We start from the raw sequence: 510,586 nt of genomic DNA on the forward strand, positions 1-510,586 counted from the left end.
TGTAGTATCCACATCATCATTGACCACTAATGTCTCACTGATGCACCCTCCCTAAAATAATGACATAAACGTACGCCTAAAATAATATCAAAATGTGGCTACTACTATTAACAGATAAACGGCTATAAATTGTAAGTGTTTGTCGTCTTTATGATTTGTACGTTTCCGGTCTAGAAAAAAATATACACAATTACCTTCTGGATATTTTTCTTGATTTTTCTAAATGAAATAAGTCTATGTATAAAACAATGTATAGATCCTTTTCAGTAACGGTCATTTGGAAATAAATCAAATTCGGGAAAGGACAACATAGATCACATCTGATCCACGATGACGATGCCATCTCAACTTTTCAACGTACCGATCGCACATTTATAGTAATTTAATTTATTTAATCACACAATATTCTTTTAATCTTTCTATTTTTTCCCATCAATTTCACAATACACATGACATTAAGCAATTTGCATTTTAATTCTTAATATTTTCTATAATTTGTACTGCAAGAATGTAAAAACATTGGTTTTCAAAAGAAATTGAAGGCAAAGTAGAGAGAATAAGATTGAGGGAAAAGAAAAGTAGTGTTTAGTTACAAACCTGTCTTTATAAGTATTTTTTTGAAGTTACTTCCTAAAAATAAAAAAAATAAAACCATCTTAAATTATCCAGGAAACCCTAACAAAAGATAGTGATAATAGTAGTAATATAACACACGACGATTATAAAATATAAATTACATTCACCATCACAAAACCTAAACGTAGAGTTAAAACACTCAGAGAATGATCTCTGGCCTCCAAGAAGTTTTGTTGTTCTCTCTTGGATTCAAAGTCAGTGTATAGAATCTATGTTCTTGCTTAGCTCTTCCAGCTTCTTCATTCTCATCTTTTCGCTTTCTCCCACCAACTGCGAATCATTCGTTTCCAAAACCCGTTAGTCAAGAATACAAATCAGAGTGAATATAATCAACAAATATCAGAGCGCGACTGGTTTGATCAATATGTTCAGTTTACAGACAAGACATGTGAAAAACATATGCACAAATGTTTGATGGGAACATACTTTTTCGATATGTAACTCGCACAAACAGATGTCTAAGATCGAGTTTAGAAATAACTAATTCCGCAAACTAAGCAAAAGACTCGCATATAGCTATAAGCAAACATACAAATCGGTCCAAGAAATGAACGGGAAAACCTGAAGACAAAAAACTGAATCCGCAAGATCACGAGGTTGCCTAAAACTATTGGTTTTTGATGCGACTTTATCCATACAACTGTACAAGCAAGGGTAATGTGAAAAAAAATCCGAGAATACAGAACCAGAAACCAGAGAGAAGCAGAACCACAACTATATTCAACAAGAAAACAGATTTTATTAGTTGTTGACTAACCTCCATTAGCTTGGTGATTAGCTGCACCTTCTCCCTGTTCTTTTCGTTGAATGCTTCAAGAGCTTCTTTGTACTCTCGTTCCTGCACGTTGCGTAAATACAGCAGATTAGCATCTTAATCCTAAACCCATATAATTTGAATTCGGTTCGATTATGGTTTTTCCCTTACCTTTTTCTGGACTGTATGACCCAATGGCTTTAATTCTTTGTTGACAGAATCAATCTTCTTCCTGACCAAAGCAACTTCTTTCCTCATGGGATCAGCTAAACCTTCAAGTTCCTGATATGCAATTTAACCATTGAGCTTCTTAGTCATCATCATAACGTACATTTCCCAGAAGAAGCAAATTGTTCTTTTCATCAAAAAAAGGAAAGAGCTTTAATCCACAGAGCTCAACTTTAACAGTTTTGTAACCCAGAAAGTGGAAAAATCTAGAACCCAGATTACTGATCCTGGACATCACGTAGAATAAGCAAATGGTTCTTTTCACAAAAACTTAATCCACAGAACTTATTTTTGAGCAAATGGGTTTTACAATTTTATCTACGAATCTAGAAACTTTCACTGATTCGTCTACAAACCCCATGACCAGACTAAATCCAGCTTCTCGTGCTATTGATCACTTCAATCCTAAGCCAAACACAAAAGACCCAAACAAAATTTTCTTACTGAACAAATCACACAAAACCCAAAAGAAAAATATAATTTTTTTTGCTCTCAAGGCAATTGTCAGATCTTGAAGTTTCCAATACTTGGGTCCTACAATTTCTCTCTAATTATGAATTAAAACCACATACTTCACTGTATATAAACCCCAAAATGCTCAATTTTACATCCCAATTTTGGTTTCTTCTGTATAAGAAACCAAAATTCAAGCACAATTCTCAAAAAAAAAAAAAAAAAAAAAAAACTATGATAAGATCATAAGAGTGATGAATATATATATATACCTCACGGATCAGAGCAAGACGCTTAGTCTCTTCTTCGACACGACCAAGCTGAGCTTGAACCCTTTCCCTAATTTCCATCTTCTTCTTCTCGATCTCCTCTTCTTTCGCCCTAAAAGCCGACAAAGCCGTCCTCGACATCTCTTCGTCTTCCTTCGACATTTGGCTGCTGAAACTCATACTTCCCGACAACTGAGCCCCTAACTGTCGGCTATGCACCGCCGGAGCCACCGTCGGCTGCGACGTCTCTATTGCCTGCATCTCCTTCATCTTCACTATTCGCTCCTTCTACACTAAAATCCCTTTAGCTCAACTCTCTCTCTCTCTCTCTCTTGTCGTCTCTCTCTCTATCTCTCTGTCTGGTTCTAGGTTCTTCTGTGGTAGAGAAAATGGATACTGAGCTTTCTTTTTTGAACCCAAAAAATAGTGCTGTGATATGAACATATATAAAGATAATTAAAAATTTCAGGGTAAAAAACAATGATATTTTATTTATAACGGGAACTTTTGTAAATAAACAAATAATATTGAAACGTATAATTAAAAGAGATATCAGGCAAAAAAGAAGAAATATTACCTAACTGCCACCAACAACCGATAAAGAGATTCAGAAAGGATTTTCGATTTTTTTTCTTTTTTAAATAAAATATAAAAGCGAAGAGTATCTGATTCGTAGCCGTTAATCTTCGAGATTTCTGCTATGACCGTTCGATCTATGATCCGACAACGAAAGAAGTAAAACGGGTGACCCGTAGAACCCGGAGACAGCTCGTTACAACTTTCGTAAATACCGAACCAAACTCAACCAGTGTCTTAATTCTGGGTTCTCATTGGTCGATACTAAATTATAATATTATCGGATTCTTCTCCTTCTGTTACTGTATACTTATAGTGTGTACCAAACCATTGGGTTATTTTTCAATTTAACCCCATTTCTTAAAACTACATTATGCTATTATTAACAAAAGCAAACAAAACTGCATTTATTTTGGAGATATCCTACAGTTACACAAAAATCTACATATCAAGTTTGTTCTTCGTCAAATTTATTTGTATTTTTATGACTAAATTTCTGTTCTTCGTCAAATTTATTTGTATTTTTATGACTAAATTTCTGTTCTTCGTCAAATTTATTTGTATTTTTATGACTTAATTTCTCTCCAGATTTCTATTACTAACAAATTGTAAATATCAATGTGAACAATTCTTAGTTTAACAAATAGCCTTTTCAAGTAAAAATCGTGATTTTAACAATAATCGCGATAATAGGTAACGGAAAACAATTCTAGTATAACTTGTGATCAAAATGGAAAATCAAATGGGATTCGGTTTCAGATTAATTTTATTTTGATCAACTTTAGTTACTCAATAAATCGTCTGCTAATTAATTTGCTATATATTCTATTTCGATAAAAAGATACTTATTGACAGAAAAAAAAGGAGGAGAAACGTAAATGCGAAGGCAAAGGGCAATAGCCAACTCAGCCAACGGCTTCATCTACGGGCCTTCGAAGCAAGAATCCTTCTTTTTAATTTCTTTGTTAACTTTTTTTTTTCTTCACTCTTTTTCTTTTCCTTAATGGAATTTTACTTTTATTCCAGTGTATTTTATAAAACTATTCCTCTAAACTATAAGCTAGCCATCATCTCAACTCAAGATATAATAGTCACACTGTTTTCATGGTGGGGTTTTCAATCTTGTCCTCATTAGGAAATTTGAAATTTGTGTTTGTCCCACAAATTAATATGAAAAAATAGTTTCGCAAGGTTTTGTTGTTTTATTATATAGATCGAAAGATAGCTCACCTACTAATTGACATAAAACCATATATATATATATATATATATGATTTCACAGATTGTTTAAGTATTACAATCTACTAATAAAAATGTCCTTAGTTTCTATTCATTTATAAAAAAATTAGTGCATGGTTTGATATCAATATGGTTCAAATTATTATTTTTGGTTACGCTGTTCAGGATATTAACCAAATATTTGTGTTGAAGTTAGTGTTATACGGTTTAGTTAGTTGAGCGCTCGACCTGAGAACAACTTATTGAGGTGAAATTGAGTTAATATTAGATTGGTGTCAGTTCAATTTCGTCAGAAAAACTGTGAAATTATCTGTGATTTCATTACGTTTTGGGTCGTTTTATTTGACTTCATTTTGGAATAAACTCGTTCGAAGCACAACAACCAAAAAAAAAAAACGACGAAACCAAAACGTAGATAAGATGGACGGTGAGGATTGAGTCTAGCAAAAAACATAGAAAGAAGCTGATCCATTAGTCAACGTGTGCTTCTCTGCCATCAAGGACCCACTACACCGGTGTTTTTGTTAGCGCATGCATCAGATTATCATTTGGCACCCATCCTTTCTTTTTTCTTTTCTTTTTTTTTATCGATCCCAACTTGTCCTTGTTTTGTCAAAGAAAAAAATCTATAACATTTCTGTATAAACACAATGTATCAATACATTGCAAATACCGACCAACCATTGCTGTGTATGTGTTCAAAGCGTTTGCAACGCATGGACACGTCTTTCATGCTCCATCATTCCAACTTTAGTCCTAATATTAGGGAATTTTGTGGGAAATTTTTATTGGTTATCTTAAGACTCCTAGTTGCAATGATCATTAATTTAATTGAGCAAGAGGATATCGACTTTATACCTAATTGCCAGCATCAGCACTAATTAGAATTTGGTGGTTGGATTTGCTGTGTCTCAGATCAACCTCATATTTTCAATTATTTTTGTATTTTTATTTAACGGTATGTGTGATGTCTGTCTCTCTGTCCATGCCAGACGATTTTATTACGAAAGATTAATCTAGTTAATCGTGATTATTACGGGATCTTATTACTCTATAACGCAACTTTTTTTATTAAATGGAAACGATTGAAATTGTTATGACTTATGACAGTGGATCTTATTTGAACCTTAATTGTAGCATTTGCCCTAAAAACATTATGGAGATTTTACGACAGTATGCCCTAAGAAGATAAGTTTACTACCATATATTTTCATCTCTATGATTAATTAATTAGTTAAAAAAGAAAGAAAAACATAGCAATGATATGTCTCATATGGACGAAGAATGAAGAGAGAAAGTATCTTTGTGTTTTGGCGGTTACCCTAAGCCAACTAACATCCCCAAAGATTCTGGTCCCTACGATACCATTATTGTCCTTGTATTTTTCATGTATATTTTTTTCCTTAGAATATTGTATTAACAAGTACTAATTATATGAACGTAATGTTAATAGAATATAACTTGGGCATTCAATACAATATACTATACAGAGTTTACTTATACACATATGTACTTATTCTTCCCACCTGAAATATGTTATAGTTAGCACAATTTTTTTTTACTGTAGTAGTCTTGGTCTAGTCCAAGACAATCCAACATCTGCATAAGTATTGGAAAAAAAAAACTAATAACTTTTTCGATTGACTTCCGCGAGTTAGTGCAGTTTGACAAACTTTTTTTTTTTAAGTTCGACTCTAAAGTCGGTATCTATAGGATTCGAATTTACAAACATTTTTTTTTTACTTCTTATACATCCTGAAAAGTAGTGGAAACTTTACGAGCTAAGTAAAACACTGAACGTAATTCTCTATAAAATACGTATATGGAGATAAATATATGAAATAGTCAAAGGAGTCCAGTCTAGATACTGTCTGAAATTTCTATGGTTTTGTACCAAAAGGATCTAGACGTATTGTCGTAACTCGTAATTAGGGAAATCTTGCGGCGAATTTTTTATATGTATTTAAAGGTTTTATATACATACAAACACATTCCTTCAGCTTAACAACTAGATTCTGTGTCAACAACCATATTTTAACTGTATTATATGCACACAACAGCAAAATTGTCCAATTCTCACGTAACATAATAAAAAATAATTATATAATTCCTATTTCCTAGAAAATGAATTCCTAATTTTGTCAACTTGGATGTTGCCAATTTGTTTTCGTTGTTTCTGGTCGAGTTGGATTTTCTTGTATCTTTCAATAAAAAGATTTTAGTTGGTTCTTCAGAAATTCAAAAGGAAGTGATTATGATGAATATGGTTAGCTATTCGCTTAATAATGGACTGATTCGGCATGATCTTACAAAATCATGATCTTAAGGATTCAAGTTTTAAAATGATTCATTCCCCAACAATACGAATTTTTTTTAAACGTATAATTATAAAATCCTAATTTTGCAGTTTTGGATGTAATTTATTCATTTTTTTTTAAAATATATGTAATTCCATTTACATACAAGTTTTAGTCTTATTTGACAACGTATATGATCAGCTATTTCAGTTACGTACGCTACTATTCTTTTTTTTTGTAAAGACAAGTATTAGTCCAATTCGACAACTCTATTATGATTTTTTTTTCTTTCAAATTAACAACTTGGGTATATATTTTCTAAAACACCACAAAAGAAGTTATGCTTCCTATAAATGTACAAATGAACAAAGACTTATTTTTTCCTTTCGAGTGAAACGAATTCATGGTGAACCTAAAAACAGTAATTATTTCAACTTTTTGTTTTTTTTTTTTGACATACTTCCATTACTGATTTAATTATGTTAAGAAAAAAAAGGAGTCGAGTTTTGCGTACGCTTAGACTTGGGAATTAAAATTCGATTCACGTGAACGAAGTCACGAACCAAAGTAAACAGCTGTCGTTATTATATATACCGAAAAATAAGTAAGCATGTGTTTGCACATTTCTGACAACTCCTTTTCTTATCTGTCTTTTTTTGCCCTTTCTTCTTTTTTTTTTTTTAAATATATATATTATAAATATTTTCGACCCAAATCGGAAATCAACCGGAATTACAATCAAATTAAACCAAGAGTAAAACTCAAACCGACAGACTAAACTTCGATCCGGCCTGCGGAGGAAAGAGTCACGACGGCAAACAACAAGCAACTAAGCTCTCACCGTCGCACAAGCCGAATCACCGACCCCCACAAAGGCACTAACCCCCTACGACAAACAGCGCTTTCCCTCCGAACTACCTTCTCGCTTCCGCTGCAGCCTCCGCGTCTCATAGCAGCGACGGTAGATCCAAGACTTCTTTCCTCTGATCTCTTTCAGCCATCCTCTAGCGTCACAGATCTGCAGAGTAGTTGAGAGTCAAACTTTCTTTCGAAAGTAAAACGGATCCACCTTTGCCACACTCAACACCGAACCGCTCGAGAAGGCAATTGCTCCACGCCTCGCACTGACAGAGAAGAAGAGATCTAGACTCTCTTAGATCGCCTCGATTTACCGGCCAGATAAAGAGCTTAAACTCAGGGGTCTGCAACGCTAAAAGCCGCCGACGAACCTACAACAGAACACAAGAGAATCGACGAGACAAACCTCCAGGAGTAAGCCATCGCCGGATAACACCCGCTGAACCGAAACAACCAACTCACACTCTCGCCGGCCAAAGCAGAGAAGGAGAAGGAGCAAAGAAACAGCCCACAGGCGGAGAAGGAAACATAACCTTGATTAAAAAAGTTTAATTCGTAATCTTAACACTTTTAGTAAAGCGCTAAATTTTTCAATAGGAAAGAAGTTTCGGACCTTAGACCAGGTCCAGTAGTGGTCCGTTGGACGGATTTGGCTCGAGTTCTTTTTTTAATAGGTCCAGTAGTGGTCCATTGGACGGATTTGGCTCGAGTTCTGTTTTTAATAAGTGATTTTTATTTTAATTACAAAAAAATTTCAAAAAACAAAAATTAATATAAAATTCCGGATGAATCCCATTAACGGATTCACTACTGGAACCTCAAACTTAACCAAAGTTCATCACAAAAACGAAAAAAAAAAATTATTTATTTAATTTGATGAACTCCATCAAGGGATTCACTACTCCACACTGCACATGCTCTTATGACCCATAGATTAGTCTTTATAAAATAAAAAAAATTAAAATATGTAAATATATGTCAATTCATTTGTCTGGGCTTACTGGATTGCGAGGCCCAAATTAGAAGTGAGTTTTGAGAATTGGGCTTTTATATGTTCCCCGAACCATTAAATTATTTTCTCCCTGACCTGTGTTCGACTGTGAGTCTGATACTCTGATGACGCTACTTGGAACATTTTTTTTTTTTGGGGGTCAAGAGACCATTTTTTAGTTAATTAAATTTAACGGTAATTGGTGTTCGAGACGAAAAAAAACGGTAATTCGCTTGTTTTTGAAATGGCAAAATTTACTTAGATGAAAAGAAACTTAACTAGAAACATTATCGGTGTCGCGGATAATTTTCTGAGAAGGAAGAACAATTGCAGCGATGGGTTTATCCGGGTATCCACCACCTTCATCGATGATCAATCTCAGGCCATCGATGTGAAGTTTCCCATGGTGCCCGCTAATTACAATCGTCTGCTTATCATCAAGCTCCTACAAAAAATGTTTCAGAAAAAAACAAAAATCATACTAAGAGATTTCAAAACTGTCTTAATACACAAAGTTTGGTTTCTTTCGATATTTTTACCTGTGGGATGTCCCAAACGTTTTTCCGACCACTTAGATATTGTATTTTCGAGATGCTTGTGTCTTTCACTCTCAAAAGCTTTAGTTGTTCGTCTATGCCATTCCCTTTCTCCAAACCAGCATGTACGGCAATTAGCTTACAATGCTTTAGCCCTTCCTCGGTTTCTATACAAACATCTTCCTGCAAAGAGATTCAACGAAATGGACACAATGATAGCTATTACTGCACTTTTTCCAGCGAATTAAGCTTAAACCCGCTAAAAAAGACACACTTCGTCGGAATTAGCATGGCTGTAATTTTCTAACGGGTTGCAAGAGATTGATCCATAAGTCCAAAGTTCGAGTTTTTATGGTTTCCTCAAACTACTGTTCCTCCAAACAATACACAAAAACAAAATGGTAGGAGAAAGAGCCCTTACCTCTTCATGGACCCATACCATATTGGTCAAGAACTTCTTGTGACTCTCTGGTACTGCCTTCATCAAATCTATCAAGTAAAATCAAACGAACGAGTTTCACAAAAACTTGCCAAAAGATTCCAGAAAGTGTTCTAAGATGTCACATTTTCACCAGCAGAAAGATGGGCATCATGAGAACTCCAAATCGAGAAGGATTCATTTTTCGGTTAACCAAATTGCTCTAAATTGAAATGTGAACAGATCCACTCGAAGCAATTTACAGTTCTATAACCATGGAGAAGAATGTAGAACACACTGATTGAGAATTTTTTTACCAGAAGATCCATGAGGAACGCCATACGATTCAAAAGTGGACCCAGCATCATAAATCGATCCTTTATAAGCCATCCCTTTAACGGAATTGAACTGAGCCTTGATTTTGCCAGCCCATCTCCTACCTTGGAGATGCATTTCCTCGAAGCCTTCACCTCTATACCATCCTTCTCTCTCTTCGCTTTCCTCGTACTCCTTCCACGTGTCCTTCAAATCGGTCCCATCTGAAGGACGGGGCAACAAACCCAAGAATCCGGCGAAGGCGAAGTCGTGGTTTCCGGCGAGAAAGACGTGGGTCTGGTCGGGGTGTTTCTCCGGCAGAGAGATTAAGAAGTCGATGACTTTTCGGGTCTCCGGTCCACGATCGCAGTAGTCTCCGAGGAAGATGACGAGAGCAGAGCTGAAATCTGATGGGTTGAGGGAGGATTGGAGATTTGACCAGAGATTATTGAGCTTCGATATGTATCCATGGATGTCTCCGACGCAGATCACCGTTCGTGGCTCTTGCGCCATTAGTCTCTCTTTTTTGTTGTTTTTTCTTAAAATGATAACGCACTTGTGGTTTTATGGGCCTTGGATGTGGCTTGCCGCTTGATGATTATTATTTTTTTCTTTTTCAAAAGGGAATAAATTCGTCGTTAATATTATTTTATTCTTAAAATGTGATCTTAATACAATTTAGATTAGTTTTCATTTTCTTCTAAATTGTCTTCCTCGTAAGTATGATAATAAGTCCATTGGTGTTTTTTTTTTAAAGTCTATTGGTGTATCTAAACATTTTTCTACTCGTATACCACTAATTCACATTTGTCCTAAAACGTACATGTACTGATCCTTTGTCGTAATTAGCATGGCTGCAACTTTTTAATGGTTTGCAGGATATTTATGAATAAGTATTTTTTTTTGCTTGACAACCAAAAGCATTCTAAATAAAACTATATCTTAATTTTTGAAAGATTATTTGGTGGTGCAAACCATATGTTTTTGGTGGTGTAAACTGTAAAGCATATGTTTTATTTTGTGAGGGTTTACTTCAGTCTTCAGGACGAGCTAGTTACGGGGTGATGCCAAAACCGTGTCTACAATGAAATGAAAAAGGCAATCGCCTAAAACTACATCTTATTTATTAAGTTTAGAGGCCACATTTAACAAGTGAATTATAGTTTTCTTAGTTGACTAATTTGTCTTATGCATATTTTTATTTTGTTCAAGTTCGATCCTCAATCGCATAAAAGTATAATTATTTTTTTACCAAATTTTTTAAAAATATTACTGTACATTTGATTACTAAATTTTTATATAATTTCATTAAAAGGGTCATATTTTAATTTTAGCCTAAGGCCTCCAAAATCTTAGACACGGCACTGGGTGGTGCAAAACACCAGAAAAACATAATAAAACTGACTTCTCGTGATGTATATATTTTATTCGTTTTAAGTTTTAAAAATGTATAAGATAAAATTGCTGCAACAATCCTTCTAGAATTCAGTCATCTTCTCACGTTTCCCACCGTTACAGATATTTATTAAAATTTTCCTTTGTGATTACTATAAAGTTCTTTGTGTAAATGATATGTACATTCGTAAACGGAAACACAAGGTATAATTGAATGAAACGGACGTAAAAAAAAAAAAAAAAAAAAGATGAATGAAACGGTGACGTATATATAGACAGCCAGTAAAAGGTCTGCAAGTAATGAATTCCGTAATTACGGATGTCTCACTCTTTATTAACCACGCACGCAATTCATTCATACGTACACTATATGCCCTTTTTACGGGACTCTTCACCAAACGCTACTTGCTTACTAATTTACATATTCCCCTTTCTGGTAATTTTTTGTTTTTGTTGTATATTATTCGGTATTGTTTTTAATCATATTAATCTCGTCAATAATTGAATCCCAGATCATTTTCACCCTCTTCCTTCCTTAATCAAACTAGTGAGGTGCCATAAATATAGACGTTTATAATGATAAATTAAAAATAAAAATAGTATCCATCCATGTAATGTGTCCTTTCTTTTGCTTCACGTAAGCTCGCAATCTCGCATCTCTCTCCATATATATAAACACACAAGAAAGACAAGCAATCATAAATCAAAATAAGAGAGAATAAAAGAGAGGAGAGAGAGATGGGCAAGGTGGGATGGCTTCTTAATCTTCTTAGCCATGCCAACAAGCAAGAAGGTGTGGAGAATCTTGACAAAAACGGTACCGTAGAGGCCTCAAGCAGTGGGTTTAAGATGCCGCTGCATTACCCAAAATACACAAAGGATGATTACGAGAAGATGGAAGAGTGGAGATTGGATTTGCTTCTATCAGACTACGGACTCCTTGCCTTCCATGACAATACTCTCCACGAGAAGCGTGCTTTTGCGATGGAAACTTTTCTATGGCCTCATCCGTAATATAGTATCGGAGGGAGAATTTTAGAGAGACGACAGATCGGAGGAGTTGAATTAAAAACCGGGATATCATTCTACCGAAAATATTATGGGAAGATTCTGCTTTATTTATCATTCTTGATACTAGCTCATGTTCTTTTCTTTTCGATCTATTTATGTTTAATATATAAGTTTTGACTTTGTATGTATATTTTGCTCAATAAAAATGTAGTTCTATACCCCTTGTCTCATGGTATTGATCAAAGCCTTTATCTAGATCTTCCGTGAATGATATTGAGTCAAATTAAGCCTTCATGTTGTGTTTTCTTTATTTTTGTTGTGATAGATAGAACTAAAAGAAAGTGATAAGAATATAAGATCCATTCAAGAATAACTAAGGACGCAAAATGTTGGTATGCCTTGAATCTCTGATCTTGACGGTATAGGATATTTTATATATGAACAGCAGTTTCAGCTTAAATGCTCTTCTTAAATATTGGACTTTTACTCTAAGTCTTCTTGTTCACTCTAATTTATGTTGAATTCTGAAACGATATGTTATTACGCCTCTAGTATATAATAAAATCGGCGTCTTTTTGTTAGCAGACATCGTTGGTGAATTACATAAATCGGTTTGTGTGCTTGACATAATCGTTGGTGATATGAATTACATAAACCGTTGGTGTAGCAATATAAATACTCGCGATGTAATATTGCTTTTATGAATTGACGGTCCTTATAACATGGACCAACTCATGTTGAGACTTGAACCTTTGAGCTTGACTCAAAACTCTCTGTAATACAAACACAAACAGAGACAAATGTTACTAACACAACTGACTGAAGTGTTAGAAAACACCAATAAGACGAACACTAAGTCTCACTCTTAAATCAAAACGTCTCTGAGATTTTCGCGTAAAAGCGAGTATACGGATCTCCATCCTTCTTCGGTCGGATGAAAGACGTCCCAAAAGAAGGAAGTCTTTGGATCTTGACAAATTGTATACTTCCTCACGCCATTCTTGTCCACGTTTGAGCACGTGTAATTGCTTGTAACCCCGACACAACACGGTTTCAAAGGGTCCACAAACCTCGTAACCCCTAAGCGATTCACAAACTTCGTAAGACATGCATCACAAAAAGAAGAAAAACATTTTATAATCCAAAATTTCAGTTTCCTTTTTGAATTTACCTGGTTCCGCTCTTTTATTCGTGAGGACAGTTAAAAAGGCATTGTAGAGATCAAGAATGACGAAAGTGGATGGCTTGGTCTCATTGTTAAGCTTAGCCACGGCTTGGTGCAACAAAGTATTGTGAAGTTTCACCAACGCGTTATCTGATGCGTTGCAACGTTGGAATGAAGTAAAGGCGGTGCTGCTAGGGAGGCATCCGAGTGGCTGCAGTGAAGCTATTGCTATCTTCTTCACTCCCAACTTGTGGATGCGTCTCAAGTTTACCTCTGTTTGATCAACCACTTGCTTGATGAATCCCAAGAACTCCTGCAAGATATAATTCGCGCCTATGTTTACAAATTACATGTTAAATTCTATATTGCGGTTATACCTTCAAACCAAAACACAACTAATGTTTTCATGTTTCGTAATTATCAAACATATTTTAAAACATGCAAACGCAAACACAAACTCAAACGGGACGGGGAATCATGTTCGTATTTCACTTTACGCTTACGATTACTAAATTAACTATTATGCTTTTTTTAATTAAATATTGACAACTACTGTTTTATTTAGATAAAAAAATAATGATGTTTACTTACGGTCATGGGGCGTTTTTGTTGCATGAAAGTGGCGTAGTCGTTGCCGGCGACGCTGACGAGAGCAAGGGAGGAGGGGAGGTCGGAGGGAGAGTAGATGTTTCCGACAGCGAGGACTTTTTGGAAATAATCAATCTGAGTAGTCATGTTTGGCAATGGATTATTGAAAGTCTTAAACACTCCTGTCCCTCCGTACGCATAATTCATACCATACAACAGCCGTTCCTTTCCCGCGTAATTCTTCCACGTGTACGGTATCGGTGATTTTATCCCCAAGTACCTTGCTGCACACACAAAAGATTTGGCTAAGAATTTGAGCTTAACCTAAGAAAATGGATCACTTTGAATAAGCAGGATAATTCGACCACCATATTTGTAAGTCATTATATGTCATCAGTTATAAACCATGCAACACAGTCACATTTTATTTCCGGTGAGGTTTGTTTCTTTAGAATAATTTCTTGAACTTTTTATTTTTTAAAATTTAATGAGATTAAAAGTTGGATCTTAAGGAGCATAAAAAATGATGTTCAATTGTTTTGGTGGAGAATTTTTTTCTTAACATCATCAAAATGATACTTTAATCGAAGACTGAACTAGATACTTAAATTTCCACTTCAGTAATTTTGATGGCTGGTTACACTATGCTCATAACTTTTCCTTTTTTCGATAATTAGAAAGTTGATCCAAATAACCTAGCAAAACAACATGGTTAGAGCCCATAATGTAGTGTTTGTTAGTGTTGGTGTTGAATCTGGTGGCCGACCACACGATCCATTCGACCATTCCACATTAATTTTGACAAAGAAATATGAAAGAGAAAGAGAGAGAACCTAGAAAATCGGTGGCGACGCGGCCATCGGAGAAACGACCGGAGGGTTTTCCGGGAAAACTGACGCCGTAAGGAATTTTCCAGGAATCGGAGAGAGATTTCCTTATGTTTCCGGTGTCTGTATAGGAATCCCCGAACACGAACAACCTATTCGGTCTCAAACGCTTATTATGCTGAAGATGATCCGATTCGGCACCTTCAAAACATTAATTTATTTAGTATTGGATTCAGGGAATCTATTTATGTGATCACGAGCTTTACGTAAGAATTAATGTAAGTATATAAATGTATATGTTACCTAAGAAGAAATATGAGAATGAGAAGAGAAAGAGAGAGATGAATAGTTTTAGAGACTCCATTATTTTTTGTGTATTAAGGTATCAGATTCAGACCAAAAGACTCTCTGTTTGTGTGTGTGCATGTGTGTGTGTGTGTTTTGTTGTGTTAAAGGACAAAACGTGGAAGAGAGAAAAGAGGAGGAAGAAAGTATATATGTGGTGTGGATAAGTTGAAGGAGGAGAGACCTTGGGGAATTTAGTGATTTATTTCCCTTTCTTTACAATGTCTTTTTGGCTTTATATAGTGAATTACCAACAGTTTTCTGTTTGTTTCTGAAAAAACTTTAGATAAAAAAAAAATAAAGATTTGGTCTATTAATTAAGCTCGTAGTTAAATAATTTAATCAATTTATTAATTAATATATATTTCAAATAAATTTATATCTTGAATGCTATAATATAAATGAAAAAATAAGTGGAATGTTTGTATCTTGTAATATAATTAAAAATGTAATTTTAGTGGTCTGGGCTACTAAATTCGAACCTTATAAAATGAACTTTGATTCTGCTTAAAAATTTTTTTACTGTTATAGAAAGCAACTTTTTCTGCTTTAGAAATTATCATTTCATTTAAACCACAAACTATTGATTATGATTAATTATAAGACATCCATATGTCAACTATATGGATTGTGTTTTACTATTACACAACACAAGCTTTGCCACGTCACATGAAAGCACATAAACCATTTAGTGATTTTGATGACATATGGATACTGAAAGCTTTTCTCACGGTTTTGAATCCAAAAGATTATTTGTAATACGTTGCTGTCGATCACTATAAATTTTTTACAACTATTTTCTTTTATTTTATTATGTAGGTTACAAAAACTATTTAATTATTTTTAAAACTATCTATATACCAACTTTTATCAATTATTTTTATTTATATATATTTATATGATTCATGATCCTAAATATTTATTGGTGTTACAATTCCTAATAAAATAACTGCGATTAGTTGAATGGGCCGGATTTTATGTCAAATATTTGTGCAAGTGTAAAACCCTATATGAACAGGATCTGTTTTAAAGTTCATTTTATATACTAATATATACTATAATATCTTTCTTTATTTTATCAAAAAGTATATATACCATAACATCAATGGAATATTATAAGGTTTTTAATCAAAAAAATGTGAGACCATTATACTATATGGACCGCACGTCTAGAGGTAGTGCTCTTCCACACATATGACATAATCTCCTCATTAACCAACAAGTCTCAGTATTTATACTATATATAATACAATTATTATATATACCAAGTCTTTCTTACATCAAAAAGCATAATCCCAAAATCATCGAACCCAAAAAGGTCGACAAGGGTCGTCATGGCGCAGAGAATCACGACATTGGTTCTGCTCATAGAAATATTGTTTCTGGTAAATTATATTAGTCAAATCACCACGACCGCAGCTGAAAACGACGCAGATGTCATTCACGTCGCCGGAAAAGTAATGTGCCAAGATTGCACTCTTAACTACGACAAATGGATCAATGGTTCTGAACCCATCAAAGGTATTGTTTGCTTCTGATAAATTTGAACTTTTCATGTATTCGGAAATGTAAGAAAAAATAATGGTATCCCACAAAACCGTTGTCTCTTACTTACCATATATATCTCTTTAGATCTTTCTGCATGCTTCTAAATAGTTCGTCCTCTCTTACTAAACTTTACACTTTGTATCTTCAAGGAGCTGTTGTATCAATCACTTGTATGGACGAGAGGAGAAGAGTGAGATACTATGGCAGCGACAAGACCGATGAGAGAGGCCAATTCGATCTTATCGTCAACAGAGTCCTCTACGGCGGAAAGGATCTCAAGGCTCATCTTTGTAAAGTCCGGCTCGTATCTTCTCCAGATCAGTCATGTAACATTCCGACCAATTATGGTAATGGTCAAAGCGGAGTAGAACTAGTTCGACCTCTCATGGTTTTCAAGGATCTGGTTAAGTTTGTGGTCGGGCCATTTTATTATACCACCCCCATGTGTGAGACCCCTAAATTTGAAAACAACTACTAGACTTGGAGAGGGTTTTGACTTTTTGATTGACGTCATTTTATTGTCTATATACCACCCCCGTGTCATGTGTGGTCCTTTTTTTTTATTATTACAAATACATAAACATCAATTATAATACGTTTTTCCTTGTAATATAACTGTCTTTCAATTGATAGTTTGACTTCTAATCAATTACCATTTTAAAAGTACTGAAAGAAAATTTGAAAATAACAAATAGCAGAAAACTGCATGGAACCTTTTTTTCCGGAGAATAACATTTTTCCCAAAAGATATCAAAAATACCATTTTTCAAAAATTGTATATCTCATAGATTTTTCTTAACCAAATTAGCATATGTATATATATGGCAAAAGTTAAATTATTTTTGTTGCAAGCTCATCGTACGTATTTGAGTTTAAATTGTGAAATAAAGACAGCATTGGGACAAACCGTGGCCTATAAAAGTTTTTTCATATTCTCATATAATTTTACAAAAACCTTACTCAGATCATTCAATTATTAAGGTTTTAGTTATAGAGTACTGATGACAATGGTTAAAAATGAATGACTTGTGTCATAATAATAAAAACTATACTAGAGTTTTAAATTTACTTTGTTTTTTGTTAGAGGTGTTTAATCTGAATTTTAAATGTCAGATTGGGTTTAAATTCGGCTTTGATATTTTGGATAACGAAAATTCAGATTATATTAACTGAGTAATCGTTGAATCATTAAAAATGAACACTCATAGTTTGTTGTACTTGTAGTGCTAGTTGCATGTTCTAAAGGCGATATTTTTATGTTTGGTCTAAAAAAAAGGACAGAAATCACTATAAAGATATTCGAAAACAAATTTTGACTAAAATATACACATATTTGGCCTTACCTTTTTTTTTGGTTAAAGGTTTTTTTGGCCTCACTATTCTCCAAACTTATATCAATTATATGGCAGAAGATCTCGAATAAAATAAACACCCGAATATTATATCTCAAATCCGAATATTCTTTTATTCTCTCACACGAAGAACATACCATGGGAGTTGATACAGTTAAAACACACACAAAATGAAGATAAACAAAACATAGAGAAGAGAAAAGGATCAGAGAGAGTGAGAGAGAGAGTATTACAAAGTAAATTCATAATCTGCTGATTCCGAGGGGAACCGAAGCTTGCCAAAGGATAGAAGTTGCCCAATTTCTAGAGGGAGATAAAGAAAACTCGCTGTCTGAATCAGCTGTCTATTCATCATCAGCCTTCTGCAATCATTATTGCTCCATATCTTAAAACATTTTCCTTACGAGAACACAAAACCACTTAACTACACATTTTCCTTTTTTTTTTTCTTGCATTTAGGCCATCCCCTAAAGATACACCTCTAGATAAATCAGAGGATCTTTACCTTAGGGGATGGCCATTTTCTTTTAATTTGTGGTGTTGTGCCAAATTAAGAGAGGTCTCATCAATGGAGGCTTGCTAGGGGTTTTTATAGCTTTTATTTTTCTTTTGTGTTTTTTCTTTGTCTATGGTCATGAAGACATCTTACATAAGCTATAGTGTTCTTTCGACTTTTTCTCCTTTCTTTTTCATTTTTTAAAAGACAACTTTTGTAACAAATCACCCAATATATATATTTTTCTCTTTGTAACAATGGTTTAATATATTTTATGTTTGTCAATGTTCATTATAAAAGATATACTCGTATATATATATTGTTAATAGATCGATGCAGGACGCTATGTTTTGGAATAATATACACGCATTTATTCTGTATTTACAAAATTTTGCATGCTGAATTACACAATAAATAATATCTGAAAATTTCTCCAATGTACGAGTTTAGGCTAAAGCCTCCTGGTATAAGGTTCTGAAAGGTATTTTTGTAAGGACTTTACGATAAAATTTGTGAAAGGAGAAAAAATGGAGATATATTGCTTAAAGGTGAATAATTTAAAATAATGAAATATGGTATAAAGAGAGTTTGAAAGTACTTTGAAAATTCACACATATATATATATATACATATATATAAGTGGAAGCAGATGATGGAAAATAGGGGAGTATTACGTGCATATGCTTGGAATTTTGGATCATCTCATGGAATATGCCATTATCAAAGTTGCCTTTTCAGAAATATACACTCATCTGATGACATACACAATAATCAGGTATTTATTTATTAGATACTTTTTCCTAAAGCTTTTTATTAAATACTTGATCAGGTACAATACCTGACGTACAAAATTTTAGAGTTTTTGTTATGTGAGCTCGATACAACTATAGCTATAATTTAAAATTTTCTTTTGAACGTTTAATTATTTTTTTAGAATAGTTGACATGTTACTATATCAGAAATCTAAAATTCAATTGGAAATTTTAATATATTTGAAAAAACAAAATTATAAATTTAATAAACATTATTCTATGATATTTATTTTCTTAGTATACAATAAAAAAAATTCCTCGAGACATACATTCATTTTAAACTCTCATGATAATAAAACCATTTCATTTCGTAAATTTTACATCCGTATATGAAATTCACCTGTAATTTGGTTGTTAACTATTCTCCTAAGTTGGATCCACCTAGTTTGACCCTAAAAAGAAGTTGGATTGATGGATTCACCCTAGTGAATTGATGGGCTCCTGCTCAACTTATACAATCAATAATAGCCCCAATATTTTACAATGCATAATGGTTAATTCTTAAATTAAATGAAATAATCGCTGTGCAGATATCAATATTTAGCTATGTTTATTTGTGTATAAAAATCCAAATATACGAAAATAAAAATTACAAATTATATAGAGATTTGAATTTTTCTAAAGACCAAATTAAAATGTTCATGACCGCAAGTCCTTCGCTTCCAGTAACTCCATCATCAACAACCGAATATGCTGTGTTTACTAATCGAATTGTTGCAAACAATAGAATCTGGAAGCCCTATGAGCCTTAAATCTCTCAAATGAGCGAAATTCTGTCATGTTGGGCTTCACAAACCCAAAGTTATTGACTAGTAAAATTAAAAAGGAATAAAGCATGCATATATATATATATATATACATACTGTATGCATATATGTTTGGTGGGGATTGAGGAACCCAACTGAATGTGACAGGCGAATACATGCATGATCAAAAGTTTTGTACGATGTTTTGAAATCAAACAAGAGAATGATGTTCTGTCTCTTTAATAATGCTCCTTTGTCCTCCGAATCTTAACGCAGGTAGATGGGATTTGCTATGTTTTTTTTGGTGACCCTTAAGTACTCTTTTTACTGTCATTTAATAAAGTTTAAAGGTAAATTTGTAAGTTCAAAAGGTAATTTATAGAGTACAATTCTCAGAAATCCCACACTTTATATTTTAGTTTCCACAAACACTATAACTTTTAATCGAAAAAACACACTATAACTTCTCAAATTTACAGAACTACCACTGTTCTATGAAGAAAATTAACCCATTATTTTTCCAAATTATTTATAGAAACCGCAAAACAAAACTCTGACATACTAAAATACTAATATCTGAAATTTTACAATCGTTGTAGTAGTTTTGAGAGTATATTTTATTATTGTATGATTTTAGGGTAATGCTCTTTTAAGTTAGGCCATATTTATAACTTTGATGTGGCATTTTTCTTGAGACATTTTCGCTTTGTTGGGGCATCCTTTTATATATGATAATTTCCCCAACATCTAGTTTTCTTCAAGAAATAAACAATATAATCGATCAAACCGCTACCATACGGTGTGATATATATATATATATATATATAGACTAGCCATAAAATGGTAAATGACTGAATGAGGTCAATCATACAAGCACTAATTAGAATTTAATTAGAAGAAGTCTTTGACGCATCTAGTTTTCCCTTAGAGATATTATATTGAGGTCCCCTACTAGCATTAGGACAAAAAAGAAGATTATCACTAAGCAATTAGGTCATAATCCACATGATATTGTAATCTATAGTTAACTAAGTTATCTACCAATATTTGAATGTGATTAGATATTGATGTCTCCATAATATAGTTTAATTCCCACAATATATATAATAATAATATTTATGATGTCTCAAAAATGATATCTATATAGAATATGTGTACTAGATTGCAATCCACGAAAAGTACGTTCATCAAATTTTAAACCAATAAATGATTTTGTAATGACTCTACATGCAAAACAAAGCAATGCATCTGTAGAGATTTTATTTTCAAGTTTTACAAAAATATAAAAAAAAACATTGAAAAAGTAAAATTTTCATCCAACTGCGACGTGGACTTAAAACTTTTTAATCTATCTGCAGGAAACATTAAAAATATTTGGTCGCTTTTCGTGGTTCATTACGGCACACAATTAACATGCAGTATGATCCAGACTAGTCATCGGGATCGTATATTATCAGCAAAACAGAAATACAGAATAAAAAACAATCATACGAAATAAAATACAGAAAATTGTAATTACTTGCCAAACATAATTTCGGTTTTTTATATTAAAATAAAACTCGTAGTCAAATAGGCCATGATCAACTTTTGTAACCAACTTGAATGAACGATAATTGTTAGTTGTTACTGTCGTCGGCAGAACCCATTTTTTTTTTTGTAATCGCCTGAAGAATGCAATGAAAGTGACTACACGGACCTAACACTAAATTAATTACCCCTTAATAATTATTGGTCTCATAAAAGTAATTACTTTTAGTCTATTCTACGTGATGCATACAAATGTGCACATCAATCCTGGGGCCAACAAATTTATATCAGATTAATTTTGTAAAAAGGTTGATTTACAGAAATATATATATATATATATATATACACACATATACATACATAATGACAAATGGTGATTGATTTTTATTACAATAATTTGTCAACTAAACATATGAACAAAATTGGTTTGGTCGGCATCTAGAGAAGGAAATATCCACCTTTAAGAAGACCTCGCAACAGTTATATGAATCTATTTTACATTATATATCACAAGGAAACGTCGTTCTCTAATGAATGACTGATTTTTTTCTTTTATGTTTTACACTGCCCTTTTTATTAGAATTTAATGGTGGTAAGTATCTTGTTAGATTCCGGATGTAATTTCTTTAATAAACGTTCAACATGTTAAATAGTTTTTATATATGTTAAGACTTCCGTGGTAGCCACGTGTATTGTGCACTAGTCACTTTCACGTGTATTGGGCAAATATTTTTACCAAGACCTCTAGCTAATTTTATTTGTCCAATATGCTAGAAAAGGTATTTGTTAATATGAAAAATAAAATAATAGAGGAAAATATCTTATAGATCTGCGGCAAATATCACGTACCTACAATTTATGATTATATAAGACTTCAACTTGCAATTGCTGTAACATAATTATATACGCTTACATCACTCGCTTGGATGCATGCATAAAACACCCCTGGCTGTAGTTTGGTGGTACTTGATAATTAAGAGGCATATAAACATTTGTTCTCTCTTCTAATTCGACTGTTATTGGAAACAAAACAACCTGTGTTAGACAAGTTGACTGTGAACTTTAAGTCTTTAATCCATATATTTCATATGGTGTGAATCATGTGGTTGTTGTACTTGTACCCATTACATATTCCGAAATTAGTTGGACTCTCGCTAAAATCACCCGAGTTATTAAAAAAATGGACTTATTGACATAATTCGAAACATGGTTGTATCTGAAAACAAAAGGCAAAAAACTAATATTTGGAACTAAATGAAATTATAAGAATAAACTTTGCTAAATGCGTTAGTAAATTTCTTAAAAATAGGAATTCTAAGGGTCAGTTTCTCTAATCCGTGATGTACGTTAATTTAGGGGCGTATACTTCTTTTTCGACGAATTAATTACTGTTTTAATATCTATAGTCCTACAGACTATAGTACCATGAAAACTTATGCAAAACGAGAAGTTATCTTTTTAAGTAGGGTGGTGAGACTCAATTCAGAGAGAGCATTATCCTAGTACCAAACAATACAAGTTCGAAATATTGCTTTAGTCACACAGTTATCAAGATTTTCCAGAAATGAGAAGGTATCTTGTACTTGAAAGGAGTGGAGATCGAGTCATTGGTCCATTGACATTGGGTTTGTCATAGTTGACAGTTTCGAAGGTTTATTTTTATATATAACGGGTATACTTAATCCAATCAAGAAAACAATAGAAAGCATATTTGTGAATTTTTGATAAAATATTATAATCTGTCGTTATGTTCTACATTGTGACTTGATGAAACTTACTGTTTCAATAATTGAAGCTTTTTTTTTCTTTTCTTTTTGTCGATCGTTGTACGAGAGTAGTAAAAATAGCCTCCGGCATCATCATATATATCTGATCTTCGACATTTTTTTTTTTGCCACATTCTATCTCATAATTACATGCATTTTTTTTGAATGAATACAACCTATATTTTATATAAAATTTTCTACGTTATCAAAATATCAAACATCTTAAAACCAAAAAAAAAATTTCACACATGCATGTATTAGATATGACAGATATGATAAGAAAAAATGAGCCGTATGTTAAAATACTAAAATTTTAAATTTTTTCATTTAACTTTTCAAACAACATAAGATCCCCGTTTGATAATGCAGTATACTCTCGATTGCTAATTTACTGAATATATTCCTCTCGTTAAAATACAGTTAATTTAAATAAATTAAATGATTAATGATGAAGAATGTTTTTTGGTCTCGCATAATTAATTAATAAATTAAAGTAATAGTGGAAACTGGAAATAACAACAACGAGAAAGCGACAACATAATGGAATTTCTTTCTAATAAGTGGTAGCCAACCCCACTATACTTGCATCGGTGGCTTTGTGTGAATGGGTTTACTTATTATTTATTTTGTCTGGAAAGAAAAGGGTTTACTTATCTGATGTGATGAGATCTAATGCACATCTAATTAAATTAAGAATTTTGATAGCTCGGTAGATGTATGTAAGATTTTAGAACTATGATGATATGCCCCTTCTCTAATCATTTTGATGATATATTGCACGAGATTTTGTTATTGAAATCATTGTATATAGATAATTTTCTCACAAAAATTTCATGGTTAAATATATCATTTAGAGAATTTTTAAGATACATTGTCTACTAAACGTTATTTTTGGAAAAAGTAACTTAAGTTTGGAATCTAACTCTGAAATACGGTGGTAATGTGTATGATTAGTTGATTGCACGAAAGTCAGATGTAAATAGAACACATATAATCCAAAAGATGCGAGACCTGTAATGCTGTTTAATATAATAATTAAAATAGTAATCTAACTGTAAAATGTTACAAGATAATTGATATTATATGTGCAAATAGTCATTTCTAGGCCACTAGTGTTTTACTCACATTACATATACCAAATAAGTAAACGCAATATCACACTGAACCCACGACTATTTTGTGAAAGTTCATAAGAAAAGCTTTGAATCGTGCAGATTAATACGTTATTAAGTTAAATATGGCCTAGTCCGGATTTCGATATCCAAGACTACAAGGATTGAGAAAAGATAAGTACGGGTTATGAAAAAGTTATATCACAGATTTAATTTTTTTTTTTTAATTTCATAAGGCTTAGGTTGGTTCACTGTTATCTATGTTCTTTTGGTTCATTCGTAAGTTGTACACTTGTACGTAGCATGGGAGATTATTATACTTTTTAGTTTTATATTGTTAGCTAAGAGTTTCCTTTTCTTCTCTTTTTGGCTTATAAGTTTCCTTCCTTTTTAAAAGAATATGTTAACTTTTCTGATCACTAATCCCAGCACCGTTATAATAATGCACCGAAAAAGATATGTAAAGGTGTTAATCATATATATAGCACATTACAACGACTATCATTAGCACCTTACCTTACCTTTTTTTTTTGGGTTACATTTTCTCCCTTTTTTTTTTTTAAGAACGAAGGCTTATATATGCCAATTTATGGTCGGAAAGTAAAGTAACCGTTGAAAATGTTTGAAAAAAAAAACAAAGAGCTACGAGTTTTACCAGTTACAACATAAGAAAAAGGTCAATTAGATGAGAAATAACCATTATAAATTCCAAAATTAATCTTATATTTCGCTTCTCTGTTTTAATTTTAGAATTCTGAAATTCAGACTTGTACATTCCGTCGAGCACTAAAGTCTTTAAAATCAACAAACTCTTATTTCTTTCAAACTCAACTCGTTTTGTGCGACTCTTTTTTTCCTTTCAAACTCAACTGGTAAGCAGAAGTTGACTTTAAAATTTTGAATTGCACGTGGATTAAGTGTAAGAAAAACACAAATGTTCCCCTTCACCGGCCAAGCAGGTCAACATCTCTACCTTCTAAAACACATATTTTTTTTTGGTTGAATATTAAATTTATGCTATAAAAAAATATTTGCTATTAAAAATATATCGTAGACCACAATGAAAAGATCTGAGAATTGATAATTATTAAATCGATTGTTCTTAACTTTTCTAAGAGATTATATATAACCACAGTTGCAATTCATTAATGCGAGGGCTAAATTGTAAGAATATAATTTTAAGTGGGTTAGATAAGAAAATATCTAAAAAGTAGAGAATGTGAGGACGGTCATGCGAAGGTTAATATCGGTCTTTACTCTTATGGATGTAAAGTAGTAGCTTGATTTTTTATGAAAATTGGACAAAAAGAGTTTCTGAAATAAGAAGCTGTTATTGTTGTGGCGCTTACTGCTTCAGCTTCGGGATTTGGTCCGATCGTCTCGTTTAGAAAGATTGACCAAAAAAGCCACAGAAGCTGAAGAAGAACGAGAGGAGGAGCTGTTTAGTTTTGTCCCTACGGTTTGTGCAACTCTTACTTGATGTTCTCGATTTGGTTTTCGGATCCGGTTTCAATTTTTTTTGGGGGCATTTCTCGAGTTTGCTTGTTGTTTGTTTTTCTAAATTTTGGGTTCTCTTTATATTGAAGTCTTGAAACCGGGATTTTCGATTTCGTTTGCTTCCATTTTATCTTTGATGAAGATTGAAGATTGAAATGGAGTTGCTTTGGTGATTCTGATAATCCAAGTTTTAATCTTTTTTTTTTTTTTGTTTCCAAGTCATGGCTATTGGGTTTGAAGAGAGGAGTTTCATTTTGAACTTTTATGAGTAGAGATTTTAAATTTAGATTGAAATTTTGAAAGCTGTGATGAACATTTTGGATTCCTTTGATCAATTCCTAAAAAAAGTAGGATTCGCTCTAGCTTTTGGTTTGGTAAGTTTGGCATACTCTGGCTTTTATTTGGAGACGTGAGAGGAATCTCTTCTTTAACGAGAAATCCAAAAGAAAAAAAGTTTTTTTTTTAATGATTTATAGATTTTTTAAAAAGACATTATGATTGCATTCTTCCCTAAAAGGCATTCTTTTTGAGAGAGAAAAGGGGTTTTTGTTTGCTCCTCTCATTCTCAGCCTCTCTGTGTGAAAATTGATGAGTTCGTGTTCTTTCAAGTGGGGCCAAGAATCAGATGCGTGTCTTAATTTTCGTTTTTGATAGAGATTGGAGGAAGTCTTTGCTTTTGTGACCATAGTTCTATATTTACATGTTTTCCTCATTAGTTTTTAGATTGTTGTATTCATCAAAAAGTTCACTAATTTCCTTTTTCTTCTGATTCTGATTCTAGATTCACATATCGTGACTTGGAACGTGATTCTTGTTCTTCATTGACGGAGTGCACATTTTATATGCCAGCCTCATGTTTTGTTGAAAAAGCATTCTCCTTGAAGCTGTGACGCCTTTTGCTCTGCAGTTTTGTCTGAGCCTTTGTGCTTTAGCTTCTTTGGAGATTTACATGTCTGCCCCTGTAGTGGGAGGACCAGTTGCTTGTGCAGAAAGAACAAAATCTGTTGATGCGCTCACTAAGAAAGAGATCATATCAGCGCTAACCAATGGAGAAATCACCGAAACTTCTGAGGATGCCAGGTTCAGAGTTAGGGAGCTTTTGCTCCCCAATGGCGAGTCCTACAGTGGTTCTTTGCTTGGGAATGTTCCCGAGGGATCAGGGAAGTACGTGTGGTCAGATGGGTGTGTTTACGACGGAGAGTGGAGGCGTGGGATGAGGCATGGAAGTGGAAAGATGAGATGGGCCTCCGGGGCATGGTATGATGGTGAATTCTCAGGAGGTTATATGCACGGTACAGGGACTTACATGGATGCTAACAACTTAACGTATAAAGGAAGATGGAGGCTTAATCTGAAACACGGGCTTGGATATCAGGTTTATCCGAATGGAGATGCCTTTGAAGGTTCTTGGATTCAGGGTTTGGGAGAAGGGCCAGGGAAGTATACTTGGGCTAATGGAAATGTCTATCTTGGGGATATGAAAGGCGGGAAAATGTCGGGAAAGGGTACGTTGACTTGGATTACTGGAGACTCCTACGAAGGGAGTTGGTTGAATGGTATGATGCATGGTCTTGGTGTGTATACATGGAGCGATGGAGGTTGCTATGTTGGGACATGGACACGGGGTTTGAAAGATGGTAAAGGCTCGTTTTATTCAGCAGGAACTAGAGTTCCTGCCGTGCAAGAGTTTTACTTGAACGCTCTTAGGAAAAGAGGCGTTTTACCGGATTTGAGAAGGCAGAACCAAGTTGCTTCTTCGGTTAATATGGAGAACCTTAGAGTTGGTGTGAACCGTGATAAGCTCTCGAAAGGGAGCTTGATGAACTTAGAGCAATCTCGAAACGGAAGGGTTTCTTTAGAAAGACGTTGGAGTCTTGAAGTATCTATTGAGAAAGTGATTGGGCATGATTACTCTGATTTATCCGAGGCAGCTCTAGATAGTGGAGGTAGTGTGCAGTATAAAGCAAACATACCGATTTTGGAACGGGAGTATATGCAAGGTGTTCTGATTAGTGAGCTCGTGGTAAACAACGGGTTTTCACGCACGTCAAGAAGAGCAAAAAGGAAACACAAAAGGCTTGTTAAAGAAGCTAAGAAGCCTGGGGAAGTTGTTATCAAAGGTCACCGAAGTTATGATTTGATGCTCAGTTTGCAGCTTGGAATCAGGTATGCTTCTTAGCTCCTTATAAATCTGTGTCCTGTGACATTGTTTAGCTCTAGATTCAGCACATAGTATTGTGTCACTGAACTAGTTCAAACATTTAGATACACAGTGGGGAAAATCACGCCCATACAAAGGCGAGAAGTACGGACAGCAGACTTTGGACCTCGTGCTAGTTTTTGGATGAATTTTCCTCGAGCTGGCTCCACTATGACTCCTCCTCACCACTCTGAAGATTTCAAATGGAAGGACTATTGCCCAATGGTATTCAGGTTAGTATTTATTATCTTTACTCAAAAGCTTTGCGCTTACATTTTTTTTAATACTAGTTGCCTCCATTGTGTTTACATTAATTCTAAACCTGGTAGGAACCTGAGGGAGATGTTCAAGATCGATGCAGCTGATTATATGATGTCCATTTGTGGAAATGATACCTTGAGGGAGCTTTCTTCTCCAGGGAAGAGCGGGAGCGTCTTCTTTCTGTCTCAGGATGATCGGTTCATGATTAAAACACTCAGGAAATCTGAAGTCAAGGTTTGTGACCACTTATGCACCCACCATCTCTGTTCCACATCAATGTTTCCTAGCTTTATCCATTACTAAATTTTGAACCAGCAGTTTGTGTAGACTCTTTGTTCTGCTGGCCAGAGCTTGTGTGTAATCTATAAAAATGGAGTGTAATAAAATCTTCATGTGTAGGTTCTCTTGAGGATGCTTCCAGATTACCATCATCATGTGAAGACGTATGAGAACACCCTCATTACCAAATTCTTTGGCCTTCACAGAATCAAACCATCAAGTGGTCAAAAGGTCCTGATACCAAATTTATGATTCTTATCTTGATTTGTACTATCATCAGTTTTGAGATAGTAACATTGGAAAATCCAAATCAGTTATAATACTAACTTTAAAAATCTTCTTGCATCGCAGTTCCGCTTTGTGGTGATGGGTAACATGTTCTTTACAGATCTAAGAATTCATCGGAGATTCGACCTTAAAGGTTCGTCATTGGGACGCTCTGCAAACAAAGTCGAGATAGACGAGAACACGATACTTAAAGATTTGGATCTCAACTACCACTTCTTCTTGGAACCTTCTTGGCGGGAAGGTTTACTAAGGTATTGCTCTCTCCAAGACCAATTTGTAAGATATATATACATTTGCCAATTCATGTTTATAATTTAGTCTCTGGTGGTGTAATCAGGCAACTAGAGATCGATAGCAAGTTCTTGGAAGACCAGAACATAATGGATTACAGCCTTTTGCTCGGTGTGCATCATCGAGCTCCAGAGCACTTAAGGTCCCAATTGGTCCGTTCTCGAAGTATAACAACTGATGCGTTAGAAAGTGTAGCTGAAGATGGTGAGATTCTTATTTTTTTCATAGCCTCTAGAATGATTCATACACATTCGAGATCCTTATTAATACAGAATCTTCTAATGATGATGGAAAAGATACAATCGAAGACGACATGTTGTCTTACCACCAAGGATTGGTTCTTGTTCCTGGGGGAAGTGACAATATTGTAACTGGCCCTCACATCAGAGGCAGCAGATTACGAGCATCAGCTGCTGGCGATGAAGAAGTCGATCTCCTTCTTCCTGGAACAGCCAGGTAAACTAACTCAACTCATTGGCAAATGAGAAACTAAGCGTTATCTTAACATAATGTTGCTCAATGTCATATAGAAACTAGCGCCAAAACACTCAAGTTGTGTTGAAAATACAACAAATTAAAAGCATTTCTAAGCTCATGCACTTGTAGCAATAATGCAGTCACACTTCTAGCTTACTAGTGTCTAGTATTCATCAATTTCAGAAGATCTCCGGGGTAAAATTAGGATTCAGTTTTGGATTTTTTTTTGACTTTCCTATGATTAGAACACCAAAGTCTCAGAAACAAATGATGATGACAAAGAAATGGAATACATGTGATCCAGACGACATGCAACTGATGTATGCTGTTTTTTTTCACTCCCCGTCCCGGGTTTCGGCTACAAACTTGGTCCGGTTCTTGAACCGGTTTCTGAGAAATATCTCCATAATTGCAGGTTGCAGATACAGCAAGGAGTGAACATGCCGGCAAGAGCAGAGCTGATACCGGGAAGAGAAGAGAAAGATAAGCAGATTTTACACGAATGCTGCGACGTTGTGCTCTATCTTGGCATTATAGACATCTTACAAGAGTACAACATGACCAAGAAGATCGAGCACGCTTACAAATCTCTTCATTTTGATTCTCTTTCGATCTCAGCCGTTGATCCTACTTTCTACTCCCAACGTTTTCTTGAGTTCATCAAGAAGGTGTTTCCCCAGAACAGCTCATAGAGAAAGGGACAGAGAAAAGAGTACAGTTATGTTTTGTTTTTGTAGAGGAAAATGCAAAAAAATGTTGTAAGTATCTATCTATAAACAGACCTTGAGATCTTCAGTAAGGAAACAATTTTTCTTTTTCTCAATCGCTGCAACCGCAAAACTTAATTGCAACCGTAACCGCACTTCTTGATTGCATGAGATATTTGGCTTCATTATCAAACTCAAGAAACCGGAATCTAGGCAGAAATAGACACGTGGACACATGACGGACTTCGGAAGAAAGTTGAAATAGAGAACAGAGATACGTGTCGTGAAGCAAAATGTCAGAGAAAGAAAGAGAAGCAATGAAATTGACGTTTTAAGTGTAAATTGTTCAATCTCTCATAGACGTTTTGCATTTTTTTTTTTTTGGCTCTGTAAAGAACAAAGTTTCTTCATGTCTATTAATGTATGAATCATAGATTCATCTGCACAGGAAAAGCTTTCACCTTTTTTGATTCATTCATAAGAAAAGTGGAGAGACAGAGAGATTTTGATAAAAACAAGAAGCATCTCCATTACTATACATTGAAAGAAGTCAAAATTAAGTTTTTTTTCTTTGTTTGTTAAAGTAGGTTTATCTCGTTTGGGATCTTTTGCTATTTTTCTACAGTATTGAATCGACAAAAGATAAAAGAAAAAGAAATCGAGAGATTTACAGTGAGATTGTAGAGAATGGGATCTTCTTCTGGGCAAAGTGGGTTCGATCTTTCTTTCAAGATCTTATTGATTGGAGATTCTGGTGTTGGTAAAAGTAGCTTGCTTCTCAGCTTCATTTCCAGCTCTGTCGAAGATCTTGCTCCTACCATCGGTATTTTCTTCATTTTCTGTTTGATTCCTAGGAAAATGAGCTGATAAAATTCGTTTTTCTTGTTGAGATATTTTTTTATTTGTTTTGAGAATGGTACTTAGCTAAATCAGTCTCAGGGCTACAATCTTGACTGGTTATTAACTCATATCTCTTTGTCGGCAACCTGTTGATTTTGTGTTTGAAGAGAGTAAAACATCATTTTGACCTTTTCCTTAAAACAGGTGCTTACAGTTTCTGAGCTAAAAGTCCTGTCTGGTCAAAATTCAAATGAAGTCAACTGAAAATTGAGACTTGAAGCTTTCATTTTTTTTTATTTTCTGCTTGTTTCCCGGGGAAATGAACTGAGAAATTATTTTTTCTTGTTGTGACGTTTTCAGATATACTTAAAGTTGAGACTTCAAGCTGTGTCATTTCTTTAGGCTTACTAGTGTCCATTAGTGGAAGCTCAGGAATCTCTCAAAACTTATATTGGCACTCTGAATTCACATTTGACCAGAATTTTTTTTTGTGGGGTTTTGACTTTCTGTCTGTTTCCGAGTCAACTTCGTGCTTGAAGATCATATATCTGTCTGAGAAATTCGTAAAACCGAAAATTGCTTGCTTTTCTTGTTTCCTCTGCACTAGCATTGCTTTAATTTGCCTGATCTGATCTGTATAACATTGTAGGTGTTGATTTTAAAATCAAACAGTTGAAAGTAAGAGGGAAAAGAGTAAAACTTACAATCTGGGACACAGGTAAGCTAATTCCTATAGAGAAAACACAAATTCGAGATACAGTATTGATAATTGGGAATTGTAGACAGTTACCACAAAATTCATGGTCGATGTGATTTCTTGGCTTCTTATTGTGTAGCTGGACAAGAAAAGTTCAGAACATTGACGAGTTCATATTTCAGAGGCTCCCAAGGAATCATTCTTGGTAATGATATGATCACAGAATCGCTGGTTGGTGTTTTGGTAAAAACTTCCTAAAACTTTTAAAACTTTGTCCTGGTTTTCTTGATGATGATGCAGTTTATGATGTGACGAAAAGAGAGACATTTCTAAACTTAGCAGATGTTTGGGCTAAAGAGATTGAGCTCTACTCGACTAACCATGATTGCATTAAGATGCTTGTTGGCAACAAAGTCGATAAAGTGAGTAGTAATAATAACACTTGCTTGTAATCAAATCAACTTGAATTTGGTTTCACTTATAGCTGTCGTTACAGGAATCTGAGAGGAGGGTTAGCCGAGAAGAAGGCATGGCTCTAGCGAAAGAACTCAAGTGTTTGTTTTATGAATGTAGCGCAAGAACCCGAGAAAACGTGAAGCAGTGCTTTGAAGAGCTTGCTTTAAAGGTAAGAGAGAATCTTGATGATCCCTTTTCACTTTCATAATTTTCGGAAATGAGGAAAGTGAATAATTGGAGAGGTGTAAAATGAACAGATTTTGGAGGTACCTAGTCTTTTGGAAGAAGGATCAAGCTCTGTGAAGAGAAAACCTGATTACCGAACTCATCAAAGTCGGTGTTGCTCGTGAGCTGATTGGTTTGCCTTTTCCAATTGGAATGGCCTCTTTTGTGTGTAAATTTCTCAAGAAGATGAAACTTTGTAAATTTTTCAAAATCCTTAGATCTTTCTTCTTCTTCCCTCGACTGATATTGTGTAGTAAGTTAATAACCTCACCATACAGAAGAAAAAAGACCGCCTCATATTCTTATATTGTGTTTACTTTTGGTCTCAAACTCTGGATTTGATTAGAAAATACACTCAAAAGTGCAAGGAGAAATCTCTTATTTCGAACGTTTGAAAACGTAGATTACTTATACACACCACAACACCTGCATTGCACTAATTCAAGGTCTTTGAACTCTTAAAAATTGTCTACCATTTCCAGTGTTTGGCCATGGAGATAGCAAAATAGACATAAGATCACAGCCCATCAATGAAGTCTCTCTCCCTAAGTAACAATAACAATAAGAACTTAGGACGATCTCTGAAGGATGCAAAGAAGATTAAAGTCGATAAGAGATCAGGAACAGGTCCATGGAACTACTAAACATAACTGCAGCAAGCTGATTTCTCAGTTGTAGAAGACGATGAGGCTTTGTTAGCATCTTGTTTAGTGATCTTGATCCCTTGGGGCTGCAAAGCAACAAAGACAGTAGACATTTTCTCAGCAATCTACATAGTCAGTTTCATAATCTAAGCATCGGATAAGTAGAAGACTCCATGTGCTTCTTTACCTCAGCTTTTGTGTCACTTTCTGTGAGTCTTTTTTTAATGTCTTTCGCGATAGATGTGAAAACCTCCTCGACATTCAGCTTTGTTTTTGCACTCTGCAACAGTGTCCAAACACATCGTTTTGAGAAAATTAAATCTTTAAACGAAAAAATGAACAATGAGATAAACATGTCATATATTTTTCAGCTCACCGTCTCAAAGAATTTGATTCCATACTCATCAGCCAGAGCTTGTCCCCTTGACGTTGGGACGGCCTGTAGAAGAAGATGCAGAATTAGTATACTAAGAAATGTAAGCAAACATAGTCAAGAATGTGAACAGAGTACACAGAAAAAAAAAAACTACCCTTTTGCTTTCGTCCATATCGGCTTTGTTACCAACCAATATCTTGTTGACACTATCTGAAGCATGTTGTTCAATGTTCCTCATCCAGTTCCTAATGTCTGTAGAAACAATATGTATTAGTTCCCACAAGTGTCTTGCAATATTGTTCCTCACAAAAAGAAAAGCCAGAGACATACTGTTGAAGGATGACTCATCTGTTACATCATAGACGAGTAATATACCCATTGCTCCTCTGTAATATGCTGCAAAAAAAAAAAAAAAAGATGGACCAAAGGTTTTTTTTTTTAAATGGCATCTAGACGATAACAACAAGTAAAAAAAAGTAAACCCATCGACTTTTTTCATCTTCTAAAAGTACCGCATTTCCTGGAATGTTGTGTAATTATTATCAACAGAGAAATGAATAGACTCATACAAATTATCGAGTAGCTTTTAGTTAACTTCGGGCATAAAATCGTTATATTCAGAGCATAAACCACTTTTACCTGTAGTTATAGTTCTAAAACGTTCTTGTCCAGCAGTGTCCCATATCTGCAATTTGATACGCTTCCCATCAATTTCGAGTGTTCTTATCTTGAAATCGATCCTGGAGAAGAAAAAAAAAGAATTTAGACAAGTGTTTATAACAACACTCAAGACGAAACACAAGAAAACAGCCAAATGAAGAAAGACATACCCAATGGTAGTAATGAAACTTGTGGTGAAAGTATCATCCGAGAAACGCAGTAACAAGCAACTTTTTCCCACACCTGCGTATATACACACACATAAGCACAAAAAGAAAAGAAGAAAAATTAACAAAAAACTATAAACCGAATTAGAAAATGTTCAAGTAAACAAATTTATCTGAACTACTTCTATCATCAACTTATACAAATGTTTTATTCGTTCTTCACAATCCTAGCATGCGAATTTGATTATTTCCAATTGAGCCAAATTTTTCCATAAACAAAACTATATCGATACTTGAATTAAGAGAGACTAGTTGATTAAATACGAATAGAAACACACACACACACACAATATAACACACAAACCCTAATTCAGATAGCAAAAAGAGGCACGAAAGAAGATTCTCAGATAAAAATCGAACATTTTATGAATCGCTGGTTTGTTAAATACTTCTAAAGAGTGAGAGAGGTAGAGAGAGTGAGGAAGAGACTTTACCGCTATCGCCGATGAGGAGGAGCTTGATGAGGTAATCATAGTCTGAACGAGCTCTTGCCGGCGCACCCGCCATCGGAGAAGATAAAAGTAATCACTTATGTACCCTCTTTCTCAACGGAAACTAAAACCAAGCTCTGCTAATTTTCCCCGGAAAATCTCTTCTCACCGGAGAAAGAATATTTTCCTGGAGGAGAAAGCCAAAAAGAAAGGAATGGCAGTAAAAACGATTCTCAGTAGTGCTGCTATAAAGTTGCTAATTGGTGGATCATATTTTACTGTATTTGTTGTATTAGTCTTCATTTATGAATTCTTCGCACTTAAAGCCACTAACTTATTAAATCCCTCAACAAATTAATAAATTAATAATAATTAAGAAGTCCACAAAGATCTCATTCTTTTATTTTCCTCGAAAGGAATAATTATCATCATAATCTACCCCAAAAAAAGAAAGAGATCATACATTACTTAGAAAAACCCAAATGAGCAAACTCCGAATAAATTACATTTTTCTATTTATGTTAGGAAAAAAAAAAACTTCGTAAACACTTGTGCATATCAATTTTTTCCGATTTTTTTGGAAAAAATATTATAACTATCAATTTTTCCGATTTTTTTGGATAAAATATTATAACTTAAACAAGTCGTTGAGATGTTTTGAAATTGACTACAGTTAAACAGGATTCTTCCTTTTCACGAAATATCTACCAGTTTAGACAATAATCTGCAATTGAGAAAAGACTTGTGTTGACAGTATTCAAAGTTTCAAACTAGAAGTAAACGTTGTGGAAGAAAGTTTTAGAGAGGTCTAAAGATGGTGAAGGGTTGAATTCAAACGAATAAGAAAGATGCACCGATGTAGTAGTATTGGTGTGTATCGTCGTTGCCGGAAAAATAACTTAGGGAGGTCTTGCTTAGGTGTCTAACTGTTATTGGCTACAACCATTGCCTTGCTCTGTGCATACGTAGTAGCTTGGACCAACACAGCAGAGCTTAGTTTTAGTTTCTGTTTAGGTATTGTTCAACTTTCTGTTTCATCAATAACTAAAACAGACACGTCGTTCTTAATTCATAGGTATCATCAGTCACTATCAGATTAAAAACCTTGGTATGAGAAACCACCGAAAATAAAATGAGAAAAAGTTAAAACATTTAGACCCGAGCATATTAATTTGCAGAATCACTAGGAGATTACTGAGTCGCCTATAGCAGCTTCGAGAATCCTCCTAGCATCAGTGTTTACATCAGCTAATTCACCTGGTGTCTGCATAATCACAACCTTGCTATCACTAATCAATACTTACTTCGAAAAGCCAAAAGAAATGATTTTAAGTGTTATTCAAATGTTACCTTCCCATAGGAGTTTTTCAGCGTTGGTGAAGCCCCTGAACCCAGCAAAAACCTAATCACATCAACATGCTCACCTCTCGCTGCATGATGCAGAGGCTGTGAACAAGAAACACTTTTGAGATTAATTACCGTTCAAAGAGATCGGGAGAGGCAATGAGTCATTTGAAGTTGGAGAATACTTACACTGTCACCTTCTATGTCGACTGTTTCGATCATTCTCTTCACTGATTCGGGATCACTAGCTCGGCTAAAAAGAAGCTCTATTATTTCCAAGTATCCTGCGAACCCAGTTTCAACAAAAAAAAAAAAGAACAATAACTTACAGAACGTGACCATGTCGTGAGAAGTAAATACCAAAAGAACGGTATGGGCCATGACCAAATTTACCTCCAGCACAAGCATCATGTAGAGGAATTGCTTCGTCTTCATCTTTGACCTCCATATTAGCTCCTCTTTCTAGGAGAAGCTGCAGCAGAAATCAATAGGCAATTAATGAGTTTACAAATACATCAGCTTTAAAAAGTCTGTAGAAACGACAAAGCAGCGAGCAGCAAAAGCAAAAGTAACCTGAACACAAGGGAGGTGACCATATAGACACGCCAGGTGAAGTGCCGAGTCATTATCCTCAAGTGGCTCATCAACTCTCCCATTCAAATTCTCTATCAAATTCAAAGGCGGATTAGGAAATCATCAGAAAAAGAAGCATATTGTCTTCATCAGCAGAGTTCTCTTAAAAACCACAGACAGTTGCACACATTAGGACATATCAGCCGATTCAGGTGCAAATGTGATAACATTACTAGTCTACCAGTAGAAACTTATCTAACTTTCATCAGTTAAATAAGAGAATGCAGATCTTTTGTCATGTCCATCACAGCATTAATCAACAAATCACTCAAACAAAAGAAAGATAGACAGAATACACAATAGGCAAAAAACTACAGTTGTCTATATCTCTTCTCCTTCCAAAGTGAAACTAACGAAATGTGCAAACACCAAAACAGACCAGTGAGCTTGCTAAGATAGATTCAAATGGAAGAAGAAGCCCTTAAGGAGGCTTAAGAGGAAGAGAAGAAAGATGAGACAAGAGCTTAAGTAGAGTTCTCGTTTGTAATGGTGTGGGAAGATCCAATTTTTGGGTTACGCACAGCTCAGTCAAGACAACATTACTCTTTGAAAGGGATGGTTTTGAAGATGCCAAATCTATTGGTTTCATTAAAAGCTTGAGGCTTTACGTCCTGGGCCAGCTATCAAGCAATACGGAATTGAAGTTGAAATCGAAAACCCTAAGCGTCGGTTTCTCCAGACCAGAAGGTTAAGAGATTCGTTTAAGAGCAAGACAAGAAGAAAGGAAGTACCAATGGCGGTGCCCAAGGCGACGACGTCACCGGATTGAGCTGCGGCGGCCAAGTCACGGAGGTGAGAGGAAAGCTCGGGATCGCCGTCGTCGTCAACGCCGTTTTCCTGAATAAGAGCGTTAACTCCGTCAACATCGTCTTCTTCTTCCATCAAACCATTGCCTCCCCTCGGAACTGCCATTGTCGTAGTCAACCTTTCCCTCTTTCTCTCTCCTTTCTACACCGCGCCGTGTAATAATTTTTCCTTTTTATCAACTAAAGTAATCGCCGCCGTGCAATAATCTCGATTAAATTTAGGTTTTCTCGTTTTGTATAGTCACTGTCCATATACATTATTACAGAGATTTGTTTAAACGATTTTTTTGTACATTTTAACACTCCTTTAATTGTATGTGAAAATCAATTTCTATTTCGCGCAAAAACTAATCTTGATTATTATAAGTAGTTATCGCGCAAAAAGTAAGTTATAGAATTGATGTTTCGCGCAAGAAACACTGGAACGACAAATATTTATGATAAATAAAATCTATCGACACTCAAATGATAATACTAATATTTTTATTTTTTTTGTTACTGTAGCTAATTTTGATTTCAGTCTTTTTCTCCTTTAGCCACCTCTCTCTCCTCTCTCTATCTATCTCCCTCTCTCTCGCTCTCTTCCTGATTTGATCGCCGGGAAATCATAGCCGTCCGATCAACCAGCGTATTCACCGAGAAGATCTTTTCGATCACTCCAATGGTTTGACGCCACCTCAGATTTCCGACAACATTCCGGTACTGTTTCTAGCCTTTTCCACATCTTTATCCGCGGGATTGCGAAGATGAGGAGCTCGATCCAGGAGAGTCATAGTGGGAGCTATCTGCGAAATCTTAGGATTTGAAATTTGAATACTCAGGGTTTTGATTAGTCCTCCGTTGCATGCTGATCCAATTTTGAGCTCCTCTCCCAGTGAATCTCCTAGGGTTTCTTTCGAGTCGGGGGAAAAAGTGTGATTCTTTTGAGTCCTCCCTTGCGTGTAGCCATGTTTAAGAAAATCATGAAAGGTGGGCACCGAAAGCCCTCTAAATCCGAGGCTAATGAACCGTCTAGTTATGGTCCTGGTTCCAATGTGGTCGTTAGCCACGCTTCTCGTGGCGCACTGACTACTTCTTCTCCGTCGCCAGTGACGGCCACTCCACCACCTCCGCCGATGGGCTCAGTAGAGCCACTCCCGTTGTTCAGGGATGTCCCGGTTTCAGAGAGGCAGACTTTGTTCTTGAGGAAACTTCAGAACTGCTGTTTCCAATTTGATTTCACTGACACGATTAAGAACGCCAGAGAGAAGGAGATTAAGAGGCAAACGCTGTTGGAGCTTGTGGATTTTATACAGTCTGGAGCTAGTAAGATCTCAGAGTCGTGTCAGGAAGAAATGATTAAGATGATTTCTGTCAATATATTCCGGTGTCTCCCTCCGGCATCACACGAGAATACGGGTCAAGAGCCTGCAGATCCTGAGGAAGAGGAACCTTATCTGGAACCTTCTTGGCCTCATCTACAGCTAGTTTACGAGTTGCTACTGAGATACGTTGTTTCGACTGACACAGATACTAAAGTGGCAAAACGGTATATCGACCATTCTTTTGTGTTGAAGTTGCTCGACTTGTTTGATTCTGAAGACCCGAGAGAGAGGGAGTATCTAAAAACCATTCTTCATAGAATCTACGGGAAGTTTATGGTCCACAGGCCCTTTATTAGGAAAGCAATTAACAACATTTTCTATAGGTTTATTTATGAGACAGAGAGACACAGTGGGATCGGGGAACTCTTGGAGATTCTAGGCAGTATCATAAACGGGTTTGCGTTGCCTATGAAGGAAGAGCACAAGCTATTTCTAATCAGGGTGTTGATACCATTGCATAAGCCAAAACCAATAGCTGTATATCATCAGCAGTTATCTTATTGCATCGTTCAGTTTGTGGAAAAAGATTATAAGCTCGCGGATACAGTAATCAGGGGATTGTTAAAGTATTGGCCCGTGACAAACTGCACCAAGGAGAATCTCTTCCTTGGAGAACTTGAAGAAGTTCTTGAGGCAACACAGCCTGTCGAGTTCCAGCGTTGCATGGTTCCATTATTCCAACAGATTGGTCGCTGCCTCAATAGCTCTCACTTTCAGGTTAGTAATCGTGTATACATTATCACCTTAAATCTGGAGGCTTTGTTCTGTTTCTGCGATATAATTATGTTTCCAAATAAATTTAGCATATCGAGGCTATGAATTTTAGATATTGTGTGCTAGTGTGCTCGATGCCTATCACCTTCAAGTCACCTTTTTTTTTTATCTTCACTTGGGTCTGATTCATCCACCTGCAAAGAGTATGCAACTTAAGTAAAAGAACAATGCCAATTTACATAGAAGAACATCGACCTTCCTATCACCTTTTTTATGTTACAATTTTTATTGCATTGCTTGCTTCTTCGTCCTTTTATCCCGTGCCTTTTAATTTCATTTCACAAAATGATCATGATTTTGCTGTTTGCACTACACTGATTTCGTTATTGTGATTATCTCATGCTGTCGATAGATGCTACTCTTGAAAATGAATACTTGGATTCTTAGATCACCTTCATTATCCATGAAACACTCATTTCAATCTTCTTGGACTGAACTAACTCTTCGAATGTATTGGTACTGTTGCGTTTGCTTTATTCACGAGTCGTGGATTTCATTGCACAATGCTATTAATCAGAGAATAGTCGGGGGAAAAAAAAATAGAGATATAAGCATCTTTCTCTGTGTGGTAGTATCCATTTGTGTTTTAAACTGCGTAGGTTTGATCTTTCTTTGGTTCTGTTCACGAGTCTATAATTAATTTCACTGGATGCTAGCAATTACACAAGTTTCCTGTTATATCTCTGTGCAATCGCTCTGGGTTTTGCCTGATACGTACATTCGATACAGGTTGCGGAAAGAGCACTGTTCTTGTGGAACAATGAGCATATTGTGGGTCTTATCGCGCAGAACCGAAGCGTAATCCTTCCAATCATATACCCCGCACTGGAGAAGAATATCCAGTCTCACTGGAACCAAGCAGTTCATGGTCTAACTGCAAATATCAAGAAGATGTTCATGGAGATGGATCCTGAGCTCTTTGAAGAATGTCGGAGACAGTATGAAGAGAAACAAGCGAAATCCAAACAAGTAGAAGAACAACGCCAATTTACATGGAAGAGATTAGCCGAAGCAGCAGCAGAGCGAGACGGAGTTGGAGGAGGAGAAGGAGAAGAAGATCATATGATCACTTCCTAGATCGATTAAAGAATATGGTATTATCCTTCACTTTTTTGTTTGTTTGTTATCTCATTTTAATCAAATCGTTGATTATTATTATTTTTTTCAATTTGTAAACTTCGATTGGTTTTTTCTTATTTTGAGAATCATCGATTCTGATTTTGGTTGCTCAGAGAATAGTAGAGAGAAGTGAGCTAATCACTATCAGAGAATGTCATCTGTTTGTACGGAATCGGGCTTTAGTACTAAGAATGTGTTTGTCATCTTCTGTCTAGTTTATATTTTCGTGGGAGGTAAATTGAATTTTTGTGAAATTTTTTATATCATATTATCACATTGAATTTTAGTGGGAGTTTTAGCTAAACTAGTATTAATTATTTATAAGCACTACAAATAAATCAATTATTCTGACTCGTCAATTTAAGCCAACAGAGATGACATTAGACCATAAGAAAACATAAATAAAGTACATGTTTGATACTGCATGGCTACTACATGGCGCCATTATTTACTGTACTCTATATTTCTTCATCATTACAATTCATTAAGTATATAGTCATATCATTAAAATAGGTCAACTTCTTATTAAGACCACTTTTTCATCTCTTATCCCACATGAGAGTTAATTAGATCCTAGACATGCTAAACATTTTTGATCAAAAAAAGAATATTAATAATCTTCTAGAGATATATATTGAGAATACTTTTGCACAACATATATTGAATCCGGGAGGAAACCACAACCCTATTTCTATTTACCCTTGATCCAATAATTAAATAGCAACTCATCAACATTGGACAACACCTCAAGGCTACCAACTGAAGGTTGTGTTCGTGCAACTCTAGCAATGACCTTGTTCTCTTCCATGCACAACTCCTCCTCCTAGAAATGCTCGCATCACTTTTCCCCTTTTTAGCCCAATAAGTCCCAAACTTTGGCTTTGTAGATTTCAGACTGTTGTCTCCATAGAATTGCCACGAGAGATCAAAGGCTCGAGAGTGGAAAACGGGAAAATATTTTAGGGTATTTCTCCAACAAATTTAGATTCAAGAAACTGGAACTGATTTACACTTTTAGTAGTTTTAGTAGATGCAATTAAGTAGTGAAAACATAAGTGAAATTAATGATTAATAGTTTAGGTTATTATAGAATAAGCATGCTTTAATTTAGAATTTATGCCTTGAACCAAAAAAAAACAAAGCATTAAGTATATGTACATAATAATACTAAGAGAACAACTAAGCACCCGTATGAATATGATGTGTTCTGACATCTTAATATTCAGACGTCTTAATAAATAGTATGCGGAAATATTTACATGTAATGATGAAAACTCAGAGAATATGGGTATTAAGGAGAGAAATCTTATTCTGATGGCATCAAAGAATATCATTAAATGAATCGAGGGCAATGGTTTATCTATTTAAGAAGGTAAAAGGTGTTCTAGTTGATATCCTTCAAAAACAAAAACAAACAAACAAAAAAAAATGTGGAAGAAGACTGTTAAAACAGTTAGCAAAAGTGTTGTCTCCCGTTCTATTACCAGCGCCGGACCTCAGAAGTGGTGGGTTCATCCTTTTCAAGGGAACAAGGCCTGCCGCCGCCGCTGGGACTAAAATTAAAACAAGAAAATATATCCATAAGAACCGTAAGAACAAGAAAATTATGGATAATTACTCCAAGTATAACATAATAAACAAGTATAATTTAATAATATAACTAAAATAGAGTCAGTTGTAAGTTTTTTAAACAATTAGAAACAAAACAAAATAGTCATGCGAATTTTGTTCATTTGTCCAAATTTACTAAATTTTGATCATTTGTCCAAATTTACTAAATTTTGATAATTTAATCATTTTAAAGTACTAATATTCCAAAGTACTAGTAGAAAAGATATGCTATTTCAATCAATATAATATATATGATTAAATACTCGAATTATATTCCTCTACTAACCAAACTTGTTAAAAATATTTAAAGTAACTAATTAATAGAAAAGAGACGTATTTAGTTTCAATCAATATATTATCAAATGCTCGAACTATATTACTCAACTAATCAAACATGTTTCTTAATTTAATTTAGTTCCAATGTGTTTAGAAGGTCAAAAAATATCGCCCACATGCATCTCTATATATAATCGCCATCTGAAATTCAGCAGTAACTAAAAAAATAGCGTTAAATGAAAAAACATTAATTTATAACTTAACTTAATTCTAGCTACTGTTGTATTGAGTCGATTATTTTTCGTTTTACATTAGATTTAGATTGTTGTTATACACTTCTTAGAGTCCCAATGTTTTTTTTGAATAGTCACATTGGAATAAATGACATGCAATATAAAACATACGATGCGGATAACATTTGATATTAATGAAAGTACTCATTTGAAAAAAAGTAACACTGAAGCAACATTCCATGCAAGAAAAGAAAGTAAATCACAAAAATATAAAATAAATATGTATGGTTAAGAAAAAATAATACAATACATGAAAGTTATGAAAATGGATTTGTGAGGCCCATCTCTTGAGTAACAAAAGCAAACAAGCACAATAAATATGTACATGCGTCGATTATGTAATTGATTCAAAGTCAACAAGGCACTGAAATAAATCGATAAAAATATATCCATTATGTACTCATTTGACGTTAAACATATTGTCACTAAGTTAATTAGATGGCGTCGGACGATGTTAAGCCGGATTGAGAAGCCAATAGACGTTTACTTTCATATAAACGTCGTTAAAAGCCATATAATTACAAGTATAACCTAATTAGATATCCAAGAGCCTAAAAAAAAGAAAGTTGAAATATGTCCCAATAATTAGTTTTGCATCTCTCAATATTTAATTTGGACTGAAAAGAAAGGTTGGGAACCGGAGAAACCTGCCCACACTCATCACTAAAATCACTTCCGTGTATTAGTTACACTGCCCATAGCCACTACGCATCCATAAGAAGTAAGAAATTTTGTAACGTTACACCGAATGACTTAATGTTTCTTCAAAAATGGTACAGAAAACTTTATAAATTGTCAATTTAGACCACCTGAAGAGAACCAACGAAACGATCAGTCCTCTAATTGGTGACTCGCGTGGGAGATTTTATAGCAAAAGTACAAGTAGTGGGATACTTTTAGAAAGTGCACAGAAATATTAGGGTGTTTCTAAAGTTTTATTCCCACAGAAAGAAACTTGACACATTTTTCTTGAGTCTACAAACAAATGGAAAGAATTGATTTCCAAGGAAGTGGATGAGAGTATTTAAAGCAGATCACATCGAAGTTGCTTATAACTAATGAACGTATCCGCCGCCAATAACCACGACTTTTCTCTTCTTCTTTGTCTCCATAGTCAACGCGAGCTGATCAACATCCTTGATATCTCTTGGGTATAATATATTCTTAGCATTTGCATCTTGGACACCAAATGCTGAAATTCTTACACACTGCAAATGGATTCTTGACATGAGTTTCCAGAATAATTTTAGCCAGCAAAAAGGTCGACAGAGGAAGAGAATGTGCTCACGGTAGAGCCAGTTGCAACTATCAAAAGTTTGCTATCTGAAGATTTTTCCATCGCTACTGACAAGACTCTTCGAAGCAAGATCTGCTTCGACGATTTCTGTGCTTAAGATCAACTCAATACCTATAGATTAATTAAGGGAAAAATTGGAACATTGTGAGGTGTGAAAACGCCTAAGACCCACAAGCGTTTTGAGTGGAATCATTTAAATATTTTGTTATCACATTCAAAGCAGGCCATTGAGCGCATTTGCCTCTGTTCCCCAGTTCCACCACATTACATAGTTCTTTGCAAGATTTATATTGGCTCCATAAAATGAGAATTGAGAACGATGCACTTAGAAAAGCAAAGCTTGAAGTTAAGTAAAATTACAAGGACAACAATGTTTTCCAATCCATAACATAACATAGACACGGTTCTGGTTCCACGACTATTATTTGCTGTTTTCTCCTGTGGTTCTCAAGTCAGCGCAACACAGAGGCTTCTATGGGAAGTAGACAGGCCAGTTGTAGTAATACGAGTCCCTGACTTCTTTCGGTATCTTATTCCACTGAGTAACAAAGAGAAGAAGGAAGCAAAATCAACTTGTAAACCAAACAAAACGTTTATATGTTGATTGAAAAAAACAGTCTCAGTTAATGTTGGGGGGTAAAGTGCGAACCTTGAATTCGTAAGGCTGCTTCTTTGCCCTTGCTTTTTTCCAGTGGTGCTGCTCAAAGAGCATCCACTTGTCATGGTAACTGCAAATTATCGAGTATTATGAGAGAAGCGCAAGACTTTTTGGATACTTATCTATAGATGAAACGCAAAGTGGAGAAACGTGCTTAATCAACTATACAAGACCGTACAAAACAATGGAAACATACCCATTCTCGTCGTGTATCAAATCATATAACAAAACAAGTTAAGTTACAGCAGCCCATAGGACCAACAAGACTCCCTCTAACCTGGAGCATAGCTATGAAATTGCGCTTTGATCGATATAATGTAGCAGCAAGAAAAGAAATCCAAGAGCTAAACCAAACAAATCAAGAGCTAAATCGGATTGGAAACTCAAGGCACATGAACTAGATGAGAGCCTATGAAGTTACAGCCCATAGGACCAACACGGCTTCCTCAAAACTGGAGTCTAGCTATGAAATTGTGCAGTAACCGATATAATGTAGGAGCAACAGCAGAAATCAAAGAGTTAAACCAAACAAATCATGAGCTAAACCGGACTGGGAGCTCAAGGCACATGAACTAGAAACCAAATTCGGAACACTTGCATTTTCGGAGAGAAATCAAACACAGAAACACCAGAAGCCCCCAAATTTTGACTTCGATTAATCAAGAGAGAGAGAAGAATTACTTGAACTGGTTGGAGAGCTGCCACATGTAAGGATTGAACCAGGTGAGAGCGGAGAAGGCAGCGGAACCAATCCAAATGTTGACGAACCGATCAGCATCTGCGTGCGGCACTCCTGGATCTCCCCTGTACGCATTTCCAAAGTACTTCTCCATTTCTTCTCCCTCTCCCTCTCTCCGTCGCTCTCTGTATTATATCTATCTTCTCCGGCGATTTCTGGATAATAAAAAGGGCCTTCCTTCTACTCTTCTTCTGTTTGGTAACAGAGATATTAATATCCTGTCTCACGATCGGATACGAAATGTTGGGTTTAGGATCAATACCTTCTTCGGCCACGTAAAGACGAAGCGAAACGACACGAAGCCCACCGTTTTTAGCTACGTGGCCGAGCAGAAAAAAAAAAAACCAAAGGTGTGTCAAGGCCGAAATATGACACCGTTTTGGGGAAACAAAATTAAAGAAGAAGAAATGGGACTTTCTTCTTTTAGTATATAATCCACCATTAATCCCACAATTAAACCTTGAAATGATCGATTCCCTAATCTGTTTCTGAGAGAGGTGAGAGAGGAAATTGCTCTGTAACGATCTCATCTATCGATCAAGTGATTCACCTTTTGTTACATTTTCGCTTTGATGAGCTAATCGATGTTGTTTTTGTTGATTTGACAGAGCAATAGAAGAAAATGAGGAAAAAAAACAAGATGGCCGAAACTAAAGCACAACGTCTCAGGTCAGTGAGAGCAGCGACATTGGCCGATGTAGAAGGAGCAGATACTGCCTTTATCAACATCTTATCTCGTCTGCCCGTAAAATCCATCTTGTCATTTCGAACCGTAAGCAAGCACTGGTACGATTCAATCAGGAACAAGTTCTTCGCTAAACAGCAGCTCACGATCTCAAGGGACAAGCCCTGTTTCATCGCATGTCCACGCGTGGGTACGATGATGAAACTGTATTCCATGGAGCCAGGGAGTTTCAGAAAACGTCACTTGATCACGCTTGATCCCGATGACAGAAACGATCAAGACATCATGTACATGGTATCTTCCTTCAACGGGCTAATCTGCTGTATTAATGACAACGATGTGTCGGGAAACGACGACTTCTATGATCTGCAGATACGGATAATCAATCCTTGTACCAGAGAAATTTTCCTTCTTCCCCAAGGTACACCGTCTTTTCGTTTTGAGCCAGCTATTGGAGTAGCTTATGGCACTGGTAACAATCTTGACTACAAAGTGTTTCGCTTCTTTTGCCCTGGAGATAAAGAAAGGTTTTTTGAATGTGAGGTTTATCATTCTGGAACTGGGGTTTGGAAAAACATTGGATCTGTGCCATGTATCCCTATGTATTCTCATTTCAGCCCATTTAGATCTTCTCATGTCTTTGTTGGAGGAAAGATCTATTGGCTGTCTTCTTTAGATGAACCAGGGGAAATACTCTCTGTCGATTTTGAAGGGATATTCTCTGTTATTCAGCTGCCTATATATCAAGGTGATCACAAGGAAGAAGATGGAATAACAGAAGGAAGTTACTTGATAAACTATCAGGGAGATCTGTCAATTGTTATTCTACATCCAGAGGACATCGATATATGGATTTGGGAAAAGAACTGTGAAAACTATAGTTGGGAACATAAATGTCGAGTTAAATCTCCTTTCAGTGACGATGATTTGGTTTTAAGCATAAGTTCATTGAAAAACCATATTTCATACGTGACTGAGAGAAAATGGTGTTACTATAATATGGATACAAGAAGATGGAAGAAAGGAAAGACTGATTATGCTCGATTTATGAAAACATCTATGTTTCCTTTTACCGAGAGCCTCCTTCCATGTAAGTTCTATATATATATGGTTGTCCCTTAAAAAAAAGAATCATTATTTATTGTTTGGTTACTAATCGGTTTTGATGTGTTGTTTCTTGAATCAGGCAACTGCAGTGGGGAGTTGTAGAAGGAAAATCATAAAAATATGTTTGTTCTTTTGGTGTGATGGAATGATCGTGACTTGTGTGTTTCTGTCAGAAACTTTCTTGTTGTTTAATAAAATGCATGTAATGTTTCGAACCAAAATGGAGCTTTGTAAAATTTTGATAGATTTTGGACCAGTAAAGATTTTCAGCTTCCTGACTTCTAGATGTTGTTCAATCTGGATTTGTTTCAGACTTTCTTTTCAAGACCCGTATCGATTCTCAAACAGGAGAAGTAGATAAACCTATACAAACTGGAATTGTTTGGAACTAATTCGTATAAGATCACCCAGAGCTTACCCGAGTCAAGAAGCTTCAACTCGAAATCAAACAGTGACAAGACAGATGCTCTGTCTCAATTGGCTATGAGGTAAATCACAGTCTGAAACTGGTTGTGAGATTCAAAAGTGTGTTGCTTTATCTTCTCCGGCGATTTCTGGACAATAAAAAACAGCTTTTGTTTGGTACCCGAGCTTGTAATATCCTGGGTTTGTCCCACTATAGTATAGGATATGAAAAATAGGGGTCAATTTAGAAATACAGTTTATTCGGGTCACATTTTCCGAATATCCAACAGTTGATTCCTTCACTAGAGGAAGCGAAAACGACACGAAACCCGTCGTTTTTGTCTACGTGGCCCAGCAGTTTTGGGAAGAACAAGAGAAGATGGCAAGTGACCTCTAAATAAAAAGATCAGATTTTTTTCGTTTTGATTATTCATCGTCTTCCCCGATTTAGGGTTTTCTGGGCATTGGGTTATTAAAATTATGAGAGGCGGTGGCAAGAGAAGATCAAACGGTGGTGGTTCTGGGAAGAGCAAGTCCAGATCTCCGAGAACGAAATCTAATTCGGCGGCGGGGTCTTCGTCTGGTGGTCGTCGCCGACGTACTAATAGTACTCTGTTTGTGGAAGGAGGTATTCTCTCCGATTTCCGGCGAGATCCTACTTTCTCTACGCCATCTCGAGGAGGAAGCTCTTTTGGAAAGGGACCGAAACCCAGAAGCTCAGATCGTACAAAAGCTTCTGCTTCCACCAGTGATCCGAGGAGATGCAGTGGTCGAGTTTATGGTTATCAGTATCCTTCCATGGATTTTGAGGAGGGATTGGAGCGAACCTCACGCGTTGAAGGTGATCAGATGGTTGGATCAAATCAAATGTTGTTGGGGAAGACAGGGCCGACTCAAATTGTTGCATTTCTGGATCAAACGCCTTCTTCATCGAATGGTAAGGTAAATTATGATTACGAATACGAACCGAGTTTCGTTTTGGGTGGTGAATCTCATAGAGGATTGGGATTTTGTGATGATTCTGATGCTGCACCAAGTTGTAGCATTTCCGCTTCAAAGGCCCTGGGAGATCAAGGAGGTTCAACTTTTGGTTCATTTTCGGCTAAAGATGAAACTGGTGATGAGGCTGCTGCAAGTGAACAAGATGAAGCGATGCCTGATGTTGTGAAACCATCGAAGAGGAATTCAGGTTTCATTTCTATAGGAGGGATGAAATTATACACTGAAGATATATCTGATGAAGAGAGTGATGGAGAAGAAGGCATAAATGGTGAAGATGAATCTGGAGATGAAGGCAGCACTGGATCCTCTGAGCAAGGTGAAGAGACTGGATCATCTGAGAGCGAAAGCTCATTAGACATGTTTGGAAGTGGTTCTGAGATTGATGACGATGTTGCAAAGGATTACTTGGAAGGTATTGGTGGCAGTGAGAATATGTTGGATGCTCACTGGTTAGCAGAAGAGTCTTTGGATAAATTGGATTTGTCAAGTGGTGACAGTTCCTCAAGTTATTCTTCTGATGACAAAAAGACAGGAAAGTTGACTGGTTTTGCTCTACAAAAAGCATCAATGGAATATGGTAAGAAGAAATTGACAAGAAGTCGTTCCTCGGGGCATGGTAAGGCTGCTCATCCATTGACAATGGATGACCTTATGTTTGTGAAGGATCCAAGAGGTCTATCGGGGAAGAAGAGTAAGAAGAAACAGGTGACCAAGTTTCTTCCCCAGTCTTGGCCTTCAGGGGCCCAAAAGAGCAAGAATTCCCGTAGGTTTCCTGGTGAGAAGAAGAAACACCGCAAAGAATATATTGCTGTGAAGCGTCGTGAGAGAATGCTGCAGCGTGGTGTTGATCTTGCTGATATAAACTCTAAACTAGAGCGGATGGTTCTGGAAAACACGGACATGCACTGTTTTCAGCGTATGCATAACCGAGATTGTTCTCAGGTAAGAAGATTAGCAGATGTATACCGCTTATCAAGTAGCTGCACGGGTTCTGGAAAGAAAAGCTTTGTGACGGTGACCCGAACGTACCAGACATGTTTGCCATCCGCGAGTGATAAAATTCGCATTGAGAAGCTAATAGGAGCAGGAGATGAGCAAGATGATTTCGCTGTAAGTCGAGGGGTAAAAGTGAAATCTGGCAGTTCAGATAGGAAGAAAGTAAAAGACTCAGCGAAAAAGCGAATATCTAGAGAAGAACGGGAGAGAAACAAAAGCAGCAGCGGGAAGAAGACTTCATATGCCGAGCAACCTGTATCATTTGTGTCAAGTGGTGTAATCGATTCTGAGATTGCTGTTGCAAAGACCTCTTCTGATGACAGAGACGCAAAACAGGTGGCTGAAACTACTCCGGGAGCCACTAATGGAGCATATATTGGAGCATTCGAGGTACACACCAAAGGCTTTGGATCCAAAATGATGGCTAAAATGGGATTCATAGAAGGAGGCGGTCTAGGAAAAGATGGTAAGGGAATTGCACAGCCAATAGAAGCTGTTCAACGTCCGAAATCACTTGGTTTAGGTCTTGATTTCCCCATTAACAGTGAAGACCCGAGTCCATCAAGCAATAACGCTAAGAGGAACAAACCTTCTTCCTCTGGAAAACATGTGAAACGCATCTCCCATGAAAGTGGTGGTGCCTCTGGTTCAGCAAGAATTAGAGACAAAAGATTGGGAGCATTTGAGCAGCATACAACAGGTTTTGGCTCGAGGATGATGGCGAGAATGGGTTTTGTCGAAGGCTCGGGTTTGGGAAGAGATTCACAAGGCATAGTCAATCCGCTGTTCGCTGTCAGACGTCCTAAAGCACGTGGATTAGGCGCCGAAGGTTAAGGATTTAACGGTCAATGTTTGGAACAAGAACACTGATACTCATTTTTATGTTCATCTTCAATCGTTCAGTATGTGGCTAGTAATTTTCAGTTATGGTTTGAGACTTGGGGAGCAGCTTTGTTGTTATCTTAGCATCAATGTTGTTAATTAATAAACAAATCCTTTCGTTTAGACAGACTTGTGATGTTTGCCAAAAAAAAAAAAAGACAGACTTGTGATAATTACTTTGATTTTGGTGATAAGAGTTGTCAGTAATAATGTTGATTTTGCATCTCTCCTCCTCTAACAAACACATTCCCATAAATTTTTCGCTAAAAATGCGATTGTGCAAATTTCTGTCTAAAATGCAACTGCACATTTTTCCATTATGATGATGATGATGCCATACCATACTAATTCCAAATGCGAAAATAAGGGAAATTTCATACTACTGTTCGTAGTAGTCTTCTAGTCATCATTGTTAAGAATGCCAATGGGCACGTTAGTTATACTTCCTATTTAGTTAAAGGTGATGAAAATATCAAGCAAGTAGTCAAGATCCCCTAGAACTATAAAAAGAAAAATGACAATAAAGACTACAGAATAGGATAGCTTCTAGCCCTTTAGTAATGAATGAACAAGAGGAGTGAAGAACATTGATTAAAAGTTACCAACATGACTGATTCCGAATACTTTATAAAACGATAAAACCACAAGGAAAGGATCAGTATCACTTTCCTAGTCATCCAACAGTAGAGAATTCGATTTAAAACTTCTTAAATTTGAAAAAAAAAAAAAAAGGATGTGATAAATTTGATCATCAGTTGTAGAGATCATCATCGTCCGCGGCAGCAGCTGCAGATGTGGCAAAAGGATCAGCGACTCCAGTGGTTGCGCCCGAACCAGCAGTATTCTCGAACCTGAACTCAGAACCGAACCCTCGAGACTGCTGCAGCGTCTGAGCAAAGGCTTGGTATTTCCTGATGTCTGCATCACTCACACTCCTGCGCGCATACTTCATCGACTCCTCAAAGTGTGCAGCTTTGATCTCTGACACTTCATCCTCTCCATCTTCCTCCATCGCCTCTGGGTTCTCGCTCCTCCTCTTCTCCTTTTCAATGTCCTGCAAACAAAAACCAAAGAGCTCAATTTAGAGATTCAAGACTCTTAGCATAATTCTGATTAGAGAGATTTACAAAGCCTTAATAGTGATCTCTGACCTTCTCGATGTTTTCTCTGATGGCGTACTTGCAAGCTCTCTGGCAAATCTCAGTGATATCAGCACCACTGAATCCCTGTGTGTACTTAGCGAGTGCATTGATGTCTACATCTTTGGCAACAGGAGATTTCCTCAAGCAGGCCTTGAAGATATTGAGACGCGAATCCTCGTCTGGTAGTGGAATGTAAATGAGCTGGTCGAGCCTTCCTGGACGGAGAAGAGCCGCATCGATAATGTCGGGTCTGTTGGTTGCTCCAATGATGAAGACGGTTTTCTTAGCGTTCATGCCATCCATCTCAGTCAAAAGCTGGTTCAGGACTCTATCTGCTGCACCGCCACCATCGCCACCGCTTCCGCTTCCTCTCTGAGTCGCAATGGAGTCAAGCTCATCAAAGAAGAGAACACATGGAGCGGACTGACGGGCCTTGTCAAAGATTTCACGGACATTCGCTTCACTCTCTCCAAACCACATAGTAAGAAGCTCAGGACCTTTGACACTGATGAAGTTTGCTTGGCACTCGTTGGCTATAGCTTTGGCCAAAAGGGTTTTACCACATCCAGGAGGACCGTAGAAAAGGACTCCCTTTGATGGAGACATCCCGAATTTTTCAAACTTCTCTGGGTGCTCAACCGGGTATTGGACAGTCTGCAATTAAAAAAAAAAATGCACAGCTTAAGCTTAGCTTACAATTAATGAACAAATCCAGGTAAGAATGGAAAGAGCAATTTACCTCCTGGAGCTCTCTCTTGACATTCTCAAGACCTCCAATATCATCCCAAGAGACATTGGGAACCTCCACAACCTGCAAAGAGAGGAAATTTTGAAATTAGACTAAAGTAAAATTACAGGTTTCGTTCTTGAAATAAGTGCAGCACTGTCAATACTCACAGTTTCACGAAGTGCAGATGGGTTGCTGTTCCCAAGAGCAGTGTGGAAGTGTTCATTGGTCACTGCCATAGAATTCAGAATTTCGGCATCTATGGAGTCATCTTCCAAATCAATCACATCCATCTTCTCCCTGATGCATTGCAGGGCGGCTTCTGTGCACAGGGCTGCAAGATCAGCACCGACATAACCGTGTGTGTCCTTTGAGATCCTCTCAAGATCCACCTGGAAACGAAAAACCACAAGAAAAAATTAGCTTCAAAAAACATTACACTTAACCAAAAAAAAGAGGTAAAACTAGAATTAGAAATTACATCTTCAGCAAGCTTCATGTTCTTTGTGTGGATCCTGAGTACTTCAAGACGTCCAATTTCGTCAGGAACCCCGATATCAATCTCCCTATCAAATCTTCCAAACCGTCTCAAAGCTGGGTCAATACTGTTAGGGCGATTGGTTGCTCCCATGACAATAACATGAGCACGCGATTTAAGCCCATCCATTAGTGTAAGGAGTTGAGACACAATCCTCCGCTCAACCTCTCCGTTTGTCTTCTCCCTTTTGGGTGCGATAGAGTCAATCTCATCGATGAATATGATCGAAGGAGCGTTTTTCTCAGCCTCCTCAAATGCTTTCCTGAGGTTGCTCTCACTCTCACCAGCCAGTTTGGACATGATCTCAGGTCCATTAATACAGAAGAAAAAGGCACCGGTTTCATTTGCCACAGCACGAGCAATCAAAGTCTTTCCAGACCCAGGAGGTCCATAGAGCAGAATTCCCTTTGGTGGCTTAACACCAATGGACTTGAATAGTTGCGGATGCCTCAAGGGAAGCTCAACAAGTTCCCTAATCTGAGCCATCTGTTTCCTGACACCACCAACATCATCATAACCTACTTCATCTAGTCTTTCTTCATCCTCTCTCTTCACTGGCTCACCCTCACAGAAAATCTCCGTGTCTGGAGCAACAACACAGTACTCAGCAGGATCTGTCTCTATAACTTTGAACTCCACACTCCTCATTCCTCCTCTGACTAGGAAGAGATCACCCTTCCTCACGGGGCGGTATGCCTCCAGAAAATAAGCTGTTGAAAAACATTGAAATTTTGTTCAGAAATCACTCCAAACCCATAAACAATATATCTCAAATCAAACAAGAACCCCAAAAAGAAAAATCAAAACTTGCATAGTTGGAATGACATCTAAATAACACAAAAGCCAACATACGTTTCAGGTAAGCATCAAAGAGGTTTCCAGTCACGCCTTCAACGGTATCATCGACTGGCAAGATGTGCACACGCTTTCCGTACTTAACATCTGGGCATTGGTGAACCGAAATGACATCTCCCAATCTAACCCTCAAGTTAGATCTGACGACTTTGTTCATTCTGATCTTTGGCTCCTCACATGATTCGTCAGCAAGAGCAATGCAAACAGTGTCCTTCCGCTTCTTACCCTGAAAGAAAAAGCCAAACTAAATAAGATCTCACAAAAACCAACAACAAAAAATCAGTCATCAAGACAGCATCAGTACAATACTATCATTCGATACTCAAGAAAGCAAGTCTCCTACGATCATAAATCACTGATTTTTAAAACCCTAATATATGTAGAACCACAGAAGAATCCAATCAGCCAAGCATGGGAAACCAACCATTCGATAACACAATCAAAAGAGAGCCCAAACGAAAAAAAGCAAAGCCAACCTTGATGAGAATGGTATCACCACGGAAGAGCTGGAGCTTTTCCATTGTGGCAGGGTGCAGAGATACGACGGAGTTATCATCGTTGATGGCCTCATCGACAACGAGTCTGTTCGGTGACTTCTTCCTCTCCAGAATAGCAGTACTGAAATCTTTCTTCGGTTTCCTGTAACAATACAAAGAACAACAGTAAAAAGGAATAAGCTTCAACTTTAGACACAAGATCAACCAAAAACCCTAGCCCCGAAATCGGAAACCCAAACTTTAAAAGATCGGAAATTCCCGATCGGAAAACCACAATCGGAGATCTGGGTACTTACGAGTCTGAAGATTCAGCTGGGGTTGACATAATGGATTTGAGATTAGCGAGAAATTTCCCTCAGAAAATCTAAGAAAGTTGAGAGCTTTTAGTTTTCCCTTAGGTTCTCTGAGAGATCGATTGTGATAATGGGATCTGAAAGAGCAGAGATTTTCACATATTAATAATATCTCTATGTTTCTTGTTGGAAAAGAGAACTATACTTTATTTTCCTTTTTTTTTCTTTCCTTTTTCTAAACTTCTTAGTAATATCAAAACGACCCCTAGCGTTCCCTTTTTTGCCAATTTACACCCTAATTGTGTTCTGTGCGAAAACAACTCGAATTCTCTTCAAAATGTACAATTTTCCCCAATTGTGTAATTTTGTGTTAATTTCTTTGTATGTTCCTTTATTTTTCCTTTTTCTTCATTGGCCTCCTGTATTCTCCAAAAAAAAACCAATGCAAAGAAAGTGAATGGAATCAAGAGTGTTTCTTCTTATCAAGCATACTCTTATTCTTCTTCGTTTTTCTTTCGTTAGAGCTTCATATCTTTTTTTTTTTAGAGCTTCATATCACATTTGAGACGATTATAAAACAAACTTTAAAACAAAATTTATAAAACAAGTTGAGGGCGTGTAACAAATAAATTGAATTCATTTATACTATGTATTATGTGGAAAATATATGGAACAATACTTACTTAATACACTTACATTTTTTTTCTACAGAAAATTACCAAACAACACAAAGAATAGCATTTTCCTACCTATCGGCTAATATTCCTTTTCCAACTACTACTCCCAAATTTTAGTAGTCCTCTCCCCTCTTTTTTCACCACATTTTAAGAAACCCACAATCCACAAATATACACGTAAGCACGAGTATTTATGTGCTGAAGACTCATCAGACTTGGAACAAAACTCTGATAAGCTATATACATATCTTGGTAATTCAGCTGTGGTTACAACTTACAATCATGGAAACATCGAATTATATCATTTATCATCTTACAATCTTCATATATAAATATGTATATATATATATATATGAGCTTGATCTTGATCTCACCCAAATCTTTCAGCTTTTCAATCTCCATAAGGCTTTTTCTTTTCATGAGAAGAGGTTGAATCTAAAGCAATCAACAAGCTCGTATTGTCTTTGGGTTCCATAACTTGCCAAACCAACCTCCTTCGCCGCCACCATTGTTCCTCGTCTCTAAGACCCTCTTCTTTTTCCCACCCGCGTCTCTAGAAGTCTCTAGACTCTTCAGCGGAACTAGCTGCGGATTAATACCGCTCCCTGAAGGAGCTTCCACAATCTTGGTCACCATCTCCAACACTTCACTCATCTTAGGACGTGCCTTTGGGTTCCTAACCAAACATCTGTTGGCCACAACTGCTAGCTTCTGAACTGATTTGAGAGGGTACTTCCCTTCGAGCCTTGGGTCTAATATGAGCTTGAACTTCCTCGTGTCGGATAGATAAGGTCTCACCCATTCTAGAAGCTTCTGCTCTCCCTTTGGTTTGTTTCTGTCTACTGGTCGCCTCCCTGTGATGAGCTCATAGATGAACACACCATAACCCCACACATCGCTTTTGGATGTGAGACGGCCGGTGTGGATGTATTCAGGAGCTGCATAACCCATTGTACCTACGACCTAATGAACCCGAAGAAACCAGTTAAAAATCATAAGTGTTTCTCCAAAATCTTGCAACCAAAAGAAGTGAATGCAGAGCTTACATCGGTAGAAACATGGGTTAGTCCTTCAGATGGACCTAAACGAGCCAAACCGAAATCCGAGAGCTTTGCTTTCCAGTCTTCATCCAAAAGAATGTTTGAGGACTTGAAATCGCGGAATATTATCTGTATAACAATGGATCAAAGTCACTAAAGAAAGAAAGAGTGAGATCAGTTCAAGTCATAGCGTAGCAGAGGCATGACATTACCTGAAACTCCATTTGTTCGTGCAGGTATGTTAAACCACGAGCTGCATCTTGAGCGATTCTCAATCTGAGATCCCAGGTAAGGACCGTGAGTGAACGTGGAGATAAGTGGAATTCAACGCTTCGGTTAGGCATGTATTCATAAACCAAAAGCCGTTGGATCCCACGTTCATCATCTTCTGCACAATAACCAAGCAACTTCACCAAGTTTGAATGCTCAACCACCCCGAGGAAGTTAACTTCTGTAACCCATTCCTTATGCCCCTGCAAGAAATGAGATAACCAGAGTTAGCCCTGTGGTGTAACTAACAAATTCTTGAGAACAAGACTAGAAGAAGAAAAAAAAGAGTCTTGCCTGTAAACCTCTTTTACCGAGCTGCTTAACCGCGACTTCGATTTTAATTGACGGGTCTTCTAAGTCCCTCACTGTTCCTCTGTAGACACAACCGAAACCGCCTTCTCCAATCATAACAGACCGGCTAAAGTTCTTTGTTGCAGACTTGAGATCAGTAATGCTGAACTCTCTGAGGTTACTTGCTCTAGTAGACATTGTAGGGTACGAGTTCTTCCTCCCCATGGATGACTCGGTGCTCGTGGCAGAGGCATCTCGAGAGTTGAACTCTGACCCGCTTCGGTTTATGTCGTGGTCAGAGAAGTTAGAGGTCAGTGAGACCGACTTAGGGGTCTTCTGGTCGTCTTTCTTGTCCCCTCCAGAGAACAAGAAACACTTCATTGTCGAGAAGAAATTATACCACCGAGGTTTCTCCACTGCAGGAACATAAAAGAAAACTCTGATCATGTAACATATATATGCAACCAGAACATCAAAACCATTTGAGTTTGTTGGAGCATTTGATCAAACAATTAATCTTCAAAATTAAGCATTTCCACAATTGAGTCTATCTTCCAAGTACTTAACAGAGTAAAAAGAAAAATATTTCAGTGATCATTCGAATTTCGAACTTTACATTCAAAAGATCAAAAGGTCGAGAGGAGTTCCTACAGATCCAAAAAAAAATCTAGGATCTTAAAGCTAGAAGTAATCGACTTTCGCAAGTTGAAACCTATACTCTAAAACCCAACAGCGACATAAAAAACTCTGACTAAAGTGAACAAGCATAAAAAGCAGAAGATGGTTACAACTCACCTTTGAATTGATTCTGTAAACAGAAAAATTAAAACTTTGTCAGAAGAAGATGAAATTTAATCGCCAGAAGGGAAGGATGATTGTGATTATTTGAAATGGGTCATGATAAAAGACGAAGAGATTTGAGGAAAGATGTGCAGAGATTTTTAAGAAGCAAAGCTTCGAAGAAGAGGAGAGGACGAAGAAGATGAAGAAGAAGAAGTCGTCACACGGCAAATAAAAAACAAGTCTTTGCAGATAGCCAAGTCAGCAAAAGAACAAGGAACTGAGAGTTTAGACAAACAAAACGAAATTGATTGTAATTATTGTACACACCAAAAAGAAAAAGAATATCTATTTTTATTAGAAAAAGAACTGTGAAAAAAAATTAAAACGTTCTTTGTTTCTGTTGACTTGTTCAAGGGTAAGGTGCTTGAAAACAGTAGCAGTAGCCAATAGAGCAGTGAATGTGATCGCTTTTGTACAAGAGTTTATTGAGTAGTAAATGGTTATCAAAAACAAGCTATAAAGAAAATTTAGCTCTTTTAGGTGAATCCGCCGATGGTGGTTTCCAAAGTCCTTTCTACATACCAAATGTATATATAAAAAAATATACTATAATTTTGCATTGTTTATGCCAACAAGAATGATTCTCTTTTAATCTTATTATTATTTATATAATTTATAAGTTATCAAAGAGAATTGCAATGGGGAAATTAGTGAAAGGGTATACTTAACTTGGGTCACCTAGGAGGAGATTTCCCAAATCTTCTTGGAACCTTGATTACATGAATTTAACGACAAAGTTTAGCATTTTCACACAAAAAAATCAATTAAAGAAATCATCGGTTTCGATTTCCGATTGATATATTGGTTTCTTAAAATTTGGTTTTGGTAAATTGTACCACTTTGTTGGGGTGGGCTACCTTAAACATTGGTAACTGAACCTATTTATATCATCATTATACAGATACTAACACAAGTTTGTCGTGTTGCTTACACTAAGTGGGTCAGTTTAAAGTTCGGTTTGATCCCGGTTTTATATCTTCTACACACAATTTTGTTTTTGAATAACGTCTTATACTCTTAAATGTTGCGACTTCACCTACAAATGAAATTTTATGCATCTTCCACTCAAATGTTGCGACTTCACCTACCAATGTATGATACAACTATAATATCATGTTAAAGTGGATCAATCATGACCCTTGCCAATTTAACTTCTCATTAGTTAGGGCAGTTTCGAAGTTTTTTGACAAAAGCTTAATTAAACTTTGCCCATTTCTGTAAATCATGATTTTGTAAATCTAATGTATCTGTATTCGATCCATATTTTACATTTAAAGTATGGTAGGAATGTATTACAAAATTTTATATCTTGCTTTTACGTATTTCTAAGAGTTTCAACTACTCCCTCATAATGTTTTAGAAATTTCACTCTTATTAAGAAATAATAAATATGTATTACTTTCAGTTATTTTTTTATCTTTTCACTTTTTAAATTTTTTTTTCACACACTTATTAAATGCTCTATAACCATTATGAACGAATTTTAATTTATCACTTGATATTTATTAGTTTGTTTACACATAAACATTTATTACTTCAAAATAATTAAATAAAATATGTTATTAAATCATTCTTGTAAAATGTAATAGCATTAAATACTTCCAAAACATCATCTATTTTGGAATAAAGAAAAATCTTAAAACATCATCTATTCTGGAACAGAGGAATAGTTTTGAATTGGGTACAAATATTCTAGTTTGATTGTATACGAGAAAAAAAAAAGAATGTAGAAGAGAAGTCAAAAGTCAAAGTTATTGGATCCATATTGGTCAAAGTCAACAGAATTTAACAAGTCATATTTGGCCCTACGGTAAGACTCCTACCCTACTAGTACTTATCATAAACGAGAGAAAGTTGTCGTATCCATCAATTCATTCGATAGAAATTGTCTTATGTACACCGACGCAAAAGATTCTACGAACTTTGTATATATTTTTTTTTTTTGGAACCGTACGAACTTTGTATAGCATAGTCATTGGAAACGTTTAACCGAAACAAATTGAATTCGGTTAAATGAGTTTTTAATTCATTCATGAAATTATTCTGGTTTTCATACCATTTTCAGACATAAACATTCGGTTATATCATACTGGGCATATAGTATAGTGATAATTTTATTAAGTAATAAAATTCTGATTGAAAAAGGGGTAATAACAAAAAGAAGCCAACAAGAACACCTCCACAGCTCAAAGCCTCAAAAGGTGATAGAAGCAATGATGTTTATTTGGGACGTATAATATAAGCCAAAATCTCAACAATCGGGGATAAAACTAAAAGGATGATTTGAGAGAATTTTAGTTTTTTTTAGTTGAAGTCTGGTTTCTCAGGGTAAGTGCAGCCAGACCTTTGGATCACCACGTTTGAAGCGTAGCATCCCGCCCTCACGCACTCCTCAATCGCCTTTCCATGCACCAGCTGTGAAAGAAACCCTCCCACAAACGCATCACCTATGAACACAAAAAAAGATAGTTAAACCATTGGTACTGGTTAACTTGAGACTGAAACCAAATGTATGATGATCTTTGTCATTACAATCTGGCGCAGCAAACGGTTTGGCAAATGAGTGGCTTATATCATCAAAACAATAATAAGCTTTTGAAAAGAAATTCAGAGGCTCAACTCTTTTAGCTATAAGTCCTACTATGTGTAGCCTAGGGATGTATGTACCAGATTAGAGCTGTTGTTTGTTAGTTAGAGAGCAGAGCAGTAAATGAGAGCTGGGTTCTTAATCAAATACCTGCGCCGTTGGTGTCAACGAGCTTCTCCTTGGGGAGAGGGATGACTGGGTACTTCTTCACCTTTCCATCCTCAGCAACAACCACAGGATCTGCGCCTTGTGTAATCACAGTAGTCCTCTTGTATGTTCCGGTGGCTTTGGGCAACTGGGAGATCTTGATGGCTATTTGCTCAACATCATCGGTCTATACAAAAAAAAAATATAAGCAAACATATTACTAAACTGTCTTTGTTCAAACCAAAAACAAGGTGAAACTTTGGCATTACCTCCCAGCCGTGAACCCTGGAGAAGGTTCTTGCCTCGGTCTCATTGCCAAAAACGTAGTCCATGTACCTGGTCGGAGCAAGACATTAGATGCATGCAGGAGTCGTGCTTTTCAGTATATCGCCATGATTTATTACTTTACTTTAGCAAACTATAAGATAGAATAGTATTAGGTTTTGCTTACGGTAGGCACTTCTCCTGAACGTCTTTGAAGAATTCACAGATGAATGGAGCAGAAAGGTTCATCGTGAACACCTGTCAGATACGTGAGCATGTCAGGATCTTTCGTATTAAAGACATACTGTTCGGGGAGAAAGATCAGTGAGCGTTGGTTTTCGTGAAGGATCATATCTTGTTTACCTTGTTGTTTGCAGCGGCATGTTCACGTACCAGCTGAATGGATTCTGGTGATACCGTAAGGAAGAACCCAGCAATGTAGTAGAACTTGGCCTTCTCAACTGCCAAAGGAAAAAAAAAGATCTATGTCTCACAAATATCTCAGACAACTCTGACATGTGAAACTATCCAGTCCCGGAAAGCAAACTTTGATACAAAAGGTCGGTAAAGATGAGTTTTTACCCAGAGCCCAGTTCTCAGGCTTCTTTAGGTGTTCAACCTTGTAACAATTTGCAGCAGAAAGATTTGCGATAAGAGACCTGCGAAAAGGGAACCATCCCTCAATACAACTCAACAGAAGGAGATATTTTTAAGTTAAATCAGAAGCAGACATAGAGAATGATTCTCCACTGACCTTTCTCCACCCATAACACAGACACCGCAAGTTCCGGTAGGTGTTGACTCATCTTCGTAATAGTGGACCTGGATATAGAATAACAGCAGATTTTAACAGGCTTCTATTTCATGACCTTTTGGAGTGGACTTAAATCAGAACCAAAAACCAACATTAAAAAAAAAATTAAGTAGACTCACATTGACACCAGCTGCTGTAGCATCCTTCTTCATTGCCTCACCGTATTTGTCCTTTCCAATGGATCCCATGTAACTGGTTGCCCCAGGGATTTGAAGCATCCACTGCAGAAATCAAAGATATCATTTGTTTAGCAAAAAAAAGTAGTAACTTTAAAAGCAAGTATGCAGAATAAGGCGTAATCATCCTTTACCTGGGCCACTTTAATTGAGTTCTGGGTAGCACCTGAAAGCCGAACGAATTAAGAAGATATCAGAATCCTGCGAATGCACATTAACACCACCACATGTCCAATAAGAGAGCAAAAGATGAATTACCTCCAGCGATGTATTCGACATTGAACTTCTTGCTCATTTCATCGTACCTAAGAAAAAAAATTTCCATTTTCATGTAAATTCCGAGTAACAAGATATCTAACGATGAGTTGGTGAAGAAAAAAATAGTCACAGTCATATCAAACACAACTATGAAGAGAAGCTATTTTCTTTATCTGTATCACTGAAGGCTGAGGAAAAAATCAAAAGACTTAGACGAACTTGTATATAGTGTTCGAAACAGGACTTATCCAGATTCCATTTTACATACCCACAACGATTACAGAACAAAGTAATGTCCTAATTAAGACTTGTTTTGCAACATTGATTTGATAATTTCAAATGGAAGCTATTTCGGAGCATTTGAGTGGAGCTTATTCAAATCCAATTTAGATGAAGAAAAGTGATCCTTACATGGGCAAATGTTTGTCCTCCGCGAGAATCGCATTGTTCAACTTGATGTCGTATCTGTCACGATTCCAAAGGAAAACATTAAGAAATCAGAGGAACCCAGAAGAATATAGTTACACAAACAATCCAGATCCGAACGAAAACAAAAGAGAAGGATCCGAGCGAGGAAGCTTACTTGTTGAGGAACTCTTGGTCGACGACGGCAGAGACGTCGAGGAGTGGGTTTCCCATGCCCAAGAGGATTCCATCGAAATCAGAGGAAGCCATGGATTGAGATGATGTAAGGATTTCGAGAAGAGAGAAAGAGGAAAGAAAAGAGACGCAGATCTGGTGGTAATGGAGGCTCGAATGTTTTGGTCAGTGGGAGAGTGTGTTTAATATTAGGTGAAAACCAAAGATAGATTTTACTTCAGTAAAATACAGTTAGTATTTATAAATATAATATTTTAAACATGTATGGATTAATTACAGTAGATTTTAAGGTCACAATCCCACCAACCAACTTGAAACAATAATCAACGTACGTTGAAACTCTGATTGATCCCGCAAGTACACTGTTCAAACTATGAACGAGGAGGAAGAGATAAAAATCAGTTGTCGGTGGCATTGATAAGTCATAAATCATCCACGTTGTGTAGTTTCCACATTCAAGTTTTCACTTTAAATGGTTTCAGAGTGGTAAGTTTGTAAGACTTTTACTGTGACAATTCCTTCTTAGGTCAGGTGAAGGTAGTTTGGTCTGATATGTTTTTGCTCCCTCTTGTGGATTTTACAGCTTAATTCCGTAAGAAAATTACCTTTTTCTGTTTCAATCTATGTGGTTGGATCATGAACTTTCTGAAAACAGGAGTTTTGAATTTGAGGTAAAGATTAATAAAATAACAAAAACAATTCCAAAATTTCTAAAAGAGACATCTCAACTGGAATCATCCACGATATGGTCGAAAAATGGACGATGTTATTATTGTTGAAGATTCACAGAGGATTAGAGTACAAAAATGCCAAACAATTCAGGCAAGATACAATATGTAAAATGTGTTTAACAAAACAACCTTTCGATGAATTCTTCAAAACATCTATATCCTTCATGTGTTATGAACCTTAAGGCAGAGGTAAATTTCTGTGCAAGAACTCAAAATGTAAAGAAAAACAAAAATCATGAGAAAAGCCAATGTCGGCTTTGTTTCTTCTCATAAAAAGATGATCAGAAAGACAGAGAGAAAAAAACGTGTGAGAAACAAGAAGGAAAGATCCAATGGCGAATGACTAAAGAACTGCGATTTTAGAGGTGTTTAGAGATGATCGCAGATTGCTTTTGTAAAGTCTGTTGTGGTTGAGGTACCTCCGAGATCAGCGGTTCTATACTTTCCCTCAGCTATTGTGTTGATGATGGCACTGTGGATTTGCTCTGCTTGTTTGTTGAGCTTCAGGTGCCGCAACATCATCACTCCACTCAGAAGCAAAGCTGTCGGGTTCGCCAGGTTCTACACAACACCAGGTCAAACAAGAACAAAAAAATTTGGATCATAAGCTAGGGATTGAATCAAGTTCTCTTGTGCAGAGATGTTTGCAGTGGATGCATAGACGAGACTCGTTAACCCCTAATGCTAGGTTGGAAAGTTATTAACATCATTCAAGTATTACAAGCATGAGGATCCAACAAGAAGTTTCTGCAATAGAAACTAGACAATGAAACTCTAAGCATATAAAATATTCTACCACGAAAACGCATGGAAAAGGGAGATTAAGAAACTTCTCTCAAGAGCAAGCAACTTATATCATACTTGGTATTTAGAGTAACAGTCAGATTGAGTTACTTAAATTTGAATGTATCATACAAAGTTAGAATGATGATAACATCTAACCTTTCCAGCAATATCAGGTGCAGAGCCGTGAACGGCTTCAGCAAGGGCAATACCATCCTCCCCGATATTACAACTGCAGCAAAAGATAACAATAGCTTAAGATAATTGCCTCATTGTCATGATAGAATATATTCTTAGAGATGAAAGAACAAACGTTACCTTGGAGTCAATCCTAGTCCCCCAACTAGTCCGGCACACAAATCGCTGATAATATCTCCATAGAGATTTGGCATCACCAAGACATCAAAAAGTGCAGGATTTTTCACAAGCTGCCGGAATTAAGAATATCAAATTCAAACACATATTCCACAATACAAGAATGCATTTTGTTCTATAAGTAAAAAAATAGTGGAAAAATCCGACTCAAGTACAAGTTGCTGGGAAACCTAACTCTAAATCAGCAAAATTTTAACTATGAGATTGACCTTTACACAATTCAGAACAAAGGGTAAGGAAAGAGCATGTTGTAGCTTACCATCATACAGCAATTGTCAATAACAACCTGCTCGTATTCTATCTCAGGATACTTCTCAGCAACCTCATCACAGCACTGAAAAACAGGAAGCAAATGAAACCTTATTTTCAGAACAACCCTTTGTTCTGAAAAAAAAAAATGACATTGTTCAACAAGAGCAGACCTGCAGGAAAAGACCATCAGTTTTCTGCATAATGTTGGCTTTGTGAATTGCAGAAACTTTCTTCCTTCCGTGAGTCTTGGCATAGAGAAAGGCATACTCCGCAACTCTCATACTCGCCTTCCGGGTAATAATTTTAAGACTTTCCACCACACCCTTAACGACCTAGCAAATCAAAATGGAAAATTATCAGAAAGGTTCTTAAAAGGATCCTAAATATAAACCCACTCAAATGATGGAGCAACAGACCAACCTGGTGTTCAAGCCCACTGTACTCTCCTTCAGTGTTTTCACGGATGGTAATGAGATCAACGTCATCATAACGAGTTTTGTACCCAGGAAGGCTGTAGCAAGGCCTCACATTGGCATACAAATTCAGCTCTTTTCTAAGAGTAAGGTTCAGAGAGCGATGACCCTTTCCAATCGGCGTTGCCATTGGTCCTTTCAAGCCAACCTTTCTATCGAGCACAGATTGAAGACTTTCCCATGTCAAGAAACTATTGGTTCTAGGATCTATTTCAGTACCAACAAAGTGCTCGTCCCATTCAATGGCCACATCAGCGGCAGTAAACACCTGGATCACCATAAAGGACAAACATTTTTAAAGAGACATCAACAATCAGCTTACAGAAACAAAATTCTGAGAAACTCAAATATTAAAATCATCACATAAGAAACGCGATCAATACATCTTCTGTTCCCAGGATACACATGAACGAAAACAAGTAGAAAGCAGATTAGGATAAGGCACCTGTTTGACAGATTCGGCGATCTCGGGACCGATCCCATCGCCAGGGAAGAGAGTTGCTTTGATCGGAGTGGTGGAGGAGGAGAGAGCCCTAACAGCGGAAATGAGCGCACCGGAGCTAGAACTCGAAGTCCCGAGAATCTGGCTCGATCGGTTACCGATCAGCCGTCTCGCGAGAAATGCTGCCATGGTCATCGCTTCCAGCCTCAGAAGGACGCAGAGAGAGAGAGAGACAGAGGAGACTTTTTGATGCTTTGGACCAGAAAAGTTACATTTTTATACTTTATTCTCTCCAGAGGAGAAGAGAACATTTCCTTTAACGCCTTGTAGTTTCTGAGAAATTCCACTGGACTTAAAATGGCATAAAGTGAGTCTCCAAATAGAAAAACGACGTGTAGTCTAGATTTTTATAACCGGTCAGATGAAAAATCCCAAATTGGATCTAGGTTCCGGAAAATTAGATTAGACCAGCTAACTTAAAATCTTGGAACATCCTGAAACGACGAAGCGAAAGAAATTTGCTTTCTCAAGGTATTTTGATTTCTGTTTAGCTCTTACGTCTGATCTTCCGATCCTGCGGTCTTGATATTTGAATCTAGTTCCGGAACTAATAATACGTCTCTAAATCCTCCATTGCTTCTTCTCTGATCTTGTTTTATTCCGGTGATCGTTTGTCACCCTGATCCTTGAATTATGATTATCTTCCCCATTTCTTTGGAGATCTTCAATCGTAGTTCGATATTTTGCTGTTGGGATGAGCTTAATTAGAGAAATTACTTGCTTTTTCGCGGTTGGGTATTGGCACATTGTAGAGATCCGCGCAGTTTTCTGCTTGCTTGTGTGACTACCCGATGAAATTAAGGGGTTTTCTCTTTATTTTTGTGGAACTTTGCTTGTTGATGTGTGTATCGATCCAATTTTTGGTGGTTCTTTGTTGGTATATTCCATCATTTTACTCTCGATATGATCTCTGCTTGGAATGAGTGACTTTCTGTTCCTGCAGATCAGATTATACGTAGAATGTCCCATGTAGTGAAATAACTGAGTTTTAGATAATAGATGTTTGGTTATGGATGTCTTTTTTCTTCTCGTGTATGAGCTTTTACCAGAAAGATGACTGAAAATGACTATTTAAATGTGTGTGGTGATTTTATTGAAGTTTTAGTACGTTGTCAAAAATAAAAAATTTGATTGTTTCTTGTGTTTGTAATTGAGATAACAACTAGTTTGTCACTATTTCAGGTATATCGTGGTTTAGCAACAATGTCAGGCATGCACGGGACTCATGTAAGTGCATATACGTTGATTTATCATTGAATACCGTATTCTGTAAGGATCTATATCTTTGTATGTAAATGTGTTCCCTTGTTGTTGCGATTATTCCAAAGATCCTCGCCTCGTTCGTAGTTTCCAATTTGGAGTCTTACTTACGTTTTTTACTGTTTTAAAATAGAAATTTCACTTAGTTAATTAAGGTTCTGCTTATGTGCAATTTACATTATCATATTTTCTTTGGTAGATTGTTTCTATTATCAGAAACTGGATTCGATCCGCCAATATATTTCTCTTTGTCGCAAATTGTTATGGCACTTTTTGTTGACCCATAGATGCTGAGTAGAGGATGTAGCTTTGTAGGAGCTTGACCGTACATGATCTATAATACTGACTGTCTAGTTTACATTGAATAGGATTCATGTCCATTGGTGAAGAACATTCTTCTTCTAGACTCTGAAGGAAAGCGTGTGGCTGTCAAATATTACTCGGATGAATGGTCAACTAATGCTGCCAAATTAAGTTTTGAAAAATATGTTTTCTCGAAGACCTCTAAGACCAATGCTCGCACAGAAGGTAAGACCACTCAAGTTATTATTCATCTACACAATATCTTTCATGGGCTGTATATTGGGTTTCCTGACTTTGTATATTTACTTACCGTCTGTTTCAAATCACTTATAGATGTGTATGAAGTTTGGTTGTAATGTTACTATGTGCAGCTGAGATAACACTGTTGGACAATAATATTATTGTCTATAAGTTCGCCCAGGACCTTCACTTCTTTGTTACTGGAGGTGAAAATGAAAACGAGCTCATCTTATCTTCTGTTCTTCAAGGCTTCTTCGATGCTGTTGCATTTCTTCTGAGGTATTTTTGCTCGATTTAACAGTCGAATATTCGCTATTTAGTTAATTAAATGATGTCAACAATTAATGTTTGATGCATCCCCTCTTCCTTACCAGGAACAATGTGGAAAAGATGGAAGCACTTGAGAACTTGGATCTCATCTTTCTGTGCCTTGATGAAATGGTTGATCAGGGGTATGCAATATTTATTAGAACTACACGACTATTATATGCAAGTCTTAACTTGTTAATGATTTGCTGAGCCTTTAAGAGTTTGTCCGAGATATCTTAGCATTTTAGCTAATGTTTGATAATGGCTTATGGGATATGTGTGTTCAGGGTGGTTCTTGAAACGGACCCAAATGTCATTGCGGGAAAAGTAGCAATGCAGAGCACAGAAGCAAGTGGTTCACTCTCTGAACAGGTGATGGCAATATGAGTATTATTACATCTTCCTTTAAAGAAAGCAATGTATATAGTCTTTGATTTTGTTTTGGTTTGGGTAAACCGAAACACGGTCATTCTTAATTTGGTTTACATCTTGGAAATGTAGACATTAACTCAAGCACTAGCAACAGCCCGGGAGCATCTGGCAAGAAGTCTGCTCACATGAGTCTCCTCAAGCAAACACATAATAGAATGGACTCCCAGCCTCTATGGAAGAGATTTGTCTTGCGGTTTTAATAACGTGTGAAAGTCTCTAATAATTCAAACACTTGCGACTTACTCTAAACTTTATAGAGTTGGGTAGTTTATGGGCCGGATCTGAGATTTTAGGGGCTTGAAACAAAAACAAAAATGGGGCCTAATTGGTTTTATAAAAAAAAAAAATTTGGAGACAATTCTTTCGTCACTCTTATGGAAATTTTGAATCTTATGCAAGTTTTGAAGTTTTACTACAATTAGAGTCGAGATTGTTTGGTTTCGTCAAAATAACTAAAATAAATAATCAGTGTTAGTTATAGAATACGTATAGTTTTTTCTTATAAAACATAGTACAATTATGTAAACTTGATTCGGTATCGATCAAAGTTGGGGTTACTTATATTGTCCATAGAACCTTCTGGTTCTCATAGAGTCGGTCACGGCCCAATCGTTTAGCAGAACTTTCCCTCTTTTTTTTTCTTTTCCTTTTTTTTTATATTTAAATCAACCGCAGATTTTCCATTCAACTAAAGATTTTTTATTTTTCCTTCGCCGCTATATAAGGAGAGACCTTACTCCCCTCGTAATTCAATTCAATTCAATTCTTCTCTCTCGCAATTCGCAAACCCTAAGCTCCGCTAAACTTTTCTGAATTATACTCTGTCAAGGTATATCTTCTCCGATGAATCATCCGTTGACTGTTTTTCTATAATTGCGATTTTCATCTTTTGCTGGTTTTCACAGGTTTCCGCTCGATTTTTTTTTTTTGTTTAGTTAGAATTGTACGTTTTAAGATACTCGCTCGCTCTGAATTGGACTCTTTCTTGCTTGGATTGAAATTAGGGTTTTTTTATTCTAAGTAGGGAGCTTTGGTTAAGGATATAGATATATTCCGAGTTTCGTGATTCTTTATTCCTCATCAACCCAAACTAAAAACTAGCCTGAGCTTTATGTAAGGATGTATTTTCTCTTGTTGAAATAGCTAGCTCTCGGTCGTTTTGATGGTTGCTTTCAAAGACTGTTTTGTTGTGCTCAATGAACTAATGTCATTGTGGCTCTCTAGTTTTGTAATGTAATGTTGTTGCTGTGTGCTAACGAAATACAGATGGTGATGCAAATCTACGCAAAGACTCTTCAAGAAAAAACCATAACCCTTGACGTTGAAAGCTCAGACACAATCGATAAAGTCAAGGCAAAGATACAGGAGAAAGAAGGAATTCCTCTGGACCAACAAAGGCTCATCTTTTCCGGTAAACAGCTAGAGGATGGCCGTACTTTGGCTGATTACGATATCCAAAGAGAGTCTACCCTCCACTTGGTTCTCAGGTTGAGAGGTGGTATGCAAATCTTTGTAAAGACTCTTACTGGCAAGACCATAACCCTTGAGGTTGAAAGCTCAGACATCATTGACAATGTCAAGGCCAAGATCCAAGATAAAGAAGGTATTCCTCCTGACCAGCAAAGACTTATTTTTGCCGGGAAGCAGCTCGAGGATGGCCGTACTCTGGCTGATTACAGTATCCAAAAAGAGTCAACTCTCCACTTGGTTCTCAGGTTAAGAGGTGGTATGCAGATATTCGTCAAGACTCTTACCGGTAAAACCATTACCCTAGAAGTTGAGAGCTCAGACACCATTGACAATGTGAAGGCAAAAATTCAAGACAAAGAAGGGATCCAACCGGACCAGCAGAGGCTAATCTTTGCCGGGAAGCAGCTCGAGGATGGTCGGACTTTAGCTGACTACAACATTCAGAAAGAGTCAACTCTTCACCTTGTTCTACGTCTCCGCGGTGGAAGCTTCTGAACAAGAACTTTGGCGGTTAATGCTGATCACTTAAGTCTTTTCATGCTTTGCTTTTTTTTCCAGTTTTTTTTTTTTCCAGTAATGTCGGAATTTCGATGGGCTCGTAAATGGGCTTTTACTCTTCGACTTCAAAGTCTTATACTAAATCATAATCAATTTTAGAGTTGGGATCTTATGACGCACAAACTTATCAAGTGTTAACAAATAACAACAGGTTGAATTGCAAAATTTCAAAATAAGGGAGGCAAAAGCGTAAATAATGAATAAAAGTAATGCTGGTCAAATAGACTAGAAAACATTTAGGATCAGAAAAGGATCGTCGTTGCGTTTATAACACCGAGGCAGGTTTTTTGGAATTATATGCACTAAAAACGCCGAACATATAACCCCACACATCATTTGCTCAATAATTTTAAATTTCAGTCTTTGCTTGGCAAATTTTATTGACTCAAACTTTATTTTTGGAACCACTTATATTTTCCGCATATATATAATATACTGTATAAATTATATACTGACAATGACAGTGAGATCCAACAAAAGTTTTTTCTTTTGTTTTAAAACCTCCCGTCGACAAAAAAAAAAGCTCCCAAAGAAAGAAAAAAAAGTTCCAAAAAAGGGATGACATGGAATCACCGAGAATTAGATCTTGCTGTCCCCTTGAGGCACAATTCATTAGATTTTTCTCTTGTTGGCAATATTTTTTTGTTTCGGTATTATGAATAAAAACTACAGAGCCTCTTTTTTTTATACCAGTAATATACACGTCAGAAATATTGTTTTGAAATTTTTACAAAAACAAAAATATATTGTTTCGAAATCTTTAGTTACCAGGCTTGGTCTGCTTAGACTAACATCATTTGCTCGATAATTTCTACAGACATATTTTTACACAAACTAGTTTGAATATTAAAAATAATGATATTCATGAAATTATTAATACATGATCTTGGATAAAATTCTAAATGTTATAAGTTAGTATTTTGTCTGTGGAGGACTACATAGAGATATACATGCATGTATGTGTTTAATTTGTATTTCTCTTTAATTTGTATTTGTATTTGTATTTGTATACTAGAGGACAAGATCCAGCGAATCCAATATATATAAAAAAAAAAGAAAAGAGATATACTTTAATTTGTATTTCTCTTTGCCATTAGGACGCCACCCACGTTCTCTGTTCGTCAGGCATCACCACTCTCACTGTCGTCAAATGGCAGCTTATGTCAATCTTCTCCTTCAGTTCATCAACTTCACCTCCAATGGAAACCCATTTCTTTCTCCTCTTCCTCTCCCTCCTTCTTCCGTTTTTATCCAAACCCGGTTCCGGTTTTGGATCCTCCGGCTCTATTGCGGCGGCTTTCGGCGGCTCTGCTTTCTTCTGCGCCATTGACGCTAGTGGTCGCCAAGAGGTTATTTGCTGGGGCAAAAACTATTCTTCTCCTTCTTCTTCTTCCTCTTCCTCCTCTTCTTCTTCTTCTTTATCACTTGCTTCTTCCACTTCCCAAAGTTACAACATTCCGTCCATGGCGCTTCTCTCAGGTGGGAACGGGTTTCTCTGCGGCATTTTGTCGAACACATCTCAAGCATTCTGTTTCAGTTCCCTTGGATCATCTTCAGGTATGGATCTTGTCCCTCTCGCTTACCGGACTACTGCTTACTCTCAGATCGCTGCTGGAAACAGCCATGTCTGTGCAGTTCGAGGAGCTTACTATTCCGATCACGATTCCGGGACCGTCGATTGTTGGGAGATTACGAGAGCTACGAATAACAGCTTGATCGCCAAAGAGAATCCAAAGTTCTATGATCAGATTGTTAGTAATCTCGTCTTCAACAAGATCGTCTCTGGTGATGGGTTTAGCTGTGGTGGGATCAGAGAAGGTGGGCTGCTCTGTTTTGGCCCCAATTCTTCTACTTTAGGGCTCAACACAACTTCGGAAAACTTCCAAGTCTTAGCCGCCGGGAAAAACTCTCTCTGCGCGATTCTAAACTCGTCTCGGGAGGTCAAATGTTGGGGAGACGATGAATCTTTCGTCAATTCACCGAGTGATGATTCTCGATTCGTTGCTTTAACCGCAGGTCCTCGACATTTCTGCGGAATCCGTGAGGATAATCACGAGGTCGAGTGTTGGGGAAACTCTAATTTCTCGTTGATTCCAAAAGGTTCTGGATTTAAGGCAATTGCTTCGTCTGATTTCATCGTTTGTGGTATAAGAGAAGAGGATCTTGTTCTTGATTGCTGGTTGGTTAACGGCTCATCAACATTAGCATATGATCCTCCATTAGAGCTGTGTAGTCCAGGGATGTGTCGGGCTGGTCCATGTAACGAAAAAGAGTTTGCTTTCAACGCAAGTATCCTCAACGAACCTGACCTAACGAGTTTGTGTGTAAGAAAAGAGTTAATGGTCTGTTTACCTTGCGGCTCGGATTGCTCTCATGGATTCTTCTTGTCTAGCTCGTGCACCGAGAACTCGGATCGGATCTGCACGCCTTGCTCGCTCTGTCAAAACAGTTCTTGTTCTGATATTTGTAAGCTTCACAACCACAGTTATCCGGATAAGCATTGGCATCAACTACAAAGACTTGCTCTCATCATCGGCTCTTGCGCATCGGCTCTGTTGATCATCACGATCGGTTGCTGCGTCGTGCCACGGATTGTCACTAGTCCTAACAAAGAAGAAGGTACAACGAGTCAATTCAAATCTTGCATAGGAAAGGTGGATTTGGACACCGAGCCACTTGAAATGATCTCCCCTGCTCCATCGGTAACGCCTTTCGCTCAAGTGTTTAGACTCTCTGAGCTTAAAGACGCAACAAACGGGTTTAAAGAGTTCAACGAGTTAGGCAGAGGAAGCTACGGGTTTGTCTACAAAGCCGTGTTAGCGGACGGAAGGCAAGTAGCGGTTAAGAGAGCAAACGCAGCGACGATAATTCACACAAACACTAGAGAATTCGAGACGGAATTAGAGATTCTCTGCAACATTAGGCATTGCAACATTGTGAACCTACTCGGTTACTCTACCGAAATGGGAGAGAGGCTTCTTGTTTACGAGTACATGCCTCACGGTACGCTTCACGATCATCTACACGGAGGGTTTTCGCCGTTGAGTTGGAGCTTACGGGTTAAAATCGCTATGCAAACCGCAAAAGGTCTTGAATACCTTCACGTCGAAGCTGACCCGAGGATTGTTCATGGGGATATGAAGTCTTCGAATGTGCTTTTGGACTCGGACTGGGTCGCGAGAGTTGCGGATTTCGGGCTCGTGACGTCGTCGAACGAGAAGAATTTGGATGTCAAAAGAGATGTTTACGACTTTGGGGTTGTGTTGTTGGAGATTTTAACCGGGAGGAAGCGTTACGATAGGGATTATGATCCGCCGGAGATTGTTGAATGGACGGTTCCGGTGATCAGAGAAGGCAAAGCGGCGGCAATTTTGGATAAGTATATTGCGTTGCCGAGAAATGTGGAGCCGTTGTTGAAATTTGCTGACGTGGCGGAATTGTGTGTGCGGGAGGATCCTAGTCAACGACCAACGATGTCGGAACTTGTGAACTTGTTGGAACAGGTCGCGAGAGATTGACTGATCTTCTAGTTATTTTTTCTTTTTTTTTTTAATTTTCCTTTTATGTGAGTGTTATTTATTCTTTAATTTTTGATTTGTTGTGAAATATGCAAAGGTGTTATTTCCTACATGATTAATTACACTTTTCTAAAATTTTCTAAAATTTACTTTGTGAATCTTTGAAACTAAAGAAGCTGGTAATTCAATTCATTTTATATTTATGGTTAGACTTCTATCTTATAGCTGTTTTGAATAAGGAGAAGGATAGTCTATGAACATCTCCTTTTCATGTGTAGTGATTGTATTTTACAATTTCTTAGCAAACATTTTGCTAATTATTTCATGCACACTATTTTCTACTATGTAGTGTAGTAGTGTTACATAAACATCTTTCTTCTATATATCATATATGTAGTGTTTGTATCTAACCATATATTAACAGGCATTTAGCTAATTGATAATTCATGCACAATTGCAAATAGTTTGCCAACTACGAAAGTCCCATATCTATTACTGTTACTGTAAATTAAAATCAAAATGTTTAATTTGATGTTGGGGATCTATATGCTTTTTTATTTTGGAAATCACAGTTTTTCTTAGTTTGTAAAACTAAAGTTTTTTGATCCTTTAGAGCATCTCCATCAGTGTAATCCAACTCATGGGTTTTTTAGGAATAATTTAATTTTTTTTAAAGATAGAAAACAAAAATAAAACATTAAAAAAAAGAATAATTTTCAGCCAATCATAGCTCTCCACCTGGCATAAGAGACCGTCTCTTTATCTCTTATATAAAGAGTGATCCATCCAAATTTAGGGGAAATATCTAGATTTATGTGCCTAATATTTGCTAAGAGATGCTGATGCTCTTACTCTACAAAATTGAAAACCATGGGTCTTTTGGGTTCTTACGCAAAGTGCACAGCCCCCTATTCTTCGTTTCGAACCACACAGGTTTTATTAAGATCCAATAATTGAATCATCCACTCAAATACTAATAATGTTAGGGTAACAAATGACCTCTCAGTAAACGACAAAACGGAGTAAATGAATAGCGTTTGGCTTCATATAGATTCATGGATAGCACGTGACACCTAGCTGAGGACTTCAGTTCAGATCATGCTATCGGCTAGGGCCACAAAAAAAATTCAAGCCGATAGAATAAAATAAAATTAAAATCAAGACGGTGGCATAGGTCATACTTGTTAATTAATCCATCTCTATAAGTATCGCTTAAGAGTAACTACCTCCATCTGATCTGGTTCATATATCTTAGAATAACCAGAGGTTTAGGCTAGCTTTATTAATGAGGCTAATACCACTTTACGTGTTTATATTTAACCCTTATTTTTTCCTGATTTATTGTACATTTCATTATTGTTCCAAGAAGATGTTATTCTGCAAATTAAATTCAAAGAAAAAAGGCATGGATCAACAGAGAATTACCCTCATAGACAAATTTAATTTATCAGTATGTAGAGATATATATACATATCGTAGGGTTGATTATTATTCAATATAATAGATTTGCATTCACAAGTAGTTCAAAAAAAGGTTTTACATGCACAGCTTATTGCATCTCCGGATCACCACTCTATATTTTATAATAACTTATACTATATTTTTCCCTATAGCAACACTTTTATTATATGATATATATTCATATTTGGGAATTGCTTAATGAAAGTGTGTGCGAGTGGGTAGGTATGCGATTCGATATCCCTTTCTTTATTTTCTCTATTTTTGTTTTCGAATCGCACTATCTTTATGTGGAAATGTTTTAAAATGATATACAGATTATAAATTGAACCTTTTTGTTTAAAATTTTAATCATAATTGATAGTTATCAACATGCAATTCACGTAATAATCAAGCATCCCATAACTAAAAATTTCGTGGTCCCGCAGTTAAAATTATCTTGGTCTTTCTGTAAAATACTTAGTTTATTTGTATTTTTTTAGTTTTTGTGTGAGGTTTTTTAGCTAATGGGTGATTCATATCCTAATTTTAGCATATGGTTTTAGTTTTAAAATTTGTTGATTTTAAATAGATTTTACTTCTGTTTTAGGAAATCGACGTATACACCAGTTTGGCTTTTTTCTGGTTTTGTTTTGTTAAAGCAGTATACACAATTTTTATTCAAAGAAAACAAAAAAACTTTTGAGATGAGTTCCAAAACATTAGTTCATCTTTCGGACTAAAAAAGGATATTATGTTGGCAAAAAATAATATTAGTATATCGTGTAGCAAAAAAGAAGAAGAAGGAGTAATATAATTATAACCTTGAAAATAATATTAAACTTACGGAAAACTAATTGATTGCTATAAAATTTAAGCAATATGATCTAGAAGGGTAAGTTGACAATGTCTAGAATTCATGGACAAAACAAAAATAACTCAATCATGCAACTATGCAATGATAACTGCTCTTTGTTTTTTTGTTAAAAGGTAGGGATAATGATAACTGCTTAACTCGTAAGATATCTGCACAACACATAGCTTCACATAATCGGGGAAAAAAAACTTGTAATATACATTTGCAAAAAATTAGTATAAAAATAGTTATGGTATTGGTTGGAGTTGGATGGTATGTGAACACTTAGATTTATCATCATTATTATTGTTCTTTTTGTTTTTTGCTACTATGTTAAACTTTTCTTGATTCAATTAACGAAAAAAGTTATGAGGTCTAATTTTTACATTTGAAGTTTGAACCTTAAAAGTCTGAAGGAAAAAAGTTAAAAATGAACAAATTTTTATTTTTTATTTATAATTTGGGACAGATAAAAATGAACAAACTAATCCAAATTTATACGTAATGGATGGACCTAATGGTAATGCAACCAAAGAATATATATATATATATATATATATATATGATTTTGTTACGCAAGCAAAAGAATGACTAATAATAATCTATCTATAATTAATGGTAATGTTTTTCTTAATTGAAAGTACAAAAGATAAACACATTAACGCCTAAAGTCTTACTATAATCAACGTAAACACTAACAAACAATGAATAAAAAAAGAAAAGAAAAATCCTGAGAAAAATAATTGGTAACATAAAAGACCATCAAAAGGGTGTTCATGGGTGGAGTTTCTTTGGCCAACCGACCCCATCATCATCATCTTATTTACCTACTTTCCCCCAAATTATTAATATTCTCTCTTATCTCTCTCTCTTTTTTTTCCTTTAATTTGTTTTTTATTCTCTCTTTCTTTCTTAATTCTTCAAAAATCTCTCTGCTTTTGCTTTTTAATTCCTTACATTTCACTCTGATAAACCCCGGATCTCCGATCCACCCACCAAAACAAAAATCTTCCTGAGATTTGATCATCTGGTTCGCCACAAAATCGCGTCTTTTTCATTCTTGATTTATGGGAAACATCAGCAGCAGCGGAGGCGCCGGTAGACGCCGTAGACGGCGGAGTAATACGCTTCCAACGGCGGCTCCACCACCTCCTTCTCTTCCTCCACCACCACCTCCTCCGGCGACAGAAATCCCAGCTAATCGCATCGTATTCGCCGCCGCTACACCGTACCCAAACCCAAACCCAAATCAGCATTACCAGTACCCTGGTTACTACCCTCCTCCGCCGGGAACCATGCCGGTTCCTCTTCCGTCGCCGTACGACCACCACCACCTTCATCATCCTCACTATCCTCCTCCTCCGCCGCATCCTTATCACAACCCTCACCCTTGGACCGCCGGTGGGAGATACCCTTATTGTGCCCCCATGATGCCTGGGGAGACTCCTTTTGTCGAACATCAGAAAGCCGTCACCATTCGTAACGACGTTAATCTCAAGAAGGAGACTTTGAAGCTTGAATCCGACCCCAATTCTCCGGGTCGGTTTCTCGTCTCCTTCACGTTTGATGCTACCATTTCCGGAAGGTAGGCCCTTTCAATTTCTCCTTTTCGTTGATTTCGTGATTGATTTGACAAAGAATAAACAGAGCCGAAACACGTGAAACTGTTACGGTCTTCTTCGTGACCACAGCTGAAATTTATTATGGCCTTCTTGTTAAAATTTTACTTGTTTGATTTGTTTAATAAACATTTGATTTTGCCAATGAAAAAATAGACTTTGATCAAATCTACATCTGTAAATGACTAAGCTTTTGTTACTTTGGTATGTAAATGACCAAGCTTTTCTTACTTTGGTCTGTAAATGACTAAGCTTTTGGTTAATTTGGTGGAAAACAGGATTACAGTCATCTTCTTTGCTAAAGAATCCGAAGATTGCAATCTCACAGCCACAAAGGAAGATATTCTGCCACCAATCACCATGGATTTTGAGAAAGGGCTTGGTCAGAAGTTTAAGCAACCTTCTGGTTCGGGTGTAGATTTTTCGGTCTTTGAAGACTCTGAGCTGTTCAAGGAGGCAGACACAGATATCTATCCGTTGGCTGTTAAGGCAGAAGCATTTCCTTCAGGTGATGGTAAAGAAGAAAGGTCGGGATCGAACAATGCGCAGATTACTCAAGCGGTTTATGAGAAGGATAAAGGAGAGATTAAGATAAGAGTGGTGAAGCAAATACTATGGGTCAATGGACTGAGATACGAGTTGCAAGAGATCTATGGAATTGGGAATACAGTTGATGGCGATGAGGATTCAGCTGACGATGCTAATGATCCAGGGAAAGAATGCGTTATATGTTTGTCTGAACCACGAGACACTACTGTTCTTCCATGTCGACACATGGTAAGTTCATGTTTCTTTTTTTATAATGCTGATGATATGGTTCCTCTTGTGTAATGAATGGAATGTACTCATGTGAAAATTGTTTGCTTTTTTTAATGCAGTGTATGTGCAGCGGATGCGCTAAGGTGCTAAGGTTTCAGACAAATCGATGCCCGATATGCAGACAACCTGTGGAAAGGCTTTTGGAGATAAAAGTTCACGGCAATAGCGGAAGCGGGAACAATACTGCACAAGGAGGAACAGCTGAATAAGAGTAGCTAAATACAAGCTGAGTGTGGATCGAGGGGATTAGCTTTCCATCGACCTAGCATCGATATATTAGTATATATGCAGTATATATGCATGTTTGATCCTTATTATGTTAACAATGAAACGTGTGATTGCCAATTTGTATTATATAGATATTTCGAATTCATATATGCATTCACAATCCTTGAATAAACTTAATTAGGAACAATAACATCAGTAGAAACACACCTACCTGCAAAAGCTACCTGGTGTGATTACATTACATGCTCTTGAATAGAGAACTACATCCAATTCCGGGACTTTTGCTGGACTTTCGCTGGGCATTTTTCCTGAGGGTGAAGATGAGGCGAGAGTGAAAATGGGAAAGATCCATCTTTAAAAAAGTTTGAAGATTGTTGAGACATGAGTGTGAAGCGAACTTTAAGGTTTCGTTTCCTCTGCATGTGACGCAGATGCGAAGGTTCAGCCTCTGCCGCCATAAGTTTCGCCACGTGTCTTCAGTATACTAGCTAAATCCTTTATTTTGTATAATTCAAGATTTTCTATATATACTTGTTTGTTTGGTTGACTTTTCGTGTTATTTGATATAGACTAGACTTGGCTATCAAATAAGGTCGGAGGTTGTATCCTTTTCCATTGTCTCGAGAGAGCGGAGAGACAAATATTGATAATTGATAAATTTGATCTACACATACAGTTGACAAAATGTAAATAAATAAACAATTTTACTCATAAATAAAATAATACTAGATCGGATCAAATATGGAACGACCATGTGCTCAAAAGATACTTTAAGATCAGACAAATGGAAATGGTGTCCCATGATATGGCCATAACAACAAACTAAGAAATGTTTTCAATTTCATGGATTACTACATTAGATGATAGGTAGGAACTGAAAGAGATTTTAACACAATCATACTGGCTGTAGGAAAACGAATATACTCGATTACATCTTGAACACAAAATTAACACGAGTAATCCATCAAGTTAATCATGTTTCAATATCTTTGTACCAAATGTGATGTCACACAAAAATATTTTACGAGGACATGTGTATGGATATCTATATTTTGTAACTTTTTTTTTTTGTTTGAACCTAATTTATTTTGTAACTTTACTAGAAAAGTAGAACCTAAACAAAAATATCAAAGAACTGGACAAGATGATTGGACTTTCGACCGGTTTTTATCCGTCATGTTGATCTTGATCTGTCATTTCACAAAGTAGCTCTCCTCTCAATCTCTCATTAGATTGAAAATAAGAAAACTTTCACTATCTTTTTACCACCCACAAATTTAGAAAATTTATATATTTACAGTATTAATTTGTGGCCTATGTCTTTCTTTAGTCCACGCCTTTTTTAAGACAAAATTAAATTACATGTGTATGCTTTCTTTTTGTCTATTATTCGTTTTGCATATCCTTTTAATTTTAAGGTTAAGATATATGAATTTTGAGATAGACCATTGTGTATTATTTGTAGATATATGATTAAAAAAATTCTATCATAAAAAAATTGGCAATGAGGAAAAAAATAAATTGTCAACCACATGTGAATAGGAATTTGAATCATATACTGTTAAAAACTTAAAATTACCTATCTAATTATTTGATCAAGAATATTACCTAATTTGCTAAATAACGTAAGCTCAAATAGTTGAACTGAATTATATTAAATATCTGGTTTTAATACAGTTAATTAAGATGCTTCAATATGTGTAAAAATATCAACCAAAATAGACAAAAAGTATACAGAGTTACAAACTTACCAGTATGCCTTAATCCCGATTAACTATAACATAAAATACAATGGGGAACAAGGACAAAGAAAAAAAAAAAAGAGCCGGACCAAATTTAACCTTTTAAGCCGAGAAACGGACAGTGATATATCATCTGAAATGAATGAAATGTATGATCACATATTCAGTTTCAGGAACCCAGAAAAGAGGACTCATCTTTACCTCGAAAAAGGGTTCCTGATGATCCTTGGCTACACTTTTCTCCTGGCAAAATTAATTTTCTGATTTTGATCATTTTGTTAGATTCTTCTCTGCTTTTCTTTTTCCTGGGTTTCGTATTTTTTAGCTCGATTATGGATGGTAGAGATAAAGCTCGCGAAGAACAACATGGGTCTCTCCAAGATGTTAATTCTCCACTGCAAAGGGTAGATTTTTCCAGCTCTTTTTCATTCATTTCCATTTTATTTTTGTTCATTCTAAATTGTTTGATTTTTTTTTGGTCTGGTGGTTTTGATTTGATGGGTACGTTGATAATTTCATCAATCTCCCTGCTTTCAGGGTTTAGGGTTTAGTGGATCTTTTGTTTTTCTGCTAAGCATTGGATCGTAAGCCATGGACTTTATCTTGTTCTCTTCTTCCCGTGTAGAGTTTTCTGTATTTTTCCTCACGAGATAGCTGCAAATATCTGGAATTCATACTTAAATAAGATAGTTTTGGAGTCTGTTATATGAAAGAGTAGGCTTTCTGTTGTTTGAATCGAATGGAGAAAATGATACTGATTTGAAATGATTTTGGTGTTGCAGGATGTAGATTCTACTGAGATTGCAGAAGAAGAGCTATCACCGGGCCGAGACCTGTGGAGGCGAGGCATTGTGTTAGATTTATCATCAAGAACACCAGAAGATACAGGAGATGAGGATCTGTTGAGACGAAATGCAACCCTAACATCAAGCCCTGTTGCCAAAAAAGTCAACTTTTCTCCAATGTCCAGCCCTAGATTCGGGCAACGTGGTGCATCCCTGAGTCCTTCCTCGTCCTCTTCAAGAAACAGCCTGAAGAATCTAATCCCAAAGTTAAGCTTCAAAAACCGGAGCAGCAATAACAATAACGTGGATATCGAGAAAGGTGGTGATTTGGTCTTTGCGTCCTCTCCTTCTTCAGGAAATTGCAGGGACAGGTCCACATGGACTCTCACTAATATTTTAACTCCAAGGTTGAAGAAAACTGAGTCCTTGCCGGTAACCCCTATAGCTCACTCAAATCCTGAGTCCATGCACGGGAGATATGTGCTTGATCCAGTTACTACCATGGTGAGTAACTTAATTGTTAGAATTCAACTGTGGTTTGTGCTGTCATCTCATTGGCGAGAGACGTTTTCTTGTCTTGTACTATGCCTTGGTCTCTAGAGTATGTTTAAGTAATGCATTTTGCTTGTAAGATAAGCTAATCAGCTTATCTTTTGCGTTACTTCATTGTTGGTTTGACCAGATTTTATTGCCTCAACAGAAAAAAGGGCCTCCACTGCCTATTCACCGTTCACGTTCTGTCCCGGCATTCAACAAAGATGGAAGTCTAAGGCAATCTGGTGTTTTCCGGGTGATTCCTACTCCGAACATGACGCCAACCAGAAATATTATTAAACTTAATGGTTTGTATTCTTTTCATCTGATGTTTAAAACCAACAGACATGAAAGTTTGATGTTTTTTTTGGGGAATTGTTTGGTTCTATCCGTGTAACAAACCCGGTGCCTTATATTAGTGAAATGTTTCAGACACGAATGTTGATGGCGGAGAAGATGTTCCTGAAGAAGAAGCTGTGTGCAGAATCTGCCTGGTCGAATTGGGAGAAGATTCAGAAGCCTTCAAGATGGAATGTATGTGTAGAGGTGAATTAGCTCTTGCCCACAAAGAATGTACAATCAAATGGTTCACCATTAAAGGAAACCGAACATGTGATGTGTGCAAGCAAGAGGTTCAAAATCTCCCTGTGACCCTTCTTCGCATGCAGAACTCGCAGGGTAATGGGGCTGCGGATACGGAGTCTTCTCACTACAGGCAAGTCCAAAATCCAAACAATACCCCTTGGAAAAAAGAAATCGATTTTTATGGATATTATTGACCAGTATCCTCGTCCTTTCAGCGTATGGCAAGATGTTCCAATTCTTGTCATTGTAAGCATGCTTGCATACTTCTGTTTCCTCGAGCAGCTTCTGGTAAGATTTAGTGAATTTCTGATTCATTGCTTCTCTGTAACCAAGCTTTTGTAATATCTTCTTGTCCTAATATCATTTGCAGCTTACGAAAATGAAATCCGGCGCCATCGCAATATCTTTACCATTCTCTTGCGTTCTTGGTCTTCTTGCCTCCATGACGTCGACAACAATGGGTAAGAGTTCCTAACAGTAAACAGTTTGACATAGAAATTCCCAACAGTTCATTTCGGTACTCAGATGATCAGTTTAACTGATCTCGTGTTCATTGTTATGCAGTGAAAAAGCAATATGTCTGGATTTACGCCACAGTTCAGTTCGGTCTTGTAGTTGTTTTCGCTCACTTTTTCTTTTCATTGGTGAGAGTTTTTATCTCTCGAGAACAGAACAGGACACTCTGCTTCTTGTTCTATCTTCTTATCTATGATGGCTTACTTGTGCAGGTTCGTATGCAGCCGGTTGTGTCCATTCTCTTAGCCACATTGGTAGGGTTCGGACTGACCATGAGCGGCACAACGGGTCTAGTCGAGTTTTCAAAATGGAGGAGAAGGCATAGGACACCTGAACCTCCAAGCAGTAGTCAGGTGGATCCACCACTACCAGTTCAGACAGCAGATCAAAGCATGCCTGGATCATGAAACTGAAGGCAGAGCTTCTGAATGCTGATTATATGTTCCAGTAGCAATGTGTGGTAACAAATCAAACCATTTCAGACCGAGTTTACGGGATATCTGGATGGAGGGAGATCCATCTATTTAGAGACGTTAAAATAGATTGGTCATGTGGATTTAGTTATGAGCATAAAGGTTTCTGTGTTTTTGTTTGTGAATGTGAGAGTGTATTATTAGTGTTCTAGAAGGGCTATTTTTTTCGTCCTACTTGATTGTACAAAAATAAGTAAAAAGGAATTTTTGCTGCAGCTCTTGAAATTCCAAGAATCTTGTACTAATCCTTGGGTTGTATATGACACTTTCTAGTGATTTTTTTTACATCAAAGTTCTTGGGAAAACACTTTTGAAAAAGAGAATTAACAAAATGTCATTTTCCCAATTTTATTTTCTCATTGTGGTATTTTCCCACATTCCTCCACTACACAAGGTAGACTCGCTTGACAGCATATCGACAGGAGACATAAATTTTGTAATTTTAATATAAGATATATTCACCATGAATGGACACGAACAACATGAAAATAACTCAATGCAGGAAGAAAGATCAACAGTTCGAAGAAACTCTCAGTAAACTGATCACACAAATACAGCAACAAACAAGCACACACACTGACTCGGGTAAAACGCAGTAATAGCAGAGAGCAATAGCGAGAGAGAGAGAGTACTGATGGGTCCTTTGGTGTTCATCTCATCACTTCAGTACGCTGCAGAAGACAAACGTTTGTTTCGTTTAAAAAGCTTTTCTTTCACTGTATCTGATGCATCTTTTATGTATGAGAAAAACTTACTTGTACAAGTAGGCAGCGATACCCAGGACAATACACAGCAAAACAATATCGATGCAGAAGTTCCGGCTTGATCTCAGCTGCAACAGAAAGGCCACGCTTTTTTATGTTAGGAATCAACAACAGGCCGATTTGGTTTGAGAATTTGAGGAAAAGAAGTCTCGAAATTCAAATCACCTGGTTGACGGTATCTTTAAGTCTAACATTGGTGTTCTTTAGATCCGAGGTTGCTCTGTCCACCTGTGAGCGAGCTCAGAAAGTTAAGATTACAACTGACGAAATTCAAAAAAAGAAGAACAAGGAAATGGGCGGTGTCTGCTACCTTTGTGTCGATTTCATCCATCAGAGGAACTTGCCTATCCAGTTCCTGCACGAATCAGTGTTGTGACATGGATCATTAGCTCAAGTACTTAATAAGGGAAGTGGGTTAAAAGCTGCACTTTAACAAACACACCTCGTTCATATCAGACGCCATGTTCTTCAAAGCATCTAAACCTTCAGAGATCATGTCCAGACCTTGTTCCTGATATATACTCAAGTAGACGAGTCATATACATACCACCAGAGTTTAAGTGAACAAAAGAGTAGGATGCAACCAGATAGAATATCACTTGCCTGCTTCATTTTCCGCATCTCATACTCCTGCCTGAATTGACTGGACTCATGTGATTCTTGAAAGTAATCATCATCAAAACGCCCATCTAACATCCAAAATAGAAGTGACTAAGTGATCTTGAACCTTCAGGTTGCTCAAACGACAGAAAATAGGATAAACAGTTCATATGATTCTGAGATAAACAGAACTATACAATACGGAACAAGCTCATGCACTAGTTGAAGTACAATCTACAAGTTATAAACAAAGCTAATTCAGTTGAATCACCTGAATCAAATTTGATATCAGGACGAGATGTTGTTGAGGGAGCCCAAGCACTAGTGCTTTTAGGACCACCTGCTGTCCCATCAGGAATGGCTTCAATCCTGGCCGGAAGTGCAAGCACCAAATCATTTCTCGCCGCAAGCTCTTCGGTTGTAAGGCCTTTAACCTGAACAATGTATAGATTGCCACCGAGTTTACATAATTCTTCAAACATGATTTAGTCAATCTTAGCCTATGTACTACCCTCCGACCGTGGTTATTATCACAAGTTCACAACATATACTAGCTTGGTCAACTCTAAAACCCACAGGAATAACTACCATTCTGTATTTCTCAGCCAGTGTAAGCAGATTTTCAGCCATAATTACAAGATTTTTTGGCATCCACTCACACTTTACCTATATTCATCCTAAAAACATGAGAAAGGAAGCTAACCCGCTTGACAGCAAGTCTCTGCAGCTTAGGAACTTCCTCGGACAATCGAGCTTTGGTCCGGCGGATCTCAGCATTCATTGCAACAGCAGAAGCCCTATTCTTCTCCTTTGTAACAAGTTCAGCTTTCTGCAATCGAAATTACATGACAAAAATCATTCAACGTTTCAAAGAGAACCTTTAAAAAGCATTCGCAAATCATACTTAAATTAGCACCAACCCAGAATACACAGAGAGCATAAATAAGATAAGGCATTCAAAAACTTTTTGGTCATTGTACACAAAATCGGGACCTAAATTTTAGATTATCACTGAATTCAACCGAAAAAATATCAAATTCTATGCCCAGCATTGTCAAGTACACAGCTTTGAATCCACCGAGATTTATCGGAACCAAATCGAATTAAGCAAAATCTCCAAGATGCAAACAGAAAAGGAGGAGTGATCACCTCGAGAGCAGTCTCGATTTGGGTCTCAAAAGCGCCATAGAGGCGAGCAAACGCATCATCACCGGAGATATTGGCCTCCCGCTGTTTGTCGACATCGTACTTGTCGTACTTCTTACAGATCGAGTCAACTCTAGTCAGAATGTCGATCACAGTCATCTTCTTCCGATTCTGCTAACAGAAACTTCCGGATCTAAAGGAGAGAATCTCCGATTCGAAGAGGAAGAAGAAGACTTTTAGTTTGTGAAATTTGAATCTCTTTCTGTTTGTGCCCGAATGCTGGAGAAGTGGTTCGGCGACGAACGAAAGGGCCTGAAAGAAAATTTACAGCCTGGAAGAATATTTATGAGTAAACCACCCTTACTTTTGTTTCTATCACATTGACCCAAAAAATTGCGCGAGCCAAAAGTTTCCTATTTTCGGACCTGTATAAATTTTGGCAAAACATGTAAGATGAATGGTATAATATGTGTTAATAATGTTGGAAAGAAAAATAGGGAATATTTGTTTAGCAAGCGGGGTCTAAATTGATTCATGAAGTTTAATGCGAGCTAAAACTAAAAATAATAGAAAAATTTGCCTCTAATTTTATATTTTGCAGACTAAACCCGTGGACCAGCGGTGGTATTATTTATTTGCTGAGTCTTCTCAGAAAAAAATTTAGTCTTGGCAACTGTCTCCGATATATTCTCCGGCGACTGGTGCTGATCTCTCGGAGCTCCGAAACGCAGACATGGCCGAAGAGTTCTCTGTAAGATCTATCCCTTCTCTGAATTTATCTGTGTTTCCTTATTCGTTCCCGAGATAAAATCTCTCTCGTTACTCACGATGATGGAAATCGCTAGATCTGCATTTGACTCTTGACGGAATTCTGCTTTTTGATACTCTTTTCACTTATGGCCTATGCTGATTTGGGATTGATCTTCTTGGTTTAATGCATGATGTTCTAAGATTGGGATTCAGTTCAAATGATTGTAACGATGATCAAAATCCCATGAATTCTAGCACGGTTTTATGACCCAGCAGAATCAGATCGGTGAAGTTTTTGTCTTTGTTTCAAATGTTATTTCTTTCTGTGACCTATGTTATTGTTGAGGACTTTGGTCACTTCTCATATTGATCTTGCCAAAGAATTTCAATTTTTTTGTCACCCCCTTTGGATATTATAAACATGCATTTGAACCTGTTTTGGTTTCATGACTTTCATCGGTTGGACACCATGAAACCCGTATAGTGTATCAAGAATAAGCATCTGTTTTGTGTTCTGTACTCTCTGCTCGGTCTTGTTGTTTCCTTCTTGCATCTGTATTTCATAAGTTTCTAAAAGACAAAAACAATGAAACAGGGAACAATCGAAAGCAAAGGGCTCAATCCAGGGCTGATCGTCCTTCTTGTGATTGGAGGGTTGCTAGTGACGTTCCTTGTAGGAAACTTCATTCTTTACACATACGCGCAGAAGAATTTGCCTCCGAGGAAGAAGAAGCCGGTTTCTAAGAAGAAGATGAAGAAAGAGAAGCTGAAGCAAGGCGTTCCAGTTCCTGGCGAGTAGGCCTAGAAATAATAATATATGACTTTTTTTAGTTTTGAATGTTTCGAGATTCGCATCATGTTATCTTAAATTGACAGTAAAACCTCAATTCTATAAGCTTTGCTGAGATGATCTCGTGTCGGATTTGAATTGGCATTCTAAAGTTTCTCTTTGTTGACCACTCAAATGGCAACAAAATACTTTTTTTTTTTAACTTAACAAGGTTGAAATTTATGATAGTTTCAACAAAACTGTATATTAAACTGAGATCGATCTTTTGCAAATTGCAATTAATCAGAAAAGTCACCAATGACACACACTTAACAGCTAGAGAATACAAATGAAATTTAGAAGTTCACAAATCCATAATCATTAGCTCTTCTACTAAACCTAGCAATCTAAACCTCTAGACAAGTCAGGACTTGGAAGATTTCTGATAGTCTGGGGATTCTTCTGGTGAATATACAAAGATCATCTGACTGGGTTAAGTCTAGTTTGCTTGCGTACAACACCACCTTGGCATGAACTGATGATACGAAAATTCAGAGATTTGGATCATTTGGGTGTTGCAAGATGGAGTCTACACAAGAACTTACTGTGCAGGTTTTGGGATGGCGAATATGTAAAGTTATTAACTTTGTTAACCATTCATAGATGACTCCATAGGTCTTTTCATCCCAATGATCGGCTTTCTTTCCTCTTTATTATTTTGGTTATGCTGCCTCCATGAGACTGAGAGATCCTGGTTCATGTCTTGTTCATGTTCATCATCTGGGGAAACACCAATAAATGTTTTACGCTGTGAGCTTGACCACGCGTAAAGGAATTCAAACAAAGGAATGAGATGTAGATAGCAACCAAATGTACCTGAACGGTCCAAGAGAGGAAACTCAGTCAGGCGTCTCACGCAGACCTTAAGCGCTCGAAGTTCGGCTTCTTTCTCTTGGAGTTTGGACTGTGTAGTTTGCAGTTCAGCTTCAAGCTCATTGATCTGACCTTCTTGTTGTTCGATGAGAAGATGGCTTAGTTTCTTGTCCAGCTCTGATGCCGATATTCCACCACATTGGTAGGACTCAGATCCATTCACCAGATCCTTACATTCCTCCATAACCTTACTTGTCTAGGGGAAAAAAGTAAAAGTTTATATAAGCTTCAACTAAATAACATAGGGAAAATAAACCAGATAATGTATGACCGTGTTCACTCTTAAAGTTAACTACGAATGTAACCGCTAATAAGAATACATCTCAATGAAATTGGTAAATTTGATAATGAGAAACCGATGAAACACACTCACCTCAGCCAAATTAAGTTTCTGCAGCTCAGATTCAAGTTCCATCTCTAACTGTTCCATTTCTACCGCCTCTTGTTCTGGCTCCTCAGTTAGGACGCTGCTAGCATCATTTCTGTCGAGAGATTCTCTACTCGCCATCTCTGATTTAATGAGATCTATCTGACCAGATTTCCCACTAGATTTCTCAGAACTTGCTGCACGATCAGGGAATTTGAAACCCTGCAAAGATTTTATCCTAGAGAGTTCATCTTTTAGCTCCCGGATGACTTTGGCAGTTTCTTCTGTTGCTGCATGCAGCTTACTGATCTCACTTTTCTCTGCTGACATCATATAGATCATGCAGACACCGAGTGCCGAGCTGAAGGGGGAATTATCTGAAACACGGAAGAATCAAAGTGTCAATGATGGACAACGCCAAAAGGAATGTGATGAGTTATCATTCTATAGACAAGATCCATTTTGTTGGGATCAACTTACATAGATTATAGAAAAATAGATAAGCACAAAGTTACTGCAAGGAAAGCATTTAAACGAGATACAAAAACACCAATATCTAGAGGTCTGAAGATATATCCAACCAGAGAACTATTGTTAAATTGTCACCTATATCTCAAGTAGTCCTGGAAGCAAAATCTAACAATACCCTTGAATCCCCAATATTAAAGCCACTATTTTTCATTTTATACCAAAAGATCCAAAACCCATAAGTAACTCTTCTCGCAGGTCGATCATCGAATAAGATGAGCTAAGGACCCTCCAGAAAATTAACTAAGGTTCAAATTTCCCAACATACAAGTGATATTTATCCCACCACAGCAATGAACAGATAATTTTTGGTTCTTCAAGCGTCGTCAATTATCAGAGTTTCAAAAGCGCAAACCTTGATTACTAAAAGATGACCCACGCTTCGAAGCAGAAGCAGCACCCAAAGTCCTCGGCTTTTTCAAGCAAACGTCACTCTTCGTTGAAACAGTAGCAACATTTCCAGATCGCTTCTCGATCTCATAGCCCCCACCATTGTTTTTCTTCTTCTTCTTCATCAATCCACGAATCGTAACCTTGGTTGTCACCCCTGAACTCTTCCTAAACCCGGGAGACGACCTGGATCCGGACCCTGAATTTACGGTGGACCCGGAACTAGAAAACCGGAAAACGCCATTGGCTTTGTCGGAAGGAGAGTCGAGAAACCCGATACCGACAGGAGGAGTGACGGGCTCCTGCTCTTCACCGTAATCCTCGGAAATGAGAGAATCTCGAGAGAAAGGGTTGAGAAAGCGTTTGGCTACAAAACCAGTGGATCCAGCAATGGCTGCTCCTATAATAACTTGCCACATCTCTCACAATTCGTACACCCCAAAAACAGTCAAATAGAGAAGCATAAGAGAAGAAGAAGCAGATCAAGGTTTGAAGTGTATAAATCGACGAAGAGAGTCGGAGAAAGTCCCGAGGTAATTAGAGAGAGAAGAAGAAGAAGTAGAGAGATTTTTTTGTTTTTCAGCGGCTGTGGGACACACCATCACATGTTTCCCGCTTTAGCAGACAATTTCCAAATTTATGGTTTTTCTTACCAAACTTACTTAAATCTAACTAGGGCTTCTGTTTTATTGGGCCTTTTGGGCCCAGTTATATAAAGTAATGGTGCAGCCTCGGCCATTGCTGCTTCAGCGATTCAACCTGAGAAATTGACCCGATTCTTCGCTTCTATTCGCCGTCGTCAGTGCCGCCACCGTCGGTTTTCCCGTTCTCAGTGCTGCTACTATTGCTGTCTCTATTTAGGTGCGTCTTGGATATCTCTCTCTCCGTTTATCGCTCTGGGAAAGTGTTATCTGTAATAAATCTTCTCTGGCTTATATTATTCCTGCTTTGTAATTTTCCTCCATGCTCTTACCCTCTGGTTCTCACATTGTTTTCTCTCTTTTGATTTTTTTGTTTCAAACTATTTTTATATTATTATTCCTTTGCCTTCTAATTGAGAGTTTAATGGTACTTGGCAGATGGAGAAAAGTGTCTCTTTTCTGTTTGGTGGAACAAACTTCAATAGGAAGAAGTTTGCTCCAGATTTTGCTAAGTTTAAGGTGAGTTCTGCTCATGTTAGTGCTGTTTAAATCTGCAGTACTGACTAGCTCTTTGTTCTTATCTAATATCCCCATTGATGTGTCAGAATTGCACGGAAGAGGATGATGATTCCAATAAGAAATTGAGCTTCTTTGAGGAAGAAGAGGAGCCTGAGAAAAAGAAGAATATTGTGTCATCTAAGAAGAGGAAACGAAAATCTGCTAATTCTGGTAAGTCTGAAAAGCAATTACTGTTCACTCTGGTTTGTGCTAGTTGTGTCTGATCCTCTTTCGTTCTGTCGAGGCAGAGCCTGTTGAAGGATTTGATGTGTTCAAGAGCTCAAAGAAGGCACTTGTTGAAGGTAAAAAAGAAGAACAGAACACAAAGAATGAGATTTTAGAGAATTCCAAGAAGGAACTTAATCAGCGAATGGAGGTATAAAGCTGTTTAACCTTGTGTCTCTTTTTCATCAAAGGCAAAGAGTAATAGATACATGACTGACTTTGCTTCTTCATAATGGCAGAAAGATGCTTTGTCGAGGAAACAGTACAACATTCATGTTTCCGGTAACAATATTCCACCCCCACTTAAAAGCTTCGCAGAGTTGTCATCGAGGTGCGTGGAATCTTATTTTAATTTGACAGGAGTTTCATTTATTATTCTCATAGGATTAGTGGTTTTGTTTTGCATTTGTAGACTCTAGTTTTTTCATCCATATGAAATTCCCGGTAGTGAATTTTTACTTGGACCTTTAGTCCATTGACAAGCTTTACTCATGTGTTTAAATCTTTCCTCCTCCTCTGGTTTTGATTTTAATGCTCAATCCATTTACAGGTATGGTTGCAAGCGATACATATTACGCAATTTGGCTGAACTAGGATTTAAAGAGCCTACTCCAATCCAAAGGCAGGCTATTCCAGTTCTCCTATCGGTATGGTCTTATTCACTTGTTTTCTACTCATTACGGCAGAGACTTTTGTGAATGTTTTCATGAGGTGTCCATTCTAGTTTTTAGATTGTCTTTTTTGCTTAATTTCAGGGTCGTGAATGCTTTGCCTGTGCTCCAACAGGGTCAGGAAAAACCTTTGCTTTTATTTGTCCCATGCTTATGAAACTCAAGGTAAGAAACTGTGTTTATCCTAAGACCCACTGGATTTCGCAGATTCGGATTCTTGAATCATGCTTGTGAGTTTTTTCGTTGTTTCAGCGCCCTTCAACAGATGGTATAAGAGCAATCATCCTCTCTCCTGCACGAGAACTGGCTGCCCAGACAGCTAGAGAAGGAAAAAAACTTATTAAAGGAAGCAAGTTCCACATCAGATTAATGACTAAACCCCTTGTCAAGACGGCTGATTTCTCAAAGCTGCCGTGTGATGTTCTGATATCAACGCCCATGCGGCTGAAAAGAGCTATCAAAGCTAGAAAGATTGATTTAAGCAAGTAAGTCAACGGCATTTATTAGAATTCAAACATGTGTACTCTCTAATTATGATATGCCCATTTTCACCTTACGCTCTGTTGAATACAGGGTCGAGTATCTTGTCCTTGATGAATCTGACAAGCTGTTTGAGCAGAGCTTGTTAAAACAGATAGATTGTGTGGTTAAGGCTTGTTCAAACCCTTCAATCATACGCTCGCTGTTCAGTGCTACTTTGCCTGATTTTGTTGAGGAACTTGCACGTTCCATAATGCACGATGCTGTTCGTGTGATCATTGGCCGAAAGTGAGTATACAATAAATTGATACTGAAGCATATTATAGATGCATCGCAAACACTTCTTGCAGCAAAATGATCTTACATTTTGGCATTCATACAGGAACACAGCATCTGAAACCGTCAAGCAAAAGCTGGTATTTGCTGGAACTGAAGAAGGGAAACTTATAGCTCTTCGCCAAAGATTTGCAGAGGTAAGTTCACTTATTTAAACATTACTATAATATAAATCTGTTACCTTTTGTAATCCCTTTTCTACTTGGCAGTAGAGTCTCAATCCACCGGTGCTGATTTTTGTGCAAAGCAAAGAACGCAAAGGAACTCTATGATGAACTAAAATGTGAAAACATCAGAGTCGGGGTCATCCATTCCGATCTCCCTCCAGGAGAGGTAAACTCATCTATCCACATAGTCATCAAATAAAGTTTGCTCCTTTATGGAAAGTATAGATGTATGAGATGATTGGAGCCAAGTACTAAACCATTGGATGCTGCAGCGGGAAAACGCGGTTGATAGTTTCAGAGCGGGTGAGACATGGGTTCTGATTGCCACTGATTTGATCGCTAGAGGTATGGATTTCAAAGGCATCAACTGCGTGATAAACTATGACTTTCCGGATTCTGCATCTGCATACATCCACAGGATTGGTATGTACATTTTTCCACTCCTTGTTTTTAGTGCTCTGCTCTGTGAGAGTCATTGTGATGATAGTTGATGCGTTTGGAAAGTAACCGCTCTTTTGAAACGTTACAGGTCGATCAGGGAGAGCTGGAAGGAACGGTGAAGCTATAACGCTCTACACGGAGGAAGATGTACCTTTCCTAAGGAACATAGCCAACACGATGACATCATCGGGCTGTGAGGTTCCGTCGTGGATCTTGTCTTTGGAGAAGAAGAAATGGAAGAAGCATAGGCCGAAACGTGATTCTATATCCACTCGTCCCAAAGACAGTAAAAACGATAAAGAAGAGTAACTTCAAATGAGGTCAAAAAAAAAAAAAAAAGAGTAACTTCAAATGTTATTTTCTTTTTTCTTGGTTGCTACCTTGACATGAATTTTGTGTTTTATTATCTTGAATTATGTTTTACATAAATTAGTTATGAATATCCATTAGATTTGATTTCTAATGATTCCAAATATTAGTAGTTTATACCTTTTACACCAAATCTTAAGAAGAGGAAACAAAACAAGTTCAAAGCAAGTATGCAACATTACCTATCAAACAATCTTATATCATTTGGTCTCAGCAAGACTTGTGCATTAGGTAAATGTCTTTTCTCCCTGTAAATATTAATTTGGCGTTAACGAATCACTCACTTTCTCTATAAAAAAAAATGGACGCTTCTACATGACAGTCAATAAGATGTCACGTGGTATGAGAATTATTATTAATATCAGTTTAGTCTCTCTAATGCAATAACCATAAGTCCATAAGATACAAGATGATAGAAAAATGGCCAACACACAGAGAAGAACTATAAAAGAAAAAAGAAAACTCTTACTTGAAAAGCAAGAAAAGTGTCACTTAATAGATCATCCTAATAGTACCAGAATGCAATAACTAAATAAGATAAAAAATGTTCAAACACGGCGAACAAATATAAAGGAAACTTGAACAACATAATTATAAGTGATAAAATGAGAATACTGAGAATTAAAAGGGACAATTAAACTCTAATTCCCTACTTGTGGGAATGGGATGTTGTTGGAGGAAGCCAAAAGAGGCGATGACGAGGCGAAGCAGAAAGATAGTTGATGGTGCGAGAAGCGAGATCACAGACGCCGTAACCTGAGCAGTGACCAGCAAAGTAGACGGAGTTAGGTTTGAGACCAGGATAGTCGCTAGCGGAGAGACAAAATGGTTCGTTCTCGCCCACAAAAATACAGAGATCACCGATGTCTTCAGTGTATGCACCAATGCCTTTCTCGGTGTCTTGCCTAAAGACCATGATCTTGTGAGTCTTTATGAGGATGTCGTCCTGGTTAAACATCTCGTCTTCCCATTCCACAGCTTCTCCTTTGCTCGTAAAGGAATCCACAGCCCTGTGACAAACACGCACGCACGCACATAAAGATCCATCTAGGCAGTAACCAGAGTGTATATAAAACAGAGTGTATATAAAACAGAGTGTATATAAAACAGAGTGTATATAAAACAGAGGGATTGGACGAATCTACCATAAAACGATGAAGGACTCGCCGGAAGGAGACTGGACTAGTTGCTGCTGGACATTGATACGTTGGAGACTCAAGGCGTTATCTAACTTGGGAAAGTTAGACAAGGGGAATCTCACGTAGCCACTCACCGGAGGAGAGACTAAACCAGATTTAGAGGTGAAATCGGTTGGACCGGTGTAGTCAGAGCTGCAACTGTTCAAGTAGAACTTCCGGTCTCTGTCTGAGTACATGACGGGAGATAAACGGAAGTCTGGGCAAGGTACGTCGATGCGAGTCCACTCCGAGTCACCAAGTCTACACAGACTGAGTCTAGACCCGTAAAACCTCGCAGCGACTACACAGTCTTCTTCTGACTCTGAGGAGACAGAGACATTGAGGAGGCGCTCGGTTTCGTCTTTGATTAAGGGAGGTAGAGAGATTGTCTTCGAAGGTTTGTCCAAGATGTTAATGAGGCTCACAGTGGAATCGCGTTTCTTCATCGTAGCTAGCCATCCCCTCGATGATCCTATCGGCGAGGTTCCACGGCCCAGGATCTTATTTTCCATGGTCACTTGCTCTTCTTTCTTCGGATCGTACAAGTTAAGGTTCACTACGTTTCCGCCGCAAAGAGATTTTCCGACCACATCTCTCCCGAGGAGCAGATAAGGAGCAGTCGTCGCTGTCGAGAACCCCGACTGTCTGAAACAGAGCCTCTGGCTCAGGGGTGATGAAAGCTTCGAGACGCGCCCCATAAAGAGGCGTGATGTATATTAACTCTAGAAATCTGCTCTAAATACTCTCTCATCCACTTCCTTGGAAATCAATTCTTTCCATATATTTGTAGATTCAAGCAAGAAATATGTGTCAACTTTCTTTCTGTGTGGAAATAAAAACTTTAGAAACACCCTAATATTTCTGTGCACTTTCTAAAACTATCCCACTACTTGTACTTTTGCGATAAAATCTCCCACGCGAGTCACCAATTAGAGGAACCTGATCGTTTCGTTGGTTCTCTTCGGGTGGTCTAAATGTCACTAGAAAACATTATATATATTTTATACATAAGTGTTATCACGTATGTAATAGAAAATGGATGTTAATTCAATCTATATAATTTAATTAAAAAAATAAACATGGCGTAGATACACGCTGTTAACGAATAAAAAGCTTTTGGGATTTTTTGGCCGATTCGATGTAGTAACTTGTAATAGAATCAGAGATACAACAAAAATATATAAATCCGATCGAAAGGAGGAAAGAAAGCTGCAAGACTGTCTGCAAGAGTACTGAATACACATTAACTAAAAAAAGGATCCACTATTAACGTTCAGACGTTCCCATATATTTAATGTTCAACCAAAAAAAAATTGATTTACAAAAATGTGTAATTTTTTTTTTTTTTTGAATCTAAGAAAATTGTGTAAATTACTCATTTCGATAGAGTAACGATCACAGATCAGTAATTAGCTTTACAAATGTCTCATTTTTTAAATTAGTAATTATTCTTTCTATTTATTGTATAAAAATAGCGGCAAGCTGGATGTTAAGAAAAAACAGACAAAAGAGCGGCAAGCTGTTAAATAGGAAAACAAAATGGGCCCCACAAAACGGCCCAATTAGTGGGGCTCTCACACAATACTCTCAGCTTGAATCCATCTCTCTCTCTCTCTCTCTCTATCTCTGTGACAACGTGAGGAGGTTTTCTTCTCAAGTCAGCAAAGATCAAAACTCGACCGATTCAAATTCTTATAGCATTTTCATTTTCCGAGAAAGTCGCATTTAGCCATTAAAGGAACTCTCGGAGTCGTGCTTTTGAAGGTTTAAGTTGAATCTCGAGTTTCTTTTCTTCCAGATCTGCTTCTACAGGTTCGATTCATCTTCTTCTGGTACAGAAAGGTCCTTTCAACTTGCAAATTTATGTGTTTTGACTTTTGGGTTTGATCAAAGAGGCTAGCTACTTGAAATTTTAGATCCGTTGCAATCCGTGATTTTCTTCTTTTGGAAAGTCTTTAACTGATATCAATTTCATTTGAGAGTAGGAGGATCAGAGAGATCGAAATGGTAAAAAAAGCGAAATGGCTGAAGAACGTAAAGAAAGCGTTTAGCCCAGATTTAAAGGTATGTACTAGTATATATATCTGTTCTAGCACTGACCTTCATATATTCATGTTCTTGGTATTTTTTGCCTTTTGTTTACAGAAGTTGAAACACCAATCGGTTGAGTGTCAAAATAGTGTGATCTCTTACCCTGTCTTGGTTGCCACATCCAGAAGCTCTCCTCCTCAGTTTGAAGTGAGAGTTGATGAGGTCAATAATGAAGAGAAGAAGAAGAATCTGTGCCCTCCTCCTTCAGATTCTGTGATTGCTACAGAAGAAGATGTTTTTGTAGATTCACCTCCATCTTCTCCTGAGTTTGTTCGTCCAGCTACACCTGATAGGTTTGCAGGGAAGTCAAAGGAAGAAGCTTCTGCCATCTTGATCCAGTCTACATTTAGGGGCTATTTGGTATGTTTTGTTATTCATACTCCGGTTTTGGCTTTGATTAGAACTTCTGTGATTAGTCAATAATATGGTTGAATATTGTTTGAAATTGGCTAGATTTCATCTAAATTCCGTTCATTTGTTTAAATATGGATAGAATCAATCACATTTTGGTTGATTATCAGTTTTAGTAAAAGTTCTACAATGCAGGCAAGAAGAGAATCGCGGGAGATGAGGGGATTGGCCAGACTTAAGTTATTGATGGATGGATCGGTTGTACAACGGCAAGCTGCAAATACACTCAAATGTATGCAGACTCTCACTCGTGTACAGTCACAAATCCGGTCTAGGAGAGTCAGGATGTCAGAAGAGAATCAAGCTCGCCATAAGCAACTCCTTCAGAAGCATGCCAAAGAGCTAGGAGGCTTAAAGGTTTTACTTTTTTATATCTCAGTTGTTAGGGAAGCTTCGATCTAGGTCTTAGCTAATCGAAGTTTCTTTTACACTGTCTAACGTTTTTCTCAGTCAATCATATCTTCTCTCCGTCTTCAGATTTGATCTTGAGAATGCAGTAGCTTGTGATATTTTCTTGCAGTTTCCTAATCCTAAGACTTGCTCTTTCTTCTGCAGAATGGGGGTAATTGGAATGACAGCAATCAGTCGAAGGAACAAATAGAAGCAGGTTTGTTGAATAAGTACGAGGCGACAATGAGAAGGGAAAGGGCATTGGCTTATGCATTCACACATCAGGTACTTCCATGTCTACCTAAATTCTCTACTTCCAAGTATTCTGGTCGTTTAGCTGATTCTGCAGTTTCGCCTAGAAACGTGCAAGAACATGAAAGTTGACAAAACAGTCTTTAAAAGCTGCCAAACATTCCTGAGGCTTGAAGTTTGATAACCCCACAACTCTAGTTAAACACCATTGGATTCGGTTTAATGCTTGTGATCATATTTGCAGCAAAACCTGAAGAGTAACTCAAGATCTGCAAACCCGATGTTCATGGATCCTAGCAACCCGACTTGGGGTTGGAGCTGGTTGGAAAGGTGGATGGCTGACCGGCCATGGGAGAGCTCAGAGAAAGAACAGAACAACAACAGTGAAAACTCCTCGGTTAAGACCTCGTCTAACCGTAATTCCCATCGAGGAGAAACCGCAAAATCTTCGAACCGCAAAAACCTCAATAGCTCGGCTCAACTCAATACCCCATCTTCATCATCATTATCCACCACAAGAATCCCGAGAAAGAACAGGCCAACACCACCGTCCATAAAATCAAAGACCACCGATGAAAACGCCAAGAGCTCGGAAAAGAATCGTAGGCACAGCATTGCAAGGTCATCGGTTAGTGATGACGAGAACTCAACGGCTCGACGTAGAAACATGGTTCCCACAAAATCAACAAGAGGCAAGCTCAAGGCCCAGAGCTCATCAAGCGTCTCCGTAATCACGACAACCATGGAGGAAAATGGTGTTTTACCGCAGAAAGCAGCAGCAAAGAAACGGATCTCCTACTCGGCTTCTCCTGCACCCAAACCCAGACGATCCTCAGCCCCGCCCAAGGTGGAGAACGGCCTTCTCAAGGCGGTGAGAACGCCGTGACCAGCCGAGTTATTTATATACAAATTTTATCATTATATAATATATATATATATATATATATATATATATATATATTTGCGCCAAGAATGGTGTTCTGAGTTTTGTCTCAAACTATACGCAATGTTGTTGGTTACTAGAATGTGTCGCTGTGATTCATTTGTGCAGTGTAAGTCTCTGAATCATACCTTTTTAATGTTCTTTAATATCTTGGATCGGTTTAGATCTAGACTACTGAATTTAACTGATCCTAATTAAAACAATACATAACTCAGAGTCTAGTAATAGTGTAATACCGAAAATAAAACCAGATGGATGTGAATCCAATTGAACTGATCCTAATTAAAACAATACCAAAAAATGATTTGAAAACCGATTTAATCGAACCAAAACAAATATGGTGAGCATTAGAGGAATAAGAACAAAACTCCAGACTTGAGTTCATCTAAAACCAGTTAGAAGAGTTGGAAGGTTTCGACTTTTATTTACGCAACCGAGGCCAGGCAAACACTGTAGCAGCTAAAACCCTAACCCTGAAACCGATCGAGAAAATCCAACGTTGAAGAGGGCTTTCCCTATCTCGTCAGATCTCGTTTCTTGTTCTGCTCATTCCTGTTCAAATCCTCCAGAACAATGGTAAATTTGCGTGTTCTTTCTAGTTTTGCCTGATTGATTCTGGAAAAACATTTGGTGATATCGAAAGCATCCCTGTGATTACCTTAGGGTGTATATAAGAGTCCCTTTTGTCCTGCCTGGCTCCTGCATATAGGGCTTTCGCTTGCTCTGTTGTGTCTGTGAGTTTTTGTGTCAGTATCAAAAATATTTCATCGAGTGTTTACTCTACATCTCTCTGGTTTATCTTCCTAAGGTGCTTCTCTTTTCTTCCATTCTCCAGGTTGCACCAATAATTGCAGGTGCTGCTGTTGCTGCAGCTGCTTATGCTGGTAAATACGGAATAGAGGCATGGCAAGCATTCAAGGCAAGACCACCAAGGCCGAGACTGCGCAAGTTCTACGAAGGTGGTTTCCAAGCTACGATGACTCGGAGAGAAGCCGCTATGATTCTCGGTATTAGGTTCGTTTCTTGTGTCCTAGACTCACTAGTCACTAATAAACTTGTAATTAAGAAGGGGCTTGAGATTCTTAGTTTTGATTTTAAACAGCTTTCACTTCAGCTAGTTTTGCCAAGACCCGCACTTTTCCTTCTGCTTATATAGGCCGTATGGTAGTACACTCCAGTGCTCTAAGAACTCTTGTTCTTAGATAGCTTGATCTTTGGGTAGTCCTCGTGAATATCCGTTTCTGCGTCTTCATTTCTCATGGGAACGAAAATGTTTTCTTTAGGTTCTCTATTGGCAAATGATCATCAATAAGCATCTATGGCACACTAGTTCTTAAGAAGTTTGCTTGTAGAGGTTTTGAATGTAGCAAATAGCGGCTGATGTTATCGGAAATCAGCTTTCATGTTATGTTTGCTATGGTTTTTGTGGTCGTTTGATATTATTGTGGCTTGACAAGTCTGCCACTTGTGGTGTCTGAACAGGGAGAGTGTAGCGGCAGAGAAGGTGAAGGAAGCTCACCGGAGAGTGATGGTGGCTAATCATCCAGACGCGGGAGGAAGCCATTACCTTGCGTCTAAGATCAACGAAGCCAAAGACATGTTGCTTGGCAAAACCAAGAGCTCTGGTTCTGCGTTTTGAATCCCTTTGGTGAGATTTATTGGTCCCATCATCATAGCCACATGATTGGTCGAGATCATTTTTTCTTGATAAAAGTTGATGTAATATGTGGGTGAGATTTTGTTCGAATCTTACATTTTCATCTTGAGAAATATAGAAACCAAATTGAAAGTGAATCTAGTTCGTTTTTGTTTTCGTCTTGGATTCCTTTTATTTTCTTTAACAAAATGTATATATTTAGTTTGAAAAAACTTTAGCAAATTTCAGAGAATTTTCGTGCTGAGAAAAGGGCTTGAATAAGGGACACTTATAGCAAAATGTAGGCTTTACGTAATATCGCTGTTTCGGACGAAAGCCACTCTATTACGGCTTTCCTGATCCCAACCGAGAAATTGTATTATAAATTTTATAGATTTTTGTGTTAACTGTTTCTCTCAAGGTTCAATGCAACAGATTTTTTTCTGATACAGAAAGAACACTGAGTTTCAAATTATTCTTGAGCCGCGTCAGTAAAAAGTTATTTTCACTTGCACTCATTGTAGTGCTAAACGTGATCACAAATGAAGTCTGCTTCGTTTACAATCTATATCAAATCTAAACTTTTCAACAACAACAAAGAAAAAGAAAGAAAGCATCCTCTTGGTGTTATTTACACAGTTCTTCATGATGGAACGAAGACGAAGAACAACGTGTTTCTATAGTTCTTTTATAACCTCTGTTTACTTACTCTTTGGTAGTGCTAGTGTCGGATAAACCGATCTCCGGTTGTTTATGGGTTTCAGTTCTTTGTTCCGATAATTCTATTGGACCCTGAGGTTGTCTAAATAGAGCAGAGAAGATCTGCTTGTGGCACTCATCGCAGAAAAAGAAGTAAGAGAAGTGGCCTTCGTTTGGGAGTCTATGTACCGTTGCTTCTGGTATGACTCGGCTAATGTAATCGGTCACTGAAGGTGGTGTGACTCGGTCGTCCATACCCTATGTGACCACAAGCAAGCAAATGGAAGAACTCACAACTCGGAAAATATGATCATAAAGATGGAGATTTTAAAGAGTGATTGCCAACAAACCTGCCATATGTGTATGGGTTTTCCAAACCCGATCAGTTCACATTCTGATTCGCTGTACATTGACATTAGCCAAGAAAGGACACCGTTGGTTTTACACTTCTTCCGCATGCTGAACTCAGGAAGATTAAAGCCCCAGTTTGATACATGCAACACGGCTTCTTCTACAAATGGTTTTGCAGTTCCTTGGCGTACCGACTCTTCCAAATTCCTTTGGTAAAGATCTTCAAAAACTGGATCCGTGATTACATGTTTGTCCTGAAGTAGAAAGTGGCATTTACAGGTTTAGCTTGTGAGCCATAACTCCGAGGAAGCCTCGGGAAGAGACTTCTTGATGAATACAGACTTACCTTCTCTCCTAATGATATTGACATCCACTGATCCATTGGCTCGAGATTACCGGAGAGAAAGGACCTGCGGTAGAAGAAAGGAAGAAGACTTGGCCACCGACGTGCTAAAAAGTATATGAATTTCCTCTTTCGTAGCCACTGCTCCCACGTTTTCGCCATTTCTTCCTTGGTCATGCTTGGCTCGTATGGACTGATCATAGGAGCTAACATGGCTACTCCTGTAGATGGACAAAAACACAATGCAATCATCACAATTATGAAAAACCATGATTTGTGTTCTAATGAAATGATAATGTTATTCAAAAACTGAAAGGTACCAGCTATCCTGTCAGGAAAATATCTCATAGCAGCCCAGGCATGCATGCTACCACTGGAATAGCCGAGTAACCAGAACTTATCAACAATCCCGAGAGCAGCAGCTAGGTCAATCATATCTGAGGCAGATGAGCTAAGGTTCCGAGCGCGATGAGGATCGCTTTCTCCAAACCCTGGAAGATCATATGACACTAAACGGACACCATATTCCTCCAGCAATGATTCTTTGACTCCAGGTATTCCTGATTTAGATAACATTGCATCATTAGAGGCAATCAGATGATCAAAATTCTTAAGTAGCTGGAACTGTAAAAGAAAAAAAGAACTGGTTTTTTATCATACCTGCCAGTCGAGAGGAAAGAAATGAATGAGGCACAATTAAAGAGTATCTAGCTCTGTCAGCTGAAACACCAAGCTCCTGGTAAGCTAAATATCTACCATCTGGAAGCTGTACACGGCTTGCACCGGGAGGATGCAAACGGATTTTCTTCAACACGGGGACGGATTTCTCATGCTCTGAACTAAAACTTAATACTGCACTTGAAAGTTGGATATATATATGTCAGAGAAAGGATACACACCTCTTGCACTAAAATAGAATCGATTCAACACTGCCAATTTAAACCAACATGTAAGCAGAACAAGAAAACAACCCCCAGAAATTTCAACAAGATTCAACCCCAATACAGAGATTTGAATAACTGTTCAGTGTATGACTATGGAACTGCAGATATGTCCTTGAAGACAGCTAATTGGCTTGGCAAAAGCGGTCTGGATTCAGAATTCGATTGTGGAAGAGACTAAACACAAATGGGTTATCCAAAGGTAATGTTTTATCTTATACCTGCGAGAGCTATGAGGAAGACGAAGACAATGACAGGCCAGGCATGTACCGGATCACGATCCTCAGGCAACAACTCGTTAAGAAAGCTTAGCTTCTTTGCAACCTTGGCAGCTGGTTTTCGGAGCTTACGCACGACGACCGAGTCTTCACTCACCAGAGTCTGCTGCACAACGTCCTTGCACCCGATGGCGAGATCCAGAAGCATTTCTCCCCATGACTTGATAAACCCCGTCACTTGATCCTTCAAACTCTCCACCGATTCGGATCCAGACCCGGATCCATCTACCGACCCGAAAGTCGGGCTCTTTGACCTTGATTCAGAACCCGGCGTCAGAGGGATCGGAGATCCGTCGTCGTATTGTAATCCACCGTCCATGAGACTTGCTAACTCGTCCTGCCACGTAGGCACGCCTCTACGCATCTCCTCCATCTTCTTCTCAGCATCAAACGAAATCCCTAATCCGAAAACCGAACCAACTCTTCACAGCAAGAGAACCTCTGCATTCAATTTTATCTTTTTATAAATCCCAAAATTATAGAGCAACACACAAAGAGCGCGAGAAGAGAGAACATGGCGAGAGTGAGCTGCAACTGACACCTTTACAAGCGTGAACTTGAAGCTCACTTTTTCTAACTTAAACTAAATCAAAAAAGAATACTTTACTTCAGAATTGCAATTAACGAATCGTATCTCCTATCTTTTTTTCAGTGAAGTAAAGAAAGCGAAAGAGACTTTTGTTTATCTCACCATATATATGACGCAGAAAACAGCCTATAGTCACGAATTAATCTACTTGGTCTATAAAGCTTTTACTTTTCTTTCTCAAACCTTTTCAATATTCTCTTCGATTTTGACTGATTTTAATATTGTAAAAGAAAATTACCAAAAGTCCGCCATTGACGAGCTAGCTTCTTCATCTTCTGGAATCTTAATTGCTTGACTAAACCGATATGGGCCGTTAGATCAAGATCTGGTCTTTGTTTTTTTTTTATAAATGGACGGTCGTCGTGCATGTCGTCTTTTGGACAGCGCGGTACGAGGACCAGCTGAACCGGTGCGTGTCGTGCGCTTCCTCTTGTTACAGCCGGTTTTATTGTTCAAGAGCAGGTAAAGGTTTTGCTGACGTGGCGGATAGGGTAGTAGTAGTAGCCGGTGCACGTGACTCGGAGAGGAATGTTTCTCTCTCAGTATTTGTTAGAAAAATGTTGGGCCTTTGCTCTGTTTCACGTCAAAAATGTTGTATTGATTGATATTCCAGTTTTTGATGGCAGAATACAACTTTATATCATACAGCTTCTTCCTAAGGTTCAACGGAAAACATGACTAATTCTATCATTTTTCTTTCCCAAAAGGTAAGGCCTGCGCTGCGTTTCCATTAATCCGCCTATACTATTGGGCCTTGAACCGATATTTCTTAATTTTCTCCACGGTTTGGGTTTACTTGATTGTACTACTTTGGGTTCATATTTTCGTAATTTCATCTGTTTTGAAAAACAAATCCAGCCGGAAAAAACAAAAAATCTACCTTCGACTTCACTGATGATGATATACCACATCTCCAGTGAGCACCCATAAGTGCATGTGCATAACCAAATTTTTACAAATCGTCAAATATATGTTTATGGTTGTAAATTGTAAGTACATTTATCCTTGTGTTCTACACATACAGAGAGAAACTACTTGAGAGATCCCAAGCGTTTTCGGTTGTTTTCCTCTATTAAGTTTTTTATTTTATTTAATTAAAACATCATATCTTTCCCAGAGGAGTTTAACCCACATTCGGTTACTCTAAAATTATTATACCCCATATTAATCCGTATTAATAGTAGACCGGTTTATGTCCCAACCCGATTGCATAATCTGTTGGCCTTAATTGATTGAAAACCCTACACATATATAAATGATTTACTAAGCTTTAGGGTTTTCGCTCTCACGAACTCAAAGGTCGCGACTTCCGCAGTTGCAGTCCGCCTATCTATCTCTCTCGCCGTCGTCAACATGGGGTATGGCTTCCTCTCCTAGATCCTTCTTCTTCAATCTCATCTCTCTCTTTGAGCGATTATGTCTTCGTTTTACGCAACGAGTGGTGAATTTCGTCATATGTGTTGTCGGGTTCTGCAAATTTGCGAGAATTCTTGTGTTTCTGATATCAGATGAATGTGAGAACTTTACTCCATAGGTCTTATTTCACTGTAATCAGGAAATCAAGAATTTGATATATATAACGGCTGGCTAATGTCTCGTTTCCACTCTCTCTGAAAGTGTTTATCGGTTAAAGATTATGACTTTATGTCATCACTGTATGCTCTCTTGATATGTTTGTTATGTTTATCATCTGGCTTTTATTCTCAATTTGTTGTGTTTTGTCTTGTAATCTCAACAGTAAGACACGTGGTATGGGAGCTGGGCGCAAGCTGAAAAGGCTTCGGATTAACCAGAGGTGGGCGGACAAGCAGTACAAGAAGTCTCACCTTGGAAATGAATGGAAGAAGCCTTTTGCTGGATCTTCTCACGCTAAAGGAATCGTCCTTGAGAAGATGTAAGACCTTTCACTTCTCTCTAAATCCTGTTACATTGTTATGCATTTCCCAATGCATCTCGCTTGATTTAGTTTTGATCTTGATAAAGGTTTTTGTTTGTCAATCATGTAGTGGTATTGAGGCTAAGCAGCCTAACTCTGCCATCCGTAAATGTGCTAGAGTTCAGTTGATCAAGAACGGCAAAAAGATTGCTGCTTTCGTCCCCAACGATGGTTGTTTGAACTACATTGAAGAAAATGTAAGTAGAACTACCTTTGATTAATCAGTTCTTTCCTCAAGTAATAGGCTTGCAGTCTCGTGACTCATTGATGGCTGTCTGCAGGACGAGGTGTTGATTGCTGGATTTGGGCGTAAAGGCCATGCCGTCGGAGATATTCCCGGAGTTAGGTTCAAGGTGGTGAAGGTGTCTGGTGTCTCACTCTTGGCCCTTTTCAAGGAGAAGAAGGAGAAGCCTAGGTCTTAGGCTCTACGGCTTATGAAGCATTTTTTTTTTGTTAATGGATTTTGTTATTTGAAGACATACCTCTGTTCTGCTTCGAGATTCTGGGACATGTACGACGGATTTTGAGTTTAATCTTGTTTTTATTTCATTTGCCCTTAAGTATGCTTTTCTGCCTACATTAAAGGTTTAAAGCTTTCAAAGCTTTCACAATTTCTCTGTTTCTACGGCTCTCAGCTTGTGCAATTGCTAAAATTATGTCAAATATATTAGCTTAACCAAATAAATGAATTTATTCTAGGTTGATCAGAGACATGTTCATACGTATAGATTTTATAGCTACGACATAACTAACCACTTTCTACTGCCATTAAGAGAAAATTGGATAAAATGGGTTTAAGAGAGCTCGAGTCGCAAGCGCATTACATTAAGGAAAAAACAACTAAATGGGATGAGCTCCGGTAGGTGTTGAACAATGCATCTGGTTTGCTACTCTCAAAATGCTTTCTCCAATTCCAAAACTTGTTCTCGCTTTCTTTGGTGTAATCTTATCATCATTCTTGGGAGAAATTGGAGATCCTGAAACTTCTGTCTGCAGGTTCGCCTTGATCTTTGTCGCGGACTTGGGAAGTTTTGAGTGCACAGCCTTGCGTTTCTTTTCGCAATCCGGCTTATTATCCGAATTTTCATGTGATCTCTTCCCATTACATCTGCTTAAGCGTTTCTCAGCAATGAACTCAGCCAAAGTTTTCTCCTTTTTCTTTGGAACAGTAGTATCTTCATATTCGAATACTCCATCGTGTTTACAGTCATCTTGATCTTCTGTCTTTCTCCTCTTAGTATAAACTTGTTTAGTCTTTTTCGGTTCAGGAGCAGACACTTTCGCTTCAGTTAAGCTACTTTTCTCTTCTGCAGGAGAAATCTTGGGTGCAGACTCTACTGAGCCCTGAAGTGTCTCAAACTCGGGGAGGTCAGTATAGCCTTTCCAGCGATTGAAAGCCAATAACCGAGCTCTCTGACTTACAACTGCAGCTCATCAGTAGCATCATAACTAGGAGAGCATGCTAAACGCTTCATATAGTCACAAGGTTTGTAGGTTCAAAGAAGATTGCACTCGAGACCTTGTCTCCACCGTGTATTCTGCTCGACTCTTCTCGGATTCCAGGATTGATTATTTTTTGGGTCTTGATCTTCTGATAGACTTCCTCTGAGATACAAGAGCAAGCTAAACCGAACTCTATCCTTCTTGATACCTCTTCTAAAGCAAAATCAATAGCATCAAGAAAATCTGGTAGAGTACTCTGCTTTGCCATTTGGGAGAAATGCTGTCGAAAAGGCTTTATCCGTGACGCATCATTCCAAGCAAACGAGCAATCCCCGAAATATGTTACCAAGAAACTGCCTTTTCTGAAGTACTTCTTCGCTTTGCCTGTTGCAGCCGATGCATTAAACACTTGTCCAGGCCACCATGGATGGCTCCTTACTTTAGCCCAAACCAAATCTGATTCATTGAACTTCCCTTTCACATTTACAGGGGCATTATCATCATCCAAAATACTCTCATCCTTGCTCTCATGTGGCTCTAAATCCATAAAACATTCAAAGTTGTCAACTTTTGTTTCTTGCTTTCCTGAGTCATCGGGTTTACTATCCTCACCAAGGTCTTCATGAGAAGAGACCATGTCAGGTTCAACTTCCTTGTCAACCAGAAGCTCCGTTTGGATCCTATTCGAATCTTTTTCACCATCTACCACCGATACATCTTCGCTAGCTACTGGGACCTTCTTCTCACTTTCGTTAGTCTCTACACCTACATCATGGGTTACAATGCCTAGATCTAACCCTCCATTTACAGATTCGGTTTGCTTCTCAAGATGAGTAAACCCATTAATTTTCTCCATCCCAAGATCACCAGCCGAAGCTAAACTTTCGCTTCCTGGTTTAATAGTGACGCAGCCTTGTTGTTCATTTCCATCGTGCTTTGCCACCAGCTCCTGAGCTTGACCACTCAAGGGGTCAGCTAGGGTTTCAGACATCTGACCATTACTGACCTCAATACTCGACGCATTAGAGCCGTCAACGGCGTCGGAGCCCGAATGAGCACGTTCTGATTCTGTAGACATAAGGAGTACCAAAAGAAAACCCTAGAAGAAGCAAGAAAGGAAACCATCACAAATTACTTCACTTCATTAACCAACAAATCAAGTAACAGTATCTACAATAAATGAAGAAAAGAGAGAGAGAGAGAGTGCGGGAAACAAACCTACGGTGGCGGGCGAGAAGACGGTGGTTTCCCGGCGGCGGGAGGTCGTTTCTTTCAGGTAAACGAAGACGTCAAATCGAACCAGAAAGAAACGGGTTTCTCGTTTTGGTTTTTTTAGTTTGTTTACGTGGCGAACAACTATAACTTTTTTATCCTTTCTTCTTTTGTAATCACTGGGTCTAGGGTTCAATCAATTGGCCCACTTATAAAATCTATAAGAAAAAGGCCTATTTACTTCTCCTTTTTCCCGGCAAAAACATGTATCACTTCTTTTGTAATCACTGGATTTTGTTTTCTTAGTTGGAATAAAATGTGAAAACTACAAAACATAGTCTGTTTAATAGACTCTTAACAACTACATTTGCAACCTTGTTCAATAAAAGCAAAATGATAAAGAAAAACATTGCTTAATAGACTCTTAACAACTATCGGCTCCCAAGCAGATGCTCCATGAGCTTCTGGCCAGGCCCGGCTCTGCCCAGTCCAAAGGCTGACTTCTGCAAGAGAGAGTACTAACAATCTACAAATAAAGCGAATTTGCAAACATAATTCCTCGTCGCAAGCTCTCGCTAGCAGCTGCAAACTTGCTCTCCAAACTGCTCTCTCCAACTGCTTCCGCTGCAGCTCGAAGCTGAACAAAATCACAAATCAAAGTGGCATGAGATTTCCACAGAAAATATGTAATTGCATTTGAAACAGAGTTTTTTGGGGAAGTTACCTGGTTCAGAAACTCGTCGAGCCTTCTAGCGCTCCTAACGATACTACCCTCGAATATGTCAGTCATTTCCATAATCTCTGCAAAGCTCGAACCCTTTCAAAGAGAAACATTCGAGAGTATCAAATTTCTGTTGAGCTCAAGATCCAGGAACGAGAAAGCAGCTAGCGGAAAATATTTGACATTCAAGCCAAGCATCAAGTTTAACTACTCGTTCTTCTAATTTTAGAGGTTTAATATCTCCATGTCAGCCTAACAAACAGCTAGTTTTCGAGTCAGCTAAGGATTACAATCAAGAAGGAATCAACAAACCTGTGGTGTAATTTAGTTGGCTACAGTAGGTCTGGAGAATTCTCTCGGGTAATCACATAGTTCTAGTTTTGTAATTTGGTTCTATTGAAAAAATACGTGTAATTCTTAAACACATTTCTTTGCAGAGACACTACACCCAACGTTGTCAATTGAAAAAAATATCATCATTTCCGAGATCAAGTAATACCAACCGTTGACCAAGAGTAGATAACGTCCATCAGGAAAGGCCTAATGGTAGATTCTACATATTCTTCGACGTCTATTTCCAGTTTGCATTCATGTTGTATCTGGCATCACAGAAAATATGACGATTACACAACAACAAAAAAAAAAAAAAACAGATGTAGATAAATAAGCAAGCTTTCAGCTGGGAAATTAATTTACCTCTGCAATTTTTCGCGCACTATCCTGGAGCTGCTGCAACGGTTTGTTAAGTTCATTTCTTAGATTAACCTTTTCATTTGATTTATCTACAGGAATGAAACAGCTTGCAAGGGCAGCTACTTGGTGATGATCCAGATCATTAAAAGTACCTGATAACTATTTTAATGTCAACACAACGCAAGTATATACTGTGTGATGCAACCGAAAAACCTGAAGGGCCTAAACTTAGAACTAGTAGCTAAAACAGTTTCCGTACCATTAAACATCAGTTCAGTGACGAGCAATTCATCCCCTGTGTCTATCAAGCAGGCAGCTCTTCCCTTTAACTGGACGACGCCATCCGCATCAATGTGTCCAAGTTTCTTTAATACCCGAGAACGGTTCCTAAGCTCATCTCGGAACTTTTGGAGCTGCAGAGGTAAACAATATGATGTAAAACACCACAGGGATGAGAAGAGACTCAAACTATAACAGAGAGTCGGGTAAATAAGTGAACACTCAATAATTTGTTTGGGTTTGTGATGAGTGTAAGAAAGAGAGATGAAACATAAAAGTTCTTCTCTCTGTTACACTGTTTCAGTCAATACAAGAGAAATTAAAGCAGCAGAATTTATCATGGGACAGCAATTTTTTAATCTCCTACCATGTAAAAACCCCTGCAGATAGGACACTCGTAAAGAATTTTTGAAAGGAAGAAGACCCACCCCGCTTGATTTATTCATGGATGAGCAAGTACTTAATATACCTGGGAATCACGCATTTTCGATTTGAACTGCTGAATTTCATAATTCACCTCCGCTTTCCTCTGGAAACTCTTGATTTGCTGATCATCTTGAGACTGCAACACAGAAAGAATGAGACAATAGATTACTGATCAAGTGATAATATGCTCTCTCAAAATTTCTCTAAAATCAGATTTAAATCACAAGTTACAGAATACTGAATGTAGCAAGACCTTGTGCATCGGATGAGTAAGTAACTTCTGCTCAACTTCTTCGATTTGGCTGACCAGATCCACTACCTCTGTATCTTGAATATTCATGTCCTGTAGATAATATAAGATCTTATGAGACCCTGAAGGCTATGCTAATTTATTAGTTCAAACATTGCAAAAAAACAGTATGCGATACGAGACTGATGAATCCATATGCACTAACTCTAAAAACACTGTTACAAAAAGGTGGTATATAAGTCGTTTTCGACAGCAGAAATCAGCAAACATCTAATTTATGCATATTGGTAGCAGGTTAAAATATTGTGTAAAGCATTTCACTGAAGATAGCACTACTTTAACAGCTTAAAGGGAAACCTTGACTGGATGGAGTTTTGGGAACCCTAAAGGGAAGCGACTCGACAACTCCTGTACTGCAAGTAGTATGCTTTGTCTTGCTTCTAGTGGCCGAAGATCAGACGGAACTGATATCCTTAGTCTGCTCAAAGCAGAAATTAAGGGTAGCTGAATAGGAACCTAAAAAACGCAAAAGCACAATTCTCAAAACTCCACGACGCACGCGAATAGAATAACATGCATCTAGAGACAGTAGTAAAAGTGAAAGTGAACTCACCACATGCATCTCACCCTTTTCCCCAGGACGGGGAGGACACGGCTTTGGCTTTGCACCGTTCTCGCTAAAACAAGTAGAGCAATGAAGTAGAGTATCCACTATATATCCGCCACCATGTGAAGAGGCGGAACTGGTTCCAACTGAAGGTTTTTTTACAACATTAACTACAACTCCCCAACCCCAGTCTGTTCCACCTTCTCGTATCTTAATCTGTACAAAAACACTTGTCCAAGTAAGTTATGAGAAGCTTCTGCTATATAAAAAAAGCAGTCATATACAATATATTCCACTGATTATCAGTTTCGAAAATTTTGAACAACCCATGAAAAAAACTTTTTCCCCAACATAACGGAACAGCTTGATGGGTGGAACGAACAATGAAAATTCATCTTTTAAACAATGAAGGTGATTGACCTGTAACAATCTAGGAACAACCTATGAGTGTAGTTAAAGAGGAAAACGTATTCTAAAACTTGGTTACTAACCATCCTGGACTGATAGTAGGTGAGAACTTATACGAGGTTATAAACAGTAAATCATCAATAATGAAGCATTCGACAGCTTTCAGACGTTATGTTTTTTCCCGCATAAGGAGTACTAACAAAGAAACCGATATCACTAGGCTTTGATCAAGCATCTGAACTTTATGAAAACTTACCAGCCGACCGGTATCAAGAAAACAAAGCACCCTTTCAGGCCTTATTATTTCTGACATAAGTTTCTTTTCCAATGGTGCTATGTCAAGTTTTAGCTTATGGTACTCAGCAACCTCCGCCTGCAAATAATTTAAAAAGTAAGAACGGGCCAAAATTACAGAATTGTAATATGAAAGTGCTGAGCACCTGTCCAGAAGCATCAAGGATGGCAGCTTCCTCTTCAAGTTTGGACACCTTACTCTCGATATCCGGTAAAGTCTGAGGTTGGAGTACCAACGTAAATTAGCATATAAAAATGTAGATAAGAATTTAGAAAGTGTAAAAAGAAGAACATCCAACAGCTACCTTTTCATATTGGAATTGGTGGAACGAGTGCCTTATAACATGCTCAGCTGTAAATTGTCCTTCGGCACGACTCAATAGATTCAGAATTGTGTAGTAACTCAACCTAAAAGTACTAAGCAAAGGGGCTGGTTTGCCCAACATCATGTCCCTGAGTGTATTCATTTCCATCTGTTGAATAACACCATAAACAAATCTAAGAGATTAACTTTCACCAAAATTAACTTTCCGGTAATCGAGGTAATTAACTTTCACCAAAATTACTGATAAAACTACCTGCTCATCAATCATAATAATGCAGATGCCACGTTCGTCCTTTCCACGACGTCCAGCCCTGCCGCTCATCTGTAAGCACACAATTGCTACGATATCATCTTGTGCAACTTCGTCACATTCATCACCAGCACCAACAAACAAAGACTTACCTGGATATATTCACCAGACCCAATGTAACGATGGCTATCACCATCCCACTTCTTAACAGCAGTAAACACTACAGTTTTTGCAGGCATGTTCAAACCCATAGCAAACTGATACAAAAGCGGCGTTAAAGAAATAATTATATTTAGCACAACAGAGAGTTTAAGATAAGATTATAGAACTGAAAGACAAACTAATTCCAGAATGTCTTACAGTTTCTGTGGCAAAAAGCGCTTTCACAAGTCCTTCCTGAAAAAGAAGCTCCACTAATTCCTTGAGGACAGGAAGAAGACCAGAATGGTGGACAGCAATACCACGTTGGAGCAGCGGCAACATCAGTTCAATGGCAGATAATGATCTATCCTCTTCATTCAAGCACTGAATAGCATTATTGAACACTTGTTCGACAACCTCCTTCTCTTCATCTGTATTAAAATCGAGTTTTGACATTGACAATGCATGCTGTTCACACTCTCTTCTACTGAAGCTGAAGATTATGACTGGTTGAAATTTTCTTTCCATGATCATCTGCAAAGATAGATAAGATTTAGCTAACAAAACTACAGGTAAAATAACATACCTACCTTGACCCCAAAAAAAAAAAACATACAGGATGTGTGTTCCACTGTTCAATAATGACAAGTCTATCACGGCACATAAATTTCAAGCATAAAAGAAGCACATAGATTGCAAATTGCAATACTTTGGTAGAACAACATATAACTTGGGCCCGGAATCTACACTCTTAGTACCATATCAGAGTAGCCGATTAAAACTTCATGAACAGAACTACGATGTGTGCCTAGGCAGAATTAGGAAACGTCTGAGCTAGAAATTATAGAGGGTTTGATGCTAGAAAATTTCCTAAAACCACAATCATGAAGTGCCTATATCACAACGTGAAAAATGTGAATATAATAAGAGAACACGGCACCACAGACAGCAGTATAGGATAGGGATAAGCGATACATAAGAGCATACCTTTACGATTTTGTAAACATCAGAATCACCAGAGCCACCGCCACCTTTAGTAGCCCTACCACCTGATTTGCCATTTGCACTCCTTTTTCCATCAACAGATTTCGGTTTTGGGAAAGTATCAAGCATCTTAACAAAATTATCCTCTCGAAACTGCTCATTCTCATCAACGACAAGGTACAGTCCACTCCCACCCATAGGAAAAGCATAATGCTGCAGGGGCGTTGGCCTGAAATCTGTGTACACAACATGACATGGCTGCTTATGCAGATAACAAATCCATTCCGCAAATTCGGTAGCATTCGACATTGTTGCAGAAAGGAAAACCATCTTAATAGCAGGTGGCAAGAAAATGATACTCTCTTCCCAAACAACCCCTCTTTCCCTATCCTTCATGTAATGAATTTCATCAAAAACAACCCAAGCAACTTCCTTTAAAACTTCAGACCCTCTATAAAGCATCGCTCTGAGAATTTCTGTTGTCATCACCAAACAACTTGCATTAGGTGAGATTGTGACATCGCCAGTCATCAAACCAACATCCTGAAACTCGTGCTGCAACTCTCTGTACTTCTGATTACTCAAGGCTTTCAAAGGGGAAGTATATATTACCCTCTGCTTATCTCTAAAAGCCATTGCAATGGCATACTCTGCGACTGCTGTTTTACCCGCTGAAGTGTGGGCAGAAACCAAAATCGATTCTTTTCTCTCTAAGCATGCAACAGATACACTCTGAAAAGGGTCAAGCTGAAAAGGGTACTTTTTCGCCATGTCTCCATTGAACACGGGATTATCAAGCGTCCCGTGAATCAGCTCCTCTTTTGTTGCTGCATAACCATTGGGAACAGCGACTTCATGTACACACGCCCGTTTTTGGCTGCTTCTACGCTTCGTCGTCGGTTCTTGCGTAGGGGTCTCATCAGAAAGCTTTGAGTTTTCCGCTACTTTCCTTTTGCCGAGTGTCTCTGGTTCTTCCATTTGGGTGTTCATAAATGCCTCCCTAAAATAAACTCGAAATCCGCAAGGTTGCAAGATTCCTACACTATAAAATAAATAAAAGAATCTCAGGGGGTTTAAGCACACAAGCTAGGGTTTAACGAATTCACAAGATTGTAGTCGGTAGAGAGGGAGAGAGCGAGCATACCTTCGGTGGTGGTCGTGAAGACGGCGATTTCTCGGCGGCGGGAGCTTGTTTCTCGTTTTGGTTTTTTGGACTTTTACATAAAGAGGCAGAGTCCACGTGGCGGTTGGGTTTAGGGTATAATCAATTGGCCCACTTACAAAACTCATTAGTAAAAAAAAGCCCATTAATTTTATTTCCCGCCAAAAACCATTGGCGAGATTTTTTCTCTGACCGACGAGTGGTTACGGTGGTTTTACGCGGTGATGGGTATGTACGGAGACGGAAGCAGCGACGGTGCAAGCATGAAGTCGAGACGCCGTGGATCAATCGGCATTGATTCTATCGACATCGCGAAAATATTAGCTGTATATATCAGAGACAACGAGAACTCGGCCATCGATGAGGAGAAGTTGCTGCTCACGGCGGAACTCATCCGCATATTCTCTACGCCGCTAGGTAGAGAATTAGTTTCCCAGGTATTCTCATTCGAAAACACTTGGATTACTACTTCTAGACTTATTTGACGGAAATAAAAAATTTCATCAAAATTTCTGGTGACTTTTCTTTCATTAATCGATTTCGTACTCTCTTTATCTAGATTTCGTTTTCCTTATGGTTTAGTGAAGAATCAGGTAGTGATTAAGTGAATTCTCTATGTATGCGTCAATTAGTTCGTTTTTAGTTTCTAAATATACGAAAACCTCTTTGCCGCTTTGAAACAATTGACACAAAATGGGAGAGAAGCAGGTAAATGAAGAAGGTGGTGGTTCCTTCTCGTTGTCGCTTGATCTCCAACAATTCAAGAAACTATCCGATATCGAAAACTTTTTCATAAATCTGGAGGATAATCCCAAAGGAGTTATCCCATGTATGAATGCTGCAGTTCACAAGGTAAGGTTTTTTAAATTCCGTTGGGTTTTGTTTTCTTGGTTGGCGTGAGATGAAGACTTATAACCATCATTCACAGGTTCTTCTGGGCCAATGGGAGACTAATGACTTTGATAATGTTATGAAGATCAATATTCGTCTGCATAACTATCCTGAATCTTCAATCTCCCTGAAAAACTTGAGAGCAGCATATATTGGTAGACTTTTCTCTCTTTCAGTTTATAGAAGCCTTTAGTGAGAGAAAGCATGAGTGACCTGCGATTTTGTGCGTTGAAATTGCAGGAAAGCTGGTAACAGTTCATGGGACTGTTGTTAAAGTTAGTACTGTGAAGCCTCTTGTTACACAGATGGCTTTTGACTGTGCAAAGTGCAAAACTAGCATAATCCGGGAATTTACTGATGGAAAATTTTCACCTCCACAAAATTGTGACTCACATGGATGCAAGTCCAAAACGTTTACTCCAGTTCGATCCTCCGCTCAAACAATTGACTTTCAGAAAATCAGGTGCTCTCCTATTTTCGCCCCATGATTTTGTGTTCTTCATCTTTGTTTGTTATTTATCTTGATTTGTTAGTTTACTAGCTGTCTAACTGTTTTTTAGGGTGCAGGAGTTGCAAAAGGCTGTAGACCATGAAGAAGGACGGGTACCCCGAACTGTAGATTGTGAGCTGATGGAAGATCTTGTGGACACATGTATCCCTGGTGATGTGGTGACTGTTACAGGGATTATAGGAGTGATTAACAATTACATGGATATTGGAGGAGGTATTGATTCTATAACTTTCCATGGATCTCTCCAATGTTATTAAACATTACCATGCCTAAATGTATGCTAGCGTTAAATGTATCATAGCTAGAGATTTGTGTGTTGTAAGCATTCTTTGTGGGGCATATTTGGGCATCTCATTGCAGGAAAGTTAATTAGAAAGCTGCTCTTCACATCTCTTATATGCATATTTTCTTACCACAAGATCAGTTGTTTGGTTACTAAAAATGACATTTCACCACGGGTCAAGGAGCTAAAGCCTTATTACTAGTGTTAAATATCATGTCGCCATACCCTCAAACCTTCTTAATCTTAACAAACTTCTATAATACTTATGTTCCAGGGAAATCGAAGTCCAACAATCAAGGATTCTATTATTTGTTTATAGAGGCAGTTTCAGTCAAAAATTCCAAGAAGCAGTCTGCATTTGAGAACTCAGAAGACTCCAGTAGCGGCGTCCAGTCTGCAGATGTTGGTGACTTATATTCGTTCTCTCAGAGAGATCTGCAATTTATTGTGAAGTTCAAAGAAGAATATGGTTCTGATACATTCCGTCGCATACTTCATTCAGTATGTCCATCTATATATGGACACGAAATTGTCAAAGGTCGAGTACTTCTGTTTTAACAAGTTCCCCTGGGAAATCATTGGTGAAGGCTTGATAATTACTATTAGAAGCATTGCATACCATGATACTTCTGTCATTTTTTTTTCTTATCATTTCAACAGCTGGGATAACACTATCCCTTTTTGGAGGTGTAAGGAAGCATTCCATGGATCGGAACAAAGTTCCAGTCAGAGGAGACATTCATGTCATAATTGTTGGTAAGCTTTCCAAACAAACTTTATTTAATGGCATTAACCCATTCTGGATATTACATGAACTGAGGGAAGGTTATATGTTACTATTTAAAAACTGATGCAAAAAAAAAAAAGATTGATGATTTCAATGCCAATAGGTGACCCTGGATTGGGCAAAAGTCAGCTCTTGCAAGCAGCATCGGCCATTTCCCCTCGTGGCATCTATGTATGTGGTAATGCGACGACTAAAGCAGGGCTCACCGTTGCTGTAGTGAAAGATTCCATGACAAATGACTATGCGTTTGAGGCTGGTAACTCCTTTCCTTGGCTCTATTTAGCCAGTACAAACTTCAGTATATGGCATATGATTCTACTGTTTCAGATATGGGTTCGAGTCATTCTGTTGATGGATAGTTTTACTTAGTTAATACTTAGCCTAAACTGGCAGTCTAGTTGGGTCAAAGGTGCTAAAATATTTGCCTAAAGTGATGCTCGCGGATGAGGCATGCCTTGTAGTTTCAAGTGATTTCATTATCTGTGGATGTTATGCTGTCTATAGTTTCGCTAGAATGGGGGTTCAGTTAACAGCAATCTAAAATCTTTCCTTTTTTGATATTTTTTTGAACGGCCAATCTAAAATCTTTCTCCAAGATAAAGTTAGTACATTCAAGGGTTTGTAGCTTTAACACTGTTTGATGAGTCTTAGGGTTATGTTGAAGAACTTCACACTAGTGAAAAATGGCTCATGAATAGAAACTCTAACTTTGAAATTGTTCAGCTGATTTGTGGGTAGGAAGAAAAATCTCCGTCTTTGTTAATCTAGCCCTACCCTATGAGCAGGGGCCATGGTACTTGCAGATGGCGGGTTGTGCTGTATTGACGAGTTCGATAAAATGACCACCGAGCATCAGGTTTGTTTATTGGTAGTGTCATTGCTTCTGATGCTGAAAAATTGTTTTCTCAATTACCTGCATCACATTGCCATAGGCTTTGCTAGAAGCAATGGAACAACAATGTGTCTCTGTTGCAAAGGCTGGGCTTGTAGCTAGTCTATCAGCTCGGACTTCTGTTATAGCAGCAGCAAATCCTGTTGGTGGCCACTACAAGTAATTTTCTTGCTGTATTATCTCATTATTGTGGGAGTGTTTGAATCATAGTTGCGACACTGTTCAGTGCTGAATAGTCCTGCATCGTTCAAAGTTTGAGACTGGATGAGAAAAGAAAACCAAAATAGCATATTTTCGTGATATTTATCATCTTCTTCATGATCTCATTCCAGCCGTGCAAAAACTGTAAACGAGAACTTAAAAATGAGCGCTGCCCTTCTCTCGCGGTTTGATTTATGTTTCATATTACTTGACAAACCTGATGAGCTACTCGACAAGCAAGTCTCAGAGCATATTATGTCGGTAAGTCTCTCCATCTGAAGTTATTGCTGTAAAACATGCCTCAAAGAGATATTAGCATACTTTTCTCTCTCGTTGATGGACAAAAGTCAGTGACAGCTACAGCGTATTAGACATATCTGAACGTAATCGCATTCTAAACTTAAGTTTCTGGAAAATTTTGGGTCTATGCATTAGTTAATTCAAAACCCCTAATATAGAATCTTAACTTGAATTTTTACCTGACAGCTTCATTCTGGAGGTGGAGAAACATCACCTGCATTAAAGAAGTTTAAGACAGGTCCAGTTACTTTGTGTTGTTAGGTATAGCTAGTATAACCATGACCTTCTTAAAGAAGAAATCTTGACTTCTCGTTTGATGTCAAATGCAGCATCGGGATATGCAAATATGCATGCCAAAGAGGGTTCTCTACTTTCAAGACTGCGGTTTAACTCTAAGAAAGATGATGACTTTACTCCCATTCCGGGCCAATTGCTTAGGAAATATGTTGCTTATGCAAGGACTTTTGTCAACCCCAAGTAAATTTATCTGTCTCCCAGCTGCAACTACTAGATGTTTGCAGACCAAAATTAGGCATTATGGGGTAACATCTCTTGATCTATTCAGGATGTCAAAGGCAGCTGGAGAGATCATACAGAAGTTTTACTTGAAGCTGAGAGACCATAACACATCCGCTGATTGCACACCGATAACAGCGAGACAACTGGAAAGTTTGGTCAGGCTTGCGCAAGCTAGAGCTCGGGTTGACTTAAGGGAAGATATAACAGTCCAGGACGCAATGGTAAGCCAGTAACATAATGCCTGGGCATACATGCATTTGTTGACCATATACTCGATTAGCATCTATACCATACATGCATAAAAGAAGTATCATTTCCTCTGATCTTTTTTTTTTTTGTTGGATAGGGTAAGTAGCTAACATGAAAGTTAAAGCTGCGTTTTTTTTATGCTGGCTTGGACAATGAACATTATGCTATTGGCTTAAGATGTCTTGACTTCTGTCCTTGAATTTGCTTTAACAGGATGTGGTTGAAATAATGAAAGAATCTCTGTATGATAAGTTCGTAGATGAACACGGGGTTGTGGATTTTGGTCGGAGTGGAGGAATGAGTCAACAAAAGGAGGCCAAACGTTTCTTAAGTGCTCTTGATAAGCAATCAGAGTTGCAGCAGAAAGATTGTTTTTCTATTTCTGTATGAATAACTTCTCTGCTCTACAATTTGCTAGGGGCGCGTCTGACATTTTATTATGACCAATTTCTTACAACATTTTTTCTAACTGCAGGAGATGTATAGTTTAGCTGATAGGATTGGCCTACGAGTTCCAGACATTGATACTTTCCTAGAGAACCTGAATATTGCCGGATATTTGCTCAAGAAGGGACCAAAGACTTACCAGGTATATTCCTCCACCTAACTCAGTAACAAGAGTGGGTGATTTGAATTTATATTTCTCACAGTCCTAAATCCATATACAGGTTCTCTCCTCATCGTATTCCCGGAGTCAGTCATCCAGGTCAAGATGATTAACATTCTGACTGAGTAAAGCAACTTCCTTAGAGCATAAAGGTTTAAAGTAATGATAGTATGTTTTTGCTATTGTACTGCACATATTTAAGTATGAACCTGATCATGGAATCAGTCAATTGTATGTTACACAATGCCAGAAACCCCTTAGTATTAATATCACATGGACTTGGGTTGAATGTTTAGGTCACTGTTCATTCACACCTACTGACTTTCGAAGTATAGACGACATCTAACATCTACGACACAACCTAGTATACATTGGTGTATGAGAGTAGCCTGATCAATAGGATGATCTAGTCTTCTCTTGGACCTAACTTCCACTCACTTCCATAGTAAGAATTAGGCAAACCAAGCCAAAACTTGAAAGCTTCAGCTGCTCTTTTTCGTTCTACCCGCCTCTCTACTCTGGCTTGTGAAGCATGTTTGCTAGTGAACATCCTCGAGTGCATCTCCACATATATCTTCTTGTACTTAGTTTTATTAGGAGGTATCCCATTCTCCTCCATGCACGCGATTATCTCCAATGCCTTCTTGAAAAACGCAGCCCTCACACATATATCCGCTAGCATATCTAACAAACCTTCATCTGGTTTCAGCATCGAAGGAGAAGGATCTGTAGAATGTCCTTCAGATTCTTCTCTCTTTTTCACCTCACACCTTTCCTTAATTTCCTTCCAAAGCAAGAGCGCCTCACCAGGTTTCCTTGCCAGAGAAACCCCGTTGGCTAGACTCCCATAAGTCGCCACATTTGGGTAAAACCCGTTTTCTTTCATCCTTGAAACTACTCTCTTTGCATCTTCAATCAAACCTAGCCTGCAATACCCTTCAACCAACATGTTCCACGCGATCAAATCCACTTTGACCCTTGGATCCCTCATCATCTCATCAAACACTCTATTCGCCAACTTGGGTTGCCCCGACATTGCAAAAGCCTTCATCAAAGTAGTGTAACTAATCTTAGTTGGTGCAATCCCTTTTGTTCTCATCTCATTGAAGAACGATAAAGCTCCTGCGCTATCATCTATAAGAATGCATCCATCTATAATGATGTTATAGGAAACCACATCTGGCTCGATCCCTGCATCTTCAGCCATCTCTCTTAGCAAATCCTCCGCCTTATCTATCTGCAACTGCTTACAATACCCTTTGAGCAGAACATTATAAGTGATCCTATTTGCAGGTACACCCATCCGAGCCATCTCACCTAACACTTGTCGCGCTCTATCCATCAACCCGGCTTTTACAAAAGCTGACACAACCGTGGTGTAGGTAACTTCATCTGGGTGGCTCTTACTATCATCTTGACGCCTCATTGCCTCAAGCATTCTAGCTGTGTCTGCCACTCGCCCATTCTTCATATAACCTTTCATCAGCGTAGTGTAGATCCTTGAATCTGGTGCAAAAACTCTAGGCAACAATGGTGGCTTATCACTCGGGGTGACAGAGTTAGGCAGCAATTTCTTGAACACATCCTCAAACACCTCTTCGTTTACCTCATCCCGAGGCGAGTAACCCGAGTCTTCACCGTCCTCAAACGCATCCTCATCATCTTCTGCTTCTTCCTCTTCTTTCTCCTTCAAATCCTCGATATTGCATTCTCGCAGAACCTTGCAAAGATCTCTCCTTTTCTCCCTCATCGCTTGAACAATTCTCTCTGCAGTTCTCAAATCACCAAACCCAACATAAGCTGCAACGAGGGAATGCATCGTCGTCATGCAAACCTTAATTCCCTTCTCAACTATCCTCTCCAAGACAAACACAATCAGTTCCTTCCGATTAACTCTTGCACACAGCTTAATCATAACGTTATAAGTCAACACATCAGATTCACAATCCCACTCAGACATTTCGTCGAACAGTTTCGAGAATTTCTCAGCATCACCAAGGTTTGCACAAGCGTTAAGCACAGCGTTGAACGCCGCCGTGTCAGGCCTAGATTGAGCGACCAAAGACTGGTCGGCGAAGCGTCGCACTCGCCGTGTAATAGCTGTGAAGAGTTTGATTGATTCTTCGGGTCCGTCGTCTCCGGCAGAAGAGAGGTTAGCTACAGCAGCTGTCCACGCTTTGACGTGCGGTAAGTACCCAGAGCGAATCATTGATTTGATAACGGAGACGGCGTAAAGAGTCTGGCCAGACTTGGCGGCAGCCATGGCGAGGAGGCCGAGGGAATTAGCGTCCAGGCGATGGAGCTGGCGCTCATTGCGGAGGCGCGTGAGGATGGATTGAGCGCGCGTGAGGCTATCGGGCTTGGATTGATAAGACAATTGGGAAACTAAACGGCTAAGGCAAGTGGGTCCAGGGAGATGAGTGGATTGAACATACTTAGCCCAAGCCTCATCGGTTTTTCGATTGCGGAGGAGAGACAAAAGCTCTTGGTCGTTGTGCGTTGAATATGGCTCCGACGAAGAGCCCAGAAACGACGAGAGGTCTCCGGCGGAGCTGTTAGCAGTGCCGGAGGAGAACCGTACGAAAGTCGGGCGGCGCGAGGGTCGATTAGCGGCGGTTAAGGGTGGGTTGATGGAGCAGAGAGATATAGTGTTGTGAGAGAGAGTGAAAGCCGCCGGTGTACCGGAGTTTGGATATGGCGGAAACGACGACGAGGAAGACGGAGGTGGGAGAATGTTCATCTTAGGCCCATCGGAGATTGAGAAATGACGAGAAATGGACTCCAAATGGATTATTTGGGTGGAAAGGAGTTTAGCTACGTCGCATTATTAGGATTCAAGCATCTGTTTCCAAATTTATTATTTCCACATTCTTTTGCAAAAAAAAATCTATTTAGATGATCCTTTTTAAAAGGAAAATATAATTATCATATTAACCCATAACCATCCAATTCCAAATTTTTTTAATGTCGGAGACCAGAACTGATTGGATCGCATTCTAAACTGAAATCCAAGATTCCGGATATTGGATCAGTAATTTATTTCAATATTTCTAATACGTTAACACAACTTTCAATTTCAATGCTAGTAAAAGAGTACTAGCCTCCAAACATACAAAGATATTTTCCTACGATATTTTCTTGCTTACAACTGAATTATCTTTATTACATCAATTGTTCTGTATTGCTAACAATGAAACTTGTTGTCTTCAGATTCAAATCTGGCCACAAGTGAAATCTGATCCACGAAAAGAACTGTTTTTTTCTGCAAAACTATTTTGTACAAATGGAAACATAACCATTAGTTATAATAACGCGTGGAAATATCTAAGATACACAAAAAAAGAATTCATAAACTCCTTATGTACATGACTATAATTACCTAAACCATTACTAATGCAAGTCACCAAAGCTAAGACTAAAAGAATAGTAGAGAGTCTTAAACTCATGCCTATCTTTAGTGACCACTACTTACGTCTCACCTAGCCCACAACTAGATAATTAGATTTACCAAAGCCAAGATCAAACAATCATTGGATTCTCGAGTCTAAAACTTGTGTGCCACTCAAAACCACTTTTTGTATATTTTGACAAATATTTACTAAAGTCCTAGTTCCACATGCTCATATGACTCACCCTTACTGAATTTAGCAGAATGTTCATAGAGTATGATAATGACACAACACCAAAAAGCTATTACCAAAATTGGTAATTAGTATATTACCGAATGAATAAACATGGCTTCGACTGTTTTTTTGTCCTCGTTAGCAAAGGCCTTCACTCTTATTATTTTGATTATAAAATAGTAGGGAAACCTCTCATTTACTGTAAAATCATAATAAAAAATTATACAACATGCAAATCGACAACAACGGAAATGAAATTAGCCCATAACTTGAAAATATTTTTTTAAGAAAAGCTATCAAGCGTTAGCAGAAGATTCATTGTTGGATTTTAGTATGCCAATTTTTGAACTCTACGTGTATATATGACTATGATTAATTAAAACACATTTTTGTGTACGCAAATCACCAAAGCTAAGATCAAACAATCGTCGAGTCTTAAACTTGTGTGCCGCTAGAAACCACTTTTTGCTACACATATTTTCCTCAAGTGTTCCAAATGCGCACATAAGTCATCATATTATATTACTCAATCGAGGAGGATATTCACAAAAGTATGATAATGACACGAAACAGCAAAATGGTAGACCAAAAACTGGTAAAAAAAGAAAGAGATCGTCTCTTAAGCGCGTGGGGCAGTTAGAAGAAGCAAACGAAATAAAGCAGAGCAGAAATGCGACTATAAAACAGAGAGGTTCACAACTCTTACAGAATCACACAACAAACATCAGAAGAGAGACTCAATAGCAATAAAAAAAAAAAAAAAAAAAAAATGGGGATTGTAGCATTCCATTGGGAAAACAAGCAACTGACGCTGCTCCATAACAGAGACAATTTTGATTACTGGCAAGTTTAACTACCCCAACCTTTTATGCATTTCATTGTTTGGTAGATGAGTGTTTTGATATATTTATTTTTCATTATTATTTTGAAAAGGAGGATAAAAGCGGCGGATTGGGATAAAAAAGAGGAGATATTGAGTGGTTGGATTGAACAGCTGGGAGGGACATGGTGTGGTATCTCTAAAAGTGGCCGAGTTGCTTTTCTTGTGGACTCAGACTCATTCTCTAACGGTTTAAACAGATGCTTGAATTCGGCCAAGTTGCCTGCTGAATTCTTGGCGGTTTGATTACTCTTTTGCTTTTCTTTTCTCTTTGTGTTTGTTTGTGTTAAGGCTTTTAAGCCATTGGATATGAATGGATCTTAAGAAGAATTGCTTTGATTACAGACCAGCTGGAGTCCAGCGGAATTTGCAAGTATGGTGGCTAAAAGGGATTCGTTTAACACCGGTTTGGCCTATAACCTAATTGTGGCCGACATAACTTCAAACACCATGTCTTATATCTCCAAACCGCTTGCAAAGAAGAAAAATGTGCATACAGAAAATGTTGGTTTTGGTGTGCATATCCTTTCTTTAGCCGGACTCGATGCCAAATCTCCCAAAGTGAGTACTAGCTAGTAACACAACAGACGATGTATGGAGTTGTTTAGGCTTTAATATCGAGAATTTGCAAAATATGAATTTTCCATATATTACATGTTTTGGTAATATATATATATATATATATATATGATGGATATTGCAGGATTTACGTCTGAGACACCATTTTATGGAGATGCTGATTGGTGATTATAAAAACAAACCGCTTAAGGAGATTGCTACGAGGCTTATGTATGATCCAAACGAAGCTGTGAAAGGAGACAAACTGAGCGCAATTTTCGTCGACTCAATGGTAGGAGAGAATTTTAAACATCAAGTTCCAATTTTGAAATATTAATTAAATGTGTAACTCTTTTCTTTGGTGCTCTTATGTTTATTAGATTCAGATTAACAGAGGAGAAAAACGACGCTATAGAACAACGTGTACAACAGCATTGACTGTGAATCCCGATAAGGAAGTAAAGTTCTTTGAGGGGTATCTGATGATCAGTGGCCAATGGAAAGAGCATGACTTCACTTTCCAGCTCGACTAAATGGTTTGCTATATCAACATTGCGCAGGCAGCATCCATCCGAATATTATAATTACTACCTATAACTAATAATAAAACTATCTCGGTGATGTCCTTGTCGTAGAACTATCTATCTTAATTTTATTAATCTTGTCGTTGTCGTCGATTCAGGGAATTCTATTTCCTTTGGTCGTCACACTTATCTCTAGTCGTCTGTCTAAGAACAATATGCTTAAACTAAAAAATAAATAAATAAAATTGTTGTCTTCTCAAACTTTTCCTATGTCCATCTATTCAATTTAATCTACGTGAACCATGAAAGTTAACTTTGTCAAAAGCACTGAGACCACATACCATGACCGAATTGGACCTCATCGCATTTTTGTTATGACATGCTTTTCCATATCTTCTCTTTCTTCTGACTTCTGAACTATTAATTTGTGTGGTCGGTTACTTGTTAGGCACGAAACAAGCTCTGGAATGCCTATTTCTTATTAGCCTAATTCAATCAAATATGAATTACATGATCATTTTTTTAATAGCTTAATTATTTTCTTATTTGTAAGTGTATAGTACTATATGCAGGATTTACGTCTGATAGACCTTTTTTCATAAGAGTGCTAAGACTTATTTTCATCGAAGTATCTTTATTTCATCAAAACATTACAGACATTCCAAGGCATACGTGCAAATACAAGAGTCTTTTTTTTATTCATTTTGTACTGTTATGTAGTTGTATGTGAGAATACAATGAATGACATATATATGAGGGAACAAGAATTAGCACGGGATAGGACATGACACCACCAGATTCCAGATTACTCCTTTTCATTCTCAGCAAACCTGCCAAGCACATGAGCGTATATATCAAACAAAAATACTTAAAAACATTGTGTTCGAACAGATTTAGACAAGCATGTGTTTGCAAGTGATAAGTTTCTGAAATTTCTGAGGAACAATAACTAAAGATCACGGCGTTACATTAGGACAATAAGAAAAAGTTTCAGAAATGTCGAGAAACAATTGTTCTGTGTGTAACTTACCCGAGTTCTGACAACTTCAGATGAGCTTCAGTATAGTCTTCGAAAAAGGCATCCTCATCCTGCGAGTATACGTAGGTAGAATCAGTAACAAATCCAAATGATATGATTGATGAGAATCATGAGATGATGGTTGAGTTGTATAACTTACTGCAGCATATCTCTCAACCAGGGGACGAAAGAGAGGATCCTGGAGAAGAGCCTTGTCGGTTGGCAGCTGCAGAAGTCCTTCTTTCTCTCCGCTTAATATCTCTCTGTTTCACGACCACATTCAGCCTCGGTCCAATCATAGAATGACGAAACCTGAGGAAGAAGGAGGAAAGACTGGTCTTACTTGAAATATGAGTTGTCGAAAATGAGAGGGTTTTGTGTCCATGGTCCCTCGAATCCCGAGCGTTCCTTGTGGCACCGGCCCTGAAAGTAAAACATTATTAGTAAGAGCCAAAACTGAGAAATGGACATAGGTCTTTACTTTTTTTTTCTGGATGCAGCAGACATACCAAAGTGTGTCCACCGGACAATGCCACAATATCTTTGTCATTGAGTCCCATCCGACCAAATACATCTCTCAGGTGATCCACTCCTGAATTTATCGTAAGAAAAAGATGGTGAGTCCATGTTATAATATATGATCTGAGTCAGACTATATGCATTTTCGTTACAACTGATATACCTTTGGTGGCCTGAGGTAGACGACCTTCAGGAGGTGGCTCAACTTTGTCCTGAAAGAAGACGTTTGTATCAGTTAATCACATGAGCAATGCTTAAAAGAACTTAAGAGAGAAAGAGAGAATTTCACTTTGGTGGTGTCTTTGACAGACCATGATCAGTGAATTGAGCTTCAACACAAAGAAACTGCGAACTGAAGATAGATGAGGCAAAAAAATTGGTAGTTGAATAATACTCACCAGTCTACCAGGATGAAATGGAATCTCGGGTCCTCCAGTGATCTCAACAGCAACAACTCCAGCTAGCTACAATCCAAGAAACACATGTGAATCAAGCCCTTTAAAAGTCATGTCAAAATATAAGATTAGCTTTTAGATACAGTTTCACTCTATCTATCATATGCGTGAATCAAGTTCAATGCAAACAAACGAGAGAGGCAATGATAAACAGGTCAAGCTCCTAATTACTACAGTTCGATGCATCCCTTTTCTAGCTATGACAACTTTAAAGAAAAAAGAAGTCAGAACATTGTTGAAATGAAATTTTACCTGGTAGAAATCAGCGTAGGACAAGATGGGGAAGAGCTCTTTGATGGGGTCAAGAAGCCTGACAGCAATATCAAGACCATTGTTAGCATCATGGGCTAGCTCTTGCGGATGCCTTATCGTCCCATACGGCCCTCCCGTCTTCGTCTTCACGTCAAATGTCCCAGCCGAGTGCCATCTGCAAATTTTCCCCAACAACAACAACAAAATATATATAAAAACAAATCACAGACGCATCACCGATTCATCAAAAACGATAGAAGCCATTGATCTTACGCAAGACGGAGGACGATGGGAGCACAGTGCTTCTCAGCGATGAGACCACGTAGCTTCCTCTTACATCTCTGAATAGCTTTCTTGTAATCTTCCGTCACTTCCGGGTAACTCTTCACCATTTTTTCAATCTCGCTTATCTCTGCAAGTCAGGAAAAGACTTATCATTAATAACCCAGAGAGTAGTTGAAGATCGGAGAACATGTTGATCAACAAGATTACAAGAACATACGCTACTAGGAAAAACACACTGATCGATCAAGAGAAAACCTGAAGAAAGTAGTGTTGGTAGTCTAAATCGTTACATTAGTTTGCAATTCAATTTATAGAATTGGCCGATGATCTCTAATGAAGCTTCTAGTTTCAGTCGTCTTTCAGAGAAGCCGTCAGATGGACGGTCAAGATTTGTAGATGCCGCATGATTTCTTCTTGGCGCGCCTTCCAGAAACCATGCGGAAGTACCAATCCGTCCAGAAGATTCATGCCACATGGCATCCTGTCTTTTTTTTTTTTTTTTTTTTTGTCAAGGCATCCTGTCTTCTTTAATCACAATCCTTCAAGGAGTGTTTTTTTTTTCCTGCGTTTGAATGAAAGCAGTCGATTATTCAAAAAAGTTAACTTCCATACTCCACTGTCTAAATTGGACTTGGCTTCACACTTTGTACGTACAGCAATCAAAATTTTCTTCAAACCAAATGGTTTTAGTTTTTAAGCTTCAACGTCCTTGAAAGGTCACATCCAATTCAAAATCACAAGATTTAAACTGACGACATAAGAACTGGAGCTTTGTCTTAAATTTGGTTCATAACATAACAAAGCATTGTCAAAGTAAACGGAGGAGGAACAAAACATATATTAAAGGATATGATAAAAAGCAAGGTACCAAATGGAGAAATGAAAAGCTGAAACTTGTTCATAGACTTAGTATTCCGACTCCAAAAGACAAAACAGATACAGAACCAAAATCTTTCCCTAAACATGAAAAGTGTTTCAAGCAGATGAGATTATTACTGGCTAGCACCGAGCCATTTGGTAAAGTTGTCAAACTCGGTGTAATCACTGTCTGATATCATAGTCTGGTACCACGACTTTCCTGCTGCTTTGATTGCCAATGCCTCCTCCTAACAGATTAACAGATTGAAAAAAAGAGTTAACAAATGTGTTCTGGTTCTAACCAACGGCATGTAATTACCAGGCGTAAATGATATAAACAGTGGAAATGACCCATATGATCGCATCCCCGAATCAATTACTAGACAAACAATCCTAAGCAACGAATTTACAAACACAAGTAAACCAAACTCAAGAACAGATTAGGCGAGTCCTAGTAAAGAAAGCCTACAAAATGACTTCACTTGTACTATCAAAAACAAACTCAGTCAACGATATTAGAACAATTGATAAATCGTTTTAAGCCAAATGCAATGCATACCCGAATTGACATGAGATCAGTAGGTAAGCAATGCCAATTGAGAAATGACTGATAAAGGACCAAAATGGGAAATGGGGTTTACCTTGGTGACAGTCTTCCTCTTCTTAGCGAGCTTCTCCTTCTTGGCCTTAACCCTCTGCGCTTCCGCCAACAAAGACATCCTCTTCGCGGTCTTAGCATAAGGATTCAACTTCAGCATCACGTTGAGGTTCTTCAATGGGTTCTTCTTAAGAACAGCCCTCTTCGCATCCTTCTTAATCGGCTTCACCACGCTCTGAACCTCATCAGAGTTAATAATCCTAGCAAGATCAGCATTCACCATTTTCGCGCGAGGAAGCACATATCCCTTCTTCTTCTCAGATGGCTTCTCAAACGAGCCATAGATTGACTCGAGCTTCTCAAAGGCAGATTTCGTCCAGATCACAAACCTTCCAAGGTGACCACCAGGGGCAAGCTTCAACAAGTTAAGCCTCTCCACATGGCAAAGCTCAACACCAGGAAGATTCCTAAAGGCCTTCACTATCTTAGCTCCTTCAGTTCCGTAAACCACAAGAGGACCTTTCCTCGAAATGTAACGACGGTTCCTCGCCTTACCTTTACCAGGACGGATCCCAATGCTAGCCTTGGCCTTCTCGGCATCGTCATAAGCTCCGAATTGTTTCAGAGCCTTGATCGCGCCTGAGGTCTTCTCCACACCCTCGACGGAGTCACTGACAACAAGAGGCATCTCTGGAACATTCTCGATCTTGTGACCACGAGCCATCACAAGCGAGGGAACAGCAGTTGCGGCAATCGCCGAAACAATCGCGTGTCTCTTCATGTTGACATTGACACGACGGTGCCAGCGACGCCAGATCTTAGTCGGAGCGAACATCCGACCACCACGACACATGTTACCAAAGGCTGCCTGACCGGCACGGTGAGTACCACCTCCGGGAACACGAGGGATACGTGAGACGGCACGTCCGGTTCCCCAGGACTCGGCGGAGGTCTGGTGACCGGCTTTCTTTGAGACGGCGTAAGGCTGGCGGCTGTTGTTGGAGATTTGGGCGTGGACGAAGTTGACGATGTCTGGTCGGACAGGGGCCGTCATGACGTCGGGTAATACGACGGTGGAGGATTGATCGGTGGACATGTCACCGTCCAAACCCTGGACGGTGACGAGAGGACGTGCGGCGGCGGCAGCCATTTCACTCTCGATTGGTTTACTCTTCTTCTCTCACTGTCTCTCGACTCTTTGAGACTTCTAGGGTTTTCGCAGCTGCTGCTTAACGATAAATATATGCTAGGTCTTCGTCTAGGGTTAGTGGCGAAATCACTGTTAGTGGGCCTTAAAAAGCCCAATTAGCCCTACTAGTTTACTTCTTCGTTCGGGCCCCAATTTTTACCTTTGTAAGGAATTATACATTCATTTACCAGATTTCCTTATTTATGTTTATCTAATTCCTTTTTCTAACCGGTTAAAAAGCATATGCTCTCCATTCTCCTCTAATCCTCTCTATATATATAGAGCAGAAACAAAGACGTACAGAGCAATCTCTTGAATTTTATCAAAATTTTCATTGAATCTGCGTGATTGAAGACGAAAAAACTAAGTCCAGGAAGAGAGATATGGACGTGGAGACGAAGAATCGCCGAGATAGTGGCCGTGATCGCAGCAAGGAGCGGAAGAGACGGTATGAGAGAGTTAAGCGTATTGATCCTGAAGATGAGTACGATCGAGACGTTGGTGAAAAGAGGGAGAAGCGTGAAGGAAAGGATCGGAGACGGAGGGATAGGGAGAGAAAGAAGATTAACGATTCTGAAGAAGAAGACGAGAGGGATAAGCGCAGAGCGAAGGAGAAGGAACGAAGGCGAAAAGATGGAGAGAGGGATAGGCGAGGAAGTGAGAAAGAAAGGAAAAGGGAGAGGTCAAAAGAAGATGAGAGTGATGATGATGTCAAGCGTAACTTGAACGTAGAATAAAAGAGAGTGTTGGTAGATTTAGCAAGTATGGAGATGACAATGGTGGGCAGAAGCAGGTGGATGAGGAGGGGGAAAAACGGAGGAGAAGATTCCAGGAGTGGCAAGAGTTGAAGAGGAAAAAGGAGGAAGCCGAAATCGAAAGCAAGACCTGTAAGGCTTGGACCCTTGAAGGAGAATCTGATGATGATGAACAAGTCCCTCCGCAGATGGATGTTGATGGAGAGACTAATCCTGAAGACGAAGAGGTAATCGATCCTTTAGATGCTTTTATGAATAATATGGTATTACCTGAGGTTGGGAAGCTTAGCAATACTGCTTCTTCTCTAGCAGTGAACGATGGTGGTGACCAGCCAAAGAAAGGCATTAATCAAGCGATAATTCAAGGTGAAGATTCTGATTCTGATTACTCAGAACCAAAGAGTGATGATGATCCAAGTTTGGACGAAGACGACGAGGAGTTCATGAAGATAGCAAAGAAGACAAAAGGAGAGAAGTTGTCTCTTGTTGACCATTCAGAAATAGAGTATAAACCGTTCAGGAAAAACTTCTATATCCAAGCGAACGATATCTCAAAGATGACAGAAGAACAAGTTAGTGCTTACCGAAAGGAATTGGAGCTGAAAGTTCATGGAAAAGATGTACCAAGACCCGTAAAATCTTGGTACCAGACTGGGCTAACCAACAGGATTTTGGATACAATGAAGAAGCTTAACTATGAAAAGCCAATGCCTGTCCAAGCACAAGCACTCCCTGTCATCATGAGCGGTAGAGACTGCATTGGAGTTGCAAAAACAGGGTCAGGTAAAACACTTGGTTTTGTTTTGCCAATGTTGAGGCATATCAAAGATCAGCCTCCTGCTGAAGCTGGTGATGGGCCGGTTGGGCTTGTAATGGCACCTACTAGAGAGCTTGTTCAGCAAATTCATACCGCTATCAAAAAGTTTGCCAAGGCATTGAGTATAAGGTGTGTGCCTGTGTATGGAGGATCAGAAATCGCCCAGCAAATAAGTAAGCTTAAGCGAGGTACTGACATTATCGTCTGCACTCCTGGAAGAATGATTGATATTCTTTGCACAAACAGTGGGAAAATCACCAATCTGCAAAGGGTCACGTTTCTGGTAATGGATGAAGCTGATCGTATGTTTGACATGGGTTTTGAGCCTCAGGTTACTCGTATTATTCAAAACATTCGACCCGATCGTCAAACTGTGCTCTTTTCTGCCACTTTTCCACGCCAAATTGAAAACTTGGCACGTAGAGTCTTGAACAAGCCTGTAGAAATACAGGCCGGTGGAAAGAATGTTGTGAATAAAGATATAACTCAGTCTGTTGAAATCATAGCGGAGAGTGAGAGGAACTCTAGACTTGTGGAACTTATTGAGGAATGGTATGAGAGAGGAAAGATTTTGGTGTTTGTTGGATCGCAGGGAAAATGTGATGCTTTGTATAATGATTTGAAGAATAAATGTGGTTACAGTTGTTAATCTCTTCACGGGGGGTAAGGATCAGAGTTCTCGTGAATCAGCTATATCTGAATTTAAGAGCAAATGCAAGTTGTTGATTGCTACAAGTGTTGCAGCTAGGGGTCTAGATGTGAAAGAGCTTGAGTTGGTTGTAAACTTTGATGTGCCAAACCACTATGAAGAGTATGTGCATCGCGTTGGCAGGACAGGAAGGGCGGGTAGGAAAGGCTGTGCTGTGACATTTATATCCGAGGACGATGCAAAATATGCACCAGATTTAGTAAAAGCCCTGGAACTTTCTGAGCAGCCAGTTCCTGGTTGTCTGAAAGCAATTGCTGATGGCTTCATGGCAAAAGTGAAACAGGGTATTGAGAAAGCTCATGGAAGTGGCTATGGTGGTAGTGGCTTTAAATTCAACGAAGAGGACGAGGAAGTTAAGAAAGCACAAGCCAAGGAGTATGGCTATGAGGAAGATAAGTCTGACTCAGAAGATGAGAATGATGTAGTAGTAAGAAAGGCGGCTTCTGCTGCTGTTAACCAATTGTTGCCAAATGGTTTACAACATACACTCGCAAAGATTCAAGCTGATGCAATGCCTGAACGGTATGAAGCAGAAGTGGAAATCAATGATTACTCACAGAATGCTCGTTGGAAGGTGACCCACAAAGAAACTCAGTGTCGAATATCAGAGTGGGCTGGAGCCGCCATAACCACTAGAGGTCAGTTTTATAAGCCAGGACGTACCCGGGGACATGGGGAACGCAAGCTCCACTTGTTCATTGAAGGGCCTACCGAGCAATCTGTCAAGGCAGCGAAAGCTGAACTCAAGCGTGTTCTTAAAGACGCGAGTAATGAGGCCTTGTCACTTCGTGGAGGACAACAATTCGGCAAATACTCTGTCCTATAACCATGAGGTGTGTGATTTATGGATCCTTCCAATCAATTAGTTTGCCGAATTCGAATGCTGTTTTTAGTACTTGTTTAGGACACAACTTGTTAGTTAGTTAGCTTAAATAATGTTTACATTAACTGCAATTGATATTTTGCTTTGCTTTACAATTTTTTTCTCACGAATCTTTTTTTTGTTTTTTTTTTTCAGATTCGAAAACAATAGTCTTACCGGTATCACTGAAGGCTGATCTTGAACCATAACAATCAGTCTTAAGACTTATAATCTGATATAAGGGCAAAAATTAACAGACGAACATAGAAATACTCTTAGCCAAAAAAATATATAAAGAGAAAGAGCAATTTCTACAAAAAAGTTAACCAGCGGCTGAGGATGAGGCTGCCCTGCAACCGCAGCTTGAAGAACAAGAATCCTTTATATATATATATAATATATATACCTACCACTCACCGAACTAGTATTCTTGGCTAAATCTGCACTAAGGCTTGAAAACTTGACTTATGTTTGTTTTCCTCAAAACAACAAACCGTATAAACACCCTATACAGAATCCCCATTCTCATGGACAAGATTGTGATTCCCAGTGACGTATAACTCAAAGTTTATTAAACATGGAAAACCGACGAGTAAACCTGCAAATATGGTGATCATATCCGGGTCATTTTGAGTGTGACTGAGACTACATAACTCTAAATGCAAAACCTTAAGAGTTAGAGGGCTGCGACTAGACTTACATCTAAGCAGCTATCTAGATCTAGCTATTGACTCATGTGATTTATAGTGGTGAAGTGTTTTCTCGTATTGTATTTAAACTGTATGAAGAGATGAAGAAAAACAAAACAACACTTACTTGATAAAGTGATGGCTGATACCTTCGTTAAGATGACTAGTCGCTTGTTGAGTCTTTGACAAGGGAACCACTGGTAACACTTGGGAAATCGGCGTTTACTTCATATGATGAGAGGACCTTCCTCTGCAGCATCATTACAGTCGGACTAGCCAAGGTTAGATTACACTTGATCACGCAAGGGTTAGAGCAAATGTAAGAACTATGACAGAAGTGACAACCCAACTTTGTAAGTGAAATAGTTCAGACTGATCTGACAAAGTTGGTCATCACAAGCCTTTTTTATCGTAAATTTAACACTTACAGCGGATTCGAAATCAGGGTTTGATAAGTTAACTGTGAGGTTTCTCATCAATAACAAAACCTGCAAAACAATACTGCGATTAGTGAAGGAATTTATAGGATCAACCGGAACGTTTTTAAGCTCTGATCTCACAGTTTCGAAATTTATAGGATCCATTTCCTTGAGCTTTTCTACGTGGCCTCTCGTTTCAGGATCAAAGACACTCCCGATGAAGTTATAAACTTCAGCAAAATCAGGAACACCTGCAAACCAATTATCAGTACAGTGTCCCACCACAATAAAATTTATCATGCTATTGTTGAGAGATGATTTACCGTGAAGCACTGGAGGTTGTTCTGCGTGTTTTACAATCTCAGAAGCAGATATTGTTCGGCTTGAGCTTCCCATACCAGATGTCGAAGGGCTACTACTAACATTTAAGATCCCCTTCGATCCAATATCAGCTGAATCAGTGGCGTTATAATGCCATAATAAGCACATGAAACGTCCTTGGATGAAGCCTATTCTAGCTACCAAAATATACCAATAGAATATATCTAAAAGAATGAGAAGAAAACAATGAAAACAACAGACGGAAGAGCATGCCTTCTCCTCCACGAAGAGTAGCAAGTTCCTGCTGTTGTGAAACAACTCTGTTTAGCAGCATCGATGCATCATCCCACGAAGTATATCCCGGCATGTCGCAATTTGTTGTTGTTGTAAATGAAGTGGAGGCTTGAAGTGGCATTTGAGCTGCAAAAATAAATAAAAAAAATGGAGTTAAGACTTATTAAATATTCATCTCTCTAACCAAAGTAACAACTATTAAACCATCGAACCATTCTTGGATGCCTTTTGAGGATAAGGATGAGCTGCTTTGCGCTTAGGCCGAGGGGGTGGCACATGTGCTAGTGTCCCACTCTTCTGAACCTTTAAAAAGTATTTCTGTGCATGGCTCCTTATCTGTAGTATATCAACAAGGCAGCACAGAAACAGTAAGTTTAAAATGTGCCAAAGTAAAATTCGACCAAAACACAGAGTAGCAAAACCTGAATAACAGTCTTTGAGCCCACAAAATCTTCTATCTTTTTCCAGTCACGATCAAACCTAAGGAACAAAGCACATACACCAAGTAGTATCAGCACAAATAAAATCTTGTTTGTTTTAAAAGACCACACAAGTTTTTAAAAAATTTCAAGCAAGAATACAAAGCTGGTCAATCATTCAAATGCTTCAATTCAGAGAAAATTCCATTTAACGTCTTCTTCTGAATCTTAAGGCAAAACAAGATCGAGGGCAGTAACTCAAATTTACTCAAGCAAGAAATCTTACCATCAGACTATATCTAACTAAGGTCAATTCAAATCAACGAATCATATATTTTTTGTTTTAGCTAATTAAGAACTAAACCTTCCTCTGTTTGTTCAGTCAGCGAACACATAAAACAGCTTCTCGAGAGAGAAAAACAGAGCAAGAGAAGCAGAGATTTTCAAGCAAGAATACAGAGCTGGTCAATCATTCAGATGCTTCTATTCAAAGAAGAAATTTTACCATCAGACTATATCTAATTAAGGTCAATTAAAATCAACGAATCATATATTTTTTGTTTTAGCTAATTAAAAACTAAACCTTCCTCTGTTTGTTAAGTCAGCAAACACATAAAACAGCTTCTCGAGAGAGAAAAAACAGAGCAAGAGAAGCAGAGAATTTACAGTTGAAGAGCTTCAAGAAACTTATCGTGCTCTTCCTCTGTCCAGCTCTCCCTGGACTTGGTGATGGTATAAGGTTTCCTCACTTTCTTCGACGAACCCTCCGCAGCCGCGACCGTCGTTGTCGCATCCGTCGATGTCGATGATGACGGTGGATCTTCGACGGACGTCGGTTTCCTTGTTGACGGCGACGAGCTCATCGGGTTTAGTTCAGATAGCGAACAGTGTTTTTTTTAGAGAGAGAAAGTAGAGAAGGAAGAGAGAGAAAGGGGAAAATTCCACATGGCGGGCAGGCAAAGAGGTTGGTGTGTAAATTATGTGGACACGGTTCGCTTCGATCCTAGACCATCCCTTTTTCCATTTTTTATTTGTTGCTATCACTTCTTGGTTTTAGGAGCCTCAAAGTTCAATCACGTGGGGACATGCAGTCTTCGATTTCATGAAAATTGTATGGTCGTGCTTTTTTATTTATTTGTTTATTTTTTTTTTCTTCATATAATTGGTATGGAAGAAAAGGACTTGTACCGAATCAAACCAATTGCCAAATGCCAAATAAATCCAAATTAAATAATTCTGAGATGACGGTACTAATTATAAAGGTTTTAACAAATCCAAATTAAGGATCCACGTACGGCTCTCATAATAGTGCTTGCATCATATGTCACTTTCAGGTAAATTATCTTTAAAACATTTTTTTTCAACGAGTCGATATGTCCGAGTGGTTAAGGAGACAGACTTGAAATCTGTTGGGCTTCGCCCGCGCAGGTTCGAACCCTGCTGTCGACGATACTATTTTTTAAAACTGTGTTCCATTCTTCACAATGTTACCGAGCTTATTTGATAAATATCACTATGTGGCCACGTTCGATGTACAGTAAGGCAGTAACATACATATGGTTTTGTTAGATGATTAAGGATTGTACGTGGATTCTTTATATGGTTTTGTGATAGAGCTAGCCTTTAATTATAATTTCATTTGTAGTGTCATCTTTGAATTATTTTAAAAGAATTTCTTATAACATTGATTCAATTATTATAAATACTGTCTTTCATAATTTCGAATATTTGATCATTACAATATGAACCAAAATAGGGACACTCTTTTTAATCAAAATTAATATTTTTCTATAACCATTTCACGAATATTTTGAATCCCTTCTTCAATACATGGCTGTATTTGTATAAGATGGGAAATATACGTTTTCAATCTCTAACGTCTTTCATTTGCTGTGTTTGATCGAAAGGGCTTTCCCCTTCGTAATTCCCACGTGGATCATACTCACACACCACGAGATACCCACGACTGTTATTACATTTTACTCGTGCACATCCAACGGCTGTCGTGCCTCGCCATACGATCTGCGTGTAATGGCCGCACATTTTACCCGACGTGCACGTGTTTGTTTTCCGGTCGTAGCTAAACCTCTCCTCAAACCATTTCGTCACCACTTTCTCCGGCGACCATGTCTTCTCGTCCCGGTACCAGAATATATTCTCGCCGTATGGCCCACCTGAATGTTTCATATTACAATCGGGCTTAACTTGTTTGGCCCATTTATGAGCGAATCGGGCCAGGCCTTTATCCCATTCAAGAGGTGGCACGCCTGAAGACTCACGCGCTCTGTTGTGCGCATGTAGAAACTTCCTTGATTGTTTTGCTATCCTCGCTCTGTTTAACACACGCGCCGCCGCGTTTGCTACGTCGGGGACGGAGGTTGCACCGGTGGAAGGACGATCGGAAAAGAGAAGGAGGAGAAGGAGAAGACATGATGATGGATGAGACAACGTCGTAGACATCTCCACGTCTTTGTATAATTATTGTGTCTCATCATGATTTTCTCTGTTTCTAAGGGGTTGTTTTGGTTATACTTAATTCAGTTAGAAATTTGTCATTTTTAACATTTTTTCTTAACAGATTTCTCTTACTCTGTTGTTTTCAGATATATTTTAAAATTTTATTATTTTGGGGTTGCTAAAAATCAAAGGAAGCTGGCATGGAGAGGATAGCTGACGTGGATAAATCAGATATAAATTTACGAAACATTGTTTTGAAGATTTTCAAGAAAAAAGGAAAGAGAAAGAACATTAGGTTTTTCTTAATTTAATATGAATTCGAAATAAGTGGCTGTTTTAGTCTTTATAAATAGAAGACTAGCTAAGTCTTACAAATCTATGCGATTAAGCGAGTAAAGTTTTTAAGGTAAAAGATTTTAAAAATATTTTCTGAGAAAAATTTGTAAATTATAAAAGATAATTTAATGGAATTGTCGTTTGAGAAAATCTTGGGTTTGATTCAAATCGCATATATATCTTTATTGCTTTTTTACTGAATGTCAACCCAACAGCTATAATAAAATGTCTATTCAGAAACCCTCATAAAAAGCTTATTCAAAAACCTTATTCGAATATGGATTCCTAAATGTCTTTTATTATTTAGCATTACCAATCCAGTATGAGTTTGAGTGTGAACTTTCGATTAATAAAAATAGAAGAAAAAAAACATGTAAATGAATATTATTTTGTGAAAGGAAATAAAGAAATTCGGTATATTGGCAAAGAAAAAAAACAGCCTAATTTTTTAAATAAGAGAAAATAATCATTGGTGATTAAAAGACGCGAAACTCAAATTGTTGGTGACTTTTATTATTCATGATTCTCTCTTATGGTGGATTATTTGAATCTGAATTTCTTTTGTTAAATAGTGTTCAAAGATTGTGCATAACAAAAAGAAACAATCCAAGCACCACTTTCAAACTCGACGTGGACTACTGCGCACAACACGGGTTTTATGTGCTCGTGAGCTTTATGTTCTATGTGCATTTTATTCAAAAATAGAATCAAAACCAGAACCTAATATTAAATATGAATCTGAAGGTAACAGATGATACTGTTAACAATGCAATTTCCTAAAAATTTAGTTGACTTTGCATTGGATAAGTTTAGTACGATGCGCCAATTGATGAGATAGTAGACTTCATTGTTGCTGCTCAATTAGCGAAAAAATTTGGAAAAGAATCTGAAGATGTCATTCTAGTTGTTGCTAGCAGAACACCTGAATATTTAGAGTATGTTATGGGATATTCAGCAAACCACACAAAAATGGGTGGTTTAGGACTGGTTGAAAATGCTTGATTATTGCTCCCAACAAAAAACATTAGCATATCATCTCTCTATGCTCAAATCTTTGTTTCCTCAAGGATTAAGTGTTCTATCGCTATTTAGCAGAATTGGTGGCGCGGAGTTTGCATTAAACTGCCTTGACATTCATCTGAGATGTGTAGTATCCGTTGAGTATTGTAGATGGAGCCAGAACATAATGAAAAGATGGTGGAAGACTTCTAGACAAACTGGAGAGCTTGTGGAGATTGAAGATATCAAGAGAGTGTCCTTAAAAATGTTGGAGAGTTTAGTGCATAGATTTGTCGAATTTGATATTGTCATATCTCAAAACTCACCAACACTAAATAATCTCTTTGAAGAAAACTCAAGAAGCCAAACATGCAAATTTGATTTTTTTGTTGTGAACGAATATAATCGTGAGTCAAAACGTGTCAAAGATATCATGGAGTTAAAGTTGACCAAGTGATTAGGCAGTCTTTCTAGCGCTGAACCGTGAGTCATGAAGACGCTAGAGAGAATTTTATGAAACTCGTTATTTCACTTTCTTTGTCGTTTGATACATGGTGAATCTTTTATTAACAGAGTCTTGAGAACAACAAAAAAAAAATCAATCATTCAGAAATTAATAACAAGTATACAAAACTTATATCTTAACAACCCCATATTCAAATTTCTTTTGCTGATAACCACAATATTAGTATTTTAAGATTCAAACAATATAATAAACCCACAAACCAATCATATTTCGTCGATCTAGGGGTCGGCGACGATTTTGGAAATGTTTTTCTTTAGAAAGAAATGAAAATGTTTTTATTTTGGAAAGAAAAGAAGAATTAGATAAGAATACTATAGTCACATTAGGACACTTGTGAACGATGTTTATTCATGCCAAACAGAACAGTAGTACCAAATGTAGCTTTGTAATAAACACGTCAAATATTTTGAAAATGATTTTTAAAAAATGATTTCCAATAGATTAGCGGCCTTGATCTTCTTAATTACAGTAGTTTTTTCCCCTAATATTGGGATTAAGAGATTGTTTTGAACTATTCGATCCATAATTACGATGTAATAACCCCTTTTACAAAGCTGCTATAAGTTTTTCGGTATTTATCAGACACAACAATGAATTGTCTTCAACAAACAAAACATATGTAGTTCGATGAATGAGTACTTTACACATAAAAAAATTGACAATTGACATGTATATATTAATAGTATATATTTTTCTTTAGAGTATCGTATAGTTTTTGGTTCGTGAAAGCAAAAGTTGTCTTTTACGTATAGTAAACGAATATTCCACTTATATGCTATTTTGTGGAACACTGGATTTGTAATATTCCCACGACTATCCACTTTTTTCTCTGTTTTACGAATTTTATTGAATATTAATCTTACTACAATACTACTGATGCCTTCTTTATCAAAACTTACTTAATTTTTAATCTTCTATGATTTTTTTGTCGAAATTTATGTAAGTATTTTTTGTTGTTAATCTCACTCAAGATTGAAGAATTTATTTTGAAGTTGAAGTAAAAAGATTAAATAAAAAAAAGAGCAATTCATAACAAAATGGGTTTTCCTTTGGTGATGAAATTCAGCCTCTTCTTACCACATGTCGAATATCAGAAATACCAATCATACCCTCCAATAGATCTACTAATTACGACAAAAGCCTTAGACCTTTCTCGTAATTCTCCCTCCCTTCAGAGACTCGCATCTATTTAAGCAAATTACAGTCTCTCTTAGTCATGGCGGATTTAATTTTCTGGTTATCCAAAACAAACATCTTTTCTCCCTTTCTTGGAAAATCCCCCCAACCGGTAAAATACAATCGACGAAGCAAAAGAAAAGTCTTCTCGACTTGGATTAAAAAAAAAAGAATTATTTCCGAGAATCTTTTTAATAACCCAAGATTTTTTGCCCGAAAAAATTCAATGCAATCAATAGAATAGGAGAATCATAAAATTTCATTTCAATTCAATAGAATCTCGTTTTTTGAGCAACGGGATTCGTCGTTTCTTCCGCGGCTTATAATTTCCTCGGATTCTCCGCGTAAAGTTCCTAATCTGTAAGTTGAATTTGCAATCTGTTCATTTCGTTATTGCGATTTCTGACTCCGAGATTTAGAAAACGTTGGATCCTAGTTTCTTCGTGGACTATTATCGTATTTTGTTGCATCTTTCGAACAATCAAAACCCTGTTTGATTTTATTCTTGTTTGGGTTAGTTCAAAAACTGATGTTTGTTGGAATTGCTAAAGCTGCATGCCCGAAATCGGGCAAGTCTGGTTGGAAACTTGTAATCGAAACATTACCAATGGAACTTGCTGGTTTTTTTTTTTTTAAAAAAATTTGATTTGATTTAATTAGCCTTCTGGGTTTTTCGTTTTTAGTCTCACAGGTTACTTGTTCTCTAATTTTGGATCGTTGGGTTGTTTTGTTTCATCTGCAGGCTGGAATTTACGTTTTTGGTCCAGAAGCTCTCTGGTTTCTATATATGATTAGGACAGTGAAAGTGAAAGACTTTCTCATAGATTTGATGAAATGAGTTTGGTTGGAAGAGTTGGAAGTTTGATTTCTCAGGGGGTTTACTCTGTTGCTACACCATTTCATCCATTTGGTGGTGCCATCGATGTGATCGTTGTTCAGCAAGAAGACGGTTCGTTCCGCAGCACGCCTTGGTATGTTAGGTTTGGTAAGTTCCAAGGTGTCCTTAAAGGCGCCGAGAAGTTTGTGAAGATATCTGTAAATGGCACCGAAGCGGATTTCCACATGTATCTTGATAATTCTGGTGAAGCATATTTCATCAGGGAAGTTGATCCTGCAGCTAATGACACCAACAACTTGATTTCCAATTCTGAGAATAACAATGGTAATGAGAATAACGGCGTGGGTTTTCGACTTGAGCATAGTTTATCGGACGCTGGTGCCGAGGAGTTACGAGAGGGTCTTAACTCTTTGAATCGGCTTGACAGGACAGAGTCCGATTGTAATAGGAGGTATTATGATTTCCAGGACGATCCGCCTTCTCCAACCTCGGAATATGGAAGTGCTCGATTTGATAATCTGAATGTGGAAAGTTATGGGGACTCTCAAGGCTCAGATTCTGAAGTGGTTTTGGTGAGTATTGATGGACATATACTTACAGCTCCTGTGTCAGCGGCAGAACAGGAGGCTGAGAATTTACGGTTAAATACTCCTCAGTTTCACTTGGCCCCTGGTGATGGAACTGAGTTTTGTGAAGGTAATACTGAGTTTGCTTCGTCAGAGACTTCTTGGGATACTGAATACATCAGTAAAGTGGAGGCATCTGATGCTGTTGATATTGGATCTGAAAAAGTAAACATTGGGAGCGTTGAGCGTAATGATTTGGATTCCCATTCTCGTGTTATTACTGAAAAAGATTCTCATGATGCTGAAAGAGATATTATTGGGAACAGTTTCGAGCAGTCTGAGCTGACACAACCTGGTGAGAATGCGAAGTCCGAGGCACCAGCTCCTACTTTTGAGGATCAGAATCTCAAAGAATGTGAGCTTCTACCTACCACCATCACGGAAAATGATAGAAGTGAAGATGAAGTGGCTATTGAAACAATAAATGCTCTTGTTCATGTTTCTGAATCTTCTGCAACCCAAATAACAACAGAAGAAGTGAAAACAGAATCCAGGATATCCGTTGATTCTACTACGGAGTCAGAATGTACAGATGAAGAGAGAAGAATATCTGCGGAAACTGCCATCTTGATTGACAACCAGGAAAGCGAAATTATGGAGTCTGAAGATCAGACTTCTGAGAGAGTCTCTATAGATTCAACGAGGGAGGATAATGAGAAACTAACTCCATCTAAACCGACTGAGGAAGATAAGGAGAACAGGGAGTCCTTGGATTCTGCGACTTCTAGTGTGGACATAAGAAAACCCGATACAGATCTGAGTAAGTAACTTGTTTTTGTGTGTGTCTGAACTGTGACTAGTAGCTGCGTTGTTTTTTGAAAGTGATTTAACTTTACAGGATATGAGCTATCACTTTGCAAGGATGAGCTTCGTCAGGGTATGGGACTTACCGCAGCTGCTGAAGTATTTCATGCGCATCGGATATCTATGGAAGAATATAAAAATTCGGCAACATCGATTCTTGAAAGTGAAAATCTGGTTGTTAGGATTAGAGAAACGTATATGCCATGGAAGAAAGCTGCTCGAATCGTGCTTGGGAAAGCTGTGTTTGATCTAGAGTTAGATATTGAGCCAGATGATGTGATTTCTGTGGAGGAAAATGAATCGGCGAAATCCAAGGACGATGAAACTACAATAACTCCTACTTCATCTGGAAGAAGATGGAGACTCTGGCCCATTCCTTTTAGAAGGGTTAAAACAATCGAGCATACAGGTAGTAACTCCTCGAGCGAAGAAGATCTGTTTGTTGATTCTGAACCTGGCTTACAGAACTCACCGGAAGCACTATCAATCACAGAGAGTCGCCATGAGTCTCCGCGTAGACAACTTGTGAGAACCAATGTCCCTACCAATGAACAGATCGCGTCTCTGAATCTGAAAGATGGTCAGAATATGATAACTTTTAGTTTCTCCACGAGAGTTCTTGGAACACAACAGGTTTGTTGACGGTTACATTAGTTGAAAATATGAATGCACACCAGGGAAAATTCTTCTAACTTTGGTTTGTCAAATACTCTTTGGTTTTTTATTAGGTCGATGCACATATTTACCGGTGGAGATGGGACACCAAGATTGTAATTTCAGATGTTGATGGAACTATAACTAAGTACAGCTTCGGATCCATATGCAGCTAAATTGTTTTCATATTAGAATTATATTATCTAGATTTATGCCAGTGTGATGATCCTTTTGTTGATGTGTTTTGCAGATCTGATGTGTTAGGTCAGTTCATGCCTTTGGTCGGAAAGGACTGGACACAGTCTGGTGTGGCCAAGCTTTTTTCTGCCATAAAGGTAATATTCAAGGTTTAAGTCAGTCTCGCTTCTCACACTTTCTAAATGGGGAAAACATGAGATCCACTACTGCTTATATAAGATACAGTTTGTTCGAGTGGTTGTTTCTTTTCTTGAGGAACAGTTTGGATATATTAAAAATCGGCACCCTGTAATAATGGATCTCACTTTATGCTTCTCATTGGTTTGGATATTTTAGGAGAATGGATATCAGCTGCTGTTTCTGAGCGCTCGTGCCATTGTTCAGGCATATCTAACAAGAAGTTTCTTGAATAATCTAAAGCAGGTAAGTAAGACTGAGATCGTTTTACCTTTGAATTGGCACTACCCTTAAATCCACACTTAAATCATTTTTAATAACATAAGTCTAAGGAACTGAAAACGATGTCGTGTGAGGCTATCTATAACCTGTTGTTATGAGATCTCTCTTCTTCTTATGGATTTTTTTTTTCCGGCTTGCAGGACGGAAAAGCTCTGCCAACCGGTCCTGTAGTCATTTCACCAGACGGGCTATTTCCAGCATTGTACCGTGAAGGTTGGTTTGAATGCCTTGGAGATTCATTAGTAGCCTATGTTTTATTCAGTAATAAGGATCTTTGATTTTTCGCAGTGATAAGAAGAGCGCCTCACGAATTCAAGATCGCATGTTTGGAGGTAAATTTTTTATCTTATTATTTTCTGGGAAATAAGAGAGAACGGTTAAAACCAGCGGCATATTTTGATGAAAGAATTTTGTTTTACAAATGTAATGTGCAGGATATCAGGAAACTCTTCCCAAAGGATTACAACCCGTTCTACGCTGGATTTGGAAATAGAGACACCGATGAGCTGAGTTACAGAAAACTCGGAATCCCGAAAGGAAAGATATTCATAATCAACCCAAAGGTATTTTTAAATCTCCTAGAATCGGACATGCATATGATTATTTTTGTTGAAATCTACTGAGACACTCGCTGTTTACAAATGGACCAGGGAGAGGTAGCAACAGGACATCGCATAGATATCAAGAAGTCATACACATCACTTCATACTCTTGTCAACGACATGTTTCCTCCAAATTCGCTTGTTGAGCAGGTAACTAAAGCTAGAAGCTTTTAGCAAATGCAATGCAATGTAATGTAGTTTCATTAATGGTTTCAAGTGTTTGTTTACACATCCACAGGAAGATTACAACCATTGGAACTTCTGGAAAGTACCAGTAGAAGAGGTTGATTAGAAATGAGCTGCAGATTGGGTCCAACATGGCGGCGGCTGCGAAAGCTCCATTATTGGACTTTTGTAAGCCTTTTCTATGACTTTGTACACAAGAAAGAGCTGGTCTATTTTGTAATGTCTCATGTAGGAGTTAACAAACTAGGGAAAGAATTATATATAAGCTGTGACATGTTCTGTATAAGACCTTATTTTTTAGATTTTTTTTTTAAATACACAGAGAACAAAGAAGACTAAAATCTTTGTATTTGGATAGAAGAAAAAAAAATGCAAAAATAACATAAACTATGGCAAAAATTTACAAGATAAAACATAATCTCTCAAAAATGTAAATGTAAAAGAAAAAGAAAACGTAATCTAACCAAACCAAAACATTTTGACAGAAGCTAGTAATCATTGAGTTTAATTCAATGGCATTTTTGACAGAAGCTTGTAATCGAAATGGAAAAAGTTTTTTCTTCTACAAGTAACTATTTTTTCTTCTACAAGTAACTATTTTTCTTCAATGAATTCATATACCTTTGGCAGCTAACAAGTAATTTCTATCTAATTACCTGCTTCATTGATATGTTAGCTCATTTTTTGAATAAACAATTGTTTTCTTTTTTTTTTTCTTTGCGTCACAATTAGTAAGACATAGTTCAACTTTCCTCGTTAAAAATTGAAAAACTACACTTACAATGATCAAAAAAAAAAAAAAACATGAACTTCCATCATCATAAATCAGATAGCGTAAATTGGATTGACCTCCGATTCAGTCTCCGACGGATTCGCATGATGCCAAGAGCTCGTCCCAGGTCTAGCAAATTTCTTCTTCTCCTTCTTCCTCACTTTCCTCGTCCTCTTCGATTTCACAACATAATAAGTCATTATACTCAAAATTCCTGCCATCGTCACGGTTCCTATGACCGTAACCACAACCGCGGCGTATCTGTTTCTCCGACCAACCACAATGTACGAGGAAGAAATGAATGCCACGGTGGTGCAGACAGAGGCAAGCCACATCAGCTTATTGATTACTTCCACCACACGTCTCTCCGTTTTAGTCTCTCCTCTTACTAGCGTGATTTGCACGACAACTACTGCTAACGAAGTGAAGAGCGCAATCGCGTTGAATATAAAGAATATCTTGAAGGATGTTGCGTGTACCATCACGGCCACACCGTGGTCGTCGTCTCCTCCTGGTACCGTGAAAATGGCTGCAAATGCCACCGTGGCGAAGAGAACAGCCACGACTGTTACAGAGTTGGTCGCATTGTTGATTCCAGCTCTATGGAGTTTCCTTAGCTCCTTGGCGATGCCGTCTACGTTCTTGTTGGTTTTTCTGGTTTGTTCGAGCTGCGTGTGAACGTCTTTCTTGATCTCGGTTACGGTTTTGCGCAGCTCGTCTCTTGGCTGGTTTAGCTCGTTGGCTTTGAGCGCGCCACAACGCGATAATATGTCTTTGATCTCTGCAGTTTCCTCTGAGTGTGTGAGCCCTTCAGCGATGTCGTACGCGGTTTTATGGTCTCGTGTTAGCGCATTCACGTTTGTATCCGGAAGTTGTAACAGCTCATTCACAATCTGATAATCAAAACCAAGAATCAAGAATTAAAGAATCAAACCGAATATAAGAATCAATTTTTCGTTATTTTACCTCTGCTCTTTTCTTTCGTGTAGCGATATGCAACACGGTGTTTCCGAATTTATCAGGAAGCATGACGATAGCTGGATCAGCACGAAGGAGTAACCTCACGACTTGTGAGCTAACTCCTTTCACAGCCATATGCAAAGATGTTTGTCCTTTCTTGTCTGTTCGTCTTGCTAATTGCGGGTCTTTATCGAGCAACGTTCTCACAATGTCTACATGACCTTGACGTGCAGCGAGGTGAAGCGCGTTCTTTCCATTGGATCTTGAAATCTCGAGGAGGCTTGAGTCTTTAGCAAGTAATTCTTCAACTACTTCTGAATGCCCTCGTGTAGCAGCTGATACAAGTGGGGTTGCGTTTGATTGAGCTACGGTTTTACTCAATTGAGGTTCACGCTCAAGCAGTAACTGGACAATAGCTGCATTAAAGAAGCACGAGGTTTCACCAAAAGAAGGACCAGAGAAAGAATGTTTTGAATGTTTTTGGTTCAGTGAGACTTACATCTATGGCCTTGACTGCAAGCGATGTGTAAAGCGTCGAATCCAGAAAGATTCTTCTGCATAAGAGACTCTTTGGTCGTGTAACGCAACAGCTCCTTGACAACATCAATATTGCCTTTCTCTGCCGCTGTAAAAAGCGGTGTCTCTCCTAATTCATTCACCTCGTTTACCACTGATGTCATTATTTGTGCTACCTTTTTCAGTTTTCAACACAAGACAATGGAAATAAACTTTCATCAACACACTTTTCAGCTGTATTCATGCTTAACAAACATCACACATACACACACAAAAATACTTAGAAGGAGTCATCATACCTCGTCATCAAAATCAGCTCCTGTAATGGTACCAGTAATCTGAGAATCAATGTCACTAAGAATCTGCTTAACAGAAGCCAAATCTCCTCGTTGAGCAGCTAGGTGAAGCTCGGTGTCGTTGTGGCGTCCTGTGACTTGTTTCACATACTTCTTTTTACCCGTTGGATCAAACCGTTTCCCCGAATTGGAAAGTCCCAAGGACTTGCTTGAATTGGACACCATTAAAGCCTTGCCTGAATTGGACAGAACCAGAGTCTTCCTTGGGGTTGGGGTTGGCGACAAGTCGGCTACAGTACTCCCCGTGGGGCTCACCGGATCCGTTGCCAAACCCTTCTCCATATCCGGTTCCAGTTCCTTCTCTGCAAAGGTCAGATTGATTACACCTTGTTTGTTTTTTTGTTTGTTTGTGTATCACGCAAATGATAAATAAATCCATTGAAGAAATTAAAAAGCCAGCCTAAGATCCCAATTCAAGACCTAGCCCTAATTTCACAAACAGAGGAATCCCAAAAGGAACATAAAAACTGTAACTACTCTCTTAACACGTTTTCGCAACAGAATTTCGTAGCTCAGAATCTAAAATGAAGGAGAATGAGAAATCGTTGTACCTTCTTCGATTCTGGATCCCATTTTGAGAGATAATAACAGAGGGATTTCAAAGCGGAATCATGATATTATAAGATGGTATATCGACCACCGATTTGTGTTCTCCGATTGGAGAAGAAGAATATATAAGCCGTGAGAGCCTTCGTCGTCGCTGGCCACCGGTACCTTCAGTGACACGGAAAGGGTTTGAGATCCGATTATGGTTATTGGTACGAGAAGCAGAGAGCTTTACCCTTTTTTGGGTGTAATTTGGGTTGTCTTCTTTCTTCTTCAGTTAGGGATATTTGCCACGTCATAATCTTTCCACACAAGAAAGACACAGATATGGTTTTCAGATACGTCATTCATTTTAGTTGAACCCTCTTTTAGAAAGTTGCTCTGTCCCAAATACGGTTTAGGAAATATTGTAACCGGAAAGAATATTTGGTTTGTCAACAATTGGGATTGGTACTTAAGTTTCCGGTCCGCTTTGGTATGTTTTTTTTATATTGGAAGGTTTTTAAATTCACACTTTTTTCAACATTCAATAATAATAGAGTATTATCATCCCATAATAATAACTTTAAAAAAATTTAGGCGAATCTTGCCTAAAATAAATAAATAAACTTCATATATCACGCTCAAATATCTAATAAAATTCCAAAATATAATATCTAATTCACTGTCGGCAACAACAACAAAAAAAAAAAAAGGAAAAAGGGGACAAAATATGATTATTATTCTCCCACAGTTCCAACAAAGCTAACATCAATGGTGAGTTGCAGTTGCAACAAAGAGCAATTATATCCCAAAAAAACCCCCAAAAATACAAAAACTGAAACTGTCCGAAATTAAATTCGAGATTTAATATAAATAGATTATGGGAAACCTACACGGCCTCCACAGGTCCCATCACGCCGGAGAAACCTCCAACGCCCATTTCCCACCGTCTCTAGCTCCGCCGTCTTCATCGTCACCATCCCGTCCCCACATGACGACCGTGGAACCTTATTGCCACGTAGACTCCAGCCTCCGCTCTCTCGCCGGAAAGGCCGAGGGTTTTGGCCGCGCCGCCGTCGGTGGTCTTAGCGGCCCGATTTGCCGTGTCACTTCTCTAGCTGGTAAATTCAATAGTGTCCTGTCTTTCAATTAGTCCTCCATTGCTTAGACTCTTTTTATTGGATCCTTCTCTTTTTATTTCTTTACTTTAAAAAAAAAAAAAATGTTTACGCCTATTTTTTTATTTATTGGATCAGTCAATGTTTTCTTTAGGAACAAAAAGTTTCATATAACTGTAATAAAAGATTATCGAAGTATTTTATTTTTCTTGATCGATTATATTTGTATTGGATATCGCCAGAACGGATTTTTACTTGCATATATACAGAACATTTCTTTTCAAATTTGGTGATTGGGTCATTTACGTCATATGTGTGTTATTGAAATGATCGTTGATGTGAAATGGAACTCCCATTGGATTTGGATCCAATACTTGTTATTGCAGACGAGGGTCCAGGATCGTTACGAGAGGCTTGTAAGAGGCCAGACCCGTTATGGATTGTGTTCGATGTGTCCGGAACGATCAATCTGTCATCGTTTGTGAACGTATCATCGCACAAAACAGTGGACGGAAGAGGGCAAAGGGTGAAGATAACGGGGAAAGGGTTAAGGCTAAAACAATGTGAAAACGTTATAATATGTAACCTTGAATTCGAAGGCGGTGTAGGACCAGACGCAGACGCGATTCAGATCAAACCAAAATCAAGCAACATTTGGATTGATCGCTGTAGTCTCAAGAATTACCATGACGGTTTGATTGATATCACACGAGAAAGCACTGACATTACCGTCTCAAGGTTTGTCTCTCAAATCTTATGTGTTCTTTCTTTCTTGGTCTCACTTTTGGTTTAGTTTTATATAACCAACTGTGTTAACTATTAAGATAAATAAAAGTATTTTTGATAAAATTGTCAGATGCCATTTCATGAACCACAACAAGACGATGTTGATAGGAGCGGACGAAAGCCACGTGACGGACCGATGCATAAGAGTTACGATTCATCACTGCTTCTTCGACGGTACACGTCAGCGACACCCTCGAGTTCGCTTCGCAAAAATCCATCTCTACAACAACTACACTCGTCACTGGGCCATCTACGCCGTCGGAGCCGGCGTTGAATCTCAGGTGCGTCATAAAAGAAAAAAACATATATACACATATATTTATACGATTCATCGGTTATAAGTGTGTTTCATATATTTATTATTTATCTTGTTTTGATAGATATACTCTCAGTGCAACATATATGAAGCTGGAGAGAAGAAGACCGTCTTTAAGTACATCACCGAGAAGGTAAAATCTACTTTGTATTCTTTAGGTTGTGAAAACGTTGTATATTTCTACCCTTTTTTAGCTAGCGTCAAGGATCCCATAATATTATCTTAATTAAACTCATGAGTTCTATGCGTCATACTATATAAAATGTTAGTGTAACATTAATCAACGTTATATTTTTCTTTGTTTGGTGATTAGGCGGGGGATAAAGAGAAACCTGAAGCTGGTTTCATTAGATCAGAAGGAGATTGGTTGTTGAATGGTGCCAAGTCGTGTCTTAGCCACAACGGAGAGCGCCACGTGTTCTCTCCGACCCAACACTATTCTGAATGGACCGTCGAATCGCCAACTGAGAAACTCAAGAACTTTATGAAACACTCGACCGGCTGGCAGAACCTTCCGCTTCCACCCGACCAAACTACGAGCACCGCATAGTTCTTAGCTATTACAATGTTTGAATCTTCTCCAACCAGCTCTCATTTCTAGTTTCGGGGTTTGAAAATATTATTTCCCACGATGTTATATTATGGATGCAAACTTTGGCTGCAGAAATTTAATAATTTGGATTAACTCAATTATATTGGGGCGAAGTTTCTTCTAGTTTCTTTTGGTGAGTAAATTAGGACCTGAATTGTTGATCTATGTCAGTGGCTAAGGTATCTGACTCCAGACATCTCAAGATTCCCAACGTATTCGTTTTGTCTCAATAAACCTTGCATTTTCATTCATTTTAAAAAAGAAAACTTTTTATAATTCCTAGTATTGATTGATTTTCATCTTACGGTTAAGAAAAATTTTGACTGATGAAAAAAACGAAACTAATCATAAATAAAAAAAAAAGCAGTTTCACAAAAACTAGTCTAACACAAACATTTTTTTTTTCGTTCATTCATTGAAGAGTCTACGAGGCTTATCACGAGGCGCCTGCACCTTCGCCGCCAGAAAGTGTGAAATCAAATGTTTTTATGTTTTTTTTTTGGCAACTCGGATCTTGTTATGCACATTTTAAGGTTTTATGTATTTATTAAAGTGAACGAGGTACATAACAACGGTTAACCCTAAATTTAGGAAAGTAACAAGGAATTGCAATAACTCTCTATTTATAATTTGTAACGAGTCTACAGAATTTATGGCTCCTCGGCTCTGTCAAGTCGCCTCCCGTTGATTGGTTCCATAAAAGTATGCGTAATCTCTACAAATGTTGGTTACGTGACTTGACTTTGATTCTTCTAGATACCTCCCGGTCCTCACCCACACTTAATGGACCAAAGACTCCACACCTATAAGTATGATACTGAATTAATGGTCGCATTTACAATTTGCCATTGATTAACAGATAGTTGTAATACTATATTACACCAAATGAATATACCGTGTTACTCGTAATTTGTAACCCATTACACCTTTAATCGTATCAAACGAGAAGTAAAAAAAAATGAATATCTCATATCTATATTACTATATAGTGGAGTATAACTTTCTCTATAGGATAATTTTTTTATTTTTCCGGCAATATCATAGGGTGAAAAATGGCGGGGAAATATATAGTAATATGTTTGATTTCTCCTTCAAAATCTTCTGCATGACAAAGATCGGGGCTTTCGTCCAGGATTGTGAGGAGGAGGTGTAAGAAGATCGAAAGATGTCGAAGACACATATGTTTTCTCCGAAACACCAACCCCGCTAAACAACTCCGACAATTGGTTTCCGATATCTTCAGGGGTATATCTGACATTCCACCCACCTTCCGTTCCCGCCAACATAGCGGCGTTTCTATGCGCGTTGTAAAAATCGCGATAAACCGGCAACAGCTTTTTCCCGATCGAAACTCTCATCTCTTCCCTCAGTTTCGGATCAGGTACGACGCAAACGCTCTGTGACTCGCACGCGCTCTCGAAACTCTCGTTGAACTTCTCGAATTGAATCTTCGCTTCCTCCGGCGAAATCTCTACCGCCTCCGAAGTACTAATATCAGGACACAGCGACGAGAGTGGACCCCAAGCAAGCCGCTCGTAGCTTTTAGCGAACTGCCTGACTTTCTCGAAATGCCTCGCGATCCAATCGTCGCCGAGGAGCTGCTTCAGGCACGTGGAGCGTGCGCGTGACGCCACGTGCTGGAGGTTGTTGGCTAAGAAGAGATACTGCATCGAGAATTCCTTGTACATCTCAGATTTTCCGTCGATCTTGCATAAGAGGACGAGAATCATCCACGCGAATCTCACTCTCACCTCCGAAGCCGGAGATCCGTCGGATTCCGAGGCATTGAAGTACGATTTCGGAAGCAACGGTTTAGCGGAAGAGGAAGATGATCCGTCGAGGATGGTCACGAGAGAACTACTGTAATCCGCGAGGCGAGAGAGGTAATCCATGGCGGAGATAGTCATCGGATGCACTCCTCCACCAGTAACCACCGTCTTCGACGAATCTTTCCGTATCTCGGATTCGAAATCCAACAGATGAGAAATAATCGACTCACTGAGTCGGTTAAGCGAGTTGTGAGCTTGAGATCGAACAGAGGAGAGTGACGGGGAGGAGAAGATCGATTCGATCGCCGGTAAGTTCTCCGTGATTGTGCGATACATATCCAGCAAAGGGAAAATCTTATCCGGGTTTGGATTTTTCTTATCTCTCACGGCAACGATATCCGGGAATCCAAACAGAAGAAGAGCTCCTTCCTTGGTGATCTCTCGGAAACATGACTCTCTGAGAGAAACAGAGGATTCGAAGACTTCATCGCAGAGTGTCTTTTCACCGTCGAAGAGAGTCTTCGTCGACACCTTAACCGCTTCGACCCAGCTCTTCATCTTCAACTCAATAACCTCACATGGCATCTTCTTCGCCTTGGAAGAGCTTATTTTCTCGACTCCGAGTCGGTAAATCCCTTCGTCGACTATCGATTTTCTGATGGATTTAAACGTAGTCGCACACTCTTTCGCGTAACCTGCGGCGATCATGCACTCTGCGATGGATTTAAGCTCCGTCGTCGAGTTCTTCGACACCTCTTCAACTTCGACGATGGAATCTCCAGCAGGACGAGACTCATGCCAAACGTCGTCTTCGTTTGATACGACAGAGGTAGGCGATCTACTCGAGACGGATTCGGGATCCAAATGCGCACGATTCATTGACAGAATCTGCTGAAACTCATTCTGAAGCCTTTTCATAGCGATCTGCATCAGTTTCTGGGCTCTAAGGAGATTCTCTGAATTCGGATCTTCTCTAATCAACGAATCCATCGCGTTCTGCAGTTCCTTGACGCGTCTCACGAACTTCTTCGCCTCTCGTTTGCTCTCGCAAAACAGAGAGTAAAATTTCGTTGCGGAAACATACTCTGTGTTCCATTTCTCGATTATCTCTGCGGCGTTATCGATCGTCCGGTCGATTTCCGATGACGACTCGAAACTCTTGCTAGGTAATGATGAAAGAGAAAGAGAAGGTCTTTTCCTTGAAGATGTTATCTTAGAGAAGAAACTGAAACCGCTCTTGCTTCTCATCTTGATCCGTTTTTTTCAAATGTCTTGCATGAATTTTGAAGGAGAAACAAAAAGAATGGATTTTGCATTAAATAATGAAACGCCTCACCTTCTATGTGGATTCAAGAACCAGGTGGTGAAAGGGGTTCCCTTTTTGAAGAACCTACCACTGAATCCAGATTCAGGGAGGCGTCGTTAGAACAGATAAACTCTAGATCTATTATCTGTTACACATTGATTGTGTAAGATCATTTAGGTCGTTTATCGTTGTGGTCATAAACAATGACCGAGAAATATGAGGAAAGGTGTGGCGTTGACCTTTGACTCATCCTTGCCCTTCACGTGTCATCGTCATGGACATCAATGTGTTTTTTCTTTCAAATATGAGATAACTTTGAATGACTTTAATATCTTTTTTTTTTCTTCTACTTAAATTTCTATATATATAGATGACTGAATATTTGTATGTTATTTTTTGCTGTATAGCTAGACCTAATTTTATAAGTTCTTTAACTGCTATAAACTCCCTGTGTGTCTTTATAGTAAATGTCCTAAAAAGAATCGTTTTATAAAAACTAAAAAGAGGCTCACAGCGCTAGAGTCTATCCTCTGAACTCATCTCCACCGGTTTGGTTAATACCTTCGGTTTAGGAGAAGAGGCGGTTGACAAAAAAAAAAGAACTAAAAAGAGATGCTTTTTGTAATTCTTATACAAGTTTGCATAACATTTCATATTTTGTCCCTGTTATTTAGAGTAAATAAATAGACAATAATACAAACAAAGGGAGATCATGTAGTCAGTAATATTTTATGATATCCCAATCCTTAACATCATTAGATATTACAGACAAGTATATAATGTGATGTTCACATATGAAACGTGAAGATATACCACAAGTAGCTTTCTCCACTTTTATGTCGTTGTCCATCATTCATTCCTCTTTAGGTAATTAAAAATAGTATTCAATCAAAAATAGTTCGTAATTGTATATGTATAGCAAGCAATAACTGATTAACTGCCAAAGCCATGCAAGATCAGTGTTTGCATTTTACATTTTAAAACAAAAAGCAAAATCTATATTTACTCCTTTTTACTTTAAGCTGGGGATTGCCGTGACCGAGAAGACGAAGGAAAAGAAACGGCTAAATTCCCCGAAATACCCTCTCTTGAGAACAAATCAGACAAATGGTTTTCAATATCTTCAGGGGTAAATCTGACAACCGAGCTCAAGTTTCTCGCGCCGCCGGCTCCCGCCAAGAAAACAGAACTTCTCGTGTTACAAAACTCGCGATAAATTGGCACCAGCTTTCTCGCTATCGATAGTTTTATCTCTTCTCCTAGATTTGGATCCGGTACGATACAGGCGCTTTGTTTACCGTACGCCCGCTCGAAGCACTCGCTGAAATTGTCAAACCGCTCCTTCACTTCCTCCGGCGACATCTCCACCGTACGATTCTCAGGCAAAGACGCAACCACTGGACCCCACGCAAGTCGCTTATAGCTGTCGGAATATTGCTTCATCTTAGCGAAATGCCTCGTGACCCAGTCATCGCCGAGGAGTTGTTTCAGGTTCGAGGAACGGACTCGTGAGACCACGTGCTGGAGATTGTTGGTGAGGAAGAGATACTGCACGGAGCAATCTTTGTATTGATTTGCTTTACGATCTATTTTGCAGAGGAGGACGAGGATAAGCCAAGCGAATCGGAGCGTCAGCTCCGACGAAGGTGACTCGTCGGAATCCGAGACGTTGAAGTAAGACTCCGGAAGCAATGATCTTTCCGGTGGCGGTGATCCGGCGAGGATATCGACGAGGACGTTACTGTAGTCGGCGAGGAGCGTGAGATGACTCATGACGGAAATCGTCAGTGGATGTACTCCTCCGCCGGGAACTATCACCTTCGACGAGTCCTTTTGAATTCCGGATTCGAAATCCACAAGTAGTGATCGAATCGATTCGCTAAGAGAGATGAGAGATTTAAGTGCTTGAGATCGGACGACGGAGATTGAATCAAACGAGAAGATCGATTCGATCGCTCGCCAGTTTCCGGCGATCGCGCTGTACATGTCCAGCAGCCGGAAAATTTTCTCCGGTGAGGAATTCTTCGTGCTGATTTTGCTGGCAGCAATGATATCCGGGAACCCAAAAAGAAGAAGAGCTCCTTCTCGAGAGATTTCACTGAAGCAAGACTCTCTAATTGCGTCGGAGGATTCGAAGACGTGATCACACAGAATCTTCTCCCCCTTGAAGAGAGTCTCCATGGAGACTTTCACTGCCTCTAACCAGCTTCTGATCTTCAGATCGATCGCTTCCCAAGACATTTTCTTCGCCTTCGCTGGACTCGTTTTCTCCACTTCGAGTCGGTAAATCCCTTCGTCGATGACCGATTTTCTGATGCTTTTATAAATGCTCAAACACTCTTTCGCGTAACCAGAAGCGATCATGCACTCAGCGATGGATCTCAAATCCGTCATGACGTTGCTAGAAACTTCCTCCACTTCGACGATTGAATCACCGGCGGTGTGTAATTCGTCATCGTCGGGTAAATCAGAGTAGCTGGATCTCGCCGAGGTGAGAGAAGATCGAGTAGAAACGGATTCTGGATCTAGATAAGCACGATTCATGGACAGGATCTGGTAAAACTCCTTCTGTAACCTCTTCATCGCGATCTGCATCAGTTTCTGGGACCTGGCGAGTCTCTCCGAGTTCGGATCCTCACTCACCAGCAGATCCATCGTGTTCTGGAGATCCTTCACTCGATCGATGAACACCATGGCTTCTGGTTTGTTCTCGTAGAACAGGGAAGTGACTTTGGCGAAAGAGGAGGTCTCCGTGTTCCATCTCTCGATTATGTCCGCGGAAGATTCAATGATTCCATAGATAGCCGCCGATTCCAAACTCTGGCGTGGCGTTAACGTCAGAGGATGTGGATGATCCGACGGCGTTTTGGCGACGCAGCAAAGGTTTCTCACCGCTTGTCTCGTCATAAGTCTTTTTGGAAGAATTTTCGAGAGACTTCAATTCGCGTCGTCGATGGGGAATTTCTGAAATTTGAAATGATGCAAGTTGTGAGGAGAGTGGATTGAGTCGTTGAGTGGTGGGGTATTTATAGAAGAATTAAACAGCGTTAGAACGACGTCGTTAAAACTTGTGGAGAAGAAGGGACGAAGAAAGTTGTTGTTGACCTTTGACTTTTTCGATTTGTTTTTATTCTGGGCCTACACGTGTTGTAGGCTTGGCATGATTTTATGTATTTTCCCTACATATATGACGTAATTTTCCTGAAATCATGTGTATTATGGTTGACCGTTAATTTTGTTACTCATTATCTTGATTTGAATATAACTAGGCAAGATATAATTATTTTTACAAATAGATAATATCTTTTGTAAATACTGATGATATTAGTAGACATAAATAATCAACTAATTTAAAATAAATAAATTATTATGATTATCCGTTATATCTTTTAAAAATTTCTTAAAAATGATGATATCCGATGTATATCATATCATCATTGTACATACTCCATATTCATTAATCATCAATTTATAGAAAAGCCGAATACTTACTCTGTTTCAAATATTATGTATGATTTCATTTGTTCACACATAAAGAAAATTTTAACATTAATCTATCTTTTTTTTTGGGGTAAATGATTAACACAAAATGTCAATGGGACCATGTCACTCATGTCAAAAATTGTCATTGTTGACGCAATATATAACGACTTGAGTAAATACTACATATTTCTATGTTTCCAAACACAATCTCCTTTTCGTTTTCTATAATTTCTTTCCTTCTTTAATCTGTTTTTTTTAAAGTGATGCACACTTATACGAAAATTTCGGATTGGACGTATGTATGTGAGGCAGTGAGGCTCCCGACTTAAATATGTTTGTTGTTCCCACAACGTTTCCATTTATGAAAAAAGCTACACTGATTTTTAACCCGGAAACTTTCTAATATTAACAATTTTATCAACCAGAATATTTTACACATTTTCAAACCTTTAGAAATTGGAATCCAGAATTTGATAATGATAATACTTCTGGCAATTGCTCAAAACGTAAATCATACAGTATGTTGAACAAAGCACCGAATTCGGACCCAGAGTGATAGCACCGCAAATGTTAGCACCATAGTATCTTGGGAAATTACTCAGATAAAATTCATCCGTTTATTACTAGACCAATTAACATCCAACAAGAATACTTGTTTAGTTTCATATACGTAATTATTTTATTGTAAACTGAACGTCATTTGAATGCAAGATTACTAAGGAGTAAAATATTATGGAAGACTTCACTTTTTCAACCACGTGTTAATTATGTTATAGATATCTTTTGTATGTCAGTAATTTTTTATAGATAGCTTATGCACTGAATAAGATAGCCTATACATAAATATGCAGATTCATTCGATTTTTTAAAATGATTGAAAATTGACATTATTTTCTTCTCATCAACAGTCAAATTCAACTTTAAATATTTGGATCAAGGCGTGATAATATATTTCTAATAGCAACGCATATTTGCTGACATGTATATTGTTTCCTCAAGGCTTGTATTGTTATTACAAGTCGTCAAATTTAAGCCCAGAAACGATATCCCTAATTACTGATTTTTATACATGTACTGAATTACATGTAAATCTAAGAGATACATAAGAATTTAAGGAATCTATCTACGCAAACAAATATTTCAACTATCCACTTGTATCGACTCTCCGGCCCTCGGCTAAGTTTTTTGTTTTGTTTTTGTTTTTTGTTTACGGTTTATTCCAACTTTACGGTTTAGCCATCACCATACATGATACATATACCGTAGTTAATTAAAAAGATTAATCTAAAATCCATCTATTGGCAATTAAGAAGTTCGTTCGACATAAAAACATGTCAGATCGAAATTTATCTGTTTTTCGTTTGTTTTTCCATCAAGTATTGTAAGAAGGAGCCAAGGAGGGCTAGTATATGGAAACTAATATAAGTATACTTGGAAACAAGATCGATGGTTAGATGTAAACTCTCGAACATTCGTATGAGCTTACTTGGAACTTGGAAGGTAAGCATTTAGATATTTCCTTGATCATCTAAATTCTAACCAATATAAAATAATAGGAATACGGTTAATTGTCGTAAACACCAGATGTTCTAGAATATGCATGTCTTATATTCGTTGGCTCAGTTATTCCAAGGTTATTTTGTTATTGTTGTAGCTCTTAAATTCTTTTACATAATCTTAGAAAATTTACACTGCTATTCTTCGATGGTTGACCCGTACACGTAAACTCAAGAATCACGAGTCACGACAATGTACGCCCGCTGGAAAAAGGGAACAAAGCAATGACTAAAAATAACTGAAATTGATAGATATTCAATTCCAATTAAAAGATTAGGCTTTAATAACGTCATGAATTAGTTCATATGCAATGACTTTTATATTTGATTAAAATTGATTCATGATTTTTATGGCATCCGTTTTATTCATACCAAAATCGAAATAAATCTTGATGGTATCCTTTTTATTCAAACAAAAGTAGCCATATCTTAATATTCTACTCTCAAAAGTGAAAATTGTCATTTCAGTGGTTCTGTTAACATTTTTCTGTAACAAACAAATTTCCGTCTACTTTTATTAGTTTTTGATTACTTATCAAAAAAAATTCTAATAAAACACGGTTCAAAGTACGAATATTGCCGTCAGCGAGTTACGCTTAACAATGCTTATTAATAGTCTGTTTAACAGCCTTACGTCAATGAAGACCGCATAGCGCAGTGGATTAGCGCGTTTGACTTCGGATCAAAAGGTCGTGGGTTCGACTCCCACTGTGGTCGCATTAATTACTTTTGTCTCGACAGAAAATGCTTTAGTGCTACAGTTCCATTTTTTCCTTTTTTTTTGGTTAGTCGTCGTTAGCCATCTCCTGCTCAACCAATTTATTATTCTCTCATCGTTTACAATTCAATTGTTGTTTCTGTCAAACTTGAAGAACACATTAAAATTATGGACAGTTAACTTGTTGCTATATTGGGCATGTTAACTTCAGTGTCAAGTAGAATAATGGCTAGAATATCAAGAAGATAGCGATTTAGGTTTATTTCTGGTGAACAAGAAAAAGACAAATTATAAAAAGGAAGCAAAATCCATGTATCTGAAACTGTTTGACACACAATAGCGCAAGTGAAGAGCAAAAACAAGTTTCCATCAAAAACAAAAGCTGAAACAGTTTCTAGTAGCTAGATTGAAAGGATGGAGATTAAACTTTGATAGCGTACTTCCTTACTGGGAAATACATTTCTTTCTTCTTCTCACGCTCTGTCTTCAACGAGAGCTGCAATTCAGAGAAAAACAAAAAGAACCAAAGAACAAGATAAGAACAACAGAATTGGAAATGATCGATAAAAAAAACAAAAACAGAGAACAGTTTTATCAAGATAAATGGACAGACCTGATGTTTGGTGAGGCGTCTGCGGATAGCACGGGTTTTCTTGGGACGGAGATCAAGAGGAAGGAACTTCTTGTTCTTGTATGCTTCTCTAAGAGCAGATTTCTGCTTTTGAGAGGTCACTGTCAACACCTGAGCTATGGATTTACGGACGACCTTGCTGGAGATTACAAAACACATACAACTTTCAGATTGAGATTTTTCCATATTAGAGACAGAAGATGTAAAACCAAAATCGCATTCTCTATCTAAACAAGAATCAAGGTATAAGTTCGAATACACATAAGCAACATAAAAAAAAAAACTGACGTATATCAATCTACAATGATTCCATATGATGCACTATCTAAATCAGTAAGGGCATAGCAAAGCTTCTAACCAAATTCGATAAGAGAATAACACTTCATTTCCAGAATCCTAGCTAAAATCGAAATATAAAGTTTCTCAGTAAGGAGATTACGTACATTTTAGAGAGCTTGTTGGGAGCACCTCCGGTGACTTTGGCAACACGGAGGAGAGCGAGCTCAGCCTTAAGATCCTTAAGCTGGTTCTGTAGATCGCTCTTCGACTTGTCCCTGAGTTCGTGAACCTTAATCCTCGCTACAAACATAACAAAACATAAAATTGAATCAGACGTTATCCTCCGAAGAATCCGATTGCGAAGCTTTGGAAACGAAACCGAGTAATAATATTCATCGACATACCCATCGTGAGCTTGACTCGTGTTCAACTGCTGCGCCGCTGCTACTCAGAGAATCAGAAACCCTAAAGAAGGAGGAATGGAATTATATATGAAGCCTCTTTTTTGTCTGAGAAAATAAAATAAGCCCTAGAACCTCCTTAGTGGGTTGTCTGAAGCCCATTTATAATTTACAGCTTCACTTGAGGGAATCCTTAATGGGCCTAAAAATCAACGGAAAATAATAAACCGATCCGCAATCAAATTGTACCAAACCATCGACACACTCTCTCTCTCTCCACATGGTTTGACTTTCACTCTCCGTGGTCCTCCCCTCATCTTTCCCGGAGCCGTAGCCCGTAAGGTGGTCGGAGCGATTCTCCTCCATGGATTCTCGAGACGACGAGGAGGCGCCGTTGGTATCTGGGGAGGATCGGAATGTAAAACCGGGAAAGAGCTATACAAGGGATGTTCATATCCTCAGCATCTCCTTTTTGTTAATCTTTCTCGCCTACGGTGCTGCTCAGAACCTTGAAACTACCGTTAACAAGGTGCTCGATCTTACTCTGATTTTGCTTTTTTTTTTTCCATTTTCGTAAATTGCGTATCGAAGCTGATTTATTTATTTTTCGGTTGTCACTTTCCGGGATAATCAGCAATGAAGATAGGGAAACTAAAGTTTTGAATTTCTAATGGATATGATTCTGTCATTACTCATTTTTGTTTGGTGGGGTCAAAATATGCTGTCACTTTGTAGTTTGTATAGATGGAATTTGAGAGGAATATGAATTTGAGAGCAGAACCCATGAAGATTATTGTCGAATATTAAGATGAGACACTGAATTGTCTTACTGTTGTGGATTACACAGTGTATTTTTGTGTGTGTATGTATGGTGATATGTGAGTTGTTTGATTTTCTTTCAGGATTTGGGAACAATCTCTCTAGGAATATTGTATGTGTCCTTCATGTTTTGCTCCATGGTTGCATCTTTGGTAGTTCGGTTAATGGGATCAAAGAATGCTCTGGTTTTAGGAACTACCGGGTATTGGCTCTTTGTCGCTGCGAATCTGAAGCCATCATGGTATTCTCATCTATTCTGTATTCTTAATGACTAATTGTTACTTCATGGAACTTCGTTTGAATAAAGAAAAATTTCGACATATGGTTATTGGTTCTAGGTTTACTATGGTGCCAGCCTCTTTGTACCTTGGATTTGCTGCTTCGATTATATGGGTTGGCCAGGTAAAATTACAATTTCCGTGTCTTTTTTTTTTTTTATGTTAATCATACGGAGAGTGGATGTCTCGATCTTAAATTGTCTTGACTACGTTAGGGAACATACCTTACATCAATTGCGAGAAAGCATGCTAAAGATCATGACGTACATGAAGGTTCTGTAATCGGAGTCTTCAATGGAGAATTTTGGGCTATGTTTGCCTGCCACCAGGTGCATGCTGGTTTGATTATACTTTCTTAATGCTCTTTCTTTGTGCTTACCTCAGAATATGCACTTACTCTGAATTATTCTTCTGACACATCTCGCGTCAATCTTATTGTAGCTGTTTGGGAATCTCATCACTCTTGCATTGCTGAAAGATGGAAAGGTACTGACTTTTCTTTTTTTTTTCTTAATTGTTGACTTCCCTTTTTGGTTGCTATAGTTTAATTTCTCTCATCTCGTTAATATATTAACTTTTGAGTACTGGTTCTCATCAATCCACAAAGTAACTATTCCTACGGTTGATGTATTGAATAACAGACCATGTTACCAAATTCTCAGTGATGATTATATATCTCCCTTTCTAGTTGGATAGCTCCACCAATGTTTTTCTCTTGTTGACATGACTGTAGGAAGGAAGCACCAGTGGCACAACCTTATTGTTGTTGGTGTTTCTCCTCAGTATGACTTTAGGAACAATACTAATGTTCTTCATTCGGAAAATTGATGGAGAAGATGGAAAAGAACCTGTGGGTTCTCCTGTGGGCTTAGTTGATTCCTTGGTTTCTCTTCCAAGGATGATAATCACTCCTTTGCGTGACATACGGATGCTACTGATTGTCCCACTCCTTGCATATTCAGGATTGCAACAAGCATTTGTTTGGTATGTCTCTCAACAAACTGTATATGCATTCCTCGCTTTCCATGTATTGTCAAAAAATAGCATAAATGAAGTACTGTCCCAGTGCGTCACTCACCTAGGACTTCAGGCTTCACTCAGCCATTCTGATTAATTCTGTCCTGTAAATATTGGAGCTTCAATGAATTTCCTTGTTTGAGTCTTTGAATAGTTATTTCCTCCGTTATATGGCTTATCATTTTTTGTCAGTAAATTCAGCCGAATTTTCATTTAATTTTTGTTATGATACATATCTTCGTCATATTTACGAAGTGAGTCATCCTGTTTATAGGGCTGAGTTTACAAAGGAAGTTGTTACACCTGCGATTGGTGTCTCAGGTGTTGGTGGGGCAATGGCAGTCTATGGAGCTCTTGATGCAATTGTAAGTTGAAAGGGAAATCGAGGAAGTCATCCTTTTTACCTGCTAGTATTTAGACTGGCCTTGATATTTTGTGAGTTTAATCCTTATTTTTTCTGCCGAAAATCATTCTAGTGTTCAATAACTGCTGGACGGTTAACATCTGGTCTGTCATCAATCACCTTCATAGTTTCTGGTGGAGCTGTTGCTCAAGCTTCTGTATTTCTCTGGCTTCTTTTTGGGTTCAGGTTCGTTTCTTTTACTCTGTATTAACTACCGTCTCCACCACTCCTAAATAGTAATTATGTGAGTCCAGAACTCCTTACGTTTGTGCTTTTGACGAAATGGATTCACGTAGAACTTTTTTTTTTGGGTGGTCAACAGATTCCCGTAGAACATTTTTTTGGCATTGATCAGGCAACTTCCCATTGAGAGTTTTCCATTTTGTTTTTTTTTCATGTATTTAAAAGAATGCTAGACTCGGGGGTTCTTTTACTGAAGAAAGTGTGAAACTAGCTAGGATTTGTGTAAACCTCAAAAGTCACTGACTAAAAATGGTTTTGAAGGGACTAAGCTATGGGTGAAATGTTGTTGCAGGCAAACTAGCGGAGTACTCGGCACAGCTTACCCTCTTATAATGGCGGCGATACTAGGAATTGGTGACGGAATTTTAAACACTCAAATCAGTGCTCTTCTCGCTTTACTCTTCAAACATGACACGGTCAGTGTCACCAAAACATTATTGTATTTTTATTATTCATACTCACTGAAACATACATGCTAGAACGTTTCCTTTTTCTTTTACTCATGGAAACAGGAAGGAGCGTTTGCGCAGCTAAAAGTCTGGCAAAGCGCAGCAATAGCGATTGTGTTCTTCCTAAGTCCATATATATCATTGCAAGCCATGCTCATAGTGATGCTTGTTATGGTCTGCGTTTCACTCATCTCTTTCTTGGTCTTAGCTCTTAAGGTAGAGAATGTATTTACTCGCGTGGAATGATCCTTCGATTTGTTCACGTTCCAGGACAAAAACCCAAGTGTGTAAAAGTAAAAGCTTTAAATGCTATTCTCAATTCAGTTGTAAAGAAAAAGAAACTGGTTGCTTCGTACAGTAATAACGTCTCTTGATTTTTTTCCATATGCATATTTGCTTGGTATGCAACAACATTCTCAAAGTGTATAATCCTTTCCGGTTCTCGATATTGCAATTGTACCAAACCGTTCAAATCAAACCACAATGACCTAAAATTCGGTTACCAATCTAATGAATGCGATGTATCCGGTTAGAGAATTAACAAAATATGCATGACGTCGTCGTTTCTAACAATGCGCTTCTTGAAGTGGAGTCAGCTCAATATCTTGCTCCATCTGCTTCAGAGACTTTTATTGTCAAAAACACCGTTCACGTCACGCGCTCCCTGCTCTTCCATATTTCTCTTTCACGAAATTATCTGCGTTTTCCGAAGGTAATCTTCAAAGCTTTATCTGGGAATTTTGGATCTGTTTTCAAATGTTTCAATTTCAAATTCCTTTTTTATACGCAGTGATCTCATGAAAACCTTTTGCTATCGGATTCAATCAATGTCGGGTTTTTTTTTTTTGCTCATCAGAAGGATCGATTTGTTTGATTTGAAAAGTGTTGTCCGTACTGGATTTTGTGCTGTCTCTGTCGTATTTGTAAAAAAAAAAAAACTATCTTGTACCTGTAATCAGAGTTCTGAATTTATGATGATGCTTAATTATTTCCTACCACTTCGGATGGAGATTCGAACATAATTCAGTGTTTGAACATGTTAAGAGAGTTGATTTTTGGGGTGATTTCGACAAGATCTGGCTGAACAGTCAATGTGATTATTATTTTGTGGATGTCTGTTTGGTTTTAGTTGAATAGCTAGTATTGCACAAGCTAAAGGTTATCTCTTTCTCCTAATACAAATCATATGGTTATTGTGATATTACAGATGTTTGACGATCAAGATCTGGGCTTCTTTGCCAATTTTCTGGGGATCTTCATTTTCATACTGGTGATAGCCTACCACTTCGTGATGGCTGACCCTAAATTCGAATAGACATGACTCATGAGGTTCAAATTCAATCATTCTGATATGCCAGAATCAACATGTCACCATACCTGAGGACGTTTTTGTTTTGGTTTTTTTTTCAGTTGATGTATGTTGACAATGTGGTCTTAGCTGTGGGATAAATCCCTCCTTTTTCTGTATTGCTACTATTCATATACTTGGCTAGTTCACTATAAAAGGTTAAAATGCTTGTTTCTAAAGCAATTTCCGGGTTTTATGTGTTAGATTATGGGTGGATTTGATACCAAATTTCACAGCTGTGAGGATATTCTATCTCAGATTTGACGCTAAAATATGAATTGGTTGGTGGAAGTTTTGCTGTATATGTTAAATATTGGTTTACATGTTGATCGACACACGAAAAACCATGAGGCGTTAGCTCTTTCATTGTTATAGCAAAAAGCAGACAAAGCTAATCGAATTGTTGTGTGTCGAGGGTTTCTATGTTTTGTTGCATTGGAGAAACAATTTGTCTCATTTTTTCTATAAATCTCTCTAGTTAACATTTTAGTCTGTACACTCATATCACCTGATATTTCTGACACGATTCTATGTGCTCTAGTTACTAAAGGTCTTCAAGAACAAAATCAAGTTGTATGTGTTATTTCTGTCATAATACATATTGTTTCTTGCATTAATCTGCTAATGCAAAACCCTAAACTGCTCAAACATAGAGCACTTTCACTCTTGAACACCTCCTCAGCTGTGCTACCACCTATCTTGCCAGTTGCTTCCTTCAGTAGCATTACAAAAGAAACCGAAAACCTCTCTGCATCATCTTGGCTTGGACCCAACTCCATGTTTGAGTGGTTGCCGTTTGATGTTGTTGTTCCTGCTTCAACATCATGGCATATCTTTCTCTTCTTCATCTCTTTTTGGAGTCTTGCTAGAGAGCTGGTCGATGCCGTCTCTTCTAAGCATTTCACTGAAGAGTGAAGCTTTTCTTGGAAGGATTTCAGATCATGAGTGACGTGGTCCCAAGGAAACTCAATAGTAGGTTGAGCTCCAGATAGGTTTGTGAGGCCATCACAAACATAGAGACAAAGATCAGATAGCTTCGAGAAAGAACCCAAAAGCTTGTTGTAACTGACCGCGTTGAGTGGGCGGAGGAACGGAATCTTAGGCTCTGTCAAGGCTTCTGCTGTAAACCTCTCTAATGCTTCAACGTGAGATTTGAGTTTCGCCTGTTTGCTTCTTAAATCTGACATTTGCTGGTTCTTTTGCTCAGAGCAAAGAACCAATGATTGGATGCAATCTAAGAGGGCATCGAGACATCGTGAGAGTTCGGTTCTTGCAAGAGTTGTTGCTCTCGCAGGAGTGACCAGGATTTCCCCAAAGACAAAACAGAGCAACCCGATTGAAGCTTCAACAATGCGAGTGATTGCAAAATCAGTGGGAGCTCCATAATTTCTCCTTCCGAGTATCAACAGTGCTGCAATGGCAGCTGTGACTCCTCCAGGTTGGCCATAGACTCTGCTGTGCCTCATGAAGACGGTGACGGCTATCCAAGGAAGCAAAGGCAAGAACCTGAACTCTTGCAGGTTTTGGAAAACAGAGCAACATAACAGACCGTAGACTGATCCCATTGCAGTCCCTTGTAGACGAGAATTCGCTACTGTTAATGTTGCTTGCCTACCGGATACAAGGCTAATGGCTACGGTTAAGCCCGACCAGTACCCGTTTTTTTTGTTGTACATAATACCAAACAACACCGCAAGGCCTAAAGAAACCGAGCACTTGAATGCAAAAACAAACCTTTCTCTAGCCATCCAGACACACAGAGTATCCAAAACTCTTTTGATCATGGACAATCCTTCGTTTTCTGGATGAATGTCTTCCTCGTTGTTACTCCTATTTACGCGTTTACTGAAATCACCTCTGAAGAGTTCAACGCAATACTGGAAGAAGTGAACCGGTAAGGCTGCAGTGGACAGAGAACCACCAACCTCAAGATTCCACTTTAGACTGCCCTGGTGCTCGAGTGTAGATGCTGATCTAGGAGCAAGCTTTGTTCTGGGACCTTCTAAAAGACGTGTCAGTTCATCACGGGTCATGCCTAGAGGAAAAGAACTGCAAGATCCCAACGCCATCCCCATTCCCCTCATCAGAAACTCTGTGGCTTGCAGTTTCTCCACAGGATGCTTCTGCTTCCCTCTCAAGAATCTTGTATCTGGTCGCTCCCATGCTATACGCTCCTGTTACCAAAAATATACATTTTTCAGAGCCAGATGATTGGATACACACGACAAACAGAAGAAAAAATAATTCAAGTATTTGAAGATACTTATAATTATACTAAGTTATAATTATAAGAAAGTTGGCTTACTTGGTGGAGTTTGATGCTTTTGAGTGTGTTTCTTGCTGCTTCAGACAATGAAGCGGCACGTGCGATCAAAACCTGAGCTGTGGTGTTGTCTCGAGCCATCATGACCTCGACGAACAAATTCAACCTCTCAAGAGCATTTTCAGCATATAGTTTGCAACCCTTATTCATCTGCAAACCAGTTCAAAATCCGAGGTCAGTACGTAAAATTTCTTTGATCGCCTCTTCGTCACTAAAAGCCAAAAAAAAGAATAATAATTACCTGAGTATGAGCCAGCCTTGGAAAAGGGAGAAGAACTGCGAGGACTGAAGCAAAGGCTCCAAGTGCTGTACTAGCCGCCACATTAACCGGGAGCATGAGAACATGAGCCATCTCTCCATTGAACACCACGAAAGTCACATAGACAACAACGATCTGCCCAAAGGCAATTCGTTTGGTCAGAAGACTCGTGGACGCCGGGAAAGCCACGATGAATGAAGCTACAGCCACAGCAACTGGAGCCACCAAGCCATTTCCTAGCGAGGCTGGTCCAACCACCACGACACTCACTAGCACAATGGCTATTGTCTGAAAAGTGGCGCAAGAGACATCAACACAGCACTTGAGAACTTCGCCGTATGTTGGTTCAGCATCGGATAGCCAGATTAAGATTGTCGTCAGGTAAGAAAAGGCTGGAAACGTTGTGAAGTGTCTTAGTGGTTTGGGACCATACAAAGTAGTTAAGCTCACGATGAGACAAGCCATGGCAGTTCTCAAAGCCAGGCCAAGCCGCTCTAGACATGTTGCGTCGCCCATTCTTGTTACGAATTGTTTTGTAGATTTTTGTGTAGAGATTTTTATTATATCAAGGATTGAAGATGATGAGATATTGAGGGTTGTGGTGAGCAAGAAGAGTACGTATATATAAGGTGTGATGGGATTTGAAGTGGCAACGTCAAGGAGTTAAACTTAAGACTTATGGGCAGCTGTCTCTTAACACCAAGTATTTTCATTTTCTGTATTTTGTAGTAATGGGACCAAAAACATGATCCGGTTTTTGGTTTGGTTTCGGTTAGGATAGTTTTTTTTGGGTAATAAAACATTCTCAAATCCAATTGGTTCTATACGGTTTTAGGCTGTTGGGTTGGTTTGATACAAAAAACAAACAAATAAAAGACTCTTCGTGTTGGTTCTGATTCATTTTTAAAAGTGTAACTGGATAAAGCGAAATACAACTTTAGTTGGTTTTCGGATACGGTTTGGTCCAGTTTGAACTAAATTGGTATTTTGGGGGTCGATATTGGACATGCATAGACTATGTAACATATCGATGTTTAGAGGGAGTGGGTGGGTAGCGAGTTAAACCAGCAGATTGCTGCACACCGCAACAAAAACAAAGTGGTTTTAAGTAATTTTTGGAACTCTCTCCTTTCTACAAGTGTCTCGTAAGTTCTGAAATTGATATATTGCCACCTACTTAGACCTTTTTTATTAAAATTTTGTTGTTTTCGATTTGACATTCCGTCGACGGAATATAAAGGTAATGTTTGATAAATCTAAAATTGATTATGGAATGAGACAAAAGAGAAGAAGAAGTGGCATGAAAGACAATAGTCTCATCAACAGTTCAAGTTCAAGTAGGGAGCATTTATAACAAGCTGCACGCTTCATGGTTAGTATTGTTTCCTCTTCCTCAGGGAATTTAAATGTACAATCAGTTAGGTCCTACGCACCCATATACTTGGTATTTGTACACCTATATTTCTTTTTCACTGATGGATGCAAATTTCTGTGCCACAAAAAAAAAAAGAAATATGAATAACTAATTCATTATTTTCATCCGGCTTTTAAAATTGGTTGATAATTGCATTTATTAAAACCATTCTTTGAGAATGTTTTCGTTATTAACATCATTACATGGAAACTAAAATAAAATGAAAATAAACATGCATAGTTGACCAAGAAAACAGAATACATATGTTGCAAACCTATTTCATATGTTGCTTTGGGCCAATTTAGTTATCAAAGAAGTAAATTGATTACAGTAAGCCCAAAATTCTCTCTATTGTTACAAAGATGTGACTTTGAATTTGGGCTATTTTTCATATCACGGATACATTTCTTTTGGGTCAAAATTATTTTCTCGTCCATCTATCTATCAAAGTCTTCTTCACAGTCAAATGCAGATTACAATATCCCATTAACACCTTTGCTTGTCAAAATTTTCTCCAAACCCGAATTTTTCGTCCATGAACTTTAACTCACAAATCTAAACTATTTTTTAATCGACATCGGAATTTAGTCTGGATTGTATATTTTTCATCATCGGAGTATATCCCAACATAACACGCCAATCTAATTTTGCTTTAGACACCGGAACTTTTCACACACCAATCTAACTTACTTTTGGCTTAAGACAAAAAAGTTTGTGAAAAAGGATATTTCTACCAAGATATTTTGTGTTGATTAAAAATGACAGTATAAAGTAAAAAAGAATACGTGTCTATCTAACACTGACGGCGACCAATGGACCATTTAAAACCAATCAAAACGCAAAGAAATGTCAAGCTGTACAAGTCCATCACAACCAATGACCGACTTTTTTGATTTGGAAATAAGCCACCGAACCGATAAACCGAATATTCTAGAACCTTTTAAACGGCTTTGGCCTTTGAGTCCCAAACTCGTACGCGCGTCAATTTGTTTTTTTCCTTTTGAGAAAAGTACGCGCTTCAATTTTTTAAAGGTCGAAAAGGAAAAAATGGGAAAAGAATCGTTCGGTGACCGTCAGATCAAACTCCGAAAGATCGTGCGGTTACAGAACAAGCAATCGAACATTCTGGAAACACTAGACTGCGAATCTATATATACTTCTCCTTCGACCTCATCTACCGGAGAAAAAGATAAACCCTAGCCGCATTCTTCTTCTACTTCTACTTTTTGCAATCTCTTAACGTTTTTGTTCCTTCGATTTTGCGTAAAGCTTAACAATGGCGGGTAAAGGAGAAGGTCCAGCTATTGGTATCGATCTCGGTACTACCTACTCTTGCGTCGGAGTTTGGCAACACGACCGTGTTGAGATCATTGCTAATGATCAAGGTAACAGGACGACGCCGTCCTACGTCGCCTTCACAGACAGCGAACGTTTGATTGGTGACGCCGCGAAGAATCAGGTGGCCATGAATCCCATCAACACTGTTTTCGGTACGTTTTCCTTTTGGTTCATCTTCTTCTGATTCTCAATTTATAGGTTATGTTATCGATTTTGTGCATCGAATCTAAGTTAAGAGTTAGATCTGTACACAGAAGATCCTCAGATTTAACTGCTATATGAACTAGTGAGTAGATATTTTTGATTTATTCGGAAGATTGAGCTAAATAATCTCAATCAAGAAGCAAGAATTATATATTTAATAAACGCGTTTCAATCGATGGATTGTGATACTGTTGTTGTTTTGCTATAACTATGGTTGCTTACTTTTGCTGCATTCTGTGAAGAGATTACCTGATTTAGTAATTCCCTGCTATCTTTTTTTAGTATTTGGCTTTAATTGGCTTTGATTTTGTCTATGTAATAGATGCCAAGAGGTTGATTGGTCGTAGATTCAGTGACAGCTCTGTTCAAAGCGACATGAAATTGTGGCCCTTCAAGATCATTCCAGGACCGGCCGACAAACCCATGATCGTCGTTAACTACAAGGGAGAAGATAAAGAGTTTGCTGCTGAAGAAATCTCTTCCATGATTCTCATCAAGATGCGCGAGATTGCAGAGGCTTACCTCGGTTCCACAATCAAAAACGCTGTCGTCACTGTTCCAGCTTACTTCAATGACTCTCAGCGTCAGGCAACAAAAGACGCCGGAGTCATTGCTGGTTTGAACGTTATGCGTATCATCAACGAGCCTACTGCAGCTGCTATTGCTTATGGTCTAGACAAGAAGGCTACAAGTGTTGGGGAGAAGAACGTTTTGATCTTTGACCTTGGTGGTGGTACTTTTGATGTCTCTCTTTTAACCATTGAAGAAGGTATCTTTGAAGTGAAGGCGACCGCAGGAGACACTCATCTTGGTGGTGAGGATTTCGACAACAGAATGGTGAACCACTTTGTTCAAGAGTTCAAGAGGAAGAACAAGAAGGACATTAGCGGAAACCCAAGAGCTCTTAGGAGATTGAGAACCGCCTGTGAGAGAGCGAAGAGGACTCTCTCCTCTACAGCTCAAACCACCATTGAGATCGACTCTCTGTACGAGGGTATCGATTTCTACTCCCCAATCACCCGTGCTAGATTCGAAGAACTCAACATGGATCTGTTCAGAAAATGTATGGAGCCTGTTGAGAAGTGTCTTCGTGATGCTAAGATGGACAAAAGCTCGGTCGATGATGTTGTCCTAGTTGGTGGCTCAACCCGTATCCCCAAGGTCCAGCAATTGCTCCTCGACTTCTTCAACGGCAAAGAGCTTTGCAAATCCATCAACCCCGATGAAGCCGTTGCCTATGGTGCTGCTGTTCAGGCAGCTATTCTCAGCGGCGAGGGTAACGAGAAGGTTCAGGATCTGCTCTTGCTCGACGTCACACCACTTTCTCTTGGTCTTGAAACCGCCGGAGGAGTCATGACAGTTTTGATCCAAAGAAACACAACCATCCCCACAAAGAAGGAACAAGTCTTCTCAACTTACTCAGACAACCAACCAGGTGTCTTGATCCAAGTCTATGAAGGCGAGAGAGCAAGAACCAAAGACAATAACCTTTTGGGAAAGTTCGAGCTCTCCGGTATCCCTCCAGCTCCCAGAGGTGTTCCTCAGATCACCGTCTGTTTTGACATTGATGCGAACGGTATCCTCAACGTTTCGGCCGAGGACAAGACAACAGGACAGAAGAACAAGATCACAATCACCAACGACAAGGGAAGATTGTCAAAAGACGAGATTGAGAGAATGGTTCAAGAAGCAGAGAAGTACAAGTCAGAGGACGAAGATCACAAGAAGAAGGTGGAAGCCAAGAACGCTCTTGAGAACTACGCGTACAACATGAGGAACACAATCCGTGATGAGAAGATTGGCGAGAAGCTTGCAGCTGATGACAAGAAGAAGATTGAAGACTCGATCGAAGCAGCCATTGAATGGCTTGATGCGAATCAGTTAGCAGAGTGTGATGAGTTTGAAGACAAGATGAAGGAGCTCGAGAGTATCTGCAACCCGATCATAGCGAAGATGTACCAAGGTGGTGAAGCTGGTGGTCCAGCTGCTGCAGGAGGAATGGACGAGGATGTTCCACCTTCTGCTGGAGGTGCAGGTCCCAAAATCGAGGAAGTCGACTAAGCTTTCTCTTTCTCTCTTGCGCTCAAGTCTTGTGTGTTTGTATTTCCAACATTTATCCTCTATTTGTCCCCTCTTTTTATTTTGTGTTAGCTATAGTTTGGAGATTTACTATATGAACATGGGTACGTAGCCGTATTTTCGATTGTTTTGGTTAGCTGCCTTCTCTCATTGTTTTTGTTTTTTGCAAGTCTAAAACAGATCATGTTTTACTTAATGCCTCTCCCTCCTTTTCAACGGAATCTGTATCTCAATACTCGTAGAAAGTTCTAGATCTCCCATTGAAAGTAAAACTCGAACTTTATTAGTTGCTAGGAAACAACGCGACGGCAAAACAGATCAAATTCAGAACTTTGAAATGTTCTTAAGCTTTAGAAATTTAAAAAGGAAAAAAAGAATCTTCTGAAAATAAAAAAACAAGTGATTGTGTTAGCAATGATTGTGTTAGACGCAAATCCTCATTTGGAACCGGTTGGGAAGCTCAGTTGCGGTTATGGGAATAAGTTTGACGGGAAGATATGGGATTACCCATGAACAGAATGGATAGAAAGTATAGTTTTAGAGGTATGTCTTGTTCCAAAGTGTATGGAAGCTTTGGATTCAGATCACGAGTTATTCTTTTGTCTCTATAAGACATCCTTCGTTTAATTAAGCAACAGTGATATGAAGTTTAGCTGAATTTTCGGGTGCGTAGGTTGTATAATAATAGGAATAGTTATAAGAGATTGCCAGACAATGCATGGTAGTAAGTATTTAGATATTATATTTGTTTATTGATTTGAGATGGAATTAGTAAAGTACTTGACACAATTCAAAATCCATTACACTACAACCAAGTTTCATTCGTTTTCTTCCTCATGAAGAGGCACATATACATACTCTTGTCGATCTTGATCTTGTTATATAGATTGTTTAGCTTGGTATTGGCAAAGTCGGGAAACACATTTGATGTTGTCTGATCATCGTGGAAACTCAGTTGGGCTTTGTCGATATTCACCTATTCCCAGAAGATCCTGCGGCGGAAAGAAAGAGCTTCTTAGAGCGTTAGGAATAACATAACATAATGAAAAACGAAACTAAAACCATACCAATATAAGTTTTCAGAACTTTAAGCTCCTTAGTACACGTTTCTTGATGTGCTTTTATTCCTAGTCTATTTTCTTCTTTTTTTCTGGACGAAGAATATTCAGTACTAGAATCAAACATTATGCAGCACCCATTAGTAATGAGCATACCATTTTATGGTAAAGTGCAAGATATTAGTGTGTTGTTTTGTCTCAACAATTCCTTTCATATATCCAGGACCCTAAGGCTTAAACCTCTACATCTCAAGGTACTTAACTCTCTAAGCTTCTCTGTTACCCTGACTTGATGCAGATGTTTCAAATTCAACAAGTATAGTATGTGGCAAACTGACTTCAATTTGTTCAGTAACGGGAGCATTAGAAGAAGAATTTTACCTGGCAAGCCCTGTTTTTGGCTCTGGTCTCTGCGGTGCTGGGGATATCGTGATTTGGTTTGAGAAATTTCTTCTCACGTCGCTCACAGGAGCCCCATCCGTCAGCAAATCTTCCTCCACTGAGAGAGTTCATAAACCAAAAGGTTAAACAGCTATTAATCACTTTTCACACTATCTATCAAATTAAGGTTTATAGAGAAGAAGATTACTGCATGATAGCTCGGACGATGAACTCAGCACGCTGGACATTTCTGTTTTCGTCAAACTCAATAGTCTTGTCTCTTATTTCATAAGACACGTTGAAGTAAAACGATATTTTCCTCCAACCTTAACATTCCATACAATGCAGCACCAAAATCAATATCAAATGTTAAGGTTACAATAAGCAGACAGCATGCATAATCTTCACCTGATTTTTTGATGTATGCTTTCCCTGATATCATCGTGTAATCAGATTTCTCTAGAATCTGAAAAATTGATGAAGCCATGTTGTTACTTCACGGAATCGTAGCATTAGATGTAACTATAACAAATATGATAGTGGTTGTGTAATCCAAAAACGGCAAGCATAAACTCCCTTTCATACACATATAAACACTGGTGATCTAGCTTAAGTTCTTTCATTTTTTTCTTTTGAGCAATAGATATAGGCATACTTTATGAAGAAACGAACTTATGAACAACAAGTCATGATCGAAATAAAATCATGCAAAACACTTCTTGACATTTCATCGAACATCTTTGATGCATCACATTTTTCTCGAAAATCAACATAATCTAGATAAATTTTACGATCCATCATCTAAGAATGCTTGATTGAGAAACCACTGTATCAATTCCATGGAAATAGACAAAATATATAAAGGATAATTTAATGAATAGAGGAAAATCGAAATTACCGCCATGGCTGTATTCTGGAATTCCTTGAACAGAGTAGCCGAAGGAAAGCTCCCAGACAAACTATGCCGCATCTCATTAACCGGATCGTTCTTAACCTCCGAGAAGGGCGTAGAGTGCCTGATCCCAGGCGACAAGTAACTCTCCGGAGAAGAAAACTTCGTCGAATGAATAATCGGAGTCGAATTCCTGTTCGCCGTCGTAACAAGAGCCAAAGGACTCTCACTGTTTACCTCAGACAAGACGGGGGATCTGGCCATCTTGTTCGGGCGCGGTGACTCCTCGTGTGACCGCCGGTTAAAGCTAGATTGATTCGGGATCTGAAGACGCTTCGATTGTGGAGGAGGAAAAGAAACAGGTGTCGCAGGAGAATTGTAGTTTGGAAACTTAACAGCGAGGGGTTTCCCGACGGCGGAGGAGGTAGTAGTCCGGGAAACTGCAGCGGCGGCGGAATCTAAAATCGCCCATAAATCAGCGTCGTCTAGATCTTTATCATCAAAGGTATAGGAAGAAACCAGCGATCGTGACGGTGACGACGCCATGGAAGCATTCAGTGTATCTTCGAACAAGGTGGGAAAGTAGAGAGTATTTCATAGATTCAAATTTATAAAAAAATCCAATTCAGTCAAACTCTCTCCCATTTAAACCGATTCAAACCGGTATACTGGTTTGCCAAACCTGGTTTAAGTTGTTATGAGGTTGTTTTCGATTACTAAATTGTGGGTCCCCGATATGTAATTAACATATTTTTAACAATGTATTTACTGATTGATTTGCTCCTTGTACCTCTTCTTCAATGGCGATTCTCAGGTTTAGCTCTCTGCTTCGATGCAGAAAATGGGCTAAAAGCGATTGGCTTGTCGCTTCCATTGGATGCGTCTTGATCGTATTCTTCCTCTCTTTCTTCTTTGATACCACTTCAGATTCCGTCCCCTCCGTTGACCGATCTCCTCCCGTCGCATCCCCAAACGTTCTGGTCAAACTGAAGCTGTCAAGTAAAGCACAAGAGAGAGGAGCCTGTACTGTTACCAATTGTCTCCTTCTTCAAGTTTTCGTTTTACAGTTTTGAAATTTCTGAGCTTTTTTTGCTGTTTTAATTGAAACTTGTGCTATTTTGCAGTTTGCTTGGATGGAAGCTTGCCTGGGTACCATTTTCATAGGGGTTCGGGATCTGGCTCAAATAGCTGGCTTCTTCACTTGGAGGTATTCTTCTTTTGCTGATTGAATTTGAATTTTACTTGGAAATTTTAGTATATTTGAGTGAAATGTATTATAGGGTGGAGGCTGGTGCAATACAATAGCGTCATGTTCTGCTCGAGCAATGACTAAATTAGGCTCTTCGAAATACTTTGAAGATGAAGTGGCCTTTCAAGGAGTTTTAAGCAGTGACCCATCTCAAAATCCTGGTAGGAGAAGAAATCTATAGTAGCTTCTGTACTGCTTGTGTATATTCAGTTTTGAATCTATAGTCGTCTTTTTTTATTGTTGTTGTAGAATTCTTTAACTGGAACAGAGTTAAGATACGGTACTGTGATGGTGCTTCTTTTGCTGGACACCCTGAAGCTGAATTCAAGGTAATAAGGCTTTGGTAGGCTGAGAATTTTGTGTCAGATTCTATCTAGAGCAAGGAAAGTTCCATAGTTTCATGTCTCTCTCTCTCTCTTCTCAGAACGAGACACGGCTTTTCTTCCGGGGCCAGCTCATTTGGGAGGCAATTATGGATGAACTGTTGTCGATGGGCATGTCAGATGCCAAACAGGTAACATCCTCGTAATCTTACCAAGAAAGTCTGTCCTGCATTTGGTAACTTGCATCCGCTAGAGATTAATATTCCTTCTTCTTATACACATTTGAGAAAATGTAGGCTATACTTACAGGATGTTCTGCTGGTGGCTTGGCAACTCTTATACATTGTGACTACTTTCGAGATCATCTGCCAAAAGATGCAGCTGTCAAATGTGTTTCTGATGGAGGCTTCTTTCTCAACGTGTATGTTTTCGCTCATAAACTGCCTTTTCTCATGAATTTTACAGAGACTCTTTTGTTAAGCTCTTTGGGTCTAAGCCAGTATTACTATTTAGAATTCTTTGCAGACTATACTCTCCACAGAGCTAGGAAGTTTTTTTATTGATGTGAAATTAGCTAACACTGTCTCTCAGTCTCAGTAAATCTATTTTCCTTCTTTACAGGCCTGATGTCCTTGGAAACCCTACAATGAGATCTTTCTATCATGATGTTGTTAACCTGCAGGTTTCCTATTCACTTTCTGTCAATATTAAATCATACTTTAAGGTATTTTTTTCTTAAATTCTTTATCGAAATGAACAAGAACATGTCATGGCTTTTTTTTTTTGCATGGTTTTGGGCTGGTTTGCTGTGGTTGGTTCCAACCAGGGCGTAAATAAGAGCTTGGATCGGAGTTGTGTAGTCAAAACGGAGCCATCCAAGGTAGGTATTATCTCTTACTTTGTTAAAAATCTTTCTTGCCTGATTATGATTGGTATTGAGACCTTTTTCATTTTTTTATAATTTTTTGCAGTGTATGTTTCCGCAAGAATTCCTTAACAACATAAGAACCCCAGTATTTCTTGTCAACGCAGCCTACGATTTTTGGCAGGTTAGAGTTACCAAGCCAAGCAGGAGAACTTTCGACCTGTTTCCGTTTGATTCATGTATGATGTTGTACTTATACATAGCCACATTTCAGATTCAAAATGTCTTGGTACCAGCTTCAGCTGATCCAGATAGAAGTTGGGCAAAGTGCAGACTTAATATTAAGGAATGTGATGCCGCACAGATGAAAGTTCTACATGGTAGGATGAGCACACTGATTATATAACCTGATATATCAAAAATATCCTCTGTTTCGAAGTAGAGTCAGTAGATATGTATATAAATTATTTTGACTTAGATTAAGATATGATTCTGTTTAAATCCCGTGGATCATATTATTACTTTCTAAAATGTTCAGTTGTATAAATCCCTATATGCTCTGTAGGTTTTCGCAGCTCTCTGATGGATGCGATTGGGAAATTTCATCAGAACAAAGTTGGTGGGATGTTCATAGATTCCTGCTTTTCTCATTGCCAGACATTTATGTCAATGACTTGGCATTCCCCAACCTCAACAAGAATCGAAAATAAGGTAAAAGATATTTGACGCAATCTGTTGCTTTCTTTCTCGAGCCTTTCCTACTATTACAAATGAACTGATCCGGTTCGTGTCTGTTCTGTTTTGTTGGTTGGAAAACAGACAATTGCGGAGTCTGTAGGTGACTGGTACTTCAACCGAAAACCAGTGAAGCTAATCGATTGTCCTTACCCGTGCAATCCCTCTTGTTACAACTTGAATTTCACCTGAAGTTTGCCTTCTATCCTCCTCCATCAATTCCACTGCTTCTGGATTTTCTTTTTTTCGGTTCTCCGGAAGCTTCTTCATCCAAGCGAGCAGCCATTTCCTCAAAATTCTCAGTTCGATTGAGTCCTAAAAGGATTTAATGTTCTTGAAGCTGGAGATATCAAAGGGGTATTCACCTGCTATGTATTCTAATGTAGTTGATTGACTATGCACCACGAGAGAATTTGTTACAAAACTAAAGCAACACAATTCACACATTATGCAATGTATATACTGATCGTAATGTATTTGAAACGAGGTCAATTGTTTTTTTAAAAGAATTTCCAGTGTCATGGGAGCTAGCAGATCTTGAGATTTTTTTTGTTGGATAACGCAGGCTAGAATCAAAGAAGCATATTTTCAAAGAAATTATGGGTTTTGTTTAGTAATGTGTTTTCAAAAGCAAACACTAAAAATCTCGATTAGTTTCAAAACTATGAATAATCATGATTTGCATATGCATAATGCGTCCTTGCATCTTACTTTTAGTTTTACCACATGCATGTATATTTGTGTAATTTAGTTAGAAACTTAAAGCTTTCACAATATATAGGAAAAAGTCAGAGATTAAATGTGATTTTAACTGCAAAACTATTTGCTTCCACGTTCTCCATCCCGAAATCGTTGACAAGTTTCTATAAGGATCGACAAAAATGTAATTACGTGCTTAAGCATAATATATATGGTTAAGCTGTTAGATTAATTGACTTATACAATAATTAAGATAAAAAAAAATTCTAACACGCTTTCATGAATTCCTGATCATGGCACTTCATCGAAATATTCCCATCCACTAGTTGCAGTATTATTATCATATTATTGAGGTCTGTGAAAAATTGAAACATGGTATGTTGAAAGTTTCAAAAGATTTTTCTTTTCTTAAATTAAGAAATTTGATTGCAGAGTTCATGCAATGCATATCGCAACGTAAGCAGTCAACTGCTCTTTCAGGAATATCTGGTATCTTTTTTATGATATTAATTTCCAGTCTTTAAAAACAATGATTTTATAATCTGCATTCATACTTACAACTTAGTCATTGCGATAATCACATGACAAAGTAAATGTTTGTTATTTACAACAACCACATATTATAAAACGGAAGTAATATTTACTGTTTCGTTAGAGGAACTGAACCAGAAAACAACCGTTTTGATATTTACTTTCCATACTGTAATTAGTTATGAGACATGTTCCTCTATATACTAAAACTAAAGTGATGAGACAGAAAGTGAACAAAACTCTAACCAATAAAAATATTGTCTCTCATTGTTAATTTTGAATAGCATAATTTGCTAAGTCATCAGCACAACAATTTGCTTTCCCTAGATGGATGCAAAAGCAAGTTTCCTGCAATTAGTATCTTCGTTGTGACTGGTCTAAACCACATTAGTCATGGAATTAAGATCTATGCCATTTGACTTTTTGCATTCCATTAGTTTAATAATTTCATTCTCTTTTCTGTTATTTTTATAAATCAAATCCCCACGTACCCTTCTTTAAAAGTCAACTCCCTCGTACCACAAACGAATTTATGGAAATGAAGTAATGAACAATGAAAATTTCTAACAATAAATTAAAGGTATTGTAAAATACAAAACCAGACTTAGGGTGTATATACTCTATAGTGAAAATGAGTCTCCATCGTCGCAAAATTAAAATCTTATTATTTACAATCTGGTACTGTTGTACATATTAGATTTTCACACCTTCAAATTCGAAAGATCAAATCTTATTTTTTTCTCATGGACAAAAATGTTACTGTTCCGTCTTCCAATAGAATTTGGAATTTCAGGTTTCTTACAATAATATTTTGTTTAAGCGAAATAGCTCTTGTCAAAAGTTTCATTTACAGGTTTTACTAATTCCAATGACAATGAGAATAAACATAATACCAACAGAATAAACCTCTTTAAAAGTCAACTCTTTTCATCCTCTTCACCATTTGGCTATCCACAACATAAATACCCAAAAAAGCTATTCTTTTAATGTCTCCATAAATCTCCTCCAACGGCTCCGTTTCGCCACCGTTCAACCTTCACTAAACGTTGCCGTTTTGGTCGCTGCATAATTTACTAATTACCCTCTTTCTTCTACTAATGGGAAATGGAGTCAGTGGCTTTTGCGCGGGAACCGCCGCCGCCGGAGAAATTTCAAGTCGATGCGATGTCGGAGTCGGAGTGGCTCACGACAACCTCGGCCACTCTTTTTGCTACGTCCGGCCAGTTCTCACCGGTTTAAAATCTTCTTTCCCGCCGGAACCGTCAATCCGGCCCGACCCGATTCCCGGAACCACCACCACTTTCCGTTCAATCTCCGGCGCGTCGGTTAGCGCAAACACTTCAACGGCGCTCTCTGCCTCTCCGTCGACAGACACGTCGGTATTGGCCTCCGGTTTCGAGAGCTCCAATAGATTCGCCTCCCTCCCGCTCCAGCCCGTGCCGCGTGGTCCGACTAAGAAACCGGGTCACGGGTCGGGTTTATTCGAGCGCCGGTTCTTATCGGGTCCGATCGAAAGAGGATTAATTTCAGGTCCGATCGGGAAGAAGAAGAAAAAGGAGAAACCAAAGAAAATCAGTAACAGCAGTGGCAAAAAATCATCTTCAAAACCCAAACCGGATAAGAAATTTCTCACATTCAAAACGATTTTCACCAATTTTAAATCTCGCTCAAAGAAGAGCGTGATCGATCCAATCTACGGTTCCGATTCATTTGAAGGATCATCAGATTCCGATCATGACATACCTGAGATCAACTACTCAAGCACGAGTCCTAGCAGCGAAGTGAATTATAGAGCTGAGGACCAAGAAGAAGAAGAGAAGACAGAGTCTGCTTTGGAGGAGCCAAAGATTCAATGGGCGCAAGGAAAAGCAGGGGAAGACAGAGTACACGTCATCCTCTCTGAGGAAAACGGTTGGCTTTTCGTCGGGATTTACGACGGATTCAGCGGTCCAGATCCGCCGGATTATCTTCTCAACAATCTCTATACCGCAGTTCTCAAAGAGCTCAAAGGGTTGTTTTGGGACGACAAGTTCCAATCCGAATCCGAGAATCTCGAACCATGTAGCGAAAACGACGATTCCCGGATTCAGAAACAGAGTCCACTCGAGCATGACTTCGATTCGGGTCAAGAAAACTGCCCTGTGGCTGCGATGAATGAAAGCGATGTTGCTTGCGGATCAAGAAACGTGTCGAATAATGCAATTAAGTTGCAATGGAGATGTGAGTGGGAGCATAACTCAAGAACAAGCAAGTCTTATAACAACAATACGGATCAGGATAACAAGGAATCCGATTCGGGGATGATTAACCACAGAGACGTTCTAAGAGCTCTTCAGCAAGCGTTGGAGAAAACAGAGGAAGCGTTTGATCTGACGGTGGATGAGAATCCAGAGTTAGCGTTGATGGGATCGTGCCTTCTCGTGACATTGATGAAAGGAGAAGATGTTTACGTGATGAGCGTGGGAGATAGCCGAGCGGTTTTGGCTCGAAGACGACCTGCAGATGTCGGGGGGAAGAAGATGCAAAAGGAGCTAGAGAGAATCAAGGAAGAGAGTCCATTAGAGACCTTGTTGATCACAGAAAGAGGATTAAGTCTTTTGGTTCCTGTTCAGCTCAATATGGAACATTCCACAAGTGTTGAAGAGGTTAATCTTTTTGGGAGTCCTGATTCAAATTGTTTTTATTTAATTGATTTTTTTTTTTAAATTGAGAAACTGATGATATTTTTATTACGTGAATTAAACAGGAAGTGAGAAGAATAAAGAAGGAACATCCTGATGATGCTTTGGCGATAGAGAATGGTAGAGTGAAAGGTTATCTCAAGGTCACTCGTGCATTTGGCGCAGGATTTCTTAAACAGGTATACTATCTAAGTCACAGGATTTCTCAAACTTAGCCTATAACACGTAAATTATAATATGACTTAAAATGTTTTGGAACGTACGTTTTATATATCTAATTTATTACTGTTTGTATGTAATTTATTTTCCTAAGCCGAAATGGAACGAGGCGCTTCTAGAGATGTTCAGGATTAACTACGTAGGAAAGTCGCCGTACATTACGTGTTCTCCATCGCTCCACCACCACAGACTCACATCACGTGACAAATTTCTCATACTCTCTTCCGATGGATTATACGAATACTTCTCCAACGAAGAAGCCATCTTCGAGGTCGACTCATTCATCTCAGCTTTCCCCGAAGGCGATCCTGCTCAGCATCTCATCCAAGAGGTCCTCATTCGAGCTGCCAAGAAATATGGTATACTAAACGCAAACGCTGCTATACGTACTAATGAAAACGCCAAACGCAGTTTTAAGTAAACTTAACTTACAACTCTTTTTTTTGTTTCTTTTAGGTATGGACTTTCATGAATTGCTGGAGATACCGCAAGGAGATCGCCGGAAGTATCACGACGATGTTTCTGTGATTGTGATTTCACTTGAAGGAAGAATTTGGAGATCCTCCATGTGAATATTATTGCTATCTATCTCTTGAAAGGGATTAAAGTAACATAGGTTTTTTTTTTTTTGTTGGTTGGGTTTTAATGAGTTTTTGTTACCTATTTATTTCAGTTACTATGTTGTATTTTTAACCAAATATAGTCTAACCAGATGTAGTTTAGTGAAAATGATATCTGATGCAAGAAGAGAATGTATTTTCTTGCGTTGGTCACACTACCCCATATTGGTAAGCAAATACAACATCTCCGTTTTTTCATGTATGCCATATTTTCGCATACAAATAATCATAATCATCTCGTAATCATAATGTTACTTAACCATATGATAAGTTAATAAAACTGTTTTTGTCGGTGACCATTTTGATCGTACAGGGACCAGTAATAGTAAATCGTAAACTTAGCCTATAATTAAGCTCCGAAAGAGAGAGAGAAATGGAAAGAATAGAAGCTTTTGGTTTGATAATTGATCATTTGGTCGGCTAGGCCCTCACAACACATGAGACTACCAACCAACTCAAAGAGTCAAATAAGTTATACGATATAATTATGCTCTTTCTCTTAATTCTTCTGTAGCTAAGTACTAATCACTAACCATTTTTTTTTGTGTGTCAACTTTCATGCCAAGATAATTATTTGTCAAAAGATTTTTCAATCCGTTCTCTTCTTATTGGGTTTGCAAGCTCTTTATTTTAGTGGCGACAAAAGGAACTCTTTGTTTAGATATTTTCCTTAGTAATATCTTAGATTTACTAATTTAGAAACAAAACCCCAATAATTCGATTATTATAAAACACGAAAAATCAAAGATCTCGAAATATATATTATATAGTTAGTGTCATGCGTGCTTGACTGCTTGTGGATACTGGTGAAAATAAAAATCTAGATCATAACCGTAGATTTAGATCTGCATGTAAGGCGGTGTAAATCTGAACGGTGATAACACTGTGACACACGAAACTGCGGTACGCTCTAGAATATACGAGAACCGACTCACACTCCACAATTATTGAACCGACGATTATTGATTGAACCACGTACGAGAATCAATACGACAAGGGTAAAGACGTAAATACGAATTAGTAGTTCTTTACTGATATTTCGGGGATAAGAGCGGAAATAGATTGCGACACGTGTATGGTCAGTTTTCTCATTTAGCTTATAAATTTGGGAGCTTCATCTTCCTTCAATATCATTCACCCTATCGATCAAATTGGTTAATTATCTTTGAGATTTATTTCGGTCTTTCTTTGAACTTTCTCGAGAAAATGTCTTGCTGCGGAGGAAACTGTGGTTGTGGATCTGCTTGCAAGTGCGGCAACGGATGCGGAGGGTAAGTCTCTAGCCTCTCCTTTAATTTTCGCTTCTTTTTGGATTTTCTCGGGAAAGTAGCTGTATTCTCGGTTGAATCGGTTCCATGCAATGCAAAAACTGTGTTTTGCTGCTGTATTGTTGTTGAAGAATGGTTTATCGGAAAATTTTGTGAAACTTTGAGTGTTATTTGGAAAAACTATTTAGAATTAGATCCCTTTTGATTTTCGCTTCGTTCTAAAATTTATTAGAGAGAAGTATTTCTCTTACGGTTGATTCGGTTTTACTTGATTCTATCTTGATGGCGATTGATACTTTAAAAAATGAGAGATTTTTAGAGAAGAATTTATCGGGAAGGGACGATTTTTAGAAAATAATATTCCGAAATTTCTGGATCATAAGTCATCTCAGTTTTTGAACTATGAAATTTATTGTTTTTTTTTTAATTAATTCACGATCTCTGTTTTCATTGGATCCTAACGGGTATTGTTCGGTTATTGTAGTTGCAAAATGTACCCAGACTTGAGCTTTGCCGGCGAGACGACCACGTCTGAGACCTTGGTCTTCGGCGTTGCACCGGCGATGAAGAACCAGTACGAGGCTTCCGGCGAGAGTAACGCTGAGAACGATGCTTGCAAGTGTGGATCTGACTGCAAGTGTGACCCTTGCACCTGTAAATGAATAAACCCTTATTAAAAGGCAGAGAGTATCGAGTCTTTAATTAAGTAATAATATAACCCTAATGGTGGTTTAGGTTTGGTTTATTGTGTAATAACGGCTGCAGCCCTGTCTTTTGTAGACGATCATGGTTTTCGTCTGTGTTTTGGTCATATTTAGATGTCTCTGCCATATGTGACCATAGTGATGAGTCGGTTTGTAATTTATGGTATGAAGTTTAATGATAAACAAAATCGTTTTATTTAATTCTCTTTGCTCTTTGGCCTCTAATTGTTCACAATCATTCGTTTATTTGCAAAGTAATCCTCTAACTGCTAGAATATACTCAACCGGGTGGCCGATTTCCGGCGCGTAACTTTTTATTTACTAATGGGTAAATTTCCTAATCCGAGTTGTATAATAGTTTATTTCAAGACTCGAATTAAAACTAGACGAGCCACAATTAGGTCAGAGCTCTTGTTAGGGTAGATATCGTTTACTCATCTTCTACCCGTTCGTTCATTGAACAACATCGAGAAAAGCTTTTACACGCGGTGAATATTATTTGTTTATCTCGTTTTCCGTCTCTCCTTTGGGGATTATTTTGGAAAGCTCCTTCTTCTGTTTTGTTGTAGTCTACTTATTGATCATTAGTGTTTATGTGTCCAGGAGAAAAATATGGATTATGTGTTGGTTAACGAGAACCCAATTAATATTATTTACCCGAAGAGAAAACGGCGTGATCGTACTAATGAGAGCAATACCGATGAGTATTCAGTAGAACCAATAGATCAGCTCGAGAGTTTTGATATCCTTTTAGTTTCTTTTTATCTAACTTCTCATATTTATTTAGTATTTTTGGATAATTTTGAGTTCTTTTTTGTTCCTTAACAATCTACAAATCATATAAGAGATATCAAAGATCCAGAGCATACTGAGTCTTCTCTGGAACAGCTCAAAGTGTTAACAGAAGAATCGGTTGAAGTTGATGATGATAAGAATTACGTAAGGTATGAATAAATAAAGATATTGCGTAGAGGGATTATTCTTTACCTCCTTTTCTTTATTAGTCTCCAGTATACTAAATTGTGGTATTTATTTTACAGAATTACATTCACTCCAACTCTTCCACATTGTCATTTGCCAAGCATGATTGGTCTTTCCATCTACGCAAAACTTCTACAAAGCCTTCCCGCTCGATTCAAGGTACCAGGATTTGTTTCTTAAGAGTCCTCAAAACCTCTAGGCTAGTTCGAGTATTTTGATCGCAAAAGTTCGGGTGTAATTACAAAATTTTAGACTCGTTGTTAGCACAGTTTTGGTTGCAGTTGAAAATACAAGTTTCAGTCTGATTCTTGATTTTGTCTTAAAATGTAGTCAATAAACGACTAAGTGATAAAGAGCGTTTGGCAGCAGCACTTGAGAATCCCGACTTCGTGGCTATGTTCAGCTAATGCTTCCAGATATGTGGTTTTGGGTCCATCTAGTTTCGACACATCGGTTTAGGATCATTCACCTTTTGTCTTTGGTTTCTTGTTTCAGTCTCTTACTCTCTTGTATGATATTATATTTTAGAACAGGAGCCTTGTAATTGTTTTCAACTTCACTAGAATATTTAATGATTAGTATGGTATGAAAAAGTTGAATGATGATGTTGATACCAAGGGTCAGATTCAAGACATTAAGTTTGGATGATTTATCAATCTCTCTCTAAAGAGTTTCTTGCCAGAATCCGGAACTTGGTAATTAAATTTAACCTCTATCTGTCTTCTATTAAAATTATTTCTTACTTGCTGCTGGCCAAATAAGCTGGCAAGTTTAAGTAGATACAAACTAGATTATTTGACCAAAAAAAGAAAAGAAATAGGATCACTATTCACATTAGCGGAACTAAAAAAACTTATGTATGTATGCAAAAGGAAGGCATAGAAAAATGGCGAGAACCTGCCTAATCAACCTCTTCTTCTTCGTTTATGCTTCCTCTCCGTCTCATCTATAACTTCCGCATTCTGGAGCTTGGCGAGGACCTGCCTGGGTTTCTGAGTGATGCCCCCGAGACCAACGGAGGTGAAGAAGTTGATAGAGAACCTTGTGTTCTTTGGATGGTCCTTTGGGAAGATGGAGTCGAAGATCTCCTCCATGCTTGGATCCTGAAGCTTTTCATTCAAAGCCTTTAATCCTAACTGCTCAGAGAGTTCTTGAAACAGAATCTTGACAAAGATACGAGAGGAAGAAGTTGTGTCTTCCTCTGTTAACCGAACATAAGCAAAGACATGCCAAGGTAGAGAATCTGCGGCCAGTAGATGGGCAAAGAACATGGCCATACTCCTCAGTCTGTTGGTTTCGAGACGGTGAACTGTTGAGTATTGCTGCACAAACAGATTCTCGAAACATTCTCTGTAAGTTTTGCTTCTGAGGCAGAATCTATGTCCTAAGTGACCGTAGAAGGAGTGAAAAACTCTCTCGTCAGTGCAACATCCGAGGATCATAACGCATAGCTCCATCTCCTGACCTGGTTCTAATCTAATCTGGAGCAGTTTATGCCCAGCTTCCTCGAAGTTGAGACTTGACATTATTGTTAGATAGATTGTCCTCCTCAGATTGACAAGATTAGTTTCTGTATGATCCTGTGTTACTGACCCTGCTGCTTCATCTTCATCTTCATCTTCATCATCACCATCTTCTTCTTCCTCCCCAAGTATCTCCCTTTTCAGCTGCTCGTATTTCCTCTCGTTCTGGAGGAACTCAGGGTCAGGTTTGAAGACATCGAGGGAAGTTTCTGGATCGATCTCGTCGAAGAAAGAGATCTCATGTGTCACTTGCTCGTCTGGATCCACAAGGACATCTAATTGAGGACGAATCGACTTAAAACTGGATCTCCTAAGAGTGAGCAAAGACTCAAGCAAACACTGAGACCTGTAATCCAAATCCCCTTGGTGAAGAATCCCGCGAAAGATGTCGAAGAATACGTTAAAGGCTCTCGGAGAAAGCTCCTGAAGCGTGGCTCCACACTCTGCAACAAAGGCAGCACCGACCTCGACGGTGTCTGCGTTGGGCTCACCAAGAAGCATCTGGAGAAGCTCGAATGCAACAGTCTCGCCAGCGACTCGCAGGTTCACGAGATGAGCGAGGAATCTGACGACGGCTAACAAAAGAGGCTTGTCGTTGCGATCGTAAGCTCTTCCGATCTGCAAAACCAGTCGTCTCAGCAAGAGATGGCCGATCGAAGGGAATCTGGAGTTTACGACGGCGATTAAAGCGGCGATCACATCGGATAAACGATCAGGAGAAGCGATCTGGGATTTCAAACAACATCTGCACAAAAGACCTCTTCCTCTAATGAGATTCTCTTCCAACAATTCCAAGACTACGTGATTCAGGTTATTGGCGTTTACCTTATTCACCAATCCGGTAATTCTTCTCCGGAGCTCGTCCCACGATTCACGCTCCAAATCGCTCTTCTTCTGCTTCTCCTTCTTCTTCATGAAAGCAGGAACATACAGTCCTTCCATCTCTCTGTCTTTGAAATCGAATGAGAGAGAGAGAGTTTTGGCAGGAAAACTCTTTAGATATTTGTGATATATATACACATCCGCTCCTCAATTTTCCTTTTTTTAATTTTTGTTTTTTTATTGTTTTCGTATTTATCCCTTTTCCTTTTTGAGTGATTGAGTTTTCGATAGTATTACTATTATGTCAAAATTGCGAGTTAACATAAAATTTGACCCCCCAAAATTAAATCTTTTTAACAAATTTTTTTCTAGTTCCTTTTTTGTTTGGGTCAGAAAAATCTCTTGTAGTTTAAACATTGAAGTTTTAGTACTCAAGAATTAGAAAATTATAGATTTTCACACCAACATTTCAATGGACGAATTTAATATTGGAATTGATGAAATTGAGTAGTCAATTGCTCAATCAAAATATATGTACCAAATAAATAAACATTGGAGTTTTTTATACTTTTTTTATAAAAAAAAATTCTAATTCACAAGAGGCATACTTCTTCTCCTCAGGCTGCTCCATGTCTCCAGTGAATAAGATAAGATTTTATTTGATGCTGTTTAGACTCTTAAAATATTCTGTTTTTGTTTGATGCTGTGAGCAAACAACATATTTTTCTCACCTGCAGCAAACTGAGGAAAATTTGGAGTCTCGTAGTTGCAATAATGCTGTAACCAATCTCAATCTCCGTTGAACAATTTTGACATTTTATTTTGTAAGGTGTAAAGATTATTCTTTGGGTTAATACAGCATTAACATTAACCCAAAATAAAGTAAAATATTTTTTTAAAAAGTAAAAAACCAATAAAAAATTAGCGTGTGACGTAAAAAAATATTTTTTTTTTAGCTCGGGAGTTGAGAATCTCCATCAAGCAACTTGTCTTTCTCAGATGATTTGGTTTCATCATCAGCCTTCTCAAACTCTAGCTGTCTCGACGTATAAACAGCTGTTCTTTTGGATCTTATCCGGTACGGAGGAGATACATTGAAAGCAATTGATCCATTACTTTGCGTCTCTTCACAATCAGGGCGCTCTGAACTATCATTCACCTTCTGATCAACCTCTTTAGATTCGTCTGTTTCGACGGCCTTGTTGCTATCCGAAACAAAAACCTTGCGTCGTCTTTTCCTGAAAATAGAAGGTGTGTTTGGGAAAGTTTTAGCAGCTTCTCTCAGGAAAGATTCAGGACTTCTTGGAGCTAAACCGTTACTGGACTCTTTTCTACAAGGTGGAGTGAAGAAGCTGACAGGTGATGCGCTTGGACTGCAACCACATTCGAATCCATACATACGCTGCTTGTCCACTTCTGGCGCCATGTAATACTCTATCTGAGGCCTGTAGTAAAGATGATAACCATTGTTTGTAACTCCACCATTCTCTGGAAATGGCTTTGGGTTAGGCAACTGAGGAGAACGAGCGTATTCACTAACACCGGTCATTCCTGAAGCAGCTACTACTTCTTCGTGCGGAACAGAAGAGTTTAATTGGCCTTTTCCGTCTTCTTCATCGAATTTGTTTATCTGTGTAGTTCCTGAAGAGGTTTGAGGAACTGTATCAGAAACCCTTTTCTGACAAGACGGTGAACGTCTAGTTGCACTATCAGGAACACCGTTCCTTGCTGCTGCGGGTGGTAAGCCACCAGTAGCTAAGTAGAATTCTGACTTCCTCTTCAATGAACTATTCCAGTGGTTTTTTATTGAATTGTCGGTTCTGCATCAAGGAAACGTTTTTCCATTAAACCCTCAAAGCTAAGCCTTTCTATAGAGTCCTAACTCCACTGAAGCATGGCCAAGAAAAGTATATACCTGCCGGGTAAGACCTTAGCAATTTCAGCCCATTTGTTTCCGTGGATTAGATGAGCGTTCATCAGAGCTAATTCTTCCTCTGAGGTCCAAGCATCCTTGTTGATACCAGGATTCAAATGGTTGTGCCACCTGCATACGTAACAAAACCACATTGAAGCTTCCAAAATAACTAACTTTTAAGAAAAATGAAAATCCTCAGATGAATCAATTTACCTTTCTCGACATTGTTTCCCAATTCGACCTGGTAAAGACTTTGCGATGACAGACCATTTTGCAGGCCCATATTTTTCAACAAGTTCAGCGATTGTCTCATCCTCCTGCAAAAACATGAGTTTTTTTTTTTAACTCTCATATTAAAATGAAAGCCAAAAAAGTTTAAATAATAATCAGAAACAGGATTGAACCTCTTGAGTCCAAGGTCCCTTAATAAGGTCCGGATTTAAAACTTTCTGCCACCGGTGCAGGCATTGAACTTCGGTTCTATCAGGGAAAAATTCCGCTGCAAAAAGAAAATACACCAATTCAAACAACAAGAACAATTAATATAGCTACATAGACAAGAGTATGGAACTAGTAGGCAAGTAGGCATTTTAGAAACATTGCTAGGGGGAACTAGAAGTAAGAAAAGAAAAAGAAAAGAAGAGATTCATTTTACCTATTTTCTTCCAGCTCTTGCCTTTAAACTTACCAACTGCTTGTCTCAATGTCTCATCCTAAAATAAGTAAGACAAGTCTCATCTCAATTTTTTCGAAATTCTGATCAACCACAAGTTTTACTTAGTCAAAGCAATCACTACTACTAACCTCTTCCGGAGTCCACCCTCCTTTCGCTCGCCTTATAGGGCCACTCGTCCTCCTGCCATAACAGAAATTATCAACACCAATCTCGTATAGAAACTAAGACCTTACAAAAAAAACTCAGCTTGAAAAAAAACGAGTTCATGTGAAGCGAAATTGTAAACGAGTGCTACAGAGGAGGTATACTTGAAGTATGATGTTAAAAATATTTGGCAAAGTGAAAATACAGAGACAAAGAAGAGGAACTAAACCCAAGTACCTATTAGTTGGTGATGCTGCAACGGGGCTTGCAACAGCAGGTGACTTGAGGAAACTACTGGCACTGCCTTCAGACACAGAAGAGCAAGAAGCAGCTGTTGATTGCTTATTCTCTATACACTCATCCTCCATTTTCACTTCACCTTTTTCTTCCTGAGGAACCCATCTCAATTCGATAAGAAACAGATAAACCCACCACCATCGTAAAACGCCTAGTAGACTTCCCAGATCTCACAAAATCGGGAATTCAGTTGAAAAAAAATCTAGGGTTTATAACAAATTGTAATCACGGGAATTATAATTAGGAAGCCCTATTTCGAGACGGTGGAATTTGTATCGATTCAGACCTAAAACAACAGTGAACTCAGTTTTCACTACAAGAAAACTATATAATCTGATCACAGGAACAAAACCCTTAATCAGATTCGGAAAAATCTAACCTCGTCTGGAGAAGAAGCCGGTGGATTCAAATTGCAGCTCATCGAGATAGATAGATGCACGAATTCGCCAGCAGAAGAACAAAGAAGACGAAGGGAACGTTAAATAGAAAAAACCAAAACTTTATTCGAAAAATACTTTGCCCGTTGAACCAGAGAGATAGAGAGAGAAAGAGGAGACTTGGATCGAAACAAAGAAATAATAAACATTAAAAAAACGGATGGGTTATAACGAATACTTCTTCTGCTGACGTCACCGTTACTTGCCGTTTAATCTTTTTACCATAACTAGTAGTAACCTATTCTATGTTCTTCTCAAATTGATTTACCTACCGATTTGGTTGACAACTAACACAACTTAATAAATATTCTCTTGCCCAAAAACATACTATGAACCGGTCGGTTCAATCAATTAATTATTATCGTCATCACATACTGAAGAACAAGTCAACCAAACCGAATCGATATTTCATCATCAAGTCAGAATAAGTTGAACCGGAGAATGTTTTCGCTGCTTAATTGCTAGAAGATGTGGTGTTTTTTTTCCTGGTTTAATGTAATTTGATTTGATGAAACTGAAAGGAGTATAGCTAATTCTGGTTAAGTTGGTTCAGTAAAGAGACCAATTGTCTAAACCCAACTAACGCCGTCAACAGTTTTATTATTGAAATCAGAAAGTCGGAAGGTAAAAAGATAATAACGGACGTTAACGGCGGAGAGTTAACCTCAGGAACAGACGTTTGAACCTCAAACGGCACACTTGCGATGCCAAGGTTTGTAGGTGAATCTGGACCGTCGTATTCGGTGTGTGATGAGCACTTATCTATAGGCCTGAAGAAAACCATAAGGCCCAAAACAAGGAAGCAAACCTTTTGCTTATCAAATACAAACCTGTGAAACTGAGATCATGATTTTAATTTTGTTTTGTTTTAGTTATTTGGTATTGATTTTTTTTTGGGAAAAAAGTTTAAAAAACCCTCAATTTTTTAATATTTGTCAGTTTCCTACCTGAACTTTTTGCGTTGCCAGAAACTTACATGAACTAATTTTTTGGATCAAAAAACTACCTAAAATCTTTTATAGTTCTAGTTTTCACCCCACGATTTCACGGCCGTTAACGGTCAAACAGAATTAGTAAACTCCGTTATTTTCTAAAACAAAAAAAAGCTGAAAAATCCCTCAACTATTTAATCTTTGCCAAAAAAATACCTGAACTTTTATTGTTGCCAAAAACCCACATTAGCTAATTTTTGTTTTTGTTTTTTGAGTTAAATGACACTAAAAAACCAAAATATCAAAGAGTTTACAACAACTAAAAACAAAGTTATCACCAATAGAATTTGAAATAAATTACGATATATTTTTTTGAAATTAGGATATATTTATGACTAAAGATTCTGTAGATGAGTGCTTCATTTTATTTTTGGGCTGATTTAATCTCCACTAAGATGATCTTCGTAGATGATTAAAAATATCTATCACACTTTATCTCCGTTGATTACCTATTAATTTATATTTATTAATCTATTATGAGCCACTGAAATCATTCTTCGAAAGAGTCGATTAGTTAGGAACTTATATTCAAATCGCCTTTCGAAATAAATGTTGTATACGATGAGAAACAAACCAATATCAAATAAATAACCATCAGCGAATGAATCTGGGGAGAACCATTAATGGATGTGAACTAGTGGGGTAAAAGTTGAAACCGTATAATATTTCAGATTTTTTTGACACTGAAAAATTAACTTATGTGGGTTTTTGGCAACATTAAAAGTTCAGGTATTTTTTTGACAAAGATTAAATAGTTGAAGGGTTTTTTTAATATTTTCTTGTTTTGGAAAATAACGGAGTTTACTACTAATTCCGTTTGACCGTTAACGGCCGTGAAATCATGGGGTGAAAACTGGAACTATAAAATATTTCAGGTAGTTTTTTGATCCAAAAAACTAGTTCATGTAGATTTCTGGCAACGCAAAAAGTTCAGGTAGGAAACTGGCAAATATTAAATAATTGAGGGTTTTTTAAGCTTTTTCCCCATTTTTTTTTGTTCCATAAAATTTTCAAGTATTTACGATTATTGGGATAGATTGTTATCTCATAGACAACATTAGACAATGAGGAGAAGTTTATAATTAAACACATAGATTTCATTAAATAATAAATTAAGTTATGTGTCAGTTGGTGAATTGACAATTTTTTTGTTATTTGACGGCATGAAAAAAAAAAGTTTACTTAGTTCAAAAGACGGAAAATTGGTTGTTGTCAAAAAAAAAAAAAAAAAAAAAGACGGAAAATTGGCTTTTTCAGACCCAGTCTTTCCAAAAATGTAAATCTATACATAAACTTATGTAAAGTGCTATTTCATACCTAATCTATTTAAACATTTGAAATCCAGCCTTAATCTTCTTTTTAGTAGCGTAAACCAATCTCCGTGAGCAACCCGTTAACTCTCCGTCAATTAATGTCTACGTGGACGCCACGTAAGAGACGGAGTCTTATTGAGCATTCGTTGTTTAAAAAAAAAGACCACAACTACGTTGTAGAAATTAGAAATACGACACTATTTTGTAAAGTCATCGTCTTCAACCCCTGGACTGAACTCGCAAATGAATTAGGGATTTGAACATCAGAGAGATAATAGTCATCCAAGTCTTCACCATCTACTACAATGATTTTGTTCTTCGACGTTGAGCAAGTGTAGCTATCTCGTGCAGAGGGTGGTTTCCCAGATGTTGCAGCTCGTTTCCACGCCAAAGACTCTAAACAAAATTCAAACCAGTTCAGCTACATGCGTTTTAGTTCAAACAAAAATGATTACATGCGTCCAAAAAACCAAGAACCAGAATCTTTCTCAGCTTCCATATCAATTAACATAAATGATATGAGAGGATTAACAACGAAACTGAAAGAGCAGCCTGAAGCTATACCTGTGTTAAGTATGTAAAAGTCATTATAGAATACTTCATCATCTGAACCAGAAGATTTCCCACAGCCGCCAAATATAAAAATGCGTTTGTCAACAAGTGTTGCACTTATGAGCCTCTCTTGCCTCAGGTCCTTCGCCTCTAACATCCTGACTTATCCAAGTATGTGAAGCTATCACACAAAAAATAAGAAACACACCGAATAAAGAACTGAATTCAAACTCAAAAACCTCACACTAGAAGCATTTAACACAAGCATTTTCTTGATCTAACCAGACAACAAAAGAAGAGATGGAAGAGCTTACAAGTATCTAGAATGTGCAGATCGTTAAGATGCTTGGTCCCATCAGTACCACCAAACACAAAAAGGTTATCCCCGACTGTTGTACAGCTGTGACTGTCTTTCGGAGAGGGTGGTACGCCTTTGATTACCGGCAGAGTCCATATCTGCGTTTCTGCAACCAAATTACCACAAATGAGACTGTAACAACAGTAAAAATTTTGAAAACAGGACTTAGCAAGTAACCACAAAACATCAACACAACAACACCCCAACGATTAAAAAAGCTAATCTTCAATCATTCAAGTATGGTACAACAAGAAAAGAAACAGTAAATATGTACTCCAAAAAAGGACAAAGATCAAGATTGGCAACAAAAATAGATAAGTTTTTGAGAATGGAGCCTAGTAAATGGGTTGGGGAATGGGATCTACCACATGAACGAACAAAAAGAAAAGAAAAAAGACCTAATCGCAAGTCGCAACACAGATCCAACAAAGATTGAGACATTTGCAAAACCCACTACGAGAATCGACGCAGATGAACAACCCTTAGAAAAAGAAAAAGGTGACATTTTCCACCAAGATGATGTAATCTGAAGAACTCACCAGCGTCGAAGACATGAACTTGATTGGTTAAACCTGTGTGAACATTTTCCACCAAGATGATGTAATCCGAAGAACTCACCAGCGTCGAAGACATGAACTCACCAGCGTACTCACTAACGATGTCGTTTTCTCCTCTTTTTTTACGAAACTAAAGCATCTTAAAACAACGACACCTCCTACGTGGACGACATGTATCCAACACTTGACAGAGTTTTTAACAGCGGTTTGCTTAAAATTGGTTTTCGCACACCACACAAAGTTGAGGGATGCAATTCAAATTAAAAAGAAGATTAAGGCTGGATTTCAAATGTTTAAATAGATTAAATATGAAATAGCACTGTACATAAGTTTATGTATAGATTTAACATTTTTACAAAGATTGGGTCTAAAAAAGCCTTTGTTTCCTTCAAAAGACTGACGCATAATTTTAGATATAAAACTTTATGTAAACCTTCATTAGTTAGTTTGTATATACATATTTTATGTAGAATTTATATCAATACAATCCAAAATCATAACCATCCTCTTCTTGCTCTTCCTCTTCCTCTTCCTCTTCATACAATTTCTCGCCGTCTTGAAAATCTGTTTTCATGTCGTATAATTCTACATAGCCTTCTTCAGCCTCTTCAGCTCCAGCTTCATCTTCGTCTTCATTTTCACCATTCTCATTTTCATTGCTCCTCAGTTCCTCCTTCTCTTCCTTCTTCTGTTTCTCCTTGCCCGTCTCGGTTTTCGATCTCTTGGGTGATTTTTCAGCTGGCTGAAAGAAGAAATGAGAAGAAAATTGTATAAAGCAGTCACAGACCCTAAAACGATAACAACTAAGGAAACAAGAAGAGATAATAATAAAAGAATACTTACGGATGTATCAAAGAGCTCCTCCAAAACTTCGAAATTTATTAGCCCACTAAGTCTCTGTACAAGACAAATCAGGAAAGAGGAAGAAACAAAAACTCCCAAAGTAGTGAACTTTGAGAAGAGCGATGTTTTATTGCCATGTTTTTGACTATGTATTTTCAGGTTGGGGTCTTAACAGATTATAATTGCTCAATAAATTTTGATTCATTGCAATCTTGAACGCTTAATATCACGGCATCAAAAACAGAGACAATTTAACCTTTTTATCAAGAGTTCTCCGAACAGCTTCCATGGCTGTGGCTGGGGGAGGCGCGTTCTTTGCTTCCTCAGCTCGTTTTTGTTGCTTTTCCTATACGTAAACAGAAAAAGAGAACCCGAATTTGATTATTAGTCGACACAATATTATTCTCCATAAGTCAGATTCTTGATATGGGTCAGGAACATATTTGTAAAAGTTGAAATTGAGTTACCTTTCTAGATTTTGTCACAGCAGCTTTAGAAGCTTCAACAAGCTTTCTTGCATGTTCTGGGCAATTAGAGTTGCTGGCGTTTAAAGCTTCACTAGCCGCCTTCAAAGCTGCTTCCTTAGCTGCTTGCTCCTACAAAACAATATAATTTTGTAAGATTCTCATGTAACAATTCAGAAGGAATCCACGAAAAGATAAATGATATAGCCTCAAAAATCACCTCAAGATATTCTTTGTTCATTTCTTCCCATAAGATCTTCTTATAACGCTTTTCCTCCTCGTTGTGAATATAGCCATCCACCTGGTTAACAGTGAATATTACGACTCAGATCAATCTAACAAGCAAAACTGTAGTAAGAAAAAGAGACTGAGACAGAGTGTTGAGATCTTTTTTTCATTTCATCTTCTATATTCAAGTTGAACAGTCCATCCATGACTTAGCATGTAATATTAATAACATAAGAAAGCAAAACAATTGCGAACCTCATCATCGTTGACATCAGAAAAGTTGTCTGATTCGTCCGAATCTTCAAGATGTCCATAATCCCCATCCTTTTTTCCTTCACCTTTCTCTGGGACACGGCAAAAAACGATTCTCGAGTGCTCATTGCTCAAACGATAGCAAAAAAAAACACTTTAATCTGATTAGAAAGCAATTGCACTCACCCGAACATCGTTTCTCACTTTTGTTCACACCGCAATAGTCAGCTTCTCTCTCGGACTACCATAAGTTTGAGAGGATGAACATTTGAAGCATAAGATTCCAAAGCAAAATTGAACAAGCTTCTTACATAGGTGGTTTGAGTACAAAGAACAAACTAAACTGCAATCCTCGAATAAAAGAACACCTAAACTTACATTTAGTCGTTCATCATGGTTTAGACTACCACCTCTTTCCTCGTTTTCTTCTCTAGCTGCTTTTTCCATTCTCTCTATTTCTGCTCGCTGGAAAGCAGGAGGATCCGACCCACCAACAAGTCCTCCAGAAACAGTAATGAACTACAAAAGCATCTGATTGTTAACTCTCAGAGCTATTATTTAACAGTTTCACAATTGCGTAAACTGAAAACATGAAAAGAGGCAAATCAGGCATAAAACAGGAGACATACATCCTTGTAACAGCTCTCACAGAGTCCATAACCAAAAGGTTTACAATCCTGATGCATACAGAGCACCCTCTCTTTGTTTGACTTTGGTTTCGTGGAAACAGGTTCTTTATGCATTTCCCTTTCTCTTTCTCTTTCTTTTTCTGTGAGCTCATCAACCTAGCCACACATGGAGATGCGTTGAAAAAATGCTGAACATATTCTTCAAGTGATATGAGGCAAAAAAGCAAAAAGAAAAAAAGAAAAAAAAAACTGAGCCCCATATTTCATTATCGCATATGACAACAACCAATAGCAGAGGAGTATGCATTAGGATACTCACACTTGACCCAGCATCAATCATATGTGATGATATGAACAGTTAGCAAATAATCCTACAACTAGGAAACTCTTAACCGAACTCACATTTAAACTTCCGGACTCGGTATTTCCAAACTCAATCAATCGTTTGGTTAGAGTTGCTTCACATATATGCACAACTTTCACCTGAAATATTTAGAAAACACACCAAATCAGGATCAGGAATAAATTAGGGAAATAAAAGGCTAAAACATTGTTTTCATAAGCTAATCATATCTTCTTACAATATCTGTCTTAGAGCACTTGATACCATGCGAAAGCGCAGCTGTGTAAAGTGCTGCTCCACATATTCCACTAGGTTTCCGGCCGGTCTGCATGCCAATACATGGCCAATATTAACACAAGGCATAATAAATAACTAAACAAAGGGTACATAGGAAACGATCGACTAAAAAAGAGTCAAACCTGTATCCAATCTCTCTTCATACTAGCTATAATGTCTCTAGCTGTATGCCAAACATCTTTACGAAGTTTTCCTTTCAATAAGCCTGCAAGTGTATGATGAAGGGAGTAGCTAGGTTAAGCAATATACAGAAATGTTTGTTTCATGGCTAATGTTTAAAGCAACTAAAGAAAATTAAATAGAAGTAAGTTTCAACATCAACCAGATACAGAAAAGAATAGGAGCAAAAGAAGACATACTTACTGTTTGAGAATCGAGGAATGAATATTGAAGGATCAACAAGCTTTTCATAATTCCGGTTTTCAGCAATGTACAGCATTTCACAGAGTTGCAAGTACACAGAACCTAACTCATAACTGCACAAGATTTTAAAGAAACAAAGACAGCAAAACCGGCATTACATTGCTTGGACAAGAGGAGTCGCCGCAGTAGACTTCACAGGTAATTAGGCTACAAAAGAAAGGAAGAGAACAGTATGGTAATGAAAAAATAAAAGTAATTATCTTACACGCTAACTCGAAGGTAGCTTGAAAAATCAATAAGAAGATACGGAAGGTTCTTTTCCCTACAGATCAAGAAAGTTTTTGGTCAACATAAAGTCACCATGAAATTTTCAAGAGGAAACAAAATTAGGAGAGCAACAAGACAGTTACGAAGAATCTAACCTGCAAGTCAAGTAGAGACAGGAAGCCTGTACTAGTTCAGTTCTGCGGCCTTTAGTGAAATTTTGTTCGACTGCCATCTTCAAAAGATAAATTGAGTTAAGAAAAAGGGTAAGAGTCCTAAATTAATATTCAGAAAATATGTAAACCAAAACATACTGTAAAGAATCGAACAGCCATGTCAGTCACATCTTCTCTTTCATCACCAATTCCCAAGGCATCTCTCAAATTCATAAACTCATCTCTAGCTGCAAAAAAATAAAAGTTCTGTCAGAGAGCAAGCTATCAGGATCAATATTGTATTAACGTAAAGAGTCTAACAGTGCGATGGTTTTCCAAACGGTCACTTGATCAAAAGGATGGGAACTACAGAATAACGAGTACACCAGCTAAGCAATTATTGAACTGAGAAGTTCGAAATGCAATAAAAAAAAAGGGAACTGCATCATCAAGCTGCATCTAATTAAGCAGTTATAATTCAAACATAAGCGAAAGCTGTAGACTTAGATGTATAAGTTGCACTAGTTAGGCCAGCAGAGAGTGAACAGAAATTCATACACAAAGGGAAAAAAGGCATACCAATTCTAATTCTCCTTTCACGTGAGCTTGAGATCCCACTCTGAACACTCCTCACTATGTTACCTGACGCTTGGCTCTGCAGGTACATAAATAATGTGTAATGTTTGAGCAAAGAGAAACCAGTCTTGAAAATAAAATCAAAATCCGGTCTTTTATATCCAAGATAATTCTACGGACTACTTAACCCAAAATTGGAGCTGTGTATACCTGTCCAGCCGCGTTCTTAACGAATGTAACTTCAGTAGAAAAATTGAAATTTTCCAATATCCTCCCACATAAATTGCATGCCCTGCAGAGAAGCACAGATACGAAACTCATGACTCGGAGCTAGAAATCACAAATCTAAATTCAAAACACTTACAATGCACCATCGTAGGGGCGTATTCCGGGAACATTCTTTCCACAATGTTTACACCACACCATGGCTCCCCAACTCAGAAATTTCCCACCTTAGCTAATACCACGGATCCAAAACTCGGAGACAGAGCTTCAATTGATTCAAAACAACAGCTTCCACTGTTACTTGTTCAATAAAGAGGAGATCAGATTATTTCTGGGGAAAGAAGCTCCTTCTAGGCAATCGTGCGAGGAGGTGGAGATGGATTAGGATTTAATGGTATATTGGTTTATTATAAGATAAACTCACTGACTATATAATACCGGTTCTAGCTGTAACGGCGACGGTGGCGGAAGAAGGCGAAGCTGATAAATTTTCTCCGATTTGCGACTGCTTACGATCGAACTCGGGTCCTGTAACGCAAAAGTTCGTGGGCTCTTTATCTTACTTAAGATAACTGCAAAATAAATTAAATTCCTAAAACTTCGTTCTTCGGTTTAGTTCGATTTCATAACTTAAACCGATAAATTAGATCTGGTCCATGTTGGCTATTTTGCTAAACCGAAAACGGAAAGAAACCTCAAGTTCGTCAACTTTCTGCTTGGCTTTTTGGGAAGAAACAGAGACAGCATAAGACAAGAAAAGAAATGAGTGTAATCGTTCTCGGAGTTATTCTTTCTTGTGACATCTTTTGAATCCGAAGAAGAATTGAACAAACAATAATAATTAAAGATAGAATCATAGAAGTTGAACAAACAGTAGATTCTTGACATTGAAATCTATGAAATTTTTCTGAATTCTTGAGAAGTTACAAGAAAAACAAGAAGATAAAATTTAGCTTCTAAGTTCTCGCCTATGGTGCGGGTCCAAGTAGCTTCAGAGGTTCCTCTTTCTTCTCAGTGGCATTACGGTTTGCTGCAGAAGCTCTGAGAGGAGGCTCAAAGAGCTTGCTTGCGACATCAGGAGGTAACGCATCTTCACCGGGAAGAACAAGAAGCCCTTTCTCTCTCAGAGAAGAAGGTTCGTTGTAGCAAATGCCCCACAGTGAATCCACGAGGTGTCTCTCTTCTTTAACCATTCCAAGATCTTCTTGTGACATCAAGCTAATTCCTTTAATCCGTTCTTCCAGAAGCTGCCTCAGCTTCTCATCACCTTTCTCTAGGCTGCTACATCCGCTTCCATCGTTTCTGTCTCTTGCAAGCTCAAGCAATCCGCGAAGAGCGGCTTCTCTAGTCTCAGAGTCGTCACTAGACGCGAGATGCATCATAACTCGAGGAAATCCGAGTCCAGTGGCAATACTGCGGTCAGAATCATCATCTTGCAGAAGATATTGCAACAAGTTTAAGGCTTTCCTGGTGAATTTAGAAAGAAAAGAGCAACAATTCAAGAATCTCCCAAGGTTTTGAAATCAACATAGGCCGCAAGAAATAAGAGCATTTGACTGGATTACCTTTGAAATCTCACACTATTAGATGCCAAAGCTTCTCTAAGGCCAGCATAACCATTGGCTAGCTTGAAAGCCGTGACTCCGGGTTTGTTATGGCGAATCAAAGCTACATAACATATACAAAAGGTAGAGTCTTAAGTAGATTATCACAAACCGAATATGACAGAATCACACAAGGTTTTGATCATCTCAATCTTTACAATAAACTAATAGATCAGGCTTACATGATATTGCGCCGAGAGCTTGAGTTCGAGCATGAATATCTGTATCTGAGGTGAAATTTGATAGCAGTGACTCCAAACCATTGGCTTCCATAACTAATTCCTGACTTCGAGGATTGTTCTGAACTATTGTGCTTACGACATCAGCAGCTTTTGCTCGGATATTAGCATGAGAGTTTTTAAGGAATCCGAGAAGAGGAACCAAGCCTCCAATCGAATGAAGATCTACACAACAGTAAGTAACCAATATTCAAATTGAGCTAAAAACAACGGAAAAAAAAAGGAGAGAACCAAGTTCCAAGTAAGAGATGGGTTTACCGTTAGCCATATCGATCGATTCAACGTGCTCCTGCAACTCATCCAGCAAATCTACCATAATATTAAAACAAATTAGTACATCCCCACAAGATTTCACAAGATAAGCCAAGAAGAAACTATACGTTATGGCCAATTAAGCACCTTCGATATCTTCAGGTGTTACTCCATGATCCACCAAAACTTGCTCAGGTGTTTGCATAACTAGTGTTATTTCCTTCATGCGTTTGACTACATCTACAGTCTGCGATTGCATAGCCTCCATAAACCATTTTCTATCCTCCTCACTGTCTCATCAAACAACTCAATCAACAAAACAATCCACTATAAACACGAAGCACAGTATAAGCTATAACCGTTTGACATGATCAACATGGTGGGTTCTCTTAAGCTTATTTCATGGAAAAGTAGTGAACATAAAGAGGCAACCTTTCACCTATATGGCAGAATTCAATAATTGCATCTAATCTAACCGATAAATTGTACGGATATTGAAAAAGGAACCTATTTTACACAAACCCATATTTGAATTCACTCACAAGATTGATCTGCCTCAAGTGAAAGCCAAATCACAGCCATACAATTCTATAACTACCCACCAAGTATCCCAATCCAATCTCGGACAAACGACGAGAGAGAAGCTAAGAAACTAGAAAGTGAAGTCCGTACCTCAACTGGCGAGTTGGTCGAGTACCGTCGGCGTGAGAGAGACTCCATTTAAGCAATCCATCCCAATTGGGTCCGTCTTTTGCCATTGAAGAACGCTTTCACCGAAAAACAACTTGGAACAAAAGAAAGAGAGAGAGAGAGAGAGAGAGAGAGAGAGAGAGAGAGAGAGAGAGAGAGAGAAGATACTAAAATCGAAACCTTTATGCTTGTAATAGCTGGTTGGTTTTATAAAAGAGAAGAGAAAGAATCGGCTAATCGCTGGTTGGTTTTATAAAAGACCAGAGATTATTCGCGAAGCTGCTACAACATTCTAAAAAAATGTTAAACCTCGTCGACCTCTGAAGAGTGAGAAACCGAAAAGGAATGACGATGGCGCGTCTTAAACCTTATTGGACTTTAAGACTTAAGCCCAAATAATCCAGCTCTATTGGGCTTATAGAGGCCCGTAACCTAAAAATATCAGTATGGGATAAAGCTAGCAAAAATCTCTCAATTTAGATCCAGAATCTAAAGCCTGTTCAGAACTTCTTCTATAACTTTGACTTTGAGGCTTTTACATGTGAACGTTACTTCCACTCTAATTCAATCAACTAAAGTACGACTAAATTATATTATACATATATATGAATCATATAAAGTCGACGTGAGGACAAATCAAAATCACAACAGAATCTCGTTCTCTTTCTTCCAGTAATCACCTCGTTCGTATGTTCTCTCTTTCTTCCATTTTCGTATGTTTTGCCCTAAAATCTGTTGCTTGCTCTGTTCTGACTCTGTTCTGAAACAGAGATAAAAACGATGAAGCTTGAAGAGCAAGAAAGTGACATTTTGTTTCCGACAGATGAGGAATGCCAAGTCGATCGCCCCTACGACGATGAAGAAGAAATCTCCACTCCATCTTCTCCATTATCTCGGAACGATTCCGCTCCATGGCCTCGAAGTTATCGGTAAAATCAAATCCACTGTTTCGTTCAAATTTTAGAATCTAAAGATATTTGAAGGGTTTGCAGTAATAAAGATTCTCTCTTTTCATGGGTAATTCAGACAATCTGTGGATATCTTAACCGGAACTACACCTCCGACAATCAGCTTCATTCACCGGAGAAGTTCTCAGACATCATTCACCAGCTCGATCTCTTCCTTGTACAAGAGACGCCAAAACTCTATTCTCAACTCGTTTGCTTCTTCCACAAGCAAACAACCGCTGCTCACCGAGAAAGACGAGGTATCTGTCAAATCATACATTTCATCTCAGCTCAGTTTATCAATCACCGAGCTCGCATTCGAAGAACATAATCTCTGCTCGTTTCCTCAATCCGTTCTCAACGGTAAGACCTAATATGGTAACTTATGTCTCAAAAGTGTTTCTTACATAACTTTAGACTTGGGTCTGAGAATGGCTATGTACAACACTTCAGGGCTTAGGCATCCGGTTCGGTTAAGACGGTTATCAGATTTCACCACCGTTACAAACATGTTTCCATCTTCTGCACACTTCTTGCTGATCTCTCTCTCTCTCTCAATTTAAGTTTGAAGTTATTTTGGTGCAGGAATCAATATCCTATGTGGAGTAGGTCTACTCACAATGCCATACGCAGTGAAAGAAGGAGGATGGCTCGGGCTTTTTATACTCTTCTTCTTCGGTATCATCACTTGCTACACCGGTATTCTCCTCAAGCGATGTCTTGAAAGCTCTCCTAACCTCCATACCTATCCCGATATCGGTCAAGCTGCCTTTGGATTCACTGGCCGCCTCATCATCTCCGTAAGTTATTTGAAAACCATTTACATATATATACTTACAGATTTTCTTCTAACATCTCCAAACTAAAACTTATTTTTCTTTATATCTTGAGAGTTGCAGATACTTCTGTACATGGAATTATACGCATGTTGTGTGGAGTATATAATCATGATGAGTGATAACTTGTCAAGACTCTTCCCCAACATTTTGTTAAACATCGCTGGAGTATCTCTTGATTCTTCACAGATCTTTGCCATAGCAACTACTCTTATTGTTCTTCCTACAGTTTGGCTTAGAGACCTTAGCTTACTCTCCTATCTCTCAGGTTCCATTTCATATATATGGATCATATATCCTTTTATGTAGTTTGAGATTCTATCATTCTCTAACTCATGCATTTTTTTTGTTCCTATAGCCGGAGGAGTTTTCTCTTCCATCTTGCTGGCTCTTTGTCTCTTTTGGGTCGGGTCGGTTGATGGAGTCGGGTTTCACTCAGGTGGACAATCTCTGGATCTCAGTAACTTACCTGTCGCGATTGGGATTTTCGGGTTTGGGTTCAGTGGTCACGCGGTTTTCCCAAACATTTACTCTTCTATGAAAGATCCATCCAAGTTTCCTTTGGTGCTCCTCGCTAGGTAAACCCTCTACTTTAGCTTACTTGAAAAGGAAGTAAATGGTATTAATTAGGTCAGAAGTTTTTAACTTCTCCTTACTTCTTGCAGTTTTGGGTTCTGTGTAATCTTTTACATAGCCGTAGCAATTTGCGGCTACAGTATGTTTGGTGAGGCGATTCAATCGCAATTTACGCTAAACATGCCGCAACAATTCACGTCTTCTAAAATCGCAGTTTGGACTGCGGTGAGATTTATTCGATCAAAACTTGATAAACATAGTTTTCCTCCTTTTACATATATACTAAAATATGATTACTAATATTTCTCCTACTTCAGGTCATTACACCGATGACTAAATACGCCTTATCTCTCACACCAATCGTGCTAAGCTTAGAAGAACTTCTGCCGTCGTCAGAAAAGATGAGATTTTACGGAGTATCAATGTTTCTTAGAACGATCTTAGTTCTCTCTACTTTGGTTGTTGCACTTACGTTCCCATTCTTTGGTAATACTGATCTAGCTTCCTTTGCAAGAAACTACTTTCAAAAACCAATCTTATATCTTCGTTTGCTCTAACAATTTTGTAGCGATCATGGGGGCTTTGATGGGATCTTTCCTCTCAATGCTTGTCGTATGTCTCCATAAACATTTTATCAGAGTTTCAATTATCATAGGCATACCAAACATGTTGTAATGGATTCATTTTTTTTTTTTTGTTACTGTGCAGGCTTTTATATTTCCATGTCTGTGTTATCTCAGTATCTTGAAGGGTAGACTGAGTAAGACGCAGGTAAGGGAGATGTTAATTTGTTCATATTTCATTTATTTGATTTTCTCGTGAATAAATTGTATATTTAATTTTTGGCAGATGGGAATATGCGTTTTCATCATAATCTCCGGCATTGTAAGCGGTTGCTGCGGGACGTACTCCGCAATTGGAAGATTAGTAGGAGAATGGAGTTGATGTGTTACTCTGATGAACAATGCAACAACATAGAATTGTGGAATAGAATCTTTAAAAGTGTGATTTTAATGAGAGTAATAAACTTTTCTGAATGTTATATGACCTATTTAGCAGAGTACTCAAGTTTCATTAAAATGTGAAAGACTGATTTTAATTGAGTAATAACAAAGTTATGTTTTAATTTACTAGGTGAAATATGGTTTAGCTAGGAATTTAGGTAGATAAAAAAATAATGAGAATTTGAAAACATATTCGATCAAAGTCTGTGAATTTTTTTCACGAATACATGATATCTTTCTTGATCATAATTTTTCAAATTGAACTTATTAATTTTATATTCGACACATGACATTGTTTTATTGCCTAAAAATTTTGCATATTTTACCAGTTTCGTTGTAAAGAAACAAAATTATTTAGCAACATGAATCATGTGATTGTATACATTTGCTAAGAGTCTCCTAATAGGTCCTTTAAATGGAGATAATAAACAATAGGGGCAAATACGAAATAATATAAGAACAAAGGAGTCGTGTGGAAAAGCTTTGAGCTCGAGACATTAGAGATCTCCAAAATCGTCGACAACTTCAGACGTACTCCAACAACAACAATCGAGAAACCAAAAGAAAAATAAACGAATTTATATTAAAAAAAATTTCACTCGCCGGAGACGCCGTCGTTTCGACGCCGGTGCTCCGTCTTAACCCTCCAAAGGTTTTCGTCGGAGGTAAAACAAAATGAAACGAAAAGGAGTCGGATTTTCTCTCCCCGTCACGGTGGTGATGCTGGTGATCGGTTTCATCTATTTCTCGACGGTTTTCACTTTCATCGATCGGTGGTTCAGCCTCACTTCCTCTCCCGGAATTGCGAACGCCGCCGTGTTCACCGCCTTGGCTCTGATGTGTATCTACAACTACTCCATCGCGATTTTCAGGGATCCAGGTCGGGTTCCACTCAATTACATGCCAGATGTCGAAGATCCGGAGAGTCCTGTCCACGAGATCAAGCGCAAGGTCACCTCTTTATGCCTCTTTCTGGGTTCTTGAATTCTCGGAGCTAATTTGTCAATTCCAAGATTTCTCACCACTTTTTGTTGTTTTCCCATTACCATTTTGATCAAATGGGCTTTCCAGTTATGGAAAAAATCTAAATTCTCTAGAAAAGTGTTTTTTTTTACCTCTCAGCATTTGAATAGTCATGGTTTGTAGTCATTATCTGTTTATGTCAATTCAGTGTTTCGGCTATATGGATTCACTAGAATGGTGATTCTTGTAGATTTTGAGATATTTTGTTGTCTTGCAAGTGAACTTTTAAGCTGTCAGAAATGTTCCCAACTTCTAAGGACCACAAAGATATTTTGTTGTTTATGAGTATTTTCTTGGCATTCTCTTGCAACTGTGTTCTTAGATCTCTCTGTCGAAGTCCGCTTATGTTTTTTTTGTTTGTTTCAGTACTTACTTTGGTTACGTCTTTTGCAGGGAGGAGATTTGAGGTATTGCCAAAAGTGTTCACATTTCAAACCTCCACGAGCTCACCATTGTCGAGTTTGCAAAAGATGTGTGCTTAGAATGGTATGTTCTACTGAAACACTTATGTTTCATACTAAAATAAATATCAAAAACGCCCAAACCCATGCGATAATATGTTAAATCAGTCGTATTTGTTTTGAAGGACCACCATTGTATTTGGATCAACAACTGCGTAGGACACACTAACTACAAGGTCTTCTTCGTATTCGTTGTCTATGCGGTGACTGCGTGTGTATACTCTCTGGTACATTTTTCCTAACTTGTGTTAGTTTGATGTATCTCTCTCTCTCTCTGTGCCGTGTGCCCCTTAATATATGAGCCTTATACATACATATATATTCTTTGGGTTTTTTTAGGTTTTGCTTGTGGGAAGCCTTACTGTTGAACCTCAAGACGAAGACGAAGAGATGGGAAGCTATCTAAGAACTATATATGTAATGATTTCGATTGATGATTTGTTTTGAAAACTGCAAACCAATATTATTTTCCATTCTAATGTTTATGGTTTTTGTTTTTCTCAGGTAATTTCAGCTTTTGTTCTTATCCCATTGAGCATCGCGTTAGGTGTTCTTCTCGGGTGGCACATTTACCTCATTTTACAAAACAAAACGACCATCGAGGTTGTTCTTTTTCTTTCTCTTATTTTGTTTTTCATTTCTTCGATTGCTAAATTATGGATCTACTTAGCTCTACTTAGTTTTTTCCCATCTGCTAATTAATGTTGTGGAATTTGAGCAGTACCACGAAGGAGTGAGAGCTATGTGGTTAGCAGAGAAAGGTGGGCAAGTCTATAAGCATCCGTATGACATAGGCGCATATGAGAACCTAATCTTGGTAATAATTCTCATCTTCTAGATGGTCAGTATCAGTCAAAGGTTTATCCTCTGTTAAGTTATAACTGTTTTTTTCTACAGATTTTGGGTCCCAACATACTTTCTTGGCTCTGCCCTACATCAAGGCATATAGGTTCTGGTCTGCGTTTTCGTACAGCTTTTGATTCAACCCCTGTTTCATCTGAAACAAAACCTTAGCCCTAGTCCAAATCATATCTTCCCAATTTTTGGTGAGTTCCATAGAAAAGGCAGCAGATTTTCAACTTCACAGCTCTCTGGCTCTGTCCTTATCAGGCGTTTTAGCCGCCTCAGCACAAAACCAAGACTAGCGGGTAATCAGTAGTAGACTCTGCTTGACAAGGTTCTGACTCTCATCATTGTTAACTGGACCAAGAGCATCCGTTTGTGAAAATTATGGCGTCAGTTAGAGCTAGGTAAGTTTTTTTTTTTTTGTATTTCTCCCGTTTTTCTTTGGATTCGTCAAAAAGGAGAAGGAAGTTAGGTTGTGGATACAGAACTCAAAAGTTGATTATGCTTATACATACCACTTAACAAGTGAAAAGACATCTTTGTAAGTTAATTGAAAAGTATCTTAAATTCTTGTCAGAATCAGAAAGTTGTCAGTATGTGTTTGTTATGCATAACTATGTAGCTTGTACGCAAGCTTTCGGAGTCTTGGATTTCATAAGAAATAAGAAAAATGAAGTTCGTAAAAAAAAAAATTGTGACCAGATTGGACAAAGAAGAAGAAGAAGATGAAAATCAGAGAGGTTGATCAAGCCCAAAGACACTTAGAATATGATCTTGTTTATTTAGTCAATAAAGACAATCGTTATGTATTAATATGATATTTATATAGTCTATATAATATAGACTATTTAGTATGTATTAAAAAGGTCTATACACCTAACGACCACGTTGAACCATCAACATCTTGCACTTTTTTATTCATCTCACTACCTCAATAACGTTAGACATAAATGTTATTGGTCTTACCGACGCCAGCTAGTGTTTTGGTTTCATGTTTTCTTTTTATATGTTTCTTAGTCTATCTGCTCAAAGTCCCCCAAACTCACAAAGGCAAAGTCATCTGTCTATTTTTCTCTCTCTTACATTTCTCCCCTAATGGAAGCTTCAAAAAATCTTCAGACACCCTTAAATTTCATGAAGGATGATAATGTGAGCCAGGAATGTAAGAATCTGATCTCTTCTCTACCTTCAGAGAAAGATTTCATGGGAAAAAGCCTCTTCAGTTACCAAGGATCTTGGTACTATCCCAACACAGTCCAAGCAATCCTAAACTTCCAAAAACATTTCCGACCACGAGATACTGATATCATTCTTGCATCTTTCCCCAAATCAGGCACCACCTGGCTCAAAGCTCTCGCATTCGCCGTCGTTCATAGAAACAAGTACGCAGCTTATACTCTTGACTCCCATCCTCTCCTCTCCAACAATCCCCACAACCTTGTTCGGTTTCTTGAGATTGACTTATATGATAAGAATCAACTTCCTGACCTCGAAGAGCTTCCTTTACCTAGGCTCTTTGCAACCCACATGCCGTTTCAAACGCTAAATGAGACCCTAAGAGATTCTCCTTGCAAGGTGGTTTACGTGTGTAGGAACATAAAAGATGTGTTGGTCTCTCGTTGGCATTTCAGGAGCAAGGTTGTTAGCAAAGAGTTGTATAGTAACAATTCGCTTGAAGATATGTTTGACGAGTTTATCAAAGGGGCTTACTTGTTCGGACCGTTTCAAGATCAAGTCTTGAGCTATTGGAAAGCGAGCTTGGTGAATGTGAATCCGGTACTCTTCATGACATATGAAGAAATGATAGAGAAGCCTGAGGCTCAAGTTATGAGGCTCGCCGATTTCTTAGGCTACTCATTCACTGAAGAAGAAAAGCAAAGTGGAATGGTTGAGAAGATCTTGGAATTGTGTAGTCTTAGTAACCTGAGTAATTTGGTGGCCAACAAGACGGGAACATCTACTTGTGGAATACATCACCATGCGTTTTTCCGTAAAGGAGGAGTCGGTGGGTGGAAGGATTATCTCACTCATGATATGGCGAAAAAACTCGATGAGATCGTTGAAAACAAACTACAAGGTTCAGGGTTGAAGTTTGAGTGATCCAAGTTCGTCAGGCCTTCGAATGTTTGATATTTAATAAAGATTGTATGATTAAATTAAGCTAGCTCATTTACAATTTGATTATCAATGCTGTGTTCTTTTGTTTCGAAGATATTGAATAAGATGTGCCATTTTGTTTTCCTTTATCATGTACTGTGGTCTCATTAGCCGAATCTTGTACCCCAGAGTAGGGCTGTGCAAAATATCCGTTATATTTGCTTCGATCCGTTATTCGTCTCGATTCAATCCGAAAAATCCGGATATCCGTAATTTTATGGAGCAAAGCAAATATTAAAATTCAATATCCGTTAAAAACGGAGCAAATCACAAATACTAAAATAAATTAAGACGGATATCCGCTCCGCTCCGATATAAATATATATGCACATATAAATAGATAACAATTCATATAAAGTGTATAATTATTATATATAAATGTAATTTTTATGAGTTTTTGTTTATAAATTTGATTATTATAAATATTAAAACTTAATAAGTTAAGTAAAAACATATATTTTTAAAGAAAATATTGTCATTTTTAGCTAAATTTTGATTTTTTAAATTTTTATTTTAAATATATTATTATTTAAATATTTTTATGGGGCGGATCGGATATCCGACAAATATTCAAATTTTTAGCGGATATCCGAAAAATGGATATCAGAATAGTTACAGAACGGATACGGATCAAAAACATGATTATCCGGACGGAGCGGATCACGGATATCCTCAAAATCCATGATATCCTCTCCGCGCCCAACCCTACGCCAAGAGTGGTCAAGAGGAAAGAGTCTTTTGGAGCATTTCTATATATACTGTGTCTAGCCTCAAGCTCATATGACTTTTCTTGTCGAAGTATATTTCGGTTTTTTACCAATGTGCTAATGGTCACTTGTAACGTCGTCGTTTTGGGTTCCATTAGATTGGGAAGGGAGAGAGTTTTACTTGAAGCTTTATTCATTGAGTTTTGCATTTTAATGGCGGTCGTCGTTTCCATTCACCGTCCTTATGCAACCCTCTTGATCTCTGAAAACCCGAATCCACCTAAACTTCACCAGAAATTCAACAATTATCGCCTGAGTTTTCATCGTCTTCCTCGGAAAACCAAGCTGCAGCTCGGTTGCTTATCCTCGAAATTGACGCCTTCGAATCCAGACCCTGAAACTCCTCAAGGTGTCTCTTTTCGCTATATTAAATCTGGGTTTCCCTTTACTTGTTCTATGCAACTAATTGGCTGGGTTCAGATGAGGAAGAGGTGGAGAGCGTGGGAGTCAAAGCAGCTTTAGCGATGCTGAGTTTCTACAAGAGTAAAGAAGCACATTTTCTAATTACTCCTCTGTAATTAGTGTTTTTATTTATTCGGGTCTGTTAATGGCGTTTTCCGGTGAAACAGGGGAGATATCGCCGGTGTTACCTAGAAGCTGCCGTTACGTTCCGACTTGCAGCGAATACTCCATGGAAGCTTACAAGAAATACGGAGTTCTCAAAGGCACTGTTCTTACCACCTGGCGTCTCTGCCGCTGCAATCCTCTTGGTACACTGCTTTTCTTTTCCTGTCTTTTCTTGTCGTTTACTCTTTCAATCTAATGAGTTCCTCTGGACACAGGTGGATCTGGATTCGATCCTCCAAGATGGTTTGGTGAGAGTGGGATCAAGCCCCAAGAAGAAGATCACTACGACGATGAGGATCAAGAAGAGATTTAAATAAAAGAAGAATTAAAAGAAAAACAATAGAAGTTGTAAACTATTACTAGAGAAAACAGGGGAAGCTAGCAGAGTTTGTTGAAACTACGAGAGAATAAGAATTACAACATTTGTTTCCAAAAGATTTGATCTTTTTTGTTTTATCTTTTGGAGCTTCTTCAAGTAGACAAATCTGGAAATTGCCATGGGTTGAATTGGATTGACTTAGGGTCGGTGTTGTCTTCAGAGTTATCCGCGGCTTCCCGATGCTCTGAGTACTTTCCGTTGAACTGGTATACTTCGAGATCCCCCCATGGTGTAGGAGTGACTTCTTCGGTTATATCGAACCACTTTGGAGTAAAGCTTTGGCCCTTCTCTTCGCGAGTTCTCTTTTCTGCTCTCTGTCTCTCTTCCATGCTGTACAAAGACGTTGGATGAGAATTAGATTACTTCAATTTCAGATCCTAAAGGACAAGTTTTTGAAAACATACCTGCTCTTCTCATATCCGGATTTGGACATGTCGCCCATCTCGAGTGCGTATCTATCAGGGCGTAACCGTGAATCAGACGGTAACAGCTTTTTCGGGGCAGTGTCGAAGCTATTGATCTTGTGAGCAAAGTGCGTGTATTGGTATTTGTCATCCTTTGGAACATCAGCGAGTTTCCAGACCTATGAACAAAAGACAGCATTAGAATGTCATCAAAGTTAGATTCTTGGAAAGAGACTTGAGTCGATGACAAAGAGAGATTTGACGAACCTCTTTCAGTTCGGTGCCCGGGAGAGGTTCACCTTCACTGTCACACTGCTGATAACTCATGGACTCGTTCCATTTACCAGTCATGAGTATCTTGGGCTCCTCAGAGGCGTTATACACATATCCGTCCACTTCATATCGACCAGATCTGTTGAGACCGTGAATGCGCATTTCTTCAGCTTAGAATGGAAAAACAAGAAGATGAAGTTGCAGTGAAGAGAACTTACCCGAACCAACCACATGGTTGAAAGTAAAGAACGACTTTGTCACCAGTGGTCAGGTTGGTCATGATCATTTCCCCAGGAGAGTCGACCCAAGTTCGTCCAAAAATTAGGTTGTGAACTTTGGTCAGAGGAGGTACCAAGTCAAGAACCACTCCATCTCTTTTAAGTGTCACCCGTGTCCTGCACCACAGATTCATCGCATTTAAGGTTGAGGATAATGAACAAACGAAGAATTTAATTCACTTGCATACACTTGCAGCCCGTGATGTGGTTTTGCAGAATTACCTTCCTACTGGGTAAACGTCAATGGAATTTCCCAGAAACTTTGTTTTGAGTTTAGAAGTACAATCATAAGTGAAATGCTCATTCTCAGCGTGACCAGCACTCATTGGTGGGTGATGGCTGACCTGAGAACAAGACTACTGGTGTCAAAAATCTGGGAAAAGTTGGCAGCTAAAGAACTTAACATTGAGTCGTGACAATTATTTTGAGTTCTACAATGGAATGGCTCTGACCTGTTCAGATATGAAGTTAACACCATTGTAATTAGCCATCTCATAAGTCTCACCGAGGATTGGATTGAACGGTTTCCAGGTACGTTGAAAAGCATAATACACAGATATAGCCCATGATGCTGTTAAAGATCAATTCTTACCATTCAGCCACATATGACACAGAAACTAGATAAACAGATACTGATCATAGCAGAAATCAGGGAAGGAAGGGATGTGCTTACACGCATACACCATGCGCATATAAGGGTCCTCCGTTTTGTCTGCCATGTCTAGCAGATGCGAGTATTCCATCAACTGTCAGGAACAGAGCACACATATGATCAGCATCATCGGATTACAAAACTATCAGACAGGAACAAAACTATCAGATTTTGTCATTAGCACAAACCTCTGCCATTTTCTGGAGCATTGTCATTGGTTCAAAAATAATCACAGGAAGGGTCACCATTGATGTAACATCAGATCCTATGTACTTCTGCATCATCTTCCAATAACCATCCCGTTCCTGAGAATTTGTGTAAAACATGGTTTTCTCAGTTGATAAGATCAACAGTTAACGACAACAACGGTAAGGCAGAAGTGTGTATGTATACCTCTTGCTTCCATCTTCCTCTGTTTGCTTCCTCCGCTGCATCTTCTGTACTTCCTTCAGGATTAATAACTTCCAGTCCCTCGTAGCCAACCAAACTGAGAAAGAAATCAAAACACAAAAAATGGTTACGCTTATTTCAAAAGAGCTAAACTTTAAGCAAACCCCGTTTCACAAGTGGATCGAAACTCTCCGTCTGTAGGTCTCATCTAAATATCAATTCCAAAGGCAAAGGAGCAGGATTTGCAGATATAAACAACCAAACGCTATCAGAAGATCTGAAAATAAGGGATTTCAAAAAGCAAAACGAATAGTTTCCAGGATTCAGATTGAATTGACATAGCATACAAATCTAGCTGAGTGGCAGATCCAGGTTTTAGCAAATAGGATCTCAAAAACCTCACCCGTTAACTGATTTGGTCATGGCCGATCCCAAATTGGAGATCGAGGAAGCAAGAGAAGCGAAGAAACCACTTCCGCCGCCGGCATTTTTAGGATCGTTAGGAGCCATCTCTCCGCCGCGGATCCGCCCACTACCACCACACTACGAGCTCCGGCAGAGAAATCGAGAAAGATAAAGAGAGATGTTCGTTGAAATCCGATTGGGTTTGTTTATGAAGGAAGAAGAAAAAGGCAAAGAGATTCCTCAATAATGGAAAAGACCAGCGATGGAGACGATGCAGAGGATTTAGGATCGTGTGCTGGTCTTCGTTGGCACTTCTTCAATTTTAACATGACTAAACCAGTTCCATTTAAATTGTAATCCGAATCGGATTGTTTCAATAGATAAACCGAACCGATTCGGTTATAGTCGTTTCCTTGGTTCTTGCCTTATCATTATCGGTTTAGCAGAATCGAAGCATATCTTGTGGAAATGATCAGTTTTTCTTTAAACCGGAAGGTAGTTTGAGATATTCGTCATTGATGGCGTCACCAAATCCAAATGCATGCTCCTTCAAATTGAACATGCTCGACGTTCTCTGTATTCTAATGGCTTTTTCACCGTCGCAAATGGCTGGTTCAGTCAAATTCGTTAAAAGTTTCAGTAGGTCTTAAGTCTTAAATATACATGTTTAAGCATATAATTATGGGAATATAATTCTCAGACTACGAAGGAAGCACTAAAAACTGTGCGGCTTGCATTTTTTTCTTTAGGTCGGATTTTAGATCCAAATCCTAATTCAAATGATCTCAAGTCTTAACCATTGATGACTAGATCAAAAATTTGAATTAAAATAAAAGTTATTCACTCCTTTAACAATCACTAAGCAAATTAACACCAAATCTACATTTATCGATTATACATACATGGATAAAAATAATTATTGTGTGTACGTGTATGCCATTCACAAAAGTTGGTGAAATTAACCGAAGCAAGTTAACAAATATTATCACAACAATGATAAGGATAGCAATAATCGATATACATGCATACCTTGAATACAATACGAATCTATTTGTAATAGACTGATTCGATCAAGACTTTGATGTATCAAGATTTTCGTTCCTTGTGATACATACAATGCAATCAATATATGATGATCGTTAAGAGATTATGTTGTCTTCTTCTCCACGGTGCTTTGGCCTAACCGGAGCTCAAGATCCAATCCTTCAATCTCACGATGATGACTCGAACTCGAACCATCTATGCTAACCTTTCCATGATTATCAGTATCCAGCTTGCTTTCTTGAACGCAAAACCCTAATTTCTGACCAGGACTTATATCTTTGTCCATATCTTGATTATGACCATCATCACATGCCAAAGCTTCTTCTTGTTGTTCATTAAGGTCTAGAGAGACAACTTCTGATGAATCACTCTCGGCGACAAAGTCATCCTGATTATCTTCTTCCATAAGCTTTTGTCTGAGTTTAGCTCTGTCTCTTCTGTGGATGTTCATATGCCCTCCCAGTGCTTGGGCATTCGAGAAGCCCCTTACGCAGAAACTGCATATGTAAGTTCTTGACACGGAATTATAACCGCTTTGATGACTATTTTTCGATATGCGATCGGAATAATCATCCGGGGTGTTAGGGTTTTTGATGTTATCCATATAATATTTGGATTATTTTTCCGTAGAATATAGAGAACGATGATCAAGGATTGTGAAAATTGAGCATTACGAAAAGGAAGAATAGAAGAGGAGAGTGTTTAATCCCCAAATGAAATGGTCAACTCGAGCTTTCTTTCTTTGTTTATTTGGGAGAATTATTAAACTAATCCACGCTTCTAATCAAAATCTACCGTTCCGAGGCGACAAAACAAGAAAAGTGAAAACAACTGTTTCTATGTCATTACATGAATAATTTATGCTTTGATAATTAAAGTATTATTTGCACACATCATATCATGAGATAAAAATAAATAAAAAACACTCGTCTGAGAAAACATTATCCTAACTAACACTCTGAAAATAAAATGTTCAAACCTAAAAATAAAATTATGTATCTTAATTATGACTAAAATACTTCCGTTTATACAATTTTTGGGTTGATATTAATAGGTAAAATTATTAATGTAAGAAGATACTCTTTCTGAAAAATGAGTTTTGGATTTTTCAAATGACTAACGCAACATTTGTTTATTGACAAGTGTGATGGTTAGATAGTTTTTTCTTTTCTTAAACAATGGGATATATTCGTTTATATATAACATATTTCATTCGCTAACGTGAAACATTTCATCTTTTCCTAGTTCAGTTCTTATAGTCGTAGAGAATATTCGGATATGTATATCATATATAACGTTCACTAACATGGATTAATTATACTAAGAAGTAGACCGATTATTTAAACGAAACTCAAAGTAAAATCTAAAATTAGTGTTTGTTTAGTTTTACAATAAACATGTAGTTTTACAGTCAAAACGACCGTACAGCATTACCGATTTCATGTAAATATATGGACTCAGGAATAATCAGGATATGACGAAATTAGTTGTATATGGTCGCTAAAGTAAAATGTACAACGCACAGTCGATATTAGGTCTATATATATTGAGAGCCGGTTCTCTACCCATAGATTCAACTTTAGCAAAACGACACAAAAAATATTTAATGCTTAAAGGTATTTGATCATTTCAGTTAATTTATATTTCAAGAAAAATACTTGATTAGTATTGGTCTTAATTTTTTTTTTCTCGATTAGTTTTAAATAAACAAAATAACAGATACGCAGTTGACAAAACAAATGGTCCAACCAAGCATTTTTGGCGTTTTCTTTTTGTCCTTGCACAATTAGTAGTTTAAAACACAACACTAGCTTTCTTTTCGTTATTGGCATTATTTTAACATCTGCTTTTCCTGAAATTATCAACAATTCCAGTGTTGGACATCTTTGAAGAGTGAATAAATTTTTAAAAATCATTGAATTCTTCACATGATAGATTTAACAAATTTCGTTTGTTAAGAAAATCATTATTTTGAGAAAAAAATAAACAAAAACTACAATGATTTCACGACAGAATTGCAAAATTTTGAGGTTAAATACGTTCAATTTAGTACTAACATTTTCATCTAATATCTTTCGTTGAATCAGTTTTACAATATAATATTTTGGTCATACTTTTTCATAAGAACATATATGAGTAAGGTTTTAAGGTGGGCATTGATCGTAAATTTTATGCTTTTTTCGTAATGAGTCACCTTCCTGAAAATGAATAAACCGAGATAATTAAATCGAATATATAGTCGAACAAAAATGCCAAGTCACATGTCAAAACATATTTTTCAAAGGCAATATTGAACGACTCTTGGCTTTTAGCAATAGATAAAACGATTCTATATAATATATATTCACTAGTATTTGCGTATAGTTATAGATTAGCAAAACATGAATATATATATATATATATGTTAAGAATTTACCTGTTATATAAAATACTAAATCTTACTAATTCATAGAGACACACGAGTCGTGTTAGAGACTAATAAATCAGACAATTCTATAGTTAAATGTAATCAGTTAACCGTTGCTATCGAGCATTCGTGCAATGAGTCATTCAATGAATTTTTGTTCCCTAATTTTTATGACACTAGTCACCCTCTTCTTTCAATTCTTCATTAAGAAATTGCTAAGTTGCTAAGTTCAAACTGAGTAGTATATTGTAAATTATTAAAAGATAAATTCAATATATTTTAAAAAACGGTTGTTTTGTGAGGGCGTAAAATGTACGTAGATATCACCACTTTTGCTTGATTTTATCAATGTTGAGCTATAAACTTGAGAAATAAAAGAACATAAAAATATTTTTTTTTGTCTTTTTCAAATAAATGCATCTATAACTAATTGTCTCTAGACAGTAGTAGATTAACAACGAACGTTCCGATATTTATAAGTATCAATGGGTTTTTTTTTTTTTTTAGGTTACGATCTATATATGTAAGGTTCCATCATTCTTTTTAGTATTTTTTGTTAGAGAACTCTTTCTTTCTTTTTTTTTTTTGAACAACAATTTTCATTAATAAAAAGGCCCTAAACAGGGGAAACAAGAGAATGCAGGGAACTATATTTCTTATAACATCAGTTACTACACCAGAGAGAACTATATTTGCTACGTCTACCATAATTTCTTCTTTTATAAATCATAAACACTTTTTCTGTTATAAAGGCTTACTTCTTACGTGAGAAAATATGTTATTGGTATTTATTACCATGTTCACCTATGGCTTTGATAACCTTTTTCTTCATTGAATCCCATCGCAAAGAAATGATCAATAGCCTTGGACTTAGAAGAATCTTTGAAAAGCAATGTGGTAGTTGTATGTGTCAATTCATAGCTATGTTATATGCATGGTACGGACACAATCTATTTGTTTTACTATTATTCTAGTGTTTGGTCGGCAACCAAAGATTCTACTTCGGGGGCTATTCGTTTTATATGAATATGATTAATACGGATAAATTCATATTTTTTAAATATTCTACTTTTCTTTCTTCTTTTTTTTTTAAAAAAAAAAATCATTGGTTTTGCCACCTTAGTTTTCGACTTCCCGTTCTTGTAGTATGTTTGGCAATTCGGCAGAAGAAAATTAGGAATTTAACCATCTTCAATGGCTATCTTATCTCTCTCCCACACCTGCAAAAGGCTACTGTTTTTCAATGAGGTATGAAAGAAACCGAAACTTCATGATTCACGCTAACCCTAGACGCACCCTGACCCAAGTTTTCAAGACTGTCGACCTTACCATCTGGAACAAAGATTCCTCCTTTCAACTATATATGAGACACAGTGTTGCCTCTGATTGGCCGCTGCAGGACATCGAACTAATGGCGATTCTCTTCCTCCTCTGTGTTAACACTACCAAACGGAAGTTGAGTTTTATTTTTATTGAGCTCTATATTTTGTTTTAACCAACGTGGACTGGTCTACTGTACTGGTCAATCTTAGTTTCCTTCAGATAAAGGTTGGACCCGGACCTAGTTCAGTTCCCGCGTTGGGGGAATTTCTCTCCAAAGAAGGTCATCAACTCGCTTTGATTTCGGTCCGATGAGATTAGCGTACAGACCCGAATTTCTTGGTTAACTATATATATATATATATATATATATTGTGTAAGGCTTTTCAGTTTTTATCTATCCATTTCCATGAAAAAAAATCGTTTACCAAAAAATAATTATATATATATATTGTTAATATTATAATGTTAGGCCTTCCAGCTTTGATCTGTATCCATTTTCATATAACAATACATGCATATGCACGTACGTTCACATTGGATGTACATATACTTACGAAAATGGATATACATACTATACATCTTCTGTATGTGGAGAATATTTGTATTAAATATCTAGTAATGTTGTTTAAAGCTTCAAGAAAAACAAAAAACTAACCTCTTCAGCTCTTCAGTAATCGTGTCTCCGTAGACGTATTGTAAGTAAGGAAGAGGTAATCCGCATCCCGAGGATTAAAAGTTATACTAACACACATAATTATACGCATATGCATTTTTTTTTTTTGCGTAAATTAAGCCTTAAACCTCAGGATGCAGATTACCCGGTCCTCACCAATACTTGCCATCAGTAGATTCATATCCTTAGCTTCTTTCATTTTCTTTTATCCTGTAAGATCTTGTTTTTTGAGTTTTTATGGATTGTTCTTGTTCTTTTTTTTTTTTTAGTTGGTGATAAGTTACTAGGAAAATTTGAGAATTTATAAGCCTCACGAGGCTAAATAGTAATGGGAAGATGCTTATTCGAAAGGTTTAATGCTATGAGAACATATGCTCTAGTTGAAAACAAAATCTTTTTGTTGATGTTTGATCGTGCATTCGTCTTTTTCATGAAAAATATTAGAGCTGTAAACTTTGCTTAAGATCCATGTAGAACTTGTACTCTAAATTTTACAGCGTTCTTTAAGAGATAGATATATCTGATTTATGTGAGTTTCTTAGATCGAAAACTCAAAAATTTTGACTGTTGAGACATGCATTTTAGATTACAACATCAGTTATGTCCAAGAACGTAATCTTCATTTCAACCAACCAATACGAAACTAATAGGTTACAATCAATTAAGTGCATAAATGGATATAGTTTGCTTGAATAATTTAGTTTTGCTTTTTTTTGGTTTATATTATTACGATATAGGGCGATACTATACAAGAAAACAATACTACAATAGGTAGATGGAGGAACTTATTCTTTTAATTATAATTTTTGAATATAAAACAAATTGGGAATAAATAGATTAGCATATGTATTTTTATAAACTAATTATTTTAAGCCCCCTCTTATTTTAAATGAGAGAATCCTAAGAGGACTCATCAAGAACTTTAAGCAATTGAAAGCGGAACATGTTAACGGTTTGTGAACTCATAGTAGTTTCTAAAATTGGCAACTGTTTTGTATATAATGTAATTAATAAATCCGTTTTCTATGTCGACCAATCTAACGAAACTACAAATTACCACCACCACTTCATTCGATAGAGTGTTTTCTGCGTAGGCACTAGGCATATAAAAAGCGTGAAAATCAAAAGGAGGGAGTGTGAGACATCAAATCATTACAGAAAGATTCTTTGTCCTCTATGAGCCAATGATGAGAACGTAGGATTATGCTTTCTTTATAGACAAATCATATTCGACTTCTTTTGACTGCCTTCTTGCTTATTATTATTGTGTTTTGTATACCGAAGAGATCTTCCCGCTGATAATTATTTGAATCGATTCTCTTCAAAATTGTTGATTTATTTATAGTTCTTATTTTTTTTAAAATGTTTTTTTTTTGAACAAGATTTTTCAATATAAAGCATGAGAAAGAAAAAATACAAGCCTAACCAAGCCTTAGTGTTTAAGGGCCCAGCCCAATGAAAACCCACACATCAATTAGAATCAAACGATAATCTAAGCCCAATATAATAGCCTATAATAAATAAGATAGAAATGAAACGACCAATTAAGAAAACTGATCAGTGAGGAGGAGTCGCCAACCATGACTCATGACTGCATCATCAACGAAGCTTGAGCAGAGCGTGAGTCACGAAGACTAGAGATTCTGTTTCTAACATTTACATCAATAGTGAGGAGAAGTGAAGTGGGAGATCGGAATTGTTGGCGATGGAGCCGAGAATTCCTCTCAGTCCAGATGGAGTAGATAACACACTGCCAAGCGATATAGGCAAGCTTTTTTTTCGATTTCGAACCCTGGAGAAGTTGCATGTCTGTTAAAGTGGCAGACCAAGAACGAACAGGAGTAAGACAGCAACGCCGAGCAATCGTAGTCCAAATCGACCAGACAAAAGGGCATTCAAATAGTAAGTGATCTCTGGATTCATCAAACTGGTTGCATAGCAAACAAATGGGGTCAACTAGTAATCCCCAGCCAAGAATTCTATCTTTTGTAGGGCAGCGATTGAGGGCAAACAACCAAGTGAGGAAGCTATGCTTCGGGATACCTCCTGAGTTCCAAACAACATCCTTCCATGAAACAACAGGTACATGATTTTTCAGTAATTTATAGATAGCACCTGTACTGTACTTTTGCCAAAGCCGATCTTCCACCACCCACTCATAGTAGTCATCACAAACATCCAGCAAAATAGAGGAGAGATGGGATTGAAATAGAACCTGGTTATCAGACCGAGCAGCACTGATAGCCCACCTTCCATTGGAGTAAAGCTGACCCAGTGTAGAATTCATGGGGATTCCCATTCTAGTTGGGTAAACTTAACTGCATTGTGCAGTCGGTTGTTCCGATTCCCGCGAGAAACAGTAAAACAATGGCATAGACAATATATGCTTAAAAAGGATAATGTATGAGATGCCTTATAGATTCATAATAGCAACAACAACAAAATAGTTTCTCTAAAAAAAACAACAAAAAATAGTTGGAAATTCCAGTCCAATTTTTTAATTAATAGAAAATTCCAAGGGCACATTCAGCTTTTCCATAGTGTTGATATATATATATATATATATATTTTACTAAGTTATGTTTTTATTAGGGCTAAAGTTTACCGTTTATATAATATCAAGTACTAATAAAGGATCATGATATGATGATATCAGGCACACATGCATGTAATCGATTTTTTTTTTTAAAGAACTCATGTAATCATTATTAGCATATCTATGAACATTAATTAATGTGCCAATTTCTTACATGCGACTGACGGGATGATCTTCCTTAGCCGGGTCAAAACTGTATCGAACTCTCTCTTGCTTCTCACTTGGCAACGCGATATGTGAAGTATGGTTTTCGGAGGAAAATGAACAAAATGCTCCACTGAAATCGCATTGATCCCCAAATTATTTCCTTAGTCGCATCGAATTGATAATCAAGAATCGTGTGCCTCCTCTTTCTGAGACAACACCATCTCGACACTCCAAGTTACTATCTTCAACTCTATCTTAGACTCGTCGGAAAAGACATTCCATTGGGCTTATTTCAATTATAGTTATATCTAGAGTGGGCTTTGTAACAAAACAGTTTTTAATTTAATTCATTTTTATCATAAAACCAAAAAAAAATTAAAAATAATAGTCACGAAACTATTATAATAGAAAGCTAGTTCCCGAGTCCCGACCACCTCCGTCTTTGCCTGGAGACAAAGAAGCTTCACTTGCTCCTTTAATCAAAACACATCTCAGACAAACTTTACTTATAAACACATCACAGATCTCGCTGTCTTTAATTTACTTATATAAGAAATTTTACTAGGTTTAGTTTAATTAGTAACTAGGGATCTAATGTAGTTTCCTACTAATTGAAATCAATTTGAACGTATCTCCATCCAAATCTCTAAGTTTGTATGTTTCAAATCTAAAATAAAGATGGTCAATTTAGTCAAACTTTTTTGGCGAAATTGCGAAGGGCAGTTGTCATACGCTAGATCGATTGCATGAAAACTTATATTTTCAAAACTTTGAAATTTTATTTATGAATCGAGTTTTTTTATAAAAAAAATTTATAAAAAGACTAATTTTGATTTATAGAGTAATAAGATGAGATTCTGAAATTGTTTTCGCAAATTTTCCTAATTCTTTTGATGGTTGAGTATCTGTATATTGATCAGTACATATATGCGTACCAATACAATGTAGACTTCTAAAATGAATTGTTAATTTTTATAATATTTTCAATTCTAGTTCACGTGTACACCCGTATGATTCCTCAGGCCAGCCCGACATCTCCATTAAAGAATACAAAAATAATTAATTTATTTCTTAATAAAGTTACACTTATTAAGGGAAAAACTCTCATTTTATTGTTTCTATAAGCAATGTATATATACATTACATAACTAATGTATCAGAAACCCTAATGGGCCATGAGACATTAACCTGATGGTTAATGGGCCGGTTACTAGAAATCCATTTGTTTATAACACTCCCCCTTGAACAAGGTAACCGTGCCTGTCACAAAACCGGGATCTCTATAATGCGCTGGGGAACGTTGCCTCATTAAAACCTTACCAAGAAAACCCAATGGGAAAAACCATAGTAAAGGAAAAAGAGTACAACACGCATTACTCCCCCTGGTTTAGGCATCACTGTAGATCTCTAAGTCTACGCATTCCTATCTGATGAATGAGCTTCCGGAGTGTAGAAGTCGGTAATGATTTAGTGAATAGATCGGCTGAATTTTTGCTTGATCGGACTTGCTGAACCTTGATCTGACCATCCTTCTGTAGCTCATGAGTGAAGAAGAATTTGGGTAGAATATGCTTCGTCCGGTCACCTTTCATGTAGCCGTCCTTGAGTTGAGCGATACAAGCTGCATTGTCTTCATACATCACCGTAGGCTCCTTATCTTCGTCCATACCACAATCTGATCGGATATGCTGAGTCATGGACCGCAACCAAACACACTCTCTACTAGCTTAGTGGATGGCCAAGATTTCCGCATGGTTGGATGAGGTAGCGGCAATAGTCTGCTTCATGGATCTCCAAGATATGGCTGTTCCTCCATGCGTGAAAACATAACCGGTTTGAGACCGGGCACAGTGCGGATCTGACAAATATCCTGCATCAGCAAAACCAACTAGACAATCCTTGTTATGGTTAGAATAAAATAATCTCAAGTCCTTAGTACCTTGAAGGTATCTAAGGATGTGCTTAATACCGTTCCAGTGCCTTTGAGTTGGACACGAACTAAAGCGAGCTAAGAAGCTCACGACAAAGCAGATGTCTTGTCTAGTGTGACTAGCCAAGTACATTAATGCTCCTATGGCACTGAGGTATGGCATTTCAGGACCGAGGATTTCTTCATCGTCCTTCTTTGGACCGAATAGATCACTATCCAATCCAAGGCTCCTCACAACCATTGGGCTGGTCAATGGGTGGGCCTGGTCCATATTGAATCTCTTGAGTACCTTTTCAGTGTATGCCAATTGATGCACAAGGATTCCGTCATTAACGTACTCAAGTTGTAATCCCAAACAGAATTTAGTTTTGCCTAGGTCTTTCATTTCAAACTCTGCTTTTAAGCATTCAACTGTTTGGGCGATTTCACCAGATGTTCCGAGGATGTTCAAGTCATCCACGTATACTGCTATGATTACAGATCCTTTGTTTTGATATTTTCTGATGAAGATGCATGGACTGATCGGATCGTTTTCGTAGCCTTCTCTGATGAGATATTCGCTTAACCGGTTATACCACATACGTCCGCTTTGTTTCAATCCATATAAGGATTTGTTCAGCCTAATGCAGTGTTTATCACGAGATGCATGCTTATCTTTGAGCTCAATACCATTTGGTAATCTCATATAGATTTCACTGTCCAGTGGTCCATAAAGATATGCGGTTACAACATCCATTAACCGCAAATCTAAGTTTTCTCTTATGGCCAGACTTATGAGGAATCGAAATGTAGTTGCATCCACCACTGGAGAATAAGTCTCCTCATAATCGATTCCGGGTCTCTGTGAGAATCCTTGTGCTACAAGGCGTGCCTTGTATCTAACGACTTCGTCGAGTTCGTTTCTTTTACGCACAAAGACCCATTTGTTTCCCACTGGTTTAACATCGAATGGTGTCCTTAAGATCGGACCAAACACATTCCGTTTCTTTAAACTATTCAACTCCACGTTTATGGCTTCTTTCCATTTCAGCCAATCTGATCTACGAGTGCACTCAATTATAGACGTGGGTTCTAGATCCTCTTGCGTGTGCGCAATCTCAAGTGCTACCTTGTATGCAAAAGTTTCATTGATGTCGACATCTTTTCTGTTCCATAGAGAACCGAATATGATATAATTGATTGAGATCTCATTATTCTCAATCCCTCCAGAACCTTGAGTTTTGGCGTCCCAAACCTCTTGAGATGGTTCGATAGGGTAAGTATCAGCTTAGGCTGTATCCGTGTTCTCTTGAATCCCGGTTTCAATCATTGCACCTTTCTTTGATTTCCGGGGATTCTTATCTTTGGAACCTGGTGGTCTGCCACGTTTCTTACGTGCGTCAGACTCTGTAGCAACTTGACTTTTCCCTGAGGGGACATCTATTCGTACTGGTGCATTACAAGCTAGTATGTACGATTTGGTAACTTTGTTCGGGTCAGCAAAGGAATCTGGCAGTTGATTAGCTAGCTTTTGTAAATGTATAATTCTTTGGACCTCTGAATCACATTCTAGAGTCCGAGGATCTTGCCATTGTGTGGATTATTGATTCCATGAAAGTTCTTTTACCAGCTTGTCTGTCTCACCACCTAATCTAGGATATACCAATTCATCAAATCGGCAATCTGCATATCTGACTTTAAACAGATCTCCTGTAGTTGGCTCGAGATATTTTATGATGGTGGGAGAATCAAAACCAACATATATTCCCATCCTCCTTTGAGGTCCCATTTTAGTCCTCTGTGGTGGTGCAATGGGTACATAGACTGAACACCCAAATGTTTTAATATGGGAGACGTCTGGCTCATGACCCGTTAGCAATTGGGATGGTGAATATTTGTGCTCACTAGATGGTCGTATGCGTATTAGTTCAGCGGCATGTAAGACTGCGTGTCCCCAAGCTGAGACCGGGAGTTGTGACCTCATGAGTAATGGTCTAGCAACCCATTGAATTCGTTTAATGAAGGATTCAGCTAATCCATTTTGTGTATGGACATGTGGAACGGGATGTTCAATACTTACCCCCATGGACATACAATATTCATTAAACGCTTGGGAAGTGAATTCACCAGCATTATCAAGACGTATAGTCTTTAATGGGAAGTCTGGAAAATGGGCTCGTAATCTGATGATTTGGGCCAATAACCTAGCAAAAGCCTGGTTCCTAGAAGAGAGCAGACAGACATGCGACCAGCGGGTCGATGCATCAATGAGGACCATGAAATATCTGAATGTCCCACAAGGTGGGTGAATTGGTCCACATATGTCTCCTTGGATTCTTTCCAGAAAGTTCAAGGTCTCTTTAGACACTTTGACTGGTGAAGGTCGGGTAATCAGTTTCCCTTGTGAGCAAGCTGTGCACTTGAGGTACTGAGGGAAAATACCATTTGGTTTAAGACTGTGCCTTTTAGAATTTTGGACTAATTTACGCATCATGTTCGCACCGGGATGACCCAGGCGATCATGCCAAATAGTGTAATCTAAAAACCGTGCTTTGATAGCAGCATTAGCCTCAATCATATTGACTTTAGCATGGTAAATGCCAGTAGATACGGCGGGTATAGTTTCAAAAACTTGTTTATGGCCATTTATTATTTTAGTGATAATTAAAAACTCTTTGTTCCCTTCATCCTGAGTTTCGATATGGAAACCATTCAATCTTATGTCTTTGAAACTCAATAGGTTTCTCTTAGAACTGGGTGAGTATAATGCATCAGAGATGTCTAGATATGTGCCATTTGATAACAACACATTAGCTTGGCCATGGCCCTCTATTAGGCTCGAACTACCCGCTATAGTGCTAATGTTTGCGGTTTTGATTACTAAATTTATGAAGTAATTCTTGTCTTTTAGAATGGTGTGGCTCGATCCACTATCCACAATGATATCCATATTGTCTTGCATATCTTTATTAAACAAGAATTATAATTCAATAACATGCAAAAATGAGATGTAAATAAAACATTACTCCATAAATTAAAATGTAAAAGCAAAAGGTCTTAAAAATCCAAAGTAAAGGCAATAAATCCCAAAAACAAAAGATAAAAGTTTAAGGAGTAATGAAAAACAAATTCAGATTTTTGAGAACAATCAAGAAGGTCGGAGAGCTCATAATCCATGCCATCAATCTTATCATCCTTTGAGTCATCTTCATTGACTTGATGAACCAGGTTAGCCTCATGATTATCTTTCCCATACTTCTGGTAGAGCTCAGCAAGATATTTGGGAGTACGGCAGTTCTTGACCCAATGATTAGTCATTCCGCATCTTGAGCAAGGAGTTGGTCTAGATGAACTGCCTCTTTGGGTCGGTTTGTTGATACCACGACCCTTACCCCGACCAAAACTGAGGTTAGGTCGGTTATCTTGGTTCGGTCTACCGCGTCCTCTGCCGCGCAGTCCATGTCCATTTCCACGTCCACGTCCACGATCTGAGGATCTGTTACGTTGGACGAAGTTGGACTTTTTTCTGGTTCCTTCTGGGAATGGGACTGATCCTGGAGGCCGCATGGCACTGTTCCTTAACAGAAGCTGATTGTTCTTCTCAGCAAGCAGTAAGCAAGATATCAAATCCTCATAGGTGCTATGATTCATGGCACGGTATTGTTGTTGGAGAACAACATTGGGAGTGCCAAAAGTAGAGAATGTTTTCTCTAGCATATCCTTATCAGTGACCTCCTCGCCACATAGTTTTATGAGTGCAACTATCCGAAAGAGTTTGGAATTGAATTCTTCGACGAATTTGAAATCTTCGAACCGTAGGTTCTTCCAGTCGAACTTGGCTTGGGGCAGTATGACCGTTTTCTGATGGTCATATCGCTTTTTCAGTGCCACCCAAAGTTCGAGTGGATCCTCAAGAGTGAGGTATTGTTGCTTGAGAGACTCAGCGAGGTGATGGCGGATAATAAATATCGCCGAGTACCGTTCTGTTTGAGTCGCGGTGTTGGGATCTTTGATGCATTCACCCAGACTTTTTGAGTTGAGGTAGATCTTGGTGTCAAGGGCCCATTTGAGGTAGTTATCTCCGGAGACAGTGAGTGCCTCATATTCGACCTTCTGAATGTTTGACATCTGAAACATATAAAAATTTATGTTAAATAATCAATAGTATGAGACTATGGTCATTGGAATAAGGGATTTAAGGTATTCTTGGGAAAATTTTCCATTTCAGGAAACTTGCTATTTTAGGAAACTTGCTATATAAGGGAACTCTAAAATCGAACCTTAGGGTTTATAACCTAGCCGGTTTACTAGGGTTTCCAAATTTAGCTCTAATAGATAAACATTGGTTTATCTCTTAACCATTTTTTTTAAAAAATCTAGAGATTGATTTTGGAAACTAATTTGAAATTAACCGATTAAGCTTAAACCGATCGGATTGATCGATTAAACAATAAAACCGGTTAAATTAGATTTAATTTTGGAAACCGGTTATTAAGGTTATTAATCGGTTAAGGGATTAAACTAAACGGATTTGCTAGGGTTTAGGTTTTATATGATAAAGCCGATTAGGAAAAATAAAACCAATTAGGGTTTTGACAAGAAGAAAGAGGATCGGTTTGGTTATGGTTTTAAAAACGAAAAAGACGATGAAGAATCATGAAAAGAACCGATCCATATTAGGGTTTTCAAAAAAAAACCAAAACTTTGATTAGGATTTATAGTTTTAGATAATACCTTTTCGCCAAATGGATTTCTGACCGGCTTATGATCTGGGAGCTAAAGACCACAGATATCTACTGGAAACTCCTGAGAATGATGGCCAGAAGGGAAGACGAACAGCTGCTACAATGGAGGAACCACCGCTTGGAAAGAATCACCCGCTAAGGTGGGACAGCGCCGATTGTTTTGAGTGTTGAGGGCGCGTCTGGTGTCGGATTGAGGAGCGGTTTTCACCACTAGATTTTTCTCTTCCAGGGCTTCAAAATGATATGTAGATCGCCTTCTAACTCCTTGTATTTTGAGAGATATGATCGTTTGAAGTTGAGCTTCGTGCTGATAACGTATTAAGGGAAAAAACTCTCATCTTATTGTTTCCATAAACAGTGTATATATACATTACATAACTAATGTATCAGAAACCCTAATGAGACATGAGACATTAACCTGATGGTTAATGGGCCGGTTACTAGAAGTCCATTTGTTTATAACAACACTATCATTTTCCTGACGATGTTCTAAGTGTAATCCACCCGATTTTCCCGGAAGCCAAACACTCGGAAATGTCCATATATATGACACCACACGATCTCTCTAATCTCTATAGTATAAAAAACCAAATTTGCTAGACTAAGATTTTTTTAAATAGAAAGTATTTACCTATAAATAACTCTATTAGCATTTAGCACAATCATCTCCAAATAAGTAAGCCCAGGAAGAGAAGAAAACAAAGTTTTTTTTTTCTTATAAAGAAAACAGAGATATTAATCAACCAAACCCTAGAATGGCTGCAAAACTTATAGTCCTATGCTGCTTACTAACGTACGCTTTGGCGATGGTCGCAGCATCATCGGAAGCTGAGCCTCCCGCAGCAAGGAAACTTGGTGGGCACGAGTGGCCAAGAGCGGAGGCAGAAGCACCGGAGGTTTCAAATTCGGAAGAGACTGTACGGCGAGGCCACCACCATTCAACGGTTGACAGATCGGTCGCCGGCGGTGGAGTGATACTCGGCGGTTTAGCGACTACGTTTCTTGTGGTGGTGTTTTGTTATATAAGGGCCACTAGTAAGCACAAAACCAATAACTATGATGAGAAGGAGACTGAAACTCCTAAGGTTTTAGTTTAATGTTTTTATTGTTGTGTGTCTAGAGTTTGTTTTTTATATGTTTGTAAATTTTTTCATTTATAAAAAAAGTTTTGTGTAATAATTTGATTTCTTTTTCTTTTCTTCGTAGTTAGTAATGTAATTAAGCTGAGGTTGAATCTTCTCATATTCGTCTTTCTTTTTTAAAAAAAAAATTAAGGTTATTTTCAAGTTTAGTTTTTAATTAAAATAAACCTATGTTTCTCTTCTATTTGCTTGGAGCATGTTTAAAATATTATGCTTCCCCCAATGCATATATATTTGTTTACAAACCTAAACAAAGATAAAAAATGAGTTCAATATCAACGGTGTTGATTCAGGAGTACTGAAGCAAAATAAATGGTTTCTGTTTTTTTTTTTAAGATTGAGAAGCAAACTAAATTACATACGGTTTTTGATAAATTTAATGTTTATATAAAACTTATAGCGGTTTAATTGATACTTGAATCAAGTTTTCTTTAAAACATCATAATATATACATTTTTGTTGTCTTTTAAAATCAAATTTAAACAGAAATTCAAACATCAATTAAAGGTGAGACTCATCTTTGAAATCTCTTATAAAACAATGGTGTGAGAACCTCATATTTGAAATCTTCTAGAATTTTTTTTTTTAAAATATGTAACTATATTTATTAGTAAAACCAATCAAACTGTATACAAAATAATGAAACAAAGCTTATATAACGAGGTGAAAAAAATCTTATCTAACCAAATCAGTGGCCAACTTCGGTAGTAGGTAAATTCAATTCAGTTTCATATCAGCTTAATCAAATTTATAGTTTGAGGCTTTAGGCCTTTCTCAGGGATTTTTAAATAAAAGTTGTTACATTCATTTTACTACTTAATTATCGTTATTTGGGCCTAGAGATGATTGCTTCTTTCAAAAATCCAGATAGACCCCATTTCTTCTACATCTGTGAACGTCATTGCTTACGTAATTACTAAGACCTAATCATAAATGTAAGGATTTTTAAATCAAACTTAACATGAACGTAATGAATCCGACAAAAGCTGACGGTATCACCGATTCAAAAAAGGTTACACAATTGATATCAATAAAATGATTGTTGTAACGGCAATTTTGAAAGGTACCACTAATATATAGTTGACATTTTAGTAACATGTTCATAGTTTCATATTAAAGGTGAGATTGACAGCAAAAAAGGGTACTATGTGATGTGCGTTTACCAATTACTATCACCTTAAATTTGTGTGACATTATAAACAACTATATACTGTAGACTGTAGTAACTAAATCTCAAGCACCACCCTCCATGAAAGTCAAAATGCTTGACCACTGCAACTAATACTTTCTTTATTATTCTTTTCATTTTTTTGGCATTAATTAATTATCGTTTTTTATCAGTTATCATGGCCTATATTTCTTAATCCATGCACTTAACCAAACCCACAGTGACTATAAATAGCTGCGATCGCCACCATTTATAACACACACACAAAGAAGAAGACAAAACCAAGTTATCTATTTTGTTCTAAACCGGACAGATGAACCAAGAAGAGCACGTTAAGCTTTTGGGGTTATGGGGAAGTCCTTTTAGCAAAAGAGTAGAGATGGTCCTTAAACTTAAGGGCATACCTTATGAATACATTGAAGAAGATGTTTATGGTAATAAGAGCCCTATGCTTCTCAAGTATAATCCTATTCACAAGAAAGTCCCTGTCCTCATCCACGGTGGCAAGTGCATCGCTGAATCTCTGGTAATTGTTGAATACATCGAAGATACGTGGAAGACAAGCTATCCGATTTTGCCTCAAGATCCGTATGAACGTTCCATGGCCCGCTTTTGGGCTAAGTATGTGGATGAGAAGGTACAGATATATGCTGCTGGTCTTTATACAAAAAACTTTTAGATATCTCAGATTTATATTATAGAAAAAACATCCATTCTTCAAGTTTAAAAAATATTCAATTGATATGAAGATCACATTTATCATCATGCATGTTTAACAAACATTTATTTTAGGGGTTTTAGCAGTTATAACTTGTATTGTTCTGCGGATTTTAGGTGATGTTAGCATTGTGGAAGGCTTGTTGGGGGCCAGAAAGCGAAAGAGAAAAATTGGTGGAAGAAGCTTATGAGGGTTTGAAATGCCTTGAAACAGAGCTTGGAGAGAAACGTTTTTTCGGAGGAGAGACGATTGGATTTGTAGATATAGCGGCTGATTTCATAGGATATTGGTTAGGGATCGTTCAAGAAGCTTCAGGTGTGACGATCATGACCGCAGAGAAGTTTTTAAAACTTCAACGTTGGTCTGAAGATTTCGTTGGGAATAATGTTATTAAGGAAGTCTTGCCGCCTAAGCAGAAGCTCGCGGCTCTTCTCAAAGCGCAATTTGGAAATGCGAAATCTAACTAAACGTAATAAGAGCCCTCTTTATTTCAATTGAACCACTCCCTCGATGCCTCTAAGGTCGCCAAGCCTGAAGATTGCCAATCTCAACTCTATTGGAAGTTTACTTTCGATGTGTTACATTTCAATCTTAAATATATTGTTCTTTTCGTCAAAAAAAAAATTTATTGGTCTTTATCTTACACCATTGTGGAGATTATCGTTGTATCAACGAGAAAACCCGAACTATTCTTTAGAGGAGCCATTTCCTTCTTCTTTTATTTGGTTCTGAATAACATAATATAAAAAAGTCTAATTCTTTGAACAAACAAAAAAGTTTAATCAACCTGACTCAAAACTGCTGAAAAACCAAACCGAGCTGATTCAAAACTGCTAATTGGATTGTACATTGAAAATTGTGATGAATGACGACGAGTGATTAAATTGATAAATAAAGGAAGCTATATCAATGCATTTATTACAGGCGATTCAGTCGGATCTGTGAGAACATATAATTTATGGTAACTCATGTAACTGTATAATCAGATATGTTTGCTTATTAAATTTTTAAACGAATCGATTTATACTTGCATACTTGCCAGTTGCCACTTGCCAGTGCTACGACTCAACCATGCATACATTTGAAATTTAAAAGTTTTTATTTATAATTTTTTTCCAGAACCAGAAGCAAAAATACATTTATATATGTAGTGGACGTTATAATAATATAATATAATAATAATAGAAGGGGTTATTAATGTAACACAGTAACACTATCTCGTCTACAATTTTCAATATCTTCTTGTAATACTCAAAAGATTGGATCTACAATCTGACGAAAGAAATAAGAAAGGCGTAAGTTGCTCCTTTAATCCCCCTTGCTGCTGTTGATGATTATCGGTACAGATCGTAATCCATTTTTTCAATACTTCAGTTAAATGTTAAAAGATTTCATTATTATTTACTCAACATATATCAAATCCATTATCCTCTTTTTATTTATTTTTTATAATTTATATTTACATGATAAGCGAATAAAATAAATTGTTTAGATTTTGAATATAATAATGCATGCAATTATAACCCGTATAATTAGATGTTATATCAAATTTATGTTTAATTATCCAAAAATAATTAAGATTGGAATAGAGAAAACAGTTAGGTACGGACCATTTAATTTCCTCATTCGCATTGATTAGGTTTCTCCCCACCTTTATTTCTATGGGCTGGTCAAAGATTTGTTTCTAGATTACTTATTCTGTTTTAGGAAAAGTATCATTTTGACATATTTCACATAAATAAAAAACATTTGATCATAAGAATATCCTTATTTAATATATATCATAAATTAGATGAAAATGATTTAAATTAAAAAAGGTGAAAATTTGAATAAGAATTTTGTCTAATTTTGTTTAAAACTACATTGGAAATATAAAACAACATCTTTAGGATACAGATGGAGTATCTGTTGTAATTGAGCTGAGTAGCAAAAACGTAACTGGGCATGATCACCCTTGTATTTTCTTTTCTTATGCATTTTAAATAGAGATTAAATTATAAAGAAAAGATGTAAAATGAGTTTGCTCGAGGCAGTGTTAATTCACAATACATAAATTTTAAAAAGTTACTAAATTTACCGGAGATGGAGGCTTCGTTGTTTTAGAGTTCCAAAACGATTCATTACAATTTGATATTGTTGCTCGTTAAACACGAGAAATATTTTATGCTTTCAAATTTGAAAGCAAATGAAGACATCGTCTATTATTGGCATTATTATTTGGAATATGTGAGCTAAGATATAATCTAAAAGAAGCTTCATCTTCTTTTGGAGTTACACACTTACACAACGACTTATTCTATTTAATTATTTTCGTGCAACTAATGACGACGTATTCTATTCAAAGTCACATTTTAATATGTTGCTCGTTGGACACGCGGAATATTATACAGTATGTTCGAAATCTCAAAATTTATAATAATGTAATGATAAATATCGAACAAGGATTTATGCTATATGAATATAACAAAACTTTCTGCTATCTATTAGTAATTGGCAAATAGAAATTATATATATAATTTGTAACAAAATACATCATATGTTACTTAAATCTCTACATATCATCTACGCACCTTCTGTATATTAGTTTCTAATAGTTTTTCATTTTATTTATTACTCAAATATTAATTTATAAATAAAATATATATACATGTAATGTTTTATCACGTACATTTAAAATATCTCTATATAGAATTTTCAGTAGTAATTAATTGCTTGTATTGAATTAACAAAATCAAAATTGAATTTTGTAAACATTTACCATAAAACATAATTCTTTTTAAGTATAGAATTACATCAATTTTTAAACTTGTAATAACATCAATATAATTTTTATATGACTAGTTTTATATAATCAATTCAAATTAATATGACTAATATTATATAATCGATTAAGTGTTTCGGAAAATGTATTAAATACTTTGTTTTCTCCTCTATATAATACTCCCCCATAAAATTACATTAAGTTTTATATCTTTATAACAAAAATTCATCACCAATATACTTAATAATCAATTGTTTTTGCGCATTAAAAACTCATGCATGTGGTAAAGTCATCATCTAGTAGTGTTACAGTGAAAACAACGATAGGCTAAAGTCAATATCCATGGACGTGACAATTAAGATTTGATCGAAACACGATCAAGATCTATATATAAAATTAAAAAATACAAATGATTAACTAAGCCTGGTTGGCATATATATTAAACAAATGTAAATCAGAGGTCAGTTAGCAAATCAAAATCTCTATATAAGAGCTCAACTTAGATGTATAGATTAAGACCATCCAACGCTTTCTTCTCTTGAAGAAAACATAGAAAGTTTTATCCAAACCAAAAATGGCTTTGCAAAAGTTTCCTCTCATGGGGCTGCTTATGCTCCTAACCATCATTGTTTCTCCGGCAACAGCCGATGGACCTGTTTGCCCACCGACGACTAAACTAAGCCGGGCAAGTTTTCCTGAAGGGTTTCTATTTGGCACGGCTACTGCAGCATATCAGGTATAATATAAGTTACTATAAACTCTTCTGGATGGTTACGCAAAGGGAAAAAAAAAAACACTTTCTTACATATATAAAAATAAATGTCCATAAATAATCTGTTAACATTTAGATAGTAGAATTCATATAGATGAAATAGTTAAATCTTTGCTAGTCAACTAGTAAAAGTTTTATCATGATATTGACTAAATATCTTTTTTTCTTAAATGATGTATATAACGAGTTCACCTATATATATATCATATCATTTTCTAAATCCGTCAACTATGTTTGTTATATAGGTTGAAGGTGCAGTGAATGAAACTTGTCGTGGACCGGCCTTATGGGATATCTACTGTAAGAGATATCCATGTGAGTGTCTCTAAATTTCTCTTTTGACCTCTTAAATGTACTTGTGATTATTCTTTTCTCTAATTAATATCGAAAATCATTTATTTTCTCTATAGCGAGGTGCAATAACGATAACGGTGATGTGGCCGTTGATTTCTTCCATCGTTATAAGGTATATAAATTAGTATTGCTAGATTGATAAATTATCACATACATCTATAAATATTTCTCATTGTTCTATTGAATAGTTCATTGATACTAACTAGTGTTGATAATTTTTTTTTGCCTGAAAAAATAATATTTGTAGGAAGATATACAACTAATGAAGAATCTAAACACAGACGCCTTCAGAATGTCTATCGCGTGGCCAAGAATATTTCCTCGTGAGTATATGTACTAAGGATGGACATACACACATATCTCTGATTTATCTATCCAATCACTAACTTGATCATTTACTTTTCATCGAGATCGGTGTTTTTAAATGTATATGATTGGTAAATGTTTTATTATAGATGGGAGGATGGAGAAAGGAGTGAGTCAAGCTGGTGTGCAATTTTACCACGATGTCATCGATGAGCTCCTTAAAAATGGTTATTTATTATAAATAAACATATTAATTAATTAACAACTATATATATACGTATAGTTGTTACAATTAATTATCTAAAAAATTCAACTTAATATTGTGATAAGGTATAACTCCGTTCGTGACTGTTTACCATTGGGACACTCCACAAGATTTAGAAGATGAATATGGCGGTTTTTTAAGTGAAAGAATTGTGTAAGTTTCTCTTGGTTATAATTTTTTTTTTAAAAATGAATCCCATTTTATATGTATATAAAACCAATATACAACGTGATAATTTTTTGAATATCGTTTTGCAAATATGCAGGAAAGATTTCCGAGAATATGCAAATTTTGTTTTCCAAGAATATGGTGGAAAAGTGAAACATTGGATTACTTTTAATGAGCCATGGGTTTTCTCGCACGCTGGTTATGACGTAGGCAAAAAAGCACCAGGACGTTGCTCTAAATATGTCAAAGAAGAATGCCAAGAGGGACGATCAGGATACGAGGCTTACCTCGTCACTCACAATCTTCTTAACTCTCACGCAGAAGCCGTTGAAGCTTTCCGACAATGTGAAAAGGTATATCATATATTATATAATAATAATTTATCGTCTTTCGGAACTAAACATTTGTTCGTTTTGTGTTATGTTAATGGCCAGTGTAAAGGTGGGAAAATCGGAATCGCACATAGTCCGGCTTGGTTCGAACCACACGACCTTGCTGATTCACAAGATGGTGCATCCATTAACCGTGCACTTGACTTTATTTTGGGATGGTGAGTAGCTAATATCCTAATATCAAGTATTAATTTTCTTGTAATTTAATACAATATGTAATATATGATTATTATTATTATTATCTTTTGTAGGCATCTAGACACAACAACGTATGGAGATTACCCACAGATCATGAAAGACATTGTTGGACACAGATTGCCTAAATTTACTGATCAGCAGAAGGCAAAATTGAAAAACTCAGCCGATTTCGTTGGGCTCAACTATTATACTTCAGTATTTTCAAACCATTTGGAGAAGCCAGATTATTCTAAACCAAGATGGATGCAAGATTCTCTTATTAACTGGGAATGTAAGTTTTTTTTGGTTTTTGTTTTTGTTTTTCTGCTTTTTTGCCCTTACTTGAGACAGAACCAAGAAAACAGATGCCAACAAATAGAAGGAAAAAGTTTGTCTTTGGTACTAATCAAAATCTATCTTCTTTTCAGCTAAGAATGCGCACAATTACTCCATTGGTAGCAAGGTATGTATTTGATAGTCTAATACTGAATTATATTATTTCAGATAAATATTATAATCTTGTCTATAACGTAACATTTTTCACCTTTGTCGTATTTCAGCCTTTCACGGCTGCACTGCCCGTTTACGCGAGAGGCTTCAGAAGTCTTTTGAAGTACATCAAAGATAAATATGCCAACCCGGAAATTATGATCATGGAAAATGGTAATTAGAGAGATTTCTTATTTTCGTTCATTTTGTTTGAAAAACATATATAAAAAAAAAATATTGATCTTGATGTTGTTTTCTAGGATATGGAGAAGAACTTGGGGCATCAGATTCGATTGCAGTTGGTACTGCTGATCATAACAGGAAGTATTACCTCCAGAGGCATCTTTTAAGTATGCAAGAAGCTATCTGGTAAGTCTTATATATTTCTGTTTTATATGGTAGACTAGCAATTGTATTGGAGAGTTAATAATAACATTTGTGTACTATATGCAGCATCGACAAGGTGAATGTTACAGGATACTTTGTATGGTCATTGTTGGATAACTTCGAGTGGCAAGACGGTTATAAGAACAGATTTGGATTATATTACATTGATTTCAAAAATAACCTCACACGTTATGAGAAAGAATCGGGCAAATTCTACAAAGATTTCCTCAGTGTAGGGACTCGTCCATCCATGATCAAGAGGGACGAGCTTTAAGCTATTTTTTGAGAATTTGGTCGTGTCGATGTGTCTTTCCTATGTTTGTATTTTATAATTTACCAAGATTCTAGAGGTCTTGGGTTGAATAAAAGAGTGTCTTCTTCATTTATGTCTATATGATTTGCAAGATATACTAGAAAACTCTGGTTGTGAAAAACCGGATTTACCTCTAAACATAGAAATGGATTAGGAAATATGATATATTTAAAACAATATCTAAATATCTAGACGTAAACGATAAGGCTGATGCATGAGAAACCAAAATAATATATTCTCCGAAAAAACCCAAAGTCGGGTAAGATCAATTATATTTACAGTAAAACCTTTATAATAATTAATCTCGGAATTTTGGAAATATTTTAATCTATAGAAAATATTATTAATATTGCAATATATGAAGCTTTTGACACAGCGACTTATTAAGTCACATTTTAATATAAGCTCGTGGCACACGCGGAATATTATATGTTTCGAATTTCGAGTAAAAATGATAACAACGCATTGATAATTAGACCATGCAATTAATCCTATATCCAATTTTTTTTTTCTTTCCGACAAACACATATTATATCCAACTATGGACTAATATTTTTAGTGGAAAAAGAAGAAGAAGATAGCAACAGGATACCGTAAATATCCAAATATATATTAAGATGTGGTCGAAAACACGATATAATTAAGTCTATAAAGTGGGTCGATTAAAAAAACACGATATGGGTCTTTAAAGTGGAAATTAAAAATATGATCCACGAGGCCTGGTGGTGGTTGGCATAGTAAAACAAAATAAAAAAATAATTAAAATCTAAAGTTCAATCAGTGAATCAAAATCGCTATATAAAGAACTCCACTTGAATGTATAAAATACCAAACACACTCTTGAAGAAAACAAAAAACAACTCAAACCAAAATGGCTTTGCATAAGTTTCCTCTCATGGGGCTGCTTTTGCTCCTAACCATCTCCGTCTCTCCGGCAATAGCTGATGGACCTGTTTGCCCGCCGTCTACGAAACTAAGCCGGGCAAGTTACCCTGAAGGTTTTTTGTTTGGCACGGCTACGGCAGCGTATCAGGTATAAACATTTCTTGACATTTATTTTTAGATTTTTATATATGTTCATAAGTTATTTCAGATAGTAAGGTTCATATAGACGGCATAGTAAAATCCATATTCATCATTATCAATATCACGTTTCACAGTATATAAAATAGTAAAAACTATAGAATAAAGTCATAAAGATGACATTCTAAACGGAATAAGAGTGTTTTGGTCTTTTGCTAGTTATCTAGTAATTTTGTTTTTGTTTTTTTTTTTTTTTTATCATGGTGCTTACTTAATATCCCTTTAAAAATAATTTAAATGGCGAATTTACCTATAGATTTTTTTGAACAATTAATTTAGCTACATTTTATATATATCATAAGGTTGAAGGTGCAGTGAATGAAACTTGCCGTGGACCAGCCTTATGGGATATCTACTGTAAGAGATTTCCAGGTGAGTGTCTCTACGTTTCTTATCTCGTAATTGTGTTTAGGATTATTCATTCTTCCACTAATAATATCGAAACTCAACTGATTATTTTCATTAAATTTGAATTACAGCAAGATGCAACAACGATAACGGCGATGTAGCTGTTGATTTCTTCCATCGTTATAAGGTATACAATTTAGTTCAGGTTAAAGAAATCAATTATGGCAACGTATATCAAGTAATTAATTAATTAATTAATTAATTAATATTTCCTGTTATTCTATTTTATAGTCCATTGATTCATATTAGATGCTAATAATTTGTGTCGTCGTAAAAAATGTTTATAGGAAGATATCCAACTAATGAAGAATCTAAACACAGACGCCTTCAGAATGTCTATCGCATGGCCAAGAATATTTCCTCGTGAGTATATGTGCTAAGAATCTATACACATTTATCTGTCTACTCAATCAGTAACTTGATTTAATTTTACTCGAGATTGGTATTTTCAAAATGTATATCATTGTTGAGATATTAATGAAGCAAAACAATATTATATCAGATGGGAGAATGGAGAAAGGAATCAGTTGGGCTGGTGTGCAATTTTACCACGACCTCATTGACGAACTCCTTAAAAATGGTTATATATTTTAATGTGTATATATATATATAGTGACAATTGCTGATTATAGACGTTAATAAAATTTTCTAAAACTTTTTATTACTGTTTTTAAAAGGTATAATTCCGTTCGTGACTGTTTATCACTGGGATACTCCACAAGATTTAGAAGATGAATATGGTGGCTTTTTAAGCGAAAGGATTGTGTAAGTTTTTTTTGATAAAACAACTCATATTTTAATGTATATAAAACCACTATAAAACAGGAAAAATTAATTGAATAACTTTTTGGAAAAATGCAGGAAAGATTTCCGAGAATATGCAAATTTTGTTTTTCAAGAATATGGTGGAAAAGTAAAACATTGGATCACTTTTAACGAGCCATGGGTTTTCTCGCACGCTGGTTATGACGTAGGCAAGAAAGCACCAGGACGTTGCTCTAAGTACGTCAAAGATGAATGTCATGAGGGACGATCAGGATTCGAGGCTTACCTCGTCACTCACAATCTCCTTAACTCTCACGCAGAAGCCGTTGAAGCTTTCCGACAATGTGAAAAGGTATATCATATTCATAGTTTCATACATAATAATAATTTATCGGCTTTCGGATCTGAAACACTCTTTGCTTTGTGTTATGTTTATGGCCGCAGTGTAAAGGTGGGAAAATCGGAATTGCACATAGTCCGGCTTGGTTCGAACCACATGACCTTGCTGATTCACAAGACGGTGCGTCCATTAACCGTGCACTTGACTTTATTTTGGGATGGTAAGTAGTTAATATCCTAATATCATCAAATTAATTCTAAATATCTTTTAACATAATATATAATAATTGCTTTTTTCTTTTCTTTTGTAGGCATCTAGACACAACTACGTATGGAGATTATCCACAGATCATGAAAGACATTGTTGGACACAGATTGCCTAAATTTACTACTCAGCAGAAGGAAAAATTGAAAAACTCTGCCGATTTCGTTGGGCTCAACTATTATACTTCAATGTTTTCAAACCATTTGGAGAAGCCAGATCATTCTAAACCAAGATGGATGCAAGATTCTCTTATTAACTGGGAAAGTAAGTTTTTTTGGTAGCCCCTTACTTGAAAACAAACCAAGAAATCGATGCCAACAATTAATATAAAAGGGAAACTGTTTATTTGTATTCGGTACTAATATATCAAAATCTATCTTCTTTTCAGCTAAGAGTGCGCTAAATTTCTCAATTGGTAGCAAGGTACGCTTTTAATTAAACTTATAGCAATCTGATATTATACTTCTTTTTAGATAAATTACACTTTTGTCTATGACGTAACATTTTCACGTCTGTCGTATTTCAGCCTTTGACCGCTGCATTGAACGTTTACTCCAGAGGCTTTAGAAGTCTTCTGAAATACATCAAAGACAAGTACGGAAACCCGGAAATTATGATCATGGAGAACGGTAACTAGAAATTTTCTAATGTTTGCTAGCTACTTTATCCTTTTTTGACTTTATTCTATAATAAATATTTATTGTATTGATCTTAATGTTGTTTTTTAGGATACGGAGAAGAACTTGGGGCATCAGATTCAATTGCAGTTGGTACAGCTGATCATAACAGGAAATATTATCTTCAGAGACATCTTTTGAGTATGCATGAGGCTATTTGGTAAGTCATCTTTTTTATATGATAGACTAATTAACAACTGTTTGACCCAAAAAAAAAAAAAAAAAAAAGACTAATTAACAACTGTATTGGAGAATTTAAAAAAAAAACTGTGTACATGCAGCATCGACAAGGTGAATGTTACAGGATACTTCGTATGGTCATTGTTGGATAACTTCGAGTGGCAAGATGGTTATAAGAACAGATTTGGACTATACTACATTGATTTCAAAAATAACCTCACACGTCATGAGAAAGAATCGGGCAAGTATTACAAACAATTCCTAAGTGAAGGTGTTCGTCCATCTGCGATCAAGAGGGATGAGCTTTAAGCTATATCTTGAGGATTTGGTTTTCTGTTTGAGTGTTTCTTTCTTATGTTTTCGTTTGTGATTGACCAAGATTGATGAGGTCTTGGCTAGAATAAAAATGTATTGTTTTATCGTTTCTCAATGTCCGCGTGATTTGACGAGCTCACGAAGGCTTGATTATTTAATAAGGAGTATTTTTTCTTTATAATAATTAAAACGCAATGATTATGAAAAACTAGAATATGAACATATTGGACGCGATTTATGCTTTTCGTTTGGTTATTATGAGAAAGTGATTTTTTCAATTTCATGTTATCTTTTAATGCAAACATCTAGTTTATCAAATAGAGGTTAATTACAACTTAAAAAGAACATTTCATCTATTGTTGCAGCTGCTTTCTTGTTGATATGACGACATTATTTGTTTCCAAAATTTGAAAGCGTATAATATTTGTCCTATATACCGAACAACAACATTAATAAGGATCATTTAGTAATAATAATCGTGTAACTCGTGTTAAATTGGATGGAATCTTCATTTACTAAACGATTCATTTCCAGATTATATGCATTAATAATGTTGCTTGTTAAATATGAGAAATATTGTATGCTTTTAAATTTGAAAACAATCGAAGCCGTCGTCAATTATTGGAGTCTGAAAAATTGGGCCATATTAATTAGAAGCAGTTGATAAAGTAACATTTTAATTAATATTATATATTCCACGCGCAATATTATATGTTCCACGCGCAATATTATATGTTTTTAATTTTGAGATATAAATGAAAAGACTAAAGTAGAGATCATGTGCAATGACATCATTTCCTATTTAAAAACAATTAAACGAAACAATAACAGTTTAGTCAATCATCACTGAAAAAAAAATGCAACAATAGGTTGTGTGGCCGGTAGTTAAGACTTAGTGACTTACGATCGATATGAACATATAATCGAAACCACGATCATCAGGATCTTTAATCAGCGAGGCCCGATAGTGATTTTTTTAAAACCTTTGAACATTCAAATTTGAAATGATATTCTTGTTTCAATTAAAAAAAAACCTCTTAAGTAAAATAAGTATGCCGCAGGCTACAATAAATTCACATTAAAGATATATAAATTTTGAATGATAATACTCAAAAAGAAAGAGGAAAAAAAATTGCATAAATTTTGTTCAAACTTAAATTCAATCAATATTTTTTTAATTCATATAAAAATGCCTAATATTCGGTAAAAAAAAAATGCAATGATATTGTTTAGCATGGAGCAGTTGGTAAGAATAATAATCATAGATAGTATATATTACATCAGAATTTTCTAGCAAATAAGGTATTACATTAGATGGAAGCTTCAATTTTTTGTTACTACGATTGCTTTCCGTTTTTTTTATTAATTGGTTTCTACGATATCATAAAGAAGACGATGATCGAAAAACTAATCTAGTCGTTTCGCTGTAGATATTAACGAAGACTATGACGAGTGACGACGGAAGACAAGATTTTGGTTGTCTAACAAATAAGCCCTAATTTAATTTTTATTTTTATAAGTAACAAAATGACTTATTTAAGACTACATCTGATAGTGTTAATCGTTAAAGATGAAAAATGTTATATGCTTTCAAATTTTGAACACAAATAAGGTCGCCGCGTCTATTATTGGAGTAAACGAACACTCCGGCCTTATTAGAAGCAGTTACATACTACCACGTTATATGTGGTCTATGTATTAAATGGTCTTTAAGGGCCACATATTACAATACTACATGAAAGCTAGCTATTTGTTGTGGAGTGGAGTTACACAATGATTTTATTCAAAGGCACATGTTAATATATAGATGCTACACGTTAAACACGCATGATATTATATATATGTTCCGAATTCTGAAAAAGTAAATCAATAATACAGCGATATTGATCATGCGTTAAATCATCCTATATATAAAATTAATTAACCAAATAAATAATAACACCGTGAGATAGATCGTGCAATGAATCATCCTCTATATAGTTAATTATTTTTGGTTTTTGGGTCAAATGACAAAAAAAAAATTTGAGAAATGATGATCAGGAGTAACTAAATAGAGTATCGAGATACAATCATGAATCCAAGAATTGTGATCAATGGTGAGAATAATCGTGAGTAGACGGCCTAAGAGAAGCTGCATAATGTCTCGATCGAATGATATTGTGGCTGGTTTGGCTTCCGTTCGATGCGGTGTTGTATTTATTTATGTCCAAATCGCATACAATGCTTGGAATATGAGTTTGAAGATGCGTTAAGAATTATAGGTTGATTTTGATTAGACGGCCATATCTAATTGTTTTTACTAAACAATAGTAGTTGGGTCACTCGTTAGTCGTTACCAAAATTAAAATAAAAAAAAAACACACACGTTCGAGTCACGTCGATATATATCCACTTATATATTGATATTTAATCGAAAATACGATCTGGATCTATACAGTACAGCACCAAAAATAATTAACGAGGCCAGATTGGCAACTGAGAGATCAAATCAGTGAATGTTAATCGCTATATAAAGAACCCCACTTAGATGTATAAGAACCATCCTATACACTTCTTCTCCTGAAGGAAACAAAAAACAACTAAAATCAAAATGGCTTTGCAAAAGTTTCCTTTCGTGGGGCTACTTCTACTCTTAACCATCATCGTCTCTCCGGCAACAGCTGATGGACCTGTTTGTCCACCGACGACCAAACTAAGTCGGGCAAGTTTCCCTGAAGGTTTTTTATTTGGCACGGCTACTGCAGCGTATCAGGTATATAATATTATAAGTTTTATAAACATTTCTTTACATTTATAAAAGTAAATGTCCTTCATTATATCACACATCAAACAACGTATATAATATAATAGAAAACTATGGTCATATAATACAAATAGTAAAGTAGTGGCGTTTCATATTATCATATACTATACTTTTAAGACGATTTTTGATACGTAAACGATATAGGATAGAAATATATGGCACAAACATATATAACACTCACCACAATTAGGGTATTTTGATATTTCTTTTTGTTTTCTTTGATAGTAATGTAGTCAAAGGTTTATCATGATATTTACTAAATTTTACTGTATATAGCAAATTAACCTATATCTTATATATCTTTTCCTAAATCCATCAACTATTTTCGTTATATCATTAGGTTGAAGGTGCAGTAAATGAAACTTGTCGTGGACCGGCCTTATGGGATATCTACTGTAAGAGATATCCATGTGAGTGTCTCTACATTTCTTATCTCTTAATTGTATTTTGGATTACTTTTTCACTAATAATATTAAAAATCATTGATTTTGTTCATTAAATTGAAATTACAGCTAGATGCAACAACGATAACGGCGATGTAGCCGTTGATTTCTTCCATCGATATAAGGTAAATAATTTAGTATAGATTGAAGAAATTAATTATCAACGTATTTATCAAGTAACTAATTAAATTTCCTATTATTTTTATAGTCCATTGATTCATATTCGTCTTGTATGAAAAAAATGCTTATAGGAGGATATTCAACTAATGAAGAATCTAAACACAGACGCCTTCAGAATGTCTATCGCATGGCCAAGAATATTTCCTCGTGAGTATATGTGCTAAAGATCGAGATGCACATTTAGCTTTCTATTCAATCACTAATTTGATTTACTTTTAATTGAGATTGGTGTTTTCAAAAAGGAAAATCATTGTTGAAATATTAATGAAGCTAAACAATATTATATCAGATGGGAGAATGGAGAAAGGAATCAGTCGAGCTGGTGTGCAATTTTACCACGACCTCATCGACGAGCTCCTTAGAAATGGTTATCTATTTAAATGCATATACATATATATATACATATTAATTTTAACAAAAAATATATACATATATACAGTTAGATTAATCATTTATATTCTCTAAACAATTTCAATTTAATATTGTAGGTATAGTTCCGTTTGTGACTGTTTTTCACTGGGACACTCCACAAGATTTAGAAGATGAGTATGGCGGTTTTTTAAGTGAAAGGATTGTGTAAGTTTTTTTGGATTTTTTTTTTTTGTTTTTTTGTAAAACCAATCCCAGTTTCTATATGCATATAAAACCAATATACAACGTGATAATATTTTGAATATCCTTTTGCAAAAATGCAGAAAAGATTTCCGGGAATATGCAAATTTTGTTTTCCAAGAATATGGTGGAAAAGTGAAACATTGGATCACTTTTAATGAGCCATGGGTTTTCTCGCACGCTGGTTATGACGTAGGCAAGAAAGCACCAGGACGTTGCTCTAAATACGTCAAAGAAGAATGCCAAGAGGGACGATCAGGATATGAGGCTTACCTCGTCACTCACAATCTCCTTAACTCTCACGCAGAAGCTGTTGAGGCTTTCCGACAATGCGAAAAGGTATATCATATATATAATAATAATTATGACAAAAAAAAAATATATAATAATAATTTATCGTCTTTCCGATTTGAAAAACTGTTTGCTTTGTGTTATGTTTATGGCCACAGTGTAAAGGTGGGAAAATCGGAATCGCACATAGTCCGGCTTGGTTCGAACCACACGACCTTGCTGATTCTCAAGATGGTGCATCCATTAACCGTATGCTTGACTTTATTTTGGGATGGTAAGTAGTTGATATCCTAATATCATCAAGTACTAAATATGTATCTTGTGGTTTTATATAGTAGTGGAAAAAAAAATATATATATATATATATAGTATAGAATATTTGAATTTTTTTTCTTTTATAGGCATCTAGACACAACTACCTATGGAGATTATCCACAGATCATGAAAGACATTGTTGGACACAGATTGCCTAAATTCACTACTGAGCAGAAGGCAAAACTGAAAAACTCTGCCGATTTCGTTGGGCTCAACTATTATACTTCAGTATTTTCAAACCATATCGAGAAGCCAGATCCTTCTAAACCAAGATGGATGCAAGATTCTCTTGTTAACTGGGAATGTAAGTTTTTTTTTTTGCCCTTACTTGAAAACCGGACCCAAAAAAAACAGATGCCAACAAATCAAAGTGAAAAGGTTTATCTTTGGTACTAATAATTCTATCTTGCTTTCAGCTAAGAATGCGCACAATTATTCCATTGGTAGCAAGGTATGCATTTAATTAGTCTAATAATGAATTATATATTTAGATTAATATTATAATTTTGTTTATAACGTAAAATCTTCACCTTGGTCGTATATCAGCCTTTCACCGCTGCACTGCCCGTTTACGCGAGAGGCTTTAGAAGTCTTTTGAAGTACATCAAGGATAAATATGCTAACCCGGAAATTATGATCATGGAAAATGGTAACCAAAAATTCTGTTATATCATCGTTAAGTACTCCTTTTTGTTCATTTTTTAAAAAACAAATGTAAAAAAAAATTGATCATGCATGCTATTCGTTTTTTAGGATATGGAGAAGAACTTGGGGCATCAGATTCAATTGCAGTTGGCACAGCTGATCACAACAGGAAATATTATCTTCAGAGGCATCTTTTAAGTATGCAAGAAGCTATCTGGTAAGTCTTATATATTCCTTTTTTATATGATAGACTAGCAATATTGTATTGGAGAGTTAATAAAAACATTTGTGTAATATATGCAGCGTCGACAAGGTGAATGTTACGGGATACTTTGTATGGTCATTGTTGGATAACTTCGAGTGGCAAGATGGTTATAAGAACAGATTTGGACTATACTACATTGATTTTAAAAATAACCTCACACGTTATGAGAAAGAATCGGGCAAGTATTACAAACAATTCCTAAGTGAAGGTGTTCGTCCATCTGCTATCAAGAGGGATGAGCTTTGAGCTATATCTTGAGGATTTGTTTTTCTGTTTCACTGTCTCTTTTATGATGTTTTAGTTTGTGATTGACCAAGATCGAAGAGGTCTTGGTTAGAATAAAAGTGTTTTTTCTTTCTTTCTTTCTTCTCTTTTTTTTTTTTTCATTTCTCAATGTCTACCTGATTTGACAAGATCAAAAAAGGCTTTTGAAATAATAAAAGTTTCTCTTTCGATAATTCGCTATATATGTGACTGTACATCTCTATACCTTCAATTCAAACATGAAGAAATATAGCATTGCATATATAGCCGAAAGAAAAATAACAAAAGGAGTAAATTCATTATGACAGGAAAAAAATGTGAATTTTCTAGAATGAAAATTACATTACGAATGTATGAAATAGATAAGAAAATATGATTCTACGTCATCTAAAACAACTTCAATCGTGCAAAGATTTTTATGACTAACTAAACCGTTGGGCGATTTATAATGGAAACGATTCATTCAAGATGACATGTATGGGTTCATTTCAAGATTACATTGATGGTATGGTGGGTTAATCGGTTAAACACAAGGAATATATCAAAACGGGTTTCCTGGTTATTTTCTGGCTAAGGGATAACTACATGATTATAAAATAAATAGTAGAATTTCATAGAGAGTACAAACACAATACCAAATGTCAGAACTTATGCCTCTTCTTGTTCCCTCTGATGCTTTGGTCCCAAATACCAACCGCGCAAACATAGAAAATGGAATAGTCTTCCATTGCCTTTACGCAAACCTCCAAACGCAAAAAGACCAAAAAAAGAGTTCTGAAATCGTGTAGCGTTTCTTTAGTTCTTGGATCAAATATCAATAGGAGAAGCATGGTGAATGCATATAAACCATTTCCCATCGATCCGTTCAAACACATTCGACACAAACTGAGCTCCCCAACTACTACTCTCTTTCGTCTTCACAAACTCCATGCAAGTTACATAACCTACTTCGCCTCGGACATGAACCTCAACATCTTTCAGCTCAATCTGTAACGGAAACTCATAGTTCATCCACACAAGTTCCCAGCTTTCCATCACGTAATCATACCCGGTTATGCCTTTGGCTCCTGGATGGACACAGCACGGGTTTCCGGATTTTGACCACAGCGATTGCATCGCCGCTAAGTCCCCGTTTCTAAAAGATTGGTAGAACCGAGCATTGGCTGATAAAACAGAGGCTTTGTTGTCTTCTTGAAGCCCTTTTAGTTTATCCCGGATTTTAGCTGCCTCCACGTAGTTTTCTTCTTGGATCGCAGTCTTGAGATCTTGATTCAACGTGTTTTCATCCACTGATATGCTTTCAACATCTGCGGTTTGGTTATTCTCTTCGCGTTTGACTCGACATGGCCTCAGACGAGAGCCTGTTTAACAGTAAACAGAAACCAAGACTAAGAACTGGGTCTTACCTAAAACTAGACCTTGCTCGAATCAAAAACCAAGTTGACCACAGCATTTAAGAGTAAAACTCACACGGTTCTTGTTCTGGAGCTTGAGAGGACCCAACCCCAAATGTGTTGCTGACTGAAACCACGTTGTAGTGAATCGGATAAGACTTAGGCAAGTAAAGCAGCCTCGTCGAACCACCAAACAGAGAAGTGATCTCTACTGTGTTTGAGACCTATCATCAGGGAGCAAAAGATTTGAAGCGAGATTAGCACAGCATGAGATTTAGACAACCAATGAAACGAATATTCATAAAAGATCGGATTTTGAAGACGACGCTTATAAACACTGCATCTCCGGGTTGAGTTTCAAACACTTTCTGATCGAAAACAAGCTTATATGAATTTCCTCCAAGGTTTAATCTTCGTATAAGTCCTAATCCCTACGAATTCCCACACCAAACAAGATCTTAACTCTGCACATGAACATAACTCATCTAATCTTAATGGTTTCTTCTTAGAAATTGACTAAATCCCAAGAATACATACGAAGTGTATACGCAAGGGAGCTTCAGAATCAAGGAAGAGAATCAGATGAATTGTCTTTCAACGAGAGAAATTCTAGCTTACTTTGCATAAAAATCCAGACCCATGAAGTGCCATGAAAAGAAGGAAGCGATAAATTCAGAGAGATTGAGGGATCAGGAAACCAGAATACTTTCACAATCAGGGTTTCGCAAAGATCAATCAACCAGGATGAAAACGGATGAAAACTCAAGGGACTTCAGAATTCAGGATAAAACTAGTGGGCTTTGCATCAAAGCCCACAGAGAAACTTGTAGTTAGGCCTATATTTATGACCTTAAGCCCAATGATTTTATCCATGTTTATTTTTTTTATATCAACTTTTATCCATGTTTATTTATCTTATTTTTTAGATTTTGCATTTTTTTTATAAATAATTAGCTTTTTTATTTGTCAGATTTTTGCATTTTTATTGAAATGATTAGGTTTTTGTATTTGGTCAGAAAAAATGATTAGCTTAGATACCCATGATCAGAGTGTAAATATCATCTTTTTTTTATTCATCTGCATATCACGAACTTAATTTAATTTAGTGTTTTTATAATCAACTAAACGAGCGTCCCATTATAAACATTGGACTGTCTATAATGAGCAAAACATAGCAAAACGCTTTGATGATATATTTATGTTTTTAAAAGTACGGATGGAAAATGAATTAAAATAAGAGGGGTGAAAATTAGTATATTACGCCCAATCCTCAAAAAGCTTCGTAGAAACTAAAATTAATAGTTTTATTGTGAAAAAAATTCTGTGTAGACTAAAAGTTAAAACTCTAAGTTTAAAGTCGCTCGCCAAGAGAAGCGGTTTAACATAGACTTGACCTAACCGTTGTATCAATGCAGTAATTTCGGTTAGATCGAATTTGGTTTGTTTTTTGTACTTTTGGTTCAGTTCGATTGTTAATCCCGGTTTGGATTGATATTATATATATATTATAAAAAAAAAAATCGATAAGTTTAAATACGATGATCCATTGAAAATCGATAAGTTTCTAACAAATGTTATGTTTTTTTCTGGAATGTTTCATGCTCAGATGAGGAAATCAAATGGAACAAGCAAACAAAATTCTTTATAATACAATTAGATCCTGTTTGACATTTTTCGTATTACAAAATAATATACATCTACGTTGATTTTTTCAAAAAAATATTATATGTTGTTCAAAAGAAATTATTGGTGTTACTTATATAATTAATAGTAATTTTTTTCCCGGAGGCGGGAGTTTCACCAAGCACTTCAAAAGTTTTAGTCCACCGGAGAAATTAACCTCGTCGTCTTTCTCCATTGCCGGCGATGGGCTGCATTTGCTTCAGGCCTTGGCGCCGATCGCCATCTCCGTCGATTACATCTACGGTCATCGACGATCTAGGTGAAATCGGACGATATTCTCTACCAATTACTCTTTTACGTTAAATCCTTAATTAAGACGACGATGATCGAGAATCTAACCCTCGCCGTTTTCACTGCAGATAATAACGAAGACGATGACGGAAGCTCTTGTCCGAATTTCCGGGTATTCAGCTTAGAACAGTTGAGGGTCGCGACTGAAGGATTCTCCGCCGGCAACATCGTGTCGGAGCACAACGAGAGGGTACCTAACATCGTCTACAAAGGGAGGCTCAACGACGGTAGATGGATCGCCGTCAAGCGGTTTCAGAGGCTTTCATGGCCTGATTCTTCCGAATTCATTGTTCGTCCTTTACCTATCGATACTCACTGATTTGTTTAAAATTTGCCCCCTTCGTTTAATGGCTGCGATTAAAATTAGGTTTTCAGTTGGATGAAATCTATGAAATCTTCTATTTTTGATTTTACTCTTTAAGATTTTGCATAAGATTTGAAGAGTCCCAATTTTGGCTTAACTTTTCCTAGTTGTTCATTGTGTTTGACTTGATTGGTTCATACTTCCGAGAAATATCCTCTTGAATTGGCGATTTTCTAGATTCCGATCTGTTGCACAGCAAAATTTCATTCCTTTTTGAATTGGTAAAAAGATTCTTGTACGTGCTAGCTTGATCTTTTGCACAGGAAAAGTTATTGAATATGGCTTTGTTTTTTCAGGAAGAGGCACAAGCAGTGGGGAGGTGTAGGAGTGAGCATATGGCCAATTTGATCGGTTGTTGCTCAGAGGGCCACGAGAGGCTTCTCGTTGCTGAGTACATGCCCAATGGAACACTTGCAAAGCATCTCTTCCACTGTGAGGGTCAACTTTTTTCAGTTGTTGATAATCTCATCATGCCTCTGATCTCATTTGCATTAACTTACTGTAGAGTTTCATCTGTGTCTAATCAGTATATTTGACTGTAAAATGGTTTACAGGGGAGAAACGACCAATGAAATGGGAAATGAGGTTGAGGGTTGCGTTGCATACTGCCACAGCCTTGGAGTACTGTAATGACAGGGGACTAGACTTGTACCATGATCTTAACACCTACAGAATAATGTTTGATAAGGTACATAGACTTCCAAAAACTTCATTCGCGGTTTGATAGCCGTAATTCGTATCGAAAGTTATTTACGTAAGTGTTCCAACAGGTTGGGAATCCCAAGCTGTCTTGCTTCGGTCTCATGAAGTGTAGCAGAGAGGGAAAGAGCTACAGCACGAATTTGGCATTTGCTCCTCCCGAATATTTGCGTCTTGGTATGTTGAATTTTTCTGACTACCAGCCAACCACTCTTCTTAAGAGAAATTTTCTAAATTTCTTCAGCTGAAATACTCATAACCTTTATGCGTTACTTTGCTAGGTACTGTGATACCGGAAAGTGTCATATTTAGCTTTGGGACCTTGTTGCTGGATCTTATGAGTGGCAGACATATTCCACCAAACCATGTAACTTTCTTCTCACAAAGCAAAAATGTCTGTTGGTCCTCAAGGTGTCAATCTTTAGAAGTGAATTGGCGCTTTCTCAAGTAGACTGTAATTAGTTGCATCCAGAGGCATTATATAATTCTATACATACCTTGAGCAGTTTTTTTGTTGTTTTTTGGCTTATCTGCCAATGTTATTTGCAGGCACTTGATCTGTTCCGTGGCAAAAACTATTTGGTGCTAATGGATTCAGCTCTGGATGGTCAATTCTCTGATGAGGACAGAACAGAACTAATCCACCTAGCTTCTCGCTGTTTGATGCCTGAAATAGACGAGAGGCCAAGCATAAAGTTTCTTATGTCTGCTCTTTCAAGACTTGAGAAACGAGCCGAGTTATGGCCCAACGTCAAAGGAGAAGACATCCCTGTAAGTCATGACCACTATTACTTCTTCCAAGATTTCGGGTTTTGCAGAGTTTCTTATGTATTAATGGGACTAAATAATCACAGACTCCATCATACACTGAACCTGCAACAAAGCAGCCATTGCGCTTAACCCCTCTTGGAGAAGCATGCTGGAGAGTGGACCTAAGTGGCATACACGAATTACTCGAGAAACTCGGGTATGGAGAGGATGATGTGGTGGTCACAAATGAGGTATATATGTTTGTGAGAAACATAATCTCTTGATACATCTCAATCTCTCATTCTGAGGATGTAAAACAAATATTGCAGTTCTCATTCCAAATGTGGACGGGTCGAATGCAAGAGAATATGGATTACAAGAAGCATGGAGATGCGGCATTTCGTGCTAAGGATTTCGAAACCGCGGTTGAATTCTACACAGAGGTATCATTTTGAATCATCAAGAAACCTTCTTTTTCCCCACCTAAAAAATATATATCTTATAAAGATATGAAATTTTGGTATGAACAGTTCATGAGCGGAGCACCAGTTATATCACCAACCGTATTAACAAGACGGTGTCTGTGTTACCTAATGAGCGACATGTTCCGCGAGGCTCTAAGCGATGCGATGCAAGCTCAGGTTGCATCACCAGAGTGTTCAACCGCTCTCTACTTACAGGCGGCTTGTCTCTTAAAGCTTGGGATGGAGGCTGAGGCGAAAGAAGCACTTAGACATGGTTCTTCTCTCGAAGCTTTTTAGAGTTACAGGAACAACAACAGAAATGCCAGATCTGTACAGCTTCTTTCTCTGCATACGTATTTAGAAATGTGAATACACACACAGCAGATATACATGTTTGCCTCTTTGAGTTCGCTTGAGAAAATCTTGGTGTACCATCAGATTTTTGTGTGCTAAAACCGGATTTTCTTGCCATTTCCCTTGATCAGTTGATCTTAACTGGATTGTGGATTTTTTTTACTATAAGTTCACACTAATTGGTAGTATGTTGACATTAATAATCAATGTCGGCTTCTTGTGAAAGCATGTTACAAAGTGAAATAACCATCATGAAATGGTATACGCAGAAGCCATACGAGTCGCAAGGAAGTTGAAGATGCTCAATTTCAGAACTAAAGACACTATTTCTACTCAATTACATCACAACTTCGATTACAAGTAAAACTCAAGCTCTCTGAGATCAAAGAGAGAGGGGGAGAAATCAAGTAAGAAACCTCAAAGAAAAAATAAAGAAAAATCTCATGGCCTCTGTTTTTGTTCTGCCATTTTTATGTGGACAGTACGTTGGTTATGTTCTTCCCCTGTTCAGATACAAGATAATGATCTCGATGTCCCCTTGAGCCTTGAGGCCTTAACCGACCAGCTGCTTCCTCCATCGCCCTCACGCTGCTGCTCTCTAAACCACTTCTCAGCCAAGCGAGGCTACTTATATCTGTTGCTATAGCAGCTAGTTCGTAACTCGGAAACGTCGGTGGGTCTAAGTAATCCACAAACTCTGGACCAAGCAATGAGTCTTGCTGATAAATACCAACGGGATCGTTGCTGCAACAACCACGTCCACATTTCTGAGGCACGAACTTTTCGCTGTAAGCTCCTTCAAGCAATCTTAGCATTGCAGTGTCTTGCTTAGATGATTGGAACTGATTTTTTTCGTGCATATGTGGAGAGGAGAAGCCTTCTATGTGATTGCGAACATTAAAAGAACTGAGCCGAGCTACAGGGCGAAAAAGCGTTGGAGGATCATTACCTTCTTTCCTAGAAATGCCTTCCCCGTTTGTTTTGTCTACGCATTGTTCTTCAGACATTTCCATGGAGGTGGCTTCTTTTCCTTCTGAAGATACAAGTGGAGTAGTTGCGTGGCCACCACCTCCTGAAGAGAAAGTTTCTTCTGATGAAGCTATCGTATTCGTCGTTCTGTCAAATCCAGTATCTTCCGGGACTAAGTTTCCAGTTCCTATATTCGTCGTCGGATTTTCAATGTCCATATATCGACGTCTTAGAGTGGAGTTCCAGTGGTTCTTGATAGCATTATCTGTTCTTCCTGGGAGGAGCTTCGCAATCACAGCCCATTTGTTTCCATGGATGGCATGTGCTGTGATGATAGCCTGATCCTCTACCTCTTCATAAACCATAAAAAAGTGTCTGATTTAGTGTTACTGATGAAATGCCATAGAACCAGAGATTTAAGTTGATATGAGAGAACACAAAACTTCCAGAGATTTAAGTTGATATGAGAGAACACAAAACTTCCAGAGATTTAAGTTGATATGAAAAAAACACAAAACTTGAGAACAGGCAGCTAATGCACAAACCCTTGGTAGCTCGTGCCACACAACGCCAAATACAAACAAAAATCTACAGCTAAGCAAAGTAATTCACACCATATAAACCGTGTTTGGTGAGCTACACTATGACTAGAGGTAGTCAAATGGTGTCCAACCTGTTCGTTTGGGATTAAAGGAGAAGGCAATCCAAAAAAATCCCAAATTTTCAAACACAGAAAAAACACAAAATCTAAAGGTTATATCCTCTTCTTCTTCTTGTTCTAGTTTTTTCAGTTTACATTGAAATGAACAACAAGTGATTTGCAGCCAAGTTCACAATCCAATTCCACTTCAAAAGCAACCATGATCCATCAACAGTCACTCTCTCAAAAGAAGAGCATAACATGAACGAAAACCCTAGATTCCACAATTCGCCACGGGTAAATCAAAGATTCAAAAGAAAATGATCACAGGAACCATTCGATCGATAATCAAATCCCCAATTGAAAATCCAAGACTCGCAAAGGGAGAAATACCAGTGAAGGAATTGCGTTTAACGGATGGATCGAGCTGGTTACACCACCGAAGACGACAAGACTTGCCTGACCGACCAGGAATACTTCGTGCGATCAAGCTCCAATTCCTCGCTCCAAACTTCTCAACAAGCTCACTCAACACAACATCCTCCTCCGGCGACCACGGCCCTTTGATTCGCTCTTTCCCTCCCCTTCCCCTCGTCCCTTCCCCAACGAACCTCGCCGCATCTCCTTCTCCCGCGCTGCCGCCTCCACCATCGCCATCTCCTCTGCCACCTGCGAACGCCGCTTCTTCCACATCCCCTAATTCCGTCGTCTCCGATCGTCTCCCAGTCTCTCCCTCCATACGCTTCCTCTCTCTCACACCTACCGGACTTAACTGTAAAGCGTGAAGACACGCTCTCTCTTCTAGATTCGTAGGGCAAGTGTTCCGGGATCTTTTTTACTTTTTGTTATTACTCTTTCACCCTTCCAAATTACTTTTACCTTATCACCCTTCCTCTTAATCACTTTCCTCAAACTTTTCTGAGGGCGATTTAAGTAAATTACTTAAAACGGAAGAGCTTTGGAGGTTGATGACTTTCTGCTATGGCGGGAAATTTCATTAGCGGGACTACATTTTTTATTGGGCCTAAATTATTAACTAATTTCGGCCTCCTCAAGCCCCAAACGATACCCATTATATATTTAAATTTTTTTCTAATGCCAAGAAACACAAATTGTTTAATGGTTGATGGAAAATGAACATTTTATCTCTAGTCTCTACCCTAAAATGGGTTTCCCGTAAAACTAAATAAATTAAAAGTCAGCATGTGCAACGTTTTGTCCATTTTAAACAATGGTTTAAGTTCAACACCATTAACTTTCTTGACTGAACAAAACAAAATAATATCGTTTGTTTTTTTGTCAACTTCAGAAGACTGACCAAGATCAGTATGCCAGTTGGCAATATTTAATAAAATCGTTTTATTTTAATAAAATAAAATCGCCTCTTTCATATATGATTCTTCTATACCAAAAAAAAAAAAATTGAGTTGATAGCAATTTTGTGACTGTGGGAAATATAACTGTCATTTGATTTGATTTCCTTTCGTAGTTTTAACGTATCTATATGTTCGGTGTGAAAATATTATAGATTGAGTTTTCGTCGTGCACTCTTTCACCAGCTAAAACCGAAATCCACATTAGAAAATATTCAAGATACAGCAGTTCATTGTTTTGAAAAAGAATTTGCTTTGTCATTTGTGGCTATAAAATTGAAATGTCAATGATATTCCATCCATCCGCGTATGAAATGAGATGGCGAAAGCTAATAAACAACAATGCTTGAGGCATACAAGAAACAGTCAGATTATTATGACAGAGCGACCTTTGCTTGACAATACATCTTATAATAATCTGATAAGAATGGGCTTTCAAATTATAACTGCCGTTTACAATGTACAAGACATTTCATTGATTATTAACCTAAAAATTAATTAACAAAAATATAATATGTCTACAGTAAACACCACATAATGACCTCGTAAAAGAATGATTAACGGGAACAACTAGATCAAGTGGAAACAGTTGTCGCATCGTGCAGTATATATACCCAAAAAACAGATAATGGTAAAAGTAAACAGTTATTATACAAACATGATGTTGACAAGAAAATGATCACACAGAATACCGATATGATCTACACAAAACATATAACACGTTCTCGAAGGAATTGTAAAGTTGACTTAGATGCTTACAAGTTTCAACTTGATGAAAACATGGACCGTTTCTATGCACGTACTAAATCCGTCATTTTTATAATAAATATGTATAACTAGTCCTAAGCGAAAAACCATCTTTTTGTCATAAGTTATTTTACCAAATTGATCCATAGTTGAAAGGACCAGTTCCACGAACCACGATACTACAACTGTCATATATTCCGAGACAAAATCAATTGGCCTGTGTCTAGAGTGCGTCGCATGTATTGTATTTTTTTTAGTTCAATTTTAACCCATGTATTGTTTTTACATTTAAATAAATTCTTAAGCAAGTTTTGGATTCGTTGATTCCTTAATCTTGTCGAATTCGGTCAACTTTGATCTCATACGATTCTCGGAGATTTTGTTTTTAATTGCTTCTTTTTCTTACATCATTTTGTTTTTAATTACTTAAGTTTTACTGTTTTAGAAATCTGAGAACAGTAACATGAAAAAAGGGCGACAGTTAACGAATAAAGATTTACAAATTTTTACTGTTTTTCTTTCAATTCAATGCAACTATTTCGAATAGATTTTGCTAATATTTTTTTCAAAATGATCAGAGATCTGTCGTTAAAATTGTGGTTGTAACTTAGATATCATCATATCAAATTGGATAGGTAGGAACTATTTTGGACTTGTAATTCGAATTATATTGAATTCAATAGAATGGGAGATTGTTTGTCTTGAGAAGCAAGAATTGGATGACTTTTGTTATTCTTTGAAAAATATATAAACTAAATCAATAAGCGGACTAATCAACTGTTAGAAATTAGACAACGACGTCTCTACTAACAGATTGAAAAATCTATTGTCATTTGCATAGCTTCGCAGCATTCGCTAGCAAATATACATCAACATTTACAAAAACAGGAAAACACATGCACACACGTCGATAGAAATATATAAAGACCTAATCAATCATGTTAGAGAACAATGATCGAATTACATCAAGTCATCAACTAACATCTCTGCCATTTTCAAATTCATTAGTAATTCTGATTATGTAAAATATTATATATAAATTAAGAAACTTACACTACAAATGAAACAAATTTGATTATAGCTTTTACTGTTTAAGTTTACATCTAGCTACTACTAGTAAATTGGGTTATTCGTACGGATTTTTTTTTAATTTTTATACATATATATCCTATTTAAAATTAATTTCCTAGAGATTTATATGTTCACAGAAAATTATTATATATGTTCACAGAAAATTATTATATATAACGGAAAACAAACTATTAAAAATGAAATACGTTGTGGCAGTAATTAGTGTATGATTTATTATGATAAAAAAACAAAACTCAATCACTAAAATATAAATAAAGAAATACAGAAAAACATATATTAAATACATATATACACAGTGTTATAAGAATCGTTGAATATATACTTGTATATTTAAACCATTATCTAAGACAACCCTAATTAAGATCAAATGTTTTGCCTCTTGGTTTGTTACCACTTTGAGTTCTATAAATTAAGAAGAACTATATTTCTCTCTTTGCTTCAAAATCTCCAAAACACTTTTTTCTTTCTTTCACTAACGCTACTTTATCTCATCTTTTTTGTTTCTCTCTCTCTGTCTCTCTCTAGAGATGGAGGGTGTTAGGGTTTTTCTTGCTTGCGCTCTTCTTCTTTTTGCAATATCTTCAATAGCTTCTGCAGCCATTGTGGAACACACCTTCAACGTAACCATACATTCTTCCTCCTCTTCTTCATTCAATTTATATATATATATATATATACATATATATTCCTTTTTGCATGTATATATCGTTTTTTAGGCAGTCATTTTGGTTATTTTGTGTCGGTTCATAATTTACAATAAGAACTTTAATTGAAACTCGAATTCATGTTTTTTGCCATATATTGCGATATTATTTGATTAATCTATAAAGGTAAATCTTAGAATGTGAAATATGAGTTTATTTTACCATAGTGACCAAGCGATCGCTAACGACGTTAGAGAAAATTTGATTTTGCCAGGTACAAAACTTAACGGTGTCTCGCCTGTGCAAGCGACAAGTGATAACGGTAGTTAACGGAAGCCTGCCTGGACCGACGGTACGCGTCAAAGAGGGTGATTCGCTCGTTATACACGTCCTCAACAATTCCCCTCACAACATCACAATTCATTGGTACTCACTAATTAATATGTGGAATCTACAATTTTATTTTATTTTACAGCCCTGTGGATTATATAATTAACTTCGTCTTATGTATTTAGTTTATTGCTTAAATAATGGATGATTCCGCATAGTTTTTTTGACTTTACTAGGCGTTAGCCTTTCACAGTCCATTAGTTTGTTTCCTTTTTTCGCATATAATACTCTAATTGTCTTATTCGCTATAGAAAACAATAGAAACTTGGGGAGAAGTCACTTTGGCTTTGAGTTGTTTTTACTTTCTGGATTTAGCCATTTAGGGTTATGAAATCACAAGAACCAGACAACATTTTAGTTTCTTCTTGTAATAAAAACAAAACAAGCAAAAAGTATCAGAATGATTTTTTTATAAATATTTATATATGTTGGATTTATTTATCTTTTAACGTTCGATTCAGCTTCAAGTACTATTCGTATATCAAATGGAGTTAAACAAAATAATCCGAATTAAAGATTCTTTCGATTTGATGAGCTAATTTTCGGAATTACTGACTGGAGATTGCTTTGAACGAAATAAAAAATTAATCTAATTGAGTTTCGTGAAACACATGTTTATTTCATTTAAGAATTTTAAATATTTAAAATAAAGTTTTGGCGTTTTCTCTCATTTTCTATTTCAGTATATATATACATATTGTAAAACTAAGAAAAGAAAACACTATAATCCGAATCAAAATTCACTTAGTTGGTTGGCTTATCAAAATACCGACATACGATTGACCATCCATACTTAAAACTTCAAATCCTAGTGCTAACTAATTAATTAGTCCGTCAATATAATCTTAATTTTTTTTTTTATAATACATACATTACATGCCATATTAATCAATGAAAATCTTAATATATTGCGTACACGCAGGCACGGGATATTCCAGAGACTAACGGTTTGGGCAGATGGACCGAGTATGATAACGCAGTGCCCAATCCAGCCTGGCCATAGCTATGCATACAGGTTCAACATCACCGGCCAAGAAGGTACCTTGTGGTGGCACGCACACTCGTCTTTCCTACGCGCCACCGTATACGGTGCTCTAATCATCCGCCCTAAATCCGGTCATTCTTACCCGTTTCCCAAACCGCACAAAGAAGTTCCCATTTTATTCGGTGTGTCTCAACTCAATAATTATTACTTTTTATTACTATTTAATTGATATCAAACTATTTAGTTGGTGAATAATGATGCCAAGGATGTTGGTCCTTGTCTTTTAAAACTGAAACTTGTATAATATTCTTCATGAGTAATATTGGCCAAAAGTCTTCCACGATTCTAACTAAACGAAGTATTAATATTTTCAATTTTTGTATTATTAAACAGGTGAATGGTGGAATACTGATGTAGTCGCACTAGAGGAGACCGCAATCGCTACCGGAGTTCCTCCAAACAATTCCGACGCTTATACGATCAATGGCCTACCTGGAAACCTATATCCATGTTCCAATAACAGTGAGTCAAGATGAATTCTATTTTTTTTTTGGGTATTCATAGTCAACGACTACAAAACTTTCATATATTTGGAATTGAATAATAATAGATTGAGATACTTTAGGCCATAAAATACTAATGATACTAATTTTATAGATCTTATTAAGGGTCCCTTTTATAGTTTTACGTGTTATTGGTGGTGGAATGCTGGAAATTAAAAAGTATAAGCACTAATTAACGCATATAGTGGATGTTTAAAGTTAAGTAGTGTGTGATATTATTTACATGCTAGCTGTTTTTTAACTAATTAAATAAATAAATTACGTGTTATATACAACTGGTAAAACAACGTACGTGATAAAATCATATGCTACTTTTTTAGTAATTTTAAAAGCACATTAGACGTCAAAATAAATAAATAACATAATATATTTCTCTAATCACACTGCATGATAAACATCACGCAATATATATAAATAAATAGCAAGTTATTTTCACAAAATCCATGGCTAATCCATTACCCTATTTATATACCTACAGTAGTACTATCCAGTATAATTTTTATATATATGCTCATCTAATCTAATATGGTTATGTAGTAAAAAATAATAAAGACGCGCGATCTAATGTCACTTTACTGATCAAGCCTTATATTCAAAGATCATTTTGCAATCTAACCATTTTTTTTTTTTTTTTTTGGTTTTGAAATGAAAATAGGAATGTTCAGCCTAAAAGTAGTGAAAGGGAAGAGCTACTTACTCCGCATCATAAACGCGGCAATGAACGTACAGTTGTTTTTCAAGATAGCCAATCACAGACTGACAGTTGTCGCCGCCGACGCGGTCTACACCGAACCATACGTCACTGACCTCATCACCATCGCACCAGGCCAAACCGTGGACGCGCTCCTCCACGCCGACCAGTCCATAGGCTCCTCATACTACATGGCTGCTCATCCTTACGCCAGCGCACCCGCCGTGCCATTCCCCAACACCACCACCAGAGGCGTCATCCACTACGCCGGCGGCGGCGGCGCGTCGAAAACACCGCCGTCGAAGCGCGTGTTGATGCCTAAGCTGCCTTCCTTCTTCGACACGCCAACGGCTCACAGATTCTACTCCAATCTGACCAGCTTGGTCGGTGGACCTCACTGGGTCCCAGTGCCTCGCCACGTGGACGAAGAGATGCTCGTAACCATCGGGCTCGCGCTAGAGGCCTGCCCAGATAACACCACGTGTCCGAAATTCTCTTCTTCGATGAACAATCACTCCTTCGTCTTACCCAAAAAGCTATCCATCTTGGAAGCGGTTTACAACGGCGTCGACGGGATTTTCACTAGCGATTTTCCAAACCAGCCTCCGGTTAAGTTCGATTACACGGATCCTAACATAACCCAGACAAACCCGGGGCTTTTGTTCGCTCCAAAATCAACGAGCGCCAAGATCTTGAAATTCAATACTACCGTGGATTTGGTGCTGCAGAACCATGCGCTTCTCGCGGCTGAGAACCATCCTATGCACCTCCATGGATTCAATTTCCACGTTCTGGCTCAAGGGTTCGGTAATTATGACCCGACTCGTGACCGGACCAAGTATAATCTCGTTAACCCGCAATTCCGTAACACACTGGCCGTGCCTGTTGGTGGATGGGCCGTGACCCGTTTCACTGCCGATAGCCCAGGTAACTCTCTATCCAATTCTTCTTGTACTTATTTGAATCGGATTTTGGTTCAGTATAGCAACGCCAAATTAAAACTTACTACAAAATGGTTTGGTATGAATTAACTTAACACTAACACTACTACATTATATGATACACAAATGTATGTAGATGGTTTAGCATGTTACTACATGGCTATATATGTTGATACATATGAAACTGAAATTCTGGAAACATTGTGTCAGGTGCGTGGATTATGCATTGTCATATCGATGTTCACTTGCCATTTGGATTAGGGATGGTGTTTGTGGTTCAGAACGGACCGACAAAGTCTACCACCTTGCCACCGCCACCGCCGGATCTCCCGAAATGTTAAACAAGATACAATGTTTTCTTGAAAATAATAAGATTATTTAGGGTAAAAAAGAACAAAATTTGGCTCAAACTGATTGCGTTTTGTTTTATTTGTTTTATTTGCCCTCTCACATTTATTTTGTTGTAGTCGATAATTCAAAAAAAAAAAATTAAATTGAATTTGTAGTGCATTCTTGAGTGGGTAGTGTGTGATTTATATGATGTTCTTTTTTTTTTGGGTCCATTCTTGTGTTTAAATTGAACTTTTGGTTTAATATTCTTGGAAAGTTCTGTGTCTATTCAATCAAAGCGAATCAAACTCAGTTATACAAACAAAAGAAAAAAGAAAAGAAAATTTGTTTTCACAGGAGAAGAGAGGATACAAAGTCTGCATTTTTCTAAACGAATTATGTTTTGGAAGAGAGCTTTATTTTATAACTTTTCCCCTCATTCCCTGCTTAAAAATTTTCTAATGAATACTTCGGTCGGTACTTTTACTCCGGTTTAGACTCATACCGGTAATGGAATTTACCGGTTCCCGCTAAAATTGTCTTCAGAACATTATCCTAAAAAAACCCAGAGCGCTGAGAATTTCGTCGACCGAATTTTCCGGAAAATGATAAAGCTGCAAGGGGGACTTCTTCAATGGAGTCGAAGCAGCTTCATTCCGTCGATTAACACGGCAATTAATAAAACCCATCTCTCTATCTCCGCCTGTGTCGTCGAGCGTAACCACCAGTTGACGGCGAGGGAGAGACGGCAGCTCCGGAACGAGCGGCGGGAGAGCAAATCGGGGTATAGTTGGCGAGAAGAAGTCGAGGAACGTCTGATTAAGAAACCGAAGAAACGGTATGCGTCGTGGACGGAGGAGCTGAATCTGGACACTTTGGCTGAGTCGGGTCCGCAATGGTGGGTGGTTAGGGTTTCGAGACTTCGGGGTCAGGAGACTGCTCAAGTCTTAGCTCGAGCTCTTGCTCGTCAATTCCCTGAGATGGAATTCAAGGTAATTTCATTTTCTTATGTGATCAATGCGTGGAAATTTCACAAAAAGAGGAGATTTTTTTTTTTTTTTTAAAAAGGTATCTGAAAGAATTGTTGAGAAAAATCTTAACAATTGCTGATTGGTATGTGTAAAGGTTGTTTGAAAATCTTAACTTTCTTGAACTTGAGTTCATGGTGTTTTTTTTTTCTGGATTTGGTTTATTGTGTGATCCTGAGTTTGGATGTTTGACAATGAGGCATCTGAGAAAGCTGTTGAGCAAATCTTTTAGATTGTCCGAGAAATTATGAACAATGAATTCAATAAACATAGAATACGTTGAGAAAGTTTATTACTTGATGTTAAAACAAGTGGATTTCGAATTTTATGTTTCAGGTATATGCTCCAGCTGTTCAGGTGAAGAGAAAGCTAAAGAACGGTACTTTATCGGTTAAACCGAAACCCGTGTTCCCTGGCTGCATTTTCATCAGATGTATATTGAACAAAGAGATCCATGACTCCATAAGAGAATGTGATGGAGTCGGAGGTTTCATAGGTTCAAAAGTTGGAAACACGTGAGTATTATCACTCTCACTCTCACTCTCTCTCTGTGTCCGTAATAGTATGTGAGTTGATTTGTATCTACATTTTTGCAGCAAGAGACAGATTAATAAACCGAGACCGGTAGACGACAGTGATTTGGAAGCCATTTTCAAACAAGCAAAAGAAGAACAAGAGAAAGCGGACAGTGAGTTCGAGGAGGCACAACGAGCTGAAGAAGAAGCGAGTTTAGCCTCGCAGAAACTTCTGGCATCTAATTCAGATGTTCTTGAGACTGTAGAATCTCTCTCAGAAACTAAACCGAAAAGATCCCCTAGAAAAGCTACTCTTGCTGCTGAAACAAAGGATCCAAAGGGGAAGAAGAAGAAGCTTGCTGCTGGTTCTACAGTTCGAGTTCTCTCAGGGACGTTTGCCGAATTTGTTGGCAACCTAAAGAAATTGAACCGTAAAACCGCAAAGGTAATAACTAAATTTAAGCTCCTTGTGTGGATTAAATAAGCTGATTAATTTGCACAAATGTGTATGTTTAGATGCCTATTTTTGTATGGTTGCAGGCAACGGTGGGGTTTACTTTGTTTGGGAAGGAGACTCTAGTAGAAATTGACATCAACGAACTTGTTCCTGAGACTCAGTCTTGAAATTGTTCACAAAATGTGATTTTTTTGTTTGGAAAAAAAAAATGCATCACTGCTCCATATGTTCTCTTAGATCTGCCATGCGGACACAATGACGTCGTTTTGAATCTTCCTAAGAACAATAAGTTCAAAAAAAATGTTGGGAAGATGCAAAGGAAACTTATGAACGACAGACCATAAAGATTAAACGTCTTGCTGTTTTAACTCTTAAAATCAGAACGCATGGTGTTTTTCAATTGGTGTAGTACTTTCCACACTTTCAAGCAATTTGGTAAAATGCTGAATTTGGGCCAAATTTCGGGAAAAAGCCCAATATTATTGTAGTAAACAAGAGCCGTCAGATTTGTATTAAGCAAACAAAAATGAACAGTTAGATTCAGATCGCTAAAAACCCTAGATTCATTTATCCACAGGCCATTTCGTCAAGTATAAAAGGAGTAAAACGAAAACCCTAGTCTCCTTTATCTCCGTCGAACTCTTTCTGAACAGAGAAATCCGAGTCTAATCCTTTGAGCAACAATGGTGAAGGCAACAAAGGCTGAGAAGAAGATCGCATATGACGCGAAGCTATGTCAGCTCGTCGACGAGTACACCCAGATCCTGGTCGTCGCCGCCGACAACGTCGGATCGACTCAGCTACAGAGCATCAGGAAGGGTCTTCGTGGAGACTCAGTGGTGCTCATGGGAAAGAACACTATGATGAAGCGTTCGGTTAGGATTCACGCTGAGAACACCGGAAACACTGGAATCATGAATCTCCTTCCCCTTCTTCAGGTCGATTTCCGTCTCTCGAAAATGTTAAGATTTTCTCGGCGTTTTTTCGTGTGTAGAGTTTAGATTGTAATTGCGATGGTCCTGTGTTTGTTTTTTAGGGAAATGTTGGTTTGATCTTCACCAAGGGTGATCTCAAGGAAGTGAGCGAGGAAGTTGCCAAGTACAAGGTTGGTTAATTGATCTTGTCCTTTTTTGATAAATCTGGTTAGCAAATGTTTGATTATAGCTCTTGCTGACTTTTCTATTTGTATTAGTTTAGTTGCATATTTAGTTACAATGATTAGTGTCTTCTGCTTCAACGTGTGCATGGATTGTGTTAATATCTGATGTTTTCTCAATGTGATTGTATTGAATGGAAGTCTCATATATGTCTGACAATATGAACAGGTTGGTGCTCCTGCTCGTGTGGGTTTGGTTGCCCCAATTGATGTCGTTGTCCAACCTGGTAACACTGGTCTCGACCCATCCCAGACATCTTTCTTCCAGGTTTGCTTACTCATGCTCTGTAATGCTTAACTTGTTATCATTTGATTTACGTAATCTGAAGTTTTTGAAACATGAATGTGTTTTGTGACTTTCAGGTGCTTAACATCCCAACTAAGATTAACAAGGGTACAGTCGAAATCATCACACCTGTAGAGCTCATCAAGCAAGGTGACAAGGTCGGTTCTTCTGAGGCTGCCCTTCTAGCCAAGCTCGGCATCAGGCCATTCTCATACGGTCTTGTTGTCCAGTCGGTTTATGACAATGGCTCAGTCTTCAGCCCAGAGGTTCTTAATCTTACAGAAGATGACCTTGTTGAGAAATTTGCTGCTGGTATCTCCATGGTCACTTCCTTGGCTCTAGCCGTCTCTTACCCAACCATTGCTGCTGCGCCGCATATGTTCATCAATGCTTACAAGAATGCGCTAGCTATCTCTGTTGCCACTGAGTATACGTTCCCCCAAGCAGAGAAGGTCAAGGAGTTCTTGAAGGTTAGTCATTGAATTGTTTAAGTTTTTGAAGGTTGGAGTACTGTATTGCTCTTGCTAATGTTAACTAACTCACGGGTCATAATTCTTAATGCAGGATCCTAGCAAGTTTGCTGTTGCTGTAGCGGCTGTGTCTGCGGATGCAAGTGGTGGTGCTGGAGCTGGAGCTGCCAAGGTAGAGGAGAAGAAGCAAGAGGTTGAAGAATCAGATGAAGAAGACTATGGTGGTTTTGGTTTGTTCGATGAATAGATTATATCTATCAAGGTTACCTTTTTGTCGATGCTATAAGTGTTGCTTCGTTTGTAGTATGATGATCTCAATTTTCTTGATTTTGACCTATTCAGATTTATGCTATTGTCTTTTTAGTTTGGTAATGTTTCGTTTTTTGAGTTGTTTTGATAATTTCCTTAGTCTTCACTCTATCTATTTTCTTTGCTCGGTATGTTTGATTGCCTTGCAGGGTTGCGCAACATTGTTGCTCAAAGCAAAAATTCCCTAGTTAGACTTTGTTCTATGACGGATACATTGCTAGAGTTAGAGTTAGTGTTATATAACGTCTATAAAACAGAGTTAACTTGATTTTGAGTCCTTTTGTAGAATTTATTTTAGAGTTTAGTTGTCACTTTACAAAAATGTATCAGACTGGATAAAAACTTCATACTATCAAAGGCCATCCGAGTTTTATATCATAAAAGGTGCTACGTTATCTAGCAAAACTATACAGTTATATGATCTTTGATTTCTCTAAATTGAATCATCAGTTGACACTCTAAACAGTCGTTACATGTTCGCCATAATCTGAGAAGCGTTACCATAAATGATGAAAGAAATCGTATGAAACAAATCTTAAGTAAATTCTTTTTTCCTTTGTTGTTGACATCTCTCTAATGGCTTGCGTGTAGATATTTCGGAGAAAAAGTGGGGGTAGACTAAGAGGGCTAAACAAGAGGAAATGGATTGATATTGAATACATATCAGAAATGGCACTGAAATGAACAATCTTAGTCAGCAACAACTATGAGTTAGGAGGAATAAAGGTATATGCAGAAGATTTGTATTTAATCTTTCGTCTGGTTTCTTCACATAAAGCCACACAAAAACCAGAAAACAAGTGACTTAAATATTTCTACAAGAGAGAGGAGTTTGTCCCTGTGACCATTAAAATCAGAGAGACCCAGGTTTCGTTTAGTTATAGAATCCGAATTAGTACATATATATATGGCGATGTTCAAACCTATGAGTTATGACAAGGATGTTACACTTTTTGGAGATTCGAAGCTGGTCAATGGAGGTTCTTCGATTCAGCTGACCAACTCGGTGAGTGGAAGCGAGGGACGAGTCGTTTACATGGAAACCATTAAGCTATTCCAAGGTAAAGAGAAGGACTCGTTATCTTTCTCGACTGCCTTCTCGTTTTCGATGCGCAATGAGATTGATTGTGTCTTGGCATTTGTAATGGTTCCAAGTAGTTTTGATCTTAGTCTGTTTGGTAAGAAAGATACCAGTTCCTCTGCTTTAGGATTTCTGTTACAATATGCAAAGAACGAGACAGTTGTTGCTTTCGAGTTTGATATATCCGATAGAGGAAACTGTGCAAGAATCTTAATAGGTAGACCTGAATCTTCTGAAATTAGAAACCTTTCGTTTGAGGGTGATTTGATGATGAACAATGGAGGGGCGTTGAGCTGTATGATTGATTATGAGGCAAGTTCTAAGAGAGTGATGGTTCGATTCAGGAAATCTGGTTCAGTAAAGATGTTCGATCCATTCTTCTCTTTTTCGGTTGACTTGGTGGAGCTATGGAAAGATGGTGAATTCATGGTGGGTTTAAGCTCTACAAACGGGAACTCTTCCAATGCACATTTTCTCCATACATGGAAATTTCAGATGAGGGATCCTCCTCCGATGTGGATGCATTCGGAGCCACGTCAACCGAATAAAGCTTTGAAGGACGATGAGGAAGATGGTCCAGGGGGAAGTGAATGTATATAGAGACTAGAGACGTTGTGCATTGGCTTCGGGTAAAGTATGTGAAGGAGCCTTAGGGGATATGTTGGCTTTGTATCTCTGGACAATATGCAGTGTGAGGCCGTCAATAATGTTGCTGTTGAAGAAGGCAAGAAGTACTGAGAAGTTGTTTTGGTTTGGTTTGAATTAAGAAGGTTTGTATTGTGTTTGTAGTGTGAATGTAGTCTTCTTCCGCTTTCTTCTGTATCTTTCGTTAGTGTTAGTTTCGTCAGTTGCAGGTTTCACATGTAAAATCCCTATGAATAAGAAGCCGTACGCCTATTGATCTTGTGAAATTAACTCAGTTGTTGGTGTTTCTAGAAACAATACAACATTCACATATATGATATAACATCAGTTTCCATTAGCTTATTTGTCGCTTAAATGTCAAGGAGGAAAGCGGATGTTTTGTGAAATCACATCTAACCTTAACATGGGACACAAGCCAGAGGTGCCAAGGAGTTAAGCAGATATTATAGATCCATACAAATGTTCTTAAAAAGTTAATTCTTTGACCTTTTAAGTGATCCATACGAAATGTTTTTTTTCTCTAGCCTAATCACTAGGAATCATCTGGAGAGCAACCGGCATGGTAAGCTTCACAAGCGTCGAGGTTGGCTTCCCCAGTTTTGACCACATGAGGTAACTCCTGGTAAGGCCGGTGTAGAGGAGGTAGGATTAAAGCAGATTTTTGATCCATTGCTAATAGCCTTCCACATTTACTGCATAACAAGACAGGTGAATAGTTTAGTCCATGGAAAACACGAGTTCTAGAACATCGCAGAAGAATTACACAGACTGGCTTACTACCTGCATGGTTTGCTAAATAGTGATTCAAAACTGCATATCCATAGCTGCATTAGAGAAAGGTGTTGATTAACTTCCATGGATCCAAAAGAAAGAAATCTTTCATGTTATACAGAGATCGTTGGTCCTTGTAAAATGCCTTACCAGAAGAGAGTAGAGAGGAGTTCCACCTCCGGTACCAAAGCCGAGGAAATATTGCAAGGCCGTTGCAGCATGTTCCTGCAAGAAAATCTATTTAATGCAACTTCTCCCAATATATATATAAATGTAGCACCAATTGCAGTCTCTGTTACCGTGATGTGTTTGTAAACATGATAAACGGAGAAGCCTCTCGCATGCAAGTAGCTACCTCCCTGTAAGTAAGGGAAGGGATGAAGCAAAAAGATGAGTACTCAAAACCAACTTCATTTGAAAATCAAGCCAATGCAGGGAGTTTGGAAGTTACCTCATCTGGAGAGAAGAATGCAACTGCATCCGGATCAACAGAACCAGGTGGATTCAACGAGACTATAGCTCTGAATACAGATGGTACTGATAATTCAATGACAGCAACCTTATCAGCAACTTCAGCCTGTAGCCCTGATCTCAGCTTACTAGAACTCTGGAAGAAAGGTTTCGATGCTTCTGTTGGATCATCACTACCTGACACAGGTAACGAATTAGCTCTTTTCAGCCAGCTCAACCGTCCATAAGTAGACACCTTCACATTCGGGACCAGATTCTCTAAACTCGATTGTATATCTGGCAAAGTTTTGTTATCAACCGGTTGCTCTCTTCCATGTTCAAATGGCGAATGGGAGGCATGATGTTTTTTAGAACTTGGTTCCATCTTTGAACCATCGTCAATGTGAGGAAAGAATCGTCTTTTCTGATCCGTGAAGGCCTTGAGAGCTAACCTAGAGAGTCATATCGACGGAAAACATCATTCACAACAGAAGAGCAAATGGAGAATGCAATAGATGATGGAAAATAGAAACCACAATTAACCGGGAGGAGCTAACATCCATATGGTCTCGGACCCAAAACCCTAATTATGCTCAAACTCATTAGGAACAATGTCATAATACCTGGTTCTATCTACAGCAGACGCACCAGCTTGGCCAGCAAGCTGTCTTTTCCAAGCATAGGCAACGACTGCACCATCTGGACAGACCAGTGGCATGTGAAGACCCCATGAGTTACTTCTTGACCGGAGAGATTCAGTGAGAACTCCAGATTCTTCTAGCTTCTTCCCTGATCCAATAAACATGATGGCTCGTTCAAATCCCTAATCTAGAGAAAGCATAATCGATACTAATTAATGAAATATATCTCGTTTCGAATGTAAGCAAGCACCGATTAATCGGAGATCCTGAAGGTGTTGACGCATGGAGGCGTCTTCTCTGAGGAAGAGCTGAAGGGGCATGTCGGTGTGGCGAGGGTGCGAAGCGACGAACATGGCTTCGAGGATACGGTCGGCGCCGAGGCGGATATCGGCGATAACTCTAGCCGCTTGGTTAAGTCGATCCATGGCCTGAGCCACCTGCTTCGGCGGCGCGTCCAATTCCGATTCCGACTGATTGTTCGCCGCCTCGGCCGAGTTCTGGAGAAGTTGGGATTGATGTAAAGGCTGCATAAGCAGTGATTCAAGGATCAATCTCTCTCTCTCTCTCTCTCGATTTCAACTTGAATTCACTGAACTGTGATCTCCAACTTCAATTTGATTCCCCGGACTGAGATTTATACGTTCGAATCCACGTTTGCGATTTTACGAGGTGGAAACGCCAGACGCTATTTTATTGTACTTTTAGCGTTCCAAACGTTTTGTGTGTAAATTGATCTGCTCAGCAAAGCAATTGTTCATTTTACATGTTGATAAAAATGATATAATATGCAGAAGCCTGTGCTAAAGTAGCCTGGTATACTCTTGGTTTTACAATTACATTAAAAATTTTGATTTTTTTTTGGGTCCAAAACATTACATTTGGTTAGATTAATATTCTTATTATCAAGGGATTATTTGTATTTCTCATTTTCTGGTTACCCATAAATTGTTGCCTCGACTGACCAGTATATATTGAAGACTTCGTCGGATTCTCTTTCTCTCTCTCTCCTTTCTCAACTACTATCGTCTCTCTATCTCTCTCTCCCTCTCGCTAGGGTTTCGATTTCAATTTTTTTTTCCTCTGAACCCGCGATTGAACTGAACCTTCACCGTCTTTCGCCATCTCCGTTTGATTTCCTCGGCATCGACGAAGCTTCTTGTTTCAAAGAACCTTGGATTTTGCTTCCGATTCGCCGGAAGCTTTATGCTCTGTAGGTGATTCCTCGGATGTTGGATGCTCTTGGTGAGTTTTGACACTTGTTTGTGAGACGCCTGATTTTCTGTCGGGATGTTATCTATACGGGGACGAATTTGAAATGTCCGGCCGAGATTTCGTTGATTCGTCGCTTCTAGGGTTATTTTCTCCTATTTGGTAGCTAAGAACGGAGAAGGAAACCAAGATTATTATGTTAATCTCTTGCTCTGCTTTCGATCTTCGTTGCTTCAATTTTGACAAGGGATTTTTGTTTCTCGCTATAGAGAGAATGGGGAAGGGATTTTGAGTTTGCATTACGTTCCTTCTGGTCTGTGTTGCCTTTATCCCGCGGCTGCTAATATTTTGCTTTTCTCATGCCTTCAGACATGACTTAGGTAGTTTAATGCTGTTCATTTGCTCTTGAATGGTTGCTACGATGGATCTAAATGCTTCACCTCAACCCGAAGAAGATGACGAACCCTATGTGAGACATCTAGAAGATTATTCGTCACGTGATGTTCGGATAGAGTCTGCTGTTGATATAGCAAGACGGGTACTATTAATTTCTACACTGTCCTATACAGTTAACTAAAAAGTCATAGCTTATGCGGCATCTCCACATAAATACTTATTTGTCCTGACCCTGAGGATGGATTTCGATTCTGTTGCAGGAACGTGAAGAGAGAAGGAAACGAATGAGATATGACAAGCCAACGCATAACTCTCAGCCAGTTTTCCGTGATCAGTATTATCAGAATCGAAATACCAAAGCTTATGATAGATACAAGATCCCTCAAGGTGATATTCCTTCACCAAATTAATTCCTATCATTTTTTTTTGTTTATTTACTCCCAAGTGTATAAACGGCTTCTGAAAATTTTTGGCTAGTATTTGTCTTTTCTTCCGTTTAGGGCAATGCTTTAAATGTGATGAATCTTTGACAGTCTGTCCAATATTACAGGTTGGCTAGATTGCCCTGCTTCTGGGAATGAGATAGGATTCATCGTTCCTTCAAAAGTCCCTCTGAATGAATCTTACAATAGTCATGTACCTCCTGGAAGTAGATACTCTTTTAAACAAGTGATCCATAACCAGAGGATAGCTGGGAGAAAGGTAATTTGTGGAATCGGTTTGCCTTACTTTGTTAAAAATACGTGTATGCATCATGGTCTATTCAACACTAGTATGTCCATGATCTAAGTGCTTTTTTTTTTTTTTTTGCGTAATGTCATTGTCTTTTTCAGCTTGGTCTAGTTATTGATTTGACAAATACAACTCGTTACTATTCTACAACAGACTTAAAGAAAGAAGGCATTAAGCATGTTAAGGTAAATGGAATACATACTTGTCTATCTATACACCCATATCATCCGTGACTGCTGTAAGAGATTGCTTTATCTTTAATTTTCTTTGCTTGTAGATTGCATGCAAGGGTCGTGATGCAGTGCCAGATAATGTTTCTGTAAACGCGTTTGTCAATGAGGTATATGCTTTGTGTAGTAAAAATCCATGAATCATACATGTTTTCCTGACGTTGTATTTTATTTTCTCTTGATGTTCTTATAAGAGAATTTTTGTCTTCAGGTGAATCAGTTCGTCCTAAATCTAAAACACTCAAAGAAGTACATTCTCGTCCACTGTACACATGGGCATAACCGGACAGGGTTTATGATCGTCCATTATCTTATGCGATCTGGGCCGATGAATGTCACACAGGTGAGTTTTCATTTCTCGTTTTATCTGTGCGCTTTATATACCTCTAAGAGTAAAGATTTTTTTATCATACAATGGTTTTTGTCAGGCATTGAAAATCTTTTCCGATGCCCGCCCCCCGGGGATATATAAACCAGACTATATTGATGCGTTATACTCGTTTTATCATGAAATAAAACCTGAGAATGTTGTTTGCCCATCAACTCCGGAATGGAAGAGGTCAACTGAGCTTGATTTAAATGGTGAAGCTTTACCAGATGATGATGATGATGATGGCGGTCCGGCTGGTTCTGTGCAAGTAAGCTCGGTGCTAACCAGTGATGTTTTGCTCGTTTTCTTAAGCTTCATACATGCCTTTTTCCTTGTTAGTTAGGGGAAACCATCTGAAGAACAGATTATTGCTGAATTCAGCTTCAGAATCATTGTTCTATGCCATTTTATCATTTCTTAGTGATCTTTGAAAACATTGGTAGTACCTACAGAAAAAGCCCTCTGACATGGGTTTAGGTAGGTTTTCAGAAGCTTCGATCACACGTGAATTAATTTTATCACGAATTTCGTTACTGGTGCATGTTGATGGGTGGAGTTGAGTTTATTCAAGGCTTACAAAGTTCATTTAGTGGTCATCTGGTTTCCATGCTTTTCTGGTAGTTAGTTTCTCATGGTTTCTTTTACTTCCGTATTGTTTCAGGAGGAAACCCATCAGGTGGAAGTCAAGTTGTCAAATGATGACATTTTGGGTGATGAAATACCCCCTGACCAGGAGGAAGGTTACCGGCAATTCTTTTATAGGATGCTATCGCTGAATATTGGGGTAGGAAATTTGAAATTTTGTTATGATTACACATAATATGATGTAGTTAAATCTATGAGTATCTCACACTTGAGGTTGCTGTCGCTGAATATTGGGGTAGGAAATTTCAATTCGCTTAAATGCCTTTTCATCTCGTGATTGATGTGTCTTATTCTGCTGTCACATTGACGCTACTTGAGAACATTGCAAAAGTCGGATGTGGTCATTTATAAGTAGAAATTGAAATTAGAACATCATCTTGATCATCTTGGTACATTAAAACATTTAGTGCTGAAGATGAAAGAATGTTTTCCTTGGCTTTTAGGTACTTTTCCCAGTGACTTTGGTTTCATTATGAATCCTTCAACATAGCTTATGATTTAGATTCTGCTACTTCTTTTCTTTTGGTTTGGTTAATATGCTTTTCCTCAAGTGGCTAGGTCAATCTCCTTATATCTCCATTTTTCGTCATTGGCCCATTGTGACATGTGCTTCCCGAATTTATTTTTCTCTAATCTAGGGACGAGGTTGCTCGCAATTTCCTGGTTCACACCCTGTCTCCTTAAACAGGTATTAATATCTGCGTTACTTCTTGTAGTGCATGCAAAGAGGATTGAAGTAATGCACCCCCTGAGTTTCGGATTCGTTTAGTGCATACTGTAGTCTTATTATTTTCATTTACTTGTGCTAAAAACAGGGATAATTTGCAACTCTTGAGACAGCGATACTATTATGCAACGTGGAAGGCTGATGGAACGCGATATATGATGCTGCTAACCATAGATGGATGTTATATAGTAGATAGGAGCTTTAGATTTCGAAGGGTACAGATGCGATTTCCCTTCAGGCATCCAACTGAAGTGAGTAGTTTTCTATCTTTGTTGAATGGGATGTATCAAACTATCAATATCTACACAGAGCTTTCTTACTTATTTACTTTTGGTTGCCAGGGAATATCTGATAAAGTGCACCATTACACTTTGCTTGATGGAGAAATGATTATCGATACCTTGCCAGATAAACAAAGGCAGGAGAGGAGATACCTAATCTATGATATGGTAGCAATCAACGGCCAATCAGTTGTAGAGGTTGGAACTTTGATTATTTATTTTCTTTCTGTGATCGATAATGGTTGGATTGGTTCCCTATGTTTGAAATTGGCTCATTTGGATCTCAAGCTCTTTAGCTCAAGATCTGAGAATGTATCGAGGCACATCGTAAAATGCTGTATCTGCGATAACCCTCATAATACACATTAGAGAAATTACGCATTATCTATGCCGGGTCTACTGTTGTGATTAGAGCGTTTGTTGTTTTTCATCTCTGATATGTCTCGTGATGCAATAAAGCCTTTGAGAATTATGAACATATATGATCCCTATAGTCATCTAGAGCAAGCATCTCATGCCGGTGGTGCGTATTCCATGCAAAGATTTGTACATCATTTGTCGCAGTTGTTCAGTATTATTTGTTGCAGACATTTAGTGTTGAGATAATATGTTTATCAACATACACACCTGTCAGTAGTGTAGAGATCCACTAGTTACTTGGCTTGCTGTATCATGTGTCATTTGCTTAAGATTTTAATGAAATGTTGCACGATTCATAAATGGACCAGCGGCCTTTCTATGAAAGATGGAAGATGCTCGAGAAGGAGGTAATAGAACCCCGTAATCATGAGAAGGTCAGAAGTCATATCTACAGATATGACCTTGAGCCTTTTAGGGTACGTACCAAGAGTTAACATTTTTTTTCTCATGCCATATTCCATTCTTACAATTCCTTTATCATTGTATAACTGCTCATGGAGCTGGTACAATTGTTTTCTCGACTAGGTACGGAGAAAGGATTTCTGGTTGCTTTCTGCGGTTGAGAAGGTTTTGAAGGGTTTCATACCATCACTTTCTCATGAAGCCGACGGCCTAATCTTTCAGGTAACCATGGGACCGGAAAAGGGGTCTCTGATGTTAGACTTTAGGTCCAAAGCCATATTTCTATACAAATGTAGAGATAGTGAAGTCTAGTTTTAGTACAGCTTCTTAATAAGTATCAGAAAATCTGCTTTTCTGTTAACAGGGCTGGGATGACCCTTATGTGGCCCGTACCCATGAAGGTCTGTTGAAGTGGAAGTATCCAGAAATGAACTCGGTTGACTTTCTATACGAGCAGGATGAGAGTGGCCGTGGAATGCTCTCCTTGTTTGAAAGAGGAAAGAAGAAACATATGGATGGAAATACTGTTGTTTTTAGAGGTGTGTATGGTGATATCTCCGTTTATATAAATAGTTAGTAGTAAACACCGTCAATCATAAGTTATCATTATGTCGAAGAACTACTAACTGCTAATGCTGAAACTGCAACAGATGATTCAGACCCTGCCGAGTACTCCGGGAAGATTGTAGAGTGTTCTTGGGATCAGGATGAGAAAGTCTGGGTTAGCATGCGGTTCAGGGTGGATAAATCAACGCCAAATGATATCAACACTTATAGAAAGGTAAGTACTTCATATCTTACCTCCCTTTATATGCTTGATTGTATTCCCCAGTGGTTGCATTATTGTTTGACGATCATACTTTCCTAAACGGAACAAATCTTTATGTCTTTTGTGTTTTCATCATATTTCCTTTCTGTGTAAGCGGTTTCTTCTACTGAAATGATCCTTCAGCTACCTTGTTTACCAATAAACATATACCATGACCCAAAGAAGAGCCTAGGCTTTCTTGGCTATATGTCAAATGTTACATGATGTGATGGGGTTTAGTCTAAACCACATTATGAATGTAAAAATAGGTGATGAGAAGCATAAAAGACAACATCACAGAGGAAGTGTTGCTGCAAGAGATAAGGGAGATCATCCGTTTGCCTATGTATGCGGACCGTATTCAAATGGATAGCAAAGCTGCGCGCCGAAGATGAAACAACAAACATCTGTTTTGTTTCTCTCAATACATACAAGAAGTTAAATCAACATCTGTCTGTGGATGGCCGGTTTTGCTTATTTGCTTCCCTTCTTTGCGAATCCCTGGTGCTTCTATTCTAACATTGTACGTAAGAAGATGGAAGGAACTCTGCTTATCTCTCATATGTGTAAGAATCCCGGTTTCGAGGAGCTTTGCTTTAGGGTTTTATTATGAATCCAATTCCGTTTGGCATATGTGATGATGGTTTTAGCTTGGAAAAAAAGGTGTGTCTACTCTTCTATGTGATTCATATATGTTTAGGTTGAGAAGGTGTTGTAATAGTACAAGTAATAGTACTTAGGAGGGATAATGTTGTATAATCGTTAGTATTAGTATCATATTATTATTGGTTCTTATTTACTTCAGAAGCAAAAAGTATGGTAGCCAACTTTGTCATAGATAAAGTATTATGATTCCGATTCTTTTCAACTCATATGATATCAACTATTCCATTTGAATCGTTAAAAAAATCTTTAAACACATAAACAGTATATAATAAAATAGAGAACTCATGTCGTTTATACAACATACCACACGATGACAAGACAACCCATTCGGAGTGAAGAAAATGGGTGATGTTTCTTACATTTGTAATTAAACAGCCTGTTGTTTCGTGGGCCGAAACTGTTCAACAAATTCACCTATCACATAGATCAAAACGGCAAGCAGTTACTCGTTCCTTCGTCATTCGATTTGACCGGCTGCGATCTACTCGAGCTTCCCACTTTTCCCGTTCACAGTATCAGCTTTGTCTCATTCTCCTTCTCGATCTCTCCTTCTACTCCCACCTCAATTCCCAAAACCCCAAAAATTGAGGGGGTTTTGCAAAATCTCACCCACATAATTGCTTTCAGTTCTTCGAACCTGGATCGGTTTGTTGTGCCAAAGGAATTGTCTAAAATTTGCAGAGTGTGATCATATGAAATCCCGTGCGCGACGGTGTCTGCTGATTTGTTTGCTCTGTCTTACCTTATCGAATCTCTCCTATGGGGAAAACAAGTTCAGAGAGCGTAAAGCCACCGATGACGACCTGGGCTACCCCGAAATGTAAGTATTCGATCTCTATTGAGTTGTGGGTAGACGATGCAACGCGTCAATTTGATAGACTTGTGCGTATTTATGTTAGGGATATTGTTTTTCTTCTTCTTAACTCGTAGCTTTGATATGTTTCCTTGCTCTTTAAGACTTTCTGGTTGGTTTCTCCGATTTAAATGTTTTCTGGGCCATTTCGTTGTGCAGTGATGAAGATGCTTTATTGAATACTCAGTGCCCGAGAAAATTGGAGCTGCGATGGCAGACTGAAGTCACTTCTAGCGTTTATGCTACACCCTTGATTGCTGATATTAACAGGTAGGATATTTTCCTACCAGTTTTATCTTGATTATTATTTGCTAAAATCTTATTCACAATCAGATATTTGTATTCTAAAATTTGGGGTTTTTCATGAGTGTTGGCTCAATATTTTTTGCTTAAACCTGGATTTGGGTTACAGTGATGGAAAGCTTGACATTGTTGTTCCATCTTTTGTTCACTACCTCGATGTTCTTGAAGGGGCTGATGGAGACAAGATGCCAGGTACAGGATATCTTATCTTCTTACCTTTCCCATGCGGAGTTTTTGTCTTGGCCTTGTCATCTAGTGATGTAAAATATGTAGGACTTTGGTATTTTTACTGATGTGTTCACTTCTGAAATGCTAGGGTGGCCTGCTTTTCATCAGTCAAACGTGCATGCTAGTCCTCTTCTATTTGATATCGACAAAGATGGTGTTAGGGAAATTGCTCTGGCGACCTACAATGGCGAAGTGCTCTTTTTCAGGTAATTGTTTCTCTCCGATGATATATATATTTTGTTATAGTGATCCTTGGAGTTTTATGGTTTTGCATACGATACTTTCTTTTCAGGGTATCAGGCTTTTTGATGTCAGATAAGCTAGAAGTGCCACGTAGAAAAGTGCACAAGAACTGGCATGTAGGACTGAATCCTGACCCTGTTGACCGTTCACATCCTGATGTCCATGATGAACAGCTTGTGCAGGAAGCTACGGAAATGAAGTCATCGAACACTCGTAAGTTTCTTTGTCATATTAAATTCTACACCAGTTTTCTAGGTTGCTGCTTAAGTTTTGCCCACATTCCACAGTATCTGCTTGGTTAATTTTGTGTTCTTCTTGTTTTAGAGGACACAGAACTAGTAAGATTGGTTGTATGGTTTATTTAATTGAAAGTGTAAAGCTATGTTTATGCATGGACCAGCTGCCTCAGCTAATCTGAAGAATTTTTGTATTCTTTGTCTTTACATTTATCTTATGGATTTTGCATCATCTGATGGGATTCCATCTTCACTTATCAGTATCTCCTGTATTTCGACGGTAGAGGAAGTACATGTAAAGCAGAGTCGTTTTAAGTCTTGATGAAATTAACTTTGTGACTCACTTCTCCTCTTTATAGAAACGAGTGCAACTACCACAACACCAAATGTTACAGTCTCGATGTCCAAAGAATTTCATGGTGAGGCTTCAAATGTGTCATCTCAAGAGGATCAAAAGAAACCCGAGAATAACCAAACAGAAGCTGGCGTAAAGCCTACTTCAGAGCTACATAATTCCTCCATGGATGTTAGAGCAAATACGTCGGCAGCAAATGATACTACTGCTGGCTCAACAAAAAATTTCAATGAAAATGTAACCACCAATGGGGTGGATCAAAGCAAGATTAGTGAAGTTAAGAATGAAACTGTGATTAAATTAAATACTAGTACGGATAATTCCTCAGAAACTTTGGGGACATCTGGAAACAGTAGTACGACAGAGACAGGAACCAGTAGTGGGAGGCGGCTTCTGGAAGATGATGGATCGAAAGAGTCTGACAATAAAGACAACAGTGAGGGTGTTCACATGGCCACAGTTGAAAACGATGGTGCATTAGAAGCTGATGCAGATTCATCGTTTGACTTGTTGCGTGATAATGATGAGTTAGGTGATGAATACAGTTATGATTATGACGATTATGTTAATGAGTCCATGTGGGGTGATGAGGAATGGGTTGAGGGGCAGCACGAGAACTCAGAGGATTATGTGAATATTGATGCCCATATACTTTGCACTCCTGTGAGTTTCATCTATGTCAAAACCCATTGTCTTGGATTAGTTGCTTCCATGAGAGATCTTATAGTGTCACTTTTTTATCAGGTAATTGCTGACATAGACAAAGATGGAGTACAGGAGATGGTTCTTGCTGTATCCTATTTCTTCGACCCCGAGTAAGTCTGCGTTTCATCTCTTTACCGGTGAAGGTGTTTCCATAATCTGTCAATGCAAAAGCATCACTAGTAATGATTTTCTGAAAGGTCTTAGATATTAGCGTTTCCAGTTTATTTACTTTGCTGAATATAACTGACCCTGATAGCGAAATATTCAGGTACTATGACAATCCAGAACATCTGAAAGAGCTTGGTGGTATTGACATCAAAAAATATATTGCTAGTTCGGTTGTGGTTTTCAATCTTGAGACTAAACAAGTTAAGTGGGTCAAAGAGCTAGATTTGAGTACGGATACAGCCAACTTCCGTGCATATATTTATTCTTCCCCAACGGTTGTCGATTTGGATGGCGATGGTTACTTGGATATTCTTGTCGGAACTTCCTTTGGCTTATTCTACGCCATGGACCATCGTGGTAAGACTTCTTGTAACTTCCTACTGTTTGTCTAATTTACGTAGAATATTCCACAATTCCATTTCTCTGCAGACAGAAATTTCACTTTTAATAGATTTCTATCCATAATGAGTCTTTCGCTTCAAATATGTTCTCACAAGTAAGAACGTATTAGGACTAGTCACTACAGATTTTGTTGCACTGGGTAATCATGACAGTTTCGTTTGCAAGACTCGGCGTTGATTTGGATTCTAAGAGTGTTGTATTTTTGCAGGAAACATCAGGGAAAAATTCCCACTTGAAATGGCTGAAATTCAAGGGGCAGTGGTTGCAGCTGATATAAATGATGATGGAAAGATTGAACTTGTAACAACTGATTCCCACGGAAATGTAGCAGCATGGACCACCCAAGGAGTGGAAATTTGGGAAGCTCATCTAAAGAGTCTTGTTCCCCAGGTGAACACTTACCTCCGTTTATTCTCATCTCGTGTGGAACAGTCTTATGAATGAACTTGTTGTAGGAGAATCAATGCGATTCTATCACAGTGCATATAAACTTTCATGGGTTTCGCGTTATGTTACGTTTAAGTTTTAAGTCCCTGCGTGGGACCAAACGTCCTTTAACTTGAAACCTGTCTCTGATCATCACTTCACACTCAGTGACTGATACCAATCTTCTCTTTCAGGGCCCTTCAATAGGCGATGTTGATGGTGATGGACATACTGATGTTGTGGTTCCTACAACATCAGGAAACATTTATGTTCTTAGTGGCAAGGATGGTTCGATTGTCCGTCCTTACCCGTATAGAACTCATGGAAGAGTTATGAACCAAGTTCTTCTTGTTGATCTGAACAAGCGAGGTGAGAAAAAGAAGGGACTCACCATTGTCACCACATCCTTTGACGGTTACCTATACCTCATAGACGGACCCACCTCGTGCACTGACGTTGTTGATATTGGTGAAACTTCGTAAGTCACTTGCTTCTTCGCGTTACATCTAATACCTTTAGTAGCTTCGCTTTTTCAGTGGATTTTGATCGCCAAGATGTTTCCTGTTACAGGTACAGCATGGTCTTGGCTGATAATGTTGACGGTGGAGATGATCTTGATCTCATTGTCTCAACTATGAATGGAAACGTCTTTTGCTTCTCAACGCCTTCTCCTCACCATCCCCTCAAGGCAAGATCAACCCCGAATTCTGTTTTGAGGGGGAATTCCTCAACATCTTCGTGTTTCTTTTTTTTTTTTTTTTAATGTGTGAGATTACTAATTTCGCACTTGGTTCTCGAATTCATCAGGCTTGGAGATCGACTGATCAAGGGAGGAACAATAAGGCAAACCGTTATGAACGTGAAGGCGTTTTTGTCACGCATTCAACCAGAGGTTTCCGCGATGAGGAAGGCAAAAACTTCTGGGCTGAGATCGAGATCGTTGATAAATACAGATATCCATCTGGTTCACAAGCACCCTACAACGTTACAGTAAGTTCCTCAAACCTCAATTGATGATTGGCAATGGGTTTCTTGCTTTTGATCCCTTGAATGGTAAAGTAGAGCGGTTTTCAAATGTACAGACGACGCTGTTGGTACCAGGAAATTACCAGGGAGATAGGAGGATAAAGCAGAGCCAGATCTTTGACCGACCGGGGAAATACCGAATAAAACTACCAACCGTTGGAGTGAGAACAACAGGCACCGTAATGGTGGAGATGGTGGACAAGAATGGACTCCATTTCTCAGACGAATTCTCTTTAACGTTCCATATGTATTATTACAAGCTTCTGAAATGGCTTCTTGTCCTCCCGATGCTCGGGATGTTTGGCCTGCTCGTGATACTACGGCCTCAAGAAGCCGTGCCCCTCCCATCCTTTTCCCGCAACACAGATTTATGATGTTAGGTTCTGTCCGTACGCCGGAGCTCCTTAATTAGCTCGTCTAAAGGATCCAGGGACAAGTTCGTACTAGAATTTTGGTGTTTCTGTATCCTTTTTAAAAAATATCCTGTAATTCGACTTTTAGATCATTTTGTTTTCTGGGTTAGAAATCTTTAGATCATCTTTCTTTGAGTTTATAAAGTTTATGCATGCATTACTGAAGTCTTCAGAGTCCATTTTGAACTAACAAGTTGCAAGATTTTAGGATGTTTCTATAATTGTTTTTATTACATAACTAATGATACTGATGAGAAGATGCCATAATGTGATTAAGATCTGAGTTAAATACAAACATTATGAATAACAGTTGTATAGACAAGCAATTTTTTTATTTATCAGGAGAGCTGCGACAATGGTCTCTTACCAAGCCTCTTCATCTCTCTCTCCATGCTTCCTGTGAGCATCAGACTAAACATCTTGAGATCGCAGAGAAACGACCAAACCGGGTGCCCAAAGCTCGCCGGGATATTGCCTTCCACGAAGAAGTGGCTGTACCACGCGAACCCGTATCCAAACAGAGGCACCAGAGCCACGAACCACCGGCTGATCAGAATCGAACACAATAAAGCCACGATGCTCGCGATTATACCCATGAAGTGCCATCGTCTCGTTGATGGATTCGAGTGTTGCATCACGTAAAATGGCCAGAACTCCTCAAAGCTTCTGAAATTCATCTTTCTCCAAGAAAACCCCTAATTTGATTAACCGAGATATTTAGAAGACGAAACGTACCTGGCGAATCTTGGAACAATACATTAAATATCAACATTATTTGCAAATTAATTCTAGAACATGGGATGATGAAATAAATTAAAACCATATTTGTGGGCTTTTAAAGGCCCACATTATAGCGGGCCTTATTTCACAACCATCTAAAATTGGGCTTGAGCTCTGAGTAATATTTTCCTTTTTTAATAATTGCGAGAAATCTTTTTAAAATTGAGGAGAGAAACTACAGATTTTAGGTTAAATTAATTTTATAACGGAAGATTTTTTTAAATTGAAAAATCAATCGTGTAGAAAATGTTTCCCTCCTATACAGTAACGACAATCCCCGGAAAATCCCCAAGATCACCATCCCTCTCTCCCCTAGGGTTTTTCGTCGTCCTTCCGATACCAAATTCATCGGAAATTTAGGGCTTTTTTCCTCTTCTTATTGTTCCCCTAATCAGGATGAAGCTGAGCCAGAAATTAAAGAAGACTTGTCCATCAGCTAAGGTACGTCTTATCAATCACTAGCTCACCAAAATATCGAGACAAAATGTATTGAATATTCTAGTTTCCGTAGAAACTTCCTCAAAATGGATTTTTGTTATTCTTCAGCTGATTCTGCAAGAGATCATCGGTTTGACCACAAAGAACGCCAATGGTTTGGCGTCGGTGTCCTGCAGCTCGAGATGTTTTTACTTGGCGGGATGCGTTGTGGTGCTCTATGATGTAGATTCGTGCACTCAATCGCAGCTTGTCGTAGCTCACCGGACGCCTAAGCCTCTGACCTGTGTGGCCGTTTCGCAGAATGGGCGGTTCGTAGCTGCTGGAGAGGTATATATGAATATGATAGTGTTTTCATTTGTTACTTACCTGTGTTGTTGAGATAATTAGATTAAGGGTTCTCAGTCACCAAATCTCTCTGCAGTCTTGAGATTTTAGATAATCAGTTTTAAAGGGAAATGCATTTGATTTAGAATATGATGACTTTCGTATCCTGATTGGTTTCTGGTGTTTGATTTTGATTTTCTCAGTCTCCGAATCTCTCTGCGGTCTTGATATGGGACTGTGAGACATTGGGACTTGTGTCGGAGTTAAAAGGCCACCTTTATGGAGCTCAATGTCTTTCCTTTTCACCAAATGGTTAGTTTTCGTTCTTTTGTTGTTGCTGAAACTGTCCTTAAAGGGTCTTATCCATTTTTTGTTTTTCTTAGTTGAGTAGTTGTATTTTTTATTTTCTTACTTTGGTCTTTAGGGGAATACCTGGTTAGTGTTGGAGGATACATATATCTTTGGGACTGGCGCAGAAGCATCTTACTGGCGAAGGTCAAAGCGAGTTCTGAAATTACGTCTGTGGCATTCTCATCCAATGGAAAATTCATTGTTACTTCCGGAAAAAAGCATTTGAAGTTCTGGACAGTTGGTTCTTTTCAGAGGACACGTTCAAGCAAAGTAGGATCTCTGGCATTTCATGGAAAGCCAACTGATAATTTTCTTCAAAAAGGAAACTCATTTGTATCAGTCATATCAGCCAACACAGTGAACTCCAGTGGAAGTCACGAACGAGCTGAAGAATCTATCTCAATATACGCTCTTACAGATGCAGGTATTCGCTCCACACATTTACGGCTGTGAATATGATTTTTTGAGTACGCATGCAGAATTCTTTTTCACAAATATTAATTTTCTTCCTTTTGCGTAGGGGTTCTGCTTCTCATGAGTTGTGGGATGTCAATCAAGAAATCAGTTGATCTGAAGGTACAGTAGTTTCATTTCTTTTTCCATTGTTAATCCATGACCTTCAGTGGATCACGCTAGCATTGACTGTATTTTTCTTATGAGCAACATGTATGCGTTGATTCTAGGAGTACCGAAAGCAATAGATTTTATATGTTAGCTTGCGGAGAATAATTTCAATGAATGGCTTGTGATGATATGTAGGTTGAAAAATGCTTTGCTCTATCTGCATCTAGTCGATTGATAGCCTGCGCTTGCAGCAAGGGAGCGATCCAACTATTTACTCCTGAAACTTTAGAATATGCTGGCACGATACACTTTTCAGATGCTAGAAAGAGCGACACTGAAAATCATTCTAATTCAACAGAACTAAAAAATATAGAATCTCAGTCTGTTATCTTTCCGGACGCAGTTGCTTGCCAGTTTTCGACCACAGATAAGCTCGGTTAGTGTAGAAGAACCTCATAAGGCAGTATGATGCTTTTACCAATCTTCATTTTGACTAAAGGTGGAATTTTGGCTTCGCAGTTGTCATCTATGGGGATCATAGTCTCTATGTTTGGGATGTGAATGATGTGAACAAGGTAATTCTAAATGTATTTCAGTATTTGCCACAGAGAGTTAGTTGATTTTGAAGTTCTTTTGGAGCCAATGCTACTTCTGAAGTTTCCTGTTGAAGCTTAGAGAATCAACCGCATATGGTGAAAGTTTTTCCTTATTCCAGCCTACTAGGTGCTCTATGATGATATCACATTCCGCCAGCATTTGGGATATAAAAAATCTCTCTTGTGGAAATATGCACAGTCCTACAGCTGCATGTGTAGCTAGAGGATGCTGTGAAGGGGTTTCCTTCACTACTTGTTCTGAAGATGGAACCATACGGTTGTGGGATCTTGCTCTTCAACTGGATCCTTTAGAAGCCAATGCAAGCAGCAATTCGTCAGAATCTGGGACTATGCATTTAGGTAATTATCACATATGATCAAAATTTGAAACATATTCGTTAAGATGGAGTAGTCTTTTAATGTTCTGGATATATAATGCAGCTAGCGCTGGAATATTTGAACGCGATCTCGTTGAGACATCTAGTACCAAATTTGGTTTCCGAGCACTGGCAGTAAGTGAAGATGGAAAGTACTTAGCAGCTGGTGACTGTGGAGGGAACCTTCATATATATGATCTACAAAAATCAGAGTATACATGCTTTACGGTAATCTTACTCAGCGGTGGTCAAATTTTTAATAGGCTTCATTTCCTCAGTAGTTAGTGTCCAGACATCCAATTCTGGTGCCTCTTATTGATAATATTGCAGGATGCTCATGATGCAGAAATTCAGTCACTGAGCTTCAGCTCTCCTGGACTCAAAGATGTTGATTCTGAAAACGCCTCAAGCAGCGATTTCTTGCTAGCTTCTGGTGGAAAGGGCCGAGCGATCCACATTTATGATGTCGAAAGGTGTATACACAACTGCTTTGTTTTGGTCTTTTGGCTTCCCTGGCAATGCCATACGAACTTATATGTTTCTTATTGTCAGGAACTTTGATCCCGTTGGGAGTGTTTGTGGTTCAGCTGCTGTAACTTCTGTTACATTCGCATGTAATGGCCGGAAAATTTTAACGTCGGGTGCAGATAGGTAATGTTCTCTATGCTGCCAGATCGGGAAAGTTTCATATTTATTTTAGAGAACTTTTATACATATTTGTTGATATTTGTGCAGTTTGCAGTTGTTTGACGTTGTCAGAAAAGCAAGTAGCGTGCGTCTTTCACCTTCTCATCCTCAAACTCTATCTCATGGAACCATCTATGATATGGCGGTAGATCCAACATCAGGACTTGTTGTCACAATGGGACAGGTATTGCTACCTTTCGATGTCTGGAGCACATTCAGTCAATTAATCATACACCTTGGATCTGATTAAACAAGCGTCTGATGTCTTATTTTATGATTGCAGGATAAGAAGTTAAACATATTCGACATAGAAAGTGGAAAGCTTGTCAGATCATTCAAGCAAGACAGAGACCATGGAGATCCCATAAAGGTGTATTGAACAGACAATTTGATAAGGTTTCAACATCGTTTGATGTTCTAGTGCTGACAACAAAATCTTATCCACAGGTCATTTTGGACCCAAGCTGCAGCTACTTGGCATGCTCCTACTCTGACAAGACAGTCTGCTTTTTGGACTTTGTCACAGGAGAGTTGGTTGCTCAGGCCACAGGACATGGTGAAGCTGTGAATGGTGTTATTTTCCTACCTGATTGCAAACATATCATTTCAGTAAGTTTCTAAATTGTAGCTTCCGTTATTTACAAATGTAAGAACCTTGCTTGGCATTCTGATGAAGTCAAGATCAGTATCTCATTCCTATGGAATTTGATTCACCGTATGAGAGCTTTCTGTGCTTGAAAGCGTGGATCTATCTTGGTATACCTCTAATGAAAAATGAACAGCAGCGATCAAATTTTGCTACTAAATTTTCTTTGGTGTTTATTGACAGGTTTCAGGTGATGGCTGTATTTTTGTTTGGAAACTGCCTTTGCGAATGGTTACTCGTATGATACGGGCAGTAAATGAAAATGGCAGATTAGCTCCTGTAACTGTGGCTCAACCCGCAACGTTTATGCAAATTGTGGGTTATTTGGATGAAGACAATCCAAATGATGCACCCTATTCTGCAAAATATAAGCTAGTAGAAGAGAACGCAGATCAGATGCAGCAACGCTCTCCATGGACATCTTCATTTAAGTTCAGCGTTTCTCGGCTTCCTAAATGGGCTCAATCTAAAGTGGAAACATATGGCATTGCTACCACTTGTGAGGATTCCATTTCAAACCAGGTATAAACCCAAAAAGTCATCTTTTAGATCCAAAAATTCAGCTAAAGGCTTCCATTCTTCTGATATTGGGTGTCGTGATTGCCTCCACAACAGGAACAGGAACATGAAGATAAAGTTCTAGTGAATGCTGTTGAAAGTCCTGAAGAATGCTCTTCTGTGAATCTTGAATGCCAAACCCCCAAACAAGGTTCAAGAACCGAAAAGTCATGCCATGGAAGCCTGTCCAAAACCTCCAGCGACTCTGGAACTACAAGGCTTCAAGAAGATGCTCCTAGGTAAGAAGATCTAGCTTGTTTCGGGTCGTTACTGCATCATTTTTCTCTCTATCTCTATCCCTGCTCTTAGGAGAACCACATTTTTGTTTTAATTTTATGTTTTCAACAGCCATAGGAAGGAAACGCGCTGGAACACTATCTACAACGTTTGTTTGGATCTTCTAAATTCTCCAAACATCCAAACAACTTTCTTTAAACAGCAGAAACCAGAAAATATCTGCACCAAACGTTCTGCCGAACAGGGCGACATGCTCAAGCTGTTTGATAACAGTTTGTCCATTATAGACGAGGTGAGACCTCTATTCACTATTCCTTCAACATTTATAGTTACCAAGAGAAATCACTATGGTCAATAATGTTTACTTTATCCACAGATGGAGACCGAGAAAACATCGCAGCAAAGAAGATATTCTACCCAATTTGTGCTTAGAAGGGACTACATCGGTGGAGCCAAACAATGTGTACGTACACCCTCCCAGAAATCAGGGTACAATACTTTGAGGCCGATCCAAGAACATTTCCCTCTTGACACGGTGAATGATCCATCTTCCCAAGAACATACTGAACAGGTTTCACCAAGTCATATATTGATATACCTGCACACATATATACATACTTTACACACACGCTATTACATATTTATAGGCTTGAACTCACTCAGAGATGCATAAAAAATTTCCAGCTACGGTTTCAAGTGCCAACGTTATGTTTGTGTATTAAGTAAAAAACTGAACTTGTGATTTTTATGTTTTATGTAACTCTGGTTCTCTTCTGCCACAGGACAAGACCTCTTCAGAAGTATTCCATGATACACTTGCAGACGATTCACTTCAAGAAAGAATAACTTATTGCCGTCAAGCACTGCACGGTTTGAACGCTGCTGCAGCGGTTTTCGTCCAGGCGATGTCGGAATTATCTACAGCTTCTCCCCGAGATCAAATCTCAGGTGAACTCAGAGCCCAGTTGTTCGATGAAGCAGCTTTGATGGTCCCAGAAATGTCTCGGAAAGTTAATGAAGTTGTTGCCAAAATGATGCTTGAGCACAAAAATCGAAAACAAGCGATGGGTATTTTGTCTCCGATTAGTTTAAGTCAGCAGTAGAATTTCAGTATACTTACAAACACTGTAAAGATTTTCCTCTTACAAAATGAATAATAATAGATCGATTTGTTGCATACTTGCACTTCCTATTTTGTTAAACATTGACGGCTTTGCTTTAGAAATGTTTGTTTTTTTTAACATACTTACATAGTACGTTGTATACACCTTTTTCTTTTTAGTCTCATATTTTATTAATTTCTTAATTTTCAAGATCAAAATCGAATTTGTTACTTACAAAAACCGGATCCACCAAAATGATGTTGTGATTTGAACTCTCTTTGTTTTTCAACTTTGCCTTTTCTCTCTCTCTTCGTTTGAGGACTACCACTACTAGCTGCTGATTTTCATGGCAATAGATTAGTAGTCACGTTTTATGATATCCAGTTATATATTCGGTTACTTAACATATATACGTTGATATATTGGATCTAATTAATGCCATCCTTTTGGAAATAATTTCTTCTAGATACATTAATCATAAAACATATTATTGTAATAAGATTTTTTCATACATACGTTGATATATTGAATCATTGTTTGAAGTGTTTTTTTCTTATTAATCAAACACTTAAAATAAATATTCGAGTATTTGAAGAGTTTAGAAGATCCAAACACACTTTTAAATATCTAAATACTTTTGATCAGTACTAATATTTTTTTTTGGTGGACTTGATCAGTACTAATATTGTTCCTATGTAATAACATATATATTTTATTTGTATATAAATATATAGTAAGTTGAATTATAAGGACGAGCTGAATCTAAATTTACATTATAAAGAAGTGTTTTCGTAAGAATTAGCAAATTATCATTTCAGAGCCATACCATTGTCTAACCATCTAAGAAAATATGTTTAGCTCACAAAAATTTTGTAGTAAAGCAAATCCTAGAAATTTGTCCTGTTTTAGATGCTTTTCTTGTCTTGCTTTAGTAACATGCTAAACCAAAAAAAGAGTTCACTCCTTTATTGGGATTCCTCACTCTGATTAAAGAAACAAACAAAACAAACAAATAAATAGAAAAAAAAGACGAAAAACAAAAACACAAGATTTGAAATAGATGTTAAGAAAACAAATACTCCCTCCGTTCCATAATAGATGATGTTTTAGAAATTTCACTCTTATTAAGAAACAATAAATATGTATTACTTTCAGTTATTTTTTTGTCTTTTCACTTTCTAAATTTTTTTTTCACACACTTATTAAATGCAATATAATCATTATGAATGAATTTTAGTTCCATCACTTGATATTATTGGTTTGTTTACATATAAACATTTATTACTTCAAAATAATTAAATAAAATATGCTATTAAATCATTCTTGTAAAATGTAATAGCATTAAATACTTTCAAAACATCATCTATTTTGGAAAAAAAAAATCTTAAAACATCATCTATTCTGAAACAGAGGGAGTATTAAAAAATTATAATGATTCTAATTCTTTTAATTTAACGTGTGAGTCATGTGTTATCACATTTTTTTAATATGACGTCTTAGATAGAACGTACCATACACCATTTTATATAGACGAGTCATTACAAATTACAAAATGCATCGACACTTATTAGTTAGAGTATCTGAGTAGGAAAGAAACTAAAGAGACTTTCAGTCTTTCATAAATGTGAATAGAATGACATACAGAAGCATGTTGGGTCCAAAACAGAGGCTTTTTATGTAAAATAATAAATCTTTTGCGATTTAAAAATAGAAAAAAAAAATTAAGGTGGGTTGTTTTTTCTTCGTGATAAATTGGGAAACCCAAAAAGCCTTTGATTTCTGTGAGTTGTCGAATGTTGTGGGCCAAAAGGTTCATATTTCGATTGTCCTTTTCCAACTCATAATTTCTCTTGTAATGATTACATCTCTCTTTTCTTTTCCTTTAACTTTGATCCAATATTGTGTTCAAAAAAATACACAATACTTATATAAATATAGAGCGAGTCTATAATTATAAAATAAATAACAAATTTTATAAAATAGTTTGGTTTAGTTTAGATTATTAATTAAGTTAAGTAGATTGGTCTGATAAATGAGTTACATCAGTAGAAAAATAGTAAATGGTTATTGTAAATAACGAATTATGCTTCGGAAATTAGTTTCTTCTTTAGTAGAAGCAGTTTTTGAGAGATAAAAGGTTGATCAGGAGAATTTAAGTATACTGTATGTGTATCTCTCAAGTGTTTATTGGGTTTGTTGTCATTTGGGGAAAATAATATGGTTATTCAATTATTTGTAAGCACGAGCTGGTGTGTTCTTTGTTGTTCAGTTACTTAATGTTTGACTTTGAAAAGCGAGAAATGGAGTGAGTGATGGAGAAGAAGAGGCATCACGGTATCTGATCATGTAGTTTTGGTGGTGACTATTACTGTTGATCGACGAATCTTGTAGGGTAAAGTTTTACAAATTAATATAAAAACTAGAGGTTGAAAAAATTCAAATGACAATCACTCTCTAGTCATGGCATTTGGTAGGCAAGATGCAAGTATATAAAGCGTTAAAGAATAAAGACCAATCGCATAAAGAGATATCACCAAGTAAATCAATTATACCGTAATTTTGCTTTAATTGTACCATAATCTCTTATAGACTATAGTATTTAGATTTACACAATTTATAACCGTTTTCAAAACTTTTACCATACTATCATCTTTTATATCACACACCAAACTTTTTTCCCATGGTTTTGATCTTAAAAAAATCTTAATCATGATCTTCAATTCATGATTAAATGACACAGTACAAGATAATCTATAATATAGCGCTGAAATAATTATTACGTTTTATGAATTTTCTTTATTTTTTAAAAACTTCTATACAAAAAAAAAATATATTTTACATGCTATGATCATTTGTATTACAGTATGTAATATTCTTCTTTTATTGTTAGGAAACTAAATATTTTTGACTTTTAATTTCCTCGATTTTTGTAGAAAAATCTTACTAAAATAATTAGGAAGTATATAAAGAAAGTAAAAAAAAAAGAAAAGGAAAAAAAGAAGATGAAGAAGAGATACCGCGTTAAAGTGAAAGGTGAAGTAATAATTTAGGTATCAATAAACACCCACATTAATGCCATTGATTGCGTGAGGTTTAATGGGATACGAGGCAACAGTGAGGGTCAGTACATCACACGCGCACACGTCGCTAAAATAATTACTTGAACCAAAAAAGAAATAATACTACCTCTTACGAGTTAACAAAAGAAATACTTATGTATATACTTACGATTACAAAAGTACATTTTTAATACTAGAAATAGAAAGACATACACACGAAAATACTATAAAGAACGAATGATGATGGATTATATATACACGTGGGAACTAATTGGCAAACTCTTATAAGTCTTTTTTTCTTTCTTTTTCTTAAGTATTTTTTTCTTTCAACCAAAGGGCTATTTTTCGAAGTCTTTACCCACACGCTTGAGAATATATTTATACACAAACACGGTACACATTCTTCTGTACGTAGTTCTATATGTAACTCAATCTGCTCGTCTTTACCAAGTTTATAAGATTACTTTGAAATGAAAATATGAAATTCGTAATCATATTATATTCGTCTATTTATATATACAGTCGACGGTACGCTAAGAACAAACTTATATTCCACAAACGATGGAAAACGACGGCGTTCGGAGGCAGGACAAGATTTGCTTCCCATGCTAGAGACATTCCGAGACCGTACTACCAGGACAAAAATATAGCTCCAAATCATATGAACAATGAACAGTGTAAACAATATAAAATGCATCCACAAACCTCACACAGAATATATATATTTTCAATAAATATTTTTTTTTCCGAAAAAGAACAGATAAGAAAAGAAACAAAAAGAAAAACAAAGACAAATTTGATCAGATAAAGGAGATAAAGTTAAAGTTAATAGAGTGCATCGCAAAAAGCATACAAATAATACAGTCCTTGTCTCTTTGAAAGCAAAAACTTTCAAATATTTGATCTCGTATTTTTCTTGACTCTCAATTCGAATGGGATATACAATTATTTAACCCCATTCAAAAATAAATCTTACTTACCAAATAAAGTACATTTTAATTCTTGAATATTGTACGTAGAATAAAAAAGAAAAATAATTCTATTTTCTTGTAATAGCTAGTAGTATAAAAACCGTATTTCTTCTTCCAAAAACAGTGATTGTGTTCGAATATGATTTATGTAGAAAATGTATAGAGAAAAGATAGAAAAGGAAAAAGGAAGAAGAGAGAAAGCGAAAGGAGAGAGTGTCATAGAGACAAGGAGTGTGATGGCGTGATTTGCTTTTATTGGGCTCGTAAGGTCCGAATCTTTGAAATTCCAAAGTATCCCTTTTATTGTATTTTTTTCATAATAAAATAAATTGTTAAAGTGGTTAAAGTAAATCGGTAATTTTCATAGTCGACGCTGTTGCTATGATTGATGCGATAATTGACATGATTATCATGGTAGAAGTAGAACTGTGGAGAAGCAGCACTGTCAGATATTAAAAAATCAACTAGGGCTGGAACGGAGCCGGATATCTAGATTTTTCAAAGTATCCAGATCCGGCTCCGGATTTGACGGATAATCAATTTTATTATCCGAATCTGGATCCGAAAACTCCGGATATCCGGAGACCGAATATCCGGTTTGAACCGAAGATTTACGGATATCCGACCGGATATCCGGTTTCGTTGATTTAAAAAAAAACTTCAATTTTTAAAATTATAATGAGATAACATATATAATTAAAATGTATCATTATAGCAAAAATTACAAATACCAAAAATTTAAAAGCATTCAAGTAGTATTCAAATAACACAAAGTTTAAAAATTTATATAACAAAAGAGAAAATAGTAATAGAGAAGTTAATTTATTTTCATATCCTTGTGTTATCTATTTTCATGGTCTTCTCTCACAATCTGAAATAGAAAATTATCATGCAATATAATTTCAATCATGTGTAAAAGAGTTAAACCAAAAACAATTTTCAAACATAATTAAAACAAAAAATTAAATGCATATCCAAAGATTTCAAAATTTTCAAAATCTTAATAAACGGATATCCGAGTTTAAAATTTTCTATTATCCGGATCCGTATCCAAAATAACCGAATACTTAATTTCACTATCCGGATCCGAATCCGAACTACACGAATATCCGGTTTTTACGGATCGGATAGGATCGGATACCGGATCGGATAGCGGATACCGGATAATAATTCCAGCCCTAAAATCAACTAAATCGTAAAATATATTTTTATAAACGAATTTTATTAAATATGTTTATACAAACAATGCTCACAAATATACACAACTATTTTGTGGATACATTTCATGTTATAAGAACGCATCAAATACATTTTCTTTGGATTATCGATGACCACATTGAGATCGTCTTCTTTTTTTGTTGAACCTTTTTTTCATTGTTATCGTCTTTAACGATATAGATAAATATTTAGTCGTATGATCCTATGCATTTTATATACAAATTTTGAGAAAGGGTTGCTTTTCATAAATTTCTTCCTTTGTTGAATCACACTAGTTATATCTTATATTTCTAGGAATTTCGAAGCTAGATAACATCGAAGGATGATTTTCCAAGATAAACAAAATTTATTGATTTATTTTTTTGTCGAAATTATTGATTTAATTTAAACTAAAACATGTGTTGCTTTTGAAAATTTGTCAAAAGCAGTGTGAAAATTTTGATTTTTTTCTTCTTTCTTATAAAATCGCTTTTGGCAAAAGCAGGAAAATAATCCACACTGCAACCGACCCAACAAGTAACGGGTTTATATTACACGAGACAAAATCGGAAGACACATAAGGTCAAATTGGACATTTGACATCTATACTAACACTAAACACCGTAATCACTTTAAACTTTTTTGATTATTTTTTTCCTGTAGAATTTCAGTCTGTATAGACATGTTAACAAAGAAAAAAGTAATTAGTAATTGGACAGGGAGAAAAAGCACAATTTTGTAAACGCAAAACCAACTAACAAAATCCATTTTTCATCTTTTCTCTTGATTTAATGTTAAAAATTAGTTTTTAATTGATAACCACACTAAACTAAGCAAAGACTTATTTTCCTCGGAACAATTTTATTTTAGAAAACTATTTTCTTCATAAATAATTTGTTTTGTGTTGTTTCGATTCTCTTCATCTCCTTTCCTTTTCAATTACCGTTGGAACCAGACTAAGTTTCAGAAAGAAGACACATACACACACACTCTCTCTCTCTCTAACCTCGGTGTTGTCTCTCTCTCTCTATAAGCAGAGAGACAGTGATGACAATACTCTGAGCAGAGGAAGGATTAACCACGATTTCCCGTCATGAATCCGGCAAGCGACCCTGTCTCCGCAGCCGCAGCAGCTCTAGCTCCGCCTCCACAACCTCCGCAGCCACACCGTCTCTCGACCTCCTGCGACCGTCACCCGGAGGAGAGATTCACCGGTTTCTGCCCCTCTTGTCTCTGTGAACGCCTCTCAGTCTTAGATCAAAACAACAATGGCGCTGCGTCGTCTTCCTCTTCGTCGCGGAAACCTCCGACCATCTCCGCTGCAGCTCTCAAGGCTCTCTTCAAGCCTTCCGGGAACAACGGAGGCGGCGGAAACGCCAACGGGAACGGCCGGGTTAAACCCGGGTTCTTCCCGGAGCTCCGTCGTACGAAATCGTTCTCGGCGTCGAAGAACAATGAGGGATTCTCCGGCGTGTTTGAGCCACAGCGTAGGTCTTGTGACGTCAGACTTCGAAGCTCTCTGTGGAACTTGTTTAGCCAAGATGAGCAGCGAAACCTTCCCACCACTGTTTCCGGCGGTGAGATTGAGGTCGAGCCTAGGAAATCTAGCGTCAGGGAGCCTGTTTTAGAGGTTAACGACGAAGGAGAAGCTGAAAGTGACGGCGAATTCGAAGAGGACTACGTCGAAGCCGGCGATTTTGAGATTCTTAATGATTCCGGCGAAGTAATTGGGGAAAAAAGCGACGAAATTGTTGAAGAGAGAGAGGAGATTGAGGAAGTTGAAATCCCGGAGAAAGCTATAACCGAAGAGGAATTGAAGCCAATGAAGGATTACATAGATCTCGATTCTCAGACGAAGAAGCCATCGGTGCGAAGGAGTTTCTGGTCGGCGGCGTCTCTTTTCAGCAAGAAGCTTCAAAAATGGAGGCAGAATCAGAAGATGAAGAAGCGGCGGAACGGCGGCGATCATCGGCCGGGATCCGCTAGGTTACCGGTGGAGAAACCGATAGGGAGACAGCTCCGGGATACTCAATCGGAGATCGCTGACTACGGATTCGGCCGGAGATCGTGTGACACCGACCCTCGATTCTCGCTCGACGCCGGGAGATTTTCTCTGGACGCCGGAAGATTCTCCGTAGACATCGGTAGGATCTCGCTTGACGACCCTCGTTACTCGTTCGACGAGCCGAGAGCTTCCTGGGATGGGTCTCTGATCGGAAAAGTAGCGTTTCCTCCCGTTGCGAGACCTCCGCCGCCGCCGTCGATGCTTTCGGTGGTAGAGGATGCGCCGGTGCACCGTCACCTAACCCGATCGGATATGCAGATTCCGGTGGAAGAACCATCACCACCACCACAGATGGTTAATCCAGCCAACAATGTGTCCGACCCGGTTATAATCCCGGGCGGGTCGATCCAAACCCGAGACTACTACACTGATTCGTCGTCAAGGAGGCGGAAGAGTCTCGACCGATCCAGCTCCATAAGGAAAACCGCTGCAGCGGTTGTGGCGGATATTGACGAGCCGAAGCCGCCAGTGTCAGTAGAAACTCACTCAGGATCACTGAGGGATAACAGTTACGTTGTGGAGACGACGGATAATGGGTTTTTCCGGGAACCGGCGATCACCGGCGAGAGGAGAGGGAATGGTAACGATAGCAACAAGAAGTCTAGACGGTGGGGGAAATGGAGCATCTTAGGGCTTATTTACAGGAAGAGTGTTAACAAGTACGAGGAAGAGGAGGAAGAGGAGAGGTATAGGAGATTAAACGGCGGAATGGTGGAGAGATCGTTGTCGGAGTCATGGCCGGAGATGAGGAATGAAGGAGGACCAAAGATGGTCAGAAGTAACAGCAATGTGAGCTGGCGGAGCTCCGGGAGGAAAGTCAACGGATTGGAGAGGATTAAGAGTTCAAGGTATTCGCCTAAGAATGGGGAAAACGGAATGTTGAAATTCTACTTAGCACCGATGAAAGGTAGCCGGAGAATGAGCGTTGGAGCTGGCGGAGGAGGAGGAGGAGCTGGTGGTGGTGGTGGAGGCGGCGGGTGGGCGAATAGTCACGGCCATTCTATAGCGAGGAATGTTATGAGGCTGTATTGATCGAAATCAAAATTGTTAATTGGATGGTTCGGTTAAGAGGTTTAGCTCTCTGAACCGTTTGTTTTTTTTTGTCGTTTTGTTGGTTTGGGTTTAATTTCGGTGCTATTGGTTTACTTTTAAATGTTTAAGGGGAGGGGCATTTTCACAAACGAATGACTTGTTGACGGGGTCAATTTTAACCGGAATAAACCGCCTTTAACCAACCATTTTCTTTTTAATCATAAGTTCAGAACAAAGCAAATCATTGAATACTCGGACATATTTGAAAGATGAAAGATCCATTAATTAATAAAGAGTTTAACATTGATACTTTTTTTTTCACTGCTAATTAAATTCTCAGATCTCTCTCAAAGCACCGGTCTGATAAAAAATAGTCTTCCATAATCTTCCGCATCCTCCATTTCTTACTTCTTCTCAGCTTTGCCGGCGAATTGGCATACTAGTCAGAAGTCCGGTTACTCTGGTTTCGCTGACGAGAGCATCAGCTAGAAACCAAAACATGCCGGAGAAATAAAGTTTTAACGGTCACTCACCGAACACTCTCCCATGGTCGTTTTCCCAAAAACGCTGTCTCCAAAACACCTCCTCAAGCTCTTGAAGTCGGAGAAGAACCCGCGTGAGGCGTTTGCTCTATTCGATTCGGCGACTCGCCATCCAGGTTATGCACATTCCGCCGTCGTCTTCCACCATATCCTCCGACGTCTCGCGGAGGCGCGGATGGTTACCCATGTGGGTCGGGTCGTCGACCTCATTCGGTCACAAGAATGCAAATGCGACGAAGATGTCGCTTTATCGGTTATCAAAATCTACGGGAAGAACTCCATGCCCGATCGAGCTCTTGATGTTTTCCAACGAATGCGAGAGATTTTCGGGTGCGAGCCTGGGATTCGGTCGTATAACTCTCTACTCAGTGCGTTCGTGGAGGCGGAACAATGGGCTAAAGTCGAGTCCTTGTTTGCCTACATTGAAACAGCGGGTTTGGCGCCAAATCTGCAGACGTATAATGTTTTGATTAAGATGCCATGTAAGAAGAAGCAATTCGAGAAAGCAAAAGACCTTCTGGACTGTATGTGGAAAGAGGGCTTGAAGCCGGATGTGTATAGCTACAGCACTGTGATCAATGATCTTGCTAAAGCTGGAAACTTGGGTGATGCATTGAAACTGTTCGATGAAATGTCTGAAAGAGGAGTGGCAGCTGATGTTACCTGTTATAATATCTTAATTGATGCGTTTCTTAAGAAAAGAGATCACAACAAGGCAATGGAACTGTGGGAAAAACTGTTGGAGGACTCGTCTGTTTATCCGAATGTTAAGACTCACAACATCATGATTAGTGGTTTGAGCAAATGCGGAAGAATAGATGATTGCTTGAAGATATGGGACAGAATGAAACAGAATGAGCGAGAAAAAGATTTATTTACATATAGCAGTATGATACATGGGCTGTGTGGGGTTGGGAATGTCGATCAGGCCGAGAATGTGTTTAAAGAGTTGGTCGAGAGTAAGGCTCTAATTGATGTAGTTACATACAATACTATGCTTTATGGGTTTTGCCGTTGTGGGAAAGTTAAGAAGAGTTTGGAGTTATGGAGAATCATGGAGAAGAGGAATTCAGTTAACGTAGGGAGTTATAACATTTTGATAAAAGGGTTGTTGGAGTATGGGAAGATTGATGAAGCAACGATGATTTGGAAGCTTATGCCTGCGAAAGGCTACGCAGCTGACAACAGAACTTACGGTGTTTTTATTCATGGGTTATGCGTGAATGGTTACGTAAATAAAGCCTTGGGGGTGATGAAAGAGGTCGTGAGCAAAGGAGGGCATCTGGATGTATATACATATTCGTCAATTATACACTGTTTGTGCAAAGAGAGAAGACTAGAAGAAGCATCAAATTTGGTAAAAGAGATTAGTAAGCAAGGCGTGGAGCTGAATTCTCATGTCTGCAATGCATTAATGGGTGGTTTAATCCGAGACTCGAGAATTGGTGATGCCTCGTTTCTCCTGAGAGAGATGGGGAAGAATGGTTGTTGGCCGACTATTGTTTCTTACAACATTCTAATTGACGGTTTTTGTAAATCAGGAAAGTTTGGGGAAGCATCAGCAGTTGTGAAAGAAATGCTTGAAAATGGGAGGAAACCAGATCTGAGAACTTATAGTTCACTTTTAAACGGTCTTTGTAGAGACGGGAAGATCGAATTGGCCCTTGCATTGTGGCACCAATCTCTTCAATCAGGTCTAGAGCCCGATGTGAGGATACATAACATTCTAATTCATGGCCTGTGTTCAGCTGGTAAACTCGATGATGCAATGAATGTAGTGGCGAATATGGAGCATCGGAATTGCGTTGCAAATCTCGTGACCTACAACACCTTGATGGAAGGATTCTTCAAAGTTGGAGACATCAACAGAGCGACAGTGGTTTTGGGTTACATGTACAAGATGGGGTTGCAGCCTGATATAATATCTTACAATATCATACTGAAAGGGTTGTGTATGTGCCGTAGAGTGTCGGATGCTATCGAATTCTTTGATGATGCTCGAAACCATGGCATTTTCCCAACTGTTGTCACCTGGAACATACTTGTTTCAGCTGTCGTGAATCCCTGACGTGATGAATATGAAAGGAAAGCTTAATCCGTTGCAATTTGCTGGATTTGATCTCTGGGCTATCTCAGCTAGCTTTCTGTGATAAGTGTATAATGCTCTTCCATTTTTCTTTGCCGTGGAACGCTTTCGGTTTTGGAAGTTGAATTATGATGTATCGGAGCTTGGAAGTAACAGGAGGTAAATCGTAGTATGTCGACAAGAATCCAGTTAGCTACAACCTGATGAAACTAGCATTATATAGTGAATCATACATACATCACAAGCATATGAGTGACACAGTGGTTGAATGATTCGAGTAAACATCATCGAGATCCAATTTGTACGATGATGCAAAAGAAAAACTGTAGCTTGATGTATCAAAAGTGACGAGTTTCCCACTTGGTTCTATGTCATCAAGTCATATTTATCTCTTTCGATTGATACAGAGCCAAATTATCTTTGTCTCTCATTCATTCCTTCTTGTTTCCCTTTTCCTCATCTGCATCTTCTGATAACAATGTCTGCTCATAGACGAACTGAGTGAGCAACGGGATAAGAATCGCTCCAAGAATCGCGACTTTTCTCCAATCCGGTGAAGAAATGAAGGATTCAGCAATTGCGAGAACCACGATCCCAATTAACCCGAGGTAAACATTCCTTCTTGCCTTTGATCCTGCACTTTCTTTGGTAACCTCTTGTATCTTCTCAGTTTCCTCTTTGGCTTTCTCTGCATCGACCGGCTTTTTATCACGTAAGCTCTTGAAGAACAATCCTTCATTCCTGTCTATCACGATCTTCTCCTCAAACTCAGCTAACTTATTATCATTCTCCTCTATCTCCAATCTGTTCAATCCTGCAGATTCCTCAAAAGCTTGCATCTTGCTCTCGATATTCTCCAGTATCTGCTCAATCACCCGAAGTAGAAAAACACAAATATCATCAACTTATCTATCTATCTGCAAGCTTATGACTTCACTTGATCTATAAAGAAAAGACAATTCTTATGGATGGAGCTGAGAATCAAGTTAAGCCATGGAAACAAGACGAAGAAAAAAAGTTAAAAAAATTCAATCTTGAGAAGTAATACAAACCCTTGAGCTAGCTTCGTCAAGGTCTTTCATGGCGTCTTCTCCAACCTTGTCAAACTCCGCATTGGCTTCTTCAGCAAACTTGGTGAGGTAATCTGATCGTTCGTCCAAGAAATCCGTTAAACGGACCTTAGATGTCTGAAGCATGGCGATCCTGGCTAAGAGTTCTTGTCTCCGAGTATCGCCTTCGGGTTTTGGAGCGTCGGGATCAGAATCTGAATCCGAAGTTCCATCTCCGGATTTCGAGAGGCAGAGAAATTGGGGTCTGGAAATGGAATATCTTGATGCATTGAAACGAATATGGAAGTTTGGTGTTAAAGTTGTATGAAATGCATGAAGTGTATTCATCATCTTCTTTGTTCCTGAAGAAGAAGAAGACGAAGAAGAAGAGGTTCCTCCTTCCAGAGCAACCTCTTATTCCTTTAATTTTAGTTTACGCATTATCCAAAACCAGTTTTGAGTTTTAGATTATTTGCAGAAAAGACCCTAGTTTCGAGGATTATTATAGATAGAGCTTTTTATTTTGATTCATGTGCTTTTAGTATCACGCATTTAAGAATTACAAAATGTGATGAATATCTCTAAACTCCAAAAAAAGTAGAAATTTGTTATTGTAAATTGTCCCACATCGACAAAAGTGTGAAAAAAAAAATCTGAGATCATTATAAATAAGGTATCGCGAACGGGTCTCCGTAAGGAGCCCAATCTGTATCTGTCAACTTTATTTGACGGAAAACACGAAAAGATAATACAGTAACATGGATTAAGTCACGCGCCAAGTTTCTTAATTGAATCTCAAATTATTTGTTATATGAAAGTTTAACCGAAGAGAATAATCATATAAACCAGAATTGAACAACCGCCGGTTTTCCGGGTCAACCCGACAAAGGTGGATTTTTTTTTTTTAACCGCTAAAAAGTTTGATTCTTTTAAACAGTTGTTCGATTTTGTTTACTCACGACGACTCTTTTCCATTGGATGCTTCATTTGTTTTATATACTTAAGAGGAGTCGAGACATCGGTTCAAGCTCCGGTTCAAGCTCCGGCGAGGTTCGTTTTCCGTCGGAAATCAGAATCATGTATTTTCGATTTCTCTTGATGCCGTCTTCGCCCATGTTCGATTCTTTCTCCTTGGTACGTCGTCTGAGGTTTTCCACTTTTGACGGACTTGTTTCGCCAAGCCATGATCAGATATATGACACACTCCTAGAAACTTGTTTGGAGCAATGCAAACTAATCAAGAGCCGCAAGGTGTTCGACGGAATGCCTCAGAGACTGGTACATGCTTTGAGAACCGGAAAAGCTGTCCATTCCCAGAGTTTGGTACTTGGAATCGATTTAAAAGGCAGGCTAGGAAATGCCATTGTGGATTTGTACGCCAAGTGTGCACAAGTGTCTTATGCCGAGAAAGTCTTCAATTCACTTGAAAAAGATGTAATGACGTGGAACTCGATGTTATCCATGTATTCCAGCATTGGGCTACCAGGGAAGGTCTTCAAGAGTTTTGTGTCATTGTTTGAGAATCTGATCTCTCCAAATAAATTCACTTTTTCGATTATTTTATCAACCTGTGCAAGGGAGACCAATATAGAGTTTGGCAGACAGATTCATTGCAGTATGATAAAGACGGGACTTGAACGCAACTCATATTGTGGAGGGGCTTTAGTTGATATGTATGCCAAGTGTGACCGTGTGGGTGATGCTCGACGTGTTTTCGATGGGATGGTGGATCGTAATACAGTTTGCTGGACATGTTTGTTATCTGGCTATGTCAAGGCAGGTTTGCCAGAGGAAGCCGTCATCGTTTTTGAAAAGATGCGGGATCAAGGCCATCGGCTTGACCATTTGGCTTTTGTGACTGTCATAAATACGTACATCAGTTTAGGGAAGCTCAAGGATGCACGTTTATTGTTTGGGGAGATGCCAAGCCCAGATGTGGTAGCGTGGAATGTAATGATATCAGGGCATGGGAAACGAGGATGTGAGACAGTGGCTATTGACTACTTTCTCAATATGCGGAAATCTAGCGTTAAATCAACTCGTTCGACACTAGGGAGCGTTTTAAGTGCCATTGGACTTGTAGCAAATCTTGATTTAGGTTTGGTAGTTCACGCAGAGGCTATTAAACAAGGCCTTGACTCCAATATCTATGTTGGGAGTTCTTTGGTCAGCATGTATTCGAAGTGTGAGAAAATGGAGGCTGCTGCAAAAGTATTTGAGGAGTTGGAGGAGAAAAATGACGTCTTGTGGAACTCGATGATAAGGGGTTATGCACATAACGGCGACGCCCACAAGGTTATGGAACTGTTTATGGATATGAAATCTGCTGGTTACAACATTGACGATTTTACCTTTACAAGCCTTTTGAGCACTTGTGCTGCATCCCATGATCTAGAAACAGGAAGCCAGTTTCACTCCATTATCATCAAAAAGAAGTTAACAAGAAACTTATTTGTGGGAAATGCATTAATAGATATGTATGCAAAATGCGGAGCTCTTGAAGATGCAAGGCAAATTTTTGAGCATATATGTGATCGTGATTATGTTTCCTGGAACACAATAATTGGGGCTTACGTCCAAGATGAGAATGAGAGTGAGGCTTTTGAGTTGTTCAAGAGGATGAATTCGTGCGATATGGTATCTGATGGAGCATGTTTGGCTAGCACACTTAAAGCATGTGCAAACGTTCATGGTCTTTATCAAGGAAAACAAGCTCACTGCCTCTCTGTCAAATGTGGCTTAGACACAGATCTTCATACTGGTAGCTCGCTCATTGACATGTATTCCAAGTGTGGGATCATTGAAGATTCACGTAAAATTTTCTCTTCTATGCCTGAGTGGAGCGTTGTGTCAATAAATGCTTTAATTGCAGGTTATTCTCAGAATAACTTGGAAGAAGCTGTAGTTCTCTTTCAAGAAATGCTGACCAGAGGTGTTAACCCATCTGAAATCACTTTTGCTACCATTGTTGAAGCTTGTGATAAACCAGAAAGTTTGGCCCTAGGCACACAATTCCATGGTCAAATAATAAAGAGAGGGACCTCATATGAAGGTGAATATCTAGGGATTTCCCTTTTGGGCTTGTACATGAATTCAAGTAGAATGGAGGAGGCGTGTGCTCTTTTCTCAGAGTTATCAAACCCCAAGAGTATCGTTCTTTGGACGGGGATGATGTCAGGGCATAGTCAGAATGGTTTCTATGAGGAGGCTTTGAAGTTCTACAAAGAGATGCGTCATGATGGTGCTCTACCTGACCAGGCAACATTTGTCACTGTTCTTCGTGTGTGTTCAGTCCTTTCCTCTTTAAGAGAAGGTAGGGCAATCCATTCTCTTGCTTTCCAATTGGCTCATGACTTGGACGAGTTAACCTCTAACACCCTAATAGACATGTATGCTAAATGTGGGGACATGAAAAGTTCATCACAAGTTTTCGATGAAATGAGGCATAGAAGCAATGTTGTCTCATGGAACTCCATGATCAATGGATATGCGAAAAATGGTTACGCTGAAGACGCCCTTAATATCTTTAACTCCATGCGACAAGCCCATATCATGCCAGATGAAGTCACATTCCTAGGTGTTCTTACAGCTTGTAGCCATTCAGGGAAAGTGTCAGACGGACGAAAGATTTATGAGATGATGATAAGTCAATATGGTATTGAAGCGCGTGTAGATCATGTGGCTTGTATGGTTGATCTTCTTGGGAGGTGGGGATATCTTCAAGAAGCCGTTGACTTCATAGAAGCACAAACCCTGAGACCAGATGCAAGACTATGGTCATCTCTTCTTGGTGCATGTAGAATCCATGGAGATGACATTAGAGGAGAATTTGCTGCTGAGAAGCTCATAGAATTAGAACCACAAAATTCGTCAGCTTATGTTCTTCTTTCGAACATATATGCTTCGCAGGAACGTTGGGAAGAGGCCAATGCTTTAAGGAAATACATGAGAGATAGAGGAGTCAAAAAGCTACCTGGACGTAGCTCGATTGAAATGGGACAGATAAGACACAATTTTGTTGCTGGAGACAAATCTCATTCTGATATAGGGAAAATCGAGATGTTCCTTGAAGATATATATGAATTGATGAAAGATGATACTATCGTCAATATTGGTATCTTGGAACATGCTTCTCTAGATTGTGTGTAATAACAGGGAAACACTAACGGTGGACAGCTTCTCGACCTTGTTTGATTTTGTGATGAAGTTAATAACTCACCTGACAAAGTGAGGAGTCACCTTGAAAACATTGCGACAGTGCTAGCGAATTCACTGATGATGCTCGAAACCATGGCATTTTTTTCCAACTGTTCTCACTTGGAACATAGTTGTTTTAGCTGTGGGAAATAGGTTACGCTCTGTCGGAAATGTGAACGGAATCTCAGTCGTGCGGTGGAAGAACAAGAAGAAACAATTGCGATTTTCAAGGATTGATTCAATCAAATTGCCTTTCGGATTTTCAGCTCAGAATCGTTGATTCTCCTAGTTCCAGGATCAGATGAGCGCACCAAGTGTATCTTGTGAATTTGAGTTTGGTTCTTCTCTTTCCACCGTTTTCAAATTTGAGACTAAAATTTTTGTAGCACGCTAATGTGATAAGGAGGATCAATTAAAAACGTTTAAGAACCCTTGTATGGATGTTTAGTGTATTCTTTCTTCCTCGATCCCTCGTGTTTGTGTCCTATGTTGAGTTTAAATTCAGATTACATCAGTCTCTTTCTTAGTTTTTCTTATTTATTTCGACATGTAAGCGACATTGAAGTAAGTGGCAAGTGATGACACATGTGAATGCTTGTGTTGTTTGTAAACATTTGATATGTGTTCACGAGATGACTGAACAAGGATTTTTTTTACTTAGTTCACATTCCTATGTTGCAACAAACATCAAAGTGAGAAGAAGACAAAGTTGGTTATAATTCTTGTACTAGGAGAAGAACATGTTTGATTCTGAACCAGAAATAGAAAAGATGTTACATTGGTGAGCCTGTGAAAGTGTAAATGCAGAACCCAAACGGATATAGAACAACATCAAGAACTAGTTAATTTCACAAGATCAATAAGCGTACATCTTTTTTTTCATAGTGATTTTACATGTGAAAGCCCACTAGAATTACTAGTGATATTACTAGTATTACTACATTAGTATTAATAGTAGTATTACTACATTAATATTACTAGTAGTATTACTAGTAGTATTACTACATTAATATTACTAGTATTACTACATTAGTATTACTAGTGGTATTGCTAGTATTACTACATTAGTATTACTAGTATTACTAGTATTACTACATTATTATTATTAGTATTACTACATTAGTATTACTAGTATTATTACATTAGTATTACTAATATTACTAGTGGTATTACTAGTTTTACTAGTATTACCACATTAGTATTACTAGTGGTATCACTAGTATTACTATATTAGTATTACTAGTATTACTACATTAGTATTACTAGTATTACTAGTGGTATTACTAGTATTACTAGTGGTATTACTAGTATTACTATTACTAGTATTACTACATTAGTAGTACTAGTATTACTAGTGGCATTACTATTATTACTAAATTAGTATTACTAGTATTACTAGTATTACTATTGGTATTATTAGTATTACTACATTAGTATTACAAATATTACTAGTGGTATTACTAGTATTATTACATTAATATTACTAGTATTACTAGTATTACTACATTTTATTACTAGTATTACTACATTGGTAGTACCAGTATTACTAGTGATATTACTAATATTTCTACATTAGTATTACTAATATTAATAGTATTAGTATTATTAGTGGTATTACTAGTATTACTACATTAGTATTACTAGTATTACTACATTAGTATTACTAGTATTACTACATTAGTATTACTAGTATTACTACATTAGTATTACTAGTATTACTACAATTAGTATTATTAGTATTACTAGTGGTATTACTATTATTACTACATTAGTATTACTATTATTACTACATTAGTATTATTAGTATTACTAGTGGTAGTACTAGTATTACTACATTAATATTAATAATATTATTAGTGGTATTACTAGTATTACTAGTGGTATTGCTAGTATTACTACATTAGTATTACTAATAGTATTACTAGTATTATTACATTAGTATTACTAGTATTACTAGTGGTATAACTAGTATTACTACATTAGTATTAGTAGTGGTATTACTAGTATTACTACATTAGTATTATTAGTATTACTAGTGGTATTACTAGTGGTATTACTACTATTACTACATTAGTATTACTAGTGGTATTACTAGTATTACTACATTAGTATTACTAGTGGTATTACTAGTATTACTACATTAGTATTACTAGTATTACTACATTAGTATTACTAGTATTACTACATTAGTATTACTACATTAGTATTACTACATTAGTATTACTAATGGTATTACTAATATTATTACATTAGTATTAGTATTATTACTACATTAGTATTACTAGTGGTATTACTAGTATTACTATATTAGTATTACTAGTATTACTAGTATTACTATATTAGTATTACTAATATTACTAGTGGTAGTACTAGTATTACTAGTTGTATTACTAGTATTACTACAGTATTACTAGTGGTATTACTAGTATTACTACATTAGTATTACTAGTATTACTAGTAGTATTACTAGTATTACTACATTAGTATTACTAGTATTAGTATTACTAATGTTAGTATTACTAATACTACTAATATTACTAGTATTATTATTACTAATATTAGTACTAGTACTAGTATTATTAGTATTATTAGTAGTAGTATTACTAGTATTATTATTAGTAGTATTACTAGTATTACTAGTATTATTACAAACTAATGTGATTCTCAAGCAAAACTATTTATCAATTCAAGATTTAAGCGATACTAAATTATTTTTGCATCGCTGCGGACAAAATAAAAACCACGTCTATGAAACTATCAAAAAGTCAATAGCTGAATTGTATAACTCCACTAAGCTTCGATTCACTCCATGAAACTACTACTTCGAAATCCACCAATTAAAGATGACAAAATACTTCACTTTTCGAGTTTTACAAAAAAAAAATATCAAATTCAGCGGATTAGACCGCAAACCCGTGGATTCGTTCTGACCTGATCCGTAAAATCATAGTTCCACGCGGATTTGGACCGCGAAACCTGCATTTTATTTGAACAAATTTTATGTAACCCAAATCCGCACCACTACGGTTCTACTTGGGCCGAACCCGCGGATCAGAGTTCAATTTAACACCTCTAACTTCAATATTGAAAAATCAATATAAACTTACAAGTTTATTTATCAAAAAAAAAAAACTTTCAAGGTTCAATTTTTTAGTGTGGTTGTTAAACTGAATCCTTTATTTTTTTCTCTTTATAATTTCGCCCCCGAGTACATAACACACCTCCCTAGTCCCCGTAGATGGTCGCTGTCTTCAAAATCTACCATTTGCTTCTCTCTCTCTCACATTTGCTTCTCTCTCACACATTTGCCTCTCTCTCTCTCTCTCATCAACATAATTTCAGAAAATAAATATGTCACAAAGAGCATGCAAAAGAGTACGATTTAGTCCGAACCAATTAGCCACAGACGAACCAAGATTCCCAAAACATCACGACCGGAGAAAGGTGGCCCTCATAGGAATTCTCAGTTTCGGTCTAAGGAGCTCGCCGGCCGCGAGGAAGTTGATCCGGCGTATCGGGGCTAGAGTCGCCAAAACACTGCGTTTTATGTCCTTGGGGAGGAATACTACCGACAAAACGTCATCGTTCTTGTTGTCTCCGTCGCCCTCTTCTTCATCGTCTATTTATATGAAAAGGTCAAAGTCTCTAGCTGAGGCAGAGTCTCACCGAGCAGAAGCTATTGAAGACTGCATTGAGTTCTTGAACTCTTCTTTTTCTCTGTCCAGATCAAACTCCGTCTCCACGTGGTCTTCTTGATTTGACCTGGTTCTTCCAGTCGGGTCAAAATATAGCTCCAAGTAATCTCTTTTTCGTTGTTGTTGATGTAATGTTATAGAAGAAATGAGAAATGAGCATTGTATAGAATAGGGCTGTTTTATATTTCTTCTATTCGATTCACAACAAAGTTCTTGGTTATTGACTAGAACAAAAAAACCGAACAATCATTTTCAACATTCATTAAAAACCACAGATCAAGGTTAATGAGGGCAATGAATAGATGATTAACTAGATATTATGCGTATTTTGGTGTAAACAATGGAAGTTATTTAATATTAGAACTTCCATTGTGTTAAAACATTTATATAGTTTAGTTTCATGAACCGGAAATATAATATAATTCCTTAATCTGTAACGACCAAAAGAGAGAAGCCAGGGTTTAAAATTCGAAAAGAGGGGGTCGACATCAAAGATTCAAAGAACCGAAGACAAAGCTCATGGGAAATCCCCATTTGGCTTTTTCTTCTTTTTTGACCCTATTAGTTATAATTCTTGTTTAAAAAAAAAACAAGAGGAAGATTCCAATACATTTCTTAAAAAAAGGATGATTCAACCAAAAAAAAAAAAAACACACACACACACAATTTCATCATAACAAACTTTAAGCGTTTCGGAAACTGTAGGTCCAAAAACCTGACCTAACAAGAACAAAACGCATCAATGGTATCTAAAGAATCCAAGGACAAAACTTACTTTTAAAATATGTGTTCCTCTCCTCTCAAGAAAAGACATTGTGTGAGATTGGACTGCACTACCAGAAGTTGCAACAAAAGGCTTATTACATTGGCAAGAACTCAAAGCATAAAGAAAAGATTCCTTGTCTTGTTAAAAAAAGGTAAACATTTCATTAGAAATGAGAGTATTAGGTTAAGTAGGTTGAGAAAGACAAAAGAGTAGGTGGATTTTATCTTACAATGGAAACTTGCTTGGAAGACTAAAAGATTTATATAACCTTAATGCTGACATAATATTGAGTACTTAAGATCTACAGTAATTAATGCCCTTAAAGGGTATAATCATGGAGAGATCATAGATCATTAGATACAATGAAGATATAAGAACGAAGGTAAGATTTTTTCCTTTCTACCGAGATCACTTTCCACCACAAGTGCTTCCACGGGGTAGACCTTTAACATCATCACTTATTGTTCTTGAACTTAATTTTCACACACAGCTAAAATCCAACAATAGTTTCTTGTCAACATGGTCTTTTTGTATTGTCTCTAAAATGGATGGATTCGTAAATTACCGTAAATATCCACTAGAATCAGAAATTTACAAAGACTATGAATCCATTTACAACATAAGAGGGCTCTGGTGAATTTTACAACAGTAAAGTTTGAATATTGATGTTGTTCTTCACTCTTCAGGTAGGCGATCAGTATCAGACCCTGGAAAGTTTGAAAATTTGACTCTTTCCTATTTTCCCGGGAAAACAGAGCCGCTTGATCAATGTTCTTCCCTGTTTGGGAAAACATTACTCGACCGATACCAAACTTGAGAAATTACAACTTTCCCAGACCTCAACACCTTCCATATATTCCCGAGAAACAAACATCCGATCACCTCCGGCTTCAATTTTCGAGATCATCCCTCTAATGGAATCTTCTTCCTTGTCTACAAAGTTTCTTCTACGAATCGGATCGCCACGTATATTATCCTTAACACTCGACCATACCTCTAATGCGCCACCTCTCGCGGCCCACACTTGCTTTCTGTAACAATGTACGACGCTGTAACCCCCTCCTCCTCCGTCGTCGGACTTCCACGCGCCGGGATTCTCGTCTGACACATATACCCATGGATCTTCACCTAATTTACGAAGGTCTGCCATTCCCAGGTCACCTGACTTGGAACATACCTTGTAGAGAATCGAATCTTCAACGTCGACGTCCACGTCAGCCAAGGCGTCTCCGAACCTGCTGCTTCGTCCCGAACCTGGCTCGCTCGTCTCCCACACAATGTTCCTGGATCTCGGGTCCCAGATCCTGATGTAGCCGGAGCATCCAAACACCCCGCGCTGGACCGCGGATCCAACTAAAAGACCGTTCGTTGGCACCCACCGCAGTTTTTCCGGTACGCTGGTTTTGGCGGAGCTTCCAGATTGCTGGCCGATGACGGCGGCGACTTGGAGAGTGGATTTGTCAATCTGGAGAACGCTGTTCTCTCTGTGCAGGCAATCGAAAGATGCGAACACTCCACCGGACGAATCGGCAACGGCGGCGACTCGTGCCTTATGGATCCTCGGATCTTCCGGATCCGTCCAGTGGGTAGATCCGACGTAACGACCTCCGGAGAGATCGTAGAAGTGAAGTCCCGACGCGGATTCAGATCCGATAGCCGCCGCCTCGGCCCACACGCGGCAGATCGACGTGATATCGTTGAGATGCGTACGGACGGTTCCAGAGTGAGAAAGACTCCAATCGTAGACGGAGATCTGTCCGCCGTGAGCGATCCACAGAGAGGCGTCTCCGGCGGTGGCGGTGAAAGCGGAGGGAACTCCGTCAGCCGCGGGTGTGATGGTGGAGACTAGAGAAGCATCGATACCTAGCAGCGGGGACGGAAACATCGCCGACCGGAGGAGTGACTCCACGCCGTAGTACAGAGCCTCATCGAGTAGCTCCTGCTTGGAGAAAACGCCGGAGGAATTAGCTGGGAGCCGTCCAGTACGGAGGAGATTGAGGATGACGGCGAAAATCTCCGGGTCACGATCGATGAACACAGGAATCGAACCATGGGAGGTTGGAATCGTGAGAGCAGCAAGGAGAGAATCTGGGGAGGTTGATTGAATGGTCGATACATTGGTTTCGAATATCTCGCCGCCGACGTTGAGCTTCACGCGCTCGCCGTCATCGGGAGCCATCACTGGCCGGTTTGAGCTTCGATTCAGCTGAGCTACTTTGTCAATTGGGCTGGGGTATTGTGACTGATGACGTGTCAATATATGGGCCTTGCCAGTCTTTATTGGATATTTATCGGCCCAAACTTAAAACGCCGACCAGTTGTGCAGCTGGGATCAGTTTCATGATTGAATATTTTTCTTATTTTTGACATCTATTTCATGATTTTATTTCCGTTGAGACATTACATTTTCTCTTTTTTTTTTTGTCTAGATGGAGGTGGATTAATTTTAATTTCGTCGATTTTTCTTGATTCGACGTGTTTCAGTTGGAGAAAAAAATTGAGGAATTGATTTTTAATTACAGTTTACATGCTATTCTACAATGTAATTAACTTACAAAGTGAAAGAGTATTATGATACAGAGGATTTCTCACAGATGACACAATGATCTGAAACAATTTTATCCATGGCACTTCCTTGCTCAATTTTGAATTTGCTACTAAACTTATTCCACAAATGCAACCCGTAGCTTCTCCTCTGCATTTCAAGAACCTTGACTTGGACTCTCTTCGAGTCCTTCTCTGTTCTTGGAACCTTGAAGAGCTTCTCAATCTCAACCCAATTCACAGAATAAAACGCAGGAGGTGTCATGATGGTGAAGTTATAGCCATCAGTTCCTTCAACAGCTCGAGCCACTCGAGATACGAGGTACGGTCCGTTATGACCCCAAACGTTTCCGTTGAAAGTCAACGCGAACTCTTCAATGCATTTTCGCAAGAGAGGATGATTTTTGTCGAAGATCAAAACCGCATTGTTCAATCTCGTCCAGTTTCTCGAAACCGGTTCGAGAGTCTGCGCACCGATCACGTTCCTCAGACTTTTAAAACTCTTCAGAACAATCATGTCTGTGTCCAGATAAACACCTCCGTATTTGAACAGATACGCGAGTCTCATGAGATTTGACAGATTCTGTGCTAACGAGATCTTCCCGGGATCTCTTTTCCCTGTCTGAACCTCCTCAAGCCACGATTCTCCAGCCGTGTCCTTGAGCAGAAAAGGCAAATCCGGTGTCACCGCCATAACTCTGTAACCTCGATCAAGAAACGGTCTCAAGGTTCTAAACCCTTGAGGAGAATCCATTGTCGATGATAAAATGATCAAACAACCTCGAGGATGAGATTTAAAGACGCTTTCGACGGATAAAATCTCTCTCTTGCCGAACAATTCCGCAGGGGAGATCCACGTCATCATGAAGTTGACCTCACAATCATCTCTCAAAAACTCTGTTGTTCTCAGTTGAAACTTTTCCGACACGCCTTTGCCTCCAAAAATCTCGAGGACCTGAAGATTGTTATCCTCGTTGACTGTGACACGCTGCTTGATCGAATACTTGTTGTTGTTGTTGTTGCCTTGGCTTAGCTCCTTCTCTGATCTCAGAGGTAAGTAAGGAACAACTGTCTTGATCTCTATTGTCACCACCTCTGAGAAATCTCTCACCGATAAATTAGAGACGATAACGATCGTGAAAACGATCAGAGCTATAACTGAGGCAGCAAACGCTGTGAACAATGATGATCCAGAGCGGTTTAACCGCCGGTGATCAAACATAGCCGTGATTTTCTTCGTGATTTCGTTATCCATTTTTTTTTTTTTTTGAATATGGGTGATGCGGAGAAATCAGTTTGCGAAGTCTCTGTTTTCTTGTTTTCTTATATGTTTGTGAGTTATATTTTTTGCTTTGGTGTTGAAGCTGTCGTGTTTTGAAAAGTTCTTAAAGCCGCCAGAGGACGAGGAAGTCTAACGTAGACTTCAATATGTTATTGTCAATAAAACTTTCGTCATATAACTAAACTAATGGGGACCATAAGTTTAAATAAACGATCATGATTTTTCCATACGTATTTATGTAAGGGCTCAATCTTTTGACGACTTTTCTTTCATCATTTCATTGATTATATCCACAACCATAATGACTGAATAATTCGGTTTTAGTTCTGTTTAAATATCGGATTCAGCTTGAATAATATCAAAAATAGCTTTCGTTTTAGATTATACGTTTTAAAAAAAATAGTTTCAGTCAGGTTTTTGCCTTTGAGACTTGGGTTTGGTTTTAGTACTTATCGAAAAGATAGACTAAACCTATGGTTCTATCGGTTTAATTGTCATATTGGTATTTTGCTAAGTTTTTTGGATTTGTAAATTTAATTAGTGAACACAGCCAAATTATCCATTGATTTGATCGCTAGTTTTTTCTTTGCTAGAAGCTGAGGATTTTAAGTAATTCTTACAATTGTTCTTGTAAGGAGGAAGCAACTTTTTTATCTTTCTTTTGATATGGTCTATATTCTTATAGCTTTAATCATTTGTTGTTAATTATAGGCCGCCTTTGGTGGAATTCTAATAAGAATTGTAGTTTATTATAAATAAAAAAACTCCGGAATGATAAACGCGCTATAACGAGAAGGCATCTAAAACCTTAAAGTGAGGTCTATGCAGTAGATGTGTGAGGCACTTTCCTTCCTGTTAGATCATTATAGTTCAATTTTTTTGTTTAAATAAGAAAAATTGTCCAATCCATCCTTCGTAAGTATGGTTTTTATTTCTTCGAACAAAGTAATTGAGTTGGAAAATTAAGGAGAGAATATGAAAGGTTGAACAAGTCCACCTACATTTTTCATCCACAACTTATCTCATTGTTAAGATATGAGAGCATCTTGACTTTGACAATTGAAAGGATATATAGTTAGGTACATAAAATCTGTTCCCAGTGTATTAGACTTTTTTCATTTTTTTTTTGACGTACATTATACGTATCTCATTATTTGTCGATAGTTGATATAAACTAATAAAAAAAATTCAGTTATTGCATTCAAGAATGTTGCGAATAATGCCAATTATAATTTATAATAGCTGGCCTTTCGGACATAGGAAATATGTCAGACAACTAAACTAATATTGGTCAGATGGGCCTCGTTGGTGATTCACCATAATCTATAACACTTATTATCAATTTCATTACTATCCAAGCATCACAAATTTATACAAAGCTTTTATTGAGCTGTTTTAGTTTTCTTGAAGCATAATAATTCCTGGAAAGATCAAGGATTCAAGATATTGTAGGCTCATCAGCTGAAGACACTGGTTACTGGAGCAAGACTCATCATCTCTTTGGGCAGAGCTGATTCCTGGAAAGATCAAGATTTCAAAGATATTGCAAGCTCTGCGCTGGTTAATCAGCATTGAGCTGTGATGTCAATCAATTGGCTTCACTTACATGTTTAATCAGGATTTGTGATTGCTGGTTAGACCGGTTATTGGAGGAGACTAAGGTAGACCAGTTAAGTTAGAGCAAACCGAGTTTGTTAGTCGTAGTAACGCATTCTGTTCGTTGCTATACTTGCTATGTTGTGATAAGATCACATTTTCAGTCTGTGAGATTGATTCATCGATCATTGTACACACTCTCTCAAAGCATTGTGTAGTGGATTGGTAGGAGTCTACCATAGCCGAGATTAGAGATTTCATTCTGAAACCTAAATATGTGAAAGTGTGTATCTTCTTGCTCTTGTTTTCAGTGTTTTAGATTCTCTGTTTCGACAAAGCTTATGGATCATTCATCAGTTCGTTGTTCCACGCTACATAGTATCATCAATTATTTCGTTGAGTTAATAATTTTTTTCTCACATAAAATTTGATTTGCTCTATGTATATAAAGAGATTAACACATCAGAGAAACTAATTAACATACTCAAGATATATAATTCTGCTCTATTAACAGGAAAAAAAAAAACAAAAATCATCATCTGGGAGCCATCTCTGTGATGCTCTGAAAAGAAATAATAGAGTTGGACGAGGAACCATGAGGAATGGCTGAGCTTTTCCCTTTGTAACGTTGTGTTGAAGAGCTCTCCTGTGAGCTGCCACCTGCAAGACCGAGGCCACGGTGGTTGCGTCCCTTGTTGACACCTCTGTAGACACCAGGCTCCGTTAAGGCAGCCTCGTTGAGGTTAATCTCTTTCCTGCAAAGCATCTCCACCACTTGCTTCATGTTTGGTCTCTTCGGTGCTGCGGCTTGAGTGCAGAAAAGAGCCACCTTGATGAACCGTACCACCTCGTCTTCCGGAAACTTGGTAAGGTCCGGATCCACGCACTCTAGTAGCCTCCCTTCTTCTCTTAGCTTCCATACCTGCCATGACCACAGTTTAAAGTCTCAGATCAAAGTTTGAGTTCGCATTTACATGTTAGATAACTGGATGTTTTTCCTCCAAACGAAACGACAACTTTTAGTATTTTCTTTGGTTAATAGTAAACGCAAAAAGCCAAGAAAACGTTTTTGCATTTACATTTTGGCAAAATGTATCATTTAAAACACTGACACAAACATAGAGTTATTTGTTGTGTGTTAAGAGATATGAGACTTTTACCCATTCGACCAGAACTAAGAACTCATCTCCAAAGGCGGCTCTGCTGCTACTACCACCACTTATGACCTCAAGCACAAGTATCCCAAAGCTGTAAACGTCTGCTTTTTTGGTCAATTGACCAAGAAGTGCATACTCTGGGGCCAAGTATCCCCTGCAGCCTAGGTTTCATCAGCTGAAAATACCTGGTAGAGGAACAATATGCTTATGGAAAACGATTCTTACACTGTTCCAGCGACTCGGGTACTGACATGAGTGACATTGTCTGGAAAAAGCTTTGCCAACCCGAAATCTCCAATTTTGGGAGAAAAGTCTCTGTCTAGTAAGATATTACTCGCCTTGATGTCACGGTGAACAACCTGAGGTTCGACTTCCTCGTGAAGGAAAGCTAAACCGGAAGCTGTCCCAACGCAAATGGCAGCTCTTTTGGACCAATCAAGCGGAACATATTTACTCCTTGAACCTAAAAAAAACTCATAAACAACATGAGAAAGAAAAAAAAAAAAACAGGACATGTAGTGGGACTTGGTAGACAAGAAAAGGAACAAAAGTTACCAAGCAAAACACTAGCAAGACTGTTGTTCTCAAGGTACTCATAGACGAGAATCCGATTGTTCCCTTCAATGCAGCAGCCAATGAGGGTAACAAGGTTAGGATGATGAATGTTCGATATCAAGTTAATCTCGGTCAAGAACTCGCGTGTGCCTTGTTTAGATTCTGCTGAAAGTGATTTCACAGCTACTTGTGTCCCATCTCTCAATACTCCCTGCAAGTTTCAAAAACCTTTTTTTTCATCATTTTACCAGAATTATATCATCAACATTTTTAAGCAGACTTGAGTTCAAAAATTTGTAAGCGAGGTTATCAATCATTTTCTCACCTTGAAGACAACTCCAAAGCCTCCACCTCCGATTCTTTTTGATGGATGGAAACTATCTGTGGCTGATCTTAATGAGTTATATGAAAACACCCTCACATTGTCGGTGCAAATCTCTGTTTATTCAAAAGGACAGAGATCATCAAGTTAAATTTTCATGTTTCCAAGCAAATGAAATCAAGAAGAAAATCGATTTGGTCAACCATTGTCAAATTCTGCAAATTCTTTAGCTCTGTTTAACAGAGCTTATCACAGAATTAAAAAAAGAACTTGTATAAAGAACCAATAACCTATAGACGAAACTGAGATGGAAATTTAAAACCATAGAATCATGGTGAACATCATCAGTATTCATCCAATTGTATGTATACCTTCAGCTTCTCGTTGTCCAAGACGATCATTTCCTTTGCATAAATCAAGAATTCCGAAGCAATTATAGCGCATCACAAACTCAGAGATGTTGTCGACAAAAACCACTCCAAGAACAGAGGAAATTCTGCAACAGAAGGTCAAATCAAAACCCAAACAAAAACCAGAAATGGGTTTGATAGATATGAAGTGAAAATTTACTAAAAAGAACCTCAAAATTGATTTGTCTCCTCGATACTGAATCTGGAAGAAGAAGAGGAAGAAGATTGTGGGTTTGTTTGAAAAAAAAAGGGAAAAAAATTGCTAGTGGAGAAAATCCATATAGCGCACGAAGACCAAAGAGTTAATCAAAGAGAAATCATGAGTTTGCTTTTTCAACTTTTTCGTGAGGAGGTCAATAAATTATTAAGCAACCAAACCAAACACAGAACAGACTGAGCAGTGAATAAGCAGAAAATGTATTTTTGCAATTTCTGCTGTTCCGTATTTAATTTGCTTTTGTTCGGCTGCTGGAAAAAGTGAGAAAAACAAAAACAAAATATAACTCGAAAGTGACAGGTACGCGACGAGACTATAATCAAGTCTTGATGATTTGATTTCTCTTCATTTTTTCCTCCTTAATTTGCTTTTTTTAGAAACTTTTTTTTTCTCATATAAACTTGTTATGTACTATGTTAGTTTGGAACCGTACATTATTAAACGTGATCAATATAATTCATTTACATAAATATGAAATACATATAAGTATTTTCTAAAAGGTATAAGCAAAAAGATTTCCGACAAACTTTTGTCGGCATCTTATTTATATTTGCAAATAGAAATTTAGTAAATTGTCATTTAGTTAACTAATTAGAAATAGGCATTTAGCAAATCTTTCTCGTCAAATAGTTGAGTTGTAGAAAAGTATAAGCAAGAAAAATGCATAAATAGATTTATAACATATTTTTAAGTGGGTCGTTACATCTTTACCATTGAGTCATTGACACATAATAATTACTATTAAAACATGAATTAATAGCTATAGTTAATCTTTCGATTACAAAACTACACGGCACATTAGTTTGACGTTCTTGTCGCCGTTCAGACTACCATGCATTTAAGTTTTTTGTCAACCTTTTCTAATATTTCGGGAAAATCAGAAAACGTCATCAAATTACCATATAATTGACGTCATCGTTACGTTAAAATGAAATCATGCAATGAGAAAATTCAAAATTCCAACTCCTGTTAAAGTTTTGGAAAGGAGTATTTTCTGTTTTCATCGTGCCTTGTGTCTTTCTTTTATCAGTATGTTTAACTATTCGTTTACTTTCATCAATTTCAGTCTGAAATTGACTTTGCGATTGTACATGACATCATCATTACGCGAAATGCGCCATTATTTGTTATGCGTTACCAGGCAAACAAAATTGAAAAAGTCCACAGAGCCAAAACTAGAAAAACAAAATTGACCAACAATCTTCATACATTTTAGTAATGTATTGACAGCAATCGTTATAAAATTATAATATTCACACGATTTTGTTAGAGTGGTGGCATGTAACTACTTGCTGGTCAAGTTAGGTATGATTTCTCGCTGTCTCTAAACATGAAGACGCTTCACCAAATCAAAATTCTCCCAGTGATTTGCTTTTTTTTTTTTGTTTTCCAAATAAACTGCCTTCTCCTTTAAACCAAACGAGACAAGTAACGAAGATGTTCCAATAAACCCCAAAACTATTTACATGTCTCTGATTCATGAATTCATCCAACATTGTTTGATTTACTAAAGCATTGGATGAACGGTAACCACTTTTGATCTTTGGCTTGTTTTGTTTGTTTGGTGTTATGTTGAATTCACGGGCTGGCTATGAACTGCAAAGTAATCTTTCACCAAGCTGGTCCCTATTCACAATTCTCTTGTGTGGTTTCAAAGAGAACCTTCTTCATTAGTGGTCGTTAAGATTGATGTAAAGGACGTTTTTTTTTTATCTAAAGACATAGAAATTAGAAGTCTGTCTGCCAATGTCTGACAATTCAGATCCAAACTACTCTGCAACTTGTAAATTAAAATAAGAAACAAAAATTCCAAGCAGCAATCAATAATTATTGGCCGATATTTTTTTTTTTGAAGAAACTGAGATTGATTCAAAATCACCACAACATCGAGTTTTGTATCGGTGAATTCATGTCGTTTGATAACATGTTAGTGAGAGAAAATAATTATGGAGGAAAAAAAAAATTGACACCGAGTTTCATATATTTTATCGCTTAGAAACAAGGGCATATAATAATTATAGGTCAAGATGTGAACTTGGGGAACTGGTTTCGAGGAGAAGAAAAGCTTCTCTCACTGAGAAGATCATCGTTTTCGGCTTCGTTCCCATCTAAGCAGAGAATGTTGATGTTATCAACACTCGGTTCAGATGAGCTGACGGTGCTGCTCGTAGCCATCGGAGAGTTGGTGACACTAGCCGGCCGGCTTCTCACGCTATACATTGACGATGCCGGAACTTTCGTCACAAGCGGCCGGAGATTTCCTGTCATGCCTCGTCTTATATCCTACACACGTTAGAAACCGAGACTCATAACGTTACCAGTGTCAGAAAAGACTCATAACTTGAGAGATTAGTGCAAGAATGTGATCGTACCATATGCCTTAAGGCCATATCAATTGAGCTCTTAGAAAGGTTTCTCCCATATCCAAGACTGTTAAAAGCCGAGCTAGATTTTCCGGTTCCTCTACCGCCGCTCTCTGTTAGCCGTGGTGGACCTAGTTTCCTCATGTTCACCACTCTCTCCACCATTTTATTCCCCATAGCCACTGGACTCAAGCTATCGCAGCTACTCCCTCCGTTGTTGGCCTTTCCTCTCCCACGAGCACCAGGGAGGCTTCCGTTGGTGTTCCCCACGATAGGCGCTCTACCTCTGGAAGGCGAGCAAGATTGCCTTCTTGAATGTCCTAAGCCACCACTGCCACGTTCTATGGAAGCAGATCTTGAGCCTGGTGCCGAGGCTACTCCAGGTCTGCCTCTTGAAGCTGAGACCGGCCTATCTGCTAAAGTCGTCCTTAGATTAGGTGGGGCTTCTAAAGAGAAACCAGGCATCTCAGGTGGTTTCCATGGCCTTGACGACTTCAGAGTTGGAGTGGGAGAAGTCCCTCGAGATGGAGCTTTACTAGAAACTATTGATGGACCGGTCGGGGTTGAAGGCCTGCGGGTCGGTGTGGTTGGTCTTGACACAGGTTTTTTAGAAGGTGCAGAAGATGGCCGAGTTATAGACCGAGTTGGAGTAGATGATCTAGCTGACCCGGTTGATGTTGCGGTGCGTGGAGCCGCAGTGGAGGTAGTAGCACGTGCGGCAGTTAAGGTGGCACGTGAGGTGGGTGTTGAGGATCTAGAGGTTGAAGCTCTGGTGGTCACAGGCTTTGTTGTGGAGGTGGATGGAGTTGTTGACCTTCTTGTTGGTGTAGAAGGTCTGCTCGTTGACCTTGAGCTACCTGATGAAGATGGTCTTCTGAGTCCAGCCACAGAGGAAGAGCTGGTGGGCTTATTATTATTCCCTGAGACCATCTCTTCGCGACAGTTCCCTAGCTGCAGAACCAAACAAGAGTTTCATCAATGCTTATAATTAATTATAAAGACAAACGTAAAACTTGGAACAGAGACATTTTACGAAATTGAATCAGTTCTGTCTAACAAGTTTCGTACTCGAGATTTAAGAGCAGTGGGGCGAGAATTGGGAGCATCAAGCTGATTCATTACGCTTCTGTGTGACTCTTTCTCAAACTGTGGAGTGCCCGGTGGCGTAAGCAGCCTGAACAAGAGACAAGAACGACAACGAAGATGATACCTTATCAGACCAGTGATCCATCGAAGAAGGCAAGACCAGACATTCGATTACACTATAGCAATAAGCTCGGATGTTGTAAAACTGAATTGCCTCTTTACGTAGTTGAAACTTAGGCTTGTGTTAATTTCAGTATAATTTGGAAAACTCAATCACTAGACGAATTATGTTCCCAAAATCCAATTTTTGTTTTTGTAATTTATTGAATGCACAGGCTGCAAATTGCAAAATCTTAGAACTCTGCTTCCAGATTTTTCTGATACTAAAAGTAGATAGATATTTTTAGAAGCGAAATAAAATGGAAACATTACCAATCGTAATCGGATTTCTCATTCTCTGAGTACAAGAAGTTCTCGGCAGCGGTTCTCCGGAGAGGAAAACGTTGGGACGACACCGTTTCGGAGACGCCCGAGAGCGCAGCTGCCACCGAAGTCGTCAACGCTCCGTTGATACTAATGTTATCAGATCCTAAAAAGAGGCAGAACAAATTTCAAACACCATTGCCGAGACACAGATATATACAGCTTATTAAATAAGTTTACATATATAGAAAGAGATATATATATACACGAACCTGCTAAAAGAGATTCTCCTCTGTGTTCTTTTTCGCGTCGACGCATCTCAAGGAACAGAGAGAGTTCCTCGTCTCTGTCGTGGCTCAACATTTTTGAAACCTGAGGTTGGAGCTTTCTGGGTCTTCGCAAGAACAAAAAGTCCCCAAAAAAAAAGAAAAATAAAACAGAATCGGACCAATCAGATCTGAGGAGATCACACTAAGGGGTCCTTGAGAGAGTTAGAAGACTAGAACAGCCACCAATGAGAACCATGAAGTCATTATAGAACAGAGGATAAGAGCCCAGAACGTTTTTTTAATTGGGTTGATTTGGAGAGAAGAGATAGAAATTTTTTGAGTTGAGGACGAAGAAGGGAGAGAGTGGGCAAGATGTTCTTCTCGACGAGTTTTTTTTTTTTCTATTATTTTGGTTTTAGTTCCCTTTTTAAAATTCCGATTTCAAACCAGACAAGCCTTAGTCGTACCATCTCCTCTTGTATTTTTCTCTTATTTTTATATTATATAATTAAATATGGTTTTTGAAAGTTTGAACAGAACACGAAGCATCGGGTTTAAAACGCAGAGGATCTAGCTCACGGGACACGTTGTGCAGTCTTTACCCATGAATATTCCATGTAATTACGACAAGGCCACTCGTGCTCCAAAAGGTTATTATATATATGCCTCGGCATTTGGTTAAAAGTTATAACTGTGCGGTCAAATTTGAAAAGCTAGTTATGATTGGTTTTTCCAACCCACTCGATACATTTTTATCCCACTCTAGGTACGATGAAGTTGAATATCCAAGTGTGGAGGCCTGGCAGAGAAACATCACTGAAAGTAACATCTGGTGATTTAATTAAGATTTCAGAATAAACTAGGAAACATGGCTAAAGAAGCTCTATCTTTTGATCAGTGTCCACTTAATACCTTTTTATGTTCATAGTTTTGTTTGATTTATTTAGTAAAAAATTAGTCATTTTAGTCTTTAGATACATATATTTTGAAAAAATTATTCTTTTGGTTCTTCTAAAATCATGTTTGCTAGGCAGGTTGTAGCTTACGGTTGACATTAGATAATGTCTCGTTTTACCACTTTAAAAAAATACTTATACTTCTGAAAGTGTACAAAAAATACCTATTCTTTTCTTAAGACATTTTATTCTCTATTTTTCACACAGGTCTTGTTACGAGTACTACGTAAATGTAAGATATGCATAAAGTAAAATTGGTGTTTGATTTGGAGATCGATTCATTCACTGATGTATGTGTCGTTAAGACATACCAATGAATGGTTGAATTCTAATTGCACAAAACAGTTTTCAAAAACGATAAAAAAAAAATTTATACGGATACTGATATCGAGTTTCAAAATTTGTATAAGAAATCTAAATTTATTTATCATATGAATATTTGGTTTCTTCTGTACGCTTACCCGAAAAAATGTCGAAATTTGCATTGACCACATGCTAATTAACTCCAATGTTTGGCTCGTAAAAGAAAAGAGAATCCAATTTTTACTCTTCTTCGTCGCTTCCAATCATCGGCTCGTCCTGGTTCATGTCGTATCCGTCTCCATCGGGTCCAAGCACTTTAAACCTGCTCAATTAGTTACGCCATTTTTCCATGTTAAGTTTGAATCGGTTTGTGATGGTTTCTTTTTGAGGGTCAATTCTGGTTCTAGAGAGAAATTAGGAGGTATAGTGTTGAAAGATCAACAACCTTTCTATGATAAATTTTCCTTCCTTGTACTTCTGAGACTTCTCATATGCAATTTCCTGTGGGAGAAAATGAAAATCAGCATCAAAAGAAGCACAAAGAGAGTTGTTCAATAAAACGAGTGTTTGAGTCTTTTACGTATTTCCAGCCAACAAGAGAGCCACAGCTAACGCAGAAGATATCAGCTACAGTATGCCAACCAGTCATCATGATGCGATGCTCCCTCTCTCCAACCGTCACATTGACACTACCAAATCATAAAAGGGTTGCTAATAATAAGGGAACCTTGTCACGAGTCCTTGTATGATCATGTCTGATACCGATTAATGAAAATGAGAAAGAAATCAGTTTCATATTGAGTGACTGTTTAAGTTTCATTTGTTTGATGTTTTCTTTATCTTAAAAAGGAGCATGAAAATGAGAAAGAAATCAGTTTCATATTGTTTTCGGTTGTAACAGAGGAGCAAGAGATTCTCTACTGTTAGGAAGTTCTGTTCTTAGAATTTATGAATAAAAATATTTCCTTTCTCTGGTTCTTTACTCTATCAATATCCTTCTAAGTATTACTTACACATTTTCGAAAAGATAGGCCCTTCCATGCTTGCAGTGAAATGACTGGAAACAACACAATCATGAACACAAGTCAGGTTAGCTGTCTGATCAATTCAAGAGCATTAATTGACTGTAAAAAGACAAGTATGAACACAAAATCATGGTGTGTTTCATCAATTCAACAGGAACAACAAAACAAGAGTGTAAGGATCAATTCCCAAGTTGCTTGTGCAGACCAGTCCGAAAATGCGAGTTATTGTTTCACTCATCTGCTTTCAAGGGTCAGTATCCGAGTTTGGTCAATTCAAGAGTATGAACGGGTAATTGTTTCCATTTCTCAAGTTTGTTTTTGACCAGTCTATAAAAATGCAAGTTGTGTGTGTTTCAATCGGAACAGAACCAAAACTAATTCACTTAGAGGAAAATTAAGTAGTAAAGTGATATGGAAATCAAGGCATGTAGGGAACATTCCAAGAAATTAACCTTTGAGAGTAGATCATCGGCAACTGCGAAATGTGTCTGGCAATGCTTGCAGCTATATATTTGTCCTTCGAGGTCTATCACGAATAGTCTTCCCATTTCGAACAAATCCACCTACCTAAAATACAAAAAGAAACACCAACAGATCTCAATTTCCGTCACAGTCACAGATCTTGATGAATATGAGGATATGCAAACAACTGAAGAATCTGATCAGATACGCCAATAAATTTGAACAGAGAAATGAAACAAAACAACCGAGAAAATTTCTCAACACTGCGAGACAAAACAATAACGACGATGGTGGAGAGAAAATAGAAACCAATGCTGAAAGGCGAAGAAGACAAATAATATCAAGGGAAATTACCCGAAAATAGTTGGCGTTTTACGAAATACAACATTAAAAAATTTGGTAGAGAACGAAAAAGTAAGAGATGGAAATCGACCAGAAGCGCGTTAATCTCGAGAAAAAGCTTCGATCAAAAATGTCAAAAAAAGGTAAATACTAGAAACTTGCGTACTTCGCAAGAGTATAAAAAAAAAATAAAGTAGGTGAGAGAAATGGAAAAGAAGATTCCTGGAATTTCCAGCGAAGAAAATTCCCAGACGAGGAGAAAATTCTTACGAGAAAGACAATTGAAATCTAAAGGAACAACCCCAAAAAGAAAATTGAAAAACTGGAAGAACCAAAACAAAATTGATCTTACCCCGAAGGAGAAACGCCAGAGCAGAAGAGGTTTCGAATTTTCCATGCATTTATAATAATTATTTGATTAAATAGGCTACATGGCTACTCGGCCCATGGCCTATTTATTTCAAGAATTGATTCATTTTAATCAGATTTATTACTTTACACGCGTAGAACAATTATCTATTACAGCATTTATCCCGAGGGAAATGCTACAGATCGGGTATCGGATTATGGCTTAATTAGTGGTGTTCGAACCGAACCGATAAAAAACCCTAAGAAATTGGAATTTCACCGGGAAAAACATCGTCAGTTATAAAGCTATGAGATTTTGTTAAACAACCGAAACGAACCAGAACCAATCAAAACCAGGGCCAAGTATTACAAGAAGGGCGAGCTAAACCTTTGTTTTAATCCCGAGTCTCGTCCAAGACAAAGAACGTGCTATAATTGAGAAGTGACCTTTAATTCCCAATTTCCCATTGGGGTATAATGTAAGAAAACATGTAGAAATGTGAATTTTTAGAGTTCCCATAGAGAATCTTGAGAAACATGGAGACGAATAGACCCGTTTTGATTTATTGAATGAACACCAGAAAAAATGGGGGAAAAATCGAACCTTTCAAAATTTCTCCTTCTTCTTACTCTCCATTAGCTTTATCTACCAATCTTGCTGACTCTTTGAGGAGGCCACACGACATGAGTGACCCGTCCACGAATTAAACCCAAAGGAATCTGCCAAACAAGTTTATCCCCATCAGTCACATGGGACAAGGCGTTGAAGAGTATCATATGGATCATCTGCGTTCAAATTCTACGAAAAAATATGTGTTGGGGTCCAGAAGCAGAGGACTTACAGGGCCATATGTTCTCGAGTCTAAGCTGGAAGCTTTGTTATCTCCTTCTACCCAACAATGTCCTTGTGGAACTCTGATCACATCATTCGAACTACTTATCCATTCACCAGGCATCCCGACTATCCTCTTTATGTATCTATCCTTGAAATGAGTTGGAGAGCTGCCAGAGATATGAAGTTCACTCTGTCAGGAGCTCATTGACATATTTCAAAATATATTATTTTTATTACATACAATACAATGTCAGAGGAATACTTTGAAACATATTTTGAAACCTGAAAGAGCAGAAAACAACTGAGGTTGGAAGCAAAAGAAAAGAACAAATACAAAGAGCTTGATTTCATGGCCAAATATTTAGACTACAGTATATAAAAGGTACAGTTTTTGTAGGCCATGTCCTGAGATTAAATATAAATGCACTTCATGATTCAGCACTACAAATAGATGGATTTTTATTTTCATTTTGCAAGGTTCTAGTGAATTAGTTTAAATAACATTGTGAATGGTGTAAGCATCTGAGAAAAGACAAAAGCAAGGGACCAACATGTAATCAAGTATTACTCAATATATAGTTATCTTTTGTTGTCAAAGGATGATGACTCAAAAGTGGCTTGGTATTAGAGGGAACATACCTGAACACTACAACATCACCACGCGCAAACTTGTAATCCTTAAGGCAAAATTTGTCAACCAGAACATAATCATCTGCACCAAAAATGAAACATCTAATAAGAAATAAGGAATCGTCTAATTTCAACTATATTGCCACCAAAAACACTTACCTAAATACGAATTTCGTTGGGGGTTGAATAATGGAGACATGGAATCTCCTCTTACCGGAACAACACTACAACATCTATCTGAAATGGTAAGCCCAATAATGCTTCCAGCGAATGCTTTCTTTGTCACTTCCCATACAAGTTTCTCGATTCCCATGTCCAAGATGGTCTATCTAATATGTGATTCTCAACAACAGGCATAGAATCATCTGCAACAAAAACCACAAGGTTTGATACATCTTTAAAATTATATTTCTAATACAAAATGACATAATCCATAACTTGCACCTGACAATAACCTTAAAAGTTTTCTTAATCCAAACCAATCGCTACGGTTATATCAAAGTGAAAACCATCTCCGATCAAACACGACGGTCTAAAAAACATAGCATTGGCCGATTTAAGCTCAAACTATGATGCGAAATGAGCTAAATCCAAATCGATCATGGAATTGAAAGGATTGAACTGAACTAATCTGAAACCTAGGCCTGATCGAATCGTTTAATGCAAGAGTCGGGAGTGGAAGGCTAATAAGCAAAAAAAAGGCAATTGAACCTATTCAGGAGAATGAAATCGACTAAAAAGACAATGCAAAATCAAACTTTTCTAAAATGATGGATAAAAACCTGGAAATTGACGAAGCCAAAGAGAAAGAAACTGAGACTTGTAACACGACTAGCTGCAAATCGATTTTGCGAAGAAGATTAGAGAAGAAGCAGAAGTCGCGGCAAAGGCAATGTGAAGAATCAGGGTTTTTCTTCTTTTGCCTTAAATCAATGCTTCGGACTTGGCTAGAGGGTTTAACTGGAACCATCAATTGCCCGGTTAAATCAGGAATTTTGGGTCGCGGGATTTGACCGTTTAAGTGCTTCCTTCTTTTTTCCCGGTTTTGGGAATCGAAATTATATACCGATTTGGTCTTTTCTGCCCATTATTACGAACACAAATTGTACAGACATGGTCCTCCTGCGATAAGAATCGCCGATCATCTGTTAAGTATAAAGACATTAAAATAATTAATTTGAGTAAAGCCTTTGAAATGTATTAGGCCTTGTCGTGTCTAGTCATGATTCGGAGGACGACTGTTCGCGGCTGAAACGCGGAAACCCCTTTCAGGCAACTCTTTGCTTGTGTCATTTATGTGAAAGAATCACTTCAATGAAACATAAACAATCTTTCTTTGGTTCACTCGCTATCTTAATTGCCTCTACTAGCTTCTGTTCGATTTTTTTTTTAAAAAAAAAAAGCATTATGCTCCAGGGTTTACAAAATTATAATATAATTACAAATTAACCCAATTCCATGTTTACGTAAATCTATTCCTATAAAACTATTTCACTAACGTATCTGTGACACAAGACAATACACATTCTCTGCAAGCACAAGAACCTCCAGAAGTAGCTTGCAACACAGGACACATGAAAATTCTTCCCAACAAAAGGGTGTACATCTCTGAAACTAACCCCTGACGAAACAGAGCTTTCATTTGAGCTGAGGTTTCTGTCTAGTCTTCGTGAACTGTATGTCTCCGTTTAGAACAGCCGCTACGAATTTCTCGACTTCCTCCATAGTCATGTCGCCTTTAAACGTAGCGAACTTACCCCTTCGAGGCTTGTAAGCTATAAGAAGCTTATCAGATGTTTTCATCTCTGATTTGTCAAGTGAACTCAAGAACGAAGATTGTTTTGCCGCGTCAAGAAGAGAATAGGAAACTGTGTCCTGAGAACCAGTGGCTGAAGCTTGTCGTCGAGAAAGTGATTTCTGTGACACCTGCACAAACAGTAGAGCCAGACGATTATTGATCAAACTGTGCTTCGCAATCACATTGAGTTAAAACAAAAGGGGCCTATTTACCGAACAAGGGGGTGATAATTTGCTTACCTTGGACAATATTGACTGCAGCTTCTCTTTACCATGTGAAGATCTAAAGGCACCGATGATACAAACAGGAGTCTTCTCTCCGCAAATGGAATCGAAATTTGTTCTCGAGAGAAGATGTATCTTTTCTAATGGCTGGCTTTGTGCTTGGCCCGACTGACTATTAGAAGCGACCTTCTTGTTCTTTTTCTCAAATCCTTCTAGCAATTTACCAATTTCCTGGACGGCTGATTTCAGATTTTTCACAGTGATGCCTGTTTTCAACACTTGCTTCTCCCCATTCGAGAACCAGCCAAGTATTGCTGGAAACGCGTCAACCCCCAATTCCCGAATCTTCGGATCAAAAGTATCATGGACCTACAAAGATCATGAAAACATATGCTTTAGCTGAAAAGATTCCATTTCTAAAGATCCCAAGGTCTTTAGCCAAAAAGAGGAACTCCAAATCCCTCAAGTATACATAATCAAGCTCAAATTTGCATTCTCGCCCTAAACGTAGACCAGGAAACCACCCATAAGTTCTAGGACCAGCAGATTGACAGAAACGATAACGGTAGTGATAGTGGTCTTAAAACCAGAATATATCATACCTCTGTGTTGTAGAAGACAAAGCGTCCATTGTACAAGCCACTAAGAACACGCCAGATGACAGGAGTGTCTTTCTTTGTTGACAGAAGCATAACTTTAGGAGTCTTCTGTGAGCTAAGAGCAGAGACATCAAAGGTATCCAGGTCAATCCTTTTTGAGAATCTCGGTAGATGTTCCTGGCAGAAGCTTTTCACCTTCTTTGCAACAAGCTCTTCAGTATATTCTGCTAAGGTAGCTTTGCCACTTGATGTGTATGAATAAACAAACAACCTTGGAGCCCTACGAGGAATTATGCCAAGTTGTTTGCAAAGAGAGGATTCTGTTTCACAATTTATACGCCCAACCTGTAAACAAAAAGTTTACTCATGTAAGCAACCAAGACCAAAACCCAAAAGATAAAACATGAAGATCAACCATGTTCACAACTGAATCTTCTAAAACCAAATCCCAAAACCAGAAATCAAATAACTCAACAAGCACAAGTTTCACCTTTAAAGCTCCTTGCAACGACTCAGCAACTTCCTCTATGATCGAATCATGGTACTGAGTTCCCCTTTGAGACGGAAGATACGACAGCACAAGCCAAGTCATCCCTTGGTCCACAATTTCCTTCTTATAAACCTGAGGATTTATAGTTCTAATGGTTGCCACCGTACCACTCTTTGATCCAGATTCAGCCTTGGATGAGCCACCAAAGCCACCAAATCCACCAAACTGATCCCTTCCTTTAGAGCTACCTCCAGAAAACATGGAAAAGATATCATCCATCCCAAAACCGAAGGAACTTGCACTTGGACCGCCTCCACCAAATGAGAACGAAAACGATTTGGAACCGCCTCCACCACCCATATTCTGCCATCCACCTGGTCCTCCAAAATTGAACCCACCACTTTGTCCACCATTTGAGGAGTATGAATACCCACCGTTACCTCCGTGAAAGCCCGGGTCAAATCCAGGCTGGCCCTTTTCATCACCATAAAGATCATAGTTTTTCCTCTTCTCTTCATCAGATAAGATCTCATAAGCTGTAGCAATAAACCAAGGTTTAAACTTGTCAACATACATTCAATTTATGCGATTAACCCATGCCTACGAAGCAAGAAAAATCTTCAAATGTACTAAGAAATTAGCGATTAAATAGAAAGTATCCATGGAATAATGTTGAAATTAAATACCCACCATTATTAATCTCAGCAAACTTCTCCTGAGCACCCTTATTTTTGTTTTTATCTGGGTGATATTTCAGAGATAGCCTACAAAAAAAAACACAAGCTACATGAGTAAAAAGAATCGTATTTGTTGATCCTGAGCCAGTGACTACAATAGAATGGTACGCACTTGTGGAAAGCTTTCTGGATTTCACGCTGCTTTGCATCCCGAGATACTCCAAGAACCTGAGAAGTCACAGAACGTATATAAATGTGTTGCACATTAATCTTTCTAATCAATGGCAAGACTTTGGCGCAAAACCTAATCAAAGTAAATATCTTTCCTTTCTACAACACCCCAATAAAATCAGCCTAAATTGAATTCGACCATTAGTCCCTAATATGAATCCGAAGTCAGCACCGATTTCGATTTTGATTTTTACTTACAGTCAAAACACATCAGAGCGAACAAAATCGAAACCTTCAATTAGAAAGCAGATAATCAAACATAAGCAACAACGCAATTCATAATTTCCGCCCCCGATAAAAAAATTCGAGAATTATAGAAAAACCAAAACGAGATCAATCTCAACTTAGTGAAGAAAAAAAATATCCATGAAAAGTGAAGTTTTCTCTTCTAAAGTACCTTGTACGGATCAACGGTTTTCGCTTCTGCATTCGACAATAACAACGTCGAAACAAGTATAACAGATATCGCCAATCGTGTTCTCACAATCCCCATAGAAAAACCTGCGAATCTTCTTTTTCTTTTTCTTATTCTTCTTCGTCCAAGAGGTGTATGTATTATTCACGGAGCTCTACGCTTCGGGAAAAATCGAGAAGAGAACATATCATTAAATAGGTTCTCTGGGTTTAAAGAAGAAAGGCAGAATTTCTCCAATGACCTTTATATTATTAATGAATCTAGAATGTTTCCCATATTAGTGATTTAACAAAAAGATACGAAATTCATAATTTTTAATAGGAAACGTGGTGGGGGGAAATTTTCACTACAAAAGTATTAGAGGTTTTTCTGTATTTATTGAAAATAAATTTCGGTAGCTTCCAGTTTCAATTTAAGGCGGGTATTTACACGTGGCAAAAATGATGAAGTCCCACGCATCTCAACCAATAAGATTCTAGCAAAAGAGAGAATATTGATCGGTTGCGGCCACGCGCCACCAAGATCACGCGCTATATTTTTTGGGCCTTTTAATTTATATTGCGATCGGCCCAAGGTAAAGTAACCGGTTCGGCGATCGGAATCTGATCTAATCGACGGTAAGTTTTTCCTTTTTTTGGTCGTCGACTGTGAAAATGCATTGATAACAAAAGACGACAACAAAAACACATTAATAACAAAAAATCGGACGGAAATTGTAGTTGCCGATTCCACGGCGGTAATGAAGCCATTAACACAAATGGAAGAATACATTTCTACAAAACGATCAAGCCAGACCTTTGATCTCAATAGTTATTATTCAGTTTTATACCATTTTCTACGATTTGTCCAACATATTTGATAGCCTACTTGAGTCACTTGAGGATCAACAAAAAAAATTAACAAAGTCAAGCCAAATGATAATACTTTTATGGATATACTTCCCGAGTACAAGATTGGGCACTTTATTACCAAATTATATGAGTTTCACGTTTATATAATAGATATATAGATCAGTATATCGCTCTTGAGGAGAAAACACATCTCTTGACCAAAAAAAAAGAAAAAAACACAACTTTCATGAGAATTAACTACATGTGCATTTGATTTGAGTATTTGACCGAAGACGTGTACAAAGTAATTGACTTTCTTTTCCTTCATGATTCAATGACTTTATGATAATTGAGACTTTTAATTTAGGCCCAAAATTCCGTGATCAGCCCAAATGAAAGTCTCCGGTTCAGTGATCGGAAACTGATCAGAGGTTCGGTAAGTAATATTTTTCCATCGACTGTGAAAAAGAAAAAAAAAACATTTCACTTACGGCATTGTCATTTGTGCATTGTTGTTAGATGTTTCAAGAGCTTTAGAGAGCTTTAGAGAGATTAAAAGACGGAGAAAGAAGAAGACGTGGAAGGAGACGATCTTCTTTTTCTTCTCTCTCTGTCTCGTACTAGCTTCGCTTTTTTCTTGCCGCCGCCGTAAGATTTTATTCTCACCGTCGCTGCTCGTTGCCCAAAGCCCTAGGGTTCATCCTCGTCGCTTCCTTGGAGTTCATTGGATCTGGTTACGGTTTTCTCCTTTTTGTTGAGAGGAGAACGGAGCTGCCTTTGATGGCGTTGTCAGCTTCCGATTTACCGGCGATGTACTCGCTGCTAGCAAATTCTATGAGCGGTGACGAGACCGTTCGGCGGCCGGCGGAGGAGGCTCTGTCTCAGTCCGAGAGCAGACCTGGTTTTTGCTCCTGTCTCATGGTGCGTTTCTAATCTATGCTCTTTTGGTTTCTGCTTGATGTCAGCCCAATTTTACTCGCCCATTTCCTCTCGTTTGGTTGCAGGAAGTCATTGCATCCAAGGATTTGGTGTCTCATGTGGACGTTAGATTGATGGCATCTGTATATTTCAAGAACAGTATCAACCGTCATTGGAAGAGCAGACGAAATTCTTCGTAAGTTCATCTTTTCCGGAATTCGGAAAATGTTACTGATCATTGCAACCAAATTGCAAGTTGGGATACTTCACATTCCGAATTATTCAACCTGGATTAAATTAGAATCTGGACTTATGTTCATCATTTAACTTAGCTAACTGGTTTAGACTCTTAGATTTGTAATGGCGTAAAGTTACTGCTCTATTTCTTAGTTGTTGACACTCTTGCTGGCGACTTTTACAGAGGTATAAGCACCGAGGAGAAGATGCATCTGAGGCAGAAATTGTTGTCTCACTTGAGAGAAGAAAACTACCAGGTTTTGCAACATTTGCTTTGTTTATTAATGACTGGTTTTGATTTGTTTTCCTTGGCTGCATCAGCTAAGACTGTAAGCATATGAATCTGACTTTATTTGCTTTATGGCAGATAGCGGAAATGTTGGCTGTTCTCATATCGAAGATAGCCCGATTTGATTATCCTAGGGAATGGTCAGCATTTTCACTTCATTACTCATATTAACTTGTGACAGTATTTTCCTTGATTTGCTGAGTTTTTGCATTTATTCTCGTAGCAATTTAAATGGTAATTCGTGCCCATGATTTCAGGCCTGACCTCTTTTCGGTACTGGCGCAACAGCTTCACTCAGCTGATGTTCTTGCTTCTCACAGAATCTTTATGATTCTTTTTCGATCCTTAAAGGAATTGTCCACTAAACGTCTCACGGCAGATCAGAGAAATTTCGCTGAGGTGTGTCTGCTACTATTTTTTCCCCATTAACAATTTCATTTCTCCTCTAGCATAAAATTATTGTTGGACCAAAGCTTGGATTTTTGCTTTAGTAAAGGATAAGGTCCAGTTTAATTTGTTGGCAGATCTCCTCGCAACTCTTCGACTTTAGTTGGCACCTTTGGCAAACTGATGTCCAAACAATTCTACATGGCTTTTCAACAATGGTTCAGAGCTATGGTTCAAATAGTGCCAAGCAGCATCACGATGAGCTTTTTCTGACCTGTGAAAGGTGGTTTTTATGCTTGAAAATAGTGCGCCAACTCATAATTTCAGGATTTCAAAGCGATGCCAAATGTATACAGGTAGATGCACTGTACTTCTCCTTGACACTTTTTGGTTCATTACCACATCCACAGCTATCTTCCTTCTTTGAACTAGTGGTATATTTTGAGGGAATATGTGTTCCATTGCCCCTCATTTCTTCTACTATCTTCCGATAAGTAAGCTGCAATCATAACCTTGATAGATTAATTGACTATGTTGAAATATAGAATTCGTTTTTGCTCTCAGGCGTATACCCTACATTCAGATATATGACATACATCTAACTCTTTTCTCTCAGGAGATTCAACAAGTTAAAGAAGTCTCTCCTGTGCTCTTGAATGCGGTTCAATCGTTTCTTCCTTATTGTGAGTTTGTTTATAGCTTCTGAAAACTCTTCTTTTTTTTTTTTTTCCTTTTTTCATGCATATGATTAAAGCACCTAGAGGTCTGTAGCAAAGAGGATTTGTGTCCTCCTTTTCCTCGCTTCAACCTGTCACCCCACATATGTACGCTTTTGCTGACCTGTTTGGAATCGTCATGCAGATTCATCTTTTCAGAATCGAGATCCTAAATTCTGGGAGTTTGTAAAGAAGGCATGTGTCAAACTGATGAAAGTGTTAGGCGCAATTCAAAGCAGGCATCCTTATTCGTTTGGAGATAAATCAGTTCTTCCTGTCGTAATGGATTTCTGCTTAAACAAGATAACAGACCCTGAACCGGCATCGTTGCCGTTTGAAGAATTTTTTATTCAGTGTATGGTCATGGTGAAATCTGTGCTTGAATGTAAAGAATATAAGCCTAGTCTAACTGGTCGCGTAATGGATGAAAGTGGAGTTACATTTGAGCAGAGGAAGAAGAATGCGTCAAACACAGTTGCTAGCACTGTGTCTTCACTTTTACCCAATGAAAGGATAGTTATATTGTGCAACATACTAGTGAGAAGGTAACACTCTAACCAATGCAAAGTTCGTATCTTTTCATGTCTTAGTTTTTGAAAGTAGAGAAATTTTAATTACCAATGCAAAGTACAAAACAAAATATGAGGTGGGCCAATCTTTTAGACACATAATTATCTTATTGATGTACTTCTATTTATCTCTGTTTTCCGTCTCTTCACCGTGAAATAAGGATGTCGTTATTGTATGGTCATACATAGCGTTCGAAAATCAAAGATAAGTTACTTGACGTGCATAGAATCGATGATGAGGGATTGTTACTATAGGGGCCCTCGTGGTTAGTTTGGAAAATATTTCATGCATCAAGTCTTTTGTTTTTGGTGTTAACTGTGATACTGTCATGTATTCCTACCTCCATACAATCACCACTCTCTGTTTGTCGTGTGAATGATACCTGGAAACATAGTTTGCTGAAATTTAATATCCAACATTCCAACAGGTATTTTGTTCTAACAGCAAGTGACCTAGAGGAGTGGTACCAGAACCCTGAGTCATTTCATCATGAGCAGGACATGATTCAATGGTCAGAGAAATTGAGGCCTTGTGCTGAAGCTCTATATATGGTTTTGTTTGAGAACTACAGCCAAGTAAGTAGCATATAGTCTTAAGCACATCATCATGTTCTGAAAGAAGTCTGCTAAATTCAACCCCAGAAAATAATAGACAAGAAGTCTGCTAATTGATATATACTGATGCTTACTCTTTCTGTCTCCATCATTGTGAACAGCTCCTAGGACCTATTGTTGTGTCCATCCTTCAAGAGGCAATGAATAATTGTCCCCCTTCTGTCACTGAAATAACTCCACCGCTGCTTCTTAAAGATGCAGCGTATGCTGCTACTGCATATGTCTACTATGAGCTCTCGAATTATCTTAATTTCAGAGATTGGTATGCTCTTTTTCATCTCCTCTAAACATGTCCTGTGACTCCTAACTGATCCTTCATATTGCCAACCCGAAGAATGTGTCGGAAAATTTCGATTAGTTAAGATAAAAAACGTGTCCTTCTTAATGATCGGATGATTTGGCTGCAGGTTTAATGGTGCGCTATCCCTTGAGCTGTCAAATGACCATCCAAATAGGCGTATCATCCACCGAAAAGTTGCTATGATATTGGGTCATTGGGTTTCAGAGGTAGTGTTATTTGACTCCGGCTTTATTGTTTTTATGCTGCTAGAGGAAATTGGATTTTAAATTTTTATGAAAATGTTTCTTATCGTTGCATGAATGATTATAGTATCTATGCAAAATGACGTAATATCTAGGGCTAGTTACCCTGCTGATTATGGGTCTCTTCTCTTAAAGTTTTCCGTTAATTATATTTTTGGTTGAAATATTGACTGGTTTATGGTTAATGTTGAAAACCTTTCAGATCAAAGATGACACAAAAAGAGCAGTTTATTGTTCTTTGATAAAATTGTTGCAAGACAATGACCTCGCTGTCAAGGTAGTCTCATCGTATCTCATCTTTGTTGCTTTTATCTTTCTATCTTGCAATAACTAATAAGGTCGCATTTTTTCCCCTTATTTATGTATTTTGGCTACCTCTGAAATTGTCTGTTAACTCATGTAGCTGGCAGCTAGTAGGTCATTATGCTTACACGTTGAGGATGCAAACTTTTCGGAGCAAAATTTTCTTGATCTTCTTCCAATCTGTTGGGAATCATGTTTCAAAATGATTGAGGAAGTTCAAGAGTTTGATTCGAAGGTACATGATGTAGCTGCCTCAAATTCATTAGAGCACTTCATTCTTGTCATACTACTTCCTCCAGTGATTAATATGGCTCTCTATCTTTCCATCTAACGATCCTTTTCTTAAAAATTTCAGGTTCAAGTTTTGAACTTGATTTCTATTCTTATAGGCCATGTTAGTGAAGTCATTCCGTACGCGCAAAAGTTGGTGCATTTCTTCCAGAAGGTATAGTGACACTCTTTCTGTATTTGTTTATTCTTGTCGTGGTGCGCAAATGATATGTTATTATCTTTGTGCTTGACTCAAGAACAGGTTTGGGAGGAATCTTCTGGTGAAAGCCTTCTTCAGATTCAGCTTCTTGTTGCACTGCGGAATTTTGTGATTGCGCTTGGTTATCAGTCTCCCATTTGCTATAGCATACTACTCCCAATACTCCAAAAGGGCATCGACATTAATAGCCCTGATGCACTCAACCTTCTGGAGGATAGCATGGCAGTAAGTTTCTACTTCATAAGATGCATACCTTTGTTTTCTGTTGATACAAATGTTCTATAGAAAAATGACACTGCATCACATATGCAGTTATGGGAAACCACACTCTCCTATGCTCCAATGATGGTTCCCCAGCTATTAGCATGCTTTCCTTACATGGTGGAGATCATTGAAAGAAGTTTTGATCATTTACAGGTTAGCTTTTTAAGTTTTCAAGGAGTAGACGTTTTCATCTATTAATAACGTATATATGTGTGCTCGGTTCTACTGAAACATGTTGTGTCAATATTACCTTATTACATATTCAAGTTGACCATATGCTCCGGAAATTTTTCACTAACAACTTAACCAAAAGTAGGTTGCTGTTAGTATCATGGAATCGTACATCATTTTGGATGGAGGAGAATTTCTTAATATGCATGCTTCAAGTGTCGCAAAGATTCTTGATCTTATTGTTGGAAATGTAAATGATAAGGGGTTACTCTCGATTCTTCCAGTGATTGACATCTTAGTTCAGGTGCGTATAACTTCTCATTTTCCCATTTTGTGCAGACAAGCAACAAATTTTTTTGAATTTCATGATTTATCATTGATTAGCAATAACAAAAAAATGATTCCAGTATCATATTGGAGCCCCTTTCACGTATATAATTCTGTCAGCTAAACCTTTGTTCTTCACATTTCTTTGATTCTAGCATTGTATCTATATTCTCCCAAAGACTTCTGTTGCGAAATTCAGTTGTAATGGTGCTGTGTTCAAGAGAGATTCATTCTTCTGTTATGTTTGTATATACACTGCACTTATCTGTTTAATCACATAGCCTTATCTTTTGGTATATGTATAAATTGACCAGCGATGGAACTTTTATGGCATCATTACTCGTACAGTCACTATCATGACTGTGGATATGTGTATATGTATGAAAGTTTCGGCAGATTACAACTCTCTGATTTGAACATTTACTCTGGTTTTGAACAGTGTTTCCCTTTGGAAGTGCCCCCTCTCATAAGAAGCTGTTTGCAGGTGAATTTCCAGTGTTTTTCTTTTTAATTGATGAAAGATTCATATTTTTCCATAAAACAGTTGATGGAGATGGTTTGTTGGTATCTCCCAGAAACTGGTTATTATTTCCCTGAGTGGAGGAGATGACCGAGATCCATCCAAGACTGCAGTTAAAGCGTCTTCAGCTGCTATCCTGGCAAGGATTCTGGTGATGAACACCACATACTTGGCCCAGTTAACATCTGAATCATCTCTCTCAGTGTTACTCCAACAAGCAGGGGTCACGATCGAAGACAGCATACTCCTTTGCCTCATCGACATTTGGCTCGACAAGGTCAGGGGAGAACGTATCTTGAACAGCTTTCTGGAACTCTTAAGTGATTTTAAAATTGGCTTGCGGGAAACTCATGTTGTTAAATAGTCCTTTTTTTTTTAATCCTAAGCAATAGCTCGTTTCCAAACTGCGTATTATCTGACTTATTTTGTTGTTACATCTACTCGTGCAGGTGGATCATGCGACCCCCATGCAAAAAAAGACATTTGGATTGGCTCTTTCCATAATACTTACACTTAGAATGCCTCAAGTTCTTGACAAGCTTGATCTGATACTAAGGTACACGCTTGCACAATCAAATATTAACAACTTGATTACGTACTATGTTACATAATTGATCGTGTTTCTGGAAACAGTACATGCACCAGTGTGATCCTTGGCGGAGATAAAGATCTAACAGAAGAAGAATCAAGGTTATATTAAGAATTTATTTAATTGCTTGCACAAATAATAATTTTGAAGCCAGTTTTGGGATTTGTTACTGAAATGTTCACAACACTCGAGTGTTCTTATCTAAAGAACTTTCAATTTATCATTTCCAGCGGTGACATTAGTTCGAGCAGGTCTCAAGGAGAAGAAACCCCACCTAGCAAAGAATTACGGAAAAGTCAGGTAAAAAGTTAAAAATTCCTTTTTTGTTGTCTTAACGACCCAGCTTCTTCAAAACCACAGATTTTTTAACATAATTTTTTTTTTGGGGGTCTGATGTTATTAAGATCAAAGTTTCCGATCCAGTCTACCAGATGTCACTGGAGAACTCAGTGCGTGAGAACCTTCAGACATGCTCTACACTTCATGGAGATGCCTTTAATTCTGCCATTAGTAGGATGCACCCATCAGCGCTTGCACAAGTGAAGCAAGCTTTAAAGCTACCATGATCAAATATGTCTTTTGCCTCTCGTCAGTGTGTGCTTCCTTACCATTTAAGCAGCAGTATCCAAGTGAGTTTCTGATCCCTCACGAATCTTCCTTCTCATTGTCATTCATATATGTGGTGATGTATCCCCACCAAATGATCTGACTCGCCACTTCATATCTGTTCAGTGGAGTGAGCTTTTCTTCTCCTTACCGTTACGAATTTTATGGGTGTGTCACATAGGCGCGCATGTTGCATTGTGTCCTCTGAGACCTTGGCGGTTTGAGGAACTCTGTACAAATCTTTGGTGAGGTGCGTCTGTTTTATAGCTCCCCGTGCGATTTTTGCCTTACATGGACAAAAAGAGGCGTCGATGAAACCACCTTTTTTTGTTTCCTTGAGTTTAATATGTCAGTCAATTCATTCTTTCAATACAACGTTTTTGTCCCGATGTTTTCAAAAAAAAAAAAATACAAAGCAAAACAAAACATAAAGAAAAAAATGAAGTGAGGAGTCAAAATAGGTAGATTTTTAGGATGTATCCAGGTATATCTAGTCCTAAGAGGTCTAACAAATATATGAACGAAAAGGGTCGGAGTTGAGTTTCATTCAATCTTCTACTCTCTTGTTGTATTACTTTCGATTAATACAGAACACTTTCGAAAACTTGATTTCATTATTCCGTCGCTTTTATTCATTAGCAACATTTACATTTTCAACAATCTATGACGATTGTTCGAAAAGTTTGCTCCCAGCTCTCACATCTCCGATATCCGATGATAGTAAAGCATTGACGACAAAATAAACGTTAAAGCCCCATATGGGCGGATCAAATTTTATCAGGCATGTTCTTTTTCAAGGAAAAACAAGCTCCGTATTGAGAAATTCTTATCAATGATGACCAAGAAATCAAAATAGGAATTATGAAAAAAATTCATTATACTTTAATATTTCTTCGAAGGCTCTTCACTTCCGGTACTGTCGAATCTCTTTTACGACGCCGTCGGTCAATGAGTCAACATCGTGATTCTTCCCGTAGAATTTCACAAAATTCATCTCCGGACTCATCAAGTACCTTCACCAACAATATGTTTTTTATATTAAAAACTCTAGCCACCAATTATAAATGATCATAAACTACTTACTGAAACGTATATATTCATGACTGTAACTAAGTAATTCTTGATATTTGAGAACAAATACGATTTTCATATGTAAAGGGAAAATAAGTACAACACGTACATGACTATAGAGTGATCAACGAGATAGTCTGAATCTTCCTCTTCCGTCTTCATGTAATAAACTCGGTAAGAACGGGCCACCGATTTAATTTCTTCAGGGCTTCCAGTTAACCCGACCAATTTCGGATGAAATTCTACAAGAAATATCATCAAACTATATGAATTTCCGATTCAGAAACCGAAAGAATCTTACGGAGTTGAGAAAATATCTACCTTTGACATATTCATGTACTTGCTGCACTGTGTCTCTTTCAGGGTCCACAGAGATAAACACTGGCACCACATCTACTCCACACTTTTCCTCTGTGTAACATTGTGAGAAAACGAACAGTTAGGAAACATATATATCCAAATGTGCAACGACACGAATGAAAAATGCCGGCAACTCACTTATTTTGTCAATGGCTGCAGCTAACTTAATAAGCTCGTCAGGACAGATATCAGGACAATGAGTGAACCCAAAGTATAAGATGGTCCATTTTCCCATCAAGTCTTTCTCCGTAATACGTTTCCCATCGTCTCTTATAAGACTGAATGGTCCTCCAATGGCTGCTTTTCCAGCAGATGGTCCTTCCTTGACGGCTATCGAATTGGTATTTATATCTAAGTCAACAAGAACCCGAGTCAATTATTCAAAGGAGAATAGAGAAAAACAATAAGGTTTTCTATGATATTGGAATTCACCACAAGTCATGAAAAATCCCTAAGCATTTACGAATTGATCAGTTCTTTTGCCATGTCAAGTTTGTCACTAAGCAGATCAGTAGTTGCATCGATTGCTAAGGGCTAAGGGATGTGCACATAAAGCTACAAACCATGTATTCAATTAGGAGGGTTTCTACGATAAATTTCAGAACCCAAATTACCAAACAGACTCCATCATGCAAGATATTAAGAGCTCGTTCAAAATCCTAGCACCATTAGTATACTGCGTCTCACAGTCCAAAACACGATGTTAAAAAGAAAAAAGGAGCTCTGTAGCAAAAACGGTAGTCTAGAAGATCAAGTTCTGATTACGTTGATGTTACAAAAACAAACTCACCATAGATGAGTACCTTCGATATGACGTTTCTTTTCCCTGTCGTAATAGAAGACCAATCCAGCTCCAGTAGCTAATAGCAAGAAAAAGCTCCACCACGAAACGGGCTGCAATTACCAAAATTTCCTAATCATAAACTCCAGAGACTTAACTTAGCTAGAGTGAACCAAATAAAACCAGATTTTAGATGATCGATGCGATTCATCGAGTAAAAATGTTCATGGAATCAACAATCAAAAAGAAAAGGAGACTTTACCGCTCCACGAACGTCTTTTCCGGAAGAACGGCCGTTTTTCTGATTGGAATCGCCATCTGAGCTCTCTGATCCTCCAGATTTCTCGTTTTCAACGGAAGATTTTGTTTCCGGATTACCAGAGTTAGGCTTAGAGGTAGTATCAGAGACAGAAGTGCTTAGCAAACATCTCTGATCCATCTTCAATCGTTCAATTCCAAAGTTAAGTGTATAAAACTGCAAGAGAATCATCGCAATTATGGAGCTGAACCCAAACAGATTTAGAAAATGAGAAATAAAAATGAGAAGAAAAAGCCGAACCGATCGAGAAAGAGAGAAATTTCCATGACGAAGCGCGTCGGATATACACGACGGATTCACTAGATCGTTTGAGACGCGAATTTGACGATAAAGTTGGAAGGGACGAAGAAGGCTTGCGGTTCTACGCAGAGCAGACGCCATTGACGACTGAAATTTTTTCTCAAATCTGAAAGGAGGAATAACAAGGTTTTAGGAACAAAGGAGGTTTTACGTGTGTTTATCACAAACGGCATGGTATGCGTAAACCCATCACATAAACACCATGCTGTTTACTTCGACAGGCCAATTTTTCCCTATCGATACAGGCCCATCAAGCCAGCTGAGACTTTAGGCATCCATAATTTTAGATATTTATGTTTTCACCCCCCAAACAACACAGTTATCAGTAATTTTCACCTAACTTTGTCTTCCAGCTCAATGTTGAGCAAATTTGATGCTAAACAAATAATGAATAAGACCCGCTAGATTCAAAAACAAATAATGAAGAAGACCCGCTAGATTCAAAAACAAATAATGTTCAGCAAATTTTAAGCTTATCAAATAATGATATCAGTTCTTTACTGAGAAATATGATTGAGTACTGTCAATGTCGTCTTATGTAATTTTTTTTGATCTATAAAACAATCGTTGGGGTTCAGATCCAGATTTGATCTTGACTCGTCCTAACCATAATATATATTATATATGAATACGCCATACAAAAAAAATATCGATTTAAGAAAACCCCAAACAAGGCATATTCCATCATTCTTTGGGGTTTATTTCATTTAACCGGGTTATCAAAATTCAAGGATCGTAATGATTTCTCTCTAACAACATATTAAGCTGGTTTAAATGTTGATTCGCGCGCGCACACATACACAGTGGACTTCTTCCGTTAATAACATGTTCTGCTCAAGTGACAAGTGGCTTTGTATAAGATTCGCCAAGGAGCCTCTTTTGCCCAATCAGCTTATAAAGCTCATCTAAAACTTCAAATATGTTAGGATAACGCGGAACACTCAATAGATAAGGCCGAGCGTATTTCCCACCGTCAGATGGATTTGTTTCTAGATCCAACCGTCAAGATTCTTTTCCTGAGATCTCCAAGTTTCCATCTCTCCCACACATTTACCCGCGACATAAAAACGCCATTTGCTTCATATCTTTACAGAAAATTTTAAGGTACAAACGTGATAAACACAAACGACGCCGGAGATGGCCGCCACTTCAACCGCCGCCGCTGCTTCTTCTCTCATGGGAACTCGGGTAGTTTCCGACATCCATTCCGGTTCAAGCCGGTTCACAGCTCGGTTCGGATTCGGAACCAAGAAAGCCGCTCCCAAAAAGGCTAAGACGGTTATCTCCGACCGGCCTCTGTGGTTCCCAGGCGCAAAATCCCCTGAGTATCTCGACGGCTCGCTGGTCGGAGACTACGGTTTCGACCCTTTCGGTCTAGGAAAACCGGCGGAGTACCTCCAATTCGATCTGGACTCTCTGGACCAGAACCTTGCAAAGAACATAGCCGGGGACGTGATCGGAACCCGTACAGAAGCGGTTGACCCCAAATCGACGCCGTTTCAGCCGTACAGTGAGGTCTTCGGGATCCAGAGATTCAGAGAATGTGAGCTCATTCACGGTCGGTGGGCAATGCTCGCCACTCTCGGCGCTCTCTCCGTCGAATGGCTCACCGGAGTTACTTGGCAAGACGCCGGCAAGGTATGGCCACTTTCCGCGTCGCGTTTGCGTTTTAAGTCTAAAGTTTGCGTTTTGACATTGCATGATTGTTTGTTCTTATTGTTACCAGGTGGAGCTAGTGGATGGATCGTCCTACTTAGGACAGCCACTGCCGTTCTCGATCTCGACTTTGATATGGATCGAAGTGTTAGTGATCGGTTACATCGAGTTCCAACGAAACGCTGAGCTGGACTCGGAGAAGCGTTTGTATCCAGGAGGCAAGTTTTTCGACCCGCTTGGGCTAGCTTCTGACCCGGAGAAGAAGGCTCAGCTTCAGCTAGCTGAGATTAAACACGCTCGTTTAGCAATGGTTGCGTTCTTGGGATTCGCGGTTCAGGCGGCTGCGACGGGTAAAGGACCGCTCAATAACTGGGCGACTCATCTTAGTGACCCGCTTCACACCACCATCATCGATACTTTCTCTTCCTCTTAAGTCTTGATTTGGTGGGGCTTTTAGTTTTTATTGGTGTACTGCAATGTCGTCATCTTTTACAAAAAAAAGTTTGCACTTTTTGTATAAACGAAGTTCTTGAAGTGCTGATTATCGGAGTTATGTGCCTTGACCTCAATCATATTCACTGTATTCACAAAAAATCTCCCTGTTTCATCCAAAAATTGACTCGAAAGAGACCACCGATAAGTGGAAGATGCATTAACCAACACTCAAAAACAGAACAGAGTTTGTATTTCTTCTACAGAGTAAAAAAAGGAGACAGGCTCGAAACAGAGTTTGCCTCGAGCAATAAAAACAGTTTCCAAAATCTCCCCTTAGCCCTTGACCAAAAAAAATACCCCACATCATTCGACAGAGAAAAGAGGAAGACCACCAGTAGCTAATCTTTTATCCATTACGATGAGTGCACGAGTCTTGCGATCATTCCTTGAGTCCAACGTGCAGTTACCTTGAGCTCTTCATCCTCTGATTCGAGACACTCATTGAGGAACTCACCACAGAAGGTGAAGTTGTTAAACAACTGCTTCGTGTTCTCTCCTAAAACATCCGCAAGATCACCCATTGCTGCAACAGCGGCTTTTGTCACGCTCTCATCCCTGATCCCAAATCGAAACACAAGAAACGTCAGTCAATAAGGTGCGGTGAAACTACTGTATAACAGAAACCAGATGACATTTAAACTCTAATACGGACCTCAGGGAATCTTTGGATACGAGCTCAACAAACTGCAAGAGATGTTGAGCGTAGGGCATCATGAGCTCTGCCTTTTCATCCTTGAACCCTTGTAGTATCCCAGAGTAAGCCTCGAAGATGCTCCTCCGGAGTTGGTTTGCATAATCCATAAGCTCCTCGTCGAGGGTGTCCATCTGCGCGCACACCTGAGCAGCCCCTTGCATGATCTGAAGAGCTGGAGCTACATACCTACCAAAATTTGCACCGATCGCCAGCGCAATGTCTCCAAAGGATGAGAATATTGGAGGTTTCACCGATCTGTGGAGTGCATCACTCTTAAGGTTATGGATGAGGAGAGCCATGATCTGATCACAAAAAGGTGCGATTTTTTCATCTATGGCACGGCAAATGTCACCAATCACTCCTACGGTGATTGAGCAGACTTGGTATTCCTCGAAATTCTGCAGCCCCATCTGAATATATTTGAAGAGCTCAGGCATATATTTCACAAACTCAGAACCAGTCGCATATGCAAGCGCACCGATTGCAAGCATTGCTTCTTCGTGGACACTTGAACTGTGGCATCCAAACACTCTCAGGAACAGCACCATGATCTGATCTGCGTTCTGCATTATGATGGGTTTTGTCTCCTCTGTGCCGCTCAGCTTCTGGATTATGACCTGGAGAACACCACACAGAGAAGCCTGGAGCTCCGCTTGCTTCTCACGGTCCTCAGTTGATACTATCTGGAGGTCCATCGTCTGACCTAATTTCGTCATAATGACAGGGAGGAGCTGCGATATGATGCTCGAAGCCTCCGACAGGTTTGAACACCGGACAACCTCGTTCAAGGTTTCATATGCGGCACCTCTTAGCTTAGACTCTGCTCCATCTGTGCGCTCAGCAGCTGCAAGCAGATGTTTGATGATCTCTGTAAGATAGGGAGAGAGAAGAGAGGAACTCGCTCCAGAGTCTTCATATCCCTGTGCGAGGTTGTATATCGCTCCGCAGACCTTCTCGGCCACATTCGGCACATCTTTAATCGACTCCAGTAATACGCTCACAATTCTAGGGAGGTTTTCGGGTGATATAACAGAGAAGCCACTGTCTGGGGTGTGCAAAAACTCAAAGATACGGCTCAGAGTCCAAGCAGTTGTGTCCCTGACGTGGTTATTCTCATCCTTGGTTGCGGTAAGGAGGAATTCCAAGCCCGCAGCAACCATCGGGGCAAGCTTGTCAATTGTTGGCCCCTCCAAAATTGATCCGAAAGCATAAGTGGCTGCCTCCCGGCTTCGCCAGTTCGGCTTCCTTATGTTGATTTCAACAAAAGGCATCACGAGAGGGACTACACCATCTCCAACCGTTCTGGCAACGAGGCCAAGGCATGTCCCGCCAGCCATAGATATGTTCCAGACATCGTCGTCATGATCCTGATCCTCTTCCTGCTTCTCCAGAGTTTCTAGCAACATGGGAACTAAATGGGGAAGAGCCTTCTCTATGAAGGAGGAATGGGGAGGGGATGAGTCACCAGTATCAGGACTGTCGTACTCTTGACGGTCAATCTCTTCGTCACAGATGGAGCTCCAGAACTCAATTGCTTGGAGGGCAACGCTCTCTTCATCTCCCTTTACAGCATTTGATGTGAGCTGAAAGAGAGTTTCCATGTATTGCTGCAGAACCTCGTAGTATGTTGATGCAATGGACACGAGGCACTCGAAAGCAGCTTGCCTGATCTCCGCCTCCTTGGAACATGCTGTCTCGCATACCATCTTCATGATGTAAGTTCTCTCCATTTCATTCTCGAAATTTGTCTGAGAAAAATCCAGGGCATTCAACAGTGCCTTTGTCGCTGCAAGGCGAACTTCTGCAGGATTTTCAGACTGGTTCATGCCCTGCACAACTGCTGTGAGGACAGAGTTCACTTCATCCTGCACCAGATCATGATGAGATATCTCTTCACAGACATAGCCTAGAGTTTCTAAGGTTGACTGCTTCAAGTGTGCGGGACTGCCTTGCTGGGTCATATTGGTGAGCAGCGATCCAACAAGTTCAGGCCACTGCTTCTGAGGAATTTCAATGGAGGCTACCTTTGCAATAACCTGAGCTGAAGTATGCCTCGCCTCTAGAGCAGATGAACCAAGAGTTCTGAGTAACAGTTCCTTGATATGGGATTTAAGGGCAACGTCAATGGCTACCCATTGTTTCACCAGATGATCTTTTCTAGCAGAATCTTTGGCATCGAGGGAATTTTTCAGCAAAATACCAGCTAGTCGACGGGATTCAGATGGTTTATCATTGTTGGCAAGCTCAGAAGACAGGGATAACAAAAACTGAGGCAAGTTCTGCTCTTGGAATTGCCTGAGACTACCCTCTGCTTCAGTACGCACTCTTGCATCGGCTGACTGGGCAGCCACTAGGAACTGAGTGATCTCCATCGCCATTATTCTCTCTCTCTCTGCACATTGAGGACATACACCAGAATCAGCGACAAAACAGTGGTAAATAAAAGCAAATATCTCATGAACAAATAATCGGGTATAAGTATAGACAATACTAAACAACCGTCCACAAGAAAAAGCACCAATTCTAATTCTACGGAAGACTTCAAAGAGCGAAGAAAAAATAAGAGGAAGATATCACTGCTAACTAACAACCAATCCTTAAAAACCCGTAGCAGTAGTGACCCAATACCTAATCAGAAATCATAGATCAATTAGCAAACATGTAAATCCAGCGCACAATACACCGTTCAAAAAAGAGATTTACATGGAAATTAAAGGTTTTCGCTTGGGTAACCGCGTAATAGCTAGGGTTTTTCGCTGCAGTCCAAACCCCGCGTCCTTGTGACTGTTGAAGAAAACTCCAAGAAGCCGCTCGATTAGAGAAAAGAACTGTGGATCAGAGAAAACCCTAGAGTAGCAGAGAAAGAGAGTGTCGTAGGAGACAGAAATGAGACAGGGAAAGGAAATTTCGAATACAGAGAAGAAGCGGGTGGGGAAGGAAGGGCAGGCCAAAAGCTAACAAAATATCATATTTCTAAAATCATCGAATAATCTTGTAATGTTGTCACAAATAGTTGCATTTTGCTACAAACCCACTGATTTAATAAGTGCATCTGATATTTGATATTTTATTTATTTATGATTTCTGTAGTAAATTTTAAATTTTGACTACTAAAAAATAGAGTTGGAAATTTATTTAAATATGGCATTTGCCATGACTGTGTCAGATTATTTTATCAAACAAAAAAGCTACAATAGATGTTTCTATACTTAAGAAAGTCATCTGATATTAATTCTACCAACAGATGTTTCTATACTTAAGAAAGTCATCTGATATTAATTCTACCAAGCATTGATTTATTGCACACTATATGGTTTCGTTAATATGATTTTGGTTTTTTTTTTTGTGTATAAGTTTCTACAAAATATGTAGGAACTTAGTAATTTCAATTGGCTATACAGATTTGCTATCGTCAAAAAAAAAAAATTGTCTTTCAAAAAATAATAGTTGTCGTCATCTTCCATACCAACCACTAAAGTTTGTGTAAATTTTCTTATTCGTCTTCCACGCTTCTACGCTGGTAATTGTTAAAACTTGAAATACTATGTTTTGAATCTTTAGTGATGGAATCTTATTACAAGGAGAAAGTCATATATATCTTCATTTCCTTAACAATTTTTGGAACAATTTGAACTTTTTATGTATATCATAAGAACATAACAAAATTTAAACTTTAAATGTATTAAATGATTATGCTGATTGTATTCATATATGTTTTTAGTATGATTTGTGCATGATTTGAGCATATTTTTATTCAAAGATCAATTTCAAGCATGTGCTTTATAATAAAAACATCAACACATCTCTCAATCATCTTCAACCTTAGAATATTGATTGATTCATCGATTAAACCATTTTTCTCAGGCGATTCATCATTTGGAGAAGCACTACTATTATAATGAGTTATAAATATCTACTCATATATTTTATAAAAAAAACAAAATATTAGACAGTTGGAGGCATAGAAATATCTAAACACATATTTAATAGAGTCAAAATGTAATACTCATAACTATTCCTTACACAAAATTTAATCAAATATATACTAAACTACAAGTAATTCATAAATTTTAAAGGGTCACATAACACCACATGACACCTTCCTCTTTATGTATGTTTCAGTGTTTGGAAATCACGTTTGAGAAATCGATTGTGTTTTAGATCAATTTTTGAACCGTGTTTATTTAATAATTAACTTCGTCAGCTTTGAAACAATATATCTCAAAGACTTATCCACATTTTCACGTTTTAGATGATGTTATGTATGTAAATGAAAAGAAAATGTATTGAATTATATGTTTTCACATATTCTTGCTCTTTAACATGTAACAATTCAACTGTTCAGGTCGCAATGGTGTAAAAAAACCTTGGCTTTAATTCGTTTCTGGGTGATTAATTTTTGTTTTGTCGTCATCTGGATGATTGATTAACTAACTCCATATTTTAAGTTGTAAAGTCGGGTTAACACTCAAAATAAAACTATTGAAAAATATAGAGGTGTATGTGGAACGAATCAATGTTTATGGGGTAATTTAGAAATAAGGTGTTTTTAGCTTTTGCGTTGCCCTTCCCCACCCGCTTCTTCTTTATATTCGAAATTTCCGTTCTCAGTTTCATATCTGTCTCATTCGACCATTTTCAAGTCGATTATATCTCTCTCTCTGCTACTCTAGGGTTCTTCTGATCCAGAGATTATTCCCCTGCTCGAACGGCGCCTTGGGGAAGATTAGGTTCGATAACATTTGCAGCAAGAGGGAGGCAGGGTTTCTATTGCAGCGAAAAACCCTAGCTATTCGGTTACCCAAGCGAAAACCCTTAATATCCTTGTAAATCTCTTGCTTGAACTCTGTATTGTGCTCTGGATTTGCATATCTACTAATTGATCTATGACTTCTGATTAGGTTTGGGTCACTACTGCTAGGTTTTTGTTTTTCTTACCTTTGGTTGGTTATTGGCTCGCTCTTCGCTATTATAGTCTTCTGTAGAAGTATAATTGGTATTATTCGGATTTTACATTGGAATCTGTTTGAATTGATTTTGTTATCAATTTACACAGAGCAGAGATTCTCCTTTACTTTTCTTAGAGTATGGATACTTTTAGCGTCGGCTTATGTTCAAACTCTTTAAGCTCTCTCTTGCTCATGCTATCTGATTTTAACCATTTGGACAGTTCTTATAGTATTATCCCCGTCTATAGTTATACCAAAGACTTTGTTTTAGTAGCTTTTACTTTTTCTTAAGAGTGATGCTGGTTTTGTTCTATTTCCACTGTTTTGTCGCTGATTCTGGTGTATGTCCTCAATGTGCAGAGAGAGAGAGAATAATGGCGATGGAGATCACTCAGTTCCTAGTGGCTGCCCAGTCAGCCGATGCAAGAGTGCGTACTGAAGCAGAGGGTAGTCTCAGGCAATTCCAAGAGCAGAACTTGCCTCAGTTTTTGTTATCCCTGTCTTCTGAGCTTGCCAACAATGATAAACCATCTGAATCCCGTCGACTAGCTGGTATTTTGCTGAAAAATTCCCTCGATGCCAAAGATTCTGCTAGAAAAGATCATCTGGTGAAACAATGGGTAGCCATTGACGTTGCCCTTAAATCCCATATCAAGGAACTGTTACTCAGAACTCTTGGTTCATCTGCTCTAGAGGCGAGGCATACTTCAGCTCAGGTTATTGCAAAGGTAGCCTCCATTGAAATTCCTCAGAAGCAGTGGCCTGAACTTGTTGGATCGCTGCTCACCAATATGACCCAGCAAGGCAGTCCCGCACACTTGAAGCAGTCAACCTTAGAAACTCTAGGCTATGTCTGTGAAGAGATATCTCATCATGATCTGGTGCAGGATGAAGTGAACTCTGTCCTCACAGCAGTTGTGCAGGGCATGAACCAGTCTGAAAATCCTGCAGAAGTTCGCCTTGCAGCGACAAAGGCACTGTTGAATGCCCTGGATTTTTCTCAGACAAATTTCGAGAATGAAATGGAGAGAACTTACATCATGAAGATGGTATGCGAGACAGCATGTTCCAAGGAGGCGGAGATCAGGCAAGCTGCTTTCGAGTGCCTCGTGTCCATTGCATCAACATACTACGAGGTTCTGCAGCAATACATGGAAACTCTCTTTCAGCTCACATCAAATGCTGTAAAGGGAGATGAAGAGAGCGTTGCCCTCCAAGCAATTGAGTTCTGGAGCTCCATCTGTGACGAAGAGATTGACCGTCAAGAGTACGACAGTCCTGATACTGGTGACTCATCCCCTCCCCATTCCTCCTTCATAGAGAAGGCTCTTCCCCATTTAGTTCCCATGTTGCTAGAAACTCTGGAGAAGCAGGAAGAGGATCAGGATCATGACGACGATGTCTGGAACATATCTATGGCTGGCGGGACATGCCTTGGCCTCGTTGCCAGAACGGTTGGAGATGGTGTAGTCCCTCTCGTGATGCCTTTTGTTGAAATCAACATAAGGAAGCCGAACTGGCGAAGCCGGGAGGCAGCCACTTATGCTTTCGGATCAATTTTGGAGGGGCCAACAATTGACAAGCTTGCCCCGATGGTTGCTGCGGGCTTGGAATTCCTCCTTACCGCAACCAAGGATGAGAATAACCACGTCAGGGACACAACTGCTTGGACTCTGAGCCGTATCTTTGAGTTTTTGCACACCCCAGACAGTGGCTTCTCTGTTATATCACCCGAAAACCTCCCTAGAATTGTGAGCGTATTACTGGAGTCGATTAAAGATGTGCCGAATGTGGCCGAGAAGGTCTGCGGAGCGATATACAACCTCGCACAGGGATATGAAGACTCTGGAGCGAGTTCCTCTCTTCTCTCTCCCTATCTTACAGAGATCATCAAACATCTGCTTGCAGCTGCTGAGCGCACAGATGGAGCAGAGTCTAAGCTAAGAGGTGCCGCATATGAAACCTTGAACGAGGTTGTCCGGTGTTCAAACCTGTCGGAGGCTTCGAGCATCATATCGCAGCTCCTCCCTGTCATTATGACGAAATTAGGTCAGACGATGGACCTCCAGATAGTATCAACTGAGGACCGTGAGAAGCAAGCGGAGCTCCAGGCTTCTCTGTGTGGTGTTCTCCAGGTCATAATCCAGAAGCTGAGCGGCACAGAGGAGACAAAACCCATCATAATGCAGAACGCAGATCAGATCATGGTGCTGTTCCTGAGAGTGTTTGGATGCCACAGTTCAAGTGTCCACGAAGAAGCAATGCTTGCAATCGGTGCGCTTGCATATGCGACTGGTTCTGAGTTTGTGAAATATATGCCTGAGCTCTTCAAATATATTCAGATGGGGCTGCAGAATTTCGAGGAATACCAAGTCTGCTCAATCACCGTAGGAGTGATTGGTGACATTTGCCGTGCCATAGATGAAAAAATCGCACCTTTTTGTGATCAGATCATGGCTCTCCTCATCCATAACCTTAAGAGTGATGCACTCCACAGATCGGTGAAACCTCCAATATTCTCATCCTTTGGAGACATTGCGCTGGCGATCGGTGCAAATTTTGGTAGGTATGTAGCTCCAGCTCTTCAGATCATGCAAGGGGCTGCTCAGGTGTGCGCGCAGATGGACACCCTCGACGAGGAGCTTATGGATTATGCAAACCAACTCCGGAGGAGCATCTTCGAGGCTTACTCTGGGATACTACAAGGGTTCAAGGATGAAAAGGCAGAGCTCATGATGCCCTACGCTCAACATCTCTTGCAGTTTGTTGAGCTCGTATCCAAAGATTCCTTGAGGTCTGTATTAGAGTTTACAATGTCATCTGGTTTCTGTTACACAGTAGTTTCACCGCACATTATTGACTGACGTTTCTTGTGTTTCGATTTGGGATCAGGGATGAGAGCGTGACAAAAGCCGCTGTTGCAGCAATGGGTGATCTTGCGGATGTTTTAGGAGAGAACACGAAGCAGTTGTTTAACAACTTCACCTTCTGTGGTGAGTTCCTCAATGAGTGTCTCGAATCAGAGGATGAAGAGCTCAAGGTCACTGCACGTTGGACTCAAGGGATGATCGCAAGACTCGTGCACTCATCGTAATGATAAGCCTTTTGAGTAATGGATAAATGCTTAGCTACTGGTGGTCTTCCTCTTTTCTCTGTCGAATGATGTGGGATATTTTTTTTGGTCAAGGCCTAAGGGGAGAGATTTTGGAAACTGTTTTTATTGCTCGAGGCAAACTCTGTTTCGAGCCTGTCTCTTTTTTTTTTACTCTGTAGAAAAACTCTGTTCTTCTTCTTTTTTCTTTTTGGTCGTTAATGCATCATCCACTTATCGGTGGTCTCCTTCGAGTCAATTTTCTGTCTTCGTACCTTTCATTCTTTTATATATTTACCCATGGAACAGGGAGATTTTGTGTGATTGATCGATCTCGCAAACAAATTTCCGCATAACAATACAGGTCAAGGCACATAACGCCGATGATACTCAAAAGGCAAACTGCGAGATATCAGCACTTCAAGAACTTCGTTTATACAAAAGTGCCAAATTTTTCTTAAAAGATGACGACATTGCATTACACCAATAAAAACTAAAACCCCCACCACATCAAGACTCAAGAGGAAGAGAAAGTATCGATGATCAAATCAGCCACAAACATATTCAATTTTCCAAATTTATCATTGGAATTCATCTCACGTAATTTTACATTAAGAAGCGAGCTGGAAACGGCCGCTGGGTTTTTTTCTTCTCCATCCCTAACAAAACCCCACAAAAACATATGATTCTTCAGACACGGTTACAAAAGACAAAACTGGAGAATAACATGCAAAATGAAATGGGACTTACAAAGGCAATATAATATAGAAAGGTCAGACCAGCCAGGATAACAAACCCGATTTGGAACACGTTGTACCTGAGATAATATCAAATCGATCGCTTAATAAGACAAGAGACAGATATTTAGAATAAGGGCTGCTACATGCTAAACCAGTACTACTTACTTGTAGAGGTACTTAATTCCCCGAAGGGACTGCAATGTGTGGCCAAAGATTTCCTGGGCAGCAGTGGCTTGCGCGTAATATCCAAATGCAGTGGCACAAAACTGAATCACACTGCAATTTTAAAGAACCACGTTTATTAAGATTGTGATGGAAAATGCAGTTACACAATGGATCCGATTTTATATCCTAGTGAATTTGATCCCATTATTCTAGTAGTGAGAAGATACAGGAAGCAGAAAAAGAAGATACCAGAGAGACCTACCTGATGGAACATAGAAGAATGAGCCCAACATTGAAGAGGAAAGAGTTCATTAGAGTAGCTCCCCATCTGAAAACAAGTTGATATGGCCAATTAGATATTAAAGAAAAAGGAATGACCTTGGAAAATAATCAAACATTGTCAAAACAATTTAGATGGGTTACTTCATCGGATAAATGGTAATGAAGACCAGCTTCAAACCCAGCATCATTGCCCCAGCGATAACAGCAAGTAGAAGGTAAAAACAGAAGAAAGCAAAGGCAGCAGTGCCTAGAAGACCTGGAGAATTTCGCACATACCAACATATAGTCAGGCAGGCACATAAGGAACCTTGTATTAGTGTATAGAATAACATAACAAGAACAGATGTATGAACTTACCCCAAACGTCATCAAGCTTAATGAAAACCTCGTTAAGAAAAGGAGAGAGAGGAGGGTCGACAAGTAGATATATGATGATGTGTGCAACCCAAGCAATAGAAACGATCAATCTACAAAGACATATCAAATTACCATTAAAAGGAAGCTTAGCTAGGGATCTTCAAAATGCCTATATATACAAGACCTCTATGAATAATAATAAAACATTTAGCCAATAAACTATGGCTATAACACAAAAAAAATATAACAAAGACTATTTTCTAATAAAATACTAACCCTAAGATTCCAAGAATAAACTTGGCCAAGTATCCGAGTACAGTGAAAGCCCATGCAGTTTCTGCCTGAAAAGAACAAGGCCATAGAATAGTTTGAATAACTCAAAGATTATAGATAATGTTCTAAGATACACTCGTCTTACCTTCTCTCCTTGAGGATACGCCTCTTCTAAGAGATTCACATCTTCCTCCAATTGAAGCAACTCCTGCGGGTTAGCCAAATTCAATTACAGGATTGAGGGGGCAGTAAAAACTTTAAAATCCAATATAAAGCACAAGAAAGCTGCCTACTATCTCAGCAGCTTCTAACTGCAAATTACCATCCAAATAACTGTTCATATGACCAAAGCTTCTTTACACATGAGGGACCAGTCTCGATAGGAAATTTTCCAAGTTGAACTATGAAAACAAAAATTTAGATAAAAAAAAAAAATTAAGATAAAGAATGTACCTTTTCAACTGCTTTCACATTTTTCTTCCATTTCCTGCCCTTAGCACCACTTCTTTCTTCCTGATGAAGTCCATCAGCTGCTTTCTTTAGTTCTCTTGCCTTTTTACCTAGTTCAGTTGCTTCCTGGGAGTTTACCAAGAAAGTGAGAGTGGAAATGACTAAAAGTGTAGAACACATGCTAACTGAGTAGAACAATAACCAAACCTTTATATATTGTGACCGAGTGATAACAGCCTTTGGTCGCCTGATAAACGCAGTGATAAGTCCTAATGGTAGGCAGGCAATACCGACGCCACCAAATATCTAGAAACATTGAAGAGGAATTTCAAAATCAAACACCAATTAAATACAAAGGATACGGAATTAGATCGCGCCATGCATCTCATTTGTCGAGAGCTTGAATAGACAATGACGAATCCATTATATAAGACATGTTCAATCCATTCCAAGCATACAAGGCACTTCTCAACATGATAGAACAATGCTCATACCGTGAAAAGAACTGACCCAACAATTGTAGCAAGAGCAACAACGTATTCTGGAAAAGTAGTACGCATGGTCCACGTTTTCTCAGATGTGACGTTAGCTGTAAATGCCGAGCACTGCATCGATTAACCAGAGACAGAGGAAATATGTTACATGCTGAAACTCTCTACGGCATAAATTAGAAATGCCAACGCTGCAATCAAGAAGCAAATATTACCTGGCGAGCGGTGTTACCGATACATGGCTGATTATCTGAAAACTGCCAGGAAGTAGGGAAAGTGGTCGTAGCAGAAGCCAAATGCCTGACAGAGAAGTCCACCTTTCCAATGACACCTAACATGATGTGAAAGAGCATAAATATATCAGCTGAAATTAACAACGGAATGCAGTGAAAAGATGTCAAATCATAGTTCAGATAAGACTAACATCAGACATTCGTCCATACTACATACTCACTAATGGCTTTTCAATTACCACTCCACAATTTTGGTCAATCCAGGATTATAAAAGGAGAAACTCACCGTATAAAATTCCAAGCACCAGAGCACAAACCACAGCCGTGGTTACCACCCAAATTAAGGCACTTTTTATCCTCTTTCCCAGACTCCTGAAGAAAAGAAAGGAAGCGGTCAACGATATTCGATAAAAAGAAAGCTTACAAATGTGCAAAAATGTGATCGAGATACGAACTTGTCCTGGTCGCCTTCGTAGAAAAACATTGCGAAAGGGATGACAAAGAAGACGAGAATAGCGTCCACGATGTAAATGACAAGCCAGAGATCCTTCATGGGCAAGGTGAGATTGCAAGCGCCGTTGTAAATAGCATGCCGACAAGCATGCCGATTAGCCACATCCGCCGGTAACATGAGAATCGAGATCATGGCAACAGACAGGCCGAAAACGACGACGAATTTGGGGAAATACGCCTGGTTTGCATCATCCGGATGCTGGTAGTTGACGAGGAGATAGATGCTAGAGATGAAGACGATGACGCAAACAACGATCGCTACAATCACGAGAGCGAGGTTGAAATCGCCCATCGTGTGCAATGTAACTACAAGGTCCCCCTCAATTCAAGAGATTCCGATCCCGTGAACGATTTGAAGGTGCAGCAACCCAATTGAAAAGCTGGGGTTTTCACGGTAGTTCAAAATTTAAAAATTGAAATTGGGGATTTTTAGTAGTAGATCTGACCTTTTTTTTCCCTCTCGAAAACCAGACGGAGGAAGGGGAAAGAGGACTAGGTGGGGATGAACGTTCTACTATTACATAAGTGCCCTCACTTATTAAATGTATTTACGTAGGATTATGGCGCCAGTGCCAGATGGCGTTGGGTATAAGCGTAATTATAGGTTTGGAGACAAGCTGTCCGAAGAAAATGATTGAGCCAAAAATTTCAGCTTGTGAAAGAGATCTCCGAACGGCGCCGTAACGGAATTAAACCGGACAGACATTCTTTTTCAGGCGAAAAAGGTCATTTAATTACTACGCTTCAGCTTCGGAAACCAATTCATCAGAAGCAAAAAAAATCCAAATATGTTTTTGTTATCTTATATTATATCAATGAAATTCAACGGCTCTCTTTGCCAAAACTCTGCAACAATACAAGTAGTTTGAGTAAATAGTATGATGCGCCGCCTATCGTCGCGAACCGAAGCTCTTCTGTTCCTTCAATCTCTGGAAAATCTCCTTCGGTTGCTCTATTAAAACCTCCGGCTAACCATCCTAAGCTTTTGTAACCTTCTCCGTACATCTTCGATATTGCCATCAACGACCTGAGATTTGCGAGAAACCGCTTCACATTTTTACCAAACAAAACCGAAATCGGATTGGTCTGGTTCATTATCGATCCTAAACCAAGTAAATAAAACGATCAGCAATTTACCTGAGTCCTTCACCGCACACGACGAGCACTTTACTCTCCTTGTCCGGGAGAGCCTCTAGAACACGGAGGGTGAATTCGTCATTAAACATGGTGAATCTCTGGCCCGTCCAAAGCCCAATGTATCCAAGATGGATCCATTTCTTCAGCAGCGTTATTGGCCCGTTGTCTGTATCCTCCACGAAGAGTGGCACGTGTAAGGACCCTTTCACACGTGCCTTTTCTCTTTCCCAAGACGGCCTCACGTCTAACATCACGTATCCCTCAGACGCCAATGCCGTCTTCGCTTCTCTCGGCTCCACCGCCCGGACCTCCCCTGAAGTTACCAGCTGCTTACCGGATACGGCGGAGATCACTGGTAATCTGTACGGTTTTCGGAGGCGTCGGTATGGCACTAGTGGTGGCTTGTGGATATGGTTTGGTTGAGGAAGAAGAAGTGTCATCTCTACTTTTTTTGGATGGATTTTCTCTTAGGGAATTTAACCAGTTTTATCTTTCTTTTAGATTTCTTGCTTGCTGTGAGGATTCTAATCTTGAGCCAATATAAAAAGTCGTCTATTTCTTTTTTTCAATTTCCATTTTATGTCCTCAGATAATTCACAATTTTGACCATTTCTCTCGGTTAAGAGTTTGAGAAAAAAACATACCATTACTAGTGGGCCAAATTGTAAAATATAAAACTTTAGAGGTCACATAGTGTAAATTACTTCCTTTTGCACGGAGCCGTGGTTATGTATGTATGTTGTTCGTGTTAACCTTGGATTTAATTTTGTCATATCAAACCGAACGGTTTGTGAAGCACTTATAATTCCAAACCGGTACGGCATGTTCCAGTTGAGTTTTAATTGAAGAAGATCGAGTGAGAAGGAATAGCGAATCAAGAGAAGAAGAAGAAGGAGGAGGTAGAGCAATGGGGGTCGATTATTACAAGGTTCTTCAAGTGGATCGGAGTGCCAAGGATGACGATTTGAAGAAAGCTTATCGCAAACTCGCTATGAAATGGCATCCCGACAAGAACCCTAACAGCAAAAAGGAAGCCGAGGCCAAATTCAAGCAGATCTCTGAAGCATACGATGTAAATTCTATTACACCATCTCTGAATTTTTATTCCCTATGCAACGAAATTCGTTTTCTTTCTTATAGCAATAATCAATCTTTCTTAAAGAATTTGAATTTTGAGCAGGCTCTGTAGTCTCTCAATTCACTTTGGTGACTTTTTTTCCTTGAAAAAAGATTGGATAAAGTTACCAAATCACGAAACTTTTTTGAGGATAAAACTGATCATGATCAATTCTTATGATGTTTCGATTGGTTGCATTTGACCCAAGGTTTTAAGCGATCCTCAAAAGCGAGCTATCTACGATCAATACGGAGAAGAAGGTCTAAATAGCCAGGCTCCGCCTCCCGGAGCCGGAGGTTTTCCGGGTGGATCAGACGGAGGAGCTTCGTTCCGATTCAACGGTAGAAGCGCCGACGACATATTCTCGGAGTTCTTTGGCTTCTCAAGACCCTTCGGTGACTCACGTGGTGCAGGTCCCTCTGGTGGGTTCCGGTTCGCTGATGACGTTTTCTCGTCTTATAGGTCCACTACAGGAGAAGCCTCTAATGCTCCACCACCGAGGAAAGCTGCTCCTATTGAGAGACAGCTTCCTTGTAGTTTGGAGGATTTGTACAAAGGAATCACTAAGAAGATGAAGATCTCTCGGGACGTCCTCGATTCGAGCGGGTCAGTTTTCTCTACTTCCTTCAACCTTTTTAGCCTTTGTTTTTTCCAGCTACGAATTGAGTGTCATCTTCTTCTGGAGTTAAAAAAATTCTGAATTTTGCTTATGAAGTTGCTTCTAAAGATTTACTTAATATCTTGAGTTGTGTTGCTCTATTTTTCAGTTTAGAAACTAGCCATTGGATAGATTCTGTTGACTTGATGAACAGTGAAGTTATGTGAACTTTGTTTTTTTACTGGCGTTGTTGGGCACTTGCAATCCATTTGCACTTTTCAGACATTAGAGTTTCTTGTTGTGTCTTTGTTCCAATGCAGGAGACCGACAACGGTGGAAGAGATCTTGACGATAGAAATAAAGCCGGGATGGAAGAAAGGGACGAAGATAACCTTCCCGGAGAAAGGAAACGAGCATCGAGGAATCATACCATCAGATTTGGTGTTCATAGTTGATGAGAAGCCACACGCCGTGTTCAAGCGAGACGGGAACGACCTTGTGATCACGCAGAAGATCCCTCTCGTGGAAGCCCTCACGGGTTACACCGTTCAGGTCACGACTCTTGACGGAAGAACGATAACAGTTCCTGTCAACAACGTCATCAGCCCTTCCTATGAAGAGGTTGTGAAAGGTGAAGGCATGCCCATCCCTAAAGACCCTTCAAAAAAAGGCAACTTGAGAGTCAAATTCAACGTCAAGTTCCCCTCGAGGCTAACAACAGAGCAGAAAACTGGCATCAAACGGATGTTTTCGTCTTCTTAGCCATCTTTCTTTCTTTCTTTCTTTCTTTCTTTCTTTCTACTACGTTTGATTTCAGTTGGATCTTTGGGCGGTCGTTGTCAAGTGCGTAGGAGTGTGGCCGTGTAGGTGTTTGTGTGGGAGATTGTGAGATCATTAACAGTGTCGTTTTACTTCGCCTTTGAGTTTCTCAACGTCTTTCAAAGCTTTTGGTTTGGGGTTTTAGTATATTTTCTTTGTTCTTTTCTTTTAGATTGTTATTAGATTGAAAAAGAAGAACAAAATAAAGATTCTTAACAATTTTTTATTATATTTAATTTGATTAGAGCTCGTTATAAACTCCTGCATTCTTTTCTATACAAGCTCAACAGAAAGGTTACTAAAAAAATTATGTTGATAAAAACATATCGATACATCCTTTCTGTTTTTGTTCTAACAGCCTTCCACATGTTTGTCTTTGTTGTCTTTGTCACAACAAAGAGACCACGGTCACGTGATTGGGTTTAGAGAGTTAGAGTGGGTGATAAATTGTGAATTAGTTTCTGATATAGATAAAACATGAGTATCCTTCTTTCCTCTTCAAAAAAATAATATCAATTAGTAAAACATTATTATACTGTAACAACAACAAAACTATTCTCACGTTATTACGTTAACTTCAACTTTTGTAAAAATAACGGATGACGGCAGACAATAAGAAACATCAAGCATGTTTTGGCATGAGAACACGAGAGTTGCAATTTTACACTTCCGTTAGTAGTGGAAATGTTTTGTGTCCATGTCGTCTCTTTATAATTAACAAAGAACCCATCCTCATTATCGTACATCTCTCCCTCTTCGTCTTGGCTTAAGCTTACTCTTTCTTCCCGTTCATTTCAAATGGCACAAATGTATTCTTCAGTGAAACCCACGCCAATGCTGAAAGATGAGCTAGACATCGTGATACCAACGATTCGAAACCTAGATTTCCTTGAGATGTGGCGACCGTTCTTTGAACACTACCATCTGATCATCATTCAAGATGGTGATCCTTCAAAAACCATCAACATTCCTGAAGGTTTTGACTACGAGCTCTACAACAGGAACGACATCAATCGAATCTTGGGTCCCAAGGCTTCTTGCATTTCCTTCAAGGACTCTGCTTGTCGTTGCTTTGGTTACATGGTCTCCAAGAAGAAGTACATCTACACCATTGATGATGATTGCTTTGTAAATGCCCCCCTGTCTCTATCTCTTTTTAGCTAGAGTTAATTAATACTTTGAGTTGACTTAAAAATTGGTGAACATGATTGATTGACGAATTTGATCTCAGAGTTGACAATTATAAACTGTGCAATGTAGGTTGCAAAGGATCCATCTGGAAAAGAGATCAATGCACTTGAGCAGCATATCAAGAACCTTTTATCTCCATCAACTCCACATTTCTTTAACACACTTTATGATCCATACGGAGATGGGGCAGACTTTGTTCGTGGATACCCTTTTAGTATGCGCGAAGGTGCCACAACCGCGGTTTCTCATGGCCTCTGGCTCAACATTCCTGACTATGATGCTCCCACTCAGCTTGTGAAACCTCTTGAAAGAAATTCCAGGAAATTTGATCTACCAATTTTCTTGTGCCTCCTTTTTTCTTCTTTTCTGAAAGCTTAAACGATGCTTATTGGTTAAGTCTTTTTGGGGTTATATATGCAGGTATGTTGATGCAGTCATGACCATTCCCAAAGGAACCCTTTTCCCTATGTGCGGTATGAACCTAGCTTTTGATCGGGAGCTGATTGGTCCGGCTATGTATTTTGGACTTATGGGTGATGGGCAGCCAATCGGACGCTACGACGACATGTGGGCTGGTTGGTGTGTCAAGGTAGACTCGTACATAGTGAAACAATAAACCACTAGCTAGACTGGTCAAATGCAACTCTTGTTCATTGCTTTTGTAATTTGGTTAAACCAAAAATGTAGGTGATATGTGACCACATGGGGTGGGGAGTGAAGACGGGTTTGCCTTACATATGGCACAGCAAAGCTAGTAACCCATTCGTGAACCTGAGAAAGGAATACAATGGAATCTTCTGGCAAGAAGAGGCGATACCGTTCTTTCAATCTGTGACTCTTCCTAAAGAATGCACTTCGGTGCAGCAATGCTACATCGAGCTGGCTAAGCTCGTGAAAGAGAGACTCGGGAAGGTGGATCCTTACTTCATCAAACTTGCAGATGGAATGGTCACTTGGATCGAAGCTTGGGAGGAGCTTAACTCTCCTCATGGAACTGAGGCCAGGGCACCAAACAGTGGCAAAATTTAGTAAAAAAAGAGAAGGCCACTCCGAATAAAAGCAAATGGTATTGTTACTAGATGATGAGGGTTTTTGTGAGTCACATGTGTAAACCCTCTCTCTTTTTCTTAATTATTGTTGCAATCGCTATTGTTAATTAGTATTACTTGTCATCAGTATTTGTGTTCTCAGGCCATTTGTCAGCAAAAACATTGGTGTGATGTATGGTTTCTATCTATGAATTTTCTATCTATGAATTTTCTATCATTCCTATTTTCCTTAGGTTTCAAATGTGTCAATAATGTGTTGAAAATTGTAAAAGAATAGGTTTAACATTTGTTCTCTTTCTTCTCTTTTTGTGTGTGGGGAAGCAATGTATATGGTAATGGTGACAATCCATTCATTTCGTGTTCGTTCAAAAGTGAAACGTTGCATTTGTCAGCAATTTTTACTAGTATTCAAATTTGAATATTATTTTTGTCTTTCAGAGTAGAATCAATTCAATTCATCAACTTCAGAAACTCCAAAGTTAATTGAAACTTTGCATTTACAAAACCAATTTAAAAGAAATATAAGGCTAGGGAAGTTGAAACTTAAGAAGATAGAGATACGACTTAAAAGAGGATTAAAGAATTTGGGAATTACCCGCAAAACAGAGCTAGAATTTATCAATCTCAACGCCATCTCTCAAAACCTCATAAGCATCACGGCTTCTGGTTTTCTTCATCCCTGCCGTGAAATGGACCTTTGATGAATCTGCTGAGATACTTGTGACTTTAACCCATATCATTACTTTTGTTTTCACCCCTTCAACATCGGCTAGCTTTCCTTTCTCGAGAAATCCGGTAACTGTTGTGGTGAATCTCAAGACCGATGAATCTTTGTAGCCAACTTCGCAGACTGAAGGAATAAAGACGGTAAGCTTCCTCGTCTGTTCATTGAACTCGTAGTTGGTTGCATCGCGTGGAAAGATCCCAACAGGCAAACCAAACTCCTTTAGTAACTCGGGCAATGGCTTCTGCATTTTCCCTGATAACAAAGAAAACAGAAATGATTGGAATTTGGATTTGTGGAGGAATGATGTGATGTCAGATGAAACAGCAAGAACGAGTAGAAAAACAAAACAAAAAAACTGACCTTTGATTTTGTTCACCAACCATTTTGTTCCTCCTTCGATGCTGGTAGACAGAGACTGGAATAAAAAAAAATGTTATAGAGAATGCAAGATCAACATTCCATTACTGAACTAAAGGGGAAATTTTCCATCATGTTCTAGAGAAACACAAAGAACATAACTTGCACAAAATCACCAAAAAAAGTCTCGGTGAGCTTGAAAATGAGAATCACAAGAGATTGAACGGATCTCGAATGAGAATCGCTATCATTAACTTGAATCTGAAACTTAAAAAGCTCTCTAATACTACTTGAGATATGATCTACTCTTAAAGATCTTCTTCCTTTTACGACGCAATTCACCTTATATATCACCGAAAACGACAGATTTGCTAGAAAAAGAAAAAAAAAAGCAGTAGATCAGGCGGAATTGCGCATCTAAGTGAAGAATCAACGAGGTACACCACCATTTATCAGACTAAGCAACACAGATAGAAATTGAGGATCCACAGAATCAAAATACCCAAGAGCATCGGATCGAAATCAGAAATCGAAAGCGAAACTTGAATGAATCGAGACGAGGGATAAAAGCAAGTAGTATAGTGAATGGGAGTAGAGAGACACGTACGTTGATATCGTCACCGACGGAATCGAGCTGCTTGTTTGCCTTCTTACCTAACCAGTACGATCCCACCTTGTTCAAGATCTGATCCATTTCTCTCACTCAGTGATCGTCTCTCTCTCTCGCCGAGATCGGAGGAAGTTTTTTCATTTCATTTCGTTTCTTTTACAGCATTATAACAGCCAATAATTTATTGACACGTAGCAAAACGCAAAACAGATGTGGATTGTGGAACTAAACAATTTTTCACTCTAATCAACAATATTTAAACAAACATTTTTACGGAAAGTTTGTTACGGATAGTGAAAAGAAAAAAAAAATTTCTGGCGTGGTGATGAAAATATGTTCGTGTTCACACAATCCCAATCATTGGTGAAGAGGGCCACCACACGCTCGTACATGTGGCTGAATCTGTTATCGACACATGGTGGAACTCATCCATTGTCATCTCTAGCAGAAACGTCTGAATAAATACTGAATGTTTATATAGCTTAGATTCTAAGTTAAAACGATCGATACTTAACTAAGCTCGTCGTCCTTTAGCATGCATCGTGTCCTTCACAGCATCAAATAGTAAACACAACAGATCATTTATGTTGTTTACAGCAACAAACTGAACACAAAAGCAACATCGCAACCAGCAAATAATTAATTTTTGTTCACAACATCGCATTATTACTAAACAAATACTTTTATTCAAGAATAACGCCGCGCCCCAGCCGCAGCCGCCTCCGCCTCCGCCTTAGCCTTAGCCTTAGCCGCCTTAGCCTTAGCCTTCTCCTCCGCCTTTGCCTTTTTCTCTTCTTCAAAAAATAAAGATTCTTGATTAGTTTCCGTTTTTTTTTGGGATTCAATTATACCTCACAAACGTTAAAAACAAATTAAAAATCATTTCATACCAGCCATTTGGGCGTTTAGATAGTCACGATACATTACCATCCCTGAGATATACGAACTTTTTTTTAAAAAAAAAAGCAATCACGAATCAGTTTTTTTCTCTATCTCTTACAAAAATTAAAATCAGCTATTCTTCTTCGTCTCTGGTGCGATTTTTGTTGTATATTTGTGACGGTTTTACTATTGGTTTACCGTATTATGTGCAACATCATATATATACGTATGTATCTGCAATTTCAAAATTTCGGTTTATTTAAATTCCGATTGGTCTTCATCGCATCCTTAAAAAAAAGAGGGATTATTGTTATAGGAAACAAATATGGAGAGTCTCATTTTCTTACTTTTAGAGTGAACGAGATAGATAATAGTTATACCACATTGGAATCACCTTTCCATTGAGTACGCATATAGCCAAATACTGTATATAAAATGGGTTGATTTTCTCAACGAAAGAATCAGCTTTCGTGATCTTTTGTTTTATCCCACTTATCTCTATTATTCAGCAGGTTCCATACATCAATGGAGAAACTCTCAAACTAGGTAATAGCAGCTGAAATGTATAGAAACTAAAACATTGTTAATTGGAAAATAACACAGAGAAACAATGTGATATAGAAATTGCAAAACAGAAAGAAGATTTTACACGTAAGGAACCGTAGGTGGGTAAAGAGGTTATGGTTTCTAAGCTAAAGCCAAGACTGGTCAGACAGACATATCAAACAAGTGAAGTGGAACCCGTTTCTGTCTATTGCTTGTTTATAATGCTCCAAATGCTGTTACAGGTCTCATAGGCCGTCATCTTATCTGTCTCGAATTGGAACTTCTCAATTACCCTTTTCTCGCGATCTACCATATCTATAGAACATATAAATCAAGGATTTAAAACACTCAAAAGACAAAAGCGAATGAAGGGTCGTGATTAAATAATAAAAAAAAAGTGAAGAGAGTAGAGAGATGATGGAAAAAGAGGATACAGCCTGAGATCTTTGATGGATCATCAATCTTTGGTATAACTTTTGTGACAGAAGCATACATAGAGAGCTTTTTCCTGCAGAGAAAAAAAAAGAGGGAACCGAATAGAGATTGAGGAAACAAATGTACCAACATTCAGAAGAAGCAACTGCAATAATGGGTTTGTGGATCATACTCAGCTCTCAAGTCGTCCCGCTCTTTTCTCTTCATCGATTGCCTCTGTTCATCAATCGATGTCCATTGTGCATTCAGGTCTTTGAGTTCATTAGCGACGACTGTATTGACACAAAAACCAAATCAAAGAAGAAATAAATTTTCATGTCACTGAACCAACGGACTAGGATAAATTTCACTGAGATATTAAACGATACTTATCTAAGCTCGTCCTTTAGATTGCATTCTAGTTTCATCTCTTCGTCAAGCTCTTTCTGAAGACGTTCAATGTCATCTCCAGCCGAAAAATCTGAATACGATTCCTCCGTTTTCTTCTTGCAAGCATCGAGTTTCTTCTTACAATCTGCATTAAAACACACAAAAACCCAAAAATTTCCTCTCTCAAATCGACACTAGTACAGTATCACTCAAATTCCAGCGAAAGCTACATGGTCAATCTTATAAATTATCTTTCTGTCGCAATTTTCTAGAGACCCAAGTCGGAAAACTGACCTTGAATAGATCCCTGTATCTGGCTGAAATCCTCGTCGCAAGCGAAATGGAGAGCTTTCAAGTGGTCGAAACTTTGAGATACCACCTCAAAACCATTCTTAACATTTAATAAGTTGATCAAATCGTCTCCATAAGACATCAGATCCTGGATATCGAAATTCTCCGACAGATTTCCCATTTCTGATCCGGAAAATGATAAATCCACTGTCTTGGGCAGTAAAGCCCTAGCTTTAGATTATCCGAGCCTCAAAACCCTCACCGGGCAAAGCAGATTCCTGAAATGAGGTACTGAGTACGTGATTTTACCTCTTGGCTGTAGAATGAAAAATAAAGGGAAATTTCAGAGGAAAGAAAAACAAAATCAAACGGAGAGAGGAGGGAGCGATGAAGATAAAGGATCTGAAATTTTTTGAATTTCACTTGAAGATCAGTTTAATTTGAGAAACTGTGCTTCTCCAAAAAAAAAACAACGAAAAAATAATAATAATAATGGATTTCGGAAAACAAAGAGAATATAGGCCAAGCCCAATTGTCCCAACAAAAGTTTAGCGCTCTCTTTGACTTCACCATAACTCATTATTTGACGTCGACTTCATAAGTCATAACCGCGTCATACCTCGTCTTCATAATTATGATTTTGTTCGGTATGAAATTATGAATATGTCTTGTGTGTCATTATGTGAATATCATGAAAATTGTTTTGAAGGTCATCTATCTCCTCCACACAAATGGTCTAAAAAGACTTTGACTTTGAACATTTCTACTTCTTCGTCTTACAATTTTGGCATTTAGAGCAATATGTCCATTTGAAATTTGCATAAACTTAATGATCTCTTACTTGTTACCATCAAAGTCAAAAGCTAACGATCCCCAATGGGCATAGCAAGATCCACAGGAGGAACACTCATGTTCTTGCTCATTCTATTATCAAACGCTATTAAAAGTTCCGTTCTTGCTGAAGCGGCAACAACAGAATTCACTTTCCGAGGTTTCAAAGGAAACCAAACGGACATTCAAACAGAAGGAGCTGCGATAATCCAACACAGCGATGATCTACTTAGACTGACTAATCGAAACCACAACGTCACTGGAACAGCGTTTTACCGCAAACCCATAAGATTGCATGAACCATCACACAACAGTTCCTCTGAGATCAAAGTATGTTCCTTTAGCACATCTTTCGTCTTCGTTATAATCCCTTCCATGCCCGGAAGCGGCGGTTTCGGCTTCACATTTACACTTTCTCCGACCCCAAATCGTCCCGGAGCCGAATCTGCTCAGTATTTGGGGCTTTTGAACAGATCTAACGACGGAGATCCGTCGAATCGCGTTTTCGCTGTGGAATTCGACACGGTACAAGGATATAAAGGCGGCGCCGACAGAAGAGGAAACCACATCGGTCTTAATTTCAACAGTCTCTCCTCCTTTGTACAAGAGCCACTCATCTATTACGATACCGACGATCGAAAAGAAGATTTCCAGCTCGAGAGCGGCGAACCAATCGGAGCTCATGTCGACTACGACGGACCCAGCGAAACCTTAAACGTGACCATCTATCCGACGCGATTAGAGTTCGAACCCAAGAAACCTCTGATCTCGCAACAAAATCTGAAGTTGTCGGAGATCGTTGGAGAGAAAATGTACGTCGGATTCACTGCCGCGACTGGAAAAGGCCAGTCGAGTGCTCATTATGTGATGGGTTGGAGTTTTGCTAGCTGTGGAGAAAATCCAGTGGCGGATTGGCTCGATCCCTCGCGGCTTCCTCCTCCGCCGCCGAATACAAGCTTGACTAGCAAGAAAGGTTACGCTTCTCAAGTCATCGCTCTGATTGTATCTTTATCGATCGTCACACTGGTCTTGCTTGGGTTGCTCTTCATATTTGTCATGTACAAAAGGCAAATCGAGGAAGGAGAGGTTCTAGAGGATTGGGAAATCGATTATCCTCATAGATTCAGTTACAGAGATCTCTACTTAGCAACTGAGAAGTTCAAAGAGAGTGAGATCATCGGTTCCGGAGGATTTGGAATCGTTTACAGAGGAAATCTGCCATCTTCAGGCCCAATCGCAGTGAAGAAGATAACTCCACATAGCCTACAAGGTGTTCGAGAATTTGTCGCAGAGATCGAGAGTTTAGGACGATTAAGCCACAAGAACCTCGTGAATCTTCAAGGATGGTGCAAACACAAAAACGACCTCCTGTTAATTTACGATTACGTCCCCAACGGAAGCCTCGACTCGCTGCTGTACATAACGCCGAGAAGAAACGGCATCGTTTTGTCGTGGGACGTGCGTTTCCAGATCATAAAGGGAAGCGCGTCGGGATTGTTGTATCTGCATGAAGAATGGGAACAAATCGTGCTTCATAGAGATGTGAAAGCGAGCAATGTTCTTGTGGATGCAGAGATGAACGCTAAATTAGGCGATTTCGGACTCGCGAGGCTTTACGAACGCGGAACGCTATCGCAGACCACGAAAGTCGTTGGGACTCTTGGGTACATGGCACCTGAGCTCACGCGTAACGGCAAAGGGTCGACCGCGTCTGACGTTTTCGCGTTTGGCGTTTTGCTGTTAGAAATCGTGTGTGGGAGAAGACCGACGAACACGGAGAACTTCTTCTTAGCCGATTGGGTTATGGAGTTTCACACAAATGGTGGAATCCTTGGCGCCGTCGATCAGAATCTCGGATCTGCTTTCAATGGCAGAGAGGCGAAATTAGGCCTCGTTGTGGGTTTGCTATGTTGCTATCAGAAACCAACGTCTCGGCCAACGATGAGAAAAGTGATTACATATTTGAACGGCGACGAGGATGTTCCACAGATTGATGGAAATTTGGGATTCTCGGATTCTTTGAGAGATGATCATATGTCAAATGCTGTAGGTTCTGTTTCATCGGATAGAGCCTCGAGCTCGTCGAATACTTTTTCGTTTTCCACCGAGATTTCTTCGAGCTCTCTCGGTAATGGTAGATAGTTCATAATGATTTATCAGCAAGCTTTTGGTCAACTCATTTACTTGCTTTTGTAAACAGGAATTTTTTTAATATATTGTGGTACAGATTCATTGTGTTATTAGATATTAAGTGTTAACGTTGGATGCAGCCAATATATTATTTCAGATTCAATATATATGCTCCTTCAGTTCCTATATTTTTCTTTGTTCATAGCTAATTAATATGTTCTTTCGAATCCTTTTTTTGGTGTGGATTTCCTTGCGGCTGTGATGGATCACGCCATGTCGAAGAAGTAATTATTTTACGCTCTTTTCTGATATCTCGCATAAGCATCCACCATCGTGTGTGTAAATATAAATAGCCACAAAGCAGAAAGTTGAATTACAACCTTTGCTCTGGTGTTTATACCCAATTATATTACTGAATAAATAGTTTATGTCTCGAAAGGTATATATGCGCAAATGTCAAATATAACATATATTAATTTGATATTACGAGTTTTGAGTAGAATTTCAATGATAAACCTGTGTGGCGAAGCGGTTGCTCATCAAAGGCGAGGTAATGGTCCGTGCGTCGGAGTATGAAGGAGCCGACCGGAGAGCTGTCGTGATCGCTGAGGCTAGACTCATCAGCACGAATATGAGTTCTTCAAGTATGCTCAGTGTCTTTCTCATAATCGGAACTCTGTGTCTCCTCGATTCGATATTGCCGATGTCTAAGAGAGAGAGAGAGAGAGAGAGAGAGAGAGAGAGAGAGAGAGAGAGAGAGAGAGAGAGAGGTGACCTTTTATGCTGACTTTTGATCTGATCTTCGATGTCATTCAGACAAATGAACTGTTCGCTTGATGTTCATGTCCATAAATATTGGTATTTAATGGGACTAATGCATAGGAAACCTTAGATTTTTAATTAAAATACTCCGTATAATGTAAACACATTCCTTTTTTTTTTGAACCAACTCATCGTTTTTTTTAAGAAATAAAAGTTCAATCTTTAAATAGTTAGTTTGAACTTTGAAGTTGAGAAAGTGTTCGAAACATGTCAAGACGAAAGGTACGAGTAGTGTATTTTACAATCTAGATAATCTTCACAGCATGTGTGATGCATTTGTGGTAGCACAAACGTTCATACACTGGACATGTTCAACGGTTGAGCAGTTCTAAGATAGTTGCTATATGCCCCATGATATATGCATAATCTAGAAGCCACCATACTCGAAAGATTCATTAGAATAAGGAATTCTAGTTTCTACTGTTCAAAAATAAACAAGTAATTCAAGTTTGTGTAGTTCAGCTGTTAAAGGTAGTAAATCGGGTAAATAATCGATAAGAGAGTATCATACAAACACAAATAATTCAGATTATCTATAATTATTATGTGAATAAACTCGCATAATATCGGATATCATGCAAGGTACGAATACTTCATACACTTGAAATTACTATTTAAACTTCCACTAGATCGAACAAGGATTAGATTAAAATTTATATAGTTTGGATAATTTGGGTACAGAGTTGGATATCGGATATCATGCAAGGTACGAATACTTCATACACTTGAAATTACTATGTTGTAATTATATGTTCTAACAAAAATTTTCAATTTTCATATTTATCATACATTTTTAATTATGATTTTGATTATGAAATTGACACGATTTCACAAGAATGAGAGAGAAGTGGAAAGAAAACGCAATGCATTGAAGACTTTCCCTTTGTCTCTCTCTTGACAAAATCCCAATTTTCGCATCCTCACTTTCTCTTGCCTTTTTCTCTTCTGCCGCCACCACCACCACCACCACCACTACTGTTTTTGCGCCTCCACTTCCGCCTCAGTCACCGTCGTCGCCATCATCTTACCGCTTCTTCGGATTCCTAGGTTTCCGTTTCCGATTCCCTGTCCATCTGAGGGTTTTTCGAGCTGGATTCTCTGCTCCTGCGCCGCTGGTGCAGCGGCTTTGTTGATTGATCTGGCTTTCTCCTTCTTCGCTTCTAATTTTTGTATCTGTTTCTCGCCCAATCCAAACAAAAAGCTAGGGCTGAGGATTTGATTTGCGGGATTTCGGGGGGTGTTTATTCGGGTGTGTTCTCCGATTTGGATGGCATTAGGAGACTTAATGGTGTCTCGGTTCTCACAATCTTCCGTTTCTTTGGTCTCCAATCATCGCTACGACGAAGACTGTGTGTCTAGCCACGGTGACGGTGATTCGTCAATCCCCTCGCGGAGGAAGGATTCTGATACTACCAGCAGTATCTACGGAAATGGCACATCGGAGAGAGCCGCCACCGCCACCAGCATGGCATACTTGCCTCAGACTATCGTGCTCTGCGAGCTTAGACACGACGCATCCGAGGCTTCTGCGCCCTTGGGGACTTCCGAGAGCTTAGTATTGGCCCCCAAATGGCGGCTTAAAGAGCGAGTAAGTTTACAATCGAACATTTCTTAGCTGTAAGTATGTTAGACTAGCTTGTGGATTGATCTTTCTGTTTAGTGAAATTGAGGATGGAATAGGAGCGTAGAAGAAGTACATTATCTCAAATTCAAGATACAATCTTCTCACTTCAATCCCAATGTCTGTTCAGAAATAATTCAATTTCCCAGCATAAGCTAAACCGGACATTTATTGGATCTGTTTGCTAGGGTAATTATTGCAAGTCTCATTTTCTTTGCTGACTTTTATTCTTCGTCTTTGCAGATGAAAACAGGATGTGTAGCTCTAGTTCTGTGTTTAAACATTACGGTTGATCCGCCAGATGTTATAAAGATATCTCCGTGTGCTAGAATTGAGGCTTGGATAGGTTAAGCCTTCGGCCAACTCAACCCTATTACAGTTTTTCTGTGTGCTTATCCTTTTTTCTTAGTCGCCATAATCAATTTTCCTCTCTTTTATTTGTATGGCAGACCCATTTTCCATGGCCCCGCCAAAAGCTCTCGAGACTATTGGAAAAAATTTGAGCTCTCAGTATGAAAGATGGCAACCAAGGGTGGTTACTTTATTTCCCTGCATTTTATCTTTGTTGTTTGTCAAGTTACGTTCTTCATTTTTATTTTATAATCTCTGTCAGGCCCGCTATAAGGTTCAATTAGATCCGACAGTAGATGAAGTCAGGAAGCTGTGCTTGACTTGTCGGAAATATGCAAAGACCGAGAGAGTTCTCTTCCATTATAATGGGCATGGTGTGCCAAAGCCTACAGCTAATGGTGAAATTTGGGTGTTCAACAAGGTCTGTTTTTTCTTTTCTCTACCATGTTCTTGTCACTTTTCATCTGTTACCACGTACTGATTGATCCTGTATTTGAGCAGAGTTATACGCAGTACATTCCATTGCCAATCAGTGAGCTTGATTCCTGGTTGAAGACACCATCCATCTATGTTTTTGACTGCTCTGCTGCTAGGATGATTCTGAATGCCTTTGCAGAGGTAAAGGAAACGACCACTTTACCCATGTTACACATCCTTCTGTCGAGTTTAAGACTTGATTCTGCAATTGGCGTTCCATAAACTGATGAATTCATTTTTTCTTTATGGCAGCTTCATGATTGGGGTTCTTCTGGTTCCTCTGGATCCTCAAGGGACTGCATTCTACTTGCTGCTTGTGATGTACATGAGACACTTCCGCAGAGCGTTGAATTTCCAGCTGACGTTTTTACTTCTTGCCTCACGACACCCATTAAAATGGCGTTGAAATGGTAAATCCTCTTTTCATCTCTGACTTTTTTTTTGCGAACTCATGTTTTCTTTCTACAAAACGTTCTTTAAGTTCCATCAAGCTAGTTTATAGATTCTTAGTTTGCATGTTCTTGACTCATCATGAGGTAAGCTCAAAACTATTTGGCATAAGAATTTCTGATGAGACCAAAAGGATCGTGATATTTTAATTAGAAGACCCTCTGCATATGTTTTAGTTTTTTGGGGTGAGTAAAGCAGCATATAATGATAGTTTCGAAATAATCTGTACTGATACTTACTTATAATTTACCATATTGATTTGCATATGAAAGTTTACTGATGTATGGTTTGCCTTAACCTTTTCTGTTGGTCGCTAAGTATTTCTGATGAGGCGAAAAGAGTCATGATGTTATCCTGATAAATAGCCTTTTCCTCCTACGATAATTATTCTATAACTCATTGCTACTGAGGTTGCGCAGATTCATTTCTAGGCTCCCTTATGACTTTTTACTATTAAATAGATTACTACATTATGTTGAATGCGTTTGATTTATGTCCATATGGAACTATGAAGTTCAGTTTAGCTTGCAGCTTTCACAAGAGGCTTTCCATTGCAGGTTCTGCAGGCGTTCTCTTCTGAAAGAAATTATCGATGAATCACTTATTGACAGGATTCCAGGCCGCCAAAATGACCGTAAGACATTGTTAGGGGAGTTGAACTGGATTTTCACAGCAGTGACGGATACTATTGCATGGAATGTGCTTCCTCATGGTATTTCTCCAAACTTTCTGCATAATGTATTAAGGCCAAATCTCTTTAAGTTGACTTGTTTATACATCTCTGTCTGTTCTCATGAATCTTGGTTTTACCCTGCAGAACTTTTCCAGAGATTATTCAGACAGGATTTGTTGGTCGCTAGCCTTTTCCGAAATTTCTTACTTGCTGAGAGAATAATGCGGTCCGCAAATTGTAATCCAATATCTCACCCTATGCTGCCTCCTACGCATCAACATCATATGTGGTATTCAAGAAGAACCCTATTCTTCAGTTAGATTAAATGTTATGTGTCTAGATTATTTTCTTAGGTAGTTGTTACGTGCTTTTCAGGGATGCATGGGACATGGCTGCTGAAATCTGCCTTTCTCGCCTTCCCCAACTTGTTCTGGACCCAAACGCAGAGTTCCAGGTTTGTTTTGCCTTATATAGTTTACTTGTAGCTGTATAAGACGGTGCTGTCTTGATGATAATACTTGTTTCTTTCTTTTTTTTAGCCAAGTCCATTTTTTACGGAGCAACTGACAGCTTTTGAGGTGTGGCTTGATCATGGATCTGAGCATAAGAAGCCACCAGAGCAGCTGCCTATTGTTCTTCAGGTGCAACCTAAATTTCTGTACTCATATCCATTTTTTGTTTGAGAGAGCCATATTCATTTCCCATTTTTGCACACCTGGTTCTATGTGGATTTGACTCAAGGGACATCATTTGGCTTCATTCTGGACGTTCCATCTATCATAGATTTGCATATTACTATTATAGCGTATTTATAGACTGATTTGCTTCAGGTGTTACTTAGCCAGTGCCATCGGTTTCGTGCTCTTGTACTTCTTGGAAGATTTCTTGATATGGGTTCATGGGCCGTGGATCTGGTATACTTTGAAATTTGAACTCCCTTTCCCTTTGGCTTACACATAGTTTCGTCTGTGTTTGTCCTTACACGTGAAGTGAAAATTCTTCTAGGCTTTGTCTGTTGGAATATTTCCATATGTGCTGAAGCTTCTGCAAACAACAACAAATGAGCTAAGACAGATCCTTGTTTTCATATGGACAAAGATTCTTGCACTTGATAAGGTAAGCATTTGACGTTCCATTAGCTATTTTCTGGGAGGACGATGGTGGTTTGTCATGCCTCTGCTAGTTCATATTGTGGCTATCTTCTTAGTGTGCATCTATTATGTTTTTCATCTTGTGATTCTGAGATGAATGCTGAATGGCATAAATTTACCATCTAATATTTTTCTGCATAATTTATATCACGGACATTAGATATTGTTGCTTATCTCCGGTCCTCTTACTTTGTGCTGCTCAAGCCTTTTCGTCTCAGTCTTTGGATTATTCCAACATTGACTGGTCTCTCTTTGTTTTCAGACATGTCAAATTGATCTTGTGAAGGATGGGGGGCATACATATTTCATTAGATTTCTAGATAGCTCAGGTGCATTTCCAGAACAACGAGCTATGGCTGCTTTTGTTCTGGCTGTCATTGTGGACGGACACCGACGAGGCCAGGAAGCATGTCTTGAAGCTAATTTAATTGGTGTTTGTTTGGGGCACCTTGAAGCATCCAGACCAAGTGATCCACAGCCAGAACCGTTGTTTCTACAATGGCTTTGTCTTTGTCTTGGAAAGTTATGGGAAGATTTTATGGAGGCCCAAATAATGGGAAGGGAGGCAAATGCTTTTGAAAAATTGGCGCCTCTGCTTTCCGAGCCCCAACCTGAGGTGGATCTCAGAGTTCCTTATAATGTCATTCTTGTAGCAATGTAATTTCTGACCATAACATTCTCTTGCAGGTAAGGGCTGCTGCTGTTTTTGCCCTGGGTACCTTACTTGACATTGTGTTTGACTCTAGTAAAAGTGTTGCGGAGGATGAATTTGATGATGATGAAAAGATTAGAGCTGAAGACGCTATCATTAAAAGTCTCTTAGATGTAGTTTCAGATGGGAGTCCACTTGTACGGGCAGAGGTTGCTGTAGGTACGCAAAGCATGCAACTCTTGAACATTCATGATCGTGGGACTATGGGTTCCTAATTAGCGTCAGAGTCATTTAACTTCAAAGTAAAAAAATTCTAACTGAATGAGATTATTTTAAATTTGATACGTCTCCTACAATATTATTTATTGATTTATCATTTGCTGAATTTATAATTCCAGTCTACTTAGACATCCAAATTTATTTATTTGGAGAGACTGGTATTTCATAGCTCAATACAACCTTAAAATCATATTGTCCCTCGTTTAGAGAGTTCATATGTAGTTTTGTGCATTGCTAAATGTCTGTCTTTCTTCATTCTGCATATACACCTTGAAGCGTATCTTGTTTACTTTTTAAGTGTTTACTATTAATTCCCAAGTTTATCTGTTGTTAATGTCTCTACAGCTCTTGCACGTTTTGCCTTTGGCCACAAACAGCACCTAAAGTTAGCCGCAGCTTCATACTGGAAGCCTCAGTCAAGTTCTTTGCTTACTTCGCTCCCTTCAATAGCTAAATTCCATGATGCTGGGAGTGCAACCATTGTTTCTTTACACATGAGTCCTCTGACTAGAGCTAGCACTGATAGCCAACCAGTGGCTCGTGAAGCTAGGATCTCAAGCAGCCCTCTTGGCTCGTCTGGGCTAATGCATGGATCTCCATTATCTGATGATTCTTCGTTACATTCTGATTCTGGAATCATGCATGACAGTGTCAGCAATGGAGCTGTCCACCAGCAAAGACTGTTGGATAATGCTGTTTATACGCAGTGTGTTCGAGCTATGTTTGCATTAGCTAAAGATCCATCTCCACGTATTGCAAGTCTTGGGCGGCGTGTGCTTTCTATTATTGGAATCGAACAAGTTGTTGCGAAACCCTCGAAGCCAACTGGCCGACCAGGGGAAGCTGCAACGACTTCTCACACTCCTCTTGCTGGCCTAGCTCGTTCATCCTCATGGTTTGATATGCATGCAGGTAGCTGTTTATGTAGTGTTTTATGATCATCACTTGATGTGAAAGTTTTAATTTTCTTGCTTAATTCAGAAGGCTGTCTTCATTGAGTTTTTGTGAGTTTTGATCTTTCCCCGTTGTTGACGACAGGCAATCTGCCCTTAAGTTTTAGGACTCCTCCGGTCAGCCCCCCTAGAACAAACTATCTAAGTGGACTGAGGAGAGTTTGTTCGTTAGAGTTCAGGCCTCATCTGTTGGGTTCACCAGACTCAGGACTGGCTGATCCGCTTTTAGGCGCCAGTGGGTCTGAACGAAGTTTGCTTCCACTATCAACTATCTACACCTGGAGTTGTGGCCACTTTTCTAAACCGCTTCTTGGTGGGGCGGATGCTAGTCAAGAGATAGTTACCAAAAGAGAAGAGAAAGAAAAATTCGCACTTGAGCATATTGCAAAATGCCAGCACTCTTGTAAACATTTTTTTCTGTTATCTCTGGTTTGTTCGATATCTATACTAGTCACTTGAGTTTACTGACAATATTTTTCCTTGACCAGCTATTAGCAAGCTCAACAATAATCCTATTGCCAACTGGGATACGAGGTTTGAAACGGGAACAAAGACAGCTCTCCTTCACCCTTTCTCGCCTATTGTAGTTGCTGCAGACGAGAATGAACGGATCAGGTATGCAAGTTTCTTCAGAGCATAGCTAAAATTTGGATCTTATATCAACTTCTTTCGTTCAGGTTAACTTTCTGTTAGGCGGTGTCAGTAAAAGGTAAAAAATATAGATAACCTTCTGTTAGGCAAATTACAGTCTAGTTCCCCCAAAACAAAAGGTGTTCCCTTTCGAAGCTATGATTTATTGGATTCTCTGTTTAGTATCATCGTTTAGAAAACGCTTCCCTTTTGAAAATGTTCTTAAATTTGATCTTCTCCCTTCTGACATTTTTAATCGAGATGCCTCTACGCTAAGTATATTACTGTATTTTCCTCTCAGAGTGTGGAACTATGAGGAAGCAACTCTTCTCAATGGCTTTGACAATCATGATTTTCCTGACAAAGGAATTTCAAAGCTCTGCCTCGTCAATGAACTTGACGAGTCTCTGCTACTTGTTGGGTCATGTAATATTTACATCTCTTGCCACCAATTATTTCTGATGCTTGCAAATTGATTAATTATAGTCTGACATGAGCTTTTGGAATTTCGGGTAGGTGATGGGTCGGTCCGGATATGGAAGAACTATGCAACAAAGGGTAAACAAAAGCTTGTTACGGGGTTTTCTTCAATCCAGGGTCAGAAGCCCGGCGCACGTGACTTAAATGCCGTCATTGAATGGCAACAACAGTCTGGTTACCTGGTTTGTGATAGCTTTATTCACGCTGTGCAGTGTTTCTTCTTTTGTTTTCCAAGTAACGAAACCTAGTTTATTGTTGTTTATGGATTAATGGTATTTAACAGTATGCTTCTGGGGAGGTGTCAACAGTCACACTTTGGGACCTGGAGAAAGAACAGCTTGTCAGATCTATTCCCTCTGAGTCAGAGTGCGGAATCACAGCACTTGTAAGTCTGCATGACTAACTCTCTTCTTTATAACATAGAAACGCTCGAGAATGTCCTGATTTACGCCCGATCTATTATGATCTGTTCAACGGAGTTGATGAATCGAAGAAATAATATGGGGTTGCTATTGTCTGGTTATCATACTTTTCCTTGGTCGAAGATCTTTCCAGGATCTAAAAAAAGAGAGCTGGTCCTAATAGTTATTCCGAGAGTAAAATAGCATTGCGTTTCTTGATTGTCTGTTGGGCTGATCTTAGATTATTGTATGAAAACGAAATTATGTAGGAGTGTTGATCCTTAGCAAACGGTCGTTCAAACTTAGAATGAGTAAGAAGAAACTAACAATACCTCTAGATAGCCTATAAATACAGAACATGGGAATTATGCTTACTTTATGCTATCTTTGTAGTCTGCTTCTCAAGTGCATGGAGGTCAACTTGCTGCTGGTTTCGCCGATGGATCTTTGAGACTCTATGATGTTCGGTCACCTGAGCCGTAAGTTGCTTTACAGTTAATTCTCGTACAGCAAATTTGAACAAACACTCTTTAAATTAAAACGATGAATGACAGGACCAAAAAAGTTTTGAATACATCATTTTAATATCATATCTCGTTTTGAAGGCTTGTCTGCGCGACTCGTCCGCATCAGAAAGTTGAAAGAGTGGTTGGACTCAGTTTTCAGCCTGGACTTGATCCCGCAAAGGTTGCAAACTAAACTTTACGTCCACGTCTATATCCAAGAGTTTCTCAATTTTTTTGTCGCTTTCCCGAGGCCAATATGTGTTCTTTTTTTTGCTTTTTCAGGTGGTAAGTGCATCACAGGCCGGTGACATACAGTTCCTTGACCTTAGAACAACAAGGGACACATACTTGACGATTGATGCACACAGGGGTTCACTGACGGCCTTAGCTGTTCACAGACACGCTCCAATCATCGCGAGCGGATCGGCAAAACAGCTCATTAAAGTGTTTAGCCTTCAGGGAGAACAACTAGGGATAATCCGCTACTACCCGTCCTTCATGGCACAGAAGATTGGTTCAGTGAGTTGTCTCACTTTTCATCCGTATCAGGTTCTGCTTGCTGCTGGAGCTGCTGACTCATTCGTCTCCGTATACACTCACGACAACTCGCAAGCAAGATGAGTCGCACACCGTAAGTGGAAATGTTGCATTTTGCATTGCTCTTGTGACCAAAAAAAAAAAAAAAAAAAGCAAAAACCAGTCAAAGTCGGGGTAAAGTGGTTGTGGTTTATAGTATTCGTTAGCCTCCGAAAGAAGATCTAAGTTAACACTAATGAAGGAGGCTTCACCAAATAAGTTCTCTGTATCTCTTCCTATGCAAAGCACGTAGGTGTCTGTAAATAGTTCCCCTGTTTTGCTTTTCTTTTTTTTTTCGTTGTTGTTTTTTTTATTGTTATCATGTTTCCTTGGGTGTGTGATTTCATTTTCTTTTTTAATCTTAAATCTTTCCGTTTGCTAATTTGTTTCATGTGTAAAAAATGGTAAAAGTAATGGTGGAAAAAAATTTGCTTTTCGTGATATTATCACCTGTTTGTCGTTAGTTCAAGTTAATCTCGCTAAGATACAAATAATTCAGGTTGAATTTGGAAATACGATTGAATAGCTCACTTTTCAATTTTATGCTACACATATACGTTTGGTCTGTGCCATTTTCTTGCTTTATTATTGCAAGCGATAATTGAAAGATCTAACTACAAATTCAGCAACTAGATCCTGCATGGATACGGTAGTTGGACGATCATAGAGTTTTTTTCCTTATTCTTAATCCATAGCCATTGTTGGTCACATCTATGATCTAAATGAAAGTGTGAAGATTTTTGGTAGCACAATATGTGAAATTTTTGAAGAGTCCAAACATATACTCCGATTGAAGTAAAGAAAATAAAAAAATGGAAATTCAGATCATATAGAAGCTTTATGACGTATACTACTAATTAAAACATTTTACTGGCACCTGCAAAAAATGCTTTTCGTTTCGAAAAAATGTTTTTATTGTCGTCAAGATTCTTTGTACGGAGAATTAGAAGTTTCTTTTTCGTGAAATATGGCGTCCATGGCGATCGGCGTCAGCTTGTCGATGATGACAAGCGGGATAGGAGTAGGAGACGATGTTGCTCGAGTAGCGAGGACACTGAAGCTGAATCATAAAAAGTCACGGAGCGAGAGTACACGCAGGTTTTTGAGTATGAAGAGACGTCGTGGCTCAGGAGCTATACGAACCGTCTCGAAGTCGGTCGTTGCTGACGGAGACGGAGAAGAGAAGAAGACTCAGAAGAATCTGAGAGTTGGACTCATTTGCGGAGGTCCGTCGGCGGAGCGCGGGATTTCACTCAACTCTGCTAGATCAGTTCTCGATCATATTCAGGTGAGATTCCTTTCTTCTTTCCTCTTTAATCAGATGAGCTTGGATCTTCGATTTCATCAATTATTCATTATAATCCCCTTCTCGTTTCATTTGTGTTGGATGGTTTTGGTCATATCAGGGTAACGGTATAAGCGTGAGCTGCTATTATATAGATCCTGATCTCAGAGCTTTTGCAATTTCCCCCGCTCAGGTTTGCTTCCTTGTACTTACTGTATAGTCATTTCCACAATTTCTGCTGTATCTATCTTTTATTCCTCCTCTTCTTTTTTTTTTTTTTTTCATTTTTGGTTTGTGAAAACTTTCAGCTGTACTCGAATACTCCGTCAGATTTTGATTTCAAGCTCGGGAGGTGAGGTATATAAGGAGAATTCTGAGAGTCGATCATGGGACAACAAATTTTCATCCAAATTTAGCTGAGTGACTAGTTTGTTTCCTTCTCTAGTCTTGCACAGGGATTCTCTTCATTATCAGCATTGGCCGAGCACCTTGTCTCCGCTGTGGACATTGTCTTCCCTGTCATTCATGGTCGATTTGGTGAAGATGGGTGTATTCAGGTTTTTGTCTTGTACTCTTCTCTTGGTAAGTAGTTATTTTTACAGGAACCTTGATGAAATTTAGTAATTCTATGCAGGAGCTGTTGGAGAGTCATAACATTCCATTTGTTGGTACCGGATCCCGTGAATGCCGCCGAGCCTTTGACAAGGTAAATAATAAGAGTCTGTGATCAACGGATTGGTCCATCAGATATCCATTTCTACATCTCAATTAGTGTAGCTCTGACTGTATTCAGTGAACTATTTCCAGTATGAAGCCTCTTTGGAGCTCAAGGAACATGGGTTCATGTCAGTACCAAACTACTTGGTGCAGGTAGTGTATTGTCTCTTTGTCTGCATTCAGTTTGTACCTACTACTTATGCATAGACAAATCTTATCTATATTTCTAGCTAGTGATATCTTTCTTCTTAAAAGGGAACTGAAGTAGACGAAAGTAAATTAGCACAGTGGTTTACAGATAACCAGCTGGACCTCGAGGTGGGAAAAGTCGTGGTAAGCATCCGGGTAATTTCTCAGCCTGGTCATAGAGCATGTTGCCTAGAGACTCCACTTTCTCTTCGTTTCTTCTGTTTTCTTCTCTTCACGTCTGCCTGTTTCAGGTAAAACCAGCTAGAGCAGGATCAAGCATTGGTGTCAAGGTTGCTTTTGGCGTTAATGATTCAGTTAACAAGGCTATTGAGCTTATTCTTGAGGTATCCGTTATATGAACTTGGAAGTGAAAGCATGGAAATCTCTTATTTCTAGATATCTTCATGAACAGTTGCTCGTTTTTTTCTGTTGTCCGACAGGAAATTGATGATAGGGTTGTTGTTGAGGTGTTTATTGAAAATGCATATGAGTTCACTGCCATCGTCCTGGATGTGGGATCTGGTTCTGATTGCCATCCTGTTGTGCTGTTGCCCTCTGAGGTAATCACATTTTTAGTAGTTTTCTGAGTTTCACGGGTTCAGAGCTTGTGCAAAGATGTCTTTTTTCGGTCTGAAGTCAGTCTCAGCTGATATTGTAAAACTTAATCCTCAGTTATATTTTGCTCTAAATTGGAAGCAGATGCCAGAATTCTTTTTTTATTCATCTCTTTTCCATTGTTAATGAGTTGAAAATAGAGACCGGCTTTGGGTTATATTGAATGGCTCTCTACCTTAATGTCATACTTAAGTTCGTACATGTCCAAATGCTTATGTGGTCAGGTGCAACTTGAGTTCCATGGCAGTGGTGATCCGAAGGAAGATGTTATCTTCGACTACCGGAGGAAGTATCTGCCGACACAACAGGTAGTGAAAGAAACTTGATTCTTGCAAATTCCACTACCCATAATGAAAGGTGTGTCTAAAACACATTTTACTTTCTTTTATGCCCGTAATTCTGTATATGGTAAACGACCTTCTGCCTTTTTAGCTGTATTTAAGTGGTTTTTCTGCATTTTGAGCTCCAAATATTAGTAGCTTTACCCATCACAATGTGTCTATTAATACTAAACAGGTCACTTATCACACTCCTCCTCGTTTCCCTATCGATGTTATCAAAAGTATCCGTGAAGAGGCCTGTCTTCTATTTGAAAAGCTAGGTCTTCGTGATTTTGCTCGCATCGACGGATGGTATTTGACTCCCACTTCAAATTTATCATCAGCTGCAGATGAAACGATTGGAGGACGCAAGTTAGGGGATATTATGTTCACTGACATCAACCTGGTTAGCCTATTGCAATCTTTTTAGCCTTAGAATCTACCCCGAGCTGCTATTTGTACTTTGCATTGTTCTTATATCTTATAAGTAACATTCGGATGCATTTCTCAATTGTTTTTTACAGATAAGTGGTATGGAGCAAACTAGCTTTCTCTTCCAGCAGGCTTCTAAGGTAATTAAAGATTTTTTTACCATTGACGCTTATGTTAGAGATGCTCTTCAAGCTGGCCCCTACTCTGTTGAACTTTTCTTCTCATATTTTGTGAAAAAGTTTGTGATTGTACTCTTATTTTTTTTTTCCCTTAACTCGTACTTATAGTCTGTGCGCTAATAAAAAAGTTCTACGATTCACGAAGAATCATGTCTTTATTTTTCTCTTCCTAGAAATGTGAGCTACAGTGTATTGTTCATTCATTCCTACTTTGTCTCATCTCATGCATGCCTAGTTCATTCGAGCATTCAGGTTAGGTGTTTGTATTACCATACATGACTGGATTCTATTTAGATAATTTATTCTTACATTCAGGTGGGGTTTTCTCATTCAAACATTTTGCGAACAGTCATCCACCGTGCTAGCTCAAGGTTTCCCCATCTTACTTGCTATAATTATGGGTCTAGTCATTTACTCCAAGGGTCAACAACCCTGGAAACCTCCGGGGACATCCAGAAAGTGTTTGTCATATTTGGAGGAGACACTTCAGAGCGGCAGGTCTCCGTCATGAGTGGAACAAATATCTGGATTAATTTGCAAAGATTTATCGATGTAAGTTGAAAAGAATGCACCATTATGTCATGTGAGGTGTAAATGTAATCATGCATCTTATGAACCTATAATCTATAAGCTTAACCGCACGTGCAGCTACTTTCCCTGACTCTGGGATATTGTTGTTTACAGCTCAAAGTAACCCCCTGCTTGCTTTCCCCATCACGTAGCAACTCGTCGGGTGCATTTCGGGACAAAACTGAATCTGATTTGGACAGCAGAGAAGTCTGGTTATTACCGTAAGTATATTATCGGACTCCCAAGTAGAAATTAGATTTACAGTAGTCTACAGATAAATGCAAACGTTGGACTCAAATACAATTCCGAATTGATGTCCAGCAAACAAAGCTTATATAGAGTAGAACAACACCTAATGGCATTTAACATTCATGTATGAAACTATTTTAACTCTCCCCAACTTTATGCCTTGTCATTTCACATCACCAATGATTTTATTTCTTCTCAGCTACTCTGTTGTTCTAAGGCACACTGCTGAGGAAATTCGTGCAGCGTGCTTGGAAGCAATTGAGCCTGATCGGGCTCTATTTACATCTTTACTGCAGAAGCAAGTGATGGAGGATCTTATGGATGGTTTGAAGAATCAAAGCTGGTTTGCAGGGTTTGATGTAACAGACGGAGTGCCCATGAAATTTTCGTTGAAAGACTGGATCAAGCTCGCCAAGGAAGCTCAAGCAATCGTTTTCATTGCAGGTTAGCCTTCTAACTGAGAGACTGCAATTTTTCCTATTTTGTTCTAAGAGAGTGCTTACATTCTGTATGCAACTCACCCTTAGTCGCAATATCCTTTATATGCAGTGTTTTTGTGACTATACTTTTCAAATGCTATCTGACAGTGCATGGAGGAATTGGGGAAAATGGTACGCTTCAGGCCTTACTGGAGGATGAAGGAGTTGCTTACACAGGTTCGTTGCAACTTATGGTGCAGCATTCAAGTTTTTCTTTGATTCTCCGCGTGAAATATGTTCACCTGGTTGTTTTAAATTTTCTCCGGCGTTTTTATAAAAAAGGTCCAGGCGTACTAGCTTCAAGGACTTGCATGGACAAGGTTATGACATCTCAGGCTCTTAGTCATGTACGGTTACAAGTCAATATACTCTTCAAGCCAATACATAGAAAAACGTGAGTAGTACTCGGTTTAGCATAACAAATTACTTTTTTTTGCTTCTCGTAATCAACAGCTTTCAGAGTTTGGAGTTCATACCATAAGCAAAGATGTGAAGAGAACAGAGGATATAATGCATGAGACCGTCTCAAACATTTGGGATGAATTGATCACCATGTTTCGGTGTCTGACCCTGTGTGTTAAACCAGCAAGGGATGGATGCTCCACTGGTGTTGCAAGATTATGGTTATTCGTACTCAAAAATCTTTTGCCAATCGTTACCACTAAGTTTTTTCTTTTTTCTTTCTTTTTTTTTTGGGTGTGTGTTTAAAACCTTTGGGTTCTCCTGCAGTTGCTCTGAAGACCTTGCTGTATATGTACAAGCTTTGAAAGATTGTCTACCAAGGATTCCTCCAAATACTCTTTCTAAGGTAAAAACAAACAGTCATTCTATTAATACAACCTTGAGGACTTCATCGATAAGGCAGGATCATCAAATCCCTATCTCCTCTTCTGTGTAGGCTCATGGAATGATTGAGATGCCAAATCCTATCCCCGAGCTATTGATTTTTGAACCATTTGTTGAGACCGATGAAATCATAGTTTCATCAAAAGCCAAACAGCAGCTCTCTTGGAAAGGTAGGAGGCGGTGGGTAGAGATAACCGTGGGTGTAATCGGAAAGCGTGGGTCAATGCATTCACTGAGTCCTAGTCTTACTGTCAAGGAAAGTGGCGATATATTGTCACTCGAGGAGAAGTTCCAAGGTACTCCACTCGTCTTTCTTTGCTACTTCATGTCGTTTTCTTTATTTTTATGAGAGCATTAATCTTTACAATGGCATATGTAATAATATCTTTATTAGGCGGCACTGGCATAAACCTTACTCCGCCTCCACCAACAATCATGAGGTTTGTTAAAAACTTTTCTTTCTTATAAAGTTTGTGTTGTGGTATCATCAGAACATATACAAGATAAAGACACATGAGAAGAGTGAAGAGAGCATATTAAGTTCATAGAAGTTCTTGAAAATAGTTATGGCTTATGCGTATAGAAGCTGATGAGTTGTGTGATTTCAGCAAGGATGCTTTGGAAAGATGCAAACAAGGCATTGAGCTGATTGCTGAAACTCTTGGGTTAGAGGGGTTTTCACGGATCGATGCTTTTGTGCACGTTGAAACCGGAGAGGTAAGATCGAGATAATTGCTTTGCATTCTACTAATGTTTACTCTCATCTTGCAATCCAAAATTAATTGATGGGTTCTAACAAAGAAGTTGTGCGCAGTTGCTAGTTATAGAGGTGAACACAGTTCCCGGAATGACTCCTTCCACTGTATTAATCCAACAGGTGACTTTTGCATTCATATCTTTGGTTTGGTTTCTATTTGGTGTAGGAAGTTATATCTGAATTGAAAGAAAAAAAATCGTTTGTTTTGGTTTGGGTTTGTTTCTTATCGTAGTCAAATTGATTGTGATCGATTTTTGGATCATGTTTTTGTGGTCTTTAAATTTGTGTACGTAAAACTCTCATTGACACATTCTTAATTTTTGTTTTTTGTTTTGGGATTGGAAAATCTGAAGGCATTAGCAGAGCAGCCGCCAATGTACCCTCCTCAATTCTTTCGCACACTACTCCATCTTGCTACACACAGAGTCGAGTAAGATCTTCTTTATTCTATTTTGTTCCTTTTTTCCCAAGTTTAATAAGAAAAATCATTGTTGTAAATCCGCTGTCTTCATCATTTTATTAAAATTTAAAATTTAAAATGTGTATAGTGTAATTACCTTGGAATGTGCAGTATTGTATCATACGTCATATGGTAGGTTTTGCCATTTGTAACGTAACTTTATTTTCGTTAAGTTTACTTTCTCCATTTCTATTCCTAGAGACATTTCCACCCTAATTATGTTTTATTTGAAAGTTTTTTTTTTTAGTAAAAATGAGATTATACGAGCAGGCACCAATAAAAAAAAGAGACAACTAAGCAAAGCAACTTATGCAAAAGCAACTTGATAATAAAACGAATTGAATTTAGATAAGTTGATACAAAAGTGGAATCTCTAAATATAATTAGGAAGTAGGAAAATGGTGGTGGGTTTTACATACTACCGGCTCGTCCGGAAGTGGGTTTCTTGAACTTGGAGAGTTCAACAAGATCACCAAACAACTTGTCCTCTGGTTTCTTGTTCATAGGTTTCACCATTGGTGAATGATTAAGAGCCGAATGATGAGAAGAAACCTGGTAGGGGTTAGTATGGTTGGCTCCATTGTCTTGAAGAGACATTCCGTACATTTGTTGTTCTACAAGATACTGTTGTGGTTGGCCTTGAAGTTGTCCTCCGTAGCCTCCGTACATGGTATTAGGATTATTATAATGGTTGTTTGGGTTGTGGCCAAAGGGTGGCATGTGGCCTCCTGTCATTGGAGGGAGGAACATATTTAACATGTTGTTGTTGGTAGCATGAGGAGAGCCACCTTGAGGATTGTAACCGAGTGGTTGATGAGTGTGCGTGGTGATGACCACTTGAGTCACTTGCATCGGATGAGTAGGAGAGTATTGAGGGCTAGAGCTTGGAGACTGAGCTTCCCATGGTGGTGGAGGTAGTGCTAAAACATTGTTGTTTTGTCCACCTTAAGGAAATAAGACAACAAACCACTCAGGATTAGTATTCAGTTTTCTTCCCAAGATTGTATATATTAAGCAGAGTAGTAGATGAGTACCATAGTGAGGAGAAGCGGGCGGGCTAAAGGTAGGCGAAAAGGGTTGGTTTCCGTAGGCAGGAGATGATGGCTGTTGGGTAATTTGGAGATTCCAGACAGGACCAGATGACGGCCCAGCTGGTCCATAAAAAGATTGCTCTTGATGGACTGGTCCAAATCCATTTGAGCAGTGTTGTTGCACCATCTGATGATGCGACTGTGGATTCGAAGTTGGGGTCGAGCTTTCGCAGTTGTTATCTGATAACATGTCTATTAAGACGATTGAATTATCTGGCGTTGCTACTGGACTAGTTGGTTGTGGAGGTCCAAGAGGAACAAGAGCCAGTGAGTTCTCTGCATTCGGTGTCTCGAAGTCATCTCCACTAAGAAGATCTATTTTTGGACCATTGGTTGTAGGAGCCACAACACTACCATCTTTTGTTTCACTGCAAAAATAAGTTTAAAACATGTTAAGAATGTAATACACAACCTTTAGGTCTTTAAACTTTTAAATCCTAAAACCACTAAACCAACGCCTATGGTTAAAAACTACATCTTTGATTTAGTCAAGAGCGGCTTCACAAGTATCTTTCCTCTTCTAAAAGATCCATTGGAGAAAATAAAACATTTGATAACTAGAGCTGTTTCCTACCTTGAGCCAACATCTATGATCTGAGTTGCGTCTTTAGAAACTTCTTTTTTAGATTTTTCTTCCTTTTCTATCATCATGTTTCCAGAACCGATGGCTTCGTGCTTCGCAAGTAATCGCTGCAAATCGTCATTTAAGGCTAGGCCTTGGCAAAGCAACGATTCATCTCTGACACATGAACCAAAACGGGTATAGACTAATATATTCGTCAAAACTAATTGAGTTTAACAAAAAAAATTTGCAGGTAAAAGTTTAGGTCTTTACGATGTAGAGTTTACAAGGTGTACTACTCTTTGTTTATAGGTGCGACATTGGCTAACAAGATCTACAATAACCTCTTGCTTAAGTCCCTGCCAAAAATTAGAAAAAAAAAAAAGAAAAAGTTGTTATTCATATGGTAGAACCAATGTTACCAAAATGGCAAAATGTAACATATTCCTTCTACTCAGAATTTGGGTGTCAAAAAGATAATTACCTCTTTGTTGTTTCCATCAATTGCGTTCAACATTTCAGCTAAGACATCCATGATTCCTCTTGCATTTTGAATTTCTGTCAAACTTCAACAACAAAAAATGCTATTGTTATCAAGCTTTTAATTTCAATATTTCCTAGAAAGTAATATGCAGATAATTAAGGTAAACACCTCAAAGTTGGAAATTCCGACTCTGTTGAAGTATCAGTAGCTTCTTGTCTAGCGTTACGAGAATTCTGAGAATACGTTGTCGAAGGACCAGTTTGTCTTGAACTGACTGTGGTTGGAGGTCTTTGAGGGAATACAATTCCTGCACGCTACAAATAGATAAACAAAATAAACGAAATCCTAATTTTCGAACCATGCATGTCTCGGTCTCATTAAATATGGGGATGATACAACAAAAAGAGAAACAAACGTACCAACAATTCTTGGTAAGCTGCATAATATTGTGGATGTCTTCCTTGTGGACCTGAAAAGCTCTCTTGCCAAGTATCTATAAGTATCAATATCTTCTCCTTCACATGGATGTTAGGCTATAAGTGTAACAAACAACATTATAAGTTTGGTGTTACACACAAAAAAAATGATTATAAAATGTTAATGGATAAAACAATGTATTGTAGGATAGTCTGACCTTCTTTTTGACCATCTTCACCATCTTCTGAAGAATATCCTTCTCTGCAACTTGCATATGAGTAAGTTCCCCACAATTGTTTATTATTGTCTCTAGCAACTACAAAACCAAATATTCCAAAATATGTTTATTCTCTCATAATACAAATCCGACAAGGAAGAAAACAAGAGGAAATATTTTTGGCAAAAAAAAAAACAAGTAAATATCGAAAGAGCTTTATTCATTTATATAACAAACTTCTTATAGTCAGCCAAAAACAAAGGCGAAAACAATACTTCAAACCACTAAACAAAACCAAACCAAACCAAACCGAAACAGTAATTAATGGCAAATAGAACTTACAGTAAGAGCCAAGAGCTGAACATTGGAAGTCCTACTACTAAGCCTTTTCTTTATACCACTCACAACCTCTCTCGTTTGCCTACAAACACACAATCACTTGTCAGTTGTCATAAACAAATATTGGTAAAGAACCAAAAAAACATCAAATCCAAATGTGAAACATCCATATACGTTTAACATGTTAGGCCGTACCCAACAAAATTGATATCTTTAACTGAGCATCGGATTCATCACCGATCATATATAGAAAAACAAATACAAGTGAAAAAGGTGTTACCCAGGCTCATGATTAAGCATGTCGCATATCTCGAGGTTCATTGCCCAATCAGGACCAATAAGCATATCGCTTGTGGCTCTATCAACCAAGGGATGCACCATCTTTTGGTTTCTCCTTTCTGTCTTCTTCAAAACTCCACAATCTAAGACTAGTTTTTTTTGTTTTGTTTTTAAGGTTTTCTAACTAAAGAGCTATTTCCTTCCTTGTAATTTGCAAACAGAAATAATATGGCCACACTTGTAAACACCTTCGCTACATCAAAGCAGAATATTAAGGAACTAATTGACCTTTCATATTTTCTTTAAAATGTTTTTCTTCTTCTATTTGATTGGGCTTATGTGAAGAATAACGGGCCTAGACTGTTAACTTTATTCCGTTTTTCCTTCTAAAAAACGACACGCTAACCACGCCTTCAAAAGCGAAACGTCACGCCGTCTTAAAGGGTAATCTAACTTGGATTACATTCTGTTCTTTGCACGGAGATTTCCATTTCAGTGACTTCACATCTTTCCCTCTCTTTGGTGTTCTTCTCGTCGCCATGGACGATCTCTCTCTAGAGAAAATCGAGATTTCTGGTCCAACATTGGCATCATTGATTCAAAGAGCATCCTCTTCTCCCGGTAACGTCGACGGCTTGATCTTCGGCCAAATCCATCGGATCGTCTCCACTAACTTATCCGACGATTCTCCGGCGGAATCCTTCGCCTCGAGTTCCTCATCTGATAAAATTGTCGCCACCGTTACAAGCTTCCTCTGCTCTGGTAAAACTGTCTCCTTCTATGATCCGCTTGGTCGAGTTGACTCGCGTCGGATCGACTCCCTCCGAGTCGACTCGCCGGACCGTCTTCTTGGCTGGTTCTCCGCCCGCAGGAAAACCGCAAACCGTCCATCCATGCGAGAGCTAGCCGTCGCGTCATCTCTCTCATCTCAATTCCACCTACCGATCAAGGACCCGGAAAACCCTAAATCGACGAACATGGCTTCCTGCGTCTTCATCCTTCTTACTACGCCAACGACAGACCAGCTAATCCACACGCACGAGTACCGTGCGTACCAATTCCGCTACTCGAACCAACGGCTCGAACCGAGATCACTTGGTATAGTCAACATCGGACCGGCGTTTCGCGAGCATTACGGTTCGTTTAGTCCGAAATCTGGATTTCCACCGTTGATCTGCGAGGTGAGTAGCTCAGCCATGAACGTGGACCACGACGAAGGGTCTTTAAGTGCGATTAAACAAGCAGTGAAGGATCAGAAGGAGATCGATGCATTAGCAGATGGGTTGCAAGTGGGAAACTTGAAACGCTTAGTCGGAGCTGAAGCTGCCAACTACACAGGCGGGATTGAAGAAATGTATGAGAGAATGCTGGCTAAGGTCGAGAGCTTGGCTTTGGAGGTTGAGAAGAGCTCGGCTAGGGTTCTTGAACTGGTACAAAACAGCTAAGAATTCAAAATTCAAGTTTTGTCGATAGTTTAAGTTGCACAAAGTCTAAAGCCAAGAGATGAACTGGTTTTGTTCAAGCTATTGATTGTTGTATAGCAAAGTGGCACAGACAATATAACATCTTTGTTGGTTCTTTCAGGATAATCATAATAGGAAGCTGAGATACCGAGTTGCCAGAATCGGTCGATGAAGCTTTCTTGAGTTGCTGTTTTTTTTGGCGCCAGGTATTATTTGCTCCTCCTCCTACATTCAACTAACTAAGCAGAGAACACTGGCCAACGGAATTGAAATATATGCAGACCACTATCTTAAACTATAGCTATTCCCTAGTTAAACCTTTGCTTGGTAGATAGCTTTATCACACATTAAAAAAAAAAAGTTCTCTTTTTCGTCTATGGCTAGTATTTTTTTGGCTGAAGACATCAGTCAAGAAAGGGATTAATTCATATCCGAGTTTCTATTAATGGAGCATATATATGTTGAGGAAGCTAATACTAGATACATACTGAAGATTCATATAGAGACCAGAATAGTAACGATTGACAACATTAAAGTCTAAAGAGAAAATTGAAAGAATAACAGCTAGGGTTAGAAACAGGGGCAAATTAGTCAGTGTGTGGTGACTCTTATATCTATTATAATAACATGTTTCTGTTACTCTGTAGAACTTTTTGAAGTGCCAGAATTGTCAAAGAGTAGGGAACTTTTCTTTAGAAGAGCTGCTGTAACATGTCGCATGTTATGATATAACCCAGAACGAAAGATGATGGCTTGAGGTCAAGTTTCAGAAGTTCTCTACTGCGATGTTCTTGTTCGGGTTTATACATATGTATTTTGGTGTATTGGTCCAAATTACATACATATTTGGGTGTATCTCGGTCCAAAAATGAAATTGCTTTGTTTTTTAATGTAAACGATTCAAAGTGATCTTGATTGTTTTTCCTAGATTTGAAAAAGTGATCGTGATCTTAAACGATCAAAAGTGATCTTGATCTTAATTTCAGATGGGGATTTGTTGGATGGTTTATTTTATAATTGATTCAGATTCAATCAAGTTATTGTGTTATTTCGATTCCCAATTTTGAAATCATTGTCAAAATGTAGTGTTGTTATGCTGGTATGCGATTGATTATTCATAAGTACAAGTTGGAGAAAGTCGAAATCAAACTGAATGTATATATCTTATGAATCAGGTTTTGGTTAAAAGATCGGTTAAATCGAAAGGGAGTTTGGGACCAGTAGTACCTAAGACATAGGTCTGAGTTTAGAAACTGTAGCTGGAAACCAAACAAAAGCGGTTGTTTTAGCAATTAATCAAATAAGCCCATACAGCTCATAGTACTAGAAGATGCTCCTCTTCATGTTTGTGCTATCTTAACTACTTCTAGCGACAACAAGTACGAACCCCCCACCACGTACACACACTTACTAATCACTTTCTTTCTTTCTATAGAGTTTATTGCAGTATGAACCTATCCATCGCCCATAATTAGCCAAAAATTGCCGCTATCTTCGTCGTCGTTACTGACTTACTGGCATATTACGACAGCCTACTCTGTATCCAACATTTATACATGATCAATTCAAAATTTGATGGAGGGGTGGTCAGACTCAGAGTCGGTGGTGGATCATATCAGGCATTTAAAAACTGGGCAAGTGATAAGAGATCACGTACTATATATTAAAATACTATACAGTATGACACTTTCGAATATTTATGTTGATTAAATTAAATTCAAGAGTAATAATTACTATCGGTTACTGATGGCAGATTCGTCGTTAATCATATTTTTACTACAGAGTTTTGAATTTTGATGGATATTTTAAAAAAAAAAAAAAAAACCCATGCGTCTTGGATTTCATAACCATATTGTAGTGATAACACAGTTTCTCATTATAGGTTGGAAATTAATTGGAATGTTAAAAACGGAACAAAATATAAATAAAATATTTAAACATTGTTAGATACAATGCAATTGAATCAGGAGGGTTGGATCTTAATGGGTTGAAGGTAAACATTAAATTCATCCACAACCAATTCTGTCCTAGCAATCACTCCTCGTCAACTACCAACGCCAAACTCTTTCCATATATATATGTAACCTCTCAATTCACTAACCCTAAACCAAGAAACGACACAAAGAACAAAAAGAAAGAACAAAAAAAAAAAGTAACATGAGATCACTCTTACTAGCCGTGTGCCTGGTTCTTGCTTTGCACTGTGGTGAAGCAGCCGTGTCTTGCAACTCGGTGGTTTCAGAGCTGTACCCTTGCATATCCTACGTGGTTCAAGGCGGAAACGTCCCAGCCAGCTGCTGCAACGGTATCAGAACGCTCAACGGTCAGGCTCAAACCCCTGCGGACCGCCAGAGCGTCTGTCGCTGCATCAAAAATGCTATCGGAGGAGTCTCTTACTCTTCTAACAACCTCAACAATGCTCTCTCTTTGCCTGCTAAATGTGGTGTTAATCTCCCTTACAGGATCAGCCCTTCCACCAACTGCGACAGGTACGTTAAAAACACCTCTGTAATTATATATTATTCATACCAAATTCAAAACCAATAATCACTTATTCTTGCTTTTTTATTTTTTACAGTATTAACTGAGAAAAACCTGAAGGTTGCTACTACTACTACTACTACTACAAGAACTAAGAAGCCAGTAATAAATCAGGAAGACATGTGGTTTGCTAGTAATCAACTACTTTTATCTGTGTGATGTATTGTCACTTCTATGTTCTTCAAATTAAAGTTCCTATGATATCAGGACCAAAAATAATATATTTCTAACCACTCTCCATGCTCCCTTACTTACACTTACACTCAAACATACGACGATCATCAAAATGGATTATTCCACATTAAAAACTTCGATCAAATGTGAAACCATCAAATATCCACTGTAAACTGCCAACTGAACTAGCTTCAATAAATGGGACTAACAATCAGGGACATAAGTCACATAAGTAAACCTATAAACATAGCAAATTCAGACTTTATGCCCCCCAGAACCTAATTAAAAAAGAAAAAAAAAACATGAAATACGGTATTACTATTAGTCTGGCATTATGCACCACATTGTTCTTCATTACATTTCGCTTGAATCATCCTACAAAACCTAATGAGATTATTTAAATTACATAAATTTGGTTTATTGATTAATTATCATTTCATATGAGTTTTAATTTACTTCGGCGAATCGGCGTCCAAATTTATTTGTCGCGTTAGTTGGAGAGACTGGTAGTTCATAACTCTCAATACAACCTCGAACTCTTATTGTCTCTCTGTTCGTTCGGCATATGCATCTTGAAGCATAACTTGCTTACTTCTTTTTTTTTCGGTTTTTTTTTGTTGCCTATTTGATCCCCAAGTCTTGGTTATTAATGTCTCTACAGCTCTTGCTCGTTTTGCCTTTGGCCACAAACAGCACCCAAGAGTTAGCCTGCAGCTATGAAAAGAAAAAAACAGTTCTTACTTCAAGAAATCCTTACAAATTTCCAAGATATAAAAAAAAAAAACAAACTGATAAGCACTTTTTCAAACTTTAGAGCAAATACCACAGAATGAAATCATTAGAGTACAATAATGCTTACAAACCGAATTTGTAGAAACAGTGAAAATTAATGATTTCTCACAAGTAATATAATAATTAGTCAAACGTGAAAATCATTTTTCTATGTGGCTTGTTCAAAAAAATCATCCAAAGTAAGCCGACCTCCTTTCAACCATAATTATATATTCCAAGAAAACTCAAGAGTCTACGCATAATGAGAAAGGTATAAGCCGAAAAAATAAATATGCGAGAAAAGTATTAAATTTCGTACCAACAATAACAGCATAGAAAACGTGCATACTAGCGTTCAAAATTCCTTTAAGCTAGTCAATCTTTAAAGATTTATGATTTATTATGATTCGAGCGATAGAAACTACCTCATTTTAAAAGTTTAGTAACTTTCACATGGTAATTTGTCATATTGGTATGCTTTGGAAAGCCGAAAGCTCAGACATATTTTAACTACTCATAACTCATAGGCACTGTGTAATTGTGTATTACAAAACGAACGAAGATATCTTCAACTAACATTATCAATGAAATAAAATGATGCTGGCAACTGGCAAGCCCAAAGTGGAGTCATATACAATGCCGAGGAAAAAGCGGCCAAGGCCAAGAGCAAGCTCCGTCAAATAGGAGAATAGAAAAATAAAAATACCACTTTTGAGAGGACAACAAACAAATTACGACGAGTTGAATGGAGTAAAAACCTTTGATAAAAAAAATGAAGTAAAAAAAAAAAACTCGGATAAAAGTAGGGAAACCTAAAAATAGGTCTTTTTGCTCTTTTTCAAATACTAGGGGGAAACAAACAAATAAAGAAAAACATATGATTGATAGTGTAAATTCGGGAAGAAGAAGAAGAAGAGAGGAGAAAAGATCTGAGAGTGGTTTGAGGGGACCCCACGTGTCCTCTGTTGTCGATTATTGAGTTAGAAGAGTTCCGTCGCACGCGTGCACGGCGCGTGTGCTTAACCTTTTTCTAAATTTCTTATTTTGTTTTATTATTTGAAATCTTCCCAAAGAACGATGTCAGCGGGTCCCACGTTAGCAAGACGTGACAGGATAACAACCGTTGATAAGGCGCGCTGTGATCTTAAATGAACGGTTATGATATGAAGGTCAACAACCTATCTAATTAGCAATTTGACCAGAAAATTAAACCCAATTAGATACTACTGCCTATTTTGATTGAACAACAAAATAATTAAAAAAGGACAAAACTAGTTTTCCAAGTTTGACTGAGATGTCGCTTTTCTCGATGCCCTCTTTACTGGAAATCTAGGCTTGCTTTATTTAACAATTTTGCCTCCTTATCGGTTTTGTATATTAATTAAAAATTGAGAAAATTTCGTCACAAATTACATAGTCAAAATAAATAAATAATCTCTGTCGTTATTAGTGATTCAACAGAAGTTTTAAGTTCAACAAAAATAATAATACATGGTAGTGTATCAAGGGCAAGGCCCTTAAATGTGCATTGGCACTAGATTCACAGCGAGATTTATCAATATTTTATAATCCATAAATTTACATAGAAATAGTTATATTGAATTTAAAATATTTTTGAGCTATCTTTGAATGAAAATATATCTTTATTTAATTAAAAAAATATGTGCATGATATTTGTGACGAGGTTATAGAGAAGAAAACAAAAAGTGGAGGGCGAAAGAGGAATATAAAGTAAAGTGAGAAAATTCCAAACTAGTTAGCTGAGGAATTGAATTAAGATTGAGAGAGTTTAAGTAATAATAAATCTTGGATATCTGTTTGGTTTGAACTTTGACCACTGCCTCTTTTGGGTCCCACCTCTCTCTCTCTCTCTCTAATATCTCTCACTTTCCTAAACACAGAAGACCCTTTATGAGTTTCTATCTTCTCAGAAATTTCCAATTTCTTTTTTCGCTCATTTTGCATCTCTCTCTCTCTCTTGCCGCAGTTTCGATTTCGTCTCCTAAGAATTTTCTCAGGCCTTTTGTTCCTTCCAGGTTTGAACAAATTTGTCTTATCTCTGCTTTAATTTTTCTAGATCGAATTCAGGTTTTTTTTGTTTTACTTCTTTTTTTTTGTTTGCTTTCGGATAACGAATTTTCTTAGGTACATGATTTTGATCTCTCTTAAGTTTTTCTTTACATGACAACTCTGATTTCACGAATCGGCTCTGTTTAAAAATAGAAATGAATTCTTGAATTGAAATATCCACTGATAATGCATTCTTTTTAAAACCCTGATTCTTCTTCACATTGCCTTTGCCGCGACTTCTGCTTCTTCTCTAATCTTCTTCACAAAATCGATTTTTGCAGCTAGCCGTGTTACAAGTCTCAGTTCCTTTCTCTTCGGCTTCGTCAATTTCCAGGTTTTTACCCATCATTTTAGAAAGTTTGATTTTGCATTGTTTTTTTCATCGATTTCTTTCTTCTGAATAGGTTCAATTCCCTTCTTTACTTGTTAGCCTTCAACTCCCGGCTCTTGAATTAAACGATTCGATTAGGCTTAGGCTTCAGATTAGTTCAGTTCAATCCTTTCAATTTTATGAATCGATTACGGTTTAGCTCATTTCTCAGCTTAGTTTGAGCGTAAGTTCACATGATCGGCCAATGCTATTTTTTTAGACCGTCTTGTTTGATCGGAGATGGTTTTCACTTTGATATAACCGTAGTGGTTTGGATTAAGAAAACTTAGGTACAGATTTTAATATCCAATGGTAATGCATCCTATTAAAATCTTCGTTTTGTATAGTTTCCTGAATTTATTGTCCTTGTCTCGTCTTTACTGGATTTTAATCTAATGGATGTCGTCATTAAGCGTATCTCGATAGCGTGTCTAACTCGTGTCTAAGATTAGAAATATTGCATCTTTACAATTTAGCTGTTTCAATGATAGAATTAGGGTTTATGTAACTATCCTATCCTATGCTTGCTTTCTATCTAACCATGGATCTATAACTCATATTTAATCCCTTTCTATGGCCATTGATCTAACACACATGCATAAACGGATGTGGGTTTTCTAAAAACCATGTCTTTATGTGTGTATCGTTGTTTCTGCTTCTAAAAGTTGTGTGTTTTATAAATCATTTTCAGATGAAAATGGGAGCCTAAGCGTTGCGTTATTCTGAGTTATATGCATTCGAAAGCTCGAGTTTTTGTATATATACACGTTTTCCGAGAGTCAAAGTGGTAATCACAAGCAGATTTGAGAGGATTGAAAAGATGGTTCTGGGGTGTTTCCCATTGAAAAGCAAGAAGAAACGTGGCTCTGTTTCTATGAAGCGGTTGGGTCATGAAGAGAGTAAGCCAACTGCTTTACCCGAGCCACCAAAGATTCCAAGTCGTAATTTACAGTCTGCTCCTCCGAGTTTCAGAACTCGAGTGAAGCCCATTCAATCAAGTAACGGAGAGATGAGCAGCAGGGCAAGAGTGATGTCTGCTCCATCAAGCATTCACGGTGCAGCGGAACGGGATTTACTTGCTGCAGGTGCTTACCACGATGAGCAAGATGAACAACCGAGAGATCCACGTAGCTCCACGAAAGAAACTAGCCCACAACCACTTCCGCTACCGTCTCCAAAGACTGGTTCTTCGTTGAAGAATTGGGGAAGCTTCAAATCGTTCAACGGAAGCAGCGGGAGGTTATCAGCATCCGCAGCATCTGGACCTTTGCCTTTACCACCTAGCGGGTCGGTTAGGAGCTTCTCGTATGATGAAGTAGTATCTGCTTGTAGCGCTTTTTCTTCAGACCGATGTGTCTCTGAAGGTCTTTCATCAGTTATGTATATGGCTTCCTTTGGTGATGAAGCCTCCACCGCAAGCTCAAAGAGGGTCGATGCAACTGTTGTGCGCCTTCACGTAACAACATCTCAGGTAAAATACACACATTCGTTGTTATTATGTTTTTGTATGTGTTTGTTTTCTTACTTTCACTATTGTTATTCTACAGAGTATCAGGGAGTTTAGTAACGAAGTGAACACATTGGCCTCTCTGCAACACCAGAATCTGTGTAAATTGGTAGGGTATCATGCCTGTGATGGATCTGACACAAGAATGTTGGTGTACGAGAGGCTTGCTCATGGAAACTTGGACCGGCTGCTACACGGGAGATCAGATGGGCCTCCGCTTGATTGGAACACTAGAATGAAGATCGCTTTATGTGCTGCTCAGGGTCTAACCTTCTTACACGAAGAAGGCCCGTTTCAGGTACACACACACAAAAAAACTTCATCAACGTTGAGATGACATAGTAGTTATTTAGTAAATTGAGCCTTTTTTTTTGTTGTATTGTAATCTGGTAAAAACAGGCAATGTACAATGAATTTTCGACGGCAAATATCCAAGTGGATAAAGACTTCAGCGCAAAGCTATCAGGATACGGTTGCGTAGGCCATGCTCCTGAGACAGAGACCTCTAATAACTCAGCACTTGCGAATCTCTCGGTAGAGACAGTAGAGAGAGGGCTTTTGACACCAAAGAGCAACGTGTGGAGCTATGGAATAGTCCTTTTAGAGATGCTGACGGGTCGGAAAAACATGGACGGGTCATACCCGAAAGAAGAGAGGAACTTAGTGAAATGGAGCCGAGCTTTTCTAGCAGACGATTGCAGGCTCTCGCTGATAATGGATCCTCAGCTTAAAGGTCGTTTTCCAGCTAAAGCAGCACGAAGCATAGCTGATATAGCACAGAAGTGTCTGCAGGTGGAGCCATCAGAGCGACCAACCATGAGAAACATTGTAGATCAGCTCAAGATCATACAGGACATGAAGTACTCGTGTAGGTTCCCGTTGAGAGAACCAGCACCAGTCGCGGCAAGGAAACACATGGGAAGATCAAGCAGTCTCAACACGATTGTTTGGACACCGGCGGGAGGAGCGCCACCGAGGTCGAGTTTTTCACCGTCGCCTCCACCACGAAGACCGTCTGTTTCACCTACAAGGGGACGTGCGCTCGTGTTCCCACCGGTGTTTCCGCCACGTGTATGTTCGTCGTTGGAGGAGATGAGTCGGGAAGAGGTACGGAGATTGTCTTCGGCCAGTGGTAGGAGAACTAGTCTTGAAGGGTTTTGATTTGTTCATACCAGTATCTCTTTCTCTTCTTCTTTTTTTATAGCTGTTTTTTTTTTTTCTATTGGCGTTGATTTGTTTTTTGGATTCCAAATATATAAAAAATGTTATTTTTTTTTTGTTATTTATGAATCCAGACGGCATGAGAAGGGATTTGTGATGTTGTACATAAGAATCAACATTTCTTCTTTCAGATAAAAAGATTCGAATATTGTGTTAATCTTTTTTTTTTCTATTGATCAAATGTTTTGGGTATGCATAACCAAAAACTATATGTCTCCTATGTGTTATATTAATTTCTTAGCACAATTATTGGGTATCAATTTTGTGTTCTTTTACGAGCATAATCTAAAAGTAGTATCAAATTACTAATGAAAAGATGACTAGTGGTTAAAAAGTAATAAACTTATATAGCTAAACAAGCAGAGATCTAATCCTTAGTGCTCACTAAAATATACAATACAAGCTTAAAAGCGTCCTCGTTAGGAGAACCGGACCATTCAATGGAACCGATTAAGAGCATGATTAACGCTGTATTTAGGTGGAATTTAGTAGAAACTTAATATTTTTTTAATGATGGGTCGTTTCTAATTTGGCAGAGACGCCTTCTAATTGGGGATGTTTTTACGCGTTTCTGGGGACACGTGTCATGTGTGCATTCGTTTTCAAACTTGGAGAGAAATTTTTTTTTTTGCAAAAGGTTTTCATTTTGCCCGAGTTTCGAAAGTTTTCATTTCCTCTCAACCCTTTTCTCTCATTTCTCCGACGAACTCGAGGCCAAATCGATTTGTCTCCGGCAGCTTCTCTGACGGGTCGCGGTTCTCAGACGGGGGCATCACGGTTCGAAACTTGTCTGCGAAAGTGAAGGCGAAAGAGATAAGTTCTTAAACCCTAATCTCCTCTCTTTATCGGTTGAATTTTTGTTTGGTCATCCGGGGTTATCGCGTTGTGTGTATACCGTAATCGAAGTTTGTGTGTCATCTAGGGTTTAGATTTGTCTGTATTTGAAGTTGAAATTGAGAAATCCTGATTTGCGAGGAAACCTGGTTCTCACTAGATATACTCCTAGTTTCTACTGCAATAGAACAGTGATGTAGTTGTAATATAAAGGATTCGAAATCCAGAGGACCAGTGTTACTCTATGGATTTGTGAGGATTGAATTAAAGCTAAGACGAAAGATGGTTTGTTTTGAAAACTAAAAAGTAAACAGAATGGCAAACAACGATTTAAATTCAAATTAAAACAAGCACTAGACCAAAGCAATTCGCAGGAATTTCAGAGATAAGAACCAGATGACTATTCAGGACACAAGTGTAACGCAAGTCTCGAACTCAAACAGAAAAGCTTATCGATCCACTGTCGTGATCTCGATAACTTTGTCTAACAACCTAAATCCTAAACTGTCGTTTGAACCTAGAAAATTGCAGACAAGCATTAGCTAGCAGGTGTGATCTGTTCACGATTTGCCTTAACTTCAACTGTCGTTGGCTAAGGACAAATCGCTCACCAATGTTTATTCTAGCAACCTATTACACTTTTGATGAATAGATTAACCTAAAATCGCAGATTGAGTGATCAATTCAACCTAAGCATTAAGTCTAACAATGGTGAAGACAATAGATATCAAGCCCTATTTGCATCTAATCCTTTAACTCATGAAATCCTTTGAACGCTTTAATCTAGCTAAGAGATCTACTCAACATGGAGAAAAGAAACACAGAAACAGATGGAAAAGAATTCATGAATTAAAATCGCAGAAGAGATAATAGGGTTCAGAATTCTTCTCAAAGTGTAGCAGATTTCTTCTCCCTAAAGCTTACAAGTAAAAACTCTATGGTTCAGGAAATTGTAAAAAAAGGAAAAGCGTAGAAAGTCTGTAGAAAAACGTCCTTCTAAAACACAGACGGCTGTGGACTTTTTATTCTCTTTCTCCTCCTAAAATTAGGTTAAAGTCGATTTCCTTATTTTACTCCCGTCTGGAGCAGGTGCTCCACGAAGGGTCCAAACCGGGAGCATGTGCTCCGGGGATGATTTCTCCAAAAACGTGTGAAATAGCTCCTTATTGCTCAAATTCATCTCCTTTTGCACCAATGCCTCCTAAACACTCCAATCCTTTGATAAGGCCTCTAAGTCACTTGAAACTTCCTGAAAAGACTCCAAAAACTCCTAAAACAATCAGTAAACACAAGTTAGAATGAGTCAAAATCTCCACTCATCAAAACCCTAATTTTGGGAATTGAGGCTTTTTTATGTGATGAAATTTTTGGGTTCTATCTGCATATCTGGGGATAATTTGATCTGATTAGTTTGAAAATGACATTTATTTCCATTGTGATTGGGTTTAGTTTGGATGTGTCATTCATCGTTTTCGATTGTTAGTGATGGAATCGGTTAACAAGTTTAAGTACTTGCAATTTACTTCGATTATGCTCTTCTATGTCATCGTTCTTAGTCATGGTGATTTTGGTTCATCTCTTTTGAACTTAATACTCGTGAGTGTGATTTGTATGTCATGATTTGTTTCATCGTTTGTTGTCATTATGGTTTTGGTGTCTTGCTTATGATGGTTATGTCGTTTTTTACTTGTGAGATTGATTAGTTTTGTTCTGTTACTTACAGGGCAATGCCGATCAGCTACACCAACAGCACAACATCGGAGGCCAGCTATGACAGTGGTTGTGCAAAGACTTATGGGGACTTTGGGGTTCCTGACCGTTGCTATTGTGGACTTTGCTGTGTACTAGAAGAGTCTACAGCACCAGAGACACGCGGCAGGAAGTTCTACTCTTGTCCTTCTATATTGGGCGAGGTAAGATCATACTCTTCTATATGTAGGTTGTTTGTTATGTTATTCAGTTAAGTTAATTGTTTCTTGTATGCAGGAAAATCCGGATCACATTTCCAAATGGTGGGATGATGTCATTGAGGAGCAGCTGACGATTCTTCAGCGCAACATCGACCAGCAGAGTTCAAGGATGAGTTCCATGATGGAAAGTTCCAACAGAACAGCCCTCTTGCAGTCATATGAGGATCGTCTCTATGCCTTGGAAGACCGCATTGCCAGAATGAATAACACCGTCACTGAGATCGAGGAGTTCATAGGCTACATTCAAAGTGAAGTGGCTGGAGTGAAAGATTCACTGGCTAATCGAGGTTCTGATCTGCTTCTAATCCTGTTTTTAATAATTTTTACTGTCAATCTCTTGTGTCGTTATGCGATGGGATGTAGAATAGGCGGATGTAGAATAGGCTGATGTAACATTAAGGGTTTAGAGTTTAGGGCCATCAATTTGTTCTTTTCATGAATGTTGTTGTAATGACTTCTGTATTTCATCCCATCTATTGCTATCTTCTGTTCACTTCATATACATCGTTTATTTGTTTCTAGTAGAGGTGTCCTTTCTGTTTTAGGTTATTAATCTGATATCAGTGAGTATATGAAGGCTTATCAAGCATTTGTTCGGTGGCCTAAACCAGATAAGTAACTATTCCTTTGCATATTTAAGTTTACTTATTTTTTGTTCAGTTTGGTCATCTCTAACATGTGTTTAAATGCAGCGTAGGGTCAAAATCAAACCGGAAGTTTACACAATCAAATGGTTAGAGCTTAACGAATCGGTGCTGCAACAAGATGGAATCCTGCTTACGTTTTTTCTCTTCTCGTAAGTTTACGTTTTTTGAAACCGTAAGTTTACGTTTTTTCTCTTCTCGTTGTAATTACTGCTGTTAAGTGATTTGCGTAGATGTTAGGTATGAATAAATGCAGAATTAGGTTTACGTCTTGTCGCTCTTTAAGTTTGTTGTGTTTGAGGATTAGATATGACGTGTGTAGATGTTAAGTGTATTCATTTTCCTCATTAAAGCAAACGGTACAAAATCTAGTAAACCCTATAGCTGTTAAAGTAATTGTAGCTTCTTAAATTCGTCATTACTGCGTTTAACCAAATCTCCCATTCCTCATTACTCTTCCAAACCAAATACATCATCTCTCTTCCATTCGTCATTACTCTTCAAACCTAAATACATCATCTCTCATCCAGTCCTTTTTATTCATCTTTATTATTCTCCTCATTCCTTTCATCGCTTTCTTTGAGCTCTTTCATTGTTCTCTCCTCTTGTTCATATGGATCATTTCTCGCAGCCCTCTAACTTTGTTGACTTGTTGACAAGTCAACACGAACCATCACTGAATGATGGTTTTCACTCTATCGACCAAGAACCCTTATTCAGCACTCAGTGTTCATTAGCAACTAACGTTGGTGATACAACTGGTCACCGAGTGGATAGGAGGACTTGGGCGGCCAATGGGGATGTGCTTCTTATAAGCGCTTGGCTTAACACAAGCAAAGACCCTATTGTCAGTAACGAGCAGAAGTCCGGAACATTTTGGAAGAGGATAGCCATTTACTACGCAGACAATATGAACCCATCGATGAGTGCACCGCGCGAAGCCGGCCAATGCAAGCAAAGGTGGCACAAGATCAATGATCTTGTGTGCAAGTTCTGTGGGGCGTTTGAGGCAGCAACGAGGGAAAAGAGCAATGGAATGAATGACAACGACATCTTAAAAATGGCTCACCAGATCTACTTCAGTGATCAGAAGAAGAAATTCAACTTGGAACACGCATTGAAAGAGTTGCGAAATGACCAAAAGTGGGCTGAACTGTCGACCTTGAAAACGGATCATCCCTCGAAAAAAAGAAGGTCTGAAGAAGTTCCCTTCACACCAAGTCCTGAGGTCGAGGAAATAAGTGCTGGTGAGCATGGTCAAGGTAGCAAAAGGCCACCTGGTGTGAAGGCGGCGAAAGCAAAAGGAAAGAGGCCAACGAGTGAAGCAAAGTCTGCGGTTGAGTTTGGGGGTATGTGGGTTTTTAGGGAAAAGGAGATGGCCCTCAAAGAGAGGCTCTCGAAGATTTCTCTTCTAGACAGTCTTATTGCCAGGAAAGATACATTGGCCGAATACGAGGATAACCTGAAGAAGACGCTTATCCAACAGCTATTCTAGACAATTTGTGGTGTTTGTTGTTTTAGGAGATATGTCTTTTCATTAACTAGTTTCTATAAGTAGTTTCCATATGTTCTTTTGTGTACCATTACTTTGTGTACCATTATCTAGTTTCTACTCTTGTCCTCTATATTGGAAGAGGTTAATGACTTTGTGTTCATCTTTTCAATATGTTTTATGTTCCTGTTCTTTTAACTTTGTTAACGTCAATGTGTTTTCATTATTATTGAGATTATGTTTGGGTATTTGTTCCTTTTGGCACTTTGTGTCACAGGTTGTGGTGGAGCAGAAATTTGACTCAGGATGAGTAGGACTCCACGAATAAAGAAGTTGAGGGGGAATCTTTTGAGCAATATTTTGAGCAATACTATGAGCAAGCGTATGAGCAATACTATGAGCAAGCGTATGAAAGTGTGTTTACACAATATGGCGAGCACCAGGAACCAAAGAAAACTAAGACAAAAAGAGCGTATGTGGAAAGAGATCGTGAAGAAGGGCATCTTCGGTTATGGAACGATTATTTCAGCGAGAGAGCAACGTATCCTGCAAATTTATTCAGACGTCGTTTCCGGATGAACAAGTCTCTGTTTTCGCATATCGCCGGAAAACTTTCCGGTGAATTTCGTTTCTTCCAACAAAAGAAAGATGCTTTGGGAAGACCTGGACTCTCTGCTCTACAAAAATGTACGGCAGCAATTCGTCTCTTGGCATACGGTGGTGCTGCTGATTCTGTAGACGAGTACCTCAGACTCGGTGAAACAACTGCTCGGTCATGTTTAGAAAATTTTGTTGAAGCAATAATCCATTTGTTCGGAGATGAGTACCTACGAAGACCAACACAGGAAGATCTTCAACGCTTACTTGATGTTGCAGATGAACGCGGATTTCCCGGGATGATAGGAAGCATCGACTGTATGCATTGGGAGTGGAAGAACTGTCCAACCGCTTGGAAAGGGCAATACTCCCGTGGATCAGGAAAACCAACGATCGTTTTAGAGGCGGTAGCTTCATATGATCTTTGGATATGACATGCATTTTTGGACCTCCAGGTACATTAAATGATATTAATGTCCTAGATCGCTCACCCGTGTTTGATGATATCTTAAAAGGAAAAGCACCTCAAGTGAATTTTTCTGTAAATGGACGGGAATACGGTCTAGCATACTATCTCACCGATGGTATCTATCCAAAATGGGCGACATTCATCCAATCAATTCCACTTCCCCAAAGCAAAAAAACATCTGCATTTGTAGAACGTCAAGAGGCTGCACGAAAAGATGTTGAGCGTGCTTTTGGTGTATTGCAATCTCGATTTGCTATTGTTAGGAATCCGGCTCTTTTCTGGGATAAAGATAAAATAGGTAAAATTATGAGAGCTTGCATCATACTCCATAATATGATTGTTGAAGACGAACGAGATGCACACACTCATTATAATGCAGTAGAAGAATTTCAACTAGGGGAGGGAACTAGCAGTTCACCGATAGATCGTTCGTACTCGACAACTATGGCAACAAATGTTGAAAATATGTTGGATACTCGGAGGAGAGTTCGTTCCAATGAAGTACATGAACAATTACAAGAAGATTTAATGGAGCATATATGGCAGAAATTTGGTCATTTGTATATTTAGTTTCTATAAATGTTTTATGTTAATTTGTATGTTTAGTTTCTATAAATTTAAATCCATGTTTGGTTAAATTTTAATCAAATAAGTTTTTTAAACAATTATGATTTATTTTAATTTGGTAAATAATTCTTTTTTTTTTAGAAACTCATATCAATCTCTCCATTGCACAGATTAAACACGAAATCTCTAGAATGGGTTTCTAAACTCACTTTTTCCACATAAACTAATTTAATATTGCTGTGGAGACCCTCATGGTTTCTCCCATTGAGGTTGCTCTAATGGGTTTGGTTTGTTATCCGTGTCTCACACAATTAATAAAGAAGAGTTTTTATGGAACTCCTCGCTTTTCCTGATATTAGACCTTGTCTGGGTCGAAACAACTCAAGACCGGGAACGGGTTGAAAAGCCTTAGGCTTTGGTCGAGAGGCATGGTATCGGTCGCGGTCTAGCCAAGACGGTATGGGACATTTTGGCCGGACTGTCTCTGTTATTATTCTGTAGCACTCTGGGTTCTTTCTATTCATAGATCGAATCGGGGGTGTTACAAAAGTTGGTATCAATCGGGGATTGAGTGTAACCTTCCCTTTAGGACCTTATCCAACGTTTCAGACTCAGCGCCTTCAATTTCTCGCCGGCGGAAGAACAGAATGGCGGGAATATCGACTTTCTCTGTATATTCATCTCCTTCTTTGTGCATATCATATTCAACTACTTCATCTTCATCGCTCTCACTGTCTTTCTCGAATCGATCGGCGTTCCCTGTGCGGATTTCTCCTCGAACCAACAGATTTCCCGGTTAAAACTTCTCTCCGCTCTCTAATTTCGAGACTTTGATAGGGATTGGTTTCTGATTTTTGTATTCCGACTACGTTGATGTTGCAGGGGTTTACTGTTCTTTGTCTGCCAATGACATCAAAGCCGGAACAAACATCGAAGTCGATGGTGCTCCTTGGCGTGTACTCGGTATTCTTCCTTCCTTCTCATAAATATAGAGGTTATACTATTCGGAATTGGTACTGTCTACTAGGATGTTGTTACTCTAGTCCATGACGAATTAAGCCTTGTTTTTCGAGTTGATTGCATCTAATTTCTGCTTAAAGCTGTACTAGTCAGAGATTTCGGTCTTCAAAACTTCAAGTTTTCCTTTTTTTGCTGGCTTTTATTTTTTTGGGGCAGAGTTTCTTCATGTCAAACCAGGGAAAGGCGCGGCATTTGTGAGAACTAAGATCAGGAAATACGTCAATGGTAGCACAGTGGAGAGAACATTTCGTGCTGGAATTTCTGTAACAATCCTCTCTCTCTTCTTTTGTATCTTAATCCACGGAATGATTCTAGCTGCAGCACCGTGAGTATTTCTCTTGTATAGTACAGGTCGAAGAAGCAAATGTATTCAAAGAAACCAAACAGTTCACATATAGAGAAGGGTCTCAGTTTGTTTTCATGGATCTGGTATGTCAATTGGATCCTTACTTCTTTTCTTAGCTTAAACAATGGTTGGTTGCTCTAGTGACATGATTTGTTTCGCGTTTAATCAAAAATCTCCTTCTAATCAGAGCACGTACGAAGAAACACGTCTTAACGAATCTGATATGGGTGAGAAGACGAGATGGTTGAAAGAAGGAATGGAATGCAGTTTGCTGTATTGGAAAGACAAGGTACACACTTTTAGTTTCTCAGTAAATAAGTACACAGACGAAGCGGTGATGCTTGTTCTTATTTCTGTCTGGTTTTTTTCGCAAAGGTTATCGATTTCGAACTACCAAATACGGTTAAGCTAAAAGTGGTTGATGTTGATCCTGGCCTTCGCGGTGACACTGTGCAAGGTAATATAACAATGTTGCACAAAGATCGGTTCTTTTGTTTTGGTCTAAATCACGCCCTAAACCGGATGGTGTGGTGGTTGTATAGGTGGATCAAAGCCTGCGACAGTGGAAATAGGAGCAGTAGTTACCGTACCACTCTTTGTTAACGTAGGTGAAGAAATATTGGTGGATACTAGAACCGGTATGTATATGAACCGAGCGTAACCGGGTCTACATCTAATTAATTGGGTCTAAAATCTAGATCGACAAGGCAAAGATGGATTTTTTTTTGTTTGTGTATACGAGGACAGATGTTATTTTAAAAGAAATAATATTGAACACGAGAAGACTCTTTTAGATCGAAATCCCTATAAGTAAAACACGACTAATCAAAACCAAATCAGGAGATCTGCAAGTAGATTTAGCAATCAGAACGTCTTCTAATGGGCCTAGTGAGAGCCGGCCCACTAATACTACAAAAAAAAAAAAGAAGGGATTGGTGGACAAAAAAACCTCCGCCGCATATTAAACTACTGGTCAACGTTATCCCAATAGGAGATGGCCACGTGTCCTTCCCCTGGATCTACGATCTTAAAATCCTCCTCTCGTCCTCAGTTCCATTCTCGTCTCCTTCCCCAGGCATCCTCTCTGGTAATCCTTCCTCTCGCTCTCTTTGACTTTTCTCTTGCACAATTTAGATGTTTCATTTAATTCTTCTTCTGGATCCATTGAAAGTATCAAAATTCGTGTATTATTTCTACAAAGACGAAACTTTCACGTTCATATCATAATTCTCTGTAGGTTCGATTTACTTGCATTGCTTACGACTAGATATGAATTATCCAAAATTTAAGTTTTTTCGTGGGTTTCGTTTGGCCTCGTTTGTCCTGGGTAAATTTGGGGTTCTCGAATCTGTTTAGGTTTTGTATCCATCCTGAATCCGGAAATTGTATGGCATTTGGGTTTATTCAAAATTACAGTGGAAAATTTCCTCTTTTATTATTATTAAAAAAAAGGGAGGGAGTAGGATAAACTCAGTTAAAAAGGAAGGTTTGACTAGCGTATAATCAATTTTACATCCATCTTTTGATAAATTTGGTCAATCCCGATTTTATATGTTGCTGCCTTTTATAGACCATCTGAATTTTGTGAACTTTGATGTACCTGCAGAGCTTAGAAAACCTTCATGGCATTTGCGCACTTCTGCAGCATCGAATGTTTCCTTAAAATCGGGAAACAGCAAGAGCTTCTTCTCCTTGTTATCGGATTGCCTATTGCCAGCAGTCGTTTTAGTCAGTTTTCTCCTCATTAAAACTCTGTCGATACAGAATCCCTCACCAGTCTGGTAAAGCTTTCCCTGCGATTCTGTATCGATTTTCTGTTTTTTGATTGGTGTAAATTATGGTTTCCTCTCACCGTCCTGTCCCCAACAAAAACCACAAACAGCAATATTTATCCCTCAGCCCTTCAGATTCTGTCTTGAAAGATAATGTTGAACTAGATTTCTCTGATGTGTTTGGCCCACTCCCTGAAGAGGCCAATGATGTTGTTTATGACGAGCCTGCTGTTGTCTACAGCCGATCCCACTCATTGGTCGGCCCATCTTCGTTTGGCAGTCATTCTTTCAAGCTGAACAGGCTCACCTTACGAGAGACTGAGCACTCCATTGAATTGGTCGAATCTCTGGAATGTTTTGAAGGTGAATCGTTAGAGAAAAGCGATGACTTTTCTGGTAATGACGACACTGACAGTGAGAAAGCTACAGAGGGAGATCTGGTAAAGGTCTCAGGTGTGGTAGGCATTGAGGATTTTGAGGTTCTAAAGGTTGTGGGGAAAGGGGCGTTCGGGAAAGTATACCAGGTGAGGAAAAAGGAGACATCTGAGATATACGCCATGAAGGTCATGAGAAAAGACAAGATAATGGAGAAGAACCATGCGGAATACATGAAAGCTGAGCGAGATATTCTTACCAAAATTGATCATCCTTTCATTGTTCAACTTAAATACTCTTTTCAGGTAAAAATTCCCACTTCTATTGGTTTGCCTCCTCCTAGTGGTTTTTCTTCATAAATTCTGATACTCAGAGCACTATACATACCCGTTTTTTTTCTTCTGCAGACTAAGTATAGGCTGTATCTTGTGCTCGACTTTATAAACGGAGGGCATCTATTCTTCCAGCTCTATCACCAAGGGCTTTTCAGGTTTGGTTTATTTCCTTTCTGCAACTAGTTTTGGAGTTTTATCATAATTCTGCAAGGCTTAACTAGTTAGTTCTATGTTTTGTTATCCACAGAGAGGACTTGGCTCGTGTGTACACTGCGGAAATCATCTCTGCAGTTTCACATCTCCATGAGAAAGGCATAATGCATAGGGATCTCAAACCTGAAAACATTCTCATGGACGTAGATGGCCATGTGATGCTAACTGATTTTGGTTTAGCAAAGGAATTTGAAGAAAACACAAGATCAAACTCCATGTGCGGAACAACGGAGTATATGGCACCTGAAATCGTTCGTGGAAAAGGGCATGATAAGGCTGCTGACTGGTGGAGCGTTGGGATTCTTCTCTATGAGATGCTCACGGGAAAGGTAAAAACGTCTACTTCTTTTTGTGTTTCCAAAGAAGAAGTCTCATTCATGCCTTGGTATTCGTTTAGGTGATATAAATGTCTTGTGTGATGCGATTTGTTTCCTTTTGCAGCCACCTTTTATGGGGAGCAGAGGAAAGATAGAGCAGAAAATTGTGAAGGACAAGATCAAGCTTCCGCAGTTTCTGTCTAGTGAAGCTCATGCGTTGCTGAAAGGGGTAAGTAAATATGAAAATCTTTTAAGTGTACTAAGAATTATGAAGAAGCATTGGATTAGACAAAATCTGGTTCTGACTTTGTGATGAATGGTATAGCTGCTGCAAAAAGAGCCAGAAAGGCGACTTGGAAGTGGACCGAGCGGAGCAGAGGAGATAAAAGAGCACAAATGGTTCAAAGGAATGAACTGGAAGAAGCTGGAGGCTAGAGAAGTGAAGCCAAGTTTCAAGCCGGAGATATCGGGAAGGCAATGCATAGCAAATTTTGACAAGTGTTGGACTGAAATGTCTGTGTTGGATTCTCCCGCAAGCAGTCCAAGCTCGGATCCTAAGGCCAACCCTTTCACCAACTTCACATACGTCAGGCCTCCTCCTTCATTCCTTCAACAATCTACATCGACTTTGTAGACGAGCTATCGAAATCAACTTTCACATGTTTCCAATCAAGAGAGGGTTTCAACAAAGCTAGGAACCTTATGTTGTTTCTTTTTTTATTTCTTTTTTACTTTGATTAAGAATCTCATTTAAAGTTAAGATATGATATTGAGTTAATCCAATATTTTTAACTAAAAATGAATGTCTCTTATTAACTTTTGAATAACATAAGGTTTGATATGACTTTTATAAATCATTGACTGAACACTAAAACATGACCAACAAAATTCATGTAGGTGATATGATTTTAAATTATTTTGAAATATTTGAAGGAATTTATATGTTAATTATGGGAATAGACAAATAGTTGATGTTAATAATAATATACAAAAAATAAACCTCTGCCGCGTTAGAACAACTTGCCAACAGTTCTTCCAATAAAATAAACGTGTCCTGACCCCTTGATCCACGATGCTTCTTCTGTAACATAAATAAATTTAAAAAAAAAAAAAAAAGGAGCCACGCGCCTCTGAAACCTTTTCCTTGCGGGTTTTGGTATTTTCCATTGCCTCTTAAATAAATTCTCCTCTCCTTCTCCTTCCTCAGGCATATTCTCTCTCTCTCTCCCTGGTAATATTTTCTCTCTCTCTCTTTCTCTTTGACTTTTCTACCGCAGAGTTTAGATTCATTTTTCTCTTCTGGATATAATACATTATTGAAGTTCATGTATTGTTTCTACGACACGAAACCGTTTAGGTTCAAGTCCTAGTTTTTCTCTCTATCTTGTTTTGTCTGCAAATTGCTTTTGTCATGCGACACCTGTTTCCTTAATTTACGACTAGATCGGAGTTCTAAAGATTTTTTTACTTGAGGGAATCGTTCGGTCTCGTGTTCTGCTGAAATTTTGGTTCTCGCAGCTATTTTAGCTTCTTTTTTTTTTTTAAACGATTCTGAATCCGGCAATTGAAGAGCTTCGGGCTGTATTCAAGATTTTTCTCCGCAGTGAAATTTTTCCCCTCTTTTTTTATTTATTTATTTTTGGTGAAGGATCCTCTAATGATATTTGGTCGGTGCGAAGTTTTCTTAATCTCAATTATGGTGACTTTAGTTTTTGGTAATTAAGAAGAAATCTTTTCACTTGTTTAATTTTTAATTTTTATGATAATTCCGTATCCGTCTCTCGATGATTTTGGTCAATCCTGTACTTGATATGATCATGTCTTAGCCTCAGACTCTGAACTTGTAAAAAATTCATGAATTGCAGGGCTTAGAGCACTTTGATGGCATTTACGCAATTGTGCAGCATCCACTGTTTCCTTAAAATAGGGAAACAAGAAGATCTTCTTCTCCTCGATATTGGTTTCTCTGTTCCAAGTCTTCTCCTCATTAGCTACATTCGTAGGAGACCCTAACCAATCTGGTGAAAACTTGTGAAGCTATTTCTTTTGGTCGATTGGTTTTTGAAAATATGGTTTCTTCTGAGTGTTCTGGTGTTGCCAACAAAAACCTGACTGGCAAGGCCTTTCATAAACAGCTATGTTTAACAATCACCCCTCCACATGCTGTCTTGAAAGATGATGTTGAACTTGAATTCTCTGATGTCTTTGGTCCACTCCCTGAAACTAATAACTCTGGAGAAGATGGTGATGTTGTTTACGACGAGCCTGCTGTTGTCTACAGCCGATCGCACTCATTGGTTGGCCCGTCTTCTATCGGTGGTCATTCTTTCAAGCTGAACAAGCTCACCTTACGAGAGACTGAGGACTCGATAGAATTGTTGGAGTGTCTCGAAGGTGAATCTTTAAAAGAAAGCGATGAAATCTCTGGTAATGACGACACCGACAATGAGAAAAGTCCAGAGGGAGATGTGGTAAAGGTCTCAGGTGTTGTAGGCATTGAGGATTTTGAGGTTTTGAAGGTTGTGGGGCAAGGCGCGTTTGGGAAAGTGTACCAGGTGAGGAAGAAGGAGACATCTGAGATATACGCTATGAAGGTCATGAGAAAAGACAAGATAATGGAGAAGAACCATGCGGAATACATGAAAGCTGAGCGAGATATTCTTACTAAAACCGATCATCCATTCATCGTTCAGCTTAAATACTCTTTTCAGGTAAAAATTCCTACTTCTCACTCTGTTTGCATCCTAGTGATTTACATTATAACTTGTTAACTTAGAGCACTATACCTACCCGTTTTTTTATTCTGCAGACTAAGTATAGGCTGTATCTTGTGCTCGACTTCATAAACGGAGGGCATCTTTTCTTCCAGCTCTATCACCAAGGGCTTTTCAGGTTTGGTTTAATTCCTTTTTGCAACTATTTTTGGAGTTTCCCCAGAATTCCTCAAGGCTTGACTAGTTCTATGTTTTGTTATCCACAGAGAGGACTTGGCTCGTGTGTACACTGCGGAAATCGTCTCTGCAGTTTCACATCTCCATGAGAATGGGATAATGCACAGAGATCTTAAACCCGAAAACATACTCATGGACACGGATGGCCACGTGATGTTAACAGATTTTGGTTTAGCTAAGGAATTTGAAGAAAACACAAGATCAAACTCCATGTGCGGGACTACTGAGTATATGGCACCTGAAATCGTTCGTGGAAAAGGACATGATAAAGCTGCTGACTGGTGGAGCGTTGGGATTCTTCTCTATGAGATGCTCACTGGAAAGGTAAAAAAAAATGCCGTCTTCTTTTGTAGTCTTGGTATCTATTTAGTTGATAACTGATATGTGTTGTGTGATGCCATTGTTTTACCTTTTGCAGCCACCTTTCCTGGGGAGCAAAGGAAAGATACAACAGAAAATAGTCAAGGACAAGATCAAACTTCCACAGTTTCTGTCTACAGAAGCTCATGCGTTGCTGAAAGGGGTATGTATCATCATCTTCATGTACTATCAAACATTGGATTAGAAAAAATCTGGTTCTGACTTTGTAATGAATGTATAGCTGCTGCAAAAAGAGCCAGAGAGGCGACTTGGAAGTGGACCGAGCGGAGCAGAGGAGATAAAAGAGCACAAATGGTTCAAGGGAATGAACTGGAAGAAACTGGAGGCTAGAGAAGTGAAGCCAAGTTTCAAGCCGGAGGTATCGGGAAGGCAATGCATAGCAAATTTTGACAAGTGTTGGACTGAAATGTCTGTGTTGGATTCTCCCGCAAGCAGTCCAAGCTCGGATCCTAAGGCCAACCCTTTCACCAATTTCACATACGTCAGGCCTCCTCCTTCATTCCTTCAACAATCTACATCGACTTTGTAGAGGATCTATATGTTATTAGATGGGTTTATGGAAATATACTTCTGTGAATACATAATTTGACGTTTCTAAGCTTCTTCATCGCCTTCTTGATGTATACGTTTAATTTTTTTTTTTTTTTTTACTATCTAAAACTGTGTGAAACATATGAATATGAAATTACGTTTGACTAAGAACGCTATTTTATATGTGATCGATCTTGTTAGAAGTGTGAAGGAATTGTTTGATTGAGAACAAATTATTAAACAATTGAACCAGAGCAACTAACATTGACCATTGACCCTTTTTGTAAACAAAAAAAAATAAAAACGTAGGATAACGACGTTGCTTTCGGACCAAACTAGTATCCAATAATGTAATGTAAAAGCATCTGGTTTATTTTATTTGGTCTTACTGAAAGAAAAGCTCAAGTCAAAGTAAAGAGTGGTTTTTTTAATGCTTAAATCCGCTCTTCTTTGCAATTATTTTTTTCATTGCAAAAACTCTAAATGTGATCCACACACTCTATCACAGTTCATATCAACAGTTTGAAGAAGAGTCATAACAATCAATTGTAGTCTCATATTTAAGCTCCTTTTTCGAATTAATCACAAATGTAAGGTCTATAGTCAATCTAGTTTCGGAATGGCAATCTCGAACGTCCATATACATTCCCTGGCCATAACCTCAGCCGTATAATGTAATCTGAAACATCTGCTTGAGGGATTTGGGAAAGTATACAAAGCAGTAATCGATGATGGACAAGTTAGTTCTCGACAGAGATCAGAATCTTACTATCCACATTCATTAATAAAGTATTTGACAGTAAAGAAGAATCAAAATCAGAGAGAAGCTTCTTGCTTGCACATTTTAGATAGAGACGATTCAATACATATTTGGTAATGAGAATGAAAAGATGCATATCATAGAAACAGGATGATCTAACTCAAAAGGTTTTGTGACTTTTTTTTTTTAATAACACTTGCATTATACATCCCTTGATCAGAGCAAAGACTTTTCGATAGTTTCCAGCGTGAAGAAAACGCAAGAAGACAAGGCTGCGTCAAGGCCGTAGTGGACTTTCAGGAACAGAGTCAACGATAGAAGTAACCTTCTTCTGTAGCTCCGGCTTGTTTGCTCCAACAAGCTTGCCTATTTGCTGTCCATTCTTTAGGAAGAAGAACGTTGGTGTTGCCTTTATGTCCCAAGATGAGCTAAAATCCTGCAACAAACCACAAGATACAATTGAGATTTTGTTGAAGATGTGAAGGAAGGAAGAAATAAAACAGAATATGGAAAGAAGGTATTGATGTTACTTACGCTGAGTTCATCAACATCTACAAGAAGGAACATAAGAGAAGGATGTTTCTCTGAGAGCTCGATGAAAAACGGTGCCACAATCTTACAAGGACCACACCAAGTTGCGCTGAAGTTTGCAATCACCTGTCCAAACAAGAGAGTTATGGCTGATGATCAGGTTTGGGAAAAACACAAAACACTCGACGAGAAGAAGGGTGAAAACTTACTATTTTGCCATCACGACCAGCTTCTGCTAATTTCTCGTCCCAGCTCTCTTTTGTTGTTATGAGATGAACATTGCCACCGGAAAACTCGACGTTATGGATTGAATCATCGTCGTCTTTGCCCTACGTAGCAACCAAAAGGGGTTTTTAATTTCATCATCGCACAAACAACAAATACAAACCAATTTCAGGCGTCAAAATTCATTTCTTTACCTTAGAGACGCAGCTTCCCATTTGAATGTTCTAGAAATTCGAATTTGCGTAAAAAAGAAAATCGAGTCCTTTTTTTTAACCCTGAAATCCTGAAATTAAAGGGGGAGATTTCAGCTCATAGGATATAATAGCGAAACAAACGAAAAACAAACAAAAAAAAAGAGTGTGTGGCGATTATAACAATTAACGGTGAAAAAAGGGACCTTTGAGATCGGGTATGAACAAAAGCTTAAACGTATATAGAAAAGGTTGAAAATTTATGACAGAAGATGAAACAAATGAAGAGAGGATGATTTCTTTTTTTTTCTCTAACCTATTTCTTCTTCTGGTGTTGGCCTGGGGAGAAGGATGAAGAAGAATGAATGAGAAAACGGCGTCGTCGAGTGAGAAAGAAAGATTACCAAATTAGAGGAGTCGTTGATTGGAGAAGAAGAAGCTCCTTCCCATTATGACCGCGTCAGACCCAATTTCCCCCTTTCCCCATAATTACCTTTTTGCCCTCCTCCTCTCTGTCAACTTTTTTTGTTTTTTTTTTCGTTTTTTCTCTTTTTTTAATTAAATCAAATTAATTAGACTATTCTGTTACTTTTTATATTTTTAAGACAGATTTACGGTACAAACTGAAGAGAGTACCGAAACAAAAGTACACAAAAACGAAACAGCGCACAACGAGAATTGAACATTTGACTGTCTTTTTTTTGGTCAACAAATGAATATGACTTAAATGGATACAGCAATTACAGGAATTTTTAACTATTTTCTTCCTTCATTTTGAGTGACTAAAATAACATTGTGTAGAAATAGAACTCCCTAGTTCTGTTTTACTTTTTTTTTTTTTGGTCATCTGAATTTATATAGGTATATACTGGGTTAGAACATAACAACAACTTTAATCTCTACAATGGTCATAAAAATTTCCTCAGACCAGAGAGACATACGGCTGCACAAAGCCCAAATAACAAGAGGCCACATCTTACGGTCTGTCTTCCTATAAGTTGAATCCATGCAACACAAACAAATATGTACGCGGCTAATTGGTATGGCACACTGTGATATGATAGATTTTAAAATCATTGTTGTACCAAAACAATCACATTAGTTATAGTAATCACTCACAAAGAGAGTAGAAGTATTGTATTGTATACCCAAAAAATTGAAATAAATAGTTTCTAGCATTGATAATAAGAGAAAAAGCAGGTTGAGTTTGTTGAAAATATGACCACATACTAATGTAATTTTTGTCAAACACAAGAAATGCATTTTGTTTTCAAGTTTAATATAATTCCAAGCGAAATGACAACAGAGAGTTTACTTGTCTTAACCACGAATTAAGCATATTATCATCCCATGGCATACTTCTGTGTCCAGCTTCGAGCAGTTGACTCGTACTTGGATTTATCAATCTTGTACGTATGAGCTATCTCTGGCACAAGAGGATCATCTGGGTTCGGGTCAGTCAGCAATGAGCAGATCGATAACAACACCTAATAACACAGCATCATCATCGCTCAATATATAGTTATTATCCGTGTAATTTGTGTTTGTTCAAATGGTAGTTAAGAGATACAAAAATCAAACCTTGGATATGGTAAGAGCAGGGCTCCATTGTTCTTTCAGGATATCAAGGCAGATGCTTCCATTGCTGTTGATGTTTGGGTGGTACACCTTCGTCTTGAAAGACACCTGCAAAATCGGATAAGACATCACAAAGATGTGTACATCATAAATTAAGTTTCATCCCGCAATAGATGATGATTAGTTACTGACTGAGAGAAAAAGAAAAAAACACAAACCTTGGGTGGCTTGAAAGGATAATCGGGAGGAAAATGAATGGAAACCAAGAATACTCCTCCGGCATAGGGACTATCAGGAGGTCCCATGATAGTTGCTTGCCAATGGAACATGTCCTCAGCAACAGGACCTAATTATTACAATAAAACTCAATTAACTCAGAACCACATCTATAGAGACAGATTAACAAAAAAAAAACAAGACACAAAAGGAGACACTTGACATAAATCATGCTGAGCTTTGGATACTCTTAAGATGATAAAAAATGAGAATCAAGGAAGAGTTTTCTCTAATACAGGACAATAAAGACAACAAGAAATCCCCATCAAACATAGCCTAGCAAATCAAATTATGAAATATGGAGACTCATTCAGTTCATTCGTTAGTGGGGGAATTGGGGAATAAATAATCAAATAGAAAAAGGAAAACTACCTGCGCTGCAGTTTGAAGGAGGATCCTTCTGCAGATCCTTGAGCTCCTTCAAGATCCGCTTCGAAGAAGCCATGACGACGGAAAACTGCAAAACAGATTATCAGAGAGGAAGACGGAGATTCCGAGCCAAATAACACAGAACGTAAGTGATCAGAAACCCTATAAGCGAAGCGAGCAAATCAAAACAGAGGAAGTAAGGTTCCGGGAAGATAAGAAATTAGTGCCTAACCAAGGAAAATTGGTGGAATTGGATCTGGAAACCGGTGAGCTTCTTTCTCGAGAGAAGCGGCGTGTACCTTTCTTCTCCTTCTTTCTTTTCTTTATAGTCAGAGAATCTAACTTTTTTGATAAACCCAAAAACAAATTAAAAAAAAAAAAAGTCAAGAATCTAAAACTATCTAAAAAGTCAGTCAGACTCGAAGCTTCTGATTACGTCAGCAATTCACACGCCAAAGTTTTTTTAATTACACCCATATTTCTTTCCTCCTTGCAAACAATAACCAAAGTACTGTACTTTCATAAAACTAACTACAATTACTTTTTGATTCAGTAATTTTTTATTTTTTTTTTTCAAATAATTTACGGTTTTTGTCGAGACAATATTATGAATTCATTTAGTTATATAATAATACCTTACTTTTCATTGGATATTAGAATCTGATATATTTTGCCTAAAAGTATAAGTCTCTTCCAAACGTTGTATTTATACCAAATTTAAATACGCATATTTTATAACCAAAAAAAAAAACGAAAGAAAAAAGGAAATGTGTCAAACATGCTTCGGATATACGAACTGTATCCTTTATTTTCTTTAAATTAGAGAGAGAAACATCGACTAAAGACCACGGTGACCGCCCTTACTTTTCATGCCAAAGAAAATGGAAACTTTACTAACCACACACTAAAAAACCAATCTAAGGACAGAGTTTCAGTTACATTACCTTTCCAGATAATGTTTGAAAAATAAATTATGCTCAAGTAGTCAGACATAGAACTACGAAATGGTTTATTACCAAGAGGAAGAAGGAAAAAGCAAAATAAATAATGATTTGCGAAAACAAGAAATCTAAACCGGACTATCAGAGCTTCTGATCATCTCCGGCGAAGAGGCTCTGTTGGCAGAACCAGGACCAGAACCTGTAGAAGGCCGAATCTCCTCCATCATGTTAACCACTTCCTCCATGGAAGGCCTAGAATCTGGATGCTTAGATACACAAGCCATTGCTATCTGCAACATCTGCACCATCTCTTCCTCAACGTTGTGCTGCTGCTTGATGAGCTCTACGTCAAACACTTCTCCAGTCCACTCCTCTCTCACCACCGACTGCACCCACTTGGGCAGATCCACCACTTCCTCATGCCCTGTCGTCTTCCCGGCTGCTTTCCCTGTCAGCATTTCTAGCAACAGTACACCGAAGCTGTACACGTCAGATTTCTGAGTATGTTTCCGTGTTTCTATGGCCTCTGGTGCTCTGTACCCTAAGCTTCTTGATGGGAGCAAGGTGTGATGGCTCATCAATGGAGCTATACCGAAATCTGAGACACAGACATGGAGGTCCTGGGTTAAGAGTACGTTTGGTGATTTGATGTTTCCGTGTAGGAGTTTAGCACCAGTTGCAGAATGGATGTGTGAAATTCCTCTTGCAGCTCCTAAACAGATCCTCAACCTTGTTTCCCAGTCTAACGCCGCTCTTCCTCCCTCATTACTTCCTGCATAATATTCATCGGAAAACGTTACTTTTAAAAAAAATTACTTTTTGTAATCGCAAATAACATGTGAAACACCATCATTACCATGAAGAAGCATGGAGAAATTGCCCCCTTGGTAGTAATCATACACGAGCAGTTTCTCGTCTTTTGAGAAGTAGTAAGCACGGAGAGGAGCTACATTCACATGTGGGCTAATCCTTCCCACAGCTTCCATCTGCTGCTCAAATTCCCTTTTCCCAGCTGCTACTTCTTTTAGCCTCTTCACCACCACCGTGGTTCCTTCCTCTAAGATGGCCTTATAAGTTGTGCCATAGCTTCCTTTTCCTAAAACTTCAGCCGAAGCTCTGAGCAAGTCTTCAAGATCAAAGTTGTATGAACTTCCTTCAAAGAAGACCAGCTTGTTCTTCTCCGCCTCCTGCACCCCACTCCCAAACTCTTCGGCCTTGTTATCACTCCTCCCCGGTTTAGCTTTTGGCACTGCGGTGCTGTCTTGCCCGCCATCTCTTTTCTTGGCACAGCAAAGGGTTATGATGGCAAGAATGATAAACAACAGAATCGAACCTCCAACTGCAATGCCGACAATAGCTCCAGTAGAGAGAACTCTTTTGGTTGAACCAGGACTTTTGGCTGAACCAGGACTTTTGGCGGGTGGAGTCGGGGCAGGAGATGGTGCAGTGGTGTTCTCTGAGCACGGAGATAGAGGACCGCCACATAAAAGGCTATTACCTTGAAAGGAGGATGCTGGGAAGGACTTGATAGAAGATGGGACTGAGCCGTTAAGGTTATTGTAACTGACATTGATGTATTTCAGGCTAGGAGGGAGGTCAGGGATTGGCCCACTGAGAGAATTGTGTTGTAGGCTGAGATCGGTGAGCTGAGTAAGGTTTCGTAGAGTCGTGGGAATGTTTCCCGATAGCGAGTTGGTGGAAAGATCAAGATTAACAAGGCGACGAGAAAGAGTGGGAGGGATAGTGCCAGAGAAGTTATTGTCATGAAAGTAGAGCGATCGGATAAAAGGAAGAGAGAGAATGGCAGATGGAATGTTCCCTTGAAGGTTGTTGGATCGCAGGCTAATAATCCTGAGAGCATCAAGCTTCTCAAATGTCTGGTCTGGTAAAGGTCCATATAGTCCAGATCCAGGCAAACGGAGTGCGATAACGCGGGCGTTGTTCTTGGAGCAGGTGATGCCGGTCCAAGATGTGCAGATTGGATTGGTGGTGTTCCAGTTGAGTTTGCGACTATGAGGAACGAGAGATGCAAACTCAAGCAGTGCTTGCTTGTCTGAGTCTATGTCTGCAGACAAACAATGGGAAACAAAAGGCGAGACCAAAAGGAAAATGAAGGCCGCAACAATCACCATTATCAGTCCTTTGAAATACTCTTAGGCTCACTCACATAAAAGTGTTCTCATTCACCTGCAACTGCAAGAGAACACAAAACAAATCAAGTTCTGATTCAACAGTTAAGTTCTAAATTAAGAATTGTATCTATAAAAAGTAGCCAAGAATGTCACCGACAGTTCACAGGTATCAACACAAACGAACACAATGGAAAGCTTCCTTAATAATGAATGTCATCGGTGGTAACAAGAACTAAAAAAAGTAGTTGTAAAGAGAGATACCAAAACGTAATCAACTTCCCCATAAACCAAAAAAAAAAAGCAAAAGGTTTTAGGCGATTTCTCTCACGAACCATAGTGAATTAGTGGGAATGATGGTAAATCCAATGCGAAATTACTCGATTTATCAATCAAAACCAGAAATTATGGAAGCTTTATGCACACATTCATTCAATGCCAGCGAGTGGGTTATCACTCAAAAGGGTACAAGAATTCTCGAGTAGAAATGGTTATACGCAATCATAAAAATAAAAACCCAATTAGAAAGTTGCTAATTTTAGAAACGATTAGTAAGAGAAATGTGTGCCCAGATCTGCAATCTACATGTGAACATTATAAAAACTAGGGTTTCTCCAGCTAGCGAAATGGAGAATTCGAAATTGAAAACGAAGAAATCTTTTAGGAGAAAGAATTAAGAAGCGGAGCTAAACCAAAAACAAGAAGAAAACAAAAATCGAGAGAGAGAGAGAGACCTTTGAGGTGGGTTGAGACGAGAATCCTGAAGAGAGGCGTTGGAAGCTGATCGTAGAAGACGAGTGAGAGTAGAATAAATGCAAAGGAAGGGGATAGTGGAGAAATCACTTTTTAACAACGGCATTTCGTGAAGAAGAAGCTTGAGAGAAAGGCAAAAGCGGAAAAGAGTGAGGAATCTGGAATCGCCATTGCTGCAGATTCAGTGACCACCAAGTGATGAACAGTCAGAAGAGAGAGAAAGAGAAAGAAAGTAGAGATTTTTGAGAGATGCAGTTTTGCTAAAACTTTGGGTTTCTGGTGAAGAGCGAAAGAGTATGGAAGCTTCGGCGTGACGCCAACGGAGAAACGTAAATCTCGATGATCAGTTTCAGATGCCAATCTCTCTCTCTCTCTCTCTCTCCTCTCTTCTCCTTTTCTTCACTTGCGATTTGCTTTGCTCTTTGGCTTAATGCCTTTGACTCTCTTCCGAATTTTTTTTTCTTATTTTATTTTAATTGGTAGCTATATTATTTGTCCTTTTGTTAATTTCTCTTTGTTTTATCCTAAACGAATTAGCTTTTATTAAGGGCGCATTTACGATCTACAACTGAATTCCCAACATTGAAGTTTCTTTTTCTCTTAAAAATCAGTAATAATTCTTGTATTGAACCGGTCAGTGATCTCTTAAATGTAGTACACTATATGGCTTCTTAACGAAAAATTCTGGAATCTTTTGTAAAAATTTATAAATGAATGAGATTCCAGAATTTATGGAATTTAGAAAAGAAAAAAAACCAAAAAAAAAAAGAAAAAAAAATTATTGGAAGGAGGTTGGTATGTGACATAAATGAGATGATGATATAGGAGTAACATTGAAACTACAAAATTGAAATCTCTTATAAATATCAAATATGTCATTTAATGAAAGTCAATTTTTGGAATTTAGAAAAGAAAAAAACCAAAAAAAAAAGACACCACTGGCGTTGTTGGTTGTGCTTCGCTGTTACCCATTATTAACTGAGCTCCTTCTCTGATTCACGTTAAGCGCGTGAACCTTTCTTTCCTCTTTCACATTCTAATTGTTTCCTTCAAGAATCAAGATCCTTACATTATAAAAGTTATAATATGAGAGAATTTGAGGTCCCACATTACGTTACCAACTCTTCAAATATTATATAACTACAAAGTTACAAACCTCACTCAAGAACCAAGAATCAAGAATCAAAGAACCACTAGAGCCTTATATCGGATAACCCGCCTCTTTCCGCACCATTGACAAGCAAACAAATTGTGTAAGATAAATATATAAATAAAAGACAAGTGGTTTTAGAAAGAAAAAAAAAGTTGTTTGCTTTTGGTGTGTGTGTGTGTTATAGTGGGCCGAAAGGCTCAGGAAGCAGCTCGAATCCTCCATTGTCAAACATGAGTCCGTGATCTGATGACCTATCATCGATGCTATGTAACCAGTTTGTGTTCTTGACGTCTTCTTTCAGCAACAATGCGTCATACCTTGAGCTCTCATACATGTCCATGTCGCTCAACTTTCCCATCAGTCTTCTTCCCTCGTTTGCTTCATTCCCGTTCTCTGCACTGTTGCTGCTGATAGAATCCGAATGGTTATTCCCTGAACGGATTGGCTGGATCTTGGACGAGGCTTGTCTTATGCTCTGAGGGAATAACGTCGTGGTTGATAGTGCGCAACCGTTTGACTTCCCATTTCTTATGTCCTATATACACAATCAAAATACTGAGATATTTACAGGGTGATACACAAGTCACTTGCTCCTTAGTAAGAAGATATAATAAACATACCATGTGCCTAATGGCCATGTCAAGTGAACTTTTTGAGAATGACCTCCCAAGGCCGTTGTTATTGTCTGTGACAACTGAAGAAGTCTTCAGGGTTCTCCGTGAAGTTACGTCTGAAACGTTTGAAAGCCTTCGGGGCTCTGGTGCATCTGTGTAGTGCTGCTGTCCATTACCACCAAAACGGCCTTTTCCTTGGGTCTCAGTGAGTCTTCCTCTCGTGACAACAGGAGATGAATTCCTTCTTGTCATGGGCCCTTTGGGTTCTGGACTTGCCTTTGCCGTGCTGCTACCAGAGACTGGCCTGGACCTGCCAGCTGATATTGGTCTGTCCGGGAGAGTTGTTCTGAGATTAGGTGGTGTATCAAGAGGGAAGTCTGCTAGCACAATTGGCTGTTGCGGGGTGGTCCGGACTCTAGGTCCAGGAGAGCTTGGCCTAGACAATGAAGGTGCCGTACGACCATTCGGTGCAACACGTCCACCTGAAATATTGGATCCTGAAGCTGCAGATACCGAGGTGGATGGACTTCGACGGCTAGGGGTTGAAGGACGAGAATTTGGTCTAGAAGCAATTGTGTTTTGGGAGTTTGCTGAGAGCTGCGGCCTAGAAGTTGGAGTCGATGGTCTTGAGCTCAGGGACGGTCTGGCCTTGTCCATGGATGAACTAGATGAGCCTGGACGGATTCTCGACGGAGTTGAGGCCCGTGATACCGAAGAAGTACGGGTGGGAGTGGAAGGTCTAGCTGAAGATGACGAACGGGAACTCGGGGAAGAAGGCCTAATGTAGGATGAGACTGAAGCTGAACTAGTATTCAGGATTGAAGATGGTGAACGGCCTGAAGTAAATGAGCTGTATTGTGAGGTAGAAATGGATGGGCGAGTCACGGAGCTACTTCTAGCCGGGCGTGAGGAATGGTAATTGCTCTCTGACTGTGAAACCGAAAGCTGTAAAAGGAAAAAAACAAAAAGAAAAGCTTTCGTATATGAATAAGGTAATGCAGTTTTTATTTTAGGAAACTTTTGCGTCATAGAGAAAAAAGAAAGCTAACTAGTTATAGTTTATACCCTCGATGCCTTTGAGGCAGAACTGGCTCTAGCGGAAGAAGTAATCTTTGGAGCTGCCAAAGATGAATGGGACTCGCTTCCAAGAGGTGTTCCAGGAGGAGTAAGAAGCCTAGAGAAAACATGAATGTGCCAAGAGATGAAAATGCGTCAGTTCCTAACATAATTTTGACATTCCCGAAGGCAACAGATCAACACTCTCAAGTGCAGGTAATCAAAAGATCGACATTGTGAAGTACGTAAATGAGCCACTGTTCGATTGGAAGCACAAAGATATGCAAAGGAGAGAGCAAGAAACTCGGCGGAAACTTACCAATCATAATCATTTTTTCCTCCTTCAGCTGAGGACAAGAGATCATCGCCTTTGCCTCTGGGAGCTGGTTTTGATCCGACCGAGAGTCTCCCGAGTTTTGCAGAAACTGGAGTTAGAAAGAAAAAGACGTTGAACGCAGAGATTTAGTGTAAATAAACAAAGGGATCAAAAGTGAAGAGGCAGAACAAGATCCAGCAATTCTCCATTGGTCCCAAAAGTACTATTTTTTTTTTTTTTAAGATGGGGCTGTCTCTCAAATAACTGTAATCGAGAAAGCAAAGAGATCGAATCTAGGAGACGAAGACAGTTCGAGAATTTAGTGTAGCGACCACCACTGAGCAATTAATTAAGTAGAGTGAACATCGTTTTCGACTACAAATCGGACAACTATGTCTCGTAGCAGCAAATTCGGAGATCCCCAGATATATTTAGAAATTCTAGTGTAAAATACTATAGTCATCGAAGCGAGACAAGAAATCGATTTCACAAAACTCTTAAAAACAAAGAAAAGGGAGAGTGAATCTGAAACGAACCGTCGGGTAATTCGTCGGAGGAAGCCAAGGGGAAGGAGCGACGGATCTTAGAGAAGAGATCCAGATTCTCATCGGAATCTCTAGAGAAGCTGTTTTGAGGGATGTTGTTGCTGCCTCTGCGGAACTGAGAGATAGCCGGAATATTCCTTCCACCGGCAAGAGATTCTCTGAGATTCCTATTCATTGTCGGAGGAAAGAGACAGAGAGAGACGACAGAGAAGCAAAAGAAAAAAGCCGAATCAAGGCTGTATGTGAAGAGTTTGCTTACAATCTACGCCATTGGAGGAGGAAAGAGATTCAGATCTAAGACACAAAAGGCAAAATTGTATAATGTGTCACTTCCAAGTTGTTGAGGGCTAATTGTATATCTAAATGTTATCACGATGCATGTTCATCTTTCTTCAATCATGCGCCATTTTTTTCTTTTATTAGTATATATAAAAATTATTTATGAGGCGGAGAAAGGAAGGTAGTTTCCTAATTTCTTGGTCTATGTTATAAGAAGAATTATGAATGTGTATGCGTTACTCCCCACGTGGTCTTCTTCTCTTTCTATATTTTTTTCCTATTTGGGTCACTCTACTAAATACAGTATTGAGAAGCTGAGCTTCAACCAAATCTTTAAATACTTTAGTTATTACAGATGATGTAGAACTACATTTACGAAACCCATAAAAAACAAATTTAACAGTCGATCTGTTATTACGGTTTACCAAATATTCATTAACCATTCCTTATGATTTTACAACAACAAAAGCCATTTTTGTTAGTGATTGTTCTTTGATAATCATGAATAACTGCAGTTGGTTACTCGTGATAAAATATCTTATTGATATAGTATTTTTTTTTTTACAGAAAGAATATGTGTTGGTCTGTATAGAAGAAAGCTTTTTATTTTTAATCCCAAACCAAAAAAAAAACATTTATACAATGTGGATAAAGACGGGTTGGACCCAAATCCCAATTATACCCATGTTTTCCTTGTTCTTTTATAGGCTGAAAACGATTCCTCCTTTATTCTATAATGGGCCTACTTCCAGCCCATTATACCACCCTCTACATGTGACTTGTCTGTTTAGATAGAACGTTGACGTTTCACTATTTACGAGTTGTCGTCACCTTATTCATCCATCCATCATCTACGCCCTTCTACTTGTTTTTTTCTCCGACTGTCCGACACCGACCTCGATTTCCGGTTAACCTTCCGTCGGTTTTCACCACCGAAAATCGCAATCTTTCCGATCCCTTTGGACAGAGACGTGAAGAGTGTTCCACCGTTATTACCAGACTTATCCATCATCATCCCCTGTTTCATCAAAACTTGCTCTTTCTCTACCTCACTCACTCTCACTCTCATCCTCGCTATCTCCAGCTTCAGCTCTCTGTTCTCTCTCCTCAACGATGCATAGGTATCTCTTCGAGGCGAAACCGCTCCGCTTTGTAATCCAGACGACAAATCCAACAGCCCTTCCTCTGAATCTCCCGACAGAGCCTTCTTTAGTCTCCTCTGTTCCGAATACAGCACTCGAACAACCATTTGTACCGGAAGTCGATCGTTTTGTGCCACGTGGTTGCTCGCTTCTTGTGAAAGTTTGCTGCAGTCTATGAATTTGCATAGTTTCTTGCACTCTTCCTCTGTTAATGACGGATGAGCCTAGAAATTCATTCTTTTGATTATTAGTCTCAGATGTTTCCAAAACATAAAAGAAATTGTTTGATTAATTTACCTTGAGATACATATCAATGGCTCTGTAGATCCCATCGTCTATGATCCGTGCGTAGTCAGGTAATCTCTCTATAATAGCTGTGAATTTGTGTAGACTCAGGTATGGATCCGGTGCGATCTCAGCCAAATACGCATCCATGATCCGTCCCACTTTCAGCAACGAACCGTGGTGACCCGTGGAATCTGAATCGTAGCCACTGTCCTCATCTTCTTCCTCAATCCTCTCAAGAAAACATGTAAGTATCCTATGGACAGTATCCACATCGTACAGAGAATCTTCGTTTTGTGCAGAAAGTATAAGCAACTCATCGAGAGATACGGTCTCTAACTGCTGACCGATTCTGCGTTCGAGCTCGAGCCTGCAAGAGATATCTATATCTATTGTAATTCCGAGTTTTAACATCCCAAAGAGGAAACTGAGAGGAGTAGCTGATAAAGAATAAGATCCCTTCTTGTCACTCGGCAAAAGGGTAACAATGGCTTCAATGATTTCCCTCTGCTCTTGGCAGTTCCGATTGATGGTACCCTTTAATGATTCCTGAGCGTAATGCATCAGAGAAGCGACGATACTCTCTGGTCGCACGCCTGTTCTCGCCATCGCAGAGACCACTCGGGTGTAGTAAACAATCCCGAGAGCAGAGAGTTCTTGGATCCAAAACTCAAGGCAGTTTCTCCCTTTGAGCTCCTCTGATAAACCCGCTACTAACTGATCCCTGCAAGCATTCATGGCTATGGCCTCCACGCACCGGTCAGTAATCTTGAACGTTTCAGCCAATTCTTGCGTCTCGCAGGAGCAGAGCACGTGGACGGATTTGCTGAGACTGCGAAAAGCGACCTGGTCGAGGTAATTCTCGGTTCGAGCGATCAGATTCTCTTCAATATAGTCTTCAGTCATCTCTAAATAACCTGCAGCGCAGCGGAGATTGACCACATTGGAGACGGTGATCTCGAAGTTGATGCCGTAGCAGAATTTCATGGCGAGTTCGAATGTCAGAGGTCCACCAGGGAAATCTCTGAGCTCGATCGTAGAGAAGATACTGGAAGAAGAAGAAGAAGAAGAAGAGTCTTTGGAATCTCTCACCATTTTCCTCATCTTCCCACACCGAGCTACTAGTGGAAACTGCAATATTTTTGCGTTTGTTAAAAAAGTGAAAAAGGAGAAGAATTTCGTCGAACAACATGTGTACACTAACCTTATGGAGTAGAAAAGACTCTCCATCGACAACAACGGTGATGTCTCCCGCAACATCAGAGAAAAGGCTGCAATTTTTCATAAAATCAAAATCAAAAATCGTTATTTCGTTCATATGAGCAAAGTGAATACAGTACAGCAAAACAGAGACGACGAAACTTGGGATGTAGAGAGGACAAACCAGGTGGAGAATCTAGGAGGAACAGAGGAGCTACTGTTACAAGGAGTAGTAGAGGAAGAAGAGAGAGACAAAGGTCTGTTTGAAATACCGCTCATCGTAAATCACTATCTCAATCTCCAGATCGCCGGGAGACTCGTTTTTAAGGGAAAAAACACTGTTTTGGAGATTTTACAGACAAATCTCTCTACTTTTGCTTTGTGTGCAGACACAGACACTGCCGCATTCTTGACAAGTAAGAAAGTGTATAAGAGAGAATAAAGATTCTCGAGTGTTGTGGAGGAGAAGCCTTTATTTAAAATAAAAAAGCATAACCGGGAATAGTTTTGATCATCTTGATTTTGAGAAGTAAATACTTTCCTATATCAGATGTTAAAAGAATAAAAAACTAATCAAGCCGAATCTTTATAATTTCTGAAAGTTAAATAGTAGTTCCCTAAAATCGCTGTAAAATGAAAAACTAAACCAAGTTCAAATTTTGTTAATATTGCTCTTTTTTTCGTCATTGCCGGCTTAAAACTTGACTCGTTCTTGTTTGGGTCGAGTATATTCTCTTCTTCTTCTTTTTTTCCTCATTCTTCTTTTGGAGTATATTCTTGTCGTGAAAAGTGTATATTTTGGTTAACCATGCGAGGAGTTGAATAAAAAATCTCTCACTAGCATGATGATTGTTTCATATTGCCATGATTTGTTTTTGTGTTCTCGCCGCTACTCTAAATTATCGGAAATTTTTAGGCGACCTGACTTTCCCGTTTTTTTAATGCTATGATGCATTTTCTCAATCACATATTCTGCAAAATCACCGTGACATACTGACATTAACATATGATTCGAGGCACGTGAGAAAAGCCAAAGAATGTGTGGCACGGAACTCCATAAAGCTCCACTCCATTATTGTTCTATCTTGACGACACATTCCTTTGACTGCATCTCCATTATCCTGCACCAATTTCAAAGTAATATCACGTTACTTAAAACCATACAATGATAAAACCAACTTGTTACAGCAAAAATTTATTACCTTTTTTGGTTTTGAAAAATGGATTGAGAATTGAACAAGCAATTCGTTGCCAGACCAAAACCCACCATAGAAAGCTAAACATAATTATGTGATATAGAAAGCAACACGTAACCAACTTTGTCGAATGGACATGTATATAATTGAATAGCCTGAGAAACTACAACAAGAACGTACCCAAAAAAACACACTCACTGTTCGATTAAGTGATTGAGAACTTGAGATATCTTTCCCAAAAGTAGATCCTTTAAACTGTCCTTTGCTATTTGTTGCTTCTTCGTTGGTGGGTTTTAGTCTGACAACGAATTGCGCTCAATTTTCAGTCCATTTTTTTAACCATAAATTGCTAATAATAATTGCAAGGATATTCTCAAATTTAGTTACCAAAAAAAGAGATATTCTCAAATTTGTATGAGATTTGAAAATTTAATCTTGGTTTGAAAATTTTGAAAAAATTAGAATAACATAATATTTAAACTGATGCCGACATAATCACAAAATGACTCATTATTCTAATCAAATCTTTGTCGTTTAAATATTTTGAACGATTTAACAAAAACTAAAATAAGAGAAAATGTAAAGTATAATGTCCACATCATCACAGAATATCTCAGGTCAATTTCACACGACCAACTCTATGTGGCGACCATAATTTTCAAATATTACTAAGAATAATATTATTAAAGGAGCAATTCTTTTACATATTTTATATACGTAGAAATTTAAAGTTAGTAAACTTAATTTTTTTTTTTTAAAAGTCCATTCCACATTCGTAAGGTGCGTGTTAAAATCTAGCATTAATCACTGGACATGTTATTCTTATATTCAAGGAGATAGCTATCCTGTAATCAAATGTTACATTTGGTGATTTTGCTTTGTTGCGGTATGGATAAAATTTGGTTTCTTATATTCGAATTTGTTATTTTTTTTTAATCTGTGAGAATTTTCTCGTCATTTTTGCTGTAAGAACCTGTATATGCATAATGCATTCGTATTTGCATAATGTATTCTTAATATAATGTACTGCTGTCCAGGGGAAAAAAATATACTGCTTCTCCACAAAAAAAGTATAGAATATATCATTTTTAATTTATATACAGCAGATGTGAACTCACGATTAGCTCAGATCTAACCAAACATACTGGCCGTCAATTTCATCTTTTACAGAATGACTGACACTTTTGGGAGATTTAGCAAACTCGAGGGTCTTACTTACAAATGATTTAGTAGAGAGATTGAAAAATGTATAAATTTAAGGGCTTTTTCTTTCAACAAAAGTTGACTTCCATGTTTTATCCCAAAGTCTCCTAATTTTTTTTTTCGGGTCTAAAGCTTTTCATCCTTTGACCACATCCCCAAATTCTTGATCATCCGCTGGAGTTTTGCTCATGTGCAAGGAATCCAACAATTTTGCCTGTGCTGGTAAGTTCTGTGTTCCCGCTTCTCTACTGGCATTGATCTGGATGCTCTAAATAGATCATGTAGGTAGATCGAATCGTAAATTTCTGCAATTGGGTTCGCAAATTGTAATTTGGTAACCGATTTTCAGAATTGCATTTGTTTCCGAACAATCTATGTCACCGATAGCAATTGTTGATTTTTTGTTCTGGGTTTCCTTATGTTACTCAGTTTTAGGTTTTGGATGATAAGATTTTATTCTTTTTATTTGGTAATTGTTTAATGCGTTTATACTAGTTCTATTTAAGTTAATTTCACCAAAGTAAGATCTTTTTGGATCAATCTAGTGTATAGGAACATAATCGTGTACGTTTTGTCTATTAAAGTTGATGAGTTTGAATTCCGTTTTAGTGATCTATTAAACGCGGCATTGAATTTTTCTTCCCAATGTTGCTGAGTTGAAATTCGTTCTTGTCATGTGTTAAACAGGAAACAGTTACCTCCTCTTGATGCAGTTTTGACTCTAAAAAGCCTTGGAGTTTATTTGATCTCCTATAAATTAGTGAGGTTTTCTCTAATCTCTTGTAAAAGAGAAAACCTGCTTGAAGATCTTTCAGCATCAAAATGATGCATTCAGGCTGCAAACAACTTCTGCTGCTTCTGTTCTTATTTGTCGTTGTATCTATTGGGAACTCTGACGCAAATTCTCAGTGGGAAATCTCACATAAAGTAAGAGCTGCTCCTCATGTAAACATGGGACGAAATGTTATAGACGGAAGTGGTGTAGAGAAAACCTTACATGACATTGGAATGGGTGAGAAACGAGGCAGTCACAACAAAGTTTCAGTCTCAACAGTTGCATTGTTCACCTTGGCAATGGCTGCGGCCACTGGATTAGGTGCAGTGCCCTTCTTCTTTGTTGAGCTTGATCCTCAATGGGCTGGAATCTGCAATGGCATGGCTGCTGGTGTGATGTTGGCTGCTAGCTTTGATCTTGTGAAGGAGGGGCAGGAGCATGGTTCAGGAAACTGGGTTGTAACTGGGATTCTAGCCGGTGGTTTGTTCATCTGGCTCTGCAAACAGGTAACTTGGAACTGATTCTTTAGCTGTCAATCACCAAGTTATTGATTTGCATGATATTTTTGAAATTATATATCATGTGTTGACAGTTGATAGAAACCTATTTTTCGTTTCCTCTTATCATTAACCTCAGACAGAGTTGTAGAATATTTTAACGTTTAACTCAGTACGCCGATAAATTCTTGTTTTTTTTTTTAGTTTCCTCTTACATTAGCAGCTTCCAAGCTGCATGAAATCTCAGAATCACTTTATCAATAAAACCCTGTTTCTTGGACAGTTTCTTGAACAATATGGTGAAGTTAGCATGCTGGATATTAAAGGGGCAGATGCAGCGAAAGTTGTTCTCGTCATAGGAATTATGACACTTCATTCTTTTGGGGAGGGATCAGGGGTTGGTGTATCGTTCGCTGGTTCAAAGGGCTTTAGTCAAGGGCTTCTGGTCACTTTGGCCATAGCCGTTCATAACATTCCAGAAGGGTTGGCTGTTAGCATGGTGCTTGCATCAAGGGGTGTCTCTCCACAAAATGCCATGCTCTGGAGTATAATAACATCCTTGCCCCAGGTAATATATTATGTGATTTGATGTCTTTGTTTACAGAACAGTTAACTTATTCTTTTTTTTTTTCTATGTATCCTTTACCAGCCTATAGTCGCAGTGCCAGCTTTTTTATGCGCTGATGCGTTTAGCAAGTTTTTGCCCTTTTGCACTGGATTTGCAGCTGGATGTATGATTTGGATGGTTATTGCTGAAGTGCTTCCTGATGCATTCAAGGTGAATTGCATTGCATGTGCTGATTTATGAAGTCAATGGTGATCTTCGTATTTGAGGAAAATGCGGATTTCGCTAAGTATACTGACTTATTTTTCTTCTTTATAACCACAATAGGAAGCGTCTCCGTCGCATGTGGCATCTGCAGCCACAATATCAGTAGCATCCATGGAAGCTCTTAGCACTCTATTCGAGAATTTCACGCATGATTACAAGTAAAACAATGGAGTTCTAGTAATAGTTATACGCTGATGCATTCGATTGGTTCTTATATATAACTAAGGCTTGTTTTTCTCTAATCTGCAGCTCAGAGGATGCTTCTGGCTTCTTCGTTTCACTCCTCTTTGGCCTCGGTCCATTGCTTGGGGGCGTATTTCTGGTTGGATCGGCACTAACCTTCCGTCTCCAGCACGCCCTTCTGATGGGAGTAGCCTCAGGCATTGCCTTTGTCCTCGGTCTTTGGCGTCCGCTTCAGTTGCTGCTATCCGCAAAAATGGGATTCATCCCTCTGGTTAGTCTACTTGCAGTTGGAGCAGGACTGGGCCACTTTGCGAGCTCGGCCATCCTGAGTGTAACTTGCCGGAAAAAGTCCCGGGCTGGCAGCATAATAAACCCAGTAACCAATTTTCCAACCAGTGTGATAACTCTCCAATCATTGTTAGCATGTGGAGCGGTTGGGTTCCACGCATTAGCCGAGGGGCTTGCTCTTGGGGTCGCTGCTCCAAAGGCTTATGGGCTGGGCAGACACATGGTACTCCCGGTTTCCCTACACGGGCTCCCAAGAGGTACAGCGGTTGCAAGTTGTGTCTTTGGGGCTACAGACAGTTGGCAAGCGGCTCTTGCAGCAGCAGCTTTGATTGGTTTTGTGGGACCGGTATCAGCCATAGGGTCCATACTAGCCGGGATAGATTACAGTGGACTGGACCACGTGATGGTGATTGCATGCGGTGGATTACTGCCCACCTTCTGGCAGGTTATTAAGAGAGCGGTGAGGTTAGAGAGAAAGAAAGGCAGCGTGGGGATGGTGCTGGGAGTAGCGTGTGCCGTTGTGTGTCTGACTTTCACTAGACTGGTCTGCTTGCACACGCCTTACTGCAATTCTGCACCAGAGGCTGTTAGATGATTTTTGATTGATTCATGAAAGCAAGTGCCTCCTCTTGACACACACACACACTCTCTTCTTCCGTGTTGTAAGATATTTAGGGTGATTGGAAAAGAGGGTGTCTTGTATGCTTGATTTGGATATATATGTTCTGGTTGAGATCTCTAGTAGATATGGGGCTTTATTTAGCTCTAAATCTATTGGAATCTAAAAAACAAAACAAAAAATAACTACACTTTGACAACTCCTATTTACTATTGCTTTGGAATTTCCCTAATTACATGAGATTAAACCCACAGATCACTCTTTTTTCTTGTCATTCGAAGTATTATTAACAGAACCAAGTAATGAAGCAAGATTAAGTGAAGACCAATTATCACTAACATCATCAACTCGCTCCCATTACACATAAACCCATTATTAATTAATTAACACATTCGTGATGGAAGACGCATCATTAGTCAAGTCATCCCTTTCCCCATCAATGCTGACCATTTCTTATGTTTTTTGACCTCTGATTTGTATACCAACCACCACCAGTGTCAACACGTCTTTTAGTACGATATCGTATATTTGTTTCAATTACTCGTGACCTCGTACCAATATTACGCATGTCCACAATATCATCTTTCACCAAAGTAGAACAACAAAAACATCTACAACAAAATGGCTAGAGCAGAAACAGAGCACCAGAGACAAGAGATGAAATCTTCAAGGCATGAACGCTCTTGTCACCGGACGAACCAAATGAATCGGGTTCGGCTTTCCAAGTCTCATGGTTCTTGCATTACAAGCAACAAAACAGAAAAAAAGTTCAGGGAGTGTTTATAAATGGATCATCTTTTGACTGCGTAATAAACAGAGAGCTTTCTCTTACACCTTCCTTATCTTGGGTATTCTCTGAGAATAAACGAATTTAAGAAACTTAGTTTTCAAAGCATTCACAGAATTCGATGGATGTGGAATGAACAATTAAGTAAGTACATGTGCGGTAAGTAAACCATTCGATCATCATTCGTAATTTAAAACCTTTATATATTGATTTTTATTATCTTGTTGATAGAAAAAAGAACAAACTTAGCAGAAGAAATGGCCCAAACAATGAAATCCAAATATTAGGATGAACCTAAAAAGGGAGTAGTCTTATTTAATCGTAAACATAAAAGAACTAAGTCTCATGCTTTTTTGTAAGAAAAAGGTTTCAACTCTAGATGCCCCTCTTTTGTACCTATGAACAAGGGAAAACAAAGAGGAACTCCAAAAGATTCTGATGAGATTCAAAGATCCTTGTCCTTGACTGAAATCTCCGTCGTCTCCTCCACTGAAGTCTCTGTCTTCCCTTCAACCGACTGTGATCCAGTCATCCTCGCCAAGACAACAAACGACATTCCTCCGACAACATTGTTCACACACCTCAAAACCACCACACCTGTCTTAAACACCATAGGAGGCAACGCCTTGGCAAGCAAGAACTCAACACCATTCAACGTTTGGTACCTCACATTGGCGCTCACTCCCATGTGCGTAGCCCAAGTTAGTGAATTCAGCACAGTCGGTGGCGGTTTGTTCGGCGTTTCGAAGCTCGGGTCCATCTTCTTCCTCAACATGATCAACCCATTAGAGATAGCGGTTCCCACAAGACCTGCAGCTAATCCCACAGTCGCAAAAACCATTCCTTTGTACACAAGAGTCCCGAAACGGTTCATAACGGTGAAGCTTCCCTGTTCAAACATATGGCTTGAAGGGCAGCTTCTAAAGATTCCAGGTAAGCTCTGGGAGGAGCCAATCGTTGCTGCGGTGGGTGCTAAGAGGTACATGAGTGTGAAATTCAGAATCGAACCTACAACGAGAGTGGAGAAGACGAAATCGAGCTCGTTTAAACCGAAGTTTGGGCGTGATGCCATGTCTCCAAGGACACAGGCGCTAACTCCAACAAGCTCTTCCATGAGTACCTTGAATGGGAATTGAGGATCAGCAGTAACTCGCGATCTCCATCCTTGGAGGAACATACCTATTGGCCCCAATGAAGACGATTCTTCTTTGCCTTCTCCGCCGCCGCTTGAACCTCCATAACCATCTCCTCCTCCGCCGCTTCCACCGCCTGAACCTGGATTACCGAAGTTTCCACCACCACCGGCGCATGGAATCGCGAGATTTGGGGAAGAGAAGTTGGTGTGGAGTGAGCAAACTGATCCATTTCGTGGAAACGAAACGACAAGCCTTGGATCGCGAGAGAGGTTGATTGATCTCGGCGAAGGCACACTGCTCTGATTCGATTTCGCCGACAATTGAAGACGCGCAATAGCAGCCATCTTCTCAACGGAAGAATCTGTGCTCCTCTTCGAAAATCGAAAAATGGCTTTGGGACAGAGACACGGTAGAAACAGTGTGTTGGTGGAAATCCGAAATTGGAGCCTCGTCCGCCTTTTTAAAAACCCTAATTGTTTACAACAATCAAAAACTCAAAATATCGGCCCATTTCCCACGTGCGGAAACTAAAGCAGGTGTCTGAGCCCCCCACGTGCCACAACACTCAACTACTTCACCAACAAAACATGTTTGAGCTGACCCACACCACCGCTGTTGATTTTTCTTCACTTCTTTGTTTCGGACAAAGGCATTCAACTTTCAATGTTTTTTTTTGTAGGATGAAACTACGGAACTGGAAGCTACTACATTAAATTCATATATGTACTACCACAACTTGCTTACATGAATGAATCCAAAGAATGTATCTTTTAATCCAAAGAATGAATCCAACCATCTACCACGGCTATTTTCACATTCTTTCATGTTTTTGTGTCTTTTCCAGTTTAGGAAGAAAACATGAGAAACTCAATTGGGCTTTTCTGCTGAATCATTGTGGATCAGAGGGTTAGCAGAAGAACCATGATTGAATCCAAAGAATTCATGTGTTGATTCAATCCATTTGTTAAATGGGTTAGACTCATACCATAACCCATTTAACAATCAATCTATTGGAGTCATGTAGATTTGCTTGGGCTAGATTATCTCTGTCTCTTTTTGACATAACAAAACATCTCTAATGGATCTCTTGTCGGACTGACGTTTACATGTCCGATAATTAAATCATTCAATCTTCTTCACTCTGATAAATAACTTGTTTTAGCATTTTCTTGGTAATGTTGATAAAGAAAACAGCAAACTTGGTAGTAGGATTGGCCCTAACAATGACATAGATGTATTAGGATTGACCCAAGAAGGGATACGTCTTTATTTAATCCAACACATAGGAGAACAATGTCTTCTGCTTTTGTAAGTAAGAACGTGAAAAAGGTTTCAACTCAAGAAGATGCCTCTTGCGTCTCCTACCTATGAACACCAAAAGAGGAACCAGAAAAAAAAAAAAAAAAAACTCTATAAGAGGAGACAAACTCAATCATCTTTCTCCTCCACTGAAATCTCTGCCTTGTCCTCCACCGACTGTGATCCAGTCATCCTAGCCAATACAACAAACGACATTCCTCCAAGAAGATTGTTCACAACCCTCAAAGCCACCACACCTGTCTTAAACACCAATGGAGGCAAACCCTTAGCCATCAAGAACTCAGCCCCGTTCAACGTTTGGTACCTCACATTGGCGCTCACTCCCATATGAGCTGCCCAAGTTAGTGAATTCAGCAGCGTCGGTGGCGGTTTGTTCGGCGTTTCGAAGCTCGGGTCCATCTTCTTCCTCAGCATGATCAACCCGTTAGAGATGGCGGTTCCCATTAGACCTGCAGCTAATCCCACACTGGCAAAAACCATTCCTTTGTACACAAGAGTCCCAAAACGGTTCATAACGGTGAAGCTTCCCTGTTCAAACATATGGCTTGATGGACAGCTTCTAAAGATTCCAGGCAATAAATTGGAGGAGCCAGCAGATACTGCAGAGGGAGCTAAGAGGTACATGAGTGTAAAATTCAGGATCGAACCTACAACGAGAGTGGAGAAGACGAAATCGAGCTCGTTCAAGCCGAAGTTTGGGCGTGATGCCATGTCTCCAAGTACATTGGCGCTAACTCCAACAAGCTCTTCCATGAGTACCTTGAATGGGAATTGTGGATCAGCTGCGACTCGCGATCTCCATCCTTGGATGAACATCCCTATTGGTCCCCATGGAGACGATTCTTCTTTGCCTTCTTCACCGCCTGAGCCTCCATAACCATCTCCTCCTCCTCCTCCGCTTCCACCGCCTGAGCCTGGATTACCGAAGTTTCCACCACCACCGGCGCATGGAATCGCGAGGTTTGGGGAAGAGAAGTTGGTGTGGAGTGAACAAACGGATCCGTTTCGTGGAAACGAGACGACAATCCTTGGATCGCGAGAGAGGCTGATCGCTCTCGGCGAAGGCAGACTGTTCTGATTCGATTTCGCCGATAGATGAAGCCGCGCAATAGCCGCCATCTTCTCAACAAATCACTTGGAAATGGTGAATGGAGAAGTTGACCTGAGATCTGAGATCTGAGATATTTAGATGGAATCACGGCGTGCAGACAGAGAAGACACACACTGGCGAAAATAGGAATCTCGTCCACCTTTAAAAACCCTTTCTTTTCTAACTAAACGACAACCAAACTCAATTGGGGCCCACGCGAAACCAAAGCTTAATGTCTGAATCTGAGCAGGGAGCGCCACGTGCCACAACGATAAACTACTTCACCAACTACTTTCACCCACCACCATTGTTGATTTATTCTTTTATGGGATTCACTTCTTTTTTTTTTTTTCTTTTTTGGGACAAAAGTATAGCACTTTCAACGTTTTTATAGATGGGAACAACGTAAAGACACAAGCTTTTTCCCAGGACTACATAATGATCTCGTTGTTTGGACTCTTCTCTGTACTCAATTTGCTTACCAAAAGACAACAAAAGTCACAAAAACTTATTGCTGCCCAAAACATGGAATATACGTAATTAGATGTCCATTCCAAAATCAAGAACACTACAACTTCAACACATGAATAAATCCAAATAATCTATTTTAATGGTTACAATGCATCAACCGTCTAACGCTACTTTCACATTCTTTCTTTTCGTCTTTAATGATTTCCCCGGTTTAGGAAGAAAACATGAGAAACTGTTGGGCTTCTCTTGGTGCTTTGTGCTTAAGAATCACTGTGGACCAGAGAAGCAAAAGAACCAAGAGCAGACGCAACCAACACCATTAGGCCAGTTATACACATATACACACACTTTTATCAGTACCTCATCATGCTCTCTTAGCGTCCCGTTTTTGGGCGTTTCATTGCGTTTGAATTGAAAGGAGAGACACTACCGCTTGGACCTGGACTGTTTTCTCTCAAGTTAGAATTCAGCAAAGCGAGCTCTCGCAACTGCTGCCTCTTTATGTAATCCTGTGACTCATCCTGCAAAAAGAATACAAACCTTGTTATATGGGATATTGGAGTAGACTTGATTAACAATATTAGTTTCTGACTCTCGCCAAATTGCCAAACCAAGATCCTAGACCAATCCAGAAATCCCAAACAAATTTTCGCTCTCATTTAAAATCTTCAAAGCAACGTGGCCTCTCAAAAATATATTAAGAAGAAGTAGGCTAAAGCACATACCACAGGTTTGACCAACTCCTCGATGATTTCTTGGGCCTGCCGCAGCTTTATATCCACAATATCAACAGGAAGATCAGCCTCAATGAGGATATGCAGCTGCTCATTGAGATGCTCATAGCCAGGCTTCCCTTTCAGTTTCTCTTCCTAGCGCCAAATATATAAAAGCAAGAGATGAACAAAATTTGGATTAAACAATTAGGAAATGGAGGAAAATGAAGACATCTCTTACTTTGTCAGGGTCCTTAATTGATCCTTTCCCTCTAATAAACACACGGCAACCCGTAGTTGCTTCCACACGCTTCAACGAGTTCCCTCTAGGACCCAGAAGCCTTCCAACAAAATTGAACTGACAACCAAAAGCAAAAGACTCTCAAATTAATGGTTTTTACACCCGAGTTTCATTGTCTCAAGGAAATCAAACCTGGCGAAACTTACATTTGGAAATGTGTCGACTGGAAGATCTAAACGCAAGATACGCTTCACTGTGTATGAACTTGGGCTAGGAGGTGCACCTTGCCACTCCATTGCCATTCCATGAGGACCACCTATTCTCTACAAGAAATTAAAAAAAAAAGGTTACATTTGATTTAGAGTTCCAAAATGAGTAACAGGAAATGAAACACGGTACATCATCACAGTCTACATTAAGGGTTTATCAGGCCTCTACAAAAAAAAAGGTTCCACTTGGAGCTCCAATGGAATTTTCTATAAGGTATTACCTAGACTAACCATTTGTTTTTGGGCATACAATGACCAGAACTTCTAATTCTTGAATGTACACTGATTTATATAGGCTACAGATGGCACCACGTATTCAAACAAGGAGATGGAGAGCTAAACTCATACCTTATATTCCTTGCAGTAGGAATATTAGGCTCCTCCAACAATAGAATACGTAAGCCATCCCTACATAATTCATGTGCAAGTGGGTCTCAACCACAATCCTCTGTTAAGAAAATTTTCTATGTTCTATTAAGATAATTGGGGGTGAAAAGGACGCTTCTTTACCAAACAGATAAAGAAAAAGCTCTGACAAAACATAGAATTTGAAGGAAATCTTAGCATAAGAACACAGATAAGGGAAATTGGCTACCTCTGGTGGAAGACCATTCCAACCACCTAATCCAGCACCAGGAACATTAGACATATGATTTGGTGAAGCCATTGGACTAGGGCTTCGATGCCGCAGCCTATCAAAATCGGTAAAACCTTGGTTTGACATCATTCCACTAACCCGGAAAATCTCTGGACAACAAAAAAGGGAAAACAAAAATGTCACGATACCAATAAAAAAGGAGTAAGAACCAATGGCCGTAGACAGAAAAATATATACTTTAGGGTTAGCAAAATTAATCAAACAGAGAACAGATCACCAAATGGGACTGTAAATGTGTAGCAGTCAGCTTAATTTTTACCCACAACACCTATCGATTCATGGTTCATTAATTTGATAATCATTACATTTTCTTTCACCTGAATCTAGCTAACAAAGATGGAAGCTATACTACAAAAGCTAGTATAGCTTCATAAGTTATCAAGCAAAGCCACATAAGAAGTCCACTGCTTACACTCAATGGTGAGTATGAAGGACAGATCCTAATAGAAACTGAAAATTTACATGAAATTGTAGATCTAAGACGGAAGATATGAAAAGAGTGAGACCTTGATTTAAGAGTCGGCTACATATGGGTAAGACTTGCATGAAAGGTCCAAGCTTTTGATGTTCCGCTAACAACTGAGATAAGTACTGACTGGAGAAGATGAGCAAAGACAAAGACATGATTAGAGACAATAAGAGAGTTATATAGTTCACTGAAGAAGACATAAGAGAGCGAGGAGAAGTCGTAGAAGAAAGACCTGTCAACATCGGAGGTGGTTCTAATCTGGGGAGAAGCGGCTCTAGAAGGTGAGAAGCTGGGATTGTACAGACCAGACATGGCAGAGGGTTTTTTGCTCCACTGTCTTCACGCAATTTTCATGTACCAAATTTGGTTCTCGAGTTGTCTCCACCGAGACCATGTATATGATGTATCCATTTTTGAAAAAACAAAAAGAAAATGTTGGGCTTTGAGATCAAAACAAAAAGCCCAATTGTTTTTCAACTGAGTCTCGAACTCTCAAATCATTATTAGTTGGTTCATTTTGGATCTTTCATAACAGAGAAGAAGGAGAATCGAAGGAAGGAAAAAGGAGAAGACGAAGAAGATGTCTTTGGTGTGGCTAGAAGCGGCTCTGCCTCTCGGAATTATCGGAGGGATGCTTTGCATTATGGGAAACTCTCAGTACTACATCCACAAAGCTTATCATGGCCGAGTATGATGATTGTTCCCCTTTTTTCTTTCATTTCCGTCTCTCTCTCCTAGGGTTTTCACGATTTGATCCATTTGGATCCAGTTATACTAATGGGTAATTCATTCGGCGTTTGGTTTTGACGATTTGAATTTGGGATTGAGCAGCCGAAGCACATCGGCCACGATGAATGGGATGTTGCTATGGAGAGACGCGACAAGAAAGTCGTCGAGAAAGCCACAGCTCCTTCCTCATGATCCGCTTTCTTTTCAATTGTCCCTCAGGTCTGTGTTCTTTCTCTAATTTCTTATTCGATCCGCCTTCTCTGTGCTCTTTCTTAGTTTACTCTTCTTGGATATCGATGATATTGCTTGTTGCTTTCCTTAGGGAAGACTCACATAGAACTTTCTTTTTTCCATGAATTGAATATCACATGATAACCAGAACACCAGTTTTTGCTGTTTCACAAGCTGATAGTGTGCCAGTGAAGATTTAAATGTGTTATTGTGATCACTGAAAAGCTCTTTGTTTTGTGGGCTCTGGAAAATGAATATGGGTTAAGAGCTTAATAAGATATAGCTTACTGTATCAGTTATCTTAAGCACAAGCAGATGCGCCACTGCGTAGTTCTTTGTAAGTTTAAAGCATCAGGCTGCTGGTTTGTTTTTGTCCCTACTGTCTAGGAATGAATGAGATCCTGGTTTTGTTTTTTTGGAGCTGTTCTTATTCACTTTGTCATGTGAAGCTCTAGGGCACTGACTTTCTTTATTCTCCTGCTGCTTTCTATTTCTCCTTTTGGCTTCCGATGTAACTCTGAGTAAGATGTTGAAATGATATAGGGGCTTAAGGAGAACACTTGTGGTCACAAATAAAGTATATTCCAGAAGACGCAGCAGCTGGAGACTCTATTACTGTTATTCCCGTTTGATTTTTCTTGGAGACAAGTTCGGATAAAGCTTTGAAGCTAAAAAAAAAACCTTTCCTGCTTTCGAAATTCAGACCGTAATTACATTTGGTTTATAACATTTTTCTATTTTGTTTGTGTGATAAATGTTGTTTAAATTTCATGAGATTTGGTTTACAACTACATTCTTGCTGTGTGGATGTATGAATATCTTGAAAGATGGCTCATAGAAATCTTGACCAGTGCGAATAGAAAAAGGAATTGCCATCTTCAGGTGTGCGTTTTATAGCGGGGAGGAACTAAATTGACAGAGTGCGATGATAGATTAGATTAGAAAGGGGAGATTTTGAAGATACTTTGAGAGTTCAATGAAGCTTGTGATGATGATCACATGGTTTTATGACTGTGGCTAATAATGGAGGAGGATGAATGAGGTCGGTCAAAGCCTCTGTCTCTGCTTGCAGATTCACATGGGGTCCCCTCGCTATGTCCCTTTCAAGTGGGCTCATCTCTTAAATCTTCTTCAAAATGGTCCTCTCTTGTAACGAAACCCCTTTGATTTTTTAATTACTTGGTGCAGAGGAATTTTTGTTTCAGGCCATTAAGTTGTTCTGACCAACTAGAACGACATCGTAGTTTTACTTCTAATTTCTCCTTAAAACAAAACCAGATTGAAACAACAGAAAATCCGGATGCAGAGTAAAAGAGAGAGAGAGAGAGATGTTCTTTTCTTTTTTCATGCATACACAACAGAAAATCTTGATTTTGATAAATTATGTATTTAAGTATTTTTACTTTTTCTTTCGTATACTACTTAACTGGTGGTACACATCAAAAGATTATGACAGTTTTAGAAAACTTTCTGTTGTCTATAGGATTCGATTAACCAAACCAGAATATGAGCAAAGAAAAATAGGAAAGACCAATCTCAACGAGGAATCTCTTTGCTCTTTAGTGAAAACGAAGCTTGTTTTTTATTTTACCGTTGAGACCTCACTTTGATGTGGATACCTTTTAGCTTTCTCTTCCATTCAACCAAAATTCCAGACAAAGAAGAAAAGAGACGAACATTCCACAACAGTAGTTTCTTTTTTGGCTAAACACGCAATTACTTGGGAGGTACTTATACAACATTTATATAAAGCATTCTCTTCTTCATTTCCAAATCCAGACATTAAGATTTGGCAATGATGAGACAAAACGAAAAATTGACTGATTAATAATCTCCTGATATCTGCAGACGTCAGAGAACGTGTAGCAACGCCACATTAACAATGCAGTATGACATTTTTCTTGATTTGAAATTTGTATCATAGAAGAAGAAGATCCAAGCCAAGCTAATCCAGTCATATTTTACTTGTGACTCGAAGTTTTCCCAAAATTGTCTAGAACAAAGATTTGTAATATGTAGAATGCAAAAACCTAAATGAGCTCGTTGACTTGTCTTGTGAAGAGCAAGCAAGACAACTCTAGATGAAAAACATATATGTTGTAACAAGAAGCAGCTTCTATGGTAGACATGGGACTCCCAATGTAAGCCATCTTCTCGAGAAAAGACAGAAAAAAACTATAAAGAAAGAAAGTGGAAACTCTACAAATACATTTAATCCTTTAGGTGATCTTTGATTACAAATTCTATTTGCGCATTAGGTGATCTGGTTAGGATGAACAACTTGCATGAAGCTCATAGCTACAACAAAACACCTGAATATCAAGGGCACACTAGCATCATCTCTGAATCTGTCTGCTTGTCAAGAAAAAGTTGTCGACATTATTACAAAATAAAAGATCAAAGCTTTACAGCAAAAGTTGTTAGAAAGAAAAACAATGTGAGTGTACTCCAGAAACAATCCATATCTTCCACCAAAGTTGTGATTTGAGAGCAAAAAAAGAAGAAGAAAAAAAAACAATAATACTTATTTCCTTAATCACCCGTAGAGAAACAAGATGAATGGAAGCTTCAACTTGCTAACCACAACGAAAAAAATAATCAGAAAACACTTTACCAAAAAGAAAAATAATTGAAACAGATGATCAAGATGAAGAAGAAGATGGTGATGATGTACACAAACGCAATCAAAAGTGTTTTTCTTTTCTAAGCTGCGTATTCGGTTTCAAGCATGGGTTGTGTACGAGTCGTAGAAGCAGTTGGTGCTCTAGTCTCTCCGACCTGAGTCATCCTCAGAGCTTCCCCTGTCTCACCAGCTTTCTCCATCTCCTTCATTTTCTCCTGCTTCTTGTAATTCCGACACCGCAAAACCAGAAACAGCAAAAGCCCCAAAAGTATCAATCCGCCAACCACTGACCCAACGATGATCCAAGTCCTGGAATTGGACTCAGAGCTCTTCTTCTTCTCCTTCCCTTTCTCAGTCGCCGGAGGAGGAGCTGGAGACGGAGCAGAGGCCACAGATTTCACAACAACTGAGAAATGTCCCTGACGCTCTGTCTCGCATGTGTTTCCAGGCTGAATCGAATCGCTGAAACTCGGTTTACCTTGTGAATCGAAGCTAACGCACTTAGCACTAGACCCTTGTGGGATTGGTTCCAGATCAGAGAAATCGATTCTGATGGGATCTTTTGATACCCTCAAATCCAGCTCAGGCAAATTAATCGCGGAGAGATTCTTAGCGTCGTAAGCGAGAAGACCCAACACAGGGGCCACATAGTCGTAACCAGACAAAGGGTAATACAAGTGAGAGAAATTGGCTAGGTTTTGATAAACAAGGACGAGCCTTGTCACATACGGCTTCACGATTACGCCGCTCGGGATTGAGAACTCGTTCAAGGAGGAGACTCCTCGTTTTCTCAAGCTTCCGCTTCTGAGTCTCATGGCTGCAACTTTGATACCAGTCAAATTGGAAGGGACGGTGCCTTGGTAGAGAATGCCGGTTCGAGGACGAACAAAGGCTCTGTAAGAGTAATCTTGGAGAAGGGCGTCGAGAGAGGAAGAAGAATAAGAAGTCGCATTGGTCGGAGGAGATTGAGCAGAGAGTTTTTGAAGACGATGAGAGCAGAGAGAGAGAAGCAGAAGCACCTGGAGACCACAGAGAAACCCCATTGTTGGTAGTCTTCTTCTTCTTCTTCTTCGCCTCTGGAGTAAAAATCCCCAGGGCGAGTCAAAGCCGTGAGACTCAGTATGAAGTCGCCGTCACGTCTGTATGTGTGAAGACTTCACAAAGGGCTAAAATAATTATTAAAAAAAATGTTAGCTTTCAAGCAAAAAGAGAGAATTGAGGAGAGAAGAAACAAATCGAGGAGTGAGGGTTTGCAGCAGTGGGAAACGGAGGAGAGAGGATTAATGGTCGCCGGTGGAAAAGAGAGAGAAGAATAGAGAGAGAGAGAGCCAAAAGGACAAAAAGGAGAAGAAGAGTGTTGTCGTCAGTCCCATTTGTTCACAAAATTATACAGCCTGTTCATCTGATTTTTCTCCTTTCCCATTAAAAACTAAAAATAATTCCATAAAATATGCTTCACATTCATATCCCTTTTTTTTTTTTTTTACTTTTCTTTTCCACCAATCATATTGATACATTGCGGCATTCAATTTCGCCGTAACAGTTGTCCGTCTACCCTATTTGTTATCTGTATCTGTATATCTTTTTTCCATTATAAACTGTATAAAACTACTTTTATACAATTTTCCATTACCCTGTATAATATATATATATAAATCTACTGTCTGACCACGAATCAAATTGATATGGACTTAATGAGTTCTTATCTTCAGCCCATTACAAAATTAGCCCATTACGAGCCTCATGATGAAGTTACTTTGACTTCATAGTGGAAACTGGAAGCAAGTGATCGATATTTCCAAACTATATGCTCAATCGCTCATCTCAGTTAATATTTTGTTCCTGTAGTCCTAGTGTTATCTCCTTGTGTTCTCTACTGTAATCTTAAAAAGTTGAATATTTTTATAAAATCGATTATTAAAACCAAACCCCGTATTTAATACACTAGTTTGACCGATTAGTTATTGCCTTAGTGGGTTTACCATATATGTATGAACTTCCGTTTAAGAAAATATTCAACTTTTTAAGATTACAGTAGTAGAGATTGAACTGTTTATTATGGCCCGTATGTATGTTACTAATTGTATTGTGTGTTGAGTGTTGTAGAGTTTGTTTTGTCGTGAGTTCTTTATGTTGTCCTAATATTTTCAAGATTTGTTTATAACGTAGATCTAGATGTTATTTTAATGATAAACATTTTTCAAATATTACGAATACTGGTAAAAAAAAGGGTGTGCTGAACAAAATATTTGAACGGATTTAAATATTAAAGAAGTTTTAGTTTATTTTGAGTGAAATAAGTAAGGTGTTTTGATTTATTTATCATTAAAAATCTCTGAATTCTCATATAACCTCTATTAAAGAATTTCGAAATCACTAAACTTCACTGTTTAAGATATGTGATATAGCCAACACCAACATCATTTAAATACAAATCAGTCTGAATTGTATATTGATGTTGTTTATGGCAATCGTTTAATCATATAGAGAATACAATTTTGTAAACGTATCTAGCGGAGTACCCAACTCTTACATACCGCATGTTCCAGCAAATTCATGACAAGTAAACTAGAATATTCGTTTACGGGGCTAGAAAATGTTTACTTGAGCCCAAAGCTAAGCCCATTTTAAGCTCACCACGTATCACTAAATTTCTCTTTTTTAAAACCTTCATAATGTGTTAGTTTTAGCTCAACCTACCATACCTCACCACATCACCCTCACGTCTCTGCGAATCTCCATACGACTCTTTGAGCTTTCTCTCTGTTTCTCCGCTGGTAAGCTTCTCCTTTCTCTGTCTCGCACTTCTCAGATCTGTTCCTTTTACCTTTTGATTTCTCATCACCGAGCGGATCTGAATCAGCTATGGGTAGCTCCGGCGACGTTAACTGGAAACTTGAGGACCATCCCAAGCTCCCCAAGGGTAAAACCATTGGCTTAATTGTTCTCGATGGATGGGGTGAATCCGAACCTGATCAATACAATTGCATCCACAAAGCTCCAACTCCTGCCATGGATTCCCTTAAAAACGTATGTTTCGTTTTTTCTTTCTTTTCCCTCCATATTTCTCGATGATTTCTCTAAAATTCCGATAATAGATTTCAACGGTTTGTTTCTCCACAGGGAAAGCCTGATACATGGAGGCTGATCAAAGCCCATGGCACAGCGGTTGGTCTCCCCAGCGAAGATGACATGGGAAACAGTGAAGTTGGGCACAATGCTCTCGGAGCCGGTCGAATCTACGCTCAAGGTGCTAAGCTTGTCGATCTAGCTCTTGAGTCAGGGAAAATCTACGAGGATGAAGGTTTCAAATACATTTCTGAATCTTTCGAGAAAGGCACTGTGCACCTTATCGGACTTTTAAGCGACGGTGGAGTCCACTCCCGCCTCGATCAAGTGCAGGTACCCAATTCTGCTTTTTGCACCTCTAAATTTTGATGTGTTGAAATGTTGGCGTTTTGTTAATTTTAGTTATTTTTTTTTTTGTATGCAGCTGCTGTTAAAGGGTTTCGCAGAACGTGGCGCGAAAAGAATCCGTGTCCATGTTCTTACTGATGGTCGTGATGTTTTGGATGGCTCTAGTGTCGGCTTTGTGGAAACTCTTGAAGCTGACCTCGCTGACTTACGTTCCAAAGGTGTTGATGCTCAGATTGCCTCTGGTGGAGGTCGTATGAATGTCACAATGGACCGTTACGAGGTTAGAATTCATCGTCCTTTAGATATATAGAACCCAGGACCTGTGAGAATTTTTTCTGATTTGGAAATGGATTAGGCGTAGATTTCAGTTTCTGCTTTTGCTCTAATGGAGATTCTGTTTGCCTCTCTTGCAGAATGACTGGAATGTTGTGAAACGAGGGTGGGATGCTCAAGTCCTTGGAGAAGCTCCCCACAAATTCAAAAGTGGTCTTGAAGCAATTAAGACACTGAGGGCCGAGCCTGGTGCCAATGACCAGTATTTGCCTCCCTTTGTCATTGTTGATGACAGCGGAAAGGCTGTGGGTCCAATTGTTGATGGTGACGCAGTTGTCACTTTCAATTTCCGTGCTGATCGAATGGTCATGCATGCAAAGGCCCTCGAATATGAAGATTTTGATAAGTTTGATCGCGTTAGAGTCCCAAAGATACGTTATGCAGGAATGCTCCAATATGATGGAGAGCTAAAGCTTCCAAGCCATTACCTTGTTTCTCCACCACTGATTGATAGGACTTCTGGTGAATATCTTGCACACAATGGCATCCGCACTTTTGCTTGCAGGTTAACATTCACAATCTCTCAAGTCTCAAATATTTATTTCTTCTTTTGTCCATTTGTTTTATTTCCTTTTATTGCTGTTCCTCATTTTTAAGTTTTATACTGTTAAGGACGTAAATAGTTGAGAATTTTTTATTTCTATCCTGGAATCGTAATTGGAAATGAAATTGTGATATACGTCTTGTCTACGTTCTAGTTAGAGGTCTAGTTTATGATATGTCCTAGCTGTTTTTTTTCTTGATGGTGTGTAGAATGAAGAAAATCTCTGATATTGACCCATGCAAAATTTTATTTTACTGAAACAGTGAGACTGTTAAGTTTGGCCATGTAACCTTCTTCTGGAATGGAAACCGCTCTGGATATTTTAACGAAAAGCTGGAAAAGTACGTTGAGATTCCAAGTGATAGTGGAATATCATTCAATGTCCAGCCAAAGATGAAAGCGCTGGAGATTGCCGAGAAAGCAAGGGATGCTATCCTCAGTGGCAAGTTTGACCAGGTAAGGTGTATGATCTGAGCGTATTGTATCAACCCGTTAAACATTCGGTCTCTGAATTTAGTGTGTATGATTTTTTCAGGTGCGTGTTAACCTGCCAAATGGAGACATGGTGGGTCATACGGGTGATATTAAAGCAACTGTTGTTGCCTGTGAAGCTGCTGATGTTGCTGTGAGGGTATGATTTCAGTTAAACCTTTGACATTTGTAATGTGAGTAACTAGTAGTAGTAGCAATAAGACTCACAAGTAGTGCTGCTGGGTCTGCAGATAATCCTCGATGCCATAGAACAGGTGGGAGGGATATATGTTGTGACTGCAGATCACGGAAATGCTGAGGACATGGTTAAAAGGGACAAAGCTGGTAAGCCCGCTCTGGACAAGGAAGGAAACCTTCAGATTCTCACCTCTCACACCCTGAAACCGGTAAGTCTTAGCATATTTGTGCTATGACCAGAAAGAATTTGTAAGTTGCAAATGAGCTTCTTCATAAAGATTAGATTATGTGAAATTGTTTAACATGATGTATGTTGCAGGTGCCAATTGCGATAGGAGGACCTGGTTTGTCAGCAGGAGTTAAGTTCAGACAGGATTTGGAGACACCTGGGCTTGCGAATGTAGCTGCCACAGTGATGAACCTGCATGGATTTGTGGCCCCTGGCGACTATGAGCCGAGTTTGATTGAAGTAGTCGACAAGTAATGATATGGTGTGGATGTTATTCCCTGCAAAAGTCCAACCTGAGCCTCTCTAAACTATTGTTCTGTTCAAGTTACGTATTTCTCGTGCTCTTTAATAAGGCCCGTGATTTTTAACCTTTTAGTTACTCGCCACCCTCACGATGTGGGTCGAGCAAGTTCTCCTTTTTTTTGAACAATGTGGGTCAAGCAAGTTAAAGACTACTTTTGATGTTTTTGTTTCGCCGTAAGATCATTTTTTATTTTAAAACGTATTGAAATACATTAAAGTAAAGGAGTGTAAAGGAGTGTAAGCAATGTTTAACATTCGGACTCATGGGTGAATAATAATATAGAGTAAATAAGAATCTTTTTCATTATAAGAAAATTTATACATAGCGCAACTAAAATAGAAAAGTATCACATATAATTTAAACAGAAAATTATCTGTCGAATAATCGGCCAATCGGAAAAAACGCGCCAATCGAGGAAAAAACCCGCCAATGGGAAAAACTTAATTTTTGCGATTGCTTTCGCAAATTGATCTGACTCGGTATGGTATCATTGTAGGCAAAATAATTCCCACGCTACCCTTCCAAGTTTCCACTAGCTGCCTCAACGATGCCCAAGTGACGTTCCAGATTCCTAGCGCACAAAAAAAGAAGCAATAAGATCTAATGGCTAGCAGAAGAGTCGTAATTATTTCTTCAAGAAATTAATTATAATCAACGGTTATTAAGGAATGATGTTTTCTATCAAGAAGATCCAACGGACATGCATGACTGACCCAAATGCTTGTGTTGCATTTGATTATTACCCATCCACACTGGTCAGTGACGACCGCGAGAGCCTGCGACCCTATTTCTCGAGGCGATAAAAGGGCAACGAATCAATTTCTCTTTTCAAAGCTCGTCTCTTCCATCATCACAGAGATATTTCATCTCTCTTGTTTCGCCTCTCATCTCTCTTGAGAAAAAGGCGGAGTCCCGTCTCCCTCCATTTATTCTTCTCTACCATCGATTGTCTTTGGTAAGACTCATTTCTCTCATATCTGTATCACTTAAAAATCCCGTTGTCTCTCATATGATTGTTATTCTTAGTTTCAATCCATCTGCTTTTATTTTCCTTAGATCTGTAAGGTGAATGAGATTTTCGCAGTCGTAGATTTGTTCGCTCTATTGAGAAATGATGATATATGTTTGCCTCTATTAATATTGGAATGTATACAGCTCCTGGTTGAATCTTTGATGTTTCGGTTCTATATGCGTCTTTTTGTGCGTTGATCTGCTTGATCTATTCTTGGGAATTATTTTTTATTTTTCCCATTCACCTCGGATTAGGAGATTGGTTTGATGGAAAAGATTTATGTGATATGATGCTCTTAAGCTCTGCTAACAATTTTAAAATCTGTTTTTACTCCTGGAGAATCCTAGTTTTATGTATTAGAGCCTTAGTTTTGATATGGCTTTGCTGGTTTACAGCATGATCATATCTGAATTCTCATCAATGGCTTTGTAATTTTGCAGAGTTCAAAATGGTTGATCAAGTTCAGCACCCAACAATCGCGCAGAAATCTGCTGGCCAGTTCCTGCGTTCAAGTGTTTCTAAGGACATCCAAGTGGGTTACCAGAGGCCATCTGTGTACCAACGACATGCAACCTATGGAAACTACTCCAATGCGGCATTTCAATTTCCTCTTAACCCCACCTCACTGATGGCAGCAAATTCTTCTCCTGTGTTTGTCCAAGCTCCAGGAGAGAAAGGGTTCACTAACTTTGCTCTGGATTTTCTGATGGGTGGTGTTTCTGCTGCCGTCTCAAAGACTGCTGCTGCTCCCATTGAGCGTGTTAAGCTTTTGATTCAGAACCAGGACGAGATGATTAAAGCTGGCAGGCTTTCTGAACCCTACAAGGGTATTGGTGACTGTTTCGGCAGGACTGTAAGGGATGAAGGGTTTGGTTCTTTGTGGAGAGGAAACACCGCCAATGTCATCCGTTACTTCCCCACTCAGGTTGGTTGAGTTTCACACTCTCTTTGTTTTACCCCTTTCTAAACAAAACGATCTTGTGCTAATCTTCTTTTCTTTTCTTCCATGATAGGCCTTGAACTTTGCATTCAAAGATTACTTCAAAAGGCTTTTCAACTTTAAGAAAGACAAGGATGGCTACTGGAAGTGGTTTGCTGGTAACTTGGCATCTGGAGGAGCTGCTGGTGCTTCTTCCCTTCTCTTTGTGTATTCCCTTGACTATGCCCGTACCCGTTTAGCCAATGATGCCAAGGCTGCAAAGAAAGGTGGTGGTGGCAGACAGTTCGATGGTCTTGTGGATGTCTACAGAAAGACACTCAAGTCTGATGGTATTGCTGGTCTTTACCGTGGGTTCAACATCTCCTGTGTCGGTATCATTGTCTACCGTGGTCTCTACTTTGGACTCTATGACTCTGTGAAGCCTGTCCTCCTCACCGGAGACTTACAGGTTCGTCGTGCTCTTTCTCTCTCTGATCCGTGTGTTCTCTTACCTATTGCTGGTTGATATTGAGATGTTGTGTTTGTTCTCTTTGGGTCATTTCAGGACAGTTTCTTTGCTAGTTTCGCGCTTGGATGGGTCATTACTAACGGTGCGGGTCTTGCATCCTACCCGATTGACACAGTCCGCAGAAGAATGATGATGACATCAGGTGAAGCTGTCAAGTACAAGAGTTCGATGGATGCCTTCACTCAGATCCTCAAGAACGAAGGAGCCAAGTCACTCTTTAAGGGAGCTGGTGCCAACATTCTGCGTGCCGTTGCAGGTGCTGGTGTGCTTTCCGGTTACGACAAATTGCAGCTGCTTGTGTTCGGTAAGAAGTACGGATCAGGTGGTGCCTAAGCATCGGGTCCCTTTCTTTCTTCTTTTCCGATCATAATTGCGGTTTAAGACTCGCAAGAAATTGAGAGATGTTGATGAATTTTTTGGCTTGAGACTTAGGGCAGGCACGAGCCCTAAACCAATTTTTTGTATTCTTCTGACGCCAACTTTTTCCTTTCTTTCTGATTGAATAATTCATGGTTAAGTGAGTCGTTTGACTCTTTGAATTAAAAGAATTTTGGATTAATTGAGTTTTTTATTATGGTTTTCCCTTTTTGAACACCACTTGATTTATATACACTAGAATATACTATCTGATTTTGTTTACATGACTAGTGTAAACTTTTATATATAAATCGACTTAAAAAATGGCTAGCTTTTAATGTTTTTATTTCAAAAACTCAAATCAGAAAACAATTTTTTAAATCTCTTAAAAAATATGTGTTGTGTTTTTCCATGAAATGATACATTCGAGAACGATAAAATTAAAAAATATGGAATTATATATATATATTTACAGTTCTCACTATTTCTCACCGTTTATTCGTGGTTTCTCACATATAGACCATGATTCTGAACAAATTGTCCTTCTATTATGGGAAAAGCCATCTCCAAAACCATTCACTTCCGTGAAATGAGGTCATTGCGAATACATATTTTCACACTGAAATTAAGACTGAAATATATAAACTGAAATTAATACTTTGAAATATCAAGTCAAAACAAGTATACATATTTCCACATAATCAACTCCAAATTTGGAAAAATATTACAAAAAAAATCATACAAACCCGCTTTCTTCTGATCATCTGTAACACCAATGAGATGAGAGAACGAATGTCTCTCTCTCCGTATTAAAGTTGATCACCCACTTGCCCTCCTAAAGCTACACAGCACTAGCTTAGCATCGAGTATTAATATCACTCAGTAAGGAGGAGGAAGCGAAGGCATCAGCTCGATGCTTAAAACCTGTTAATCATCTGTGACAAGTCTAGCGTGTTCCATCCCAGGAGGCGATAAAGGAGGGATGGCTGATTCAGTCCCAAGAAGATGCCTTGCAGAGATGCCCTGAGACTCCTTTTCCTTTGATGGAAGGGATCCAGATGCTGTAGATCTGGATGAGTTGCTTTTGTGCATTGATGCTAGGAACTTTTTCTTTGAAAGATTTGTTGAAGCTGATGAGACAACCGAGCTGAAAACACCAGACTCTTTCAATGCTTGTATAACAACCTGCATTTACGACCAAAAGTAGATAACTTTTTACACTTGACTTGCAAGAACTCACATTTCAGAACTTTGTCTTTGGAAATTTGTGTAATGAGTTGATGAGTATTTTCTTACCATTGGCGAATAAATGCGTGTCAGAATACCCTTCCTAAGGAGTTTCATCTTCACCTCTTTGTCTCCCCACACAACGTGTTCACGGTACCTACATAGGATACATTACTCTTGTATCAAGACCAGTTTTTTTGTTCAACGTGTTCACAGAGTGTCAAAAAGTTATCCGTCACACAAGTGTTAAAGAAGGAATGCAATTTTGCAGCTAAGGTTCTTACCAGCTTAACATTTCTTCTTCAGTTGCGGTTGACGCAATTATAAATGCCTACAACGTTCATCATCCAGACGGCATCATAAAATAGTAAGTGGAATTGAAACACATATATATTTTAAGAGACGATGCTTACAGATCTATCAAAATCCAACATAAAGCATCTTTTCACGTCTTCTTTTGTAGGCTTGCAGCCACATCGATCACGTCTAGATGTTAAGTCTGAAAATTTCGCATATGTGTAGTGTAAGACAGCGGCCTCCTCCAGTTTGATCTCACTACCAAGAATTAACAGGTTAGTATTTCCAAAACGTGATTTGGCTTTCATTAAAAAAAAAAAAAAAAATCAACTGAGCTGTGAGCCGTAACTACACTCCAATGCAAACTATACTAGTTACATGATTCATACAGTAAACTAACAAAAAAAAAGAAATCTCTTATCATGTTCCTCATCAACTGATAGAAATTTTACTTATGTTTGAATATATGATATACATACTTGGGAGTTTTCATGTAATTATGCCATCGGTGTGCTCCATTTGGTCGGAGGTGATCTTGAATCCGCGCAACTGATTTGCCATTACCATAAGTCAAGAAGTAATTTGGATTGTTTCGTGTTGCTTCTTTGTACATTCCAAAATATGTATCTTTTGGAAGATGATCGTAATTCTTCTTGAACATTGACACCTGCTTGCATCAAACATATCTCAGAAGTAGTACGAACATAACAAACAAAAAAAATGGTGACACTACAGGTCTTCAATTTAATTTCCTGTCTGAGGTAAAAAGAGACACAAACTGACTTATACCTCTGTAAAAGGATCTTTGACATCATCTCGTTCTACGCTGCTTTCCTGAAGAACAAAATTAAAAACAAACTATTCATACCCGAGCCCAGATCATATAAAGAACTCTAAGACCCACAAAACTAGGCGCAAATAAGCGATGAAATAAATGTGAATCACATGTCACTCACATAATTTGGAAATATAACCATATCTACATTTGGAGGAACATCAAGAAGCAACCGTCTCAACGAGTACTCGCGAGCACCTGCTGGGTATATTAACTCATCTGTATCAAGATGAAGTATCCAATCCATTCCCGAATCCTGATATTTAGTAAGAACAAACAAAAAGTAAATTATAACATAAGACATGAACAAAAATCAACCAAAGAAGGTCAATATATATGCTTACCCTTGCCATGACAATCGCCATTTCCATGTTGAGAGATTGTTTGACAAACAACTCATAATTGCAGGGCTTATAAAAGAAAGAAGATAGCCACGTCTCATTCCAAATCCGGCTGATGAAAAAGGAAAGACACTAAATTGATTAGTAGTAGACGATACAACAATGCTACAATTCTCAGAACAAACAAAGCCAAAACATGTACTATTAGCGCCTTCCAGGGCAAAAGATATGCAGCAGATATGCAAAGGCATAGTTTCTGACCTCTTTGCCTGCTTCTCCTCCAGCTCTTTTGTCCTGTATATTACCTTAACCCCCTGGAAGAGACAGCGGACTACGTTTATGGAGAATAATTTGCCTCAAACACATTTGATGTAAAGAGCTAGAGGTATACAAGCTACAAATAAGTAATGGAACCGGAGAGATATAGTTAAACTCACAGGTATAGACTCCAGCACTTTTGAAATGCTCGGCGTAGCAGCTTTTCCTTCTACGAAAAGGAAAAATGTAGAGACGCCTAGGACCTTATGGTAGAACATCCACGGTAGAATCTGGTCCAATCCGGCTGATGTGCTAGTCGTGATACATATCTGTAATTACAAGATAAGAGTTGCAATGCACGAATCATAAAAGTAAGAACTTTACAAAGACAGATCTGATCAATTATCAAGTTTACAGATTTCGAAAAATCTCTATGATCCAGCTAAAAAAAAGGTATTTGACTACAAAAGGCAAGAGCCCATTCTCAAGATCAGTAATTAGAGTAGGTTTTGAAGAAAAAAATAGAAATTCGAAGTCAAGATCGATCCAAAAACCTTAAAAATCAGAGTATATGACGATTACCTTGGGCTTTAAACTAGTATCAACACCGAATTTCCAATCACCATAGTAAGGGAATGAAGGGGAAGAGCTTTGAGCTAGATTTGAGCAGTCGGAGGAGGATTGGTGAGCTTTTGGGGAGACGGATGAAACAGTCTCCATGCCGGGAAACACCTCGTGGTTGAGATCGGAGCCGCCAGGAACCGACGTAGAGGAACCAACAGAAGCAGAGGCAGGATCGGCAAGCCCACCGCCTCGCCATTGGAGGATAAAGGCGAGACAGGCAAGGGAAACCGGAAGTAAAGTCAGGAGAAGAAGAAGCCTAGAGATAAAAGAGTGGCTTGGGGAAGAAGAGGAAGATGATGAAGAAGCAGAAATTAGTGGAGCTCTGTGGTGGTGCATCGATTTCATGGCGAGCTCGGCGAATTTGAAAAAAAAAGAAAATTGATTAGAAGGAGGAAGGTGTCTTGATTCTGAGATCTAATCTATAAATTGAACCCTATTTTATCGAATCATCTCCTCTCTTAATTTGAGTTTTATGTTTAAAAATTGGGGAGATTTTCTTCCTTCTTACTACTTTCCTATGTTGTCCACGAGAGACAAGCTTTAAGAACACCAATTAAAACGGTTTCGTCGCTTCTACGCTTTTGTGAAAAAACATGAGAGAATGTTCAATTCCGATAAACCGGAAACCCAATTGATTCAGACTCAAACTAAAGGGGTGTTATTGGAGAGTTGATTTATAAAAAATTTTAAAGTTTAAGATTCTATAGTTATTGGTTTGTGGATTTTTACATTCTCAATAGATTCCTCTGTTATTTATTTAGAGATTATAAAAATCAGTTGTTATTGATATGATGATTTTTATAATCTAATCAAAATCCATTGTTATTCAAAAAGTCTGCATTTTAATGATTCTATGATTCTGTTATAATCTAGTGTTATTGGCATAATGATTCTTTATAATTTAATTCATAAATCATAATTCTCAAAATACTACCTATATCCTTTGAATTCTCAAAATCTATCATATTAAAAAATTCTTAATAGATTACTCTCTCTAAATTTTATAAATCCAACAAAACTCTTAAAAATTTGACAAATCTCATGATTTTAAAAATCAATTAAAATCTTCATAAATCTAAATCCCAATAACTCCTCTTCAAAAAAATTACTATGTTCTTGTCTTAGATTCGAATACCCCAAAGACCGAGTTACTTAAACCGGAAACTATATTAAATTTCATCAAACCGAAAACGTTTTTTGTTTTTCCGAACCAAATCAGTTTCTTTCGCATGTAGTAAGGGAAAGTCAGGAACCCAAGAGTATTTAGCGCGCATACGAAGTAACAAACCCTAATCCTCGTTCATTATATATTATCTACGTATAGAGACAGAAAATAGGAAAGTTAAAAACTTTTGTTTAGCTTGAGAAAGGATGACGAGAATGTCCGATCTCCCAGTAGCTTTGGTGGAGGAGATATTTTTCAAGGTTCCATTAACATCTCTGAGTGCAGTGCGATCCACTTGTAAAACATGGAACGTTTTATCAAAAAATCAGATTGTTGGCAAAACAAGGGATTAGTTTCTAGGGTTCATGGTGATAGACTCTCGGGCTTATTCAATGAAATTCCAAAACGACGGGGACTCGGCTGATTTATCTATAGAGAAAGTAAGAATACTTAACGAAGCACTGCGACGGCTTGTTGTTATGCCTCATCAGAGACGACATGTGGCGCGTGGTGTGGAACCCGTATTTAGGTGAAACCAGGTGGATCCGACCCATACACAAATACCACAGATTCCAAAGATCAGACATACTTGCTCTAGTATGTCTCGGATACGGCAAAAACAAGATGACTGCTAGAATTTTTTTTTTTCTTTTTTTTTCCTTTTTGGCTATTTATCATCTAATACATAATGCATGAGTTCGTGTTGAAGTAGAGAGTTGCGATCATCAATGTGTTTCCATGAAATTTTGCAATTAATCGTGATTAGAAGAGAGTGTTACTTTGATGGTTGACGTGTAATATGTTTCTTGAAGCAGTAAACATTGTAAACAAGGGATCTTACTTCTAATTAGACCTTAATCAATAAGTTTTCATGGTAGAGATACTTAAACTATGATCTCTTTAACTCCTTTTCACGAGTTAATCGCATAAAACAAATCACCGGTGGAAGCTTTTATTACCGCTTCCGCACACTTGACCAGAATCGAGAATACAAGTTTTAGCCATCCCTTAGTCGCTCATAGTCACAAGTCCCATCCATTTCGGAATGTTTCAAGTATACGGATAGACTCCTCAATAAGAACAATCCTTAAGCATCTGCAATTATGTAGCTATAAGTTAATTTATGAATAATGTAAATTAATCACACTTATAATTAGCAAAAGCGCATCGTACAGCACTACCGCTCAACTTTCCTTCCCACCTTATGTTTATAGACGCGTGACTCCGATTGGATCGCTGCTCCTCATTACTTACACATATATATACAAGGAATCTACCTTTTTCTTGTTTTTTTTTTGTTTTTCCTGTTTTCTCCCTTTCTCCTTCCATCACATTTTCTCGTTCACTTGCTTCAGATCTGGCAGCGATTTCAATTCCTTCTCCACACTCTCTCTCTCGTCTCTCTCTTGGCCGTTGACGGTCTCGTCCCGGCCTTGGATCTGATTCTCTTGCCGCGATCTGAGGTCAATCATGGCGGCAGCAAACGCCCCCATCACGATGAAGGAGGTCCTGACGGTGAGTTCTTCTTCTCGTGGAATCGAGCTTGATTCTGGACCTTAGATGATGTTTTCGCAGCTCTACTCCCTCATTTCTGATGATTTAGCTCGACTCCGACTGTTGTTTGCTTGATTCCAGTTTCAAACTGTTCCGAATTCTGCTCGATCGTTGCGTTACTCTCTTAGTTTTTCCGGATGGCTAGTTTGTGCAATGCTTGTTTTCGATCAGATTTCTCTCAATATGCTCAGATCTGTTATACGATCCCGAATTTCAAATTATTGGATCCGATCTCATATAATCTAAGTAAATGAGCTATGTGAAATAACGCTTGGCTTTGATTTTCTTTTTTGTTCCAGCTTCCTAGCATTGGGATCAATCAGCAATTCATTACGTTTACAAATGTTACAATGGAGTCTGACAAGTATATATGTGTACGAGAGACGGCACCACAGAACAGTGTTGTAATTATAGATATGAATATGCCGATGCAGCCTCTAAGGAGGCCTATTACTGCAGATTCTGCCCTTATGAACCCAAACTCCAGGATCCTTGCCTTAAAAGGTATTTGGCTGTTTCTTCTGTTGGAAAATCTTGCGTTGTGTTATCAGTTATATGACCCAGAATAGTTTCCTTATGTTGGTAACTCCCTTGTTTTGTTAACCGCATATGCTATCTATTTCGTATATCAACTTTTATTCATGCCTTCAGATTGGATAAAACCATAAAACCACATGATTTACAAGTTTAAACAACTCGGCCTTAATTTTCGTAGCAGTATCTGTACCTGTTGTAATGAGTCACTTATAAAAGGTCTATGATGTTAGTTAAGTACGGAAAGGTAACTACACTCATCGAGCTTATTGTCAGTCCAATGGCATACAAACCATTTACAAGGTTTATTCTAACATATGTTATTTTTCCCATGGTTGTTGTGTCTAAGCCTTGTGTAGTTAGACCAGAAATGTTTCCGTACATTGGCTTCCCTATTTCTTCCTTACGTTGTTGTTCACATTTTTTCCTCATTTTGTATGTAGCTCAAGTTCCAGGAACTACTCAGGATCATCTACAGATATTTAACATTGAAGCAAAAGCAAAGTTGAAATCTCATCAGATGCCTGAACAGGTGAGTGTTGATGCAAAAAAAAATTGTTTCCCCATTTTCATTTCTGTTGTACACATTATTCAGACGCTGATTTTTGCCGTCCGGGTTTATCTCTGGGATATTAATCTTCCATTTTAATAGGTTGCCTTTTGGAAGTGGATTACACCAAAGATGTTGGGGCTGGTCACACAAAATTCCGTGTATCATTGGTCGATTGAAGGTTTTTATCTTTAGCTTATTGTCATCTTCTTCTTTTCATGTATATGTGATTCTATTTTTGCTTCAATATTTTTCAGGTGATTCTGAGCCAGTTAAGATGTTTGATAGAACGGCCAATTTGGCAAACAATCAAATTATAAACTACAAGTGCTCTCCTAATGAGAAGTGGCTGGTTTTAATTGGAATTGCTCCTGGCTCTCCTGAGGTAGGTTTACCTCGCCGCATACTAAGTTAAATAAAGACATAAAAACTGCAGTCATGTTGTAAATTTTTGACTGATCTTGTCATTGTTATCTTCTGTAGAGAGCACAATTGGTCAAAGGAAATATGCAGCTTTTTTCTGTGGATCAACAGCGGAGCCAGGCCCTGGAAGCACATGCTGCGTCATTTGCTCAGTTTAAGGTAAACTACTTGGTTCTTTGGTGAGTTCATTCTATGGTTGAATTTTGAACTATGGTATGACTTGCAACATTATTAAATATTAGGTCCCTGGGAACGAGAATCCTTCTATTCTTATATCCTTTGCAAGCAAGAGCTTTAATGCTGGGCAGATAACATCGAAGTTGCATGTCATTGAGCTTGGTGCCCAACCTGGTTAGCATCCTCAGCAGAAAACTATATTGTCACCGTTAATTAGTGTCTTTGGTTACATGTTTAGTTCGTATTCTTCAGATCTCTAAATGTGAGTGATTCGTTTGCAGGAAAACCATCATTTACAAAAAAGCAGGCAGATCTCTTTTTTCCCCCAGATTTTGCTGATGATTTTCCTGTTGCCATGCAGGTTTGTAGTTTCCTTAGAATGTTAATTACATTTAGTAAGTTTTGTGAAAAATTTCTTGATACTGAATTCTCTTTTTCCTGACAGGTCTCTCACAAATTTGGCTTAATATATGTCATCACCAAGCTTGGTTTGTTGTTTGTATACGATCTAGAGACTGCTTCTGCGGTCTACAGAAATCGTATAAGTCCAGACCCAATTTTCTTGACTTCTGAAGCTTCCTCAGTTGGGGGTTTCTATGCCATTAATAGGAGAGGACAAGTTCTTTTGGCTACAGTAAACGAGGCTACCATCATACCTTTTATTAGTGGTCAAGTATGTTCAATTTTTATTCAGTTTTCTCGATATAAGCTACCCGTCTCATCATGTCATGCTAAGAAATATATGCTGTTCACAGTTGAACAATTTGGAGCTTGCTGTCAATCTTGCCAAAAGAGGAAACCTCCCTGGTGCAGAAAATCTGGTAGGCAATGTTTATCTTGGATCTGTTATCTTGCTGAAGTAATTATCGCTAAGGAATGCCAGCTTGAAGAAAAGAAAGTCATCCTGGTAGATATGAAGTTTTTAATATTCAGTTCGGATTCTACAGGTTGTTCAGCGATTCCAAGAGCTGTTCGCTCAAACAAAGTACAAGGAGGCTGCTGAGCTTGCTGCTGAATCTCCTCAAGGAATTCTAAGGACACCTGATACGGTGGCTAAATTCCAGGTGTTTATTCCTTATTCAAGCAACTAATTTTGTGTGAATATGTTTATCTATTGGTTGGTAACCCCAACCTGAAACTACAACATCCACTATATAATTTTGCAGAGTGTTCCCGTACAAGCTGGGCAAACTCCTCCATTGTTACAGTATTTTGGGACTCTTTTGACTAGAGGGAAGCTAAATGCGTATGAGTCATTGGAACTATCTCGGCTTGTTGTGAATCAAAACAAGAAGAACCTCCTGGAAAACTGGTTAGCAGAGGATAAGTTAGAATGTAGTGAAGAACTAGGAGACCTTGTCAAGGTAATCTTAAAATGGACTATTTTGCTTTAGAATGTGTGATGTCTCCTTAGTTGTGTTGTGACGGTCAACCTTTCTATTCCAGACTGTGGATAACGACCTTGCTCTGAAAATATACATCAAAGCCCGGGCAACTCCAAAAGTTGTAGCAGCTTTTGCAGAAAGAAGGGAGTTTGACAAAATACTGATTTACTCAAAGCAGGTAAATAACCATTATTTAAGTCTGCCCGCCCCTGCTATGATTACCCTAAAGTTCATTGTACTCAAGAAGTATCATTTTTCAATATTGTGAATTTAGGTTGGGTACACACCTGATTACATGTTTCTTCTGCAAACCATACTCCGTACGGATCCTCAGGTTAGTGTGGTGCATTTTTGATACATATTATACTCTTAAAGGACTGGTGTACTGGATATCTGCTTCGTAAGCACAAGAGTCATGAACCAGTTAACTTCTTGTTAAATAATTTTGATCTGAAGTTATTTAGAATTCAAATAGTATTTTCCCTTGTATTAAGGTCAATTAGACTTTTAGAATGCAAAAATTATTTCCCCCTGTTTTAAGATCAATAGTCTTTTATCTGCAATTTGCAGGGAGCAGTAAATTTTGCACTAATGATGTCTCAAATGGAAGGAGGTTGTCCAGTTGACTTCAACACCATCACTGATCTATTTCTTCAGGTAAGTGAACAAGTCTAAATTTGTGTATGCACCACTATTCTTAGCTCATTACTTGCTCTGCTCCGATATACACAATTGTATGCAGTGCATGAGCATTATCAAGTGCTAATTTATTTATTTTGCATATTCAGAGAAATCTGATCCGAGAAGCGACTGCTTTCCTTTTGGATGTGCTGAAGCCAAATTTAGCTGAACATGCTTTTCTGCAAACTAAGGTTGAAAATAGTTGTCACCTTGTATGTCTATGCTTTCTCTATTCACCTACCTTCCTCAGACTTTTTAGATCAACTGTCAATACAGGTTCTGGAGATTAATTTGGTAACCTTTCCTAATGTGGCTGATGCGATTTTAGCAAATGGGATGTTTAGCCACTATGACCGGCCTCGTATTGCCCAACTTTGTGAAAAGGCTGGACTTTATATCCAATCCTTAAAGGTTGGTGCTTGTTGTCTAGCTTTTTGTCCTGGACAAATTGAATTATCTTTTCATCTCCAACTTCTTTTCCTTTTAATTTTTGCAGCATTACTCAGAGTTACCCGATATAAAACGTGTAATTGTGAACACACATGCTATTGAGCCACAGGTAATGCCGCTGACAAATATTTTAGTTGCTGATTTCCTGGATAGTCAAGTTGTTAAATTGAGCTCTGCTCAAAATGCAGGCTCTTGTTGAGTTTTTCGGTACTCTTTCTAGCGAGTGGGCTATGGAGTGCATGAAGGATCTTTTGCTGGTCAATTTGAGAGGCAATCTTCAGATAATCGTTCAGGTAAGTGGTGTCTGGTATGATGAATTTTATTGTTTAATATGACACTAACGTGTCCATATAATTGCAGGCTTGCAAAGAGTACTGCGAGCAACTTGGTGTTGATGCATGTATTAAGCTCTTTGAGCAGTTCAAATCATACGAAGGGCTATACTTTTTCCTAGGTTCATATTTGAGTATGAGGTGATTTATATAGAATCTACTGTCATTCCTGTAAACAAGCACGACTCTTGTGTCTGTATGCTGATGACGACAATGTTTTCCCTCTGTGCAACAGTGAGGATCCCGAGATTCACTTCAAGTACATTGAAGCAGCTGCCAAGACTGGTCAAATAAAGGAGGTTGAGCGTGTGACTAGAGAGTCGAACTTCTATGATGCTGAAAAGACGAAGAACTTTTTGATGGAAGCTAAGCTTCCTGATGCCCGACCTTTGATAAATGTCTGCGACCGTTTCGGCTTTGTGCCTGATCTTACTCATTACCTTTACACAAACAATATGCTTCGTTACATTGAAGGTTACGTTCAAAAGGTAGGGAGTTTCTTGGGAATATTTTAATGCATTGGAGGTCAGATTATTTTAATTAAATACTTAAACGTGTGATTCCTTACAAAGGTGAACCCTGGGAATGCTCCCTTAGTTGTGGGGCAGTTGCTTGATGATGAATGCCCTGAAGATTTTATAAAAGGCCTCATTCTCTCTGTTCGTTCATTGCTACCTGTTGAACCCCTTGTGGAAGAATGCGAGAAGAGGTGAATCCTTTTGGTCATCCTGGTTTCCGTTCATAACATGTAGTCCCGGAAGCTCTAATATGTTTCTGCTTTTTCAGAAATCGACTCCGTCTCCTCACTCAGTTCCTGGAGCATCTAGTTAGCGAGGGAAGCCAAGATGTTCATGTCCATAATGCCTTGGGTAAAATTATTATCGACAGTAACAACAACCCTGAGCATTTCCTGACCACCAACCCGTACTATGACTCTCGGGTTGTGGGTAAGTACTGCGAGAAACGTGATCCTACCCTGGCTGTTGTGGCATACAGAAGAGGACAATGTGACGAGGAACTCATCAATGTCACCAACAAAAACTCTTTGTTCAAGTTACAAGCCAGGTATTTGATCATTGCTTATAAAAATTCTTACTTAGTTCACAGTGGTTACTCTGTAGATTGCTAATACATGGTTTTTCGACTGTAGGTATGTAGTGGAGAGGATGGATGGTGATCTCTGGGATAAGGTTCTTGATGAAAACAATGATTATAGAAGACAACTTATTGACCAAGTCGTTTCTACTGCTTTACCTGAAAGCAAGAGCCCAGAGCAAGTTTCTGCAGCTGTTAAAGCATTCATGACTGCCGATTTGCCGCACGAGCTTATTGAGCTTCTTGAAAAGATTGTGCTTCAAAACTCTGCCTTCAGTGGAAACTTCAATCTACAAAATCTGCTTATATTGACAGCTATCAAGGCAGATCCATCTAGAGTTATGGATTACATTAACAGGCTGGACAACTTTGATGGACCTGCTGTTGGAGAAGTGGCAGTTGAAGCCCAATTGTATGAGGAAGCCTTTGCTATTTTTAAGAAATTTAACTTAAATGTTCAGGCTGTCAACGTATTGCTGGATAGCGTCAAAAGCATTGAGCGTGCTGTTGAGTTTGCTTTCCGAGTCGAAGAAGATGCTGTCTGGAGCCAAGTCGCAAAGGCTCAACTCAGGGAAGGACTAGTCAGTGATGCAATTGAATCCTTCATCCGTGCTGATGATGCCACTCATTTCTTGGAGGTCATACGTGCTACTGAAGATGCTAATGTCTATGATGACTTGGTCAGATACCTTCTGATGGTTAGACAGAAGGTGAAGGAACCCAAGGTTGATAGTGAGCTCATCTATGCATATGCAAAGATTGATAGGTTAGGTGAGATTGAAGAATTCATTCTGATGCCAAACGTTGCTAACCTACAAAATGTTGGTGATCGCCTGTATGACGAAGCTCTATATGAGGCTGCTAAAATAATCTATGCGTTCATATCAAACTGGGGCAAGTTAGCTGTCACGCTTGTGAAGTTGCAACAGTTCCAAGGTGCTGTTGATGCTGCAAGGAAAGCAAACAGTGCAAAGACATGGAAAGAAGTATGCTTTGCTTGTGTTGATGCAGAGGAATTCCGGTTGGCCCAGATATGTGGTCTTAACATTATCATTCAGGTGAATAAATACCTGATCTTAGTTCATTGTATCGTTAGCACAAAAGTTTCCTCATACAGGTTTAAAAATTTTAAATTTTGTATGATATTATATGTATCTCATATATATCTCGTGCCACTGGTAATTTTTTGATGCTTGATAGGTGGATGACCTGGAAGAAGTCAGCGAGTTCTACCAAAACAGAGGGTGCTTTAATGAATTAATCTCACTTATGGAGAGTGGGCTTGGGCTGGAGCGTGCTCACATGGGTATCTTCACTGAGTTGGGTGTACTCTATGCTAGATATCGTTATGAAAAACTTATGGAACATATCAAGTTATTCTCCACTCGCCTTAATATTCCCAAGCTTATACGGGCCTGTGATGAACAACAGCACTGGCAGGAACTTACCTACCTGTACATTCAATATGATGAGTTTGATAATGCCGCGACCACTGTCATGAACCATTCTCCTGAAGCATGGGAGCACATGCAATTCAAAGATATTGTTGCCAAGGTTGCAAATGTCGAGCTGTACTACAAGGCTGTGCACTTCTACTTACAAGAGCATCCTGATCTAATCAATGATCTTCTCAATGTGCTTGCTTTGCGGTTAGATCACACACGTGTTGTTGATATTATGCGGAAGGTTAGAAACTGACCATGATTTTTTTTTTCCCTAAAAAACATCCGAGCTGTCTTACTTAACATTTGGTTTCTTCTGATCTTAGGCTGGTCAGTTGCGTCTTATCAAGCCATACATGGTTGCAGTTCAGAGCAACAATGTCTCTGCTGTTAATGAAGCTCTGAATGAGATATACGTAGAGGAAGAAGACTACGATAGGTTACGCGAGTCTATTGATTTCCATGACAGCTTTGACCAGATAGGCCTTGCTCAGAAGGTAGAGTTTAGATATACGACACTTTTTATATATATTCTATCTTTTACGGGGGAAAAAACGATGGCCTAATATAATCTTTCGTATGAATGGTGCGAACAGATTGAGAAACACGAGCTTGTAGAAATGAGACGTGTGGCTGCTTATATCTACAAGAAAGCAGGGAGATGGAAGCAATCAATTGCTTTGTCAAAGAAAGATAGCATGTACAAAGACTGTATGGAAACTGCTTCACAATCTGGCGACCACGAACTTGCAGAACAACTGCTGGTTTACTTCATCGAACAGGTATGGATGGTTTGGAGCAGAATTAAACCGAAATCTATTTATTTATTTGCTAGCTTTTGCAGTAAAACAGAAAAACTATTGGTCAAGAAGATGAAATTAATATCCCTTGTCTTATGTTGTGCTTATAATACAGGGCAAAAAGGAATGCTTTGCTACGTGTCTTTTTGTATGTTATGATTTAATCCGACCAGACGTTGCTCTAGAACTTGCCTGGATCAACAATATGATCGACTTTGCCTTCCCGTATCTACTCCAGGTGATTTATCCTAGTCCTCAAATACTCTCGCTATTTTCTGCTTGATGAGAAACCATTTTATCATTCAATGATGAACCTTCTTAATCCCGTAACTTTTTTTTTTTTTTTTTGCAGTTTATCCGAGAGTACACGGGCAAAGTGGATGAGCTAATCAAGGACAAGCTGGAGGCACAAAAAGAGGTGAAGGCCAAAGAGCAGGAAGAGAAAGAAGTCATGTCCCAACAGGTAACTTAGACAGCTACACTCAGATATCATCGCGAGTCTTTCTTTCTTTTGACAAATAAACTTAAGAGTAATGTTTTGTTTCTTTGTTATAACAGAACATGTACGCACAATTATTGCCACTTGCTTTACCCGCACCACCGATGCCAGGAATGGGAGGTGGTGGATATGGTCCGCCACCACCAATGGGCGGAATGCCAGGAATGCCTCCCATGCCACCATTTGGAATGCCGCCGATGGGTGGCTACTAAGACACACACTTTTGTTTGAATCCTCACATTTGGAAAGTTTACCTGTCAAGTTATCTGAAACACAATAGAGTCAGCCAATTTCCCGGTGCAGTGTTCGTCTGCTACACGTCCCTGGCCAGAACTTGTCTGGGTGAATAATGTTTGTTCTCCTTTGATTTTATAAGAGGTGTGTGGATAATAACCTACTTTCTTTGTAACATTCTTTGGGGCTTTAGGTGAGTCTTTTTTATTGGTGTTGAAAGCCATTTTTTCTTGCGAAGAGAATAGAAACGTAAAGACTCAATTGCACTGATGAGTTTGTAATTTCTTTCAGCGACTGTTATCCACTTATTTTTGATTCTTCTATTACAGCGGATTCCAAATTATGACTTCTTACAATCTATGGATCGCCCCTGATTACCTTCTCTTGACTCTCCATTTGATTACTAATTATTAAATGACTACGGGTTTTACAATCGTAATGTTCGTTTTGTCCATACAACAAGAATGACATAGACGTATCAAGAAGGCTCATTTTTCACACGAAACCATGCAAAAGTTGTACGAGCACCCTGATCGGTTGTTGGGCAACTCTCATGAGGTACTCCAATGAGGATGCTCTAAGCGGCCAAAAACAAAAAATGGAACTCAAAATGGTAATTCCTAACGAAACTCAAAAAACCAATTTCTTTGTTTCCTTACACTAAAAGGAGGTTTTGGTAAACAGAAATCAATCCATCCCATGTATTATTGAGTGATTTCTATACCGCGATGTGCATAAATAATAAGCATTCCTTCCATTCAGATACTGCACGTAAGCGTCACAAGAATCTAACATTTTCGTGGTCAGAATATCAAAGGTTCACAAGGATATACAACTAAGCCTACGTAGAAACTAGCTAACGATCATCATCGAAGCCCAATTATAAGCAGAATTTAGAAAATAAAGGATACCTTCCATGTAATAAACATAATATTGGTCCAACATAGCATTCAAATTCAAACAGTAAACCAACAAAACTCCCACAAGTATTGGTTTTTAAAAGGAAGAAAGACAGAACAGTTTCCGAAACTACTTAGATCGCTGTCTCATCTTTCGTCTCTTCCTCTTCAACCTCCTCATACGCTTCTTCTTCCACTGATATAAGAACCAAACCCAAACACCATAAATATCCTACCCACTACTTCCATTTCTCGGAATTAAAATCCATTACATAAAATCTATTACTCACCTTAGCTCTCATGCTGGTTTCGCAGAAGATTAACCCTTTTCCTCAACGGATTGTGTTCAGATTTCAGGAAAGGAGCGGCGGAAATGTGAGAGAGATTTTGTAGGTTGTGTTCAGATTTCTCCTTTAAATGCAGCAAAAACCCTAGAAATTCTTTTTATGGGCTCTGCTGATTCAAAGGCCCAATAAAGCCCAAAACATTTGTAGCTTTCGTAGTTTTTTAGAAGAGAAGTTTGCTTTGGGTATATTCGCAGTAGAGAGATTGAAGATCTCTTCGAGAAGGTTGCAAGATTGATTACATGGGGGTGGGTACATTTCATTAAAGGATATACAAACAAGAAGAAGATAATTCTGGTCGAACGCAAACCCTAAAAAAAAGCAATTATTCTGACTTGCTTCATCGTCTTCGTCTCCGATTCCAAGGATCCGTCGTTCCCTTTCCTCATGTCGAAGCAAACGTACAGAGTATGTTTCTGCTTTCGCCGGAGGTTTCGGTATACTGCATCGGAGGCACCGCGTGAGATCAAGACCATTTTCGAAAAGTACTCGGAGAATGGGGTTATGACCGTCGATCATCTCCACAGGTTTCTGATCGATGTTCAGAAGCAAGATAAAGCCACCAGAGAGGATGCACAGTCAATTATCAATGCCGCCTCTTCTCTTCTGCATCGTAATGGTCTCCACCTTGATGCTTTCTTCAAGTACCTTTTTGGTGAGAATAACCCTCCACTTGCTCTACGTGAGGTAATTCTCTATTTTTTTTTCATTTCTAAATTTGAACTCAACTGTTATTGATTGACATAAGAAATTTTGGATCCAGATTAATTCGTTTTCCTTCTTAAGAAAAGCGCGAATTTTTAAACAAAAATCATGTTGGGTGTTTCACTGAGAGTTTGAAGCAATTTAATTGTTTTTCCTTATATGTCTAGCGACTGTGAAATTATAAACTGCAGAAAGTATGTGCTTTTTAGGCAAGGTGCCAGACGCTGTTTTAGGAACCCTGACACAAAATCTATGACACTAGTATTTAATTCCTTACAATTCCGGCATTCATACATGTTATTGTAGCTTAAGAAATACTCATATTACAGGGTGTTTCTCTGGGTCTGATTTACGAGTTCAATGCAATTGAATTCTTTTTCTTTATATGATGATTAGCTAGCTTCTGTGAAAAAGAAAAAAAAATAGCAGATAGTAGCACAAGCTCTCTACTTTTTAGACAAGTGGCATTTACTCTTTCAGTAACGAGCCCTGACTCAAGAAAAAAATCTATGCACAAGTATTTAATTTTTTACCATTTCGGGTTCATACATATTATTGTGGCTAATTTACGCTAGCTTTCATTTTTATATTGATTCTCGACTTATCTCTAATTGTATGATTTTCAGGTGCATCAAGACATGGATGCTCCTATTTCGCATTATTTCATATTCACTGGTCATAATTCTTATTTGACCGGTAATCAGCTGAGCAGTGACTGCAGTGAGGTACCTATTATAGATGCATTGAAGAAAGGTGTCAGGGTTATTGAATTGGATATATGGCCCAACTCCAACAAAAATGATATCGATGTTCTTCACGGAAGGTATAATATTTACTGAGATTCAAATCAATGAAGTCAAGGTTAAGTGCTCGTTGTTTACTGAACCATTCTAACAGGACTCTCACTGCACCTGTGGAGTTAATCAAATGTCTAAAGGCTATCAGAGCACATGCCTTTGATGTCTCCGACTATCCTGTCGTTGTGACTCTTGAAGATCATCTTACTCCAGAACTTCAGGCCAAAGTTGCTGAGGTATCCTCATTTTGCATTTCTTTGAGTTTTTTTTTTCTGTTTTAATCGATCATTACATTATTTTAGAGATGTTTTCTTCTTGTTGTATTCTAGATGGTTACCCAGATATTTGGGGAAATCTTGTTTACTCCTCCTGTTGGAGAATCTTTGAAGGAGTTTCCATCGCCAAATTCTTTAAAGAGGCGGATCATCATCTCAACAAAACCCCCGAAAGAGTACAAGGAAGGAAAAGATGAGGATGTGGTGCAGAAAGGTAAAGCCTTGGGTGATGAAGAACTTTGGGGGAGAGAAGTTCCGAGCTTTATTCAGAGGAACAAAAGTGGTAACAAGGTTTGTATGGAGACACATGATCTTCATTCTGTTCCGTCAATGTTCTTGTACAAAAGTTGTTTAGTTAGTTTTATTTCTTGGTGCAGGATGACTTGGGTGATAACGATGATGATGATGATGATGATGATGATGATGATGACGACGAAGATGATGATGGAGAGAAGTTAAAGAAAAATGCACCACCCCAATATAAACATCTGATTGCAATCCATGCTGGGAAACCAAAAGGCGGAATTACTGAGTGTTTAAAGGTAGATCCTGACAAGGTTAGACGCCTTAGCTTGAGCGAAGAACAACTTGAAAAGGCAGCAGAAAAATATGCGAAACAGATTGTGAGGTAATCCATGGATTATGGTCATGTCGTTTTGAATATCTTTCAAAGCAACAGTTGCAGTCTGTCAATTCAGTATGAATCCTGTTAATCATGTTGTGGTGCAGGTTTACTCAGCGAAATTTGCTGAGGATTTACCCAAAAGGAACTAGAGTTACTTCATCAAATTACAACCCATTGGTTGGCTGGAGCCACGGTGCTCAAATGGTGGCTTTCAATATGCAGGTATCACTAAATTGTTTTTATAGATTAGTAAAAGAATGCATTATTATGGAGAAGCTATTCTCCATCATCAATTTCCCATGTACAGGGATATGGAAGATCATTGTGGCTAATGCAAGGAATGTTTAGAGCAAATGGCGGATGTGGATACATCAAGAAACCCGATATTCTGCTGAAAGGTGGCTCGGATAATGACATCTTTGACCCAAAAGCTACTCTACCTGTAAAAACAACACTGAGGGTGAGATATCTGAGTCTCTTTTTGGTCATTTCCATTGCAAATCCATTAAACTCAGTGAACTCATTATTTAAATTTTTTATATATATATTTAGGTAACTATATACATGGGAGAAGGATGGTACTTTGATTTCCGCCACACCCACTTCGATCAGTATTCACCTCCTGACTTCTATACGAGGGTAAATTCGATTCCCTCAGACCCCACAAAAATGACTTTGCAGTAGAGATGTTCCTCGTCTCTTAGATTACCGATGACAAGGTCATACCAAATTTGAGCTCTCATTACAATTATCCAGGTAGGGATAGCTGGAGTTCCAGTGGATACAGTTATGAAGAAGACGAAGACGTTGGAGGATAATTGGATACCAGCTTGGGATGAGGTATTTGAGTTCCCATTAACCGTTCCAGAGCTGGCTCTACTGCGGTTAGAAGTGCATGAGTATGACATGTCAGAGAAAGATGATTTTGGAGGACAGACATGCCTGCCGGTTTGGGAGCTACAGGAAGGAATAAGAGCATTTCCTTTACACAGCCGCAAAGGGGAGAAGTACAAGTCTGTGAAGCTTCTGGTGAGGTGTGAGTTTGTGTGATAACTGAGATACGGCATTGGGTTGTGTCAAACACTTTGAACTGGTCCGGTAAGTATTAAGTGCCACGAGTTTATGACATCTATGTATTAAGTACCACGAGAGTTTGTGAATTTCGGTTCGGAGGATTTGGTGTGGGTGTGTTATTATGTGTGTGTGTGGGAGCGAATGTATGGTTGCTTGATTTGTTGTGTGTAATATTGTGTACAGTACAGTAAAAGGCAAGAGCGACGGTCTTGTCTCCTGTGTTGTATTATATAGTAGCTGAGGTGTGACACTGTATTTGAAACTATTTTATCATGATTATGGTTTGTGTTTTACTTGTACTACCTTTAAACTTTTAAACTAAGGTTTGATCACCACTCTTCCATTATTATCTAGATTCTTATTTATTTGTCGTACTTTTTCACCAAGCATTTTTCTTTTGTATAATAGCGACACCCAAATTTGGTGTGTGTTCGCTGCCAAAAAAAAAAAAAAAAAAGAGCGAGTTTTCATTGTTCTACTCACGACCTGATGTGCGTATACCAGACAGAACATACTTACGCTTGGTGCTTTCTCTTCCATCATCTTATTTTTCCAATTCAAACGACGAAACATAACTGCAAAATAACACATTGTTATGTGTTATTTTGTCCTCATGTTCCAAAAAAGAAGGAAAAAAAAAATGGTGGTTTTGGTTTTGCAGTATAAATGAGAAGTGGGATATATTATTTATTATAGTAAATAAAAGAGAACGACGAAAATGAAGAGGAGACCTGGTGGAGCTGGTGAAGCGCGCTCTATCTTTAAAAAAAAAAAAACTTTAGTCTCCTCAAAAATTGAAAACCGTAGAAAATCCCTCACATACATAAAAGCTTCCTCCTTTCCTTTCCTTGTAATTCTTCTCTTTCCCTCTCCTCGTTTCCTCCCACAATCCTCAGATGTCCGACAGGTAATCCAACTTCTTGATTTCTCCGGAAAGGTTTTCAATTTTGTGTGTTTTTGAATCTCTTTATTGGGAAAAGATCTACTCTTTTTGAATTTTTTTTTTGGAGCTGGTTGGTTTCTGGAGGGTAAACATGAGGATTCAGTTGATTTTGTTCTTTTAGGATACTCTGCAAGTTCTTTCTCCATGGCTCGTGCTTGAAAGGGGAAAATTGTGAATATTCCCATGACTCTAAAAACCCGCCGAATAATGTAATGTAAACCTTCTCTATAATTTTTCTTTCTTTCTGAATCAAAGTTAGGTGATGAAAATGACTGGTTTTTTTTGTTTGTTTTTTGGATGGTTATATGCAATTATCAGGTTTGCACATTCTATCAGAAAGGAATTTGTTTGTACGGAAGTAGATGTAGATATGAGCATGTCAGGACTTGTCAACCACAATCTTTATCTGCCTCCAATGTTCCACGACCAACTCTTTGCTCAGATTCTCAGCCACAATCTTTAACACCGTCTATGAATCGGCGACCAAAAGCTGGTTTTGCAGGGGACAATGATGACGGTGACAAATCCCCCAACAACGTTGTTCATTATATCCACCCAAGAGAATACCCAATCTGCTCATTTGCTGCAGCTGGTGATTGCCCTCGAGGAAACCAGTGTCCCCATATGCATGGAGACATCTGCACCACTTGCGGGAAGAAGTGTTTGCATCCTTTCAGGCCCGAGGAGCGAGAAGAGCACACTAAAGAATGTGAGAAGAAGCAAAAACACATCGAGGCTTTGAAGAAAAGCCAAGAGATCGAGTGTAGCGTGTGTTTGGATCGCATCTTGTCTAAAGCCACTCCAGGGGAAAGGAAGTTTGGGCTGTTGACTGAGTGCGATCATCCTTTTTGCATACAGTGCATTCGTAACTGGAGAAGTAGTTCTCCTGTTTCAGGAATGGATGTGAACAGCACCTTGAGAGCCTGTCCTATATGTCGCAAACTCTCTTACTTTGTTGTCCCCAGTGTTGTCTGGTACTCTACTCCTGAAGAGAAAGAGGAAATTATCGACACATACAAGGCAAAACTCAGGTTTTGTAGCTAACTCCCAAAACTTTTGTTCTGAGCTGTCTTCAAACTTGGCCCCATTTGATAATGCTTAGCAGATACATTTTGAGCGTTCTGTTCCAATCTTGCAGGTCAATCGACTGTAAGCACTTCAACTTTGGAAATGGAAACTGCCCATTTGGAGGAAGTTGTTTCTATAAGGTATAGAAAATTAATGTAGTTTCCTCTCTTCTTTATCGCCTGCCAAAGCATCAGATGAATGATTTTAGTCAAAATCGTTTGTTTTGGTCTTCCTATATAGCATGCATATTCTGATGGTCGCTTGGAAGAAGTTGTTCTACGGCATCTTGGTTCTCAAGAAGGAGAAACTCTAATAGCAGACACTATCAGGTCTTTATTCCAATATGATTTAACGTCAAACATCCTTTCATTTCTCCTACCTTTTTTAAAAATCAATTTAGCATTCAAGGTGTTAATACTTTCAGGCTATCAGAGTTCCTTGGTGGCCTGCAGATTTAAATATTCTTTCCCAGAGATATAAAATGTAAGTTAAGTTCCAAACCCGTTTGTAATTATCAGGAATTTTTGTAGAGATTTGTGTTTTTTCATGTGTTGAAAACTTGATAGTTCATGAAAGTAAGGTTTATTGCTTATGTTTTATGACTAAATTTCTTTCCAAACGCAGAACACAGATGGTGATGACAACTTATATACTTTCCAAACTCATGTGATTCATAATAGTTTTGGCAATCCTTTGAAATTAGGTGAAGCAATTTCTTCCCTTTTGTTTTTGTTCTCTTATCTTTCAGATTATCTTACTTAGAATCTTTCGTGTTGGCTGATTCAAGCTATATCTTCTGAATTCTAGAAATGGAGACATGCTCAGGGAGGATCATAGTTCATAAGATATCAGGACATAGAATAAACTCAATGTAAAATAATATTTAGATAGGGAAGGTCTACTATACAGTTATGTAAAAATAAAATTGTTTGAACAATGTTGTGCGCTTGGTTACGCTATACCCAACAAATAATGTAAATAATTCTTTCATAACACTAATTGTGAAAGTTCTTTGAAAATCTTGTGTTTCTCTAATTCTGTAGAACATCTTAAATGTTATAGAAAGCGAAAAAGCATGAGAAACACAAGCAAGAGAAGAGAAGAGAGTAATGTTTTCCTTCCTTTATTGAGATTTGTGGACAACAAAAAGAGTAAAAACAGAGGAAAATTAAGAAAAATGTGGTCATTTAGTCTACCATCTGAGGATAGCAAATCCAGAAAGGATGATAGAAGAGATGATCGTGATTATAGACATTCCTGGAAAACAAAAACAAGAGGCTTCTCCTATATGTGACTCTGAATCATACTGTGCCGAGGTGGTGAAGGCAGAGGAGAAAGTCATTGTCGTGAAAACAGCCATCGCTGTGTAATGATTGTAGGAAGCCATGTTTACTCAAATTTGACCTCTCAAACCAATTCTGGCCCCTTGGATTTGGCTTTGGCTTTTTGTAACACCAACATCGTTTTTATATAGGAAACAAAAAAAAAAAAAGTTCGTGGGGACGTGAGTAGCATAAGTTTATAATGGTCATCTCATAGAAACCACTTCCAATTGTTGTTTCTTATTCTTTTTCTAAGTTCGGTCAACGATTGTTTTTTATAAGCTATATAGAACCCAAAAAAACATCAAAACCCATCTAATATTTGTGATGTATAATCTCTAGGGAGCATAGATGTAAATCCTTGTAAACCTTTGGTTCTTATATTGACAACGTTTATGGACTATAGCATCAACCTTTGTTAGAAATATATTCTATTAAATAGATCATAGACAAGAACAAGTCGAATCATGCATGTGGTGGTAATAACAGCAAACCGAACTATGAAAAGGACTTTGGTCGCCTGATGAAGATGAGAATGCAATTTAATTTAACTTTTCTTTTTTTCTTTTTTTGATGTAGGTATTCGGTGATTTTCGCGGCTCTTTTTTTTTTTCAAGGTATAGTTTTGAGGGTGTGCGAGAACAAAAAAAATCGTTATCTGAACCCTTTATCAGCTGAGTAAGCGATGGTTTCTTTTATAAACATTTTATTGGATGCACATTAGAATCAAAATGCTATTTCGAATATTATTTTTAAGATAATGGTTTTACTTGGTAACTCCTTATAAACAACTCGTCTCTGGATTGCTTTTGTGGGATTTTTATGTCATGTGAAAATAAATAGACAATAGTCTATAAAATCATGATTTTTTTTGTTGGGTTCATTCACCTTGCACGTATTCAGGTATTCTTAATTAAGTTTGGATTAGATAGATGTGTTTTTTTTGACGCGATTGTGTTCTTGTCTCATCAATCATTTAAACTTCTATTATATTCTATGTTTTTGTTGACGGGATCTTAAATCGTTTATAATATTTTTCTTATTTATTTAGATTCGGTTGATTGTGTCGTAAAATGGAAGTTGCTTCAAAATAAGCATGCCTACAGAGATACAACATTACTTCTTTTTTTGTCGGCATATACAATATTACATTTAGATAAGGAAAGTTGGTTATTAGTTGTCGTTAGAAAAAAGCAAAATTTGAAGAGAACGAAATTAATACTTTTAAAAAAAATAGTAAAACTAAAACTTATGTATTTATTTGTATATTTGATACTTGAAGCACACGTGTGTGGTGTGGGGGTGAGAGAGAGAGAGAGGTTGGTCTTCTTCTTGTCTTTGACTCTAACCAGTCTTTTTCGATGCATTTTTCTTCACTCACAAGTCTACCATCATGTTTTTAACGAAGACATATTAATTTATTCCATAACAAAAAAAAAGACCCACCTCTTGCTTCTTCTTCACATCCCCATTTCCTCTCCCTATCTATCTCTCTATTAGAGACTCTCTCTACTCTACCCATCAATCCCAACAAACACTTTTCTCTCTCTCTCTCTCTCTTTCATATCCATTACACATATTCAAATCATTCCAAAGCAATCCCCACAAATCATATCATCCTATTCATCCTTCCTTCCTTCCTTCCTTCTTTCTTACATTAATCTCTCCAAATTCTAAATCTCTCTCTCTCTGTGTAGTCTTCCTCAGAAAGGCTCCACCAGTCCAAATGATGATGAGGAATCCGGACATTGCTACGATCAGAGACAAGGGCAATAAGACGAATCATGCATGTGGTGGTAATAACAGCAAACCGAAGCTAAGAAAGGGACTTTGGTCGCCTGATGAGGACGAGAAGCTCATAAGGTATATGTTGACCAATGGACAAGGATGTTGGAGTGACATTGCTAGGAATGCAGGTCTCTTACGCTGTGGCAAAAGTTGTCGCCTTCGTTGGATCAATTATTTGAGGCCTGATCTTAAACGCGGTTCCTTCTCTCCTCAAGAAGAAGATCTCATCTTCCATTTGCATTCCATTCTTGGTAACAGGTAACCTTTTTCACATGTATACATTTTGAGACAACCGAGCCTAAGAATGATTCTTATCTTTGCTCTTCTATAACCATTCTTGGTAATAAGTAACTCTTTATCTTTCTTTCTTTTTTTCACATGTAAACGCAAATGCAAAGTTTGTATAGATAATTTGGCACTAGAATGAGTGTTATATTTTCTTAGAATTGTTTTCAATTTAAAACATTTTATCAGGTGGTCTCAGATAGCTACTCGGCTTCCAGGAAGGACAGACAACGAAATCAAAAACTTTTGGAACTCGACACTGAAGAAGAGGCTTAAGAACAACAACAACAACAACAACAGTACTTCTTCAGGATCATCACCTAACAATAGTAATAGTAATTCTTTGGACCCAAGAGATCCTCAACACGTGGACAATGGAGACAAGTCAAATCCAATGATGGATGGCTATCATCATCGTGATGACATGATGATAGTTGGGAACACCATGCGCATGGACTCTTCTTCATTCAACTTTGCACCCATGGTCAGTGGTGTGGGCTTAAACCAGCTTGATCCATTAATGATATCATCAGTACCGGACCATAACCGATATCAACAAACGGGAAACACAGGGAATTTGTTCAACGTCAATGGTTTTGGAGATTATGGAAACACAATTCTTGATCCAAATAACAAGAGGGTATCAGTAGAAGGTGAATGGTTTCTTCCCTCGTCAGAGAATACCAATGTTATTGCTTGTACTACAAGCAATAACCTAAACGTAGAAGTCCTTGATCATCCTTGCTTCAATAGCAAAAATCTTTGTCATTCAGAAAGCTTCAAGGTAGGGAACATGCTGGGGATTGAGAATAATTCTTGGGAAATAGAAAACCCTAAAATCGGAGATTGGGATTTGGATGGTCTCATTGATAACAACTCTTCTTTCCCCTTTCTTGATTTCCAAGTTGATTGACAAAATATTCTCTTTCCCATTCTATCTTCTTTTTACTCATTTTTCCTTATTCATTCTTCCATACATATTTTTTTTTTAAATCAAAGACGGTTTATTCATCTTCACGAACCGGATATCAGAGCAGATACTTCCTCCCGCTACAGAGCTCGAATTTGAAGTTGGTCCTTTCTATTCTAAGATGGTCTCATTTGAGCTACTTGCGTTGGGTTTTTTTTATTCTTTTGCAAAAAGTCTATTCTTCCATCAAATATGGTATATTCTCTTCTTGTCCCTATATTTTCCAACATCATATGTCTATTATTCACAACAATATTGCCCATGGAAGCGAGAGGTATATGCATATATAGATTATACCTATAGGAGGAGGAACTAGTCACCATGCATGGTTCCTTTAGTACATGAAATGTGAATAGGAAGGTACATTGAGATTTTATTTGCTGAGGAAGTACTTAAATAATGGCCCACATAATGAGGTGATTCGTTGGTTTATTTGTATAGCTTTCTCTTTCTTTTCAATTCTTTTTGTTTTGTACAAATCCGAGTTTGATGTGTAAAACACGGTGTCGTAATAAGAAAGCATTATCTCTACATTCTTTCTCTACCTAAAATTGGAATTATTGACGACAGAAAAACAAACAAATTATTCTATTGCGTGAGGTACTGTAAACAATGCTCAAACTCTCATCTTTATCCGAGTTACAATACTCTATCATTTCTCTACTAACTGAATCTATGAAACTAATTGAGATTTACATTTTTTTATATATATATATATATATAATTGACTTTATTGGTATCCTCGACTCCAAACATTGCATTACCTTCAGTAAGCTTTGTAGTTTAGCTTCTAAGACCGAACCACAATGTCCACCTCTACTTTGAACTGCTTCCAAATAGAAAATTTAAAATATTTATTTGTGAAAGAAAACTGTAAACGTATAGTCAAAGTAACGGGTATAGAGTATAACAAAATGGTTTTGGCCAGAAATTTATAATGGCTAATTATCTTTCATACATAATAAATAAAAAAATGTATATGGGCTGATCGAAGCTCCAAGCCCAAAAAGAAACATTACGGTTGATTATACGGGTTTCTTATTAGTTCGGTTTGGTTTGGTTGGAAATATCCATTCGGTTCCGGTTTGGATTCATTCGGATGGTGTTAGATAATAAAATTAAAAACTATTTTTCGGTTCGATTCGGCTGTAACGTTCGGTTTAATATAAAATTCGGTTCGGTTTGTCTGTATGCCCACCCCTGATTATACAGATATTGGACATCCGAAAAGAAGAATATGGTTAAAGCTTTTACGAGGTTCAAGAATATCGCTTATAATTCTTGAATGATTTCTAAACATAAAAAATGAAAATGGAAGCCCAACTTACTATAAGAAGAAATTTAGTGAGATAAAATTAAGAAAATAAATACTTTTTGCATAATTACATATGATTTAAAGTATTACAAAAAAACTGAAATATATAATTTCCTAGGTAGAATGATTAGATAAGTAGTTAGTTATCACCTATGTAAACTTAAGCAAGAAGGATATTGGATTACAAAAACAACAAACCCAAATCATGACTTGTGTAATTATAGTTTTGTCCACCATACAATTTTAAACGCCATAATTGATGCTTAATTTATTCCTCATCAATGAAACATATTTCAGAGATAGACATCAATCATATGATTCATATCTCTCTCTCTCGGAACTATATATGTACGCATCGATCACACACATTCACAAAGCCAGCCAAAGAAAAGAAAGAACAAACATCAAGGAAAATAGTTGACTAATGGAGAAAAGAGAGGAACATTACTCTAACTACTTTGTCCAAAGCCCTTCATCGGGTTTCCATGATCCGGGATCCGAATTCCAGTCCCCATCTCGATCTGATTCAGTACCATTGGTCTTAGCCAGCGTCAGTGAATTCCCAAAGTACTCAGAGTTCTTGAAATATTCTGAAAACAAATGTGTGTATGAGGATGATGAGAAGGGGTTGATGCCATTGCGGAGCCCTAATTCCCGTTGGTGGATCGTTCTGCAAATACTGTGGAGGTTTTTGTTCAGCTTTGGAGTGGCATTGCTTGTCTTCTACATTTCTACTCAGCCTCCTCAACCTAACATTTCTCTTCGAGTAATATGCATCTTCTCCTATTCACCTAGTACCAATTTTTTGATTAATGGGTGGCTTCTGATGATGACCTTGATTTTTAGCTTGGATTAATTAATGGTTGAAATAAGCAACCATGTAATTTAAAGGCTATAATTCCATTGCGATTTCAAGAATTGTTGGTTACTGTGAATAATACATGTCTTTTCCTTAGGATCCGATCATTAGTGTGGGCTTCGGTCCTGATGAACCCTAAAAAAAAAAAATGTATTATGAAATAAAGTGTACTATCTCATAAATGTTTTTGACGACGACAATGAAGCTTATTTCTATACTCTACGTCTCTAACTAAAATGTACATATGTTGTTTCACAGATTGGAAGGTTTAATCAGTTCGTATTAGAAGAAGGCGTGGATTCACATGGAGTGTCGACTATGTTCCTCACTTGCAATTGCTCTACCAAGCTCATAGTAGATAACAAGTCTAATGTCTTTGGCCTGCACCTTCATCCTCCAACTATCAAATTTTTCTTCGGCCCTCTCAACTTTGCAAAGGCAGAGGTAAGCCTTTTAATATCAACCTAGAAATTAAATGTATAAATTCAATATCAATTTTAAGTTGTATGAATCCATACATCGCTTTTTTCTTCAACTAGGGAACTAAACTATATGCATCAAGCCATGAGTCAACAACATTTCGACTATACATAGGAACAAATAACCGGGCGATGTATGGGGCAGGAAGAGAGATGGAGGATATGCTTCAATCGAGAGCTGGATTGCCTCTAATACTACGGATGAAATTAATCTCCGACTTTCGAGTTGTCTGGAATATAATAAACCCTAAGTATCATCACAATGTCGATTGTTTATTGCTTCTTTCTTACAACGAGAGACACAACCAAGTTACAGTGGTAAGAGAAACATGTAGATTGGTATCATAGTTAATAATCGATCAGAGATTTGGTGTCAAAAATAAAATGAATCAGAGAGTATGGTATCTAAAGGCATTTGCAAGTTTTGGAATCATGCAAATGAGAAGCAATGATGAAATTTATTATGTAATTTTTCGTGTGTTTAATTAATGTTTTGTGATGGATTGCAAATCTACATCTTATCAACTTGTGATGCATATATATAAAACCAAAACCAAATTTACAAAGAAAAATAATAAACCAAATGGAACTATGTATAGTTATATACTGTACTTTTCTTTACATATCTCTATATTTACTGCATATTTATATCCCACGTTTTAAAATTTGAGATCCCCGATTTACGTCCATCATTTTTTATATGTATGAAAAAAATAGTATTTATCTTTTGCTTTTAGTTCTTGATTAATATGAGAAACACTTACTTCTCATCATTTTCTTTCTTTATTACGAAAACCTTTCATAAATGTCAATGTCTGTACGGGAACGGAAAAGTGATTTTTCATTTGTACTTATTTAGTTCTCATATTTTTTTGGTTGAAGGAAATCTAAGAACGAGTTAGACTGAAGGAATGATAGCTCACTGAGTCGTTGCACAGTACCTACTTAATTTCCATAAATTTGGTTGAGAGCAGTAAAAAATTATCAAAAAAGAACTTTTACCGGAGATTTCTCTTGTACCATATCGTTGATAACAGATGACGAGAAGGTTTAAACTATTTGCGATATTCCATATTTGCTACATAAAATATTGACATTGCATGCATTTAAAAAGAAAGAGATAAAAAACTTGTATACAAATATCTCTAGTTTTATTCATAGTTCTCAACTAATCAACTCATCTTGAAACGCTAGGCCCATTTGGGGCCATAGGTGCACAAATGTCTTCCCTCCTCATAGGCTCTCCAAATCTATCAATACGTCCAATGGTTACGTTTTAATTTATTTAGTTGAAGGATGTGTGACTATTATTGCGACCTCTTTTCTTCGTCGCCACAGAACGTAAATTCAGTATTGTATTAAAATTGACTTATAATATATATATAGAATGACACTAATAAAGAAACCAGACAATATAAAAATAGTTGCTCGTGCCGTTGTGCGAGTAGACATAATGGTGTCATTCTGGAGTGTTGATGTCTTTGTAATTAAATAATTTCCGAGAGACGTCAAGTGTTTTTCTATTAAATATTTAAGTAATGGTACATTTGTACTTTTCATGTACTCTTTATACCAAAGTATTATTTGTGTTGTCAAATAATTGTATCTTTTGAATTTAGAGTGCGCACTACAGACTAGATTTTCAACAAGAAGTTAATAAGAAAAAAAAATCTAACAATTTCATCCACGAATCATTTTGCATATCATTGCCAATAGTTTGAGATGTGAATCATTCAATCAACGCATAGTTAAATAATTAATCAAACATAGGATAGCTTATAAAAGTAGATGATAAGAAACGTGAGGTATCGAATGTAGTTCAATGGGTATCGTGATGGAAAAAATTATTAGGTAAGGTGAGGGCGCATGATAAAAAAAAAAAAAACTGTATTAAGTATTAACAAATGCGAAAGAAAAGACGAATGAATGTTAAATTAATTGATCATTGTTGCATCTTAATTGGGAATCCTACGTAGCCCACTTTTGTTGTAAGAACTGTTTCATTGATTGTGACAGTTACGTTGATTGTGACTTCAGCGACTACGTCACGTCTCTCATACGTTTTCTGTTCACTAAAAATGTTTTTAGTTTCATACGCAAATCCGAATACTTCATAATTCATACTCCAAATCTCTTAACCGGCTCTGCGCTCTGGCCAGAGTATTCAAATTGTTAATTAATTTCTTTGATCGGTAAAAAAGACAACCAAACTGACTAATCGACAAATTAATTCGTTTACTAATTTACAGGACCGATTAACTGGTAGTCTCGCGATGACTAGTACTGTACCATGTCGTTGTAGTCAGAACGATGTAACTACGTAGCATATATTTACAATTCCGAAAATATGTGCATATATTAATTTGCAAACTTATCATGTAAAGATGTAACGTATCTCGTAGGAAATTGAGAATGATGTGGTGTGTTAAGTGCTGCTATCTACAAGTTTAGAAAACTTTAGAATTAAGTTGCATATATTTACAAGTCCGATAATTTCCATAGCTGAAATACCCAACTTTTAACAAAAATTTAATATACAAAATAATAAAGTAAATAAAGTAGGATATGTGCATTGCTTTATACCAAAAGCAGAGTTTTTTAACATATGGACAAAAATGAGAGAGAGAATATGAATGGAATTTGTGTATAAATTGGAGCCAAGTGTTGGCACACACTTATTTAATTGGAGCCAAGTACTACTCCTGGCACACGCCTATTAATTATCTTCCTTTAAACTCTCCCAATACTCACTCACTCACGGATGATCTCAACTTCACGTGATTACTTATATAAGCGTTGACTACATACAGGTACCTCCAAATATCTCACAATTAAGTTCTTTGATTGCTTCTTATTATGGCATTTATGTTTTTTGATTAATAGCATTTATGTTCTATATCTCAAAAGTGTATATATCTCAACTTAAGGACAGTTTCATGTATTATAACGGTGAGAAAGGCTATACATATGTGCTATGGATTAATTAAATCGTCTTGTTAAGAATTGGTTGGTGGATAAAATCCGACCTTAATTATTATCTACGTCCCCTGTTTTTGAATATATATTAAGATCGTTTTTTTTTCCACAAAGATGAATGTTTCTAATTTTCTATGCTAAAATAATGTCTCCTTTCTTAATTTTACACATACCAGTTAAACTCATCATAATATAATTTTGACCATATTAAAAAAGTCAATTATAAGAGTAAAGTTGTATTATATGATATTGCAAATAATTTCATCAAGCGTGTGAAAATCCCAAAATATAGAACTGAGAGAACGGAATGAGTATAAATCATACGACCACGATGCCAGATATATCATATATGTTAGTCGTTAATATCTTCTTTCTTCATTTTTGTTAATGGTGCTGAATATTAATTCATAAAACTTATAAATAAACACAATTTATTATTTATTGTTTCCAAATTAACATGTACTGATTGACACATATTACAACCTCGTGAAATTATAATGACTTCATGTATTAAGTAACAATCTGAACATAATTAACTATATTAGGATATATGTGTCAATTTAAAAAAAAAAATGAATTGGGGAAGTGGTAATGTTGGTAATGAAATAGACGTGGATCGATGCTTTGGGAAAGATGGCCTTATCTTACGGAACAATTACATACACGACACGCACTATATACAAATATGTACTAATCACCTGTGTTGGTCTGTGTTGCCATCTTTTATGTTTTTTTTTATATTTATTTTTCAACTATCGCCTTCCTTTAACTATAATATTTAAATTTAATTTAACAATTACGAGAAAAAACGAAACTTTCAAATTATTAATTGCTATTTAATGATAAAGTCACATTTTCGGCAACTAGTGAATTTCAATTATGTAAAATGTTACTTTTTTAGTGGAAGATATCAACAAAATAAATGAGGATCTAAGGAGAAATTAAAACTCTGTCCCACTATATATGATGAATACAAGTAAGAAAACTTTCGATGAAAAAAGATATATCCTTTCACGGTCAGCTTCAGTACCATTGATTATTATATTTTGTGTTATAGTTCATCAGTACCTGCATATTTTTACTATTTATTTAAGAAATCTTAGAAGATTTAGTTAAGAAGGGTATGACAAAAAGTTATCATGGGATCATTTAATAGATGTTTATTTGTTCCTATTTCCTTAAAATAAAACATATTATTGGCGTCTTTAGTTTGGACGGAAATAAAGAGCATGAAATAGTTAGGGAAGGAAACCTTCTCTTTTTTTTTTGTTTTCATCAAAAGTAGAAGAAATCATACTTTTGTTTTAAAATTAGATACTAAAGATATGCATGCTCATTACGTGTCTATAAATACACATACATTTGTACATACAGTAGTCGCTATATAAATGTTCCCTTTGCTTATTCGATTCTTCGAAAACACTTGCGATATTTTCAGACACGACAAACTAAACAAAGAGACAGTTTGGAAGGAGAAGATCGATGACGGAAACTGGTGATCTCACTTCGGTTCCAACCAGCGTGATCAAGCCGATCCCATTTCTTGTTATCTTCAAAGATTTAACGTAAGTGTGTGTATATTCGTATGAAGTGGTGAATACTAAGAGTAAAAGTGATGCATAACGTCTTTTTTATAAATAAAATTTGCAGGCATGTATTCAGTATGGATGCGATTGGGCGAGAGATACTAAGCATGGCGTTTCCGGCGGCTTTGGCTTTAGCTTCTGATCCAATAGCCTCTCTGATTGACACCGCTTTTATCGGGCGTTTAGGAGCGGTTGAGCTAGCAGCGGTTGGAGTATCCATTGCGATATTCAATCAAGCTTCTAGAATTACGATATTCCCGATTGTGAGCGTCACAACTTCCTTTGTCGCTGAGGAAGACACGATGGAGAAGATGATGAAAGAAGAAGAAGCAAAGAAAGCTAAACTGCAGGTTCATGCAGATACTTTAGCTGTTCAAGATTCCTTGGAAAAAGGCATTGCGTCACCCACAAGTAACAACACCAACCAGCCGCAGCAAACGCCAGGTAAATCCCACAATGGCCAAATTAATACCATCTTTAACATTATGAAGATTTAGATTATGTATTAATTAGCGTTAATCTGCATTTTTTGTTTCTTCATATTTTATAAACTTTTTGCTTATGTTTTTTTTTTTTAACGTTTTCAGATTAACTTTTGCATTTATTATTTGCTTTCACGTTAATGTGGGTATTGGAAACAAAATCTATTTATTCTAAATATAAGCGTACAATGCAAACGGGTTATTTTTCGGTTTATGTTTACACTAAAAAAAAATTTGTTTACACTTGAACATATTTTGAAAAACTAAGCAATGCTTATATTAAAAAAAAATGTAATGAAGTAACTAATTATTTTGTTTTTGTTTTTTGTGGTTGTGAAACTAGCTCCGGTTACAAAGTCAAGCAGCGGATCAAACAAAGCGAATAAAAAAGAAAAGAAGACTATCAAATCGGCATCAACGGCCATGATCATAGGGTTAATCCTGGGCCTTGTGCAAGCTATTGTCTTGATTTTCAGTTCTAAGGTGCTTTTAGGCGTCATGGGAGTGAAACCGGTAAAAGATTATATGTACATAGATAGACATGCACATACAGTATTAATATTGGATTGGACAAAATGTTTTGACTGATTTTTGCGTTGACTTTCGATGATCAGGATTCGGCAGTATTATCACCAGCGCACAAGTTCTTGACCATACGATCATTGGGAGCTCCTGCATTGCTTCTATCGCTTTCAATGCAAGGCATCTTTCGTGGCTTCAAGGACACCAAAACTCCTCTCTATGCTACACGTATGTTACATTTTTGATCATTCTTTTAATTAAATAGCCTTCTTATTATATGATACATATCATGAGTCTAATCTTAACATATTTCATCTTGATGCATGAAACAGTCGTGGATTATATGATACATATTATGAGTCTAATCTAACATATTTCATCTTGATTCATGAAACAGTCGTGGCAGATATTATCAATATCATTCTCGACCCCATTTTCATCTTTGTGCTTCGTCTTGGCGTTAGCGGTGCTGCCATTGCCCATGTCATTTCTCAGTAAGAGAAAGCTCTCAACTTTTTTCACACATGCAAATGTGAAACTGAAATTAATAGACTTGCTCGAATCGGGCCCAACTAGTGGAGTTTTTGTTTTCTCGGAAATTAGTCCACATTTCAGGATCTTCATTCATAGAATTAAAAAAAAAAATAATGTTTTTGTTTTATGTGAAGGTACTTCATGACACTAATATTGTTCATCCGCCTCGCGAAGAAAGTTAACTTGATGCCACCAAACTTCGGAGAGTTGCAGTTCGGAAAGTTCCTTAGAAATGGTAGGGACACATATTCACTAAAGTCTATTTTCCTTACAATGATCAAAGTAAAGTTTACTACAAAAGTAAAAAAAAAAAAATCTAAAGTATTGTGAAAATATTATTATATTTTTCAATTATATATTTGCAGAATTGACAAAAAATACTATTTATTTACATGATAATATTGAAAATATACAGAACTGTGGATGTCTAACAAGTAGTAACATTGTGTGCACAAAAATGAAAGGGTCATTATTGCTGGCGAGGACCATAGCTGTGACGTTTTGTCAGACGTTAGCAGCAGCAATGGCGGCTCGGCTCGGAGCAACACCAATGGCTGCTTTTCAGATCTGCTTACAAGTCTGGTTAACTACTTCTCTCCTCGCCGATGGTCTTGCCGTTGCTGGTCAGGTATAAATCAATGTAATGTATTATTTAACATATCATTTTTGATCAAGTTGTAAATATGGAAATCATCATTTAATTTAATCTTTTTGCAGGCGATTCTGGCTTGTTCTTTTGCCGAGAAGGACTTCAACAAAGTGACTGCTGCTGCATCCCGTGTTCTACAGGTTATGTCTTGATCTACTTTCCTTCTTGTAATGGAACAATACCAATCCCTAGAGATTTTGTTCTTCTCAAATTTCGAAAAATTGTAACTAAAATAGATGAATTTGATATGCAGATGGGTTTTGTGTTAGGCCTTGGACTGTCCGTTTTTGTTGGTCTGGGCCTATACTTTGGTGCCGGAGTATTCTCCAAGGACCCTACCGTTATTCACCTCATCGCCATTGGGATACCGGTACTAATAATACCATTAAATAAACAATAATTATAAATACTAAGTAAATAGATCAACCGACAATGATATCTTATTCTAGTTGAGAAAATTTTTTTGATTAAAAAAAAGAAGAAGATTAACCTCTATAGTAAAAATTACTAATAAGAATTTATGTATATTTATGTGGGAGACATCAGTTTGTAGCAGCAACACAGCCAATAAACTCACTCGCTTTTGTATTGGACGGAGTCAATTTTGGGGCATCTGATTTTGCTTACACTGCATACTCCATGGTACGCACTATTTTCTTTAATTAATATATATATATATATTTTTGGGTTATATGTAATCAAATGATTAATTCTTTTTTTTCGCATGTATTTCTTAAAGTTTGACTCTCTCTTTTGTTTTTTTCGTGAATCAATTGTGATAAATCAGGTAGGAGTTGCGGCCGTAAGCATTGCAGCAATAATATACATGGCAAAATTCAATGGTTTTCTAGGAATATGGATAGCTCTTACGATCTATATGGGCCTCCGAGCTATTACTGGAATTGCCAGGTAATTTAATTGGGCCTTGATGGGTCTTTAATAAAGTGTGTACAGCCCATTATAGTAAAACGCAGCAGTATTGACTCGTGTACTAAATTATGCAGGATAGCAACCGGAACTGGACCATGGAGATACTTGCGTGGACGATCGCCTTTATCTTCCTAGGACTTAGTTATTTTATTAATAACGAGATATATGCATCTTTTTCGTTTTTAGTTTCTATTTCTCGTGTTTTCACATTTTGTTCGAAAGACCGTTATCTTGTTATCTTAACAATTTCGGATAAAATAATTGGACCAAACGTTTATCTTTTAGTGCATCCTGGCTAGACATTTTCTTTGTGGGGATGTTTTGTTAGGCTAGGTGGTTCAAATTGGTCCCGACTTCTCTTTGGTGTTTGATGTTTATGAAAGAAACAAAAAAAAACAGCTGTGCCCGGTGTAATTTGGTATTCCTTAATTAAGAACCAAAATTTAGTTATATTCTTGATTAACCCTAGTATAAAACCTATAAAAAAATTGAAACTTTATAAACAATATCAAAATTGATTCAGTCTAACCAATTCTAAGTTTTAAATCTTAAAAAACAAAAAAACTAAATTTGACTGTAAATCTTGAGTAAGGTTTCGATTTCAGAAAGTCAGAAACCGAAATCATATTCTTTCTCAACTTTATTAGTTTTTTTTATTAGTTTCACTTTTACAAGTGTTTTCTAGAGTTTTTCAACTACTTAAAAGTTTACACTTTTGGGGGGGGGGGGGGGGCGGTTTCAAACTTTACACTTTAATTTAAATTTTCAAGTTCAATAGATTACAGTTTTGTAGCATTTTTAATTATTTAAAGATTTACAAATAAGTTCTTGCTCTAGCTTTTTGAGGTCTTGGTTATTAGAATTGCTCTTCATTTAGCTCAAAACTTCTCATATCACAACATATATTATACCATTAATTAACTTGAAGGCTATAACTTAATTCCAAAAGGAGCAAGCCATACAAAGCAAAGAACCAAGTCCAGGAGCAATCTAACGCCGAAATTAAGAACGCACGATGCAGTCGTGATAGAGCTTAACGGACATGTGTAACCACAACCTCATCAATGACAGGACCACAAAGAGATCCAATATCAGCTTTCTTGGTATGGTAATAACCACTGAAGAAAGTGATTCTAGTTCTTGCCTCGACCGCCTTGAACTTGAAACTCGCCGTCTTAACGTGACCTCCACCGACTGAAGTGTGTGGCACTTTCAGAGTATCTCTGGCTGCAAAAGCTTCAACCATCATGGATCCATGGCAGTCGTTTTTAGCATCTCCAACAACGAAGGAGAGGCTGTAGGTTTGACCTGGTGAAGTTCTAATGACTTGTGCAATGGCACTTTCTTTGCCTGCAACGAGCTCGATGGCGGCTTGTCCAAAGGGGACATTGAAGTACTTGGAGTCAATGAATTTCACTGCCTTGAGTGACTCTATGATCCAACCGGGCAAAGGTGATATGAGATCTTCTTGTTTAGGTGGGAGAAGGACTCCTTGTGTCGAATTCACTAGACGATGAGGTCCTTCTTCGAACCCTCCGTTCTTCACCAAGTTCCCTGTCATTTGTCGGAAATAAACCAATTATGAAACAAAATCATCCACCAACTGATAAAAACCAAAATTGGATCAGACTGGTGTTGTTATTTAGAGTTAAACCTCCAAAAATACGAGACCAACATCTCGAACTAGCCAAATGAGACAATTCATATCACAAATTAATATGATTTCGAATTTCTAAAAACCGATAAAACCGAAAAGTTAAAGCTAAAAGCTAAAGCAAACCAAAGCTTACCTTTGGTGTACATTGGAGGAACAAGCTCTTTGATGGCGACAGCGTCCAACAACGGACCACAAGCGGGATCTTCTTGAACCCCTGGGTTATGGAAAGTAACAGTAACTTCAGAAGTCGTGGGAACGAAAGCCCAAGCGTACACGTCACCTCCGAAGCTGTTGTAAAGTGTCTGAAGCGGCAAGTCACCGGACTGAGGAGGCACAGAGACTCGAAGAACCTCGTCTTGTGCACAAGTTCTCGACGCACCGAACGTGAGTGCGTAGAGAGAACCTGGCTTGACTTTTAATCTCTGAGAGATCGTGGCTTCGTTTCCGAGCCTCACGGCGTGGACCCCATGAGCCACCGGGAAATACATGCCTCCCGGTTGAGGACCGCCGGCGATGTACTCGACGAAACCGGTGGTTTCCCATTCGGGCAAGGCGGTTTTTCCGATTAGAACTGTTTTTTTCATGTCGGTTTTCTTTGGGGGCACCTCGAAGTTCCCATTACGAAGGTATCCTGTAGTTATAAACAGAGAAGAAATCTTAGATCTGCAGACCAAGATCGAATCTTTTACTCCAAATACACTAAAATCTTGATACAGATTCCTAAGCAGAGTAGACCCATCTTCCAAAATCAAGACTTTCAAAAGCAAATGCAGAGAGAGAGAGAGAGATTTACCTTCGTAAGCTGGAGCTCCAAGAGCAGCACCACAGACGATTAGTAAGAGAGGTAGAACAATGGCTTTAGGCACTGCCATTTTCTCTTTTTTTTTTTTTGTTTCTTCCTCAGAGACGAGTAAGTGAGAGAGAAGTCTGGGTCCGAATTTGAGATTGTGAGAGGAAAACGCTCTCGAGATGCTACGACTTTATACAGGAAAAGTGAAAAGAAAGAAGAGCTGAAAGCGAGTTGGGGAAGAGAGAGAGAGAGAGAGAGAGAGAGAGAGGAAATCACGTAGAAAGAGGCAATGGAGATGGACCCCATTGATGCATTTTGTCTGTCTGTCTTGCTGAGCTGAAACCGACTTTCTCCTTAATTCATGCTCTCTAATCTCGTATTGGCACTTGTGCCTTTATTCAGTTTTCCCACGCCCACCAATCCAAGTTTCTTTGATAATTATAGGCTTCCGTTGGTAAATTCGTTTTAGTAATTTAAGAGTTCAATAACGAACTACAATTCTACTCCACATACACATGAACTATTTGCGTTTTAAATACAAACCCGTTTTATAGGTTTACAAATCTCAAGACTTCAACAATGAACAAACCAAGTCGCAGATAGACAGCAACTATAAAACATATGTAGATTAAGTCTAAGTGTATACTAATGAATAATGCCTTTTATAATTACAAAAAGCGTAATTATATTGGTATAAAGCTACTGTCTATTACGCACTTTCAAAAACAGATTATTTTTCAAAAACTATAATTCTTAACAAGATCGTATAAGAAGTGTATAGGATCTCAGGTTTATGCACTGTTTTGATCTTCTTAACGGGAATTGCGGCAGATGCAACTGTAAATTATGGAGCGAGGGAAGGTGTTGTTGGCTGGTTTCAATAATAATAATTGCGATTTAAATGAATTTAATATCCATGACCATACATAAGGGCAAAATAAAAAATCAGAAGCATGTGCAATATTATGACTAGAGGAGGTTATGCTATAGTCAGCGAGCGCATGTGCAATAACACATCACAAAATTACGAGATGTCGTGGGTCCCATTTTCCATCTATTGATGATATTCACTCGACGCCTTAACGCCCATGCGGCCGGTTTTCCTCCACGTTGCAGCAAAGTTATTTTTTTTTTACTTACGAAATGGTTATATCTTCTTTCGTTTGCAATTTCTTTTTCATCAAATTTAATCGTTGTTTGTTGTAAGTTGTTACCCATAAATTAATACGAGCATATCATTACTACACATGTGACTATCGGGACACATTTTATTTTACTTTAGGGCCAGAATATGTTTGAGCCCATCTAAATAGGTGTTTTTTTTTGTTTAATACAAAAAAAGGAACCGAAATCCAGTTACCAAAGAGAAAATGCACAATTTTTTTTTTTTTAATCATTTCCTTTTATATAAAAACGGAAACTAAACGGGCTAGGGCCCAACCGTACATGCAGATAAAAGAAAATGCAGACCCATTTGGCTATGCAAACTCGGTTCTTTAGTATTTTCACTTTCATTGCAAATTTGCAATTTCAAACTTTTAAGAGCATCTCCATCCATGAACCCCTCTTTGGGGTTCATAGGTATTTAATTTAATTTTTGTATTTTTTTTTTTGGGTGATGAACCCTAACCTATTTGATCCCTCCAACCATGAACTCATGTGTGGGGTTTATATGAATAAAATAATAATATTTATTTTTAATTTTGTTATAAATCGAAATAATTCATATTAAATTTAAAAAAAAATAAAAACATAAAACACAGATATATAACATGATATGTTATTTAAAAAAACAAATTATTAAAATTATTAAGAAAATAACAAAATACAAATACTGAAAGTAGAATACATTTAATTGGAAGGGTGAATTGATCCAAATTTTTGCCAAATATTTTCAACCAAATCAGCCTTCAAACGTTGATGAATTCGGTTATCACGAACTTAATTTCTATTCCCGATCAAATTAGAGATATTTGTGGGCATATTTGTTGAATACGTCATATCGACTTCTGAAGTTCTGCTTCCTTCTCCTTGTTGAAATTCAGAAAAATTATATTGAGAGTTGACCGGTCTTTCATCTTCCACTATCATATTGTGTAATATGATACATGCTCTCATAATCTTCCCAATTTTTGCTTTATCCCATATAAGAGCTGGGTTTTTAACAATGGCGAACCTGGCTTGCAAAACTCCGAACGCTCTTTCGACATCTTTTCGTGTTGATTCTTGGCATGTAGCAAATAAAGTGTCTTTTTCACTTTGGGGACCGGAAATAGATTGGATAAATGTTGCCCATTTGGGATAAATACCGTCAGTTAGGTAATATGCCAGATTATACTGATTTCCGTTGACATAGAACCTCACTTTTGGAGCTCGACCTTGTAATATGTCATCAAAAACGGGTGAGCGGTCTAGGACATTAATATCATTTAGAGTACCTGGAGGTCCAAAAAAGGCATGTCAAAACCATAAATCGTATGATGCTACAGCTTCTAAGACAATTGTTGGTTTTCCCGCACCCCGTGTATATTGTCCTTTCCAAGCGGTCGGGCAATTTTTCCACTCCCAATGCATACAATCAATGCTACCAATCATCCCGGGAAATCCACGTTTCTCTCCTTCACGAAGTAGACGTTGAAGATCTTGCCTTGTGGGTCTTCTTAAGTATTCATCCCCGAACAAAGATATTATTCCTTGGGTGAAATGTTCTAAACATGAAATTACAGTACTTTCACCGAGACGTAGATACTCGTCAACTGCGTCAGCCGCAGTACCGTATGCCAACATCCGAATTGCCGCCGTACATTTTTGTAACCCAGAAAGACTTAGTCTTCCAGCAGCATCTCTCTTTTGTTGGAAAAATGGGACTTCATTGGATAGCCGTTCTACAATATGCATGAACAATGTCTTGTTCATCCTAAAACGGCGGCGAAATAAATTGGAAGGATATGTAGGATTTTCGCTGAAGTAATCTTCCCATAATCGGTGATGACCTTGTTCGCGATGTCTTTCAATGTATGCCCTCTTCTTCTTCTTCTTTTGATCGACTTGACGCTCAAGTAAAGAGTAGAACGCGGTGTCAAATTTTTGATCAAAAAGATCATCAAATGCATCATCTAAACTTTCATCATTCTCCTCATTGAAAGGATTGTTGGATGAAGATGCCATTGATAAAAAAATAATGTGCTTGAAGGTTAAAAAAAGATGAATGAGATGGGGAAGAAAGACGTTGAAGAGATTTAGGATATGGTGAAGACTATGGTTTCTTAATACTCTTTATATAGAAAAGGAGATGAAAATTTTGTGGATACAACGACAAGCATAAAATTTTGTGGATACAATTACACGTAAATATATGTGGGTACAAACATATGACAAACCAATAAATCAGAATTTGTGGTGAAAGTTGTATTCCATTATTTGTTCAACTTTGCCAACTTGTGCCAACTTGCGCCAACTACCAAAAGGAGATGGACCCTCCATTCCATTATCCATGATTAGTCACAAAGAAGAGACAAACCACAACCTGTGCAAGACAGAGGCATCAATAAGCAAGACAGAGGCATCAATAAGCTTAAGGAAAAATAAAGTCCAAGTCGGCATACAAGAAAAATCAGAACTACAATCCAATACAACATTCGAACATACAACCAAATTCGGACTTAGTAATCCGAGTTATAAACCACTACAACCATACCATACGAACATAAGAAAAAGAAACATTAAACAAACCTAAACCAACTTAAGCCAAAATCAAAATTTAAAAAAACAATTCATTGAGCAGTTTCTCCTTAACTACCCTTTCTTTCTCTGTTAGTGAATCGGTTCTTAAAACCAAACTATCTAGCAATTTCTGCTTAGATAGCTTATCTTTCATAGCTAAATCATGTTGTTTAATTTCCCACATGGTGACCACATCGGACACCTCTTTGCCATCATCTTTATCTGGTGCACTCCTTTTACCCCTCGCATTCTTCGCAGCCTTCACACCCGGTGGACGAACAACAGAAGAGTCTTCTTCATAACTCTGATGTTGCGATGTTGCAGAAGCTTGTGAGCAGTCATCACCCTTTTTACGTTTTTTGACCTCAGACTCTTTCACCGCTGACAATGAAGACCACTTCTGGTCGTGCCTGAGTTCCCTCCACGCATGCTCCAGCCCAAACTTGAAGCCGTGATCGTTAAGGAAGATTTCATGAGCAGTCTTCATCAAGTCGTTGTCGTTCATCCCACTGCTTTGTTCTTTCAAGGCGGCTTCATAGCAGCCAACAAATTTACATGTCTGGTCGTTGATACGCCCCCACCGTTGCTTGCAATGGCTGACCGTCCTATCTGGAAACGCAGCTAACTGTCGACTGTTGTTGAACCAATCCGTAATGCGCGACCAGAAAGCACCTGCTTTCTGGTCATTCCCGACAATGGGATCTTTGCTGGTGTTCAACCAAGCCGAGATCAACACAATGTCTTCAGTGGGATGCCACTTCCTCTTGGTTGTTTTAGTCTCAGCCGTTACATTTGGGTCGTTGGAGTACTGTGTACTATAGCGTGGGAGTTGGGAGGAAGCAGGCTCAGAACTTGGTGGAAAAGAGAAACTGTTTTCCTCTTGGCTGGTTAAAAGGTTAAGAAAACCTTGGGAGTGAGCATAAGGGTCCGGCGAATCCATCACGAAAGACAAAGCGTGGATTGTACAAAGAATAGGAGAGAAGGAAATAAGATCGGTTGAAGAGTAGGGAATATGAGGAATTGCAGAGAAAGTTTAGATTAAATAAGGGGTTGGTGAAGAGGAGGGAATAAGAAGTTACTTAAAGTTGTTCAGCGGTTTTTATAATGAGTTTTGAAGTGATAAAAGTTTGGTTAGTAATGAATGAAAAGATCTGTTAGCAATGAATGAAAAGATTGCAAAAGTTTTCCGAGAATAGTTTAGGGTTAGTATTAACTAAGCATTAACTAAGCCGAGCTATACAAGTTAGGTTAGTAATGAATGAAAAGCTCTCTTAGCATTAACTAAGCCGAGCTATAGAAGAAGTGATCGATGACAAGAAAGTCTACATCTATAAAACCTAACCACAATTTACCCTAATCCAATCAACCAGCAGTGACAAGTAACTACCTATATTTAATGACAAGCATTAACTACATTTCAAGGTAAAATTTACTAACCTTCCATCGTGGCAAGCTAATCTGCAATTCATTGGGGCTTTTGGATTCATCAAGGGATCGTTTTCATGATAACCTCGCAAAAACATTAAAGAAACAATTGTTAGCAAACTCTTAAATAAATAACAGAGACAAAGAATTTGAAAAGAAGAATTAGCTATCTGCTTCACTCCCTCCTGCCGCCTAACCTGCCAATGAAATCCGAAAGAAGGAAAGAAAGCAGTAACCGAGTTCACCAAGGCAATAACAAAACATACATAGATGCATTAACCATAACGAGTCTTAACAAAGATTGTCTTCCTAATAACAACAACATCCCACATAAATAAGAAAGGAAATAGCTGCTTAACACATAACAACTTATTTCTACTACTTGAACATGTATGAAAGGGCCGCAAATACACGAATCGGCATGATCTGCATGTGCTAACTCATTACTTAAACATACCAAACTCATTACTTAAACTGATTAATGTTACACTAGCTAATCAGCGTTTACTTGAACACCTAGCAATTATCATTAAACTCTTGAACAAGCAATGACACCACTAAACACTTACATAAATCGTATGGTCTCGATTTCAATTTAACACTTACAATTCGTTTTATAACAACAACCACACCATTACGCATCACATGTATAGAATCAAATGCATAAATCAATTTATAGGAAAACCCCTAAAGTTTTATCAAATCGCTGGAAAAAAAAATTCCCAATTGTTGAAACCCTAATTGCAATCAATCATAGATTTCGTTTTCGTTTTCTAACAACAAACCCAATAACCAACGCAGGTCTCGAATCAAACGCAGTAAACGATTTCATTCAAAAACCCTAGATTTTTCATTTCGACAAACCCTAAATTTATCCCCAAATCCCAAATCCCTAATTTCTAACAACAAAATAACAAACAAATAGAAGCACGAGATACACTGAACTTACCTTTGCTTACGAGATCGGCGAATATCGGCTCGAATCACCGGTGACGGCGTTGGGATGGAGATCGGCGTAAATCGCGATGGAGATGCTCGAGAGAGTTTTCGTCTTCTTTTTTTTCGACACAAAATTTTGCAAAGGAAAAAAAAGAAAAACCCTGAATTTTCTCTTTCCACAGAGCGAATGAATTAGCGCCACGTGGCCAGTCATACTGAGTCATACGGACTCAAAAGTATGACTCTAGTCATACGGGTTGAATGAATTTGGACTTATTTAATTAATTTTGAACCCAACAAAATTTAAAGGCCCCACTTGTGAACCTGTGTTAAACCTCGGTTGGAGGTGGTCTAATATCTCCTTCTTGCAATCTTTTTGTTTTGGCATTGCTCTGATTAGCAAGACTTTTGTCAAAAGTTTTGCTTACGGTGGTTTTATGTTTTATGCTTTGCCACCACAACTCTTTAACAGGTTAGGCATTTGGTCTCTTTAATCAGTTTATCTTTGGTTGATTAATAAGAAATTGCATATTTGTAGTTACATCGTTTCTTGTAATTATGCATAATACTATAAATTACAGTAAAAGAATGAAAATAATAATAATTTGATTTCTGACTCTTTCAATAGTTGCAAATCACTCTTTTTAAGGTTTTATAGTAAGTCAGACGTGGAGACTTTTGATTGGAGGATGCAGCAAGGGCTCTGTTTTTATGGGTGCATCTTTAAGCACCGTTGATTAAGATTGAGAGATGAGAAAAGCAAAATCTTATCCTCTCTGCCTCCAAAGTCCAAAACCAAACTCAGAACGCACAAAAGAGCGGAGACCTACCTTCTTCTACACTTATTTTATAATAGAGCGAGAAAGAAAGAAAGAAGGAAGCTACCGATTTCTAACTGTCTGATTAATAATTATAATTGCATAATCGATCCTAAGTTATTACTTAATACAACTAATATTTTATATGAAAAAAAAATAAAAATAAAAAGAGCGAAGCGATCTCTAAAATCAATCAATCTTGGGATTTTTTTTTTTTCCGCTTGGAAGCTGAGGAATAATTGTTTTAGGGGGGGGGGATATATGGCCTTTCACGTAGCTTGCCCAATTACATGGTATCGCTCTCTAATCTCCCCTTTAACGCTTCACTTATCTCTCTCTCTCTATCTCCCTCCGCTTCAATTTTGGTTTGTGCTAATCCCGTCTTTGTCGCAGCCGTCGTCTCTGCTTCTGCTCCCTAGGGTTTTCTCGGGATCTCCGTGGAGCCAATGCGAAAGAGGAGTTTCTGAATGAGGTTAATCGAGTGGAGGATTTACTCATCGATCCATGGGGCTCTTCTAGGGTTCTTAATCAAGGTACGGTTCAGGTTAAGGTTCCTAAGGTCGCTCCTGCTACTCAGACGGCTTCAATTTTGGGGGTTGGAGATGGCTTCATTGATGAAACGGCGGAGGAAGCTTCGGCGCAGAAGAAGCGTGCATCTCTTCAGAGACAAGCCGCCGTTACGGTTGAGGCTGCCGAGGATTACGCTCGGAGGTTTGAATCTGGTGTCAATGAGGTAATATTTTTAGTTTTCTATTGCATTACTCAGTTCTAGTTTTGTTCTTATTTGGTTTATGTTCAGTTCCAAAGTTTAGTTGCCCTCACGAGCTTTCCTTAGCTATTGCATTGATAGTCTTGTTGTTAGGAGGACGATATGAAGAATTCTCACATACAAAAAACTGGGAAATTGTTAAATTTGTTCGTGGACATATACTGCCTAAAAAAAGTCATCCTCTACTTCCAAAGCTGTTTCTGTATTGGCTTTCCTTCAGTTGAGTTTATTATTTTCTATTCTTGTACAGCTTCCTTCAAAAGATCATGCTGGTGAGGAACTAGCTCAGTCTGGCATGAATATAATGTGCAGAATGTGCTTCTTGGGAGAAGGCGAAGGAACTGAGAAAGCAAGGAGGATGCTCTCCTGTAAAGACTGTGGCAAGAAGTACCACAAGAATTGTTTAAAGTCTTGGGCCCAACATCGAGGTACTTCATTCAATGCGTTGCTGTACTTTTCCTGGCTTGCTAAGTCTTCTTTGTCTAATTGCTGTATGTTGCAGATCTATTTCATTGGAGTTCATGGACTTGTCCCTCGTGCCGGGTTTGTGAGGTCAGTACAGTTTCTCATTTTTGATAATTTTTGCATTTGAAGTTTTCTACCCGCTGCCTATCCCTCACTAAGTGATTGATAAAACAGGAACTTTTTTTTGTTTCTTAAGCTAAAAAATTTGTGTAGAAACGACACAGTTCCTCTTTGCTCTTATAAGTCACTATGTGTGCCTAGGTTTTTTTAACTTGCCTCACTGAGTCTTCACATTCCTTAGGTCTGCCGTAGAACAGGAGATCCTAACAAGTTTGTGTTCTGCAAAAGGTGTGATGCTGCTTACCATTGCTATTGCCAACATCCTCCACACAAGGTACTTGACATTGACTGATAGCTTGTTCATGCAATTATCTTTGAAAAAATAAAGTCAATTGGCTTATGTATTTTATCTGGACCGCACAGAATGTAAGTTCTGGGCCATATCTGTGCCCAAAGCATACAAGATGCCACAGCTGTGATTCCACTGTCCCTGGAAACGGCCTAAGTGTCAGGTATACTTCGTAGTCCTTTGCAGGTAGCCATATTAGGGAGTAGGACAAGAATTTCGTTTGGAGTTACGGAATTGCAGAAGGATTGATTTCTTAAAATTCATTGATCAGTTATTCTCTCACTCTTTTCTATTTTTTAAATTTTCTCTTTTTTTTTTCTTTTTAATGTAACAGGTGGTTTTTATCATATACTTGCTGTGATGCTTGTGGCAGATTGTTTGTGAAGGGAAATTATTGCCCTGTATGCTTGAAGGTATTTCTTAAGAAAAATGCGTTTTAGCCCTACCATGGCCTTTATTATTTAGTGCGTGATGCCCTTGGCCAAAACATGCAGTTACTGTTGCATTAACCAAGTTGCTTATCTTCTATAGGTGTATAGGGATTCCGAATCAACACCAATGGTATGCTGCGATATTTGTCAACGCTGGGTGCATTGCCATTGCGATGGAATAAGGTTCTTCATCATCATATGTTATAAATATAGTTATCGCGGTTGCATCTGTGTATTGGGAACTTTAAATATGCAGAGCAAAATGTATTTCAGTTATATTAAATCTGGAATTGTTTGCTTTTGAAAACTGTCATGCAGTGATGAGAAATATCATCAGTTTCAAGTTGATGGAAACCTACAATATAAATGTGCCACATGCCGTGGAGAGTGTTATCAGGTATGCCTGTTCCTTTTGTGAGTAACCTCGCTTCTTAGTCACTCAAATCATTCTTCTTGTTTCTTATTATCTTATAAATAGTTTAATTTGCTGGTGTGTTAATCATATAAGTTTTCTTTTGTTTTCAATTTATGTCTTGCCTCTCAGGTGAAGGATCATCAGGATGCAGTTCAAGAACTTTGGAAGAAAAAAGATGTGGTTGACAAAGAGTTGGTTGCTAGTTTAAGGGCTGCTGCTGGTTTGCCAACAGAGCAAGAAATATTTTCGATATTTCCGTTTTCAGATGATGAAGATAATGGTCCCGTATCTGGGCGCTCATTAAAGCTCTCTATCAAAGGTTTGGTGGAAAAATCCCCGAAGAAAAGCAAGGAGTATGGGAAGAACTCTTTTAACAAAAAACATGCTAGTAAAAAAGGTAATCACACTAAGTTAGAGCCCCAACAGGATTCTGAAGCTCAACAGGAGATTGAATCTCAGAGACGCAGGCTAGGTGGTGCCAAAGTTAACAATGTGGAGTTCCAGATAAATGAACGATCTGATGTTCATTCTTCTGTAGCTGGAATCTGCTCAACACATGAACCGAAGATTGTAAAACACAAGAGGGTTGATGATGTTATGGTGACCGATGAGGAAAAGCCATCAAGAATAGTCAGAATAAAGTGTAGCAAGCCTAATGATTCTGATAGCGAGGATTTCCAAAGGAATGCAGGCGATGAGAAATCTGTAAAGGCAAAGAAGTTGGTCATTAATCTAGGTGCTAGGAAAATAAATGTCAGTGATTCTTCTAAGTCCAATGTTGTATCTCATTTACCGAGGGACAAAGATCAATCGTCGGGCGAAGTAAGAACCTTGAAGATTTCTGGAAGGTTTGGGAAAACTCAATCTGAAGGAAGTAAAGCTACATTTGGGTTGATCACTCAGTTCCCTGCATCTACAAGTGAAGGAAGTCATGTGGATGACAGAACATCCATCTCACCATCTTTACAGAAAGAAGCAAGACCTCTGCTAAAATTTAAACTCAGGAAACCTAATTCGGGAGATCAGACATCTTTGGTTACAACACAGTCTGAGGATGAAAAGCTGAGTACTGCAAAGGGTCAAAGATCAAAGAGAAAGAGACCTTCAAGCTTAGTGGACAAGGCTTCTTTGGAGGAAGACGGTGAAACTACAACACATTCTCATCCAGATAGTTCAAGGAACGATGAGATGATGGATGCTAACTGGATTTTGAAGAAGTTGGGTAGAGATTCAATAGGAAAGAGAGTCGAAGTTCATGGATCTCAAAACTCATGGTAAGTTTGATCTTCTTAACTTTCTCTTGTTTTTGGCGTGCATTTTGTATTAAAATCCGACGTTTAAAACTAATAACACATTTCTTGTTAAAGGAATAAAGGAACAGTGACAGACGTTATTGGAGACACGTCCACACTGTCAGTTTCTCTAGATGATGGAAGCATCAAGACATTGGAACTTGGAAAGAACAGAATCCGCTTCATACCGCAGAAGCAAAAGAGGTCGAGGAGTTGATTAGAGTAATTGGACCATCAAGAGCAGCGTTTTAGTCACCAACTTTCTGTGTGTGAGCCACATGAAGAAGATTTGAGTGTTGAGGTATTTCACGCGTCTGGGTGGTGATTATCAGTAAGAAGAACAACACCAAATTTTGTAGATATTACTTGTGATGTTGAAGGTAGGCTATGATGTTGTTAAGGCTCAATTGGTAACTCGCTCATTTGCGCTAGGTCCATACTTTTTGCAGACTCATGTTAACAATTTGTTCAAATTTAAGCATGTATTATGGAATTGTATTATGAGTCTGACTATAAATATAAAATTCTTCAGTTGTACTCTGTTACTAAATGGCAAAATATGGTATTATTATGATCAAAGTGAAATTAAACAGGGGGTGGGGGCAAATCAATAAGAAGCCAAAAGCCAACACAATCATCAGAATCTAAGTCATCTTGAATTGCAAGAAAATGCAAACCTCCACTTGCTTTCTTTGCAGATTCCCAAGCTTCAGCTTCATCGGTGGTAACAGGTGTTTTCTTGTAGGTTGCGTAGACATATCTTGTCGAGATCCCAACAGATAGAATCAAACATCCTTTGGAACTGTCTGCTTCGATCGAACATACCTCAAGCCCATTCATCCAAGCTATAATGACCACGTATATAATAAACTCAGGATCATAAACCACATTACTACAACAACTGAACAACAACTAACTTCTTGAATATGGTTTAGCAAGAAACTACACACTCACCTGCTAGAGGTTTAGCACGTGAAGAAGCAACAGAGAGACCCGGAATCAGTGTGTTCTCATCCACTTCAATGCCAAGCAAATCCAAGTCTAAGCTTGCACCAAACACAAACTTCTCCTCAAAGCATGAGATCTCTTCTCTAACAGCAGAGTAAGGTAATTGAACAAATGCCCATTTCTCCCCAAATAAATTCTCTGGAAGATTCATCGGAAAGGGATTGTCTAAAGATAGAAGAGGCAATGATCCCTTTTGAAAACCGGGATGACGCGTGTACACAGTATCATAACGTTCTTGCAACCACAGAAACAGAGAGAGACACTGCAAATGCAGACTTTGGATTGCTATTATGAACTTGTTCTAATATAGAAGAAAACCTGTAAAACAAAATAAAAACGTTGCTCACCCGTTTACTAGGCACCGCCTTTATGGCAAGCTCTTTGCAAGCTTTTGTGATAATGGTTTGCATCTGTGACCTGCAAAACCATACAAACAAAAAAAACAATTTCAACAATAAGATTACACTTCCATAAATAAAAAACCTTACTTTAAAGTCGGCTTTTCACCTGAAGAAGCGAATCTTCTCAGGGAGGGGAACACCCAAGTCTTGTGTGATGGAAACTATGGCGTCTTTGAGGGTAATACTGTTAATGACATTGTTGGGGAAGTATTTGGTCACTTGAAGCGAGAGTGAAGCATCGCAAACCACAAGCTCCCAAATCTTTTTCCCTCTGGAATCGAGGATTGGCCTCGAGCAGAAATCCAATTCCCACTCTTTTATGCTCTCTGCATCGGTTTCCGGATCCAGATAACTCAGCTCCGACGTTGGATCATCTTCATCTACTTCATTTCCCTCCTCCTGTTTGATGACTGTCTCTTCTTTTGTAATCGACAGTGAACTCTCGGGTAAGGATCTTGAGACGAAACGGCCGCGTTTCGACAGGGCTTCGGAGGAGAAGAGAGGGGTTTTGATGGGTTTCGGAAAAGAAGAGGATCTAGGGATTCTGGGAAGTGAAGGTGTCTGGATTCGAGAGGTGTTGAAACCCAGCGTCGCCATTGAAGGAGGAAGCTTTAGGAAGAATAGAAGAAGAGTGGATGATGTTGCGGAAATGATTTATCCTTTTCGGTTGGTCCTTCCTCAGCCACATTTCTTTAAGAGAAGGAAATTTGAATAATATTTTCTCATTTGCAGTATAATTCAAGAAAAAATATTTAATAGACTTTTTTTTTGTGTTGTCGTCAATATATATAAAAAGACAACAAAACAGAGCTTAATTTGAAGAAACAGAGTTCATATAATTGATCATGAGAAATTGTATTGAGCTACTGGCGAGACGAGTTTCAGCGATACCTCAACACTCGCTTCCTTCTAGCTTCCATATTCTTCATCATTTCTGCTCATCTTTTTCTGCTTCACCCAGTTCCAAGCTATTCATCGGAGGTTCGAATGACTTCTAGTATGGTCGCACATTTACATGCATACATGAAAAATGATGATTTTGAAACCCGTATGCAGGATTGTCCTGGTCTGTGGATGAGCAATCGCTCAAAGACGCGTTCTCTTCCTTTGGGGAGGTTTCAGAAGGTAAGCATTTCGATCGTTATCTTTAAACTCCTCCAAGTGTTCGATGAAATGTCTGAGTGAACCTTTGTCTTGGACTTCTGTGTATATATGGGATTTATCTGGTCTTTTGTTTTAGTTTATTAATGAGTTTATAGAAGCTTGAAGAGCTCTTACTCTCTCACCTTGAAGCCATTGCCTGACAATGAAGAGCTTGAGTTACAATGAAGTTCGACTTAGATTCCTTAATGTGTAAAATATATTTGTTTTCAGTTAGGATCGCGTACGACAAAGAGAGTGGTAGATCAAGAGGATTCGGTTTTGTTGATTTTGCAGAGGAGGACGATGCTCTATCTGCAAAACATGCCATGGATGGAAAGGTAAAAACCAAAAAAAAAAAGGATTTGTTTTGCTATCACTATGAATGGTGTTCTCAAGTGATTTCTTTGTTGCAGGGATTATTGGGTCGGCCAATGAGAATAGGTTTTGCCCTTGAAAGGGTGCGTGGTGGTCCTGTGGTT

The 510,586-nt window shown here is 38.1% G+C and overlaps 145 protein-coding genes, 1 long non-coding RNA gene, 2 other non-coding genes and 2 pseudogenes across 176 annotated transcripts in view; 80 read left to right on the top strand and 70 right to left on the bottom strand.

Annotated features, from left to right (window-relative positions):
* Positions 1 to 536: 536 nt before the first annotated feature.
* LOC18023908 (syncoilin) lies at positions 537 to 2,768 on the bottom strand. The gene is made up of 4 exons (XM_006407555.2): positions 2,344 to 2,768; positions 1,562 to 1,672; positions 1,394 to 1,474; positions 537 to 906 (listed from the first exon to the last, which is right to left on the bottom strand). Exons 1-4 carry the CDS (start codon positions 2,608 to 2,610, stop codon positions 832 to 834), a joined length of 534 nt encoding a protein of 177 aa, XP_006407618.1. The 5' UTR covers positions 2,611 to 2,768; the 3' UTR covers positions 537 to 831.
* Positions 2,769 to 8,559: 5,791 nt separating this feature from the next.
* Positions 8,560 to 10,116, bottom strand: LOC18024103. Its single transcript, XM_006407556.2, has 4 exons — positions 9,573 to 10,116; positions 9,259 to 9,326; positions 8,841 to 9,020; positions 8,560 to 8,746 (listed from the first exon to the last, which is right to left on the bottom strand). The coding sequence occupies exons 1-4, from the start codon at positions 10,081 to 10,083 to the stop codon at positions 8,576 to 8,578; spliced, it is 930 nt and encodes a 309-aa protein (XP_006407619.1). The 5' UTR covers positions 10,084 to 10,116; the 3' UTR covers positions 8,560 to 8,575.
* A 1,557-nt stretch (positions 10,117 to 11,673) lies between these two features.
* Positions 11,674 to 12,194, top strand: LOC18024104. Its single transcript, XM_006407557.2, has one exon. It carries the CDS (start codon positions 11,704 to 11,706, stop codon positions 11,977 to 11,979), a length of 276 nt encoding a protein of 91 aa, XP_006407620.1. The 5' UTR covers positions 11,674 to 11,703; the 3' UTR covers positions 11,980 to 12,194.
* Positions 12,195 to 12,602: 408 nt separating this feature from the next.
* LOC18024105 (GDSL esterase/lipase At3g09930) lies at positions 12,603 to 14,999 on the bottom strand. 2 transcript variants are annotated; one of them, XM_024159827.1, is made up of 6 exons: positions 14,860 to 14,999; positions 14,563 to 14,757; positions 13,733 to 14,013; positions 13,148 to 13,454; positions 12,840 to 13,056; positions 12,603 to 12,749 (listed from the first exon to the last, which is right to left on the bottom strand). In XM_024159827.1, exons 1-5 carry the CDS (start codon positions 14,918 to 14,920, stop codon positions 12,842 to 12,844), a joined length of 1,059 nt encoding a protein of 352 aa, XP_024015595.1. In that variant the 5' UTR covers positions 14,921 to 14,999; the 3' UTR covers positions 12,603 to 12,749; positions 12,840 to 12,841. The 2 variants fall into 2 exon arrangements, with proteins under 2 accessions (XP_024015595.1, XP_006407621.2); XM_006407558.2 differs by having other exon boundaries at positions 12,603 to 13,056.
* A 1,185-nt stretch (positions 15,000 to 16,184) lies between these two features.
* Positions 16,185 to 16,927, top strand: LOC18024106 (proline-rich protein 3). Its single transcript, XM_006407559.2, has 2 exons — positions 16,185 to 16,422; positions 16,599 to 16,927. The coding sequence occupies exons 1-2, from the start codon at positions 16,236 to 16,238 to the stop codon at positions 16,925 to 16,927; spliced, it is 516 nt and encodes a 171-aa protein (XP_006407622.1). The 5' UTR covers positions 16,185 to 16,235.
* A 1,065-nt stretch (positions 16,928 to 17,992) lies between these two features.
* LOC112088944 lies at positions 17,993 to 18,667 on the bottom strand (the record flags this gene model as incomplete). Its single annotated transcript, XM_024159506.1, is given in 2 exon segments — positions 17,993 to 18,145; positions 18,662 to 18,667. Coding segments are annotated over 2 exon segments (159 nt in total), but the record flags the coding sequence as incomplete, so codon positions are not given.
* A 6,835-nt stretch (positions 18,668 to 25,502) lies between these two features.
* Positions 25,503 to 30,705, top strand: LOC18024107 (phosphatidylinositol 4-phosphate 5-kinase 9). The gene is made up of 9 exons (XM_006407560.2): positions 25,503 to 25,719; positions 26,539 to 27,923; positions 28,023 to 28,190; positions 28,287 to 28,452; positions 28,618 to 28,728; positions 28,849 to 29,036; positions 29,123 to 29,280; positions 29,373 to 29,532; positions 29,969 to 30,705. Exons 2-9 carry the CDS (start codon positions 26,707 to 26,709, stop codon positions 30,243 to 30,245), a joined length of 2,445 nt encoding a protein of 814 aa, XP_006407623.1. The 5' UTR covers positions 25,503 to 25,719; positions 26,539 to 26,706; the 3' UTR covers positions 30,246 to 30,705.
* On the top strand, positions 30,677 to 32,796 carry LOC18024108 (ras-related protein RABC2b). Its single transcript, XM_006407561.2, has 6 exons — positions 30,677 to 31,083; positions 31,750 to 31,818; positions 31,937 to 32,002; positions 32,098 to 32,219; positions 32,294 to 32,422; positions 32,511 to 32,796. Exons 1-6 carry the CDS (start codon positions 30,948 to 30,950, stop codon positions 32,601 to 32,603), a joined length of 615 nt encoding a protein of 204 aa, XP_006407624.1. The 5' UTR covers positions 30,677 to 30,947; the 3' UTR covers positions 32,604 to 32,796.
* Positions 32,797 to 32,840: 44 nt separating this feature from the next.
* Positions 32,841 to 35,062, bottom strand: LOC18024109 (ras-related protein RABE1e). 3 transcript variants are annotated; one of them, XM_006407563.2, is made up of 8 exons: positions 34,820 to 35,062; positions 34,329 to 34,401; positions 34,138 to 34,238; positions 33,829 to 33,894; positions 33,653 to 33,750; positions 33,499 to 33,561; positions 33,310 to 33,402; positions 32,841 to 33,208 (listed from the first exon to the last, which is right to left on the bottom strand). In XM_006407563.2, exons 1-8 carry the CDS (start codon positions 34,890 to 34,892, stop codon positions 33,119 to 33,121), a joined length of 657 nt encoding a protein of 218 aa, XP_006407626.1. In that variant the 5' UTR covers positions 34,893 to 35,062; the 3' UTR covers positions 32,841 to 33,118. The 3 variants fall into 3 exon arrangements, with proteins under 3 accessions (XP_006407626.1, XP_024015503.1, XP_024015502.1); XM_024159735.1 differs by having other exon boundaries at positions 34,325 to 34,401; positions 34,820 to 34,858; XM_024159734.1 differs by having other exon boundaries at positions 33,653 to 33,894.
* A 771-nt stretch (positions 35,063 to 35,833) lies between these two features.
* Positions 35,834 to 38,156, bottom strand: LOC18024110 (ankyrin repeat domain-containing protein 1). Of its 2 annotated transcripts, XM_024159342.1 has the most exons (7): positions 38,140 to 38,156; positions 37,525 to 37,734; positions 36,734 to 36,825; positions 36,554 to 36,632; positions 36,350 to 36,444; positions 36,167 to 36,262; positions 35,834 to 36,080 (listed from the first exon to the last, which is right to left on the bottom strand). In XM_024159342.1, exons 2-7 carry the CDS (start codon positions 37,703 to 37,705, stop codon positions 36,000 to 36,002), a joined length of 624 nt encoding a protein of 207 aa, XP_024015110.1. In that variant the 5' UTR covers positions 37,706 to 37,734; positions 38,140 to 38,156; the 3' UTR covers positions 35,834 to 35,999. The 2 variants fall into 2 exon arrangements, with proteins under 2 accessions (XP_024015110.1, XP_006407627.1); XM_006407564.2 differs by lacking the exon at positions 38,140 to 38,156 and having other exon boundaries at positions 37,525 to 37,811.
* A 45-nt stretch (positions 38,157 to 38,201) lies between these two features.
* On the top strand, positions 38,202 to 40,956 carry LOC18024111 (serine/threonine protein phosphatase 2A 57 kDa regulatory subunit B' beta isoform). The gene is made up of 2 exons (XM_006407565.2): positions 38,202 to 39,680; positions 40,467 to 40,956. Exons 1-2 carry the CDS (start codon positions 38,547 to 38,549, stop codon positions 40,812 to 40,814), a joined length of 1,482 nt encoding a protein of 493 aa, XP_006407628.1. The 5' UTR covers positions 38,202 to 38,546; the 3' UTR covers positions 40,815 to 40,956.
* Positions 40,957 to 41,477: 521 nt separating this feature from the next.
* On the bottom strand, positions 41,478 to 44,561 carry LOC112088946 (monodehydroascorbate reductase 2). The gene is given in 9 exon segments (XM_024159507.1): positions 41,478 to 41,567; positions 41,569 to 41,661; positions 41,663 to 41,713; positions 41,715 to 41,826; positions 43,992 to 44,011; positions 44,101 to 44,244; positions 44,325 to 44,348; positions 44,350 to 44,444; positions 44,546 to 44,561. Coding segments are annotated over 9 exon segments (645 nt in total).
* Positions 44,562 to 44,636: 75 nt separating this feature from the next.
* LOC18024112 lies at positions 44,637 to 45,899 on the bottom strand. Its single transcript, XM_006407566.2, has 3 exons — positions 45,673 to 45,899; positions 44,983 to 45,061; positions 44,637 to 44,871 (listed from the first exon to the last, which is right to left on the bottom strand). Exons 1-3 carry the CDS (start codon positions 45,822 to 45,824, stop codon positions 44,806 to 44,808), a joined length of 297 nt encoding a protein of 98 aa, XP_006407629.1. The 5' UTR covers positions 45,825 to 45,899; the 3' UTR covers positions 44,637 to 44,805.
* Positions 45,900 to 46,184: 285 nt separating this feature from the next.
* On the top strand, positions 46,185 to 47,784 carry LOC18024113 (F-box protein At5g49610). 2 transcript variants are annotated; one of them, XM_024159163.1, is made up of 3 exons: positions 46,185 to 46,227; positions 46,339 to 47,505; positions 47,602 to 47,784. In XM_024159163.1, the coding sequence occupies exons 2-3, from the start codon at positions 46,353 to 46,355 to the stop codon at positions 47,622 to 47,624; spliced, it is 1,176 nt and encodes a 391-aa protein (XP_024014931.1). In that variant the 5' UTR covers positions 46,185 to 46,227; positions 46,339 to 46,352; the 3' UTR covers positions 47,625 to 47,784. The 2 variants fall into 2 exon arrangements, with proteins under 2 accessions (XP_024014931.1, XP_006407630.2); XM_006407567.2 differs by lacking the exon at positions 46,185 to 46,227 and adding an exon at positions 46,236 to 46,247.
* A 428-nt stretch (positions 47,785 to 48,212) lies between these two features.
* Positions 48,213 to 50,987, top strand: LOC18024114. The gene has a single exon (XM_006407568.2). It carries the CDS (start codon positions 48,408 to 48,410, stop codon positions 50,757 to 50,759), a length of 2,352 nt encoding a protein of 783 aa, XP_006407631.1. The 5' UTR covers positions 48,213 to 48,407; the 3' UTR covers positions 50,760 to 50,987.
* Positions 50,988 to 51,368: 381 nt separating this feature from the next.
* On the bottom strand, positions 51,369 to 55,020 carry LOC18024115 (cell division control protein 48 homolog A). Its single transcript, XM_006407569.2, has 8 exons — positions 54,863 to 55,020; positions 54,546 to 54,708; positions 54,067 to 54,295; positions 53,158 to 53,924; positions 52,847 to 53,068; positions 52,689 to 52,760; positions 51,959 to 52,603; positions 51,369 to 51,861 (listed from the first exon to the last, which is right to left on the bottom strand). The coding sequence occupies exons 1-8, from the start codon at positions 54,889 to 54,891 to the stop codon at positions 51,559 to 51,561; spliced, it is 2,430 nt and encodes an 809-aa protein (XP_006407632.1). The 5' UTR covers positions 54,892 to 55,020; the 3' UTR covers positions 51,369 to 51,558.
* A 731-nt stretch (positions 55,021 to 55,751) lies between these two features.
* Positions 55,752 to 58,172, bottom strand: LOC18024116 (serine/threonine-protein kinase PCRK1). Its single transcript, XM_006407570.2, has 5 exons — positions 57,933 to 58,172; positions 57,141 to 57,553; positions 56,789 to 57,049; positions 56,583 to 56,705; positions 55,752 to 56,499 (listed from the first exon to the last, which is right to left on the bottom strand). Exons 2-5 carry the CDS (start codon positions 57,516 to 57,518, stop codon positions 55,981 to 55,983), a joined length of 1,281 nt encoding a protein of 426 aa, XP_006407633.1. The 5' UTR covers positions 57,519 to 57,553; positions 57,933 to 58,172; the 3' UTR covers positions 55,752 to 55,980.
* Positions 58,173 to 60,064: 1,892 nt separating this feature from the next.
* Positions 60,065 to 62,995, bottom strand: LOC18024117 (adenosine kinase 1). The gene is made up of 12 exons (XM_006407571.2): positions 62,810 to 62,995; positions 62,638 to 62,691; positions 62,227 to 62,273; positions 62,103 to 62,134; positions 61,912 to 62,013; positions 61,733 to 61,800; positions 61,561 to 61,637; positions 61,342 to 61,439; positions 61,166 to 61,236; positions 60,984 to 61,050; positions 60,718 to 60,901; positions 60,065 to 60,427 (listed from the first exon to the last, which is right to left on the bottom strand). Exons 1-12 carry the CDS (start codon positions 62,899 to 62,901, stop codon positions 60,285 to 60,287), a joined length of 1,035 nt encoding a protein of 344 aa, XP_006407634.1. The 5' UTR covers positions 62,902 to 62,995; the 3' UTR covers positions 60,065 to 60,284.
* Positions 62,996 to 63,643: 648 nt separating this feature from the next.
* Positions 63,644 to 66,117, bottom strand: LOC18024118 (isocitrate dehydrogenase [NAD] catalytic subunit 6, mitochondrial). The gene is made up of 7 exons (XM_006407572.2): positions 65,886 to 66,117; positions 65,388 to 65,708; positions 65,138 to 65,299; positions 64,975 to 65,049; positions 64,659 to 64,768; positions 64,500 to 64,572; positions 63,644 to 64,118 (listed from the first exon to the last, which is right to left on the bottom strand). Exons 1-7 carry the CDS (start codon positions 66,075 to 66,077, stop codon positions 63,927 to 63,929), a joined length of 1,125 nt encoding a protein of 374 aa, XP_006407635.1. The 5' UTR covers positions 66,078 to 66,117; the 3' UTR covers positions 63,644 to 63,926.
* A 181-nt stretch (positions 66,118 to 66,298) lies between these two features.
* Positions 66,299 to 68,848, top strand: LOC18024119 (coatomer subunit zeta-2). 2 transcript variants are annotated; one of them, XM_006407573.2, is made up of 7 exons: positions 66,299 to 66,413; positions 67,125 to 67,169; positions 67,571 to 67,730; positions 67,877 to 68,024; positions 68,120 to 68,197; positions 68,342 to 68,426; positions 68,556 to 68,848. In XM_006407573.2, the coding sequence occupies exons 2-7, from the start codon at positions 67,146 to 67,148 to the stop codon at positions 68,613 to 68,615; spliced, it is 555 nt and encodes a 184-aa protein (XP_006407636.1). In that variant the 5' UTR covers positions 66,299 to 66,413; positions 67,125 to 67,145; the 3' UTR covers positions 68,616 to 68,848. The 2 variants fall into 2 exon arrangements, with proteins under 2 accessions (XP_006407636.1, XP_006407637.1); XM_006407574.2 differs by lacking the exon at positions 66,299 to 66,413 and adding an exon at positions 66,420 to 66,545.
* A 339-nt stretch (positions 68,849 to 69,187) lies between these two features.
* Positions 69,188 to 70,631, top strand: LOC18024120 (polyubiquitin). Its single transcript, XM_006407575.2, has 2 exons — positions 69,188 to 69,315; positions 69,753 to 70,631. Exon 2 carries the CDS (start codon positions 69,753 to 69,755, stop codon positions 70,449 to 70,451), a length of 699 nt encoding a protein of 232 aa, XP_006407638.1. The 5' UTR covers positions 69,188 to 69,315; the 3' UTR covers positions 70,452 to 70,631.
* Positions 70,632 to 71,640: 1,009 nt separating this feature from the next.
* LOC18024121 (serine/threonine-protein kinase-like protein CCR1) lies at positions 71,641 to 74,165 on the top strand. The gene has a single exon (XM_006407576.2). It carries the CDS (start codon positions 71,675 to 71,677, stop codon positions 74,030 to 74,032), a length of 2,358 nt encoding a protein of 785 aa, XP_006407639.2. The 5' UTR covers positions 71,641 to 71,674; the 3' UTR covers positions 74,033 to 74,165.
* Positions 74,166 to 77,131: 2,966 nt separating this feature from the next.
* On the top strand, positions 77,132 to 79,159 carry LOC18024122 (probable E3 ubiquitin-protein ligase LOG2). Its single transcript, XM_006407577.2, has 3 exons — positions 77,132 to 77,910; positions 78,223 to 78,721; positions 78,823 to 79,159. The coding sequence occupies exons 1-3, from the start codon at positions 77,393 to 77,395 to the stop codon at positions 78,970 to 78,972; spliced, it is 1,167 nt and encodes a 388-aa protein (XP_006407640.1). The 5' UTR covers positions 77,132 to 77,392; the 3' UTR covers positions 78,973 to 79,159.
* A 1,727-nt stretch (positions 79,160 to 80,886) lies between these two features.
* On the top strand, positions 80,887 to 83,908 carry LOC18024123 (probable E3 ubiquitin-protein ligase MARCH10). The gene is made up of 8 exons (XM_006407578.2): positions 80,887 to 81,137; positions 81,516 to 82,022; positions 82,219 to 82,360; positions 82,485 to 82,767; positions 82,853 to 82,925; positions 83,008 to 83,098; positions 83,202 to 83,281; positions 83,366 to 83,908. The coding sequence occupies exons 1-8, from the start codon at positions 81,066 to 81,068 to the stop codon at positions 83,558 to 83,560; spliced, it is 1,443 nt and encodes a 480-aa protein (XP_006407641.1). The 5' UTR covers positions 80,887 to 81,065; the 3' UTR covers positions 83,561 to 83,908.
* Positions 83,909 to 84,049: 141 nt separating this feature from the next.
* LOC18024124 (syntaxin-71) lies at positions 84,050 to 86,295 on the bottom strand. The gene is made up of 9 exons (XM_006407579.2): positions 86,140 to 86,295; positions 85,694 to 85,819; positions 85,262 to 85,424; positions 84,994 to 85,079; positions 84,833 to 84,901; positions 84,701 to 84,745; positions 84,556 to 84,618; positions 84,382 to 84,458; positions 84,050 to 84,297 (listed from the first exon to the last, which is right to left on the bottom strand). Exons 1-9 carry the CDS (start codon positions 86,293 to 86,295, stop codon positions 84,285 to 84,287), a joined length of 798 nt encoding a protein of 265 aa, XP_006407642.1. The 3' UTR covers positions 84,050 to 84,284.
* Positions 86,296 to 86,756: 461 nt separating this feature from the next.
* On the top strand, positions 86,757 to 87,862 carry LOC18024125 (DNA-binding protein S1FA3). Its single transcript, XM_006407580.2, has 2 exons — positions 86,757 to 86,887; positions 87,482 to 87,862. Exons 1-2 carry the CDS (start codon positions 86,870 to 86,872, stop codon positions 87,683 to 87,685), a joined length of 222 nt encoding a protein of 73 aa, XP_006407643.1. The 5' UTR covers positions 86,757 to 86,869; the 3' UTR covers positions 87,686 to 87,862.
* A 71-nt stretch (positions 87,863 to 87,933) lies between these two features.
* LOC18024126 lies at positions 87,934 to 90,448 on the bottom strand. Its single transcript, XM_006407581.2, has 4 exons — positions 89,839 to 90,448; positions 88,962 to 89,332; positions 88,532 to 88,784; positions 87,934 to 88,435 (listed from the first exon to the last, which is right to left on the bottom strand). The coding sequence occupies exons 1-4, from the start codon at positions 90,290 to 90,292 to the stop codon at positions 88,305 to 88,307; spliced, it is 1,209 nt and encodes a 402-aa protein (XP_006407644.1). The 5' UTR covers positions 90,293 to 90,448; the 3' UTR covers positions 87,934 to 88,304.
* Positions 90,449 to 90,628: 180 nt separating this feature from the next.
* LOC18023845 (DEAD-box ATP-dependent RNA helicase 57) lies at positions 90,629 to 93,851 on the top strand. The gene is given in 14 exon segments (XM_006407582.2): positions 90,629 to 90,734; positions 90,953 to 91,033; positions 91,120 to 91,243; positions 91,321 to 91,448; positions 91,537 to 91,628; positions 91,848 to 91,944; positions 92,053 to 92,133; positions 92,221 to 92,453; positions 92,542 to 92,736; positions 92,831 to 92,921; positions 92,997 to 93,040; positions 93,042 to 93,117; positions 93,224 to 93,374; positions 93,481 to 93,851. Coding segments are annotated over 13 exon segments (1,614 nt in total). The 5' UTR covers positions 90,629 to 90,734; the 3' UTR covers positions 93,702 to 93,851.
* A 559-nt stretch (positions 93,852 to 94,410) lies between these two features.
* Positions 94,411 to 95,652, bottom strand: LOC18023846 (the record flags this gene model as incomplete). Its single annotated transcript, XM_006407583.2, has 2 exons — positions 94,411 to 94,771; positions 94,907 to 95,652. Coding segments are annotated over 2 exons (1,107 nt in total), but the record flags the coding sequence as incomplete, so codon positions are not given.
* A 926-nt stretch (positions 95,653 to 96,578) lies between these two features.
* On the top strand, positions 96,579 to 99,147 carry LOC18023847 (protein IQ-DOMAIN 1). The gene is made up of 6 exons (XM_006407584.2): positions 96,579 to 96,751; positions 96,925 to 97,003; positions 97,085 to 97,390; positions 97,577 to 97,798; positions 97,997 to 98,116; positions 98,328 to 99,147. The coding sequence occupies exons 2-6, from the start codon at positions 96,944 to 96,946 to the stop codon at positions 98,967 to 98,969; spliced, it is 1,350 nt and encodes a 449-aa protein (XP_006407647.1). The 5' UTR covers positions 96,579 to 96,751; positions 96,925 to 96,943; the 3' UTR covers positions 98,970 to 99,147.
* Positions 99,148 to 99,302: 155 nt separating this feature from the next.
* On the top strand, positions 99,303 to 100,824 carry LOC18023848 (mitochondrial import inner membrane translocase subunit TIM14-2). The gene is made up of 3 exons (XM_006407585.2): positions 99,303 to 99,602; positions 99,862 to 100,040; positions 100,509 to 100,824. Exons 1-3 carry the CDS (start codon positions 99,600 to 99,602, stop codon positions 100,663 to 100,665), a joined length of 339 nt encoding a protein of 112 aa, XP_006407648.1. The 5' UTR covers positions 99,303 to 99,599; the 3' UTR covers positions 100,666 to 100,824.
* A 326-nt stretch (positions 100,825 to 101,150) lies between these two features.
* Positions 101,151 to 104,207, bottom strand: LOC18023849. Of its 3 annotated transcripts, none has more exons than XM_024159930.1 (7): positions 104,102 to 104,207; positions 103,218 to 103,715; positions 102,716 to 102,907; positions 102,376 to 102,615; positions 102,059 to 102,276; positions 101,712 to 101,966; positions 101,151 to 101,619 (listed from the first exon to the last, which is right to left on the bottom strand). In XM_024159930.1, the coding sequence occupies exons 2-7, from the start codon at positions 103,645 to 103,647 to the stop codon at positions 101,368 to 101,370; spliced, it is 1,587 nt and encodes a 528-aa protein (XP_024015698.1). In that variant the 5' UTR covers positions 103,648 to 103,715; positions 104,102 to 104,207; the 3' UTR covers positions 101,151 to 101,367. The 3 variants fall into 3 exon arrangements, with proteins under 3 accessions (XP_024015698.1, XP_006407649.1, XP_024015697.1); XM_006407586.2 differs by lacking the exon at positions 104,102 to 104,207 and adding an exon at positions 103,966 to 103,989; XM_024159929.1 differs by lacking the exon at positions 104,102 to 104,207 and having other exon boundaries at positions 103,218 to 103,909.
* Positions 104,208 to 104,988: 781 nt separating this feature from the next.
* Positions 104,989 to 106,410, top strand: LOC18023850 (40S ribosomal protein S23-2). Its single transcript, XM_006407587.2, has 4 exons — positions 104,989 to 105,221; positions 105,602 to 105,757; positions 105,870 to 105,996; positions 106,081 to 106,410. Exons 1-4 carry the CDS (start codon positions 105,217 to 105,219, stop codon positions 106,219 to 106,221), a joined length of 429 nt encoding a protein of 142 aa, XP_006407650.1. The 5' UTR covers positions 104,989 to 105,216; the 3' UTR covers positions 106,222 to 106,410.
* A 100-nt stretch (positions 106,411 to 106,510) lies between these two features.
* LOC18023851 lies at positions 106,511 to 108,581 on the bottom strand. The gene is given in 4 exon segments (XM_024160038.1): positions 106,511 to 107,223; positions 107,226 to 107,279; positions 107,282 to 108,341; positions 108,461 to 108,581. Coding segments are annotated over 3 exon segments (1,677 nt in total). The 5' UTR covers positions 108,321 to 108,341; positions 108,461 to 108,581; the 3' UTR covers positions 106,511 to 106,639.
* Positions 108,582 to 108,741: 160 nt separating this feature from the next.
* Positions 108,742 to 115,037, bottom strand: LOC18023852 (DExH-box ATP-dependent RNA helicase DExH10). Of its 2 annotated transcripts, none has more exons than XM_024159425.1 (17): positions 114,977 to 115,037; positions 113,836 to 114,874; positions 113,068 to 113,382; positions 112,860 to 112,964; positions 112,711 to 112,779; positions 112,438 to 112,605; positions 112,279 to 112,350; positions 112,095 to 112,211; positions 111,437 to 111,646; positions 111,181 to 111,339; positions 110,827 to 110,916; positions 110,617 to 110,709; positions 110,128 to 110,281; positions 109,872 to 110,020; positions 109,679 to 109,774; positions 109,179 to 109,271; positions 108,742 to 109,091 (listed from the first exon to the last, which is right to left on the bottom strand). In XM_024159425.1, the coding sequence occupies exons 2-17, from the start codon at positions 114,820 to 114,822 to the stop codon at positions 108,981 to 108,983; spliced, it is 2,988 nt and encodes a 995-aa protein (XP_024015193.1). In that variant the 5' UTR covers positions 114,823 to 114,874; positions 114,977 to 115,037; the 3' UTR covers positions 108,742 to 108,980. The 2 variants fall into 2 exon arrangements, with proteins under 2 accessions (XP_024015193.1, XP_006407652.1); XM_006407589.2 differs by having other exon boundaries at positions 113,836 to 114,869; positions 114,977 to 115,011.
* A 156-nt stretch (positions 115,038 to 115,193) lies between these two features.
* Positions 115,194 to 120,427, top strand: LOC18023853 (probable DNA helicase MCM8). Its single transcript, XM_024159231.1, has 17 exons — positions 115,194 to 115,431; positions 115,703 to 115,846; positions 115,923 to 116,040; positions 116,126 to 116,348; positions 116,446 to 116,609; positions 116,954 to 117,217; positions 117,340 to 117,435; positions 117,570 to 117,722; positions 118,252 to 118,322; positions 118,399 to 118,517; positions 118,691 to 118,820; positions 119,046 to 119,097; positions 119,189 to 119,336; positions 119,425 to 119,599; positions 119,841 to 120,011; positions 120,103 to 120,216; positions 120,296 to 120,427. Exons 1-17 carry the CDS (start codon positions 115,219 to 115,221, stop codon positions 120,341 to 120,343), a joined length of 2,403 nt encoding a protein of 800 aa, XP_024014999.1. The 5' UTR covers positions 115,194 to 115,218; the 3' UTR covers positions 120,344 to 120,427.
* A 90-nt stretch (positions 120,428 to 120,517) lies between these two features.
* LOC18023854 (pentatricopeptide repeat-containing protein At3g09650, chloroplastic) lies at positions 120,518 to 123,044 on the bottom strand. The gene has a single exon (XM_006407591.2). The coding sequence runs from the start codon at positions 122,972 to 122,974 to the stop codon at positions 120,641 to 120,643; it is 2,334 nt and encodes a 777-aa protein (XP_006407654.1). The 5' UTR covers positions 122,975 to 123,044; the 3' UTR covers positions 120,518 to 120,640.
* A 1,537-nt stretch (positions 123,045 to 124,581) lies between these two features.
* On the top strand, positions 124,582 to 126,057 carry LOC18023855. The gene is made up of 5 exons (XM_006407592.2): positions 124,582 to 124,700; positions 124,791 to 124,977; positions 125,083 to 125,298; positions 125,441 to 125,587; positions 125,676 to 126,057. Exons 1-5 carry the CDS (start codon positions 124,627 to 124,629, stop codon positions 125,826 to 125,828), a joined length of 777 nt encoding a protein of 258 aa, XP_006407655.1. The 5' UTR covers positions 124,582 to 124,626; the 3' UTR covers positions 125,829 to 126,057.
* A 396-nt stretch (positions 126,058 to 126,453) lies between these two features.
* On the bottom strand, positions 126,454 to 128,877 carry LOC18023856 (L-ascorbate peroxidase 2, cytosolic). 2 transcript variants are annotated; one of them, XM_024159564.1, is made up of 10 exons: positions 128,604 to 128,877; positions 128,337 to 128,475; positions 128,064 to 128,238; positions 127,755 to 127,820; positions 127,520 to 127,568; positions 127,347 to 127,429; positions 127,181 to 127,260; positions 126,998 to 127,100; positions 126,850 to 126,908; positions 126,454 to 126,649 (listed from the first exon to the last, which is right to left on the bottom strand). In XM_024159564.1, exons 2-10 carry the CDS (start codon positions 128,453 to 128,455, stop codon positions 126,625 to 126,627), a joined length of 759 nt encoding a protein of 252 aa, XP_024015332.1. In that variant the 5' UTR covers positions 128,456 to 128,475; positions 128,604 to 128,877; the 3' UTR covers positions 126,454 to 126,624. The 2 variants fall into 2 exon arrangements, with proteins under 2 accessions (XP_024015332.1, XP_006407656.1); XM_006407593.2 differs by having other exon boundaries at positions 128,566 to 128,877.
* Positions 128,878 to 129,118: 241 nt separating this feature from the next.
* LOC18023857 (60S ribosomal protein L4-1) lies at positions 129,119 to 131,022 on the bottom strand. The gene is made up of 2 exons (XM_006407594.2): positions 129,848 to 131,022; positions 129,119 to 129,454 (listed from the first exon to the last, which is right to left on the bottom strand). Exons 1-2 carry the CDS (start codon positions 130,952 to 130,954, stop codon positions 129,341 to 129,343), a joined length of 1,221 nt encoding a protein of 406 aa, XP_006407657.1. The 5' UTR covers positions 130,955 to 131,022; the 3' UTR covers positions 129,119 to 129,340.
* A 312-nt stretch (positions 131,023 to 131,334) lies between these two features.
* LOC18023858 (DEAD-box ATP-dependent RNA helicase 42) lies at positions 131,335 to 134,230 on the top strand (the record flags this gene model as incomplete). Its single annotated transcript, XM_024159508.1, is given in 3 exon segments — positions 131,335 to 131,703; positions 131,757 to 133,223; positions 133,225 to 134,230. Coding segments are annotated over 3 exon segments (2,712 nt in total), but the record flags the coding sequence as incomplete, so codon positions are not given.
* A 181-nt stretch (positions 134,231 to 134,411) lies between these two features.
* On the bottom strand, positions 134,412 to 137,262 carry LOC18023859 (protein REVEILLE 8). Of its 5 annotated transcripts, none has more exons than XR_002900775.1 (9): positions 136,945 to 137,261; positions 136,282 to 136,339; positions 136,072 to 136,195; positions 135,839 to 135,985; positions 135,568 to 135,696; positions 135,386 to 135,495; positions 135,254 to 135,313; positions 134,953 to 135,097; positions 134,412 to 134,734 (listed from the first exon to the last, which is right to left on the bottom strand). XR_002900775.1 is itself a non-coding variant. In XM_024159452.1 (9 exons), exons 1-8 carry the CDS (start codon positions 137,139 to 137,141, stop codon positions 134,989 to 134,991), a joined length of 912 nt encoding a protein of 303 aa, XP_024015220.1. In that variant the 5' UTR covers positions 137,142 to 137,261; the 3' UTR covers positions 134,416 to 134,734; positions 134,975 to 134,988. The 5 variants fall into 5 exon arrangements, 2 of the variants coding, with proteins under 2 accessions (XP_024015220.1, XP_006407660.1); XR_002900776.1 differs by having other exon boundaries at positions 134,416 to 134,734; positions 134,975 to 135,097; XM_024159452.1 differs by having other exon boundaries at positions 134,416 to 134,734; positions 134,975 to 135,075.
* Positions 137,263 to 137,645: 383 nt separating this feature from the next.
* Positions 137,646 to 137,727, top strand: TRNAS-UGA. The gene has a single exon. It is a non-coding gene; the product is annotated as a tRNA-Ser (tRNA).
* A 417-nt stretch (positions 137,728 to 138,144) lies between these two features.
* Positions 138,145 to 138,738, bottom strand: LOC18023860 (pathogenesis-related protein 1). Its single transcript, XM_006407600.1, has one exon. The coding sequence runs from the start codon at positions 138,736 to 138,738 to the stop codon at positions 138,145 to 138,147; it is 594 nt and encodes a 197-aa protein (XP_006407663.1).
* Positions 138,739 to 141,841: 3,103 nt separating this feature from the next.
* LOC18023862 (phosphatidate phosphatase PAH1) lies at positions 141,842 to 146,456 on the top strand. The gene is made up of 11 exons (XM_006407602.2): positions 141,842 to 142,132; positions 142,515 to 143,996; positions 144,075 to 144,673; positions 144,769 to 144,842; positions 144,945 to 145,029; positions 145,229 to 145,315; positions 145,492 to 145,564; positions 145,640 to 145,683; positions 145,786 to 145,914; positions 146,002 to 146,103; positions 146,192 to 146,456. Exons 2-11 carry the CDS (start codon positions 142,607 to 142,609, stop codon positions 146,243 to 146,245), a joined length of 2,637 nt encoding a protein of 878 aa, XP_006407665.1. The 5' UTR covers positions 141,842 to 142,132; positions 142,515 to 142,606; the 3' UTR covers positions 146,246 to 146,456.
* A 508-nt stretch (positions 146,457 to 146,964) lies between these two features.
* Positions 146,965 to 149,316, bottom strand: LOC18023863 (ankyrin repeat-containing protein ITN1). Its single transcript, XM_006407603.1, has 5 exons — positions 149,295 to 149,316; positions 148,687 to 149,045; positions 148,371 to 148,563; positions 147,878 to 148,287; positions 146,965 to 147,804 (listed from the first exon to the last, which is right to left on the bottom strand). The coding sequence occupies exons 1-5, from the start codon at positions 149,314 to 149,316 to the stop codon at positions 146,965 to 146,967; spliced, it is 1,824 nt and encodes a 607-aa protein (XP_006407666.1).
* Positions 149,317 to 150,043: 727 nt separating this feature from the next.
* On the top strand, positions 150,044 to 152,210 carry LOC18023864 (putative pectate lyase 21). Its single transcript, XM_006407604.2, has 5 exons — positions 150,044 to 150,392; positions 150,776 to 151,127; positions 151,246 to 151,456; positions 151,556 to 151,624; positions 151,805 to 152,210. Exons 1-5 carry the CDS (start codon positions 150,152 to 150,154, stop codon positions 152,039 to 152,041), a joined length of 1,110 nt encoding a protein of 369 aa, XP_006407667.1. The 5' UTR covers positions 150,044 to 150,151; the 3' UTR covers positions 152,042 to 152,210.
* A 709-nt stretch (positions 152,211 to 152,919) lies between these two features.
* LOC18023865 (exocyst complex component EXO70H1) lies at positions 152,920 to 155,285 on the bottom strand. Its single transcript, XM_006407605.2, has one exon. It carries the CDS (start codon positions 155,098 to 155,100, stop codon positions 153,175 to 153,177), a length of 1,926 nt encoding a protein of 641 aa, XP_006407668.1. The 5' UTR covers positions 155,101 to 155,285; the 3' UTR covers positions 152,920 to 153,174.
* A 735-nt stretch (positions 155,286 to 156,020) lies between these two features.
* On the bottom strand, positions 156,021 to 158,128 carry LOC18024541 (exocyst complex component EXO70H1). Its single transcript, XM_006407606.2, has one exon. The coding sequence runs from the start codon at positions 158,063 to 158,065 to the stop codon at positions 156,176 to 156,178; it is 1,890 nt and encodes a 629-aa protein (XP_006407669.1). The 5' UTR covers positions 158,066 to 158,128; the 3' UTR covers positions 156,021 to 156,175.
* A 2,712-nt stretch (positions 158,129 to 160,840) lies between these two features.
* Positions 160,841 to 160,914, top strand: TRNAR-UCG. Its single transcript has one exon. It is a non-coding gene; the product is annotated as a tRNA-Arg (tRNA).
* Positions 160,915 to 161,150: 236 nt separating this feature from the next.
* LOC18024542 (60S ribosomal protein L35-1) lies at positions 161,151 to 162,367 on the bottom strand. Its single transcript, XM_006407607.2, has 4 exons — positions 162,230 to 162,367; positions 161,990 to 162,125; positions 161,529 to 161,685; positions 161,151 to 161,411 (listed from the first exon to the last, which is right to left on the bottom strand). Exons 1-4 carry the CDS (start codon positions 162,231 to 162,233, stop codon positions 161,337 to 161,339), a joined length of 372 nt encoding a protein of 123 aa, XP_006407670.1. The 5' UTR covers positions 162,234 to 162,367; the 3' UTR covers positions 161,151 to 161,336.
* A 149-nt stretch (positions 162,368 to 162,516) lies between these two features.
* On the top strand, positions 162,517 to 165,813 carry LOC18024543 (UNC93-like protein 3). Its single transcript, XM_006407608.2, has 10 exons — positions 162,517 to 162,755; positions 163,129 to 163,286; positions 163,384 to 163,447; positions 163,539 to 163,652; positions 163,765 to 163,809; positions 164,057 to 164,307; positions 164,615 to 164,705; positions 164,817 to 164,929; positions 165,279 to 165,402; positions 165,499 to 165,813. Exons 1-10 carry the CDS (start codon positions 162,591 to 162,593, stop codon positions 165,679 to 165,681), a joined length of 1,308 nt encoding a protein of 435 aa, XP_006407671.1. The 5' UTR covers positions 162,517 to 162,590; the 3' UTR covers positions 165,682 to 165,813.
* Positions 165,814 to 166,012: 199 nt separating this feature from the next.
* Positions 166,013 to 166,977, top strand: LOC18024544 (dolichyl-diphosphooligosaccharide--protein glycosyltransferase subunit 4C). Its single transcript, XM_006407610.2, has 2 exons — positions 166,013 to 166,147; positions 166,643 to 166,977. The coding sequence occupies exon 2, from the start codon at positions 166,643 to 166,645 to the stop codon at positions 166,748 to 166,750; it is 108 nt and encodes a 35-aa protein (XP_006407673.2). The 5' UTR covers positions 166,013 to 166,147; the 3' UTR covers positions 166,751 to 166,977.
* Positions 166,978 to 167,339: 362 nt separating this feature from the next.
* Positions 167,340 to 169,881, bottom strand: LOC18024545. Its single transcript, XM_006407611.2, has 3 exons — positions 169,348 to 169,881; positions 169,089 to 169,256; positions 167,340 to 168,957 (listed from the first exon to the last, which is right to left on the bottom strand). Exons 1-3 carry the CDS (start codon positions 169,879 to 169,881, stop codon positions 167,350 to 167,352), a joined length of 2,310 nt encoding a protein of 769 aa, XP_006407674.1. The 3' UTR covers positions 167,340 to 167,349.
* A 2,077-nt stretch (positions 169,882 to 171,958) lies between these two features.
* On the top strand, positions 171,959 to 174,596 carry LOC18024546 (heat shock 70 kDa protein 3). The gene is made up of 2 exons (XM_006407613.2): positions 171,959 to 172,269; positions 172,644 to 174,596. Exons 1-2 carry the CDS (start codon positions 172,056 to 172,058, stop codon positions 174,380 to 174,382), a joined length of 1,953 nt encoding a protein of 650 aa, XP_006407676.1. The 5' UTR covers positions 171,959 to 172,055; the 3' UTR covers positions 174,383 to 174,596.
* A 572-nt stretch (positions 174,597 to 175,168) lies between these two features.
* Positions 175,169 to 177,277, bottom strand: LOC18024547. The gene is made up of 5 exons (XM_006407614.2): positions 176,738 to 177,277; positions 176,248 to 176,305; positions 176,048 to 176,165; positions 175,840 to 175,957; positions 175,169 to 175,392 (listed from the first exon to the last, which is right to left on the bottom strand). The coding sequence occupies exons 1-5, from the start codon at positions 177,275 to 177,277 to the stop codon at positions 175,339 to 175,341; spliced, it is 888 nt and encodes a 295-aa protein (XP_006407677.1). The 3' UTR covers positions 175,169 to 175,338.
* A 243-nt stretch (positions 177,278 to 177,520) lies between these two features.
* On the top strand, positions 177,521 to 180,409 carry LOC18024548 (pectin acetylesterase 5). 2 transcript variants are annotated; one of them, XM_006407615.2, is made up of 12 exons: positions 177,521 to 177,754; positions 177,856 to 177,938; positions 178,012 to 178,141; positions 178,230 to 178,309; positions 178,405 to 178,494; positions 178,600 to 178,724; positions 178,925 to 178,985; positions 179,130 to 179,183; positions 179,275 to 179,352; positions 179,443 to 179,548; positions 179,734 to 179,879; positions 179,988 to 180,409. In XM_006407615.2, exons 1-12 carry the CDS (start codon positions 177,532 to 177,534, stop codon positions 180,093 to 180,095), a joined length of 1,284 nt encoding a protein of 427 aa, XP_006407678.1. In that variant the 5' UTR covers positions 177,521 to 177,531; the 3' UTR covers positions 180,096 to 180,409. The 2 variants fall into 2 exon arrangements, with proteins under 2 accessions (XP_006407678.1, XP_024015565.1); XM_024159797.1 differs by having other exon boundaries at positions 179,275 to 179,548.
* Positions 180,410 to 182,230: 1,821 nt separating this feature from the next.
* Positions 182,231 to 184,605, top strand: LOC18024549 (probable protein phosphatase 2C 36). The gene is made up of 4 exons (XM_006407616.1): positions 182,231 to 183,778; positions 183,880 to 183,993; positions 184,128 to 184,392; positions 184,490 to 184,605. The coding sequence occupies exons 1-4, from the start codon at positions 182,231 to 182,233 to the stop codon at positions 184,603 to 184,605; spliced, it is 2,043 nt and encodes a 680-aa protein (XP_006407679.1).
* A 1,111-nt stretch (positions 184,606 to 185,716) lies between these two features.
* LOC18024550 (metallothionein-like protein type 2) lies at positions 185,717 to 186,838 on the top strand. Its single transcript, XM_006407617.2, has 2 exons — positions 185,717 to 185,924; positions 186,406 to 186,838. Exons 1-2 carry the CDS (start codon positions 185,860 to 185,862, stop codon positions 186,581 to 186,583), a joined length of 243 nt encoding a protein of 80 aa, XP_006407680.2. The 5' UTR covers positions 185,717 to 185,859; the 3' UTR covers positions 186,584 to 186,838.
* Positions 186,839 to 187,237: 399 nt separating this feature from the next.
* Positions 187,238 to 188,013, top strand: LOC18024551 (protein AE7-like 2). Its single transcript, XM_024159510.1, is given in 4 exon segments — positions 187,238 to 187,367; positions 187,461 to 187,569; positions 187,666 to 187,765; positions 187,888 to 188,013. Coding segments are annotated over 4 exon segments (465 nt in total).
* Positions 188,014 to 188,321: 308 nt separating this feature from the next.
* On the bottom strand, positions 188,322 to 190,094 carry LOC18024552 (annotated as a pseudogene).
* Positions 190,095 to 190,758: 664 nt separating this feature from the next.
* On the bottom strand, positions 190,759 to 193,532 carry LOC18024553 (transcription factor MYB3R-3). Its single transcript, XM_006407620.2, has 8 exons — positions 193,363 to 193,532; positions 192,924 to 193,075; positions 192,671 to 192,722; positions 192,522 to 192,579; positions 192,271 to 192,365; positions 192,080 to 192,183; positions 191,867 to 191,995; positions 190,759 to 191,771 (listed from the first exon to the last, which is right to left on the bottom strand). The coding sequence occupies exons 1-8, from the start codon at positions 193,402 to 193,404 to the stop codon at positions 190,904 to 190,906; spliced, it is 1,500 nt and encodes a 499-aa protein (XP_006407683.1). The 5' UTR covers positions 193,405 to 193,532; the 3' UTR covers positions 190,759 to 190,903.
* A 3,948-nt stretch (positions 193,533 to 197,480) lies between these two features.
* On the bottom strand, positions 197,481 to 202,377 carry LOC18024554 (transcription factor IIIB 60 kDa subunit). 4 transcript variants are annotated; one of them, XM_024159320.1, is made up of 20 exons: positions 202,270 to 202,377; positions 201,971 to 202,125; positions 201,817 to 201,898; positions 201,610 to 201,685; positions 201,190 to 201,278; positions 201,034 to 201,110; positions 200,877 to 200,933; positions 200,612 to 200,724; positions 200,371 to 200,453; positions 200,190 to 200,276; positions 200,011 to 200,091; positions 199,609 to 199,764; positions 199,358 to 199,498; positions 199,166 to 199,220; positions 198,983 to 199,071; positions 198,720 to 198,800; positions 198,503 to 198,631; positions 198,292 to 198,381; positions 198,036 to 198,089; positions 197,481 to 197,934 (listed from the first exon to the last, which is right to left on the bottom strand). In XM_024159320.1, the coding sequence occupies exons 2-20, from the start codon at positions 202,030 to 202,032 to the stop codon at positions 197,671 to 197,673; spliced, it is 1,866 nt and encodes a 621-aa protein (XP_024015088.1). In that variant the 5' UTR covers positions 202,033 to 202,125; positions 202,270 to 202,377; the 3' UTR covers positions 197,481 to 197,670. The 4 variants fall into 4 exon arrangements, with proteins under 4 accessions (XP_024015088.1, XP_024015087.1, XP_024015089.1 ...); XM_024159319.1 differs by having other exon boundaries at positions 201,971 to 202,181; positions 202,270 to 202,363; XM_024159321.1 differs by having other exon boundaries at positions 202,256 to 202,353.
* A 316-nt stretch (positions 202,378 to 202,693) lies between these two features.
* Positions 202,694 to 204,919, bottom strand: LOC18024555. The gene is made up of 6 exons (XM_006407623.2): positions 204,599 to 204,919; positions 204,074 to 204,216; positions 203,933 to 203,983; positions 203,618 to 203,839; positions 203,397 to 203,499; positions 202,694 to 203,298 (listed from the first exon to the last, which is right to left on the bottom strand). Exons 1-6 carry the CDS (start codon positions 204,682 to 204,684, stop codon positions 202,800 to 202,802), a joined length of 1,104 nt encoding a protein of 367 aa, XP_006407686.1. The 5' UTR covers positions 204,685 to 204,919; the 3' UTR covers positions 202,694 to 202,799.
* Positions 204,920 to 205,396: 477 nt separating this feature from the next.
* LOC18024556 (amino acid transporter AVT1G) lies at positions 205,397 to 207,920 on the top strand. The gene is made up of 10 exons (XM_006407624.2): positions 205,397 to 205,545; positions 205,643 to 205,926; positions 206,149 to 206,363; positions 206,463 to 206,667; positions 206,758 to 206,977; positions 207,065 to 207,200; positions 207,293 to 207,461; positions 207,544 to 207,587; positions 207,684 to 207,746; positions 207,825 to 207,920. The coding sequence occupies exons 1-10, from the start codon at positions 205,397 to 205,399 to the stop codon at positions 207,918 to 207,920; spliced, it is 1,581 nt and encodes a 526-aa protein (XP_006407687.1).
* Positions 207,921 to 208,522: 602 nt separating this feature from the next.
* Positions 208,523 to 210,898, top strand: LOC18024557 (probable protein S-acyltransferase 16). Its single transcript, XM_006407625.2, has 7 exons — positions 208,523 to 208,930; positions 209,396 to 209,488; positions 209,589 to 209,690; positions 209,803 to 209,880; positions 209,968 to 210,066; positions 210,185 to 210,280; positions 210,361 to 210,898. The coding sequence occupies exons 1-7, from the start codon at positions 208,655 to 208,657 to the stop codon at positions 210,475 to 210,477; spliced, it is 861 nt and encodes a 286-aa protein (XP_006407688.1). The 5' UTR covers positions 208,523 to 208,654; the 3' UTR covers positions 210,478 to 210,898.
* Positions 210,899 to 211,398: 500 nt separating this feature from the next.
* On the top strand, positions 211,399 to 212,409 carry LOC18024558 (cytosolic sulfotransferase 11). Its single transcript, XM_006407626.2, has one exon. The coding sequence runs from the start codon at positions 211,405 to 211,407 to the stop codon at positions 212,407 to 212,409; it is 1,005 nt and encodes a 334-aa protein (XP_006407689.1). The 5' UTR covers positions 211,399 to 211,404.
* Positions 212,410 to 213,255: 846 nt separating this feature from the next.
* Positions 213,256 to 214,256, top strand: LOC18024559 (UPF0161 protein At3g09310). Its single transcript, XM_006407628.2, has 4 exons — positions 213,256 to 213,582; positions 213,654 to 213,716; positions 213,803 to 213,943; positions 214,016 to 214,256. The coding sequence occupies exons 1-4, from the start codon at positions 213,294 to 213,296 to the stop codon at positions 214,111 to 214,113; spliced, it is 591 nt and encodes a 196-aa protein (XP_006407691.2). The 5' UTR covers positions 213,256 to 213,293; the 3' UTR covers positions 214,114 to 214,256.
* Positions 214,092 to 216,887, bottom strand: LOC18024561 (oxysterol-binding protein-related protein 3B). The gene is made up of 10 exons (XM_006407627.2): positions 216,580 to 216,887; positions 216,180 to 216,273; positions 215,975 to 216,091; positions 215,808 to 215,880; positions 215,587 to 215,705; positions 215,357 to 215,478; positions 215,075 to 215,251; positions 214,851 to 214,995; positions 214,584 to 214,762; positions 214,092 to 214,509 (listed from the first exon to the last, which is right to left on the bottom strand). Exons 1-10 carry the CDS (start codon positions 216,684 to 216,686, stop codon positions 214,272 to 214,274), a joined length of 1,371 nt encoding a protein of 456 aa, XP_006407690.1. The 5' UTR covers positions 216,687 to 216,887; the 3' UTR covers positions 214,092 to 214,271.
* An 841-nt stretch (positions 216,888 to 217,728) lies between these two features.
* LOC18024560 (transcriptional regulator TAC1) lies at positions 217,729 to 218,229 on the bottom strand. Its single transcript, XM_006407629.1, has one exon. It carries the CDS (start codon positions 218,227 to 218,229, stop codon positions 217,729 to 217,731), a length of 501 nt encoding a protein of 166 aa, XP_006407692.1.
* Positions 218,230 to 226,554: 8,325 nt separating this feature from the next.
* Positions 226,555 to 230,808, bottom strand: LOC112088947. The gene is made up of 2 exons (XM_024159511.1): positions 229,807 to 230,808; positions 226,555 to 226,641 (listed from the first exon to the last, which is right to left on the bottom strand). Exons 1-2 carry the CDS (start codon positions 230,806 to 230,808, stop codon positions 226,555 to 226,557), a joined length of 1,089 nt encoding a protein of 362 aa, XP_024015279.1.
* Positions 230,809 to 232,180: 1,372 nt separating this feature from the next.
* LOC18024562 lies at positions 232,181 to 232,522 on the top strand. The gene has a single exon (XM_006407630.1). The coding sequence runs from the start codon at positions 232,181 to 232,183 to the stop codon at positions 232,520 to 232,522; it is 342 nt and encodes a 113-aa protein (XP_006407693.1).
* A 1,493-nt stretch (positions 232,523 to 234,015) lies between these two features.
* LOC18024280 (glutathione S-transferase U8) lies at positions 234,016 to 234,999 on the top strand. The gene is made up of 2 exons (XM_006407631.2): positions 234,016 to 234,372; positions 234,570 to 234,999. Exons 1-2 carry the CDS (start codon positions 234,049 to 234,051, stop codon positions 234,918 to 234,920), a joined length of 675 nt encoding a protein of 224 aa, XP_006407694.1. The 5' UTR covers positions 234,016 to 234,048; the 3' UTR covers positions 234,921 to 234,999.
* Positions 235,000 to 237,728: 2,729 nt separating this feature from the next.
* Positions 237,729 to 240,925, top strand: LOC18024281 (beta-glucosidase 23). The gene is made up of 13 exons (XM_006407632.2): positions 237,729 to 237,950; positions 238,232 to 238,301; positions 238,397 to 238,452; positions 238,588 to 238,663; positions 238,796 to 238,873; positions 238,977 to 239,064; positions 239,177 to 239,432; positions 239,514 to 239,629; positions 239,723 to 239,940; positions 240,077 to 240,111; positions 240,209 to 240,311; positions 240,398 to 240,506; positions 240,591 to 240,925. The coding sequence occupies exons 1-13, from the start codon at positions 237,789 to 237,791 to the stop codon at positions 240,796 to 240,798; spliced, it is 1,575 nt and encodes a 524-aa protein (XP_006407695.1). The 5' UTR covers positions 237,729 to 237,788; the 3' UTR covers positions 240,799 to 240,925.
* Positions 240,926 to 241,664: 739 nt separating this feature from the next.
* LOC18024282 (beta-glucosidase 23) lies at positions 241,665 to 245,077 on the top strand. Its single transcript, XM_006407634.2, has 13 exons — positions 241,665 to 241,870; positions 242,223 to 242,292; positions 242,400 to 242,455; positions 242,616 to 242,691; positions 242,831 to 242,908; positions 243,006 to 243,093; positions 243,190 to 243,445; positions 243,538 to 243,653; positions 243,744 to 243,961; positions 244,086 to 244,120; positions 244,224 to 244,326; positions 244,426 to 244,534; positions 244,656 to 245,077. The coding sequence occupies exons 1-13, from the start codon at positions 241,709 to 241,711 to the stop codon at positions 244,861 to 244,863; spliced, it is 1,575 nt and encodes a 524-aa protein (XP_006407697.1). The 5' UTR covers positions 241,665 to 241,708; the 3' UTR covers positions 244,864 to 245,077.
* A 2,380-nt stretch (positions 245,078 to 247,457) lies between these two features.
* LOC18024283 (beta-glucosidase 23) lies at positions 247,458 to 250,776 on the top strand. Its single transcript, XM_006407635.2, has 13 exons — positions 247,458 to 247,621; positions 248,013 to 248,082; positions 248,185 to 248,240; positions 248,367 to 248,442; positions 248,585 to 248,662; positions 248,784 to 248,871; positions 248,991 to 249,246; positions 249,357 to 249,472; positions 249,600 to 249,817; positions 249,930 to 249,964; positions 250,060 to 250,162; positions 250,267 to 250,375; positions 250,462 to 250,776. The coding sequence occupies exons 1-13, from the start codon at positions 247,460 to 247,462 to the stop codon at positions 250,667 to 250,669; spliced, it is 1,575 nt and encodes a 524-aa protein (XP_006407698.1). The 5' UTR covers positions 247,458 to 247,459; the 3' UTR covers positions 250,670 to 250,776.
* A 470-nt stretch (positions 250,777 to 251,246) lies between these two features.
* LOC18024284 lies at positions 251,247 to 252,837 on the bottom strand. The gene is made up of 3 exons (XM_006407636.2): positions 252,700 to 252,837; positions 252,158 to 252,305; positions 251,247 to 252,048 (listed from the first exon to the last, which is right to left on the bottom strand). Exons 1-3 carry the CDS (start codon positions 252,730 to 252,732, stop codon positions 251,495 to 251,497), a joined length of 735 nt encoding a protein of 244 aa, XP_006407699.1. The 5' UTR covers positions 252,733 to 252,837; the 3' UTR covers positions 251,247 to 251,494.
* Positions 252,838 to 253,892: 1,055 nt separating this feature from the next.
* Positions 253,893 to 256,794, top strand: LOC18024285 (probable serine/threonine-protein kinase At5g41260). Its single transcript, XM_006407637.2, has 10 exons — positions 253,893 to 254,023; positions 254,124 to 254,344; positions 254,716 to 254,851; positions 254,974 to 255,107; positions 255,190 to 255,295; positions 255,400 to 255,485; positions 255,668 to 255,889; positions 255,973 to 256,119; positions 256,198 to 256,311; positions 256,399 to 256,794. Exons 1-10 carry the CDS (start codon positions 253,948 to 253,950, stop codon positions 256,627 to 256,629), a joined length of 1,473 nt encoding a protein of 490 aa, XP_006407700.2. The 5' UTR covers positions 253,893 to 253,947; the 3' UTR covers positions 256,630 to 256,794.
* Positions 256,795 to 256,891: 97 nt separating this feature from the next.
* LOC18024286 (transcription factor MYB1) lies at positions 256,892 to 259,158 on the bottom strand. Its single transcript, XM_006407638.2, has 2 exons — positions 258,689 to 259,158; positions 256,892 to 258,007 (listed from the first exon to the last, which is right to left on the bottom strand). The coding sequence occupies exons 1-2, from the start codon at positions 259,032 to 259,034 to the stop codon at positions 257,157 to 257,159; spliced, it is 1,197 nt and encodes a 398-aa protein (XP_006407701.1). The 5' UTR covers positions 259,035 to 259,158; the 3' UTR covers positions 256,892 to 257,156.
* A 2,709-nt stretch (positions 259,159 to 261,867) lies between these two features.
* Positions 261,868 to 266,238, top strand: LOC18024287 (laccase-7). The gene is made up of 6 exons (XM_006407640.2): positions 261,868 to 262,127; positions 262,426 to 262,577; positions 263,464 to 263,708; positions 263,920 to 264,048; positions 264,745 to 265,707; positions 265,932 to 266,238. The coding sequence occupies exons 1-6, from the start codon at positions 262,035 to 262,037 to the stop codon at positions 266,060 to 266,062; spliced, it is 1,713 nt and encodes a 570-aa protein (XP_006407703.1). The 5' UTR covers positions 261,868 to 262,034; the 3' UTR covers positions 266,063 to 266,238.
* Positions 266,239 to 266,618: 380 nt separating this feature from the next.
* On the top strand, positions 266,619 to 268,382 carry LOC18024288. Its single transcript, XM_006407641.2, has 4 exons — positions 266,619 to 267,043; positions 267,416 to 267,594; positions 267,676 to 268,039; positions 268,135 to 268,382. Exons 1-4 carry the CDS (start codon positions 266,657 to 266,659, stop codon positions 268,216 to 268,218), a joined length of 1,014 nt encoding a protein of 337 aa, XP_006407704.1. The 5' UTR covers positions 266,619 to 266,656; the 3' UTR covers positions 268,219 to 268,382.
* A 239-nt stretch (positions 268,383 to 268,621) lies between these two features.
* On the top strand, positions 268,622 to 270,403 carry LOC18024289 (60S acidic ribosomal protein P0-2). The gene is made up of 5 exons (XM_006407643.2): positions 268,622 to 268,989; positions 269,088 to 269,156; positions 269,377 to 269,475; positions 269,571 to 269,963; positions 270,058 to 270,403. The coding sequence occupies exons 1-5, from the start codon at positions 268,735 to 268,737 to the stop codon at positions 270,208 to 270,210; spliced, it is 969 nt and encodes a 322-aa protein (XP_006407706.1). The 5' UTR covers positions 268,622 to 268,734; the 3' UTR covers positions 270,211 to 270,403.
* Positions 270,404 to 271,069: 666 nt separating this feature from the next.
* On the top strand, positions 271,070 to 272,255 carry LOC18024290 (putative L-type lectin-domain containing receptor kinase V.1). The gene is given in 2 exon segments (XM_006407644.2): positions 271,070 to 271,959; positions 271,961 to 272,255. Coding segments are annotated over 2 exon segments (939 nt in total). The 5' UTR covers positions 271,070 to 271,179; the 3' UTR covers positions 272,120 to 272,255.
* Positions 272,256 to 272,312: 57 nt separating this feature from the next.
* On the bottom strand, positions 272,313 to 274,512 carry LOC18024291 (mediator of RNA polymerase II transcription subunit 27). The gene is made up of 7 exons (XM_006407645.2): positions 274,111 to 274,512; positions 273,843 to 274,008; positions 273,221 to 273,671; positions 273,069 to 273,128; positions 272,920 to 272,994; positions 272,779 to 272,822; positions 272,313 to 272,690 (listed from the first exon to the last, which is right to left on the bottom strand). The coding sequence occupies exons 1-7, from the start codon at positions 274,388 to 274,390 to the stop codon at positions 272,531 to 272,533; spliced, it is 1,236 nt and encodes a 411-aa protein (XP_006407708.1). The 5' UTR covers positions 274,391 to 274,512; the 3' UTR covers positions 272,313 to 272,530.
* Positions 274,513 to 274,872: 360 nt separating this feature from the next.
* LOC18024292 (mRNA-capping enzyme) lies at positions 274,873 to 280,884 on the top strand. 2 transcript variants are annotated; one of them, XM_006407646.2, is made up of 17 exons: positions 274,873 to 275,102; positions 275,439 to 275,607; positions 275,726 to 275,852; positions 276,016 to 276,167; positions 276,299 to 276,382; positions 276,475 to 276,537; positions 276,639 to 276,770; positions 276,856 to 277,065; positions 277,459 to 277,581; positions 278,081 to 278,130; positions 278,258 to 278,420; positions 278,511 to 278,648; positions 279,179 to 279,286; positions 279,396 to 279,494; positions 279,637 to 279,811; positions 279,923 to 280,053; positions 280,350 to 280,884. In XM_006407646.2, exons 2-17 carry the CDS (start codon positions 275,479 to 275,481, stop codon positions 280,473 to 280,475), a joined length of 2,010 nt encoding a protein of 669 aa, XP_006407709.1. In that variant the 5' UTR covers positions 274,873 to 275,102; positions 275,439 to 275,478; the 3' UTR covers positions 280,476 to 280,884. The 2 variants fall into 2 exon arrangements, with proteins under 2 accessions (XP_006407709.1, XP_024015070.1); XM_024159302.1 differs by having other exon boundaries at positions 276,985 to 277,065.
* Positions 280,885 to 281,216: 332 nt separating this feature from the next.
* Positions 281,217 to 286,319, top strand: LOC18024293 (protein DEFECTIVE IN EXINE FORMATION 1). Its single transcript, XM_006407647.2, has 13 exons — positions 281,217 to 281,566; positions 281,759 to 281,869; positions 282,012 to 282,094; positions 282,219 to 282,336; positions 282,423 to 282,586; positions 282,969 to 283,627; positions 283,709 to 283,779; positions 283,938 to 284,194; positions 284,448 to 284,629; positions 284,860 to 285,143; positions 285,236 to 285,353; positions 285,473 to 285,655; positions 285,748 to 286,319. The coding sequence occupies exons 1-13, from the start codon at positions 281,439 to 281,441 to the stop codon at positions 286,063 to 286,065; spliced, it is 2,676 nt and encodes an 891-aa protein (XP_006407710.1). The 5' UTR covers positions 281,217 to 281,438; the 3' UTR covers positions 286,066 to 286,319.
* LOC18024294 lies at positions 286,268 to 286,873 on the bottom strand. Its single transcript, XM_006407648.2, has one exon. The coding sequence runs from the start codon at positions 286,779 to 286,781 to the stop codon at positions 286,443 to 286,445; it is 339 nt and encodes a 112-aa protein (XP_006407711.1). The 5' UTR covers positions 286,782 to 286,873; the 3' UTR covers positions 286,268 to 286,442.
* Positions 286,874 to 287,183: 310 nt separating this feature from the next.
* Positions 287,184 to 292,777, top strand: LOC18024295 (mitogen-activated protein kinase-binding protein 1). The gene is made up of 19 exons (XM_024159784.1): positions 287,184 to 287,325; positions 287,431 to 287,649; positions 287,850 to 287,958; positions 288,071 to 288,421; positions 288,518 to 288,573; positions 288,757 to 288,997; positions 289,081 to 289,136; positions 289,277 to 289,517; positions 289,599 to 289,762; positions 289,865 to 290,007; positions 290,087 to 290,185; positions 290,270 to 290,405; positions 290,505 to 290,591; positions 290,669 to 290,830; positions 291,051 to 291,389; positions 291,483 to 291,664; positions 291,774 to 291,954; positions 292,039 to 292,233; positions 292,445 to 292,777. Exons 1-19 carry the CDS (start codon positions 287,281 to 287,283, stop codon positions 292,763 to 292,765), a joined length of 3,327 nt encoding a protein of 1,108 aa, XP_024015552.1. The 5' UTR covers positions 287,184 to 287,280; the 3' UTR covers positions 292,766 to 292,777.
* A 6,163-nt stretch (positions 292,778 to 298,940) lies between these two features.
* On the top strand, positions 298,941 to 301,288 carry LOC18024296 (UPF0503 protein At3g09070, chloroplastic). Its single transcript, XM_006407650.2, has one exon. It carries the CDS (start codon positions 299,086 to 299,088, stop codon positions 301,087 to 301,089), a length of 2,004 nt encoding a protein of 667 aa, XP_006407713.1. The 5' UTR covers positions 298,941 to 299,085; the 3' UTR covers positions 301,090 to 301,288.
* Positions 301,289 to 301,518: 230 nt separating this feature from the next.
* Positions 301,519 to 304,105, top strand: LOC18024297 (pentatricopeptide repeat-containing protein At3g09060). The gene has a single exon (XM_006407651.2). The coding sequence runs from the start codon at positions 301,636 to 301,638 to the stop codon at positions 303,697 to 303,699; it is 2,064 nt and encodes a 687-aa protein (XP_006407714.1). The 5' UTR covers positions 301,519 to 301,635; the 3' UTR covers positions 303,700 to 304,105.
* LOC18024298 lies at positions 303,912 to 305,190 on the bottom strand. The gene is made up of 2 exons (XM_006407652.2): positions 304,770 to 305,190; positions 303,912 to 304,580 (listed from the first exon to the last, which is right to left on the bottom strand). The coding sequence occupies exons 1-2, from the start codon at positions 305,115 to 305,117 to the stop codon at positions 304,149 to 304,151; spliced, it is 780 nt and encodes a 259-aa protein (XP_006407715.1). The 5' UTR covers positions 305,118 to 305,190; the 3' UTR covers positions 303,912 to 304,148.
* Positions 305,191 to 305,488: 298 nt separating this feature from the next.
* LOC18024299 (pentatricopeptide repeat-containing protein At3g09040, mitochondrial) lies at positions 305,489 to 309,491 on the top strand. Its single transcript, XM_006407653.2, has 2 exons — positions 305,489 to 305,655; positions 305,772 to 309,491. The coding sequence occupies exon 2, from the start codon at positions 305,844 to 305,846 to the stop codon at positions 308,913 to 308,915; it is 3,072 nt and encodes a 1,023-aa protein (XP_006407716.1). The 5' UTR covers positions 305,489 to 305,655; positions 305,772 to 305,843; the 3' UTR covers positions 308,916 to 309,491.
* Positions 309,492 to 312,200: 2,709 nt separating this feature from the next.
* LOC18024300 (josephin-like protein) lies at positions 312,201 to 312,868 on the top strand. The gene has a single exon (XM_006407654.2). It carries the CDS (start codon positions 312,315 to 312,317, stop codon positions 312,717 to 312,719), a length of 405 nt encoding a protein of 134 aa, XP_006407717.1. The 5' UTR covers positions 312,201 to 312,314; the 3' UTR covers positions 312,720 to 312,868.
* Positions 312,869 to 313,977: 1,109 nt separating this feature from the next.
* Positions 313,978 to 315,677, bottom strand: LOC18024212 (BTB/POZ domain-containing protein At3g09030). The gene has a single exon (XM_006407655.2). It carries the CDS (start codon positions 315,601 to 315,603, stop codon positions 314,218 to 314,220), a length of 1,386 nt encoding a protein of 461 aa, XP_006407718.1. The 5' UTR covers positions 315,604 to 315,677; the 3' UTR covers positions 313,978 to 314,217.
* A 183-nt stretch (positions 315,678 to 315,860) lies between these two features.
* Positions 315,861 to 317,284, bottom strand: LOC18024213 (lactosylceramide 4-alpha-galactosyltransferase). The gene has a single exon (XM_006407656.2). It carries the CDS (start codon positions 317,221 to 317,223, stop codon positions 315,994 to 315,996), a length of 1,230 nt encoding a protein of 409 aa, XP_006407719.1. The 5' UTR covers positions 317,224 to 317,284; the 3' UTR covers positions 315,861 to 315,993.
* A 1,970-nt stretch (positions 317,285 to 319,254) lies between these two features.
* LOC18024214 (putative serine/threonine-protein kinase) lies at positions 319,255 to 321,692 on the bottom strand. Its single transcript, XM_006407657.2, has 7 exons — positions 321,461 to 321,692; positions 321,252 to 321,376; positions 320,884 to 320,996; positions 320,559 to 320,769; positions 320,229 to 320,466; positions 320,007 to 320,157; positions 319,255 to 319,768 (listed from the first exon to the last, which is right to left on the bottom strand). Exons 2-7 carry the CDS (start codon positions 321,322 to 321,324, stop codon positions 319,382 to 319,384), a joined length of 1,173 nt encoding a protein of 390 aa, XP_006407720.1. The 5' UTR covers positions 321,325 to 321,376; positions 321,461 to 321,692; the 3' UTR covers positions 319,255 to 319,381.
* A 1,682-nt stretch (positions 321,693 to 323,374) lies between these two features.
* On the bottom strand, positions 323,375 to 327,110 carry LOC18024215 (mucin-5AC). Its single transcript, XM_006407658.2, has 6 exons — positions 327,066 to 327,110; positions 325,652 to 325,773; positions 325,389 to 325,545; positions 324,939 to 325,044; positions 323,880 to 324,821; positions 323,375 to 323,790 (listed from the first exon to the last, which is right to left on the bottom strand). Exons 2-6 carry the CDS (start codon positions 325,740 to 325,742, stop codon positions 323,530 to 323,532), a joined length of 1,557 nt encoding a protein of 518 aa, XP_006407721.1. The 5' UTR covers positions 325,743 to 325,773; positions 327,066 to 327,110; the 3' UTR covers positions 323,375 to 323,529.
* On the bottom strand, positions 327,020 to 329,783 carry LOC18024216 (protein yippee-like At3g08990). Of its 4 annotated transcripts, none has more exons than XM_024159360.1 (6): positions 329,689 to 329,783; positions 328,385 to 328,499; positions 327,921 to 327,964; positions 327,488 to 327,596; positions 327,353 to 327,408; positions 327,020 to 327,229 (listed from the first exon to the last, which is right to left on the bottom strand). In XM_024159360.1, exons 2-6 carry the CDS (start codon positions 328,478 to 328,480, stop codon positions 327,148 to 327,150), a joined length of 387 nt encoding a protein of 128 aa, XP_024015128.1. In that variant the 5' UTR covers positions 328,481 to 328,499; positions 329,689 to 329,783; the 3' UTR covers positions 327,020 to 327,147. The 4 variants fall into 4 exon arrangements, with proteins under 4 accessions (XP_024015128.1, XP_024015126.1, XP_024015129.1 ...); XM_024159358.1 differs by lacking the exon at positions 329,689 to 329,783 and adding an exon at positions 329,089 to 329,118; XM_024159361.1 differs by lacking the exon at positions 329,689 to 329,783 and adding an exon at positions 328,749 to 328,855.
* Positions 329,380 to 331,479, bottom strand: LOC18024217 (mitochondrial inner membrane protease subunit 2). The gene is made up of 5 exons (XM_006407660.2): positions 331,332 to 331,479; positions 330,709 to 330,914; positions 330,559 to 330,631; positions 329,927 to 330,086; positions 329,380 to 329,804 (listed from the first exon to the last, which is right to left on the bottom strand). Exons 2-5 carry the CDS (start codon positions 330,860 to 330,862, stop codon positions 329,727 to 329,729), a joined length of 465 nt encoding a protein of 154 aa, XP_006407723.1. The 5' UTR covers positions 330,863 to 330,914; positions 331,332 to 331,479; the 3' UTR covers positions 329,380 to 329,726.
* A 485-nt stretch (positions 331,480 to 331,964) lies between these two features.
* Positions 331,965 to 335,135, bottom strand: LOC18024218 (dnaJ protein ERDJ3A). The gene is made up of 7 exons (XM_006407661.2): positions 334,966 to 335,135; positions 334,510 to 334,565; positions 334,351 to 334,424; positions 333,661 to 334,196; positions 333,174 to 333,515; positions 332,587 to 332,940; positions 331,965 to 332,475 (listed from the first exon to the last, which is right to left on the bottom strand). Exons 1-7 carry the CDS (start codon positions 335,059 to 335,061, stop codon positions 332,188 to 332,190), a joined length of 1,746 nt encoding a protein of 581 aa, XP_006407724.1. The 5' UTR covers positions 335,062 to 335,135; the 3' UTR covers positions 331,965 to 332,187.
* A 1,173-nt stretch (positions 335,136 to 336,308) lies between these two features.
* LOC18024219 (importin-11) lies at positions 336,309 to 343,829 on the top strand. 3 transcript variants are annotated; one of them, XM_006407662.2, is made up of 24 exons: positions 336,309 to 336,734; positions 336,818 to 336,927; positions 337,153 to 337,225; positions 337,336 to 337,397; positions 337,515 to 337,656; positions 337,782 to 338,000; positions 338,261 to 338,327; positions 338,506 to 338,905; positions 339,358 to 339,505; positions 339,646 to 339,806; positions 339,952 to 340,051; positions 340,290 to 340,364; positions 340,491 to 340,625; positions 340,746 to 340,835; positions 340,923 to 341,105; positions 341,193 to 341,297; positions 341,461 to 341,619; positions 342,082 to 342,126; positions 342,218 to 342,439; positions 342,612 to 342,718; positions 342,796 to 342,852; positions 342,982 to 343,051; positions 343,156 to 343,380; positions 343,484 to 343,829. In XM_006407662.2, the coding sequence occupies exons 1-23, from the start codon at positions 336,594 to 336,596 to the stop codon at positions 343,315 to 343,317; spliced, it is 3,033 nt and encodes a 1,010-aa protein (XP_006407725.1). In that variant the 5' UTR covers positions 336,309 to 336,593; the 3' UTR covers positions 343,318 to 343,380; positions 343,484 to 343,829. The 3 variants fall into 3 exon arrangements, with proteins under 3 accessions (XP_006407725.1, XP_024014944.1, XP_024014945.1); XM_024159176.1 differs by having other exon boundaries at positions 343,539 to 343,829; XM_024159177.1 differs by having other exon boundaries at positions 336,666 to 336,734; positions 337,766 to 338,000.
* A 262-nt stretch (positions 343,830 to 344,091) lies between these two features.
* Positions 344,092 to 346,295, bottom strand: LOC18024220 (protein SCO1 homolog 1, mitochondrial). Its single transcript, XM_024159178.1, has 7 exons — positions 346,129 to 346,295; positions 345,832 to 346,044; positions 345,592 to 345,682; positions 344,927 to 345,139; positions 344,750 to 344,839; positions 344,538 to 344,670; positions 344,092 to 344,370 (listed from the first exon to the last, which is right to left on the bottom strand). The coding sequence occupies exons 1-7, from the start codon at positions 346,267 to 346,269 to the stop codon at positions 344,262 to 344,264; spliced, it is 990 nt and encodes a 329-aa protein (XP_024014946.1). The 5' UTR covers positions 346,270 to 346,295; the 3' UTR covers positions 344,092 to 344,261.
* A 968-nt stretch (positions 346,296 to 347,263) lies between these two features.
* LOC18024221 (chlorophyll a-b binding protein CP29.2, chloroplastic) lies at positions 347,264 to 348,413 on the top strand. Its single transcript, XM_006407667.2, has 2 exons — positions 347,264 to 347,826; positions 347,915 to 348,413. The coding sequence occupies exons 1-2, from the start codon at positions 347,326 to 347,328 to the stop codon at positions 348,275 to 348,277; spliced, it is 864 nt and encodes a 287-aa protein (XP_006407730.1). The 5' UTR covers positions 347,264 to 347,325; the 3' UTR covers positions 348,278 to 348,413.
* Positions 348,414 to 348,464: 51 nt separating this feature from the next.
* On the bottom strand, positions 348,465 to 351,988 carry LOC18024223 (importin subunit beta-1). Its single transcript, XM_006407666.2, has 3 exons — positions 351,737 to 351,988; positions 348,992 to 351,425; positions 348,465 to 348,894 (listed from the first exon to the last, which is right to left on the bottom strand). The coding sequence occupies exons 2-3, from the start codon at positions 351,409 to 351,411 to the stop codon at positions 348,693 to 348,695; spliced, it is 2,622 nt and encodes an 873-aa protein (XP_006407729.1). The 5' UTR covers positions 351,412 to 351,425; positions 351,737 to 351,988; the 3' UTR covers positions 348,465 to 348,692.
* Positions 351,989 to 353,666: 1,678 nt separating this feature from the next.
* LOC18024222 (importin subunit beta-1) lies at positions 353,667 to 357,366 on the top strand. Its single transcript, XM_006407668.2, has 3 exons — positions 353,667 to 353,859; positions 354,343 to 356,776; positions 356,875 to 357,366. The coding sequence occupies exons 2-3, from the start codon at positions 354,357 to 354,359 to the stop codon at positions 357,074 to 357,076; spliced, it is 2,622 nt and encodes an 873-aa protein (XP_006407731.1). The 5' UTR covers positions 353,667 to 353,859; positions 354,343 to 354,356; the 3' UTR covers positions 357,077 to 357,366.
* A 98-nt stretch (positions 357,367 to 357,464) lies between these two features.
* Positions 357,465 to 361,029, bottom strand: LOC18024224 (LIMR family protein At3g08930). The gene is made up of 14 exons (XM_006407669.2): positions 360,520 to 361,029; positions 360,351 to 360,436; positions 360,047 to 360,162; positions 359,835 to 359,945; positions 359,548 to 359,646; positions 359,344 to 359,466; positions 359,036 to 359,098; positions 358,894 to 358,958; positions 358,618 to 358,727; positions 358,402 to 358,516; positions 358,241 to 358,306; positions 357,979 to 358,089; positions 357,824 to 357,890; positions 357,465 to 357,732 (listed from the first exon to the last, which is right to left on the bottom strand). Exons 1-14 carry the CDS (start codon positions 360,867 to 360,869, stop codon positions 357,685 to 357,687), a joined length of 1,530 nt encoding a protein of 509 aa, XP_006407732.1. The 5' UTR covers positions 360,870 to 361,029; the 3' UTR covers positions 357,465 to 357,684.
* Positions 361,030 to 361,296: 267 nt separating this feature from the next.
* On the bottom strand, positions 361,297 to 362,316 carry LOC18024225 (rhodanese-like domain-containing protein 10). The gene is made up of 2 exons (XM_006407670.2): positions 361,715 to 362,316; positions 361,297 to 361,604 (listed from the first exon to the last, which is right to left on the bottom strand). The coding sequence occupies exons 1-2, from the start codon at positions 362,152 to 362,154 to the stop codon at positions 361,400 to 361,402; spliced, it is 645 nt and encodes a 214-aa protein (XP_006407733.1). The 5' UTR covers positions 362,155 to 362,316; the 3' UTR covers positions 361,297 to 361,399.
* A 222-nt stretch (positions 362,317 to 362,538) lies between these two features.
* Positions 362,539 to 364,492, top strand: LOC18024226 (dnaJ homolog subfamily B member 1). Its single transcript, XM_006407671.2, has 3 exons — positions 362,539 to 362,786; positions 363,040 to 363,437; positions 363,750 to 364,492. The coding sequence occupies exons 1-3, from the start codon at positions 362,622 to 362,624 to the stop codon at positions 364,189 to 364,191; spliced, it is 1,005 nt and encodes a 334-aa protein (XP_006407734.1). The 5' UTR covers positions 362,539 to 362,621; the 3' UTR covers positions 364,192 to 364,492.
* Positions 364,493 to 364,991: 499 nt separating this feature from the next.
* LOC18024227 (UDP-arabinopyranose mutase 3) lies at positions 364,992 to 366,736 on the top strand. Its single transcript, XM_024159839.1, has 4 exons — positions 364,992 to 365,376; positions 365,509 to 365,759; positions 365,860 to 366,028; positions 366,127 to 366,736. Exons 1-4 carry the CDS (start codon positions 365,047 to 365,049, stop codon positions 366,466 to 366,468), a joined length of 1,092 nt encoding a protein of 363 aa, XP_024015607.1. The 5' UTR covers positions 364,992 to 365,046; the 3' UTR covers positions 366,469 to 366,736.
* Positions 366,737 to 366,912: 176 nt separating this feature from the next.
* On the bottom strand, positions 366,913 to 368,358 carry LOC18024228 (uncharacterized protein At5g01610). The gene is made up of 3 exons (XM_006407673.2): positions 368,180 to 368,358; positions 367,576 to 367,630; positions 366,913 to 367,467 (listed from the first exon to the last, which is right to left on the bottom strand). The coding sequence occupies exons 1-3, from the start codon at positions 368,264 to 368,266 to the stop codon at positions 367,097 to 367,099; spliced, it is 513 nt and encodes a 170-aa protein (XP_006407736.1). The 5' UTR covers positions 368,267 to 368,358; the 3' UTR covers positions 366,913 to 367,096.
* Positions 368,359 to 369,556: 1,198 nt separating this feature from the next.
* On the bottom strand, positions 369,557 to 371,149 carry LOC18024229. Of its 2 annotated transcripts, XR_002900793.1 has the most exons (6): positions 370,709 to 371,149; positions 370,418 to 370,559; positions 370,218 to 370,319; positions 370,045 to 370,118; positions 369,714 to 369,925; positions 369,557 to 369,620 (listed from the first exon to the last, which is right to left on the bottom strand). XR_002900793.1 is itself a non-coding variant. In XM_024159642.1 (5 exons), exons 1-5 carry the CDS (start codon positions 370,884 to 370,886, stop codon positions 369,816 to 369,818), a joined length of 606 nt encoding a protein of 201 aa, XP_024015410.1. In that variant the 5' UTR covers positions 370,887 to 371,149; the 3' UTR covers positions 369,633 to 369,815. The 2 variants fall into 2 exon arrangements, 1 of the variants encoding a protein (XP_024015410.1); XM_024159642.1 differs by lacking the exon at positions 369,557 to 369,620 and having other exon boundaries at positions 369,633 to 369,925.
* A 432-nt stretch (positions 371,150 to 371,581) lies between these two features.
* LOC18024230 (probable L-type lectin-domain containing receptor kinase VI.1) lies at positions 371,582 to 373,776 on the top strand. The gene has a single exon (XM_006407675.2). It carries the CDS (start codon positions 371,582 to 371,584, stop codon positions 373,676 to 373,678), a length of 2,097 nt encoding a protein of 698 aa, XP_006407738.1. The 3' UTR covers positions 373,679 to 373,776.
* A 1,582-nt stretch (positions 373,777 to 375,358) lies between these two features.
* LOC18024231 (regulatory-associated protein of TOR 1) lies at positions 375,359 to 384,131 on the top strand. The gene is made up of 23 exons (XM_006407676.2): positions 375,359 to 376,076; positions 376,353 to 376,455; positions 376,559 to 376,641; positions 376,723 to 376,881; positions 376,962 to 377,078; positions 377,190 to 377,347; positions 377,945 to 378,099; positions 378,205 to 378,349; positions 378,436 to 378,514; positions 378,600 to 378,701; positions 378,891 to 378,974; positions 379,066 to 379,176; positions 379,474 to 379,827; positions 379,899 to 380,082; positions 380,488 to 381,054; positions 381,181 to 381,498; positions 381,584 to 381,710; positions 382,027 to 382,151; positions 382,242 to 382,387; positions 382,489 to 382,590; positions 383,000 to 383,085; positions 383,212 to 383,293; positions 383,395 to 384,131. Exons 1-23 carry the CDS (start codon positions 375,756 to 375,758, stop codon positions 383,731 to 383,733), a joined length of 4,047 nt encoding a protein of 1,348 aa, XP_006407739.1. The 5' UTR covers positions 375,359 to 375,755; the 3' UTR covers positions 383,734 to 384,131.
* A 467-nt stretch (positions 384,132 to 384,598) lies between these two features.
* Positions 384,599 to 390,914, top strand: LOC18024232. 2 transcript variants are annotated; one of them, XM_024159395.1, is made up of 24 exons: positions 384,599 to 384,976; positions 385,095 to 385,166; positions 385,282 to 385,325; positions 385,419 to 385,530; positions 385,608 to 385,679; positions 385,781 to 385,843; positions 385,946 to 386,035; positions 386,131 to 386,223; positions 386,320 to 386,439; positions 386,719 to 386,802; positions 387,011 to 387,220; positions 387,339 to 387,386; positions 387,741 to 387,977; positions 388,110 to 388,216; positions 388,444 to 388,688; positions 388,832 to 388,900; positions 389,006 to 389,070; positions 389,177 to 389,346; positions 389,453 to 389,531; positions 389,622 to 389,865; positions 389,964 to 390,009; positions 390,178 to 390,286; positions 390,384 to 390,446; positions 390,680 to 390,914. In XM_024159395.1, the coding sequence occupies exons 1-24, from the start codon at positions 384,656 to 384,658 to the stop codon at positions 390,758 to 390,760; spliced, it is 2,844 nt and encodes a 947-aa protein (XP_024015163.1). In that variant the 5' UTR covers positions 384,599 to 384,655; the 3' UTR covers positions 390,761 to 390,914. The 2 variants fall into 2 exon arrangements, with proteins under 2 accessions (XP_024015163.1, XP_006407740.1); XM_006407677.2 differs by having other exon boundaries at positions 384,656 to 384,976; positions 385,946 to 386,023.
* Positions 390,915 to 391,197: 283 nt separating this feature from the next.
* LOC18024233 (TOM1-like protein 8) lies at positions 391,198 to 394,277 on the bottom strand. Its single transcript, XM_006407678.1, has 10 exons — positions 394,177 to 394,277; positions 393,900 to 393,978; positions 393,558 to 393,656; positions 393,343 to 393,456; positions 393,092 to 393,237; positions 392,924 to 393,005; positions 392,713 to 392,798; positions 392,452 to 392,616; positions 391,821 to 392,245; positions 391,198 to 391,730 (listed from the first exon to the last, which is right to left on the bottom strand). The coding sequence occupies exons 1-10, from the start codon at positions 394,275 to 394,277 to the stop codon at positions 391,198 to 391,200; spliced, it is 1,830 nt and encodes a 609-aa protein (XP_006407741.1).
* Positions 394,278 to 394,672: 395 nt separating this feature from the next.
* On the top strand, positions 394,673 to 396,647 carry LOC18024751 (BRISC complex subunit Abraxas 2). Its single transcript, XM_006407679.2, has 3 exons — positions 394,673 to 395,605; positions 395,760 to 395,844; positions 396,286 to 396,647. Exons 1-2 carry the CDS (start codon positions 394,715 to 394,717, stop codon positions 395,808 to 395,810), a joined length of 942 nt encoding a protein of 313 aa, XP_006407742.1. The 5' UTR covers positions 394,673 to 394,714; the 3' UTR covers positions 395,811 to 395,844; positions 396,286 to 396,647.
* Positions 396,648 to 397,670: 1,023 nt separating this feature from the next.
* Positions 397,671 to 398,417, top strand: LOC18024752 (non-specific lipid-transfer protein 6). The gene is made up of 2 exons (XM_006407680.2): positions 397,671 to 398,127; positions 398,217 to 398,417. Exons 1-2 carry the CDS (start codon positions 397,796 to 397,798, stop codon positions 398,224 to 398,226), a joined length of 342 nt encoding a protein of 113 aa, XP_006407743.1. The 5' UTR covers positions 397,671 to 397,795; the 3' UTR covers positions 398,227 to 398,417.
* Positions 398,418 to 401,042: 2,625 nt separating this feature from the next.
* On the top strand, positions 401,043 to 404,441 carry LOC18024753 (probable serine/threonine-protein kinase PBL1). The gene is made up of 5 exons (XM_006407682.2): positions 401,043 to 401,160; positions 401,476 to 401,528; positions 402,256 to 403,035; positions 403,112 to 403,369; positions 403,471 to 404,441. Exons 3-5 carry the CDS (start codon positions 402,385 to 402,387, stop codon positions 404,230 to 404,232), a joined length of 1,671 nt encoding a protein of 556 aa, XP_006407745.1. The 5' UTR covers positions 401,043 to 401,160; positions 401,476 to 401,528; positions 402,256 to 402,384; the 3' UTR covers positions 404,233 to 404,441.
* Positions 404,442 to 406,853: 2,412 nt separating this feature from the next.
* On the top strand, positions 406,854 to 407,464 carry LOC112088948 (uncharacterized protein At4g04775-like). Its single transcript, XM_024159512.1, has 3 exons — positions 406,854 to 407,039; positions 407,113 to 407,383; positions 407,460 to 407,464. The coding sequence occupies exons 1-3, from the start codon at positions 406,854 to 406,856 to the stop codon at positions 407,462 to 407,464; spliced, it is 462 nt and encodes a 153-aa protein (XP_024015280.1).
* Positions 407,465 to 408,353: 889 nt separating this feature from the next.
* Positions 408,354 to 409,235, top strand: LOC112088949 (glutathione S-transferase T3-like). Its single transcript, XM_024159513.1, has one exon. It carries the CDS (start codon positions 408,354 to 408,356, stop codon positions 409,233 to 409,235), a length of 882 nt encoding a protein of 293 aa, XP_024015281.1.
* Positions 409,236 to 411,238: 2,003 nt separating this feature from the next.
* Positions 411,239 to 413,017, top strand: LOC18024754 (elongation factor P). The gene is made up of 7 exons (XM_006407683.2): positions 411,239 to 411,660; positions 411,748 to 411,828; positions 412,042 to 412,148; positions 412,237 to 412,314; positions 412,419 to 412,520; positions 412,607 to 412,688; positions 412,774 to 413,017. Exons 1-7 carry the CDS (start codon positions 411,513 to 411,515, stop codon positions 412,890 to 412,892), a joined length of 717 nt encoding a protein of 238 aa, XP_006407746.1. The 5' UTR covers positions 411,239 to 411,512; the 3' UTR covers positions 412,893 to 413,017.
* Positions 413,018 to 413,237: 220 nt separating this feature from the next.
* LOC18024755 (serine/threonine-protein kinase AtPK1/AtPK6) lies at positions 413,238 to 416,042 on the top strand. Its single transcript, XM_006407684.2, has 6 exons — positions 413,238 to 413,318; positions 413,838 to 414,683; positions 414,786 to 414,868; positions 414,961 to 415,255; positions 415,368 to 415,472; positions 415,569 to 416,042. Exons 2-6 carry the CDS (start codon positions 414,069 to 414,071, stop codon positions 415,875 to 415,877), a joined length of 1,407 nt encoding a protein of 468 aa, XP_006407747.1. The 5' UTR covers positions 413,238 to 413,318; positions 413,838 to 414,068; the 3' UTR covers positions 415,878 to 416,042.
* Positions 416,043 to 416,350: 308 nt separating this feature from the next.
* LOC18024756 (serine/threonine-protein kinase AtPK1/AtPK6) lies at positions 416,351 to 419,174 on the top strand. 2 transcript variants are annotated; one of them, XM_006407685.2, is made up of 6 exons: positions 416,351 to 416,474; positions 417,109 to 417,954; positions 418,053 to 418,135; positions 418,224 to 418,518; positions 418,613 to 418,717; positions 418,796 to 419,174. In XM_006407685.2, exons 2-6 carry the CDS (start codon positions 417,313 to 417,315, stop codon positions 419,102 to 419,104), a joined length of 1,434 nt encoding a protein of 477 aa, XP_006407748.1. In that variant the 5' UTR covers positions 416,351 to 416,474; positions 417,109 to 417,312; the 3' UTR covers positions 419,105 to 419,174. The 2 variants fall into 2 exon arrangements, with proteins under 2 accessions (XP_006407748.1, XP_024014885.1); XM_024159117.1 differs by lacking the exon at positions 416,351 to 416,474 and adding an exon at positions 416,521 to 416,958.
* A 748-nt stretch (positions 419,175 to 419,922) lies between these two features.
* On the bottom strand, positions 419,923 to 421,351 carry LOC18024757 (thioredoxin H9). 2 transcript variants are annotated; one of them, XM_006407686.2, is made up of 5 exons: positions 421,130 to 421,351; positions 420,817 to 420,905; positions 420,607 to 420,726; positions 420,401 to 420,523; positions 419,923 to 420,302 (listed from the first exon to the last, which is right to left on the bottom strand). In XM_006407686.2, exons 2-5 carry the CDS (start codon positions 420,835 to 420,837, stop codon positions 420,144 to 420,146), a joined length of 423 nt encoding a protein of 140 aa, XP_006407749.1. In that variant the 5' UTR covers positions 420,838 to 420,905; positions 421,130 to 421,351; the 3' UTR covers positions 419,923 to 420,143. The 2 variants fall into 2 exon arrangements, with proteins under 2 accessions (XP_006407749.1, XP_024015148.1); XM_024159380.1 differs by having other exon boundaries at positions 421,020 to 421,341.
* Positions 421,352 to 421,938: 587 nt separating this feature from the next.
* On the bottom strand, positions 421,939 to 423,399 carry LOC18024758 (ubiquitin-conjugating enzyme E2 11). Its single transcript, XM_006407688.2, has 5 exons — positions 423,269 to 423,399; positions 423,040 to 423,124; positions 422,610 to 422,737; positions 422,395 to 422,499; positions 421,939 to 422,300 (listed from the first exon to the last, which is right to left on the bottom strand). The coding sequence occupies exons 2-5, from the start codon at positions 423,110 to 423,112 to the stop codon at positions 422,157 to 422,159; spliced, it is 450 nt and encodes a 149-aa protein (XP_006407751.1). The 5' UTR covers positions 423,113 to 423,124; positions 423,269 to 423,399; the 3' UTR covers positions 421,939 to 422,156.
* Positions 423,400 to 423,856: 457 nt separating this feature from the next.
* On the bottom strand, positions 423,857 to 427,295 carry LOC18024759 (probable inactive receptor kinase At3g08680). Its single transcript, XM_006407689.2, has 3 exons — positions 426,841 to 427,295; positions 424,834 to 426,170; positions 423,857 to 424,749 (listed from the first exon to the last, which is right to left on the bottom strand). Exons 2-3 carry the CDS (start codon positions 426,107 to 426,109, stop codon positions 424,106 to 424,108), a joined length of 1,920 nt encoding a protein of 639 aa, XP_006407752.1. The 5' UTR covers positions 426,110 to 426,170; positions 426,841 to 427,295; the 3' UTR covers positions 423,857 to 424,105.
* An 816-nt stretch (positions 427,296 to 428,111) lies between these two features.
* On the bottom strand, positions 428,112 to 430,965 carry LOC18024760 (translation initiation factor IF-2). Its single transcript, XM_006407690.2, has 5 exons — positions 430,535 to 430,965; positions 430,002 to 430,107; positions 429,692 to 429,800; positions 428,633 to 429,571; positions 428,112 to 428,547 (listed from the first exon to the last, which is right to left on the bottom strand). The coding sequence occupies exons 1-5, from the start codon at positions 430,716 to 430,718 to the stop codon at positions 428,191 to 428,193; spliced, it is 1,695 nt and encodes a 564-aa protein (XP_006407753.1). The 5' UTR covers positions 430,719 to 430,965; the 3' UTR covers positions 428,112 to 428,190.
* A 449-nt stretch (positions 430,966 to 431,414) lies between these two features.
* LOC18024761 (putative BTB/POZ domain-containing protein At3g08660) lies at positions 431,415 to 433,940 on the bottom strand. The gene is made up of 4 exons (XM_024159094.1): positions 433,634 to 433,940; positions 433,454 to 433,520; positions 432,262 to 433,380; positions 431,415 to 432,188 (listed from the first exon to the last, which is right to left on the bottom strand). The coding sequence occupies exons 1-4, from the start codon at positions 433,726 to 433,728 to the stop codon at positions 431,670 to 431,672; spliced, it is 1,800 nt and encodes a 599-aa protein (XP_024014862.1). The 5' UTR covers positions 433,729 to 433,940; the 3' UTR covers positions 431,415 to 431,669.
* A 1,993-nt stretch (positions 433,941 to 435,933) lies between these two features.
* LOC18024762 (putative zinc transporter At3g08650) lies at positions 435,934 to 439,246 on the top strand. Its single transcript, XM_006407692.2, has 6 exons — positions 435,934 to 436,070; positions 436,536 to 437,129; positions 437,404 to 437,688; positions 437,770 to 437,898; positions 438,013 to 438,110; positions 438,202 to 439,246. Exons 2-6 carry the CDS (start codon positions 436,671 to 436,673, stop codon positions 439,016 to 439,018), a joined length of 1,788 nt encoding a protein of 595 aa, XP_006407755.1. The 5' UTR covers positions 435,934 to 436,070; positions 436,536 to 436,670; the 3' UTR covers positions 439,019 to 439,246.
* A 769-nt stretch (positions 439,247 to 440,015) lies between these two features.
* Positions 440,016 to 441,423, bottom strand: LOC18024763 (protein RETICULATA-RELATED 3, chloroplastic). Its single transcript, XM_006407693.2, has one exon. It carries the CDS (start codon positions 441,307 to 441,309, stop codon positions 440,275 to 440,277), a length of 1,035 nt encoding a protein of 344 aa, XP_006407756.1. The 5' UTR covers positions 441,310 to 441,423; the 3' UTR covers positions 440,016 to 440,274.
* A 770-nt stretch (positions 441,424 to 442,193) lies between these two features.
* LOC18024764 (protein RETICULATA-RELATED 3, chloroplastic) lies at positions 442,194 to 443,495 on the bottom strand. The gene has a single exon (XM_006407694.2). It carries the CDS (start codon positions 443,402 to 443,404, stop codon positions 442,394 to 442,396), a length of 1,011 nt encoding a protein of 336 aa, XP_006407757.1. The 5' UTR covers positions 443,405 to 443,495; the 3' UTR covers positions 442,194 to 442,393.
* Positions 443,496 to 443,906: 411 nt separating this feature from the next.
* Positions 443,907 to 446,570, bottom strand: LOC18024765 (KH domain-containing protein At3g08620). Its single transcript, XM_006407695.2, has 7 exons — positions 446,429 to 446,570; positions 446,234 to 446,322; positions 445,665 to 445,816; positions 445,007 to 445,123; positions 444,801 to 444,917; positions 444,572 to 444,715; positions 443,907 to 444,367 (listed from the first exon to the last, which is right to left on the bottom strand). The coding sequence occupies exons 1-7, from the start codon at positions 446,506 to 446,508 to the stop codon at positions 444,221 to 444,223; spliced, it is 846 nt and encodes a 281-aa protein (XP_006407758.1). The 5' UTR covers positions 446,509 to 446,570; the 3' UTR covers positions 443,907 to 444,220.
* Positions 446,571 to 446,729: 159 nt separating this feature from the next.
* LOC18024766 (NADH dehydrogenase [ubiquinone] 1 alpha subcomplex subunit 1) lies at positions 446,730 to 447,964 on the top strand. Its single transcript, XM_006407696.2, has 3 exons — positions 446,730 to 446,884; positions 447,028 to 447,144; positions 447,700 to 447,964. The coding sequence occupies exons 1-2, from the start codon at positions 446,777 to 446,779 to the stop codon at positions 447,115 to 447,117; spliced, it is 198 nt and encodes a 65-aa protein (XP_006407759.1). The 5' UTR covers positions 446,730 to 446,776; the 3' UTR covers positions 447,118 to 447,144; positions 447,700 to 447,964.
* A 1,719-nt stretch (positions 447,965 to 449,683) lies between these two features.
* On the bottom strand, positions 449,684 to 451,169 carry LOC18024767. The gene has a single exon (XM_006407697.2). It carries the CDS (start codon positions 450,820 to 450,822, stop codon positions 449,860 to 449,862), a length of 963 nt encoding a protein of 320 aa, XP_006407760.1. The 5' UTR covers positions 450,823 to 451,169; the 3' UTR covers positions 449,684 to 449,859.
* Positions 451,170 to 452,459: 1,290 nt separating this feature from the next.
* On the top strand, positions 452,460 to 455,472 carry LOC18024768 (probable 2,3-bisphosphoglycerate-independent phosphoglycerate mutase 2). Its single transcript, XM_006407698.2, has 9 exons — positions 452,460 to 452,556; positions 452,643 to 452,809; positions 452,903 to 453,181; positions 453,273 to 453,476; positions 453,610 to 454,034; positions 454,337 to 454,529; positions 454,609 to 454,704; positions 454,796 to 454,951; positions 455,062 to 455,472. The coding sequence occupies exons 2-9, from the start codon at positions 452,645 to 452,647 to the stop codon at positions 455,224 to 455,226; spliced, it is 1,683 nt and encodes a 560-aa protein (XP_006407761.1). The 5' UTR covers positions 452,460 to 452,556; positions 452,643 to 452,644; the 3' UTR covers positions 455,227 to 455,472.
* Positions 455,473 to 456,092: 620 nt separating this feature from the next.
* LOC18024769 (ADP,ATP carrier protein 1, mitochondrial) lies at positions 456,093 to 458,296 on the top strand. Its single transcript, XM_006407699.2, has 4 exons — positions 456,093 to 456,230; positions 456,728 to 457,212; positions 457,301 to 457,675; positions 457,772 to 458,296. The coding sequence occupies exons 2-4, from the start codon at positions 456,736 to 456,738 to the stop codon at positions 458,066 to 458,068; spliced, it is 1,149 nt and encodes a 382-aa protein (XP_006407762.1). The 5' UTR covers positions 456,093 to 456,230; positions 456,728 to 456,735; the 3' UTR covers positions 458,069 to 458,296.
* Positions 458,297 to 458,703: 407 nt separating this feature from the next.
* Positions 458,704 to 462,197, bottom strand: LOC18024770 (glycosyltransferase-like KOBITO 1). Its single transcript, XM_006407700.2, has 11 exons — positions 461,633 to 462,197; positions 461,230 to 461,379; positions 461,054 to 461,106; positions 460,796 to 460,904; positions 460,573 to 460,707; positions 460,406 to 460,450; positions 460,096 to 460,283; positions 459,733 to 459,874; positions 459,604 to 459,650; positions 459,389 to 459,476; positions 458,704 to 459,277 (listed from the first exon to the last, which is right to left on the bottom strand). Exons 1-11 carry the CDS (start codon positions 462,017 to 462,019, stop codon positions 459,020 to 459,022), a joined length of 1,602 nt encoding a protein of 533 aa, XP_006407763.1. The 5' UTR covers positions 462,020 to 462,197; the 3' UTR covers positions 458,704 to 459,019.
* A 1,959-nt stretch (positions 462,198 to 464,156) lies between these two features.
* Positions 464,157 to 473,338, top strand: LOC18024771 (clathrin heavy chain 2). The gene is made up of 30 exons (XM_006407701.2): positions 464,157 to 464,354; positions 464,693 to 464,897; positions 465,371 to 465,459; positions 465,580 to 465,658; positions 465,735 to 465,862; positions 465,961 to 466,059; positions 466,143 to 466,251; positions 466,359 to 466,438; positions 466,523 to 466,750; positions 466,833 to 466,898; positions 467,025 to 467,141; positions 467,244 to 467,441; positions 467,524 to 467,640; positions 467,737 to 467,796; positions 468,033 to 468,119; positions 468,251 to 468,334; positions 468,420 to 468,554; positions 468,640 to 468,702; positions 468,782 to 468,886; positions 468,954 to 469,066; positions 469,161 to 469,413; positions 469,498 to 469,634; positions 469,712 to 469,990; positions 470,076 to 471,078; positions 471,221 to 471,706; positions 471,789 to 471,959; positions 472,059 to 472,244; positions 472,378 to 472,500; positions 472,615 to 472,725; positions 472,821 to 473,338. Exons 1-30 carry the CDS (start codon positions 464,310 to 464,312, stop codon positions 472,971 to 472,973), a joined length of 5,109 nt encoding a protein of 1,702 aa, XP_006407764.1. The 5' UTR covers positions 464,157 to 464,309; the 3' UTR covers positions 472,974 to 473,338.
* A 549-nt stretch (positions 473,339 to 473,887) lies between these two features.
* On the bottom strand, positions 473,888 to 474,315 carry LOC112088894. Its single transcript, XR_002900756.1, has 2 exons — positions 474,185 to 474,315; positions 473,888 to 474,090 (listed from the first exon to the last, which is right to left on the bottom strand). It is a non-coding gene; the product is annotated as an uncharacterized LOC112088894 (long non-coding RNA).
* A 122-nt stretch (positions 474,316 to 474,437) lies between these two features.
* On the top strand, positions 474,438 to 478,011 carry LOC18024772 (phosphoinositide phospholipase C 2). Its single transcript, XM_006407702.2, has 9 exons — positions 474,438 to 474,925; positions 475,570 to 475,766; positions 475,841 to 475,976; positions 476,070 to 476,306; positions 476,393 to 476,643; positions 476,745 to 476,862; positions 476,948 to 477,100; positions 477,193 to 477,279; positions 477,397 to 478,011. The coding sequence occupies exons 1-9, from the start codon at positions 474,626 to 474,628 to the stop codon at positions 477,688 to 477,690; spliced, it is 1,773 nt and encodes a 590-aa protein (XP_006407765.1). The 5' UTR covers positions 474,438 to 474,625; the 3' UTR covers positions 477,691 to 478,011.
* Positions 478,012 to 478,471: 460 nt separating this feature from the next.
* On the top strand, positions 478,472 to 480,744 carry LOC18024729 (E3 ubiquitin-protein ligase makorin). The gene is made up of 8 exons (XM_006407703.2): positions 478,472 to 478,621; positions 478,779 to 478,866; positions 478,976 to 479,688; positions 479,796 to 479,865; positions 479,966 to 480,054; positions 480,150 to 480,208; positions 480,350 to 480,428; positions 480,533 to 480,744. Exons 1-6 carry the CDS (start codon positions 478,611 to 478,613, stop codon positions 480,181 to 480,183), a joined length of 1,005 nt encoding a protein of 334 aa, XP_006407766.1. The 5' UTR covers positions 478,472 to 478,610; the 3' UTR covers positions 480,184 to 480,208; positions 480,350 to 480,428; positions 480,533 to 480,744.
* Positions 480,745 to 482,773: 2,029 nt separating this feature from the next.
* LOC18024730 (transcription factor MYB83) lies at positions 482,774 to 484,088 on the top strand. Its single transcript, XM_006407704.2, has 2 exons — positions 482,774 to 483,093; positions 483,310 to 484,088. Exons 1-2 carry the CDS (start codon positions 482,774 to 482,776, stop codon positions 484,031 to 484,033), a joined length of 1,044 nt encoding a protein of 347 aa, XP_006407767.1. The 3' UTR covers positions 484,034 to 484,088.
* A 1,741-nt stretch (positions 484,089 to 485,829) lies between these two features.
* LOC18024731 lies at positions 485,830 to 487,091 on the top strand. The gene is made up of 3 exons (XM_006407705.1): positions 485,830 to 486,171; positions 486,523 to 486,708; positions 486,804 to 487,091. The coding sequence occupies exons 1-3, from the start codon at positions 485,830 to 485,832 to the stop codon at positions 487,089 to 487,091; spliced, it is 816 nt and encodes a 271-aa protein (XP_006407768.1).
* Positions 487,092 to 489,420: 2,329 nt separating this feature from the next.
* On the top strand, positions 489,421 to 494,829 carry LOC18024732 (protein DETOXIFICATION 43). Its single transcript, XM_006407706.2, has 13 exons — positions 489,421 to 489,553; positions 491,158 to 491,284; positions 491,370 to 491,749; positions 492,131 to 492,300; positions 492,402 to 492,537; positions 492,707 to 492,803; positions 492,978 to 493,078; positions 493,308 to 493,471; positions 493,561 to 493,632; positions 493,746 to 493,862; positions 494,039 to 494,134; positions 494,280 to 494,401; positions 494,497 to 494,829. The coding sequence occupies exons 2-13, from the start codon at positions 491,202 to 491,204 to the stop codon at positions 494,555 to 494,557; spliced, it is 1,599 nt and encodes a 532-aa protein (XP_006407769.1). The 5' UTR covers positions 489,421 to 489,553; positions 491,158 to 491,201; the 3' UTR covers positions 494,558 to 494,829.
* Positions 494,830 to 495,313: 484 nt separating this feature from the next.
* On the bottom strand, positions 495,314 to 497,024 carry LOC18024733. Its single transcript, XM_006407707.2, has 3 exons — positions 496,873 to 497,024; positions 496,213 to 496,710; positions 495,314 to 495,976 (listed from the first exon to the last, which is right to left on the bottom strand). The coding sequence occupies exons 1-3, from the start codon at positions 496,949 to 496,951 to the stop codon at positions 495,456 to 495,458; spliced, it is 1,098 nt and encodes a 365-aa protein (XP_006407770.1). The 5' UTR covers positions 496,952 to 497,024; the 3' UTR covers positions 495,314 to 495,455.
* Positions 497,025 to 498,720: 1,696 nt separating this feature from the next.
* LOC112088950 lies at positions 498,721 to 500,037 on the bottom strand (annotated as a pseudogene).
* Positions 500,038 to 500,488: 451 nt separating this feature from the next.
* On the bottom strand, positions 500,489 to 501,532 carry LOC112088951 (glutathione S-transferase T3-like). Its single transcript, XM_024159514.1, has 2 exons — positions 500,669 to 501,532; positions 500,489 to 500,554 (listed from the first exon to the last, which is right to left on the bottom strand). The coding sequence occupies exons 1-2, from the start codon at positions 501,530 to 501,532 to the stop codon at positions 500,489 to 500,491; spliced, it is 930 nt and encodes a 309-aa protein (XP_024015282.1).
* Positions 501,533 to 503,988: 2,456 nt separating this feature from the next.
* LOC18024734 lies at positions 503,989 to 508,094 on the top strand. The gene is made up of 11 exons (XM_006407708.2): positions 503,989 to 504,067; positions 504,168 to 504,507; positions 504,794 to 504,971; positions 505,046 to 505,095; positions 505,310 to 505,402; positions 505,492 to 505,580; positions 505,752 to 505,830; positions 505,949 to 506,031; positions 506,167 to 506,245; positions 506,393 to 507,537; positions 507,631 to 508,094. The coding sequence occupies exons 1-11, from the start codon at positions 504,036 to 504,038 to the stop codon at positions 507,770 to 507,772; spliced, it is 2,310 nt and encodes a 769-aa protein (XP_006407771.1). The 5' UTR covers positions 503,989 to 504,035; the 3' UTR covers positions 507,773 to 508,094.
* A 7-nt stretch (positions 508,095 to 508,101) lies between these two features.
* On the bottom strand, positions 508,102 to 509,636 carry LOC18024735 (protein TAB2 homolog, chloroplastic). Its single transcript, XM_006407709.2, has 4 exons — positions 509,071 to 509,636; positions 508,911 to 508,980; positions 508,510 to 508,825; positions 508,102 to 508,400 (listed from the first exon to the last, which is right to left on the bottom strand). The coding sequence occupies exons 1-4, from the start codon at positions 509,559 to 509,561 to the stop codon at positions 508,141 to 508,143; spliced, it is 1,137 nt and encodes a 378-aa protein (XP_006407772.1). The 5' UTR covers positions 509,562 to 509,636; the 3' UTR covers positions 508,102 to 508,140.
* Positions 509,637 to 509,735: 99 nt separating this feature from the next.
* LOC18024736 (glycine-rich RNA-binding protein 4, mitochondrial) overlaps positions 509,736 to 510,586 on the top strand; it is a 1,085-nt gene continuing 234 nt past the window's right edge. The window contains exons 1-4 of the mRNA XM_024159143.1: positions 509,736 to 509,945; positions 510,021 to 510,089; positions 510,339 to 510,445; positions 510,521 to 510,586. The exon at positions 510,521 to 510,586 is cut by the window's right edge and continues 234 nt beyond it. Of these exons, the coding sequence (XP_024014911.1) occupies positions 509,810 to 509,945; positions 510,021 to 510,089; positions 510,339 to 510,445; positions 510,521 to 510,586 (378 nt within the window). The 5' untranslated portion in view covers positions 509,736 to 509,809. The remainder of the gene's footprint in view (positions 509,946 to 510,020; positions 510,090 to 510,338; positions 510,446 to 510,520) is intronic.

The sequence above is a fragment of the Eutrema salsugineum genome, unplaced genomic scaffold (assembly GCF_000478725.1).
Source record: "Eutrema salsugineum unplaced genomic scaffold, Eutsalg1_0 scaffold_13, whole genome shotgun sequence".
In the NCBI taxonomy this organism is placed as follows: Eukaryota; Viridiplantae; Streptophyta; class Magnoliopsida; order Brassicales; family Brassicaceae; genus Eutrema; species Eutrema salsugineum.

Excerpts from the sequence above, each read along its gene's own strand:
- LOC18023908 (XM_006407555.2), bottom strand. The coding sequence starts at position 2,610 with ATGAAGGAGATGCAGGCAATAGAGACGTCGCAGCCGACGGTGGCTCCG. Across the intron at positions 1,475-1,561 it reads GTCATACAGTCCAGAAAAAG|GAACGAGAGTACAAAGAAGC; the intron begins GTAAGGGAAAAA and ends CGCAACGTGCAG. Across the intron at positions 907-1,393 it reads TAATCACCAAGCTAATGGAG|TTGGTGGGAGAAAGCGAAAA; the intron begins GTTAGTCAACAA and ends AATGATTCGCAG.
- LOC18024103 (XM_006407556.2), bottom strand. The coding sequence starts at position 10,083 with ATGGCGCAAGAGCCACGAACGGTGATCTGCGTCGGAGACATCCATGGA. Across the intron at positions 9,327-9,572 it reads CGTTCCTCATGGATCTTCTG|ATTTGATGAAGGCAGTACCA; the intron begins GTAAAAAAATTC and ends TTTACTTGATAG. Across the intron at positions 8,747-8,840 it reads ACGTTTGGGACATCCCACAG|GAGCTTGATGATAAGCAGAC; the intron begins GTAAAAATATCG and ends CATTTTTTGTAG.
- LOC18024104 (XM_006407557.2), top strand. The coding sequence starts at position 11,704 with ATGGGCAAGGTGGGATGGCTTCTTAATCTTCTTAGCCATGCCAACAAG.
- LOC18024105 (XM_024159827.1), bottom strand. The coding sequence starts at position 14,920 with ATGGAGTCTCTAAAACTATTCATCTCTCTCTTTCTCTTCTCATTCTCA. Across the intron at positions 14,014-14,562 it reads CGTCGCCACCGATTTTCTAG|CAAGGTACTTGGGGATAAAA; the intron begins GTTCTCTCTCTT and ends TTGTGTGTGCAG. Across the intron at positions 13,455-13,732 it reads AACAAAAACGCCCCATGACC|GAGTTCTTGGGATTCATCAA; the intron begins GTAAGTAAACAT and ends TATATCTTGCAG.
- LOC18024106 (XM_006407559.2), top strand. The coding sequence starts at position 16,236 with ATGGCGCAGAGAATCACGACATTGGTTCTGCTCATAGAAATATTGTTT. Across the intron at positions 16,423-16,598 it reads TGGTTCTGAACCCATCAAAG|GAGCTGTTGTATCAATCACT; the intron begins GTATTGTTTGCT and ends TGTATCTTCAAG.
- LOC18024107 (XM_006407560.2), top strand. The coding sequence starts at position 26,707 with ATGTCTGCCCCTGTAGTGGGAGGACCAGTTGCTTGTGCAGAAAGAACA. Across the intron at positions 28,729-28,848 it reads AACCATCAAGTGGTCAAAAG|TTCCGCTTTGTGGTGATGGG; the intron begins GTCCTGATACCA and ends CTTGCATCGCAG. Across the intron at positions 29,533-29,968 it reads CTTCTTCCTGGAACAGCCAG|GTTGCAGATACAGCAAGGAG; the intron begins GTAAACTAACTC and ends CCATAATTGCAG.
- LOC18024108 (XM_006407561.2), top strand. The coding sequence starts at position 30,948 with ATGGGATCTTCTTCTGGGCAAAGTGGGTTCGATCTTTCTTTCAAGATC. Across the intron at positions 31,084-31,749 it reads AGATCTTGCTCCTACCATCG|GTGTTGATTTTAAAATCAAA; the intron begins GTATTTTCTTCA and ends ATAACATTGTAG. Across the intron at positions 32,220-32,293 it reads TTGGCAACAAAGTCGATAAA|GAATCTGAGAGGAGGGTTAG; the intron begins GTGAGTAGTAAT and ends CTGTCGTTACAG.
- LOC18024109 (XM_024159734.1), bottom strand. The coding sequence starts at position 34,892 with ATGGCGGGTGCGCCGGCAAGAGCTCGTTCAGACTATGATTACCTCATC. Across the intron at positions 33,895-34,137 it reads TTTTAGAACTATAACTACAG|CATATTACAGAGGAGCAATG; the intron begins GTAAAAGTGGTT and ends TTTTTTTTGCAG. Across the intron at positions 33,209-33,309 it reads AAAGTGACACAAAAGCTGAG|CCCCAAGGGATCAAGATCAC; the intron begins GTAAAGAAGCAC and ends GTTGCTTTGCAG.
- LOC18024110 (XM_024159342.1), bottom strand. The coding sequence starts at position 37,705 with ATGGCAGTTCCGAGGGGAGGCAATGGTTTGATGGAAGAAGAAGACGAT. Across the intron at positions 36,445-36,553 it reads ACATGATGCTTGTGCTGGAG|GATACTTGGAAATAATAGAG; the intron begins GTAAATTTGGTC and ends CTGGGTTCGCAG. Across the intron at positions 36,081-36,166 it reads TGAAAAACTCCTATGGGAAG|ACACCAGGTGAATTAGCTGA; the intron begins GTAACATTTGAA and ends GTGATTATGCAG.
- LOC18024111 (XM_006407565.2), top strand. The coding sequence starts at position 38,547 with ATGTTTAAGAAAATCATGAAAGGTGGGCACCGAAAGCCCTCTAAATCC. Across the intron at positions 39,681-40,466 it reads TCAATAGCTCTCACTTTCAG|GTTGCGGAAAGAGCACTGTT; the intron begins GTTAGTAATCGT and ends CATTCGATACAG.
- LOC18024112 (XM_006407566.2), bottom strand. The coding sequence starts at position 45,824 with ATGGAGAAGTACTTTGGAAATGCGTACAGGGGAGATCCAGGAGTGCCG. Across the intron at positions 45,062-45,672 it reads CAGCTCTCCAACCAGTTCAA|TTACCATGACAAGTGGATGC; the intron begins GTAATTCTTCTC and ends GATAATTTGCAG. Across the intron at positions 44,872-44,982 it reads AGCAGCCTTACGAATTCAAG|TGGAATAAGATACCGAAAGA; the intron begins GTTCGCACTTTA and ends TTTGTTACTCAG.
- LOC18024113 (XM_024159163.1), top strand. The coding sequence starts at position 46,353 with ATGAGGAAAAAAAACAAGATGGCCGAAACTAAAGCACAACGTCTCAGG. Across the intron at positions 47,506-47,601 it reads TACCGAGAGCCTCCTTCCAT|GCAACTGCAGTGGGGAGTTG; the intron begins GTAAGTTCTATA and ends TTCTTGAATCAG.
- LOC18024114 (XM_006407568.2), top strand. The coding sequence starts at position 48,408 with ATGAGAGGCGGTGGCAAGAGAAGATCAAACGGTGGTGGTTCTGGGAAG.
- LOC18024115 (XM_006407569.2), bottom strand. The coding sequence starts at position 54,891 with ATGTCAACCCCAGCTGAATCTTCAGACTC. Across the intron at positions 54,709-54,862 it reads CCAGCTGAATCTTCAGACTC|GAAACCGAAGAAAGATTTCA; the intron begins GTAAGTACCCAG and ends GTATTGTTACAG. Across the intron at positions 52,604-52,688 it reads TCAAGAGAGAGCTCCAGGAG|ACTGTCCAATACCCGGTTGA; the intron begins GTAAATTGCTCT and ends TTTTAATTGCAG.
- LOC18024116 (XM_006407570.2), bottom strand. The coding sequence starts at position 57,518 with ATGAAGTGTTTCTTGTTCTCTGGAGGGGACAAGAAAGACGACCAGAAG. Across the intron at positions 56,706-56,788 it reads ACGAACAAATGGAGTTTCAG|ATAATATTCCGCGATTTCAA; the intron begins GTAATGTCATGC and ends ATTGTTATACAG. Across the intron at positions 56,500-56,582 it reads TAACCCATGTTTCTACCGAT|GTCGTAGGTACAATGGGTTA; the intron begins GTAAGCTCTGCA and ends CGGGTTCATTAG.
- LOC18024117 (XM_006407571.2), bottom strand. The coding sequence starts at position 62,901 with ATGGCTTCCTCTGATTTCGATGGAATCCTCTTGGGCATGGGAAACCCA. Across the intron at positions 62,692-62,809 it reads GACCAAGAGTTCCTCAACAA|ATACGACATCAAGTTGAACA; the intron begins GTAAGCTTCCTC and ends GAATCGTGACAG. Across the intron at positions 62,135-62,226 it reads TGTCGAATACATCGCTGGAG|GTGCTACCCAGAACTCAATT; the intron begins GTAATTCATCTT and ends TTCGGCTTTCAG.
- LOC18024118 (XM_006407572.2), bottom strand. The coding sequence starts at position 66,077 with ATGACCATGGCAGCATTTCTCGCGAGACGGCTGATCGGTAACCGATCG. Across the intron at positions 64,573-64,658 it reads GGACTAGGATTGACTCCAAG|TTGTAATATCGGGGAGGATG; the intron begins GTAACGTTTGTT and ends CTTTTGCTGCAG. Across the intron at positions 64,119-64,499 it reads CACCTGATATTGCTGGAAAG|AACCTGGCGAACCCGACAGC; the intron begins GTTAGATGTTAT and ends GGTGTTGTGTAG.
- LOC18024119 (XM_006407573.2), top strand. The coding sequence starts at position 67,146 with ATGTCAGGCATGCACGGGACTCAT. Across the intron at positions 67,731-67,876 it reads GACCAATGCTCGCACAGAAG|CTGAGATAACACTGTTGGAC; the intron begins GTAAGACCACTC and ends TACTATGTGCAG. Across the intron at positions 68,198-68,341 it reads GATGAAATGGTTGATCAGGG|GGTGGTTCTTGAAACGGACC; the intron begins GTATGCAATATT and ends ATGTGTGTTCAG.
- LOC18024120 (XM_006407575.2), top strand. The coding sequence starts at position 69,753 with ATGGTGATGCAAATCTACGCAAAGACTCTTCAAGAAAAAACCATAACC.
- LOC18024121 (XM_006407576.2), top strand. The coding sequence starts at position 71,675 with ATGTCAATCTTCTCCTTCAGTTCATCAACTTCACCTCCAATGGAAACC.
- LOC18024122 (XM_006407577.2), top strand. The coding sequence starts at position 77,393 with ATGGGAAACATCAGCAGCAGCGGAGGCGCCGGTAGACGCCGTAGACGG. Across the intron at positions 77,911-78,222 it reads GATGCTACCATTTCCGGAAG|GATTACAGTCATCTTCTTTG; the intron begins GTAGGCCCTTTC and ends GGTGGAAAACAG. Across the intron at positions 78,722-78,822 it reads TTCTTCCATGTCGACACATG|TGTATGTGCAGCGGATGCGC; the intron begins GTAAGTTCATGT and ends TTTTTAATGCAG.
- LOC18024123 (XM_006407578.2), top strand. The coding sequence starts at position 81,066 with ATGGATGGTAGAGATAAAGCTCGCGAAGAACAACATGGGTCTCTCCAA. Across the intron at positions 82,023-82,218 it reads TTGATCCAGTTACTACCATG|AAAAAAGGGCCTCCACTGCC; the intron begins GTGAGTAACTTA and ends TTGCCTCAACAG. Across the intron at positions 82,926-83,007 it reads GTTTCCTCGAGCAGCTTCTG|CTTACGAAAATGAAATCCGG; the intron begins GTAAGATTTAGT and ends TATCATTTGCAG.
- LOC18024124 (XM_006407579.2), bottom strand. The coding sequence starts at position 86,295 with ATGACTGTGATCGACATTCTGACTAGAGTTGACTCGATCTGTAAGAAG. Across the intron at positions 85,080-85,261 it reads TGATATCAAATTTGATTCAG|ATGGGCGTTTTGATGATGAT; the intron begins GTGATTCAACTG and ends TTTGGATGTTAG. Across the intron at positions 84,459-84,555 it reads TTAAAGATACCGTCAACCAG|CTGAGATCAAGCCGGAACTT; the intron begins GTGATTTGAATT and ends TTTCTGTTGCAG.
- LOC18024126 (XM_006407581.2), bottom strand. The coding sequence starts at position 90,292 with ATGTGGCAAGTTATTATAGGAGCAGCCATTGCTGGATCCACTGGTTTT. Across the intron at positions 89,333-89,838 it reads GTCATCTTTTAGTAATCAAG|ATAATTCCCCCTTCAGCTCG; the intron begins GTTTGCGCTTTT and ends TCCGTGTTTCAG. Across the intron at positions 88,436-88,531 it reads TCCTCTCTTGGACCGTTCAG|ATGATGAACATGAACAAGAC; the intron begins GTACATTTGGTT and ends GTGTTTCCCCAG.
- LOC18023847 (XM_006407584.2), top strand. The coding sequence starts at position 96,944 with ATGGTAAAAAAAGCGAAATGGCTGAAGAACGTAAAGAAAGCGTTTAGC. Across the intron at positions 97,004-97,084 it reads CGTTTAGCCCAGATTTAAAG|AAGTTGAAACACCAATCGGT; the intron begins GTATGTACTAGT and ends TTTTGTTTACAG. Across the intron at positions 97,799-97,996 it reads AAGAGCTAGGAGGCTTAAAG|AATGGGGGTAATTGGAATGA; the intron begins GTTTTACTTTTT and ends TTTCTTCTGCAG.
- LOC18023848 (XM_006407585.2), top strand. Across the intron at positions 100,041-100,508 it reads GCTATGATTCTCGGTATTAG|GGAGAGTGTAGCGGCAGAGA; the intron begins GTTCGTTTCTTG and ends GTGTCTGAACAG.
- LOC18023849 (XM_024159930.1), bottom strand. The coding sequence starts at position 103,647 with ATGGAGGAGATGCGTAGAGGCGTGCCTACGTGGCAGGACGAGTTAGCA. Across the intron at positions 102,616-102,715 it reads TCTTTCCTCTCGACTGGCAG|GAATACCTGGAGTCAAAGAA; the intron begins GTATGATAAAAA and ends TATCTAAATCAG. Across the intron at positions 101,967-102,058 it reads CAATATCATTAGGAGAGAAG|GACAAACATGTAATCACGGA; the intron begins GTAAGTCTGTAT and ends TTTCTACTTCAG.
- LOC18023850 (XM_006407587.2), top strand. Across the intron at positions 105,758-105,869 it reads GGAATCGTCCTTGAGAAGAT|TGGTATTGAGGCTAAGCAGC; the intron begins GTAAGACCTTTC and ends TCAATCATGTAG. Across the intron at positions 105,997-106,080 it reads TGAACTACATTGAAGAAAAT|GACGAGGTGTTGATTGCTGG; the intron begins GTAAGTAGAACT and ends GGCTGTCTGCAG.
- LOC18023852 (XM_024159425.1), bottom strand. The coding sequence starts at position 114,822 with ATGAACACCCAAATGGAAGAACCAGAGACACTCGGCAAAAGGAAAGTA. Across the intron at positions 112,606-112,710 it reads TTATTATGATTGATGAGCAG|ATGGAAATGAATACACTCAG; the intron begins GTAGTTTTATCA and ends GTTATTCAACAG. Across the intron at positions 111,647-112,094 it reads TTCTTGATACCGGTCGGCTG|ATTAAGATACGAGAAGGTGG; the intron begins GTAAGTTTTCAT and ends GTTTTTGTACAG.
- LOC18023853 (XM_024159231.1), top strand. The coding sequence starts at position 115,219 with ATGGGTATGTACGGAGACGGAAGCAGCGACGGTGCAAGCATGAAGTCG. Across the intron at positions 118,518-118,690 it reads CCTGTTGGTGGCCACTACAA|CCGTGCAAAAACTGTAAACG; the intron begins GTAATTTTCTTG and ends ATCTCATTCCAG. Across the intron at positions 119,337-119,424 it reads AGGACTTTTGTCAACCCCAA|GATGTCAAAGGCAGCTGGAG; the intron begins GTAAATTTATCT and ends TGATCTATTCAG.
- LOC18023854 (XM_006407591.2), bottom strand. The coding sequence starts at position 122,974 with ATGAACATTCTCCCACCTCCGTCTTCCTCGTCGTCGTTTCCGCCATAT.
- LOC18023855 (XM_006407592.2), top strand. The coding sequence starts at position 124,627 with ATGGGGATTGTAGCATTCCATTGGGAAAACAAGCAACTGACGCTGCTC. Across the intron at positions 124,701-124,790 it reads AGAGACAATTTTGATTACTG|GAGGATAAAAGCGGCGGATT; the intron begins GCAAGTTTAACT and ends TATTTTGAAAAG. Across the intron at positions 125,588-125,675 it reads CAATTTTCGTCGACTCAATG|ATTCAGATTAACAGAGGAGA; the intron begins GTAGGAGAGAAT and ends TATGTTTATTAG.
- LOC18023856 (XM_024159564.1), bottom strand. The coding sequence starts at position 128,455 with ATGGTGAAGAGTTACCCGGAAGTGACGGAAGATTACAAGAAAGCTATT. Across the intron at positions 128,239-128,336 it reads CCCATCGTCCTCCGTCTTGC|ATGGCACTCGGCTGGGACAT; the intron begins GTAAGATCAATG and ends GAAAATTTGCAG. Across the intron at positions 127,261-127,346 it reads TGTCCGGTGGACACACTTTG|GGCCGGTGCCACAAGGAACG; the intron begins GTATGTCTGCTG and ends TTTTACTTTCAG.
- LOC18023857 (XM_006407594.2), bottom strand. The coding sequence starts at position 130,954 with ATGGCTGCCGCCGCCGCACGTCCTCTCGTCACCGTCCAGGGTTTGGAC. Across the intron at positions 129,455-129,847 it reads AGAGGAAGACTGTCACCAAG|GAGGAGGCATTGGCAATCAA; the intron begins GTAAACCCCATT and ends TTAATCTGTTAG.
- LOC18023859 (XM_024159452.1), bottom strand. The coding sequence starts at position 137,141 with ATGAGCTCGTCGCCGTCAACAAGGAAACCGACGTCCGTCGAAGATCCA. Across the intron at positions 135,697-135,838 it reads TACTCTTCGTGGAGGAGAAG|CTGATATTGGATCGAAGGGG; the intron begins GCATGCTCTTCC and ends CCACTGATTCAG. Across the intron at positions 135,496-135,567 it reads ACAACCTCCAGTGCTTCACG|GTGTTCCTGATTTTGCTGAA; the intron begins GTAAATCATCTC and ends ATTGGTTTGCAG.
- LOC18023860 (XM_006407600.1), bottom strand. The coding sequence starts at position 138,738 with ATGTCTACGACGTTGTCTCATCCATCATCATGTCTTCTCCTTCTCCTC.
- LOC18023862 (XM_006407602.2), top strand. The coding sequence starts at position 142,607 with ATGAGTTTGGTTGGAAGAGTTGGAAGTTTGATTTCTCAGGGGGTTTAC. Across the intron at positions 144,843-144,944 it reads GTTGATGGAACTATAACTAA|ATCTGATGTGTTAGGTCAGT; the intron begins GTACAGCTTCGG and ends TGTGTTTTGCAG. Across the intron at positions 145,316-145,491 it reads TCTTGAATAATCTAAAGCAG|GACGGAAAAGCTCTGCCAAC; the intron begins GTAAGTAAGACT and ends TCCGGCTTGCAG.
- LOC18023863 (XM_006407603.1), bottom strand. The coding sequence starts at position 149,316 with ATGGGATCCAGAATCGAAGAAG. Across the intron at positions 149,046-149,294 it reads GGGATCCAGAATCGAAGAAG|AGAAGGAACTGGAACCGGAT; the intron begins GTACAACGATTT and ends TGACCTTTGCAG. Across the intron at positions 148,564-148,686 it reads GAGCTGATTTTGATGACGAG|GTAGCACAAATAATGACATC; the intron begins GTATGATGACTC and ends AAACTGAAAAAG.
- LOC18023864 (XM_006407604.2), top strand. The coding sequence starts at position 150,152 with ATGGGAAACCTACACGGCCTCCACAGGTCCCATCACGCCGGAGAAACC. Across the intron at positions 150,393-150,775 it reads CCGTGTCACTTCTCTAGCTG|ACGAGGGTCCAGGATCGTTA; the intron begins GTAAATTCAATA and ends TTGTTATTGCAG. Across the intron at positions 151,625-151,804 it reads TTAAGTACATCACCGAGAAG|GCGGGGGATAAAGAGAAACC; the intron begins GTAAAATCTACT and ends TTTGGTGATTAG.
- LOC18023865 (XM_006407605.2), bottom strand. The coding sequence starts at position 155,100 with ATGAGAAGCAAGAGCGGTTTCAGTTTCTTCTCTAAGATAACATCTTCA.
- LOC18024541 (XM_006407606.2), bottom strand. The coding sequence starts at position 158,065 with ATGACGAGACAAGCGGTGAGAAACCTTTGCTGCGTCGCCAAAACGCCG.
- LOC18024542 (XM_006407607.2), bottom strand. Across the intron at positions 161,686-161,989 it reads CCCAACAAGCTCTCTAAAAT|CAAGGTCGTCCGTAAATCCA; the intron begins GTACGTAATCTC and ends TGTAATCTCCAG. Across the intron at positions 161,412-161,528 it reads GACGCCTCACCAAACATCAG|CTCTCGTTGAAGACAGAGCG; the intron begins GTCTGTCCATTT and ends TCTGAATTGCAG.
- LOC18024543 (XM_006407608.2), top strand. The coding sequence starts at position 162,591 with ATGGATTCTCGAGACGACGAGGAGGCGCCGTTGGTATCTGGGGAGGAT. Across the intron at positions 163,287-163,383 it reads GCGAATCTGAAGCCATCATG|GTTTACTATGGTGCCAGCCT; the intron begins GTATTCTCATCT and ends TATTGGTTCTAG. Across the intron at positions 165,403-165,498 it reads TACTCTTCAAACATGACACG|GAAGGAGCGTTTGCGCAGCT; the intron begins GTCAGTGTCACC and ends TCATGGAAACAG.
- LOC18024544 (XM_006407610.2), top strand. The coding sequence starts at position 166,643 with ATGTTTGACGATCAAGATCTGGGCTTCTTTGCCAATTTTCTGGGGATC.
- LOC18024545 (XM_006407611.2), bottom strand. The coding sequence starts at position 169,881 with ATGGGCGACGCAACATGTCTAGAGCGGCTTGGCCTGGCTTTGAGAACT. Across the intron at positions 169,257-169,347 it reads CAAGGCTGGCTCATACTCAG|ATGAATAAGGGTTGCAAACT; the intron begins GTAATTATTATT and ends ACTGGTTTGCAG. Across the intron at positions 168,958-169,088 it reads AAAGCATCAAACTCCACCAA|GAGCGTATAGCATGGGAGCG; the intron begins GTAAGCCAACTT and ends TTTTGGTAACAG.
- LOC18024546 (XM_006407613.2), top strand. The coding sequence starts at position 172,056 with ATGGCGGGTAAAGGAGAAGGTCCAGCTATTGGTATCGATCTCGGTACT. Across the intron at positions 172,270-172,643 it reads TCCCATCAACACTGTTTTCG|ATGCCAAGAGGTTGATTGGT; the intron begins GTACGTTTTCCT and ends TCTATGTAATAG.
- LOC18024547 (XM_006407614.2), bottom strand. The coding sequence starts at position 177,277 with ATGGCGTCGTCACCGTCACGATCGCTGGTTTCTTCCTATACCTTTGAT. Across the intron at positions 176,166-176,247 it reads AGCATACATCAAAAAATCAG|GTTGGAGGAAAATATCGTTT; the intron begins GTGAAGATTATG and ends TGGAATGTTAAG. Across the intron at positions 175,958-176,047 it reads ATCGTCCGAGCTATCATGCA|TGGAGGAAGATTTGCTGACG; the intron begins GTAATCTTCTTC and ends GAACTCTCTCAG.
- LOC18024548 (XM_024159797.1), top strand. The coding sequence starts at position 177,532 with ATGGCGATTCTCAGGTTTAGCTCTCTGCTTCGATGCAGAAAATGGGCT. Across the intron at positions 178,310-178,404 it reads ACCCTGAAGCTGAATTCAAG|AACGAGACACGGCTTTTCTT; the intron begins GTAATAAGGCTT and ends CTCTCTTCTCAG. Across the intron at positions 178,495-178,599 it reads GCATGTCAGATGCCAAACAG|GCTATACTTACAGGATGTTC; the intron begins GTAACATCCTCG and ends GAGAAAATGTAG.
- LOC18024549 (XM_006407616.1), top strand. The coding sequence starts at position 182,231 with ATGGGAAATGGAGTCAGTGGCTTTTGCGCGGGAACCGCCGCCGCCGGA. Across the intron at positions 183,994-184,127 it reads GCGCAGGATTTCTTAAACAG|CCGAAATGGAACGAGGCGCT; the intron begins GTATACTATCTA and ends TATTTTCCTAAG. Across the intron at positions 184,393-184,489 it reads TCGAGCTGCCAAGAAATATG|GTATGGACTTTCATGAATTG; the intron begins GTATACTAAACG and ends TGTTTCTTTTAG.
- LOC18024550 (XM_006407617.2), top strand. The coding sequence starts at position 185,860 with ATGTCTTGCTGCGGAGGAAACTGTGGTTGTGGATCTGCTTGCAAGTGC. Across the intron at positions 185,925-186,405 it reads TGCGGCAACGGATGCGGAGG|TTGCAAAATGTACCCAGACT; the intron begins GTAAGTCTCTAG and ends CGGTTATTGTAG.
- LOC18024553 (XM_006407620.2), bottom strand. The coding sequence starts at position 193,404 with ATGAGCTGCAATTTGAATCCACCGGCTTCTTCTCCAGACGAG. Across the intron at positions 192,580-192,670 it reads GAGGGTGGACTCCGGAAGAG|GATGAGACATTGAGACAAGC; the intron begins GTTAGTAGTAGT and ends TACTTATTTTAG. Across the intron at positions 192,184-192,270 it reads AGGGACCTTGGACTCAAGAG|GAGGATGAGACAATCGCTGA; the intron begins GTTCAATCCTGT and ends ATGTTTTTGCAG.
- LOC18024554 (XM_024159320.1), bottom strand. The coding sequence starts at position 202,032 with ATGGTGTGGTGTAAACATTGTGGAAAGAATGTTCCCGGAATACGCCCC. Across the intron at positions 200,277-200,370 it reads TGAAGAGAGATTGGATACAG|ACCGGCCGGAAACCTAGTGG; the intron begins GTTTGACTCTTT and ends ATTGGCATGCAG. Across the intron at positions 198,801-198,982 it reads CTGATGTCAACGATGATGAG|GTGGATGGCTATATTCACAA; the intron begins GTTCGCAATTGT and ends ACTGTTAACCAG.
- LOC18024555 (XM_006407623.2), bottom strand. The coding sequence starts at position 204,684 with ATGGCAAAAGACGGACCCAATTGGGATGGATTGCTTAAATGGAGTCTC. Across the intron at positions 204,217-204,598 it reads CGACCAACTCGCCAGTTGAG|TGAGGAGGATAGAAAATGGT; the intron begins GTACGGACTTCA and ends TTGATGAGACAG. Across the intron at positions 203,299-203,396 it reads AATAGTGTGAGATTTCAAAG|GAAAGCCTTAAACTTGTTGC; the intron begins GTAATCCAGTCA and ends TAAATTCACCAG.
- LOC18024556 (XM_006407624.2), top strand. The coding sequence starts at position 205,397 with ATGAAGCTTGAAGAGCAAGAAAGTGACATTTTGTTTCCGACAGATGAG. Across the intron at positions 205,546-205,642 it reads CCATGGCCTCGAAGTTATCG|ACAATCTGTGGATATCTTAA; the intron begins GTAAAATCAAAT and ends TGGGTAATTCAG. Across the intron at positions 207,201-207,292 it reads AAATCGCAGTTTGGACTGCG|GTCATTACACCGATGACTAA; the intron begins GTGAGATTTATT and ends CTCCTACTTCAG.
- LOC18024557 (XM_006407625.2), top strand. The coding sequence starts at position 208,655 with ATGAAACGAAAAGGAGTCGGATTTTCTCTCCCCGTCACGGTGGTGATG. Across the intron at positions 209,691-209,802 it reads CTGCGTGTGTATACTCTCTG|GTTTTGCTTGTGGGAAGCCT; the intron begins GTACATTTTTCC and ends GGGTTTTTTTAG. Across the intron at positions 210,067-210,184 it reads AAAACAAAACGACCATCGAG|TACCACGAAGGAGTGAGAGC; the intron begins GTTGTTCTTTTT and ends GAATTTGAGCAG.
- LOC18024558 (XM_006407626.2), top strand. The coding sequence starts at position 211,405 with ATGGAAGCTTCAAAAAATCTTCAGACACCCTTAAATTTCATGAAGGAT.
- LOC18024559 (XM_006407628.2), top strand. The coding sequence starts at position 213,294 with ATGGTCACTTGTAACGTCGTCGTTTTGGGTTCCATTAGATTGGGAAGG. Across the intron at positions 213,583-213,653 it reads AGACCCTGAAACTCCTCAAG|ATGAGGAAGAGGTGGAGAGC; the intron begins GTGTCTCTTTTC and ends GGCTGGGTTCAG. Across the intron at positions 213,944-214,015 it reads CTGCCGCTGCAATCCTCTTG|GTGGATCTGGATTCGATCCT; the intron begins GTACACTGCTTT and ends CTCTGGACACAG.
- LOC18024561 (XM_006407627.2), bottom strand. The coding sequence starts at position 216,686 with ATGGCTCCTAACGATCCTAAAAATGCCGGCGGCGGAAGTGGTTTCTTC. Across the intron at positions 216,092-216,179 it reads GAGGAAGATGGAAGCAAGAG|GAACGGGATGGTTATTGGAA; the intron begins GTATACATACAC and ends ACAAATTCTCAG. Across the intron at positions 215,706-215,807 it reads TATGCGCATGGTGTATGCGT|CATCATGGGCTATATCTGTG; the intron begins GTAAGCACATCC and ends GATCTTTAACAG.
- LOC18024560 (XM_006407629.1), bottom strand. The coding sequence starts at position 218,229 with ATGGATAACATCAAAAACCCTAACACCCCGGATGATTATTCCGATCGC.
- LOC112088947 (XM_024159511.1), bottom strand. The coding sequence starts at position 230,808 with ATGTCAAACATTCAGAAGGTCGAATATGAGGCACTCACTGTCTCCGGA. Across the intron at positions 226,642-229,806 it reads GTTCTCAAAAATCTGAATTT|GATATTTGTCAGATCCGCAC; the intron begins GTTTTTCATTAC and ends TTGCTGATGCAG.
- LOC18024562 (XM_006407630.1), top strand. The coding sequence starts at position 232,181 with ATGGCTGCAAAACTTATAGTCCTATGCTGCTTACTAACGTACGCTTTG.
- LOC18024280 (XM_006407631.2), top strand. The coding sequence starts at position 234,049 with ATGAACCAAGAAGAGCACGTTAAGCTTTTGGGGTTATGGGGAAGTCCT. Across the intron at positions 234,373-234,569 it reads CTAAGTATGTGGATGAGAAG|GTGATGTTAGCATTGTGGAA; the intron begins GTACAGATATAT and ends TGCGGATTTTAG.
- LOC18024281 (XM_006407632.2), top strand. The coding sequence starts at position 237,789 with ATGGCTTTGCAAAAGTTTCCTCTCATGGGGCTGCTTATGCTCCTAACC. Across the intron at positions 239,065-239,176 it reads TTTTTAAGTGAAAGAATTGT|GAAAGATTTCCGAGAATATG; the intron begins GTAAGTTTCTCT and ends GCAAATATGCAG. Across the intron at positions 240,112-240,208 it reads ATTACTCCATTGGTAGCAAG|CCTTTCACGGCTGCACTGCC; the intron begins GTATGTATTTGA and ends GTCGTATTTCAG.
- LOC18024282 (XM_006407634.2), top strand. The coding sequence starts at position 241,709 with ATGGCTTTGCATAAGTTTCCTCTCATGGGGCTGCTTTTGCTCCTAACC. Across the intron at positions 242,692-242,830 it reads ATGGCCAAGAATATTTCCTC|ATGGGAGAATGGAGAAAGGA; the intron begins GTGAGTATATGT and ends ATATTATATCAG. Across the intron at positions 244,121-244,223 it reads ATTTCTCAATTGGTAGCAAG|CCTTTGACCGCTGCATTGAA; the intron begins GTACGCTTTTAA and ends GTCGTATTTCAG.
- LOC18024283 (XM_006407635.2), top strand. The coding sequence starts at position 247,460 with ATGGCTTTGCAAAAGTTTCCTTTCGTGGGGCTACTTCTACTCTTAACC. Across the intron at positions 248,872-248,990 it reads TTTTTAAGTGAAAGGATTGT|AAAAGATTTCCGGGAATATG; the intron begins GTAAGTTTTTTT and ends GCAAAAATGCAG. Across the intron at positions 250,376-250,461 it reads AGTATGCAAGAAGCTATCTG|CGTCGACAAGGTGAATGTTA; the intron begins GTAAGTCTTATA and ends TAATATATGCAG.
- LOC18024284 (XM_006407636.2), bottom strand. The coding sequence starts at position 252,732 with ATGGCACTTCATGGGTCTGGATTTTTATGCAAA. Across the intron at positions 252,306-252,699 it reads GGTCTGGATTTTTATGCAAA|GTCTCAAACACAGTAGAGAT; the intron begins GTAAGCTAGAAT and ends CCCTGATGATAG. Across the intron at positions 252,049-252,157 it reads AGCTCCAGAACAAGAACCGT|GCTCTCGTCTGAGGCCATGT; the intron begins GTGAGTTTTACT and ends ACTGTTAAACAG.
- LOC18024285 (XM_006407637.2), top strand. The coding sequence starts at position 253,948 with ATGGGCTGCATTTGCTTCAGGCCTTGGCGCCGATCGCCATCTCCGTCG. Across the intron at positions 254,852-254,973 it reads TGCAAAGCATCTCTTCCACT|GGGAGAAACGACCAATGAAA; the intron begins GTGAGGGTCAAC and ends AATGGTTTACAG. Across the intron at positions 255,486-255,667 it reads GACATATTCCACCAAACCAT|GCACTTGATCTGTTCCGTGG; the intron begins GTAACTTTCTTC and ends TGTTATTTGCAG.
- LOC18024286 (XM_006407638.2), bottom strand. The coding sequence starts at position 259,034 with ATGGAGGGAGAGACTGGGAGACGATCGGAGACGACGGAATTAGGGGAT. Across the intron at positions 258,008-258,688 it reads TAAACGCAATTCCTTCACTG|AGGTAGAGGATCAGGCTATC; the intron begins GTATTTCTCCCT and ends TGGTTTATGAAG.
- LOC18024287 (XM_006407640.2), top strand. The coding sequence starts at position 262,035 with ATGGAGGGTGTTAGGGTTTTTCTTGCTTGCGCTCTTCTTCTTTTTGCA. Across the intron at positions 262,578-263,463 it reads CACAACATCACAATTCATTG|GCACGGGATATTCCAGAGAC; the intron begins GTACTCACTAAT and ends GCGTACACGCAG. Across the intron at positions 265,708-265,931 it reads TTTCACTGCCGATAGCCCAG|GTGCGTGGATTATGCATTGT; the intron begins GTAACTCTCTAT and ends ACATTGTGTCAG.
- LOC18024288 (XM_006407641.2), top strand. The coding sequence starts at position 266,657 with ATGATAAAGCTGCAAGGGGGACTTCTTCAATGGAGTCGAAGCAGCTTC. Across the intron at positions 267,044-267,415 it reads TCCCTGAGATGGAATTCAAG|GTATATGCTCCAGCTGTTCA; the intron begins GTAATTTCATTT and ends TTTATGTTTCAG. Across the intron at positions 267,595-267,675 it reads GGTTCAAAAGTTGGAAACAC|CAAGAGACAGATTAATAAAC; the intron begins GTGAGTATTATC and ends ACATTTTTGCAG.
- LOC18024289 (XM_006407643.2), top strand. The coding sequence starts at position 268,735 with ATGGTGAAGGCAACAAAGGCTGAGAAGAAGATCGCATATGACGCGAAG. Across the intron at positions 268,990-269,087 it reads ATCTCCTTCCCCTTCTTCAG|GGAAATGTTGGTTTGATCTT; the intron begins GTCGATTTCCGT and ends TTTGTTTTTTAG. Across the intron at positions 269,964-270,057 it reads AGGTCAAGGAGTTCTTGAAG|GATCCTAGCAAGTTTGCTGT; the intron begins GTTAGTCATTGA and ends TTCTTAATGCAG.
- LOC18024291 (XM_006407645.2), bottom strand. The coding sequence starts at position 274,390 with ATGCAGCCTTTACATCAATCCCAACTTCTCCAGAACTCGGCCGAGGCG. Across the intron at positions 273,672-273,842 it reads TCTGCTGTAGATAGAACCAG|GTTAGCTCTCAAGGCCTTCA; the intron begins GTATTATGACAT and ends ATGACTCTCTAG. Across the intron at positions 273,129-273,220 it reads CATTCTTCTCTCCAGATGAG|GGAGGTAGCTACTTGCATGC; the intron begins GTAACTTCCAAA and ends CCTTACTTACAG.
- LOC18024292 (XM_006407646.2), top strand. The coding sequence starts at position 275,479 with ATGGTTGCTACGATGGATCTAAATGCTTCACCTCAACCCGAAGAAGAT. Across the intron at positions 275,608-275,725 it reads CTGTTGATATAGCAAGACGG|GAACGTGAAGAGAGAAGGAA; the intron begins GTACTATTAATT and ends ATTCTGTTGCAG. Across the intron at positions 279,287-279,395 it reads ATGACCTTGAGCCTTTTAGG|GTACGGAGAAAGGATTTCTG; the intron begins GTACGTACCAAG and ends TTTCTCGACTAG.
- LOC18024293 (XM_006407647.2), top strand. The coding sequence starts at position 281,439 with ATGAAATCCCGTGCGCGACGGTGTCTGCTGATTTGTTTGCTCTGTCTT. Across the intron at positions 283,628-283,708 it reads CCCATATACTTTGCACTCCT|GTAATTGCTGACATAGACAA; the intron begins GTGAGTTTCATC and ends CTTTTTTATCAG. Across the intron at positions 283,780-283,937 it reads TCCTATTTCTTCGACCCCGA|GTACTATGACAATCCAGAAC; the intron begins GTAAGTCTGCGT and ends CGAAATATTCAG.
- LOC18024294 (XM_006407648.2), bottom strand. The coding sequence starts at position 286,781 with ATGAATTTCAGAAGCTTTGAGGAGTTCTGGCCATTTTACGTGATGCAA.
- LOC18024295 (XM_024159784.1), top strand. The coding sequence starts at position 287,281 with ATGAAGCTGAGCCAGAAATTAAAGAAGACTTGTCCATCAGCTAAG. Across the intron at positions 290,831-291,050 it reads ATTGCAAACATATCATTTCA|GTTTCAGGTGATGGCTGTAT; the intron begins GTAAGTTTCTAA and ends GTTTATTGACAG. Across the intron at positions 291,955-292,038 it reads GTTTGTCCATTATAGACGAG|ATGGAGACCGAGAAAACATC; the intron begins GTGAGACCTCTA and ends CTTTATCCACAG.
- LOC18024296 (XM_006407650.2), top strand. The coding sequence starts at position 299,086 with ATGAATCCGGCAAGCGACCCTGTCTCCGCAGCCGCAGCAGCTCTAGCT.
- LOC18024297 (XM_006407651.2), top strand. The coding sequence starts at position 301,636 with ATGGTCGTTTTCCCAAAAACGCTGTCTCCAAAACACCTCCTCAAGCTC.
- LOC18024298 (XM_006407652.2), bottom strand. The coding sequence starts at position 305,117 with ATGATGAATACACTTCATGCATTTCATACAACTTTAACACCAAACTTC. Across the intron at positions 304,581-304,769 it reads TTGACGAAGCTAGCTCAAGG|ATACTGGAGAATATCGAGAG; the intron begins GTTTGTATTACT and ends GTGATTGAGCAG.
- LOC18024299 (XM_006407653.2), top strand. The coding sequence starts at position 305,844 with ATGTATTTTCGATTTCTCTTGATGCCGTCTTCGCCCATGTTCGATTCT.
- LOC18024300 (XM_006407654.2), top strand. The coding sequence starts at position 312,315 with ATGTCACAAAGAGCATGCAAAAGAGTACGATTTAGTCCGAACCAATTA.
- LOC18024212 (XM_006407655.2), bottom strand. The coding sequence starts at position 315,603 with ATGGCTCCCGATGACGGCGAGCGCGTGAAGCTCAACGTCGGCGGCGAG.
- LOC18024213 (XM_006407656.2), bottom strand. The coding sequence starts at position 317,223 with ATGGATAACGAAATCACGAAGAAAATCACGGCTATGTTTGATCACCGG.
- LOC18024214 (XM_006407657.2), bottom strand. The coding sequence starts at position 321,324 with ATGCGCTATAATTGCTTCGGAATTCTTGATTTATGCAAAGGAAATGAT. Across the intron at positions 320,467-320,558 it reads TCTTGCTAGTGTTTTGCTTG|GTTCAAGGAGTAAATATGTT; the intron begins GTAACTTTTGTT and ends AGTTTTTTTTAG. Across the intron at positions 319,769-320,006 it reads TCTTAGTTCTGGTCGAATGG|GTATGGAAGCTAAGAGAAGA; the intron begins GTAAAAGTCTCA and ends TGGTCATGGCAG.
- LOC18024215 (XM_006407658.2), bottom strand. The coding sequence starts at position 325,742 with ATGTTGAGCCACGACAGAGACGAGGAACTCTCTCTGTTCCTTGAGATG. Across the intron at positions 325,546-325,651 it reads AGGAGAATCTCTTTTAGCAG|GATCTGATAACATTAGTATC; the intron begins GTTCGTGTATAT and ends GCCTCTTTTTAG. Across the intron at positions 324,822-324,938 it reads CCACTGCTCTTAAATCTCGA|CTAGGGAACTGTCGCGAAGA; the intron begins GTACGAAACTTG and ends TTGGTTCTGCAG.
- LOC18024216 (XM_024159360.1), bottom strand. The coding sequence starts at position 328,480 with ATGGGAAGACTATTCGTGATAGACCTCGAAGGACAAATATATAGCTGC. Across the intron at positions 327,965-328,384 it reads CCGATGATCTACTCTCAAAG|TCATTTCACTGCAAGCATGG; the intron begins GTTAATTTCTTG and ends TGTTGTTTCCAG. Across the intron at positions 327,230-327,352 it reads GGAAAATTTATCATAGAAAG|GTTTAAAGTGCTTGGACCCG; the intron begins GTTGTTGATCTT and ends CTAATTGAGCAG.
- LOC18024217 (XM_006407660.2), bottom strand. The coding sequence starts at position 330,862 with ATGGGAATCGAGAAACTTGTATGGGAAGTGACAAAGAAAGCATTCGCT. Across the intron at positions 330,087-330,558 it reads GGTGATGTTGTAGTGTTCAG|CTCTCCAACTCATTTCAAGG; the intron begins GTATGTTCCCTC and ends TATCTCTGGCAG. Across the intron at positions 329,805-329,926 it reads ACTCGAGAACATATGGCCCT|ATTCCTTTGGGTTTAATTCG; the intron begins GTAAGTCCTCTG and ends CTTGTTTGGCAG.
- LOC18024218 (XM_006407661.2), bottom strand. The coding sequence starts at position 335,061 with ATGGGGATTGTGAGAACACGATTGGCGATATCTGTTATACTTGTTTCG. Across the intron at positions 334,566-334,965 it reads AAACCGTTGATCCGTACAAG|GTTCTTGGAGTATCTCGGGA; the intron begins GTACTTTAGAAG and ends GTGACTTCTCAG. Across the intron at positions 332,476-332,586 it reads TGCAGTCAATATTGTCCAAG|GTGTCACAGAAATCACTTTC; the intron begins GTAAGCAAATTA and ends CTGTTTGTGCAG.
- LOC18024219 (XM_006407662.2), top strand. The coding sequence starts at position 336,594 with ATGGCGTTGTCAGCTTCCGATTTACCGGCGATGTACTCGCTGCTAGCA. Across the intron at positions 337,657-337,781 it reads ATCAGAGAAATTTCGCTGAG|ATCTCCTCGCAACTCTTCGA; the intron begins GTGTGTCTGCTA and ends ATTTGTTGGCAG. Across the intron at positions 342,440-342,611 it reads TCGACATTTGGCTCGACAAG|GTGGATCATGCGACCCCCAT; the intron begins GTCAGGGGAGAA and ends CTACTCGTGCAG.
- LOC18024220 (XM_024159178.1), bottom strand. The coding sequence starts at position 346,269 with ATGGCGTCTGCTCTGCGTAGAACCGCAAGCCTTCTTCGTCCCTTCCAA. Across the intron at positions 345,140-345,591 it reads AAAGAAACGTCATATCGAAG|ATATAAATACCAATTCGATA; the intron begins GTACTCATCTAT and ends TTGTTGACTTAG. Across the intron at positions 344,371-344,537 it reads GTTGATCACTCTATAGTCAT|GTACTTGATGAGTCCGGAGA; the intron begins GTACGTGTTGTA and ends TTGTTGGTGAAG.
- LOC18024221 (XM_006407667.2), top strand. The coding sequence starts at position 347,326 with ATGGCCGCCACTTCAACCGCCGCCGCTGCTTCTTCTCTCATGGGAACT. Across the intron at positions 347,827-347,914 it reads CTTGGCAAGACGCCGGCAAG|GTGGAGCTAGTGGATGGATC; the intron begins GTATGGCCACTT and ends TATTGTTACCAG.
- LOC18024223 (XM_006407666.2), bottom strand. The coding sequence starts at position 351,411 with ATGGCGATGGAGATCACTCAGTTCCTAGTGGCTGCCCAGTCAGCCGAT. Across the intron at positions 348,895-348,991 it reads GTATCCAAAGATTCCCTGAG|GGATGAGAGCGTGACAAAAG; the intron begins GTCCGTATTAGA and ends ATTTGGGATCAG.
- LOC18024222 (XM_006407668.2), top strand. The coding sequence starts at position 354,357 with ATGGCGATGGAGATCACTCAGTTCCTAGTGGCTGCCCAGTCAGCCGAT. Across the intron at positions 356,777-356,874 it reads GTATCCAAAGATTCCTTGAG|GGATGAGAGCGTGACAAAAG; the intron begins GTCTGTATTAGA and ends ATTTGGGATCAG.
- LOC18024224 (XM_006407669.2), bottom strand. The coding sequence starts at position 360,869 with ATGGGCGATTTCAACCTCGCTCTCGTGATTGTAGCGATCGTTGTTTGC. Across the intron at positions 360,437-360,519 it reads TACGAAGGCGACCAGGACAA|GAGTCTGGGAAAGAGGATAA; the intron begins GTTCGTATCTCG and ends TCTTTTCTTCAG. Across the intron at positions 358,090-358,240 it reads ATTCTTCTATGTTCCATCAG|TGTGATTCAGTTTTGTGCCA; the intron begins GTAGGTCTCTCT and ends TTAAAATTGCAG.
- LOC18024225 (XM_006407670.2), bottom strand. The coding sequence starts at position 362,154 with ATGACACTTCTTCTTCCTCAACCAAACCATATCCACAAGCCACCACTA. Across the intron at positions 361,605-361,714 it reads GTGTGCGGTGAAGGACTCAG|GTCGTTGATGGCAATATCGA; the intron begins GTAAATTGCTGA and ends CGCAAATCTCAG.
- LOC18024226 (XM_006407671.2), top strand. The coding sequence starts at position 362,622 with ATGGGGGTCGATTATTACAAGGTTCTTCAAGTGGATCGGAGTGCCAAG. Across the intron at positions 362,787-363,039 it reads AGATCTCTGAAGCATACGAT|GTTTTAAGCGATCCTCAAAA; the intron begins GTAAATTCTATT and ends ATTTGACCCAAG. Across the intron at positions 363,438-363,749 it reads GACGTCCTCGATTCGAGCGG|GAGACCGACAACGGTGGAAG; the intron begins GTCAGTTTTCTC and ends GTTCCAATGCAG.
- LOC18024227 (XM_024159839.1), top strand. The coding sequence starts at position 365,047 with ATGGCACAAATGTATTCTTCAGTGAAACCCACGCCAATGCTGAAAGAT. Across the intron at positions 365,760-365,859 it reads CCTCTTGAAAGAAATTCCAG|GTATGTTGATGCAGTCATGA; the intron begins GAAATTTGATCT and ends TTATATATGCAG. Across the intron at positions 366,029-366,126 it reads GGGCTGGTTGGTGTGTCAAG|GTGATATGTGACCACATGGG; the intron begins GTAGACTCGTAC and ends CCAAAAATGTAG.
- LOC18024228 (XM_006407673.2), bottom strand. The coding sequence starts at position 368,266 with ATGGATCAGATCTTGAACAAGGTGGGATCGTACTGGTTAGGTAAGAAG. Across the intron at positions 367,631-368,179 it reads CCGTCGGTGACGATATCAAC|TCTCTGTCTACCAGCATCGA; the intron begins GTACGTGTCTCT and ends TTTTTATTCCAG. Across the intron at positions 367,468-367,575 it reads GTTGGTGAACAAAATCAAAG|GGAAAATGCAGAAGCCATTG; the intron begins GTCAGTTTTTTT and ends CTTTGTTATCAG.
- LOC18024229 (XM_024159642.1), bottom strand. The coding sequence starts at position 370,886 with ATGGGAAATCTGTCGGAGAATTTCGATATCCAGGATCTGATGTCTTAT. Across the intron at positions 370,320-370,417 it reads AATCTAAAGGACGAGCTTAG|AGTCGTCGCTAATGAACTCA; the intron begins ATAAGTATCGTT and ends TTGTGTCAATAC. Across the intron at positions 369,926-370,044 it reads TCCATCAAAGATCTCAGGCT|ATATGGTAGATCGCGAGAAA; the intron begins GTATCCTCTTTT and ends TATGTTCTATAG.
- LOC18024230 (XM_006407675.2), top strand. The coding sequence starts at position 371,582 with ATGGGCATAGCAAGATCCACAGGAGGAACACTCATGTTCTTGCTCATT.
- LOC18024231 (XM_006407676.2), top strand. The coding sequence starts at position 375,756 with ATGGCATTAGGAGACTTAATGGTGTCTCGGTTCTCACAATCTTCCGTT. Across the intron at positions 377,079-377,189 it reads TTCTGAATGCCTTTGCAGAG|CTTCATGATTGGGGTTCTTC; the intron begins GTAAAGGAAACG and ends TCTTTATGGCAG. Across the intron at positions 383,294-383,394 it reads CTGGACTTGATCCCGCAAAG|GTGGTAAGTGCATCACAGGC; the intron begins GTTGCAAACTAA and ends TTGCTTTTTCAG.
- LOC18024232 (XM_024159395.1), top strand. The coding sequence starts at position 384,656 with ATGGCGTCCATGGCGATCGGCGTCAGCTTGTCGATGATGACAAGCGGG. Across the intron at positions 387,387-387,740 it reads TCTTCCAGCAGGCTTCTAAG|GTGGGGTTTTCTCATTCAAA; the intron begins GTAATTAAAGAT and ends TCTTACATTCAG. Across the intron at positions 389,532-389,621 it reads CTCCAAATACTCTTTCTAAG|GCTCATGGAATGATTGAGAT; the intron begins GTAAAAACAAAC and ends TCTTCTGTGTAG.
- LOC18024233 (XM_006407678.1), bottom strand. The coding sequence starts at position 394,277 with ATGGTGCATCCCTTGGTTGATAGAGCCACAAGCGATATGCTTATTGGT. Across the intron at positions 393,006-393,091 it reads TCGGAATTTCCAACTTTGAG|TTTGACAGAAATTCAAAATG; the intron begins GTGTTTACCTTA and ends TTGTTGTTGAAG. Across the intron at positions 392,799-392,923 it reads TTGATGGAAACAACAAAGAG|GGACTTAAGCAAGAGGTTAT; the intron begins GTAATTATCTTT and ends AATTTTTGGCAG.
- LOC18024751 (XM_006407679.2), top strand. The coding sequence starts at position 394,715 with ATGGACGATCTCTCTCTAGAGAAAATCGAGATTTCTGGTCCAACATTG. Across the intron at positions 395,606-395,759 it reads CGGCTAGGGTTCTTGAACTG|GATAATCATAATAGGAAGCT; the intron begins GTACAAAACAGC and ends TGGTTCTTTCAG.
- LOC18024752 (XM_006407680.2), top strand. The coding sequence starts at position 397,796 with ATGAGATCACTCTTACTAGCCGTGTGCCTGGTTCTTGCTTTGCACTGT.
- LOC18024753 (XM_006407682.2), top strand. The coding sequence starts at position 402,385 with ATGGTTCTGGGGTGTTTCCCATTGAAAAGCAAGAAGAAACGTGGCTCT. Across the intron at positions 403,036-403,111 it reads TTCACGTAACAACATCTCAG|AGTATCAGGGAGTTTAGTAA; the intron begins GTAAAATACACA and ends GTTATTCTACAG. Across the intron at positions 403,370-403,470 it reads ACGAAGAAGGCCCGTTTCAG|GCAATGTACAATGAATTTTC; the intron begins GTACACACACAC and ends TGGTAAAAACAG.
- LOC112088948 (XM_024159512.1), top strand. The coding sequence starts at position 406,854 with ATGCCGATCAGCTACACCAACAGCACAACATCGGAGGCCAGCTATGAC. Across the intron at positions 407,040-407,112 it reads GTCCTTCTATATTGGGCGAG|GAAAATCCGGATCACATTTC; the intron begins GTAAGATCATAC and ends TCTTGTATGCAG.
- LOC112088949 (XM_024159513.1), top strand. The coding sequence starts at position 408,354 with ATGGATCATTTCTCGCAGCCCTCTAACTTTGTTGACTTGTTGACAAGT.
- LOC18024754 (XM_006407683.2), top strand. The coding sequence starts at position 411,513 with ATGGCGGGAATATCGACTTTCTCTGTATATTCATCTCCTTCTTTGTGC. Across the intron at positions 411,829-412,041 it reads TGCTCCTTGGCGTGTACTCG|AGTTTCTTCATGTCAAACCA; the intron begins GTATTCTTCCTT and ends TTTTTGGGGCAG. Across the intron at positions 412,521-412,606 it reads TGCTGTATTGGAAAGACAAG|GTTATCGATTTCGAACTACC; the intron begins GTACACACTTTT and ends TTTTTCGCAAAG.
- LOC18024755 (XM_006407684.2), top strand. The coding sequence starts at position 414,069 with ATGGTTTCCTCTCACCGTCCTGTCCCCAACAAAAACCACAAACAGCAA. Across the intron at positions 414,869-414,960 it reads TATCACCAAGGGCTTTTCAG|AGAGGACTTGGCTCGTGTGT; the intron begins GTTTGGTTTATT and ends TGTTATCCACAG. Across the intron at positions 415,256-415,367 it reads ATGAGATGCTCACGGGAAAG|CCACCTTTTATGGGGAGCAG; the intron begins GTAAAAACGTCT and ends TTCCTTTTGCAG.
- LOC18024756 (XM_006407685.2), top strand. The coding sequence starts at position 417,313 with ATGGTTTCTTCTGAGTGTTCTGGTGTTGCCAACAAAAACCTGACTGGC. Across the intron at positions 417,955-418,052 it reads AGCTTAAATACTCTTTTCAG|ACTAAGTATAGGCTGTATCT; the intron begins GTAAAAATTCCT and ends TTTATTCTGCAG. Across the intron at positions 418,718-418,795 it reads CTCATGCGTTGCTGAAAGGG|CTGCTGCAAAAAGAGCCAGA; the intron begins GTATGTATCATC and ends ATGAATGTATAG.
- LOC18024757 (XM_006407686.2), bottom strand. The coding sequence starts at position 420,837 with ATGGGAAGCTGCGTCTCTAAG. Across the intron at positions 420,727-420,816 it reads TGGGAAGCTGCGTCTCTAAG|GGCAAAGACGACGATGATTC; the intron begins GTAAAGAAATGA and ends GTTGCTACGTAG. Across the intron at positions 420,303-420,400 it reads TAGATGTTGATGAACTCAGC|GATTTTAGCTCATCTTGGGA; the intron begins GTAAGTAACATC and ends GGTTTGTTGCAG.
- LOC18024758 (XM_006407688.2), bottom strand. The coding sequence starts at position 423,112 with ATGGCTTCTTCGAAGCGGATCTTGAAGGAGCTCAAGGATCTGCAGAAG. Across the intron at positions 422,738-423,039 it reads TCCTTCAAACTGCAGCGCAG|GTCCTGTTGCTGAGGACATG; the intron begins GTAGTTTTCCTT and ends TGTAATAATTAG. Across the intron at positions 422,500-422,609 it reads ATCCTTTCAAGCCACCCAAG|GTGTCTTTCAAGACGAAGGT; the intron begins GTTTGTGTTTTT and ends CCGATTTTGCAG.
- LOC18024759 (XM_006407689.2), bottom strand. The coding sequence starts at position 426,109 with ATGGTGATTGTTGCGGCCTTCATTTTCCTTTTGGTCTCGCCTTTTGTT. Across the intron at positions 424,750-424,833 it reads TTTCTCCATGCTTCTTCATG|GAAGTAATGAGGGAGGAAGA; the intron begins GTAATGATGGTG and ends AATATTATGCAG.
- LOC18024760 (XM_006407690.2), bottom strand. The coding sequence starts at position 430,718 with ATGAATAGGAATCTCAGAGAATCTCTTGCCGGTGGAAGGAATATTCCG. Across the intron at positions 429,801-430,001 it reads GGAAAAAATGATTATGATTG|GCTTCTTACTCCTCCTGGAA; the intron begins GTAAGTTTCCGC and ends TGTTTTCTCTAG. Across the intron at positions 428,548-428,632 it reads ACATGGCCATTAGGCACATG|GACATAAGAAATGGGAAGTC; the intron begins GTATGTTTATTA and ends TTGTGTATATAG.
- LOC18024761 (XM_024159094.1), bottom strand. The coding sequence starts at position 433,728 with ATGAGCGGTATTTCAAACAGACCTTTGTCTCTCTCTTCTTCCTCTACT. Across the intron at positions 433,521-433,633 it reads CCTCCTAGATTCTCCACCTG|CCTTTTCTCTGATGTTGCGG; the intron begins GTTTGTCCTCTC and ends GAAAAATTGCAG. Across the intron at positions 432,189-432,261 it reads CCATTGATATGTATCTCAAG|GCTCATCCGTCATTAACAGA; the intron begins GTAAATTAATCA and ends ATGAATTTCTAG.
- LOC18024762 (XM_006407692.2), top strand. The coding sequence starts at position 436,671 with ATGATGCATTCAGGCTGCAAACAACTTCTGCTGCTTCTGTTCTTATTT. Across the intron at positions 437,689-437,769 it reads TAATAACATCCTTGCCCCAG|CCTATAGTCGCAGTGCCAGC; the intron begins GTAATATATTAT and ends ATCCTTTACCAG. Across the intron at positions 438,111-438,201 it reads AATTTCACGCATGATTACAA|CTCAGAGGATGCTTCTGGCT; the intron begins GTAAAACAATGG and ends TCTAATCTGCAG.
- LOC18024763 (XM_006407693.2), bottom strand. The coding sequence starts at position 441,309 with ATGGCTGCTATTGCGCGTCTTCAATTGTCGGCGAAATCGAATCAGAGC.
- LOC18024764 (XM_006407694.2), bottom strand. The coding sequence starts at position 443,404 with ATGGCGGCTATTGCGCGGCTTCATCTATCGGCGAAATCGAATCAGAAC.
- LOC18024765 (XM_006407695.2), bottom strand. The coding sequence starts at position 446,508 with ATGTCTGGTCTGTACAATCCCAGCTTCTCACCTTCTAGAGCCGCTTCT. Across the intron at positions 445,817-446,233 it reads TAGCCGACTCTTAAATCAAG|AGATTTTCCGGGTTAGTGGA; the intron begins GTCTCACTCTTT and ends TTTGTTGTCCAG. Across the intron at positions 445,124-445,664 it reads GGAATGGTCTTCCACCAGAG|AGAATAGGTGGTCCTCATGG; the intron begins GTAGCCAATTTC and ends AATTTCTTGTAG.
- LOC18024766 (XM_006407696.2), top strand. The coding sequence starts at position 446,777 with ATGTCTTTGGTGTGGCTAGAAGCGGCTCTGCCTCTCGGAATTATCGGA. Across the intron at positions 446,885-447,027 it reads ACAAAGCTTATCATGGCCGA|CCGAAGCACATCGGCCACGA; the intron begins GTATGATGATTG and ends GGGATTGAGCAG.
- LOC18024767 (XM_006407697.2), bottom strand. The coding sequence starts at position 450,822 with ATGGGGTTTCTCTGTGGTCTCCAGGTGCTTCTGCTTCTCTCTCTCTGC.
- LOC18024768 (XM_006407698.2), top strand. The coding sequence starts at position 452,645 with ATGGGTAGCTCCGGCGACGTTAACTGGAAACTTGAGGACCATCCCAAG. Across the intron at positions 454,035-454,336 it reads ATCCGCACTTTTGCTTGCAG|TGAGACTGTTAAGTTTGGCC; the intron begins GTTAACATTCAC and ends TTACTGAAACAG. Across the intron at positions 454,705-454,795 it reads CTGCTGATGTTGCTGTGAGG|ATAATCCTCGATGCCATAGA; the intron begins GTATGATTTCAG and ends CTGGGTCTGCAG.
- LOC18024769 (XM_006407699.2), top strand. The coding sequence starts at position 456,736 with ATGGTTGATCAAGTTCAGCACCCAACAATCGCGCAGAAATCTGCTGGC. Across the intron at positions 457,213-457,300 it reads TCCGTTACTTCCCCACTCAG|GCCTTGAACTTTGCATTCAA; the intron begins GTTGGTTGAGTT and ends CTTCCATGATAG. Across the intron at positions 457,676-457,771 it reads TCCTCACCGGAGACTTACAG|GACAGTTTCTTTGCTAGTTT; the intron begins GTTCGTCGTGCT and ends GGGTCATTTCAG.
- LOC18024770 (XM_006407700.2), bottom strand. The coding sequence starts at position 462,019 with ATGAAATCGATGCACCACCACAGAGCTCCACTAATTTCTGCTTCTTCA. Across the intron at positions 460,905-461,053 it reads GAGGAGAAGCAGGCAAAGAG|CCGGATTTGGAATGAGACGT; the intron begins GTCAGAAACTAT and ends CTTTTTCATCAG. Across the intron at positions 459,875-460,095 it reads AATTACATGAAAACTCCCAA|TGAGATCAAACTGGAGGAGG; the intron begins GTATGTATATCA and ends AATTCTTGGTAG.
- LOC18024771 (XM_006407701.2), top strand. The coding sequence starts at position 464,310 with ATGGCGGCAGCAAACGCCCCCATCACGATGAAGGAGGTCCTGACG. Across the intron at positions 465,659-465,734 it reads GTATCATTGGTCGATTGAAG|GTGATTCTGAGCCAGTTAAG; the intron begins GTTTTTATCTTT and ends AATATTTTTCAG. Across the intron at positions 468,555-468,639 it reads TTTATATCCAATCCTTAAAG|CATTACTCAGAGTTACCCGA; the intron begins GTTGGTGCTTGT and ends TAATTTTTGCAG.
- LOC18024772 (XM_006407702.2), top strand. The coding sequence starts at position 474,626 with ATGTCGAAGCAAACGTACAGAGTATGTTTCTGCTTTCGCCGGAGGTTT. Across the intron at positions 475,977-476,069 it reads TTCAGGCCAAAGTTGCTGAG|ATGGTTACCCAGATATTTGG; the intron begins GTATCCTCATTT and ends GTTGTATTCTAG. Across the intron at positions 477,280-477,396 it reads CTCCTGACTTCTATACGAGG|GTAGGGATAGCTGGAGTTCC; the intron begins GTAAATTCGATT and ends ACAATTATCCAG.
- LOC18024729 (XM_006407703.2), top strand. Across the intron at positions 479,689-479,795 it reads ACATACAAGGCAAAACTCAG|GTCAATCGACTGTAAGCACT; the intron begins GTTTTGTAGCTA and ends CCAATCTTGCAG. Across the intron at positions 479,866-479,965 it reads GAGGAAGTTGTTTCTATAAG|CATGCATATTCTGATGGTCG; the intron begins GTATAGAAAATT and ends CTTCCTATATAG.
- LOC18024730 (XM_006407704.2), top strand. The coding sequence starts at position 482,774 with ATGATGATGAGGAATCCGGACATTGCTACGATCAGAGACAAGGGCAAT. Across the intron at positions 483,094-483,309 it reads CATTCCATTCTTGGTAACAG|GTGGTCTCAGATAGCTACTC; the intron begins GTAACCTTTTTC and ends ACATTTTATCAG.
- LOC18024731 (XM_006407705.1), top strand. The coding sequence starts at position 485,830 with ATGGAGAAAAGAGAGGAACATTACTCTAACTACTTTGTCCAAAGCCCT. Across the intron at positions 486,172-486,522 it reads AACCTAACATTTCTCTTCGA|ATTGGAAGGTTTAATCAGTT; the intron begins GTAATATGCATC and ends GTTGTTTCACAG. Across the intron at positions 486,709-486,803 it reads TCAACTTTGCAAAGGCAGAG|GGAACTAAACTATATGCATC; the intron begins GTAAGCCTTTTA and ends TTCTTCAACTAG.
- LOC18024732 (XM_006407706.2), top strand. The coding sequence starts at position 491,202 with ATGACGGAAACTGGTGATCTCACTTCGGTTCCAACCAGCGTGATCAAG. Across the intron at positions 491,285-491,369 it reads GTTATCTTCAAAGATTTAAC|GCATGTATTCAGTATGGATG; the intron begins GTAAGTGTGTGT and ends TAAAATTTGCAG. Across the intron at positions 494,402-494,496 it reads GCTATTACTGGAATTGCCAG|GATAGCAACCGGAACTGGAC; the intron begins GTAATTTAATTG and ends TAAATTATGCAG.
- LOC18024733 (XM_006407707.2), bottom strand. The coding sequence starts at position 496,951 with ATGGCAGTGCCTAAAGCCATTGTTCTACCTCTCTTACTAATCGTCTGT. Across the intron at positions 496,711-496,872 it reads TGGAGCTCCAGCTTACGAAG|GATACCTTCGTAATGGGAAC; the intron begins GTAAATCTCTCT and ends TTATAACTACAG. Across the intron at positions 495,977-496,212 it reads TCCTCCAATGTACACCAAAG|GGAACTTGGTGAAGAACGGA; the intron begins GTAAGCTTTGGT and ends GACAAATGACAG.
- LOC112088951 (XM_024159514.1), bottom strand. The coding sequence starts at position 501,532 with ATGGATTCGCCGGACCCTTATGCTCACTCCCAAGGTTTTCTTAACCTT. Across the intron at positions 500,555-500,668 it reads CACTAACAGAGAAAGAAAGG|TGGTTTATAACTCGGATTAC; the intron begins GTAGTTAAGGAG and ends GTATGGTTGTAG.
- LOC18024734 (XM_006407708.2), top strand. The coding sequence starts at position 504,036 with ATGGCCTTTCACGTAGCTTGCCCAATTACATG. Across the intron at positions 504,068-504,167 it reads GTAGCTTGCCCAATTACATG|CCGTCGTCTCTGCTTCTGCT; the intron begins GTATCGCTCTCT and ends TCTTTGTCGCAG. Across the intron at positions 507,538-507,630 it reads CATGGATCTCAAAACTCATG|GAATAAAGGAACAGTGACAG; the intron begins GTAAGTTTGATC and ends TTCTTGTTAAAG.
- LOC18024735 (XM_006407709.2), bottom strand. The coding sequence starts at position 509,561 with ATGGCGACGCTGGGTTTCAACACCTCTCGAATCCAGACACCTTCACTT. Across the intron at positions 508,981-509,070 it reads GAGAAGATTCGCTTCTTCAG|GTCACAGATGCAAACCATTA; the intron begins GTGAAAAGCCGA and ends ATGGTTTTGCAG. Across the intron at positions 508,826-508,910 it reads AGGCGGTGCCTAGTAAACGG|TGTCTCTCTCTGTTTCTGTG; the intron begins GTGAGCAACGTT and ends CTGCATTTGCAG.